The 576,716-nt window shown below is 44.6% G+C and overlaps 9 protein-coding genes, 2 long non-coding RNA genes and 4 pseudogenes across 35 annotated transcripts in view; 8 read left to right on the top strand and 7 right to left on the bottom strand.

Annotated features, from left to right (window-relative positions):
• Nucleotides 1-88,154: 88,154 nt before the first annotated feature.
• On the top strand, nt 88,155-150,351 carry LOC105469050 (FAM20A golgi associated secretory pathway pseudokinase). 2 transcript variants are annotated; one of them, XM_011719619.3, is made up of 11 exons: nt 88,155-89,263; nt 132,167-132,351; nt 133,088-133,138; nt 135,410-135,488; nt 143,780-143,872; nt 144,680-144,795; nt 145,325-145,505; nt 146,539-146,648; nt 147,514-147,595; nt 148,080-148,139; nt 149,735-150,351. In XM_011719619.3, exons 1-11 carry the CDS (start codon nt 88,884-88,886, stop codon nt 149,997-149,999), a joined length of 1,602 nt encoding a protein of 533 aa, XP_011717921.2. In that variant the 5' UTR covers nt 88,155-88,883; the 3' UTR covers nt 150,000-150,351. The 2 variants fall into 2 exon arrangements, with proteins under 2 accessions (XP_011717921.2, XP_011717922.2); XM_011719620.3 differs by lacking the exon at nt 148,080-148,139.
• Nucleotides 106,976-110,421, bottom strand: LOC139359674 (uncharacterized). The gene is made up of 3 exons (XR_011615961.1): nt 110,281-110,421; nt 107,425-107,541; nt 106,976-107,155 (listed from the first exon to the last, which is right to left on the bottom strand). It is a non-coding gene; the product is annotated as an uncharacterized lncRNA (long non-coding RNA).
• On the top strand, nt 122,562-124,066 carry LOC105469365 (glycerol-3-phosphate acyltransferase 3 pseudogene; annotated as a pseudogene).
• Nucleotides 150,352-154,834: 4,483 nt separating the features above from the next.
• LOC105469049 (protein kinase cAMP-dependent type I regulatory subunit alpha) lies at nt 154,835-175,582 on the bottom strand. Of its 8 annotated transcripts, none has more exons than XM_071083504.1 (11): nt 175,561-175,582; nt 171,975-172,157; nt 164,596-164,766; nt 163,708-163,799; nt 163,447-163,508; nt 162,554-162,600; nt 161,598-161,756; nt 159,646-159,706; nt 158,554-158,675; nt 157,579-157,660; nt 154,835-157,303 (listed from the first exon to the last, which is right to left on the bottom strand). In XM_071083504.1, exons 2-11 carry the CDS (start codon nt 172,149-172,151, stop codon nt 157,131-157,133), a joined length of 1,146 nt encoding a protein of 381 aa, XP_070939605.1. In that variant the 5' UTR covers nt 172,152-172,157; nt 175,561-175,582; the 3' UTR covers nt 154,835-157,130. The 8 variants fall into 8 exon arrangements, with proteins under 8 accessions (XP_070939605.1, XP_070939607.1, XP_011717918.2 ...); XM_071083506.1 differs by having other exon boundaries at nt 175,557-175,578; XM_011719616.3 differs by lacking the exon at nt 175,561-175,582 and adding an exon at nt 175,379-175,525.
• Nucleotides 175,583-226,598: 51,016 nt separating this feature from the next.
• Nucleotides 226,599-230,295, bottom strand: LOC105469048 (uncharacterized). Of its 2 annotated transcripts, none has more exons than XR_979760.3 (4): nt 230,029-230,295; nt 228,388-228,486; nt 227,659-227,742; nt 226,599-227,332 (listed from the first exon to the last, which is right to left on the bottom strand). It is a non-coding gene; the product is annotated as an uncharacterized lncRNA (long non-coding RNA). The 2 variants fall into 2 exon arrangements; XR_011615288.1 differs by lacking the exon at nt 230,029-230,295 and adding an exon at nt 228,651-229,068.
• Nucleotides 230,296-230,692: 397 nt separating this feature from the next.
• LOC105469044 (WD repeat domain, phosphoinositide interacting 1) lies at nt 230,693-269,015 on the top strand. The gene is made up of 13 exons (XM_011719602.3): nt 230,693-230,847; nt 235,698-235,780; nt 237,842-238,011; nt 244,140-244,236; nt 252,415-252,512; nt 253,176-253,268; nt 254,523-254,593; nt 255,579-255,686; nt 259,908-260,072; nt 261,130-261,237; nt 262,820-262,938; nt 264,147-264,247; nt 268,465-269,015. The coding sequence occupies exons 1-13, from the start codon at nt 230,768-230,770 to the stop codon at nt 268,510-268,512; spliced, it is 1,341 nt and encodes a 446-aa protein (XP_011717904.2). The 5' UTR covers nt 230,693-230,767; the 3' UTR covers nt 268,513-269,015.
• Nucleotides 264,241-417,492, bottom strand: LOC105469045 (arylsulfatase G). 8 transcript variants are annotated; one of them, XM_011719610.3, is made up of 13 exons: nt 415,910-417,492; nt 367,803-368,567; nt 335,401-335,588; nt 331,990-332,037; nt 326,370-326,481; nt 321,415-321,552; nt 309,712-309,908; nt 307,913-307,993; nt 293,739-293,847; nt 284,242-284,362; nt 278,245-278,335; nt 269,758-270,060; nt 264,241-266,668 (listed from the first exon to the last, which is right to left on the bottom strand). In XM_011719610.3, exons 2-12 carry the CDS (start codon nt 368,018-368,020, stop codon nt 269,786-269,788), a joined length of 1,578 nt encoding a protein of 525 aa, XP_011717912.2. In that variant the 5' UTR covers nt 368,021-368,567; nt 415,910-417,492; the 3' UTR covers nt 264,241-266,668; nt 269,758-269,785. The 8 variants fall into 8 exon arrangements, with proteins under 8 accessions (XP_011717912.2, XP_011717907.2, XP_011717909.2 ...); XM_011719605.3 differs by lacking the exon at nt 264,241-266,668 and having other exon boundaries at nt 269,164-270,060; XM_011719607.2 differs by lacking the exons at nt 264,241-266,668; nt 415,910-417,492 and adding an exon at nt 383,918-383,991 and having other exon boundaries at nt 269,164-270,060.
• On the top strand, nt 384,220-408,113 carry LOC105469046 (solute carrier family 16 member 6). The gene is made up of 6 exons (XM_011719613.2): nt 384,220-384,401; nt 396,927-397,165; nt 401,185-401,328; nt 402,487-402,615; nt 403,466-404,281; nt 405,782-408,113. The coding sequence occupies exons 2-6, from the start codon at nt 396,934-396,936 to the stop codon at nt 406,030-406,032; spliced, it is 1,572 nt and encodes a 523-aa protein (XP_011717915.1). The 5' UTR covers nt 384,220-384,401; nt 396,927-396,933; the 3' UTR covers nt 406,033-408,113.
• Nucleotides 417,493-417,638: 146 nt separating the features above from the next.
• LOC105469042 (archaelysin family metallopeptidase 2) lies at nt 417,639-468,701 on the bottom strand. 7 transcript variants are annotated; one of them, XM_011719596.3, is made up of 9 exons: nt 427,689-427,810; nt 427,069-427,164; nt 426,674-426,758; nt 425,336-425,618; nt 424,841-425,014; nt 424,621-424,749; nt 420,890-421,053; nt 419,603-419,779; nt 417,639-417,971 (listed from the first exon to the last, which is right to left on the bottom strand). In XM_011719596.3, exons 4-9 carry the CDS (start codon nt 425,616-425,618, stop codon nt 417,816-417,818), a joined length of 1,083 nt encoding a protein of 360 aa, XP_011717898.2. In that variant the 5' UTR covers nt 426,674-426,758; nt 427,069-427,164; nt 427,689-427,810; the 3' UTR covers nt 417,639-417,815. The 7 variants fall into 7 exon arrangements, with proteins under 7 accessions (XP_011717898.2, XP_011717897.2, XP_011717899.2 ...); XM_011719595.3 differs by having other exon boundaries at nt 427,069-427,234; nt 427,689-427,769; XM_011719597.3 differs by having other exon boundaries at nt 427,069-427,130; nt 427,689-427,730.
• On the bottom strand, nt 429,592-536,414 carry LOC139359673 (uncharacterized). Of its 2 annotated transcripts, XM_071083503.1 has the most exons (4): nt 536,001-536,414; nt 463,885-464,005; nt 451,840-451,945; nt 429,592-437,707 (listed from the first exon to the last, which is right to left on the bottom strand). In XM_071083503.1, exons 1-4 carry the CDS (start codon nt 536,368-536,370, stop codon nt 437,678-437,680), a joined length of 627 nt encoding a protein of 208 aa, XP_070939604.1. In that variant the 5' UTR covers nt 536,371-536,414; the 3' UTR covers nt 429,592-437,677. The 2 variants fall into 2 exon arrangements, 1 of the variants encoding a protein (XP_070939604.1); XR_011615960.1 differs by lacking the exons at nt 429,592-437,707; nt 463,885-464,005 and adding an exon at nt 441,387-446,881.
• LOC112424513 (uncharacterized) lies at nt 476,019-477,841 on the top strand. Its single transcript, XM_024788899.2, has 2 exons — nt 476,019-476,766; nt 476,933-477,841. The coding sequence occupies exons 1-2, from the start codon at nt 476,022-476,024 to the stop codon at nt 477,136-477,138; spliced, it is 951 nt and encodes a 316-aa protein (XP_024644667.2). The 5' UTR covers nt 476,019-476,021; the 3' UTR covers nt 477,139-477,841.
• Nucleotides 502,069-503,826, top strand: LOC112424502 (leucine-rich repeat-containing protein 37B-like; annotated as a pseudogene).
• Nucleotides 503,852-504,540, top strand: LOC112424512 (leucine-rich repeat-containing protein 37A-like; annotated as a pseudogene).
• LOC105469373 (leucine-rich repeat-containing protein 37A3-like) lies at nt 504,626-525,222 on the top strand (annotated as a pseudogene).
• Nucleotides 536,415-571,009: 34,595 nt separating the features above from the next.
• The window catches only part of LOC105469037 (karyopherin subunit alpha 2), an 11,911-nt gene continuing 6,204 nt past the window's right edge, over nt 571,010-576,716 (bottom strand). For both annotated transcript variants that reach the window (XM_011719575.2, XM_011719578.3), the window contains exons 5-11: nt 575,677-575,945; nt 575,330-575,424; nt 574,966-575,229; nt 574,245-574,478; nt 573,814-573,996; nt 571,961-572,110; nt 571,010-571,355 (exon numbers count right to left, since the gene is read on the bottom strand). In XM_011719575.2, coding sequence (XP_011717877.2) covers nt 571,263-571,355; nt 571,961-572,110; nt 573,814-573,996; nt 574,245-574,478; nt 574,966-575,229; nt 575,330-575,424; nt 575,677-575,945 — 1,288 coding nt within the window. In that variant the 3' untranslated portion in view covers nt 571,010-571,262. The remainder of the gene's footprint in view (nt 571,356-571,960; nt 572,111-573,813; nt 573,997-574,244; nt 574,479-574,965; nt 575,230-575,329; nt 575,425-575,676; nt 575,946-576,716) is intronic.

Genomic DNA, 576,716 nt, shown 5'->3' with positions numbered 1-576,716 from the left:
TAAAAAGTCAGCAAACAACAGGTGCTGGAGAGGATGTGGAGAAACAGGAACACTTTTACACTGTTGGTGGGACTGTAAACAGGAAGGGTAGTTTTCAGACTTATCATGGACCAGTTATCTAGCCTGAAAACGGATTTTGAAATTGCTGGGAGAACTTCAAAATGCTCATTTCTATCTTGGAAACTAGCTCCAATCTCCTTGCAACAGGAGGTGCATTGAGGCATTCCCTAAGGCAGGACTCAGCAAACTACAGCCCTCAGGCCAAATTTGTCCTACCACTTCTATTTGGGTGGCTTGTGAGTGAAGAACGGTTTTCCATTTTTAAATGGTTGACAAATACATCAAATGAACAGTGTTTTTTGACACTTGGAAATTATGTGAAAGTCAAATGTTAGTGTTCATATGTAAAGTTTTATTGAAACACAGCCATGCCTACTCATTCACATATTGTTACTCTTGTGTTCCAACAACTGTGTTGTATAATTGCAACAGAGACCACATGGCCCACAAAGCCTACAATATTTGATATCTGGTCCTTTAAGAGGAAGTTGATTGACCCTTGCACTAAAGTAAAAAAATAATAAGCCTGTACACATACAAAAAAAAAAGAGTCACATAATTTATTCTTTAATTATCTAATTAAACAATCCTATTGTAGCCCCTAATTATCTTCTCCACTCAGTAAAACCCCCACAATGAGAGTCAACTCATGTGGCATTAGCAGAGCAACTTATCAATAATGCACCTGGAAAAGAGACTTTTCATCACATTCTCAGAACTTCTAGAAAAACATATCAGAATATCAGGTAGATGCGGTTTATCTACTAACCAGAGTTTTCATTCTTGGCTATGGGTTGAGGGTCTGCTTCCTTCTCAGTTGCCCAAGCCTCTTGTTATGCTGTGAGGTCAGGCAACCCGAATCTAGCCGTGGAAGAAGTGAGTGCCCTATATGGAATCTACAGTGTAGCATTTCTCTCCCTGCTTCCTGACCACAGAGTAGATGCTGCCACTTTTCCTGGGACCTGTTTATCCACCATTAATCTCTTCCAGTCTGACCACCACCAAACCTGGGGGATGAAGCTGGGAATTGTCTCCTCCAATAGCAAAGAGCTTCCTAACGCATGACGTAAGTCTTTCAAGGATCCCTTTTTATCTCTTATCCTTTGCAGACCGAGAAGTGAGAATGTACCCCATACGGGGTGGGTTGAGTAAACAAGGTGTTGTGATTGACCAAGACCAAAAGAGCAGGAGTAAGGGGTTTCTGTTCATCACCATCCCCACTCTCACCACCCCCACCCGCCCCCGTCACCTCTCTGCCTCCGTATAAGGGCAGCTCGGGGAGAGAAATAAAGTCCTTAAAGTCGGTCATAATGTACAGTAAACCTCACCAGCGATCCTCAAAAAGAAAAAAAATTAGAAATTCTTAAAATTGAATGGTTTTCTGATATTCCTAATGATTTTTTTTCAACCCCCTGGGGACCCCTGTTCCTCCTCTATACCCTAAATTTCTGCTACGCGTTGACTACACAAAATGTTATGAGTCTCATCACCTGATACCTTACCCTGTAGTTACTAGGTTCATTTTGCTTTGTGTGAAAGAGGCACTTTGGAAAAGTTTGGTATTATCCTAACTTTCTTCCTATTATCTTAAAATCCAGAATGTCCTCCTTCAAAACTTAGTCATTTAATGTGACCAACTCCTGGTGAGCACTTCCTACATGACATGTAATTCATGTAGAAGGAGAAAACATAGGCATCATTCTCAGTTACCTTGAAGTCTGAGTGGGACATTGTTAAGTATCTCTACTTGGTCACTTACACAAGCAGTAAATCAACTCGGGGACACAGACCCTTGAAGTAAACAGCGTGGAAGCCCGGAGGAGGAGGAGCTGATTCCAATTTGGGGGTCAGAAAGGCCTGCAGTAGAGGTGACACTTCATTGGAAGCCCAAATTAGGATCCTGAAAGATGAATAGGAGTGAGGCAGGAGGGGGCAGGAGAACAATGGCGGGGGGAGGGACAGTGGGTGATACAGCCAGAAGAATAGATGCATGCAAACTTCAGCTCCTGTAGTAAAAATATAATGATGGTGGTGATGATGGTGATGGTGGTGATGATGGTGATAATTATGATGGTGATGGTAGTGGTGTTCATGATGATAGTGGTGGTGATGATGATGACTCTCCTGAAGAAAGGCAACATGACAAATCAGGGGAAAGAGAAGAACCAGAGGAGTCCAGGGATGGAGGCCTCTCTCATGTTTCACTGCAGGCACAGCTCTGCACTAGGTCAGCTCTGACCCAATCAGAATAACTGGGGCGGGGCTGGCACCTCTGAGGTCCACTGGCACCAAGCTGCTGCTCTTGAAGGTGGACTCTGGAAACTACCTCTTTCGGAACCCAGTCTCCAACCTGATGCTGCCTAAATTAATTTAAACTTGGTGCAAGAGAAAGTGACAGCCCTTGGGAAAATGCTTGCTTTCATTTTGCTAGGTCTAAGTTTCCTCATCTGAGAAGAAGGATATTTGATCTCTAAAGTCCATAATGGCCTCTGATTTTTGTCAGCTCCTCTGTTTCTTGCCTGCCTCCAGAGCTTCTGTCTCAGTGCCTGTCTGGCATCTTTATGGTCAATGCTGGAAGAAATAAAACAACACACATCTTTGTTTCCTGCTGTGTGGGAGGCAGGAAATGGCCTAACTCCCTAATTGCCATGAGGTTCTTGCGGTGTGTCCAGCTGCCCACTCCTTAGCACGCCCCCACCCTCCCAGGTGTCTCAGTCAGAAAGGAGGGCACGCCTGGCTATCAGCAGCTGGAATCCATTCACCACCACCATCAGTTGCCAACCACACCCCTAGCTCTGTCAAGTATAAAATAAATCAAGATGTGGGTAGAGGTAGCATTTGCTGAGCCTCCTCTGAACACAAGGGGGATGGGCAAGCATGGCTGGGGAGGGTTTTCTGCTCAGGAATCTAGGCTGGGCATCATTCTCCCAGCGACCACACATGGACAGAACAAGAGCAGGTATGAGCTCCGATGGAGAAACTGATGTACAAACCAAATTGGGCACTCTGGTGTCAAAATCCAAATGAGCTAGACCAGAAGAGAGAAAATAGGTGAGAGTGAGATAGTCACAAACTAGGAAGACCAATGGAGATCTGGGGTCAAAGCAATTGGAAGCCAAAGTCTGGTGCTGCTGGAGCTGCGGCCCCCAGTGGGAGCTACTGTTGATAAACCAACCTGTAGACCTGTCCTGGGCAGGAGGCTATTGTTAAGGAAGGCGTCCTGGTTGGGAGAATTCACTGGTCACCCTGTGTTGGTGTCTTTCCTAGTGGAAGGCAAATGAGGTTCCTTTGCTTCTCAGTTTCTAATAGAGGCAAGATGAGAATTGCAAGACAAGACCCCTCATCACACATCAGATCCTACCTCCTGCCTCTGGGAAGAATGGCTCTCAACCCATGACATTCTCGACATGCCTTTTTAAAATACAAATCATGCAATCTCATGGCTATAAAAAAGATCTTACTCAATAATGCACTATAGAGATAAGTGGTGAGTCAAGGTCTTGTTGTGAGTGGCACAGTCAGAGCTAGAACTCAGTCCCAGGCTCCCAGCAGCAAATAAGGGGATGACTCTTGTGTCTGCCTCCCCAGGGCTACAGAAAACTTTGTGTCTGCCTCCCCAAGCCTACAGAAAACTAAGAAAGGTAAATGGAAGTCCACTAATAAACGAGAGGCGTGAACAAGAACTGCCTGCTTTAGAAAGTACACATTGCCTTGGAGTGGGCACGTGGTACTTGGTAACCACATGCTATCTGGCTCCTCTGCAGGCACTGCAGGTCTGCCCCAGCGGGGCCCTTTCCAGCACTTCATGAACAAGAAGGTGGAGAAGAGACTAGCCAGCTGGAAGGAGCGCTGCAGTCTCTATGGAGACGTTGACATGCACAAGTATGATCAGTCTGGGCAGGTCTTCACCCCTTTCCAAGTCCTCACCACCACGGTAAGCCCTTCTTTTGTCATATGTTTTAAAGTCTTTTGGTGGGACCAGGGGCAACCCAAATTCCTTCTCTTTTGAGAAGTAAATTAGTTCTGGCCGCAATCATGCTGAGAAACATACGACCCTAAAACTGAGCTGCTTGCAATAGCAAATATCAATGCTTCTCATTCATAAGAAGGTGAGAAGCATTCTCTTCCACTTCTGTTCACTGCGAGCTCACAGAGCAGAAGAAAGTCAAGAACTGAGAACAATAATTTCATCTGCCACAAGAGACTAAATCTAGCCTACATGAAGGTCAGTGACCTGAGATTTAGGGGAAAATCTGAGAGCAGACAGCTGTAGCTGTGGTGTTGAGACACAATCGTTTCAAGGAGAGGAAGAGGTCTGGGGAAAAGGGAGGTTTTTGTGATATAAAGGAAAATGGTTCTGGTTCCCATTCCTCCGCCTCACCTGAGATTTTCTGTACCCAAGTCAATTCAGGCAGGGCTATTCTGATGTTCATTTCTTTCAGACTATTACTACAATGTTTTTGCAATACTTTCTATTTATTCGTTGTTGTGATTCTAAAATTTGAGCATGCACGTGAATCACTTGGAAAGCCTGATTCAAATGCAGATTCCCAGGCTTGCAGTGATTCCACTTTGGATGTTCTCGGGTGGGGCCTTTAAATTCCCTTTTTTAACAAGTCTGTATTCACCACCTTCATGCATTATTATTCAGTCAGTGCTTCCCAACCTTGTGCGTGTCATAGCACACACAGAAAATGGCACATTTTGGAAGGCACACTGGAGTGAAATTAGAAGGTTGCTAATGGGGCTAGACAACCAGTGCCCTTGAGTCTGAAGGGAGCCAGTTTGTTAGGCCACCGGTAACCCATCCACAGCTCAACGACGTACACTGCAACCCTGTCAGGAGCTCCTGCTCATCAGCACTTCTCATCCTTTTCTGAACATCAAAATCACCTGGGTTATTAGCCACACTAATGTCCAGGCCTCACCCCAGACCACAGCTTATATCTTAAGCTCTGGGGCTGAGTCCCAGCCTTCACATCAGCATGTTTTAAAGTTCCACTGGTAGGGTGACCACTCATGCCAGTTTCCCAGGACTTACTTTCACACCTTTCGCAGGACTTTCCAACTTTTAGCACTAAAAGTCCTGGTTTTAAAACTGAAAGTCCCAGGTCCTTGGAAACTGGGCAAACCAGATGGTTGGTCACCCTATCCACAGGTGACTCCAACGTATAGCCAAGTGTGAGAACCACTGCTCTCTGAACTTTCTAGAAACTAACCCCAATTCTTCATATCACAGGTAGTTGCTGCCTATCTACCCATTCCCTGGCCAACGTTCCTTGTGCGTGTGCATGTGTGTAGCCCAGAACTCAGCTTTCTTGAGAACCCAAGAATGGAAATCCCAACTCTTCCCTCAAGGAGCTTCTCATCTGTGAGAGAAACTGAGCCACAAGCCAAAATATATGCTACAAACACAAATACAATTAAATGTGAATGAGAGAAACAGTTCCATGAGTTGACAGACCCAGAAGAAGAGGGTTATCCAAATTTGAGCTGCCTTCTGCTAAATCCAACTCCAGAAGGTCTTGCTAAAGAACAAATTATCCCGATAGAGATATTTTCTCCCAGTCACAGTGACACTTGGAAAGAGCAGTTCTCCCATGTATTGTGAGTAGTAGTACCCATGTATAGAGTTCTTACTACGTGTTAGGTATAACGCTAAAGACTTCACACGTACTTCATCCTCATGACCTCCACCATATTACCATCATACACATTTTATAATGAGAAAACAAAGTCAGAGACATGTTAAGTAACCTGCCCCAAATTCTTGTTAGTCACTGGCAGAACCAGGAATTGTAGAACAGGTGCTTCCAATCCCCACGCTCTATTTTATTGCTATTATTCTCTGCCTCATAGGACATGCAAAGATTGGTGCTTCCCCGAGACCTGCCCACTAGTCATCACAGGCAGAGAATGGATGCTTCATGCCTCATTGATGCGAATCTCCAGGATTTACCCTTGTCTTCCACAGAGCTGGGTTTGTGAAAGGATGACAGCAACCACAAGAAAGAGAAACCAGTGAGCCACATTAAAACGCCTTTATTTCCCGCAACAGTTAAAGCAACAAAATCTAATGACATGAAATAAACATTGCAAAATCACATTCTGACCTCTTGCTGCAAGGTTTTTCATTAAAATAATTAGAGCCCATGGCCCCAAGAATGGTGAGACACTTTCAAACTTGACAACATTTATACAACTTGAGGAACACCAGCATCATGCCTCTGTGTGAACATTTTAGAGAGAGTGAAATAATTAGGACCTGCAATACAATTGGAACTGAATCCTCAATAAGAACACTTTCCTCAGAAGCCTGAATCTGGGCTGAGGAGATGGTTATATTTAGATGAATCAAGGACCCCACTCTTTCCATCTTTCTGCTCTACCATCCTCAGAGTATTGGATGGTAATCTCAGGTTTCGCTCCTCATGGTCATAAGATGGCTGCCACTGCGCCAAAAACCACACGTTCAAAGAGTACATCAAACACTGGAAGGATGCTGTTTTTCCTCATGTTACACGTGCACGCACACACACACACACACACACACACACACACACACACATACACACAGAGAGAGAGAAGGAGAACCTCTCCCAAGAGCCACTCAGAGGATTTCCCAGCAATTCTTGGCCAGGCTAGGGTGGCTCACCTATTCCCTAACTACAAAGGAAGCTAGAAAAACAAGTACTGGGCATATACTGGGAGGCTAGTTCTACCATCAGGAAAAGAAAGTAAGAAAATGGCTGATGGAAAAGCAATTAATATCTGCTCCCAGTGGGAGATTCAGTAGTTTGCATGTCAGACCATTACCATGAGAAATTTTCATTTATGCTGAGTGAAAATCTGCTTTTTTATAATTTCTAAGCATCAGTCCTAACACTGCTCCTCTGAGAAGATGGCTCCACCCTAAATAGTTTTTATTTTCCTTTGATGTTTAAAAGTACTACATGCCAATAATAAAAATTACTGAAAGGTATAAACAAGAAAATAATTACCCAAAATCTTACCATTTAGAGATAACTTGTGTTTGCATCTGAGAACTTTCAGATCTTTTTTCAATCTCTTGTCCCTATTTATAGTGCTGAAGTTGTCTTTGGACTGAGAACTATTTTCCATAGTTTTTATTAGGGAGTCTCTTGGAACCATTGCCCCACATGTCTCAAAGGGTCACCTAGTCCACTTCCGGGTCCTGTGATCCACTTCCAGGTCTTGTGGTCCACTTCTGGGTTCCCTTCCAGGAGGCTGTGGTTACAGAGGCTATGGCATCCATTTGCATTACAAATGGATTGTACCCGGGTGGGTGCCCATCCTCCCCTTGCTACAAACTTCTGCACACACTAAACAACTCCCCAAAACAAAAATGAAACCTATTCCTTCTTTTTTAAGAAAATCAGTAACCTTTTTACTAGATTCATGGAAAGCTTAACCTTTTTCTTTTTTAACATCATCATATTTATTTCTGAACTACATGGTATGAGGAAGACACCCACAGCTTCCCTACTTTTTGGCACGTGTCCTCTTTCAATCTGGTGTCAACAGTTCCCATTGAAGCTACGTTGGCTCCTTTAATAATTGCCTTGTTAGTTTTCAGTTTGCTGACATCATTTACAATTACACAGGCAGAATTTTATATCTTTGTGTTTCCCATTCCTCATAAGCCAAGGGTCCACAAACTATACAAACCTGTTTTTATAAATAAAGTTTTATTGGAACACAGTCATGCTCAATCGTTTACACATTGTCTATGGCTACAATGGCAGAGCTGACTAGTTGCCGTATAAACCGTATGGCCCACAACACCAAAAGTATTTACTACCTGGCTCTTTACAGAAAAAGCTTGCTGAACTGTCTTAGGCCAAAATTCTCTCTATATTTTCTACTTCATTTATCTTTGACTTTTTTAATTAAAAAATTAAAATTTTAGTTAAATTTTAATTTAAAAGTTATTTTTTAGATTTCCCTAAAGTGTAGGGCCCATGACTCTCCATCTAAACTTTCCCTCATAAGTATGAATTCAAGCAGCAATAATACTAACAGCTAATGTTTATGGAATACTTGCTGTGTACTAAATGGACTGATTTATTTGATTTTTGCAACCATGACATGACATAGGTACTACTATCATCCCCATTTTACAGGGAGAAAAGGGAGGCACAATAAGGTAAAGGAATGTCACTGTTAAATAACAGAACCAGCGTTTGGACCATGGAGCATGATCTCAGTGCCTATACCCTTACCACTGTGCTATCTGCCTGCCCAGTGAGGTTATTTTCTCCCAAAGCTTCCCTCACCTTTGTGCTCCCCATCAGTTTTTCCTTACTGGTTTAAGTTCCAGATAGAAGACCTCTGTGTGATTTTCCTTACCTTCTCGAAGATTAATTTGTCAGCAAAGAAAGTCAAGTACTTATCCAGTTCCCTTCTACTTTGGTTTAAATGTTTGTCCCCTCCAAAACTCATGCTGAAATTTAATTCCAAGTGTGGCAGTATTAAGAAGTGGGGCCTTTAAGAATCGATGGGGTCTGCCCTCCTGAATGGATTAATTGGATTAATGGGTCAGTGAATGATGGGTTATCGATGGGTTGGGACTGGTAGCTTAATAAGAAGAACAGAGGCCCTGACAAGCATGCTCAGCTCCCACGTGATGCCCTATGCCAGTCACTTCGGGATTCTACTGAGTCCCCACCAGCAAGAAGGCCCTCACCAGATATGGTTCCTTGATCTTGAACTTCTCAGCCTCCATAACTGTGAAAAATAAATTTCTTTTCTTTATAAATTACCTGGTTTCAAGTATTCTGTTATAAGCAACAGAAAATGAACTAAGACACCTTCCTAGAAGGACCTATAGTTGGCATCTGCCCAGTGCTGTCCCCATCACTGCTCTACCTGCCCACAGGCTAATTTATCATCTGTTGTCAGAAACCAGCCTGCACACCTTGTGCACGACCTGGCAGTTTGTGTATAACTTCTGTCTCTCCTATTGTTCTAGCCATGAGCTGCTCTATTCCATCTGTGGAGGGAGGGAAGGTTCCATACAGTTGGCCCCATACAGATGCCAATGAGGGCTTAGCATCGGTGTTCCCCTAACTACATGTTTTCTTTTAGACAAGGAATAACCTTCCAGAACCCAAGCAAAGTTAAATGGAGACCAACAAGTGCTTGAGAACCACAGAGGAGATTTCCAACACTTAGATCACATGCCTAAGCATTAAAAGGAAGAACTGTCAATTTAGTTTCACAAGTGACAGTAGATCCAAGGTATATACAGCTTTGCAGGAGCCCATTAATTACACAAAGCAAGATCTACATTTAAAAAAAAAAAAAAGCGTATCTTCTACTCAGAGGACTCAGGAAAGTAAGAACTCAGAAGTGAACATCAGTAATATTTGTATCAGTCAACATATCCTGAGTAATTACTTTGCTCCATGCACTATGTTAAAAGCTTTCGGGGATTCACCTTTTGTAATCCACACTATTGTTCCACTATAATAATCCAGTATTATTAACCATAGAAAAAACTGAAGTTTCAAGATATTTTAACAGGGCTACCATATACCTCCCTCCCTCTCTCTACCCGATTAGCAAAAACTTATGCTGCACATTTGTGCCCAACCACCACATGCATTCTTACCCCATCCTGCCCTGCAGTTTATTTGTTCTCTGTTCTCTTCTCAGTTCTCTTGGTAAAATAGCTCGTGCGTCTATAACAAACGCTAATGGATTCATCTGCCACTGCTTCTTCTTTTATGATAAAATCCAATGCATTTGTTGAATAATTAATACATGCTGATACATGTACACAAATTCATTTTATTTCTATTTCTTTCTTTGTTCTTCCAATTTTGACTGCTGCCTTCTAGAGCTAAGACATAAAAGGGCAGGCAGGTTCCATGGCAAGAACCCTATAATGAAGATGCTAGAGCTTTGGAAGTTGGGCAAGTTCCATAGGAGGGGAAAAATCAGAGGAAAGGAGGAGAGCAAGCTAAAGTTAGTCCTGTATGGTCAGAAACTGGAAGATGGGTTCAGGCCGAAACTCTGCCACTTATGATCCTGGTGTGCATGCATAAGCGTGTGTGTGTGTACATGTATATGTAATGAATTCAGGTAGAGAGGTGAGAGACATGACTGGGGCTGTGAAATCCAACAAAGCAGCCCCTTATTCTAGAATTATTCCCTCACACCAACCTGGGAACTGTGCCTGTCTCTCTGATGACTTGCTCTTCTCCCTTCCAGTGAAGATGTGCCCTGCCACTATTCCTGCTATGAATAGCAGAGCCCTCACCCTTCCCTACAGCCAAGACCAGAAAAGCACTGCGAGGTGCCCAGAGCCAGGCCTGAGGATAGACAGAGAGACCCAGTTGCTACACAAGGACCACTGCTAAGGGTAAAATCAAGAGCCTACAGTTTGCTGTTTGCAAGGAGGAAGCAAGACTAAAGTCCATAGAAATGGGCTCAGCTCCATTTTTGTGGGGATCAGGGATACCTTTTATTTGAAATTCTAGAAATTATAACTTTCTTATTGTATGTTAATTAAACTTCCCCATCTGTTTTGCACTGTGACGTCCAATAGGGTCACTGGATAAAGATGGATGTGGTTCGTGCCTTGTAACAGCCCTCAAAAACCCTCCCAAAATGCTTCAAGGTGGATATCAGTGATCCTGGTTAAACTGGGCTGGGCCTCAGCCAGGAGGAGAGATGCTCTGCCATGAACCTCCATCTATGGTTTCCTGCCCCTGTCCTACATCTGCAGGGTACTCTGGGTCCTAGAGGTAACAGGTAAGGGAGTGAGGCAGGGAGGGATTGGGGAAGAAGGAAAAGCAAGAAGGGGCCCCCAAACCTCAGACTCTACATTCATCTCCCTCTGTAGTCAGCAGTCATTTTCTGTGCATCTCCCACTCTCTGGGCCTGGACCAGGCTCTGGGCTTAAAACACCAAGCATTTCAGTGTCCTTGCTTGCAAGGAGTCCTCTGTCAATCCTCCCTGCTACCTGTTCTCAGTCCATTACCTAAGCCCTTGTTGCCCTGCTCTGTGGTCCTCAGGTCATGGCTCCCTCCCAGCCCCTGCCCCACTGGGATGCCAGTTACAGACTGTGGCAGCCACCACCATGGCTTGGCCTGATGCCATCTCTATCCTGACTATTCACCCAGTGGGGTGGCTGTGGGGAGGGGCCAGCCCTGTGGCCATGGGGGGCAGTGGAACTCTGAGCACCTCTTGCATGGACATAGTGTCATGTACAGTCACAAGTGCCTGCACCTCAGGCACATTCATTCATTCATTTGGCAAATATTTGAGTATTTGTCATGTTCCAGGCATGGTACAGGTATGAGGGATATATCACAGGGAGCAGGACAGATATGGACTCCACCCACCGACACCATCCCGAGAGCCTAGAAGTTAATGGGAAGGACAGATTCATGAATGCTCTCCACAGGGAAACAGCTTTACCTGGGGAATCAGGGAGGGCTTCCCTGAGGAAGTGACATTTATACTGAGACAGGAATGAGTCAGTCATAGAGGAGGCATCTTCCAGACATGGAAAACAGTATTAATGAAGTCCCAATGGTGAGTCAGCACAATGCTTTCAAGAAACTGAACGGAGGCCTATGTGGCTGGAATAGGAGACAATGAATGGAGAAGAGGCACCAGGCCCTGCTGCGGAAGGACCTCAGAAGCCATGCCAAAGACTTCAAGCCTTACCCTATAGGCAATGGGAACCCACTGAATGGTTTTTAACATGGGAGAGCCTATTAAAAGGACGTATCTGACTGGGCGCAGTGGCTCACGCCTATAATCCCAGCACGTTGGGAGGCCAAGGCAGGCAGATCTCCTGAGGTCGGGAGTTTGAGGCTGATCAACATGGAGAAACCCTGTCTCTACAAAAAATACAAAATTAGCCAGGCATAATGGCGCATGCCTGTAATCCCAGCTACTTGGGAGGCTGAGGCAGGAGAATCGCTTGAACCCGGGAGGGAGAGGTTGCAGTGAGCCGAGATCACGCCATTGTACTTCAGCCTGGGCTACAAGAGTGAAATTCCATCTCAAAAAAAAAAAAAAAAAAGACTTACCTCCCCATCGTATGGAGGGAGTGTCAGAGTATCAGAGATAAGAGACTCTAGTTGGGACAATAATGTCATGGTTCAGGCAAGAGATATGAAGGCTTGGACCAAGGTGGAGGCAGAAGAGATGATGAGACACACAGTTTGGGGTGGACAAAATGTGTGGTTTGAGTGGACGTAACAGGTGGGAGCAGATGCTTTTCAAAATAGCTTCTTGGTTTCTAGCTTGAACAACAGGATGGAGGATGGTGGTATTTGCTAGAACAGGATTATTTGCCCAGGCTGGCCTGGAGACCTATAAATTACCATCTCTATGCAAACCTGAATTCCAAGTTTCAAAATACAGATCCAGCAACAAACTTTTGAAGCAAGGCCTACATGAAAATTGCGAATAGACTGTACTTTTATCATTTGATTAATATCAGGTATTTTCGAAAGAGGCTTGTTCTGTATAACCAAGCCTGGATGTCAGATATCCACATCCTTGAAAAGCAAAACAAAACAGAAAAAGAGAACAAAAAATATTGCTCACAGTTTGGCTTTGTTTTGTTGTGTTCCTGTTTCTTGCTGACTAAAACTAAATGCTGCCATATGCTCAGAAAATATCCAGCGTTTGCATGTTTTGGTTTTTTTTTTTTTTTAATTTAGTTTTATCTGGTGGAGTCACAGAGGCTTCGACGAAGTAACCCTATAATCTGCGCCTCGTGAATAACCATACAATTGAGCAATTGCAGTAATCACTGAGGGCTGCTGTGCGGACAGTAGGTTTTGGGGATTTTTCCAAAAATTTTTTTTCTCAAATGCCAGGAAAGAGAACACGTGAGTTGAATCTCATGGCCAGTGTCCTTTGGAATCTGCAGCCTTCCTCCAAAAATAATTAAGGTGAAGAAACAGGGCCTTGGGAAGCCAAATGCGTTTCCAGGCCTAAGTCCATGTCCCAAAATAATCTTTTGGATTTTTTTAAGTGGAGGAACTTGGGAATAGCTAAATCTGTGCAGAGCCTTTTTGAGTGCTTAGAATGATCTTTTTAGAACTCTTCACTGCCTGATTATTGCTTATAGTGTCTCCACGTCTCAGTGCATTATCACAAAGCCTGTAGATTGATATTAACAGCCCCCATCTTTCTGTTGTGAAAGCTGGCTGGTAGTTGTGGGTTAACCTGTATAAAGTCAGGATGTTGGGGCAAGGTGTGGTGGCTCACGCCTCTAATCCCAGCACTTTGGGAGGCTGAGGCGGGCAGATCACCTGAGGTCAGGAGTTCAAGACCCAACCTGGCCAACCTGGTGAAACCCTGTCTCTACAAAAATACAAAAAATTAGCCGGACATGGTGGTACATGCCTATAATACCAGCTGCTTGGGAGGCTGAGGCAGGAGAATCGCTCGAATCAGGAGATGGAGGTCACAGTGAACTGAGATGGTGCCACTGCACTCAAGCTTGGGTGACAGAGCAAGACTCCGTCAGGAAAAAAAAAAAAAAAAAAAAAAGGTTGTTGGTACATTTGAGTGACAGAATTTGAACTTAAACTTGTCTAATGCTGAAACTCAAGATGATGAAGATTCCCATTTTACTCTCAAGTTGTCAATCCATAAGCAAAGTAAAGGACAGAGATGTTCTAAGGCCCAGAAACAACAGCAGTGGTAGTTTCATACTATTCCCCTGAGTTCTAGATTTGACTGGATATCTCCAACTTCAACATGTCCCGAACACAAACCATCACATTCCCTCCAAAGTTTGATTCCTTCCTATCTTCCCCAACTCATTCAATAAAGCTGCCATCTACCAAGTTACAGGTACTAGAAATCTTGGGATCAATCTTCATGCCTCTCACTTTTGGTGTTGCCATCTATAGCCCCTACCTCCTAAGCATCCTTCAAATTAATTATGTTCTTCATCCCCATCCGTCTTCTACTACATTAGTTTTAGCCCTCATCATCTCTACTCTGCATTTACCATAGTCCAATAACTCCTCTCCCTGTCAGAGAGATTTTTCTGAACACAAATGAAACTGTGTCCTCACTCCTTAAATGGCTCCCCATTGCATCTACACAATGAGAGCCACAATCCTGATCATTTTACACAGGTTCATTCTTCATCGGTTTCAGCTTCATCTCCTGCTTCTCCTTACCCACCTCCTTCAAATCCCCCCTCACATTGATGCTCTTCCCTTCACACAAACCGTCTCTTGGCCATTGAATATCCTGCTCTCTTACACTCCTCTGTGCCTTTGCATATAACATTCCCTCTGTCTTGACTCTTCCTTCTTTTCTTATCTCCTAGGGAATGCCTACTTATCTTTCATCTTCTCTGGGAAGCTTCCTTCCAACTCACAGGCAGAATTAGTTCCTCTCTATTTTGCTCCAGTTTTACAATGTTTATCACAATGAGTGGTGGTTGTCTGTTGTCTGCCTTGAGGACTCTGATTTCCCAAAGAGTGGTGATTATGTACTATTCACCTCTGTATTCCCCCATGCCCAGTCCACGCCTAGTCCTCAACAGTGTCTCATTAAGTGTCTGGCAAAGAAGTGGATGAGTGAAAAAAAACATGGCACCTAGGCTTTAGAAATGGGGTGTGGTTTTGCACTAAAACAGCAGCTATTATCAGGGAGCAGAGAAGACACTACAGAGAGCACAAAATGACTCAGAGGTGAATGTTCCTGTGACAGAGGACCAATGGGATGTTTAAAAAGCTTCAACAAGCATAAATGAATATGGGCAGACTCCCCCGAAATTGGCAGGCATTTTCCTTAGGCAGCTCTGTGTGATTTGCATAAATGAGGCAGTTCTGCCCATCTCATAAATCACAGTCTGAAAACGGCCACATGGCAGCAGTCTGGCAGGGAAATGGAGGAGGACTTTGTGTGGAGGACTTTCCCAGCCAGGCTGGTCAAATCATTTTCCAGGTCTCATTTTATTTTAACATGAATATATTGCATGCCCATTCGGTATCTGGCCTTTTGCTCTATGCTCTAGTGAGGTTGGTTTTTTTTAAGTGTTAGATGCTCTCCTCCCACTCAGGAAATTAGTCTCACTGAGAAAGCTAATATATACACCTGGAATTATCAGAAGTCACAAGGCTAGGTAAGATCAATGTTAGATTGTGCAAAATCATTTGGAAGTAAAGAAATACCTAGGGGATGGATGGATGGATGGATGGATGGATGGATGGATGGATGGATGGACTGATGGACAGATGGACGGACGGATGGACAGACAGACAGACGGATGGGTGGATGGATGGATGGATGGACGGACTGATGGACAGATGGACGGACGGACGGACAGACAGACAGACGGATGGGTGGGTGGGTGGGTGGATGGATGGACGGATGGATGGATGGATGGATAAATGGGTGGGTGATTGAATGGATAGATGGATGGGTGAGTGTTTGGGTGGGTGAGTGGCTGGATGGGTGGAAGACAGATGGTAAGCTGAGATAGTTAGGGAAGAGTTTATGGTGTTCAGTTCCAGGCACAGAACTTAAAGCACAGGCCAAGCTTAAAAATGTTTGAATAAAAGGCATGGAAGAGAAGACTGGTAGGAAGTGGGAAGGCAGAAAGGAGGAGAAAAAACATTGCAAAATGAGGGAAATCTCGACAAAAGAAAGAAATGAGCACAATGCAGAGCAGAACAGAGTCTGAAGGGAAGAAGACGGATACAATAACTATAGCTATAAAATGACCATTTACAGAGCTCTAACCACGTGCTAAGTACTTTTCATGAGCTATCTCCAGCATTCTTCACATACGTATACACACACACACACAATCCTATGAGTACTGCTAACAACTCAGTATCGTATATTAATGGAAGGAAAGCTCAAAGAAGTTAATCACCTTGCTCAAAGTCACCCAGCTAGTAGATAACGAGGACAAGGCTGGAATTCAGGCTCTCAACTTGTTCTTACCACTGCACTGACCTAACTAGATAAACAGAGAATAGATTTGGAACATCTTGACTTCAATAATGTGGAATTTCTCCAGGTCCCTAGATCACTAGGCAATGTTTCTAAGGACCATAGAAATCATATATTTTTCCTGCTTCCCAAAACTTTAAAGTTACTCCATGCAGTATATATATTATGCAGAGTCATTGATTCCGCTGAAGAGCCCTAATAGCCAATGTACCTGCAAAATGTTGATTTCTGATACAGAAGATCAGACTTTTCCAAGCCTCCGTAAAAAGTTTTTATTGTGGAGCATGATCCCTATGCCTACAAGCTACAAACTGAGCTGATCATGACTTCAACCTCCTCTTTGCGGGCTCCTCCTTTTCTTACCAGTCTCTAAATGCTGGAGTTCTCCAGCGTTCCTTCTCTATCAACACTCTTCTCTAGGTTATCTTTTCTAGTCTCACAGTGTTAAATATCTTCCATGTGCTGATGACTTCCAAATGTCTGTCTCCTGCCTGACTTCTCTCTCCTGGGCTCGTCTTGTGTATGCTCCTGCCTACTTCCGTCAGGCACCTTCCGTCACACGGTTCACAGATGCTGCAAACTTCAGTACATAAAACAAAGCTATTAGTTGTTCCCTACTCCCGTCTGACTACCCCTCAGTGTTTGTTGTCCCAGCCAGGATGTCAATGTTCAACCAATTGCTCAAACCCTGCACCTGGAAGCCATCATTGGTTAATTTCTTTCCCTCTCACTCTATGTCCAGTCCACCAGCAAACCCCATGAGCTCCACATCCTCAATCTGTCCCTTTGTCTCCATCAGCACCGCCACCTTTCTCTTGGACCTTTAACTTCTATTCTTGCCATCCTAAAGTCTATTCTCCACATAGCAGCCAGAGCGATGCTTCCGAAATGCAAATTACGTTATGTCACCCCTTTGATTAAAGCCCCTACCCTAGCAGTGGGCTCCCCTTGCACTGGGAATAAAGTGACCAGCAGTCTTCAATGATGGTCTATAGGCCTCTCCATGGTGTGGCCTCCAATTTCTCCCCTTTCCTTCCTTCTATATCCCCTTCCCCCTCCCACCTTTTCTCTGCCTCTTCTCTCCACACTTCACTATTCTTCAGCTCAGTAATCTACACCAAGCTTGGCCAGGCACAGTGGCTCATGCCTGTAATCCTAGCACTTTGGGAGGCCACTTGAGGCCAGGAGTTCAAGACCAGCCTGAGCATCATAGTGAGACCTCATCTCTACAAAAAATTATTTAAAAATTAGCTGGATGTGGTAGCATGTGCCTGGAGTCCTACCTACTTGAGAGGGTGAGGCAGGAGGAGCTCTTGAGCCTGGAAGTTCTAGGCTACAGTGAGCTATGATCATGCTACCGTACCCCGGCCTGGGTGACATGGGAAGAATCTGTATCTAAAAGGAACAAACAAACAAAATACACCAAGCTTGTTATTCTTCAGTGCCTTTGTACCTTCTGTCTCTTCAACACAGAACACTCAACTCATTTCCTTCTTTGGATGGATGGATGGATGGATGGATGGATGGATGGATGGATGTACGGATGGATGGATGGATGGATGGATGGATGGATGGATGGATGGATGGATGGAAACGTGGGTGGGTGGGTAGGTAGATGGATGGATGGATGCATGGATGGATGGATGGATGGATGGATTGCATGGATGGAAAAGTGGGTGGGTGGATAGGTGGATGGAAAGGTGGGTGGGCGGGTGGGTAGGTGGACGGATAAATGGGTAATAGAATATGCTCTGCACTTGGAATTTCTCCAAGCTAATCAGATATATGAGAAAATTATAATGCATCAAGATGCCAGTCTTTCAGCATTCCAGATGACAGGATGAATTAACACAAGCTAAAATACTCAACATTAGTTTAAGGAATGATACTGATTGATGAGTGAAAGGTGAGAATTTTTGGAAGACTGCAAGAAAGACTGATATTTTTTGGTCCCCAAATGACATCTTCTTTGCATAAAATGTTATTCCTGGCAGGAAGTACCAGTCACTCCTCACCGCTTGAATGAAAATTAGAATGAAATGAATGAAGGAAGGAATGGAAACAAGAGATAAACAGGAAACCACGTTTATTTTTTACCATAAGTCAGTCAAACTCCCACACACCTATGCTGTGCATTTCCTCTGTTGGGTGTTAGAAAGTACAGCAAGAAAATGACCCTTTCCTCCTCCCTTTCTCCAAGAAGCTATCTGGCAGTCACCCTCTGGGTACAGAGCACGTGAAAGATTGCAGTGGAGCAAAGCTTAGAGGCAGGAAGAATGCTCCGTTTCCCATTTATCCAGGATTTCTCAAGAGAGTCATTTTGAAACTCTCCTTAACAGATAACCATGTAGATATTTAGCAGTGGTAAGGCTAATAGGGACAAGGTAACATTTGATTTAAAACACTCACATGCCTTACTGGATCACAAGGGAGATCAGGTTGCTGTAGAAAATTGTTCTGTAATGAAATGACATAGAAGAAAGCAATAGGACCCCTAACGCCATGGGATGTGTGCATGTTTCTAAACCTTGCACTCCAGGGCTGGGAAAGTTTACCTTCCATCGATTTATTTTGCTCAGCGAGTTTTCTTTATCCAACAGAGGCTCTTCTCAAGAGAATTTGGAATGTGAATACCTGTTCTAATTTAGACTGCTCTTTAAACTTCATTTAAATTACTATTATCATGCCCAGTCTTCCATAATGATGCACCTTGGTAGGCTGAAATGTCTCTGAGGTGCAGGCCTTTAATGAAGATCTTAGTCCAAGAGATATAATTTGGCCAGTCTGCCATGAAGTGCTCACCGACTCAGCTGGACTTTGTCCCCACTTGCACTGACCTCCCTGCCCCCTAAGGATGCACTCTGCTTGGCTCTCTTGCATTTTTCATGGTACAAGCACCCCACTGCCTCTTTCTGCTTAGCTTAGGGAGTCACAAGTGAAATGATGGGAATTCTATGACATGGTGAGGCCATGACAGCATCAATCTGGAACCGAGGCCTGGTAACACACAATGGGAAGAGACAGGGGACCCTGATAGGTAGAAAACATGAGCAACTTTGTGCCTCAGAGGTACCAGCAAATTAGCAGTGCCAGTTTGTGTGCTTTGACTCTCTCAACCCAGACCCCATTTCTTTTAGAACACTTCCCCACTCCCACTCCTTATCTAGTCTTCAGAGATAATCGACAATCCCTATCTATGGAGGATCCACTGCCCTTTCTTACCTTTCCAGGAAGGATCCTTGAAGCACTTGAGTAGAAAGAGCGCACATATTCAATGAACCCTGCTCTGAAAACAGAGGGCCTCTAGCATGGGACTCCAGACCCAGAAAGCCAGGAAGATGGTGCCAGGTTTGGGAAGAGGGATAGAGAATCCTGAGTTCCAGCTCTAGCTTTGCCACTGACAGATGGACTACTTAGGCAGGAAATCGCTTCCCCTCTCTGGGGCCTCTGTTTTGTCCTAGGGCTGCTTGCCATGAATCTCCTCTAGGGGCTTCTCCGGATCTGGAATTCATTCTTTTGAAAGGTAGTCTGGAATCTCCAGGTTCTGGAAATACCTGCATGGCTGGGGAGCGACTGCACGGGAAGGTACAGGATTTCCCAAGTTCACAGTTGCAGGCTCACCTGCCACAGAAGTTGGAAAAAAGTGTCAAACATGCATCGTCATATATTCCCACATCACCCACCTGATTTGCCTCCAATCCGGATCCAATCTCCTGTCTTACTGCTCTGGGCTCCACTTTAAGGTGGAGAGTTTCGCATCTGGAAAGTGAACAGCCAGAGCCTGCAGGGAAGTTCGCTATTCTTTTTAGTTTGTTAAAATCATACCACCCCTATATCCTCCCTTCGAGGCTGGCCAGTCTTTCTCACCTTCCCTCCTGAAACTGTGAACAACATATATTGAGAAGCGAAGTGACAGATTAGTGCAATGAACTGAATGTTTGTGTCCTCCCCAAATTCACATGTTGAAACTCTAATCCCCAGTATGATGGTTTTTGGAAGTGAGGACTTTGGGAGGTCATCAGGTCATAAGGAGTGCTCACAGACAGGATTAGCGCCCTTATGAAAAGAGACTCCGGAGAGCTCTCTAGCCCTCTTCCTGCCACGTGAAAATACAATGAGAAGTTGACCATCTGTAACCCGGGAGAGGCCCTTACCAGAACCCAACCACGCTGGCACGCTGATCTCAGACTTCCAACCTCCAGAACTATGAGAAACAAATTTCTGTTGTTTATAAGACATTCAGTCTATGGTACTTTGTTACAGTACCCTGGGAAGACTAAAACAATCAATGTGTTATGATGCCTGAATGAGACATAGAGCAGTTTAATTTGGAGCGAAGGGAAGTCAATGTGGGATCATTTTTCTAACAGGGAAGAATGAGCAGAGGACAGATCCTTCCTTATTTAACCACCTCCCATTCTTACCACTATCCTGTCCAGAGATGAAAATAGACAGTTAAATATTTGGTTAGTCAAGGAGATGTTCACCCAGGAACAAAATCTCTTGTGTGTCATTTGCCTTGGTCCCCTAGATACTGACCTCCAGCCTCAAACCAAAGGAAATGAGGAACGGGAAAACAATGATAAGACAGGACTTGAACCTTAACTGCTGCTTCCTCAGGCCAGACGGATCTGTCCTTAAATGCACTGTCCTACTGCTTGCTAGGTCACTGCTGTTATGTGCTTGCTGGCACTTGGGTCTGGTCTGGTATTGATTTAAGGGAAGGAAATAAGTCACAAATCCTTATGGGCAAAGATAATTGCAATGGGACTCGGTTTTCCTAACCAAAGTCTTTTCTTCATTGCCACTGGATTCAAAGGGACTCCATCTCCACATTCTCCACCACGGCTGTCTCCCCAGAATGGGCATTCCAGTCACTGCCCCCTGGCCTTTAATGTGGCCATCAGCTAATCTTCGAAATCCTCCTCTTCCACCCTTCCCTGGATAGTTCCTGAGGCTTAAAAGAAATTTTCCTTTAAAGCAACAACTCTATTGTCCAGGCACAGGGCTTTGTACTTGCGCCATATGAAATCTAATCTTTTCATCCACACTTTGATGAATAAAGTGGTCTATTATTTTTACATGTATAGAGAACTGGCCTAAAGGTTACGGCCAACTCTCAAGTTCTATTTGTAGATAATGGTAGCTGGTGAAGAATGTATCTATTCTCTCACAATGTTCTTTCCACGCTGTAAAAAAAGCAAGTCTCAAACCAAATTTGTTCTATCACATGGACATTTATTCAATAAATAATTATTGGCAAGCAGGCATGACACAGTTCACGTAATCATTTCCATAGACTCAAATGAACTCCCAGCTCTCTTTTGGGAACTATAAACATCACATTTATAGGACAAATTTTGTCAAGACAGACACAAAAACATACCAGAAGCAGGATTCAGTTACTCTCAGTTATCCTTGAAAGACTAGAAATGCTCCCGAGTCAGAGACTGAAGCCAAGGTCAGTGAGCCAACCTCAGATGCCTGGTCTAAGGATACGTGCTACAACCCTGTGAGATGTTCATGCCGTGGTCATGGAAGGTAATGGATTTCTCTAAAATATTCTAGCCAACACACAAAACCTGAATGCTTTGATTTCTCCAATGAGAATGCATTTCTAATAATCGTTGTGCTAATTAACAAGCTATCATCTTCACCAATAAGAGTATTTCTAATATCACTGAGGGGAATTAGCCAGCTCACTTTAGGCAGACAGTAAGTGAGGGTCCCCGGAGAAGTTCCGACCCGTGTTTTGTGCAGATAAGGGAACTTGCACAGGGAGCTTGCCCTGCACAACATGCCCACAGTGGACTAAGGGCCTGAATGTGCACTGGGGGAATGGAGTGGAGCCACAAGGAATTCTCACCTTATACAAATAGGAAACCCAGCCCCATCAGCATGTATGTAAAAGTTCTTGCATTCAACTGTGAAGGGGACAACCGGGAACCCGCTCTCAGGACTCCTCCATTTGCTGAGAGCTTTCCTTTTGCTTAGTAAGTTCTACTTCACTCACTCTTCGAGTGTTTGCATGACTAATTTTTCCTGGTTGTGAAAGAAGAACCTGGACCCAGCTGAGCTAAGGAGAAAAAATCCTGCATCATCACTACGTTATCTAGCAAAGCCTCAGATGTTGACCAAAATCTGGATAAGAGCACTGATAGTAACCGCGTTGGTTATGGTACCTCTGATGTAGCTAATTAGATATCCACACTCCCATCCCCATTTACCACCCTGTCCAGTGTGAATTCTCACTTTGGGTGACTGGATGGATAACAAGTTAAAGCCTAAACTAACTACCCATGCATAATTTTGCATAGTCTATGCTAAAATACTTTAAAGGAGAACATTGCAATGACTCCTTATAACTCACAGCCCGAATCAAGTCAAGCCTAACTCTCTTGAGTATTCTGCCTTACATATTATTTCATGTGCAATGCTGGATGCTTCCTATATCAAGTGTGTGCAGATGAAGAAAATACATGATGAATCTATAATGTTGTGGAGGCAAAGACATATAAACAGATTATTTGAGGAGGGAGAAAACATGGAGGGATAAAAAAGCAGCTAGTCGCAAGATGTCAAATTAAAACACTGGCATTGTGCTCTGCACATTTTAAAAAAATCTTATTCCAGTGACATCTTTGATATTAGAGGGCTATGGCTATTTATGGGGACTGGTTAGGTTAAAGTATTAACCAACTGGATGAAAATTATGTATGTAAATTTTACTTCACATTTCAAAAAGTAAAATAAGGTGAAGAAGGGACATATTTAAGAGGAAAGATGAAGTGCTCCGTTTTATATATTTCATTCATACTTTGATGAATAAAGTGGTCTATTATTTTTACATGAATAGAAAGCTGACCTAAAGGTTATGCCCAACTCACAAGTTCTATTTGTAGATAATGGTAGCTGATGAAGACTGTAGCTATTCTCTCACAACATTCCTTCCAGGCTGTAAGAAGGAACTATATGTGTTTTCTGTGGAATATGGAAATTGTTAGAGTCTGATGGATAGTTGGATATGCAGAAGGAGACTTTTTTTTATGATTGAGTAAACATATGTTTTAATGCCAAAGAGAAGCAGTGTGTAAAAAGATGGAGAATGTAGGAGAATTTGAAGGTCATGCACAGAGATTCCAGAGGACACAGAGTAAGGCTGGGTGGGAGAGAAAGAAAGGAAGAGCCAAGTGAGAGGAATAGTATGTGTAGGAAGGTAGAGCAGAGCATCTGCAGTCACATGGCAGTCCCAAGGCTGATGGGAAAGTGAGGCATGGTGTGATGACCCCGTCTCAAGATCTCAAACAGAGCTAGGAGGTCAAGCAACTTCACGGCAATGAAGGGGTGAGGTTGCACACTCAATGTCGGTCTAGTGTACAGGCACAGCAGTTTATCCCAAAGTCCTATTTATACAGGCCCTGTCCTTGATCTGGGCATGAGAGCTTCATCAGGATAAGATGTGATCTCTTTCCCAGTCATGAGCTATCTGCCACAATTACCTTGCTGGCCCAATTACCTGGTTTCTACCTGACCCAGGTAGGAACACTGCTTCTTTGAACCATTGGATTTTCTAATCCTAAAAACTACACTTGTATACTCAGTGTCATTATAAATATGCACCCACACCTGGGATGTTCCCCCATCTATCCTAATGAATGACTACATTCAAGGAAATATCCAGAAGTTTAAGAGCACCTGAGAAAGCAAAGTTACCCACGGGTATACCTACTCTTTAAATGGTACCTACTTACGGTTTTATCTGATAAATGTAATCACTGCATAGTCATTTGTGAAAACTGTGGAAAATATTTAAAAAACACAATTATCTGTACTCCTCTACCAAAAGTAACTACCATACTACCATTTAAAACCTACTTTCAGTCTTTTTTCTTCACACAGATAACTTATAGATTTTATTAAAATAGATCTATTTGAATAATCATATACTCTGAATGTTTTTCTATGTCAGGAAATATTCTTCCACTAAAATAATGTCAATGGCTGCATGGTACAGATTAATTTCCCAAGTTTTCATTTTTATGAAACAAATTGTGCTTATTGTGCCTGTAAATAAGTTTTTGCAGAAATTTATTCTTACTTCCTTAAGATGGGTTCCTAGATATGGAATTGATAAATGAAAGCATATGTGCATTCGGCCGGGCGCGGTGGCTCAAGCCTGTAATCCCAGCACTTTGGGAGGCCAAGACCGGCGGATCACGAGGTCAGGAGATCGAGACCATCCTGGCTGACATGGTGAAACCCCGTCTCTACTTTAAAAATACAAAAAACTAGCCGGGCGAGGTGGCGGGCGCCTATAGTCCCAGCTACTCGGGAGGCTGAGGAGAATGGCGTGAACCCGGGAGGCGGAGCTTGCAGTGAGCTGAGATCCGGCCACTGCACTCCAGCCTGGGCGGCAGAGCGAGACTCTGTCTCAACAAAAAAATAAATAAATAAAATAAAATAAAAATAAAAATAAAAAAATAAAAAAGAAAGCATATGTGCATTCATAAAGCTTTCAAGACATCACCAAATTACTCTGCAGAAACTCTAATATTCCCCCACATCAGAGGTATAGGAAAGAACCTTATTCCCTGTTCCCAAACCTTCCAATATTAAAGAAGTTCCGCCATACCAAATACACAAAGCAGCTATTTGCATTACAGAGGAAGCAATAATTACTGAGTAGTCAAGGGCATGGACTTTAGAATCAGATCGTCCTGGGCTCAGATACGTAGTTCTATCACTTCTTGTGTGAGAGAATTCCACTGGGTTATTCTAAAAGAAAAAGAAAAATGCCTTATTAAGGCATAATCACCATACAATCAATTGAACATACTTAAAGTATAAAATTTCAACCATAAGAAAGCTGGCATGACGTACTAACAACGGAACAAACAGACTTTAAGATGAAGTGTGCGAGTTGATACATTTTGACACATGTACACAACTCATGAAACCATCACCACAATGAAGATTGCGAACACATTCATCCTCCTCAGAAGCTTCCTTTTGGAATTTCTCCTTCCTGGCCTTCTCCAGTCCCAGCCCCAAGCAAGCACAGATCTTTCTGTCACTGTGGATGAGTTTATATTTTCTAGTTTTGTATAAATGCCACAAAGTAGCATGTACTCTTTTTCACCTTGCTTCTTTCACTCCACATAGTTTATTTTGAGATTCATTTATGTTGTCACATATATCAATAGGAAACTGGTGACATCAGGGTAGAATTGGGACTGGGAAGGTCAAGTGACTCAATGAACAGCATGTGATCAGGGTCTGGATGTAATGTCAGGAGAACTGCAGAAATGAGTGACAGCTTAGGGTACAGTGCTGAGGAGTGGCAGGGACAGGGTGGAGGGCAACACATTCGCAAGCAAAAGACAAGGCTAAATATCAAGCCTCACAGCAGTACTCTCTTAGGGTGCATGGAATCACGTGAGCTCAAATTCACCCTACGTCACCACGAAAAGCAAATCAGATCAAGTCCCTGGCATCTGTAAGAGTCTTTGCTTGCCAAACGGGCAATCAATCTAATTCTAATTAGAGATTTAGAATTAGAAGTATCTATGGACTTGCCAGGAATGGCCCTTAACACTCTGATATCCATTCATTTCTTTTCAAAAATGGAATTCTCTGTAATTGACTGAGTGGAAATCACTGGAGTTATTTGTATTAAAAAGCCCATATACATTTGGGAATTTTGCTTTATTCTATTACAGCCTATACAATGCTAATAAACACGGATTTTCTTCCAGCCTCCGAGCTACTTTAGGTAAAATTAAAAAGACATATTTCACTGCAAACAATCCTCTTTGAATTCACATGGCAATTCTAAAACTTTCCTTCTGGTCCCCAAAAGGAATTACACCCAGTCAGGGAAAAGAAATCTTTGTTTTCTAATTACAGAATAGATGTTTTCCAGAAGCAATTACCCCTAAGCCACTAGTAAAAATAATATAACAAATTGATCTTTGATTTAGGAAACAGCTGTGCGATTCTGCCAGCAACAAACACTTATTAGAAGAAGAAAAAAAAAAAAAAAAAAGACATGCCATTTATATGAACCAAATGTAATTCACATTTCCTGATTTTCCTGATTTCCCAGAATTCTGAGATTCCAGGGATCAAGAGCAAGAGCCAGTCACTGCTGTTTCTTTGAAAGCAGTGGAGGCCTGGGGGCACTTTATTTTGGCCGAAGAGGAATTTCATGAGCTCACCCCTGTTGGATCTCAGGACCCTAGGTACATCTCACCTATTATCTTCCCTGTAAAGGTACTAACAATTTTCTCCAGGGTGGTTCTCACCAGACATTCCCTCAACACTCAACTTCACTGAGCATCTGCCCTCTCAGGCACAGCGTCACTGGCCTGCTCTAACCTTTTCAGAGGTTCCCCTACTGCCTGGTAAACTAAGCTAAGCGTCAGCGCCTCACCTGAGAATTGGAGACCTTCCACAAGTACCCCTAGCACACTTTCCTTTTTTTTTTTTTCTGAGACAGAGTCTTGCTCTGTCACCCAGGCTGGAGTGCAGTGGTGTGATCTCGGCTCATTGAAACCTCCGCCTCCCGGGTGCAAGCGATTCTTATGCCTCAGCCTCCCGAGTAGCTGGGATTACAGGGGCATGCTACCCTGCCCAGCTAATTTTTGCATTTTTGTATTTTTTAGTAGAGATGGGGTTTCACCATGTTGGCCAGGCTGGTCTCGAACTCCTGACCTCAGGTGATCCGCCCACCTTGGCCTCCCAAAGTGCTGGGATTACAGGCATGAGCCACTGTACTGAGCCAAGAAGTGTAATTTAATGTAACCTGGGAGTGAATTGTTGGGCCAAAAAAAAATTTTTTTTTTGAGACAGAGTCTCCCTCTCGCCCAGGCTGGAGTGTAGTGGCACGATCTCGGCTCACTGCAAGCTACGCCTCCCAGGTTCATGCCATTCTCCTGCCTCAGCCTCCCACTGAGTAGCTGGGACTACAGGCACCCACTACCACACCTGGCTAATTTTTTGTATTTTTAGTAGAGACAGGGTTTCACCATGTTAGCCAGGATGGTCTCGATCTCCTGACCTCGTGATCCACCCGCCTCGGCCTCCCAAAGTGCTGGGATTACAGGCGTGAGCCACCACATCTGGCTGGGCCAAATTTTATTACTAGATTCCCATTCATTCTTTATTTCGACAAATATTTAGTGACCATGGACTATGGGCTATGTATTGTTCTACAGTGTTGAACGTGGTAGACACTGATTCTGCCTTCATGAAGCAGACATCTGAGTAGAGAAGACAAAAAAAAAGAGAACAGTAAATGTATAAATAAGCAAGAGAATTTTCCAGAAGAGTAGTGCTTTTGAATAAATAAATGGGGCAGTTTGATAAAGATCAACTAGTAGGTGGGAGGAGAAGGATTGTATCGATCAGGTTTTAACCAGGAAAACAGAACCACTAGGAGGTATATATTAAGAGATTTATTGCATGGAATTGACTTACTCAGTTGTGGGACCTGCCTAGGTAACTTCAGAATCCACAGGGCAGGCTGGCACTTTAGGAATGGATTGAAGCTGCTGTTCACAGGTGGAATTTCTTTTTCTTCCGGGAAGCCTTTGTTCTGCTTTTAAGTCCCTTCAACTGATTGAAACAGGCCCACTGAGATGATCTAGGATAATCATCCTTTTTTCAAGTCAACTGATTATGGACTTTAATCACATCTGCAAAAGATCTTCACAGCAAAGCCTAGACTCATGCTTGTTTGCCTGAGAACTGGAGATTGTAGCTTAGCCAAGCTGACACATCAAAAAACCATCACAGTGTTCCAGATGGGATAGTCAAAAAAAAAAGTGACATTGAACAAAAAGTTGAAGAATGAGAGAAGGCAGGCAGAGGGACAAACAAGTACATAGGCCCTAAGATTGGAAAAAACATGACATGCTAAAAGCCCTGCAGGGAGGCCACTGTGCCTGGACTATTACAAACTAGGAGGAAAAAAAGGAAAAAATAAGTGGGAGATATCAAGTCATGTGGGCATTTTAAGTCACAAAAACGTGTGCAGATTTTATTCTAATATAGGAAGACATTAAAAGTTTTAACCAGCAGAGCAACATAATAGATGTAAGTTCTAAAAGATAAACATACTTTTGCTGTGCAGGAAGACCAGTTAGAAGAATGTCCAGGTGAGAGTGGATTGTGGTTTCACTGGGATGTTGGCGGTAGGGAAGGAGAAAATTGGATAGGTTTGAGAAATACCTGGGGTAAACCAAGGCAGACATTGCTACTTAACTATTGGTATTCATTCTCCCCTTTTTACCTACCCACCGCATCCCCATCTTCACATCTAATATTCAAGGTAGAATATTCCCTACCGCAATCTTCATTATCCCCAGCTATCCGTGCTGCTGGACCAACAGTGGAGATGTAAATGGAAGTTGCTAGACAGGCTTCTGGAAGAGCTCTTGTTAAGGATGGACTCAACTGGCTTGAGTTTGTATCCTTTTGTCCTCCCCCCTTCTTCCTGCCTTAAATAGGAATGCAATTTTGGGTAAAGCAATCATTTTGCAACTGTGAAAACGAAAGCAGCACAACTTATGTGCATGCATTTGCATGTATATATATGCTATGACAAGGGTGGTTATGTGCATATGCATTGGCACTGAGAAATGAGATGCTTTGTAAATGAACTAATTTGCTGGGTCTGGACTTGCGTTATCAGAAGCAAAGATTCCAGAAGTCACTTCTCCTCTCTTGACAAATAGAGCACCTATTTACCTTTTTTCAGGAAGACACAAGGAGGCCTTGATGAACAGATGGCTGGTTAAAATACTATGATTCCCTTCATATGTTCTTAACTCCTTTGCTGCATTTGCATCTCTAAAAATCCAGATCAGAATAAACAACCTTCCAGCATTTTCTCAACTTTTGGCTCTGGAATCTATCTCTTAATAATTTCCAGAAGAGACGGTAGAAAAAGAAGCAATGGTTCATTCTAGGTCAGCTTCCACAACAACTGACTGATGTTAGCATCAGAATCTCTCAGTGGATGGTGCCTTTAGAAGAGAGAGAAGAGTGTGGGTGTAATGGCATAATCCCCATTCATTCTGAAAGACACTCAATGGTGATGTTCATAATCTGGTGCTTTTGGATTTTCCTTTTTCTTTTTTGAGGGGAGGCCTTGCTGATTCATTTAGTTAGGAAGATACCTCCAGCTTGTTGCACTGAAATACATGTTAAAATGGCCTTGGGAATGACAGGACTGAAGGGTTTATTTGTAACATCCTTTGTTATTAAAATAGCAACAGTGGCCCTAAAGAATCACTTGCTATACCAGATTTTTTTTTTTTTCTCTCACAGCCCTGATTGCCCAGTTGCTCTCTTATTTACAGATAATAGAGTAGGCTGTAGGAAGAGCAAAGGTTCGATTTTTTTTACAGTGCAAATTCTAGGGCTAAATCTCACACCAATAAATCAGAAACTTTAAGGATGGGACCTAGGAACCTATGTGATTGCTATGTGTGTGTGATTCTAATATTATCAGAATAACCTATGTCTCCTTCTCACTCCTAAGAATCCTTAATATTATGATTTCTCCTGGGAGCAAATAAGAACAAGGCATAAAGAATATTCCACAGGCAAAGTCTGTTGAAATTGGCTAGTTCATAGCTCCATGTAAAATCCTATAGGGTTGGGGAATATGTGAAAGAGAAAAAATTATCAGACCTGCCCTCATTTTCTGGGGAAATGAAGTCTGTTTATGGGGTAAACTGTTTCAGGAGCAACCCAGGGTGACATGCATTGTGAGAAAGAAAATCAGCCATAATGCTGAAGGTATGAAATCAAAAGAATAATCTGAGTTGGGTGGGAACCGCTTCTTGCAAGAAAATTAGTTTGGTTTTGATATTGGGAAATTGCACATCTCCATAAGAGATATTGATTTGGAGTTAGTTATACGTTAGAATTAACTCTTTTCATCCCAGAAACAGAAGCATGAATATAAGGGCATATAGCGTATGTGTAGCATTTTTGAAGGGGAGGAAAAACAAGAATCAGTATTTACTAAATTGTGCTGGGTCTTTCCATTTAAAAAAGGAGGTTACTACATACAAAAATGAATTCTAGATGTATTAAATACCTAAAGATAAAGCACAAAACTATAAAAGCATTAGAAAATATTTTTATAATTCTAAAGCTAAGCCTTTCTGGGCAACACATAAAACTGAGATGGTAAAAATGAGAAGATTTGACAGATTTGGCTACACACAAATAAAAAAATCTGCACTACAAAAGATACCACAAACAAAGTTAAAAGAAACCAATAATAGGCTGGGAGAAAATATTTGCAGCAAATGTGAGAGATAAGGAAATAATATCTAGACTATAAAGTTACTGCCAATCATTAAGAAATGGGCAAACATCTCAACAGAAAACAAAATGAGGTAAAGAAAACAAATTACCCAAAAAGAAACCATAAGCAAACATGAAAACATGCTCACCCTTTTGTAAACTCTAAAAAGACAAAAATTATCATAGCAAAGGTTTTTCTTTTCCTTCAACTTTTACTTTAAGTTCTGGGATACATGTGCAGGATGTGCAGGTTTGTTACATAGGTAAACGTGTGCCACGGTGATTTGCTGCAAGATCAACCCATCACCCAGCTATCAAGGACAGCATCCATTAGCTATTCTTCCTGATGTCTAGCAAATATTTAACAAGTACTGATAATTTCCCATGTCAGCAATAAGGCAGGATAAGGAGCACTTTCATACTCTGCTGATATGTTTGGAAATGCATCAATGTAGTCGTGTGCTACGTAATGTTTTGTTCTATGACAGACTGCATATATGAAGGTGACCCCATAAGATTACAATACCTTATTTTCATTGTACCTTTTCAATATTTTGATATGTTTAGAAATACAGATACTTGCCATTGTGTTACAATTGCCTACAGCATGCAGTACAGTAGAATGCCGTACAGGCTTGTAGCCTAGGAGCAATTTGCTACACCATATAGCCTAGGTGTGTAGGAGGTTATACCATCTAGGTTGGTGTCAGTGCACTCTGTAATATTCATACAATGACAAAAGCTCCTAACAACACATTTTTCAGAACGTGCCTCCTTTGTTAAGCGACTCACGACTACATAACTTGAAGCAAGTAGATATCATGCAGGCTTTCTATTCTGAACTAGGTCTTATATATGGTTCGACCATTTGGAACCTTATAAGCACCTCTCCTCAACTGTTCACATCATTCTAAATTTTGCTCACCCTTACCAATTGTAATTCAGATACAACCTTACCTTCCATTAAAACATCCTAGAATTCCACTGGAAAGTAAGTTCTATGTGAGTGGTGATTTTTTTGTTTGTTTGTTTGTTTTTGACAGAGTCTCACTCTGTCACCCAGGCTGGACTGCAGAGTCATGATCAGAGCTCACAGCAGATTTGACCTCCTGGGCTCAGCATCCTCCTACCTCAGCCTCCCATGTAGCTGGGACTACAGGCACTCACCACCATGCCTGGCTAATTTTTGTATTTTTTGTAGAGACAGGGTTTCACCATGTCGTCCAAGCTGGTCTCAAACTCCTGGACTCAAGTGATCCACCTGCCTCAACCTGCCAGAGCCCTGAGATTACAGGCATGAGCCATCACGCGCAGCCAAGTGATGATTTTTTAAAAACTGATTCTTACTACTGTGTTTCTACTTCCTAGAGCAGCACAAGATACATGGTAGAGGTTTAATCAATAGTTAACTGAACAGAATGAATGAACTCAGCTGTCCAAGCTGTAAAGACCTAGTTCCAGGGATAGAGTTTCTGGCTATGGTATGTCTCTGGCCAACACAGGCAGAAAGGAAATTATTAAAAAGTTAACAGAGAGCTCTAAGTCTATGAGGAGGAAGAACCTGGATTGGGAATGGCAGGAACCAAGAAAGACTGAAAAGTGGGAAGACAGACAGGGTTATGCCCCAGAAATGATGTTAGATGCTGCCTCTGGAGCCACCATTTCACACCCAGCTGCCACTGACAGACCCTCAGTGCCACCTCTACGCACGGAATCGTTTTTCATCTTCCTGTACCTTCGCACTTCTCTCACTAGGCTTATAGCATTGTGTTGCTAAACTTACATCCTGTTCCCCTGTCCTGGCTTCTGTGGAGCAGGGAGAAGAAATATTTGGCTCATCTCCTAATAATAAGCATACTGGCCTTTGGAGAAAGGAAGGCTATATACAGCCTGCGAATGTCCACCATAATTACATTACAATCTTAAATTTTGCCTGTCCTGAAATGTATGGCTGTAAAAAAACATGCAGCAGTGTGGAAAATGCTTATACTGTCATATTAAGTTTTTTAAAAGCATGTTACAGAATTAAACAGACATTTGACAACACCTCTGAATGAAACAGATGCATAAGAAAAAGGATGGGGGAAAAAAATGTACCAAATTCCAAACACGGATAGTGCTAAGATTATAGGTTTATGGATGATATTTACTTTCTTCTCTTTTTCACAGAAATAAAGAAAACTTAAATGCATAAATTCTGTTCCATGGCAGGGCCCACTTCTTTCATCTCAGAAATGCCTGTGTATGAGACATGGTGAAAGGGAAGCTAGAGTATGTTGATCTTTGGAAGACTGACAAGACTAAAATTCACCACTTGCTTTTTTTTTCACAATTAAAATAATTTAATACATCTTTTTTTTTTTTTTTTTTTTTTACGAAGTTTGTTTCCAGAAGAACTTTTCATGTCGGTAAATCGTCACAATCCCACCTATACATTTTAACATTCATGGACTTACAATGATGATGGTAAAGGCTAGCAGCCTAGCAGATATATTGAATCTCATAGTACACAATTAAATAACAGGGGTTAAATAGCAAGCATGCTGCCTGGCCTCAGATTGGAGAGGAGATGAATCAAAAATCTCGTTTCCAAATCCCTCTCTCATCAACCTACCATAACTCAGAGATTTTCAGGGCTGTGGCTGGAGGTAGGGCTTTCCTCCTGACCAGAAAAATGGGAAGACGAATTATAAGGAAGCGCAGGAAAAACAAATAAATGAAGAATGAGATTCTTATTAGATGACTTCTTGCAGAGAGAGAGAAGATCAGCAAGGCAGCGTGTCCTTATAATTCAGGCTGCCATCAGCTTAGACATTGCTTGTCCTCATCAGCTCTGTGAAAAGGTCCTTGTCTTGGGAGTTAAATAAACCTGGGGAGGAAAGCCATTTGACCTTGGGCAAGTTACTTCACCCCATTGACTCTCGGTTTCCTCACTGGAAAAGCAGGATAGTTATATCTCTTAGTATTACCTAGACTTCTTTTGTTATAAGTATCAGAACTTCACGCAAGCCAACTTTAGCATAAATAAATAAATAAAGGGTGATTTATTATAAAGCAGCTGGAGTGTCTCATGTAACTGAAGAACAACAGGAACCAGGAACAGGAAAGCCATCAGGAGACCAGGAAGAATGATTTCTCCTTATTCTTTTCTTCTTCTCTGTCTCCAGTGTTTTCATTCCTCTTGGGAGGATCCTACCTTCCCACAGCCCCCAGACTGGCTTCTCAGCTACTTATGGGGGGCAGTAGGTGGTAGAGAGGATACTGGTATAAATTTGGCTGTGAAGGTCATTATTTTCAAATACTTGTTGGGGGACTCCTATTGATGACAGAAAGCTTCTTCATAATGGTTGCTCATATCGAATGAAGTACTACAAATCACACAGCTTCTGCAGCCTGTGTTTGCTGGAACAGAAAGCCTGCCTCTACTTCAAGTGCTCAGAAAAAGCCACACCATGTTCTTCGTTGCATCCAATTAAACCGCTGGCCTAGGAATGAATTTGTCTGCCTCTTCTGGAAGCTGCTTTGTCCAGCCACAAGCTTGTTTTGTTGGCTTATAAAATTCAACAGCTGGTAAGGAATGGGGGTTGTGGATGGGAAAGCCTATTATTATTTTGTCGGTTTTTTTCAACTTTCACAGCAGTGGGAAAAAATGTTCATGACAAGTACTACTGTTTTGTGAATTTGTCTATCCCTTTGTTTATGTATATGATTAGCAAAAGGTTGGGGGCAGGGAGTGAGGGTAGGAGGGTTAAGGGGACAAAGGGAGAGAGAAAGCGTGAGAGACAGAAGAGCCAGAAAAACACAACAGGTATAATTTTAGTCTTACCACTACTGACAAATTCTATCCTCTGAGTTAGGACAAAAGTCAATGGAATACAAAAATCTCACTTTTAATAACTGTAAAGAAGAAGGTTATTATGCCATCAAAGGGTTAAAGGATACAGCTTCAGTCAATGGAGAGGCTGGCATTTTCCAGGCTCCTGGAAGAAACACTCTGCCCCTTTTTAAGCCAGTCATTGGTGGCCAGGGATGAGGTCACATCATACAAAATGGCTTCCAGGAGTCCACTATTCTTGATAAGGGCACAATGACAGAACCATGGGATGCTGGGCTATACCTCAAAAAATACCCACTACACAATCTCAAGAGGTGATGCAAAGACTGCATGTATGTTAAAATCCAAGCATTGTGTTCAAGACAAAAGCAAAACAAGTGTCTATTTCCTTTCCTGAAGCATAACTCTGTTTCCTGGTTGCTCAGATTGCGGTTTCCATTCCGGTTACTCCTGGCTCTGCTGATGTCTATGCCAGAGAGATGGTAAATTGATAAATGCTTCCAATAATCTGAAGAACCTGTTTCCTGAAGGAGGCGATTAACTGTCACAAGTATCTTTCATTTATCTTTTTGTTGCAAGAAAAATCTCAGTCCTGATAATACACGAGGTCCACGTAGAGGCAAAGCGCAATCTCACAGGTTACTTCATTAATCCTCACAGTAGTCCTGCAGAAAGACAGACATCATTATCCTCACTTTGCAAACCTGTTCACTGAGCTTAGAGAGGTTAAATAACTTGTTCAAGGTGACCTGGGTTATGGACGCAATTTAAATTAAATCATCTATCCCTAGCTCAATGTCATCTACATTGTACAAGACAAGGTCTTTTATTTCAGCAGAATTTGGTGCTTGAAGCAAGGCTTGGAAAGATTCATTCATTCTATCATTCTATGACTGTCAAGCACAGACTAGGCTTGAAAAAGTACAGTAAAAATACAGTATTATAATTATTAAAATGAGACTTGAAGGGATCTGGATAAGGAAAATACAGATTTTTAAATGTTTTCTTCATTATTTTGTATACTTTCTAATTTTTAAAAAATGATCAGGCATTATTTTTTAATTTTCTAACTAAAGGTTTAAAAATTATTTTTAAAACACACAAGTAATGCATGAATGTATTCTTCTTGTAACAATTATAACATTTAGAATTATAAAGTACTGTAATCTTAAAACCTCTTTTTAGTTTCCCTTCCCCCAATCTCATTTCTTTCCCCATAAATTACCCATTAAAATCGGAGTGTATGTATATCCTTTTGAACTCCATATGCAAGTACATGCACATATATATTGAGAGCTACCATTTTTATTCAAGTGATATCATATTATCAGATGTATTATTCTGTAACTTGCCTTTTACATTTAATAATATAACTTGGAGAACTTTCTAGGTCATCATAAATCTCATTTATAAAAGGTGATGTTATGCTTCGTGATATGACTTTTCCATAATTTCTTTCATTAGTCCATTGATGATGGAAATTTAAGATATTTCTAAATTGTCTTTGCCATTACAAACAACTCTGAAATAAACATTTTTTTGTACTTACATCTTTATAGTACCAGCACTAGTATTTTCTGAGAATAGATTCTTAGGAATGGAATTTCTGATTCCAGACATATGGGCATTTATTTGTCATGCATCACTTAATGACAGAGATATGTTCAAAAACCGCATCGTTAGGTAATTTTGTTACTGTGTGAACATCCAAGAGCGCACTTATACAAACCTAAATGGTATAACCTACTATATACCTAGACTACATGGTATGGCCAATTGCTCCTAGACTACAAACCTGTACAGCATGTTACTGTACTGAATACTGTAGGCAATTTTAACACAATGCTAAGTATTTGTGTATCTAAACATAGAAAAAGTACGGTAAAAATACAGTATTATAATCTGATGGGACCACTGTCATATATGTGATCCTTCATTGACAAAAACATTGTTATGAAACGTGGGACTGTGTGCCTCTCCCTGAGATTATAGCTACATCAGAACAGCCTCATAATGGATCCTATTAATGAATGCAAATTAAAAGAAAGCGGACAGGCAATTTCTCTGTACCCTAGCCCAGATCTACAGATCTTAGAACTGTATAAGGCTTCACACCAACAGAAAACCAAATCCATGCCCAGTTCTTAGTAAGGAACATGTTGGCTTTCAGGAGAGGAAAACTAGGTAGCTTAGTAACAGTTCAATCATTCATCTCAAGGTCTAGTCATTATTACTCAAACTGTCAATCCCTACAATTCTCTAGGGAGAACTGAACTGCCTCAGGTGTGGGTGAATGAATAAATGGTAAAAGGAAAGATGAAGAGAAGAATAGATTGATGGAGGGGTGGATGGAGGGAAGGAGGGAAGGAGGGATGAATGGATGGATGGATGGATGGATGGATGGATGGATGGATGGATGGATGGATGCTTGGGTAGTAGGCAGATAGGTGAATAGGTGAACGGATGTGAGATGACAAAGGCTAGGACTAATAGCAATGCCTTTCATGAAACTTACATTTTTATTTCTAAAGAACTTTGGGTGCTCTCTTTTCTCATTTAATCTTAACTTTTTTATTGTGAAACATAAAGCACAGAGGGAAAAGTGAAGAAGAAATTCACAGCCACCATAAAGCATACACCCATATAACGACGACCAAGATCAAGAAATAGAACTTTCCAAGACTCCAGCACCTCTTTGCTTACCTCTTCCTAATCACAACCCCATCCTTCCCCGATAAGGGAACATTCACCTTTTATGGTAATGACTTACTTGCCTTTTTATGTCATTTTTACTTACTATTTGTTCATTCTTAAAATCTATGCTTTTATTCAGTCTATACTGTTCTTTACATAAGTGGAATCCCAGAGTATGTCATCCTTGTGATTAGCTTATTTCACTCAACATTATATTTGTGAGCTTCATCCACATTTTTTTGAAACAGGATCTCATTCTATCACCCAGGCTGAAGTACAGTGGCATGATCACAGCTCACTGCAACCTCCATCTCCTGGGCTCAATTGATCCTCCTGCCTGAGCCTCCTAAGTAGCTGGGACTACAGACGTGTACCACCGCATCCAGCTAATTTTTAAAATTTGTTTGTAGAGACGGGATCTCACTCTGTTGCCCAGGCCGGTCTCAAATTTCTGGGCTCAAGCAATTCTGCCTTAGCCTCCCAAAGTGCTGGAATTTATAGGCAAGAGCCACCACACCCAGCTGATCCCCATTTTTTAATGTAGCTATAATTTATTAATTTTTATTGCAATAGATACTTTTACTGTATACTATATTGCAATGCATTTATCCATTCTGTGGTTAATGGATATTTATGTTGTTTTCTCTTCAGGGTTATCATGAATGATACTGCTTTGAAATTATTGTATATAACTGCATGCACTTATTTATGTTAGCTATATATCTAGGAGAGAAATTCCTGGGTCACAGTGCATATGAATCTTCAGCTTCAGTAAAAACTACCAAACCATTTTCCAAAGTGACTGTAACCAATTTATCCTGTAGCTAGCAGTGTGTAAGAGTTCCAGTTACCCAAGGTCCTCCTCACTGCTTGATTTTAATATTAGCCATTCTGGTGGGTGTGTACAGTTACCTCACTGTGTTTTTAACATTCATTTCCCTGCAGGGTAATGAAGTTCAGCCTTTTCATAAGTTTCTTGGCCATCTGTACATCCTCCTTTTGAAGTGCATCTTCAGATCATGTTCATTTTTCAACTAGTCTACCTGGTTTTTTCCCATTTATTTCAATAAAGTTTTTATGTATTCTTATTTTGGTATAAAGTTATGATGGGAATGCATTGGGAGAATGATCTACCTTTCATCATTCTCTGGAGGAGTTTGTGGAAGAGTGGCACTTTTTTCTTAAATTTTTTTGGTGTAATTTGCTAGTGGAACCACGTTGGCCTAGAGCTTCCTTAGAATGAAGATTTTTACTTATGGATCAATGGCTTCACTAAGAGCATTCAGGTTGTCTATTTTTTCTTGTGTTAGTTTGGGTAAGTTGCTTTATCAAGAGATTTTGGTTTTTTTAATCTAAACAATGAAATTTATTTGAGCCTGTATCAGTTTGCTAGGGCTACTGTAACAAAATACCACAGACTAGGTGGCTTAAACAACAGAAATTTTCTCTGAGTCTGTCGCTTGCCTCTTCAGGTTCTGGAGCCTGGAAGTCCAAGATCAAGGGGTTGGCAGGTTTGATTTCTCCTGAGGTCTCTCTCTTTGACTTGCGGAGGGCGGCCTTTTTTTTTTTTTTTTTTTTCTTGAGACTGAGTCTCACTCTGCTGTCCAGGCTAGAATGCAGTGGCGCGATCTCAGCTCACTGCAATCTCCACCTCTGGGTTCAAGGGATTCTCCTGCTTTGGCCTCCCAAGTAGCTGGGATTACAAGCACCCACCACTATGCCTGGCTAATTTTTGTATTTTTAGTAGAGACAGGGTTTCATCATGTTGGTTAGGATAGTCTTGAACTCCTGACCTTAAATGATCTGCCTGCCTTGGCCTCCCAAAGTGCTGGGATTATAGGCATCAACCACTGCACCCAACTGGGCTGCCTTCTTATTATGTCTTCACATGGCCTGGTCTCTGCACACATTCTTAGTTGCTCTTTCTCTTCTCATAAGGACACCAGTCATATCAGACTAAGGCCCCATCCCTACAACCTCATTTAGCCTTAATTACCTCTTAAAGGTCCTATTTCCAAATACAGTCACATTCGACATTAGGACTTCAACGCACACATTTGGGGGTAGGGAATACAATTCACTTTATAACACCATTTATAAAATGACCTCTTATCTTTTTAATATCCGTAGGATTAGTGTTGCTATCTTCCTTTTCATTTTAGGTAATCATTTGTGCCTACTTTCCTTCTTTGTCTTCTTTTAAAATCATTTTGATATCTTTTTAATGTCTGAAAGGTCTGTGGTGGAGTCTCTATTTTTATTTCAGACATTAGTCTTTTGTGCATTCTTTATTTTTTAAAAAATTAATCTTATGAGAAGTTTATCAATTATTTTAGTATTTTCAAAAGGCCAAATTTTAGCTTTGATGTATGCTTTCTACTTCATTATTGTCTGTTGTAATATTTATTTCTTTTCTTCTGCCTCCTTGAAGTTTACTTTGCCATTTTCTTCCTAACTTATTGGAGTGGATGCTTGGTGTATTAATTCGTTTTCACACTGCTATAAAGAACTATCCAAGACTAGGTAACTTATAAACAAAAGGGGTTTGATTCGCATTCCATGTGGCTGAGGAGGCGTCAGGAAACTTACAATCATGGCAGAAGGGGAAGCAAGGCATGTCTTACATGGTGGCAAGAGAGAGAGAAAGAGAAGGGGGAAGTGCTAGACACTTATCAAACAACCAGATCTCATGAGAACTCACTTACTATCATGAGAACAGCATGGGGGAAACCACACACATATTCCAATCACCTCCAACCAGGTCCCTCCATCAACATATGGGGATTACAATTCAAGATGAGATTTGGGTGGGGACACAGAGCCAAACCATATCACTTGGCTAATTAATTTTCAACACTTTTTTTCTTTTTCAATATATGTACTTAGGGCATTTCCCCTTAAGTACTTATTTACCAGGAAGTCTTGACATCTAATATTTTTAATATCATTCAATTCAAATTTTTTTTCAGTTTCCATTATAATTGGCTCTTTGCCTCACGGTTTATTTAGAAGTGTATTTCTTAATATTTTTATTGATTTTTTCTTTTTAAATCAATTTAATTTAGGTATAAATTACATACAATACATTATATACATTTATACATATTTATGCAGTTTCATGAGTTTTGAAAAACATAAACATTTGTGTAACCATGACCACGATTAATATACTGAACATATTTTCACTCCAAAAAAAGTTCTCCAACTCTGCTTTTAACCACAACCACTAAACTGCTGTCACTGCAAACTAGTTTTGTTGGCTGTACAATTTTGTATAGATAGAATCATACATTATTTACTCTACCCTCTTTGATCATCATAATGATTTTGAGACATAGTCATGATGTTGCATGTATCAGTAGCTTTTTGCTTTTTATTGCTGAAGAAGTGTTCCATTGCATGAATATATCACGATTTGTTTATCCATTCACTGTTTGATGAATATCTGAATTGTCTCCAGTTTTTTTGTTATTACAAATAAAACTACAATAAACATTTATATATAATTATTTTGCAGACGTGTTTTCGTTTATCTTACGTACAACATAGTAATGAAATTTCTGAATCATACAGTAAATATGTAAACGTTATAAGAAATTGCCCAATTTTTTTCTAAAGTGGTTCTACAACTTTAGAACCACTTTGCAGTTCTACAACTCTCAGCAGTAATAAATGAGGTGCCAGTTTTCTTTCTTTTTTTTTTTTTTTTTTTTTTTTTGAGATAGAGTTTTGCTCTTGTTGCCCAGGCTGGAGCGCAATGGTGCAATCTCGGCTCACTGCAGCCTCTGCCTCTTGGGTTCAAGTGATTCTCCTGCCTCAGTCTCTGGTTGGGGTTCGATCAGGCTGGTGGGGGAAAATATTAGAGATAGTTGTAGAGACAGACACAAATCTTCTTGGAAGGCCGAGAAGTTTGTATAACTTCTATAAAGATCTGGCTGAAGGCGGCCTGGTCTCTTTATCTTTAGTTAAACAAAATTAAAGTAGTAGCAAAGGAAGGCAGAGTACTTTACCTAGCCAACTTGTTTACTCATATGATCTTAAGACTAACCTTTATTGTACCACAGGTGCTTAAGTGCTTTTTACTTAGGAAGTCCACAATGTCAATTACCCTCTAATGGTGTTAACTCAAGCCTTTATTAATTAATCTCACCGAATAAATGCAAGTCTCACTAGCTGATCAGGGCCAAGTCACAACTGTTTACAGGACTCAGCAGGGAGTCTGTACAGCAGCTGAGACACACTCCGCTGCACAGGCAAAGCAGAATATCTGTGTGTCAGTGTACGTTATTCATCCGTTGCCAGATCAGGGGTCTGCAAGGGACAGAGCCCCTGCAGCTGGCGGCCCCGTGAGAGGTGCACTGCCACAGTTGGTGCCCCGTGTGGGGAACTGTGTGATGAGCACTGCCACATCCTCCCAAATACCTGGTATTACAGGCATGTGCCACCATGCGGGGCTAATTTTTTGTATTTAGTAGAGACAGGGTTTCACCATGTTGGTCAGGCTGGTCCACAACGCCTGACCTCAGGTGATCCATACACCTCAGCCTCCCAAAGTGCTGGGATTACAGGTGTGAGCCACCACTCTCAGCCTGGTTATAGTTTTTCTACATCCTCACCAACACAGGCTACTGCTAACCTTTTACATTTTGACTATCCTAGTGATTGTAATTTGTATCTATCTTATGACTAATAATGTACAGCATCATTCCATGTGCTTCTTGGCCATTAAGATACTTTTGTGAAGTATCCATTCAAATCTTTTGCTCATTTTTTATTGGGTTTTTGTTATCCTCTTGCCATTCAGCTGCAAGAGTTATTTATACATTCTGGACGCAAATCATTTGTCATATATATGTATTGCAAATATTTTATCTGAGTCTGTGGCTTGCTTCTTTGATTCTTAACAGTGTCTTTCGAAAAGCAAAGTTTTAAATTCAATGAAGTCCAATTATGATTACTGACTGTTATGATTAATGACTTTTTGTGATCTGCATAAGAAAAGCACTTAAGCACCTGTGGTACCATAAAGGTTAGTCTTAAGATCATATGAGTAAACAAGTTGGCTGGGTAAAGTACTCTGCCTTCCTTTGCTACTACTTTAATTTTGTTTAACTAAAGATAAAGAGACCAGGCCGCCTTCAGCCAGATCTTTATAGAAGTTTCTTCTCCAAAGGCCATGAAGACTTTTCTCCTCTGTCTTTTTCTAATTTTTTAAATAATGTTAACTTTTTCATTTAGATCTAAAATCTATTTTAAGTTCATTTTTATGTATAATGTACAGGTTGAAGTTCACTTTTTGCATACAGATGCCTAGTTGCTCCAGGACCATTTGTTGTTACTGATTTTCAAATTTATTAAATTTGTTTAGAAATCAAACACTATATGATTTGCAACATGAAATCTGGTGAGACTTCCTTTATGTTTCAGCATATAGCTAATTTTTATTGTGCTTGAAATTAAGAGCTCTTCTCCAGTTGTTGGTTGCAATACTCTCTACATGTCCTTAGATCAAATTTGTTGATTGCATTATTCAAGTTTTGTGTATTATTGCTGTTTTATATCTACTTATTTTATCAGCCACTGACAAGTGTGATAAAAATCTGTCAATATGACTGTGATTCTATTCATTTCTGCCTTTTTGATTCCATATTACTGGATCTATACAAATGGAGAATTTTTATACCTTCTTGGTAAATGGATCCTTCTGGCATTATGAAATGTTCTCTTTATCTCTACCACTCCTTTTGCATTAAAAACAGCATTTTTAACCTTAACATAGCTACATCAAATTTCTTTTGGTTAGAGTTTTCATAGTGTATCTTTTTTTTCACCTTTTTATTCCAATCTTTCCACATTCTTATGTTCTTGATATGTCTCTTGTAACCAACATGGGTCTTCTTTCATTCCAAGTTAGCAATTTGTGTCTTTTGAGAATATAGTCCATTTGCATTTGACATAAATACTGGTATGTCTAGGAAGCTGCATTAGTTTGCTAGGGCTGCCACAACAAAATACCACAGACCTGACAGCTTAAACAGCACATACTTGTTTTCTCATAGTTCTGGAGGCTGGAAGTCTAAATCAAGGTGTCAGCTGGGCTGGTTTCTTCTGAGGCATCTCTCCCTAACTTGTAAATGGCTGTCTTTTCCCTCTGTCTGTACATGATCTCTTCTCTGTGTCTCTGTATCCCAATGTTCTCTTCTTATAGAGAGACCAGTCATTTTGGAACTCATTTACCTTAATGATCACATTTAACCTTGATTACTTCTATAAAGGCACTATTTCCAAATAATAGTCACATTCTTAGGTATTGGGGGTTAGAACTTCAACATATGAATTTGGAGGAGAGAAGGGGACATAATTCATTAGTAAGTATATCATCAAGCAGATAAAACTACCATCTATCATGTGTTTTCTATTTGTTCCATCTGTTCTTTGTTCCTTTTTTGTCTTTTCTCATCTTGTTTCAGATTGATTTTTTTTATTATTACATCTTTTCTCTATTAGCATGAAAATTGTACATGCATTAACCATTCTTTTAGTGCTACCTGGAAATTATAACACACATCCTTGGCTTATCAAAGCAGGACATTAATTGTTGTCTTTACCTACTCTCCAGACAAAAACCTTAGAACACTTTAACTCCATTCACTCCATTCTTATTTATGTTTAAATTAGCCTACATTTTAAATCTATTTTAAATCCTACAATGTGTTATTATTATTGCTTATATAATCAATATTAATTTAAATTCATTCACATCATCCCCTAAAAACAAAAGTTCTTACTTTATTTATCTTTCTTTTTGTTGTTGTTCATGAAGTAAAACAATATTTCATTTGTCTCTTTTGCTATCCTTGTGCAACATATAAAAACAGGTATGTTCATCCTCTGGTGACGTAAGTGGAAGAATGACTAAAATTCCCAACTCTTTTTTTTTTTTTTTTTTTTTTTTGAGAGCGAGTCTTGCTCTGTCGCCCAGGCTGGAGTGCAGTGGCGCGATCTCGGCTCACTGCAAGCTCCGCCTCCTGGGTTCACGCCATTCTCCTGCCTCAGCCTCCCGAGCGGGGACTACAGGTGCCCGCCACCTCGCCCAGCTAGTTTTTTGTACTTTTTAGTAGAGACGGGGTTTCACCGTGTTAGCCAGGATGGTCTCCATCTCCTGACCTCGTGATCCGCCCGTCGCGGCCTCCCAAAATTCCCAACTCTATTTTACAGAGTCCTAAGAGAGGAAACTACAGAAGTCAGATGAAACTTCAATATCAAGAAGTTTGGAAAGAGGTAAATATAATAATACCCCATAAAGACATAACTTCTGCCAAACTGGATGGCATCGGTTTATTTCTGTGATGTTTATTTTGTTTTGTTGAAGAGCAAACTAGATGGGAAAAAAGCAAAGCTTAGAGAAAGGATGAGAGAAACATGTAAGGATTGAGAGAGTGTCTAGAGATGGAAAGAGGAGCTCCATGGAGACCTCCCAAGAGAGTGACCTGGGTTGCATAATAGCAACCAACGTGAGTTGGAACTCAGAAACTGGTAGATGTTTGTCATTCCCAACCATAGGTTCCTGGATTAAAGGAGCCCAGAAAATCACAGCAGAAGCCCAGATATCACACAAATGACAGCAGAGCAGGCATCCTCCATATTTATGAACTTCCTAGTAACACGATTCAGCTTAGAGAGCTGTAAATATTGTCAGTGCCTGCTCTTGGGCTTGTGAAAACCTGTCTGGAGCTTTGCAACTTGTGAATATTCAGACTCAATTAATGGAAATGAGCTACGTGTTTAGGGTGAAAATATACTTTCCTTTGCCAGCTCCGAACCATGTGTCTTGCATTTTGAGATTATTCCAGTTGCGATGTTGACAGGTGCAGACTAACTACTCTTTCCACAACGAGCAGTCAGAAACATTTTCCTGGTGGCCATGCTGCAAGTCTTGTGTATTAAAACCAGGGCTTCAGGTTTGCTAAATCAGCACGCTCAACATAAGGTATGTTAGAGACATAACTTCTGAGGTGAAGGGAATGATGGTAAATCTACATCAGAAGCTTTGTCTGCTGGTCCTTAAGATCAGTTGAATAATGGTCTTTGCCTCTGGAGTTGTTTCCATATTCAGAAATAAGGACAAAGAAAAGATCTACTTAAAGATAGCTAAAATGAGGAAATTTTCAGAAAATTGACCCTATTTATATGATTGTTATTATAAGTTAACATTCATTCTGCTTGCCCCAGGCCAGGCAGTCATCATACTTAGCTCTTAGTATGCATTATATTATCTTATTTAAACCTTACAGCAATCCTACCATATAGACACTACTGTTACTCCCATTGCAATAATTGGCAAGGGTTAGTAGCTTGCCCAGGTCAACTATACTGAAGTGCCAGATCCAGGAATCAAATGTGGCTTTCTTACTCTAAAGATAATGTCCTTAACAACTCCAATAAACTACGCATTAAAATGAGCTTACCACCAGTATTGTATCAACAATCGAGTTAATCACCATTACTATATATCATCTCACTATAAACTTGCATATAAACGCATCTGTGCTGGATCTAATCACCAAATGTCTGATTCACCAACGTGGTTTGTATCCAACTTCATGTGCCCCCTGAACTCAGTTGCATATATGTGGGCAACAGTATAAGCCACATTTTCAAAACCATGACACAGCAAAGTTCTCAGGTGTGCTTCATTATCCTCCTTCCTTCTCCTCTAGCTCTGAATCTTCCACCTCTCCCAGTTCCATACTTCTTTGCCACAGGCTGAGTGAACCAGAATAGAGAAGTACAAGTACAAGGAAGAGCATTTAGGAGAATGAGCACATCATTAAAACAGGTGTAGCATGGAAAAAGAGTGGAAACATACATAGATCTGCACAAATTGCATGGCAATTCATCTGAGACATTATATTTTGTAGCAAGGTGATATTTTTCAAATATGTATCTATGTTATCTCTTGTTTTGGCCTTTTCTCCATTTTTAACAGCAAAGTTATTTTATGCTTATTGGTTAGGGCATAAGGTTGAGCTTAAAGAAGGAAACAGAAACAAACAATATTTTTCCTGGCTCCACTGTTTTAAAAGCCTATGATGTTAGGAGTCTGGAAAGGATTCTTACCCTAGACAAAATATTTCTTGGAAAACATCTTGAGTAAGAGGAAGGCCATGTATGAACCATATAGACAAGAACAAGGAAGACTCTGTGGTGACATGCTTGGGCCAACGAGGAAGGACCAAATTGGGCGGCAGATGTCTTACCCAATGCCCATACAACCAGATTATATTAAAGAGTAGATAAACCCATGGGACATCCAGTTCCCCTGAATTTAAATACAGTGCTAGGGCAGGAAGAACCCTCAAATTAACTGAGATTACATTTTTCCACCCTAGAGAAATAGGAGCTTGAAATATAAATTAGATTGAATTTCAAAAATACATTATAAGTTGTTTTTCTCATACACTCAAGCTTCTGAATGAAGATTCGTACCTATGACAATTTATACAATTGAATGCAAATCAGGAGAGCGTTCATAGCTGACTTCCATCCAAAGGGAATCTTGGGAAAGGACAGAAAGGAAGAGGTTACCGGCCACAAGTTTGGGAGATTTCTGGACAGCAAAAGGGACAGGCCATGCTTCATTGCCAAGTCAACTCATATGAAAGGACAATTTGTCTCTTTGTAGACATCCCAGAGCGGGGACGTTAAACAATTTTGAAACACTTCTTCTTGGAAAAAGAGCCAAGATGTTACATAAAGTTAAAAAACAGGTTTGCAGCCCAAGGCCCAAGACTAACACTGAACTCTCCAAATGTATTAGGAATCTTGTTTCCCTGAGAAGGGAGAGCTAAGCCTTTGTGCCCTGTGGACATGAGGCCATTGGTTGCTTTTCTCTTTGAGAGGAGCTCGATATGCTCCCTTTTCAGCTAACAAAGAAAGGGAGAAATCCAAGGACACATCTGTGCTGAATCTAATCGCCAAATGTCCGGTTTCACCAATGTGGGTTTGTATCCAACTTCACGTGCACCCTGAACTCAGTTGATGCCTTGGAGACAGGTCAGGGGAATAAAAAGCAAGAGAGGTGCAGTCCACAAAAATAAGAGGCCCTTGACCTTTCTATTCAAAGCACACTCCAGGGGTCATCAGGAGCAGCATTGCCTGGGAGCTTGTTAGAAATGCTGGATCTCTGGTTCCAACCCATATCTCCTTAATCCTGGTTTTCACACAGGATCCCTTGGTGATTCGGAAAGCTTATTAAAGTGTGAGAAGCACTTGTCTAGGAAGCCAGCCTCAAGCTTCTGGAAAAAAACGAGACTCCTAGCTGCTCCAGTAGGAAGGATTCCTCATTCTGGGAGGTCTTGCAGTCATAAGACTGGCATGGAGAAGATGACCGTTCCTGGAATTAGTCTGCCTGAGTTCAAAGCCTGGCTACTTTATTAGTTCTGGAGCCTTAAGCAACACGCTCTCTGGACCTCAATTTCCTAATCCGTGAAATGGGGACAAAAATGATAATACCAGCCAGGCGTGGTGGCTCACGCCTGTGATTCCAGCACTTTGGGAGGCCAAGGTGAGAGGATCACTTGAGGTCAGGAGTTCAAGACCAGCCAACACAGTGAAACCCCATCTCTACTAAAAATACAAAAATTAGCCAGGAGTGGTGGCATGCACCTGTCATCCCGGCTACTCGGGAGGCTGAGGCAGGAGAATCACTTGAACCTGGGAGGTGGAGGTTGCATTGAGCCAAAATTGCGGCACCGCACTCCAGCCTGGGTGACAGAATGAGACCCCATCTCAAAAAAAAAAAAAAAAGAAAAGTAATATTAGAATTCAGTTCCCAGGGTTGTCATGAGGATTAGATGAAAGAAAATACATAAAATATTTAGAATAGTGTCTGGCACAAGGAGCCCTCAATAAAAGTTAGCTATTAGTATTTTTAAGAAAAAATGTCTTATGTTTTGGATTCCTAACAAAAGTGCTGAAACCATCTTGGAGATTCCTTCCATGTTCTTCCTTCTCAGTTACAGAAAACACAAGGAATGATTTTAACTGCTCCGACCCGTCTATGCTAAGTGGTGGGGCATGGAGCCAATTCTAGGGGGAAAAAATGGCATAGTCACTGTTTCCCAAACTGTATTCATTCCAAAACTCCTTCATTCTTTCTTTTAACCATATCCATATACAACTGTTATATGTTATTTTTATTTAAGTCAATTTACAATGAATTTTGTTTCTTAAGAGACACATCCAAAACAATAAATATTATCTATGAAGTCAGTAGTTTAATGTGACTTTTTTCTAATTCATGTTAAAGTGAAACCATAAATATGAAAATTAAAATGTTCACACACACATAAAAACGTTACTTAGAAATCCAGAAAGTCTCTTAGTTCCTACATTAGCATTTTATTAGCTCTCAGCTGTAATTCCAAATGTTTTGACATCAAATCTCTCCACTCAAGTGATTTGAGCAAAACCTTTTGCTTCCAGCTCATGCAGCCCAACGGAGGACCAGAGCCACCAAGCAACTTGTCAAAGCAACACAGCCAGTACAGGGCAGAAAGATTAGACCACAACTTTTCTGTAGTAGAGATGGCAAAGGCATCCTTATTCTTCCAACCGCACTGAGACAACAGCTGTGTCTGTGCCCCTATTCTTATTCTCTCTGCTTGGTGACTTTTGTCTTGTTCCTGTAATGATGGAAAGTCCCCTTCCTTTTGCATCTAATATGATCACCGGATTCATACAACAGAGCTAAAGAAACGATGTCTAAATGTCTTGCCTGTCCTTTTGCAGTCTTCCCACATCGGGGGGGGGGGGGAATTAATTTCGAGGCCATCAAGTTTTTTCTCACATAACAAATGCAGCAGCTTAGGTTTTCCTGCCACCGTGCTTTTCACAGAGCATATGTCAAAGAAGGAGCCTCATGGGCCAGACTCCCTGCTCCTCAATGATGCACAGCTTCTACAAAAGGAATGCGTAAGCAAGCTCTCCCTAGTGACAGCCTCTGGCCCAATTATTTCTTCCCCATGGTTTTTCTCTGTGAATTATCAAGTGACATTCTAGTGATTCTTGACAATGTTAATTAATGTAAAAGGAAGGAGAAGAAATTAACCCAGTCTATCTGCTCTGCTTTATGGCGGGTATGATAATGTTCTAAGACGTTGTGTTATCAACATTCAGTTCGATTTAGTAAATATTTTAGAAGGGCTCCAGACAAGTCACAATTACTAGATGCTGCACAGGTTGCAAGAGTTGGATCTTACAACCCTTACAACAGAGGAATGTGTCTATTGCATAGACTTGCCAAACAAAAAGTTTTCAACTTGTACTTATCCGAATCATTCTCAAAGGGGGCAATATTACAACCATACCCAACAAAATCTTATTCTTTAGTATTTAATTTCTCGTATCAGGGAGAAATTTAATGGAATTTAATTATTTAACTTAATTTACAATTAAATTAGCTTGGCATTTTACTTTAATTTAATAATTTCAATTTAATTTTTCCTGCGGGGAGGATAATAACAGAAAAAACGGTTGAGAAACACTGCTCTAAATCCAACTATAATTCAAATATACTTCCCTTTGACCCAGCAATTCCCTTACAGGAAAGGGGTCCCGATCCAGACCCCAAGAGAGGGTTCTTGGATCTCCCCCAAGAAAGAATTCAGGGCAAGTCTGCAGTGCAAAATGAAAGCAAGTTTATTAAGAAAGTAAAGGAATAGAAGAATGGCTACTCCATAGACAGAGCAGCCCCAAGGGCTGCTGGTTGCCCATTTTTACGGTTATTTCTTGATGACATGCTAAACAAGGAGTGGCTTATTCATGCCTTCCATTTTTAGACCATATAGGGTAACTTCCTGATGTTGTCATGGCATTTGTAAACTGTCATGGCACTGGTGGGCACATAGCAGAGGACGACCAGAGGTCACTCTCGTCACCATTTTGGTTTTGGTGGGGTTTGGCCAGCTTCTTTACTGCAAACTGTTTTATCAGCAAGGTTTTTATGACGTGTGTTTTGTGCTGACCTCCTATCTCATGCTGTGACTTAGAATGCCTTAACTGTCTGGGAATGCAGCCCGGTAGGTTTCAGCCTCATTTTACCCAGCTCCTATTTAAGACGGAGTTGCTATGGTTCACAGGCCTCTGACAATTCCACTTCCATTGTCTTAGAGAAAAAGTCAAAAGAAACAAAGGCGCAACAAAGTTGCTGACTACATCATCATTTTTAATAGGGAAACGATCTAAATGTCCATCATTTGGAAATAGTTCAATAAACTATACTGCATCTATATTATGCATGCCTGTAATCCCAGCATTTTGGGAGGCTGAGGCGGGGGGATCACTTGAGGTCAGGAGTTCAAGACCAGCCTGGCCAGCATGATGAAACCTGGTCTCCACTGAAAATACAAAAATTAGCCAGGTGTGGTGGCACACACCTGTAATCCCAACTACTCAGGAGGCTGAGGCAGGAGAATCACTTGAACCCAAGAGGCAGAGGTTGCAGTGAGCCAAGATTGCGCCACTACACTCCAACCTGAGTGACAGAGCCAGACTCCATCTCAAAAATAAATAAATAAAAAGGTAAGCCTAGGGAAACTGACATGGAGAGAGAGGCCTCCAAGCCTGATACGGTTGGGCTGTGTCCCCACCCAAATCTCATCTCGAATTATAGCTCCCATAATTCCCACATGTTGTGGGAGGCACACAGTGGGAAATAATTGAATTATGGGGACAGTTTTCCCCATACAGTTCTCATGATAGTAAATAAGTGTCACGAGATCTGTTGATTTTATAAGGGGTTTCCCCTTTCACTCGGCTCTCTCATTATTTCTTGTCTGCCACCATGTAAGATGTGCCTTTCACCTTCCACCATTATTGTGAGGCCTCCTCAGCCATGTGGAACTGTGAGTACATTAAGCCTCTTTTTCTTTATAAATTACCCAGTCTCAGGTATGTCTTTATCAGCAGAGTGAAAATGGACTAATACAAAGTCATACCGTGTCCAGAACTGGTGGGTTCTTGGTCTCACTGACTTCAAGAATGAAGCCGCAGACCCTCGTGGTGAGTGTTACAGTTCTTAAAGATGGTGTGTCTGGAGTTTGTTCCTTCAGATGTGTCCAGTTTCTTCCTTCTGGTGGGCTCATGGTCTCGCTGACTTCAGGAGTGAAGCTGCAGACCTTCGCGGTGAGTGTTAAATCTCATAAAGGCGGCATTGACCCGAGCAGTGAGCAGCAGCAAGATTTATCGTATAGAGCGAAAGAACAAACATTCCACAGTGCAGAAGGGGACCCGAGCAGGTTGCTGCTGACTGGCTCTGGCAGCCTGCTTTTATTCCCTTATCTGTCCCCACCCACAGCCTGCTGATTCGTCCATTTTACAGAGAGCTGATTGGTCCGTTTTGACCAAGTGCTGACTGATGCGTTTACAATCCCTGAGCTAGACACAGAGTGCTGATTGGTGCATTTACAATCCTTTAGTTAGACATAAAGGTTCTTCAAGTCCCCACCAGATTAGCTAGATACAGAGTGATGATTGGTGCATATACAATCCTCTGGCTAGACAAAAACTTCTCCAAGTCCCCACCAGACTCAGGAGCCCAGCTGGCTTGCCTAGTGGATTCCGCACCAGGACCTCGGAAGGAGCTGCCTGCCAGTCCCGTGCCATAGGCCTGCACTCCTCACCCCTTGGACAGTTGATGGGACCAGGCGCCACAGAGCAGGGGGTGGTGTCCGTCGGAGGCTCGGACAGTGCAGGAGCCCACCGCGAGGGGCTCAGGCATGGAGGGCTGCAGGTCCCCAGCCCTGCCCTGCGGGGAGGCATCTGAGGACCGTAGAGAATTCGAGTGTGAAGCCAGTGGGCCGGCAGTGCTGGGGGACCCGGCGAAGTCTCCACAGCTGCTGGCCTGGGTGCTAAGCCCCTCACTGCCCTGGGTCGGGGTGGCAGCCGGCCGCTCGGAATGCAGGGCCTGCCAAGCCCACGCCAGCCAGAACTCATGCTGGCCTGTGAGCTGGGCACTCAGCCCCGGTTCCCGCCTGCACCTCTCCCTCCACACTTCCGGGCAAGCAGAGGGGAGCCCAGAGAGGGGCTCCCACAGTGCAGTGGCCGGGTGAAGGGCTCCTCAAGCACTGCCAGAGTGGACGCCGAGGCCAAGGAGGTGCCCAGAGCGAGGGGTGCTAGCACGTTGTCACCTCTTAATATTATGGGATGGAAAAAGCACTCTGCAGAATACATGTGCATGATCACATTTAGATTAAAACATGCACACAACAGATCTATGTATTTCTGTTTGTGCATGCTCTCTATGTAAATGCAAAGGAAAGTCAATGGAAGGCTACCCACAAAAGTGATAAACTCAGACTACCCTTGGGGATAAGGATGAATTTGACAACAGAAAAGTGGTTGAATTGGCAGATGCACTATTTTATTTATCTTTTTCTGTGTGCTTTCTTTCACATTTTGCACAAGAATCGGTCCTGAATAACTCATAGAAATAAGAATAATAAATATTTATAAAAATCAAGCCTTCCTCATCTAAAGAAAGGAAGAAAATATTTCTTCAGCCCTAAAGAAAAGATTTGTCACTTGATTTCTAATAAAATCAGGAAATCGAAAGCCTGTGTGCTTCACTTGGATTTTGGTTTCTGTCTTTTTAATCAAATTATAGAAAAATGACATAAAGGTATACTAGGTTTAAAAAAAAAATTCCTAAGTAATCAAATCAAATAGTCAAGAGAAATGGATTTTACTATCTAAAAATGAAACACTGGTAGGCAAGACCTCTAGAGGATGGTTGGCAACAGGTATCAACATGTAAATAAGCATACCTTTCAACAAGCAGTCACAATTCTAGGAATTATACAAGGATGTTCATTACTGCATGCTGAACAATACAGAAAAACTAGAAATCACTTGAAAGTCCATTAATATGAGATTAATAAGCAAAATAAGGCAGATCTATATAGAAGAACACTTTGTATTCATTCCCAATGATGATCTATATTTATTGGAATGAAAAGAAATCTACAAGGTATTAGTGTATTAAAGAGTGGGTTAGGCCAGGCATGGTGGCTCATGCCTGTAATCCCAGCACTTTGTGGAGCTGGGGCAGAAAGATCACATGAGCACAGGAGTTTATGACCAGCCTGAGCAATATAGCAAAACCCCCATCTCTACAAATGATGGTAGTGGTCCCAGCTACTCGGGAGACTGAGGCAGGAGGATCACTTAAGCCTGGGAAGTCCAGGCTGCAGTGAGCCAAGATTGCACCACCGCACTCCAGCCTGGGAGGCAAAACATTCTTTTACTTGAGGTTTAAATCCAGTTTTGGGGATACCAGCCCTATCTCCACTTGGCTTCAAGAACACTAGCAGCTAGACTTAGACCACAGTAAGGGTCTTACAGGATTCCTCTTTAAGGAAACTGATTAGTCTAGGAGAAAAATCCCACAGACACTGATATCTGAAAGTCTCCCAGTGAAATGCCAGGTTACTACTTGATCACTTGACAGTGAAGTTCTAAATTGACAGGGTTTTGTCAATTACCCACCAGTGTAGAGTTTGCATTTTAGTGTCTCTCTGGTCAGTATAAACGAACAGCCTAGGAGAGCTAGACATTGACGTCAGCTTTTACATAGTTTTGCATTGCTTTGAATTGGTATATTACAAAGTTGGGTCCCAGCTCTCTTCCAAGCTTTGAATGTCAAAAATAAAAATTAAATTAAATTTTTTTAAAAAGTTGAGGGTCAGGGGGCAGGGTGGGAAACAAACTAAGAGAAAAAAATTCCATGGAAATAAAGACAATGCAGTTGGCAAAATGACTTTTTTAACTATAATAAATATCCTCAGAGAAATAGTGACATTATTATACAATGATGGTCTATAAAAAGAGATAATAAGAGAATAAGAAACAGCTCTTAGAAATTAAAAGCATAATTATAGAAATTTTTAATTTGATAGAATGTTTGGAAGGAAATAGAGTTGAAAAAAAAATCTACTAACAAGTAAAACTCAGAGATAAAATAAGGAAAATAAGAGAAAAAAGATAGAAAAACTAAAGGGTCCATCCAAGAAATTCTACATCCAAAAAAAGAGGAAAAAAGAAAGGAAAGAAGAAAAGAAGAAATGTTGCAAGAAAAAGAGTACGTGGAAAACAGAAGGGAAGAAATTTGCAAAGAAATAATACAAGGAGTCAAGGCCATGATTTTCCAGACTGGAAGTTTTCATCAAGTGTTCAGCACAATAAATGGGCGGGGGGAAAGACCCACAAGGCATATAACGATGAAATTCAACAACCACCACCAAGTTCAGAATAAAGAGAAAAGAGGAGATCAAATGGAATGAACGAGGCTTCAGAATGCTATTGGAACTGGACAGTGAGCAGAATCTTCAAAATTCTGGGGAAAATAATGCCCAATGTAAAATCTGATATTCAGCCATGATGTTCTTTAATAAGGACATTTGCAGCCATGCAAGAATACAAAAATTTACTTCTCATGAATTCTTTCTTGGGAGGTGTATTTGTCTGTTTTCATACTGCTGTAAAGAACTGCCAGAAACTGGGTAATTTACAAAGGAAAGAGGTTTAATTGACTCACAGTTCAGCGTGACTGGGGAGGCCTCAGGAAACTTACAATCATGGCAGCCGGCAAAGAGGAAGCAAGGCACCTTCTTCACAAGGTGACAGAAAGGAGAAATGCCAAGCAAAGAGGGAAGAGCCCCTTACAAATCCATTAGATCTCATAAGACCTCACTCACTATCACGAGAACAGCATGGGGGAAACCGACACCCCCCCCCCGGCTCCCCATCACCCCCTCCCCCTCCATGATTCCATTACTTCCACCTGGTCTCTCCCTTAACATGTGGGGATTATGGAGATTACAACTCAAGATGAGACTTGGGTGGGGACACAAAACCTAACCATATTAGGAGGTTCTTGGAGAATATTCTCCATCAAAATAAGAAAGTACACCCAGAAAGTGAGGGCTTGTGATTTGAGAAACAGAGATCCAACCCAGAACAGGAGTTACAGGATTTTTCAGGAATGGCAGTACGGAGACATCTTAAGACCTGTAGGTCTAGAAAGCAACCAGACCAGATAAGAAAAGCAGAACAAGGATCAGAGAGAGATGGTGTCAAGAAAAGATGATGAAATTGAGGGAGTATCTGAGCTGTCAAGTGTATTCTCAGATTATCCATTCACTTAGAAAGTTAAGGATTGAATTAGTAATTGATGCAATGGAAACCTAAAGCAAAAAATGGAGGAAGCAATTATTAAACGCAAGAATACAAAAAGTTGTGTGAGACATGCAGTTGCAGCTCAGTGGTGAATCATAGCTATATAATCATTGTAGTATAAATATACGATGTTAATTTACCCAACCATGGGAGGTGGGAGAAATAAAAATGTGCGGATACAGCACGAGGGCAACCCAGTCATGTGAAGGCCACCCTTAACTAAGGAGGGACTGCAGCCAGTGCATCAGTATCTCCACCCTCCTGCCTTCCAGTGGGACAACTCTGAGGTGTACTCTGTAGGGTCTCAAAGGGTCCACAGCATGACTGAGCTCAGATCGTCCACAGTGACAATCCACTCACTAAATATGCCCTTCGTTGACTGTTCTCTGTTCATTCTCTCATTCTCCCTTCATTCTTGCTTGTGCTTCCTGGGAGTGCCTCTTGATTAAATTGTGTACTGCATTAGTCCATCTTCACACTGCTGATAAAGGCATATCCCAGACTGGGTAATCTATAAAGAAAAAGAGGTGGACAGGCACAGTGGCTCATGCCTGTAGTCCCAGCACTTTGAGAGGCCAAGACGGGCAGATCACGTGAGGTCAGGCATTCGGACCAGCCTGGCCAACATGGTGAAACTCCGTCTCTACTAAAAATACAAAAATTAGCTAGGTATGGTGGTGTGTGCCTGTAATCCCAGCTACTCGGGAAACTGGAGCAAGAGAATCGCTTGAACCCAGGAGGCAGAGGTTGCAGTGAGCTGAGATCACGCCATTGCACTCCAGCTTGGGTGACAAGAGTGAAACTCTGTCTCCAAAAAAAAAAAGGAAAAAAAGAAACAGAGTTCTTTTTCACAGTTCCACATGGCTATGGAGGCCTCACTATCGTGGTGGAAGGCAAAAGGCACTTCTTACATGGCAAAAGAGAATCAAGCCCAAGCGAAAGGAGTTTCTGCCTATAAAACCATCAGATCTCATGAGACTTACTATCACGAGAACAGTATAGCAGAAACCACCCCATGATTCAATTATCTCTCATCGGGTCCCTCCCACAACACATGGGAATTATGGGAGCTATAATTCAAGGTGAGATTTGGGTAGGGTCACAGCCAAACCATATAATGTACTGTCTTTATCTCTGTGTCTGCTTCAGGCAAGGTTGCCAGATTTTGCAAATAAAAATACAAAACGCCCCACTAAATTTGAATTTCAGATAAATGACAAATCATGTTTTAGTGCAAGTTTGCCCATGCTATACTTGGGACATACTTGTACAAAAACTGATTTGTTGTTTAACTGAAATTCAAATTTAAATGAGCATCCTACATTTTATCTGGCAACTCGACTACTGTGGGGAACAAAAACTAAGACAGAGGTAGAGCCTCTTGTTTTCTAGTAAGATGTCAATAGTAAAACATAAAACCGAAAATCGAGAAAGAGTTCCTTAAGCATATTATTTTAAGATATGAAAGCAGGCCGGGCGTGGTGGCTCATGCCTGTAATCCCACACTTTGGGAGGCAGAGTAGGTGGATCACCTGAGGTCAGGAGTTCAAGACCAGCCTGGCCAAAATGGTGAAACCCTGTCTCTACTAAAAATTCAAAATTAGCTGGGCGCGGTGACACGTGCCTGCAATCCCAGCTACTTGGGAGGCTGAGGCAGGAGAATCGCTAGAACCCAGGAAGTAGAAGTTACAGTGAGCCGACATCGCTCCACTGCACTCCAGCCTGGGCAACGAGAGCAAAACACCCTCTCAAAAAAAAAAAAAGAAAGAAAGAAAGCAAATAGCAGAAGTAATTGCTAAAAGAGTGGACAACAGTTGGCTCCAGGGAACAGGGTGTAGTGTGAGAAGGGGTGAGGCAGGAGATTCCTATCTTTTATATTATTCCTCATGGTACCATTGGACTTTTTTAAAAGCTCCACACATGTATAACTTTGATTACAAGTCTTTTGTAAAAGAAAAATTCAACCATGTATTTACATTCCCATCCACAGTCTCTCTCCTCACTTTGACACATCACCTTTCTTTTGTTTTTAACTAATCTAGTGGGTGAAAAAATGTTACAATTTATTGCTTCCAGATACTAATAATTTTGAACATTCACATCCCTATATTTCTTGAATATTCCTAATTATCCTTTTACAGATTACCTATAATGTCTTCAGCCAAATTTTCCATCGTGGTGTTATTTTTTAAAATTTCAGTGTTCACTTTTGTTAGATTGTAATATGATATACATGATTGACATGACTTTTAATTCCAAATGAAGTTTGTACTACTGAGAGATGGGATTTATTAGTTTGAATCAGTGGAAAGACTCCATAATTGCCAAGTTTGAAAAAAACGCACACACACAATGAAAGAGAACCATTGGGATCCTACCCTTCGTATGCAGAGGGACCTCCACAGCAGACTTTTGGGTATTCATCAGACCTCTTTATCTTGTTTTTCTTTCTTTTTTTTTTTTTTGAGACGGAGTCTCTGTCACCCAGGCTGGAGTGCAGTGAATCTCGGCTCACTGCAATCTCCACCTTCCGGGTTCAAGCGATTCTCCTGCCTCAGCCTCTTGAGTAGCTGGGACTTTAGGCGCACGCCATTGCGCCTGGTTAATTTTTTTTTTGTATTTTTAGTAGAGACAGGGTTTCACCATGTCGACCAGGCTGGTCTTGAACTCCTGATCTTGTGATCCGCCCACCTCGGCCTCCCAAAGTGCTGGGATTACAGGAGTGAGCCACAGCGCCCAGCCTATCTTGTTTTTCTTAACCTCTTTTTGCTCTAAAAAGAAAAAAAAAAAAAAAAAAAAAAAAAAAAAATCTCATTTGGTGAAGCATGCATTCATCTTGGAGAAGTGACCACAGTTTCATGTTAAAAATGCTTTTTTATTGATATACAATATTTTATGGATTTATGGGGTACATGTGATATTTTGTTACATGCATAGAATGTGTGATGAGCGAGTCAGGGTTTGGTGACTCAACTAGAATGGCTTGGACTCAGTGTCTCTCATAAAATTACAACCAGGATGTCAGTGGGAGGGTGGGGAGGCAGGGGCTGGAATGCCCACTTCTGAGGTGGCTCAATCCCATGGCTGTCAGCAGGACCCCTCACATCCTCACTGGCTGTTGGCAAAAGGACTCAGTTCCCCACCATGTGTACCTCCTGCTTGGGACTGGTTGAGTGTCTTCATGACACAGTGGCTGGTTTTCCCAGAGTGAGGGATTTAAAGAGTAAGAGGGGCCAGGCACGGTGGCTCACGCCTGTAATCCCAGCAGTTTGGGAGGTTGAGGCAGGTGGATCAACTGAGTTCGGGAGTTCAAGACCAGCCTGACCAACATAGAGAAACCCGTCTGTAATAAAAATACAAAATTAGCTGGGCATGGTGGCGCATGCATGCCTGTAATCCCAGCTACTCGGGAGGCTGAGGCAGGAGAACCGCTTGAACCTGGGAGGCAGAGGTTGCCATGAGCTGAGATCGTGCCACTGCACTCCAGCCTGGGCAACAAGAGTGAAACTCCATCTCAAAAAAAAAAGAGTAAAAGGGATGCAGGAATGTTTGGATGCCAGGCCTCAGAAGTCATGCTCTGTCTTCTCTGCAATATGAGACACAAATCATCCCTGTTCAGAGTGGAAGGGGATTACCCAAGGGTGTGAGAACCAGGAGGCAGAGATCACCAGGGACCCTCTGAAGACTGGCTACTATAGGTATACATTTTTCTTAGTTTGTGTAAATCTTATTACAGCAAAATGGGACAAAACTGGATGAAGGACGTAACTACCGCACGGTGTGGTGTTGAAAACGTGTGACTATTTTTCATCAAAACTAACATTCTATCACCTGAAGAACAAACTGTTATTTTTTGTACCCTTAAAAAGTAAATAAAACACTGTCAATTAAATTATAACACAGTTTATCAGTTTGAGGTTTTATTTTCTACTTATTGAGAAGACTATTTTATACTTACATTTAGTGACTGTCATAGAATTACTCGTGTCTTAATGAGAAAGAAAATATAAGAGAAAGAAAAATTCAGTCTGAATGGTCACGTTGCATGCCTATATCAAAATATCTCATGCATCGCACAGATATATATGCCTACCATGTACCCACAAAAATTAAAAAGAAATTAAAGCAAATTTAGTTCTGCCTGGCTGACAGTAACTGCAAGATGCATTTCTAATTTCAGAGATGTTAAAATATGAAAAATAGGCATCTTTAAGGAATGATATATAGCATTTTTAAACTTCCCAACAGCCCTGTGAAACAATGATTGTTTTTACAGAAGAGGATGCCAACATTTAATTAGATAAAATTACTTCCTTAAAGTCACACATCTAGTAAGACAGAACAGATTCTCGACTGCAGGTTCCTCCCACTCTACAACCAAAGCATATAACCCCTTCAAGCTCCTGCCTCTCAAGTCAGTATGGTCATCCTCATTGTCCGCATCACTGACACCCTTATCAACATTGTTGTGGACACATTCATCGCTGTTGTCACCACTATCATTCCTGTCACCACTGTAATTATCATGGTTTTCTTTATCATTGCCACTGCCACCATAATTATTGTTGTTGTCGTTATCATCATCATCACAGCTAAGCTCTGTGCTAAGGGCCTTACGTGGTGCCTCATAACTACCCCACAGGTGGGTTTATTATTACCCTGTTCTACAAATATTAATAGTGAGGCTCAGTAAGATTAACTAACTTGTTCTAAGTTATTCAGCTGAGGTCTGAATAGCAGGGTTGAATTCAAATCCATTGACTATAGAATAGAACCACACACAGTATCTGACTATAGAAACTATTCCAAGCCAGGCACGGTGGCTCACGCCTGTAATCCCAACACTTTGGGAGGCCGAGGCAGGCGGATCATATGAGCTCAGGAGTTCGAAATCAGCCTGGGCAACATGACGAAACTCCGTCTCTACAAAAAATACAAAAACTAGCCAGGCATAGTGGCATGTGCCTGTGGTCTCAGCTACCCAGAGGGCTGACATAGGAGGATAGCTTAAGCCCAGGAGGCAGGGATTGCAGTGAGCAGAGATCACACCACTGCACTCTAGCCTGGGTGATAGAGCGAGACCCTGTCTCAAAAAACAAGAAAAGAAAAGGAATTACTACTGTGTACAGTATTAAAAACAGTACACAACAAATCACAGGGGCTCAGTAAGTGATGCATATACTTGTGCCTAGCCCAGTGACTGGCACATAGGCAATAAACAATTACAAAAACAACACCAATGATCGAAGCTCATGTTCATTGAGCAATTACTATGTGCCAGGCATGATGCTAAATGCTTCACACAGTTTATTACTCTTAGTCCTCATGTTACCCTTATGAGGTAGGTACAATTTTTATACTCAGTTTACGGGTTCCTCTGTCACATAGTCACATAGTTGAGGACATTGAAAGGTAGAGAAATTAAGAAAGTGTTCAAGGTTACACTATCAGTGCATGTCCCAGCTATAGTTCAAACCCCAACAGTCTCATTTAAAAGCACATGTTTTTGATTACCACACAACATTGTCTCCTACAAGAAATGTTATGAGCGAATTTGTTTTCATTGATTCACCCCACAAATATTGTCTGAGTACATACCATAGGTTAGGTATTTGCCAAGTGCTGTGGATATAATAAAGAATAAGAGTAAGATAGGCCCTTCCTTCATGCAAATTACAGTGTGGAGAAAGTACCAATAAAAATGAAAGGTACGAAGACCATGTAGATACAGGGGTGTTCAATCTTTGGCTTCCCTGTGCCACACTGGAAGAAGAAGAATTGTCTTGGACCACACATAAATTACACTAACACTACCATTACTTGATGAGCTACAAAAAAAAAAAAAAATCCATGCACAAATCTCATAATGTTTTAAGAATGTTTATGAATTTTGTGTTGGGCTGCATATTCAAAGCCGTCCTGGGCCACATGTGGCCTGTGGGCTGCAGGTTGGACAAGTTGATGTAGAAAGATGGCGATATTAATAGAACACTCATATTTACATCCTACCCTTCCCAAAATCCCACTAAGAAGACGATGAGATGGTAATGATGATGACTAATATTTACTGAATGTCCTCTGGGTACCAGACATTAATCTGGGCACTTTACATGTGTTGTCAATTTTCAACCTTATAACAATCCATTTTACAATTGAAGAATCTAAGGCAAAGAGAGGTTAAATAAGTTGTCCAAAGTCCCATAGTTAGTACGTGGCAAAGTAAGTGTAAGAATCTAAAGCTTGTGGTTTAATGCATCTCTTTCCACAGTAAAGGAGAAAAAAACATATAAATTATCACAAACAGAGACATCAGGACAAGGGATGTTCTGAATGGGAAAGATCAACAGTTTTGAGAAATGAGAAGCAGGGCAGAGGGAGTAACTTATTTAGCAGGGCAGAGAAAGCTGTGAATAAAAGCAGAGGCCTAAGAATAGACCTGACTCTCCCCACCACAGGGCATCAGAGAAACTCATAAACTGAAGACATCTGATATCACAGAGTGTGGGAGGGGGACACAAGAGTAACCCTGGAGGCTAAGATAGAATTCAATATTTATAACAGTCAGCACCTTCACCTACTCCCACTCACAGAGTGCCAGAAACCAGGCACTGATCCTCCACCCCAAGGAGAGGTTGGCAGGGAGACTTACCAGCTTCCCGTGTCTCCCTCCACATGGAGGCAGGACATGCTCTGGCCTTGCCCACCCTCCCACTAGCCTCTCCCACAGGGCAGCAAAGGTGAGTCTGGGAGAAAGAACCGGTCAGACTTAGTTCAGCCCCACCCTTTCCTCTTGGGAGTGAGTCTTTCCAAGAGAGAGCATGTTTTCTTCCACCCCTCAGTGAGAACAGTCTTACTGTGGGAGGAGTCCTCTCCCGGTTCAGCATTGCTGGTGATTGGCTGCCTGAGTCTCCCAGTTCTGGGGTTGAGTTTGCAGGCCCACTGGACTCTTAGACTAAATTGCATCCCCTACCTGAGTCTTCAGTTGTTTAATAACAGTGGTTTCTTGATCTCTCATCTGCCTTACCTGTTTTACCACATTATTTCTCAATATGCCAAAAGTTTGGGTTTTTTTAAAAGAGAGAAAAGTTGGAAGAAAGAGAAAGACAGAGACAGAAAGGGAGAAAGGAAAGGAAAGGAAAGAAGGGAAAGGAAAGGGAGGGGAGGGGAGGGGAGGAGAGGGGAGGGGAGGGGAAGGGAAGGGAAGGGGGGGCGGGGTGGGGAGGGGCGTGGCGGGGCAGGGCAGGGGAGGGGGGGAGGGGAGGGGGGAGGGGGAGGGGCAGGGGAGGGGGAGGGGAGGGGAGGGGAGGGGAGGGGGAGGGGAGGGGAGGGGGAGGGGGAGGGGGAGGAGGGGGGAGGGGGAGGGGGAGGAGGGGGGAGGGGGAGGGGAGGGAGAGGGGAGGGGGAGGGGGAGGAGGGGGGAGGGGAGGGGGAGGAAGGAAGAAAGAAAAGGATTTGTGTTAAATGTCATCCTTGGAGAGATATGAGAAGATAATGTATCCATAAAACAACCTTAACATCCTTGGAAAGATATGAGAAGATAATGTATCCATAAAACAATTTATTAATCAGTCAGGAAAGAAGAGCTCTTAAAAAATAAAGCTAGAGCATGCAAAGTAAAAATATCCCTGGAACTTTATCTTTCCATGAATATAAAGTTCATCCCAGTTTCCTTCCCACAAACAGAGCAAATAGAGATCAGGAAATAAAAATTATGGGCCAAAGCAAGACATGAGAGAAAAGATTAACCCAGAAAACCTAACAGTCAAATAATAGGAATAGAAGTTTCTGTTCCAGACAAACAGAAAACAGCAGGTAAAGAAAAATACAACACACACACAACACACACACACACACACACACACACACATTTATACACGTACATACAGGAGTAAAAGCTAGCAGCCTGTAGATTGAAAGAATATACTAGGAAGTCAGCAGCAGAAGCAAAAATAGAGCTAAATCATCACAGAACTTTACAAATCATGAATAAATAAAAGATCTTAAAAAGATTTTAGAGGCCAAGTGCAGTGGCTCATGCCTGTAATCCCAGCACTTTGGGAGGCTAAGGTGGGTGGATCACGAGGTCAGGAGTTTGAGACCAGCCTGACCAACATGGTGAAACCCCATCTCTACTAAAAATACAAAAATTAGCCGGGTGTGGTGGCACGTGCCTGTAATCCCAGCTACTCAGGAGGTTGAGGCAGGAGAATTGCTTGAACCTGGGAGGCGGAGGTTGCAGTGAGCCGAGATTACGCCACAGCACTCCAGCCTGGGCAACAGAGCAAGACTCTGTCTCAAAAAAAAAAAAGTTTAGAGAGAAAAAATGGTGGGGGAAATGCTGAAGTCAGACTTCTCAGCCTCAGTATTGAAGAGGATCTTTACAAAGTATTATGAAACTATTACCAAGATACATTGTTAACTGAAAAGCACAAAGTGCAGAACAATGCACTTAATGTGCTACCAACTGTGTTAAAAGAGAAAAAACAGAGAGAAAAGAAAACAAGGGAAGAGGGATGCTTGAGTGCGCACAGACTGTTCCCAGAAGTATACAAAAACTGGTAGAAATAATACATGGACAGGTACTATTTGAAATTTTTTGTCATATGTTTGTATTGCCTATTAAAAAAATGGATGGGATAAAGATGACATACAACCTTGGACTATGTCCATAATAAAACATCCAGGAGCCTGGCGTGGTGGCTCATGCCTGTTATCCTAGCACTTTGGAAGGCCGAGATGGGTGGATTGCTTCAGCTCAGGAGTTCAAAACTAGCCTGGGCAACATGGCGAAACCCTGTCTCTGCAAAAAATAAGAAAAATTAGCCAGGCATGGTGGTGAGCACTTGTAGTCCCAGCTACTCAGAAGGCTGCGATAGGAGAATGGCTTGAGCCTGGGAGGCAGAGGTTGCAGGGAACCATGATTAAGCCACTGAACACCAACCTGGTGTCTCAAAAAAAAATTGGGAAAAAATACATTATATAAAATTTATGTATGTGATGATCACAACTACCGTAGTGACACTGATTCTAAGATGTACATTTTTTTTCACACATCTCTGAAATTAGGCTATGTCTTACAATCAACAGTGTGCTATCCATCTTATGACAGATCATATTGGCAGGAGGGTTTCTTATTTAGGGAACTTAAAATAAAAGGTATCTTACCATTAATGGCATCTTACAGTTTGTGACGTGTGTGTATTCATTATCTATTGCTACGTAACAAATTATCCCACAACTTAACAGATTAATCATTTTACAGTGTTTGTGGGTCAAGAATTCAGGCACAACTTAGACTCTGCCCTAGAATCACTTACACGCTGCTATGGAGGTGTTACCTGGGGCTGGGGTCATCTCAAGACTTCACTGGCGAAGAGTCTATTTCCCAGCTCACTGGTTGTTGGCAGGATTCAGTTCTTTCTGGCTTGTTGGATTGACAGCTTCAGTTCCACACTGGCTGTTGGCCAGAAGTGACAATCATGTCTTTGCTCCGTGGCCTTCTGCGTAGGGCAGGTCACACACAGCAGGTGGCTTTATGGAAATGAGTAAGTGAGGGAGCAAGAGAGGGCAAACAAGAGAAAAATCACAGTTTTTTGTAACAACCTCTGAAGTGACATCCCATTACTTTTGCCATTTTTCTCTTCATTAGATGTAAGTCACTAGGTTCAGCTCACACTTTTATTACACAAGGGCATGAAAACCAGGAGGCAGAGGTCACTGAGAGCCCTTTTAGAAGGTGCTCACCATAATATGTAAAAATATATGTATATGGACAAAAAAAAATAAAGAAAGCATTTGGAAGTAAGCTTTGTCAAGTTGTTAGTGCTTTAAACCAAAACTGGCAAGTCAAGGAAAAGCTTACTTTTCATGCTGTTGCTTTCAGACAAATCTACTAGTGTGATCCTTTGAAGGATTGAGATAAATCCCAGGGACCTGAAAGTCTCTGTCCAGAATGAGGCCACACTTCCCACACTGACATAAAGTCAGAAGGAGCAGTTGCATCCTCGGATCTGTGAGTGACCTTGGTCAGCCATGGGGAAGACAGGCAACTGGCTGCAAAGAACCATAGTTAGAGCCACAAAGGCCTCCCTGCCAATAACAGCTCCCCTAAGCCATCGTGTAAATCATGCTTGGAGGTGAAGGCAATGAACATTCCAAATCTTCACAGCTTCAAACCTCTTGATTTTCTGCCACATCTATTTTGCCAATTCTTGACCCGGAATCAAGCCAACCATCCATTTTCTTTGTTTCTGCTCCTGGATTGCCAAACATTGCTGGAGGGAATTCCAAAACCATGCTACTTCATTCTGCTACAAATCCGGGCCTCACGGCCTGGGCAAGACACCATGTGACTCATGCCCAGTGAACTCCCTTTCTTATCCCCTACAGCAGCAAGGAAATGATTGCATGTGTGTGTATTCATAGGTAGGGAGGGAGGGAGGGAGATAGATAGAGAGAGAGAGAGAGAGAGAGAGATAACAGAATGATAGGTGGATAGATTAATTTGTAATAGAGACACATAGAATATATAGTACATGTTGTTTGTAATATTCATAAATGTATATATAGTACATATTGATATAGATTTCTAGATATATAGAAATATAAAATCAGATAGTGATAAGTGCTCTAGAAATGCAGATACACTGCTCAAACTCACCACATTCCTTCATAAAGAAGACTTCATAAATCCTATTGCCTTGTTAGGAAGGCTCTTACAGGCACTCTTTTGCCTGAACTATCCTTTCTCATTGGTAACATCTTGATTCAAATATTCTTTTACTCCAAAGGCCTTCCTTGACCAGCCATCCCAACATATTAAGGTGCCCCAGGGCATTGTTTTAAACTCACATGGAGCATTCTGGGATATTTTAAATTTTCAAGGGAAACCCAACGATGGCTGGCATCTGTTGAACACTGGTAGAATTCCTAGTCAGAGGTACTTAACAGTTTCAACATTAAGTCACTACATTCCTTTTGATGGTGTCATATTTTGGCGAAGTTGGCTTTGGGGTGGTAGATGTGATTTAAAAAGCAAGTGCCACATGAAAATCATTGTGGAAAAAGAAATGGGGTGGCAATGTCCAATCTGCTTCCAAGGTTCTAGAAGCTGTGCAGGGTCCAACAGGCACGCCCATGTTATTAAGAGGTAACCACGGTCTTTAAGAATAAAATAAATATATGTTTTCATTCTACAGTATGCCCCGTGTATCTTTTTAAACAGCTGCTAAGTTGTTAGGACATGAAAATGTATTAAAATATCAGGACCTAACTCCTTAATAAATAGAATTCTTAGGTATTTCTTTTGCCATGGGGCACTGTAAAAGAATTGCTAAAACACTAAGGCCTCTGTGAACCCCAAAAGTTTAGGAATCTCTGCTCTAGACTCTTATGACCAGTACAATCTGCCCTTGTAATGCTCTTTTCCTTCCCCCACTAAACAATCATTGTACTTTGTTGCAGTTGCTTAAGTAACAGAGGATTTGGAGCTGCTAGTATAAATCACCTCTCTCTCTCTCTCTCTCTCTCTCACACACACACACACACACACACACAGAGAGAGAGAGAGAGAGAGAGAGAGAGAGAGAGAGCGCGTTAGGGAATGGACCAAAAGAAGTGATGAAGGACACATGAATGGGAATGAAATAATGTTTGTGCACCGTCCACCTCACCAGGTCCCTTGGAGCTCCAGAATATGGAGTGAAGACACTAGAGACAAGCCATGACAGCTGCTGTGAAACTCTGGACACAAGAAGGGAAACTTGATGAGTGCAGGAGACAAGGCATAACACAAAGTATAGACGAAGCCCTAACCTGAGTCACACCCTTGCATGCGACATTGATGGTCTCATGAGCACTGATTTTTCGGGCAATGGGAATAGAACAAAGGGAAGCTGGAGGCAGAGAGTATGGGTGGAACACATGCAGTATGATGAATGCAGGAGATAGATTTGTTTCTGGGCCCATCCCCTTGGCGATTTTCCTAAGTATCTAGGACACAGCATGGATGAGAGTTGAGGCCCTGTCACTCACAAATGAGAAGAGTTTGGATCACTTGTAAGCTGTATGAGGACCAGGATCAGGTTGGACATCTTTGCTGCTATCTCTATACCTTAGGACAGGGCTCACCCCATAGTAAATGCTCATGTATTTGTTTTTATCTATGTGGGTTTCTTTGTTTGCTTCTAACAGTCTGCAAAAAAAAAAAAAAAAAAAAAGCACAGATATTTCCAACCTGCCAAAGTCCATATATCCTAAAACAAACTCATTGTCTTCTCCTTTGTCCTGGAATGTCCTTTAACTCCCCCATGTCCTTTGATACCCCATATCCAGTCTTCCATGGTTTCCATCTCCAACATTTCTCTTGAATACTGTCTTATTCAGGTCTTCATTTCCTCTTGCCTCAAGCCTTTCCTCCGTTCTAACCCATCTTACACACTGCTTTCTGATACTCAGTTTCTCACTCCCCTGCTCAGAAACCTCCCATGGTTTCCTATTGCCTGTCTAATAAAGACCAAATTCCCGGGTAAATCTGGCGAAGGTCTTCACGTTCTGGTCCCTTACAACTTCAGTTTCTTCAATTTCCCTCCCTCTTCACTGACTACCACCTGCCCTAATGTTTGCATGTCTGTATTGCTATTCATGTCATTTCTTCTCTTTCATGCTAGCTTATAAGTTCCTTGGATCTTCAGGCATGTTCTTTTTTTTATTTGGCCGAGTCTCCTTTTGTGGCCCAGGCTGGACAGTAGTAATGTGATCTCACTCACTGCAACCTCTGCCTCCAGGGTTCAAGCAATTCTTCTGCCTCAGTCTCCCGAGTAGCTGGGATTACAGGCGCCCACCACCATGCCTGGCTAATTTTTGTATTTTTAGTAGAGAGAGCGTTTTGCCATGTTGGCCAGGCTGGTCTCAAACTCCTGACCTCAGGTGATCCTCCTGCCTCGGCTTCCCAAAGTGCTAGGATTATAGACATGAGCCACTGTGTCTGGCCATGTTCTTTATCTTCATATATCCTGTGTCCTCATCCCTAATGCAATTCCTTATTTGGGGGAAGAAACTTCATCTGCCTGCACACCATGGGAAGGATGTCAGTTAGAGCTAGACTGCAGGACTCTCTCTGCCTTCCTCAATGACTCTACCCAGAGAAGAAGAAGTGACTTATCTGATTCATGAGTTTGGTGAAAGGATCTGAGTTTGCTTAACTTAGCACCCCCCAATCTCTCTTTGAAAATCCAGCCACCTATAGGAAACCTGTTTTCTCAGTATATCCTCATTTGTTCTTGGCCGTCCAGAAAGAATAAATGAGGATATACTGAGACGTCCCTAATTGGGACAGGATTATTCCTGCATGGAAGGCTCCAGTTTGGGGGACGGATATAAATTTGACTCAGGGTAGTGCATGCAAGCCTCTTGGCTAGATCTAAGCTATGCCCTATGATATAGAGCTTTATGAGTAACAAAAGGGATATTTTTATCTACCTCTGTTTGATTCTTATGTCTATTTTTCAACACGTTCCAATTGATGCAGGTTGGAAGGATGTTGTTTTTTAGGTCATCTCAAACCTAACATCTCATACATATTACGCATATGCTATAGGTGTCTCAATTTAACTGACTTGAATTCTATCCCAGAGGCATATTTTCCATTTTCTCATCCTGAGTAAGATTGAGCAAACAAAGCCTTACTTTATAAATAGTATAACAGTAACATGGCATCTTTCAACTCAGGAAATTGAAACATTCGAGGCTTGAGAAACATCATTTATTTCACAAACAGCATGAGGTTGGGAAAAGCCAAAAATGGATTTTCCATGTCAAATTTCTCTTCATCTGTAAACCCTTCCCTTCTCAAGGAAATTTATAGGTTTCTGGCTTCCTTTCTCTTTGGTCATTAAATTTAATTTCCCAGGACTTGTGTTTTTGTTTGGGGTTTGTTTGCTTTTTTTAGTTCCTGTTCTAAACTTGGAGAATTTTTACCATTCTTGATTTTATAGATCTTCCCCTCTCATTTTAATCTATCACTTCTAAAGTATTCTTTTCCTCTACCTCTCCTCTCCCTTTTACTTCTTAATAAATTCCATAGATGACCAGGCCTCCTGATTCTCTAAATGCTATTTTGAGCCTTTGTATTTCTTTTGTTATCCTTTCAAAATACATGCAAACCTACCTTTTTCCATCCTTCCCTCCAGCCTTGGATTATATGCCTGTCTTCCTCTCTTCTATCCCCCATAGTACCTAGTATATCCACTTTTCTCCATTCCTGTCACATCCTTTCTATCTCTTTTTCTACAATGATTCCTTCCCTCCTACCTTTAAACATAGCCAAATGTATTAGTCCATTATCATGCTGCTGTAAGGACATACCTGAGATTGGGCATGTCCTTTATTTATAAAAGAAAAAGGTTTAATTGGCTCACAATTCACTATGGCTGAGGAGCCCTCAGGAAACTTACAATCATGGCGAAAGGGGAAGCAAACACCTCCTTCTTCACATGGCAGCAGCGAGGAGAAGTGCCAAGCAAAAGGTGGGAAAGCCCCTTATAAAAACATCAGATCTTGTGAGAACTCACTATCACAGGAACAGCATGGAAGTAACTGCCCCCATAATTCAATTATCTCCACCTGGTCCTTCCCACAACATGTGGGGATTATGGGAACTACAATTCAAGATGAAATTTGGGTGGGGACACAGCCTAATCATATCGCCAGGTATCCCTGCTTTGAAAAAAACCTCTCATTTCTCACTTTATTTGTAGTCCCCTCCCACCTCTAGCTATCTTACCCTTTCACTCACCTTCCCTTCACTATCAGAAAACTAAAAACATCACCCCACATGTTCTACCTGTATTTCCACACTGTTGGATTGCTCCATAGCTCCCTGACCTTCTGCTTTCAGCCTAATCACTCAACTGAAATAATTGCTGTTAGAGTTCAAGAACAATTTCTTTGTTGTCACTCCTCAGTCTTTCTTCAGTCCTCATTTGTCTTGACATCTTTGCTACATTTGACATTGTTCATCGCATTCTGACCTTAGCCTCATGTTCTTTCTTTTAAAACTGTGGTTCAATCCTAAATCTTCGTGAACTCCGTGCCAGGCACTTTCAGTTGCCATTCTCACCATCTATCAACAACTGATCAGCCCCAATCATGGCAAACTCTTCCCCTTTGGCAGCGATTGATGTAAGGGCAGGCACGTGGCCCATTTCTGATCAATGGTAAAAGGAAGACCTCCAAGAGGATCTTGGGAAATATTTGACTCCCTATAAAAGAGGTACATAATGAGAAGAAACATTTCTTCCTGCCCCTCCCTTTCTTCTTGGGACATTCCCACATTAAAAACATAAAGCATTGAGCTGTGTCATCCTGCCACCATGAGAAAAGGTCAAGAAGAATACAGAAGCCAGTGCTGTGTCCTGACATCTGGAACTGCCAAGTCAATGTTGCAACTACACACATATTAGAAAGACAACAGGGATAGATATAAGCAGGGAACTATTGCTTATGTTTGTATTGTTTGCAGCCAAATACATTGAGGCATTCCTCTGAAACTTTCTACCTCATCCATTTTCACAGAATATATTGTGAGGTCTATGCTGACCTTATGAAAATCTTAATTTCCAAACTTTCCCATCCCTAGACTCTCAGGGCACTAGATGTTTCCACCTGGATTTCATACCATCAGCTTAATGCAACATATGCAAATCCAACTCATCAGTTTTCACCCAACATCAACAAGCCTTGTGTCATTGTCATTAAGATGAAGAACTCCATTGAGCTTTGTTAAAAGGACATGAGTTCCAAGAGCTCCAAAGTGGGGAGGGTATAGTACACATAGGTGAAACAGACAGAATTTCAGATTTGTCTTAACATGGCTTAGCTCTGCGTGGATGTTCTGGCCATTTCACAATGGCATGGATGGAGACACAGAGTACATGGTAAGACATGGTCAATGATAAAGCCAAAGTAGAAGCAGTTGTCAGACCATGAAAGATGCCTTCTGAAAGAGCTTGATCTTCATAGTGTAGATGGTGTAAGACTCTTAGCTGTGGAACAGGATGATCAGATTTGCATTTTGCAAAAATAGCTTCAGCAACAGTATGAAGGATGGATCAGAATGTTCAAGACTGAGATTAGTAAAGCAAAATAAAAATCCTCTAGTCAAAAAATGCTCCTGAACAAAGACCCTGAAAGTGGCAATGGAGGGGGAAGGATATATTTGAAAAATATTTAGGAGAGAATTAATAAGACTATGAAACAAATTGAGTATGGAAATTGAGGGAAACAGAAAAGTATAAAATGAGAACTTAGGTTGACCAAGTAGTTAATGGCATACTTATATAAAAGGAAAGATTATAATTATTGTGAGTCAATATACTGGAGTTCAATTTCACAGATGTTCAAATTGAGTTGCCTATGTAACATACAGGTGGAAATGTCTAGTAGCCAGGGAAATACACGTTTCCACAACTCAGAAGAAAGGTTTGGAAACACAGGTTTAGGAGTGTGAAAGATACTGTGGATGTACCTGCTCAATACCCATCCCAAACTTCTTCTTGCATGCTTTTCTCTCCTGCAGAGGCTAGAATGTTTTTAAAAAATCTACGTTTCTCAGTTTCCCTAGCAACTAGATGTAGCCACGTGACTCTGTTCTGTTCATTAATGTTAAGTAGGAATGCTGTGTGGGACTTTTAAGAAAACTGCTTTAATTAGTGTAACTCAAATGGGAGGTAGACTCTTTGCCCTCTCACTCTTCCTTTTTTCTTCTGCTGAGGTCAAGAATGTGATAGCTGGAGCTCCAGCAGCCATTTTGGCCATGATGTGACCTTGAAAATGGAAACCATACAGCAGGAAAATAGAGCAGAAAGATAAGAGGACCCTTGGTTCTTAATTACGGTGGAGCCCCCGTACCAGCACTGGACTGAGCACCTCCAGACTTGTTTTACATGTAAACTTTTATTTGGGTTTTATGTTTTATCCCCCAAAGCACAATCCTAAATGATACATTAAATCACTATCAGTTTATAGGTAATCCCCACAGAGAATAAGAGGTCATGTTAGAGCCATGGAAGTGGAACAGATCTTCCAGAAAGAATCTATACAATGAGGAGGAAAATAAGCACCGATTTCTGGAGAACCTCAATGCGAAAAGCAGAGGGAGAGAAGTCAGCCAATGAGACTTGGGAGGAAGAGACAGAAAGTTAAAAGGTTGTGTCAGACCTAGAGATGGTCTGCTCAGATTCCTAGCTACAAGAAGTGTGAGTCAAGAAAGGACTCACTGCCTATCTGAAAGGAGTGGGATGTGTTGACAGCTCCATCATGGTCTACTTCCGTTTTAAGGTCATACTCTTTTTGGGCTAGCTCCTGGCCAATCACTGAGTAACACGGTAAGCAAAGATCACTTCTCAGTGCAGTTCTGCCAATGATTGAGCAATGCATGGTACAAAACTTCCACCCAAAACAGGACTTCTCTAACAGGCCCTCTTTGTTCCAGAGTTCTCCATCAGACTGATAGAGACCATCAGACCTGCATCGCAGTCAGATAGTTCCTTCTACCCAACTAATCTTTTGATGAACTAACTCTGTTTCAGCATCTCCTTGCTAGAAAACCCAGCTGGAGATTAAGAGGCTGTACAAGTTAACATGTATTATTTGATTTAATTAAATATGTATAAAATCATTTACTTTCAAAGTGAAGAGGTAGGTTAATTATTTTTTCAACTTACCAAAACTACCAAACACAGATATTCTTACTCAAAGCAGTTCACTTTCTAATTCATGTGCTCAGTCCTCTCTGGTTTTTTCTCTCTCTTAACCCAGAATAAAACCATATTTCATCAACAGTCCTTCCAAAATGTCCATTTCTGTTGTCTTACTTTCCATTTAAGTTTTATCTTGCAATCAAATATGTAGGAAAAATGAGTAAGAATAAATTAATAACATCACAAGTAAAGGAATGCATTCGAGGCCCTTTGTGTGCATCATTACCGAATACTGTCCAGATTCAGCTATATTATGGTATAAATCACAATCATTCAACACATAACTCCATATGGTAACAGCTCAATATAATAAGATTAATTTATAAGGCAGGTATTAAATATGCTCCCAGAACATAATGGCCAAGAGTATTGTCAACAGAATTCATTGAAAAGGTCCTTGTTTCTGAGAATCCAACCATTTATTTCACAAAGACAAAGGTTCATTTTCTCTTCCTTCCTTTTATGTCCATCATCATTTATCACAAATTAATCTCCCAAGCAAAGCACGAATACCTGCAAATATGTTGGCATTTCCTTCTTATAAGAAAAGCAACAAAGCAGATAAAAATCTGCTTTCCTCAATTTCAGAGAGCCACTATTATTAGTGTACTATTGAAAACCTCTAATGTTCTCTTTGGAGGTCAGCAAACTACCACCCATAAGCTAAATCTGACCTCTCATCTGTTTTTTAAACAAAGTTTTATTGGCACACATTCCTGCCCGTTAGTTTAAATACTCTCTATGGCTGCTTTTGTAGTACAAGAGCAGAGTTGAGTCACTACAACAGAAACCATTTGGCCTACAAAACCTAGAATATTTACTATCTGCCCCTTAACAGAAAAGATTTGCCAACCCCTGTTCTAGTTTAAAAATTAATCATATGCTTTTGTATTTCAGGTATTTATCCACTCATTTCACTGACATTTTAACATGTTAACATCACAGTTAATAGGTGTCAATCTGAAATCAGATAACTCTTTTTAAAGATCGTAGTGCATGCTGTTTTTCTTTGATTAATATGTGGTTACTATTTTTAATTAATCTATTTTTTTAATCATCTTCTACCCAGATGACATTTGTGTTTTTTCTCGGATGACATTAGAATCTTGACTCCAACACTTGATATTCGGCCATGTTTTAGGATAGAGGTTTAAACTTCAGGTTTTGGAATTAAAAAAAAAAAAAAAATCTAGTCCCCAAAAGAGAATGGAAATAAAATATCTACTGCTTTAAGAGAAATAAAAAGATGAGTATGCCCTAATTCCAATGTTTTTCTGTCTTTCCTTTGGAAAAGATTGCCTCTCTAAATAAAAGAAAGAAGATGACAGCCTTTTAAAATGCCTTTCATCTTCAGATCTTTTGACGTCACAGACCTTCCTATTTTAATGGAGCAGCACTTTCTAAGAATTCATCAATGAATCATAACACAAAAAGGAAGGGGAAGAGGAGGTCTAGAGTGCAGGAAGATTCCAAACTGCTGTCCTAAATGGCAAGTGTTATGCAGACCACAAGTTTGCTCAATTCAGAGATGCCCAGAAGGCTAAGCGTGGATTTCTGGTTATCAGCTTCCGTGTGTCAGCTTTCAGCTGGGAGGTCTGTAGCTTACCCACAGAACATAAATCAACTTAGGTCTCTGTGTGATGACTTTGCCCTCCTCCTGAGGCTCTTTATTTTCTCTTACTGTTTCCTTCTCTGTAGTGCACACAACTACTTGGGGTTTGTGAACCATGGGTTCAATCACAACTTCAAGACGATCAAATCAGCACTTTTGAATGTAGTCTCTCAGTTTTCATATGCCAAGTACATTTTTACTTTCCTTTTATTTCTAAAGTAGTGTAAATATCTTTGCATAAAAAAACATAAAAATACTAGTAAGTAAAAAAAGGAAAAAGAAAATTCGGATTATTCATAAATCCCACCACCCAAAGAAACCAATGCAAAATGTTGCTATATGTTTGTTTATGCAACCAGTGAGTTGAGTAGTGCTCATCCCTCACCTCACCTTCCAAAAGATACGTCCACCCAAAACTTGTAAATGTGACCTTATTTGGGAAAAGGGTCTTTGCAAAAACAAATGTAATTATGTCAAGGATCTCAAAATGAGACAAGTCTGGATTATCTGGTAGGCCCTATATCTAATGACAAGTGTTCTGATTTCAGACTCCTGGCATCGAGAATTATGGAAGAACACATATCTGTTGCTTGTAGCAATTTGTTACAGTAGCCTGAGGAAGCTAATACATTTGTTCAGTAAATATTTATTGAACGATTGTAACTCAGATATTATACCAAGGAGCTGGTGTATAAGACACCAAACAGGCCAGGCACAGTGTCTCACACCTGTAATCCCAGCACTTTGGGAGGCCGAGGCAGGTGGATCACAATGTCAGGAGATCAAGACCATCCTGGCTAACATGGTGAAATCCCATCTCTACTAAAAATTAAAAAAAAAAAAAAATTAGCCAGGCATGGTGGCAGGTGCCTGTAGTCCCAGCTACTGGGGAGGCTGAGGCAGAGGAATGGCGTGAACCCAGGAGGCAAAGCTTGCAGTGAGCCAAGATTGCGCCACTGCCCTCCAGCCTGGGTGATAGAACAAGACTCTGTCTCAAAAAAAAAAACAAGAAGACACCAAACTTTTCAAAGTTTTAATCTGTGCATATGTAAAAATATATATATAAATATGTTTTTAATGGGTAATGATACGATCGTTATTAACACACTTTTCCATCTAGTGATATAAACATCTTTTTATGAAAATAAATATAGCTTCGTCTTACAGATGAACTATTATTTTGCTCAGTTTTCAATTTTCAAACATTACACTTTTTCCATTTTGTAATACTGTAATAACCATTTTTTCATCTAAATATTTACATACAACTTTAATGATTTCCTCAATTTTTTATAAATGGGATTCAGAAGTCGAAGTCTGTACCAGTTACGAATTTATTGCCTCTCAGGTCCAAATCTACCTTTCTCTGTTGTGCTTTATGAAACTGGAGCTGGACCCTCTGGACATTTCTCATTTACCAGTTGCCACAATAATAGGTTTTGTCAATAGAGGGCGCTGGAGGAACTCTGCAAGGCAGTAGTGATAAGAAGACACTTCTCCTCTGGGTCCCAGTCCTCAATTTTATTTCAGCATGGGAGTCCTGCAGCCTTCACCAACTAACTCCAACCACACTATCAAGTTGCACTCCCCACCACCACCACCAATCTGGTTGTTTCCTCAGTAGCTCTGACCATGGCCCCAGGCATCGGTAGCCCCTCCCATGGGCTCTTAGACAGATCAACATGGTCTGCTATCCAGAAAGTTTCTTCACCAACAGTGGCTGGGTTTTCCAGTGGTAAACATACTCTCTACAATAAGGTCTAAACTTCAGCCTTGGCTTAAGATCCTCCTAGTCCTTAGATCCACTTTTCCTCAGCTTAGATGTAGCAGCTTCTTTTTTGTAAAAGATCCCTTTTACAGGTAGGTGTCTTATCACTTTTACTAGTTAATAATTCTTTTTATTAAATTTTTCCTTTTCAAACAATTGGTATGCTTTTCATCTCCTAACTGGATCCTGACTGATATAAAGTCTGTATGCATTTACATTACCAAATTAACTTCCAGAATGGTTTCTTCAATTTACAATTCCTTCCCCAAGTCCTAGTCAATTCTGGATATTTTGTTCATTTTTTTTTTTTTTTTTTGCAATGAAAATGTGATAAGAAACAAATGATCTATTGTCAATTGTTTTAATTTGCATTTATCTGATTACTATTAAGGTAGAGGCAAAGCTACTTGAGTATATGTAGCATTGGAAGGAGTCATATCAAACCAAGAAAATCAGATAGGGAAGAGGAAAAAGGAAGGGAGACTTTCACTTATTACTCTAAAATTTTGTCTATTGTCCAAATATTTTACAAAGAGAGAATATTCATGCATTACTTGTAGAATTAAAAATAAATGCATCATGAAGATATGGTGCTACTGAGTCCTCTGTCTGCCTAGATTCTACTGCTGCTAGTCAGAGTTGTTGCCTTCCTTAGCAAAACTGAGCACTCAGCTTTGAAACTGGTTTATCCGGACCTGATACCATGGGCTCCAGTCATGACCACTGACTTCTCCCTCTAAGCCTGCATCTAAAACATCAAAGGGAAGTGAGGGCTTAGCATATGTGCACGATTATGGCAACAATGGTTCCTGACTCTTCTGGGATAGATGAGTCATGATTTTTAATACCCTGTTTCATGAGTTTGACCCTAAGTCCAAATCTCCAGTTCATAAAATATGGCCAGCATACATCTGTGGAAGAACAGAGGGAGAGTGTAGAAGCCATGGGATCCATTTGCCTTTTCCTAGTTATCAAGTGAATGCAGTGGAAGGTTGTGAAATGTGGGACTTAGTGTAACCCAGAGAAAGGAAGACAGCACAACTGGTTCACCACAGACTTAGGCTGTAGTCATGCATCTATTTCTAAAATAATCAATCATCTTTTACACCTTTCATCCTTGCTTCCAAATTTAAAAAACAAAAGCAGCATGAAGAGAGTTAAGATGATGTCATTGTGTCTGTCCCCACTGTGATTTATAATTTTGTGATTCTTCACTTGTCAGAACTAAAATATCATAAAAACATAAATATTTGAAATTCTCCTTCCAAGACAGAAGAGTCCTTTAATTACTCAGCCAGCTAACAGACCTCTGTCAGGCTGAACTGCATTGAGAATGGAGAGGGAGACGAAAGCCATTAAGAATGGAGCCCATTGCCCTACGTTTGAAAGGACTGAAGTGGGATGAAATAAAGAGAAGAGAACAGGCATGGTGGGGAGGAGTTTGTGGGAATTGGGGTGAGAGGGTAAAAAGGAAAAGGAGATTACAAAGCCTGAACTTTGTGAAGAGAGAGACACGTATTAAGGATATTTAGAAAGGAATACTAATAATTGTATACCTCCATAATGTAATTCTCACTTTTCCATTCCCTCAAAAATTACTGAGTGAAGACCTATGTTAATTTTCAAAGCTTTTTGGAGTCATTTCTATTTATTTTAGCTGTATTGACGTTCTGACACTGAACTTTGAGCCAGACCAAGATATTTATTTGTGTTACATTTGTTTAATGTTTGTCTCACCCACTAGCTGTGAATTCATATGATGGATTAGGAGTTGCTAGAAAACACTTATGATGCTTTAAGACATGACATTCTAAAGACCCAAGAAGTCCCAACTTCCTACCTTCTAAGAATAGCTATACTGTCAAGGTAGTAAAAACTGAAACAGGGAAAACACATCTGCTGTTGTTCAGTCTGGCATGTAAAGCTCACATAATACATGCAAGGGTTCTGTTCAGATGAATTGCACAGTCTGAAAGCAGCCACACATAAAATCTGTGAATTTCTTCCCCTTTTAAAATATAAATTCAGTTAATTTAAGTTGAAATTGCTCTTACACATAGTCCTTGCCCTCTACCATGTATCTCCTTTAAAATAAAATAGAACAAATTTCTTTGACTGCTGCTCCTTATTAACCTGCTTCACCTAAATATCAAAGCCCAACGCTTTCTTTCAATTGTCTCTTTAAAAACCTAGAATTGCCCAGGATATGAGGTCACAAAATGAATCAAGTCAGATTTTAATAATATTGTAAATATACAGAAAAGTAAACAGAATGAGTCATAGTATGATAGAGAATAATGTGACCAACATCCGTATAGCACTACCCAAGTCTGTCAAAATTTAACATGGATGCTTCAGATCTTTTTCTAAGAAATCATTTCAGATACTGCTGAAGCCCCATGTATAATCTTCAATAAGCACCTTTTTCTCACTTTAACTCCATATGTAATCACTATGCTGAATTTGGTGTTTGCTAAGAACTGAATATCTGCGTTCTCCTCAAATTCATACGTTAAATCCCCAATGTGACGGTATTAAGCGATGGGGTCTTTGGGAGGTGTCTCAGTATTTTAGTGTTGCTATAAAGAAATACTTGAGGCTGGGTAGTTATAAAGAAAAGAAGTTTATTTAGCTCACAGTTCTGCAGACTATACAAGAAATATGGCACCAACATCTGTTTCTGGTGAGGGCTTCAGGTTGCTTCCATTCATGGCAGAAGGTGAAAAGGAGCCAATGTGTGCAGAGACTACATGGCTAGAGAGAGGAAGCAAAAGAGAGAGGGAGGGAGGTGCCAGGCTCTTTTTTAACAACCATCTGTCACGGAAACTAATAGAATGAGAACAGTGTTCCTTACCCTCCAAGACATTAATATATTCATGAAGGATATGCTCCCATTATATATGAACACCTCCCATTAGGCCTCACCTCCAACAATGAGGATGAAATTTCAACATGAGATTTGGAGGGGTCAAACATCCAAATCATACCAAGGGGTAATTACGATGGGTCCCTCATGAATGAGATTAGTGCACTTATTAGGAGATGAAAGGACCAATGCTCACTCTTTCTTCAACATGTGAGGATACAATGAAAAAAGGGCTATCTGCAAACCAGGGAGAGTGTCCCCATCAGATACTGGATCTGCCAGCACCTTGATGTTGGAATTTTCAGTCTCCAGAACTGTGAAAGATAAATTTCTTTTATTTAGGCCACCCAATCTATGGTATATTTGTTATAGCAGCAGACTGACTAAGACAGTATTCATTATTCTCATGCATGTTTTTATAATTTTGCCAATTTTGTGTTTGTTTGTTTTTCAGAGACAGGGTCTTCAGACACTGGAGGGCAGCCGCATGATCATAGCTCACTAACTTTAAACTCCTGTGCTCAAGAGATCCTCCTGCCTCAACCTCCCATGTAGCTCAGACTACAGGTGAACACAATTGCACCTGACTAATTTTTAAAATTTTTTGTAGAGAGGGGTCCTATTATGTTGCCCAGGCTGGTCTCAAACTTCTGGCCTCAAGTGATCCTCTCTCCTTGGCCTCCCATAGTGCTGGAGTAATAGGTGTGAGCCACTGTGTCTGGCCTAGTTTGCCAGTTTTGAAGCTTATCTAAATAGTATCATACTGCTACACACATACACATGCACACACACCATATTCATATTCTTTTACAACTTGAAGATGTATCTTTGCTGAGAAAATATAGTTATGCTTCCTTCATTTTAACTGCTCATTATATGATCATACCACAATTTATTAACGTATTTTCCTATAGATGTACATTTACTTTCTTGTGCAATTATTAATCACAAGCCAGATTGCAGTTAAAACTCTTCTGGATGGAGGTATGTGACCTTTGTTTTTTATTTGATTTTGTTTTAACATAATTGAATAATAGGACCAATGAAGTTGCCCTTTTTTTAATGTTCAGTTCTGTTAGTTTTAACACATGGAGGTATTCATATGACCACCATCACGATAAGGATACAGAGCAGTTCCATCACCCAAAACAACTTCCTAATGCTATACCTTTGTAGTCATACCTTCATCATGGTCCCTAATGCCTGGCAGCCAATGATCTATTCTCTGTCACCATAGCTTTTCATTTCCAGGCTAACATATAAATGTAATCATACAATATGTAACCTTTTGAGACTGGATTCTATCACTCAGAATAAGGCCTTTGAGATGCATCAGTGCTGTCATGTATACCCATATTTTGTTCTTTGTTGTTTCTAAGTAGTATTCCATTGTATGATGTACAATCTATTTGCCCACTGAAGGACGTATGTATTATTTAATGCTGGCAATTATTAATAAAACTGCTATAAAACTTTCATAAATAGGTTTTTATGCACACATAAGTTTTCAATTCATTTGGATAAATACCTAGCAATGGATGACTAGGTCATATGGTAAGTACATGCTTATGTTTTCAGATGTTTGGAGATTTACCACATATCTCTGTCATTTATTTCTAGTCTATTTCTATTATAAGCAGAGAGCATAGTTTGTATGATTTGATTCTTTTAAATTTAAATGCTTGTTTTATAACGCAGGATATAGTCCATCTTGGTAAATGTCATGTACACTTAAAAATAATGTGTATTAGGCTGCTTTTGAGTGAAGTGTCCTATGGATGTTAAATTAGATTTAGTTGGCCAATAGTATTTTTCAGTTCTTCTATATCCTTGCTGATATTCTGTCTACTTGCTCTATGAGTGACAGAAAAAGAAACACTAAAGTCTCTAGCTATAATCGTTGAATTTTCCCATTTATCCTTTCAGTTTTATAGTTTTACTTATGTACTTTGACGCTCTATTGTTAGAGGCATACACATTTAAGATTATTATGACTTCTTGGTGAATTGTCTTTTTGATTGCTACTTTGAGTAATACTAATATAATTATGCCAGATTCCTTTTAATTAGTGTTTGTCTGGTATGTCATTTTCTTTTTTTTTTTTTTTTTTTTTTTTTTTTTTGAGACAGAGTCTTGCTCTGTTGCCCAGGCTGGAGTGCAGTGGCACAATCTCGGCTCACTGCAAGCTCTACTTCCCAGGCTCATGCCATTCTCCTGCCTCAGTATTCTGAGTAGCTGGGACTACAGGTGCCCACCACCACACCAGGCTAATTTTTTTGTATTTTTAGTAGAGATGGGGATTCACCATGTTAGTCAGGATGGTCTCGATCTCCTGACCTTGTAATCTGCCCACCTCAGCCTCCCAAAGTGCTGGGATTACAGGCATGAGCCACCACGTCCAGTTGTCTGGTATGTCATTTTCTATCCCTTTACTTTTAAGTTACCAGTGGTCATATATACACCTGGTTTCTTGTAGGCAGCATAACACTGAGTTGTTTTTAATGCATTCTGAAAATTTCTGTCTTTTAATTGGTGTATCTAGGCCATTTTATATTATATAATTATAAATTTATATTATATAATTATATTAAATACCACATATTTAATATAATTATCAGTATGTTTGCATTTAGGGCTATCATTTTATAATTTTGTTTTCTGTTTATTTCCTATATTTTTGTTCCTCCTTCCCCTTTTTCTGCTTTCTTTTTATGATTTGGGTATTTTTAGTGTTTCATTTTAATATATTTATTATTTTTATTATGTCTGTCAGTAGAGTTTTTAGTTTTATTATATCTCTTGGTACAGCATAGTATTATAATCTAGGAATTATAACATATATGTTTAACGTTTCTCAGCTATTTGGAATTAATATTTTACCACTTCAAGTGGAATGCAGAATTCTTACCAACATAGAAGTCCCTTTACCCTCTTCCCTTCATGTTGTAGTGGTCCTATGTAGTATCTCTCTGTGTGCTGAATCTCTATCAGACAATGCTAGAATGTTTGTCTTCAATTATTATGTGTATTTTGTAAACTTAAGAGGAGAAAAAATGATCTGTTATATCTACCTGTATGTTCACCATTTCTGTTGCCCTTCCTTCATTCCTGATGTTCCAGGTTTCCCTCTGGTGACATTTGCCTTCTATCTGAAAACTTTCTTTGGCATTTTTCTTAGAGCAGGTCTGCTGGTGATTATTTCTTTTAGTTTTCTTTCATCTAATAACGTCTTTACCTCATCTTCACTCCTGAAGGAACTAAATGCTGGAAGGGAACTTTGAAATTGTGTACCACAAAATTCTTGTTTACATGTGAGGCAAAGGAAGCCCAGAGACATTAAATAATTTGTCCCCTGCCACCAAGCTAGTTAATGATTGAGCCAAGATTACAGTGTAAGCTCCCTAACTCCCAATCCAGTGCTCTTACTCTTCCTTCCAAAATGCCTTGGTTTGCTTTCTCAATTATTTGGTTTATACTGGAAATAAAGTTGTGTGAAAAGATCTAGATTAGTATATGCTTAGTAGAAGAAAAATGTAAAATTCTCATTTTTTAGAGCTGAAAAAGACATTAAAGATCATTCACTTCAGTGTTTCATGTTTCAGATGAGGCAACTGAGACCAAGAGAAGGTAGTTCAGTTTTCCAGGAGAAATTTACTAACAAGTAGGGCCATGACTTTTTATAGCAAGATCACACTACATACCCATCATTTGTAAAGAATAGGCACTTATTTGTTTATTTGTGCTCCCCAGTAGCAATGATGGGGAAACACGTACTCTCTGTCTATCTCTCTCTTTAGCCCCTTAGAACCTTATGACACAAGTTGGATGACCAGTGTTAGACAATGGATCCCACCTAGCCTATTTGGAATCAAATCTGTGACTTTGTTCTCATTAGCACTGTCCTTTCAACCAGTGATTCCCAAACTTCAATGTGTGTCAGAATCTTATAAGCTGAGAAGAATCAGTTTATTGAAAATGTACATTCCTGGCCCCACCTCCAAAAATATACTAGATCTATGGTGTGGCCCTGGAAGTTGCATTTTTATAAACACACCAGGCAATTCTGATCCACAGGCTGCACTTTGAGAAATCTCTGGCTTATGTTGAGGCATTGTGTGTTGGTCATGAATAGAAAATTTTGGACTTTCTACCTCAGAATAAGGTGTTGAGTGCAATACTAAATCAGTATCAGTTTCTTAAGTTCACTCCATTCCAGGTCTTCCATTTATAGTAATTTCAATTGCATCTCTTGCTGATTACTGAGACAGCTAGCAGGTAAAGGTAACATTCCTCACATGCATCTATACTGTAATAAAAACTGTGAGGGACATAGATGTCTACATTTAGTTATTTCTTTATGTGTCTCTTACCTATTGGTTTTTCAATAGGACCACTGAAATTTCCATTAGTGTTCTAAGTGAATGTCTACTGGAGCTGGGCACAGTGGCTCATGCCTGTAATCCCAACACTTTGGAAGGCTGAAACAGGCAGATAGCTTGAGCTCAGGAGTTGGAAACCAGCCTGAGCAACATGGTGAAATCCCATCGCTACAAAAAAAAAAAAAAAAAAAAAAATTAGCCAGGCCTGGTGGCAGGAGCCTGTAGTCTCAGCTTCTTAGGAGACTGAGAGGTGGAAGGATCACTTGAGGCCAGGAGTTCAAGGCTGCCATGAGCCAGATCACGCTCTGCCACTTGCATACCAGCCTGGGTGACAGAGAAAGACGCTGTATATTTAAAAACAAACAAACAAACAAAACATAATGGATGTTTAACCTAACACTTACGTAGATGTTCTAACTTAACACTTATCTTGAGCTAGATTCTACACATTTACGTTTTTATTTTATTTTCCAAACCACTTCCCACCTCCACATATGAACATACATAAACCCATAAACACCATTTATTCTACAGGAATTTGTTAATTCTCATTTGTATGCCTTGCTGTGTCTAAGATCCTATGAAGGCACGAAATTAAAAAAGAAAACATGTTACCCTTGAACTTACGGAGTTAGAGTCTAGTATAGAAAACCAACCACACAAACAAAAACCAACTAGTCATGTTCTGAGAAACACGGGAATGTGGGCAAGACAAAAATAGAGTCTCACCTTCGCAGATGGAGGAACTCGGTGTTTAAATGTTGCCTCTATTGTTTTCATGATTTAACTCCTGCAAGTAGAGAGCTTGATATTTAGCTAGACTGAAAGGAAATACAACTGCCCTTTGCATTTGCTCCTCTTAATGCACGCAATGGCACAGATTGCTAATCTACTCTGTGTACGGCCTCATACTTTTTTCCCATTGGCTTGTGAGCACAGATATAGCTTGACTCTTTTGATGATCACAAAAGACTCTTGAAGGCAGGAAGGCACTGTGTCATATATTTCTTTGTGTCTCCTACAGGGTCCAAAGCTATGTCATCTTATTGTAAAAAATAATTTAGCCCCTACTGTGTACTAGGCCCTACGTGAGGTTCTACAGTTGTAGAGAATTTAGCCCCTACTGTGTACTAGGCCCTACGTGAGATTCTACAGTTGTAGAGATGGCCGATATCCCTGACTTGACTCAGAAAACATTTCTTGAACATTCCCCAAATGATAGGCCCCATCCTTAGAGTTCTGTGTACATATATAAGTAGCATTCTCCCTCTACACTCAGGAGAGTGCTCCAGTGAAGAGGGCAGACATGTGTACTGTATAAATTTGCAATGGCTGCTGTAACAAAGTACCACAAACTTGGTGGCTTAAACAACAGAAATGTATTTATTGTCTCACAGTTCTAGAATTATAAATCCAAGTTCAAGGTGTCAGTAGAGTTGGTCTCTTCTGAGGGCTGTGAGGGACAAATTTGTTCCATGCCTCTTACCTAGCTTCTTGTGTTTGCTGGCAGTCTTTGGTGTTCCTTGGCTCATAGAAGAATTGCCCAGTCTGTCATTATCTTCACATGGCATTCTCCCTGTATGCATGTCTTTGTGTCCCGATTTCTCCTTTCTATAAGGACACCAGTCATATTGCATTAACGGTCCACTCTACGCTAGTATGAGATCATCTTAACCAACTTAACTACAACAACCCTATTTCCAAATAAGGCAACACTCTGAAGTATTGGAGGTTAGGATTTCAACATGTGAATGTGAGAGGGGGATATAGTCAACCCATAACACATACTAAAAAGGAAACCCAACATGGCCAATGCTGTAATATGGGAATATATGAGGAGCTATGGGGACACATGAGAGCACATGGCACTGAGTTTAGTGGGTATGAGGACAAGCAACAGAGAAAAATTGGACAAATGGCCAAAGTTTGGGTGGATCAGTGGGTGTTTTCCAGGTGGGGAAAGGAGAAAAAGCTTTTGATTAAAGACACATCTGTGAGAGGTTGGAGCACTTGGGAATTGCAGAAAGTCTTATGGGGTGAAGAGACCAAAGAGGGAGCATATAAAGAAGAAGAGAGGTAGAAGCCAGACCACCAAGAGCTATGTCACAATGAGTGACCTAATCTGGAAACAAGGAGAAGCTCAGGGGGTTTTCAGGAGGAGAACATCCTGGTTGCATCAGGATACCAGAAGTCTCACTCTGGCAAGAGTGCAGGTGGGCACTGAAATAGGGTACCATGGAAGCAGAGAGACCGTTAGAAGCCTATTTGCAAGTCTGAGCAAGAGATTATGAGGCTCTAGATACATCAAGATCAGTAGACATGGAAAAGGAGGGAGGGGCTTCCTACGAAAGATATTAAACAGAACGATGGGTCCCAGCAAACAGAAATTTAGGATAACTTCAGCGTGAATAGAGAGGATGTATGTGAGGCTGACGAGCACGCCAGGGCCCAAGACATGGAAGATCAGAGGAGCAGGGGAAGGCTCATTTCTAGGAGGGGGAAAGACAGATTGGAGGCAAACCTGAGGATGCCAACATCCTATTGGCCAATCCTACTGGTAGGATTTCCACTCTCCTATCCCAGCTTCATTCACACTTAATATCTAACTCCCGCACACAGTTCTGCACTTGCCCTTGACCTTCAAAGGGCATGGAAAATATGTTTACATAATTTCCAAGCGAATAACACTGTCGTTCCCTAAATTGGGGCCAGAAAAAAAAGAGTCTACTGAGGGAGTATGACCCCATGGGTTGAGGAGAATTGAAGTCACAAGACCTGCAGTGTCATCACATCCACGTCCTTTGCCAGCCCAGAAAAATGCTCACCAGTTTGCCACAGTTATTGCAGATACAGCACCACCGTTCAGTGCCTGACTTCTTCATTCGCTGGCCATGACATCTAATTAAACACATTAGAAGTTGCAACGTCTCTCAGAAATTGGAAACTGGTTAAAATTTAATTCTGGATTAAAAAGGAGGAGGTTCTAGAACCCCTCAAAATGCCCACCATCATACCCAGAGGAGTGGAGTAGCTGGGAATAGTATCATCTTGGGCTTTTTCACTTGGACTGGGCACTCAGGTCACAATGTTGTGCCCCTGAAAGTAGGTTCCTTCCTGCTATCTTCCTTTTCCATCCTTTTCTATTTTTGTCCTAGCGATGAGCAGTCTCTAACCTAGCCTAGTATACTACAGAAACTAGTAAGTAATCATAATGATAGCAAACACATGTTTCACATTTATTTAGGATGAGTTAGGGGCTCTTCTAAGCAATTTATACACAGTCAAGTGCCACATAACATTTTAGTCAATGCAATGATGGTCCTATAAGATTACAATACTGTATTTTTACTGTATGTTTCCTATGTTTAGATACACAAGTACCCACCACTGTGCTCCAACTCCCTACAGCATTCAGTAGTCATATGCTGTACAGGTTTGTACCTAGGATCAGTAGGCTATGCCATATAGCCTCAGTGTGTAGTAGGCTGAACCAACTAGGTTTGTGTAACTACACCCTGATGTTCACACGCACAGGAAAATTGCCTAAGGATGCATTTCTCAGACGTGACACATAATTGTACTTCAATTCATTTAAATCTCATAACAACTTTAGGAGGTAGGTTCCATCATTATCTTCATTTACAGATGAGGAGACTGCAAAGTCCCGAAGAAACCTTCCACTGAATCACGGAGAAAAGAACTCTGGTCTGAACCCACAAGTCAAAGTATGTCTGAAGGTTCTTAATTCCAGCAAGGGAAGGGAGGAGGTTAAAGAGTAGAATTAACTTACATGGGAAGATTTGCTGCCTGGGCAAGCAGCTTCTGGTGGATTTCCTGAACATTCAGCAGGGTGGGGCAGCCTCTCCAATCAGACTTACACTTTACTATACTATGGGATCGTTAAATAGAGGAGCCAGGAGTTCAGGACTCCCTCCCTCTTCCTCAAAAGGAAAATTGGGTGTGGGGAGGGTACATTACCTCACAGGATATCAGAGAAAGCCTAAATGTGTCCTCCAGTGATTCATTTGGGTGGACTACTTTCACACCAAGCTAAACTCAAAAGTTCGGAGTGGGGTCATCAGGGCCCCTCCCTCCCTGAGTGCAAGAAACATTTCCTCTTTTTAAAGTACAGGCAGAGTTGGAATCAAACTCCTTCCAAACAGGAAATCAGCAAGATTCTAGGTAAAACTGATGCCTTACTTTTAAAGGTCAAGCTCTTTCCTTCACCAAGAGGTGTTTCCTGAGCACCTACTATGTGCCAGGCATGTGGTATGTAGTTGCAATGAATCTTGATGTGTTCTGTGCCCTGCAGGGGAGCGGAGATGGAAGGGAACACAAAGAAAGAACAGATACCAGCACAGCCACCCCCGCTTCCCCCAACCCCCCACACATACCGATTTGGCAAAGCTTACAGGGGAAAACATGGTTTTAGGGGGCTTGTGGGTTTTTTTTCTAAAAAAAAAAAAAAAAAAAAAAATAGAAATGGTAAAAAGAGGCTTCGGACCCCTCACGTCCCTTAAAGTGACTGGACGGAGACCTGGGCAGGGAAAGTGGGAGGCCCGAGCGAGGGGGAGGGCGCAGGCAGTGGGTGGGTGACAAGGTGCAAGGGCAGCGCCGGCCTCGGGAGTGGGAGTTGGCCGTCAGCTGCGCCAGAGGCAGGTGCCAGCGGAGAGTGGGCGGGGGTGCCGGCGCCAGGCCAGGCTCAGGGAGGCCCCACGCTACCTCTGCCTCTAGGAGTTCAGGCGCGCAGACAAGCTCCCGGAGCCGCTCCTGCTTCGCCAACTCCCCACTTGCGCCACCCGTGCCAGCCAGGGGCACTGGCGTCTCCGCCGCCCGCAGAAGGAGTCGCGGGAGCACTAGCAGCCGCCGCCGAGCGACAGCATCCTCAGGAGAGACGCCCGGGCTCTGCAGCCAGCTGCCTCCGCCCGCCCTCCGCGCTGCTCTTCGTGGTCGCTCCCCCCGCCCCTGCTCCGTCGCCCGTCCGCCCGCGGCGGTAGCCGGCGCCCGCGCCCAGGGGCCCTTCACCTGCTGCGGGCGCCCGGGCGGGCGGGCGCAGGGGAGAAAAGGCGCAAGAAGCGGGCACCCCGGGAACCCCATTCCCTCGGCTCACTCGGCGCGGAGAAGCAACGCCCTCTGACACCGAGAGCCCCGGTGCTCCGTGCACCTGGTCCCCAAGTTCAGGAGCGACACCCCTCCACTGGGACCTAGCCCGCGCAGGGATCATTCCAGTCCCATTGACCCCGGCCCGCCTGCGGGACTCCAGGCGCCTCTTCTGCCCGCACGCCGCGAGCCCTCCCGGGACCCCGGAGACAGCTTGCCTGCCCCCGGCGTCCCCCTCGGCCGGCACGCCCCACCGCTCCGCGCCCCGGCTGGGCCATGCCCGGGCTGCGCCGGGACCGCCTGCTGACTCTGCTGCTGCTGGGCGCGCTGCTCTCCGCCGACCTCTACTTTCACCTCTGGCCCCAAGTGCAGCGCCAGCTGCGGCCCCGGGAGCGCCCGCGGGGGTGCCCGTGCACCGGCCGCGCCGCAGCCGCCTCGGACCCCGGCACTATTGTGCACAACTTTTCCCTAGCCGAGCCCGGGACTGAACCAGCCGGCGGCAGCCGCAGCGGCTCGAGCTCCAAGCTACAGGCCCTCTTCGCCCACCCGCTGTACAATGTCCCGGAGGAGCCGCCTCTCGTGGGAGCCGAGGACTCGCTCCTGGCCAGCCAGGAGGCGCTGCGGTATTACCGGAGGAAGGTGGCCCGCTGGAACAGGTGAGGACCCCGCCCGGGACGCGGGAGAGCGGGCGCTCTGAACGGGGCCTCCCCGCGCCCCCGTCTCCAGTCCCCTGCAGCCCCCGGCCCAAGGCTGCAGCGGCTCCACCCACGGCTCCCGCCTTGGCGCTGGGCTTTGGGTGTGTTCCCCACCCGAACCCCACCAGCTGTTCCAGACCCTCACAGTCCAGTCCTGGAGTCAGATAGTGCGAGGAAAAGTTTCTATGCAGCCGCGCGGCGAAGAAACGCTCTCAGCCCCTCCCCTTGAGCGCCTGGGTCGTCGTTGAGCCCCACTCCTGGTCCATTCCCAATCCCCTCTCTCTGTCCTGATGTGGAGGACAGCCGCCGCTGGACTTTGGGTTTCCAGAATGAGGCCCCAAACAGGGCGTCTCCAGAGCTACTTGGAATTCAGCACTTAACCGTGCTCTTTGGGTAAACCTGGGCGCCTTCCAGAAAGCGTGCTTCTCCCCCAAACCCAGTTATTGCCCTTTCCTTATTCCTCTGCCCAGTTTCAGAGATCAAAAAGGGGTCACCTGGGGCAGGAAGTAAATGGTCAGTTCTCTGCCGCAGCCACCCCATTGTTCACATTTAAAACGCGGCTTTGGCCCCTCCAGCAAGTGTTACAACTTGAAGGCAGTTTTATCTTGTACGATCCGGGTGATTTGGCCTGACTTGGATCTGCGGCTCGATGCTTCCACAGAGGAGATAAAAATCTTCCAGGGAATTTTTAAAACCCAAAGCAAAATACAGAGGAAAAAAAATATCAAATATATTTAGGATAAAATTAAGAAGAATCTTTTTGGAAAAGGATGGGGGTGTTGGGGAAGGCAGCATGCTCATTATTGACATCCCTTGCTAATGGCAGGAAGCCTTCGTATGAGTTAAGGACTCTGTTTTGAAGTCTAAATACCACTCACATTCAGAGTTCACTACCGCACCACACCCATCTCTTTACTTGATACAATAGATTTCAAAGTAAGATGTCATGGGTGGTTTTATAGTCCTTCCAGAGGATGAGCAGACCATAAATCTCTCTTGAAACTCAGAGCTGGGCCGATTTAACTGTTTGCTCATTATTCTGTAATGCTGAGATTGGAGGGAAAAAAAAAAAAAAAACCTTCAGGAAAATTTTGCAAAGGAAGAAGTTGAGTTATTGGCTGAATCACTGTGGTGAATTTCAGTAGTAAGTCTATGGCTCATGGTTTTATGTTAGAAAGAAAGTGATTCTCAATTCCACTGTTAACTGCGTGCAGTAATAAATGGCAGTTTGAGATTGCTTCTCAGACACTGTCATTTTCAATATTATCTTTATTTCATCAATAACATGGAAGTTTGGATTAGTGAACCAGGAAACGTTGCCCTTAGAAAAAGTATCTACATGTCTACTATGGATCTGAGAATGAGAGACTGGACAAAGTCACTTGCTTTTGTAAATGTGATCAGCATTCATTCAGTAACATTTCTGTGGTCTTAAACTTCCCGGTGTTACTTTGGACCCAAAGCAAAGTCCAGGGGAATATTATGGCAGAAAAGCAAAAATCTTTCTCACGAAGCTGTTTTACAATCAGTTTTAAGCTTGATTTCTACATCATTATGTGTCCAAAAAAGACCAAAAAGAAAAGAAAAAAAAAACTTACAAAAACACACATACTTTCTGACCAGAAATCATCTTGGTCATTTAACAGAAGATCAAGTGGGGGCTGGTGACCTTGCTATATTCAGAGATCACAGACTAGGTTTGTGCGGTTGGTCAAATGTGACATTTTCCCAAGTAAGGTTTGTGGGCCATAACAGGCCCGCTGCACTTATAAATGTTAAAACTGGACCTCAGAGGCAGAGAACACTCTCCCTTCACCCAAACTGGATAGTAATTGTTAACATGAAGATATTAATAAGCAGATGTGTTGTTACTTATATCAGGGTTAAAAATGAAACACAAGGCCGGGCACGGTGGCTCACACCTGTAATCCAAACATTTTGGGAGGCAGAGGCAGAGGGAGGATCACTTGAGTCCAGGAGTTCAAGATGAGCTTGGGCAACATAGCAAGATGTCGTCTCAAAAAAAAAAAAAAAAAAAATAGCCAGTGGTGGCACATACCTGTAGTCCTAGTCACTTGAGGGTCTGAGACAGAAGGATTGCTTGAGCCCAGAAGGTTGAGGCTGCAGTGAGCCATGATTGTGCCACTGCACTCCAGCTTCGGTGACAGAGTGAGACCTTGTCTCAGAAAAAAAAAAAAAAAGAAGATTCATTAGCCAGGGTGAATTTGAGCCACACTCAGAGTTCTGTTGTGAGAGGGAGTCACTCATTACCTTAAATAAGAGTGCTCCCCTGCCGAATATGAGGACATAGCATTGCTGATGAAGACAGGGGGCCTGCTATAATGTGCAGGATCAAGGACCCCCCGAGATCCCAGCAACAGACAAATAAATAGAATGGACAGCAGAGGAAGAAAGCTCTCCTTGTTTGTAGCCCTGCCAGTATTTAAAATTTAGTGATTTATAAACATATGTGGGCCAGGCACAGTGGCTCACACCAGTAATCCCAGCACTTTGGGAGGCTGAGATGGGCAGATCACCTGAGGTCAGGCGTTCAAGACCAGCCTGGTCGACATGGTAAAATCCCATCTCTATTAAAAATACAACAATTAGTTGGGCATGGTGGCGGGCACCTGTAATCCCAGCTACTCAGGAGGCTGAGGCAGAAGAATCGCTTGAACCCAGGAGGTGGAAGTTGCAGTGAGCAGAGATCGCGCCACTGTACTCCAGCCTGGGCAACAGAGCGAGACTCCATCTCAAAAAAAAAAAATGTGGATGCCTCCATGCCAATACCTAACATGAAGTGCTATCCAAAATAATTGTACCAGCAAACTGTCTACCATACCAGGAGAGGTACAGAGAATAATATAAGCCAAATCAGTGTTCTTCACCACTTGCCCAGAAGAGACCATCAGTCTGAGTGATTTTTTTTGTAATTTTGACCATCATACTAATATAAGAAATGGTATGAAGTCAGAAAGTGCCTTTCCACAATTCAAGCTCATTACCAGTAACAGGTAGGCTACGGTGTGTCTCCCCACCTCCCTACTCCCCTATGCGTTGCTTTTTAATTTCACACAATGGAAGATGACATTTTTACAGTTTTGAATGTCTTGGGTTTTTCATTAATATTTGTTCACTGGATGTCAACATTTAGACAGTTCAGTTTCAAATGGGAAGACATGTTGATTTTTAAGGTGGGCTGTCTGTGTGCTATCTGGCCCTGAAGCTTTCCGCAAACCTCCTTCACTCACTGTTCTTCCCTCCCTTCCCTTCTTTTCCCCCCAAAAATGTAACTAAGTGTGGCACAATCCAAGTTAAAAGTGTAATTAGGGAAAGTGTTTCTGTCAGGTGGTCAGCTACTGATCACGGCCAGCCAGCCAACGCCAGGCTCCATCAAGCACGATGACACATTTGGCACCTGTCTTGAATAGCGACGAGGAAAGTTCACAGGGAAGGAGGGAAACGAAGTCTTCGCTATTTCAGGCCACACACTAACAAGCCAGAATTGTGCTGCTATTAGTCCTTTGCTTGAATAAGTGATGACGCAGGGCGGGCAGGCTTACGTGGAGCACAGGTGATGGTTCACATTGTTGGCTCTCCTTTGCATTCTCAGACGCTGAGCTTTGGATTTCTTCCCTCACCCACAAGTTGCCCAAGTCAGACAACATCTGTCTTTTGACGTGTCAAACTGATCAGCTTGGCCAGTTTTGCCCACATTATCACTGGCCTTTTGGCCACATATCTTTGGTCAGTTTCTCTGTAACCCTCTGGTTTTGACAGGCAAGGTCAAACAGGGTCAGATCTCCCTAATGTAGAAACTCCAGCAGCTACAACCCAAATATGAGTTTTTGCTTTTCTTTCTTGACATCTTCCTCAGATGTCAGGAAGGTTATATTGTCTTGCAATTACAGATTCAGCATTTCTTAGGGTGTGTGTGTGTGTGTGTGTGTGTGTGTGTGTGTGTGTGGTTTCCCACATCAGAAGCTCCTGTCTTCTTCCCCCCTCCTCCTACCTATTGCTGTCACTGAAAGAAAACCTAGTCCTGGGTCTCTCTTTGAAAATCACCACAAAGAGATTGGGCAGCTTTTCAAAAATGACAGTTGGTCAAAGGGAGTAAGTTGGCTGAAGTTTTTCTGGGGGATGCTTTGAGAAGATCCAGAAGCCAAGGCAGATAGAGAAGGGTGGAGAAGAAGTCAGGAGAGATGAAAAGGAATTCAGCTAGAAATAAGAATTGCCTCGTCTAGGAGCTTGGGGAAGATAAGTTCCTCCCTGCCCCAGCTTCACCCCCCTGCCCATGGCATCTGTGGAAGGAAAAATACAATCTCTTCATTCTTACCCCCATCTTTTTATCTCTGTCCTGCTTATTTTGTGCCTGCCCTAGAACGCTCTGAACCTAGATTTCTTGTGAGCAGGCAGTTCAACCCGCAGGCTAGATGAAAGTCCAGGTTCTTACTCATGGATGGTGGCCATCTGCTTCTCTCCCAGAGTCAACAGGGCCTTGGCCCCTTGTTGGATTCTCCCGCCAAGGATGCTAGGCTAAGACAGGAAGTGGCCTCCTGTGATTTGGAAATGGACCTCAGCCACGGCCCGTGTGTGGTTAGCAGAGGGAGTGGGGAGCCTGACTTCCATTTCCCATTTCTCCCAATTAGAGCCTTGCTGGACTAGTTTTGGAAAAGATATTATTTTAGTGGTTTAGGCACTCCTGCTTCCAAACAGATCAAAATGAAGCCCTTCAGCTAGAACCAGAGACCGTTCCACTGTTCCCAGCAACAATCTTCTTTCACCACAACCAAGTTCTCACCAATCCTGAGAACCCCAGTGGCGAATTTTTTGCATGCAAATGCTCCTACCTGCAACATGCTTGTTATGTGCCAGGCACGTTACATACACTTATTTTAAGCCTCAGAACCTCTGTAGAAATAGGTGCATGTGGTAGATGGAATTCCAAGACAGCCTTCTAAGATTTCCAGCCCTGGCATACACACCTCACCTAGTTGTTCAGCCCACTGCTAATATGGGTACTGCTAACAAGGGATTTTACAGATGTAATTAAGGCCCCATACCAGTTACCCTTGGGATATGGAGATTATCTGGTTAGCGTGACCTAATCCATGAACCATTTAAAGCAGAGTTTTCTTGGGCTGATCAAAGGAGAGGAAGCGAGAGATTCAAAGTAGAATAAGGATTTGATGAGCCATTGCTGATTGAAGATGGAGAGGCCATGTGGCAAGGGATAGCAGCGACCTTTAGGCTAAGATTGGCCCCAGCTGACAGCCAGCAGGGAAACAGAGACTACAGTCCTACAGCCACAAGGAAATGAATTCTGCCACCACCCCAAGAATGAGCTTGGAAGCACATTATTTTCCCCAGAACCTCCAGATGAGAAATCAACCTAGACACCACCTTAAATTCAGCTAAGTCCCTGTGCAAAGGGGACAGCCACACCAAGCTGGAGATCTGACCTACAAAACTGTGAGCTAATTAATGAGTGTTGTTTTAAGTTACTAGGTTTGTGGTACTCTGTTATATAGCAGTAGAAGACAAATACAGTACTGCTATTTACTTCATTTTACAGAGGAAACTGGAAACCAGAAGGTTATATAACCTGCCCAAAGTCAGGCAGCTAGAAAACCACAGGCAGGGTTTATACCCAAAGGGTCTGGCTTCAGAATCCATACGCTTAACCACCAGTTCCACCACCCTATGTCCTTTGATGCCCAGACATCCCAGCTTTTCCTCCTTTGCGAAGGCTTTTCTGAATACCCCTCCCCACTGTGGTCCCTCTCTGACTATATACATCCTCTCCATATATACCATATTATTTTTGATTGTCCACTATGTCCAGCTGTGACTTCATGGAAGCTGTCTGGAGCTTCATGTGAGAAGGAATGGTCACTTGCCCTTGGCATGAAAAGCCCCCAGCTTGCCCTGGTCACTCTTTATAGCTGTTTCAGAGCCAGAGTAAATATCTGTGGAACAAATCATTGGAAACAGATGACACTAGGATTTGGGGGCTGTTAGTCAATGGCCTATTATCTTCTTTGAAAATAGCCTTGAACAAAAACAATTCCAACTGTAAAATCATCCCACTTGTCTACTCCTCCCTGTAGAAGTCTAGAGCAAAACCACCCTGCTGAGACATTCTGAAATTTGGATGTGAAGTGCTCTTCTTATTGCCGTAGCCTAAATAAAATCAATGTCAAAAAAAAAGCCATGAAGGAACGTTGAGAAAGCATCATTTGCCAAGAAAAGAGGGAATTTCTTCAGCTTCCTGTGCTTTCTGAGGAAGAGCAGCCAAGAAGTCTTGCATTAAAGAAAAATGGGAAACACAGAGACCTTGACTTCGCCAAAGCTATCCCTGCTCTGCCTCCTTGGCAGGTGCTGACCTGTATTTTTTGTAATTATTCATTAAGCTAGAGGCTGATGAGAGCCTGCGGATTCTGCTGAAGTAGGCTTGCATATGGCCAAAAGCCAAGTAGGGATAACATTCTAAACAGCTGCAGCTGTAGCAGAACAGAAGTTACTAGGCATAAGTTCTTACCTGTTATTATAGGCAAGCACACACATATGCGCTTAATGAAAACCACAGTACAGAAAAGAGGCTTAGCTCTTTTTGTGCCCTGTCACTTGGCAGAACATCCTATAGTTGAAATGTGAAACCAGGACAGAACTGAGTTTGAAGTGCTGTGGAGATGGCAGCATCCCTGACTTTCAATTCCTGCAGCCTGGCTTTGGAGACCAAGCACTGGGGGCAGCCAGTAGACTCGGGCTTGAGCAAGAGGCAAAGTCAAGTCCCAGGGAAAAGCCTGTTTTATTGAATTCACTAGCAATAAGCCAGATAATAAATTTAAGAGGCCCCAGGGAACACGGCATAGTAGAGGAGTACTGTTCCTAAGAACCCAAGAGCCTGTCATAAAATTCAGCAAAATATGGAAAGTAAAAGAGAAATTTAAGAAGTGTTGGCACAGGGTACATGGACTGAGAAGCTGGATCATGAAAAACAAGGTGGCGTGGAAAGAGATGAGATTTGTTAAAAGCTTGGGAGAGGTTGATGGGATAGGAAAGATGTCCACTGAAGAAAAACAGAGCTGTTCAGCCCTGGCAAGTGAAACGCAGCTCTCAGATTTGCCTTCAATTGTCAACACCTGGGTTGAGCTCCATAGGTTGTAGGTAAATATTTTTGATGATGCCAACCAAAATGGAATATATACGGAGGGACAGACTGTCTCTCCTGGCCAATCCAAGTGTCCTTACAGGGCCTCAGTTTCACCAGTTGAAATGGAATTTTTTATAATTCTGATTGATTTTCTTCAGTGGCTGAATAGTCATAAATCCCATAGGGAAAATATGTCTTTCTGCCTCCACAGCTAGCTCATGCACTTTTTTTAACCCCATTCATAGTTAATTCATAGCTCAGAATTATGCACAACCAGTAGCTGCTTATTTTCACATTCCATGGAGACCTGAGCACTCAGACATAGGAGAAAAGTTAGACTGACCAACCTCAATTCCATAATCAAATCCAGCCCCTTGTTAACCAGTTTCATTGCAGAAGTTTTGTAACTGGGGTCATTGGATCCCACTGAGTCCAGGTGGTGAGGTCCAGTTCTCCCTTAAGCTTCATGCAAAATCTGCATCTATGTTCATTTTCCTAGTGTTACACAACTTTCTCCTTAGTTCAGCTAAAACCGGGCTCTTCTCACACGACCAGGAAAGATTAGGCTCACGGACACATAGAAGGGTGAGGAAAACGGAATTTACTGGGCAAAAAGGAAAAAGGACAGATACCTCTCAGCAGAGCGAGAGTCCTGCTAGCAAGTTTCCCGCCTCACAAATCGAATCCTAGGTCACCACACAGGAACAGGAGACACCACGCTCCTCTCCACTGCAAACGGGGTGAACTTCCCGAGGCTCCACCCCCCATCCTCCCAGTGCGCAGGCGCAGGCCAGTGTGATTCAGAAAAATATCAGCTGGGAAGAGGAGGGCTTCTGCCGGGACCAGCAGTCCGGTTGTTCAACCTTCAGGCAGTTTTAGGCTTGAAGGTGGGGTTTCGCCCAGGACCCTTAGCTGTCTCCTGTCTCTATCACTAGCCAATAAGTTATTATATATTTTAAGTATTCCCCACATTCATAGGCATTCTGCAGTTTCATGTGACAAAAACTCAATTCAAACTCACTGTAGGAAGAAAAGGAAGTGTAGAGACTCAGTCACCAAACCTTAGTAAGGGCAGGAGGAACTGCCCTCACAGCATTAAAAAGAGTTCTCCTGAGAGGAGAAGCCCCGCTGGGCTTCTGGGTCAGGTGGGGACTTGGAGAACTTTTCTGTCTAAAGAATTGTAAATGCACCAATCAGCACTCTGTGTCTAGCTAATCCAGTAGGGGACTTGGAGAACTTTTCTGTCTAGCTAGAGGACTGTAAATGCACCAATCAGCACTCTGTGTCTAGCTAAAGGTTTGGAAACAAACCAATCAGCACTCTGTAAAGTGGACCAATCAGCTCTCGGTAAAATGGACCAATCAGCAGGATGTGGGTGGGGCCAACTAAGGGAATAAAAGCTGGGCACCCACGCCAGCAGGGGCAACTCACTGGAGTCCCTTTCGGGCCTGCGAAGCTGTGTTGTTTGGCTCTTTGCAATAAATCTTGCTTCTGCTCACTCTTTGGGTCCGCACCACCTTTACCATTTGTAACAATGAGCTGTGACATTCACTGCGAAAGTCTGCAGTTCCACTCCTGAAGTCAGACCACGACCCCACTGGGAGGAAGGAACAACTCTGGAGGCACCATCTTTATGAACCGTAACACTCACCACGAAGTTCTGCAGCTTCATTCCTGAAGGCAGTGAGACCACGAACCCATCAGAAGAAACAAACTCCGGACCCACCATTTTTAAGAACTGTAACACTCATGGCAAGGGTCTGTGGCTTCATTCTTGAAGTCGGGGAGACCAAGAACCCACAAATTCCAGACACGCTTGGGGTTGGGTGCAGTGGCTCACGCCTGTAATCCCAACACTTTGGGGGGCCAAGGCAGGCGGATCACGAGGTAAGGAGATCAAGACCATCTTGGCTAACCCAATGAAGCCCCCTCTCTGTGAAAATACAAAAAAACTAGCCAGGTGTAGTGGCAGGCACCTGTAGTCCCAGCTACTCAGGAGGCTGAGGTAGGAGAATGGTGTGAACCCGGCAGACAGAGCTTGCAGTGATCCGAGATTGCGCCATTGCACTCCAGGCTGGGCAACAGAGCAAGACTCCATCTCAAAAAAAAAAAAAAGTCCTTGGACTCTTTGTCTTTGTCCCTACTCTCTCTTACCATAGTTTATCTGCTTATCTTCATCCCTTCCTGTGGCGCAAGTCCCCAAAGCCTTGGAACTAGAGAGAGAAGGTTTCTCCAATTTCCAGAAAGAAAGATCCTGGGCAAAGATGCTCTTTGGCCAGGTCTGGGAATACAGCCAGGCTTCAGAGGGCTACAGTTGGCCCAGATGGAGGCTGATGCCCACCCTCCAAGCAATCACTGATGCCAGGGAGGCGGAGTCATTGGAAACACGTGGCTCAGAGTAGGGAAGAGCAGTTCCCCCAAACCAAGCTGGAAATGCGGACTGACAGGGTGGTGGAGGGACTGTAGTGACTAACATGATACCAGAAAGTTTCACAACTTGTGTCTGTTACAGTCACTGACTCCTATGGCTGCTGCTCTAAGGTTTTAATAGGACTTTTAAAAAGCAAATTCAATCATAAATTCACATGTGCAGACTTTTTATACCAACTATTAAAATCTTCCCAAGGAAATAGGAATCTTTTATTTGGGCACTCTTTTAAAGCGGCTTTAGTCTTTTTGTGAGAGCGTAAAAAAGAAATTGATGGGGACCCAGCGCCTTCACGGGTTCATGTCTCTTTCTCCTGAAAAAAGATCTCAACTGGTAGTGAAAATACCTGTGTGTAAGTCATGAGAAAAGCGTTTTCTTCCCCAGGCCTCAGTTCCTGCTTTTGAAAGGAAGAGGGGGAGTCTGTGGCCCCTGAGGCCCCCTTGCAACTCTGTTTCCCAAGCTTTGCACATCTTCCGAATTTCCTCTTCAAAGTCTACCCTAATGAAATATCAGACAATTTTCCAAGTGTGCTTCATGAACTTCTGGGAGGTGCTTCACAGTTTCTGCAGATAATTGATTAAATTTTCACTTTGCAAAAATACACTTTAAGGTAATTTTTATATAATTTAAGAAAACCTACATCCAATTGTGTTATGCGTCATTATGATCCTGCCTCCAGTAACTGTGCTGACAGATGGCTTCTCCTCTCATCTCTGTTTAATTGAGGAGTATCCTGAGATTGCAAAGTGAGCTGTTAAAAGCTGTTTCCTGCTGCAACTACTTACAGATGTTTATCAGAATTTTCAATACTCTGCTACCACAATAATATATAGAAATAGATTAGGTGCTAAAATAAGAATATTCCTGTCTCCATGGCGTGAACCCGGGAGGTGGAGCTTGCAGTGAGCCGAGGTCACACTACTGCACTCCAACCTGGGTGACAGAGCAAGACTCTGTCTCAAAAAAATAAATAAATAAAATATAAAAAGATTATTCCTGTCTCCCCTTACATCCAATTTTGAATACTTGCATTAGTAATCCTATTATCCTTCTTGTTCTCATTGATTAATTTTTAAATAATTTTATATATTTGACCACATAAGTTAGATTTATATCACACACTCTGTCTGTTTTATACTTTGGGGGTTCTGTATAATATTTCTTTTGAAAAGAAGCTGCCACTTCTAGAAGTTTTTTTTAAACCACTGATTTGCAATATTTGAAAATAGAGTACACTTTCTTCCTGTCTCCAAAATTGATGTGCCCAAACCCAAGCCTCCTGCTCCCCTTGCCCCTAACTCCAAACTATTATCACTAGTAAGAACATGGTATTGGTCTTTGATAATTCCTTTCCATGACTTTGACAATGCTTCTACCACTTGAACCTAAGAGAGTATCTTTTAGGCACTGTGTACTGTTAGCTTTTGCTGTATAACAAACCATCACAATACTTAGTGACTTAAAACAAGAACCACTTATTTAACCCCTGATTCTGCAGTGAATGAGATCACACCACTGCATTCCAGCCTGGATGACGGAATGAGATTCTTTCTCAAAAGGAAAAAAAAGAAAGTTGGAAGTCAAGTTTTGAACCATCAGATCTCTTAGCATTGCCTGAGCAAGGTCTGAAAGGGAATTTGGTGATTATATTTGTTTGGGCTGCTGTAACAAATTGTCACTGTTTAAGCCACTGTGGGTGGCCTAAAACAACAGAAATGTAGTATTTACAGTTCTAGAGGATAGAAATCTGAAATGAAGGTGCCAGAAGAGCAGCACACCATCCAGACTTGAGAGGAGAATCTGTTCTTTGCCTCTTCCAACCTCCAGTGGCTGCTAGCTTTCATTGGCTTCTGGATGCATCACTCCCATCTCCGCCTCCATGATCATGTTGCCTCCTCCTCTTCTGTCTTTGTCTGTCTGTGTCTTCTCCTCTTTTATGTGGGTCTTTTTCCTATAAGAACACTTGCCACTGGCTATCAGGTCCACCTAAATGATCCAAGATGATCTCAGCTCAAGATCCTTAATTTAGTGAAATCTGCACTCTTTTTCCAAATAAAGTCACATTCACAGGTTCCAGGGATTATCTTTTGGGGGGCCATTCAGCCCACTTGAATCATATTCCATGACAAATACAAAGGCTATGCAATTACCATTTTATTTTCACTCTTGTAAAAAAAAATTGATCTTTTAGATAAAAGATTACCTAGTAGATTATCTATACCTATATCTATATCCAAGAGTTAACCTTTTAGATAAATCACAAAATAATTCTGATATATCACAATATAAAATAGTTAGGAAAGGGTGTCCAAGGAAAAAGAAGGATACACAAGACCAGTGGGGCCAAGAGTGAGGAACTTCTCAGAACACTTGCCACGAGAACCTTCCTACCACAGCGCCAGCTCTGCTTGGTGGTGAGGAGCCACCAACCATGTCTATAAGGTAAAAAGTAGCCAGTGACCCAAGAAGGGCACAGTAATTCCTGGTAGTGACTAGGCAGAGAAATACTTTCCTTGTCCTTCTCACCTCACCTCCTCCAAGAGAGGACACTGTGTGGTGTCAGGGCTAGCACTTTCCATCACATCCATAGGGGAATTACCCAGTGATGGCTCTTAGTGAGTCCTTCCGCTAGCACTGTGCCCCACTGCAAATTCCAAAATCATGTCCCAGGAACCACCCCACCCATTCGCGGTCATGGTGATCAAGCCTGCTTTCTTGTCTCATCTCAGAAGAGAATTTAAATTGCAGAGGCTCCAGAAGAAAGGGCAGCAGGCATGTTCGATGGGCAGCCCTCCATGAACCTGGATTTTTTTTTAGCAGGGCTTTTCATTGACATCGAGTGGCAGTGCATTTAGGATAAAACTTTCAGAAACACCTCAAGTGCAGGTTTTCAGGGCTGTCATTCAGTACAGAGAAACAGACTTGCCAATTAACTGAACTTGGAGGTAGGAACAAAAGACTCCTTCTGAGATCGTGGAGTCAAACAGGATAGGCAAGTGAACTCAAAGCCGCTGACCTCTGTCTACAGGAAAGCCACAGGTCTAAGGGCCAGCCTAGATTCCCCTCACACATACCTTTGAATCTGCTGTGACAGGTGAGCCAGCGGGTAATCAATACCTCAAAGCCACATGCCATGGAATGTGGCTGCAAAATGTTTGGCTGGAAAATATTCCAAGAGACTGTAACCAAATGCCTACCTTAGGTATTAAAAAACATCAATAAAGCAATCATTGAATGCTTAACTTAATCAGCATAACTTACCAGTGGCCTCTCTGGGTTTAACTCATTGCAAAATGTACACCCCAGATAACTGAATGAGACGACATCCTATTCTGTTATTAGCTATCAAATCATTAAAAGGCAAGGGAAGTCAGCCAAATATGATGAGCTAGGATTTATAGCAGTTGCTCTGCAGCAGCTCTTTTTGGCAGTTGTGAAGACAGTGGTCTGTTAAGGCTGCTTGCAGTTTATGATATTAAAGCCATTTTATTTGCATATAAGAAAATGCTTCTTCCTCACTCTCCTGGCAGGAGATGCTATGCCCAACTCATCCAAAAGCATTATTTACTCATTAAGGTACAAATTAACAAGCTGATGAACCAGAATGCTCAGGCCCTACTGAAGATGTGAAGATGATCAGCAGGCTTCTTCTTGTCCTTTGGGTCTACTTTCAAAACTGCCCACTCAGAGAGAAATTTCCTGTCCTGCTGACCCACAGGGGTCCCAGATGTTGTCCTTACCAAGCCCTGTTTTATTTTCAGCTGCGCTCTTAACGCCACTTAATGCCTTTTTGTGTATTGATTTGCTTAGTGTATAGCCTCATTAGATCTTAAGCTTTTTGTTTCTTGGTTTTTGTTTTTTTGAGATGGAGTCTCTCTCTGCCTCCCGGTCTGGAGTGCAGTGGCACGATCTTGGCTCACTGCAACCTCCACCTCCTGGATTCAAGCGATTCTCCTGCCTCAGCCTCCCAAGTAGCTGGGATGCGCCACCATGCCCGGCTAATTTTTCTATTTTTAGTAGAGGCAGGGTTTCACCATGTTGGTCACGCTAGTCTCAAACTCCTGGCCTCAAGTGATCCACCCGCCTCATCCTCCCAAAGTGCTGAGAATACAGGCGTGAGCCACCACGCCCGGCCAGATCTTAAACTCTTCAAGGGTTGGATTGGTTTGAGTGGTGGCTCTATTTTACATTCCTTAGGATGGCCCTTGAGGTAGGCCAAATAATGGCTCCCCAAATGATATTCATGTTCTAATCCCCAGAACCTGTGACTATCATCTTTTTTTTTTCTAAAATGGAGTCTCACTCTGTCGCCCAGGCTGGTGTGTAGTGGCACGATCTCCACCTCCTGGTTCACACCATTCTCCTGCCTCAGCCTCTCAAGTAGCTGGGACTATAGGTGCCTGCCACCACGCCCGGCTAATTTTTTGTATTTTTTAGTAGAGATGGGGTTTCACCATGTTAGCCAGGATGGTCTCGATCTCCTGACCTCATGATCCACCTGCCTTGGCCTCCCAAAGTGCTGGAATTACAGGTGTGAGCCACCGCACCCGGCCGACTATCATCTTATATGGTTAAAAAACAGGTCTTTACAGATATAATTAAGACTCTTGAGATGAGGAGATCATTCTGACTTACCCAGTGACTCCTAAGTTCCATGTCAAGTGTCCTTATACAAGGAAGGCAGAAGGAGATTAGACACAGAAGAGGAGGCGGCAATGTGACCACGAAGGCCGAGAGTTGAGTGAGGTGGTCACAGGCTGAGGAACACCAATAGCCACCAGAAGGCAGAAGCAGCAAAGAAGGCGCTTTCCCCTAGAGTCCCCAGAAGGAGCACAGTCCTATTGATACCTTGGTTCCAAACTCTCAGACTCCAGAACTGAGATAATAAATTTTTTGTTATTTAAGCCACTAAGTTTGTGGTAATTTGTTAGGGCCCCAACAGAAAACTAATAGAAAGATGGAGGCTTCTTTGTGTCTTCATCATTGTAACCCAGGTATCTAAAATGCTGTTTGTATATGGTAGGCACTCAATAAATGTTTGGTAAATGAATGGCTAAGAGAAACTTGGCAGTCAGGCAACTCTGGGTTTAAATCCTGGCTCTAACCCCAGCACTTTGGGAGGCTGAGGTGGGCGGATCACGAGGTCAGGAGTTCAAGACCAGCCTGGCCAACATGGTGAAACTCTGTCTCTCCTAAAAGTTTTAAAAAATCAGCTGGGCCTCGTGGTGTGTGCCTGTAATCCCAGCTACTCAGGAGGCTGAGGTAGGAGAATTGCTTGAACCGGGACCCGGGAGACGGAGGTTGCAGTGAGCCTAGGTCATGCCACTACACTCCATCCAGCCTGGGCTACAGAGTGAGACTCTGTCTCAAAAAAAAAAAAAAAAGAAAGAAAGAAAATATCCTGGCTTTTCCACATAAGTGCTATTAGGGCCAAGGCTCATTTCCTCCAAGCCTCAGTTTCCTGGTCTATAAAGTGGGATGTAATGTGGACCCCAAGAGGTGGCTGGGAAGATGGAGTCAGGTCACGTACAGAATGCACTAAGCAGGGTGCCTGGTTCCCTACAGCACTGATCATCAAGCAGATAAAGGACCACTGCTAGTTGATTATGCTTTAATATTCCTCCTTACAGCTTATCTGATACTCATCAATACGCAGCCTTATCCATTTATGTTTGATGTTTGGGTTGATGAGAAGGAAGGAATGGCTTTTGTGGCCTCCCGTTGCCAGGGAAAGGCACCAGTGCTTCCAGCCCAGCCATCGCCCTCGCTTGACTTAGCTGTCTCTCATGCTTCTAGAGAGACAAAACACACACATCGATCTCTCCTCCGTCACTTCGACTTCAATTCCCTAATGCTTGCAAATGGGAAGAAAACACAGAACACAACCAATCTACTTATTTTGGAAACTCTGCCCCCCTTCCCCTCCTACATACACACCCTTCTCAGTGCAAACTGCTGAACCCATGTTTCTCAATGACTTTCCTTGAAATGACAGGAATTCTGCTGATTCTAGGAACAACTCTTTTTCTTTTACTAAAGCATTTACTAAACTAGTTAAACAGGCTAATCTCTGCTCCCTGGAGACCTTCCCTTCAAACCGTGCCTCTGGTGACTCGGTGAGACTTCGATGGCAGGTGACACTTGTGCAGCACTTATTCTATGTTAAGCACGGTGCTGACCACTTCACACACCACACATTTAGTCCCTGCAACAACTCCGTAAGTAGGTACAGTCCTTATCCTCATTCTCAGATGAAGAAAGTAGCTCAGACAGGGTAGGTTACACAAGAAACTGGGCTTTGGCTGGGCACGGTGGCTCATGCCTGTAATCCCAGCACTTTGGGAGGCCAAGGCAGGCAGATCGCGAGGTCAGGAGATCGAGACTATCCTGGCCAGCATGGTGAAACCCCGTCTCTACTTAAAATACAAAAATTAGCCAGGCATGGTGGTGCGCGCCTGTAGTCCCAGCTACTCAGGAGGCTGAGGCAGGAGAATCACTTAAATCCGGGGGGCGGAGGCTGCTGTGAGCCGAGATCACGCCACTGAACTCCAGCCTGGGCAACAGAGTGAGACTCTGTCTCAAAAAGAGAAAGAAAGGAAGAAACTGCATTTCAGAGATACCTTTTCAACTCCAGAGCTGAAACTCAACACTGAGTTTAACTTTATTTCATGCCTGAGCCTCGGTCCTGGAAACAAATTTGAGATGAGATTTGTGTCCGGGAGGCTTAGCGGGCAGTGTTATCACAGTACACCCCTTTGCATCAGGGCCCAGCGATTATGGAGGCCGAATTACTCCCAGTCCCCTGCTCTGGGAGTGTACGTTGCTTTGCCTTTCTGGAGGGCAAGTTGGCAATAAGCATCAGACGTTTTAAAAATTATCCTACTCATCCATCCTTATGCACCATTTTTTAAAATTTTTATAATAAAGTTTTTTGGTTTTCCTAATCAGGGGGATAAAATAATTATCCTAATCAGGGGGATAAAATCATATTCGGATGTCATACTCGGGTCCCATTGCAACGCTGCCTCGTACTAGCAGTGCCACCTTGGAGGTGTCATTTGTGCTGCCTATATCTGGTTCCCATATGTTTACAACGGCGGTGATAATAATAATACTGACCTTATAAGGAGTTTCTATGGGGGTTAAATGAGTTAAAAGGGCACAGTGCTTAAAACTGCCTGGCCCCGTGTGAGTGCCACGTTAAGAGGTAGTTAGCTATTTTCCTCATTCACACTGCAGGCCCATTTTGGGACACTGGTTCCTCTCGAGTCTGATTTTTGCTCACCAGGGCAGAAGTCCACGTGGTTTCCACCCTGGGACAATCCATGATATGCCCCTTCTCATTCAAGTCCCCTCCAGTTCAGGGCCACTCCAGCTCAGAAGCCCCAAGCCCCTCTCTGGGCAGGTTTTACTCAAGTGCTGAGCCAGGGCTGTGGGTCTATGAGGTCAGGATGAGGTTAAGGACCCATTTAGCTGGAGTGGAAACAAGGGGTCCATTGCAACATAGCATAAAACCAGCTCCCAGAAGAGGAAGCAATTGTATTTTAACGGGAAGGGAATGAGTTTGTGTCGGGAAACCAGCCCATTTCGCAAAAATCTCAGCAAAATCTTGGTACAGTCATTGCTTTCTCAACAGCAAACAGTTAATTAGGTTCTGTGTCTCTCCCCACCCACCACCAGCATGATCTTTAACAAGGCTCCAAGGAAATTCAAATTAAATTATTGACAAAGCATTCGTTTCTTTTCTCTGCAGCCAATGTGAAGAGCAGAAAAAGCTCAGGTCACAACCCTGGCTTTTAGTCCTCCTTTCCACTTATTATGTTGTTACTTCCACTTTGTGGACCTTAGTTTCTTTAAGAGCTTGAGGAGAGGAGAATAAGATAATAAATGGAAAGAACCTAAAATGCCTTTATAATGAGATTTATGCAAATGCAGATTATTAATAGTATTAAATCAAACGACACATCCTATGCTCGATAAGTACCAAGAGGCTGTGGCAGAGGCATTTACTGTTCACCAAAGTCCACTTGTTCTCCCGTGTGTTCCAGCCCCCAGCAGTTAGATGGGGTCATGCGACTAGTCCTGGCCAGTGGGTTATCAGTTGATGTGACCTGCGTCGCTTCCTGCCAAAGCACTGGAGAGCTGGCACTTCATCTTCCCATTCCTCTCTTTTCTTGCCCTGATGACTGTGAAGACCATTTGTTGGGATCTTGGTGTGTTCATCAAGCTGGATCCTTGAGTCAGTGTGTGGAGCAGAATCCCTACTGACCTTCGTGAGACAAGTAGCATGAGCGAGAGATAAGCTCTTGTTTTGATAAGCCACTCAGATTTCAGGATTAAGTTGTTACTCTAGCAGAACCTACCCTACTCTCACTCAATAGGTGAATGAATTCAGATGGATTTTGCTCTACAAACTCAAAAGTGAAAATAACATAGCATTGTTTTATTTCTCAAAAGTCCAGTCACCTTAGACTCTAGGCCCTCTTTTCTGTTTGGTTGGCTAGAAATTTAGTCTGAGTCATCACAGGAGCTCCTTACCCCAAGCCCCTCATGTTGGGTCAATGTCCTAGGGCCTCTCGGAGCACAACATTTGAGGGGGACTCGTAGTCCATGTTCCATCACCTGGTCTCGTGCAGGTGGGTGGCACCGTTGGTTCTGCATCAAGTTCAAGCACAGGATTATTGGCTGAGGCTGGGTTCCTGGTGCCTAAAATGAGTCTTTCTCTGCACACACCTAACCGCTCCCCAGCACATTGGGTCACCTCCAAGAAACAGGCCAGACACAGGACCCCAGCCAACTTTCTTTTCCCAACCTTGGAGTCTCTTCATGCTTCCCCAAAATTCTGTGCTTCTTTATGCACTTTCACATTCTCTGTTAAACCCCCCCTGCCTAGCAGATGCCTTCACAGACCCTAGATTTTTTTTTTTTTTTGAAACAGAGTCTCACTCTGTCACCAGGCTGGAGTGCCGTGGCGCAATCTCGGCTCATTGCAACCTCCACCTCCTGGGTTCAAGCAATTCTGCTGCCTCAGCCTCCTGAGTAGCTGGGACTACAGGCGCCCGCCAGTACGCCCAGCTAATTTTTTTTTTTTTTTTTTTTTTTTGTATTTTTAGTAGAGACGGGGTTTCACCATGTTCACCAGGATGGTCTCGATGTCTTGACCTCGTGATCCGCCCTCCTTGGCCTCCCAAAGTGCTGGGATTACAGGTGTTAGCCACCGCGCCAAGCCGAGCCTAGACTCTTTTTTAAAAAAACCCTGGGGAAGGAGTTAAAGAAGCCTGGCTACCTGTCTAAACTTCCGCTTGGTCCTGGATCCTAAACACCCTCTGAGGCAAGGAACACAAAAGCCCAGCTATCTTCTGAGAACAAGGGTGGGTAAAATTCCGGAAGAACAAAAAACACATTAATATCTCAATAAATTATCCTCCCACATGGGTGACTGATCATATGCTGAGGAGGAAAGGAGGCCAACATTGCAATCATGCTCTCAGTTTCCAGATCAGGTGGAAAAATAATACCACGCAAATTAGCACTAGCTCACAGGCCAAGGACTTGAAGGAATTTAATCTGAGTGAACCACAAGGAAATTTGCTTATGAACCATGAAAATATGTGCCCCAGCCTAACCCCCTGTTGTACCCACCTACATGCAGATTCCTCAACATTCAAATCCAGCTCCCTTTCAAATGCCCATGCCTGTACGATAGGCAGTAAGGCAGAATTCAGACACTTTTGAAAATAAATATGTTCTGGTAAACCTTTGATTATTAGAGGACCCAGGGGTGGATTTTTAAAGCTCCTGCTTTGTCTTGGTATTGCTCAGAGTATTATTGCCTTTACGCCACATTTCTTCTTTTTGCTTTCAGGAAAGTGGTAGAGGAAAGAAAGGACACCTGTCTATCCAGTGTCACTTGCAAATAGAGTGTGTGTTTGTGTGTGTGTGTGTGTGTGTGTGTGTATGGTATGTGAAACATATATTTGTTTATTTTAGGATTACACAGTTGGAAGATTGAAAAGAACCACAATTATAACATTTAAATGAATCAATATTGCATCTTTTACAACTAACACATGTGTTAGTGTTTTATCAATACGCTTGTTAGGTTGGTAGAAGTCTGACAACTAAATGCTTGCTGACTCAAATTGGTTTTATTTAAACAATTAAGTAACATTTTTAATATTTTGCTGTGCAGAAGCTAAAGAAGGAGTGGAGAGGCTCTGAGGAACGCTTTTATGCTGTCTATGGAAAATATTAAATTACACAGAGTCCAAAAATCCATCATAGCAATTTTCAGGCCATCATCAGAGGATTAAGTGCTTTATTTGCTCATTATTCTATGGCTCTAGCCCAGGATTTCTAACTCAGCATTACTGACATTTGGGGCCAGAGAATTTTATCTCGTGCAGAGCTGTTCCTTGCATTGGAGAATGTTTAGAACAGCCATCAGCACTCTCCCCACCAACTATGACAACCAAATATGTCTCCAAACATTGCCAAATGTCCCCTGAGGAGTAAAATCTCCCCCAGTGGCGAACCGCTGGTCTACAGCAGGGAGGAAACAGTTCTGCCTAAAGGGAGATTCTGCAGCTGCAAGGCCGCTGTGCTGTGTGAATCATCACATCACAATTAGGTTGAGGAGCTCCGCAGTCCAGCGTTAATATTTCATGTTTCCCAAAATGTGTCGTGTGCCGTACGGAATAGAGAGGAACTGGTGTGTGCTATGTAAGGAAATGGTTTAAGAGATGCCCTCTGAGCAGGAGACTTCATGGCAGGACTTCTGCGAGCCTTGATTGTCTTTGTGCACATGGCCACTCCCGCAGAGTGGTTACCGTTTGCAGCTCTTTCTAAGTTTATTTGTGTGGAGCTAGATGTTTTGGATCTTAGCTCTATAGCCAAAACAAGAAATCTGGGAAACTTGGCCCAGATAGAAGACATCTGCTAGTTCCCTGACTCGACTCTGGGGACTCTTAGATGAGGGATCATTCTTTCATTCTTCTCCGGGGAGTCTGTTGTTGTGAGGGTAGAGAAGCAGATTTTTCACTATAGCCAGAGTCCCAGCTCCTGGAATGTCCCTCCTGGCCTGCCGTAGGCAGCTAGCTCAGTCTGGGGCCATTTTGACTCAGATCTGTTAGGCTATCCAAAATCAACAGGGCTGAGCAAAGTCAACAGGGCAAGTCTAGCCACTTTGATAAAACCATTTGAAACAATCATATTTTGATTCCTAATTTTTTTCTCAGATTGCCTCATCAGTTAAGCAAGTCGCTTTGTCCCTAGGTCCCTGACTACATGTAACTAAGATTTTCTGTGATACCCCCCTACCAGGTATCTGAAAGATGTCTACAGTGAGGATCTCCCTGCCCAGACTGAGCACCGTCACAGCATTTATGGACTTACAGTTCTCTCTTCCTGGGGAGGAGGCTGGGACAGTCAAAAGGGAGCCTTGGGCTCAGGGCAGCATGAGGAGCCAGGAGGTGCCAAGTGGACCATGATGCGGTCAGCATATAGGGTCATGATGAAAAGCTTGGCCTAGGAAGCCAGTTAGCCAGGTCCGAATCACTGCACTGTGCCTGCCACTCACCAGGGAGTTGATCTTGAGCTAGCTAGCTCAAGTCAGTTTCCTGACTTCTGTCAGTTTCCTCATGTGTAAAATGGGCTAAGAATGGACCTGTCTTACGGGGCTGCTGTGAAGAGTCATGAGCCAGCACATGCGAAGTCCTCATAAAAGGTGCTGGCACAGAGCCAGGGCTCCAGAAATGGTGACGATTATTACGTGCAAGGGTGCAGGGGATCAAAGCAAAGAGTGCTTGAGGCAGGTATGGGGGCAGGGTCTAGAGAGCCAGAGAGGACCATGGCACCACGAATTTGGAGCTGGCTGAGCACTGGGCTTTTGTGCTCTTATGGGAGCTAGTCCCATTGGCTGGCCAGACCTATTTAAAGGGCTTAGCATGCAGCCAAGTTTCAGAATTCGGGATGAGATGAAGAAGCAAGAACCTCTCTCCAGCCTAACACCATCCACTTCCCCGGGGTTAGCTCCTGGGCAAGGGAAAGGCCATTCTTAGGGGGCGCCCTTTGGACTTGGTTCTCAGAAACAGCAGCAATGCCTAAACACCACGCCCTACCTGGTGGTTTCCATTGGTTACATCAATGGCTGATTGTATGTGTGCGTGTGTATATATACACATAGTATAATATATATATATAGTGTGTGTGTGTGTGTGTGTATGTATATATATATGTAAAGTGAAGACAGGGTCTGTGTTGGCCAGGTTGGTCTTGAACTCTTGGCCTCAAGCCATCCTCCTGCCTTGGCCTCTCAAAGTGCTAGGATTACAGGCATGAGCCACCGTGCCTGGCCTGCTTGTATATATATATAAAAGCCACCAAAACACACAAACTGAGTGGCCTAAAACAACATAAATTTATTCTCTTACATTTCTGGAGGCCAGAAGTCCAAGCTCAAGATGCATGCAAGGCTGTGTTCCCTCCTGAGGCTCTAGGGGAGAATCCATTTCTTATCTCTTTCAGCTTCTGGTGACTCCAGGAATTTCTTTTTTAAAAACATATTGATACATAATCATTGTACCTGTTGACTAGTGGCCACCTCATGCCAGTCTCTGCCTCTGTGGTCATATCACCTCATCCTCTTTTCTCTTCTTCTCTATGTACCTGTTTTCTAAGGGTTCTTGTCATTACATGTAGGGCCCAGCCAAATAAGCCAGGATCATCTCAAGAGTCTTACTTTATTCATATCTGCCAGCCCATCTGGACACATAGGGTATGTACAAGTCCCAGAGATTAAGACACAGATCTCTTTATTCATCATTATTCAGCCTACCCCAGGGACCATCCTAGGGAATGCCAAATAGAGCTCTTGACTTCGCCTTGGTAAGCAGAATTCAGGTAACTGGGAAATTAAGCAGGAGTTGGAAATAATTCTTCACAGTGCTCCTTCCCCTTTGCGAAGGATCGAGTTACCAATACAGAGTCCCAGAAGTCATAGTAACAATAACTCACATGATGCTATGGTTTGAATGCTTGTCTTCTCCAAAATTCATGTTAAAACTTAATCTCCAATGTAGCAATATTGAGAAGTGGGGTCCTTAAGAGGTGATTGAGTTATGAGGGCTCTACTGTCACAAATGGATTAACTCATTTATGGATCCATGGATTAATAGATTAACAGGTTATCATGGGAGCAGGTCTCGTGATACTATAAGAAGAGGAAAGGGAACCAGAGCTAGTACACTCAGCCCCCTCGCCATGTGATGCCCTGTGCCACCTCAGAACTCTCCAGAGGATCACTTAAGCCTAGGAGTTTGAGAACAGCCTGGACAACATAGGGAGACCCTGTCTCTACAAAAATAAAAAAATTAGCCGGGCATGGTGCCACACGCCTGTGGTCCCCGTTACTTGGGAGGCTGAGGTGGGAGGATCACTTGGGCCTGGAAGGTTGAGGCTGCAATGAGCCATGGTAGCACCACTGCACTCCAGCCTGAGTGACAGAGTGAGACCCTGTCCCCCCAAAAAAAAGAACTCTAGAGAGAGTTCCCACCAACAAGAAGGCTCTCATCAGATATGCCCCTCAACCTTGGACTTCCCAGCCTCTAAAACTGTAAGAAATAAATGTGGCTAGGTGTGGTGGCTCATGCCTGTAATCCTAGCACTTTGGGAGGCCGATGCAGGTGGATCACCTGAGGTCAGAAGTTCAAGACCAGCCTGGTCAACATGGTGAAACTCTGTATCTACTAAAAATACCAAAAAAATTAGCTGGACTGGGCATGGTGGCTGGCACCTGTACTCCCAGCTACTTGGGAGGCTGAGGCAGGAGAACCACTTCAACCCAGGAAGCAGAGGTTGCAGTGAGCCAAGATCACACCATTGCACTCCAGCTTGGGTGACAAGAGCCAAACTCCGCTGAAAGGAAGAAGAGAAGAAGGGAAGAAGGGCAAAAGGGAAGAAAGGAAGGAAGGAAGGGAGGGAGGGAGGGAAAGGAGAGAGAAGTGTTATTTCTTATAAATTGCCCAGTTTCAGTTTCAGGTATTTTGTTATAAGCAATAAAAAACCAACTAAGAAACATAAACTTTAACTCATTTAATTCTCACTAAAATTCTATAAGGTGGGTACATTTATTATCCTGACTTTTCACATGAGGTGAGGCACAGAGAGGTTAGATAACTTGCCCTAGGTCACACAGCTGTGAGTGGCAGAGCCAGGACTCGGGATGAGGGATCTGTCTCTCCCACCCTTTCCCCTTTCTAGATTCACAAACCCATCACTAATGGTGACTCTGATTTACAGATACAGCAGCATGGCCACCTATCACCTGCTCCTTAAAAATCAAGCTCTGATTCATGAGCTAGCTGAAGCAGATATTCTTTCAGGGCTGGAAGGACAGCCTCCAAAGGGTGGGTGCAGTTCTCTTTGGGGAGGGGAAATGCGAAGCAATTGGGAGCTCACTCCGGGATCCAGCAGATCACTGCAGCTCCAGCCCGCTCACATTGCCTCGGAGCTTTGGTTGGACTTCCCTTGGCCTCAAGGACACAGAGATAAATGGGCGAGGAGGCAGATGAACAGAAAGGGAAGCAATGAGAAATATGTTTTTGAGCCCATGAGATGGAGCAGTGGGAAGAAGTCAGTCAACAATTCTTAAAACAAAAAAATAAATAAACAAATTTTAAAAAAAGAAAAAACAAACAATTCTTCAGCCTGCTTATGACAACCCATAGAATTCTGATGATGAGTCAGCTCGTTCTGCTGAAGATGCATTTTGGGGAGAGTTGATCGTTCTGCATAATCCTATCATGAACACAGGCAGCCAGCACAAACGCAGTGCTGAGGTTTCAGAAATGAAGCCCATTCCAACAGTGAACACCAAAAAGCCATTTCCAAATCCCATGCCCTTCTTGGCCCAATCACTCCTACTCAGTGTTACGGCTCTGATGTTCTCATACTCAGAAACCGGTTAGAAGAATCAAGAAAGTCCATTGGATAAGGACCCAGACTTAATGTCTCTGAAAGTGCTCAACAAATACATCTGGACTGTGAATTGCACAATTGCCTGTCAGAGGCAGATTTACCATGAAGCTGATGAAGCCTCAGCCCACTTCCCCTCACTTCCCCTGTGGATGCTGAGCACTGAAGAGTTGAGAAGGGAGCCAGGTTACAATCAAGAACTATTTCTACATACAGCTGGGCACTGTGGCTCACACCTGTAATCCCAGTACTTTGGGAGGCCAAGGCAAGTGAATGGCTTGAGCCCAGGAGTTCAAGACCAGCCTGGGGAACATGGAGAAACCCTGTCTCTACAAAAAGAAAAAAAAAAAAATACAAAAAATAGCCAGTTGTAGTGGAAGGCACCTATAGTCCCAGCTGCATTATATATATTATATGTATATATATACACACACATACACACACACACACACACACACACATATATATTTCCACACAAGTTTGATAACTCAGAAAAAAAGCCTTCAAGGCACCAGTAGTTTGTTGATTCATTTTCATTCTAATAAACAGTTACTCTCATACCTGGTTTTGTATTCATAATTTTGTACTCTTTTTCTTAAAGATGGCCCTCCAGATCATATTAACTTCAGGTCTCACAAAACCTGAATCCTTCCACGTCACAGGAGAAATAGAACAGTATGAAGGAGGATTCTTCCAAACTCATCACAGCCATGGGGGAAAAAAAAAACAACCTTGAGAAAATGTTCTTTCTAGGACCCACGTCAAGGATAAGAACACTGAAAGAGACATATGGATCAAACAGATGCAAGATTTAATTTAAAAGCCAAGTGCTATAGAAGTTCACTATAATGCTTTTCTAATTGTCTGTGTGACAGAGTGCTCTCGAAAATGTTTTAAATGAGTGAGACCAGCTTTAAGAACTCCATGGATAGGATTCAAGTGCAATTCCTGTGTTCAAGGGGTTTTCTTCCCCAAGTTTTGATACTAGTCTTTTGGAGTATGATGGAGCTTTGGCAGCAGGAAACGTGTTCGAGCATCTAATAATCAGTTATTTATAGAATATTTACTGTGTGCATAGCACTTCTGAGTGCTCCTTCAAATACTGAGGAGGATGCAAATGAAATCCAGGGCAGATCCTTGCCCTCAGGAAACTTAGAACTTAATTGAGAAGAAAATATGTGGCTCCAGCCCTTTCGCTGTTGTTCCATTTCTCTTCTGATGGTATAGCACAATGGGCAGTAATTCAGTTTCCAACAAAGAGATTTTTCCTGAGTGCCTGACAGCCCCATTCTCATTTTCCTCTCACTGTTTGGGATCCTAGGCCCCGATGACCAGGGCTTCATAAACCTCTGCAGGTCAACCATCCTAACCCAGGTGATGGGACTGGGGGGACCCCATCATACCTCTCCATCTGACACAGGAATGTTGCTCAGAAATGAACAGCTCTAGGAAATGTGCAGGGGTTCAAATAATTAGAAAATACTTAATGGATTATCACCAAATTCCTCCCCAGGAGACCTCAGTATCAGCTCTCAAAACGGAAAGAGTGCCATTTCTCATAAAAGCTTAGTAACCAGTGAATTTAGCAAATTATAAACTCTGTGGCATGCAATTTAAATAGCTATACTTGAGAAGACTTGGCATCACTGCTTTTGGAGCAGAATTTGTGGCCAGATGCCAAAGGGAGACTAGTTATTTCAGCAGAAAGGACAGAAGTTATTTCTCGTTAGCATTTCAGTTCATCCTAACTCAGGAAAGCCCCAGGAAATTTAAGAGATGACAGAGTTGGAAAGAAGGAAGAATGGGAGGTAGGATTTCTGGAAATTTTAACATTATAGCAAACATATCATATCCAGAGAGCATGCAGATCAACTTCTCTTATACTAGGCTTGAGTGAGCTTGTGGTTCCCATTAGCTGTCTTTCCAGAAAAATACAGAAGGTAGTTCTCCTAAAGCTATCATCCACTAGGTGTGAGATAAAGAGCATATTAATTCATCCAACGAATATTTATTGAGCATCTGTTGACCAGGTGTGGTGGCTCACGCCTGTAATCCCAGCACTTTGGGAGGCTGAGGCGGGCAGATTACTTGAGGTCAGGCGTTCAAGACCAGCCTGACAAACATGGTGAAACCCTGTCTCTACTGAAAATACAAAAATTAGCCAGGTGTGGTGGCAGACGCCTGTAATCCCAGCTACCTGGGAGACTGAGGCAGGAGAATCACTTGAACCTGGGAGGTGGGGGTGGCAGTGAGCAGAAATCACGCCACTACACTCCAGCCTGGGCGACAAAGCAAGACTCAGTCTCAATATGTATATATATATTTATTGAGCATCCGTTATGTGCTCAGGATGCTAAGGATTGAAGGGTTAAGCAGAAACAGAAATAGACTCTACCTTTGTGGTATCTGGGGTGGATGAACACAAGCAAATGTGAAACCGTAAGGGCAGCATGGATAAAGGAGAGAGATACTATGCAATGAAACACAGAAACAGAGACGTGGGACCTGTCTGGAGGCCAATGCAGACTTCCAAGGAATGAAGGCCTGAGCTGGTAGACAAATGAGAAGGATGTAAGGAGGCAAAGATGAGGAAAGTGTGCCCCACGCCAAGGGAATAGCTATTCCAAGCACCCATGGTGGATAGATCATTGCCTTTGTAGCTGGGGTAGAAGAACATGAACCTAGACCACTGAGTCCAATAGAACTTTTCACAATGATGAAAATGTTTTATCATCTGTGCTGTGCAAAAAGGTAGCCACTAGTTACATGTGGCTACTTAGCAATTAAAATGTGGTGGGTGTGGCTGGTGCAACTTTAATTTTTATTAGTTTAAATGTAATTAGTCACATGTGACTAGTAGCTGTTGCATATTGGCCAGTGCAGGCCTAAGGAAGCTTGTTTTTATTTAACATCAATAAAGAGACATTGAGTGCTTCTGAGCAGGAGGCTAAAGGATTAGATTTGCATTTTGAAAAAGCAATCATTCTGGTTACAGTTAGGAGTGCTGATCAAAGACAGTCCCGATGAAACTTCCAGTTAGAAGACTATTGGAAAAGTCCAGGTGACAGGCTAGAGTGATGGTGGTAGATATGAGGGGTGGACAGATCAAGAGCTATTAAAGGAGATAACATCTACACAGTTTGGTGATGCAGGGGACATTTTGGGAAGGGAGAGAGAAATTTCAAGGATAACTCCTGGAATTCTGACTCAGCTGCAGGTAGCTTCTGTATGCTTTGTGGCTAATGGCTAAGACACTGACCTCACCCTTAGAAAGATCTAGAAGTGCCTGGGAGTTTTATTCTGTTAGAAACTCCCCACCCCTGCTCCCACCCCTACCCAAAAGATTTCCATGTCAAATCCCTGGAACCTTTGAATGTTACCCTATATGGAAAAAGGGCCTTTGCACATATGATTCAATTAAGAATCTTGAGATGAAGAGATAATCCTGGATTATCTGGGTAGGTCCTCAATGCTTGCACAAGAATCCTTATAGGAGGGGAAAGAATAAACAGAAGAGGAAGAAACAAGGTCACCACAGAGGCAGAGATTAGCATGACGCGGCCACAAGCCAAGGGATGTCTGGAACCACCATAAGCTAAGAGAAACAAGGAATGGATTCTCCCCTAGAGAGTGAAACTCCCCTAGAGTCTTCAGAAAGCATAAAGTCCTGAAAATACCTTGATTGTGGACTTCTGGCCTCCAGAAGTATAACACAGTAAGTTTCTTTTATTTATTTATTTATTTATTTATTTATTTATTTATTTATTTTTTATTTTTAGAGATGGAGTCTCACTCTGTCACCCAGGCTGGAGTGCAGTGGCGCAATCTCCACTCACTGCAAGCTCCACCTCCCGGGTTCACGTCATTCTCCTGCCTCAGCCTTCTGAGCAGCTGGGACTACAGACACCAGTCACCATGCCCAGCTAATTTTTGTATTTTTAGTAGAGACAGGGTTTAACCGTGTTAGCCAGGATGGTCTTGATCTCCCGACCTTGTGATCCGCCCACCTCAGCCTCCCAAAGTGCTGGGATAACAGGCATGAGCCACCGCACCTGGCCATTTCTTTTATTTTAAATGATTGAGTTTGTGGTCATGTGTTATGGCAGCCTCAGTAAACTCAGACACTCCCCCTGTTCTCTCTTTCCCCAAGAACAGTCATAGCCAGTGACTGATTGACCAGAGTAAGAGTATGTATTAGTCCATTTTTGCACTGCTATAAAGAAATACCCAAGACTGAGTAATGTGTAAGAAAAGAGGTTTAACTGACTCACAGTTCCGCATGCCTGGGGAGCCTCAGGAAACTTACAATCATGGCGGGAGGTGAAGGAGAAGCAGGTACCTTCTTCACAAGGTGGCAGGAGGGAGTGAGCGAAAGAACAAGGCAGTGCCACACTAAAACCATCAGCTCTCTTGAGAACTCACTCACTATCATGAGAACAGCATGGGGGAAGCCCCCCCACCGTGATCCAGTCACCTTGACCTTGTCCCTTTGTTGACACGTGGGGATTGCAATTCGAGATGAGACTTGGGTGGGGACGCAGAGCCAAACCATATCAGAGTACAAAGGCTCAGCTCCTTTGCTTCAATGCAGGACAAACTTTCAGGTATAACAAGCCTAATAGCTCCCCAAAGGATCAGACCAAGACTAGGACTTCTTTGTCTGGCTTCTTCCTCCCCCGTCCTCACTTTCTTACTAGTTTCTCCAGGGAGCGCCTTCATAATAAATCACCTGCTCCTAAACCCAAAGCCCATGGCCAGCTTCAGGGAGAACCTGACCTATGACAGGTGGCCTGGGCAGAACAGAAGCCACACCTGAGGCCCAGGATTAGAGAGACAATCAAGAGTTTAGTTTTAAACATGTTGAATGTGGATGCTTTTAAGGCAGGAGTTGGCAAACTGTGGCCTGCAGACCAAATCTGGCCCATGACCACTTGATTTTGTAAAAACAAACAAAAAAAGCAGCATTAGAACATAGCTTTGCCTGTTCATTTACAGATTGCCTAAGGCTCCTTCCGTGCAATAACAGCAAGGTTTGGACAGCTGAGACAGAGACCATATGGTCCACCAAGGCTAAAATATTTGCTATCTTGTCCTTTACAGATATGAGCAGCGGAATTTGTGAGTCTACAGCTGAAAGAGCTGGAAGAAAACGTTTATGAGTCCTTTGCACACAAGTGATCATTGAAGCTGGGGGGTGGATGCAATCACATCCAAAGCAAAGCTAGAGGGAGAAAGAAAAAGAGCCAGAACAGAAGCTTTCAGAATTGTAGTATTTAATGATGGACCAAGGTAGACTGAAAAGGAGACACAGACTAAGTGGCCAAAGATGCAGAAGTAAATCCAAGGAAGTTCCTTAAAATTTGAAACATCCGAAAAACATCTTTCATGTTGACCATTTATTATGTCTGAAGACAATGAAAGCTTTTATTTTCTTCTGGAAAGTCAGCATTTAAAACTACCCATCAAAAGAAATGTATTTTCTCCAGGGCAATCAAAATGATTTTGAATAAAATTATTATGGAGTTAGTTTGTTCCAATGCAACTAAAAACAGAGAGAGACATATTGTATACCTATGCAAACCCTTAGCTCTGAACTATCCAGTGATGTTCAAACTCATAGAGAAGTGTCTAATCCTGACTAACCCTTTTGCCATTTTCCCTCTTTGACCCTGCTGTACCATTGCCTCACTCCTGGGGAATTCCTTTATTTAGAAAGTTTTCTTTGTACACAACTTGGAGCGAAATACTCTGAAAAAGACCATATTTGTCTTGGATTATAAACCATCAAACCCCTAAAATATTTCATAACCCACTAATACCAAAAATATACTCAGGCCATAATAGCTGCATATGTCAGTATAGTGGAGAGCTTCCAACTTCTTTCCATAATAAACTTTAAGTACCTTCTCTGCACAAGGTGCTGTGCTAAGTTTTGGAAGGGGCACAAAGTTGAGTAAGACATTGCCTCTGCCTGCCCTCAGTTAGAAGAAGCGAGAAATGTGCCCAAATCACTATTACTCAAAATATGGTAAGAACAATAAAAGAAATTGGAGTTTTATGAAAATTTGGGGGAGTGAGAAAGAAAGCTCACATCTGGTTGGTTGTAGGACTGGAAAAGGTTCAAGGAGGAAGTTCCATGGGAGTTTGGCTGGGAGGAATTTCTGGAGATGAAAATGTAGAAGAAGGCATTCCAAGGTGATGGAACAGCATGAGGTGGGAGGAAAGTACAGGAACACTAAACATAGAACTTAGGTAGGAGGGCAACGGGTGGGGAGGAAGATTTAAAAAACTAAAACATTTGGGGAAATGCTAAAGTAGGAATTTGGATGAGAGTTCATGGACAGCGAGGACCTATTGAAGGATTACGTAGGAAGGAAATAAGTGCTTGGAACTGGCCCTGGACAGTGAATTTGGCAGTGAAGGAGGCCTGGAGTGGAGAAGGGAGGAAGACTGAGGTCGTGAATATCAGTAAAGAGACTATTCCAGGATCCAGATAAGAGGGTTAAGGCACAGGCAACAGAAAAAAAAAAGGGGGGGGGGGGAAATTAAGAGGTAATGGATGGCCAGGCATGGTGGCTTATGCCTGTAATCCCAGCACTTTGGGAGGCAGAGGCAGAGGCAGGCAGTTCAGTTGAGGTTAGGAGTTCAAAACCAGCCTGGCCAACATGGTGAAACCCCATCTCTACTAAAAATAACAAAAGTCAGCAGTCGTGCTGGCATGCACCTGTAATTCTAGCTACTTGGGAGGCTAATGCAGGAGAATTGCTTGAACCCAGGAAGCGGAGGTTGCAGTGAACCAAGACCGGGCCACTGCACTCCAGCCTGGGCTACAGAGCAAGATGCCATCTCAAAATAAAAAAAAAGAAAACAGGTAATGGAGGTTAAACTCCAGGATTTAGAAATGACTGGGAAAAGGCAGGAACCAAAGATGTTTGTGCTTTGTAGCTGGGAGAACTTAGAACTTAGCTCTATAGTTTTGGAGGGGAACAAGCAGGGGTCTCAACTTCCCCTTCTGCTACTGCCCCACTTCTCCACTATAACACCCATTGGAGAGGATTGCTGTGTCTATATTTGCATGGTCCTCAACTTTCCCTTCTGCTACTGGCCCACTTCTCCACTATAACACCCATTGGAGAGGATTGCTGTGTCTATATTTGCATGGTCAGGTATCAAAATTAGTCCAAAGGGGTCTGACCTCAACCCACAAAGAACTGTTAAATAAAACAGCCATAAATCTATGCTCTAAAACTAAGTTGGAGGTGGGAGTCCAATCGTATTCCTTCTATTTCCTCAATACGAGGAAATTGACGCACTGGGAAAGATTTTCAGACCTGAAGCCATGTGGTTAGTGACTAGGAGCATGGGGAGCCACCCAGTCTTCTGAGAACCTTCCAAATCCTCCCTGAGCCCTCTGAGTCACAGCCATCTCCCCTCCCTGCCTGGAGCACTCGCAGCACCCCAGTGACTCTGCCCCCAGGGTCCCAGAAGAAAACAGGGTACAGATTGGCAACCTCCTCATGCCTTCAGCTCCCACATCCCAGGAAGCAAATGTAACTCCAGGCTCCCACTTAAGCCACCTAAGCTCCATTTCCAGGCTTCCTGCCTTCCCCCATGCCTGCAGACACCCACCTCCTAAGGCCCAAGCCCAGACCTGCCTTGGTTTTCCCTCTAATGCCTTGATAACCTGCCTATTGCTTACTCTGCACACCAAGAGACCACAGAAAAGCTACAGCAGGATTCCAAGGTCCCTTGGATGATCTGCAGTCTCACACACATGCCAAGGCATGCAAATGGTGGTGGTGTCTAATGCAAGTATGACATAGATGCCATTCCCTTGCTTATGGAATGTTCCAGGGGATTTTGCGGTGGCTTGCAAAGCTGGTTGTTTCTGGTTACCCAGTAGAACAGTGTTTTTGAAAAAAATCATCATCCACCTGGTCTCTCATCTTTATAAGTGGTAAAAATCATAATTAAAAATAGCCACCATTCTTGGATGCCTACTCTGTGGTTGAATATTACTGCACTTAATTCTGATGGTATACAACGAGGTAGTATCAGCATTCCCCATTTCCCACAATGGGTAGACTGAAACTCAGAGGGCTTAAACTACTTTTTAAGCCTGTACCTTATCTTCAGTCTTCTCATTTGCAAATTGTGGATAAGAATAAGTATTTCGTTGGGGGCTGCAGGATCACATGAGACATTGTGTTCATAGCAACGACACTAGCATTGATTTTTGATGCTCCACTGGTGAGGGGCAGAACCAGGTCCTTGTGACACAGACTCTGCATCCATTTCTGTTATTGCACTACTGATTAGTTCTTGTTCGACTCGCTGTGCATTCGGTGACCCTCTCACCTCATTACAATAGGGGTCGAACTATGTCATTGTCATCATTGTCACCAACCAGTGACACCAAAACAGAGCCCTCTGTTTGGCCTTTGTGCTGTTTATTCTTTATTTGGGAGAGTCAAAGAAAGGTTAATGCTAGAGATGGAGACATTTGAGATGGTCCTTGAAGGACTTCTGTAGGTGAAGATTGATACTGAAATGGACTGAAATCTTGGAAGCATCCTAAGAAAAAGAGTTAGGGAGATTTAGAGAGGTTCAAAAAAACAACAACAGTAACTCTAAGTTAGTCTGGTGATGAAACAAGGGTACTGCGTGATAATGAAGGTTATTGAGAAAGATGCCTGTCATGTTGACTCACCTATAAGATCATCTTAGGAAAGTGGTTTTGTTTGTTTAAGAAAAAAAAAGTCAGAGGTAAGTGCTGGGCTCGGCGCTCTGCTCCTGGAACTCCCACAGGACTGCCTGGGGACAGGGACTGCTGTGGCGCTCGGTCCTCCACTACGGACCTCTCCTGAGTGGGTGCGCCGAGTCATGGAGGGCGCAGAGCTGGCCAGGAAAGATCCTTTCCGCATGGCTGACGCTGGTTCTCGGCTTTATCCTTCTGTGTTCGGTCTTCGGAGTGTCTCTGGGCATCTCTGAGATCTACATGAAGATCCCGGTGAAAACTTTAGAGTGGGCCACAATACGAATTGAAAAGGGAACCCCAAAGGAATCAATTCTTAAAAACTCTGCTTCTGTTGGTATTATCCAAAGAGATGAGTCACCCATGGGAAAAGGGCTCTCTGGTCTACGAGGAAGGGACTTTGAGCTGTCCAACGTGTTTTATTTCTCCAGGAAGGGATTGGAAGCCATTGTGGAAGATGAAGTGACCCAGAGGTTTTCCTCAGAGGAGCTAGTGTCATGGAATCTCCTCCCAAGAACCAATGTAAATTTCCAGGACATCAGTCTGCGGCTCACTATGGTGTGAGTGCTGGGCGTCATAGTGAGCTATTGTGTCCTACTGCCTCTGAGGGTTACCTTGGCTCTCCTTGGGATCAGTTTGCTGGTTATAGGAACTACACTGGTTGGGCAGCTGCCAGACAGCGGCTTCAAAAACTGACTGAGTGAACTGGTCCATCTAACTTGCTGCCGGATCTGTCCGCGATCGCTCTCTGGTACCGTTGATTATCATAACAAGCAGTACAGATCCCAGAAGGGAGGCATTTGTGTTGCCAACCATACTTCCCCAATTGATGTTTTAATCTTGACAACAGATGGATGTTATGCTATGGTTGGCCAGGTTCTTGGTGGTTTGATGAGAATTATGCAGAGAGTTATGGTCAAGGCTTGTCCTCATGTCTGGTTTGAATGCTCAGAAATGAAGGATCGACACCTGGTTACTAAGAGACTAAAAGAACATGTTGCTGATAAGAAGAAATGACCCATATTAATTTTTCCTGAAGGAACTTGCATCAACAGTACTTCAGTCATGATGTTTAAAAAGGGGAGCTTTGAAATTGGAGGAACCATACATCCAGTTGCAATTAAGTATAACCCTCAGTTTGGTGATGCATTTTGGAACAGCAGTAAGTACAACATGGTGAGCTACCTGCTTTGAATGATGACCAGCTGTGCCATTGTCGGTGACGTGTGGTACATGCCCCCCATAACCAGAAAGGAAGGAGAAGATACAGTCCAGTTTGCTAACAGGGTTAAGTCTGCTATTGCTATACAAGGAGGCCTGACTGAACTTCCCCGGGATGGAGGACTAAAGAGAGCAAAGGTGAAGGACACCTTCAAGGAAGGGCAGCAGAAAAATTACAGCAAGATGATTGTGGTTAATGCTTGAATTAACCACAGGGACTCAAGGAGATGGGGCATTGTGATCTGAAATTGTGGGTCACAGATCACGCAAGTACAAGAGGAAATTTTTTTTTCTTTTTTTTCTTTTTCTTTTTCTTTTCTTTTTTTTTTTTTTTTTGAAACAGAGTCTCGCTCTGTCACCCAGGCTGGAGTGCAGTGGCACGATCTGGGCTCACTGCAAGCTCCGCCTCCCGGGTTCACGCCATTCTCCTGCCTCAGCCTCCCGAGTAGCTGGGACTACAGGCACCCGCCACCTCGCCTGGCTAGTTTTTTGTATTTTTTTTTAGTAGAGACTAAGTTTCACCGTGTTAGCCAGGATGGTCTCGATCTCCTGACCTCGTGATCCACCCGTCTCGGCCTCCCACAGTGCTGGGATTACAGGCTTGAGCCAACGTGCCCCGCCTTCTTTTTTTTTTTTTTTTTTTTTTTTTTTTTTTTTGCCAGATCTTGGAAATGCAATTCAAATGAGAAGATGCAATGCTTTAAAAAAAAAAAAAAAGAAAAAAAAAAAGGTGGGGGGATGGAAAAGGATACTAGATGGGGAGACACATGAGGAGTGAGAAAGAGGTATGCAAAAACAACTTTCAATGTAATTTGTTTAATTGCACAATTACAGAAATACATGAAGTAAAAATGAAGCTACTCATGCCTACCCCCAAGGGGCACCATCATTGAGTTTGGTATGTGTTCTTTTCATGCACACTAAATGTGTCTATGTCTATATAAGCACCTGTATATGATATTTTTAGCAAAAAGAAAAAGACCCACTCTACAACTGTTCTGAAATTAGACATCTTTCTACATCACTACATATAGAGATATCTCTTAAATACCCCTGGCCTAGACATTTCTCTTTTCTCCAGATTTTACAATTACAAACAATGGTGAACATCTTTGAACATATTTTCTTGCAGAGTTGTGCAAATCATTCTACAGGATAAGTTGCAGAAATGAAATTGCTAAGTCAAAGGGTACACTCATTACACGTTTTGAAATGTACTGGGGGCCGGGTGCAGTGGCTCACGCCTGTAATCCCAACACTTTGAGAGGCCAGTGGATCATGTGAGGTCAGAGGTTCAAGACCATCCTGGCCAACATGGTGAAACCCCGTCTCTACTAAAAAAACAAAAATTAGCCAGGCATGGTGGCATGCACCTGTAATCCCAGCTACTCAGGAGGCTGAGGCAGGAAAATTGCTTGAATCCGGGAGGCAGAGGTTGCACTGAGCCAAGATCATGCCACTGAACTCCAGCCTGGGCAACAGAGGGAGACTCCATAAAAAGAAAAAGAAAAAGAAAAAAAGAAATGTACTGGGAAATTACCCTCTAGAATGATGTGCCAACTACACTCTCGTCAATAATTCAAGAAGGCATTATAATAATGCTACTTGATAAGCCTGTTTAAAACTTTTTAAGGTTTCCATTTTGAAAGGGTTTTTATAATTGTGAAATTCATGTGGATAAGTATACAAGTTGGACTATATAGGAAAACTCTTAAAAAAAAAAAAAAAGGCAATCAAAAAGACTAGCCCCACCAGCTGTTAAAGTGTTTTATCACGTTAAAAAAGTTCAACAGCATTTCCTTGGAATATGGCCAGACAGAACATGAAACAGAATGGAGCTTCCAGAAATAGACCCAAATACGAATGGAAATGTTTTATCTGATAAAAATGACATTTCAAATCAGTGAAATTAAAAAATAAATTTGTTTAATAAATGATTGTTAGAGAACTAGCTAGTCACCTTGGAGGGTGGAAAAAGGTGAACCCATACCTAACACGTTTTATCTAAATAAATTCTAGACCTCTCAGATATTTAAATGGAAAAAAATGATTATGTTTTTAAAATAAAAATAAATGTTAGTAAAGTAAGGGAAAGCCAGCTGGAGACATACAGACCTGGTCAACAATTTGCCCTTGCCCTTGGTTTTCATCAAAGGAAAGCTGAAGCAGCTTTAACATTTGTCACTTTGGGTAATTATACCAACAGTACACATTGCTCCTTTGTCTTGGAGGGGGTGCGATGGACTGATGGTGGCTGGACTCCTGAGCCTGCTGCTGACCTTTAGGGGAGGAATAAGTTTCAGTCCCCTTCCCCTACGCCAAGCTGGAAGGCTGGCTGAGGGCTTGCTGTCTTGGGAGAGAAGTCCCAGCCATCTTTCTACTGCTCTTGGAGACCAAAGTCTTAAAATAATAGGGTATTCTAGCTGGGTGCAGCGGCTCATGCCTACAATCCCAGCACTTTGGGGGGCCAAAACAGGAGCATCACTTGAGCCTAGGAGATCGAGATCAGCCTGGGCAACATATGGAGACCTGTCTCTACAAAAAATAAAAAAAATTAGCCAGGCATAATGGCACATGCGTGTAGTCCCAGCTACTCGGGAGACTGAGGTGGGAGGATTGCTTAAGCCCAGGAGGTTAAGGCTACAGTGAACTGTGACGGTGCTACTGTACTCCAGCCTGGGCAACAGAGCAAGACCTTGTCTCAAATAATAATAATAATAATAATAATAATAATGTGTTCCTTTGCTTTGCCTTGTCTCCTCCATTAATATACATCCCCAGAGTAATATGTGTGCAGGGGGATTTACACGTAATATGTGTGCAGGGGGATTTACACGTAATATGTGTGCAGGGGGATTTCACATTGACCAGCTCACTTCTTCATTTGCGTTAACAGCACAGGGCAGAGAACACAAACTGGATGTCAATTGTTGTTGTCGTTGTTTGGCCCACACAGGATATTTTTAAATTTGAGTCAACACTTTTTTTTTTTTTGGACTTGTATTTTAGAATCAGGGGTTCATGTGCAGGCCTGCTGCAAAGGTATGCCATGGGATGCCAAGGTGTACGAATGAATCTGTCACCAAGGTAGCAAGCTTAGCACCTGATAGGCAGTTTTTTCAATCCACCCCCCTTTCCCTTCCCCCTCTAATAATCCCCAGTGTCTGATGCTCCCGTTTGTGTCCATGTGTACCCAGTAGTTAGCTCCCACTTGTGAGTGAGAACATGCAACATTTGGTTTTCTGTTTCGGCGTTAGTTCACTTAGGATAATGGTTTCCAGCTGCATCCGTGTTGCTGCAAAGGACATGGTTTCATTCTTTTTTTATGGCTGCATAAAATGGTGTATATGTCCCACATTTTCTTTATCCAATCCATCATGGACGGGCACCTAGGTTGATTCCACGCCTTTGCTATTGTGAATAGTGCTGTGATGAAAATACAGGTGCGTGTGTCTTTTTGGTAGAAAGGTTTATTTTCCTTTGGGTATATGCTAGTAGTGGGATTGCTGGCTCAAATGGTAGCTCAACTCTTCATTCTTGAGTTAACACTTGGAAGGAGAATCCGAATCCTGATCAAAGTCTGGATTCTAGCTTCTCTTAAAAACTAGCATAAATGATTTCCCTGGAAATTATAAGTTTCATATGAACAGAAACATTGTAGATCTGTACACAGCCCTAGCTCCAAAATATAAATCAGTATCTAGTATCTCAACAAACAGTTAATGAATGAGTGAATGGATGAATAAACAATGTCAGAACAACTCTACAATCAGCTGAAACTTAGTAGCGGCTGTTCCCCTTTACATGGAGAGTGTGCTCTCTAGTTTGCCACACTCCCTACCCCTTCTGCCTGCATTCTTCACTCATGCTGTCTGCCTGTTTCTGTAGGTATTCTGTAGGTATTTAAGTCTGTGGACCCTCTTGCCATGATAGTTCTGCAACCTGTACCTGTTTTGTTAAGTGACCCTGGGGAACTCAGAAATATAAGTCCCATCTGAAAGCTGATTAACCACTTTAATGACAAAATAAAAATCTAAAACTTACGTGAGGGGCAGTGGCTCACATGTATAATCTCAAGAATTTGGGAGACTGACGTGGGAGAATTGCTTGAGGCCAGGGGTTCAAGACCAGCCTGGGCAACAAAACAAGACTCTATCTCTGCCAAAAAAATAAATAATTAATTAATTAGCTGGGATTTGTAGGGCATGCCTGTAGTCCTAATTGCTTGGGAGGCTGAGGCAGCAGGATTGTTCAAGGCCGGGAATTCGAGACTGCAGTGAGCTGTGACTATGCCACTGCACTCCAGCCTAGATGACAGAGCAAGACCCCCATCTCTAAACACAAACAAACAAACAAGAACACTTATGTGAATAGTTTTCTAGAGCTAATAAAAAATATTACTTGGGGTTATTATTAAAAGAAATAAAAGCATATGCATATTAAAAGAAATAAAAGCATGTAGCTTTTGAGCCTCTCTGTGAACAAAATATGCATTTGGTTTTTAGTTCTGAGTACAAATTACCACAAACCTAGACACTCAGAGCAACTCCCCATTTGCCTTATAGGTCAGAAGTCTGGGATAATGTTTCAGGCCATTTTTGTGTTGCTATAAAGAAATATCTGGCCAGGCACGGTGGCTCACGCCTGTAATCCCAGCACTTTGGGTGGCCAAAGCAGGCAGATCACCTGAGGTCAGGAGTTTGAGACAACCCTGGCCAAGATGGTAAAACCCCATCTCTATCAAAAACACAAAATTAGCCAGGCATGGTGGCAGGCACCTGTAATCCCAGCTACTCAGGAGGCTGAGGCAGGAGAATCGCTTGAACCGGGGAGGTGGAGGTAGCAGTGAGCCAGTGAGCCAGGATCGTGTCATTGCACTCCAGCCTCGGCAACAAGAGCAAAACTTTGAAGAAAGATGAAAGAAGGAAGGAAGGAAGGAAGGAAGGAAGGAAGGAAGGAAGGAAGGAAGGAAGGAAGGAAGGAAGGAAGGAAGGAGGAAGGAAGGAAGGAAGGAAGGAAGGAAGGAAGGAAGGAAGGAAGGAAGGAAGGAAGGAAGGAAGGAAGGAGAAGAAAGAGAGAAAGAGAGAGAGAGAGAAGGAAGGAAGGAAGGAAGGAAGGAGAAGAAAGAGAGAAAGAAAGAGAGAGAAGGAAGGAAGGAAGGAAGGAAGGAAGGAAGGAAGGAAGGAAAAGAAAGAAAGGAAGGAAAAGAAAGAAAGAAAGAAAGAAAGAAAGAAAGAAAGAAAGAAAGAAAGAAAGAAAGAAAGAAAGAAAGAAAGAAAGAAAGAAAAGAAAAGAAAAGAAAGAAAAGAAAGAAAGAAAAGAAAGAAAGAAAGAAAAAGAAAGAAAAGAAAGAAAGAAAGAAAGAAAGAAGAAAGAAAGAGAAAGAAAAAGACCTGAAACTGTGTAATTTATTAAAAAAAAAAAAAAAGATTTAATTAGATCATGGTTCCACAGGCTGTACAGGAAGCATGCTGCTTCTGGTGAGGGCTCAGAAAACTTACTCATGGCAGAAGGTGATACAGAACATGCACACCACGTGGCAAGAGCAGGAGCACAAGAGAGTGAGCAGGGAGGCGCTATATGCCTTTAAACCCCCAGATCTCACATGAACTCTGAGCAAGACCTCACTCATCACCAAGGAGATGGTGCTAAGCCATTCATGAGGGACCCACTCCTATGTTACAATTAGCTCCCACCAGGCCCCGCCTTCAACACTGGCGACTACATTTCAACATGAGATTCGGAGGGGACAAATATCTGCAACATATCAGATGGTATGACTCATTTTCTGCTAGGATCTCACAAGACTAAAACCAAGGCGTTGGTTGGCTACATTCTCACCAGCAGCTCAGGGGTCCTCCTTCAAGCTCATTCTCATTGTTGGTAGAATTCAGTTCCTTGCCCCCATCTCCTTGCTGGCTTCAGTTGGGAAGCATTCTCAGCTCTTCATGACAGCTCTCTGGTCCTTCCACTTGACCTTCTCCATCTTCAAAGCCAACAATAGCGTGTCAAATCCTTCTGACGCTCTGGATCGTTTGGACTTCTGATAACAGCCAGAAAAAAAACTTTACTTTCAAGGGCTCATGCGATTCAATCAGGCCCACCTTGACAACCTCCCTAAATTTAACTACGCTGTGAACATGGCATAATCATGGAATGAGAGCTCTTCATAGTCACAGGTTCTGGAAATGAGGGCATGGAATCTTAGAAGCCAATTTTAGAATCCTGCTTACCATAAAATCATATTTTCCTAGAGATATGTGATATGATTTCCCAAAGATTTTCAGTGTTGGGTTACATTCATACAAGGAAAACGCCATGAATGGGGATGGTAATTACCGTATTCTCCTCTGCACTGGGCAGTCATGTCTGGGGATATATTACACTTCATTCTGGGTGTCAGAAATAGGAAAGAAATGGTGAAGCAAAATTGCCTTAGTCTGTTTGGGGTGTGATAACCAATACTATAAACTGGGTGACTTGTAAACAACAGAAATGTATTTCTCACAGTTCTGGAGGCTGAGAAGTCCAACACCAGGGTGCTGGCAGATTCCATTTCTTCTAGTGAGGCCTCTCTTGCTGGTACACAGATACTGTCTTCTTGCTATAACCTGACATGGCAGAAGGGGTGAGGGATTTCTCTGGGGTCTCTCTTATGAGGGCATTAATCCTATTCATGAGGGTTACCCCCTCCCCAGAGGCCCCATCTCCAATACTATCACCTTGGAGGTTAAAATTTCAACATATGAATCTGAAGGAAACATAAACATTCAGTCCATTGCAATCACTAAGATCACAAATGGATTCAGATCCCTATGGTATATTTTATTTCCTTCCCCATAATACATCTATTTTTATTTTGATAAAAAAGTAACTTTTTTTTTTTTTTTAAGTCAGAGTCTCGCTCTGTCGCCCAGGCTGGAGTGCAGTGGCGCCATCACGGCTCGCTGCAACCTCTGCCTCCCGGGTTCAAGTGATTCTCCTGCCTCAGCCTCTCAAGTAGCTAGGATTACAGGTGCGCACCACCATGCTTGGCTAATTTTTGTATTTTTAGTAGAGACGGGGCTTTATCATTGTTGTCCAGGCTGGTCTCAAACTCCTGGCCTCAGGTGATCTGCCTCAGCCTCCCAATGTGGTAATTTTTACAACTCTCCACCAATGAGAAAATTGGACACTCCTGGATCTGCCATGTTTGTTTTGTTTTTTACCCTGCCGCAGACCTGAGTGGTATATTATCACAGTTTGAGAAATAGGGATATATAGGAACTGCAAAACCCTACTCCTATAATCCCACCTACCTCTCCCAATCAGCTTTTCCCAGCCAGAGGACCTCGTACTGATTTGCCTTCCCTTCCAATCCGGAGGCCTCCATCTTCTCATTCAACAGTGCATTTATTCAACCTGCCTCTCTCATCCCCAGATACACCTGTTTCTTGCCTACCTCTCGTAGTGCTCATGTCGTCCTTAATGCAGGAGTACCCTCCCTGTCCCCTTCAAGCCAAACACCCCCGGTTCTTTAGGATCCAGCTGAAGTCTGCCTTCTTCACTGTGGTTGTCCTCAGGCTACTTCATCATAGATTCATCTTTTCCCTTCTCCAAAACGTTAAGGCGTTTCCATCTGAGCCACATGTTTAGCAGTTGATTTATAACAGCCTTGTATTTTGCTCTGGTTATTTCACAGACTTACAACTTGTCTCCCAAATTACAGTCTACATCTCTAAATGGTAGCACCATCATTTTTTATGTTTCTCTTTTTTTCCTGGCAGAAAAGGCTACCCAAGCAGAACAAACAGTAAATGGCTCATTAATTCTTCTTTTCTTTTGTAATCTAACTCAGCTTCCAGCCCCACTGAAAGATCTGCACCCTCTCTTCTTGTTATTCTCACCAATTGCCTTCTCTCCTCTATCTTCTGATTCCTTGGAACATAAAATACTGGGAAATGTAAGATAGAGAGTTTTAATGGGAAAGTGCACAGAGACCCACAGTCTCACCCTGAGATCCCAGATTATATGAGGCCCCTAGTTTTATTCTTAGCAGTCTGCCTTTTTTCCTTCCCAGGATTTGTCCTGGTTTGTAATTAAGTATTTGTGTATGATACTGTATAACTGTGTGTTTTACTCACTAGAGTGTAAGCTCTCTGAGGGTAAGAAAGGACCCCACAGGTGTTTTGCTTCCCATGATATCCTAAGCACAGCTTAAAGCCTAGCCCTCATTAGATGCTTAATACACTTGTGGAATAAATGAAAAGATGAATGAAAACTGCAGACAAGGTATCTTGGTGGGTCTTTGCATTCTTGTTCCTCTAATGAACAACTATCTGGCTCTTTCAGGCGACACAAGATGTACAGAGAGCAGATGAACCTCACCTCCCTGGACCCCCCACTGCAGCTTCGACTCGAGGCCAGTTGGGTCCAGTTCCACCTGGGTATTAACCGCCATGGGCTCTACTCCCGGTCCAGTCCTGTTGTCAGCAAACTTCTGCAAGATATGAGGAACTTTCCCACCATCAGTGCTGGTAAAGTTCATGGGATCAGGCAACGGGAACTGACTTTCTCCCAGAGAGTCTGGGTAACGCATCCCAGGCCAGGCTCCAGAGTGGAACATTAAAGGCTTGACACTGACACCTGAGAGACAGAAAAGGAACATACACATTGATCTTTTTCCCTCTGAAAGAGATCTTATAGCAATAATCTCGTCCTGATGCCATAAGGAGGTATGCTGTTGTTTGGTACACCTAAAGGAAGGTGATCACTACCATTTATTGAGTGCTGCTTTTGAAGCAGGCGACGCATTCTCTTTCACCCAAAGACCTTGTGGCATGGATATTACCACTGCCATTTTATAGATAGGGAAACTGAGACTCAGAAAGGTTGAGTCACTTGGCCAAGGACCTACGGGGTGGAGCTGGGATTCAAACACAGGCCTGCTGATACCAAGTCTGTGCTGTCAAGCACTAAGACAATCAAAATGACACAGCAAATTATTAGCAGAGACAAAAGCAGACTCAGTCTCCCAGCCAGGTATTGCTGGAGTGTCCACTGAAGGGCTAGAAAGCAGGGGTCTGGGACAGAGCAAGGAAGGAGGCTGCAGCCTCCTGGGTTCCAAGAGATCTCCCACAGAGTGGGCAAGGGCCACAGTCTACATCACAGTCTCCCCTCTGGTGATCTGAACCAGAGTCAAGGGACCCCCATATTGTAGGCTGTCCCAGGAATAAGACTGGAAGTTCTCATTGCCCTTCTCCTCCTTTGCAGATTACAGTCAGGACGAGAAAGCCTTGCTGGGGGCGTGTGACTGCACCCAGAGTAAGTGACCTGGCCCCGCCCCCACCCAGCCTCTTCACCCTCACAGCTGTGCAAACCCCAAAATCCACTCCAGTGGCGACCTTGGGCAAGAGTGGAAGGAGTATGGCTCTCTGTGTAACCTCTGAGAACTCAACATTTCTCCCCATCCACCCACAACAAGAAAAGGCACTTAAGAGGAAGGGTTGTGTAGGCCCCGCTGGGCAATGCGTGGCCCAGGAAAAGTATCATCAGCATCACTGAGGAGCTCATCAGAAATGCAGGGTCTCACTCTCTTTCTGAATCCGAATCTGAGTTTTCACAAAATCCTTAAGTGATTGGAGTTGCTTTCAAATTCAAGAAGCAATGATTCCCACTACTGACAAAATATCAGAGTCAGCTAGGCACAGTGGCTCACGCCTGTAATCCCAGCACTTTGGGAGTCCGAGGCAGGTGGATCACTTGATGTCAGGAGTTTGAGACCAGCCTGGCCAACACAGTGAAAAACCATCTCTACCAAAAATATAAAAAGTTAGACAGGCATGGTGGTGCCCACCTGTAATCCCAGCTACTCAGGAGGCTGAGTCAAGAGAATCGCTTGAACTGAGGAGGTGGAGGTTGCAGTGAACTGAGATCATGCCACTGCACTCCAGCCTAGGCAACAGAGTGAGACTCCAGCTAAAAAATATATATATAAAATATATATATATATAAATATATATATAATATATATATAATATATATATAAATATATATATGTGTGTATATATATGTGTGTGTATATATATACACACACACATATATATATACACACATATACACACACACACGTATGTATTAGAATCACTGGGGGAGCTTTAAAAAGTGCTCATGCCCGGCCTCCACCCCCAGGGGTTTTGATTCGAGTTCAGACGATGAGGCCCAGGTGATTCTAATATAGCCAGAGTTGAAACTCACAAGGGTAAGTGATTAATGGAATCAAAAAGCTAGGACTGAGAGCGGCAGAGCTCCCCTTCAGGAGTGCTGTGACCTGGTTATAGGTGGGTCTGGACCCTAAAACCCTCAGGCCAGTCATCACCAGCCGTGAGTGGCCCTGTCCCTTTACTTCAATATGTGGAACACACATCAGAAATGTCTACATGTGACTACATCTGATGAGGCATGTCGAAATGTATTAGTTCATTTTTACACTGCTGTTAAGAAATGCTTGAGACTGGGTAATTTATAAAGGAAGAGGTTTAATTGACTCACAGTTCTGCAGGCTTAACAGGAAGCATGGCTAGGAGGTCTCTGGAGATTTACAATCATGGCAGAAGGGGAAGGGGAAGCAAGGCACATCTCACATGGTAGCAGGAGAGAGAAGACGCAAACGGGGAAGAGCGCCTTATAAAACCATGAGATCTCATGAGAACTCACTATCGTAAGAACGGCATAGCGGAAGCTGTCCCATGATCTGGTCACCTCTCACCACATCCCTCCCTCAACAATTTGAGATGAAATTTGAGATAAGGGGATTACAATTTGAGATGAGATTTGGGTAGGGACACAAAGCCTAACCATATCACTAAGGTTTGAAAATAAAGGTGTACAGGGCCCCAGGCTTCCTTTTTCTTCAGTTAAGCACCTGCCGTTGACCATTTTATAGAACACAAGGTAAGTGAGATATTGTCCTGACCCTCCAGGACCAGGGACAAGGTAAGGCAAGTGAGGTGCCCAGGATGCAACATTTAAGGAAGTAGCACTCCCTGCACCTAAGCAGCACTCACTTGCCAAGCTCTGGTCCCAGCCCAGGTGTACAGTCTTAAGTAGAAAGAGGCATAAACCAACTAGTCTAATATAACAGAAGGCATAAGTCGAATCTACAAAGATGTAGTTGAAACACAAAGAGGAAAGGGTTCATTCTTAGGAAAACATTCTTTGGGGTTTTCAGTAAATGTCTTCACTGTATTTGTTGCTCTTTTCCCATGGTCAGCAGAAAATGTACCTTTTTTTTTTTTTCTTTTCAAAATGGGGGTCTCACTATGTTGCCCAGGCTGGTCTCAAACTCCTGGGCTCAAGCGATCCTCCTGCCTTCACCTCCCAAAGTAAAAAGTACTGTCTTGAGCCCCTGGACACCGTCACTATGGCCTGACACCATGGCGTTTACCCTGCAGGTTATGGAGAGCACATCCTGAGTCTTTAGGGTCTCATTACATAAGAGGAAAGAGAAGTCAGCAGGGCTTATTGAAGGACCAGAGTCACAAGCCTGGGCTGAGGCCCAGAAGCATGGTTAACTCACTCTTCTGCCTTTCACAGTTGTGAAACCCAGTGGGGTCCACCTCAAGCTGGTGCTGAGGTTCTCGGATTTCGGAAAGGCCATGTTCAAACCCATGAGGTAAGTGACTGCCTTCCTCCTTTCCACACACGGTTGGGGTGGCCCTGGGAAGATTTGGACCAAAAACTAATAAAAGTGACCTAAAGTCTTTCTGCCAGTTATTCAGAGATTCTCTAATCTGCACAAGCACAGAACTGTTTGGGGTGATCATAATAATCATCATCATTGAAAATACTAAGAGCTTGTCCTTATCAGGCCCTTACTAGCATCTATGCCACACAATGACCTAAGTTGTGTCCTGGGATCATGGGCAAGTTTATGAGCCAGATACTCTTATAATGTCCACTTTACAGATAAAGATATTGAGGCTGAAAAAGACTATCTCATCCCAATCTTGCAGTTGCAAACAGTGGACCTGGGATTCAAACCCAGGCATCTGGATTGCTAAGTTCACACTCCACCACTTTAATGCATCCCTACTTTTTTCCAAGGATAGCACTCTCTTTTTGACATCAGAAAGTTTTTCAGACCTGTATACAACAACACTTGTTTCGACTGAAAAACTAGATGATCAAGAAAGACTACTAGGAAGTCAATTCCATGTTTACATTAATTTATATTTTATTCATAACAACAGTAACTACATGCCTTGAAAATTTTGTAAAACATATAGATGGGTGATATAATATGTATTTTAGTCCTTGCACAGAGCTTGGTGTGAGTTTGGGTTTCTGGCCCCCAAAGGATCTGCAACCCCCAGGTTGGGGTCTCCTAGAGTTGGGCCCCAGTGCCTTAGCCCAGGGGAATGTTCCTCCTTGAGATGATGAGACGACCTGCAGAAAAGAGAATCGCCCCAAGAGGGACCCCGTTACCCAAGTCATGCTTTCCTCCAGCATGTGCTTCTGCCAGTGGAATGCCATTAGACTGGCAGATTCCAAATCCTCAGCCATTCAAGGGGAGGCCCATTGAATGCCCCAGTAGATGGTTCTTAGGGCAGGGCCTACTTGAATAAGCACTGAATAAAGAGTTTCAGTCCCAACTGCTTTCGCAAAAGCACCTCCTTAAAGAAGGGGTTGGAGTGGATCAGCTGCATGTTAGATTCACTTGAGGAGCCTTTAAAAATCCTTATGCCAGGCCGGGCACGGTGGCTCAAGCCTGTAATCCCAGCACTTTGGAAGGCCGAGACGGGCAGATCACAAGGTCAGGAGATCGAGACCAGCCTGGCTAAATACAGTGAAACCCCGTCTCTACTAAAAAATACAAAAAACTAGCCGGGTGAGGTGGCGGGCGCCTGTAGTCCCAGCTACTCGGGAGGCTGAGGCAGGAGAATGGCATAGACCCGGGAGGCGGAGCTTGCAGTGAGCTGAGATGCGGCCACTGCACTCCAGCCTGGGCGACAGAGCGAGACTCCGTCTCAAAAAAAAAAAAAAATTAAAAAAAAAAAAAAAATCCTTATGCCTGAGTCCCACCCTCAGGGAGTCCAGTGGACACCCCTGCCCAAGGCCCAGGCAACCTTGAGAACCACCGCTGTATAAAGAGCTCCTCCGCTGGGCGCGATGGCTCACACCTGTAATCCCAGCACTTTGGGAGGCCAAGGCAGGTGGATCACCTGAGGTCAGGAGTTTGAGACCAGCCTGGCCAACATGGCGAAACCCCATCCCTACCAAAAATACAAAAATTATCCAGGCGTGGTGGTGCGTGCATGTAGTCCCAGCTACTCGAGAGGCTGAGGCAGAAGAATGTCTTAGCCCAGGAGGAGGAGGTTGCGGTGAGCTAAGATCGCACCACTGTATTCCAGCCTGGGCAACAGAAGGAGACTCTATCTCAAAAAAAAAAACAAGAAAGAGTTCCCCCATTTTTCCTATGTGAAAGATCCAAAATCCTAGTTGTTAGATCAACTTAAAACTTTCCAGAAATGTACATGAAACAATTGAATGTCTGCTTATATTTATATTCATTTAAAAATCCCGTCATATAAAACAGTATAGAGATTTAGAAATACCGCTTTTTTTTCTCCCACTATAGATTTTACCTGTCAAAAATTGTGGGCATTGGTTTCATCATCACTTAGAGTCAAGTTTGGGGTGAATGTTAAATCAATATTAAATTATTTCCCCGCTCCCCTCCCCCATCACTACCAACAACCTATTGTAACCAGTTACACCAGGCAGTAAAATCAGCACAAAGTCAAGTCATTCCAGGTTAATGTATCTGTCCCAAACAAAATTAAGTGATTAACTACGACAGGATTTGAATATAGAGACTCCTTTCCAAGGGACAGTTTCAGGAGAGACCTCAGCTTGTATTCAGGCATATAGAGTACTAAAATACGTAAATAAATACATTGCGTTCCTTTGAAATGAGAGCTATAACAGCGAATACACATGGCAATTAGCAGAGGTTCCACAAGTAGACATGTGACTCTTTGGCACAATGCTCAGCTGAACACAAGAGCCACCAGTGAGGTTCTGGTTGTTACAGAGTTTAAATTATTGTTACAGTTAGTCAAGCACATATAATATATACTCAAAAGACAGCACCAGTTAGAGAGAGGCAACCTAAGGAACACTGATAGAGAAACAGGAGATGTTAATGAGAAGCATAAAAGTAATGATAAATCTTCAAATGCACCACAAATCACCAGGGCCATAGATTCTGTTCTCCGAGCAAAATTTTTATGTGGCACAATAGGATGTCTCTAATTTCTTTTTTTTTTTTCCTTTTTTTTTTTTTTTTCTGAGATGGAGTTTCACTCTTGTCGCCCAGCCTGGAGTGCAATGGCGCCATCTCAGCTCACCACAACCTCGGCCTCCCGGGTTCAAGCAATTCTCCTGCCTCAGCCTCCGGAGTAGCTGGGATTATAGGTGTGTACCACCACACCCGGCTAATTTTGTACTTTTAGTAGAGATGGGGTTTCACCATGTTGGCCAGGCTGGTCTTGAACTGTAGTATTTCCTTTGCAGGAAAATAAAATAACATAACTCACAGCCTAAAACTTCTTCTCTGCCTGGTCAGTTAAAACAAATACAGGCATGTGCAGTCAGGAGTTCGAGACCAGCCTGGCTAACATGGTGAAACCCCGTTTCTACTAAAAATATAAAATAGTTAGCCAGGCATGGTGACAGGTGCCTGTAATCCCAGCTACTCGAGAGGCTGAGGCAGGAGAATGGCTTGAACCCGGGAGGCGGAGGTTGCAGTGAGCCAAGATCATGCCACTACCCTCCAACCTGGGCAACAAGAGCGAAACTCCGTCTCAAAGAACAACAACAAAAAAATACAAGCACAGCTCGCTGTATCTGCATTTCACTTTATCGCGCTTTGCAGATACTGTTTTTTACAAATTGAAGGCTTGCGGCAACCCTGCATCAAGCAAGTCTATCGGTGCCATTTTCCCAACAGCATGTGCCCACGTCATGTCTCTGTGTCACATTTGGTAATTCTCACAATATTTCAAACTGTTTTTTGGTTTTTTTTTGAGACAGAGTCTCACTCTGTTGCCCAGGCTGGAGTGCAATGGTTCAATCTCAGCTCACTGCAGCCTCTGTCTCCTGGGTTCAAGTGATTCTCTTGCCTCAGCCTTCCAAATAACTGGGACTACAGGCACCGGCCACCACACCTGGCTAATTTTTGCATTTTTAGTAGAGATGGGGTTTCACCGTGTTGGCCAGGCTGGTCTTAAACTCCTGACCTCAGGTGATCCGCCCGCCTCAGCCTCCCAAAGTGCTGGGATCATAGGCATGTGCCACCATGCCTAGCTAATTTTTTCTATTTTTAGTAGAGATGGGGTTTCACTGTGTTGGCCAGGCTGGTCTCGAACTCCTGGCCTCAAGTGATTGCCCACCTTGGCCTTCCAAAGTGCTAGGATTACAGGTGTGAGCCACTGCGCCTGGCCTAAATGGGTATTCTGACTGCTCCAACAACTGGCTATTCCCCCAATCTCTCTCCCTGTCCTCGGGCCTCCCTATTCCCTAAGACGCACAATATTGAAATTAGGCCAGTTAGTAACCCAACATGGGGCCTCTAAGTGTTCACATGAAAGGAGTGTCACATCTCTCACTTTAAATGGAAAGCAAGAAATGATTCAGGCAGCTAGTGAGGAAGGCATGTTGAAAGCCGATAAGCTGAAAGCTAAGCTTTTTGTGCCAGTTAGGCAAGTTGTGAATGCAAAGGAAAAGTTATCGAAGGAAAATGAAAGCGCTGCTCCACTGAACACACGAATGATAAGAAAGCAAAACAACCTCATTGCTGATATGGAGCAAGTTTAAGTTATCTGGGTAGAAGATTAAACCAGCCACAGCATTCCCTTAAACCCAAGCTTAATCCAGTGCAGGGTTCTAACTCTCTTCAATGAAGGCTGAGACAGGTGAGAAAGCTGCAGAAGAAAAGTTGGAAGATAGCAGAGGTTGGTTCATGAGGCTTAAGGAAAAAAAGCCATCTCCATAACATAAAAGTGCAAGGTGAAGCAGTAAGTGCTGATGGAGAAGCTGCAGCAAGTTATGCAGAAGATCTAGCTAAGATCATTGATGAACGTAGCTACACTAACAATAGATTTTCAGTGTAGATGAAACAGCCTTCTATTGCAAGAAAATACCATCTAGGACTTTCCCCATAGCTAGAGAAGAAAAGTCAATGCCTGGCTTCAAAGATACAAAGGACAGGCTGACTCTCTTCTTAGGTGATAATGTTGCTGGGGACTTATGTTGAAGCCAATACTCAATTACCATTCAAAAAATCCTCAGGCCCTCAAGAATGATGCTGAATTTACTCTGCCTGTGCTCTATAAATGAAGCAAGAAAGCCTGGATGACCACACATCTGTTAACAGCATGGTTTGCTGAATATTTTAAGCCCACTGTTGAGACCTTACTGCTCAAGGGGGGGAAAAAACAGATTCCTTTCAAAATATTACTGCTCCTTGGTAATGCACCTAGTCACTCAAGAGCTCTGCTGGAGATGTCCAAGGAGATTAATGTTGTTTTCATGCCTGCTAACACAACATCCATTCTGCAGCCCCCAGATCAAGCAGTCATTCTAACTTTCAAGTCTTACAGTTTAAGAAACATATTTAATAAGGCTATAGCTGCCACAGTTAGTGATTCCTCTGATGAACCTGGACAAGGTCATTTGAAAACCTTCTGGAAAGGATTCACCATTCTAGATGCCATTAAGAAAATTCATGATGATGCGTGGAAGGAGGTAGAAATATCAACATTAACAGGAGTTTAAAAGAAGATTGATCTCAATCCTCATGGATAACTTTGAGGGGTTCAAGACTTCAGTGGAGAAGGTAACTGCAGATGTGGAAATAAAAGAGAACTAGAATTAGAAGTGGAGCCTGAAAATGTGACTGAATTGTTGCAATTGCATGATCAAGCTTGAACAGATAAGAAGTTGCTTCTTTGTTTTGTTTTGTTTTGTTTTTGAGACAGAGTCTCACTCTGTTTCTCAGGCTGTAATGCAGTGGCACGATCTTGGCTCACTGCAACCTCTGCCTCCCGGGTTCAAACAATTTTCCTGCCTCAACCTCCCGAGTACAGGCATGCGCCACCACACCTGGGTAATTTTTTTGTATTTTTAGTAGAGACGGGATTTCACCATATTAGCCAGGATGGTCTCGATCTCCTGACCTTGTGATCCATCCACCTCAGCCTCCCAAAGTGCTTGGATTACAAGCGTAAGCCACCATGCCCTACCAATGAGTGGCTTCTTATGGATAAGCAAAGAAATTGGTTTCTTGAGATAGAATCTACTTCGGGTGAAGACTCTGTGAACATTGTTGAAATGGCCACTGCTGAGACCACCTCGGTTGGGGAGACCCTAACCCAGCGGCACTAGAGGAATTAAAGACACACACACAGAAACATAGAGGTGTGAAGTGGGAAATCAGGGGTCTCACAGCCTTCAGAGCTGAAAGCCCTGAACAGAGATTTACCCACGTATTTATTAACAGCAAGCCAGTCATTAGCATTGTTTCTATAGATATTAGATTAACTAAAAGTATCCCTTATTGGAAATGAAGGGATGGGCTGAAATAAAGGGATGGGTTGGGCTAGTTATCTGCAGCAGGAGCATGTCCTTAAGGCACAGATAGCTCATGCTATTGTTTGTGGTTTAAGAACGCCTTTAAGCGGTTTTCCGCCCTGAGTGGGCCAGGTGTTCCTTGCCCTCCTTCCGGTAAACCCACAACCTTCCAGCGTGGGTGTTACGGCCATTATGAACATGTCACAGTGCTGCAGAGATTTTGTTTATGGCCAGTTTTGGGGCCAGTTTATGGCCAGATTTTGAGGAGCCTGTTCCCAACAGGCCACAGAGGATTTAAAATGTTAGGCAAACTTAGTTGATAAAGGAACTGCAGGGTTTGAGAGGATTGACTTCAATTTTGACAGAAGTTCTACTGTGGGTAAAATGCTATCAAACATCATTGCGTGCTACAGATAAATCTTTTGTGAATCGATGCAGCAAACTTCATTGTTGTCTTATTTTTAAAAGTTGTCACAGCCTCACCAACCTTCAGCAACCACCACCCCAGTCAGCAAAAAAGATTTTGACTTGCTGAAGGCTCAGATGAGTGTTAACATTTTTTAGCAATAAAGTGTTTTTCCATTAAGATGTATACATTTTTCAGACATAATGCTATTGCATATTTAAGACTCCAGTATAATAAAAACATAACTTTTATATGCATTGGGTGGGAAACCAAAAAATGTGCATCAATGACTTTATTACCATAGTTGCCTCATTGCGGTGGTCTAGAAGCAAACCTGCAATAACTCTGAGGTGTGTCTCTACAAAAATTGTTCAAATTAACCAGCTTTTTTCCCAAATGTAACGCAAAACCCTCCAACATTCAGTGATAGAACCAACTTCACCTATTTTTATACCACAACACAGTGTAATCTACATTTTTATAAAATTCAGTCCAAAATCTAAAATAATATCATTTTAAAATGTATTTCTTGAAAAATTATGTGGTTTTTATTTTTCTGTAAGTAATTTAAGGTGAACACCATGTTTTTCCTGATTAAAGAGAGAATGTAGAACATTATCTTTGGAAAATACACATTAGGAACATAAAGATTTATATTTTTAAAATGTAATGTATACAATATAATGTGCAATGAGATGTGCATTTGTGCTTCTCAAAGTAGGAGAATCATTGATATAAAGTGAAAACAACCTTCAAATTTAAAATCACTTCTATCTTATGTCATACGAAAATGAGAAAATGTTTTAGAAGACCCTAAAGGGTGTCTAAGAGATGATATGTTCCTATAGGTGGGACTCAGAAATTAAAACAAGACTGGGAGGACGGATTGTCCCTGCTAGCCTGGACATCCAGTGACGATGATGAGAAGCTGGTCAGGCCTGAGCACGGAGGGCTGTACTGTAACTGTGGCTGTACCTTTTAAAATAGAATCTCTACTTTTGGCAGCACCTCACTGTGGTTTCCAGGACTCACTTGTGTTTTTTGGCAAAATGCACATCACGGTTTGAATTGCCAGTGTTTCTTATTTATAGCTTTCTGCAACGTTACGTTTATTTACATTTAAATTGCTTTGCAGTCATTTTAACAGCCCCACACAGTGGATTATAAAATTATTCGAAGATCGTCATTCTTCCATGTTTATTAGCATCAAGGCAAAGTCAGCCTAGAGGCCAGAACTCACACCACGATGCCCTTAATGATTAGGAAACACTTTCCTGAATGTACACACCCAGCAGTTCCCACCATTCTCAGGCAGCCTGGCGCTTTTCAGGAATTCATTAGAGATTCAATGTATATAAATCAATATCCTCTGCACCAGCCGCCCTCAGCCCTCATGATCCAGCTGTGTTTCTCTGAGAGGATGATGGCCCACATATTTCCCCCACATCCCCCTAAGACCCAGAACTTTTCTGTTCTTCAACCCCAGCGTACTAAATTGCATTTCTGGGCCACTTTTCCATTACCAATTCCTGGCTCATACTCCCACCTTTCTTCATCCTTGGACATCTGGGTCTATACTGCCTCTGGTTCTGCTAACCATTCGTCTCTCTTCTGTTTATACCTGCAGAAGAATGTCTATTTCTTCCCTCTCAACTGCTGGGTTTTGAAAATAATCAGCCACTGTCACCAAAGCTTCTTAAGTAGGAAACTTGGTATTGCTGGTACCTGCAGAACAACGCCTTGCAAGAAGCTTGTCTCCTCCCACTTTGCATGTCTTCTCCTGGCCAAGCCGTGCCATCGCCTGTGTGTGTACATGAAAAGCATAAAAGCCTGTTTTCCTTTCTCACTGGTCATGCTCATCAGCTCTCTTCTCAGGCTCCAAGCTGAAGTCTGAGTCCAGGGCGTGATTCCTTCCTTCCTTCCAGACAGCAGCGAGATGAGGAGACGCCCGTGGACTTCTTCTACTTCATTGACTTTCAGAGACACAATGCTGAGATCGCAGCTTTCCATCTGGACAGGTAGGGTCTGGCCCCATGGAGATGGTATTGCCTATGAGGACCAATCCTCTGGGAGGGGTAACTAGACAGACCCTCAGGTGGGAACTCCCTGGCATTTCTTCCTTCTGGCTTTTTATCTTCTTCGTGCCTCATCGTGGTGTCTTTGAACCCAAAATGTCCCATGCAACCCCCAGACTGAAAAATACAAGGCCTTCTAATGAATGTAATGAACATTCATTAAAGAATGATTTACAATGAAAAGAACAATTTATAAAGAACACGTTTCCCGCCATGCTGCTTGGGCCAGTTGCTCTAGTTTTCTGATCTGAGAGCGAGGAGAATGCACCCACTGTTATTTATCCAAGGAGTCTCACTGTTTTATCAGGTGAAAGCACATTCCTAAACATTCCAGTTCCTCTATTTGCTCAGTCATTGCTACCCAAAGTGTGGTCTGTAGCGTCATGGGCACTTCCAAGCAGCTTTTTAGAAATAAGGAATGTCAGCCCCACCCTAGAGCCACTCAGTCAGAGCCTGTATTTGAACAAGATTGCCAGGTGACTCACAGGAACACTGAAATATGAGAAGCACTGACCAAGAACACAGATGGGATGGTGGCAAGGTTTTCCCAGGAGGCTTGATAGAATAAGGATTCATTTTCTACTCTATCTCCACTCCTTTAGACCTAGGTTTAAAGGCCAGAGACCCATCTCACTGGCCACCCTCTTGGGTACACCAACCAATTCCTAATGTGCACTGGCCGGGGGACAAAACCCCTCATCCTCACTCCCTGATCATCGCTCAGATGGAACACAGCTTCCTCTCTTACAGGATTCTGGACTTCCGACGGGTGCCACCAACAGTGGGGAGGCTAGTGAATGTCACCAAGGAAATCCTAGAGGTCACCAAGAATGAAATCCTGCAGAGTGTTTTCTTCGTCTCTCCAGGTAGAGTACTGGCCCGAGTGATATTCCGGGTCTGAGTACATGGTAAGCCAGAGTGTCCAGCCCTCTATTCATCAGTGGCCTGACACCCTGCTGCCAGCACTATCCATTACTGGGATGGGCGTATGAAGTTGTAAGACACTCCCACCGTCGTCTGCCTGACCATAACACAAGATGAACTGTGGATGGGAAAGGCTGTGTGTGAGATGCTCCCTAGTCTGTGTGGGCACCGACCCTACAATGCTGGCCTCCCGGAACCAGAGGTTATCCACCCAGAGTAATAAAGAGTGTTCTACTCACAAGGAGAGAATGCAGTGAGCTTGAGACATTTGAAAGCAGGTACCCAGGAGGTTCAGCTTAGTAGCATTCACACCCTCACTTCTGGAAAAGTCAGTGTTTCCTTCTTCTGTCTCTTCCCAAGTTGTGAGTTCAGGATTTCCCTTCCCTCCCAGTGGATTTGCTAGGGCAGGAAGATGTCATGCCTCCAGAGTCCTCCTCTTACTCCTTCTCCTCTCTCCTCCCCATCCTCCAGCCAGCAACGTGTGCTTCTTTGCCAAGTGTCCGTACATGTGCAAGACGGAGTATGCTGTCTGTGGCAACCCACACCTGCTGGAGGGTTCTCTCTCTGCCTTCCTGCCGTCCCTCAACCTGGCCCCCCGGCTGTCTGTGCCCAACCCCTGGATCCGCTCCTACACACTGGCAGGAAAAGAGGAGTGAGTTGGTCCCCAAGCCACACAGCCCAGTCCTTGACAGTAGCCACAGATCCTGTACCAGGGACTTGTCGCTAGCTTGGCTTTTGAATCTGAAAAGCTGCCTCAATACTCCTTTGCCCCATTTCATATTGATCCTGGGATCAGCACACCTGGATCTGTTATCTCCCTTTAGTTCATTTATTCAGTTCTAAAGAACCTTCCATGTACCCAACACTAGGTGCTATGGGATACAGAAATGGAAGACTCAGACTCTCTCCTTAGGAAGCTCCTTGGTCTAGTGGGGAGGACAGACACGTAGCCAGATCACGAAAACACAGCACTGCACTTGCTATAACCAGAGTACACACGAGAATCCCATGGGAGGGACACCTGGATCCCCTGAGCAAGCCCTGGGAGGCCAAGGACCTCATGCTGTATCCCCAGGACCTAGCAGCCTCCCTGGCACGCAGCAGCTACTCCACACTAGCTGAGGGAATCGATCCATCAATCAAGCCATCATGATTGTAGTGGGAAGAGAAGTAACCAGGCAGAATTTCTGGAGGACATGACAGATCCTGAGGGACTCTGTGAAGGCTGAGAAGAGCCCTCGGATGAAAATGGGCATCGGAGCATTGTAGGCAGAAAACCATGTGTGAGAGAGAAAGGGCAGGAACAGCCCATGGAGGTGCTGAGTGGTGCAGAGCCCTGGAGGGCCAGGGTCCAAGAGGCTTGGTGAGAGGGACTGAGGAGGAAGGGACGAGGAAGCGGGTGAGGGTCACTGCCCCCTCCTTTCCTGCCTGCCCCGACATCTCCCCTCTGGCATGCAGTGTCCCAGCCATGGGCTTAGTGTCCACCAGAGTGAAAGGACCCAGAACCTTATCACCGTAGGGAATATGCATGTCCTTGCCCAGGGTCTTTCTGAATGTGAGAAGCGGCCACCGGCCCAGCGCAGGATCAGGGAGGCAGGGGTTGGAGGGCGGGGGAGGTGTGGGGAGACCCCCCGACACCCTGCCATCTTGGCTTTTCCAGCCCCAGGACTTCTTCTCCCCCTCAGGTGGGAGGTCAATGCCCTTTACTGTGACACAGTGAAACAGATCTACCCGTACAACAGCAGCCAGCGGCTCCTCAATGTCATCGACATGGCCATCTTCGACTTCCTGATAGGTAGGTCCCCACGCGCAGGCCCCCAGCGGAAGTGAGCTCTGCTGTGTGGCAGGGGTTCCCTGTGACCTTGTGCACAAACTTACAACCTGGCTCATGAGGACTGAGTAACTCTGCACCTCCCACAGCCTCAGAAGTGGCGGAGGTCCCAGAGGACAGAAGGTAACAGGCTCGCCTCTCTTCAAAGAACTGGAAGAAGCTGAAGGGGTCGTCACTCATAAGGCAGGGCATGAGTGGGCATCAGATTGGAAGTTGTATGTTCACTTCACCAAGTGAGGGGACGCCAGGTAGGAAAGGAAGAAAGTACACAACAAGCAGGTAGCAGGGAGGGCCTCAGGCGAGGCCACGGACACGCAAGACTAGTAATTCCACCTTCCAGGCCCACAGGGACTTCTAGGGAGAGGAGACACATGAAGGTGGCCATCACATAGGAGCTTAGGTCCGAAGCAAGTCAGACAGCCGGCTCATCATCGTGCCTTTCAGAAGTTTAGCTGTGTCTGTTTACTGTACCCAGGCTCAGCTGAGGATCTCTGGGCTGAGGAAAGCCAGTACCAATATGTACACAAGGTGCAAAGGTGACTTTCTGCACATTCAAATCCCTGGCCAAAGGCTGGGGTAGGGGCAGGGGCAGGGATGAAAGCCTTAGACTTGAAACCAGTCCATTTAGGGTTTGCTCATTTCGCTTCCTTCTCTCTCCTGCGGCTGCTTCACTGATGGCCCTGGGGAAATGATAGTGTGAGGCCCAGCTTGTTCACACCCCTGCCCCTCAACTGACGACAGGCCTCCATTCCCTGGAGAGAACTCAGGTCAGGAGCACCTGACCCCCTGGCTTGCTGGTCCCGCTTCTGAGTCCTCCCCTCCTTCACAGGAAATATGGACCGGCACCATTATGAGATGTTCACCAAGTTCGGGGATGATGGGTTCCTTATTCACCTGGACAACGCCAGAGGGTAAGTGTCCCCACGTGTGTTCAACACTCCCCTCTCCCAGATGTGCTGCTCTGTGCAGCCAGCTGCTCGGGGGAAACAGATGCCCTACAAATGAGGGCCTCCACCACCACGTGCCTTATCTCCTTCTAGCCCTGCTTCTTCCATTTCCTTCTTTCTCTTTACCTTTGCAAGTACCACTTGATTCGCCTTCAGCCTGAGAGCACTCGTGTGCCCTCTAGTGAAATAGGGTGAGGTTTTCGAGAGCAAGGTGCATCCTCAGTGGCTGAACCTCCGCAGCTAGTGAATGAAGGATTGTTTAGCTCTAATCTCTCTGTACAGAGGCTTTTGTGATCTGACTGCGGAGAGGGGCTGGAGAGGCAGCTGCCATGATCCCTGGCATTTTACCCCAATCTCTGATTCACAAAATACTGAGAGGAGAGAGGAAGCCTCAGGGGAATGCGAAGGATGCTGCCAGCCACCCATAAAAGGCTGTTTCTCCTCCTAGGTTCGGACGACACTCCCATGATGAAATCTCCATCCTCTCGCCTCTCTCCCAGTGCTGCATGTAAGTTTTCCTGCAGCAGATAATATGGGCAAGGAATAGCTGTGACCCTTCATGCTGCTTGCAGCCGAGGGCTGAAGGGCTTCATCAGTTTTCACTGGTCTAGGACATAAGTGGGTAGTGACATGAACTGCCTTATTTCTTACACATTTGTGCACTGCATGACATCTCAGCCAGTGACAGACTGCATATATGATGCTGGTCTCATAAGATTATATTAATAATATGGCATGTTTACTGCATTTTACAGTTTTACTATCTTTTCTGTTTATATAAACAGCTATTCACCACTGTGTTGTAAAGGTTTGTAGCCTACAAGCAATATCATATAGCCTAAGAGTGCAGGAGGCTGCACTATCTAGGTCTGTGTGACTGAGTACACTCTATGACGTTCACACCGTGACAAAACCTTCGCTTAAGGAAACATTTCTCAGAACATATCCCCATCACTAAGCGATTCACAAGTGTACTACAACTATCAAAATTTCCCCCACATTTGTCTTTTTCATCCTTCCACATAGGATGAATTAGGATTTAATCCTTTAAACCTTTCAACTGCCAACTTTAATCGGCGACCCACTTAGATCATCACCTATTTTTGCAGTCTGCTGGGTTTTGATATTACTAATCAGACCTCTGCTTTGCCCGGCATTCATATATCAGCTCATAAATATCACTACCTGATCACCATCTAAGCAAAACCCTGAGTAAAGTCCTGTAAACCTGTGCAGACTGGAAGAAGGCACGAAGGCCCTTGCTTGGCCACCATTTCTCTAGAAAATGTCTAACTTACTCCCATTCTTCTCCGGTGTTTCAGCCAGGCTTGTAAAATTGACTACCTGCTCAGCTGCAGTATCCAGAGCTAATTATAAATATGATACTCACACCTAGCAAAAACATCTCATTTGTTTCCAGCTGGAAAATCTGGAGCAGAGCATGCATATTCTTCATCTACGTCTTAGGTTAAACATGCTTCCCTCTGGCCTCCCTTCCCCGCCTCCTGAGCAGGACTGGATGAGCAGTACCTGTTTATGACAGAAGTCAATTAAGCTGCTTACGCATCAGAGTCCAAGTCAGATTCCCACATAAAAGAAACTGAAATCCTAAAGATGGGTCCCACCACATTTTCATCTGTGATTTCAAAATCTGACACACACAAATAAAGTTAGCAAGAAACAACTTAAAGGCTGGCAGTACTGAGGGCTTTTGAGATGGCAAATAGCTCATCATTTCACCTACTAGAGACTTCTCCCATTAGCTTTAAATCTCCTTGAAATATCTAAGTGTCACTTTGGTTTTGATTCCCTTAGCATTGTCAGAGAAAATGCATATAGCCCGGCATCACCGTTATTAGAGCACAAATGGCTATGCAGGCTCTTGAGCAAACGGCAATTGGGCAAAGGACTGCAAGATACTGGATTTTGCCTTCCATTTATTCGCTTTTTTACCTGGTTTCCATTAAAATGTGCCTGAGAAGACACGGGGAGAGGCGCCAAGAGTATCAGCTACAACAGCTATTTGTGGGGAAAGAAGTTAAGTTCAGGCAAGTTATTTTCTTTACATTTGCTTATTTGGTTCCTGTAACTTTGTCTTTTCAGGATAAAAAAGAAAACACTTTTGCACCTGCAACTGCTGGCCCAACCCGACTACAGACTCAGCGATGTGATGCGAGAATCACTGCTAGAAGACCAGCTCAGCCCTGTCCTCACTGAACCCCACCTCCTTGCCTTAGATCGAAGGCTCCAAACCATCCTAAGGACAGTGGAGGGGTGCATAGTGGCCCATGGAGAGCAGAGTGTCATAGCCGACGGCCCAGTGGAACAATCGGCCCCAGACTCTGGGCGGGCTAACTTGACAAGCTAAGGGCTGGAAGAGTCCAGTTTCAGAAAATACACCTGGAGCCAGAGCAGCAGACTCGAGTGCAGACCCTGCTTCTTCACCTCCACCTGTTAATGCTGGAGGTCAAGTCAGCTAGGAAGGAAGCAGGATATTTTCTCAAACAGCAAGTGGGGTCCACAGAACTTGATCTTTACTCCGGTGCACTGCTTCTGTTGTGCATTGCCTTGCTCCGTTTTTCCCAAAAAGCACTGGCTTCATCAAGGCCACAGACGATCTCCTGAGTGCACTGGGAAATCTGGGTAGGGGTGAGGCTTGGCAGCTTTGATCCCAGGAGAGTACTAACGGTAACAAGTCAAATAAAAAGACATCAAGTGGAGACCTGACTGTTCTCAGGATCCTTCTTCTATCTACAAGTCAAAGATAACTCCCGGTCCAGACAAAACACCTGGCCTATCACAAGCTGACTTTTTAAAAATCTGCACTTTGGGCCAAGGCAGGCAATAGTAACTCTCAGACAGGTTCAAATTAGACCTCACACTTTTGACTCACATTCTAGTCACCGGCCCCATCTGAGTAAGTAATCCCTATAGCCCAGTAATAGAGTAATCTTCTTAGAAGATTATTACAAGTGACAAAAATAAAATAGGGATTTGCTCACAATATCAGAAAAGGAGTGTTCCAATCTGAAGAGCATTACAACTGAAATAACATCAAATATGTCAAACTTACCGGCCAGCAACAAAATAAATAATTACAATGAAGGAAAAAAAAGGAAAGTCCTCCAAGGTCAGGATGGCATGGTAATAGGCCTAGCAGGGACACAAGCCTGGAATAAGGCAGGAAAGAGCCAAGGCTGACCACAGCCCACCAACCACAATCTTCTTCCCTAAGACCCCAGGACTGTCCCTGGCCCATCCCCAAAAGGAGAAAGGGGCTATGTGGAAAGGAGAGGCCCTCTAGATGCTCCTCCCTGTGGCGGCTCGCTCAAAAAAGACTAAGTCAGGTTTTTTATTGAAGCCTCCCTTAAAAGTAAGTGTAGTAGGGATTCCTTGTCTCCTCTACCTTCTCCCTACTGACTTGTTGATATCTGAAACTCCTTTTAATAGGAGGCTTTGTTGCTTATTCCATAACTAATGACCAAAAACACAAAGGACAGGAAGGTCTTCATTCCAGGGAGTCACTAGTCAGTCAACAAGTAAAAATGCCCAATTTCACCAAATCAACGTTTCCAGTAAAGGCCAGAGGTTCAAACACTGTAAGCATGACAGGAGTAGAATGGAGCTGTCACTAAAGAAAGTACAAGGTCAAGAACCAGAAATGCCTCCAAGCTTTCTGCAGTGTGAGCAAACATAGCCTTGACAAGACAAATAACACTTCTGACCCCTTGGTACTCCCACATTACTAGTATGCTGCCCCTGAACTTTGTGTCTCTATAAAATCACTACCATTCACTGAGATCTGACCACGTGAGGCGCTTCACCAACGTTACAGAAGCAACACACAGGTTTCCAATCCTCTCAAACATAGATATAACCCCCTAACCTCCAATGTGCATGGAAGAACTTTAAGGCTCAGAGAGAGTAAGCAAAATCACACAATTGAGTGGTTTAGACCTATTCCAAAGTGTTCTTTTCACTGTAACAAAAAACCCAACAGTATCCCACCCAATTTATGAAGTTATATATTTTTTTGTTGTTAAAAAAAAAAAAAATCAGCTAGACATGGGCTCACACCTGTAATCCTAGCATTTTGGGCCTAGGCAGGCAGATCACTTGGGCTCAGGAGCTCGAGACCAGCCTGGGTAACATGGCAAAACCCTGTCTCTACAAAAAATACAAAAAAAAAATTTTTTTTTTAAATCAACTCTTTAACAGAGAAACCTTAATCCCAAAGATTTCCTTAACTGTTGTGGCCCTACTGCAGCACAGGGCTCCCCACTTCATCTACTGTCTCTCCTGCTTCAAGTTCTTTCTTCCCTCTGGATGAAGAACCAGGAGATCACACACAGGAATGGGAAAATATCTGGGTAAAAACGATCAAAGAACAGCACAAAATGGTTTGGGACTTCTAAATAACAAGACTCTCAGGAAAGTAGGCTACAGCTCCACCTCAAAACCCGCCACCTCCTAAAACGAAGGACTGGTTTTCCAATGGCCTATATACAAATTTTGCTGCACTCTACAAACTCAAAGTAATAGGCTTGAATTTCACCATGTTATGTGGTATACCTACCTTATTATTCACTTATCCTTCAACCTTCCATTACTTTTTGATTAAACAAAATTAAGACTCATTTCTCAAAAATATCAGAAAACCAACTTCATTCAGAAAGCCAATGTCATTCTTACTCAAGTTCTTCCAACATGTTCATTTTGAACTGTTAATGTCCCATGAAATAAAAATTCTCTTGACTCTTTGAAAACTTTTCAAGTTACTACTGACAGCAAACTAAAAAAAGAAAGAAAGGAAACTGTACAGCATGTAAACTGATGGAAAGAGGCATTTGGAAGAATTCATTTCAGCCTTCTCAAAAGTCAGGAAGATAATTTGAGTTTGAAGATTACAAAAAAAAAATAGTCATTCTCTTACAAGTTAGTTTTATGTTCCATAAGTCACCACAAACACTGCATTGGCAAATACTGAACACTGCTCCTATGGGAAATACATGGTTAGGTTGCTGGGAGTCTCTAGTTACATTTTCATCAACCAATCAGTACATAACCTTGCTGTGTATGTTAAGGCATGTTAAAGATACTTAATATTTAATATATACTGATTCATTAACACTGTACTCAAGGCCAACAGCACTGTAAACCAGGCCTAAAAGAAAACATCCAATATACATATTTTCTACATATGGCACAACACAACCTTCTTGCACTTAGGAACACTAGTCAGCACTTCATCACTACACTTAGTGGCTTTTTAAATAGTGAAATCACCAACAAAAAAATACAAAAATGCAAAAAAAAAAAAAAGGGGGGGGTGGGGCATAAAAAGACCCAAGAAAAGGATACTTACTCACAGTATGAGAGATGAAACAAGGCTGAGCATCCCTTTGTTCCACTTCAGTTGGGAACACGCGTGTTGGGAGGCTCAAACTTTTCACTGCTCTTCTCTTGTCTGCAAAAGCCCTGTGACTATTGATTTTGGGGGTTACAAATAAAGTTTAGCAAGTAGGCAAACTACAAATACAGAATCCATGAATGATGAGCACCAATGGTTAACTCATTTAAGATTAACAAAGATTTTAAAAAGCTCTCCATCTAGTGGCAACCTTTAAAATCACACAGCTACTTAAGCAAAATTGCCAGAACTTTCACAAAATGAAAAAATCTCACTCAGTGGTTTTGGTTTTAGGTGTAGTCAGGATGAAGTCACAGCTCTGAACTTATGTCAAGAAACAAATTTTAGTGGTACATGTGCATAACAATGCTGCTTTCTATGTAAAAATCCCATAGCATAAGAAGGAAGAGATTTAAATTTACATAGCTACAGCCTTTACTGATAGCTATTTTAATAAATACCTTTGGGGGACAGGCACGGTGGCTCATACTTGTAATGCTAGCACTTTGGAAGGCCAAGGTGAGCAGACTGCACTTAGGAGTTCGAGACCAACGTGGACTACATGGCAAAACCCCACCTCTTATCTACTAAAAATACAAAAATCTAGCTAGGAGTGATGACGCACATCTCTAGTCTCAGCTATTCCAGAGGCTGAGGTACAAGAATCACTTGAATCTGGGAGGTGGAGAGGCTGCAGTGATCATGCCACTTCACTCCAGCCTGGGTGACAGAGTGACACCATCTTAGATAGATAGATAGATAGATAGATAGATAGATAGATAGATAGACACACAGACAGATAGATAGATAGATAGATAGATAGATAGATAGATAGATAGATAGATAAATAGATAGATAAAAACATACCTTTGGGGACAAATTAAATGGTTATCTAGCCATTGCTTCTTGATGTTGTCTTAGCCCATCTAAACATACACTGCCAGGGCCTAACATAAGTACAAAAGGTTCAGCTATTATTTGTGGTTGGAGATAAAATAGTATTAAGAAAACTGACATGCTACTTCAATTTTTAAATGTCAGTATTTAAATCATTAAAAAATAAACCAAAAAAAAAAGCGTCTACTTGGGCCACTGCTTAGAGAGACTTCAACTATAACCATGACTGTCAACCCAGAGAAATTTTCTTTATTTATATTCTATTGTGACTCTAAAGGTTTCAAAATCCAGAGGATGGTGGGGAAGGGATTACTGAATCTAGAAAAGGTACACATGTTCAAAGCAGCACAAATTTAAGAATCTCTTCTAACATACAACATATCTCCAGCATCACTGAATGTGAAAACATACCAACACACTACTAATGAATACAACTTAATCATCTCACTCCTCAGAAACCTAAGGAAACAGCATCAGAAATAAGGCTTTTTATGCAAAATATAAAAATATCCCAAGTAGCATTAACGTTATGTATTAAATTTAAACCAAAGAGTATGCTAATCCAGAGATGATGTTTCCCCATTAAGTCTGGGAAAGTTCCAAGGCCACAGAACCAATCTATCTTCAATCAAAAGGAAATCTGTAGCTTCTGACTGAATTTTTTCCTTCCATGACTAAGTAAATAAATCTGCTACATCTCAATTACCCTTTAAGCAAGATTTTGAGATCCACTCTGACAAACTGAAAAGCACTGAAAATAAACATTGTCTTTCAAAACACTGATCCCATAATTCACTTTCCCTTTTCATTTTTGCCCATCAGAGTAGACTTTAGGGGAAGGACAGAGAGAGAAAGACGGAAAAGAGAAAGGGAAGAAAAACTGATCCATTTAAGAATTTAAATTATTTCATCTCTTTTTATTACTTGACCTACCATTAAGACAATCTATAACAAAAAAAGTATATTAGCACACATGGTATAATCAGACTGGTAATCAGGAAGCAATACAAAACGGTCCTTTGGCCATCTATACTTTCTACAGCAGTAAATCTCATAAATTCACTTACCAAGCCCAGGAATAATGACTTTTAAAAGCCTTGAATATCAACTAAGACAAATTATGCCAATTCTGATTTCTCACATATACTTAGATTACACAAAGATAAAGCTTTAGATGTGATCATTGTTTAATGTAGACTTATCTTTAAATTTTTTAATTAAAAACTACAGAAGGGAGTAAACAGCAAGTCAAATGATTTAAGAGTAAAATTCACTTAGAAAGCATTATATGTATCTAAATATACATGAGCATGATTATATACATACATGAAACTGCAACTTTATGGCATTCTAAGTAACTCATTTAAGTACATTTTGGCATTTAAACAAAGATCAAATCAAGCTTTAAGCTTGTAAGAACATAATTTTCATTTTTAACTTTTTAAATATAAAAAGGTAGCTAAACACAAAGTACAGATCAGAAAACTCTCATTTAATATAGATTATTTTGGAAATTAAAAGATTTGTAACAAGGTGGCTTTCTTACCCACCCTAAAATGCACATAAAGCCTCTTCCCCAGATTTATACTTCATACTTGGTAACAACCTAAAAGTTTTTCAAATGTATGAAAAAAATCTACCATGACCAATTTAAATTACCTAGGAAAGGGCAGGAGAGGGGATCAATAATCAGAGTCAGTTCGTTGCACACAGATGGAAAAATGCTTGCAGTCACTCCCAAATATAACCCTACATTACCTTATATATAAATCACAACGAAAATAAAAGTGCCTACATTACAGAACTGTGAAAGTTTGTTTAAAAAAATAATAAAAATAAACTGTTGGGTATCATTGGAATAATGTAACACGTAAGGCTGGAAAATACTGAAATACAATTAAGACTCAATACACAAGTTTACTTTAAAAACGAAAGGAAAGAAAGAAAAGTTTGCCAGAGAAATAAATGCTAGATAGGAAAGCAGGACTTTCAGCAGGACAGCCTTTTAGACCAATTTGAAACAACACAGACACATTATACCCTACCATCAACCCACCAGAAATTCTGAAATAAAAAGGAAAAAAAGACTAAACCAAAGTAAAAAACTTCTTCCAAAATCTCATGCCCCAGTGAATCTCACGGGGAAAATTCCCAACACTGAACTTTGTCCACCTGCCATTTCTCCCTTTAGCAGCATCACCTCTTTTCTCGGTTAGGACATTTGCTCCATCTGTATCTAGTCATAGCAAATCCAATCTCCTGGAATCAGTTTAATAAGCAGAGGAGATTATACTGGAGTCAGCTGAAGGACATAATTTAACCAAAAGCTCTAAATTAACAACCAAGATTGCAGAACTCCAATTCTTATTCTCAATTCAGCATCTGATCAATTATTTGGCACTAGCTGGATAAAGGTCTAATCAGAATTTGTGAGCCGAGGCAGATGTAGTTAAATACTAACCAATATTTGTAGTCTATGAGTTAGTTTCAAACTTAAAAGGCAGGTATAGATAGCCACACTTAAAAGTATTTCAGAATTGGAGAAGAAACATTAATAACAAGATATAAAAAACCAGGCAGATTAGCTTGGCAAACAAAAATTCTGGAAAAAAAAAATTGAACCAATCATATCCCATTGATAATTAGCAAAAATGGGCATTTTTCCACCCTTAAACTAGTTTAATCACAGGCAGATGTCTTTCTACTATATTAAGATTTTCTATATCCATTTTCCCTAATCTTTAGAGCATGATGAGAAACCATTTATTCTACAAAGAAATACAGCATATATGGCCACGGTCTAAATATGCTTAGAACTGGAAAATTATGTCACTTAAAAAAAAAATCTTGCACTGTTACATCATTACTCTACAGTAATTCAATAGGTGCTGGGATCTGCCCTCACCAAAAAGCATGGCACTCACTGCCCAGGGTGAATACTAACACTGCACAAAGAGAAGCAGTAACAGCAAAGTCTCCATAGAACTCTTTCTATTTATTTAACTGTGTATGAGCATTCAGTTAATGCTCCAAATTGAAAATGGTGCAATAAAAGCAACTTTCAATATATAAACAGACAGGAAGCTGCGATGCCAGTGGCCACTCGGCGCTGCAAGTAGGGAAAATAAAGCAGTCTGCATGAGTGAAGCATGGATTGGGGAGAGGAGAAAAGGGAGGCACAGGAGGCAGATTTCAGACAGACAGTGACACAAAACTGTTGTACTGCTGGATGTTTCGTTTGAGGATGTCTGAGCACGGGCCAAGAACACGTTCAAATCTAGGTCGGTCCAGCTTAACGCACTTCAAGGGGCCACGAGCAACGACTGTGGCAGCACGAGGACGATTCATCAGTAGTGCAATTTCACCTGGAGAAAGGAAAAGAAGACGTGTAAGAACAGGCTAACTTCTATGAAAAACATTTCCTTAAAGCAGTGCACTTCTGCGAAAGAAGACAATAGATATGAGACAATCAGTAATTTCATTAAATGTAAAGACCAAAATCTCACACCATCTCTCTGAGCCAAAAAAGACTGCAATTAGAAAATAAAATTCAGAAGACAAAATTATGGAAGACTACAATATCTCACTGAGAGGTGACTTAAAGAAACCATGTATTTATTGTGAGGGAATTCATACATACCAAAATAATCAGAAGGCCCCAATCTTCCCACTTCAACAAATTCTTCATTTTCTGACCGACGTTGTAGCACAGCAGCTGACCCCTATAATAAAATCACCAAAAAGCTCAACAAACACACACTCTCAAACCCAGGGTGGCATCTTAAACGTCCTATGCAATTTTAGCTACCTTGCAAATATGTGCATATGATAAAAGATGACTTTAAAATTAGTCACCACATGATCTTTAATTTCTATTTACCAGCATCTCCTGCTAGCGAGGTTCTTCTTACAAAGCTAAGGTGCTTAAAGGGGGCAGACCTGGGTTAGCAAACTGTAGATGAAGGGCTAAATCCAAGCTCACCGTCTCTTTCGCAAATAAAACTTTACTGGAATACCGCACACATTCATTTACACATTATTTGCGGCTGCTTTTGCACTATGACAAGAGTTGAGTCTTTGCGAATGAAACCCTATGGTCCACAAAGCTTCACTTACTTACCACCTGGCCCTTTACAGTCTCCTGACTCCTGATTTAAATAAAATCAATTAGCAACTATGGAGCCACATTCATAAAAATCTGCCATTTGGATCTGCTTGGCAAGCAAGAGTATCTGCTATACATTCCCATGGAATGTGGAGATACACAAACACAGTAATTTTTCAAATTTAAATAATTACCTTTCATCTTTATTTGCCAGATAGCCCAAACACTTGCATTTTAACAAGGATAGTGCAGAATCATCAGTTTGTTATGTTAAATGGTTTTTAGAATTTGGCTATTCATGTCTATGGCCCTTCAAGAATTCTGACTCAAACTCATTTAAAAATGTAGTGACCTGGCAGAAAACCAAACAACAGCATTTCAAAGTAAAAGATAATTTTAAAATACAATTGTCAGATATTCTTAAAAACTAAAGCTATAGTTCAGAATTAGCCCACTCTTTCCCTCTTAGAGTGTACAACTTTTCAAAGTATCAAATTCCGAGTTCTTTACCTCTAAAATAATGAAGAACTCATCCCCTGGTTCTCCCTGCACCACAATCTTCTGCCCATCTTCAAACTGCACTGGTTCCAATGCATCAGCTACCGTAAGACGTTCCCACTTGTCCAGAGACTCTGAAAGACAAGAATCAACATAATTCCTCTGTATTATTTGGTGCTGTTATAAAGGTAAAAAGAAAGTATAAAGAGATTCAACCAAATAGCCATGCCCATTCAACATTCTAGTAGTGTCTCAGATTAAACACGGTACCTGTCTTCAATTACCTCTAGTCTGAGCAGGATTCTCGTACTGCCTGCAGATTGCCCTTAGATCCTTACCTTCAGTAGCCCAGTGGCTAGGTTAACTTATACCAACTGTACCCAATGGCAAGGGAATAAGAAAATGTAATCCTTAAGTATTCCTGAAGATTGCCATCAATGCATATCAAACCTACAACTACAATACTCAAAAGTCATAGTATCCCCACCCATATCATTCCAAAGTTTCGTAGAAATAATTTAATCTACTTAAATCTTTGGTTTACTTTATGAAACAAGAACTAGAAAATAACTTTTATTCCCAAAGGCCAAACTACGATCCAAAACACAAAGCAAATGTAACCAATTCAAAAAAAAGACAAATAGGGGGCGAAAAATTCACTGCAATAAACAATGGCCAAAGCCTGTTACCTTATAAAAATCCCCATTCCCCCTTCGTGAAGAACAGGTTCTAACATCTCCAAGTCCACATAACAAAATGCACAAAAGAATATCTTCAATTAATCTGCTTTACTCTAAATTTCAACAAACTTTTGGCATGTTTGCAGAGGATGCCAGCAAATGATACCTAATCTTTCCACAGAGGAAATGCATTCTTGGAAGTACTCACTTTTCTGAACCAATCAACTCAATGATGGAACAAGAGAGACAGAAGTCACAGAGGAAATAACTGTGAATGTCCACAGTCAGAAGGACTTTCAGCCCTTCTGTCTTTTCAGGGGGAATGAGTAGCAATGATACTTTCAGAAGGCTTTTCCCAAGTCCAACCAATTCTAATTCAGGGGTATCTCATATACTAGCAAAGTCAACACACTTCACAACTCACCTAGAATAGAGACTTTACTGAGGAATTCCTCATACATCTTCCGCTTTCTCAGTGTGCTTCCCTAAAAATAAAAATAACAAAAGTGATATCCCCAAGACGTGTAATTATCACCATATAATGCTATGGAATAATAAATATTAAGTTTCAAATAAATTTTAAAACCAGAAAGTCAAAGCTTCTTGCTGCTTTTTTTTAATGAAGAAAGTTTAATTTTAACTAATTCATCTTTATTTTACAGTTAATGAATGACATTTCTTGTGATTTTTATTTTCTGCCAATATTATGCCCAATTCCTAGCATTTGTAACCAGTATGTTGACATATTTCACAAAGCATTTCCCAACTTCCAAATACAGTCGAAATACCGGTTTATACCTGAGCCTATCACTCAAGATATTTTTCCACACACTTTATACCATGCCCAATTTCCATGTTTACTCTCAAAGTGATTTTGCGCCACTGCCAACCCAATTTATCTCTGAAAATATTTTCTCACAAAAGTGATCTAGGTCTTCATTTACAACCCAATAATCCTAGTGTTCTTCCTGTTCAATGCTGATATTTACATGCGGATTCCTCCATTAGTTTTGGCTTCTCACCTATACAACTGACATGTCTTTATTCCATAAGAAAGGACCATACCCTCCCCTAACCAGCTACATAGATATTTCACCCCATATCTACAGTTCCTAATTCCCATCCACAGAGCCAATGCATTGTGAGGCCCTAATTTCCTTTCAGGCCCACTATGAGAAAGTAAAATATTTTATTTCAAACCAATAGTTCCAGGTCCTAACTCTTCCTTCTTTGGCAATGAGATAAAGCTGTAAACATTCTACGTTTCCTTTTACTAATAGTATTCCTGCAGAGGAAATGCAGAACTGACTGTATGGTCAATTTCTTCTCCAGTAGACTGTCATATCACTTCAAAACCAATCTTTCTAAAATTTAGACTTATCTTTGCCATAAGCGTTTGTGTTTTTTTAAGGTTCAGGGACACATGTGCAGGTTATATAGGTAAACTGGGTGTCACAGGGGTGTGATGTTCATATAATTTTGTGGCCCAGGTAATAAGCAAAGTACACAACAGTTATTTTTCCTGATCCTCTCCCTCTTCCCACCCTCCAACCTCAAGTAGGCCCCAGTGTTTGTTGTTCCCCTTCTAGTATCCATGTGTTCTCATTGTTTAGCGCCCAGTTATAAGCGAGAACATGCAGTTTGGTTTTCTGTTCCTGTGTTATTTTGCTTAGAAAAATGGCCTCCGGCTCTTTCGATGTTGCTACAAACGACAAGACAATCTAATCTCATCTATCCATATATCCCAAATGCAGAAAAAGTTCAAAGTACATCAGACTGTACATTTTCAAATGGTCAGATGGACACTGCACAAATTTAAGAAAACCACTGAAAATGACCAATGCACTGACTGGGACTTAAACATCCAAAGCTATCCTATAAATTTATCACGAGGTTCTCAAAAAATCTGACTGTATCACCAGACTGTTCCAATGGTTTTAGTTTTTGTTTATTCCTTTAACTAGAGGGGACATGACATACATATGCATTACTGATAATCCACTTTCAGAGGTTAGGGAAGCTGATTATTTCTGAATGGCCCCAAATAACTTTAAGCACTTAAAAGCAGCACCTATCATGCTGTAATGGGTATAATCAGGTAAATTAAGATGTGCCTACCGGCAAATGGATAGATTTCCCAAAATGAGATGATCAGCAAAAATATACCAGATCTTGTTTCCCAAGGTTTTGTTCTAAAATTCACTGCCTAAAATGGCATAATGAATAATGCTAAGCTGGGCTTAATGCAAAGTATTTGCTCATTAATATTTGCTCATTAAAAGAAAGAAAGATTCTCTTTTTAATTTGGTAATATTCAAACATTAGTTACATAGATGAGAATTCTAAATCACACTCTCAAATAGCATGGTCTCTTACCATGAGGATTCTTCGATAGCTGTCTCGGTCGATGCCCCACAATTTCACATTTGTCTTTGCTTTGACAGTGGCTGCTCTAGGTGTTCCATAAATCAAAGCAAGTTCTCCAAAGCTCCCTCCTTCCCCAACACTGGTTGCCCATTCATTGTTGACATAGACCTAAAGTGCAAGTGACATCAAAAAAGTTTTTTTTCTGGATACAAACACATAAATGTTAGAAACCCTCAACCTTTTAAAAACGTCACAATCCTAAACTTTGTTTTAAAAAATAGAATATATTATGTTTGCAGTACACAATAGAGAAGAATAGCTGATTTCTGATGAGTTAAATTGAGTGTCAAAAATTTACTTGATTTAATTATCTGATAACAAAAAAGCACTCTGTAAGGATGTAAGGGGAAAAGGTTGGCTAAGCACTAATACCAGTCATGGATACTTAGAGAACCATGGTGAGCACTATGCTAATCATTTTACTTGCATTAGGTCACTGAATTTTCTAATAATCCTAAAAGATCAATACTATTATTGTCCCCATTTCATCTGTGAATAAGAAAGCTGTATGAAGTTTGCTAGCTAATGGCTGGGTCTAGAATCTTTTTTTTTTTTTTTTTTTTTTCCTTAAAGACGTGAGGTTTTACTTTGTTGCCCAGACTGGTCTTGAACTCCTGGGCTCAAGCAACCCTCTTGCCTCCATCTCCCAAAGTGCTGGGATTATAGGCATGGGTCACCGCACCCAGCTACACACACTTCTTAACCACCACTCCAACAAAAGTTCTGAACAGAAAATTACCTTTAAAAAATTTCTCTGTGTCATGAAAATACTTGGCAAAAGGTATTAATAAAATCTGACATACAAGGGATGTAATGATCCTTCAAAATCACTAATCTTATTGCTCAGAAGCAATCAATAAATTGGCTTTTAAGATCAACATATTTTTTATATGAGTAAATCTTACATCCGTCTCTCCTTGATCAATCACATAGAAGTTATCCCCTTCATCACCTAAAAGAGGGTAAAAATGTTAGAAGCATATTCCAAACTAAAGAAACAAACTATCAAAATTAATACAAAATAATAAACTTATTTTATAGTGGTACTGTGAGAGAAGACTGTGTTACAAAGTAACACAATCTTTCAGGGAAAAAAATCAAAAATATATTTTAAAAGTCACAGAATTAATCAAAAATTTTTTTAGTCATCTCACGGTGAATACCATCTCTGAAAAAAATTGTTAAAAGCTGCATATGTGTACAAAGTTATTAACTGCTATGGCATCTATAACAAGGACATTAGAAACAACTCAAATAGTTAATAGCAAATTATCAGGCTGCCACAAAATGGAAATATATAACAATTCATAAAATGTCACGAATAAATAAGAAAATAAAAACAGGAAAATAGTCAAAAAGTCAGATCCATGTTAGTCTATGTAGGCAAAGTAAGAAATCTATATAAGTCCTAGAACCTTCTTAATAGACAGAGCTATACAATGAAGAATTTAGGTGTTTCATTTATTTCTTACTTTAAAAGTGATTAATAATCAATATAAAGGACATGAGACATATATATGCTTCTGAAATTTTATATGACATTCAAGATAAGACAATATAGGCATTTCCTTTAAATTATAAACAAAACTGTATCAAAAATATTAGTTCCCAATAAAAAGTGTTCTGTCCATCTCAGAAAATTTTAATTTAAAAGAAACAGAAAAATCCAATAGCATAACAGAAAAAAAAAAAAAGTGGTAGGATCAAGGAAAACAAACTTCAATAAAACAAAACCAAAAAAATCCTCCAGTCTCGCCTCCTCTCCCGTAACAATACTGCATGCTCCAGAAGCCCTTACCTTGCTGAATCACAGTTTCTCCTGCGATAAAGGAGACCGAAAACATGGCATCAAAAATATCACTGCGAGAGAGAGAAGGCCTCATGTTACATTTCACATGTCTCTTCCATGAGTTTCAAACATTAAGCTTAGTATTAAAGACCCCTGATTGTCATCTGGTGAACAATCATCAAGAGTTCTAAAACTTGCAACACGTGTTGAAAATAATTTGGGATCACACCCTTACTTGAAAAATAATGTTAATAAAGAGCCTGTTCCTACCTTCTCTCATTATCATCAAGATGCGAAAACAGCACATTCTTCTCAATGGCTTTTGCTAAAGCAGCCATCGTCTTGTAATCTTTTGGTATAACCTAGAAAAGAATTGAAGGTCAAATGACAATTCCATAAACCAAAAACATTTCATGTTTGCAACCTGTGTTTCAATTAAATGTCAAGCCACATTATGGTATTTAAACAAGACTGCTTCGAGTTAAGTATTTTCACTACAACACACTTGTACTATCTTTGATCCACAAACTACTCAACAAATATTGACTAATTAATCCCCTTGCCTACAGCCAGGCCTAAATATAAAGTCTGGTACCTGGTTCCCAGTTAACAACTAAAGAAACAAACCAAAACACCTTGACCAAGGTCATTATTCTGAGGCAAAACTAAGCATTTTATAATAATTAGTCATTTTAAAGTCTGTGATCTGTTAGTTTCATAAGCCTCAAGTGCGACAATTCTGTTCCCATTTAAGGTTAACAGCATAATTAAAATAGCAGCCTGGCTCTGAGGAAGAAGAGAATATAGGACAAATGAAGCTCGTAGAATAAAAGGTTAAAAGTCACAACATTTAACAGGATAGCAAAAACCAGACATCATGATTCAAGAAAAAAATCCCACCTCCTTCTACTGCAAAACAACAGCAGCAAGGAAATAACAAACCCCAAAATGCAATTATTCACTGGTTTATAATCACTATTAGTTATTTCCTCTGACAGCATGCTATTACAGCAACCTGTTTTCCAGTACCCAAGAACTGTACAGGATGGATGAAGTTCTACCCCGTTTTGTATTTTACGATTCACTCATCAAAGGAGACTAGATGACCACCAAATGGGTCCCAAAAGCATCTCCCTGATGTTCAAATATCAAAACTACCTTTCTAACATATGATGTGGCATCTTCCTCCGTGTAGACCTCAGCGCTGATAGCACCTCGTCGCCTCCGACCTTTAACCACTGGGTTGGGTGGAGGAGGAGAGATTTCATCCTCCCTTGAGTCTGTACGAGTGCCTGCTTTCTGCAGATTCTGAATCTGTTTTGCCTCCTCCTGAAAGAAATTACAAGTTTGCAAAATGAGATCCTTCAGCATGTAAAGCTGGCATTCTCGCGTTCCAATGATAGTCTATCTCAGTCACTTCCAATCTCTTCTTCCATTAACAATGTAAGTTAAGAAGAAAAGACCGATTCCAAAAGGGGAAAAAAATAGAGAGTAACACTTAAAAAGAAACACTCTCAAGAGAATGTACCTCGGATGATAACAGACGCTATCCTTTATTAACGGGCAAAAGCCACTAGTACAAGCCATTAGTACTCACATGTGAGTAACAAATCAGATATTCATTAATGTCTTGACAACAATGATCTGTGATGCACACAACAGTAACACACCGCAAGACGAAATCCTGAAAATTGGGTTTTTTTGGATGCTACTGCAGATAGCAAGTGACCCTCCTGCCAAACAAAATGTTATCAGGAAAAACAATTCAAGCCCAACATAGTGATCCAAGAATGTCTAGATTACCGAGTTACTTCATCAACTCAATAAGCCATTTTCTGGATCTGCCATGCCAAGACCTATGCTAGGCAACAGGAATATAAAAACAAATAGGAGAGGGTCCTGAGCCTGTGGAATTCACATTCTAGTTTGATCCCAGATAAAAACAAATAATGAAATGATGTGATGGTAATCATGAATTTAAATAAGATCATTATCTATAATACTTCTCCCAGCAGAGGTAGGATCATTCTTTGTAATCAAGGTTTAAACTTGAAGTTAAAAGACAAAAAGAGTTTACTAGGTTTTTAAAACTACCTATTGGACCAATTCAAATAAAACCTAAGATAAACTATTAAGCATTCTTTTTTCATATCTAGAGCCTTAAAAACAAATTCCTCTCAGATCTAAAGAATTAGTTGTTATGACTAAAGTAAAAGGGAAAAAATAAAAATGTGTTACCTTCTACTTTCTCATTCATTTGACCCATTACTTCTCTTTTATATATAAATTTGTCTGTAAGTGTCCACATATTAATCTCCAGAATATTGGCAGCATTCAAGAAAAGCAATGGCATGGGAGGGAGACCTTTCATTATTATGTCCTTTTGTACTTGCACAACTTTGAAATATGTGAATATGTAAACTACTTTTTAAAATACGGTTTTTAGAAAACTCATTTCATGTTAATTCTGCTTTTTCCAATAACCAGTAAGGGTTTCTCATTTCATATTAACACAGGGCTATAAACTCAAGTCTCCCCCAAGTTTAAAATTTAAGAGTACATGACTGGGTACAATGTTTCAGGCCTATAATCCCGACACTTTGGGAGGCCAAAGGGAGCAGATCACTTGAGTCCAGGAGTTCGAGACCCGCCTGGGCAACATTGTCAAACCTCATCTCTACAAAAAAACATAAAAATTAGTTGGGCGTGGTGACACGCGCCTGTAGTCCCAGCTACTTGAGATGCTGAGGCAGGAGGATCACCTGAGCCTGGAAAGTAGAGACTGCAGTGAGCCATGATCCCACCACTGTACTCAGGCCTGGGCAATAGAGTGAGATCCTGTCTCAAAAAATAGGCCACACATGGTGGCTCACGCCTGTAATCTCAGCACTTTGGGAGGCTAAGGCAGGCAGATCACAAGGTCAGGAGTTCAAGACCAGACTGGCCATTATGGTGAAACCCCATCTCTACTAAAAATACAAAAGTTAGCCGGGCATGGTGGCAGGCACCTGTAGTCCCAGCTACTCAGAAGGCTGAGGCAGGAGAATCACTTCAACCCAGGAGGCAGAGGTTGCAGTGAGCCGAGACTGCGCCACTACAGTTCAGCCTGGGTGACAGAGCAAGACTCCATCTCAAAATAATAATAATAATACTAAACACACACACACACACAGTTTAAGAGTATAAATGAAAACACAAATTCTTCCCCCCAAATTTGTCAGTGACATTTCACAAAAATTTCAGGAAGAATTTCACAAACAACATTTCATTTGGGACTATATTCTACTTCACTGAATTTTTAAGATTAATTGTGAAGTAACAAAAGCATTTTGATTTCAGCATTGTCTCATGGAGTCTAGTGAGTCTTTTAAAAACAGCAGTCTGAACATAACCTAATCTGACAACTCAGAGCCATTACTCAGATCATGAGTTTTCTAGTATATACTATGATATATTTTTATATCTTTTCTCTTGCTGTTGTCATCCTGCTGTCAGTCTCCTTCCTCCTCAGCTCTTTAAGTGAGGTGATGAATAACCTAAATACCTTGACTTGATCATTACACATTTTATGCATGTAAAATATCACATGTACTCCATAAAAACATACAAATGTTATATATCAATAAAAAATTAAAAATTAGAAAAAACCTCCCAGTCTACTCAGTGGTTAATTATGTTCTTAACTCTGAGGTTCAAATTCTGCATTCGGTTTTGCATTAAATTCTGCACTATCTTCTTGACTCTTAGGTTCAAATTCTGTCCCCATTACTAACTTACTATGTTTTCATGATTATTTGTTCCCTCCCTGCTTCTGTCACTGTTCCCTGTGGGCAAAGTATACTTCCCACCCCCACTGACTTAAGGCTTGGCTACAGGACTTGCTCTGGCCATGGAATGTAAGTGGACATGCCATACCATGCTTGCCTGTGTGGTTTGGCTCTGTCCACCTTGAGCTTCTGCCCTCCCTCTGCTTTGAGAACAGCATGCCCTATATAGGGCTGCTCCTTCTGCTCAGCCCCAAAACAAGATATGTGGTGTCAGAACACAAGACAGGCTGATACCAGAAGAACTGCACATGACTGGTCTGTTGTAGTAACCAGTGAAATTTGGGGGTTGTATGTTGCTCAAACAAAAGCAGACTACAGCCTATGACCACAGCCACATTACTTAATTTCTCTCAGTTTTACTGCTATGTCTGTAAAATGCTGATAATCACCTACCTCATACATTTGAAATAATGAGTATGTATGTACGTAAAGTGCTTCACACAGTACCTGACACACCAGACACAAGGTCACAGTTATTTTAGTTCCTCTTATTTAAGGTTCTAATAAATACAAGAGTAAAAGAAGACTCAAATTCCGGATGACTGAATTAAAATGCAGAAGCTTTCAAAAGACCAACTGTCAAGAGTTTTTGGTACATTTCTTATGGAGTAGTTGAAGGAAACAGAAACACAACCCCCCAGTAGTGAGGAAGAAGGTGATGAGTATATGACTATATTTTCAGACTGATATGGTTTGGCTGTATCCCCACCCAAATCTCATCTTGTAGTTCCCATAATCCACCATGTGTTGTGGGAGGTACCTGGTGGGAGGTAATTTAATCACAGGGGTGGTTACCTCCCTGCTGTTCTTGTGATAGTGAGCTCTCATGAGATCTGATGGTTTTGAGGGGCTTTTCCCCCTTTTGCTTGACCCTTCCCTTGCTGCTGCCATGTGAAGAAAAATGTGTTTGCTTCCCCTTCTGCCATGATTGTAGTTTCCTGAGGCCTACCCAGCCATGCGGAACTGTGAGTCAAACCACTTTCCTTTATAAATTACCCAGTCTTGGGTATGTCTTTATTAGCAGCATGAGAACAGACTAATACAGCAAACTGGTACCACAGACGGTGGCGTGCTGCTACAAGGATACCCAAAAATGCAGAAGCAACTTTGGAACTGGGTAACAGGAAGAGGGTGGAACAGTCTGGAGGGCTAAGACAGGAAAATGTGGGAAAGTTTGGAAATTCCTAGAGACTTGGAGGGCTCAGAAGACAGGAAGATGTGGGAAAGGTTGGAACTTCCTAGAGACTTGTACGGCTTTGACCAAAATGCTGAGAGTGATATAGACAATGAAGTCCAGACTGAGGTGGTCTCAGATAGAGATGAGGAACTTGTTAAGAACTGGAGTAAAGGTGATTCTAGCTATGCAAAGAAACTGGCAGCATTTTGGCCCCGCCCTAGAAATCTGTGGAACTTTGAACTTGACAGAGATGATCTAGGGTATCTAGTGGAAGAAATTTCCAAGCGGCAAAGCATTCAAGAGGAAGCAGAGTTTGAAAAATTTGCAGCCTGACAAAGCAATAGAAAAGAAAACCCCATTTTTTGGGGAGAAATTCAAGCCTGCTGCAGTAATTCACATAACAAGGAGCCAAATGTTAATCACCAAGACGTTGGGGAAAATGTCTCCAGGCATGTCACAGACCTTCAGGACAGCCCCTCCCATCATAGGCCCAGAGGCCTAGGAGGGGAAAAAGGTTTCCTGGGCCATGCCCTGGGGCTCCTGTACTATGAAGCCTCAGGACATGGTACCCTGCATTCCAGCTGCTTCAGCTCCAGTCTTGGCTAAAAGAGGCCAAGGTACAGCTCTGGTCATCACTTCAGAGAGTGCAAGCCCCAAACCTTGGTAGCTTACACGTGGTGCTGGGCCTGTGGGTGCACAGAAGTCAAGAACTGAGGTTTGGGAACCTCCCCCTAGATTTCAGAAGAGGTACAGAATTGCCTGGACGCCCAGACAGAAGTTTGCTGCAGGGGCGTGGCCCTCCTGGAGAACCTCTGCTAGGGCAGTGAGGAAGGGAAATGTAGGATTGTTTGGAGCCCCCACACCGAGTCCCCACTGGGGCACCGCCTAGTGGAGCTATGAGAAGACGGCCACCATCCTCCAGACTCCAGAATGGTAGATCCACCAACAGATTGCACCATGCACCTGGAAAAGCAGCAGACACTCAACGCCTGCCCATGGAAGCAGCCAGGAGAGGGGCTGTACCCTGCAAAGCCACATAGGCAGAGCTGCCCAAGGCCACGGGAGCCCACCTCTTGCATCGGTGTGCCCTGAATGTGAGACATGGAGTAAAAGGAGATCATTTTGGAACTTTAAGATTTAATTACTGCCTCGTTGGATTTCGGATTTGCACGGGGTCTATAGTCCCTTTGTTTTGACCAAGTTCTCCCATTTGGAAAGGCTGTATCTACCCAATGCCCCTAGGAAGTAACTAACTTGCTTCTGATTTTACAGGCTCATAGGTGGAAGGGACTTGCCTTGCCTCAGATGAGACTTTGGGCTTTAACTTTTGAGTTAATACTGGAATGAATCAAGACTTTGAGGGACTGTTGGAAAGGCATGACTTTGTTTCAAAATGTGAAAACATGAGATTTGGGAGTGGCCAGGGGTGGAATGATATTGTTTGGCTGTGTCCACACCCAAATCTCATCTTGTAGTTCCCATAATCCCTATGGGTCCTGAGAGGAACCGGTGGGAGATAATTTAATCATGGCGGGGGGGTTACCCTCATGCTGTTTTCGTGATAGTGAGTCTTCACAATAGCTGATGGTTTTATAAGGGACTTTTCCCATTTTGCTCTGTACTTCTCCTTGCTGCTGCCATGTGAAGAGGATGGGTTTGCTTCCCCTTCTGCCATGATTATAAGTTTCCTGAGGCCTCCCCAGCCATGCCGAATTGTGAGTCAATTAAACCTCTTTCCTTTATGAATTACCCAGTCTCAGTATGTCTTTATTAGCAGCATGAGAACGGACTAATAGACTAACATACAAATTAACACCTAATACACAGAACACTGACCCACTAAAAAGTTGAAAATCTAGTTACTTAAAGATCCAGGTATCTATATTCAACCCTGGAAGGAATGTATACATGTGAACAAAGACCCCTGAATTATAGTAAAAACCACGCTGAACTGTGACTTTAATTATTAAAAGGTAAAGAAGCTGAAACACATTAAATCTAAAATCCCATCTGCAAAGAAACCATTTTAATAATTATTCACTGCTTTCCACCTTTGTTAGTCCTTAAACAGTACTGTGGCAACTACAAGCTTTGAAACTAGCATCACACATTCAACACTCCCTATAAAAAGATACACACTTAATGTCTCACCAAGTTAATCCCCTCATTTGATGGTTTCTATTGATGTCCAAAGAAGAGGGATCACCTTACAGTGACCCATTTCAAAACCGGATCTCCAGGAACGCACTTGACTTCAAAACAAGGTACATCTATGGCCTGGCTCTATAATACTTCCACGATTTGGAAATTGCATAAATAAGAGAAAGCCAGAATATCCACTATAATTTCAAGACGGCAAAGCAACATTCACAGTGACTAGGTGTTTGTTTTTTTTTTTTAATTATTCTGATCATGGTACTAAATACAAATTTTAACAATCAGTTTTTAAAGAAAATAGGAAATACCTTATCATTGAGCTACCCAAATACTTTTTAAAGCTTAGTACAGATTCTTTTACTAATAACCTATGCTGATTATAAGAAACTAATAACCTATGCTGATGAATAAAAACCAATGGAAAATAACGCAAATTATTTCTATTATACAATTAGATAATTATATACCAAAGAAATGTCCCTCAATTGATCCATAATCATTATGAACCACCTCATAACTTCCACATGCAAGAGAAAATCTGTAAGTTTCTCTCACTGATTTACAGAGGCAAATCACATACACTATTGAAAATATTTGGTGATCTAGACTTTCGCATTCATCATTTCTTGAGGGAGATGAATTGAAGCATTCAATTGAAGCATTCATTTGTTTCAATTATCCCTGATGTAAAATTATCACTTTGCTTAGAAAAACATACGCCATGTATGTAAGTCACAATGACCTACATGCAAAGAGGAAGAGCAAAAAAGAAAAACTGGATTAATTTTTTTCAAGGGGCAACAAGTCCTGACAATAATATGGAGTAAAATGTTTGAGGACCATCAATCTCAGTATCTCTACTCTACAGTAATTCATCAGATATACTCTACACTAAAATAGACTAAATCTAATTGAAAATTTCTGATATATCAATCACAAGCTAGATTCATGTTTCATTACACTAGTTTTAAAAGTGGGATAAGATTTATTACACTTACTAGCTTTGTTCAAAAAGGGGGAAGCATTAACTGCCTTCAAGTACTACAGAATTTCTTATTCATAGAACTGCTATACTACTTCTGATCAGTTTTATCTGTTATAGTTTTACGCACTAATTTAAAAAGTCACAAAGAATTGTGTGTAAACCCGTTGTTAGCCAAGTACAGTTAGCATACAGGTTCATTTTCTGATAAATTCTACTAATTAAGAATTTTTAAATTATTACAAATGCCCTACTTGTATTTATTTGAAATTGTTTTAGACTTTTTATTTAGTCAGATTCCTTTTCTTCCAAAAAATACAAATTAGTAACATTCCAGTTATTAAATTTAACAACTGTCATAATCACCTCATCATCTCCCTACATTTATTTTTACCTTCTCCAACCTCTCAAAGTATTCCCTGAGGAATGCCATGGGTCTCTCAGGTCGAGCAGTGCACAACTGCACAATAGAATCTTTGAGCAGTGCTTGAATGTTATGCTTCTGGACGTAGAGTTCACATTCTCGAAGGCTGCGTGCCTCCTCACTGGCGGCAGTACTGCCAGACTCCATGGTTCTCTGCGAGAAAAAAACACACATATGCTTTGTATAAACTATAAAGCAAAATGCCAACCTGGCATTTAACTTGCTAAATTCATTAGGCAACTGATTCATAGGGATTTTTTTCTAAGTAGATTTTGCTTTTAAACAGGGAAGTGGGGACTAGGGAATAAAATATGTACAGAAATAGCATTATTCCAAGTAAATGTTTCATTTAGTTCCTGCTGCAGGATCTTTGCAGGCAACAGTGAGTCGATAACTTCAGCTCCTGGGAGGAAGTATGAGCCACTATCCTCCACAAAGGCAGGTGCTGAAGTCAGGCCCTTAAGGGAATTTCATTCAGTTCTCCCTGGCAAAAGAAATCATGATGACGTGGGAAGTAGGTAAACGGTAAACAGGACAGAGAATTACCAGGGCACACAAGTCAACTCTAAGTGAAAGCAAGTCAGCACAAAGAAGAACATCTGACATTCCCTACACGTAACTTCTATCCCATGGGAGTGTCCTAATGTCACAGAGCAAACCACTGGAGTGAGGATTTGATTAGCCAACTACTAGCGTAATCAAAATTTTTAAAAACACGCAAGAAAATTCAGGTGAGTTTTAAAAGCAACCTTTTATTATTCCAGAATCGTTTGCCAGATTCCACCCCTAAATGATAATACACTACTGGTAAAAGAAGGAAAATCCTAAGTTGGGGGAGGGAAGAATCCTTACCACGTAAACTGTAAAACATTTGGATAGAAAATTGTCAAAATATTTTCTTCATCTGGACAGGTGAATGTTAAAACACTTAAGTTTCAAACTTGCATGAAGAATCAATAGATAAATTGCATTTAATGGATTACATTTAACGGATAAATTGCATTTAATGGATTTTAGAGGATTCAAATTATGGTACCTTTATGTAAAGTAAAGCAAACAGAGATAATAACGAGCAGCTAACCCTACCCTGGAATTAAAAATTTAGTAACTTAACAACAGGGTCATATATTGTTTTTCTTCCAACTCCTAATTACTAAGCACTTAAGAGTAGAAGACAAGAGTGTGGTCCCCTCCACTCAGCAACTGAATTCAATACTAATCAGACTTTTCCAATTATAATGCATTGTAAACTACTGAGATGAAACTGTACATTTAAAAGAATTTATAGAAAGAAATACCAGAGTAAAGAGCTATTCTAAAGTGCTACACTGTCAGTCATTTTGTCTTGACAACTTTCACCATAAAGGTCAATAACAAGTAGACTAATTAACAAACTATTAGAAAATTTGTGGCTCCAAGACAAGCACATAAATTAGAAGCCATGGAAAAAGAATCATGCTGCTACTTTAGAAATAAACAGGCAACAAAAAAAAAAATTAGGATTTATACACGCCACTTCTCCAGGTCAGGCAATCCTATGAACTGAAAATCCACTTCAGCAGAATTGTCTGCATTTCAAGTAATACTTCAAGACCACCAAGAACAATCATAAATCAGATCTTTCATGCTTCAAAACACAGTCATATTTCAAGAACATTCAACCGATCATTCTAAGATCAGGTCTTTGGCTGGTAGAGATGAGAGAACTGGGCCTAACGCGTGAAACTGTGCTTTTGTTTGAAACAACTAATGTATTACAAAAACCAAAAAGATAGCCAGTATACGAACAGAAATGTCCCAAGATTAATGCAGTCACCATGTAAATCCCTGAATAACCAGATTTCACAGTCTTAATATTTTTAATAGAGTTACCTGGATTCTCTATGTGTACTTATTTGTAAAAGCCCAACAACCTAGCCTTCCCTCCCCACACACAATTATTTAACTGCTTTAAAACACTCGCTGCATTGTCTCTATACCCAGATTCATTCTTTTGAAAATGCAGTTGTGACAAAATTGCTTCGAAAGGATTACATTCTGGGAAATAAATAAAAACACTTTGAGAAACTGTTCCTGATTCAGACCGCACCCCCTTAGACCTGCCAAGTTACGGCTTCCCTGGGGTCATCTTGAGGAAGTGTTTGCTTTCCTTGCTCTGCTGAAAAGACGGATCTCTTGGGACTCTCTCAAGGAGTAAGACGGTCGTCACCACAGGCTCTGACCTGAAGGGGTTAATAGGTACCGTGTATTTTCTAGAGGAAGGGCAGAAAAATGCCCTTCACTTCACGTAGGCCACGGTCATGACCACAAAACGAAGAAGGGAAGCCGAGACTTCAAGCTACGCCAGTCGGAAGGCCACAGTGGTGGCGAGGACGTCTTAGGCAGAAAAATCGGGAAACGGAAGGAGGTGAAGGGGGACAAAAGGAAATTCAGGAGCCCGACTAAGACCGTCGTGCTAGGGGAAAGATCACCTCGCTACGGAGAGGAAAGGCTACTGCTAGCAATGACTAGGAGTCGTTAGAGTGGAGAGGAAAACTGCCGGCTTACAAGAAGAGCCAGGACCGGCGGACAAAACGATGGCGGACCCCAGCAAAATAGAGCCGTTGTCCTTCAGGAAATGGGGGAGGGTGAGCGAGGAGGCCGCGGCGCGCGGGGGCGAAAGCGGCCGGGGAGGGCCGCGGAGGGCCCAGGGCTCCAAGCGCCGTGGGGTGGGGGCAGCGCGCGGGAGCTGGGCGGCTGGGAAGCCCCGTACCAAAGCGGACGCCCAGATGGCCTTGGGGATGCAGACTCGGAGCTGGGGGCGTGAGGCCTGAGGGGAGGCGCCCGCCGGGTCGGGGAGGGGCAGGGGGGTGCGGCCGTCCCCCCCGCAGGTCGCTCCCCGTGACGCCATCTTGGATCGGTCCAGCTCCCCCAAACGGGCGGCGAAGCGACGAAGCTCACCTAGCCTGAGCCCCCGACTGACCCCACTCACCTGGGGACGGGCGGCGGCGGGCGCGAGGCTGCGGGTGCGAGGTGGCGGCGTACCGAGCTCCCTCAGCGCTTTGCTCCCAGCCCCGCTCCACTCTGCGATAGCGGCTAGGCGACAGCTCCACCGGAAACGGCCTGGCCGCAGCCAATCAGCGTTCGGCTGCTGACGTCAATGCGCCTCGCTCTGGCCAGAGCCGTCGCCTTAGCAACCTTAAGGGCGCAACAGCCCCAGTTCCTCCCCCGTCGCTCTTGGAAGGACCCTCACTCTGCAGTCTTTCGCCTTCCGCCATTCATTCCATCTTACTCGTCCCTTATCCACAGCAGTTTTCTCACGCCCGCCACTTCTCCTTTCCGCACTCTCCCTAGCCCGGTTTTCTCCTCCTTCCTGCTCACCTGCCCCTCCTTACCTGTCCCTCTCTGGGTGTCTTGGATCGCCTCTGTTCCTCCTGCTCTTCGCTCCCTCTCCGCGCAGCTAGCGTGAGCTTCCCTCTAGTCCCTCCGCTCCTCTGTCCACCCCACTCTCCCTCCGGCCTCCCCCGACGCCTCTGCCTTTTCTCCCTCCTTTCCGCCCCCTCCCCGGCTGACCCACGTGGGGCGTCTCGGATGACAGGTGGGCGACTCCGCCCCGCGGCCCCTGCAGGGGAGGGCTCCGGGCCGGGGCGGGGAGAGTCCTGGCATTGCCAGCCCCCGGAGGAGGTGGCTGCCCCCGCGGATCTGCAGCAGCTGCGCCGCGGGGCCGAGCGCGGGCGGATGCCCGGGATGCGCTCTCCGTGCTGCGCATCCTGTGCCCGGTCAGCGCCGTCCGGGCCCCGGGCTCAGGTCAGTCATCCGGTCCGGGAAACCTGAGCCCTGCCGAGTCCCCGCTGGGCCGACACGGCCGCTCTCCCCGCCGGGCGTGCTGTCGTCTGTGCAGGCCACACCGTCCCTGTGGAAACCAGGCACGGGAAAGGACTTTGCCCGGGTCCTTCTAGAACCTGAAGTGCCCCCCCCCCCCTCGCCCATCACTCCTGACCTCACAGGGGGAGAAATGCAGAGCGTGCAGATTGCCACAAACGCCCTGTGACCTAACAAGAAATCGCAGCTGTCCGTACAAGCTGCACTAATGGGGGAAATTCGGAGGAAAAGCGACTTTACTCTTTCAGCCATTTTTTTTTTTTTTTTTTTTTTTTTTTTTTCCCCATCAGAGTATCTGTCTCAGGAGGAAGAAAAGGGAGACAGGGTACAGTTTTAGACACATGAAGTCTCTAACTGAATAAAGAAAGCCCATCAAGGACACATATCCAAGTGTTTGGCTGGGGGCTGCTGTAGTAGCATTGTATATATTTCTAGGGCTGTGTGCTTAAAATTCGTAATGAATTCAACACGATACAAAAAAGCAAAATACACATGCAAGTGTCTAGGAGCTGTTGTAGTAACATTGTATATACTTCAAGGGCTGTATGGTATGTTTAAAGTAAATAATGAACTCAACACAATACAAAAAAGTATCTCAATAATGTTTATACTGATTCCAGATTGAAGTGATATTTTTGATACATTAGGTAAAATATTATTAAAGTTAATTTCACCTTTGTTTTTTAATTCTTAATGTAGCTATTAAAAATTTTAAAGTTACACAGATGGCTCCCATTATATTCCTATTGGACAGCGCTGCCCTCGGAGGCCGACTGCTCCCCCCAAATCCACCAGGACTCTAAGGGTACTGTCTGTCAGATGATTTATTTAGTTATGTTACTCACTGCCTTCTGATAGTCAGGGACACATAGGCGACATCAAAAGGGCAATCAGGCCTACAGAGGGGAATGGAGGATTGAAGTTTCTCCTTTCACTGACTCCCCAAATGTTGACCATTGGCCCTTCTCCAGGGATGATCGGAATTGGGGATTAAAGACAGAGCCTCAGTCATATAGGATTTCACTCTTGACAGTACAAAGAAGAGTTGATAAACTGAACCCTACGCTGGCAAGCAGCAGAGGAAATTTGATACCATTGAGCAGGCCCGGTCATGTTATGGGAAGAAAATATTGCAGTCAGGTAAATCTGAGTTTGGTTTCAGGCTCTGCCATGTCCGGTAACTGACTTAATCTCCATGGGTGTCAGTTTCCTCGGTCATAAAAGGATGAACAGGACTGTGTTAAGGTTCACTAATAAGGGTAATAACAGCAAACACATAGAGCACTTACTGTGTTTCAAGCACTGAACTAAGGGCTTTACACTTAATTAATTTAATCTTCATAATAACTCTTAACATATGTAATATTGTTATAGAAAAAAACATGAGACATGGAGAAGTGACTTGCCCAAGGCCACACAGCTAGCATGGCTTAAACTCAGGCAGTGACCTTAATCACTCTCCACTGCAGGATAGATATATATCTCTCTCTCTCTCTCCATATATATATAGTGTTCAGTACAGTGTGGGATATATTAAATGAATGTTAATTTACTTCCCATTTCTCCCTCTTCCTGCAGAGCTACCCAAACTACAAGGTTAAGTCAGAGTGACACTATATCCCACCATTAGTGTTACCTTCTAAGTGCAGTTAAGACACTAAGGAAACAAGCAAGCAGGTGACATTGAGCTGAGCGCTTTGAGTGACAGCTGCTTCCTTGCTCTGGCCTGGCTGTGTGTCCCCATTCAGCTGCATGCAGGCGCCAGTCCAGCCACGGGCCGTTTCCTGTGTCAGTCACACTCAACCTTGTTCTAGGTGCCAAATCCTCATATGCTGGGGCTTTAGGAGACATAAAGGGAAACGGGCAGTAGACAGTTGAGCCCAGGGAGAGTTCAGTGAGACAGCTGTTCTGAAAAACTAAATAGCCTCAGTGCTTTCCAAATGGTGCAAATGTTCTTTCAGTGCCACTGTGCCGCTGTGAGAATACCAACTTGCTGGTATTCATAAATTACCTTTCAGAAATGACATTGTTCCACTGTAGTTTCTGTATGGTTTCCCTTCTCCAGAGGCCTTCTGCCCTTGATTCAAAGGTCTGTTAGCCTTTCCTTTGGCCTGTGTCCTTGAGAAACTCAGTTTAAAAATACGTTTCTAAGGCCGGGCGCGGTGGCTCAAGCCTGTAATCCCAGCACTTTGGGAGGCCGAGGCGGGTGGATCACGAGGTCAGGAGATCGAGACTATCCTGGCTAACATGGTGAAACCCCGTCTCTACTAAAAATACAAAAAACTAGCCGGGCGTGGTGGCGGGCGCCTGTAGTCTCAGCTACTTGGGAGGCTGAGGCGGGAGAATGGCGTGAACCCGGGAGGCGGAGCTTGCAGTGAGCCGAGATCACGCCACTGCACTCCAGCCTGGGAGACACAGCGAGACTCCGTCTCAAAAAAAAAAAAAAAAAAAAAATACAAAAAACTAGCTGGGCGTGGTGGCGGGCGCCTGTAGTCCCAGCTACTCGGAGGCTGAGGCAGGAGAATGGCGTGAACCCGGGAGGCGGAGCTTGCAGTAAGCCGAGATCACGCCACTGCACTCCAGCCTGGGCGACACAGCGAGACTCCGTCTCAAAAAAAAAAAAAAAAAAAATACGTTTCTAGAGTAGTGGGATTATAAGTAAATTTTCCTCTTTAAGTGGTGGCTAACATCTGTAATCCCAGCACTTTAGGAGGCCCAGGCTGGAGGCTTGCTTGGGCCCAGGAGTTCAAGACCAGCCTGGGCAACACAGTGAGACCGCTGTCTCTACAAAAAAAAAAAAAAATATTAAAAATTAGCCAGATGTGGTGACCCATGCATGTACTGGGAGGATTGCTTTAGCCCAGGAGGTCAAGGCTGCAGTGAGCCATGATCACACCACTGCACTACAGCCCTGGCCACACAGCAAGATCTTCCCACTCAAAAAAAGAGAAAGGAATTTCACAATTGCTGTTATAATGTTTGTGAAACAATACCAAAAACCATAAAAGTAAAATAAATACGAGTGATAAGCAGAAATAGAACTAAGAAAGCTAAAACATGAAAGGAAGGAATACTTTGGTGGTCCATTTCTTGGTGGTTCTTGTACCTAAAGTTTCCAATGGCTAAACACAGATCCACATTTCCAATTTCAAGTCCATCACCACCTACTTACGGTGGACAATGGTACTGAGTATTTATACTTCCTAGGAGACCCAAAGTTGTGGGTTCAGACGTAACTAATTCCAGCAAACACCCAAATGCCAAAATGTCTTCCTACTTTTCTCACTGGCAAATGCTCATTTAAACTAAGGAGGGGTGTTTATCTTGAGCATTAATTGAAAATATTAACCAAGAAACCAGAAGGGTGGCAAACTTCGGTCTAACACTAAAGTGTTCCAAGTGAAAACATCTTAATCTAAAACATATCTTCATCAAAAATAGCATATTTACTTATTTACTCAACTTGCATTTTAGATTCAGGAGATACACGTGCAGGTTTGTTACCAGGGTATATTGTGTGATGCTAAGGTTTTGGGTACAAGTGATCCTATCACCCAGGTAGTGAGCATAGTACCCAATAGTTTTTAAATCCTTGCTGCCTAACTCCCCCTTCTAGTAGTCCCAAGTGTCTATTGCTTCCATCTTTATGTCCTTGAGTAACCAATGTTTAGCTCCCGCTTATAAGTGAGAACATGTGGTAGTTTTCTGTTCCTGTGTTAATTCACGTAGGATAATTTCTTTCAGCTGCATCTATGTTGCTGCAAAAGACATGATTTTATTCTTTTTATCTCTGCATAGTATTCCATGGTGTATATGTACCACATTTTCTTTATCCAGACTGTCATTGATGGGCATTTAGGTTGATTCCATGCCTTTGCTATTGTGAATAGTGCTACAATGAACATAAGCATGCATGTGTCTTTATGATACAATGATTTGTATTTCTTTGGGTATATACAGTGCAAAGTCTGCAGGGCAGGTCAGCAGCCTAGACCCAAGGAAGAGTTGATGCTGCAGTCTCAAGTCCAAGGCAGAACTCCTTCTTCCTCAGGGAACCTCAGTCTTTTCTGTTAAGACCTTCAACTGAGTGAGGCCCACAGACATTAAAGAGGGTAATCTGCTTTACTCAATGTCTATTGACTTCAATGATAATCACATGTACAAAAAAAAAAGTACCTTCACAGCAACATCTAGACTTGTATTTGACCAATAACTGGGTAGCATGGCCTACCCAAGTTGACACAAAATTAACTATCATAAGCGTGTATTCAGTGAAATCCAGATATTTGTATGAATGTCTTCTAAAATGTTCTTCCTTTGAATACTCATCTCCTAGGTCTAAGCTGTTTTTAAACAAGGCTGATCTTTTGTTATGGATTTGAGACTTTAAAAAATAAGGATGAGTCAGACACCCACATAGATCTTTTTTTTTAATATGAAAAGATAGTGGTTTTCTTTTTTTCAGATGTATGTATGTTTGTTTGTTAATTTAATTTAAGTTCTGGGATACATGTGCAGAAGAACGTGCAGTTTTGTTACATAGATAAATGTGTGCCATGGTGGTTTGCTGCACCTCTCAGCTCATCACCTAGGTATTAAGCCCTGCATGCATTAGCTGATGCTCCCCCTCCCCACCGCCCCAACAGGCCCCAATGTGTGATGTTCTGCTCCCTGTGTCCATGTGTTCTCATTGTTCAGCTCCCACTTATAAGTGGGAACATAAGGTGTTTGGTTTTCTGTTCCTGTGTTAGTTTGCTGAAGATAATGGCTTCCAGCTCCATCCACATCCCTGCAAAGGACATGATCTCATTCCTTTTTATGGCTGCATAGTATTCCATGGTGTATATGTACCACATTTTCTTTATCCAGTCTTCATCGATGGACATTTGGGTTGATTCCATGTCTTTGCTATTGTCACACAGATCTTTGTGTCATGGATGGTATGATTGTTGACTAGGATTAGTAACTTTCTTTGTTTTTGTCAATCTGACAAAGTCAGCAAATATTGTTAATTTACCCAGGTTGGCACTGTACTGACCATGTACCTATACCCTTCCAGGAATTCTTCATTTTGTTCTTTGTTGGAGGCTGGTCATGGTTCCCTTTGAGAAGCTCATGAAAACAATGGGCTTTCTCCCCAGGAAATAAGCCCAAACAAACTTACACACACAGCCTTTTTCATCCCATTTCAAGGGGGTCACAGATCCTAAAGCCCATCCATGTATGGACTCCAAGTTTAGAATCCCTTATAAAATGATTCCTGATCATCCATGCTAGTGGATACTAACAGGTGCTAGGTAACAGGGATGCAGAGATAAATAAGCCATGACCTCAAACTTAAAAGTTCACAGTCTGGGCCTGGCACAGTGGCTCACACCTGTAATCCCAGCACTTTGGGAGGCTGAAGCAGGCAGATCAGGAGGTCAGGAGTTTGAGACCAGCCTGGCCAATATGGTGAAACCCCCTCTCTACTAAAAATACAAAAATTAGCCGGGTGTGGTGGTGCACGCCTGTAGTCCCAGCCACTCTGGAGGCTGAGGCAGAAGAATCACTTGAACCAGGGAGGCGAAGGTTGCTGTGAGCCAAAATCGGGCCACTGCACTCCAGCCTGGGTGATAGAACAAGACTCAACCTCAAAAAAAAAAAAAAAAAAAAAAAAAAAAAAAAAGGTTCACAGTCTGAAGGGACCAGCAATAACATGAGTTCTTTCAATAGAAAGGCCAAATTATGGGGGTAGGGTTGGGGGGTACATTGAAAGGCCATCTAACTCAGGCATAGGTGATCAGAAAAAGACAGCCAAAAAAGGTGTCTGGGACATGATGGTACCCAGTTAGTCCTGCCTGGTATTTCAGGTAAAGGAACTGATGGGCAAGAGAGCATGGATTTCTAAGGAAAATATTTTTCAAGATGGCCTAAGGATAAGATGGGAGATGGTGTGAGGCTGGAGGAGTAATCAATGGTCTGTGGTAGCGGGGAGGGGCAGATAGTAAATGCTTTAGATGTTGTAAGCCATCTGGTCACTGTGGCAACTTCTCAGTTTGGTTATTGTAGTACAAAAGTGGCCATAGGCAATATGTAAATGAATGGGCATGGGTGTCTTCCAATCAAAATTTATGAACACTGAAATTTGAAATTGATATAATTATCCTAATTAATAGACTTTTTGTTTTAGCAATTTTAGGTTTGCAAAATAATTGCAGAAAGTACAGAGAGTTCCCAGATACCACCTCATCATCCCTCCATACATAGTTTTCCCTTGTATTGACATCTTGCATTCGTGTGGTACATTTGTTATACTTGAAGAGGCAATATTGATACTTGTGTGTGTGTGTGAAACAGGATCTGGCTCTGTTACCTAGGCTGGAGTGCAGTGGCACAATCTCAATCTCAGCTCACTGCAACCTCCCATCTCCCAGTCTCCTATCCCAGCTTCCCGAGTAGCTGAGACTACAGGCACACACCACCACACGCAGCTAATTTTTGTATTTTTTGTAGAGACCAGGTCTCACTATGTTGCCCAGGCTGGTCTCAAACTCCTGAGCTCAAGCAATCCATCCACCTGGGCCTCCCAAAGTGCTAGGATGACAAGCGTGAGCCACCTCACCTGGCCTGATACATTATTATTAACTGAAGTCCATAGTTTACATTAGAGTTCACTCTTTCTGTTGTATATTCTATGAATTTTGATAAATGTGTAATTACATTTACATCTACCGTTATAGCATCCTGTAGAAGAGATTCACTGCCATGAATATCCCCTGTGGTCCACTGTTTATCCCTCTCTCCATCCCCTAAGGCCCTGGTAACCACTGATTTTCATTTTATTTTATTATCTACATATATATTTTTTGAGACAGAGTCTGGCTCTGCCACCCAAGCTGGAGTGCAGTGGCACAATCTTGGCTCACTGCAACCTCCAGGCTCAAGCCATCCTCCCACCTCAGCCTCCCAAGTAGCTGGGACTACAGGTGCACACCACCATGCCCAGCTAGTTTTTGTATTTTGGGGGGTAGAAACAGGGTTTTGCCACGTTGCTCAGGCTAGTCTCGAACTTCTGGGCTCAAGAAAGCCTGCCTTGGCCTCCCAAATTACTGGAATTACAGGTGAGAGCCACCACGCCTGTCCAACCACTGATTTTCTATACTGTCTCCCTATACTTTTCTCTCTATTTTTTATGTTTGTGGGTACATAGTAGGTGTATATATTTATAGGGTATATGGGATATTTTGATACAGGCATACAATGGGTAATAATCACATCAGGGTAACTGGGGTATCCATCACCTCAGAGCATTTATCCTTTACATTACAAACAATCCAATTATACTCTTTTAATTATTTTAAATGTACAATTAAATTATTTTTTACTATTGTGCTATCAAATACTAGGTCTTACTCATCCTTTCTAACTACTTTTTACCCATTAACCATCCTTACATCCCTCCACCACTACCCTTCCCAGCCTCTGGTAACAATCCTGCTCTCTATCTCCATCAATCTGATTGTTCTAATTTTTAGCTCCCACAAATAAGTGAGAACATGTGAACTTTGTCTTTCTGTGCTTGGCCTACTTCACTTAACAAAATGACCTCCAGTTGTTTCCATGTTGTTGCAGACGACAGCACCTCATTCTTTTTTATGGCTAAATAGTACTCCATTGTGTATTTGTACCACATGTCTTTTTTTGAGACAGAACCTCACTCTGTCACCCAGGCTGGAGTGCAGTGGTGCAATCTCAGCTCACTGCAACCTCCACCTCCTGGGTTCAAGTGATTCTTATGTCTCAGCCTCCTGAGTAGCTGAGATTACAGGTGTGCACCACCATGCCCAGCTAAATTGTCTGTGTGTGTGTGTGTGTGTGTGTGTGTTTTTAGTAGAGACGGGGTTTCATCTTGTTGGTCAGGCTGGTCTAAAACTCCTGACCTCAAATGATCTGCCTGCCTTGGCCTCCCAAAGTGCTGGGATTACAGGTATGAGCCACCGTGCCCAGCCTTGTACCACATTTCTGTATCCATTCAACTATTGACAGACATTTGGGTTGCTTCCAAATTGTGGCTATCGTGAATAGTGCTACAATAAATATGGGAGTGCAGGTATCTCTTCAATACACTGATTTCCTTTCTTTGGGGTATATAGCTAGCAGTGGGATTGCTGGATAATATGGTAGCTTTATTATTAGCTTTTTGAGGAACCTCCAAACTGTTCTTCATAACGGTTGTACTAATTTACATTCCCACCAACAGAGTACAAAAGTTCCGTTTTCTCCACATACTTGCCAGCATTTGTTATTGCCTGTCTTTTGGATAAAAGTCATTTTAACTGGGGTGAGATGCTACCTCATTGTAGTTTTGATTTGCATTTCTCTGATGAACAGTGATGTTGAACATCTTGTCACATGCCTGTTTGCCATTTGTATGTCTTCTTTTGAGAAATGTCTATTCAGATCTTTTGCCCACATTTAAATTGGATTATTAGATTTTTTCCTGTATAGTTGTTCGAGCTCCTTATATATTCTGTCTCCATATGTTTGCTTTTTGCAGAATGCCATATAGTTGGAAGCATACACTATGTAGCCTTTTTAGACTGGCTGCTTCACTTAGTAACATGCAATTAAGATTCCTCCATGTCTTTTTGTGACTGGATAGCTCATTTCTTTTTATTACTGAATAATATTCCACTGTATAGATGTACCACAGTTTGTTTATCCATATTTACTAAAGGACATCTTGTTGCTTCCAAGTGTTGGCAATTATGAATAAAGCTGCTATAAACATCCATGTGCAACTTCTCTGAGTAAATAGCAAGAAGTTCAATTTCTGGATCACATTGTAAAAGTACCTTTTGCTTTGTAAAAAAACAATTGTCAAACTAGATTCTAAAGTAGCTGTACCATCTTTCATTCCACCAGTAATGAATGAGAGCTCCTGTAGCTCTTCATCCTTGCCAGCATTTGTCAGTGCTTTGGATTTTAGGCATCCTGTTGAATGTGTAGTGGTTCCTCCTTGTTTTAATTTACAATTCCCTAATGGCATATGCCGGTAAGCATCTTTTTATGTGCTTATTTGCCACCTGTGAGTCTTCTCTGAGGTGGTGTCTGTTTAGGTCTTTTGGCCATTTCTTTTTTAATCCAAAATGATTTTATTTTTCACTTTCCCAAAGCTTGTGAGCATGAACGCTTCTGACTCTGCCCAATAAAGTATGTATTTTGGTACAATACATTATTAGACTAACTTGTATGATCAAGTCCAGCTCAATTATCATAAATCATAGAAGTTAAGAATTTACTCTGAGAATCTGTTGCTAATATAGATGATGGATTTCCAATTTTTTCTTAGCTAAGAATTTACTTAACTTTAGCTCAGAACCAGATTCAAATTTTTTTTCCCCCTGAGATGAAGTTTCGCTCTTGTTGCCCAGGCAGGAGTTCAATGGTGCAATCTCAGCTCACTGCAACCTCTACCTCCCAGGTTCAAGCAATTCTCCTGCCTCAGCCTCCAGGGCAGCTGGGATTACAGACGCCTGCCGCCACACTCGGCTAATCTTTGTATTTTTAGTAGAGACAAGGGTTTCACCATGTTGGTCAGGCTGGTCTTGAACTCCTGACCACAGGTGATCCACTCACCTCAACCTCCCAAAGTGCTGGGATTACAGACGTGAGCCACCGCACCCGGCCCCATTTTAGCTATTTTTTAATTGAGTTGTTTGTTTTCTTGCTGAGCTTAAGAGTTCTCTGTATATTTTGGTAAAGTCCATATAATTTTCATGTGTCACACTCTTTGATTTTTTTCAATAATTTAAAAATGTAAAAACTATTATTAGCTTTCATGCTGCATGAAAAAAGGTGACTCAACCCATGAGCCAGAGTTTACCAACCCCTGCCTTAGAACTTTAAATTTTCTTATAGCCATGGGGGTTCACTGAATGGTCTCATGCAGGGAGGAGATGGGACCAAGTATACATTTTATCATTTGGATCCTAATGAAGCAAGGACAGGAGTAGGGACTGCGAGGGCTCTCTGGAGCCTGGAGTCTGAACACTTCTCAGGAGTCTGTTGCAATGATCCAAGTAAGGGATGGCAATAGCTAAAAGTAAAAGATTTTGTTGCAGGTGAATGAAGCTGGGCAGATTTGAGAGATATTAAGAAAATAAGAGTGAGAGAACCTAGGAATTGATGTGAAGGATAAGGAGGAGACAGGAAGGACTCAAAGATGATACCTAGATTTCTAACTCAGACAATGATTCCGCTGCTATTCACTGAATCAGAGAACACAGGAGGAGAAGCAGGGTTCCATTTGGAATGTGTTCCGTTTGAAGGGCTGTTGAACATCCACAAAGAGCCATCTAGTTGCTTCCTTGCTGGTTGGAAATTTAAGAGAGTTGAGGTCTGGGCATGGTGGCTCATGCCTGTAATCCCAGCACTTTGGGAAGCTGAGGAGGGAGGATCACTTGAGGCCAGGAGTTTGAGACCAGCCTGGGCAAGATAGTGAGATGACCCTCTCTACAAAAAATTTAAAAATTAGCCAGGCATGGTTATGCACACCTGTAGTCTTAGCTACACGGGAGGCTGAGGTGGGAGGATGGCTTGAGCCCAGGAGTTGAAGGCTGCAGCACGCCATGATTATACCACTGCGCTCTAGCCTGGGCAACACAGCAAGACCATGTCTTAAAAAGAGAGAGAGAGAGAGAGAGAATGCTGAGGGTTTTGAAATCATCAACTTATTGATTACAAAGCCATAGGATTGAATGCAACCCCTTCTGGGACAGGCTATTGAGAGAGAAGTGGGAAGAAGAAAGGCAGCTGAACATAGAACCATAAGTAAGGCTAACAGTGAGAGGTTAAAGGGAGGAAGGGAACCCAGAAGGAACATTTAGACAGCAGGTGGCAAACCTGGAGAGGAAGGAGGTCACGGAAGCCAAGGGAAGCAAGTGTTCTGAGAAGCAGACAGATGCTGCAGAGTGTCAGAGTGAGAAATGAAGAGTCAGGGCAATTCACAGCTCAGGCAGGATACTGGAAACCAAGATGACACTTCTGATCCACCGTCCAGGAGGAGTATGCTCCCAGCTCTCTCCACCTGGACCTATGTGCATTGACCAACCAGGAAGAGATGAGAGAATAAATAATCAAGAAGCTGTCATGCTACTAAATGTTCATTTGGAACTTGTATCAAAAGGCACTGGGAAAATATACAGAATGTGAAGACTGCGTTGTTTCCATTAACTGCTTTTCTACTCACATCTCAGGGAACGAATCCTCGATAGTGTCCTTACCTGAGCACTTTCACAGTGTGTATATTTGTCCATTTTCATGCTGCTGATAAAGTCATACCTGAGGCCAGGCGCAGTGGCTCACACCTGTAATCTCAGCACTTTGGGAGGCCGAGGAGGGTGGATAACCTGAGGTCAGGAGTTCAAGACCAGCCTAACCAACATGGTATAACCCCATCTCTACTAAAAATATTTTAAAAATTAGCCGGGCATGGTGGTGGGCACCTGTAATCCCAGCTACTCAGGAGGCTGAGGCAGGAGAATCGTTTGAACCCGGGAGGTGTACATTGCAGTGAGCCAAAATCGCACCCTTGCACTCCAGCCTGGGCAACAAGAGCAAAACTCCATCTCAAAAAAAAAAAAAAAAGACATACTCAAGACCAGGTAATTTACAAAGGAAAAGAAGTTTGATGGACTTACAGTTCCATGTGGCTGGGAGGCCTCACAATCATGGCAGAAGGCAAAAGCTATGTCTTACATGGAGGCAGACAAGAGAGAAAATGAGAACAAAGCAAAAGGGGGGTTCCCCTTATAAAACCATCAGATCTCGTGAGACTTATTCACTACCTCAAGAATAGTATACAGGAAACCACCCCCATGATTCCATTATCTCCCACCTGGTCCCTCCCACACGTGGGAATTATGGGAGCTACAATTCAAGATGAGATTTGGGTGGGGACATAGCCAAACCATATCAGTGTGATTTTGAGAACTGTTTCCAATTGATACGGCCCCCAAGCCTTGTTCTTATACCTTCTCAGAATTTCTGTGAGTCATCCAGTATGTAATCAATAAATTCTGATTCTACTTAGATCATCTAGGTTATGTTTCTTTGTTTGCAAATAAGAACTTTGGATGATATAAGTCCCATATCCTGTCCTGGAAAAGAATATTATAAAAATCTCTAGGTTCCTGTTTGGATGATTAGGAAGTGACCTGTTAGTTAATATATGGTATTCATGTCATCCAAGAAGGGAAGGCCATGAAAGAGTGACCGTGGTCAGTTAGTCAAAAGTCATAACTGCATGGAGAGCCTGGGCTGGCTGGCCATACTTTGACCAACCCTGATTCACCCACACCACCGGCTGGGGTGGCAGCCCAGAGCACGGAGCTGTGATCACTGGCCACCACTTATAACTCATTACTCTACAGCACCGTGGCGATCTCAACTGTAGAGGACCAACACAAGCAATTCTCCTCTGTATACTGAAGAAAATTGTAGAAGAAATTCGAACACCTATTCTGAAAAACCCAACGTGCATTTTCTACCTTGAAATAAACATTTTACATGCAATGGTGTTAATAATGGTCATTAGTGAGCCGTAGTAAGCAACCCTGATGGATAGCCCATCTGGACAGAAGCCTGGCTTGCTGTCCCAGCCCTGCCTCCTCCTAGATTTGGATTCTGGAATGCAATTCAGCACCCAATTTCTGAATATTTTCTCATCCCTTGTCACTGAGTTTGTCTTGCTTACTTGTATCCCTCCTCTCTCTCTCTCTCTTCCTCTTTTCCTCCCTTCTACCTCCATGACATCCCTGCTCTCTGATATAAGAAGAATGAGGAAGAATAGGTTAAGAGGGAGAAGGAACACTTTCCAGCAGAGGAAATGTGCAAAACACCCAAAGATGAGCAAATTCAGGCTCATCTGAATTTAGAAAACTCAAATATAGGAAACTACAAGTAGTTCCGTTGGATGTGAAGCCAGAAACTGTGTGAAGGGCATTGGCAAGAGGTGAGTCTGAAGAGCTCATGACAGTGACAACACTACATGGAGAGATCTTTTGTGCTAGGAACCGTTGTCATGTTTCACATAGATTCCCACAGCCTACCCTCACAGCACCTTTTGAGGTAGGTACTATTGTTATTCCTATTTTACAGACAAGGAAACTCCGGCATACAGAAGTTAAGCAACTTGCCCAAGTCATGTAGTGAGGAAGAGGCAGAGCTGGGGTGTGAACGAGGACCCTAAGCAAAGCTACTGAACTTGGACTTCCACCTGAGAGCTACCGAAGACCTTCAAAGAGGGGAGGGATCTGATCAGCCTGTACTTTGGAGAGGTTGTAGGATGCCAGTGTGTCCCCTGATGCCAATAACAAGACTGAAACTGAGGATGTTTGGGAGTTAACACTTGAAGAAGATGCCAGCAGACATCAGAGCTAGCAGAGGAAGCAAGCGGGCAGTGGCGTGGGATGGAACTAGGGCCAATTGCCAGGTTTCCAAGAACTGAGTGGGGAGCTGCCAGGATTGCAGCCAAGGCTACAGGAGATAAGGGCATGGGGATGGCACCTAACTGGTTCAGGCTATTTCTCAAAGGCAGGAGCACCCACTAGCTTCCTTGACCCTGACTGTACCCAGTGCCTGACACCAACTTATCTTTTCAAACTTATCTCCCTGTGTTCACATCCCCCTCCAGCTGGAACCTATTCCATCATTTATACCCATACGTATTCACAAAAGGGCCCGGGGGCATTGCAAGAAATAAACATGTAATGAAATGATGTTAAAATACGGATAAAAACAAATATTAAGACCAGAGAAAGCACTCATTAGAGCAGAAATTGAGCTTTTGGGGAGGAAAGGAGAAGAAACTCAAACATTCAAGCTGTGTGGTTCTCTGCTCTTGCTCAAGTTAAGCTCAAGTTTGAAGCTAAACTTCCAGTCAAAGTGAAAAGGAAGGCAAGGTCATTTACATGGTTGTTATGGAGAGAAAAGAGGAAGTGCACCAGCTGCCAAGAAAACTTGGGGCCCTTTGCTAGCAAAGTTCTGCCATGAATTTTCAAAGTGGACTGCTTTCCAATCCCTTAACCCCTCCTCTACTTCCCCCATCACACCTCTGTTTAGGTGGTTGCATCCACCTAGCTTACAAACATGTTAAGTGTCAGTCAAAATCCTGCCCAAATTTTAAAGTCCATCTTAAGTAGTTTGGCACCCATGAAGAAGGTGTCTTTTCCCTCCCTGGTCAGAAATTTTTCCCCTTAATTATTTCTCTGCCTTGTTGTTGCTTCTTTCATAGCACTCATGACATTCTCTCACATGTTACAATTCAATGTCTATGCGTCTTGTCTTTCGTGAGGCAGCATAGCCTAATGTTAGAGCAACAGTTCAGGAGTCAACCTCCCTGGGTTCCAGCTTGCCCCTCTCTGGCTGTGTAACCTTGGGCAACATACTTGATCCATCTAAGCTTCAGTTTTCTTCATCTGTAAAATGAGAATTTTAAGAGCATCACCCTTGTTCTCTTAGCACGGCATTTGGCACATGGCAAATTATCACATTTTTATCAGCATCTCCATAATCATCAGCTCATCTCCTAGGGCTGTCAGTACAGTAGCCACCAGCCACAGGTAGCTCTTCAAATCTAAATTAATTATAATCAAATAAAGCTTAAAACTCCTTTCCTTAGGGGTACTAGCCTCATTTCAAGTGCCAGCTGTAGCTAGTGGCTACCACATTGGACAGTCCAGATATAGCAAAATCCCACTCTCACAGAAAGTTCAGAGTTCCCTCTAGAGCAGGGACTAGCAATTTTTTTCTATCAAGGGTCAAATAAGTAATTATTTTAGACTTTGTGGCCGTAAGGTCTTTGTTGCTACTACTCACCTTCACCACTATAGTGTGAAAGCAGCATAGACAACAAATAAATGAATGGACATGGCTGTGTTCCAATAAAACTTGACTTATGGACACTTTAAAGTAAATTTCATCTAATTTTTATGTCAGAAAATATCATTCTCCATTCGAACTTGTTTAGCCACTGAAAAACATACAGCCAGGCGCAGTGGCTCACACCTGTAATCCCAGAAATTTGGGAGGCCTGAATAGGCAGATCACTTGAGCTCAGGAGTTCAAGGCCAGCCTGGGCAGCATGGAAAAACCCTGTCTCCACAAAAAATATAAAAATGAGCCAGACATGGTGGTGTGTGCCTATAGTCCCAGCTGTTTGTGGGACTGAGACAGGAGGATCTCTTGGGCCCGAGAGGTCAAGTGCAGTGAGCTGTGTTTGCACCGCTGCACTCTAGCCTGGGCGACAAAATGAGACCCTGTCTCAAAACAACAACAAAAAAAAAAGTAAAAAATTAAGTTTACGAGCTGTACAGAAACAGGTGGTAGATCAAAAATTGTTTACCCCTTGTTTTAGAATATAAACTCCATTTGAACAAAGATCATGTCTTCCTCATATACTACATAACAGGATTCTGCTCTGCATTCAGGGAGAGTAATACATAGGTCACAGTCTTTTTACCATAGGAGCTCACAGACTGCCGCAGTCAGCCAGATGATGACCTCCCGCAAGAATGTCCATGTCCTACTCCCTGAAACCTGTGAAAGCGTTACAATACATGGCAAATGGGAATTAATATTGCAGATGAATTTAAGGTTACTAATCAGATGATCTTAAAATAGAGAGATTGTCCTGGATTATCTGGATGTGGCCAGTGTAATCACAAGGGTCCTTCCATGTGGAAGAGAAAGATAGAAAGCTAGTATCAGAGTGATGCGGCATTATAAAGACTCATCTGGCCATTGCTGGCTTTGAAAATGCAGAGAGGGCCGGGCGCAGTGGCTCATGCCACAGCACTTTGAAATCACAGCACTTTGGGCGGCCGAGGCAGGTAAATCATTTGAAGTCAGGAGTTCGAGACTCGCCTGGCCAACATGGTGAAACCGCGTCTCTACAAAAAATACAAAAACTAGCCAGGCGTGGTGGTACACACCTGTAATTCCAGCTACTCAAGAGGATGAGGCAGGAGAATTGCTTGAAACCAGGAGGCGGAGGTGGCAGTGAGCCAAGATGGCTCCACTGCACTCCAGCCTGGGTGGCAGAGCAAGACTCCATGAAAGAAAAGGAAGGAAGGAAGGAAGGAAGGAAGGAAGGAAGGAAGGAAGGAAGGAAGGAAGGAAGGAAGGAAGGAAGGAAGGAAGGAGGGAGGGAGGGAGGGAGGGAGGGAGGGAGGGAGGGAGGGAGGGAGGAGGGAAGGAAGGAAGGAAGGAAGGAAGGAAGGAAGGAAGGAAGGAAGGAAGGAGGGAGGGAGGGAGGGAGGGAAGGAGGGAAGGAAGGAAGGAAGGAAGGAGGGAAGGAGGGAAGGAGGGAGGGAGGGAGGGAGGGAGGGAAGGAGGGAAGGAAGGAGGGAAGGAGGGAAGGAGGGAAGGAGGGAAGGAGGGAAGGAGGGAAGGAAGGAAGGAAGGAAGGAAGGAGGGAAGGAAGGAAGGAAGGAAGGAAGGAAGGAAGGAAGGAAGGAAGGAAGGAAGGAAGGAAGGAAGGAAGGAAGGAAGGGAAAACGCAGAGAGGGACCAGGAGCCAAGAAATGTGGTCTGCCTTTAGAAGCTATAAAAGACAAGAAAACAGATTGTCTCCCGGAGCCTTCAGAAAAGGATGCAGCCCTGTCAACACCTTGCTTTCAGCCTAATGAGACCCATTTAGGATTTCTAAGTTTCAGAATTCCAGATAATAAATTTGTATGGTTTTAAGGCACTAAGTTTTTTGTAATTTGTTATAACATCAAAAGGAAACTAACACACAGATAAGTAGAAGAAATGGACATGAGAACAAATGTGCTACAATGTACTTGATGAGTAAATGAGTATAATAAGAGAAGCACGTGCAATAGAAACATTAGCACAGAGAAGATATAGAACCCTGTATGCAGAGAAGTAAGTCTTTCCAGAAGCACCATCAGAGGTAAATTTTGAAAGCTCAACAAGAATTTACCAGGGAGATGGAGGAGCTGGTGGTGTGACAGACAGGTGAGGACAGAGGAATGGAGTAAGGATGGGAACGTCAGTCCAGGCAAATGGAATAAATAAGAAAAAGAAGCTGGCATAGACAATGGCACCAAGGTAAAGACCATAGTTGGTTCAGGAACCTAGAAGAAGCCTGGGGCCAGGTGTGATGGCTTTCACCTGTAACTCTAGCACTTTGGGAGGCCAAGGTGGGAGGATCACTTGAGGCCAGGAGTTTGAAACCAGCCTGGACAACATAGCGAGACCCCATCTCTAAAAAAAAAAACTTTTTAAAAAATTCAGCAGGGCGTGGTGGCACATACCTGTAGTCTTAGCTACGCGGGAGACTGAAGCAGGAGGACCACTTGGGCCCAGGAGTTCGAGGCTAAAATACTCTACATTTGAGCCTGGGAAGCAGAGCAAGACCCAGTCCCAAAAAAAAGAGCCTGAAAGATAAAGAAGAGTACAGTAGGAAGGGAAGGTAGACAGAGGCCAGATCTAGGAGAATCTTAGCCCTGCTGAGAAGCCTTTCTTTGTTTAATAGAATTCCAATTATCTATGGCTATCTAACAAGTTAACATAAGGCTTAAAACAATAATTATGTCTCATTTTGTGGAGCAGGACATTTGGCAAGCCCAGCTAGGGGGATTCTTCTGTTCCATGTGGTGTCGACTGAGGTCAGGGGTGGCAGTCACCTGGAGGATGGGCTGGTCTGAAGGATTCCAAGTGGCTTCCTGCTTGGTGGGGAAGATTAATATACCAGGCCCAGCTGACACTGTTTGCCAGGCACTTACATTATGGAAGACTCAGGGTATCCAACTTTTCCACAGTGGTCAGGGCTCCCAGACAGAATGTTCCATGAGAGCCAGGCAAAAGCTGCATGGCTTTTTATAACCTACCCTTGAAGTCCCAGTACAGCACTCCTGCTATTTTATTTTATTTATTTCTTGAGACAAAGTCTCCCTCTATCTCCCAGGCTGGAGTGCAGTGGCACCATCTTTCTCACTGCAACCTCTAACTCCTGGGTTCAAGCGATTCTCATGCCTCAGCCTCCCAAGTAGCGGGGATTACAGGCTCCCACCACATCTGGCTAATTTTTGCATTTTTTTAGTAAAGAAGTGGTTTCGCTATGCTGGCCAGGCTGGTCTTGAACTCCTACCCTGAAGTGATCCATCCACTTCAGTCTCCCAAAGTGCTAGGGTTACAGGCATGAGCCACCACACCCGGCCCATATTTTCTTATTCAAACAAATTACTTAGGCCAGCCTAGATTCAAGGGGAAGGGAATTAAACCCAGTCCGTCAATGGAAAGAGTGTTAAAGCTCTTTGGCCATCTTTAATCTGTCGCAACTAGAACAGGTAGTCAGTAAAGGGTATTTTTGATTACATATTTTTAAATATTTTCAATATAGAAAAATACAAAAAAGAAAATTAAAATCATCCATAATTCTCCCACCTAGAAACTATTTATAACGTTGTGAAGAATTTTCTTTCAAAATTTTTGATGTACGATGTTGCCACATTCTCCATTTATCTTCATGCTTTTCCACTCAAGAGCTTTAAGTAGGAAATAGATACCATTAAATTTGTATGTTGGGCCAGGCACGGTGGCTCACACCTGTAATCTCAGCACTTTGGGAGGCCGAGGCAGGCAGATCATGAGGTCAGGAGTTCGAGACCAGCCTGGCTAACATGGTGAAACCCCATCTCTACTAAAACTACAAAAATTAGCTGGGCGTGGTGGCATGCACCTGTAATCCCAGCTACTTGGAGGCCGAAGCAGGAAAATCATTTGAACCCGGGAGGTGGAGGTTGCAGTGAGCCGAGATCATGCCACTGCACTCCAGCTTAGGCGACAGAGCAAGACTGTGTGTCAAAAAAAAAAAAAAAAAAATGCATGTTGAAAAATATCTTCGGCATCAGTGCAAAGAATAGTTTGGCAAGGAGACAAAATGGGAAGTGATTGCTACAGCACAGGGAGTGGCCACTCCGAGGCTTGGCTGCAGAAAAGTAAGAAAGTGTGGGTAGGCGGGGAGTCCGCTATTCCATGAGCTTCTCCCTATTTAGTTTTTTGATATGAACAACTTAACTTTTAAAAAATATTACATAGCACTTGCCTTTCAAGTTGCCTGCTTGGCCCTCTTCCAAGTGTATTTTCCTTCCTTTTGTTCCTGCTCTAAAGCTTTCTTTTTTCTCCAACTTTTAAGTTCAGGGGTACATGTGCAGGATGTGTAGGTTTGTTACATAGGTAAACGTGTGCCATGGTGGTTTGCTGCACAGATCATCCCCTCACCTTGGTATTAAGCCCAGCATCTATTAGTTATTCTTCCTGGTGCTCTTCCTCCCCCGACCCCCACTTCTCTGACAGGCCCCAATGTGTGTTGTCCCCCGCCACCATGTGTCTATGTGTCGATTTCTCAAAGACCTAGAGGCAGAAATAGTATTTCACCAGCAATCCCATTACTGGGTATATACCCAAAGGAATATAAATCATTCTGTCATAAAGATATATGCACATGTATGTTCATTGCAGCACTATTTACAATAGCAAAGACATGGAATTAACCTGAACACCCATCAATGATAGACTGGATGAAGAAAATGTGATACATATACATCATGGAATACTACGCAGCCATAAAAAAGGAATGAGATCATATCCTTTGCAGGGACCTGGATGGAGTCTAAAGTTTTTAAATGAACTTTCACTCCCACTCTAAAACTTGCCTCAGTCTCTCCTTCTGCCTTATGCCCCTCAGTCAAATTCTTTCTTCTGAGGAGGCAAGAATTGAGGTTGCTGCACATTCATACTGATACAGATTCACCGCCAGTAGCATACTTGGGTGCTGTGTGACTTGGATATGTTCCCAAGCGCTAATATACTTTGGTGCTGCATAGCTCACATGTGTTCCCTAGTGGTTAGAGACCTCTACACCTTGTTCGGCTGCAGGCGTTCAAGCCCTGTACAGTTTTCTTCTCCCTTTCGCTCTCCTGCTCTCTAACCAATGCCCAGAACAATTCCTCTCAGCCACAGTGGCTCTGCTCCCATGGCTGATTTTCAGCTCACCCCGACGGCTGGCTCACGGCGGTGGGAAGGACCTTGGGGTCTGCACCAAGTAGAACTAAGGCACTGATGACCCTCCTGGACAGGAGGCTCATGAGGGTGGTAGAGCTAAAGCCTCAAACCGTGCAATTTCCGGGGTGTCCTCTGTTTTTTCACATAAGATCGGCTCTTTCCCAAGAACCCACACTGCCTGTTCCCCTGTTTTCTCTGTGTCTTCTGAAAAGAGGCCTTGAGCACCCGCCGAATCAACCATCGGCCTCAGGGGCAAGTTGGCCACTTGGCTTTCACTTCGAATGCCACATGACTTCTTAAACATACGCTCCCTGTTATTCGTGTGCTTGCGGTTCTCGCATGGCAGCAAAGACACGAGCTTCCTTGAGGATATCCCCTGAGATTTATACTTGGTTTTAACCTAATAACTTGGATGACCTCCAACCCTTCCCCTGTCTGCTGGCACATGACCAGGATAGACACTAACTCTGGTTCTGCCAGCGCCTTGTGACTCACCATATGCTTTTCGTTTCTGTTATGCCTCGGGCCAAGTTTTCTGGTGGCTTTTGAAGCAGTTTGTCCGCCTCCGTAAGGCCTTATTCTGGCCCTTTAAGGATCCCACTTACTGGCTTTTTTGCTTTGTTTTGTTTTGTTTTTTGAGTTAACACCACTTTAGGAGGAGGCAAAATTCTGCTTTTGCCATTTGTGAGTTCTTACCCCAAGCCCCAACTCATCCAGAGGTTGCTGCTTTATGTCAAGATAGCAAATGAACATTGCCCTCTTGAATCCAAGGGCTGCTCTTTTTGCAAGCATATGAAGGCTTTCCACCAGTGTTCCTCTCACTTCCTCCCACTTCCTCCTGGAGCCTCCACTTCTCTAATGACTTCCACGCCCTTCTCAACAAGCATCAAGACCTGCAAAGTCACATTCAAAGCTTGCAGGGAGGGAAGTCCAGCCCCTTTGCGGCAGTGAGCTGAAAAACAGGCTTCCTGTCTCCTTAAAGAACACGGGAACTAGGCATCTGAGAAAAGAAATAATCATTTTGGCTTGGCACGGTGGCCCACGTCTGTAATCCCAGCACTTTGGGAGGCTGAAGCAGGCGGATGGGCTGAGCTCAGGAGTTCAAGACCAGCCTGGCCAACTTGGCGAAATCCCATCTCTACTAAAAATACAAAAATTAGCTGGGCATGATGGCACATACCTGTCATCCCAGCTACTTGGGAAGCTGAGGCAGGAGAATCGCTTGAACCCAGGAGGCAGAGGTTACAGTGAGCTGAGATCATGCCACTGCACTCCAGCCTAGGTGACAGAGCCAGACTCTGTCTCAAAAAAAAAAAAAAAAAAGAAAGAAAAGAAAAAGAAAGAATCATTTTTTTGCTAAAATGCTCTGAGTGAGAGTCATTATAAGGTCTTGGAGACAAGAGACAGGCTGGTCCACGGCTGCAGGCACAAGAGACCCGTAGGACAGAGATGGAGGTTGCTCCCAGGCTAACAGATTACCATTAGAACAGAGATGAAGGCAAGGTTAGGGGTACACAGTAGGACCAGTTCACTCCGGAACCTCAAGGATAAACAGAGAACCCATTCTTCACTCCAGTATCTCCTCTATTCTCAAGTGGGTAATTGTGATGAGTTGGGACCAAGGATACATGATAAGACTGCTTCATTCTGGAACCCAAAGGACAATGAAGGATGCCCCATTCAGGATAATAGGAAAGTAGAGGGAATGCTTTCTTTTTTCCTTTTTCTCCTCTGTTCTCTCTTCGCAGGTGGGTAATCGCGTCTCCATACCACAGGACATGCCCCTCAGATGCATCCCCAAAACTGGGAAAAGTTTTATTCCCCCAAACCTTAAGAGAAAAAAAAAAAAGTTTTCCTTTGTAATGCTGCTGGGCCTAAACTGGAAGGAAACTACGAAACTCAGCCATGGAACCCAACACCCCTGTGCAGGAGGTCCTCAGATTCGCCTCCTCTGTCTTTTGTAACCCAGATCAGAATAGGAGGACAGGGCTAAGAAAAAGGAGAAATGTGGAGACAAGAGGCAGCCTCAACGACTGGCTGCTTTACAAGCTCTCCGACACTCTCCAAGTTGCCCTAAGGATACTCCTCCAGGTAACTGCCAGAGGTACAAAAAGCCAGGACACTGGAAAGCAAAGTGCCCCAAAGGGATAAACGGGGAAAGGCCCTGCACGGCTTGCCCCCTCTGCCACAAGCTGGGCCAGTGAAATGGGACTGCCCGGAGGGCCAATGGGCCCCTGGGACAGAATCCCAGCCCCTGATGGCCTTGAGCTGAATGAAGGGCTCTCTGCTCAGGTTGGTTGGCTTCCAAACCAGACATCATCATCAACAAGACAAAGCCAAGGGAAACTCTCAAGTGGCAAGTAAAATGATACATTTCCCTTTGGGGTGCAAAAGCTGCCTATTCTGTGCTCATCTCCTTTACTAAACAACTCTCCTCCAAATCCTGTTGAGTAATCAGGGCAAATGGCATTCCCTCTCTCTAAAAGAAAAGATTCACACCCCTTTATATTACTTAAGGGACCAATTACCATTCTTCCATGAGTCCCTGGTAATATCTAAATACCCCACACCTCTTTGGAGCAAAAATATACTTTCCAGTCAGGTGTGGTGCCTCACGCCTATAATCTCAGAACTTTAGGAGGCCAAGGTGGGTGGATCATTTGAGGTCAGGAGTTCAAGACCAGGCTGACCACCATGGCAAAACTCCATCTCTACTAAAAAAATTTTTTTTAAATAAAAATAAATTTAAAAAATTGCCAGGTGTGATGACACGCACCTGTAATCCCAGCTACTTGGGAGGCTGAGGCATGAGAATCACTTGAACCTGGGAGGCAGAGGTTGCAGTGAGCTGAGATTGCACCACTGCACTCCAGCCTGGGCAACTCTTTCTCAAAAAGAGAAGTGTGTGTGTGATATACATATATACTTTCCATATATACACATATAATATGTATACATATGTATATATACACATATGTATATGTATATATGTATATGTACATACACGTATATATGTATATGTATACATACATACATATATGCTTTCCATATATACACATATGCATATTTACATATACATGTATATATACATATACATATACACTTATATATGTATATGTATGTATTTTATATATGTATAATATGTACGTATATAAGTGTATATGTATATGTGTATATACATGTATATGTGTATATGTGTATGTGTAAATATGTATATGTGTATATATGGAAAGTATATATGTATATATGTATGCATATACGTATATACGTGTACGTACATATACATGTATACATATACATATGTGTATATATACACATACATATATACATATACATGTGTATATATACACATACATATATACATATACATATATGCTTTCCATATATATACACACACATATACACATATATACATATGTGTGTGTGTATATACACACATAAATATACACTTTCAAGATGGGTGCTCACTTAATATTTACCTAACCTCTATCCTATTTCTCCTAGGAAAGCTACCTAAATCTTTAACCAATAACTTCAATATGGTCAGTCCCACCTCTGGGGTTTAGAAATAGCCCACACTTATTCAGACAAGCCTTAGTAAAAATCTAACTGAGCGATTTTTTTTCAAATTTTTAAAAAATAAAAATAAAAAATATTTTTTAAATTGTGTAAAGTGCTTTACACACACAGCTTCAAGACAAGCCCAATCCAGACACAGGATAGAGAAAGAACCCTCTGAAAGCTTATTTCTCACACTGCATATCCATCTGTGAAATCTAGTTGCACAGTTTCTTCACTCCAGAGCTCAGGTCTAAAAGGTGACCTCTTTATAGGACCGTGTGGCAGAGGGAAAGGAATGATGGAGAAGCCCACACTGACTTCTTTTTTTTTTTTTTTTTTTTTGAGACAGAGTCTCACTCTGTTGCCCAGGTTGGAGTGCAGTGGCATGATCTCAACTCACTGCAACCTCTGCCTCCCAGTTCAAGCAATTCTCCTGCCTCAGCCTCCCAAGTAGCTGGGATTACAAGCTTGCACTACATCACGCAGCTATTTTTTTTTTGTATTTTAATAGAGATGAGGTTTTGCCATGTTGGTCAGGCTGGTCTAGAACTCCTGACCTCAAGTGATCCTCCCACCTCAGCCTCCCAAAGTGCTGCGATTACAGGTGTGAGCCACTGCACCTGGCCCCATGCTGGCTCTTAAAGCTTCTTCCTGAGAGGGACACTTGGCACTTCCTGTCACATTTCACAGGTCAAAGCGGCCAGAAACCAATCAGGTTGTATACATGGGGCAGAGAAGCCTTGCAAGGGCGTGCAAGCTCCTTAGATCTGGCCACCGTCAGCCTCAGACCTCAGTTCTCTCCTGCTCACACATTTCTCCAGCCACAGACATCCTGGCTGTTGCTCAAATAAGCCAGGCCCACATGGATCTCAGGGCTGGCTGTTCCCTCCACACAAAACACAGACCTCCCCAAACAGCCTCAGAGCTCGCTGCCCCACTTCCTTGGGTCTGTGCTCAAAAGCCACCTGGCCATCTTCAAAGTGCAACTCTCCCCATGCCGCCCCCCTACTCCCCTGTGCTTCGTATTTATCACGATCTGATGTATTACATGAATTTCTCTAGTCTGTTTATTCCCCCTCCCTCTCATACAAATGTAAGCTTCGTGAGTGCATTTTTTTTGTTTGTTTATTTCTGAGGTTTTTTCCATTATTGTTGTTGTTCACTGTTGTGCCTCTGATACCTAGAACACTATCTGGCACAAAGAAAATGCAAAATAACCAAAAAAACACTTTTCTTTCTTTTTTCTTTTTCTTTTTCTCCTGCCTCAGCCTCCTGAATAGCTGGGATTACAGGCGCCCACCACCAGGCTCGGATAATTTTTGTGTTTTTAGTAGAGATGCGGTTTCACGATGTTGGTCAGGCTGGTCTTGAACTCTGGACCTCAGGTTATCCACCCTCCTCGGCCTCCCAAAGTGCCGGGATTATAGGCAAACCACCACGCCCGGCCCCAAACCACTTTTCCAATAAGTCAATAATGAATGAATGAATACTAGAAAAATTATTAGCACAGGAGAAAGTCAGGAAATGTTGGCCTAAATTATAACTATGTGCCTCTCATTATATACCACAGTGCTAGGCTAAGTAAATATTGATTAATTAACTTGGTAGCATTCATTTGAAAACACTAGAATGTAAAAATGTACCTGGAAGTAAAGTTTATTTCCCAGCAGTTGAACTATAATGTTGGTTATCTATATTTTTCTGATTTTTATTGATAAACCCATATTTTGAGCTCTCCCTATGTGCCAGACACTGTGCAATGTGTGTACATGAATGTCTTATTAAATCCACACAACAGGCCAGGTGCAGTGGCTCACGCCTGTAATCCCAGCACTTTAAGAGGCCAAGGCAGGAGGATCACGAGGTCAGGAGTTCGAGACCAGCCTAGCCAACATGGTGAAATCCCATCTCTACTAAAAGTACAAAAATTAGCTGGGTGCAGTGGTGGGCGCCTGTAATCCCAGCTACTGGGGAGGCTGAGTTGGAGAATTGCTTGAGCCTGGGAGGCGGAGGTTGCAGTGAGCTGAGATCACGCCACTGCACTCCAGCTGGGGTGACAGAGCAAGACTTCATCTCAGAAAAAAAAAATCCACGCAACATCGACATTGGGAAGTAACTAGCACTAGTATATCCATTAACACTTGGGTACCTGAGGCACAGGCATATTAGATGAGTGACTTCTGCAAGGTAATGCAGCTAGTTAGCAATAGAACCAGATTTTCAGCTCAAGTTTCATTCCAGAGCAAGAGCACATAGTCACACTATATCGTCACTTTCTACAATGACCATAATTTATTTTTATAATAGGAAGAGGGAGGAGAAAGCTAATTAGAAGAAGGAGGAGGAGGGAGAGAAAAGAAGGAAGGCAGAAGGAAGGAAAGAAGGAAGAAAGGAAGGAAGGAAGGAAGGAAGGAAGGAAGGAAGGAAGGAAGGAAGGAAGGAAGGAAGGAAGGAAGGGAGGGAGGAAGGAAGGAAGGAAAGGAGGGAGGGAGGGAGGAGGAGGAAGAGGATGGAAGGAAGGAAGGAAGGAAAGAAGGAAGGAAGGAAGGGAGGGAGGGAGGGAGGAAAGGGAAGGAAAGAGAAGGAGGAAGGAAGGAAGGAAAGAAAGAAAAGGAATAAGAGGAAGAGGAGGATGAGAAGAAGGAGGAAGATGCAGCACCAAGATAAGGAGCTTGTGCCTCTTGATGCTATGACAGACTTCAGCCCAATCACTTCATTGAACAGTTCCTGCAAAGCCATGTATACATCCAAGACTCCTTAATCATGCGGGCATTAAAAAAAAAAAAACTCATGAGCTCTTCTCTTAGTCCAGGCACCAGTGTGACTGAGGTGAAGCTGATTGCAAAGTGCTGATTGCTGGGAGACTGTCTTCCTTCCTTTTGATGAATCAACAACAGTTCACTGAATCATTAAACATGTTATGGATTGTGGGGATCACTGAAACTTAGGCCGGGCATGATGGCGTACGCCTGTAATCTCAGCACTTTAGAAGGCTGAAGCAGGCAGATCACTTGAGGTCAGGACTTGGAGCCAGCCTGATCAACATGGTGGAATCCCATCTCTACTAAAAATACAAAAATTAGCCAGGCATGGTGGCACGCATCTGTAATCCCAGCTACTTGGGAGACTAAGTCGGGAGAATCGCTTGATCCCAGGGGGCGGAGGCCGCAGTGAGCTGAGATCGTGCCACTGCACTCCAGCCTGGGCAACAGAGTGAGACTCTGTCTCAAAATAAAGAAACTTAAAGTATGTTTCTTTAGGATCAGTGGAATGATTCTAAATAAATTTTCAGATGAAAAACCATAATTCTTTAGACCTCGCAAGAATAATTGGAATGTTTTCTCCTTCAGTCACTTCAACCCCTTATCTTCAAAAGCTTTGGATGTAAAATGGAGTCTTTTCTGTGGTGTAGGCATTATCATCATTTGACAAACACAGGGAGGAACGTAGAAGATACGTTCTGATAATGTCTGCAATGTCTTAATATATTCCATGGATCTCTTACAAACTTAACTGCTAATTTGTTAGTTCTTTGCCACTGTGGCAGAAAACACATTCATTTTAAAGCGAACAGAGCAAATTTAACTTTGCCTTGAACTATGAAAGTGAACAATATCCTGTGACTCCTCACTTGTATTTTCATGACAAATTTAGGGACATTTTCTTAGTTTGGATTGTCTCCAGAATCTGAGACTTCACCCTCACTTGCTTTCTCCGTCAGGATGGAAAACATTACTTTGCTTCTCAGCCTTTCTTGCTATGTTTTATGAGATTCCAAAACTGACCCAAATAGAGCTTTTTCAACCTGTTAAAGGACATCTATGAAAAACCTGGAACATTTTACTCAATGATGAAAGACTGAATGCTTTCTATCTAACATCAGAATCAAGTCAAGGATATCCACTCTCATCACTCTGATTTCACATTATAATGGAAGATCTAGTCAGTTCAACAAGGCAAAAGCAATAAATAAAAGGCATCCATATCAGAAAGGAAGAACTAAAATTGTCGAAAATCCGATGGAATACCAAAAAAAAAAAAAAAAAAAAAAAAAAAAAGATACCACCATAAGTGAGTTTAGCAAGGTTGTAGGATACAATGTCAAAATAAAGAAATTAATTGTATTTCTATATACTAACAATGAAAAATTTAAAGTTTAAAACTCTCATTTCTAATAGCATCAAAAATACAAAACATTTAAAAATAAATCTGACCAATGTGCAAGACCAGTGCACTGGACACTGCAACACACTACAGAGATAAATTTTTAAAGACCTAAATAAACGGAGAGATTTAATTTGTTTGTGAGCCAAAATAATATCGCTAAGATGTCAATTCTCCCCCATATTACTCTATAGCTTCAGGGCAATCCCAGTAAAAATACCTGCAGTTGTTTGTGGGATTTTTTGTAGACATTGACAAGCTGATTCTAAAATTCATAAGGAAATGCACAAATACCTAGAATAACAAGAGCAAAGTTGGAAGGCTAATGGTACCTAATTTCAAAAGTCATTATAAAACCCCAGTAATAAAACAACATGATATTGGCATAAATATTGACAAATAGATCAATGAACTGAACAGAGTCCAGAAACAAACACATACATATATGGACAATTGATCTTTTTTTCTTTTTTTTTGAGACGGAGTTTCGCTCTTGTTGCCCAGGCTGGAGTGCAATGGCATGATCTCAGCTTACTGCAACCTCCGCCTCCCGAATTCAAACTGTTCTCCTGCCTCAGCCTCCCAAGTAGCTGGGATTACAGGCATACGCCACCATGCCCAACTAGTTTTGTATTTTTAGTAGAGATAAGGTTTCTCCATGTTGGTCAGGCTAGTCTCAAACACCTGACCTCAGGTGATCCACCTGCCTCAGCCTCCCAAAGTGCTAGGATTATAGGCATGAGACACTGCACCTGGTCTGACAATTGATTTTTAACAAGGATGTGAAGGCAATGCAGTGAAAAAGGACCACCTCCTCAACAAATGGTGCTGAAGCTTTTTTTGTTTTGTATTTTTTTAAGACGGAGTCTTGCTCTATTGCCCAGACTGGAGTGCAGTGGCGCGATCTCAGCTCACTGCAAACTCCACCTCCTGAATTCAAGTGATTCTCCTGCCTCAGCCTCCTGAGTAACTGGTATTACAGGGGCTGGCCACCATGCCCAGCTTATTTTTGTATTTTTAGTAGAGATGGGGTTTCATCATAATGGCCAGGCTGGTGTTGAACACCTGACCTCAGGTGATCTGCCCACCTCTGCCTCCCAAAGTACTGGGATTACAGGTATGAGCCAGTGCACCTGGCCCGGTGCTGGAGCAATTTGATGATTTGTATAAACCCATATGAACTTGGGTCCATGTACATCATAGACCAAAAAAAAAAAAAAAAAAAAAACTAGATCACAGATCGCAATGTAGAGCCTAAACTAATGAATATGTAGAAGACAACATAAGACATTTTTTTGTGACTTTAGGCTAGCCAAAGGTTTCCTATATTTGACACCACAGCATGATTTGTTCAAAAAAACCGATAAATTGGACTTCATCAAAACTAAGGACAAACAATTAGTCACATCCAGATAGGATCAGACATCAAGCTGGAATCATAAAGAAATACTTTCTGCCTGGAAAACTCATAGCTTGCTCCAGGTCATCTGTCACCAACATGTGGGAATGGTTGATATATTTGCTGAGAGCAAATAGTTTATATGCTGAAGGCAATTTGAGGACATCTGGCCCTTCCTTTGTCCACCGATTGACCTTAGTAAAAACAGATAAGGGAGCCAATGGATATACACACAAAGCCTCCTTCTCTGCCCATTCTTTTTGCCTTTATTGTATGGACAATATTTGGTTTGATAATGCTAAGTTTGATGAGCTATATAACCTTCACCTTGTGTCTAGGGTTATTGCCCCAGAGTGAAGGAAGTACAAAACATGAACACAAAGAGGAATTTTAAAATCCTAAATGTCTTTGCCATTTAAAATATTTATTTTTTTTCCTCTTGAAAAGTCAGTGAATGTTTCCTTATTACAGCACCGTAAGAAAAAGTCCCAATAATCCTTGTTTCTATATTATAGCATATAAATGAGATGAAACTGTATTTGAATTCCAGTTTTACCTCCCAACAGTTGTGTGTCATTGGGCAAGCAACTGAGCCTCAGTTCCTTATCTGTCAAAGAGTAATAACATCTTCATAAGGTTTTTGTGAAGCTAAAAGGAGGATGTGTGCAAACATGCACCACTATGCCTGGCACGTAGTAAATTGCCAATAAAGACGACATAAGTTTTAAATTATATGCAGTCAAATCTATCTGTCTTTTTCCCTGTGGCTTCATCTGACTAACCACCACTCGTCTTTCAAAATTCAACTCCAATGTCTCCTTGGAGATATTGTCTCTGACCTGCCCTGTCTTCTTGCTCCCTGGCGGCTTGTACATCCGCCCACTGGAACACACAGCACTTGCCACATAGTCAGGACCCATCTCCTAGTCTGTCTCTGGCTCCACCCACTGGATTATAAACTCCTTAAAGGTAGGGCATTTCTTCCACTTTGTGCCCTAGCACCTGGGGCATTGCCTAGCACGTACCAAGCACTCAATACGCATCTGTCTCCTTTTCCGTAATCAACAAATCTCAGTTTAAGTTCCATCCATCTGAGAAGTGTTCCTTGTCAGCTCAAGCTTCCACTGGCTTTGACATGTTCTATTCATCTGCGTATATCCCCAGTGCCCAGCATATAATGGGTGCTTAAATAATATCACATGAAAAAAATGAATGAATGGCTGGAGGAACGAGTAAACTATCCCAGGGTTCCAGAAAGATGGAAGACTATGATAAAGAGGAAAATGTCTGGCTACCTGGAAATTCTGGATCAATTAATATAAGGTTTTAATGCAGGAGTACCCAACCCTGAGGTACAGACCAGTACTGTGAGCTCTGCTCCTCTCAGATCAGCAGGGGCATTAGATTATTATAGCAGCACGAACCCTATCGTGAACTGCGCATGTGAGGGGTGCAGTTGTGTGCTCCTTATGAGAATCTAATGCCTGATGATCTGTCACTATCTCCCATCACTCCCAGATGGGACCATCTAGTTGCAGGAAAACAAGCTCAGGGTTCCCACTGATTCTACATTATGGTAAGTCGTATTATTATTTCATTCTATATTACATGTAATAATAATAGAAATAAAGTGCACAATAAATGTAATGAGTTTGAATCATCTCAAAACCATCCCACTTTACCTTGGTCCATGGAAAATTTGTCTTCCCCAAAACCAGTCCCTGGTGCCAAAAAGATTGGGGACTGCTGTTTTAATGCATAACTAAGCTTTCAAAGAGGAAAGGGAAACCTCAAGGGCCAAAAACATGCCACAGGCTAACAGGCAAAATAAAAGGCACAAACAAAAATGGCACTGAAAATATGACCATCCACAAGAGGGTGAGCTGCTGCTATAACTGGGGAGGGAGACACCTGACTGTTAGACTGACAAGCTACAGGCTTAGATTTTATTACCTACATAGACATAGAGATGAAGCTATGGACCTGCATGAGGTAGAGAATTGAATCTAAGATTCCTGAATAAAACTGAGGACTCTGAAAATCTACCACCAAGTAAAAGGGTAGAAAATTACCCGGTAGCTCAGGAAGATAAAGAACCTTGTGTTGGCTGTAATCCTAGCACTTTGGGAGACCAAGGCACACAGATTGCTTGAGTCCAGAAGTTCGAGACCAGCCTGGGGAACATGATGAATCCCCATCTCTACAAAAAAATTACAAAAATTAGCCGAGCCTCGTGGCATGCCTGTAGTCCCAGCTACTCAGGAGGCTGAGACAGGAGGATCACTTGAGCCCAGGAGGTTGAGGCTGCAGTGAGCCATGATTGCACCACTGCACTCCACTCTGGGCAACAGAATGAGACACTGTTTCAAAAAAATTTTAAAAAGCTTGTGTCATCTGAGTCTGGATAAAATAGTTTTCCGCTGAGAAGCTAAACCCCCTAGCCTGCATTTCCAGTGGGTTTGGATCTGAAATATATAGTAGCAGAGTTGTCTGAACCTCTAAACTGATAAATTAATGTTTAAAAAGGTCCCAGGATAACGACATCCCTGGGGCACCTAACAGAAGAAACAAAAATCTCTCTGGAAGGCCCTTCCCATAACTCAGACCAAACTCAGACCACAGGGATTCTCATAAATAGCGCTACCTGGAAGATGAACTCACAATAGAAAACTAACGGTCAAAACTTTAAATTATAAAACAGTCCAAAAATACTTTCATTCAAGCATGTTTACATAATCGAAGACGTTAAAGACGGAATCAAAACTAAGGGGAAAAACATAGGATTTAAAAGAACTGCTAGTTTCTTCAAGGATCAAATAACTTCTAGAAATGAAACATGGAATTGACAAGGTTTGGCCAACTCACCCAAATCTCATCTTGAGTTGTAGTTTCCATATTCCCCACATGTTGTGGGAGGTGCCTGGTGGGAGGTTATTGAATCCGGGGGGTGGTTACCCTTATGCTGTTCTCGTGTTAGTGAGTTCTCGCAAGACCTGATACTTTTATAAGGGGCATTTCCCGCTTTGCTCAGCACGTCTCTCCTGCTGCCATGTGAAGAATGATGTGTTTGCTTCCCCTTCCACCATGGTTGGAAGTTTCCTGAGGCCTTCCCAGCCATGTGGAAATGTGGGTAAATTAAACTTCTTTGCTTTGTAAACTACCCTGTCTCAAGTATTTATTCATAACAGCGTGAGAATGGAATAATGAAATTAAAATCTCAGTAGACTAGTTAAACAGGATATTAAATGCAGAAAAAGAGAAAATGTGTAAATTTGAAGAAAAGACTGATAAAATTACATGGAACACAGCACAGAAAAATTAAAAATGGAAAATAGGAAAGTTAAGAGCCATAGAGGATAAAGTACATTTTTTAAAATAACATATTCCCAATGAAAACCCCAGAGATGATGGGGTACAAGGATCTGAAACATGATGGCTGATAGCATCCAAAACTGATGAAAACCATAGATGTGAGCATCGAAAAATATGCCAGGTCCCATTCAGAATACATAAATCCAAGCCCAAAGAATAGCAAAGCAAAATTGCAAAATCACCAAATACAAAGAGAAAATGTAGAAAGCAACAAGAGGAAAAAGACAGGTTATGTCATCTGTACCTAAAATAGAACAGCAATTCAATCCACAGCTGACTTTTTCACAGTACCAAGATGAAGGAATAAAACACAAGAAATAAAAACAAAAGAAATTGTTAAGACTGTGAATAAACCTAAACAAGTTTTTACTGGATAAAAATAATAGCTGTAATTACCAATGTGAAAAGTATAAAAACAATGTAGAAACTAAAATACTGGACAAAAATAGAATGTAGAATACTACAGTTAAAGCAGTCTAAGTTTTTTGCCTACAGTAAATCTACATGGAGAAATGGATTAAGACTGCCTAGGCCGGGTGCGGTGGCTCATGCCTATAATTCCAGCACTTTGGGAGGCTGAGGCGGGTGGATGGCCTGAGGTCAAGAGTTCGAGACCAGCCTGGCCAACATGGTGAAAGCCCGTCTCTACTGAAAATACAAAAATTAGCTGGACATGGTGGCAAGCGCCTGTAATCCCAGCTACTCGGGAGGCTAAGGCAGAAGAATCGCTTGAATCCGGGAGGCAGAGGTTGCAGTGAGCCGAGATCGTGCCACTGCACTCCAGCCTGGGTGACAGAGCGAGACTCTGTCTCAAAAAAAAAAAAAAAAACTGTTCAACATATACATATTAAAACCATAGGGTTTAACACACCTAGGCCTAGTATTGTGAAAGTTCCAAACACTGAATATAAAATATAGACACATTCAGATACACACACACATGCACACACATATTTCTAAATGGTCATGACAAAAGAACAATAATCAGATAGCGATAACAACTTTCATCAACACAGTGGATATTAGAATGCAATCTAATATTGCCTTCGATGTGTTGAGAGAAAAATGTTTTGTTTGTTTGTCTTTTTTTGTTTGTTTGTTTGTTTTGATATGAATCTCACTCTGTCGGCAGGCTGGAGTGCAGTGGTGCAATCTCAGCTCACTGCAACCTCTGCCTCCCAGGTTCAAGTGATTCCCCTGCCTCAGCCTCTCAAGTAGCTGGGACTATGGGCGCACACCACCACGCCCAGCTAATTTTTTGTATCTTAGTAGAGACAAGGTTCCATGTCTCTACATGTCAACATGGTCAACACCATGTTGACCAGGATAGTCTCAATCTCCTGACCTCATGATCCGCCTGCCTCGGCCCCTCAAAGTGCTGGGATTGCTGGGATTACAGGCATGAGCCACCGCGCCCAGCCAAGAAAAATGTTTTTAAACAAAATATTATATTCCAAGCCAAAATATCAAAAAACATGTGAAAACATAATAGATATTTTGGGGCATTAAAGGACTCATAAAGTTGTGTCTCAAGTACAGTTTGTTAAAGCTTACTTGAAAATGTAATCCAGGCCAGGCATGCGGCTGTCCCCTGTAATCCCAGCACTTTGGGAAGCTCTGGCAGATCACCTGAGTTCAGAAGTTCACGACCAGCCTGGCCAACATGGTGAAACCCCGTCTTTCCTAAAACTACAGAAATTAGCCGAGTGTAGTGGCGGGTACCTGTAATCCCAGCTACTTGGGAGGCTGAGGCGGAAGAATCACTTGAACCCAGGAGGTGGAGGTTGCAGTGAGCCGAGATCACACCACTGTACTCCAGCCTGGGCAACAAAAGTGAAACTCCATGTCAAATAAAATAAATAAAAATGGAAGATATACCAAAAAAAAAGAATAAAATTGTATTTGAAACATTAGATCGAGCATAGGAGAAAAAAAATGAAGGGAAGTAATTGAAAATCATCTGCGTAGAAAACCAGAGAGCACTGAATCTGTATTTGACCAGATGGGTTGAATAATATGGAAATAAGTACGCACGGGGAAAAAAGGTATCTGTCAACTTGCCGGGCTGATAAGAGTTTGGAAAAAGATCTGGAGTAGCATTAAACTGGAGAATTCATTTGAACCCCACACTCGAAACATTCTCCACACTATGACATTAAGATTGTAAAATTGAATATTTACTGGTAAAACTGCAGTCTCACAGTGAGCCTTCGTTCTGAAGTGAACAAAATTTACATGATAATAATGAATTAATGGCAGAAAATGCTACAACAAGCAGAGATATAGCAGATGAAAGAAGAGAATTAAATGAATTAGAAGTGATGGAGGGAAGGATAGTGTTCCGATATCCTCTCATTGTCAACCAGATTTGATGCATGATGAGTAAAGGAATAAAGGTTTATGATCATTGCTGTCATATGCAAAGATGATTGTTGTGGATTTATAGAATTACTATATGACTGAAGAAGTGAGTGTTTGGGATTTCTCTATTGTACCAAGACAACTAAAGGCCTTGTCTAAAATTTGTAAATGAATAAATAGCAAAAGCCATATTATTTTGATATACTACAGGATTCAGAATTTGGGAGCACAAAACAGACATTAAAAGTAGAAATCTCGGTCGAGCACAGTGGCTCATGCCTGTAATCCCAGCACTTGGGGAGGCTGAGGTGAGCGGATCACAAGATCAAGAGATTGAGACCATCCTGGCCAACATGGTGAAACCCCATCCCTACGAAAAATACAAAAATTAGCTGGGCGTGGTGGTACACCCCTGTAGTCCCAGCTACTTGGGAGGCTGAGGCAGGAGAATCGCTTGAACCCGGGTGGCAGAGGTTGCAGTGAGCCGAGATTGCCTCCAGCCTGGGTGACAGAGTGAGACTCCGTCAAAAAGAAAGAGAGAAAGAAAGAGAGAAAGAGAGAAAGAAAGAGAGAAAGAGAGGGAGGAAGGAAGGAAGGAAAGAAGGAAGGAAGGAAGGAAGGAAGGGGGGGAGGGGGAGGGAGGGGGAGGGGGAGGGAGGGGGAGGGAGAGGGGGAGGGAGGGGGAGGGGGGAGGGGAAGGGAGGGGGGAGGGAGGAAAAAAAGTGAAGAAGAAAAGGAGAGAGAGAGACAGACAGACAAACTCCAGATGGACTGGTAAGAAGCTGGTAACAGTGGTTGCCCCGGGAGGAAAGATGAGTGGCCACAGCCCAGAGAAGGGGTCAAACACTTTTCACTACATGCCTTTCAGTACTTGTAAATTTTGAGCAATGTGTGTATATTATCTATTTCTAAAAATATCTCTTTTAATAAAGAAAGGGGAAAATGGAGACCTCCACTTCCTGCAACATAACAGTCTAAATACCCTGAAATCCTTCTGCCTACAAATACCTGGCAATGGCAAATAGAATATGACAACAACTTCTAGCCATAGTGAGAGTTTTTAACATACTATCTCCTAGTATTGGTTCAATCAAGCAACCCAAACATATGCAAGGTGGTAAAAGCTTTGAACAATACAGTCTAAAAGCTTGACCTAGTAGATTACAGTAGATTATAAATATTAGAGTAGATTATAAATATTATATTATAGTAGAGTTAGGCACTCAACAATTACTGCATTCACATTATTTGTAAACACTATAGAGCATTTGCCAAAATCGACCAGGCCATATGCATAAAAACATATGAAACTACATAGAAGGCATCAACGAAACCTAAAAACCCCCCAAAAAAATCAACATCACATCGCCATATTCTCTGCAAAATTTGAAATCAACTTTAAAGAGAATAACAAAAAAACTTAACATGTTTGGAAATTTTTAAATATTCTACATATATATTCATAAAAAATATATATCAAAGAAGTGGCTGTAATGAAAATCAGAAAATGTTTAGACCTGAGATACAAATGAAAAGTCTGTGTAAAATGGCTAGGATGGGCTGGGCACGGTGGCTCACGCCTGTAATCCCAACACTTTGGGAGGCTGAGTGAGGCAGATCACCTAAGGTCAGGAGTTCGAGACCAGCCTGGCCAACATGGCGAAACCCCGTCTCTACTAAAAATACAAAAATTAGTCTGGCATGGTGGCACGCGCCTGTAGTCCCAGCTACTCAGGAGGCTGAGGCACGAGAATCGCTTGAACTCAGAAGGTGGAGGTTGCAGTGAGACAAAATTGTGCCATTGCACTCCATCCTGGGCAAGAGAACAAGACTGTCTCAAAAAATAATAATAAATAAAAACATAAAATGGCTAGGATGAAGCTATACAGCAGGACTTAGAGGAATTGTTTCTTGTTATACTCGTCCTGCTGTTGCTTGCTTTCTTTGTTCAGTATTTTGTTTTACACAAGGGATTGTATTGACACATAAAGATTTAATTCACCCATTTAACTATGATGTGGAAACAAGGGCACAGGTGTCCTGCCTGATGCCAAGGAAATTCTTTCCATGTTTCCATAACAAGTATAGTATTTCCTAGAAGTTTTTGGTAGATATTTTTTGTTAGGTTAAGGAAGTTCCCTTTAATTCCCAGCTGGCTGAGAATTTTTATCAGGAATGGATTTGAAATGTAACAATCCACTAAGAGATCTGTTGAGTGGGTTATATTTTCCCTCTTCATCCATTTATATATTAAAATTGCATTAAATGTATTCATTGATTTTCCGATGTTGAGCTATTCTTTCATTACAAAAATAAGCCCAACTTAGATTTTAGAATTTAAAAAGACATTACAAATTTTTTTATTAGCAAATAGGAAAACTTGGGCATTTTGACTGTGATTTATTTGTTTTTATCTTATTTTATTTTTTTGAGACAGAGTCTTGCTCTGTCGCCAGGCTGGAGTGCAATGGCGCCATCTCTGCTCTCTGCAACCTCCACCTCCCGGGTTCAAGCGATTTTTGTGCCTCAGCCTCAGGAGTAGCTGGGACTACAGGCGCCTGCCACCACGCCTGGCTAATTTTTTGTATTTTTAGTAGAGACAGAGTTTCACCGTGTTAGCCAGGATGGTCTCGATCTTCTGTCCTCGTGATCCATCCACCTTGGCCTCCGAAAGTGCTGGGATTACAGGCATCAGCCACTGCTCCCACCCTATTTATTTATTTTTGATAAGCTGATTGAGAAATCCCTGTAGAAAGCCGCCTGACACGGTGCACTGCTGACCACTCATCACGGGATCAGCCCGAGGCCGCGCTGCCTTCCTGTTGCCAGACTTCTCACTATGTGTGACATCAGACAACCGGAGATCAAGCAGGCCCCCGGGGCACTGCTGTACAAGTCACCCAAGCCTCAAACTCCTCCTGTACCCGCCCGGGGAGTCCAATGCAGGAAGTAACCTTCTGTCAGCATCCTCTTTATTCGTTAGGAAGCACACTTAACCTTTTTAAAAACAGCTGAAATGACAGCTGACTCCTTACCTTTCCAAAAACTTAGCCCCAGGGAAAAGCAGAGTTGATGTGACTAAATGCTCTAAATTTGGAAATTTTTAGGCTTAACATTTTTCAGCTAAATTGAAGATACCTAAACTATGTATAACCATGTATAATATAAATGAATATAGAAATATATTTGGTGGTTTTTACAAAGATTAGCAAGAATCAAAGATCAACTGAGTATGAAGATTTTATGTTAACATGCATTTTTTTCTTTAAGAGTTCCTTTTCTTGTTAACAAGTTTTTAAATCAAAAAACGAATACATGCACGTTTAAAAAGTCAAACAATGGCAAATTATACAAATAAAGAATAAGCTCTCTCCCATCCCATTCCCCCAATTTCCAAGGTTTTGGGGAATGAGAAGAGACTTGGAAATCACCTTTTCCAGTTTCTCTCCATCTTTCCAGAAATCAACAATCCATATAAAATAGATAGGTCGGCCGGACACGGTGGCTCACGCCTGTAATCCCAGCACTTTGGGAGGCCGAGGTGGGCAGATCACAAAGTCAGGAGTTCGAGACCAGCCTAGCCAATATGGTTAAACCCTGTCTCTAGTAAAAATACAAAAATAGCCAGGCATGGTGGCACACACCTGTAGTTCGAGCTACTTGGGAGGCTGAGGCAGGAGAATCACTTGAACCTGGGAGGCAGAGGTTGCAGTGAGCAGAGATCACACCACTGCACTCCAGCCTGGGCAACAGAGCGAGACTCTGCCTCAAATAAATAAATAATAAAATAGGTCAATTTATTTACCAGATCAACTATTTTCAGATAGATCTACAGCTAGATCAGTAGTTTTATCTTTTCACGCTAATCAGTTCTGTGTGAGTCGGAATTTAAGTGTATTTATTTATTTAATTTTTGTAGAGATGAGGTCTCACTATGTTGCACGGGCTGGTCTCCAACTCCTGGATTCAAGTGGTCCTCCCACTCAGCCTCCCACAGTGCTGGGATTATAGAGGTGAAGAAACATTGTACCCAACCTTTAATTTAAGTTTAAATGTAAGTGTGTACAATGACAGTCTAATATTTCCTCTGACATCTCCTGTAACTTGTAGAGGCCATAGCAAAAGCCAAAAGTTGCATCTACAGAATAATTTTTCTCAAAATTAAAAATTATTTGTGATCCAGCATTTCCCAAGAGAGGCTGATATCACTTTCAATTATATCAATTAAAAATGAAGCTGCTAAAAGTATAAAAATATTGATGAGCTAGTGAATGAATTTGTAGAAAAGTAAGCCAGAAAGTCTAATGATCAATCCAATACCACATTAACAAATTATTATTTATTAAGTTACTTTTTTTTTTTTTTAGACAGAGCCTCACTCTGTCACCCAGGCTGGAGTGCAGTGGCATGATCTTGGCTCACTGCAACCTCTGCCTCCCCGGTTCAAGCGATTCTCGTGCCTCGGCCTCTAGGTAACTGGAATTACAGGGGCGTGCCACCACGCCCAGCTAATTTTTGTAGTTTTAGTAGAGACGGGATTTCACTATGTTGGCCAGGCTGGTCTCGAACTCCTGGCCTCAAGTGATCTGCCCACCTCGGCCTCCCAAAGTGCTGGGATTACAGGCATGAGCTACTGTACCCAGCCATTACATAAAATTATGACACGAAAATGTTAAATTTTTTGCAACGTGTAAGTTAAGTGTGATGCTCACACACCATTCTTTTCCCTATTACATTTTATTTAGAAATAAAATATTTTTAAAGAAAAACTTTACGTTTGAGTGTCTTTAATAGCAGTTTCTCCTATTTTTTGGACAAGAAACCCTACATTTCCGTTTTGCACTGAGGTCCACAAGTTAGGTCACTGGCCCTGATGGGAAACTCGGCAGTGCAGTGAAGACTCACGTGCCCAGGAGCAGGAAAGTTCTTGGGAGTTCCACCTGTGTTCCCCGGAACGTGGAGGAGTGAGGAAATGACAGTGTGGGGAGGACTTCTCCACCCATGGCAAGGCGAGGGTCTGAGAGCTTCGGGAGTCATAGAGGCTGGGGGAGTTAGCAACGCTGGAGCCGTCCTGAATGGCCTTACTTGCCACCTGCCTGGGCCCCAGAAGAAAGGGGTTGTGTGGGTGGGGCACTGGGGGAAGGAGCTGAGCACAAGAAGTCTGCTGAACCGCACCTCCTCATTCGTATCAGAAACTAGGCAGCACAGGCTGGGCGGAGTGGCTCAGGCCTGTCATCCCAGCACATTGGGAGGCCCAAGCGGGTGGATTGCTTGAGGTCAGGAGTTCAAGACCAGCCCGGCCAACATGGTGAAACCTCGTCTCTACTAAAAATACAAAAAATTAGCCAGGCATGGTGGCGGGTGCCTATAATCCCAGCTACTTGGGAGACTGAGGCAGGAGAATGGCTTGAACCCGGAAGGCAGAGGTTGCAGTGAGCCGAGATCGCGCCACTGCACTCCAGCCTGGGCAACAAAGCAAGACTCTGTCTAAAAAAAAGAAAGAAAGAAAGACACTAGGCCATTCAGAGGGTCTCACAGGAGCCCTCTGTACAACCACAAGTGGGGCCTCTGAGACGGCCAGGCGTTTGCAGACATTTGGAGAGCTCCCCTAATAGAAAAGCATTAGGGCAAGAAAGCACTACAGGGACATCCCTGGCGAAGACTTCCCCCGTCTCCCTGTAATCCCCTCTCATGGCCCCAACCCAGGCAGAGAGGGAGACGGAATGGAAAGGAGGAGGAGGGGAAAGAATAGAGGGGCTTAGCAGTTTTGAATTGGCAGCGAGATTGACGTTTTGGTGTTACACATGGCTGGACGGTTCTGCTCTCTGAAAAGTGAGGGTTTCTGTCCATACCACACATCAAGGTCTATGTCTGGGGGAGGAGGAGATTATGGTTACAGACAAGCAAGCTGCCTTCTGCTTGTCCCTCTACTGAATTCACAAAAGCGACCAGTTACCAGTGCATATTAATATACACATTTTAAATAAAAATGACAGCATACCGTTGAACTTGAGCCACCTTACTTTTTCCCATCTTAGAGACAGTTCTATTTCAGTACCAATGGAGCTGCTTTGTTCTTTTTAATGACTGCATAGTATTGCATCCACAAGTGTGTTGCAGTTAATGCAACCACCGTGTCCCCTACTGATGGACATTTAGTCGTCTTTCAGTCTCCTGCTGTGGGTGTATCACTTTTCAAATCGGGGGAAAAAAGCATTGACTTTTTAAATTAACACATCACTAGAAGAAAAAAAGGAGTTAGATTTTTTATTCATTTATGCAAAACAATAAGGCTAATTTGTACATTGAACTCTTCATTGTTTCTGAGTTTTTCCCTCCCATGTTGTGGTAATGTAGAATTTGATGGTCAAAAAGGCCACGCTTTTGGAGGAAACGAGACTTGGTCGTGGCAGTCACCTCTCTATTACTTATTAGCTTGGCAATCTTTCATACGTTATTTTAGTTTTCTGAGCCTCCTTTTCTTTGTCTATGAAACGGAGCTGATAATTCCTGCCTGGAAATGTTGAGATAAGAATAATCTTTGGAAAATACAGAGCACACAGTGCATGCTCCACAAAGGCACATGTTTTTATTGTTGTTTTTGTTTGTATGTGGATGCGTCTGTATAAAAGCAACAAATTACTAACCTTTGGTTTGTTTTTCCATCACCCCTTCCTCTTGGTCACCTTTGGCAAACTTGAGGAATGCAAATGTGTTCTAATACTAAGCTAAGCAAAGGATATCGAAGAGAAAATTAGTGTTTAAAGAGAATGTAGTTCAAAGACAAAGAAAAATATTCCTCTCCACTAATATCAATCTTTGGTTCTCAATGTGCTTCAGCAATCCCTGGGTTTACCCAAGACTCTCTTGGGGTATCAGTGAAGTCAAAACTATTTGCAAAATAATCTAAGATGGGCCGGGCACAGTGGCTCACACCTGTAATCCCAGCACTTTGGGAGGCCAAGGTGGGTGGATCATGCAGTCAGGAGTTTGAGACCAGTCTGACCAACATGGTGAAACCCTGCCTCTACTAAAAATACAAAAATTAGCTGGGTGCGATGGCACGCTCCTGTAATCCCAGCTATTAGGAGGCTGAGGCAGGAAAATCACTTGAACCCCTGGAGGTGGAGGTTGCAGTGAGCCGAGATTACGCAACTGCGCTCCAGCCTGAGTGACAGAGTGAGAGTCCATCTCAAAAAAGAAAAAAAAAAAAGAAATCTAAGATGTTACTCGCCTTTTTTACTCGCATTCTCTCGCAAGTGCACAGAGGGGTTTTTCAAAGGCTACATGATGTTGTGATATCATGACACATTGAATACAAAAGCAGATATAAGAATTCAGCTGTCTTCTATTATACCAGACATTAAAGAGATATGCAAAAATAAAAAACAATGCCTCTGTTCTCCCTGTTTTTTTGTATGCTTGGGGGAATAAAAAATAATATTAATGTTAACATGTAATGGGTTTATTATTACTTTAGTGTATTAATAAATACTTTAAATTCTCAGTTTTAATTTCTATTTCACTAGGTAATGATAGATATAATCATACAAACAAAAGTTCTTTGGGGTCCTTAATACTTTTTTTTTGTTTTTGAGACGGAGTCTCGCTTTGTTGCCCAGGCTGGAGCGCAGTGACACCATCTCGGCTCACTGCAAGCTCCGCCTCCTGGGTTCATGCCATTCTCCTGCCTCAGCCTCCGAGTAGCTGGGACTACAGGCACGCACCACCACGCCCGGCTAATTTTTTGTATTTTTAGTAGAGACGGGGTTTCACCGTGTTAGCCAGGATGGTCTCGATCTCCTGACCTCGTGATCCACCCGCCTCGGCCTCCCAAAGTGCTGGGATTATAGGCGTGAGCCACCGCGCCCAGCTGGGGTCCTTAATACTTTTTAAGAGTGTAAACAGCAGCCAAAAGCTTGAGAGCCACTAATACAGTTAACTGGCATTTGTCAATAATGCTAGTTAAATCAGGACAACATCCTTACTCAAGAGAGTAAAAAAAAAAAAAAAAAGGACATTCATGATGGAAACTTTTGTATGATATTTAAGCAACTGATTCTGTAAGCCAGTCAGCCAACAAACATTTCATGAGCACCTATACATGGGGGCATTGCTCTAGGTGCTGGGAGAAGATACATGGGACCCCATCCTCATGGAACTTACCTTTTAGATGGAGGAGTCAGATAGTAAACATGTAAACCAAGAAATCACAAGATAATTTCAGTTTTGATAACTGTTTTGGGGGAAATACACAGGCTAATGTGATAAAAAAAATTCCTGGGGGTAGAAGAAATGGAGCTACGTGGTTGTGGGAAATTTTACACTTCAAAAGGACTTAAGAATCTATACTATGTTCATGGAAGAACAGGAGGAAAAAAACCGGCCTACCTTGAAAACAGACAATGCATAAAATGGTGCAAAATGAGTGATTCCTGTGTTGGTGTGGGATAAATCTCTTTTTAAAAAAAAATGACTCTCGACATTCCCTGGGAGTCACTGAAGCAGGACTCTTTCAATTGTTCAGGAGAAAGAGATCCCAACAGGAATGCCAGCGGAAGTGGGTGTTGATGTTCCCTGGGATGAAAGTCAGAGGCATATGGAGCATTCCAGAGTATGAGGTCAGACAAGGGTCACCTACAGATAAAGGCTGACTTAAACCCCCATCTGTGGAACGGATCCCTGGAGAGGAAGTAGAGAGATAAGAGCTGAGAACCTAGGAATGGGCCACTTTAAATATTTTGAGATATGTCTTCTCTGCTTGATGTTTTTCCTAACAGCTTGTAAATAGTCTCTGGAACTGACCTTTCATGAAAAATTAGAAACCCACCAAAGGACATTTCTAACCTCAGAGAAATAACAAAAAGTCCAATCTGCACCCTCTTTAGATATTCAGCAGTGAAAACATTCGGTCATGTTTTTGGAAAGCAAGCCAGCTTTTTATTCCTTGTGCGCATTTGCAATCAATAAGGAAAATAGGAGATCACGGACATAATAGGTACCAAAATAAACTGGTGCATTCAGCTTTAGCCAGTGAGTATTTGCCAGTTCACATTTCCATTTATAACAGAGGTTCTCACTCATCAGCAATGTGTGGTTTAGAGCTGCTGCAGCCGACTCAGCTCACAAGCTAGCCTCTTTTCTGATAGTGTTCCTAAAATTAAATGAATATTCAAAACGTCAAACCAGGACATTTCATTCCAGTTCTTCACCAACTGACACATTTTCCATTACAGCCTGCCTCCTCTCACAGCTTCAACTACTACATCTTCCCCCAATTACTCCCGGATCTCTCTGTCAATCCCACATATCTACCCTTAGCCCCAGATACAGATATCAAATACCTCCTAGACATGCCCTCTTTGATGTCACACAGGATTTTCCTTAGAGCCAAAGGGACCAAAGTTTCTGGTCCTCAGTGTTTATTTTTCTATATCATCTGCATGATTGGCCCCACTCTCCATCCTAACAAGGACCTCCATCACAGCCTGGGTGACATGGCAAAACATCATCTCTCTAAAAAAAAAAAAAAAAAATGTATGTGTGTGTGTGTGTGTGTGTGTGTGTGTACATAAAAATTAGTTGGGCATGGCAGTATGTGCCTGTGGTCCCAGCTACCCGTGGAGGCTGAGGTGGGAGAATCAGTTGAGCCTGGGAAGTCAACATTGCGGTGAGCCATGATGGCACCACTGCACTCCAGCCTGGGTGACACAGCAAGATCGTGTCTCCAAAAAACAAACAAACAAAGAAAAACAAAACAACAACAACAACAACAAACCCTGCATAGTAGAGATCCCTGGTGGAAGCTAAGCAGCTAAGTTTGGAAGCAATCATATCCCAGTGTACCTAAAGAGCTGGTGGTATATCAAGAGGTTTTAGCTAGGAGAATGAAAGATAAGATTGGAAAGAACAGGCCAGGAAGGAAAGCCTGGAATCTGCTTCAGATATCGAGTTCTTGACACGGCCCCATGAACTCTCATTTGAGTTTCATGAAGAGAGAGCTCTGGGTTGAAACTTATTGTCCAGGTGTCAAGAGTGGGACCCAGAATGAGCACAGGGGTCTTGAGAATACAGTAGGGCTTTGACTCATTGAGAATGCTGGGGCATCGAGCACTAGTTAGATGTCCCAAGGGTTTGCAGTTTGCAGGCATCTCATAAAACTTTAGTGTTCATGACACCCACAGGATGGCTATAATAATTTGGAAAACAAAAACAGAAAATAGTAAGTGTTGGCAACGACATGGAGAAATTGGAGTCCCTGTATGCTGCTACAGGAATGTAAAATGGTTCAGCTGCTATGAAAAACATTTTTGTATTTCCTCAAAAAGTTAAACATAGAATTACCAGGTGACCCAGCAATTCCACTCCTAGGAGTTCAGAGCATTCTCAAGAGAATTGAAAACAGGTACCAAATAAGTACGTGTACACCCATGTTCATAATATTCACAACAGCCAGAAGATGGGAACAACCCAAATGTCCCTCAGCTGATAAATGAATAAAATTGTGATATGCATACTCAAAGGAATACTATTCAGCCATAAGAAGAAATGAAATACTGACACATGCTACAACATGGATGAACCTTGAAAACATTCTGCTAAGTGAAAGCCAGACACAAAAGGCCACATAGTGTGTAATTCCATTTATATGAAATATTCAGAATAGATAAATCCATAGAAACAGAAAGCTGACTGGTGGTTGCCAAGGGCTTGGGGAGGAGGGATGAGTAGTACCTGCTTAAGGGGTACAGGGTTTTCTTTCGGAATAATGGAAATGTTTTGGAACTAGATAACAGAGGTGGATGCACAACATTGTGAACGCACTAGATGTCACTGCATTGTTCACTTAAAAATGGTTAATTTTATGTGAATTTCACTTCAATAAAAAATTACTCAGTATAATTCTCCACATTAACATAGGAGAAAACATGGTTGGGCACGGTGGCTCACGATTGGAATCCCAGCACTTTGGGAGGCCAAGGAGGGCGGATCCTTTGAGGCCAGGAGGTCGAGACCAGCCTGGTCAACATGGCAAAACCCCGTCTCTACTAAAAATACAAAAATAAGCCGGGTGTGGTGGCAGGTGTCTGTAGTCCCAGCTGCTCGGGAGGCAGAAGAACAAGAATCGCTTGAACCTGGGAGGCAGAGGTTGCAGTGAGCCGAGATCGCACCACTGCACTCCAGCCTGGGTGACAGAGTGAGACTCTTGTCTCAAAAAAAAAAAAAAAAAAAAAAAAAGAGAGAGAGAGAGAGTGAGAAAACTTACATAATCATTTCAATACAAGCAGAAAGGGTGTATACTGGGGGAAAAAACACTTCGGTGTTGTTACAGTGAACTCCAGCAGGTGGCAGCAATGAGGCATCCATCACAAGGGCCTTTCTCAGCAGAAACAAACATCCCTATGCGCAACGCCTAAAAGGGCAGGTCCCTGCAGGTGCGAGGTGTTTCCGGGGATTCCCAGTAATTAATAGGAAGGGCTTTGGAGGGAGCTGAATGTTCTATAAAAGGTAGAAGAAGCCGATGAAATTTGGGTAACTGATAACACAGGCCCATTTGCATGCAGAAGCCAGTAAGGTCAAAGGAAACCCAAGTTACACTGACAACCAATCTCCATGCTGACCTGCCTCTCCCTGTTCCCTCATCTAATAGGCCACTGAGTCCTATACATTCTACCTCCACCCGCAGCAAGCACCTAAGTTCCAGTGTCTGACTTAGACTGACACACCAGCCTGTCACCTGGTCTCTGCCCCATCACCCACCCATCTCCAATATCCTCTACTGCTGCTGCAGGGAGCTAAGATGCAATCTGCTTTTGTGAATCACCATTGCCTATACACTCACTACAGCTCAAGAAAGCTGAGACAGGCCAGGCGCGGTGGCTCGCGCCTGTAATCCCAGCACTTTGACAGGTCCAGGCGGGTGGATCATCTGAGGTCAGGAGTTCGAGATCAGCCTGGCCAACATGGTGAAACCCCGTCTCTATAAATAAATAAATAAATAAATAAATAAATAAGCTGGGCGTGGTCACGCACACCTGTAACCCCAACTACTCTGGAGATTGAGGCAAGAGAATTGCTTGAACCCCCGAGGCAAAGGTTGCAGTGAGCTAAGGTCGCACAACTACTCTCCAGCCTGGGCAACAGAGTGAGACTCCATCTAAAAAAATAATAATAATAATAGAAAGCAGAGACAATGTCCTTTGTTTTGCCCAGAACCAATCTGGTCTGTCTTCAGACATCCGTGCATTGCCTGAGAAACTCCAAGGAGGCTCCTGGCAGGAGGGAAGAGTATTAAACCCTCACCAAGCCAAGAGGTCCCATAGTACAAATGTTCAGCCAAAAATGTTAGCAGCAGAAGGGACCAGAGAGACAAGGAGCAACTTATAAAAATAAGCTGGCCGGGCACAGTGGCTCACGCCTGTAATCCCAGCACTCTGGGAAGCTGAGGTGGGCAGATCACGAGGTCAAGAGATCGAGACTACCCTAGCTAACACAGTGAAACCCCGTCTCTACTAAAAATACAAAAAAAAGTAGCCAGGCGTGGTGGCGGTCGCCTGTAGTCCCAGCTACTCGGGAGGCTAAGGCAGGAGAATGGCATGAACCCGGGAGGTGGAGCTTGCAGTGAGCTGAGATCGCACCACTGCACTCCAGCCTGGGCGACAGAGTGAGACTCCGTCTAAAAAAAAAAAAAAAGAAAAAACCACACTTCCTCACCCTTTTCATTCTTAAGATGCTGTTCTCAATTGGTACACAAGACAGATTTGGGGGAGATGCAATGTCTTATCTTTAGACTCAGAATTTCATAATAGGAAATAATCATTTTGTCCAGCTATTCTTACAACTTGTTCTATGAAATGCTGGGCTCTGATAACAGGTAAAGTACAAGAGGAATGAATCTTGTCAATGTCACTTTTTTTTTTTTCTTTTTCTTTTTGAGACGGAGTCTCGCTTTGTCACCCAGGCAGGAGTGCAGTGTGCAGTGGCGTGATCTTGGCTCACTGCAACCTCCACCTCCCGGGTTCAAGCGATTCGCCTGCCTCAGCCTCCTGAGTAGCTGGGATTACAGGCGCACGCCACCACACCTAGCTAATTACCTTGTGATCCATCCGCCTCGGCAATGTCAGTTTTATTAACTTCCTGCAGCAAGAGGGTGTGCACATCAAGTGAGCCATGAGGCATCTCAGTAAGAGGCTGTGGGAAAGGGATATTTTGCCGGGTTTGTGTTAAGTGATGCTAGGGAGGGAAAGGTAGAAGAAACAGGAATCAGGTCAGGAACGCGTGTGTCGTGAGGCAGGGTGGTTTCCTCATTGGGTATCTCAGAAATTTTTGTTCAGCAAGTGGAGAAATCGAGTGGGTCTGGGAGAGGCTTTGATACGAAAGGATTAGACATGCCAGTGTCAGTAATTTTGCAGCTATGGTGTGGCCTTGGGTTAAACACGGTTTTTGCCTGGCCTTGTGCTGGCCTTGTTTATGGCTGTCGGGAATGTTCCAGTCTGCTTATCCGAGCTGATTTCCATTTTCTCAGGTTCCCACATGTAGTGGGTGTTCCTGGAAGACAGGGATCTATCTTTAAATAAGCTTGGAAAGTACTTGGGAAACAATGTTAAATAAACATAATGCTGGGCTTTCTGGAGACTCGAACGTGCTAAAGCGAAATCTCCCAAGACACCTTCAATTTATTTTCAGCACAGCTGCCTGTGTCGAATTCCAATCTGAGTCAGAACTTCCAGCGATTTCTCAGGTCACTCTGACCTTTTTACCTGTAGTTCTCCCCACTCTTCTTCCCTACTCCAGTGGCCCTGCCTCCTCGTTGCTCTTTGAGCCTTTTCCCCCATAACTGCATAATCTGCTCCCTTTTCTTCCAGACGTCTTGTTCAAATGGAAATTTTCAGTGGGGCCTTCCCTTCCCACCCTATGCAAAATCTTTCCTCCCCACACTCCACACTCCCAAACACGCTTTCACTGCTGTGCGTTTCTTCTTAGCACTTATCACCATCTAGGAACTATACATCTCATTTTTCTTGTTGATGGTCTCTCTGCCCTGGTGGGCAGGGGGTTTTATTTATTTCTTTTGGACAGTGTCATATCCCTAGAACCTGGGGCCATGGCTGGTACACAACAGGCACGTGATAAAAAATTGATCAGATGAATGAATGATTATACAAACTCCTTCCAAACTTCTTCTTCTTCAGAGGGAGTGGTGAGGGAGGCTTCTGTGTTTTCCATTTATAGACAGTAAACAGGTTTTGGAAGAATACACAAGGCAGCCTCAGAGACTTACCTTTTGGGGCTTTCGGACCGGCTACCCATATCTCATCACTCAAGCCAGTTTTTCCTGAGGTGTCCACCCAACCATCCTAAAACTAAATCACGCAGACCACTAGATGGCACTGTTCACCAAGAATCTCGGGATTCTTAGCCACGCCCCTCTCACCTCCACCCCAAAGCCTTTGAATCCACCTTCTTCCCAGGGTTGACTGATTCTAAAAAATGGTTACCACTCCCTACACCACCGCTAGACTAGAAAGAAACCTAAAGTAGTACAGCACTTCCCAACAAGCCATGCCCAGCCAGGAGCACAGGCTAACTCTCTGGGAGCAAAGGTCGTTTTTGAGTATTTCTAGACGTACCCTTGGTAAATGTAGGCAAAGTGTTGGTGCCCTTTGAAGAGCTGCAGGACTCCACACTCTCCCCCTTGTACTTAGCCTGTGACCCTCTTGGCATAATTCGGCCTCTATCTCTTCACCCCTTGCTCCTCTGTCCCCTCATAGGATGAAGCACAGGTTAAGATGCCAATTCTATTTCCAGCCTTGAGCCAAAGGAGTCCGAGAGACAGCGTGGACTGGCAACCCGGGCACCCAGTGGAAGGGACAGAATACAACCACACCTGCATCAAAAACTGTGCTCGGGCCTTTGGCAACTTACTCAACAGTCTCCACTTCGGCATATGCAGCTGCCTGATGGGGATAAACATTCCTAGACCAGATAGGTGTGGTTAGTGTTAAATGAGAAGATGCATGACGCTCCAAACCAAGCTTTATAGAAAGCTTGGTTTTCTATTTTCAGATATCGCCTATAATTATACTCTAAAATTTAAGGCAGGGTGATCGGCTGACCTGCTGAACCCGTCTCTGTATTCTCGACCAATCTGAAGATGCCTCAGTGAACAAACACACCCTGATTGAACCTCTCTGCACTGGCATGAGTAATAGACTCTCAGCTCAAAGGACATTAGCAAAAGCACTCATAGAGAGCAACTGTCTTCGTGATCATCAGCCAATCAGCAAGCATTTATTGAAAACCTGTGATTCACCTTGCTGTTTCAGGAAGGTTATTCTGGAGGCAAACATAAGATGGGTGAGGGGAGAGAATGAAGATTAAGACATCAGTTCACCCTTTCATGAAATGACATTTTTCCTGACTCTTGGGAAGGAATATGTAAGTCAAGGAATATTAGAAGTGTTGTTAGTTTTTGCTCCCTGTCTCTCCCCTTTCCATCAATAAATCCAGAAATAATGGTTCCATTTGGGGGACAAGGGCACATGATAGGGGTCCTTCATTCCCTGCAGCCATGCTATCTCACACGAACTGTCTATAATTAGAAACAAAAACCCAGTTGCACCTGCTGCTCAGCCAGATCTCTGGCTTCCTGCTTGCCAATCAGATCCATCATCTCCTTTCCCAGAAATCACCCCACAGCCCAACCCCTCCTCTTCTACCCTGGCACCATAGGGCTGACTCCTTGAACTTCCTCCACGTACTGACACATCGCCCTTCCCTCCCTCTCCCTCTTGGCTCCATTGTCCCAAGGCCCTTCCTACTTTACCCTTTCTCAAAGGGCCACATAACTGGCCCATTAGGGTTCAACTCGTTCTCAGTGCATGTTCTGAGTATTGCCCCATAGCAGAAAAGAAAAAGGAGATTATTTCCTGTAACTTGGTTTTATAAAAATAGAATGGACTTTATAAAAAGAAGAACAGAACAGGAGCAGTGTTTGTTCACCTAGTAGTTACTCTAATTATAGATGGTTGGGTGCCATGAGTGACCATATGGGGTGACAGGAGTGTTGCATCAGACAGGACATCTCATTTCCACCTTCCCCTGTGAATGCCCTGTGCATGCCCTAATCAGCATTTTAAAATCACAACCTGATTGTTACACAAATAAGAAGTCTCTCCATTAGATGAATCGTGGCCTGCAATTTTGTATTACCAAACATGTTTTTAATTCCCAGAGCCCAGCTTTATTCTCCCAGATTTTGCTGACTGGTAAGTAACTTACGAGTAAGTTTTCCTGGAAATAATGGAGGTGTTTTTGTTTGTTTGTTTTGTTTTTCAGGGAAAAGATAGACATTTAGGAATTTCAGTCGAAAGAGAAGAAGCCAAAATCTTATTCCCATTGGAACAAAGCATTGTTTGCCGTCCCACCTACCCCATTACCTTTTGCTGATGTTATTTAGTAGTGAAATTGCTGTTGCAAGAACTTGTAAGAATTAGGATGCTCGTAAGCCCAACATTCAAATCAAGAATGTCCTCTTCCACAGAACCCAGAACTAGAATGTTAAAAAAGAAAAACCACTCTGACATTCAATGGATTCAGCACCTCTTAAGTTATTTATAACCTTGTCCTTGGCTTTTTATATGAATGGACTTCTGGGAAATTTTTTGAGGGTGGAGCTCTTCAAAGTGGCTGCTTACACCTCTAACAAAAATCACAAACCAGCCCTCCACAAACCACATCCAGCTAGCTGATGTATTCAGTTTGGCTCACAAGGTACTTTTTGAAAATAAGAATTAGTTTTCACCAGTTTTTAAATTTACCTACAAATGCAGGTTTTTACTAAAATAGGCATAGATTTATATAAAAATATAGACTTACGTATTGTCTTGGGAAAAAGGAAGTCAGATGAGGCAGCCCTAGGACGTTATTTCCACATGGCTGGTGGCATAATGGACCATTAGCCTGGAAAGAAACATATAAGGGGGATCGTTCACAGGAAGGTTGGGGCTGGGAAGGTGACCATTTTTCTCCCATGGCCACATCTCTACATCCAAACCTTAATTCCAGTAAGCATGCAGTTCTGCTGCTAATGAAAAGTGCCTGAAATGAAATAAATCTTCCTCATTACTTGACTGAAGATCTAGTTTCTAAAAGCAACTCAACAGGCTTCCCCTTCCCAACCACGAAACCAGCTTTGACTCTTCCCTCTTCTTCCCTGCCCCTTCCCCTTCCCCATTAGTTGCCATGCCTGTCATTTAGTCCCTCAAGAGTCTACTGAGAATAAAGTAGCCACCAGCTACATGAACACTTAACATGTGGCTCATGAGAACTGAGATATGCTATAAGTAAAAAACACACACCAGATTTTCAATATTTAGTTCTAAAAACATTAAAATCTAAGGCCAGGCATGGTAGCTCATGCCTGTAATCCCAGCACTTTGGGAGGCCGAGGCGGGTGGATCACGAGGTCAGGAGTTTGAGATCAGCCTGGCCAATATGGTGAAATCTCATCTGTACTAAAAATACAAAAATTAGCTGGGCATGGTGGCGGGCACCTGTAGTCCCAGCTGCTCAGGAGACTAAGGCAGGAGAATGGCTTGAACCCACCTGTAGCCTGTAGTCTCAGCTGCTCAGGAGGCTGAGGCAGGAGAATCGCTTGAACCCGGGAGGCAGAGGTTGCAGTGAGCCTGGTGACAGAGCGAGACTCTGTCTCAAAAAAAAAAAAAAGAAAGAAAGAAAGAAAGAAAATTAAAACCTGAATTAACTGATCAGTAACTTTATATTGATTATCTTTATATTGAAATGATATTTTGGATATATTAGATTAAATAAATGATATTATTCAAATTAATTTGCCTATTTCTTTTTACCTTCTTAAATGTATCTTCTGGAAAATTGAAATTTACATGTGGAGTTCACATTTGGGGCTCATTTTATCTATTGGTCAGCACTGCCTGAAAACAACTCCATGATTTGGTCTAATTTTCTGGCCTTGTTTTCATCACTTTAGCCTAGTCTCTCCTGTCCCTTTACTTCCAGAATTTCACATTAGTCCCCTAAAGACTTCTAGGTATTTTCCCACTTCTAATTTGTTCTGCACACCCTGGCCAACTTTATCTGACAAAGACACTGCTTTTATCACGAAACACTCCTGCTCAAAAACTAACACCAGCTCCCACATCTACCCCATAAAGTCCAGACTCTTAATAACAAACTGATAACAACAGCTTACACTTTAAAAACTTTATGGTACGCTTCATGTAATTCTCCAAACAATTTAGCACCTAGCATGCCAGATTCTAGGTTTTCTAACCAGGACAGAAATGACTGCAGCGTTTGACAGAGCTGGAAGGTGGGGGGGGGGGGAAGCAGCTTTGATCTGAGAGGTTACAAAAATGGCACGAACTATCTAAACAGCAGTTCCATTCACTTCTGAGAGTTTATACAACACCTCACAATCAGCCAAAGAGCAGTAACATCTCTGAGTCTATGAGCTGAACTATTTTTTACATCAGTGGAGAGAAAAAAAATAAAGTTGAGAAAAGAAACTGTTACATTTGCATCTCAGAAAACACAAACCGGAAATCCAACCAGAAAGGTTTAGGTGAAACAGTGCCCTTTGCTCATCTATTCTAGGTCCAAGATTAAAATATATACATATATATATATATGGCTTTGTCATAAACTAGGTATTAAAAGTGGGAAATGGGAAAAATCGCAATTACTTTTGCACCAACCTAATAAATTTGAATTATGCTGATTTGAGACACTGTCATATAACAATAATTAAAATATCATCTCAAAATTTGAAAACGATGAATTAAAAATCCATCAGCAATTATACAATCCAAAGCTGGCAGAGCGCCTGATTCATAAACCGTATTGACAATAATTCCACATGGAAATATGTACAGTACTTAGCTTGAAAAAAGAGATCCTTTGTCAAGGTTTATCTCGAATTATGTGAGTTTCGAATTGTGCTACGTCTTCCAGACTTTACCCCTTTCATAAACTACACTGCCCTACACACTCTTTCATTTTCTTTTCAGCTACGGATCGGATAGGTCTTGCCAAATAACTGTTTAGCAGTTATTTAGTGCACAGGTCTTGAAAGCAAATACACATTCTACCATTTATTGTTACTTTAGACAAATTGTGTAGCTTTGGAGCTTCAGTTGCCTCTTCTGTATATTGAGCACAATCATATTTTCCACACAAGTTTTATAAGAATTCAACAAGATGGCATACATAGTATGGCGCTTGGCAAGTAGTGAGGTTCTCAACCGCTCGGCAATGGATAAGATAACTTGCTATCTCTCTGGCTGAGGCAGCCCCATTTCAGGAGCTTCTCTCAATGCAGCTTGAGGACTCTACAAAAGGGTGGGGCTTTGGAGTCTAACCCTCTCTGCTAAACTCTGTAAGTTTAACAGGCAGAGTTACACATGTCAAGGGGTCTGGGCGGGGTGGGAACTAGCGCGTCCTCCTGCCCCGCTTGCGGTGGCCCGGACGCAGTTGCCGGACTGAAACCAGCAGGTCTGGCTCCAGCCGCATTCATTCTTCCCTCTCCCTCCCAGCTGGGCGGCTCCGGCAATAAAAACACCACCACGTGGGCCTGCTGCCTTTGCGTCACGCGCCTTTGTCCAATGGAAAGCCGCGTTACGAAGCCAGGGGCGGGTCGCCAGGGTGGATCCGCCCACAGCCGTCACGGATTGGCCAAGGAGGCGGTGTCCGCCCGCCGCGGCTTGGGCTCGTGGCCAATGGTGACCGGAGGCAGGGGGCCCGCCCTGTCAGGTGCTCTGGTCCTCGGGACCCGCTCGAGAGGCAAGGAGGGGCGGAGCGAGGCCGGGGACGGGGCGGGGACGGGGCGGGGACGGGGCGGGGACGGGGCGGGGCAGGACCGGCGACCCGGCCCGTGGAGCCGGCGCGGGCGGGCTGCTGAGGTGGCTGTCGCCGGCTCCGAGCTGCGGCTTCCCGGGCCGAGCCCCCGATGGAGGCCGAGGCCGCGGACGCTCCCCCGGGTGGGGTCGAGTCGGCGCTCAGCTGCTTCTCTTTCAACCAGGACTGCACGTAAGTCGCGACGCGGCCCCTGCCAGGGAGGTGGGGGACAGAGTGTCAGGACCCAGGGGTGTCGTCCTGAGCGCAACTTGTGGCCTGCGCCTCGAGGCAGCCTCGGCGGGAGGGCCGGTGGCTCCTTCGGACGCGTTGGGATCTTGTTATCCCCTTACGCCTGCAGTGGGGTTTGCCCCACCCCACCCCACTCCCAGTGTCCTCCGAGAGCCAGAAGGTTGGGCCAGGGGTGAAAGCAGGGAGTTCGCAAAGGGAGTGGTGGGGCAGCGGGGGCCACGAAATATGGGGGGAGCAGGGCAGTGGGAAAGCCAGTGACCAAAGTGGGTGTCTGGGGAAGAGAGACGGTGGCCACAAAAAGATGAGAAAGGAGAGGAAGTTGCAAGTTGATCCAGGACTCTGTAGTTGGGGCCCAGGAAGATGAGAGTACTGGAAAAACTTTCCCATTTGTCCTTGAGCATCTCAACGTGGCATCTGGGCAGGGCCTCAAGCGAAGAGGCAGCCTATCCCTGCGGCCAGGCCAGCCCCTGCCCCATCCCCAGCGCAGGGCATCGTGCCTGCCCGCTCTGGATGGAAGAAATCTTTGGATTTCTTTGGCTGTTTTCACATCGCCCACCCAGCCAGGCAGGATCTCCTTCTCGGAGTCCAAGACTCTTTTCCCGGGCGCAGACTGCTTTCTCTCCAGGAAACAGGAGCTCCACCCTGTTGTTTTTGAGTGGATGTTTAATGTTTTACTTTGATGTTCACATTTGGGCTTTGGGAGGGAGCTGGGACTTGAAGTGTGTTTCAGGCATCTGCAGGATTCTGTGACTTACAGGCAAACGCGTGTTTCTTTCCCTATTTTCATGGAAGCCAGCCCTGGGGACCATATGGAATCATCTTTTTGGAATGTGCACCCAGAGCATCAGGCAGGGATGACCGATTCCCAGTTTCCCACTTCCTGCTGTACCAGTTTCTGTGCCTTGGCTGCTGGTGACTGAGCTATGCTAATATTGATCCTTCAGTAGTGTAATTAAGGCCATTATGTACCATTAGCCACCCTGGCTTCCATTCCCTTTGTGTTTCTGTTTAAAAACACCGGTGCTGAACAATATGCCTTTGTTTGAAAAAACCATATGTGTAATCATGTAATCGAGTAGCTCTACAGCTTGGTTATTTGAGTGACTTTCAAGTTTTTCTTGACCACAATCCGCAATAAGAAATACATATTGCAACATCACCCAATACCCATAACACATACACTATTCACAAAATATCATGTGCAAATTTTCTATGTCGTTTTTTTCTAAGCTGCTTGTGACTCACTGAATTGCGTTTTAGGATCCACTCATGAGTTGAGACCTGCCGTTTATAAAAGTGCTGGTATAGATAAAATCCTGATGTTTTGTAAGAACATCCTTTGCAAGAGGGCATGGCTGTTGAAATGCCTGGGTGATGTTTTCCTTCCCAATTGAACACAAGTTAAGAAGGGGGGTTAGTTTGCTTATAAGTAGTAAATGTTCTAAATTCTGCTTTGTAACATTATTAGATTTGAAAAAAAAAAAAAAGGGTGTTAATTTATATTCTAGTCATTAAATAATGCAAAGTCCCAGCTTTCTACAGCAATTGAATGTTATTATCAAAACTGTAGGGTGCTTTGAAAGTTAATTTCCTTACTCCCTACTGTTAGTTTTATTTTCTTGGATGGAGGCTCTGCTGGGCAGCTTTGCCTTGCCTATAAATAAAAGTTCTTGTCACAGTCAGTTGCTTTGAGCCACAGAGGGTATGACATTGGATTTTAAAATAAGTCAATTCACCTGAATATATTTAGGTATATTGCCATGTCTTTTTCTATAAATGCAGGCTGAATTTGGGATCCAGTATTTCCAAAGAAGGTAGGTGAAAACAGCAAACGCTTACCAGTCCCCTATGCTTATACTTCGTGCTTGGTACCATGCTATACACTTTGGGTACTTTTTTTTTTTTTTTTTTTTTTTGGACAGAGTCTTGCTTTGTCACCCAGGCTGGAGTGCAGTGGTTGTGATCTTGGCTCAGTGCTGCCTCTGCCTCCCAGGGTTCAAGCGATTCTCCCGTCTCAGCCTCCCGAGTAGCTAGGATTATAAACGTGTACCACTACGCCCAGCTAATTTTTTGTTTTTTTAGTAGAGATGGAATTTTGCCCTATTGCCCAGGTTGGTCTCGAACTCCTGACCTCAAGTGATCCACCCACCTCAGCCTCCCAAAATGCCGGGATTACAGGTGTGACCCACTGTGCCCAGCCTACTTTGGGTACATTTTACATTTGATTAGTGATAAATATTGTCCCCAGCTCTGTTTCCGTGAGTGGTGATTAGAATTTTGTTTCTACAGAAAGACTTTATGGACGAAATAAGGTCTAAGTCTAAATTTCTTGATTCAGAGTCTTTAGTGGCCATTGATCAATCATCTAAAATATCACATAAAACATCACTCTGCAATTTTCTCATATGTAGAATTCTTCTGGTCCAGGAGCAGGGCTTATGTTTGAAAATTACTTTAAATTGCTGCCACTTTGCATTACTATTATAAAACTCTAGTTACAGTATTTCTTTCCTTACTTGCAAACTTTACAAACCTCAATTTGCAGCCAAACACATCTATATTTATGTGAAAAAGTTTATGTGAAGAAAGTTTAAAAACAATAATCACTACAAAATACTTTTTGAAGTTTTAAGATGCTCTGGGCTTACTTTTCCAGTTGCTGTTTGGCATCATGAATACCTCAATCTGGGAACTAAATGCCAATTCTAAGTGCACAGCTGCAAATGTCTAACCCACCAGTTTAGCTACTTAGCAGGCTGGAGGTCTGCGAGCCGTCACCAGCTACCTTGTGGATTAAAAGTTTACTGTAGTTGCCCTATCCCTGTGTCCCAGGGAAGAACAAGTGTTTGGGTAGGGAAAAAAAAATGCCAGGGAAAATCATGTGACCTTCTCTTTTTTAGGCTAGTGAAACAAGAGCCTTGGCCATCCAGGCTTGTAGTAGTAAGTTGCTTATTTTAGTATATGCTTCCCTGTAAAGAGTGAATCTCACCTTGGCTTCCAGAGCACACTGCTGTGAGTGTGCTCCAGGTCAGATTCTGTTCATCACTTAGGTGCGGAGGGCGCAGCTGGAAAGAGCTGGGTGGGGATTCCCAGCTGCTGAACAAAGTCGACTTTGATGTTTACTTTCTTTTTTGTTTGTTTGTTTTTTGTTTTTTGTTTTTTGAGACGGAGTCTCGCTCTGTCGCCCAGGCTGGAGAGCAGTGGCGCGATCTCGGCTCACTGCAAGCTCCGCCTCCTGGGTTTACGCCATTCTCCTGCCTCAGCCTCCCGAGTAGCTGGGACTACAGGCGCCCGCCACCGCGCCCGGCTAATTTTTTGTATTTTTAGTAGAGACGGGGTTTCACCGTGGTCTCGATCTCCTGACCTTGTGATCCGCCCGCCTCGGCCTCCCAAAGTGCTGGGATTACAGGCCTGAGCCACAGCGCCCGGCCTGATGTTTACTTTCAACACAAAGCCAAGAAAATCTGGATTCATGTCCTATCTGATCTCCTCATTGAAAAATGAAAAATTAAGAAAACCTGATTTTTTAAAAAGGCACTTTGTCCCAGATAAATGTTTAGTTTTTATTTTGTTTGTTGGTTGGTTGTGATGATTGCTTTGTAGGACATAGTAGAAAGCAGAGTTCTCCAACTTTGGCTGCTTATTAGAGTACTTGAACTTAAAAGAAAATCCAATTAAACTTCCCAGCTGAGTTTAGTGTACATCCAGGTGTGAGAGCTACTTGTATAAAGTATCGGGACATTTTTCTGGAAACTGATGAAAGGAAGAATCTATTAAATTTTACCTACTAATGACCTACTATGCCTACTGTGAAAGTGTTTCTTAGGCCAGGCGCGGTGGCTCACGCCTGTAATCTCAGCACTTTGGGAGGCCGAGGCAGGTGGATTACTTGAGGCCAGGAGTTTGAGATCAGCCTAGTCAACATGGTGAAACTCTGTCCCTACTAAAAATACAAAAATTAGCCAGGCGTGGTGGTGCATGCCTGTGATCCTCACTGCTTGGGAGGCTAAGGCAGAAGAATTGCTTGAACCCAGGAGGCAGAGGTTGTAGTGAGCCGTGATGGCGCCACTGCACTCTAGCCCGGGTGACAGAGCGAGACTCCATCTCAAAAAAAGAAAGAAAGAGAGAAAGCGAGAAAGAGAGAGAGAAAAAGGAAGGAAGGAAGGAAGGAAGGAAGGAAGGAAGGAAGGAAGGAAGGAAGGAGGGAGGGAGGGAGGGAGGGAGGGAGAGAGGGAGGGAGGGAGGGAGGGAAGGAAGGAAGGAAGGAAGGAAGGAAGGAAGGAAGGAAGGAAGGAAGGAAGGAAGGAAGGAGGGAAGGAAGGAAGGAGTATTTCTTCTTATAAGCAACAAACAAAGTTATGAAGGAAAGAAAAAATGATTTATCTGGTAAAGTGCCTCTCAGACAACAAGAAGATCCCTTTGTTGTGTTGGAGGTAGAGTTTTGAGCTATTATGAATATTCTTAAACATTCCAGTTTTCCTATTATCTGCCCAATTGGAAAAATATGTCTGGTAGCTTTGACATTTTGTTGGATGACAGAACTTATGCCGTTTCATGTCCCTTGACCATTTTACTTTTTTTTTTTAAGTTGCCTTTGACTTTTTTTTCTTTTCTTTTACTCTTCCTGCCTGTCAAGGCATGTTCACCATTTAGGAAGTTATCAAGGATCTAAGCTCCTGCAGATGCTTGTTTACCTGTACCCCTGAGGCTAGGGGGCAAAAGGTATCTATTTTCAGACAGATCTGTTGTTAGAATACCTGTCGTCATTCCCATGCTGTCATTATCCTCCACAGGTCCCTAGCAATTGGAACTAAAGCCGGGTATAAGCTGTTTTCTCTGAGTTCTGTGGAGCAGCTGGATCAAGTCCATGGAAGCAGTAAGTGTGTGTGAGAGAGACCCCAGGGATCTGCAGGACAACCAGAGCCTCTTTCTAGGCTTTATTCTGAGGTGCTACCAAGCAGCCTATTTTTCCCTTCCTTAACCGTCAAACTTAGGGAAGTCAAGATTTTTCAGATTTAAATATAAATCATTGCCACCACTTGCTTTAAAACCACAGGCACTTAGTAAGATCTGGCAACAGTTTAAGTAACATTTTCTTTTTATATGAATAAATTATTTGTGTGAAATCATATTACTGAGACTTTTTCACATGCTTATATGCACAGTCATTAATTTTTATCGTTGTCAAACCTAAAGAACACTTGTGACATTTTCTTTTCTTTCTTTCTTTCTTTCTTTCTTTCTTTTTTTTTTTTTTTTTTTTTTTTTTTTTTTTTTTTTGAGACGGAGTCTTGCTCTGTCACCTGGCTGGAGTGCAGTGGCACGATCTTGGCTCACTGCAACCTCCACCTCCTGGGTTCAAGTGATTCTCTTGCCTCAGCCTCCCAAGTAGCTGAGATTACAGGCACATGCCACCAAACCCAGCTAATTTTTATATTTTTAGTAGAAATGGAGTTTTACCATGTTGGCCAGGCTCATTTCCAACTCCTGACCTCGAGTGACCTGCCCACTTCGGCCTCCCAAAGTCCTGGGATTACAGGCATGAGCCGCCTCACCCAGCCACTTGTGACTTATTTTTGCCGTTATATTGGCACCATAAGATACTGATAACATTCATTCAGCTATGGAAGTATCTGTTTGAAGAAGGCAACAGTATCCTGCTTACATAGCCCATGACAATGATGTTGAAGCACATCCAGTGAACACTGTAAATAATTCACTAGAAATGTCACTTCCTTATTTTTTCAGGCTGATAGTTTATGCCATCATAATAGCAAACAATATACAATCTTTCAGTTTCCTGGAAAGAAAGTGGTTCAGTAAATAATATTTTGGACTCCTACTTTATTTGTAAGATGTTATTTTTATTATACCATTCTTGTTAATTTTTTGCTCTATGTCTGTCCCACATTGTTCCCTGTGGGCCTTGTCCAAGTGAAAGAAAGGTACACATATGAAAAGAACGTGCTCAGAAAGACACCAAAGCCGTAACCTTTGTGCTCAGGAGGGTCATTAACTAACTTCCTGAGTCCAGAAGTACTCATCATAATACTGATGTCCAGCTTATTTTCAGCAGGAAAGAGATCCAGGGAGCACAGCAAGATAGGGGGTGGGGGGAGTACAGATTGAACTCTGTTACTGTCCCCTCCCATGTCGGCACCCCTCTAGCAGGACAAGGAGAATTCTGAAGCAGAAGTTCCCAACTGAGAAGTCACACCTTTGAAATCTCTCAGGGAAAGGGTAGATGAAAATTATTCAAACATTCCAAACATGTTTGACAGAGCAAACGGTGGAGCCCTAGGGTCTGGAGGGAGATTCTTCCACTCAGACATCATCAGAGACAGCTGTCTGCCTTTGCTCTGACTTTGCAGTCTAGTCACTAGTGTCTTCTTTTTCTTTTCTTGAGACGGAATCTTGCTTGTCGCCCAGGCTGGAGCGCAGTGGTATGATCTCGGCTCACTGCAACCTCTTCCTCCCGGGTTCAGGTGACTCTCATGCCTCAGCCTCCCGAGTAGCTGGGATTACAAGTGTGCACCACCACACCTGGCTAATTTTTAAACTATTTTTAGTAGAGATGGGGCTTTGCCATGTTGGCCAGGCTGGGCTTGAACTCCTGGCCTCAAGTGATTCTCCTGCCTCAGCCTCCCAAAGTGCTGGGATTATAGGCGTGAGCCACCAGGCCAGGCCACTAGTGTTTTCTTCACTTTAGATATTTGGAAAGGACTCTGAAAGTGCTCCCTGGGAGAGGGTAAGAAGTCACCTGGCAGGGTGGGGGGCATGGCGGATCACTGTCAATGCAAGCTCAGAGAGGGCGCCTGGCTGGCAAGACCTGGAGAACCTTTGGAACCTGGCCTGCACCGGGCCCAGTGTCATGGACGCTGGAATCCTTCTTGGAAGTGATCCATCCATGTAACCTCCTGGCCACTTTTCCTCCCAGATGAAATCCCGGACGTCTACATCGTGGAGCGCCTCTTCTCCAGCAGCCTGGTGGTGGTAGTCAGTCACACAAAACCACGGCAAATGAACGTGTATCACTTCAAGAAAGGCACAGAGATCTGTAATTACAGCTACTCCAGCAACATCTTGTCCATAAGGCTGAACCGGCAGGTGAGTGGGGGAAATCTCTCAGGGTTTCAAAGCTTCTGCTAACGGGAACCAGAGAAAAAAGATGGACATCTTTCAAGATCAACGTCTTTAAAACAGGCTGCCAATTCTAATGAGAATTTTAACACTGAGGCCCCGTGTCCTGGGGGTATTGTAAACAGAGTCTACTCCAGGTGCTGGTTATAACCTTGTCTTCCCTGGACCTCTGGCTTATGTTTCCAGAACGTTGGTCCCTGACTCGTAGGCTGCACCCTCTCCTTAGGGTGCAGGTTGGGCACCGCAGGGATGGGTCAGAGCTCTGGGTTGAACAGTCCCATGAGCCACCGCAGGGGCATCTTAAATCAGAGGAGCGACTCTTCTGGTTTTGCCCCAGATAGTGGCATTCACTGCAGATGGTGGGGCAATACCACCAAGCAGGAGACGCCTGAGAGTGAAGTCGGGGCTCCCTGGGTCAGGAAAACCGCCCTTCTCCCACCTCGTCCTCAGCTCTCCTGGAAGGCCCACTATTCCGCCTTGGGTTCTCATTTTTCTTTTTCCCAGCTAACCCTTGAAGACTTCTTCTGTTTTGTAGCATTTTCCTTGTTGAAGGATTATTCTGATCTCAAGTAGGCCATACATTCTCTTTTAAAATATAAATTCTTATTCAGTAAGTATTGGGGGTGTTAGCAGATCTCCTTTTGAATTGCTGGGTTTTTGTTTTGGGTTGTTGTTTTTGTTTTTGAGACAGGGTCTTGCTCTGTTACCCAGGCTGGAATGCAGTAGCACGATCGTGGCTCACTGCAGCCTCCATCTCCCAGGCTCAAGCAATCCTCCCACCTCAACCTCCTGAGTAGCTGGGACTACAGGTGGGCACCACCACGCCTAGCTAATTTTTTTGTGTGTGTTTTTTTATAGCGACAGAGTGTATTCATCTGTTCTCACATTGCTATAAAGAACTACCTGAGACTGGATAATTTATAAAGAAAAGAGGTTTAATTGGCTCTAGGTTCTGTAGGCGGTACAGGAAGCATGGCGGCATCTGCTTCTGGGGAGGGCTCAGGGAGCTTTGACTCACGGCGGAAGGCAAAGCGGGAGCAGGCGTCTTACGTGGCAGGAGCAGGACCAAGAGATGGGTGGGGGGAGCTACCCACTTTTAAACAACCAGGTCTTGTGAGAACTCACTCACTCTACAGTACCAAGGGGGGTGATGGTGCTAAACCATTCATAAGAACTCTGCCCCACCTCCTCCAACACTGAAGATTACAATTCGACATGAGATTTGGGGAGGGACATCGATCCGAACCATGTTACAGTGTTTCCCCATGTTGCCCAGTCTGGCCTCAAACTCCTGGGCTCAAGGATCCTCCTTGGCCTCCCAGAGTGCTGGAATTACAGGCATGAAGCACCACACCTGATCAAATTACTGTGAGGACAGGGACTGTCTTGGTGTGTTCACTATTATAAGACCTGGTAGAAAAGACAGTAGATACGTGCTCATAAATATCGATCTCCTGACTGACTGTTAAATAAGTCAATAAACAAAGAGATTCTTTGTGTGACCATGCAGATTTATCTATGCGATTAAGTATTCCCAGAGTGGTTGTTGCATTCATTGAGGATGATGTTTTCTTCTGTCTTTGTATCTGAACCCTTACGTACTAATTCTTTTTTTAACAAATGAGACAAATAAATGCTCTTTAAATTTATGAGAAGGAAGGGATTGTTTCTTTGAGTTGATCAGCTCTTTCCAATGAAAATCCACGTAAGTCCGTCTAAAGCAGTGCAGTGAAAAATAGCTGGAGAAAGAGAAGTGAGGCCTTTTAAGTAGGGAGTAGCAGGAGTAAGAAAGAAAAGAAACCCGCGTTCTTGGCAAGGAGGGAAGGGCAGTTTGAGAGTTTTCTACTTGAAGGCTTCTAGATAAAATTCTTGACTCAAGTGTTTTCTTTGAAATCTGTTGGTAGCAGATTAAGTTCCGCTGCTAAACTTTTTATCCTTGCGTATAATAGTAATCCGTATACAAGGTTAAATGTCTGTTTTTGGTACCTGATGATCTTTTTAAGATTGTTTAGGCAAATGATCTATAAAGACCGGAGCCCTCAAATCACATCTATTGTATTTGTTTATATGATTTCTCTCTTTCTGTCTGGTATATTCAGTAGCAAATGGGACAAGGAAGGCCTATCTGAGTGTCCAAGTCTGTTAACTTTTAGGTGCCAGCCTCCCCTTAATATAATACTCATTAACTGTGAGGTTCTCCTCCCCCACCTTCGAAAGAACCCTGATGCACCAGCAACTGTCAGCAATTCATGGCAAAGCCATGAACCAAGATCTAACAGTTCTCGGAACCAAGATCTAACATCAGAACCAAGATGAACATCAGTTCATCGGAACCAAGATCTAACAGTTCTCCCTTCCTTTAGCATTTCTTCTCCGACAAGAATGACTTGAAGCAGGTCTGGGAAGTATTGGGGGTTTGCTTTTCTGAAAACTTTCAGGTTTGGGACTTAACTTTTGGCTTAAGCAACTCAGCTGCTGCAGTCTCTCTTGCCAGGTAGGGATTCTGCGGTGTCCGGCAGGACTGCCCACTCTGGGGAAATGATAAAGGCCCAAGGGCAGTGTGTCTTGCTCTGTAACACTCAGTCTGCTACTTCCTCAGGCCTTTAGACAGCACAGTTTCTTTTTAAAAAAAAAAAAAAAAAAAAAAGGAAAAAATTGAAGATTTGTATAAGGAGTTATAAGGATCCAAAATCCCCCTTTTATCTTTTTTTTTTTTTTTTTTGAGATGGAGTCTCACTCTGTTGCCCAGGCTGGAGTGCAGTCTCAGCTTACTGCAACCTCCACCTCCTGCCTCAGCCTCCCAAGTAGCTGGGACTACAGGCACCCACCACCACACCCGGCTACTTTTTTTGTATTTTTAGTAGAGATGGGGTTTCACCATGTGAGCCAGGCTGGTCTCGATCTCCTGACCTCATGATCCACCCACCTCAGCCTCCCAAAGTGTGGGGATCACAGGCGTGAGCCACCACGCCCAGCCCCAAATCCCTTTTTTCTAAGTATATAGAAAGGAAAGGGCCAAGTGTGGTCCCAGCATTTCAGGAGGCCGAGGCAGGAGGATTGCTTGAGCCCAGGAGTTTGAGACCAGCTTGGGCAACGTAATGAGACCTAGTCTTTACTAGGTCTTTACTATAAAAATAAATTAGCTGGGCATGGTGGCATGTGCCCGTAGGCCTAGCTACTTGGGAGGCTGAGGCAGGAGGATCGTTTAAGCCCAAGAGTTGAAGGCTGCAATGAGCTACGATCATGCTGCTGCATTCCAGCCTGGGTGACACAGCAAGACCCTGTCTCTATAAAAAATAAAAACTTAAAAATGTGAAAAAGGAAGAACACTTAGGAATTGTCATATGTTTCATTTATAGTTAATGTTATTTCCCTTGCATTGAACTGAGGAAATATATTTTATGGAATAAAGACAATAAACCAGGTGTATGATGTATTTAGATTTGCACACTTTTACAGTTCTTTTTCAATCTGCTCCCAGGGACCCTTGCTATCCAGATGGAGGCTGATTGGCTTAAATCCCCTGAGGCCAAATCTATGGTGTTCTAGGGCAGATGCTATAAATATTTGGTAATTGATAAAAGGAGTTATTACTTATAAAACCTAGAAAAGTAGATGAAAGTCAAAGCAACAGACAAGGAGCCGAGTTGAAGGCAAGGCCATGGTTCTGGAGGGGCTGAAAACTGATGGTTAAAAAAGCAATTAGCAGCATCGTGCCCACCCCAGAAGCACGCTCTCACACGAACTAAGACACAGTGCATCCTCGTCCCCTCCCAGTGTTTTCCTTCTGTTTCCCTCTGCGTTTAGTCTTATCTGCAGCCAGCATGAGGGTGACCTGAAATTCAGCTGAGTGGGCCGCAGAGCAGATGGTGCCGTCAGAGCTCGTGGGAAAAAAATGCAGATCAGATCAGATGGGCTAGATGTAGACGCTGTTCCTATGAGAGGCATATGTCGAGGCCCCCTATCCTGGGGATTGGCTGTTGGGCTGGGAGGGGACACAAGAGGCTATCAGAAACCTCAGAACAGAAGCAAGCATAGAACCACATAGTTCAAACCACGGCATGTGCTGGCAAAAGGCACAGGGAGTGGATAAGTCAGAGAATATTTCGCAGAGGAACACTCATATTTATCATCAATTTTGAGACCCTGTTAGAAATTTTTGTAACCCTCAACCCCCAGTCTCAGACCTATGACAGAGCCTTAAGTAAAACTGAGAAAGGGCCGGGCACAGTGGCTCATGCTTGTAATCCCAGCACTTTGGGAGGCCGAGACAGGAGGATCTCTTGAGCTCAGGACGGTAGAGGCCAGCCTGGACAACATAGTGAAACCCAGGTCTCTACAAAAAGTACCAAAAATTTAGCCAGGCATGGTGGTGCACACCTGTAGTCCCAGCTACCCGAGAGGCTGGGGTGGGAAAATGAACTGAGCCCCGGAGGTCGAGGCTACAGTGAGCTATAATCCTGCCACTGCACTGCAGCCTGGGTGACAGAACAAGACCCTGTCTCAAAAAAACAAGAAACAAAAAATTGAGAAAGGTGTTTAACTTTTGTTTTTCTGCTTGGTTAACACTGATGACCTTCATCATTCTGAGCCATGGAGAGTCTTCCTGGGGGAACAGCAGGGCAGGCTTTTCCCAGGAGCAGAGCCTGTCTCTTTTGTGTGGTATTTTTTGGTACCTTCCCTTCCAGCTGAGGTTCCCTGGAATAAAAGGAGCTGGCTGAGAGCAGTGGTTCTCGAGCCTCAGTGTGCGTCGCAATCACCTGGGTGTTCGTCTAAAAACTTCCCAAACCGGAATCTCCCGGGAGACCCAGGGCTGGCTCCTTGGGCAATTCTGGTGCTCATCCAGGTCTGAGAAACACTGGCCTGGGGGAAGCCAAGCCAGGCATGTGCAGGGGTAGTCGGCAGCTGCTCAGATGTTCAAGGAGCTGCCCGACCAGAAATGCCTTCCTGACACGTCCTCACCAGCACCGAAGTCTGCCCTTGTACTGGCTATGCATTATATTCCTTTAAACACTCAACACATCAACCCTGTGGCCTGTTTTCCCTTAGCTGATAGCATAGCCATGGGAAGAGGCTCTGAACCTGACAAGCTTTGATTTGGAGAAGAAGAGAAGGGTCTGACAGCAGTGGGGAGAGCAAGCACCAGAGAGAGGAGCCCAGGGAGGACAATAGGGACATGGGACACTGGGGTGTTCACATGAGGGCTGAAGCCCTTCTCCTTTTCCCTTTGCCAGGGCTGCAGACAGCAACCCAAAAGCAGGCCTAGAGGAGAGTCTGAGTAGCAAGAAGTTAGAACTGGTAATTATTCTTATTCGGAGAGGGGTAAAACCTAAGATTTGGTGATAGACAGAAAGCAAAGAAACCCATTTTTGTACAGGTGGGAGCCCTGTGCTATAAACACTGAAAGGCAGCCTGTCAGATGGCCGTGGAAACTAGAGAGGACACATGAAATTGCCTTACATGGCACAGGAGGTCTGATCAGAAAGTGTGCAGAAGTCCTGCCGAACGCAGTGGCTCAGGCCTGTAATCCCAGCACTTTGGGAGGTCGAGGCAGACCGATCACCTGAGGTCAGGAGTTCAAGACCAGCCTGACCAACATGGTGAAACCCCATCTCTACTAAAAATACAAAATTAGCCAGGCATCGTGGCGCATGCCTGTAATCCCAGCTACTCAGGAGGCTGACGCAGGAGAGTTGTTTGAACCCGGGAGGCAGAGGTTGCAGTGAGCTGAGATCGCGCCACTGCACTCCAGCCTGGGTGACAGAGTGAGACTCTGTCTCAAAAAAAAAAAAAAAAGTGTTCAGGAATCCCTGTTCTAAGGAAGGGAGGGAGGGAGGGAAGCAGGAAGGAGATAAAAGTATAAACAATCTTAATTTCTAATAAAATTTGTTAAGATCTTGCATTTTATGCTTCTGTTCAGGTGGATAATTATGTATGTGTGTACATCCATAAACATAATCTTCAAAATGCATCATCAAAATTCTCCTTTAGGCTTAGCATCAGGTTAGGACTCATATGAAAGATGAATGATTTGGATTTGGTCAGGGCCTTTGTAAGGAACGGTTTGGTAGACTGATAAGTCTGTGTGATTACAGAGGCTGCTGGTTTGCCTAGAAGAGTCCATTTATATTCACAACATTAAAGACATGAAGCTGTTGAAGACCCTCCTGGATATTCCTGCAAACCCAACAGGTGAGCTCCAAAAATGGAACAAATGACCCTCAAATTTCATGTCCAGGTGCTTCTTTCTCAAACTTTATTTTCCTCCAAATTGCAGACCCGAAACAGTGTTTTCGCTTTTTGAGTCTTAGTGAGGTTTATCTCGAAGCTTTGTCTTAATGGTGGCAGATTCAAATTATGTCAGGCTATGTGTTCTGTAAGGGGGCTGTGTGCCCTTCATGACAGTCCAAGAATAACAACACCCTTTGTCTGGGATCCACATCAACAAATGTGTCAAGGCACGTAAGGTAGACATGTAAAAGATTTCAAGCATCTGATGTTGAAAGGCGTTTACCCCTAATTGTTTTTTGTGGTTCGTTCAGTACAGAGTAGGTGTGATCATTAGAAGCAGGTTTCAACTTGGCGTGTCTGCGTGGCCAGCAAAAAGATAATCTGAACCATAAAGAATGCGTTTTATTATATGGCAAAGAAATCTCTCTACCTTGACGATGTGCTAGGATATTAAATCTTACTGAATTCTCGGGATTTAACACTATTTAATATGTTCCTGGTGTATAAGAAGAGGAATGGTTTGGATTTGTTATATCGAAATAGCAGACGACATTATATGAATTCATCGAGCTAGGAGTAAACAAGAAAGAATTCCTTCGTTGTGTGGTGGGGTGAGGAGTCAGCACACTGGAACAATTTGTACATTTAATGGCTTCACATTTGCAGATTATATTTCAGTTTAGTGTCATTGAACAACTGCTTCCATTTGCTGTTTCTGAGTTATTTGGCTTTCACTGAATTTCAAGATCTATCTGGGTGCCACCCAAGTCACCTAGACTTTTTGACCCTTGGTTCCCTTATGAATAATATGCATCTCCCAGGGTTGGCTGAGAATTAAAGAAGGTAATGTTTGTGAAAGTGACCAGCACAGGAACCGCCATGCATGAAATACTTCCTATGCCTTCTCTTCATTCCAGTTCTATAAATGACCCTTGGCTGTTGATTTCAGTGCTTTCACATTTCAGCCATGGCAAGAGGATATTTTAAAAGAGCAAAGCTAGCCAGGTGCTGTGGCTCACGCCTATAATCGCAGCACATTGGGAGGCCAAGGCAGGTGGATCACCTGAGGTCAGGAGTTCAAGACCAGCATGGCCAACATGGTGAAACCCCATCTCTACTAAAAAAATACAAAAATTAGCTGGGCATGGTGGCGGGCGCCTGTAATCCCAGCTACTTGGGAGACTGAGACAGGAAAATTGCTTGAACCCAGGAGGCGGAGGCTTCAGTGAGCTGAGATTGCACCACTGCACTCTAGCCTGGGCAGTAGAGCAAGACTTTGTCGCAAAAAACAATAAATAAATAAATACATAAATACATAAATAAATAAATAAATAAAAGAACAACGCCATTGAGGCCGTTAAGCAGTTCTGTGAGATAATGACTTTGAAGCATAATTTCTGAAATGGAAGATGGTATGTGAAGAGCTATGGGTAGTAAGTTTTTCCCTTAGAAATGAGAGGCTGGAATCATCTGGACAAGTATCTATTGCAGACATTCTTTGTGCCTGGCACCATGGTAGGCACCATTAGTGCCAGGAGCCCAAAATCTAGTTGTCACGGGTTCCCTTCCACAGTCTGTCTGAGGTGGTCTGAGACAGGTGCGCCAGCAGCCTTTGGCAGGGGTGGAACCATGTTTAACTCTGGGGTGCGGACACAGTTGAAGGGAGCATGTGCTCTTCCGATCGGGAGTGAGAGGCCCCTGAATCTGCACGGAGGTTGAGGCTGGCAGGGCCTGAGCTGGGCCTTCACGGATTTGGGGAGGGGCGTCGGGCATGCAGAAAGCTAGAAGCTGCCTGTGGCTCTCAGTTTCTCTGAAGAGAGGGGAGTTGAACAAAGTAAATGCCACTTACTCCTCACACCTGTCACACACTTGACCCCCAGAGGACAGGGTTGCTTCAGGACTGGGCACCCTCCCTTATAAACAGATGTTTCTCCCCCCCCCACTTTTTTTTTTCTTTTTTGAGACAGAGTCTCACTCTGTTGCCCAGGCTGGAGTGAGGTAGTGCAATCTCAGCTCACTGCAACCTCCACCTCCCAGGTTCAAGCGATTCTCCTGCTTCAGCCTCCTGACTAGCTGGGTCTACAGGTGCCCACCACCACACCCGGCTAATTTTTTGTATTTTTAGTAGAGATGGGGGATTTCTCCATGTTGGCCAGGCTGGTCTTGAACTCCTGTCCTCAAGTGATCCGCCTACCTTAGCCTCCCAAAGTGCTGGAATTACGGGCGTGAGCCAGCACGCCCAGCCACCATTACTCTTATTATTTAGCAAAAATAGTTGTTTTTCTGTAATTCAGAAAACTCACTGGTTGCCTTACTTTCTGCAGCTTAAACAGAGAGAAAATCAGGTTTAAAAGTGCAGGGCTATTTGTGTTCCATGTTAGAGACAGTGTATATTGCTTGTAAAGGGAATCACTTTTATCTCAAGAAAAATTAGAAACAACGGCAGAGACTTTCCCTGTCTCAGATAAAAGAATGCCTCCTTATGAAAGGATCCGGGGATAGGTTGAGTATTTCTTCTGAAAGACCAGGAGCAGGTTGACCAAACTGTGTCTTTTTAGACCTCTGATGTTCTTTGGAGACACAGCCCAAGGTGTTTTAAATGCTACCATTTGTAATTATCACCTCAACCTCTCCTGACCTCCCTTTCTACTGCAGTAAAATGGAGATGATCATTTTTAGCCTGCAGAGTTGCTACAGCGAGCATTACCTGAGGTCGTGGCCTGGGTGGGCAAAGGTGGGTCCGCCCTGTCCATGCGGGCAGTCAGACTCACTCCCCAGCCAGCTCCGTCCCGTAGGGCAGCCTTGCACAGGTCAGAGCTGTGCTTCAGTGACATGATCAGGTCCTCACTCGGGAACCTTCAGAGGACTGTGTACTGTCAAAATCATGAATATACACTTCCCAGAGGCCAGGAGTCGCCTTCTCTGTTCTCATCCTCTAGTTTATTTTCTGAACGAAGAAATGAGATGGAAACTCTGCCTGTTGATTTTATAAATCCTTGCTAGGTACAGAAGGAAGACAGAATCACTTGTCTAATTGTCTTCAGTACACAAATCCTGAATGCATTTTGACTTCATAAACTACAAATAAATTAGCTACGCAGAGTTCGCCTGTTGCCTCACACTTGATATCTAACGCAGCTGTAAATTTCCTTCTTTCTGTCTGTTTGTGTCATGCCCATTCCTGTTGTGTCAGAGATTGCAGGCTATTTCCTTTAAAGAGCTTGGCCAAACAGGGGCTCGAAGTTAATTTCCTGCTAGCACAGCAGTCTGCTCTGAGCAGTCAAGGGTGGAAATCTCCATGAAAGTCCTGCCAACTGCAGACCTCCCAGTGTGGAGGAGGTGGTCACAGAGCTGACCACCTTGTATGGGATGTTGAGGGAGCATTCTATACCACACAGCAATGCAGATCATTGAACAATTCATGGTTTCTTCCCCAGCAAGACCTCTTTCTTGCTTGAAAATGGTAATACAAGTGTTATAAATGCTTCCTTTCTGTAGGAGCATAGGACATTTGCTATACAAAGAAGATTTCTTTCCTTTCTATTTTTGAAAATTGGAAAGCGTAACCTGAGACGTTAATCAACTCAGAGGGAACTGCATTTTATAAATCACTGTTAACTTACCTAAAGTTTGACATGCAATACTTTAAATACCAAGGTGAGAATCATTTCACTGATGATGCCATTGGTTCTTGAGTTGAGAGCAGGCACTTCTTTTCCAGCTGTAGAAGAATTACAGCCAAATAATTACAGTGGAATTATAGCTGCCAGTGGCTTGTGAAAATATGTGTCAAGTCTATAACAAGTCCAAAAGCCCCATCAGAACCTCATTCCTAGGTAGAAAAAAGACTGGAAGGAAATGTGCTCAGATGTTCAGAACAGTGAAAAGCCTCTGGGTTTTAGAATTGTGGGTGATTTTTTTTCTCCTTATATTTTCTAGGCTTCACAAGTGTTCTACACCATCACTTTTATATTATACAATAATATTTTTAAAGCCCATTTCCTTCCTTAAAAAGGCTTTGTGTGACACCTGTAACAGAAAGAGGAGACTGGCAGAATGGCAACAGCCAAGCTAAGGAAAACTCTTCTTGCTTGCCTTGGGTAGTTCCCAAGATAGGAAGATACATTCATGGAGCTGGTTGGATTTTTCTGACACTTGGGTCATAGGGAAGTCACAGCAGGCTTTTCTGGGGACCTTCATTAAGTCTGTAAGGGTAGGAAGGCAGGATTCCTTGTCTAAATTCAGGTGACTTGGTAGAGGTACGAGCCTGGAGGCAAAACTGTCAAATAAGTGCTATGTGTCAGAGTATGCCTGCCCTTCTCTTATCCTTTGTCCCTTTCTTGTTAGCATCTAGTGTCATCCGGTTCTATAATAGGTATTACAGAAAGTTCAATGTTAGCTTAGAAAGTTTAAACCTTTCTTCCCTTCTGGGAATATTTATATTTTAGCATAAAACTCTGAAGCATAGCTGTAGGTATGCGTCCAAGGCTTCTGCTCCAAGACCGTTTAGCTCTCTCTGCCATAAAGACATGCCCAATATTTCAGAGGGAAGAAGTAAGAAACGAAGGCTTGGCATGTTGGAGTATTAAATCTGGAAAGACCTCTATGTTGTGGTAGCTTTCATTTCACAGACAGGAAACAGGCCGGAAAGAGCCACAAATAACTCGGCCAGAGTTGCATAGTACATAACAGACCCCAGTCTTGAACCCATGTCCTCAGCCTGTCTCTAACCCAGATAAATATTCCTGAAACACGCCTTAAAATAAAATTTGAAAGTCTTTTTTGAGATATAATTCACATCCTATGCAATTCACCCATTTTAAATGCATGGTTAAATAGCTTTTGGTATATTCACGGAATTGTGTAACCATCACCACAATTAATTTTAGAGCATTTTCATTGCCCCAGAAAGAAACCTTGTACCTCTTAGCCATCACTCCCTCTGCCCCCAGCCATAGGCAACCCCTAATCTACTTTCTATCTCTATTAGATTATCGATTTCTTTATTCTGGACATTTTACAGCAGTAGACTCATATAATATCGGTTCCTATGTGACTGACTTATTTCACATAGCCTAATGTTTCCAAGGTTCATCTGTGTTGAGGCATGTATCAATACTTTATTTTCCTTGCTGGATAATATTCTATTATAAAAATATGTCACATTTTCTTTATCCATTTATCAGTTGATAACATTTGGGTTATTTCCACTTTTTGACTTATGAATAATGCTGCTATGAACATTAATATACAAATGTTTGTGTTGACATGTCATAATTTCTCTTGTGTATATATGTAGGAGTGGAATTTCTAGGTCATATGAGAACTTTATGTTTAGCTTTTGAAGAACTGCTAAAGGTTCCAGAGCACTGCCCCATTTTACATTCCCACCAGCGGTGCGTCGGGTCCCAGTTTCTCCATATCCTCACCAACATTGTCTTTTTGACTATAGTCATCCTAGTGGTTGTACAGTGGTATCTCATCGTGTTTTTAACACAGTCTTTAAAAAAACATGTGCTAGGCTGGGCACAATGGCTCATGCCTGTAATCCCAGCACTTTGGGAGGCTGAGGAAGATGGATCACCTGAGGTCAGGAGTTTGAGACCAGCCTGGCCAACATGGTGAAACCCCGTCTCTACTAAAAATACAAAAATTAGCTGGGTGTGGTGGCAGGCCCCTGTAATCCCAGCTACTCAGCAGGCTGAGACAGGAGAATCACTTGAACCCAAGAGGCGGAGGTTGCAGTGAGCCGAGATTGCACCACTGCACTGCAGCTTGGGCAACAGAGCAAGACTCTGTCTCAAAAAACAAAACAAAACAAAACATGTGCTGAGAAACCTTCAGCAGTTACATACTGCATTTGGAAGGCCTTAACTCTTTAGTTTAGTACTCTAGTCCTTGTAAGATTTCCACAGTCTGCACATCTTTTCTGCCAGCCGCCTCAGCACACAAGCCAACCAGATCTCCTGACAGCCTTCCCCACACAGTTTCACAAGGGCTAGAATCCCTTCTGCCTGCCTGGCTGTTCTTGAAATTACATTTGGATGGCAAAGAACTCAGACGGGATGAGGAATTGGGGTTTCCAGAGTAAAACTGGAAAAAAAAAAAAAAAAAAAAGAAAAGAAGAGTTGCCTCTTTCAAGGCTGGGGCCAGAAATGACGTTGTATAGCCAAAGGGGTGGTAGGGCTGCCAGAACGTGCACTTGAAGGTTTCAGGGCTCGGCCACTTCCTCCCAGAGCTATGCATGGCAAGTGATAAGAGGACAGCCGCGCTGTGGACTCAGCAAAGCCAAAGCAGGAAGTGAGACCTAGGTTCCAACTCGAAATGTTTGCTTTCTTTTTCCTTTGCTCCCCTTCCTCAGCAGATTAGTTAACGTACGTTTCAGCCTGACCTAAAGTTTTTCTTATACTTTTAGAAGAAACCCACTTAATGTACTAACTTGTAATAGACGCCAGTCACCTTTTTTACTTTTTTTTTTTTTTTTTTTTTGTGTGTGTAGAAAGATGTTTCTCTTCCATGATCTCAGTTTCTGGTAACACTTTGGTTTCTATGGAATTGCTGGAATTCGCTGCTATCATGTGCACCCCTATTAATCTAAACCATTGTTTTGAAAATCCTTTACTTAAATGTTCCCTCCTTGAATCCCCTTATAAATAAAAACAGCTTATGTTGGTTCGATGGTTTGATGGGCTGTTTACTCTTCTGGAATATTGTTGAAGCATTTTAAATCCAAAATGTCCTCTTTATTTAGTTTGCCTCAATGTCTAGGCGCACCATCTTGGCTGCAGACGCAGACCTCAAATGAACTCCTGCCTCCGGAGGTGCCCATTTCCCTTATCAAGGCAGGACATTCGGCTCAGAAATTGCTCAGTTTCTTTTTTTTTTTTTTTTTTTTTTTTGAGACAGAGCCTCACTCTGTCACCCAGGCTGGAGTGCAGTGGTGCTATCTTGGTTCACTGCAACCTCCACCTCTGGGTTTAAGCAATTCTCCTACCTCAGCCTCCCGAGTAGCTGGGACTACAGGCACATGCCACCATGCCTGGCTAATTTTTGTATTTTTAATAGAGACAGGGTTTCACTGTGTTGACCAGCCCGGTCTCGAACTCCTGACCTCAGGTGATCCACCTGCCTCGGCCTCCCAAAGTGCTGGGATTACAGGCGTGAGCCACCATGCCTGGCCTAAAATTTCTCAGTTTCTAAACAGGTTCTTGGCAGCTCCTCTTCTCCAACTTGAAATTACTGGCCAACAGTATATAATCATCTGCAGAAAGAGCAACATACACTGACCTTTCACAATAGGAAGATTTATTTAAGTTTTGACTAAATCTTTTGTAGCCCTAGAGGATAATGGAATTGGAAGAGAAGTAGATGCTGTTTCAGAGTCCTGGGGTAAAATGTAAAAATGAGCAATATATATACATAATATATACGTGTGTGTATATGTATATAGGGAAGTCACAGCAGGCTTTTCTGGGGACCTTCATTAAGTCTGTAAGGGTAGGAAGGCAGGATTCGTGTGTGTGTATATATATGTGTGTGTGTATATATATTTGTGCGTGTGTATATGTGTGTGTGTGTGTGTGTGTGTATATATATATATATATATATATATATTTTTTTTTTTTTTTAAAGACAGAGTCTCACTCTGTAGCCCAGGCTAGAATTCAATGGCACAATCTCCACTCACTGCAACCTCTGCCTCCCGGGTTCAAGTGATTCTCCTGCCTCAGCCTCCCAAGTAGCTGGGACTATAGGCGTGCACCACCATGCCCAGCTACTTTTTGTATTTTTAGTAGAGATGGGGTTTCACCATGTTGGCCATAGAACTCCTGACCTCAAGTGATCTGCCCACCTCAAAGTGGTGGAATTACAGGCGTGAGCCACTGCACCCGGCAAGTCTCATTGTTTCACTGTAGCAAGGACACAACCAGTGTTAAATCAGGAGGTCTTCCCCTGTGAATTGGCTTTATTGGAACCCTTTGATCAGAAGAATCATCAGTGGAAAGCAGTTGTCTACAAAGCTATTCCTCCCCTTGCCAGTAGGTGGCACTGTAACTGTACTGTTTTCAGATGCCCTCTCCAGCCGTGCACTCTCTCCCTTGGCCCCAGATTTCTCATGTCCTGTTTCTTCTTTGCCAGGTCTATGTGCTCTCTCTATCAACCATTCCAATTCTTACTTGGCCTATCCTGGAAGCCTGACTTCAGGGGAGATTGTGCTTTATGATGGAAACTCCCTGGTAAGTTGACAGTGACCTGGCTGAGCCAACCCACCTGCCTTGGCTGTGTGGTCATGGAAGGAGATAGATAAGGACACCCTGCCGCGGGGGGCTGGAGGCGGTGGGGGTAAGCAATACTGGGGGAGTCGTTCAAGAGAAGGTGATGCTATTTCCCCTCGGGCTTGCTGTCAGTCAACATCACCATGAGCCAGCCGGCCAGGCCAAGTCAGACATCTGCAGCATAATGAAAAACCACTTGCCAGCAGGGGGCCAGTTGTCTGCCTGAATGTGTCACGCTGTCCCATGCCACAGCCTGAGACAGTGTGCAGGTGTTTCATATTCCCTGCCCTCTGGTCTCTGAGGCAGCCCTGAGCAGGACAGGATTGCTGTGGGAAGTTCCCTAAACATGGGTGCAGGGCACGCCTGCGACGGCATCACACTGCGTCAGCTGCTCAGTTCGTGGCCACCTTCCCAAGGGCAGGAAAAGGGAAGGAAATGGAGTGGCCTTTGAAGCCGAATCTTGATTCACCAGAAAATGATGCACAGCTTACATGCAAATGGCCTGGGGAACAGAGGAAGAGACAGGGAGCTGGACAAAGGAGGGAGAAAGGAGAAAAGAGGAAGGGTGAAATCCATCTCCCCTCTTCCACATCTTCAGTATCCATTTTGCCTTTTCACCAACAGAAAACAGTCTGCACTATTGCTGCCCACGAGGGGACACTGGCTGCCATCACCTTCAATGCCTCGGGCTCCAAACTAGCAAGTGCGTCTGAAAAAGTGAGTCCACTCCCACCAACGCCTCTGTCTGGGGTTCGCTGGATGGCTCCTGCCATGCCCAGGGCTGGGATGGAACGAGCCTGGTGACATGAAGACTGACTGGTCTCTGGGCCCACTCAGAATTTGTTTCAGAGGGAGAATTTCTGGCCTCTGCATGTGTGCTATATTCATGCATTTGTTAATTCAATAATTCAATAGGCCAGGGGCCTGCACTATGCAAGATACAAGACACTTTGCATGAAAATTCGTGGTTTTATGAAGAAATGTACATGCACATCAGCCGTAGAGACAGACAGATGCTACACCTTATAAACACAGTACAGTGCAAACCAAATGCTTTACTTTGCTATTTAGAGAAACTGACGTCTTCTGCCTGGAATAATCAGAGAAAGTGATCAAATCGAATTTTTTTTTTTTTTTTTTTTTTTTTTTTTTTTGAGACGGAGTCTCGCTGTGTCTCCCAGGCTGGAGTGCAGTGGCGTGATCCCGGCTCACTGCAAGCTCCGCCTCCCGGGTTCACGCCATTCTCCCGCCTCAGCCTCCCAAGTAGCTGAGACTACAGGCGCCCGCCACCATGCCCGGCTAGTTTTTTGTATTTTTAGTAGAGACGGGGTTTCACCATGTTAGCCAGGATAGTCTCGATTTTTTTTTTTTTTTTAATTTTGAGATGGAGTCTGGCTCTGTCACCCAGGCTGGAGTGCAATGGCACGATCCCGGCTCACTGCAACCTCCGCCTCCCAGGTTTAAGCAATTTTCCTGCCTCAGCCTCCCGAGTAGCTGGGATTACAGGCACATGCTGCCACGCCTGGCTAATTTTTTGTATTTTAGTAGAGACAGGGTTTCACTGTTGCCCAGGCCGGTCTTGAATTCCTGAGCTCAGAAAATCCACCCGGCTTGGCCTCCCAAAGTGCTAGGATGACACCATGCCCAGCCTCAAACTGAAATTCTAAGAAACCAGAGCAGTTGGGCGAACACGCACACACACACACACACACACACACACACACACACACACACACACACACACACACCAGCCTTGGGCACAGGTGGAAAGGAAAAGGTAGACAGCGGGTGTTTAAAACATTTTCCAGGAATTGTTGATATGGAACATAAATAAAAATGCCTCTACGCTCAACACGGTGTGCTTCCTCAGAGACAGATGTTCAAAACCAGTAAAACAAACTCCTCTCTGAAGGGACATCTCTGTGTGAAACCATTAACGGTTATGAAATGTCCACCTGCTTTCTTTTCCAGGGCACAGTCATCCGGGTGTTCTCTGTCCCTGACGGGCAAAAGCTCTATGGGTTCCGGAGAGGGATGAAAAGGTCTGTGTTCAGTGTCAAACCCATTTTAAAGTCCCCGCAGAAGTCCCGCAGGGGCCGCTGGCAGCTGTCTAGGGAGAGGACAGAGAGTGGCTCTGTGCCCTCCACTCACCTGGAGGAAGTGTAACTACTCTCCCAGGTAATTGACTTGCAGGCTTTACTTAGGGTTCGGCAACACTGAAAGCCGAGATGCTGTTTTAACGCAGTTCAGCCATGAGAGTCCCTTTTTGATGTGTGTGTGGGCGGCCGGCACAGGAGAAATGAGAGAGCCAGGGAGTCACAGTCCAAAAATAATTTCTGATTTCCTTCCATGGAAATAAAGGACCATGTAAAGTGTGACTGTTTGGGATCTTATTGGATGTAGGTTTGCAGCCAGATCGGTGCACAGAGCAACCGGAAGATTCCAAGATGCCAGGCACAGTTCCTCCCTTCTGCTGACAGAGGCAGGGCTATACCTTGTTTCTTCTCACATAAATAAGACTATGGGCCGGGCGCGGTGGCTCACGCCTGTAATCCCAGCACTTCGGGAGGCCGAGGCAGGCAGATCACCTGAGGTCAGTAAGGAGTTCAAGACCAGCCTGACCAACATGTTGAAACCCCGTCTGTACTAAAAATATAAAAATCAGCTGGGCGTGGTGGTGTGTGCCTGTAATCCCAGCTACTTGGGAGGCTGAGGCAAGAGAATCGCTTGAGCCCAGGAGGTGGAGGTTACAGTGAGTTGAGATCAAGCCACTGTACTCCAGCCTGGGCAACAGAGCGAGACTCTGTCTCAAAAATAAATAAATAAAATAAAATAAAAAAGACTATGACCCTTTGTGAATCTTTCTGACATTGATTTCTAAATATGGGCACCACAATGTATAAGGGATTTGGGGCTACCTAGGCTCTTCAGGACACATCTAATTTTCTTATAAAGCTGATCTCTGAGCTATAAGGCCGTAACTCTCATTTCTGTAGCTCACGGGCCCATGTGTTGCTGTGTTTCTAGGTATGTGACAATCAGCTCTCTAGTGTTCAGTATGGACTCACAATTCCTCTGCGCCTCCAGTAACACCGAGACGGTACACATCTTCAAGCTGGAGCAGGTCACCAACAGGCAAGTACTGCACAGGGTGCCAAATGCTCATTAAATGAAAGGAGTCAGGCCCTGGCTCTTCTGCCGGCATGAATGATCTCTTTTCTTTCTCAACACCCTGATCTTGGCTTTACTTGGGCTTCACCTAAGTGATGGAGTGTGTTAGCAAAACTTTGGGGGCATAATGCACATAAGCAAAAAACTGGGAGCCACCCACGTGAGTCCACGTCCAGCTCTGCCTCTTAGGAGCCAGGAGATCCTGGGAAGATAATTTAGATCCATGTCCTTCAGTTTCCTCATCTGCAAAACAAACCTAACGGTAGTATATGCATCTGAGGCTTGTTGCGAGGATTAAATGAGTCTGCAGATCTCAAAGCGTTTAGCATTGTGCCTGGCACATAGTAAGCACTAAGAAACGTCAGCTAATGTAGCTGTAAATATAGCAATATATTTATTTATCATCGCTGCCAGCACCACCGCTGAGTGCTTGGGAAACACCTGCAATTTCTCAGGGCTTAAGAAGCTGTCTGAAAAGTGAAAGAAAAGCCTAAAAAGTGGATAAAATCTGTAGGGAAAGAGTAAAAAGAACTTCAGGGCAAACAATGAGCTTTGGGTTTCACCTGTGCAGAATGGGGGCTGGAAAGTTCTGGAAAGACTGAGGAGTGGGAAGGGAGCAGCCCCCAGTGTTTCATACCCCACGGTGGGGGGCAAGGATTCTAAAGAAAGAGTGCTTTGAAAACGTTACCCCAACCTGCAGGGAAAGGCAGGATCAGGACAGAAAGCCTACTATATCTGGGGAGTTGGTTGTTGGTACCCTTGGATGGAGTTTCAGAAGAGGAAGGTATAGAGGCCGGGCACTGTGTCACACTGATACATGCTAACACATACATAACAGGGGCCAGGCACCATATCACGCTGATACATGCTAACACATACATAACAGAGGCCAGGCGCCGTATCACACTGATACATGCTAACACATACATAACAAAGGCCAGGCGCCGTATCATGCTGATACATGCTAACACATACGTAACAGAGGCCAGGCGCCGTATCACACTGATACATGCTAACACATACGTAACAGGGGCCAGGCGCCGTATCACGCTGGTACATGCTAACACATACGTAACAGGGGCCAGGCGCCGTATCACGCTGATACATGCTAACACATACGTAATGGGCCAGGTGCCGTATCACACTGATACATGCTAACACATACGTAACAGAGGCCAGGCGCCGTATCATGCTGATACATGCTAACACATACATAACAGAGGCCAGGCGCCATATCATGCTGATACACACACATACATGACAGAGTCCAGGCACTGTATCACACTGATACATGCTAACATACATGTAACAAAGGCCAGGCACCATATTGTGCTGATACATACCAATACATACATGAGAGAGGCTGGGCACCATATCACACTGACACATGCTAACACATACATGACACAGGCAGGTACCAATGCCCACTAGCGCAATGGAGGCAGCAGTGGAGTGAGGGCTGGCCACGTACGGAAGCCGGTGTTAGAGTGTAGCCAATGGTATGTGTCATCATTTCCCACTGCCACAGCAACAAATGACCACAACTTAAGGGCTTCAAACAGCCACATTCATTCATTTATTTATTTATTTTAAGACAGGGTCTCCCTCTGTTGCCCAACCTCCACCTCCCGGGTTCAAGCAATTCTCTGCCTCAGCCTCTCGAGTAGCTGGGATTACAGGCACCTGCCACCACACCCAGCTAATTTTTGTATTTTTAGTAGAGATGGGGTTTCACAATGTTGGCCAGGCTGGTCTCGAACTCCTGACCTTATGATCTACCCGCCTCAGCCTCCCAAAGTGCTGGGACTACAGGCAAACAGCCACATTTATGATCTCATAGTTCTGCAGCCAAAAGCCCAGAACGGCAGGACTGGGTCTTCTTCTCAGCGTGACACAAGGCTGAAAGGGAGGTGTCAAGATTTCTCTAACTTGCCCTTCTGCCATCTTTTTCTGCCACCAGTTGGAGAAAGCTCTGTTTTTAAAGGCACGTGTGATTAGAGAAAGCCCATGCTGTCTGAGGTCACCTGAGGCATGTCACATATCACAGCCACGGGACTGATGTCTCTTCGTCTCTAGAATCCTTGTCCCCCGCCCCCCCACCTCCCGTGGTGTATGAAATACTGGGGGCTGCTCCCTTCTCACTCCTCTGTCTTTCCAGAACTTTCCAACCCCCAATCTGCACAGATGTAACCTAAAGCTCATTGTTTGCCCTGAGGTTCTTTTTACTATTTCCCTGGAGATTATATCCACTTTTTAGGCTTTTCTTTCACTTTTCAGACAGCTTCTTAAGCCCTGGGCTTTTTGGAGCCTTAATTCATCATCTGTTGTCGTGGGTTTGAGCACGGGAGGGCAGCTGAGCTGTTAAGATGCTGTTCAACCCCAAGGTTCCATGAGTGAATGATCCCAATTGCTGCTGCAGCCCCGCCTCCACCGGGGATTATCATCAGAGATTCATTTCCCACTCCAGGCTCTGCCGTTTCTGTCTGTGAGCACAGGTCACCAGGAGCAGAACCTCCAAGTTGTTCTGGGTTCTCCGCTCAACCTGTCCATGGGGTGCTCATATGTCCCTGGCAGTTACGGCTCACATGTGCCTCCCCCAGCCTATCTACGGAGTATTCATATGTACCCGGCAGTTACGGCTCACACGCGCCTCTTCAGCCCTGCTTTGCTGGCCAGGGCCCTTAGCCATGTCTTCGGCACCTCGTGCTGGTCCAGCCGTTACTCTTACATTTGGTCTGACTTTCCAGTCTCTTTCAACCAATACCAATCCACCCTATATCATCTTGCTGATTAATCTTCTGAAAATGTCCCTTTGAACATGACACCTCCTCCTCAGACACCTTTATTCCCCTTTGAGCTTGGGGATGAAATCCCAGCTCCTCCCTGCCCCGCTGAGTCAGACCTGCTGCAGAGCCCAGCAGCCACCACCCGCAGAACCTCCTCACTTCCTCCAGCCGCAGAGACACCGTCCCATAAAACAGCACATGCCGCGTGCCAGGCTCCATGCTCAGCCCTCAGCCTCCTTAGTTGGGAGGTTGTGATGATGATTCCTGTTTCCCAAATGAGGAAATCTGGACACGGAAACGTTAAGGAACCTCATCCGCCTCTCCCCTCCTCTGTGGTCTGAACTAGCTCTGCCTGGACCATCTGTGCAGCACCACATATTAACTGCTCACGTTGTTTTTCTTTGTATACACCCGTGCTCTCTCAACCTGGAATGCAGATCGTACACCTCTTTGTAAACCCCAGCCTGGAGCACAGGGCTGTGGGACAGTCAGTACAGGGATGTCTCAGGATGCTTCGGATCACAGAATCCTAGCAGTGCGCCTAGCGTCGTCACTTTCAGATGAGAACATGAAGGCCCAGAGAGGTTCGTCCAAAGACCCCCCAGCCCACTGGTAGCAGAGTAAAGAATACCTCCCGGGGCTCTGAGCTGCAGCGTGAGCTTCCCACCAGGACCTAATCCTGCAGACAAGCAGCCTCTCAGCAGTTGCCTGCTCCTGGGAACTCACATGGCAGCCCTGGTCCTCATTGTGCCACCCTCTGTGTGGGGCAGAGCTGGGGGTTGTCTCCCACCAACAGAACGGTCACCCCCTTTGTCTGGCAGAGGCCTTGGGATGAAGTTCCACGACTGCAGGCGACATCCCCGGCCCCTTTGCATGATCTCCATCATTACGCATGCTGGGTACCTGGGTGACTCCAGGGTTATCTACAATCAAACACCACCCAAAGTTTCTTGCCCGGAGGTTTGCTACCCACTCAGTCTGGCTCAGGAGGCCTTCACGTTGAGATCTGTCTGTTCTTCCATGAGCCCAGCACAGTCCGGAGCTCATTTAATGGCACCGGGATATCGAGTCCATCTCACTCTCTACCCCAGCTCTCTTCTAGAAATCTAGAATCAGACTAGTCATCAGATAAGCCTTCTTTAATAGGGGAAAGCGGTAGCATTGGGAACCTTATAACAGCTTTACAATGGCTCTTCTGAAGAACAAACAAGCCCTTGATGCTCTTTAGTTATTGCCAGAATAATACATCTTGGATTGTTCTCAGTGGGCAGAACATTAGCTAAGGCACAGTCTCTCCCTGCTGTGGCGAGTGTGGCTAATGACGCTTGGGTGTGGAGATTCCTGGGTGTGTGTGGGGCCTGCAGCCCAGTCCCAGCATTGTCTGTGCATTACTCCCTAGTCGACCAGAAGAGACTTCGACCTGGAGTGGCTACATGGGAAAGATGTTCATGGCTGCTACCAACTACCTCCCAACCCAGGTGTCCGACATGATGCATCAGGACAGGGCCTTTGCCACCGCACGCTTGAACTTCTCCGGGCAGAGGAACATCTGTACCCTCTCAACGTACGTATAGTGCCACCCACTCTGAACAAGACCACGCTTTCATCAATCTATTTCTCCAAAGCACAAAAATCCCCAAACCTGAAAAGAAAGAGAAAACTTGCCCCAGGCTGGGCACGGTGGCTCACATCTGTAATGCCAGCACTTTGGGAGACCAAGGCAGGCAGATCACCTGAGGTCAGGAGTTTGAGACCAGCCTGGCCAATGTGGTGAAATCCCGTCTCTAGTAAAAATACAAAAATTAGCCGGGTGTGGTGGTGCGCACCTGTAGTCTCAGCTACTTGGGAGGCTGAGGCAAGAGAATCGCTTGAACCCAGGAAGTGGAGGTTGCAGTGAGCCGAGATTGTGCCACTGCACTCCAGCCTGGGTGACAGAGTAAGACTCCGTCTCAAAAAAGAAAAAGAAAACTTGCCCCAAAGGAAGAGTGAGCAGAATCAAACCCCTGCTATTGCCATCTGACTTCAATACGGATTCTCAGGGGGCAGCTAGAAGTTGGCATGGGAATTTTAACCTGCTGGTTGTAACGACGCTGTCTTAAAAACAATTCTTATTTTTCTGTAATTATGTAAAAAGCCTCCAGGTCTGTTTTCTAGTTTCAGACTCCTATGGGGCTGACAGATGTTTTAAGAAGTTGAAAGGAGTTTATTCAAAAGTTGAACATTTTAAAAATTTCACAAAACCTACCAGCAAAGACAGTGAGCCAGTCATCCATTTACCCGCTTTCTGTCTTGGTTAGGGGCAGAGACACATGTCAGAGGGAGACTGAGTCCCATGTAGGGTGCTAATGTGTTCGCTAGCTACTGCTTTTCACAGGGTTACAACATCTACACTCATTTGCCTCATCCACACTATTGCGTTCAAAGACAAGAAATAATCCTGAAAGTAGATCCCAAGGCCAGAATGCAAAGGAATAGCCAGAAGCCCAGACCAGATCAGTGGGCTAAGGGTTTGTCAAAGGCAGAATCTGGTGACAGCTAAGGTGAGGGGGGCTCTGTCATTGGAAGCGAACCCATCACCCATCTCCGTTGTCATCACAGTTTATGTTTTCCTTGGCCCTTAGGATCCAGAAGTTGCCACGGCTGCTAGTTGCATCATCCAATGGACACCTTTATATCTACAATTTGGATCCTCAGGATGGAGGAGAGTGTGTCTTAATCAAAACCCACAGGTGAAGAGACTGCTTTTCAAAAGACAGCTTCTGTCAAGAGCTGGTTGCGTAGAGCTGTCCCTTCGCCAAGAACAGCGACAAGCTTCAATGCCCTTGCTTTGATTTGTTCTTCACTGGCAGTCTCAGTGGCAAACCCCTAGTGGGCTCCTGCTCCGCGCTGGGCTCTGTGTCAGGCGGCCTCAGCCTGTGGTAGTCATCTGGAAAAGTGCCAGGATTAATAACGCACAGGACGGTCCCCCCTCGGCCTGTCCTCCTAACATGGCCCCGAGTTCACAGTGGGCATTCAAACATGTTCCCTGCCACCAGGCGCGGTGGCTCACCCCTGTAATCCCAGCACTTTGGGAGGCCGAAGCGGGCGGATGGCTTGAGTCCAGGAGTTCAAGACCAGCCTGGGCAACACGGTGAAACCCCATCTGTACCAAAAACAAATACAAAAATTAGCCGATGTGGTGGCACACACCTGTAGTCCTAGCTACTCGGGAGGCTTAGGAGGGAGAATCACCTGAGCCTGGAAAGGTTGAGGCTGCAGTGAGCCATGATCACACCACTGTGCTCCAGCCTGGGCAACAGAATGAGACCCTGTCTCAAAAAAAAAAAAAAACCTGTTCCCTGCGTGGAATTGGAAGGTGCTCTACCAGGCACGTTGACTCATGACTCATGCCTATAATCCCAATACTTTGGGAGGCCAAGGAGGGCGCATGGCTTGAGCTCAGGAGTTTGAGACCAGCCTGAGCAATATGGGGAAATCCCATCCTTACAAAAAGAAAAAATACAAAAATTAGCCAGGCATGGTGGCGCATGCCTTGTAGTCCCAGCTACTCGGCAGGCAGAGGTGGGAGGATCACCTGAGCCCAGGAAGGTCAAGACTGCAATGAGCCATGGTCACACACTGCCCTGCAGCCTGGGCAACAGAGTGAGACCCTGTCTCAAAAAAGAAAAGAAAACAAAAGAAAAGCATTCATGACTTCTGTGAATGGGCACGACTGAGCTCTCCTGCTGTGACCAGGGCACCAGAGCTGCCACTGCCCCCCACTGATGGCCACTCTGCTAGCTAGCATGTCCTCACCTGTGTGTACTGGGAAGAGCAGAGGACCAATGTTTGTTTAGTCAATATAAGAGAAAGGGGCCACTTTGACGGTGTGCAGCTGCCCCTGGCGGTTTCAGGTCACTTCAGCTCATCCTGGCCCAGCAGCGTGTGGGTAGGTCTACAATTTAAACCCACAGAGTTGGCGGGCGGATTACCTGAGGTCGGGAGTTCAAGACCAGCCTGGCCAACATGGTGAAACCCCATCTCTACAAAAAATACAAAAATTAGCCAGTTGCTGTGGTGGGTGCCTGTAGTCCCAGCTACTTGGGAGGCTGAGGCAGGAGAATCACTTGAACCCAGGAGGCGAAGGTTGCAGTGAGCCGAGGTTGCGCCACTACACTCCAGCCTGGGTGACCTAGCAAGACCCTGTCTCAAAAATAAATAAATAACCCACAGAGCTGAGCACAGGCTTCCTCATGCTTTTCCTTTGGAAGGTGTCCTAGATATATGATGATTTCTTTTTTTCTTTCACCCCCTCTTGATTGTCACAAGTAGCTTGCTTGGCTCAGGAACAACAGAAGAGAATAAAGAAAACGACCTCAGACCTTCCTTACCTCAGTCTTATGCAGCAACCGTAGCCAGACCAAGTGCATCTTCAGCCTCCACGGTGCCAGGTGGGTGGATGCGGGGCCAACAGGGGAGCATCTCCAACAGTGACCTCCCTCCCCTTCTCCCTCTGCCCTCCCTCCCCTTCCCCCTTCACTGTTACCTAGGGGTGGAACGCCCTCCCTCCCCTTCTCCCTTCTCCCTCCCTCCCCTTCTCCCTTCGCCCTCCCTGCCCTTCTCCCTTCGCCCTCCCTGCCCTTCTCCCTTCACCTTCCCTCCCCTTCTCCCTTCGCCTTCCCTCCCCTTCTCCCTTCGCCTTCCCTCCCCTTCTCCCTTCGCCCTCCCTTCCCTTCTCCCTTCGCCCTCCCTCGCCTTCCCCCTTCACCCTCCCTCGCCTTCCCCCTTCACCCTCCCTCGCCTTCCCCCTTCACCCTCCCTCGCCTTCCCCCTTCACTGTTACCTTGGGGTGGAGCACTCTTCTTGAATTTTTTATTTCCTCACAGGTGAGGCCATGGTAATAGCCTTTAAATGTAGGACCCTCAACCTGGCAAGGCGTTGCACAATATGGTCTTTTTCCTAACAAGTGCCGTTAACCCTTTGCCTCTTCAAAAATTGCAATGAGGCCAGGCACAGTGGCTCACACCTGTAATCCCAGCACTTTGGGAGGCTGAGGCGAGCAGATCACTTGAGGTCAGGAGTTTGAGACCAGCCTAGCTACCATGGTGAAACCCCATCTGTACTTAAAAAATACAAAAATTAGCCGGGCATGTTGGCACACACTTGTAATCCCAGCAATTCAGGAGGCTGAAGCAGGAGAATCGCTTGAACCAGGGAGGTGGAGATTGCAGTGAGCTGAGATCATACCACTGCACTCCAGCCTGGGTGACAGAGTGAGACTCCGTTTCAAAAAATTAAAGCTAAACTAAAAATTCCAAAGTGCCTGTAGTCCCAGCCACTCAGGAAGTTAAACTGAGGCAGAAGGATCCCTTAAGCTCAGGAGTTCGAGACCAGACAGGGCAACATAGTGAGACCCTACCTCAACAAAGCAAACTTCAAAGAGGTAGGATGTTTCAGACATCTGAAGTGGAAAGGCAGGTCAGGCTTAAAGACAGCAGATGGTGAGGATTATGGCTTGTCCTAGGCACAGTCCCTCCAGGGGGAAGACAGCCCGCCCCTCTGCTTCCTTTGCCCTTTGAGCTCCCACTCCCCACCCGCCAGGTCATGGCATAAAAGCAGATGCCCAGGGCTTGTTTCATGTCTCTTTCTTGGTTTCCAGGTTATTCCGAGGACGGCGGGGCGCTGCGAGGAGAAGTTATTCCTGAACATGAGTTTGCGACGGGACCAGTGTGTCTTGATGATGAGAATGAGTTTCCTCCTGTGAGCATCAGGAACCTGTAACCGGGCAGCTCAGTCTGTGTGCTTAGAAGGAAACCTTCGCCTCATACGAGAGGCGGAGTCCCTTTCCCTGTTTTCTAGTCTATACCAACTAATCCTCTGCTCTGGTATTTGGAAAGCCCTAGGATATTTGTTGTACTGTGTGCTTTGAATCCTACAGAGTAGCCTTTAGGTGTCGAGCTAAACCCTGATGGCATTAGAGTCCCTAATCCAGGGAGTCTTGGTGACCTCCCTCCAGCCAGAGGCCTGGAATCTCTTATTTTGCTCCTGTGGCATTGACTTTGCTGCCTAGAAGGTAGGAATATGTGCCTTGCATAAAACTTATTTTCCTGAGGCTTCCGTGGATGCTTTTGCAGAATGCTGCTTTCCTTGTGCTGGAGGGGATGGTTTCAGAGGGCTGGGCTGTGTGTTCAGGACTCTGAGCTGAGTTGCTGCACTCTGCGGACCAGCTTGACCCTCACTTACCTGCAGCTCTGACTGGCAGACCTGCACCTCCCCAGCAGTTGCAGACACTCATTAAGAACCAACTGGCCGAGTGCAGTGGCGCACACCTGTAATCCCAGCACTTTGGGAGGCAGAGGCTGGAGGATCGCTTGAGCCTAGATGTTAGAGACCAGCCTGGGCAACATGGCAAAACCCCATCTCCACCCCAAAAAAAAAAGGCAAAAATTAGCCGAGTGTGGTGGCACGTGCCTGTAGTCCCAGCCGTTCTGGAAGCTGAGGTGGGAGGATCACCTGAGCCTGGGAGGTCGAAGCTGCAGTGAGCTATATTGTGCCACTGCGCTCCAGCCTGGGTGAAAGAGTGAGACTCTATCTCAAAAAGAAAAGAAAAGAAAAGCAATTGTATGCTCTGTGGAGGGTGGGAGGTGCAGCGCAGGAGCTTGCCCAAGCACCTTTAGCTGGGTTTCCCAGCAACCTGCTCAGGCTGTTCCCACAGCTAGGGCCCTGAGTGCTGGCTGAGTGCTGGGCGTGGCTTCTCCCACCACCTGCAACTGAAGACAAGATTCTCTCCTGAGTGCCTGCCAGGGCTTCCTCAACTTCCCATTCTTCAAGCTCCCGTCTGGAGTAACATAGACCGCTCTTGTGAGTTTCAGTCAAAACATCCCAGATAGTCAACCTGAAATCATTGCGAGATGGACGTACTGATTTGTTCTGTTTTTGAGACAGAGTCTTGCTCTGTCACCCAGGCTGGAGTGCAGTGGCGTGATCTTGGCTCACTGCAACCTCTGCCTCCTGGGTTCAAGCAATTGTCCTGCCTCAGCCTCCTGAGCAGCTGGACTACAGGCGTGCACCACCACGCCCAACTAATAGTTTGTATTTTTAGTAGAGATGGGGTTTCACCATGTTGGTCATGCTGGTCTCAGACTCCTCACCTCAAGTGATCCACCCGCCTCGGCCCTCCTACAATGCTGGGATTATAGGCGTGAGCCACCACTCCTGGCCGGAAGTAGCGTTTGGGCCAAGACTTGGAGCATCAACTCCTAGAACCAGAGAGGAGCCGCCACTCGGGCACTGAAGCAATGCCCATTAGGCTTTGTTATGGAAATGTCTCCTGATCATGGTTTGTGTCCGTTGAGATTCCAATTGTAAAAGGCTGGAGTGCAGGTCTGGCTTCTTTCTCCGGCAGATCCGTAGGAACCCTCTAGTGAGCACATTTGGCTTAGAAAACAAAGCTGCCGTGGGGCCCCGAGTGCAGGGCTGGGAGCTGTTGTTTGTGATCTCCCACATCGGCTCGTGGATCACAGCGTGAGCTTTTACATTTGTGGCTTTCAAGAGGCAGGTTGTCAGAGACGTGGCTGGCAAGTGAAGTTTATATCTTAGTGGCAGAGAGCAGTTGTTCTTAAAAATACTAATTATAAACGTCAACACCTCTGTTGGCATGCTGCCTAACTATAAACCAGGTGTTTTACCTTTGGGTTCTCATGGCCCCAATTGGCCTTAAAGGGTATTTTCTGCACCCTCAAAAGGCAGTGGTTATTTACCTGAAGTTGAGTCTTCCACGAACCAGAGCACTCTCGGTCAGACACTGTGGGGACAAATGTGGCCACTCTACTCTGTCAGGGTTTACCGCATCCAGACACTTACTAGGTTCCGTTTCACTAATTTTGGTAAACGTCTGTGATTACTATAAAACATTATCAGATTCTTCATTGTAATCACAGTAAACCTTGCAACCTCTTATATTTACAGAATTGGGGTAATTTGGATATTGGCATCTAGGAGGTAGTTCCTTGCCAAAGAACCTGTATAAAATAATAGGTACCTTGTGCAGATCATTGATTTGGGGTGAAAAGGAAAAGGGGAGGTGCTTAATTGAAGAACCAGTGAGAAAGTTTGTCCTGAGGCCTGTGTGCCCATTCAGTGCCAGGAAGCTGGGCATGAGCCAGTTGTTTCTTCTCCCTCCTGAGGACCAAATGAGAGAAAGTTGGTTGAAATTGCATCAGGAATTCTTATTTATACACAAGAAATACTTCCTGCCAGTGAGAGTGGTCACCGAACAAGGTCCCTAGAATGGGTGTTAGACCCTTGTGAGTGTCGGGCAGCCCCTGTGTGCAGGGCTGTGTCGTGGCAGCCACCAACCTCTCAGCCTGCCCTCCAGCCTGCAGGCAGATGGTGATGAGAGGCAGTGCTCCCACTAAGGCACTGTCTCAGTAGCCGGCAGGCTTCTCCATCTCATCACGTAAGGACCAGAGGCACGCGTGCTCCTGGGATGCTCTGTCAACATGGCCCATCTCAGTCATGCCTGAATTGGCAGAAATGTTCAATGAGGGATGCTGGGGAACTTCCTCTCTGTGTTCTTATTCTGAATTGTTATGCCTATTGCAAATCTCTGTGCAGAATTCACATCTTTACTCACATTCCTTAAAATCTGCTAGGACCACAAAAGGCTCTTAGAGTCTCAGCTTGGTTAAAATCGCCTCTCTTGCAGCAACAAACATACAGCCTTGCCTGAGTAGTCTGCTGCAGGAGCTCTGTGAGCCGCCACCTTAAGAAGGCGGCTCATCACTAGCGATCTTTTTAGAACATATACTGACACTTCATATACTGATCACGCTTGCCTCTTTTCCTCCGAGAGCAGTGAAAGAAAAGAGACTTGATCATTTCTGGTGCCTTAGAAAGCTGCTTCATTCAGGAGGATGAGAAGCTTTTGTTTCAGGAACAATCCAACCTGTACAAGTCTCTGTATTTTGTGAGACTAGTCCCAATCTTGTGAGCAAGAGTCAGGAAATCAAGCCCAAGGGTATAAACTGACCTTACCTTTTTTTTTTTTTTTTTTTTTTTTTTGAGATAGAGTCTCACTCTGTCCCTCAGGCTGGAATGTATTGGCGTGATCTCCACTCACTACAACCTCCACCTCCCAGGTTCAAGTGATTCTAGTGCCTCAGCCTCCCATGTAGCTGGGATTTCATGCCACCATGCCCAGCTAACTTTTATATTTTTAGTAGAGACGGAGTTTTACCATGTTGGCCAGGCTGGTCTCGAACTCCTGACCTCAGGTGATCACCCACCTCAACCTCCTAAAGTGCTGGGATTACAGGTGTGAGCCACTGCACCCAGCCTAAACTGACTTTTTTTTTTTTTTTTTTTTTTTTTTGAGATGGAGTCTTGCTCCATCGCCCAGGCTGGAGTGCAGTGGTGCGATCTCGGCTCACTGCAGCCTCCACCTTCCCAGTTCAAGTGATTCTCCTGCCTCAGCCTCCTGAGTAACTGGGATTACAGGCACGCGCCACCATACCCGGCTAATTTTTGTATTTTTTAGTCGAGATGAGGTTTCACCATGTTGGCCAGGCTGGTCTCAAACTCCTGACCTAGTGATCCACCCACCTTGGCCTCCCAAAGTTCTGGGATTACAGGCGTGAGCTACCGCACCTGGCCTAAACAGACTTTTTAATAGTGATTGAGCAGTCCATGTTTACAAGTAAGATGAGCCTTTAAAAAATATATACATATACATATAAATACATACACACACACAGATATTTTTATACAGTCAGTATTTGCTAGAACTGTGTCATACTTGTCTACATCTAAATAAGCTGGGTGACTGTTCTGTGGCCATGAGCGAGGTCAGATAGAAAAATTCCACAGTGCCCAGCCTCTCCCTGCTCACTCTGCATGGGCACAGACCTGTTCATAATGCACCTGCCTCCCAGCCTCTTTCTGAGAAGAGTAAGGCCATTCTGTTTTGATTTTGGTAGATAATCTTGTGCCGTGGAAATCAGAAGGGCAAAACGAAGCAGTCATGATGAGAAGCACACCTCAGAAATCAGGACATCCCCCTATCAGGTGGTTTTGGAGAAAACAAGGAAGGTGGAAGAATGGAGTGCAATTGTGTGAGCAGAAAGGGGGGCAGGAATCCCGGGTGCTGCACTGCTTAAACCACAGGACCTGGTTAACTCCTCACCAAGCTTCCCACGACCCTGGTTGCCAGTGGGCGTGGGAGACATTGTATACACATTATGCTATTTAAAATATGTTCAAACCATAGTGTAAATGCTAATTAACCATATTGGTATATAACCAGAATTTTATATTAAAAGGGGCCTCCTTTTTAAATATATGCTGTGTAAAAAATGTACTTATAGGAACATCTCTTTGAATTGTATTTCTTGTATATTACATACTTAGAGAAACTATTTTAGCCAGGCAAAGTCTTTTTTGGCTGTGACTGGAATAAATCATTTATTACTGGGAGTCCCATTTTGGACACTAATAATAAAATCATGGCAATGCATTTTTGAGGTTTTAATATTTTTTTATTTCCTCGTGGTAATAGGGGACAGGAAGAACTCTTTAACATCTTTTAAATACAATCGTTTCACCCTTAAAAGGAGAGGAAGGGGATTGGGCCACAGACTTACCCATGGACTCGTCTGCTCTGAGATCTGGAAAGCGACCTAACTTTGGTCTAAATCTGTGCACTGTTTGCTAGAAATGTAGGATTTCAGGCTCCACTCGAGACCTACTGAGACAGAATCCAGATTCTCACAAGATCCTAGGTGATTTGTTTGCATGTTAAAGATGGAGACCAGTGAGTACACTGGTGTGTGGAAGGAAAAAAAAAAATAGAGAAGCTCTGCCCTAGATACTAATTAGAATGGATTTACACGAAAATGACCAGAGACACTGGGAACCAGAGAAACAACGAAACTAAAATGTATCGAATATCTGTTCTGTGTCAGGTAACGTGCCAGGCATTTTCATGTATGCCTTTATTTAACCCTCAAAATCAACTTGCAGGTTAGGTTAAACAATTGCCCAAGTTCAAAAGCTGCAGCCGGCACCTGTGCCTGACTCCAAAGCCCGTGTGCTTCCCATTAGGGCACACTCCCTGCCCAGAGCCAGCACGGCTCAGCTGCTCTCAGGCCAGCGTGGAGGAGGGACAGGATACAGAGAGGATATGCAAGGCTAACTCCAAAACCAAATTCCAAGACTAAACTAAAGCGTGTGTTTGTAAAGAGGGTAAAAATGAAGTTTGGAAACAAACTTGCCTAATTCCCAGATATTCCTCCTTGTCTGTTATGGGGCTTGACAGCGGCAGGCAACTTGGTAGGGATTGCAGCAGGGAGTGACTGAAGGGTCCTGGGTGTAATCTGCACTGGAGATGTTGTCATTGGCAATGTCTTGAAGGACGTCTGCAAGAACCTTTCTGACCTTGGGCAGCACGGCCTGGTACTCCGCACCACCTCTTTCTAGAGGCACAGCTTCTGCGATATCGTCTTCCAGGTTGAAAATCAGAGGAAGCTTATGCTGCAGCTCAGGCCCGATGCTCCCATCACATGCTCTGGCTCCACCTAGAGAGAGAATGACAACAAACACCTCGCTAACCCTGACAGTTGCCCTATGTTGTAAAGACGAGAGCTGCAAGTGATTATACATTAATGCAAACATACCAGATAACCAAATGTTCCAATGATGGCTCTCTCTGTCAGAGAAATGACCTTGAGAAATCTATTTGCTCCTTCCAGTGATGATCCTGTGGTCCAAAATGTTTTGCTTTTTCATTTCTGTTTTTGTTTTTTGAGGCAGGGTCTGGCTTTGTTGCCCAGGCTGGAATGCAGTAGCATGATCCTAGCTCACTGCAGCCTCAGCCTTTTTGGGCTCAAGCGATCCTCCCACCTCAGCCTCCCAAGTAGCTGGGGCCACAGGCATACACCACCACATCCAGCTTCCCCCCGCCCCCCCACCAGAGACAGGGTCCGCTATGTTGCTCAAGCTGGTCTCGAACTTCTGGCCTCAAGCAATCCTCCTGTCCTAGCCTCCCAAAATGCTGGGATTATCAGCAGGAGCCACTGCACCCAGCTTAAAACAATTTGGAAGTTCTCCTTGAACTTACCTTCAGAGCCAGTAGAACATTCATTCAAGTATCTTTATTGACACAAAATCAGGATATAATTTTTTTTTGTTTTTTGTTTTTTTTTTTTTCAAGTTGGAGTCTTGCTCTGTCACCCAGGCTGGAGTGCAATGGCGCAATCGTCGGCTCACTGCAACCTCTGCCTCTGGGTTCAAGCAATTCTCCTGCCTCAGCCTCCTGAGTAGCTGGGATCACAGGCACCCGCCACCACGCCCGGCTACTTTTTGTATTTTTAGTAGAGATGGGGTTTCACCATGTTGGCCAGGCTGGTCTCGAACTCCTGACCTCATGATCTGCCCACCTCGGCCTCCCAAAGTGCTGGGATTACAGGCATGAGCCACCGCACCAGCCAGGATATAATTTTTTTAAGTATCTTTAACCTCTGCCCTTTAAGAGTAAATTTGATTTTTTTGAGAATCGATTTCTTGACTACCAATTGGTGAATCAAGTAGAAAGGTAGGTGAGGAATTTCACTTTGGGTTGAAGATGACAGTCTTATGTGGATTCGAATCTGGCTGTGAAAGCCATCTAGAAGAGGAAGGACAAAAATGTTTGGAATGACAGCAGCGTCCTTGGCTCTTCATGATTCCGATGACTTTTGTGTGTGTGTGTGTGTGTGTGTGTGTGTGTGTGTGTGTTTGTTGTTGTTGTTGTTGTTGTTGCCTTTGCTATAGAAAAAGTAGTTAAGGTGTCTGATGGAAATAAATATAACATAATTAAATAAACAAAGGGAATTAAGGCAAAAGATAGCCCTCAAAATTACAAGAGTTCCTAAACACTGACTTTGCTTCTGAGCTTAGCAGCAGCCAAACATTAATGCGATAGAAACTTATCAGTTGCTCAGGAGAAGCAGAGCTTTTTCTGACACTAAGATCTGAGAGAAATTCTTCCAGTGGCTCCTTCTCCTACAGTGGACCCTGTAGGATAGAATGCTCACTGGCATTCTTACAAAAAACAAAACTGATATTAGGATGGTTCCACTGACGACCTCTTTTTTTTTTTTTTTTTTTTTTTTTGAGACGGAGTCTTGCTCTGTCGCCCAGGCTGGGGTGCAGTGGCCGGATCTCAGCTCACTGCAAGCTCCGCCTCCCAGGTTTACGCCATTCTCCTACCTCAGCCTCCCGAGTAGCTGGGACTACAGGCGCCCGCCAACCCGCCCGGCTAGTTTTTTTGCATTTTTTAGTAGAGACGGGGTTTCACCGTGTTAGCGAGGATGGTCTCGATCTCCTGACCTTGTGATCCGCCCGTCTCGGCCTCCCAAAGTGCTGGGATTACAGGCTTGAGCCACCGCGCCCGGCCAACTGACGACTTCTTATCACATCCTTTACTATATGATGAGAGCAGGTGCCAACATGCAACTCAGTCCAAGGAAATCTATAGGGGCAATGCCATACCACCTAAGGATTCAGGCTTCTGGTCCAATCTGGCCAGAAATAAAATTTGAAATATTTAGGAGAATGGGTAGATCTCAAAGCCTTTAGACAACCCTTTATTACTGGATTTCCTCCTGTGGCTGAGAGTCAAGTTGATCAGTAGAGATTAATAGTTGTTGTCTTTGCCTTGAGTTTGGAGTAGAACTTGATTATTCTTCATTGCCAGTAAAAGGCAGTGATGTGAGCTTTGACAAACAGTTCATGCTAGGAGTAGACACTGTGTCCCAGGACTGAGGGATTTGCCTAAGATCAAGGGAAAAATCTGAAAGACTCATCCTAACAAAGTGTAAAACTAAGGCTTTATAAGTTCAAGGGAATCGACTACTGATTAACTGCCAGTGAAAACAAAAATCCCCAACACTCTCAGATAACAGAAATCAGAATTGCTATGATGCATCACCAACAATGTCCAGCTTACAATTTTTAAGGACGGCTAAATAGGAGACTCCCAGTTTCTAGTCTGGCAAGTAAGGAGGTCGGCATTCATAACTTCATTCTAACAAGTAAAAAGCTGAACAAACTAAAAAACCAACAACTCGGCCAAGCACAGTGGCTCACGCCTGTAATCCCAGCACTTTGGGAGGTTGAGGCGGGCAGATCACAAGGTCAGGAGATCGAGACCAGTCTGGCCAACATAGTGAAACCCCATCTCTACTAAAAATACAAAAAATTAGCTGGGTGTGGTGGCGGGCACCTGTAATCCCAGGTACTTGGGAGGCTGAGGCAGGAGAATCACGTGAACCTAGGAGGCGGAGGTTGCAGCAAGCCGAGATCGTGCCATTGCACTCCAGCCCAGGCAACAATGCGAGACTCCATCTCAAAAAAAAAAAAAAAAACAAACCAACAACTCTTATTAGGTCTTTCAGACAAATGAAGTCACAGGGCAAACTACTGCCCCCAAAGTCAGAGAGACAGACAAGCAAACAGAAAGAATCACAACTTAGCAGAGCAGAAACCCACAAGCAGAAACCTCTGTAAGAACCAGTGCCAGGAGGAGGGAAACCCTGCACTGTAATTGACAAATTGCTGGAGGCTCAGTGTGGACAAGTCTGAGGGACGAAAAACTCCAGTGGGGCCCAGTTGTCAAGTGCCCCCTCCCCCCACACCCAAAACACACGCACTTTTGTGAGTTTTACCTCCAGGAGCTCAACCAAGTTCTTACAGTAAATATTGGAGAAACATCTCTTCATCCTTCCAAAAGAGGTAGAAGAAAAGTAATTTTTAAATATACCAAAACGTTCTAGTTTTCTTCACGAGGCCTGCCCGGGGAAACTATTTTACCAGAGCTTAAATTACTTAGGTTTTTCTCAGAGCCTGACTGACCTAAGGGTAGGGAGATCCCAGCTGTAGTCACTCTAGCTGTTCCACCTAAGGGGAGGGAAGGGAAAGACTAAGAAGCATTTGTGAAGTTCACAGTCCAAGGATACAGGCTCACCAAAACACTAAGATTCAATAATAACCTACCCAAATGAGAGGGAACCAGAAAACCAACTCCGGTAATATGACAAAACAAGGCTCTTTGGCACTCCCCTAAAAAATCACATTAGCTCACCAGTAATGGATCCAAACCAAGAAAAAAATCCCTGATTTACCTGAAAAAGAATTCAGGAGGTTAGTTATTAAGCTAATTAGGGAGGCACCAGAGAAAGGCAAAGCGCAATGCAAGGAAATCCAAAAATCAATACAAGAAGTGAAGGGAGAAATATTCAAGGAAATAGATAGCATAAAGAAAAAACAATTAAAACGTCAGGAAACATTGGACATACTATAGAAATGCAAAACGATCTGGAAAGTCTCAGCAATAGAATTGAACAAGTAGAAGAAGGAAATTCAGAGCTCAAAGATAAGGTCTTTGACTTAACCCAATCCAACGAAGACAAAGGAAAAAGAATAAGAAAATATGAACAAAGCCTCCAAGAAGGCTGTGATTATGTCAAATGACCAAATCTAAGAATAACTGGTGTTCCTGAGGAAGAAGAGAAATCTAAAAGTTTGGAAAACATATTTGGGGGAATAATCAAGGAAAACTTCCCTGGCCTTGCTAGAGACCTAGACATCCAAATACAAGAAGCTCAAAGAACACCTGGGAAATTCATTGCAAAAACATCATCGGATAACCTATAAAGGAAAACATGAGACAAAAATACCAGGTATCCTATAAAGGAAAACCTGTCAGGATTAACAGCAGATACCCTACAAGCTAGAAAAGACTGGGGCCATATCTTCAGCCTCCTCCATCAAAACAATTATCAGCCAAGAATTTTGTATCCAGCAAAACTAAGCATCATATATGAAAGAAGGATACAGTCTTTTTCAGACAAACAAATGCTGAGAAAATTCACTACTGCCAAGCCAGCACTACAAGAACTGCTAAAAGGAGCTCTATATCCTGGAAACACATCAAAATGGAACCTCTTTAAAGCATAAAGCTCACAGGATCTATAAAACAAAAATACAATTTAAAAAGCAAAAACAAAAAACCAAGGTACATGGGCAACAAATAGCACGAGGAATGAAATGGTACTTCACATCTCAATATTAACACTGAATGTAAATGATCTAAATGCTCCACTTAAAAGGTGCAGAACAGCAGAATGGATAAGATCACCAACCAACTATCTGTTGCCTTCAGGAGACTCACCTAACACATAAGGACTCACATACATTTAAAGGGGTAGAAAAAGGCATTTCATGCAAATGGACACCAAAAGTAAGCAGGAGTAGCTATTGTTATATCAGACAAAACAAACTTTAAAGCAACAGTGGTTTAAAAAGACAAAGAGAGACATTATACAATGGTAAAAGGCTTTGTCCAACAGGAAAACATCACAATTCTAAACATATATGCACCTAACACTGGAGCTCCCAAATTTATAAAACAATTACTAATAGACATAAGAAATGAGATAGATGGCAACACAATAATAGTGGGGGACTTCAATACTGCACTGACAGCACTAGACAGGTCATCAAGAAAGAAAGTCAACAAAGAATGAATTTAAACTATACCTTGGAACAAATGGACTTAACAGATACATACAGAACATTCCAATCAACAATTGCAGAATACACATTCTATTCAACAGTACATGGAACTTTCTCCAAGATAGACCATAGGATAGGCCACAAAATGAGCCTCAATAAATTTAAGAAAATTGAAATTATATCAAGCATTCTTTCAGACCACAGTGGAATAAAACTGGAAATCCATAAATAAATGGTTACATCCCATGTTCATGGATTGGAAGACTTACTATTTTTAAAATGTCAATACTACCCAAAGTGAACTAGTACAATCCTTATCAAAATCCCAATGATGTTTTTTTGCAGAAATAGAAAAATTCATCCTAAAATTCACATGGAATCTCAGAGGACCCAGAATAGTCAAAACAGTCTAAAAAAAAAAAAAAAAAGCCCAAAGCTGGAGGACTCACACTCCTGATTTCAAAACTACAACAAGTCTACAGTAATCAAAACAGTGTGGTACTGGCATAAACACAGACATATAACTAATGGAATAGAATAGACAGTGGAAATTATCCCTCGCATGTATGATCAAATGATTTTTAACAAGGGTGCCAAGACCATGCAATGGGGAAAGGACAGTGTTTTCAATAAATGGTGCTGGGAAAACTGGATGTCAACATGTAAAACAATGAAGTTGGACCCTTACTTTATGCCACATACAAAAATTAACTGGAAATGGATCAGAGATCTAAATATAAGACCTAAAATACTAACACTCTTTTTAAAAAATATGACAAAATCTTCACAACAATGAATTTGGCAAATCATATCACAGATGAATTCAATCAAACATGAAAGAAATAATACTGATCTTGCACAAACCCTTTCAGAAAACAGAGAAGGGAATGTTTCTGAACTCGCTTTATAAGGCCAGCAAAATCCTGATACCAAACCTTGACACAGACAAGAAAGGAAAATTATAGACAAAATCTTAGCAAATCAAAATCAGCAAGATATAAAAAGTATGATACATCATTACTAAATGGGATTTATCGTGGAATGTAAAGTTGGCTTAACATTTGAAAATCAATCAGTGGAAAAAGAAAAAGAATCAATGGAATTCACACCATTAAAGAGGTACATATACAGCTATCTACATTATAAAACCTCACCAAATTATACATTATAGATCTGGGCCTTTCACTTTGTGTACAGGTTACCTTAACTGGTTTTTAAAAAGAAGAACAATAAGGTACACCTGAATTCTAGGCCACATCCCAAAACAGACTGGTTGTCTTTTTAAGGTCACTCCCAGGGCATGACCATAACATCATATCCTCATCATAGAAAAACACATCTTTTCTCTAGTCTAATGTGGTAGATGTCAATTCATCTAGCTTATCCAAAAGCAGTTGTAAGTAACTGGAATGCAAATATTAGAAGCAAGAGGAAGAAGGAATCAGAACATGCTGCTGTTTCATCCTATTCCCAGTTTTCACTGATGGATTAAAAGTTCAGTGCTCCCTACCCAGACTCTCTTGGAAGTTTGGTGACTCCTTAGAAGAGCAGACCTCCCCTGGGTGTTATAATTCGTATCTGATTGTGATCATTTTAAATAGCCCTATTACTTCATAGTAACATGTATGATTCCAACGTTGTGGTGCCAAGGGCTTTCTGGCAGGACTATTACTTGTGAAATTAACTCAGCCTGGAAGGCCCATACCTCTTAGATAATGTAATATAAGGACTCTAATCTAGAAACTTTTCAGCTGAAAACAACACATATCTGACTGTTTCGAGTTTTAGGTTTTAGAGAATCAAAGATTTCTGTGACATTTTTAATACCCCTCAAGTCATGTTTCGTTTTTATGCCACATTTTCTTCAGGATCACTTATTTACACTCAGGGAAAATCATTTTTTTCTTATATAATTCTTTGAAAAGCTCCAACATTAAATAACTGAATCAAGTTGGAATCTGCATTAGGTCACAGGTTTTCCTTTTTTTATTTTTTGGTTTTCATTCATTTAAAAAAAATTGTAGCGTTCCTACTAAGTGTACTAAGCACTTCAAGACAACAAAGATTAAAGCACTGAAAGAGTTCTGAATTTAGAAAGCTTAAAACTAGTACAGGTTCGGGCTGGACGCGGTGGCTCAGTCCTGTAATCCCAGCACTTTGGGAGGCCAAGGCGGGCGGATCACAAGGTCAGGAGATCGAGACCATCCTGGCCAACACGGTGAAACCCCGTCTCTACTAAAAATACAAAAACTTAGCCGGGCAAGGTGGCGGGTGACTGTAGTCCCAGCTACTCGGGAGGCTGAGGCAGGAGAATGGTGTGAGCCTGGGAAGCAGAGCTTGCAGTAAGCCGAGATCGTGCTACTGCACTCCAGCCTGGGCGACAGAGCAAGACTCTGTCTCAAAACAAACAAACAAACAAACAAACAACAACAACAAAACTAGTACAGGAAATAAGACGTGCACCTAAATGACTGGCATGCGTGGCAGAAAGTGAGAGATAACAGAGTTCTCCAGAATTCCTACCCGGCTGGGAAGATAAGCAAGAGTTTTATGAACGTGGCATTTGACTTGGGCCATAAAAGCTTAAAAGGGTTTTAATACGGAGAACAAGGAAGAGGAGACTTGTTCTTGGAAAACTAAGGCTGGAAAGACAGAAGGACTCGGCATTGAGAGTCTGAATTCGGTTGGCAGCAAGAAGCCACTGGAAGACCCTGAGGACCATGCTGATCCCGTATGACATTCTAAAATATACATCTAAGAGATAGATAGTCACAGTGAACCAAGAAGCAAAGAGACTTCTGTCGGTTTGCTAACTAGTCCTCTAAAATCTATTTTCTGAAACAGTCTATTGTCAAGTAAATTACATTTTCAAATATCTCTAGGCTTCCATTTAACGTTCATCCAAACTGGCATTTAAAGCACGACAATAGGAAACGCTCTGTATGTGAAAAGGAGCTGAATAAAGGTGCTGAGAGCCCCCAGCTCGCTAGAAATTCAGGTGAATAGCACAAAGACCTTATTTGCATATGGGGGATCCAGAGGGCCTGTGCAGGGACCCTGGGTTTGGAGGAGATGCTTGTCAAGAGGGGCTGAGAACCCCCCCAAAGGAGGGGTTCACACTCATTCCCAGAGGCCTGGGTGAGAGTCCACGGGGTCCCCGTGCAGCTGTGCATGTGGGAGGCAGGGCTAAGTGGCCCCTCACTCACCGGTAACGTAGAAGGCTTTGTAACGCTCCAGGCGGACAGTCTGCAGGGCTCCAAACTCTCCAGCTGCCCCGCTGTTGGGGTGGAACAGCACCTGAGAAAGGGTGGCAGAGCTTACTAATAGAAAAATAGGCAGAGCTTGGTGACTCACGCCTGTAATCCCCACACCTTGGGAGGTCGAGGCAGGAGGATCGCTTGAGCCCAGGAGTTTGAAACCAGCCTGGGCAACACAGCAAGACGCCTCCCTACAAAAAAAAAATACAAAAATTAACCAGGCATGGTGGTGCACACCTGTGGTCCCAGCTACTTGGAGGCTGGGACGAGACGATTGCTTGAGCGTGGGAGGTCAACACTGCAGTGAGCTATAACCATACCACTGCACTCCAGCCTGGGTGATAGAGCGAGACCCTGTCTCAAAACAGCAAAACAAAAAAACATGCTAGATGATGCTAGATGCTCCCTGGAAAATATTACTGTCTTTTTCAGGGTCTGGTCTCCCTATCCCTGTGCCCAAACCAACACTGACAGACACAAGCCTGGAGTCCACAGCAGCCAAATCCAGGGAGCCTGTGAAGTTGTTATTTTGCTAGTTAATGGAAGGGAGTGGGTTACATCTCCGGAAGAGGAGGCAAAAGGTCTCACTAGGTAGGTTAGATTTCTAGGCCTGAAACCTGCTATGTAATCTGCAGAGTCCACAGCAAAATGCAAATCAGGGATACCTTGTTCACAAACTTAAAATTTCATGATGACCACGGCAGAGCTTTAAACCAAGTGCAGGGTCCCTCCAAGTGCGGGGCTCTGTGTGTGGAGCACCAGTCACAGGCCCACAAGGCCACCCTGCCTGAGTTCCAACGCCTCAGGGTCAGGATGGGCCCTGGGGACTTACTTGTTTTACAAGTATTTCCAGGGATTCTGATGCAGGTGACCCTCAGATCTCTTTGAAGAAAGGCTTCTTTCGCATCAAGTCAATTTTCCAACTCTCCCTTGAGCAAGGATGGTACAAAAGAAGGCATCCTTGATTTCCTCAGAATCAGGCACAGCCCAGACTCTGGTCACAGACGCCCACAGCTATGACTCAATCCGACTATATTTGGACAGAGGAAATCTTTCCTCATCAGGTCACAAATAAAAGAATTACCCTACAGAATGGAAACACCTAAATCAGGGTTCTCTAGGGAAGGATGTGAAAGAAAATAAAAGGCCAGCGTCCTTGGTAGTTTGGTGGGTCTGGGCTAAAAGCATGAGACTGCCTTGGTATGAATCACAACCGTATATAGGGCTGGAAAGGCACTTACATGATTCAAAGTTTCCACGAGACTTTTTAAAAAATGAGAAACATCTGTTGGAGCAGTAAACAGCTGTCTCCCCGAGTTTCACAGCTCCGAGAGGATGCTGCCGAGGTAGGGCTCCTCCCCACACCTGCGGCTTCCAGGTTCTCGTGACAATCCCTGCACATATCCAGGGCGCGCGTGATGACAGCAGGTTCCTTCCAAACAGGAAAAGAAGTCGTAACTAAAAACCCTCACTTCTTCCATCCCCGCAGAAAGCCAAGCCTCTTCACCGCAGGAGACCGTTTTGTTTCCTTCTTGAGACAGCAGGAAGTGGGAGATTTGGAAAATCTATTGTCAACTGACACACGATGCACTCAGACATGCAGAAGATGGGAGTGAAGGCTCGCTGCTTCAGATCGGTCACACTACTTGGGTCTCGGTCACAGAAATTCCATGAGGGTGGGCTGCTATATTCCCACTATTTATGTGGCGTTACCAGAGGCAACTTCCAAAATCCACGAGGAAGCAAAACTGTGGGATGGCTCATTCTCGGAAACATAGATGGACTTTGGGCAATTTGTCTATGCATTCTTTTTTTTCATGTGAGCAGACCCACTATGGCTTTCTTGTTTATATCAACATAGGAAGGAAGTTGTCAAAAGTACACATGAATCACTGCTCTCCAGATGCCTGGTTCAAATTTCAAAGATGACTTTATCTTCTGCAAACTTGTTTTGCCTTCCTGGTGGCCTTTCTTGTTCTATTTTATCTTGTTTTGTTTTTTAAGCACAAGAGCGTTCCCTTACCTTAGGTCCTACAGGGTGCTGATATAGCATTCCCTGAAGGTGGGCTTCTTCTCCATTCAGGTGGGGATGCGCAGCTCACAGCCTCCAAAGGGGGTGGATGGGGGTGATCAGTTTGCCAGCCACCCCAGAGGATGTCTCTCGCCACTAGGGGCCTCTCTAAGAGAAGCGATGGGCGTTCTGGACGTTAAAAGGCAGGTTGTTTCCTCAATGTATGGCTTCCAGGGGCATGCCAAGCATTTCATGACCTACAGCAGCCCCAGACTGTGTTAGGCTGGGCAGGTGCAGAGCTGTTAGGGGAAACGTTCCTTCATTGACAATTTCTGGACCTGACCCATGACAACCTGGGGCTAAGACACAACCCAACCAGTGGTGATGTTACAACCTTCAGCTTCCATCTGGGAGTCAGGAAAGCACAAAGTGGGACATTTGGTTCTAGGCTGTGCAGCCCTCTCCTTCCCGGCCCTCATCTCTCTCTGGGTGCCCCTCACTGCCTAGACACAGACCCATCATGACCAGAAGCAGGAGGTTGAGCTGATGCACGAACATGCAGCATGGTGTCAGCTGCTGTGGTTTTGAACATCACCACACAACGCCCCTAGAGGTTGATGGAGTGGGTTGTGAGAAGACCATCCAGTGTAGAACCGGAGCCTATTATGCGCATGACACCTCTCAACTCTCTTGCTTCTCTCCTTAGCTCTTGGTTACTTGGTTTGCCACAGGGAAGGACCGGATTGCTGAGAAGCGTTGGCATATTGTTTCCAGCTGAATTTCCAGGAGTTACTTTGAGCTTCTAGAACTGAAACTATTTCTAAACCAACTCGTATTGGAATCCTTGTAAGTCCAGGATGTATCTGAGGGTGAATACAAATTGTGCTTCTTTAAAAGTACATATGTATACATGTATGCATGTGTTACAGACATATGCATCTGTGTACACATATGTATGTGTATATCGATAAATGCATGTATATACATATGTATACATGTGCATACACATACATATAAATATATGTGTATATCTCTATGTATGTGCCTGGATATGTGCATATGTATACATGTATGTGTGTGCATGCATGTGTATAAATATATGCGCATAGACATGCATATGCATACATATGTACACATGTATAGTGTATGAACATAAGCATATATATGTTTATATAGACACATGCATATGCAAACATGTGTATGCATGTATGGTATACGCATGCATATGCATACATGTGTATACATGTATGTTTACAGATGTGCATATGCCTACATGTGTATACATGCATGGTATATAAACATGCATATGCAGGCCAGGCGCAGTGGCTAACACCTGTAATCCCAGCACTTTGGGGGGCCGAGGCAGGCAGATCACCTGAGGTCAGGAGTTTGACACCAGCCTGGCCAACATGGTAAAACCTCGTCTCTACTAAAAATACAAAAATTAGCTGGGCCTGCGTGCACCTGTAATCCCAGCTACTTGGGAGGCCAAGGCAGAAGAATCGCTTGAACCCAGGAGGTGGAGGTTGCAGTGAGCCAAGACTGTGCCGCTGCACTCCAGGCTGGGTGACAGAGTGAGACTCCATCTCAAAAAGTAAAATACAATGAAACAAAATTAAATTAAAACAAAACATACATATGCATACACATGTCTAGAATATGCAGGCACATGTATAATACACATGTATAGACATATGCACACATATGCATACATGTGGGTATGTATAGCATATTGTGTGTGTGTGTATATATATAATTCCTCGTATTCTTACCTTCTAGCCTCCTCCATAGCTATTCCAAATTTGAGACAATTTACTCTTATTTCTTTAGGCCTATTACTTTGCTTCAATAGAGAGAACTGACCAGAGAAGACCAAACCCAAATTCAGGTCCAGCGACTACCCATGTTGTCCTCAAACTTCAAAATCTTCTCTCAAGTGTCTTTGCTGACACTGCAGCTATGCTCTGGGAGACTGGGTGTGACCCACAGGTGCCAGCCCCATGTGCTCTTAACCTTGAAGATACCGTCAGCTGCTTCCCACAATCTGTAAGCGTGGCTGTTTCTTTCTGGGCCATGGGGTGTGGTTAGGGAGCAAATCAGTCCTGACTCCAGCTGCATTAATCACCCCATCATACATTCCCACGACGATGCTGTGACTTGTATCTGGTTTTCCAATCTGGTTCCTGGGCCTAACCCTGCTGGGCACGAGTTAGGATGGGGTCTCTGGGAGCCTGCGCAAAACTCCAGTTAGAGCAAGAGCAGAGCTCTCCCGTCTGAGAAAGGAAGTTAGTACATGAAGGAGCTGGCTTCCACAGGCAGTACCGACAACGTCAAGGAGACCACAGTCCTTGAAGCACTTCCTGATGACCCCAATTATTCCTAGCAGCCATGGTAATAAACACTCCAGAGCACCTCTCCAATGACGTCTGTGACAACCCTCCAGGGTCACATACTGCTAACTTCCAACCACAAGGCGGAAACCATCTTCCTGCTTGGCTGCTCCTGCTCAGGGAGAAGGGCTAGGCCTGGAAGGGTCTGCAGCTCTATGGGGCAGATATTCTGGGGAGAAGCAGGACTTCAGAAGACCTCTCAGATCTCATCCAACAACCCCTAAAAACTGCATTAATGTGCACAGAAGTGCCGATGGCCCATAGAAGACTCATGTTTTGGTTTGCTGGGGGAGGCTGGGTGGGAAGGGCAGCTTTGATAACTACCAGCCACAGGACATTTGTGTACATTTGAGTCACTTCCATGTGACCCTTAGCAAAGACATAAATAGACCCTTTGATGTGTGGGTCCCTCATCAAGAAGCCATGCATTTGCAGGGCGTCGCAGAAGGGACTCTGTGCTCCTTCCGCCTCCTTGCCTCCTCCTGCTTCCTCTTCCTTTTGGTGAAAGGAAAACACAGGGAAATTACAAGGAAAGGCCATGAGGCCTGACATTTCCTGGCTGTCACTGCCAATGAGTGCTTCAGAGTGCAAAAAGGGGACATTAAGGAGGTGACGCTGGGAAGTGGAAGCCCAAAGCCATTGCCAAGGACTGCTTGGTCAAGAACAGGCTGCAGGTAGGACACAGTGGCTCATGCCTGTAATCCCAGCACTTTGGGAGACCGAGGCAGGCTGATAACTTGAGGTCAGGAGTTCGAGACCAGCCTGATCAAGATGGTGAAACCTCACCCATACAAAAATACAAAAATTAGCTGAGCATGGTGGCATAGGCCTATAGTCCCAGCTACTTGGGAGACTGAGGCAGGAGAATCACTTGAACCCGGGAGGCAGAGGTTGCAGTGAGCTGAGATCACGCCACTGCACTCCAGCCTGGGCAACAGAGCAAGATTCCATCTCAAAACAAAACAAAACAAAACAAAAAAACAGGCTACAGAGAGTGTGCTGAGCCCTCTAGAGCTGGGAGAATGTTAGATGTAAGGTCCTTGCTGGACCTGCCGTCCAAAGGGTCTTTCACCCATTTGTTCATTTGGTCCTTCATTGGTTCATCCGGGTTGCGTGGACTGAATGCTCGCTGACTGCAGGCAGTGAGAACTCAGAGCTGAACTCGATGGCTCAGATTCTTGCCCTCAAGAAGTTTCCATTCTAGAGGGAGAGGCCCACAATAAACAAGTTGCAGACACTAGTCAGTCATCTCATCTAACAAAACATGCTGGGTAGTTATGTTATTAAATTAAATACATGCCAGAAACGTTGCCCATTATAGGCAGTGAGAACCTATATACACCTACCCTAAGCCAAATTGCTAAATATAAATCTGGACTGGGGATTGGGGGTGGAAAGAGGCTCATCTCAAATGCTTCGCCTTTTGGGGTCTGAACCAGCCACTTGTTTGCATCTTCTGAGGATGGTTCTGTCTGCACGGAGGTGAGAGGCAGCAGACCAGCCTCCTAAAGAGCCTACGTGTGGGCACGTGCCTCTTCCACTTACCCTGTGCCCAGGCTGTGACCGGCCAAAGAGCACCTCGGAGACGTCCACACCATCAAAGCGCCGTCCTTGAGGTAAGCTGGCCTGGGCCAGTGCTACCACAGTCGGAAAAATGTCCAGCACACTGCAGAAATAACAAGACTGAGTTGGCCCCAGCTCTTCTGACTCACTCTCTGACCCTGCTGTGTCAACACCCACCTGAATCAGCCCAGAGCAAGCACCGACAGCCTCTCCTATGGCCTGGCTTACCTTCTCTACCTGTTTGTTTTTCCTTTCAGTTCCACCTGGATTTCTGCTCCTACAAGAGGCAGAATGGTACAGTGGTTCAGCACCCAGGCTCTGCAGCCAGGTGTTGCCTGGGTTCAAATCCCAGCTCTGCCACATATCTAGCTTCTCAATGCCTCAGTTTTCAATTCTCTAAAATATATATATTTTAATAATATAGTAGTCGCCCCCGTATCAGAGAGAGACACATTCTAAGAGCCCCAGTGAATGCCTGGAACCTTGGATTGTACCGAACCTGATTGTCATAAATCAAACATGTTTGTTCATTATTTTTTTAGAGACAGGGTCTTGCTCTGTCATCTAGGCTGGAGTGCAGTGGTGTGATCATAACTCACTGTAAACTCGAACTCCTGGGCTGAAGTAATTCTCATCTGAGTCTAAGAGTGGCTGGGACTACAAGCATGTACCACCACACCTACAAAATTTCTTTGTTGTTTTATTGATTATTTGTTTATTTGTTTGTTTGTTTGTTTGTTTATTGTAGAGACAAGGTCTTGCTATGTTGCCTAGGCTGGTTTCAAACTCCTGGCTTCAGGTGATTTTCCTGCCTCAGCCTCCCAAAGTGTTGGGATTACAGACATGAGCCACTGCGCCCAATCAGAACACATTTCTGTTCATGTCTTCCACTCAAAAATGTAATGACTTTGCCATCTTAACTAAGTACTTACCATGAACTGTGGCCATAACTTTTGCAGTTTGAGGTGCAACAGCAAAACTAGCACAAATTTCTTTTTCCTTCTTTACAATTTCATGGATAGGAGATTCATTCTTGGTGGCTTATGCCTGTAATCTCAGCACTTTGGGAGGTCAAGGTGGGTGGATCAGTTGATTTTGTTCTGACATGAACAAAATCCACCAAAGTGTGAATAATGGCTGAACAATGGCCATGTGAACAATGGGCGGTTTGAGACCAGCCTGGGCAATAGGGCAGAATCCCATCTCTACCACAAAAAAACAAAAAGAAAAAACAAAAAAATAGAAGAGTCATTCTCATCATAGATCTTAACAACCTCAGCATATAATTTCTTTTTCTTTCTTTCTTCCTTTCTTTTTCTCTTTTCTTTTTTTTTTTTTTTTAATGGAGTCTTGCTCTGTTGCCCAGGCTGGAGGTACAGTGGTGTAACCTTGGCTCACTGCAGCCTCTGCCTTCAGGGTTCAAGCAATTCTCCTGCATCAGCCTCCTAAGTAGTTGGATCTACAGGTGCATGCCACCACACCCAGCTAATTTTTGTATTTTTAGTAGAGATGGGGTTTTGCCATGTTGGCCAGGTTGGTCTTGAACTCCTGACCTCAAATGATCCACCTGCCTCGGCCTCCCAAAGTGCTGAGATTACAGGCAGGAGCCACTGCACTCAGCCTTCTTTCCTTATTAAGTCAAGAACTTTCACCTTTCACTTAAAAGAAGCACATTTTGGCTTCTCTTTGGCATATTCGAATTGCCAGCATCACTACTCTTGCACACTGGGGTCATTAGTAATTAAAAATAAGTATGACGGGAACACAAGCACTGCTATACCTTCGCAATCAATCTGATAACTGAGATGGCTACTAAGTGACTACCAGGCAGGTAGCGTATACAGTGTGGATCCACCAGACAAAGGGCTGACTCATCCTGGGCGTTAGGGGATGGGACGGTGCCAGACTTCACCACACTACTCAGAATGTGCACAATTTAAAACTTATATTCATTTCTATAATTTTTCATTTAATATTTTTAGACCGTGGTTGATCACAGGTAACTAAAACTGCAGAAAGTGAAACCGTGGATAAAGGAGGACTGCCATATTGGTGCCCGCTTACAGGTGGTTGTGGGCATGAAACACACATGTAAAGCACAGAGAAGACCTGGCACTCAGAAAGGACTCACTGGATGTTTATGTGTTAATGATTCCCAAGGGTAATCCCTGTGAGCCCACCTAAGAACTGAGGGGTTCTACCTGTCACCAGCTTGGTGACAGCCATTTGCTTAGAAACAGTGTGGGACAGGTGTCCACAAGAGAATATTCACTGCATTTTCCATTGGGTGGGTCTCTGTATTATAAAAGATGTAGTTTTTGTTCAAAATGCCATGATATGTGAAACTTTCCACCCTCTTTATTTTAGCTCTTTTAGTCCATAACAAAGTAGTGAATGCGGCCAGGTGCGGTGCCTCACACCTGTAATCCCAACACTTTGGGAGGCTGAGGTGGGTGGATCACCTGAGGTCAGAAGTTTGAGACCAGCCTGGCCAACATGGCGAAACCCTGTCTCTAGTAAAAATACAAAAATTAGCTGGGTGTGGGGGCGCACACCTGTAATCCCAGCTACTTGGGAGGCTGGGGCAGGTGAATGGCTCGAACCTGGGAGGTGGAGGTTGCAGTGAGCCGAGATTGCACCACTGCACTCCAGCCTGGGTGAAAGAGCAAGACTCTGTCTCTAAAAATAAATAAATAAATAAATAAATAAATAAATAAATAAATAAAGTGAATGTTTATGGTAGAAAAAATGAGAGCATTCGGAAATATAAGAGAGAACAACACACACTTAGTCCATCACCCAAAGGCAGCCATTGTTTGTATTTTAGTGGATTTTGCTCATGTGACTTTTTTTTAAGTCATATGGTGTAAGGTTACTCTACCTGTGGCACATCCTCCTCCAGCCTGTTGTGCTCATGTTGGGGGAAAAAAAAAGTCTTCAGCAAAACAGAGAGGTTGCCCCTTCAACAGAGCCGTTTATCTGATGGCCAGGCCAACTGGAAGTCAGCGGGGCTTACTGGAGCCAGGAGGGCTGAGCTAATGGGAAGCTGGACTTTCCCAAGAAAGAGGCCCTGGTAGCCCTGAGGCTGGGCGCAGCAGCAGACTTCAGGCTTTTGCATGCACCGTTCACGGGGAAGCCTCCAGGGCCACAGATCCCCACTTTCCCCAATCAGATATCTGAGGGGCTGGGGGGGATATCTGCCCTGTAAGGGGGCTGCAGAAAGGACCTGCTCTGAGGCTCCGTCTCCTGTTGGCCACCTCCTTCTCCTCTGCAGGGCTCTACCTACAACCCCAGGCAGAATCTCTCCAGTGACTATAGTATAGAGTGTTTCTGTTTGCCTTTCTCTCCCACAGTCCATGGAGCTGGTGGCTTATCTCTTAAGAAACAAGCTCCAGGACCTGGCATCCCACTCTGATGCAAAGTCAAGAATGCAGAGTCAGCACTCACAGAGCACGGAACAGTCCAGAAACCTGTCCAGAGTCCAAGGTTCCTGCCACCAACCGGAAAGCAAAGAGGACCGCAAAGCAGTCTGAAAAGGCCGCGGTGGTTTGGAGCTGTTTGATCAAGTTTTCTCTAAATTGTGCCCCTAAGAGAGATCAGCGTCACAGATGGGTCAAATCAGTCAGCAAGAGAAACAAGATCTGCGTTCGATTTTGGAAAGTATTGTGTACTTTCTTTTTCCATCTGATTTCCCCCCACCGCTCTCTCCTGGGGTTTAGCATCCTAATTATATGGCACTAAATCTAATGTTCACGGAATCCTAATGTCTCAGACTTTGGCAAGAACTTCAGAGGTACCTAGTCCACCCAGAGCCCAAAGAAAGCCTCTCACCCATGAGAAAAACTTCAACATGTCCAGTGACTCAGGCCACTCAAGGCAGCCCCATCCCAATTTGGCAAGCTGGGGCTGTCAAATAGTCCTTCCTTAAGTAACAGAAAAAGCCAAGGCCCTGAGCTTAGCCCTAGAAAAGGGAGACACTCCCTGGCACATGCAGCCCAGTGTCATCCCAGGGCTGCGCCCCCAGCCTACATGTGAACTTGAAGAAAGCATCTGCCCTACTAAGGGTACCAAGGGCACCCCAGCTACGCCAAACCTCAAACTCCACCGAAGAAATTGGGCCTGGGAGTCTTTAAAACCTCAGAGAAAGAGACAAAATAAATACAAACCTATACTTTAAAGTTGCCCCTGTTCATTTCGATGCCTGACTTTTGGCAGAGCCACATTCCAGCTTTCATGGCTCCACAGTCCATGAAAGTGAAGGAAGTCATTTCTACCTTCATGGGTCTCTTCCTCCATTAAAAAAAGAAAAAATAAAGAAGGCCAGGCGCTTTGGGAGGCCGAGGAGGGTGAATCACCTGAGGTCAGGAGTTCAAGACCAGCCTGGCCAACATGGCGAAACCCTGTCTCTACTAAAAATACAAAACAAATTAGTCAGGCATGGTGGCAGGCACCTGTAATCCCAGCTACCCGGGAGGCTGAAGCAGGAGAATCACTTGAACCCAGGAGGTGAGGTTGCAGCGATCCGAGATCGTGCCATTGCACTCCAGCCTGAATGACAAGAGGGAAACTCCATCTCAAAAAAAAAAAAAAAAAATTCCAAAATTCCGTGGACTCTGGCACTGTGCCTCATGGGTCTGATGGAGAAGCGGTTCCCGGCCTTTGATGGGATGAAACCCCACTTCAGTGGGCTTTTTGGTCGTGACGAGGGCAGCCATGAGCCCACTCATGATGACAGGAGAGGGCTGAGATTCCTCTGCACAATGGCACAAAAGGCTGTCCTCAGAGTGGGCAGGGTGACATCTTTGCAGGTTGCATTGCCCTTATGAAAATATGTACTTTTTCTTTCCTGTGGCACTGGCCAGCCCAGGCTCCGAAGGTTGTTCGTAGGAAGGGTGCATATTTGTGTTCTTATCCAAGGAGTTGCTGAAGGAACCTAGGAGTGGAGATGGGGCAGTGGCAAGGAGGATGCAGAAAGGCCTCGCCTGCTGGGCAGATCGTTTGAGGCCAGGAGTTCGAGACCAGCCTGGCCAACACAATAAAACCCAGTCTCTCTACTAAAAAGACAAAAACTAGCTGGGTGTGGTGGTGCATGCCTGTAGTCCCAGCTACTGGGAAGGCTGAGGCACGAGACAGGAGAATCACTTGAACCCAGGAGGCAGAAGTTGCAGTGAGCCAAGATCATGCCGTTGCACTCCAGCCTGGGTGCCAAGAGTGAAACTCCATCAAGGAAGGAAAGAAGGAAGGAAGGAAGGAAGGAGGGAGGGAGGGAGGGAGGGAGGGAGGGAGGGAGGCAGGGAAGGAAGGAAGGAAGGAAGGAAGGAAGGAAGGAAGGAAGGAAGGAAGGAAGGAAGGAAGGAAGGAAGGAAGGAAGGAAGGGGTCTCGAGGTAGCCCAGGGGATTACCTGTTCTGGCTACACAGCAGCTTTAGTTATTTTTCTCTTTCTTTCTTCCTTCCTTCCTTCCTTCCTTTCTTTCTTCTTTCTTTCTTTTTTTTTTTTTTTTTGAGACAGAATCTCATTCTGTTACCCAGGCTGGAGTGCAGTGGCGCGATCTTGGCTCAATGCAAACTCCGCCTCTTGGGTTCAAGCAATTCTCCTGCCTCAGCCTCCTGAGTAGCTGGGATTACAGGCACAGGCCACCACACCAGGCTAATTTTTGTATTTTTAGTGGAGACGGGGTTTCACCATGTTGGTCAGGCTGGTCTCGAACTCCTGACCTCATGATCCGCCCTCCTCGGCCTCCCAAAGTGCTGGGATTACAGGTGTGAGCCTCCGCGCCTGGCCTTAGCTGTTTTTCAAATGAGACTGTTTCAAGTCCTTTTTGACATTTTGCTCACCTCATACTTGCCCCAGTTCATCTCTGAAGGATGGATCCTCATTCAGAGCAGAGATGGGGGTCTCCCAGCTCAGAGGCAGAGCAGGCCCTTCCCCTTCTTGTATATGGCTAAGAGAGCTTCCGCTAAGCCATAGTTCTCAGCCAGAGTGAGTTCATCCTCCCCGGGAACATTTGGCACTGTCTGGAAACGTTTTAATTGTACAACTGAGGGGGTGGGGTGGGGATACGATTGGCATCTAATGGGTAGAAGTCAGGGCTGCTGCTAAACATCCCATAATGTGCACAGGACAGTCCTCCAAAACAAAGAGCGATCCAGTCCAAAATCTCAACCACGCCACAGTTGGGAAAGCCTGCATCACAGTTTTAGGTTAAAACTACTGCAACTTTTTCACATGTGCTGCCAAAGCCCTGCCCTCCTGAAGGTAAGGTAGCCCCTAAAGAAAGAGCTTTCTGTCTGGTCTGCTCATGACTGCCACCTCCCCGGTCCCTGGAGCAATGATTGACCCAGAGTTGGACATGGCAATAAATATCTGTGGAATAAATGCCTTTTCCCCATTCTGTACTTGTGTCTGTAGAGGCGGGTCATGTGCAAAGCCCTTCTTTCATCTTATGACATCACCCGGGTGCACACCGATATTAACACTGGTTATCTCTAAAACCAATGGGATCCATGTGAATGGATCCCCCACCCCCTCTCCCATACATTCTCTTTTGCTTTTCTGTATTCATATTTATAGCAACCTGACCCCTCTCTGATGCTCATAATTCCTCAGGGCCTCAAGGATATAGGTTTAAGGGACTCTGGCTTTAGCTCTTAGTGGCTTAAGGGAGTTATCTCTGATCTGGAAGATCTATATTCCTCAAGCAATAGAATGAGAGTAGGTGATATGCAGTCTGGGCGGGGCACGGGGGAGTGCTGGGCTGGGCCCAACAGCATGAAGCATTAGCATCAATGTCTTGAATTTGGATCATGCTACCATTCTCTGTCGAGCTGAACCTGAGGTGTCAAGGGAAACAGAAACACACACACAGCCTGCTCAGGCAGTAAGGAAACTCCGCCCAAATTTGCTTAACATGAATTCACATGGGAAACAGCTAGAGGGTAAATCTATAGAGGTAAAACTGACTGGCTGAAGTCCAGCCTAATTTAATACCAAAAACTAGCCTTGCTGGGTGTGATAGCCCATGCCTGTAATCCCAGTGCTTTGGGAGGCTCAGGAGGGAGGAGTGCTTGGAACTGGGAATTCCACACCAGCCTGGCCAACATTAAGAGACCCCGTCCCTACAAAAAATTTAAAAATTAGCCAGACAGAGTGGCGCATGCCCGTAGTCCCAGCTACTCGGGAGGCTGAGATGGGAGGATTACACGAACCCAGGAGTTCAAGGCTGCAGTGAGCTATGATCTCGGCACTGCACTTCAGCCTGGGCGACAGAGTGAGACCCTGTCTCTTAAATAAATATAATAACGGTGAAACCCTATCTCTACAAAAAACTAGCCGGGCGAGGTGGCGGGCGCCTGTAGTCCCAGCTACACAGGAGGCTGAGGCAGGAGAATGGCGTAAACCCGGGAGGTGGAGCTTGCAGTGAGCTGAGATCCGGCCACTGAGCCCGGGCGACAGAGCGAGACTCCGTCTCAAAAATAATAATAATAATAATAATAATAATAATAATAAATAAAATGTATATATGTGTGTGTGAGATACACTATATATTAGGTTGGTGTGAAAGTCATTGCGGTTTTTGCTACTAAAAGTAATGGCAAAAACCACAATGACTTTTGCACCAACCTAATGTATATCCTAGGAGGTGCTGATACGGTGTATTGATATTGTCCTGGTACAATTCCAGGGGCCCTCAGGCAGACACTGCCTTGTACCAAGAACTCGCTGCCTTGGGTCACCAAACCATCCCCTCAGTCCGTTGTCTCTCTAAGGCCTTACATTATCAACGAGATGAGACGGTTTTATCACGGTTGACTGTAGGTGCAAACACCATTCTCCAGTGAGAAGACACTGCTTGACTTTCTGTGATGCAACTTGAGGGACGGCTGAGTTACTTGTCCACGTGCAGCCCAGCCCGTGAACACTTGGCCCCTCTTGATAAGCGCGTTGACTACACCAAGTCAGCCCTATAAAAAGCAGCCTGCCTGGCTCTTTTCCCAGGCAGCCTGACATCACAGATTCCAGGCTCTGCTATTGTTGTTACACCTGCTGGTGCCCGCTGACAGCACGCTGCCCCCTCCTGACTGCACAGGGCTGACCCGGAATTCCTGGGGGCCCCACAGGCTGCCAGGGCTGACGCCCACCCACCCCATACTTTGGCCCTCAGAGCTGTTTACCCTTTTCCCCTGGACTTTGAGTCTCTCCCCTCCTCCCCATTGGATCTCGGGAAGTCAGAGGGTGCCAAGAAAGCTTGCCTGCCTCTACTCAGCTGTGTTCTTTACGCCAGGACTCACTGGGCTCATTGCAAAGAACCTCTGGAATTAGGAAATTGGTCTTTAACCAGCAGTTTTCTGAGCACATGAATGAGCACAGGGTTCTCCGGAGGGTCCGCCTTGTTAGTGAACACAGGGCAGAACCACAGAGAGGAAGGTCCTCTCTGAATTAGTGAAATGTCCACAGGATAAGTCATAATTCCATAGCTGGGAAGACGTTGCTTTCACGTAGACGCTGCACAGCCAAGCTCTGCCATGGAGATGGCCTCCTGGATCTGCCTTAATGCAGGGATAACAGTCATGGTGAGACACCACATTGACCTGATGTGATGGGTCTGCAGTGAGCTATGCAGCGAGCTTCCTTCTAATAAAGGAAGCACCCAGACACTTAGCTCATTGAGAAGCTTCATGGCCAGAGGCAGGAGGAATGTCTTCACCTAAGGATGCATTCTTTCCCTAATGGCCCGGAGGGGCCACCTTTCTTCTCCACCCTCCTCCAGGGAAAGTGGACATCTGGACTCCTTTCTTGGGGCCATCGGATCGCTAGAGACTAGCCGGCTTCTCACAGCCACCCCTAAGACACCTGTCTTAACCCCAAGGATGGAATAATCAGGGCTCAAAAGATCTGTTGCCTCGGTCAGCTTGGCCCAGGCTGAGAGGGGAGATGCTGCTGTTGCCGCCTTTTCTGCGGCTTTCTCTCCAGCAGACACAGCCAGGACCCAATGCTGATGTACGTGAAACCAACCAATCCCTTCTTCACTCAGGCATTATTCCCAGAAGATGGCTCAAGTCCCACTTCACTGTTTCTCCCTCCTCTTCCCTCCCCTCCCCTCCTCTCCCCTCTTCTCCCCTCCCTTCTCTTCTCTTCTTTTCCCTTCTTTTTAGAGACAGGGTCTTGCTATGTTGACCAGGGTAGTCTCAAACTCCTGGCCTCGGCAATCCTCCTGCCTCAGCCTCCCAAAGTGCTAGGATTACAGAAGTGAGCCCCCACGCGTGGCCCCACTTCACTATTACTTTCATCGCTTCTACAATCAGTCTTGGAAGTGTCTGGGAACACCTGGAAAAGGCAAGTGGTGAATGACCTTCCTGAGGCCTCCATCTAGCCACCCATGCCTCCATCTAGCCACCCATGCCTCCATCTAGCCACCCATGCTTCCATGACTTTTCTTGCTCTGGGCCCCGACATCTCAAGGTAGTTTGGGTCTCATACCTTAACAAGGCAGTGCTGGTGACATTAACTGGAACTCTGCCAGGCCAGTAAGCCAGTGCCGGGACCCGGTGCCCGCCTTCCCAGGTCGTCTGCTTGGCTGGACTTCCCCCTGTGAGAGGAGGGGAAGCAGCTGGTTCATCCATGGTGATAACTCCAGATTTCTTTTCAGCTAAGAGTTAGCCTCTGGGAGAACCCCTTTCTGAGTTTCCAATAACCCCAACAAAGGAATGACATTTTTGGTAACTAGCTATTTCCCTCAACTAGCTAGTGTCTTTCAGTATATGCTTTTTATTTTACTGGACTTCAGATGTAAAACGTTGCCTCACTCTACTGAATCACCTCATTTTATTTTCTTCATGAGACCTTCCCCACTGTAAATTATTTTTTTCATTTATTGATTTGCATGTTGTATGTCTCAACATCATGAGACTTCATCAGTCTCATGCACCTAAGACATAGTGGGGCTTAACGAATCTTTGTTGAGTGAGTGAATTTCTCTTCCTAGTGATCATAATGTGACTGACTGTTTAGGATGAAGAAATACAACTATTAAAGAAGAGAAAAAGAAGGAAACTTCTGAAGCTATTTGATCTGCTCAACGTCCAAGAACCGATCTGGCATGGATTTTATGGCTTTATTTTGTTTTGCTTTGCTTTGTTTTTCCTTGAATTAATGAGTTGTACTGATGTTATGGAGACAGTGTCAGTAATAGCTCCAACCTCTTGCCTCCTGGGGGAGGTAAGTACCAACTACGTGCAATCTATGAATTTCCACTTTGGTTATTAAAGGAATTATTTTTGTACCCATTAAGTCAAAAGCGACCACCATAATAATGATGGCTAGCGGGCTGGAAGAGATGAGGTCATGTTTGATGGAAACATCCTGAATACATGTTGGGTTGCATGAACCACGGCCATCCCACCACCCCCACACACACCCCACCCTCATCCTGGTTGAGCCAAGGGCCAAGGATCCCACAAAGTTAGCGTGTGCACAGCCTTTCCAACGCAAGTGCTGTGTGTGGCTCACACACACTGTGGTCATGCAATTTCCCTTTGTTTGGTTGGTGTGAATAATAAAAGCAATTATGTGGGGAGGAACATGGGGAGGAACAAGATGAAGGCTTCTGTCGCCCTGTGCTAGCACTGCTGCAAATGGAACCTTTGATGTCCCTGGCCCAGCACACCACACGGGAAATGCTCAGCATTCTTAGGGCTTTTTCATAACCAGCTTTGGAGTCCCTCAAGTTTTGAAGTAAGAAACAAAACACAAAATAACTTACGTCCTAGGGACTGTTTATGTTTAAGGGTGTGGGGTTCAAAAATCCAATTGGGGTCTCTGCAGGCTGAGTGAGACGCTCTTTGATCTAGCCCAGCATTTCTCAAATACATCCTTCCTATCGAGAACCACGTCTCCCATAAATACATATAGCTCCCTCCAATTTATTCACGCACTTGGAACAAAGAATCCAGAACTCCAATAAGCATAAGACACATTTCCACGTGGCTTTGGAATGTATGACTTACGCTTCAGCTTAGGGCCAAAAAGCAGGGAGGAAGCATCCGCTCAAAGGCATGTGCTGGGGCTTTGTGGATACTTCCACCCCCATGGGGTCATCTTTGTGGACGCTTGGGGTATGGGTGGGTGAAACCGGGGAGCCTGTTTATCTGCATGTCCATGGTGTACAATATTCAAATAGTCTTGCTTAACCTTCGAGGCCAGATGCTAAGGAAAGATCAAGGCTGTAGTTCCAGGAAACAAGCCATTAGGTCTATTGGTCCACCAGAAGGCACTGGGGTGGGCAGTGGCACCAGGGTTGAACACAGGATTTGGTCTCTGCCTCCAGGATGTTTCCAGAAGGGTAAACTGATCTTTAATTAATAAATTTGCTACTCGGTCTTCACCACTAGGGATTCTTCTCGTTTGCCACAACCTTTTGTTTTGCTCTCTTGTAGCTGACTGACTTTCCTAATACGCTCTTCAGAGAAAAGCATTTCAATGTGCTTGTCTTATTTCAGCAAAGGATTGAAAGCTGGAGGGGTTTGGAGGAATCCGGCTAGTTATAAAACAGGTGTAGTCAACAAAGCAGACAATCTCCTTGCAAAAGATTCAGGAATTAGGAGAAAGAAAAAGATTGGCTGAGAGAAGTCCCTTAGTGTGGTCACTTAAGGAGCAATCCCCTCTTTCTGTCGTAGAGACTAGTCGGCTAGTGCAGGCTACACCCTGGGTTCTGGCTCTAACAGGAAGACACAATTATATATGCCAGCCGTGCAAATGATCACAGGCCCACAGATCTTGTATTCTAAAGGGATTCATCTTAAAAGGGTCTAGAGTGTGAACAAGCAATTCTTAAATATGTATGTATCAGCCACAACGCAGATACCGTCTTGCTATAAATTCCAATTTCTCACTGGTACTTCTAGGAGTGGACAAAACTTACAAAGATCTGACTAGCATTCTATCAGCCCCTAGGGTTGTATAGTCTAATTATGAGATGCATATGCTTGTATTAAACAGGCGTGTTGTGTTTTGTCTGCACCAGTAAAGGCTGAATTCTAAGGTAGCTACTCCTAATCCCCCAATATTCTTCAGTAATACCTGCTCCCACTAATGGGTAGTTATTCTAAATTAAACATAATATTAATAACAACAATAGCATCTCCTATTTATTGAGCCCTTACTAAGTACCAAGTTAAGTGCTCCTCAGCATAAAGATACATGCCTCCTGGCATTATCTCATTGAATCCTTATGACACCCTCTCAAGTTAGCTACTATTGTCCCCATTTTTCAGATGGGGAAACCAAAGCTCAGAGAGGCGAAGTAATTTGCCCCCAAGTCACATAGCTAGAAAATGATAGAGCCGGCTGGGCGCGGTGGCTCACGCCTGTAATCCCAGCACTTTGGGAGGCTGAGGCGGGCGGATCACGAGGTCAGGAGTGTGAGACCAGCCTGACCAATATGGTGAAACCCCATCTCTAGTAAAAATACAAAAATTAGCCAGCCGTGGTGGCACATGCCTGTAATACTAGCTACTCAGGAGGCTGAGGCAGGAGAATCACTTGAAACCGGGAGGCAGAGGTTGCAGCGAGCCAAAATTGAGCCACTTCACTCCAGCCTGGGTGGCAGAGTGAGACTCTGTCTAAAAAAAAAAAAAGAAAGAAAGAAAATGATAGAGTCAAGATCTGAATGCCGGTCTGACTACACAGCCAGCACCCTCGCTCACTAAACCTAGGGCAGGGGTTCCCATTTTGAATATGTATTAGAATCACTGGGGAGCTTTTAAAAAATACCCATGCCAAAGTCTCTTTCCCAGAGACTGTGATTTAATCAGCCTGCAGTGAGGCTCTGACATCAAGATCTTCTAAAACTCTCCTGGGGTTTAATGCGGAGAGCACCCATTCCCAGGGAAAGAGGGCAAGGGGCAAGATAGGGAAGAGAACACAGCACATTTCAAAGTTAAATGTAGCTAATGGTCATCGTCACCGCAGGCTTTCTGTTGCCCACGCCTTTATACCTTTATGCCACAGCGTCACAAATATGACCTTATAAGTCATAGTAAGTAAGAACAATAGATAATCCATAAATGAAACTTCTAATCACTTTTCAATTTCAAACACTATTCATTCATTTAGATAAGCTTCCATACTTTGATCGGGAACTGGCACGTTAAAAGTGTTAGTTGCCTTCGGCTTTCTGTCGAGAAATGCATGTCTTATGGCCATGAGAATGCATTTCTATGCACTCGTGGTTACTTATGACTCTAATTAAAGCAGAGCCTCTTACTTAAAGCAATAAATATTTAGCCACAGCAACCAAAATATAAACAAAGCCATGATTCATGAATTTGCTTATTTGTGCTTCTCTGGTTACGGAAGTGAAGTGGCATTTTATGATGCATCGAGACAGGGGCAGGCCGAGGAAGACTCACCACTGCCCACGCGGAGGAATAGTGGTCTTTCTTGGCTGGGACCCAAGGGCCATGTTTCACTGAGTCAGAAAGGCAAGGCAGCAAACAAGGAAATTCGCAAATTTCTCCATACAGAAGAATCACCACAAGAGATCTCATCTAAGATATGGATTTCTGGGTCCTATCCCCAGGAATTCTAATCTAATAAGTCCGGGGTGGGGCTCTGATTCTAGGTAATTCTGATGTCAGTGGCCTGAAAACCAGAGCTGAAGAAGTATTCAAGGAATAATTAGGACGATACCTTTGGGGGCAGGCAGGTCTCCAGTGGTACCCCTGCCAACCAAGTGGCCTTGGGCAGAATTCATAACCTCCCTCAGTCTCAATCATCTCAGCCAGGAAGCAGGGAAATGATTGTACAGTTGACCCTTGAATAACACAAGAGTTAGGGCACTGACTCCCGCGCAGTTGAAAATCTGGGCATAACCTTTGACTCTTCCAAAACTTAACTACTGATAGCCTTATGTTGACCAGGAAGCCATACCAATAACATAAACATTCAATTAAGACATATTTAGTATCTTATATGTATTATATACTGTAGACTTATAATAAAGTGAGCTAGAGAAAAGAAAATGTTAGTAAGAAAATCCTGGCCAGGCACAGTCGCTCACAACTGTAATCCTAGCACTTCAGGAGGCCAAGGCAGGAGGATGGCTTGGGCCCAGGAGTCCGAGACCAGACTGGGCAACATAGTGAGACCCCCTGTCTCTACAAAATAAATAAATAAATAAATAAATAAATAAATAGCTAAGTGTGGTAGTCCCAGCTACTTGGGAGTCCTAGCTGGTAGTCCAAGCTACTTGGGAGGCTGAGGTGGGAGGATCGCCTGAGCCCAGGAGGTTGAGGCAGCAGTGAGCTCTGATTAGATCACTGCCCTCTAGCCTGGACAACACAGCAAGACTCTGTCAAAAAAGAAAAAGAGGAAAAAAGTAAGAAAGAAAGAAAGAGAGAGAGAGAGAGAGAGAGAGAGCGAGAGAGAAAGAGAAAGAAAGAAAGAAAGAAAGAAAGAAAGAAAGAAAGAAAGAAAGAAAGAAAGAAAGAAAGAAAAGAAAAGAAAGACAAAGAAACAAAGAAAGAAAGAGAGAAAGAAAGAGGAGAGGGAGGGAGGGAGGGAAGGAAGGGAAGAAAGAAGAAAAAAGAGAAAAGGAAGGAAGGAAGGAAAGGGAAGGGAGGGAAGGAAGGAAAGAAAAATAAAATTAGAAGAAAGACGAAATATATTTTCTATTCATTAAGTGGAAGTGGCTCATCGTAAAGGGCTTCATCCTCGTTGTCTTCACGTGGAGTACACTAAGGAAGAGGAGGGGAAAGAGGAGAGGTTGGTCTTGCTGTCTCAGGGGTGGCAGAGGCAGAAGAAAATTCATGTATTAAGTGGACCCACACAGTTCAAATCCATGTCACTCAAGGGCCAACTGTATTTATCTCATAGGGTTGTGGGAACAGCTATATAAGATAGTGTACATAAAGCTTTAAGCAAGGTACTTTTGCATAATGCCCGCCAGAGAAGTGCCAACCAAATTACCTATGGGGAGAAAATAGCAGAGAGCACAACCTCCGACAGTTTGGTTTGGCATGCACGGTGTTTTTCTTTTAACTAATGCTGAATGTCATTTGGCAGGGTCCTCTCTCCAGTTTATTGAATTCCTAACACTGCCCATGACCGACAAAAACAAACATTTGTTCCTTATCACCTGCCGGGCCCACAAAGCCATTAGCATTTGTGACTGGGTAGCGCGCCTGTTCTGAGGAGTGCACATTCTAATAACCTTCTAAAGAAGCAGGCTCTCAGCCCAGTGCAGTGGCTCGCAGTTGTACTACCAGCACTCTGGGAGGCCAATGCAAGGAAGATCATTTGAAGCCAGGAGTTCGAAACCAGCCTGAGCAATAAGCAAGACCCCCCTGCCCCATCTCTGTAAAAAAAAGAAAAAGAAAAAAGAAAAATTTAATGTTCCAGGCATGGTGGCGTACACCTGTAGCCCCAGCTACTAGGGAGGCTGAAGCAGGAGGATTGCTTGAGCCCAGGAGGTCAAGGCTGCAGTGAGCCATGATCACACCACTGCACTGCAGCCCGGGCAACAGAGTGAGACCCTGCCTCTACAAAAATAAAATAAAGAAGCAGGCTTTGTTTCTAAATGTAGTATGTCCCCTTGCCAAGGATGCGTACAGTGTACTCGTTTTCTAGAAACACGGGGCAGCCTGGGACTCCGGCTGGCCTGGGGTGGCCCTGAGTATGGGATGAGGACATTCCACTAAGCCTGGTGGCCAAAGTCCCAGAAAGAGACACAGTTTGACTTCTGCTGGGTCTCCACCAGCAGGCCCAGTCCCCAGCCAGGGCCAACAGTCAGAGTCCCTTATCCCTTGCTCTCTCACCCCATGGCACCTCTGACTTTTCCCTGCCCCACCCCCGACCCCAAACAGGACAGAAGGCCCAGGATGCGGAGACGGCTTCCCAGTGGGAAAGATTATGCAACAACCTGATAGCATCAGATTACAAACAACCAAGGTCTCCTAGGAGCCTGGATGCCAAATTCAACAGAATGTTTCCTCATCACCAAGGGGGAGGAAGGAACAGTTCTGCTCTTCAAATAAAACAAGAAAAGATTTTCCAGACAGAGGAGCAGTCAGTTAGGGGAAAAACAAGGTGTTGGTTCTGTCCTGGGTAGGAAACAGATCTGGCACGGAGAAGGGAAGGCGGCTGCAGTGAGAGCCAGGCCTCCTGGACCAGGCTGCGGGCCCAGAGACAGCGGGGGTGACTAACTCGTGCCCTTCTTCTTCGGGAGAGGGCAGGGCTGCTTTGCTCTGCCTCCGCCCCAGTTCTGTGTCTCCTCGCCCCTGCAGGGCACAAGCCAAGTGGAGTATTCTCAGTCCACACGCACGGGGTGAAAAGATGACTCCAGGAGACGCTGCCTCATCCCATCAGCTGAGCTGGGCGGTTCAGCCAGGAAAGGAAAGGGAAGACAAGCAGGGGGGCCTGGGGGCCCTGAGAACAGGGGAAGACAGCGCGTGGCCTGACGCAGCAGCCTGGCTTCAGGGAGAAAATTGCACGACTCCCAGTACTGTTTGTCCTACTCCGTTGCGAAAACATTGACCGCCTTCTCTCTTTCATCTACTCTTGAGTCTGGCCCCCGTACAGTGAGCCGTGCAGACATCCCACTGATGGGAAACTGGGTGAGGAGGAGCAGGTGGCCAGAGGGACCCCAGCCCCTTTGACTCACAGGACATGGCCACCTGCCGAGCAGGGACCTGCCTGGCTTCCCAGAGCCTCAGCAGCATTCCAGGCAGAGAGGAAGACGGAGGCTGTGGCATAGTTAGTTGACAGGAAGCTGCTTTGGAGAATGAGGAAGAAGTGTCTACCCCCAGGCAGCAGCCTCTCAGGCAAAGTTCACTTTCAGACTCCCAAGAAAAGAAGGGAACGGCATCCAGCCCCAGCCCGATCATGAATTTAAGTGCTGCCACCCACCAATCCCACATCAAGCCACAGACTTAGTGGGAAGGCCTTGCCCCAAAAAAGAATGTTATCTTGAGGTGCCTGAAATTCAGCTTCAGAACGTTTCCCAAGAGACCCGGAACATTTTAAAGTTATCTGTATGCGATTTAAGTTGCCTGATCCTTTAGCGAGGGAATCTTTTTCAGGGTGTTTGCCAGTCCCCTTCTAGAGCTTCTATGCGTGGGGTCCCGTCAGGTTGTTTCAGCCAGGAATTAAGAAATTGAGTCTAATGGGAGTTATCATTAGAGGCCAGGCACAAGGCTGGGAGCGTCCCAGGCAGTACCCCCACTGATTCTCCCAACAATCTACGGAGAATAGTCCACGACTCCACCTAACAAGAAGAGGCTGCTGAGCCCTGAGCTGAGTCAAGATTCAAGCCCAGCCTGAGCCTCCAAACCCTCTCTACATCTACAGATGTAGAAAGATTCAGACTGTCGCAAGAGCTAAAGACTTTTTCCTTGACAATTACTAGGTTCAAAGAGCAAGATACAATTTTCCAGGTGGCTGAGTGTCGCGTATAACCAGATGTGCGTGAGAGCAGTCACATGGCTTGGGGAATGAGCCAGTGATGGTCAGAGGATGTGGGCCCCTCCATGGCTGGCTGGCCTCGGGGATGCCTTCCATTCTCCTTGGCCTCAGTTTCCTCATTTGTCCAATAAGGTGGCTGGAATAAAGATCGCTGAGGTCGGCCAGGCATGGTGACTCATGCCTGTAATCCCAACACTTTGGGAGGCTGAGGCGGGTGGATCATCAGAGGTCAGGAGTTCAAGACCAGCCTGGCCCACATGGTGAAACCCCGTCTCTACTAAAAATACCAGACATGGTGGCGGGTGTGGTGGTGCACATGTGTCATACCAGCTACTCAGGAGGCTGAACCAGGAGAATCGCTTGAACCTGGGAGGTGGAGTTTGCAGTGAGCTGAGATAGCACCACTACACTCCAGCCTGGGCGACAGAACAAGACTTTGTTTCAAAAAAAAAAAAAAAAATGACTGAGGTCTTTTCCAACTTTGGCATTCTTTGAACTTGGGGATATTCTTGGAGATTTTGTCACTGGCTTCTCTCATTGGTCATTTTTGGATCAGTGGAAGTGAGACTGGTACTTGCCCTTCTCCTTGTTCTCAGCTCCCCTGATACAAGAGGGATCTTTTAATAAACATTGGCTAGTATGCTGGAGGGGGAGTGGGAAATGGTGAGCAACTGTTTAAAGGATATGGGGTTCAACAAAATAAATATATATTTTTTAAAAGCTAGGCATAGGCCAGGTGCAGTGGCTCACACCTGTAATCCCAACATTTTGGGAGGCTACGGTGGGAAAATTGCTTAAGCCCAGGAGTTTCAGACCAGCCTGGGCAATATAGCAAGACCCTGTCTCTAAAAAAAAAAAAAAAAAAAACATTTAAAAAGGAAAAGAAAAATTAGCTGGGGATGGTAGTGCATGCCTGTGGTCCCAGCTACTTAGGAGGCTGAGGTGGGAGGATCGCTTGAATCCAGGAGGTTGAGGCTGCAGTGAGCTGTAATGATGCCACTGCACTCCAGCCTGGGCAACAGAGCAAGACCCTATCTCAGAAAAAAAAAAAAATGCAGGGGGCGCAGTGGCACACTCCTGTAGTCCAAGGTACTCAGGAGAATGAGGTGGGGGGATCCCTCGAGCTCAGGAGTTTGAAGCTGCAATGAGTTATGATCGTGCCATTGCACTCCAGCCTGGGGGACAGAGCAAGACTATCTCTCTAAAATATTAATAAATTAATTAATTAAAGGATATAAGGTTTCTTTTGGGGTGACAGAAGTGTTTTAGAACTAGACAGATGTGGTCGTCACACAACATAGGAAAGGTGCTAAGTGCTACTTAACCGAACAATGTAAAATGTTAATTTTATGTGATGTAAATTTCACCTCTATATTTAACATTAAATAATGTCCCTCCCGCTCTTAAAATCTTCCCATGGTTCTACATTTCCTTAGAATAAAAGCCAAACTGCAAAGATTGTCGAACCCTGGCCCCATCTCTCGCTGTTCTCCTTGGTCGCCACAAACTCCAGACTCACAGACACAGGGGCAGCTCCAGGGAGCGGCTCCTACTCCCTGATGTTCCCACCTCTGCCCGGGCTGCTGCCCTCGCCCAGAGCCTTTTCTCCTGCCAATCCCTGGCTGTCTCCTACTCATTCTTCAAAACGCAAACCACCCCCAGGGAAGCCTATTTGCTACCCAATATGGTAGCCAGTAGCCACATATGGCTACTGAGACCTGGAAGTATGGCTGGTGTGACCAAGGAATTGAATTTTAATTGACTTGTATTAATTTTAATTTAAATGCCCATATGTGGCTAGTGCCTGACATACCGGATTGTGTAGCTGTAGACAGGTGGTTCTCAAATTTTAACCTGCATTATCACCCAAAGGACTGGTTAAAACCCAGATTCCTGGGACCCATCTCAAGTGTTTCTGATTCTTTTGGCCCAGGGTGAAGCCCTAAAATTTGTACTGTTAACAATTTCTCAGGTGGTGCTAATGATGCTGGTTGGGGAACCACACTTTGATAACCATTGGTCTAAAGTTGAAAGTTCTACCCTCTGATGATTCTAGACTCATGGTCTAGATGTAGACGTTCTGGACTGGTGGTTCTCAAAGTTCGGTCCCTGGACCAGCCACATCAGCATCACCTAGGAGTGCCCTAGAAATGCAAAACCCCCATCGGCAACCCAGCCCTCTTGGGTCAGAACTGTATGTTAGCAAGATCCCTGGGGGACGGTCTACACACTTTAATTTTAAAATCAAAGAAACACTATTCTAGACTGTCATTCCGGTCGGGGCTTTGTTGATCTTTGTAGCACCAGCACTAAGCATAGTTCCTGGCACACAGTAGGTGCTCAATAGGAGGAATAGAAAACAGTAGGCGCTCAACAAATGCTTGCAGGAGGAAGGAAGGAAAGGAGAGATGAAGGTTGCCCAGCTAGTAAATCTATTTTTCTTTTTCTTTTTTTGACAGAGTCTCACTCTGTTGCCCAGGCTGGAGTGCAGTAGCACAATCTCAGCTCACTGCAACCTCCTCTGCCTCCCAGGTTCAAGCGATTCTCCTGCCTCAGCCACCCGAGTAGCTGGGATTACAGATGCCCGCCACCATACCTGGCCAATTTTTGTATTTTTAGTAGAGACAGGTTTTCACCATGTTGGCCAGACTGGTCTTGAACTCCTGACCTCAAGCTATCTTCCTGCCTCAGCCTCCCAAAGTGCTAGGACTACAGGCATGAGCCACTGCACCTAGCCAGCTAGTAAATGTATTTCTCATCATTCCCTCAAAGAATGGGGTCCCAGTCCACATCCTTAAGCCTGACTCACTATTTCAAAACTGCCTCATAAAGGGAGAAGAGATCAATAAGGCAAGTCCTCAGATAGGAGACCAGCAGGTCAATTCTCTTCCCCATGGAGAAGCCACTTACTTACAGATCCTTTCCCCTACATCCATGGTCTCCACACCTTCTGGACTTTTAACCATGGGGCTTCTGACACCAGGCTATTCCAGGCTTTCTAACTGAACACTGAAGATGGCAGCCTGGCCCAAGGGTGTCCCAGGTACAGAACAGAGGAATTGTAATCAGCTAATGCAACAAACCACTCCCAGTGTATGCTGTATTTCTCTAGGCTCTTGTTTCTTGACACACCTCCATCCACCTCCAGTCCTCCTTAGCATCTTCTCTTGACCCAACTCTCCAGAAATCACAACTAAATCACAGCATTTTTTAACGGAAGACGACCAAAAAGATCTATGCATATATAGAGAGAAAGAGAGAGAGTGAGAGTGAGAAACACCAATACTCAGAGAGATAAAATAGTCTGGTCACTGAGAAGGTTAGCAGGAGCTGGTACTCAGCTCTCCTGACCCCTGACTCAAATTTCCAGACACAAGTTATGGCCACAGTCCAGCAGCCACTTGCTCCTAAAGTTCTGAAGATATCTGATCCAAGGGACATCAGGTTAAAATTGAAAAATAGGCCGGTCGTGGTGGCTCACACCTGTAATCCCAGCACTTTGGGAGGCTGAGGTGGGCGGATCACCTGAGGTCAGGAGTTCAATGCCAGCCTGACCAACATGGAGAAATCCCATCTCAACTAAAAATACAAAACCAGCCAGGTGTGGTGGCGGGTGCCTGTGATCCCAGCTACTAGGGAGGCTGAGGCAGGAGAATCACTTGAACACAGGAGGCAGAGGTTGTCGTGAGCTGAGATTGTGCCATTGCACTGTAGCCCGGGGAACAAGAGCGAAACTCCATCTCAAAAAAATAAAAATAAAAATGAAAAATAAAAATGATAATGACCGGGCATGGTGGCTCATGCCTATAATCCCAGCACTTTGGGAGGCCAAGGCGGGTGGATCACTTGAGGTCAGGAATTCAAGACCAGCCTAGCCAACACGGTGAAACCCCATCCCTACTAAAAATACAAAAACAAAAACAAACAAACAAAAAATTAGCTGAGCATGGTGGCACACACGTGTAATCCCAGCTACTTGGGAGGATGAGGTAGGAGAATAGCTTGAGCCCAGAAGGTGAAGGTTGCAGTGAGCCAAGATCATGCCACTGCACTCCAGCCTGGGTGACAGAGTGAGACTCTGTCTCAAAAAAAAAATCAGCATTTGCTTCTCTGCACCAGAATCGAGGTGCACAATGCTTCAGTTTCTAGGTAACTACAATTATCCTGCCAGACTAATACGATGAGGGGAGTGCTACTGGAGACCACCTGGAGACAGCTGAGGGCCATAGGTCAGGATTGAGTTTAACAGCAGGAAAAACAGCCTGATATGGTTTGGCTCTGTGTCCCCACCCAAATCTCACGACGAATTGTAATCCCCAGTGTTGGAGGAAGGGCCTGGTGGAAGGCGACTGGGTCATGAGAGCGGATTTCCCCTTTGCTGTTCTCATGATGGTGAGCAAATTCTCATTAGCCTTGGCTGTTTAAAAGTGAGTGGCGCCTTCCCCTTCACTGTCTTCCTCCTGCTCCAAACATGGAGGACATACACGCTTCCCCTTCGCCTTCTGCCATGACTGTAAGTTTCCTGAGGCCTCCCTAGCTGTGCTTCCTGTACAGCCTGCGGAACTGTGAGTCAATTAAACCTCTTTTCTTTATAAATTACCCTGTCTCAGGTAGTTCTTTATAGCAATGTGAGTTTATTTTATCTCTTGGAGTATTGGTGTTTTGATTGATTGATAGATAGATAGATTAGATAGATGATAGATGATAGATAGATAGATAGATAGATGATAGATGACAGACAGATAACAGACAGATAGATAGATAGACAGAACAGGCAGATAGACAGACAAATAGACCTTTTTGGTTCCCTCTAATTCAAGAATGGTGCGATTGTGTGTATTAGTCTGTGGACGAATACACAGTCCCAGATCTAAAATTCTGCCTCACACATTCCTCAATGGGGGTAATCTTGCCAGGCCCACCTCTGAACCCCCTTGGACACAAATACCTCCTAAACGTTTAATTTATATGAAACAAACAATACCGGTTTATTGTAGGGGTAAATTCACCCCTTCAACTCTCCTTCCGTTGCCCAGAGGTAATTACTGCTAATGTTTTGTTACCCTTTATTGACTCTTTCAAGATTTTTTTGAGTCTACATATGATTATTTTTTATATAATAAAATCATACTTTACATTTTGTTCCATATTGGAATCTGTTTTATTCATTAAAAAATATCTCATGTAAATGTTTCCAAGTCAATAAATATGAATTATTTTAGTGGTTCTTGGTTATTCCTTTTAACGGAGGTATAATAATTTCTTTAAGCACTATCTTCTTACTAGACACTTGGGTTATGTCCAACTATGAAAAAAAATTCACTGCAATGAGCATCCTTTTTCGTATGTCATTGAGCATGTGCCTAATTATTTCCTTAAGACAAACTCTTACAGGAGGAATTGATGCATCAAAAGATAGGCGTATTTTTCAAGCATTTGGTCCATATGTCAAATTGTCCCCGGCATGGCTGCACTCTCAGAAAGTGAGGTCCTTGTGGGAAAGCTCTCCCAGAGCAGATGGGAGCTGAGCTGGAAGTTGAAAGATGTTGAAATAGAGACAGAGGCAGCTGTGAGAAGCAGTATGGTACAGCAGGGCGAGTACCAACTTTAATTTCAATGGAAAACCTGACTCCCTCCTCACAAACTGTGTGACATGGGCAAATTACTTACCCTCTCTGAGCCTCTCTCTTTCTTCATCTGTAAATGGAGCTATGACTGCCACCCTCTCACTATTGTAAGAACTGGAAACAATTTACATTAAAAACCTTGCACCGTTGTGCACTAAATATTTTTTGAATGGGTAAGTTAATGGATGGATGGATGGATGGATGGATGGATGGGTGAATTTTTAAAAAGGAAGGAGGAAGAGCAAGGGAACGGGATGAAAGTAAAGACAAAGCACATTTGTTGGAATGTTCATAGACTGGCTTGTTAGGTGGAGGGCTCGTCGCCTTTGGGAAGTTCTAGGAGGAAAGGAGAGACAGGGATGGTGCAAACTGAGCAGTCGTTTTCTCCATCACAACTTGTTCCTTCTTCTCTGGGTGCTGGTGACTGGTGAGCAAATGTGTCCCTGTTTCACGATGATGACCCTAAGGCCCAGATATAAGTTGTTCCCCACCCAGAGGCAGAATCCCACACCCCAGCCTGGGCTCAGCATTGCAGTGGGATCCACCAACCCCAGCTGAGCCTCTTACCTCGACGAGCTTGCCACACTCCAGTGAAGGCACCCACACTGCCCGCTAGCTCACACTTCTCAGCCCATGGGCCATTGTCTCCTAGAAACCAGAAAAAGCATAATGGTCACCAGGCTGGTTGGACACTTTCGCTGACCCTCCCACTCTAGCCCTATCTCCCTGTGAAGAGCAGGAACTAGATAGAAAAAGGACTTATAAAGACAAACACGGGCCTGCTGCAGTGGCTCACGCCTGTAATCCCAGCACTTTGGGAGGCGGAGGCAAGCAGATCACTTGAGGTCAGGAGTCCCAGACCAGCCTGGCCGACATGGTGAAACCCCTTCTCTACTAAAAATACAAAAATTAGCTGGGTGTGGTGGCGGGCGCCTACAATCCCAGCTGCTCTGGAGGCTGAGGTACAAAAAACGCTTGAACCCAGGAGGCGGAGGCTGCAGTGAGCCAAGATCACGCCACTGCATTCCAGCCTAGGTGACAGAGCGAGACTCCATCTCAAAAAATAAGTAAAAATAAATAAATAAATAAAGACAAATATGATTCCCACTCGTGAAGAACAACCCTTGATATGAGGCCTGTCTCTACTGGGCTTTCAGAGACAAGTGGCCTTTTCTGCCCCAACCCAGCCCCATCGTGAGCCTCTTGCCTTCCTTGCCTTTCCTCCCCTTCCTTCCTCTTTCCTCCCTTGCCTTTCTGTAAGTTTTCAGCAATCTCATTGCCACCATCATCAGCCTCAGTCCAGCGACTATTTATTGAGCATCTATTATGCACCCAGTGTTTCACATACATCGTCTCATAATCCTCCAACATGCTATGGAGTAGATTCTGTTACTAGCTTAATTTTGCAGATGAGGAAAATTAAGGAGGCTTGGCGAGATTACGGGAATTCCCTCAGTAGTAGAATATATATTCAAATCCTATAGGAATTTATAACACCTTTGCTGCACGGTAGAGCGTATCGGTCTCTACTTGACCCGAAAGCAGTGCTTCTTTTTTTTTTTTTTTTTTTTTGAGACAGAGTCTTGCTCTGTCGCCCAGGCTGGAGTGCAGTGACACGATCTCAGCTCACTGCAACCTCTGCCTCCCAGGTTTAAGCAATTCTCCTGCCTCAGCCTCCTGAGTAGCTGGGACTACAGGCATGTGCCAATACGCCCAGATAATTTTTGTATTTTTAGTAGAGACAGGGTTTTGCCATGTTGGCCAGGCTGGTCTCAAACTCCTGACCTCAGGTGATCCGCCTGCCTCAGCCTCCCAAAGTGCTGGGATTATAGGTGTGAGCCACCACGCCTGGCCGAAAGCAGTGCTTTTAACCTCTGTGGTCGCTCCAGACAGAAACCTAAAACACACAATGCATGTATGAGGCCTTTAAAGAGGCCACCAGTTCAGCTCACTAAGGCCACTCAGCCAAAAGACGTGACACGGGGAGTGGCAGCAAGCGGAATCTTTGGGACCAGGGAAGATGGAGAAGAGGGAAATCTTAGAACTGCACAAGGACAACACAGGCTCACAAGGTCAATGTCATTCAATGGCAATTAAGAACAATACCCAGATAGCCTGAATCGACACACAAGGGGCCAGCAAGGCGCCTGCTCTGTGTGTGCAAACCTGCCCAGGGACTTGGCCTTGGAGGCCCCAGTGGACAGGTGCTCAGCATTCAGGCCAGCAAGCCTTATCTGGGCCTCAAGTTCAAAGCAAGTCCCCTGACCTATGAAAGGGGATCACGAGGCCAGACTCTGCTCTTCACAGGTAACGTGCAAGTTTATCTATTAAATGGCAGTTAGGCTGGCTGGCTTTTATTACTTTACCTGTAAACCAGAGGAATGTGTTGTCCTTCGCTGTGTGGTCAACTTTGTCCTTGATCTGGCCAACCAGACCGTCCATCTCCCGGAGCCCTGCACCATACAGCCTTCTGTCCCGTGGGGCTGCTGGTAGCTGAGTCACAGGTAAGGGCACGTGCATGTGGGCCAGAGCCACATATAGCAGGAAGGGCCTCCCGCTGGTGCTGAAACAGGAGAACCAAGAGGTGACTCTTCAGAAGGCTCTCCTGGCTTGTCTGGTGCCTCAGGGATCCTCCCTCTCCTCCAGGAAACTCCCCACAGCTCCTTCTGCCCCATAGGCTCGGGAAGGACACATTTATCCATAACCTTCCAAGGAAATGTGAAAGCAATTCGGTTAGCCGATTAAAAATGAGAACTGTAATAATAGTTACTATCCCTTATCATTTACTGAGAGCTTATTATATGGGACTCACGTTGTCTAGGTTCATCCTCATCATAGCCCCGTTTTTCAGATGAAGAATCAGAAGCTTAGAGATTAAAGGACTTGCCCAGGGTATGCAATTAGTTACGTGTCCCAATCTTGCTCTTAAATGCCACACTGTAAAGTCTAAGGCATACACACAGACACACACACACACACACACACACACACACACACACACACCCCTTTACATTTTATTTTGCAGCATCCGAACTATCCTGTCCGTTCTCAGCCTCCTTCCTTCCTTCCTTCCTTCCTTCCTTCCTTCCTTCCTTCCTTCCTTCCTTTCCTTCCTTCCTTCCTTTCTTTCTTTTTTCTTTTTGTTTTTTAGACAGAGTCTCATTCTTGTCGCCCAGGCTGGAGTGCAGTGGTGCAATATTGTCACACTGCAACCTACGCCTCCTGGATTCAAGCGATACTCCTGCCTCAGCCTCCTGAGTAGCTGGGATTACAGGTGCCCACCACCACGCCCGTCTAATTTTGTATTTTTAGGAGAGACGGGGTTTAGCTATGTTGGCCAGGTTGGTCTCAAACTCCTGACTTCAGGTGATCTGCCCTCCTCGGCCTCCCAAAGTGCTGGGATTACAGGTGTGAGCCACTGTGCCTGGCCAGTCTTGTTCCTTTCTAAGAGATAAGTGGTTGTCTCAAGTTAATCACAGGAATTCCAAGGACACATATGACCACCAGGTAACATCTAGATCAGGGCTCTGTCAGAGGCCCTGTTGTTCTGCTGCCTCTGTAGTAATCCTGATTCCCCTGGAAAGTGCAGAATGAAAGGCTTGGAGGAGCTGGGGTTGTCTCCAAGCAAAGATCCCAGCCTTACTCCCAGCTAAGAGCAGCTGTAGAATCACAACGGTGGCAGGGACCTTCAGGGGCCCCTCTCCCACAGATCCATCCATGGGGGTCTTTCAGAGGACACCAAGCAAGGGTATTGGGAGAGTACAGAATCAACAACATTCCAGTGGGGGGAGATGCATGGCCCTTTCATACCTGTTCACCCAGAGATTCAGCTGGACCCAGGGGTCTCCTTAGCTCACCCTGGTTTACACCACCTCACAGCCTTGCTCTATAGCCACCTGTGCCCTCAAACTCCCCTGCATCCTGGCTCCCAGGGTCTGCCGCCCGGGACTGTGCTTGCACTCAGTTCTCCTTGATAGGCATAAAACCCTGGACACAAGTCCCAAGACAGGGGCCTCTGCCTTCCCCATTTTAATTCACACTTTCTCTGCAACATTGCTAGAGTTGTGTTGTTCAGGGCAGCAGCCACAAGTCACATGTAACTATTTAGATTTAAATTAATGAAAGTTAAATCATAATAGAAGTTCCATGGCTCACACACTAGCACATGGGTGGACCTGGAAAATATTATGCTAAGTGAAATAATCCAGTCACCAAGAAGCAAATAACTGTATGATTCCACTTGTGGGAGGTGCCCGGAATAGTCAAATTCAGAGAGAGAAGGTAGGATGGTGAGTGGCGGGGCACGGTGGGGAAGAAAAACTGGGCAGCGCATGTTTCATGGGTACAGTTTCAGTTAGAAAAAATGAAAAAGTTCTGAAGATGGATAGTGGTAATGGTTGCAAAACAAAGTGAATGTTTAATGCCACAGAACTTTACATTTAAAATGGTTAAGATGGTAAAATTTTATCATTATATATATATCTGTATATATTCATACTCACAGTAAAATACACACACACACACACACACACACACACACACACACACAAATTCCTAGCCACATTTCATATGCTCAGCAGCAGCAGGTGGCTAGAGGCTAGCAGCTTGGACAGTGCAGACAGAAAACATCTCCATTCTTGCCGAGTTTTTTCGTACAGCACTGATTTGCAGTGCCTGGTGACCCCTCTCCCAGGGATGGTCATGTACAGTTGTGCAGGTTGTGGCCTGCATCAGGACATCCTGCTGAGTGAATGGGTCCTTATTTCCAGCTTACAATCTACTGCCTTGGTACCCTGCACAGGGCAGTGCCTAGCCACAAGGGGTGTCTTTTTGTAATTTTCAGGTAGATTCCATATTGCAGTGGTGCCTAAACCTGGCTCAAATTTCAAGAATTTTGCAAACCAGTTGTTAAACACGGCCATTGCTAAAAATTGAATTATATAAGTTTACAATTAAATAAATTTTATTTTTTTGCCGGGCATGGTGGCTCACACCTGTAATCCTAGCACTTTGGGAGGCCGAGGCGGGCAGATCACTTGATGTCAAGAGTTTGAGACCAGCTGGGCCAACATGGCGAAACCCTACTTCTACTAAAAAATACAAAAATTAGCCAGGTGTGGTGGCAGGCACCTGTAATCCTGGCTACTCGGGAGGCTGAGGCAGGGAGAACTGCTTGAAACCAGGAGGCAGAGGTTGCAGTGAGCCAAGATTGTGCACTACACTCCAACCTGGGCAACAGAGCGAGACTCTGTCTCAAAAATCAATCAATAAATAAATAATCTTTTTTAAAGGTGGTACATTCTCACCATTTATCACTTCCTAATTACTACATTCTACTATGATGTATGCTCATGGGCTTATTTACATCTATTGTATCTGTGTCGTGGAAATAACACACAATGGCTTGCTACTGCCCATCATTTCTCAATGCCACATTCAGTGACATCTCCATAGCTGGAAATCAGCCATGGTGAGAGTGAGTATTTACACCCCAGGAATTGGCAAATGCTACAGATTGCGGCTGTTTTCTTGGAAATCAGCTCACCATGTGTATGGGTGAGGGGTGGTCCTGCTGTCCACCCTTCATCATCCATCATCATCTTCCAAATTCTCACCCATTATCAAAGTCACATTAGCACCCTGAGCCAGAGGCTTACAGAGAAGGGCAGTTATGAGAGATGGCAGAGCACAGGCTGATGAAGAGCACAGCCTTGAAAATCCTGCATCCAAACCTCCGGATTTGTTATTTCATGACTGTGTAGCCCTGGACAATTAACTTACCCTCGCCATCTATAAATTGGGGACAATCAGACCTCCCCAACAAAGTTGTTGTGTAACTTCCCACACTAAGCATCTAATAAATGGTAGCTTATTTTGTTGTTGTTTTTTGTTTCTGTCTCCCAAGCTGGAGTGCAGTGGCATGATCTCGGCTCACTACAACCTCCACCTCCCAGGTTCAATCAATTCTCCTGCCTCAGCCTCCTGAGTAGCTGGGACTACAGGCGCGTGCTACTACGCCTGGCTGATTTTTGTATTTTTAGTAGAGATGAGGTTTCACCATGTTGGCCAGGCTGGTCTCAAACTCCTGACCTCAAGTGATCCGCCTGCCTTGGCTTCCCAAAGTGCTGGGATTACAGGCGTGAGCCACTGCGCCCGGCTGCTTCCTTGTTAATAATGTTGAATACATGCCAGCAGTAGTAAGTATAAATGGTGCCCAAGGGTGTACCTCTTTGCCTGTATCCTGATGCCAGGCTAGATTCCAAAACATGGCATCAGGCAGAGCCCACACAGACTAGTCCCTTGGGGGCACCTGTCCTGCAAGTCACCTCTTCATTACGCACCTGTGTCAAATGGAAAATAGAGTGGGGGACACCTGGTGCTTTAAAAAAATACTGACTATATCACAGTGTGACTCCATTTTCGTTTTTTAAAATACGTTCATTTCAGCTATGCCTTAATAAAACCAGGGAGACATATGTTTATGCACCAGCATAGAATGAGGCTAGAACATAATCAGAGCTATTAAAACAGGTTATCCTCATGCCTGTAATCCTAGCACTTTTGGGAGGCCAAGGTGGGTGGATCACCTGAGGTCAGGAGTTCAAGACTAGCCTGACCAACATGGTGAAACCCTGTCTACTAAAAATACAAAAATTAGACAGGCATGGTGATGCGTGCCTGTAATCCCAGCTACTCAGGAGGCTGAGGCAAGAGAATGGCTTGAACCTGGGAGGCAGAGGTTGCAGTGAGCCCAGATTGTGCCACTGCACTCCAGCCTGGGCAACAGAGCAAGACTCTGCCTCAAATAAACAACCACAACAACAACAACAACAGGTTATCTCCGGGGTGGAATTCAGGGTGATTTTTTTTTGTTTGCTTGTCTTAGTTTTCCAAGATTCCTAAAGGGAACACGTGTTATTTTTGTGAGTAGAGAAGGAAAAAAACAAGTCAGATAACACAGGGAACATTCCAGGAGAGCAAGAGGATGCGGCAGGGCATGGAGACACACTGAAGATTATGGTGCAGGGACAGCTAAGGGTGGGGAAAATCATCTGATCCGAAGTGGAAAAGGGCAGGTGAGAGGCACCCATCTCTCAAGAAGTGTCCCCAGATGGTGCCTAGGTGGAGGGAGGCAGGCCTGGAGGTGAAGGCAGGGCTTCCCTCATGCAGGGGGAAATGAATACCTGCAGGTCTCAGCCCACTGGCCTCTCTGGTGGTGGTTCCCTGGGGATGGATGGACAAGGGGTCTCTCTGAATTGGACTGCTGCAATAACCACTTGTCCCCCACCCCACCATTTTGCCATCTTCCACTAGACCCTGGCATCACAGACAACCTTCTCTAACCCAGACTTGATCTGGCAGATCCATATTTAGAAACGTACTAGGGCGGTCAGGCACGATGGTTCACGCTTGTAATCCCAGCACTTTTGGAGGCCGAGGCAGTTGGATCACCTGAGATCAAGAGTTCAAGACCAGCCTGACCAACACGGAGAAACCCCATCTCTACTAAAAATACAAAATTAGCCGGGCGTGGTGGCGGGCGCCTGTAATCCCAGCTAGTCGGGAGGCTAAGGCAGGAGAATCGCTTGAACCCAGGAGGCAGAGGTGGCGGTGAGCTGAGATCACGCCATTGCACTCCAGCCTTGGCAACAAGAGCAAAATTCCATCTCAAAAGAGAAAAAAAAAAAAAAGAAAAAAGAAAAATAAGAAACATGCTAGGACTCATTGCAGCCTGCAGGATCAATCCAAACTCCTCACCCAGCCTTTGCAGCTTTCCCTATCTTGGTCCCTTCCAGCCAGACCTTCCTTCCCCCGCAAAGACTCTTGCTATATGCCAGTGCCCCAAGCACCTCACCTACTTCCTGTGCCTCATCTATGTTATTCCTCTCTCAGCAGTATTCTCCCTGTTATCTTGCCTAAAAACACTTAATCAGTTCTTAAGATCCAACTCCAAAGCCACCAACAGTCCTCCTCCTTTGCTCCCAGGTCACGGTTGGCTGCCTCCTCTCTGCCCCATCCGTGCCATAGCCCTTTTCCCTGCTTCTTGCAGTATTAATAAGACACAAACAACCTGCATTAAAGCATGTTTTTACATATCTGTTTCCCCACTAGCCTGGGAATCACTCAGAGACCGGACATGTCTAATCCACGTTTGAATTCCTGGCACAACAGCCGCACGTCACTGGGGCTGGATAAAGTAACTCGTTCATTTATTCATTCATTCATTCATTAAATATTTATTAAGCTCTAACCGGGCACTGGGGACACAGCAATGAGCACAATAGATATGATTTCCACCCTCTTGGAGCTTCACATCTAACTAAGACCAGGAAAGAGAAAAAGGCAACTAAAAAATAAATAAGATGATTATTTAAAAATTGAGTATAGGTAATGCATCCCAAATCTGAAAATCCAAAATACTGCAAACTCTGAAACTGTCTGAGTGCTGACCTGACACTAAAGGAAATACTTCTGGGAGGGTTAGGGATGCTCAGCCGGCTAAGTGTAGTACAAATAGTCCAACATCTTAAAAAATCCAAAATCTGAAATACTTCTAGTCCCAAGCATTCCAGATAAGGAATACTCAGCCCATAGGACTGATGGAAGAGAAATACAAGGTGCTGTGGAAGGTGTAACAGGGTAACCAAATGGGGTTTGGGGTGTGGCGGGGAGGGGAAGATCCCCGAGACAGTGGGACCTGGAGGACAGTGTGTGGTGACCACACAAGGCAGAAAGCACAGCCCTGGGGGAGACGTTCGATACGGTTGCATCCCTATTCATTAGTTTATTTTGTCAATCACTAGAGATTTGTCTCCACATTCAAACAGGAGAAAGGAGAAAGAGGGGTTGGGGGTGAGTATGGTCTTTGGATCTGAACCTGGATCCCCGACATAGGTTGGTGTCGGTTGGGAGCTGGGTGAGAGGCAAGATGTGGAGGGGGCAGCACCACAGCAGGGGCGCTTAGGCAAGCACAGGTGCCAGCAATGAAGGGGAGTAGCGAATCAAGGAAAACAGAGAATTCTGCAGATCCCAGGCGTGAGCTCATGAAGACTGAACACGTGTTTCGTCTCTGCATCCCGAGGACCTAGTTCCAAAAGATGCGTGTCCTGTGTCTTAGCCTGCTTGGGCTGCTATAACAAAATACCATTCCCTGGGGTGGCTTAGTATACAACCATCGACTTCTCCCAATTCTGTGTTTTGGGTTTTTGTTTTGTTTTTGTTTGTTTTTGTTGTTGTTGTTTCGCTCTTGTTGCCCAGGCTGGAGTGTAATGGCAAGATCTCGGCTCACCGCAACCTCCGTCTCCTGGGTTCAAGCATTCTCCTACCCTAGCCTCTCAAGTAGCTGGGATTACAGGCATGTGCCACCACGCCCAGCTAATTTTTGTATTTTTTATAGAGATGGGGTTTCACCACGTTGGCCAGGCTGATCTCGAACTTCTTCTGACCTCATGTGATCCACCCGCCTTGGCCTCCCAAAGTGCTGGGATTACAGGCGTGAGCCATTGTTCCTGGCCTCTTTTTTCATTTTTCCAGGTTCTAGAATGCAGAAAGACTTTTCTGTTTGTTTGTTTGTTTGTTTGTTTTGTTTTGTTTTGTTTTTGTAGAGATGGTGGTCTCACTATGTTGTGCAGGCTGGTCTTGAACTCCTGAGCTCAGGCAATCTCCTACCCTTGACCTCCCAAAGTGTTGGGCTTACAGACACGAGCCACCATGCCCGACTTGAGGTCTCCCAGTTCTAGAGGCTGGGAAGTCCATTGGCAAGGGGCTGGTTATTGGCTTATTAGCAGACAGCTGCCTTCCCACTGTATCCTCACATGGCCCAGAGAGAGCACACCGTAGTCTCTTTCTCTTCTTTTAATACAAACACTAATCCCAACATGGGGGCTTCACTTTCATGACCTTATCTAAACCTTATTTCCTCCTAATGGCCCCACCTCCTAATACCACCCCACTAAGAGTTAGGATTTCAACGTGTAGTACATGACACCATGGAATATTGATTTGTTTGAAAGGTCTGATTTCAGGCCAGGCACGGTAGCTCATGCCTGTAATCCCAGCACTTTAGGAGGCCGAGGCAGGTAGATCACCTGAGGTCGGGAGTTCAAGACAGGCTTGGCCAACATGTTGAAACCCCATCTCTACTAAAAATACAAAAATTAGCTGGGTGTGGTGGCATGCGCCTGTAATCCCAGCTACTTGGGAGGCTGAGGCAGGAGAATTGCTTGAACCCAGGCGGCAGAGGTGGCAGTGAGCCAAGATTGCACCACTGCACTCCAGTCTGGGCGACAAGAGCGAGAGACTCAGTCTCAAAAAAAAAACAAAGAAATATCTGATTTGAAACATCCTGGGCCACTGCTCATTCTGATGCCTGATACACTCCTGCTTATTAAGCCCTGTATTCCCCACTTAGGCGCAATGCACGGTCCCAGACCTCATAAGGAACAGAGGCCCAGCTAGCTCTGGGACCTAGGAGCCCATGCCTTCTACCTGCTCCTTTGTCCTATTCAGAGCTTTGCCTGCTGCTTAAAACACTCAGATCAAGCATTAGCAATCAGCATTGCTACCAGATGAAGGGTCTAAAGTCAAGTAAACTGAATGACCGGCAGTGATACCCAAGTACTACGTCAACGGTCTTGGGTGAGACACTAAAGCCAACTAAGGACCCAAGTAAAAACTCCCTAAGTCCTGGGCCCCCTTGTCAGGGAAGAGTGGGAAGCCGCACTCTAGGGATACCTGGTGGTTTTGACAAACAGGCCCAAGTTGGGGGAGGGGCTTGAGGCAGGGGCCAGAGTCATGGAGGAGGAAGGGCAAGGACCTGGGGGCCTTTTCTGCTGATGCTCAGAAAACCATTTGGCATGTGGAAATCCCAAAGAAATCAGCATTTCTGGGGATTTCCTTCTGTAATGTTAAATGCCAACAGGACTCGGGACTTTTCACTTAATAACCAGTTAATGAAGTAACGAAACTGTTCCCCTCTTTTGTATAATAAAGAGGCTGTGGGTTGATTTGCCTTTTAACTGATTAATTAACGGGTGGATGTCCAGGCCCTATGCCCACTTCAGAGGGGGCATTAAACAGTCCCAAGTCCCCATTCCTTCCCCTAAGAACACAGTGTTGTTTGGTTCACTACAAAAGCAGAAGAGACTGTCCCCACTAGCCTTGAAGCATCCATGTGCCATGGGGCACAGGGGCCTGAAACCATCGCAAAGATCCAGTGAGCTGGGAGACGCTCAACCCTCCAGATGGGAGAAGAGGCTCTGCCCTTTCTACTCTTGACAATCTGAAATAAAACAACAGTGTTCTCAGAAAGTCCTGATAAACCCTTAAGATGCAATGTCTGAAGCTACTTTTGAGATTCAATCCTTAAATAGGTTTTATTACCAAGAAAACAGGATGTCTGGACCTCCTGCATGGCTGCCTTTACCCTCCCTGCTGAGCTTCTAAAAAACGTCCCATGTGGCTGAACGAGGGGTGGGGGATTCCTGCATATTCAAGGGGCTGCTGTGATCACTACAGGTAGAGTCCCTTTTTAATTCTGCCCAAGTGGACAGCCGTGCAGCACGTGTTTTCTTGCCCACTTAGGCTAAGGCTATAGAAAACACCAAGTTTCTTGGAGTCCATTGCCCTTGAGGAGTGGAATCCTGAGGGGAAGATAAGATGAACATATATGGGTTCATTAGAAGGCAGCAGAAGGCAGTTATGAAGGGGCGGGGAGGGTGACTGTGTGCGCATGTGTGCAGGTACACGTGTGTGTGCACTTCCACCCCACAGTCTGTGGGTGTGCCCTCCAAATAACTGTGCACAATTTTGGAGTTGTCCATTATTTCACAATGTCCATTCTTTGCCCTGACATCTGACAGAGGTTGTAAGCCAGCAACCCTCACGCATATATGATTTGTTAGAGATACACTGTGGTATGGTTTTGTTTTTGCTTTCTTGTTTTTTGGGTTTTGGGGGTTTTTTAAGAGACAGGATCTCAACGTGTCAGGCTGGAGTGCAGTGGCGCGATTATGGCTCACTGCAGCCTTGAACTCCTGGACTCCAGTAATTCTCCCAGTTCAGCCTCCCAAGTTAGCTGGCACTACAGATTCACACCACTACGCTCAGCTATTTAATAATTTTTATTAATTTTTTTTTGAGACAGAGTCTTGTTCTGTCACCCAGGCTGGAGTGCAATGGCACATTCTGGGCTCACTGCAACCTCTGCCTCCTGAGTTCAAGTGATTCTCCTGCCTCAGCCTCCTGAGTAGTTGGGACTACAGATGCGCACCCCCACTCCCAGCTAATTTTTGTATTTTTAGTAGACACGGGGTTTCACCATGTTGGTCAAGCTGGTCTCGACCTCCTGAACTCAGGTGATCTGCCCGCCTCAGCCTCCCAAAGTGCTGGGATTACAGACATGAGCCACCACGCCCAGCCCCTTTTTATAATTTTTTGTAAAGACAAGGTCTCACCAGGTTGTCCAGGCTGGTCCGGAATTCCTGGCCTCGAGTGATCCTCCCACCTGGGGGGATTACCCAGTGTAATCCCAAAGCACTGGGATTACAGGTATGAGCCACCACACACAGCCCACTTCTTCGTTATTCTTATTTACTTTTATTTTATTTTATTTTATTTTATTTTACTTTTCATTCTATTTTTTTTTTTTTTTTTTTTTTTTTTTTTTTTTTTTTTTTTGAGATAGGGTCTTGCTCTGTCACCCAGGCTAGAATGCAGTGACACAGTCTTGGCTCACTGCAGCCTATGCCTCCCAGGCTCAAGTGATCCTCCGTCCTCAGCCTACCGAGTAGCTGGAACAACATGTACACATCACCACGCCCGGCTAATTTTTGTATTGCTTATAGCGACAGGGTTTCATCATGTTACCCAGGCTGGTCTTGAACTCCTAGACTCAAGCAATCTGCCCACTTCAGCCTCCCAAAGTGCTGGGATTATAGGCATGAGCTATCACACTCAGTCTTTTGTTAATTAGTAGTTTCTAATATTTCAAGATCAGGAGATTTCACATAAAAGCCAGGTATCCTATGTCTCTTGTAAAATGAAAAGATCTGATATTCCAGGTTCACATTTTCACAAAAAAGCACCAAGCAGCTGGAGCTAGGTAGTAGCTGCCCCCTGCAGAGGAGGCCTGTGCTTATGGGTTTGCTGTAGGCCCCACCACTCCCTAATGCCTTACGTTCATCCTGCTTCCCTCTTTAAGGTTACCTATCTGTGCCTTCTAGATGCGGGAATTTGTAACATCTGTCTGGTAGAATGAAGGATAGCTCCCAAAGATAAACAGGGTCTAATTCCTGGAATCTATGAACGTATGGCAAAAGAGACTTTTCAGGTGGAATTATGTTAAGGGTCTTGAGGTAGGGGGATCATCTTGCATTCTCCTGGTGGACCCTAAACTCCATCACAGGTGTTATTCTAAGTGGGAGCCAGAGGGGAGATTTGACTAAGAGTCACGTGAACAACAGGATTAGAGTTGAGAATGATATGGCCCTAGCTTAGAAATGCCGGAAGCTGGAAAAGGCAAGGAAGGAATTCTCCCCTAGAGACTCCCCAAGAAAACAGTCCTGCTGATGCCTTGATTTTAGTCCCCTAGGACTCATGTCAGACATCTGGCCTCCAGATCTGTAGCAGGGTAAGTTACTATTGTTTTAGCCACTAAATTAGTGGTTGGTTGTTACCGCAGCAATAGAAAAGTAATATATCCTGCCAGCTAGTGAGCTCAACAAATGTCTTGAGTGCACAGAGTGCAGTGGGCAGGCCCTACCCTCGAGGAGCTTATAACCTAGAAGGAGAGGACAAAATGATCATGGCAGTGGAACATGATCAAAGCAACAGAGGGATAAGCCCTAGGGACTCTGGGCACATACCTGAGGAATCTCTAATCCAGGACTGCGGATTTCCAGAAGGCGCTGTTTTCCAGCTTTATTTATAGGAGACATGTATGCATCCATCTCTGCTGGGCAGCAAAACTCTGTCAAGGCCTCAAGCGTGCCGAGGTCAAGGGACGTGGTGTGTGTGCACGGGTAGGTGGAAGCAGGGGGAGGCCCTGGGGAGGGAGGGAGGCTCCTCACCTTGCCTGCTGGATGAACTGGGTTGCTTTCTCCGCATACTTCCAGGCAAGGCTGCTCAAGTTCACCGGCTGTTCCACAATGTGGAGGTTTTCATAGAGAGGGAGGGCCACGTCAGTGTAACAGTCTCTTTGAAGGTTGCTGTGTGGAAACCACAGACCGTAGAGTATTCATTTCCTACGTACTCACGGAGCAGAACTAAATGCTTTAATGCAACAATGCATATGCACATAAATACAACTCTGGCCCCAGATGATTTTTCCGGTTGGCCATTTCCTCCAAGTGTAAAAGTCTATGCATAATGCTTTCTTCCATTCCCTCTGAATAGATATTTAGGCTCCTCGGACAAGCTGACCACTCTGTAAAGCTTACAAACACTCTTGTGAGCTAGGACGTTATTTTTTATTACTTCCATTTTGCAGGAAGAGAAACTGAGGTCTAAAGAGGCTAAATGATGTCAAGCAGAGTCCCCCCGCCAGTCAGTAGCCCCATTGCTGGCTTTCTCTGCGGTCTCACTTCAATCCCAGCCTCTGTGTATGGTGTGTAACTTGGCGTTTTCTGAAGTCAACACTCGGGACTTCATGTAATACCAGATCTGTCAATAGGACAGAATATATAAGATGGGCCAGGTGCGGTGGCTCATGCCGGTGATCCCAGCACTTTGGGGGACCGAGGCCAGCAGATCATTTGAGGTCAGGAGTTCGAGACCAGCCTGGCCAACATGCTGAAGCCCTGTCTCTACTAAAAATACAAAAAGTAGCTGGGCACGGCAGTGCGCACCTGTAATCCCAGCTACTCAGGAAGCTGAGGCAGGAGAATCATTTGAACCCAGGAGGCGGAGGTTGCAGTGAACTGAGGTCATCCCACTGTACTCCACCCTGGGTGACAGAGTGAGACTCGGTCTCAAAAAAAAAAAGGAATACATAAGATGGATTGGGACAATTTGAATTTTAAGCCATATTTGCAGAATTTGGAGAAACTTCAGCAGTTGGAAAAAAAAAAATAAGAGTTAAACTAATAACATCTCCTGGAAAAAAAAAAAAAAAAAAACAAGCTCATGGCCAGGCGCGGTGGCTCAGGCCTGTAATCCCAGTACTTCAGGAGGCTGAGGCAGGTGGATTGCCTGAGGTCAGAAGTTCAGGACCAGGCCGGGCACAATGGCTCACACTTGTAATCCCAGCACTTTGGGAGGCTGAGGCGGGTGGATCACCTAAGGTCAGGAGTTCAAGACCAGTCTGGCCAACATGGTGAAACCCTATCTCTACTAAAAATACAAAAATTAGCCATGGTGGTGCACACCTGTAGTCCCAGCAACTCAGGAGGCTGAGGCAGAAGAATTGCTTGAACCCAGGAGGCGGAAGTTGCAGTGAGCTGAGATTGCGCCATTCCACTCCAGCCTGGGCATCAAGAGCAAAACTCTGTCTCCAAACAAAGCAACACAAGCTCAAGCTTTGATCTTACAGATGGAAATGAATCTGACCCATGGCTGCCCATCAATGTGGCCAAGTCATGGTCTGACTCCAGTCATGATCTCTGGCAAGTTACTTAAGCTCCCAGAGTTATCTCCTTATCTGTAGCACTGGATGGCCTGTGCCATCCTTATAGGGGTGCTGGTGGTCTAAAGGAGATAACAAATGGTTAGTGCATTGCACACAGCTTCAGTGTATTAGGAATTCCAAAAAAACTCAAGCTCTCAGTCCTGGTCACCAAAGAGAACCAAGAGAGAAGCTGAGAGCAATGGAGACAGAGGTGGTAATGAATGGAGTCCTCTCAGGCAAATACATCGTCCTAATAGTGTTGGGACGGATTTGTGAAGAAATCAAAACTCCCCATCACTCTACATGCACACACACCCCGTTATAGAAATATAGGAGATATAGTCAGACTGGGTAGATAATTGTTAAAAACCACAATTTTTGTTTTGTTTTATTTTTTTGACACAGGGTCTCACTCTGTCGCCCAGGCTGAAGTGCAGTGGCACAATCTCAGCTCACTACAGTCTCAAACTCCCATCTTAGCCTCCTGAGTAGCTGGGACTATAGGAGTGTGCTGCCACGCCCTGCTAATTTTTGTATTTTTTGTAGAGACGGGGTTTTGCCACGTTGCCCAGGCTGGTCTCGAACTCCTGAGCTCAAGCAATCCGCCCACCTCAGCCTCATGTGCAGGGATTATAGGCATCCCAAATTTTTTAAAAGAGAAAAAGAATTATCACCATGCTGGGCATTATAACACTAATCACATATTTATGTCAAATTTTTCAGCTTTTTATTATATCATTGCAACTTCATAAGTCATTTACATTCTTTCCTTTTTTTCCTCTCTCTCTCCTAAGCCACCATTTTTTTCTGTTTGATTTTTTTTTTTTAGGCAGGATCTGGCTCTGTCACCCAGGCTGGAGTACAGTGGCATGATCTCAGCTCACTGCAACCTCCTCCTCAAGCCATCCTCCCACCTCAGCCTCATGTGCAGCTGGGACTACAGGCACGGGCCACCACACCCAGCTAATTTTTGTATTTTTTGTAGATACGGGGTTTTGCTGTGTTGACCAAGCTGATCTCAAACTCCTGGGCTCACAAGGTCTGCCCACCTCAGCCTCCCAAAGTGCTGGGATTACAGGAGTGACCCACTGCACCTGGCTTTCTATTGGATTTTTAACATAGATTAAAAAGAGATTTTTAACATAGATTAACAATTTTTTTAAAAAAATTTAAAAAACTAAAACAGGAGCAGGATTGAAATTTTAAAAAAAAGAAGAAGAAGAAAAAGGCCAGGGGCAGTGGCTCATGCCTGTAATCCCAGCATTTTGGGAAGCCAAGGTAGGCACATCACTTGAGGTCAGGAGTTCAAGACCAGTTTGGCCAACATGGTGAAACCCCATCTCTACTAAAAATACAAAACTTAGCCAGGCATGGTAACATAAGCCTGTAATCCCAGCTACTCAGGTGACTGAGGCAGGAAAATCACTTGAATCCGGGAGGCAGAAGTTGTAGTGAGCAGAGATAGTACTACTGCACTGCAGCCCGGGCAACAGAGCAAGACTCCATCCCCCCACCCCCCCCAAAAAAATAAAAATTTAAAATTTTTTAAAAGAGACTGGCTGACATATGTCATACCTCCATATGGCCAGGTGTGATTACAGGTGTGCCCAAGAGGCCACGGTGGGTGAGGAGGGCAGCAGGATGCTCTATAGCCTCGTTTCTCGTGCCATAATGTGCAGAATCCCTGGGTTTTTGTTGTTTGTTTGTTTGTTTGTTTGTTTGTTTTTATTTTTGTTTGAGACTGGATCTTACTCTGTCGCCCAGGGTGAAGTGCAGTGGCGCAGTCATAGCTCACTGCACGCGTAAGTCTTGTTAAAAGGCAGACCTGGGGGTAGGGTGTGAATTCGTGCACCTCTAACAAGCATGTAGGTGATATCCATTAGGCTAGTTCAGTGACTACACTATGAGTAGCAAAGACAGGAAGGGCCTATGGGCTCTGGATTCAGAGAGACCCAGATTGGAATCTCCATTCCTACCTCTTTCCAGCTCCAGTGTAACCTGGGTAACATAAGCTTCCTCATCTGTAAAATCAGGTATCAGGTTGGTGCAAAAGTAATTGCAATTTTTGCCATTGAACGTAATGGCCAAAACCGCAATTACTTTTGCACCAACCTAAGAAATACCTACCTCACACAGTGGTCATGCAGATTACAGATAAACATAGACAGTGCTTAGACTGTAACAATTTCTCAACAAATACCCATTATTATATTAACTATTGTTTTATAGATAGACCAGCTGAGACTCACCTTTCTCAAGTGGCTCAGACACCTGTAGCCTTAGAAATAACCACAGTGCACTGTCTGAACAAGGGAACACGTGTTTTGTGCTGCATTCTTACCTGAGTAAGGCTTATCATCTTTTTTTGTGATCATAAATGCACCGCAGGACATTTAGGAAATACAATGAGAAAGAGGAAAATAAAAACCCTGGCTGGGTGCGGTGGGTCATGCCTGAAATCCCAGCACTTTTTGGACAAGCGGGTGGATCACCTGAGGTCAGGAGTTCGAGACCAACCTGGCCAACATGGCGAAACCCCGTCTCTTCTAAAAATACAAAAATTAGCCTAGTGTGGTAGTGGGCGCCTGTAATCCCAGCTACTCAGGAAGCTGAGGCAGGAGAATCGCTTGAACCAGGGAGACAGAGGTTGCAGTGAAATGAGATTGCGCCACTGCACTCTAGCCTGGGTGACAGAGCAAGACTCCATCTCAAAAAAAAATAAATAAATAAAGAGAAAATGAAAACCCTGAGTCCCACAACCAGAAAAAGTCCTTGATAACATTTTGGCACGTCTCTTTTGAGTCTCTGTTAATAGGACTACAAAGATAGGGCTACAGAGGTCATTAAGATCTTACTGTTAATGACTTGCTTCCTGCATTTTTTTTTTCACTTACTATTATATCATAAGCATTTTCCCATTTCATTAAATGTTTTTTCAAAACATCCTGTTTGGTGTCTGTTTGGCATTCCAACATCAGAACACTGGCTTAGTTGTCCATGGGGTGATAAGCTCAAAAGGCATCCTATGTACTTTCTTTCTCTCTCTCTCTCTCTCTCTCTCTCCCCCTCCTCCTCCCTCCCTCCTTATGTCCAGTGTCTGGGCTAGAAGCAAAGCCAGCAGGCAGAGGAGGAGGGAGGCCCCATACGTGTGAGACCCTGGCAGCCCAAGGCTGTCCCCAGCTGAGCTCACTAGTCCAAGGAACCTGGAAATTTTCAATAGAAGAATTTTGTGGACCTCATCGTTGAAAGGTTTCTTGCACTCCCTGCAAATAACATTTAAATTTGCACAGAATGTACCGTGTATCTTATTTGCCGTCTTAACTGTTTCCTGTCTGCATCTTTCATTTATTGCTGATGGACCACAGTCTTGGAACTTTGCCTCGTCCTGGAGCCTATCGCAAATGTGTCAGACAGCATTACCTTGATGGTCCATCACCCTGTGGACATGCTGGACAAGGAGGGTGGTTGTAGCCTGGAGTATCAGTACAGCCCATATCATGGCTATATGGGATTCCAAAGTAGTAATCAAAACCTGGAATAGAAGCAACTGGTTAGCACCCCCACGTGGCTGTGACTCCATGTGCTTGCCTTCATACACCCACGACAAAAATGTAATTTCCTATGATTTAATACTGCAGTGCTCTAGAGTATGTAATTAAAAGAGGATTTGATTAATATCCCTTTGTAGTATGCATAGAAAATCACTTTGCTGGGTTCTGGCTGTTAGATTAGATTTGCAAAACATCTTGTGATTAGAATTAACCCAGTTTGGGAGGAAGTGGAGAGAATTATTGAATGCCTAACATCTTCAATGAAATTATGAACATACTCAGTATTTGGTGAAAACCAACTAAACACATGACACTTTAAGGGATTAAAAAAAAAGAAAATCAGTTGTTCTTAGCTGCCACATCCACAGAGAAAAAAATTATAAAAAAAGTTTTAGAAATAATGAACTCTGCCTTCAAGAGACTTTTCATGTGAAGAGAAAATAAGATATAAAGATTAAGCAATAAGAGATGAATAGGAGAGCCAACAACAGTGATCAGAGGAAGCTACCCCCGATAGAGATGGTGGGATGGGGATGGGGCAGGAATCTCAAAATGCTCCTTGAAAGATACTGCATTTCAGCCGGGACTCAAAAGGCTGGCAGAATTTGGGCTTGGAGTGGTAGAGTGAAGGTGAGGGATGGAAGGGTGTGAGCACTGAGATCCAAAGCCTTTGTGTTGAAGTTTTTTTCTGAGTTCCTCCTTCATTCTATCTCTTACCCAGCCCAAGCTTTTTTTATTTTTATTTTTATTTTATTTTATTTTTGAGACAGCGTCTCACTCTGTCACCCAGGCTGGAGTGCAGTGGGGCAATCTCAGCTCACTGCAAGCTCCACCTCCCGGGTTAATGCCATTCTCCTGCCTCAGCCTCCCAAGTAGCTGGGACTACAGGCATGTGCCACCACGCCTGGCTAATTTTTTGTATTTTTAGTAGAGATGGATTTTCACCGTGTTAGCCAGGATGGTCTCGATCTCCTGATCTCATGATCCACCCACCTCAGCCTCCCAAAGTGCTGGGATTACAGATGTGAGCCACTGCACCCAGCCCAGCCGAAGCTTTTAATCAAAGGCTATAGCTGCATATGCAACTAGAATGAACAAATTCTCCAGAAAAATGAAACCTTCCCCCAATTGCCCAGGTAACTGCTTCAGCTGTTTATTTCTTTAGAGGTAGATAGAATTCAAATCTCACAAAGAATTGCTATTTCTCATTAGCCTCAAATTTTAGGCCCAGGAACAGGGAGAGCTGTGTTTTCAGCTTCAACTCCTGCCCCAAAAAATGCTTTTTGGCCCTCTCTATAAGCACACTTCCTAAAAGAAGCAAGTTCCCTTCAGTTCCCTGTGAGCCTCATGCCTTGGGGCCTTGGTGGCTTTGCCTGGAATTATCTGCTCTGTGTCTCTCACAGGTGAAACTGCATTAGCACTTCCCAGCCCAGTTTGAGTGTGAAGTTTCCTACAGAATTTCCCTGCTCCTCACCTGCCACAGCCCTGCACTCAATCCCGCCTGCCACAGCCCTGCACTCAACCCATTCTCCTAGCATAACCTACAGAATTTTTATCATCTGGGTAATACCGTCTTCCCCATTAGTGATGCACTCCTCGAGTTAGATACTAGATCTTTGCCAACCCAATATGTGGTGTATGTAGAATAACTAGTAAATGTTTGTTGTATTTTTTTTTCTTTTTGAGACAGAGTCTCACTCTGTCTCCCAGGCTGGAGTGCAGTGGCATGATCTCAGCTCAGTACAACCTCCACCTCCTGGGTTCAAGCGAGTCTTGTGCCTCAGCCTCCCGAGTAGCTGGGACTACAGGCACCGGTCACCACACCCAGCTAATTTTTGTATTTTTGTAGAGACGGGGTTTCAGCATGTTGGCCAGGCTGGTCGCTAACTGCTGACCTCAAGTAATCCACCTGCCTTGGCCTCCCAAAGTGCTGGGATTACAGGCGTGAGCCACTGCGCCCAGACCATTTGTTGTATTTTTTTAAAAACTGAAACCTTCATGCTAACTTGGTTTGTACAAATGGATTTGGCTATCCCCTAAGTACGCAACATAGCCCTGAAATGCCACCGCATCCGGTATCAGGATGATGTTCCACCAAGGACAGCAAACTTTTGCTGGAAAGGGCCAAATAGTAAACATTTTAGTTTTTTTTTCTTTTTTTTTTTTTTAGGTGGAGTCTTGCTCTGTCACCCAGGCTGAAGTGCAATGGTGCTATCTCAGCTCACTGCAAGCTCCGCCTCCTGGGTTCACATCATTCTCCTGCCTCAGCCTCCCAAGTGGCTGGGACTACAGGCGCCCGCCACCACGCCCAGCTAATTTTTTTTTTTTCTTTTTTTTAGTAGAGACAGGGTTCACCGTGTTAGCCAGGATGGTCTCGATCTCCTGACTTCATGATCTGCCCGCCTCGGCCTCCCAAAGTGCTGGGATTACAGGTGTGAGCCACCGAGCCCAGCCAGTTTAGGTTTTGTGGGTCAGATGGTCTCTGTTAAGGCCACTCAACTCTGCCATTATAGTGCAAACCCACTCATTGACAATATGTACACAAATGACTGTACATATTGACATATTGGCTGTTTTTTTGTTTTGTTTTGTTTTGTTTTGAGACAGTGTTTTAGCATGTTGGCCAGGCTGGTCTCGAACTCCTGACCTCAAGTGATTCGCCTGTCTCGGCCTCCCAAAGTGCTGGGATTACAGGTGTAAGCCACCATGATCACCCTGTTTGCTGTATTTTTTTTTAAATGCTACCTTCCTGTTAATTTGGTTTGTACAAATGGATTTGGCTACCCCTTAGGTACACAACATAGCCCTGAAATGTTACTGCATTTGGTGTCAGGATGACTCTCCACCAGGGACAGCAAACTTTTGCTGGAAAGGGCCAAACAGTAAACATCTTAGGTTTTGTGGGTCAGATGACCTCTGTAAGGTCACTCAACTCTGCCATTGTAGCGCAAACCTACCCATAGACAATATGTACACAAATGACTGTAAATATTGGCTGTTTTCTTTCTTTTTTTTTTTTTTTTTTTGAGACCGAGTTTCAGTTTTGCCGCCCAGGCTGCAGTGGTGCAATCTCAACTTACTGCAACCTCCACCTCCTGGGTTCAAGCAGTTCCCCTGCCTAAGCCTCCAAAGTAGCTGGGATTACAGGCATGTGCCACCATGCCAAGCTAATTTTTTATTTTTTCAGTAGAGACAGGGGTTCACCATGTTGGCCAGGCTGATCTCGAACTCCTGACCTCAGGTGATCCACCCACCTCGGCCTCCCAAAGTGCTGGGATTACAGGCGTGAGCCACCGTGCTTGGCCTTACTGTTTTCTAATAATGTTGTATTTACAAAAACAGGCAGCATACTGGATTTGGACCACAGGTCTATGCCAACCACTGATCTAGATCACAGGCATCCTCATACCCCAGTGCTAGAAAGACCTTGTTGTGTTTGCAGGAGCCCTGACCTGAGGAACAGCCCAGGGCAGCAAGAGGAGCCTTAGAAGGAACGTGTACTTAGAAGGAATGTGTGAGTGTGCTTGGCATAAACCAGGGCATCTGAAGTTTTTTTCTGAATTCCTCCTTCATTCTATCTCTTCTCCAACCCAAGCTTTTAATCAAAAGATTAACCGGGTATGGTGGCGGGTGCCTGTAGTCCCAGCTACTCGGGAGACTGAGGCACGAGAATCACTTGAACCTGGAAGGCAGAGGTTGCAGTGAGCCAAGATCATGCCACTGTACTCCAGCCTGGGAGACAGAGTGAGATGGGCAACCAGGACAGTGCACCACAGAGAGGACATAAGAGGCAGGAGGGAAGAGGAGTGAACTTGGACACGAGCATGAAGAAACCTCAGTGTCCATGCCAGAAGGCTTTTTGGAATTGTCTGGTCCAAAGACAGCAAATAGGTAGGAGGTACTCTTTCTTCCCACTTCCCACACCCGCAGCAGGCACCAGATCCATCATGGTACCACTTCCTGCTGCATAGGAGCTGGTCTCAGTATCCCCTCACCACAGGAATATGAGCTCAAGGTGCCAACACCTGATCTGGTCCAACCCCTCAATTGTCAAGTGAGAAAACTGAAGACCAAGGAGGAAATAAGTTCTGGAGTAATTTTTAGTGAGTGCAAAAGCCAGGTCTTCACTTCCCCCATCTGTCATTTTTTTTTTTTTTTTTTTTTTTTTTTTTTTTTTTTTTTTGAGATGGTGTCTTGCTCTGTCACCCAGGCTGGAGTGCAGTGGCGCAATCTTGGCTCACTGCAAGCTCCGCCTCCCGGGTTCACGCCATTCTCCTGTCTCAGCCTCCCGAGTAGCTGGGACTACAGGCGCCCGCCACCATGCCAGGCTAGTTTTTTTGTATTTTTAGTAGAGACGGGGTTTCACCATGTTAGCCAGGATGGTGTCCATCTACTGACCTTGTGATCTGCCTGCCTCAGCCTCCCAAAGTGCTGGGATTACAGGCCTGAGCTGCTGTGCCCGGCCTGCCACTTTTTTTAAAGCACATGTGGATGATGTCATGAATGCCCAACTGGGAAAAGGGGCTCAAGGGAGGAGAGGGAGAGCAATAAGCATCAAAGAGGAGGTAAGAGTTGAAGAAGATGCCAGCCAATGGGGTTACTGACCAGTGGGTAGCTGCTGAAGGCCGGCTCCAGGCCAACCCTCTGAAAGTCATTCTCCAAATGCAAAAAACTTCCAATGAAAACCTTCTGCCAGGTCTAGGACAGAACAATTCAGCCATTTTTCACAGAGATAGGGAGAGATACTGGGGCGGGGGAGGGGAGAAGTCTGCAAAATATCAGAGAATCACATTTGCTTATAAAATGGCAGAAGAGGAAGGGGCCAGGGACAGGAGAAGCCACCAAAGCTGAGATCATGGTAAACTGCCTTCAAGAGAAAGTCCGTGGCTTCCCATAGGAAATGGAAAAGGACAGTGGCACGAACGGCAACTTTGAAAACCCATCAATAATTCAGTGAATTGGACGTTTGGAGAATCCGCCCTTCAGCAAAGTGATTTTCAGAGAACTGGCTTTGGCAGCTTGATCTTGGCCTACTTCCCCAAGGCCAGAGGGTGAGGCAGCAAAGGCCGCAGGAAGAGGCCAAGAGGCAGCATCTCCTGTTTGGGTCTATGGCCAGGTTTCCTGCTTCGGTGAACCCATCAGTCAATTGTTACTTCTTCCCAGATTAGCCATGTCTGGACCTCACGGGGCAGAATGTTCCCTGAGGTGTAAAGAACCAAGAGATGGCAAAAAAGCTGTTGGGCCTGTGATGGGGCAGCTGGAAGGGCAGACAGGCACCAAGGAAGGGGAGCCAAAGAAGATGTCAGCAAGTGGGATGGAAGGTCCTGGAGAGCCCTGGCACCCCAAATGCACCCAAATGACTTTGTGAACAAAAATGTCCTAACTTAGGTTTGCCCGCAGAGACAGGATGGCTTAGCTGTTCATGGAGTCTTACACCGAGACCTTTATTTTCTGTTTCCCAGGTAACAAATCCCCAAAAGAATTCTTACCACGGAAGTTGGGGTGATACGAGCCGTGGTGTCCAAGATGCCATTTGCCTGTAGAAAAACAAAAGAGAGATTTTCAGAGGAATCCCCGTAGGGGTACCACGGCCCCCTGAGGAGTTGATCACACACTCAGCTCTCCACTGGCTTTGCCTTACACTGTGGACAAGCAAAGAGAGGCTGCAATGCGGTATACAAGCCACGCTTTGCTCTCTGGGGCCGAGATGCTGTCCACAGGGACACATAAAGGATGACTCCAGACTCACACAGGAAACCACAGTGAAAGGGGAAGACAGCCCATCACCAGGAGCCCAGAGAAGCTTAAGCCTCTGCCCCTCAAAGAGGGCTCCGCAGACACAGCAACCCCATATGGGCCATCACCCCCTTCACTTTGCCCTCCTGCGCTGGGGCCCTGCAAAGACACCAGGCGGCCCAGGGTGCAGGTGCACCGCCCCACGTCATCTCAGAAATGTCCGCTTCCTGCCTGGTTTCATCATCTTCCTCTCTAGCCAACGTCAGCAGCCCGCAGTTCAAGCACCGAGACACCTACGGGGCAGCAAATGAGGAAACTCAGATGCCCCGCTGCTCCTCGGTCTGCAAATGCGTTCAATCTGGGGGAATAATTGGGTAATGTGTGGCAGGAGCTCTGACAGTGTCAGAACTCTCTGATCTGCTCTTCCGCTCTGAGGAGTAGACCCCAGGGGCGTCACCCCCATGGTGAGGAGGCAAAGAAAAGAATGTGGTACAAAGATCGAGACGCTGGCAGCATTAAACCGCTCAAACAAGAGAGATTAACGGGCAACCACGGGAGTATGTCTAAGTACATTATTTGATGTGGCCTCAATAAGACACTATCAAACTATTTTTTCAAGGCAAATGCATGTAGCAAAAATTAAGAATTGGTGAAGCTGGATGAAGTGCCTCTGGGAGTCCATTATTCCCTCCCTGAAACTGCTCTATTGGATTGAAAAAAAAGATTAATAAAAAATTGAGAGAAATGAGCTCTCAATTTCTCTCAGTTGAGTGACTCACGTCTATAATCCCAACACTTTGGGAGGCCGAGGCAGGCGGATCACATGAGGCCAGGAGTTTGAGACTAGCCTGGGCAACATGGCAAAACCCTATCTCTACCAAAAATACAAAAATTAGCTGGGCGTGGAGGTACATGTCTGTAATCCCAGCTATTCGGGAGGCTGAGGCAGGAGAATCACTTGAACCTGGGAAGTGGGGGTTGCAGTGAGCAGAGACTGAGCCACTGTACTCCAGCCTGGGCGAAAGAGTAAGACTTTGTCTCATATAAACAAACAAACAAAAAAAAATTTGAGAGAAATGGATTAAGCATTATGTGAAATATTTGGATTAAACATTACATGGGAACATGACTATATTAAAATTATGAAAAGTATTGTTTAATCATAAAAATTATAATATGTAAAATTATATTACACGGAAACATAGAATAATGTGAAGGGGGAAGAAGTGGAGCCCAGCGGTATTTGCACAGCTAGGCAACACAGAGACACGTGGACCAAGATGAGAAGCAAAGTGTGAGTGTTGTAAATGGATCGATATTCCTTTGGCGGGTCTTTAATTTTTCCTAAAAGTGTACTTTAGTTCATAATTTCAACAGCTGGATATGCTTAAATATCCTGCCCAGGATGTGCAAAAGGTGTCATGAGTGGTGAGGGGGTGAGGAAATGGTAGCTAAAGAGTCAAGCTGCAAACAGTTGCTTACTTGGAGTTTAAAAGCATGAAAAGGGAGGGGCCGGTGAGGTCAAAACAGCTCCAGAAGAAGCCAGCCCCCCTCCTACAGCATAGGGGCTGAGTCTGGGACAGCCCTGAGACCAAACCCTTCCTGGCTATGAGGTTTATTATTTATTTACTTATTTGTAGATACAGGGTCTCACTATGGTGCCCAGGCTGGTCTCGAACTCCTGGGCTCCAGGGATCCTCCCACGTCAGCCTTCCAGAGTGCTGGGATTACAGGTGTGAGCCACTTTGTTCAGCCAGCTGTGAGGTTTACACGGACGCGTGTAACTGGCCTAGTAAGGAGTGTCAGCCCACAGTGGCAGTTTTACAAATGGTGTCCTGGTGCTGATGTTGTTAACATAATGACTCCTTGGGGTATGGGAAGAAAGGGATTGGTAAAAGAGAAGTGTGGGACCTTAATTGGTCTCTCCTACAGCCTGGGACTTGCCCCTTCTGGGACAAAGAATACCACACTCCAGGTTGAGCTTCCGTAAAAGGATATCAGGCTCTTTAACCCAGAGTGGGACAAAAGGGCCAATAGCAGAGGCAGCAGCCCTGGGTCTGAGTAGAACAACCCCCCGCAGGTTCACATGGTTCAGACACCCAAGGCATGCCCACAGGGCCACCCGCTTGTGGTCGCACCCTCCCTCCCTTGCAATTTCCTGTATGGTGGAGAAGGCAGGGATCCCAAGGGGCCCAGCTCTTTGAGAGTTAGACTAACAAATGCAGGCAGCTGAGGGTACTTCTGGGAATACTGGGTTGTCTTGGCTCTTGGAGGGGAGAACGGCAGTGAGGCAGAGCCTCAGGGCAAGGCTGGGACCAGATATACCTGTCTAGACCTGGCCTCCGCCCCTCCAGGTTAGGCAACTTGTCTTCACCAGTCTGCAACTCAGTTCTCTTGCCAATACAATGGGGGAGATAATGATCTTCATGCCAATAAATACTCAGCCCAGTGCCTAGCACATAATAAATGCTGAGTAAGAGATGCCTTAAAAATGTTTTAAAGGAGAGGAAGTCATTGGACAATATGGCAGACATTGCTGGTCTCCCAGCAATGCCCACGTCCTGTGTATCCTGCTAATAGAACTGTGGTTTCATTCAAAGGGAGGGAGATTACCATGCCCAAGTTCAAGTCAGTCACTACAACGTTGTCCCCAGTTTCTCAATCTGGGAGTGCAACAGTGAGGCGTGGCCAAAAGACCCAGCTCTGGCCAATAAGATGCAAGTGCAATTCTTGGGGCGCGGGCAGAGCTGAGCCACCTCCCTTCTCTTCTTCCTTCTTTGAGCCAAATCATGATTCAGGGGCCTAAAGTTGCTGGATGGCAGTCATGAGGCAGCAAGCATGAGGACAAACACAAAACACTTACATGCTAAGGACGGCAGAGCAGAAAGATCGAGTGAGCGCACCTGGCTCTCGGCAGCATCTTTGAGCAGCTGAGCTAATGAAAGCAACCACTTACCTTGAAACTTGCGGTAATGGGAGGAAAATAGCTCCATGTATGTTTTAATTCACTGTTAGGTCTTTTCAGTTCCTTATAGCTGAGAGCATCCCTAACTTACATAGCAAGACATGAACAGGAGAGCAGACAGGCAGTATGTTTGGGATTTGCAAACACAAGGCAACTGCCACTGCAGTAAATGCAACAGGCAGACGGGGCCCAGAGTTACCTATCATCCCAGTGATGTAACCCGCCTGCTGCAGCACCTCTGCCAAGGTGGTTTCATTGAGTGGAAGGCCTCCCACAGAGGTGACTGCAAAGTTGTGCGTGACTCCATTGCGAAGGCCAAGTCGGCCAGTGAGCAAGGAAGCCCGGGAGGGTGAGCAGGTGGAGGCAGCTGCATGGAAATCCACAAACCTGCAGGGAAAGGACAGTGGTCAGGACTGCAACAACCACGGAAGCCAGAGTAAAAGAAAAGGCAATGCCCACTCAGTTCCTGGGATTTCAGTGCTCAAAGGTCAAAGATCACCTAGTCATGGGACAGGTCAGCAAATGGGATTTCTGGTTGGGCACGGTGGCTCACCCCTGTAATCCCAACACTTTGAGAGGCTGAGATGGGAGGATCACCTGAGGTCAGGAGTTCAAGACCAGCCTGGCCAACATGGTGAAACCCCATCTCTACTAAAAATTTAAAAATTAGCCGGGTGCAATGGCATGCTCCTGTAGTCCCAGCTACTCAGGAGGCTGAGACAGGAGAATCGCTTAAACCTGGGAGGCGGATGGCCAGGTGCAGTGGCTCGAGCCTGTAATCCCAGCACTTTGGGAGGCCGAGGCAGGCGGATCATGAGGTCAGGAGATTGAGATCATCCTGACTAACATGGTGGAACCCCGTCTCTACTAAAAATACAAAAAATTAGCTGGGCGTGGTGGCGGGCGCCTGTAGTCCCAGCTACTCGGGCGGCTGAGGCAGGAGAATAGCGTGAACCCAGGAGGCGGAGCTTTCAGTGAGCCAAGATCGCACCACTGCACTCCAGCCTGGGCAACAGAGTAAGACTCCGTCTCAAAAAAAAAAAAAAAAAAAGAGGTTGCTATGAGCCAAGATCGTGCCACTGCACTCCAGCCTGGGTGACAGGAGCGAGACTCCATCTCAAAAAACAAAACAAAACAAAACAAAAAAGGAAATAGGATTTCTGGGTTTCAGGAAAATGAAACCCAGAGAGGTAACACAAGTAGTCCAAGTTTCCACAACTCATTCAAATGGATTTAATCCAACAAATTCAGTCAATCTTATTTATTCGAAGATTCCACATTTCAAATGTGCCTACTTACTAACGTATTTTTTAATCCCAAAATCAATACTTGAGGTGATTTAGGGTCATTCGCGGATATAGGCAGACCTGCAAAACGTTTGAGTAGCTTTGGCGCACACGTGCTCAGTGGAGGCTGAACAAGGTGACCCTCTCCCTCTGGTTTCAGCTCTCATATCACACTGTAAACAAATGTCCTCACAGTCTATTTAGAGCCACGGCTTTTGCATTTTTGTGTTTCGTGTTGGTGGTTTCACTGTGGAAAATGGCCCCCAGATGTGTCTACGTGCTGCGTAGTGTTCCTAAGCGCTCAAAGGCTTTGATGTTCCTTATAGAGAAAATGGATGTGTTAGGACCGGGTGTGGTGGCTCACACCTGTAATCCCAGCACTTTGGGAGGCCAAGGCGGATGGATCACTTGTGGTCAGGAGTTCAAGACCAGCCTGGTCAACATGGTGAAACCCTGTCTCTACCAAAAATATTTTTTAAAAAATTAGCCAGCACTTTGGGAGGCTGAGGCGGGCAGATCACGAGGTCAGGAAATCGAGGCCATCCTGGCTAACACGGTGAAACTCCATCTCTAGTAAAAATACAAAAAGAAATTAGCCGGGCGAGGTGGCGGGCGCCTGTAGTCCTAGCTACTCTGGAGGCTGAGACAGAAGAATGGCGTGAATCCGGGAGGCGGAGCTTGCAGTGAGCTGAGATCGCACCACTGCACTCTAGCCTGGGCGACAGAGTGAGACTGAGTCTCATAAAAAAAAAAAAGTTAGCCGGGCATGGTGGTGTGTGCCTGTAACCCCAGATACTCGGGAGGCCGAGGCAGGAGAATCGCTTCAACCCAGGAGGCAGAGGTTACAGTGAGCGGAGATCGTGCCACTGCATTCCAGCCTGGGCAACAGAGCAAGACTCTGTCTCAAAAAATATATATATATATATGTATATATATACACACACACACACACATATACACATACATATACATAGTAAGGTATCTTTACACAGCAACATTCATAAAACACAGTTATGTATTAATTTAATTAGTGAACGAAAATTTTCTGACTAGATGCTCACAGGACGCTAACCCCATATTTTCCCTAGGAGCAAAAGAGTCAGTATTACCTAATTCAGTACTCATGGTGGCTTGATAGAACATAACTATTATCAATAACAAAAATTGACTGAGGTCGGGCGCGGTGGCTCACTCCTTTAATCCCAGCACTTTGGGAGGCTGAGGCGGGTGGATCACCTGAGGTCAGGAGTTCGAGACCAGCCTGACCAACATGGTGAAACCCTGTCTTTACAAAAAACACAAAAATCAGCCAGGCATGGTGGTGCATGCCTGTAATTCCAGCTACTTGGGAGGCTGAAGCAGGAGAATCGCTTGAACCCAGGGGTTGGAGGTTGCAGTGAGCCGAGGTCATGTCACTGCACTCCAGTCTGGGCGACAGAGCAAGACTCTGTATCAAAAAAATTTAAAAAAGAGTTGACTGAATCTATGACCTATTACTCTATGCCCAGTCCTTTTTTAGACATTGTTGAGAAATACGAAAGAATTCTAGTCATTATCCTACCCTCAAGGAACACGCAGAAACAAGACATTGAGTGACAAGACGTGAGCAAATTTAAGTCACAACAATGCACAATGGTATGTAATTAAGACCCCAAATAGATGGATAGAGCCACAGGAAATAGAGATAAGGAATGCTCTAGGATTGAGATACGGAGAAAGAACTTGATGACGGTCCAAGGACTAGAGAAATCTCCGTAGAGGAAGTGGCACAGAGGTTGGAATCAAACTAAAAGATGGGACTGTACGAACACTTCAAAAATCACAAGGACAGGCATTCCTGGTGGAGGAACAGCAGGATATTCTTATTTTTGCAAAAGGAAACACTGAAAGGATACACCAGAGGCTAATAAAAGAATGGTTTCCCACAAGGGGAGGGAGAAACAGTATGTGGAGGGGGAAAGCAAGATTTTCTGGACTATGTTGTTATACAGTTTGACTTCTGCACCTTGCAAATGTTTTATATGGCCAAAATGTAGAATTAAACCACAAGGGAAAAACAAGCAGACCCTATAATTAAAAAAAAAAACCCCACTGAAACAAATAAATCTGATCATATAATAAACAGTAATATGACCACACAGAGGAAAGAATCATTTCAAGTAATATTAGCACCCAGTGTTCTGGCTCTACAACATTAATGGGATATAATCTAAGGACAAAGAGAACCACAAAAAAAGCATCAATTTCACTCAGTAGTTGTTCCATCGGTGGCAATGTTGGGTTCAGGATTTGAAACTATTTCATGTGATATGGTAGAGTAAAGCAAACAAGTAATTATATTAATGTTTCTAACCAGGAACCAAGATTTCCAGGGTAAAAGGTAAAGATATAAAATAAAAGAAGATAATAAAAAACCTATAATGTTAAAATTAATGTAGAAGTCATTATGAACTCGTGATTTTTAAAAATATAGATCTCCTTGGCCGGGCGCGGTGACTCACGCCTGTAATCCCAGCACTTTGGGAGGCCGAGGCGGGTGGATCACAAGGTCATGAGATTGAGACCATCCTGGCTAACACGGTGAAACCCCATCTCTACTGAAAATACAAAAAAATTAGCCAGGTATGGTGGTGAGCACCTGTAGTCCCAGCTACTCAGGAGGCTAACGCAGGAGAATGGCGTGAACCCGGGAGGCAGAGCTTGCAGTGAGCTGAGATCACGCCACTGCACTCCAGTCTGGGTAACAGAGCAAGACTCTGTCTCAGAAAAAAAAAAACTATATATATATATATATATATACACACACACACACACACACACACACACACACACACACACACAGATAGATAGACAGATAGATAGATCGATTGATCTTCTAGCTACTATCTGCTGAAAGAGCCTAGAATCATTGACACTCCTGTAGCAATGAGGGCACTACACCCCTATCTTTGTTTTGAACACCATCCTGCAATAAAAGGAATCGGATCTCCTTGGAGAAATAGTTAATTCCAGATTTGAGCAAGGAAAAGTAACAGGGGAATCTGGGACATCTGCTTGTGCCAGGAGGCAAAGACCCAAGAGCCAACTTTGAGGGGCTCCCGCTGGCCAAACTTGGGACAATGTGGGCATCAAAAAGCAATTAGGCCCGGCGTGGGGCTCACACCTGTAATCCCAACACTTTGGGAGGCTGAGGCGGGTGGATCACTTAAGGCCAGGAGTTCGAGACCAGCCTGGCCAACACGGTGAAACTCCGTCTCTACTAAAAATACAAAAAATAGCAGGACATGGTGGCGCATGCCTGTGATTCCAGCTACTCAGGAAGCTAAAGCACAAGAATCGCTTGAACCCAGAAGGCAGAGGTTGCAGTGAGCCGAGATCGTGCCACTGCACTTCAGCCTCAGAGACAGACAGAGCAAGACTTGGTCACATACACACGAAAAAGAACAATTAGTGTATTTGATTGAAGGCATGAATAAATAAAAATCCATTAGTCCATACTGACACTCAGAAAAATTCATTTACCACCATTAGAAAAGCATGTTATGCCAATTCCACACCCTAAAAATTCGTAATTAAACATTCATCTTGACACTTTAGAAGGATCATAGTCATCACTAGGTGATGAGGGAAAGCACTCCTTTTCAGAAGCATGCCAGGCAGTCGGACGCAGGGAAGGGATGGCAGGCTCAGGAAATCACCATTTTTGCAACCCCCTCCCCACCTCACCCAACCCTCATCTATTTTTTTTTCTATTGGGGCAGCCAAACCAATGCATCCCCCAGCTAATAACTGATGATCAGTGGATGTGTTGGGAGTGGTTGTTCAGAGTGTCAACCTCGGAGCATCATAAATTGGACAGAGCTGGAGATCCCCACCTTATAAAATGATTAAGTTTAGTGTCATGCACAACGGGTACCCTGACCTCATACATCTCCTGATGGGATGCAAGATGAAGTTTATAAAATCAAGGATTCTTGCCAAAAGCATTTACCCTGAATCTAATCAAACCTCTAGATCCAATTTCCAGGTTACAGGAAATACAGCTCATAGAAAAACAAATTAAATGATACCACAAGGAAGTAATTTAACAAACCAGTATCTTGATATTCTACAAGAAAACTGGTCTAGTCTCTTCAAAAAGTCAGTATCATGGGATAAAATGGGATTGGGGTGGGTAGTAACCTACATTAAAGGACATTAAAGAGACAAAACCAAATGTAATATGTGATCCTTGATTGGCCTGCAGTTCAAATAAACTAACAACACGTTTGGGGATAATTAAGGGAATTTTAATACAGACCCAATGTAAGATATCAGGGAATTTTTGTTCATTTTCTGAGTATAATAACAGTATTATAGGCATATGGAAGAATATTATTCCTCTTTTATATATATATTTTTTAAATTTTTATTTATTTTTCTCTTGTTGAGACACAGTCTCGCTCTGTCGCCCAGGCTGGAGTGTAGTGGTGCGATCTCAGCTCACTGCAACCTCCACCTCCTGGGTTCAAGGGATTCTTCCACCTCAGCCTCCCGACTGAGAACTGTAGCTGGTAATAGAGGCACGCACCACCATGCCCAGCTACAAAGTGGATAATTTTATGTTATGTATATATCACTTCAATTAAAAAAAAAAATCCTGCAGACAGAGCAAAATGCTCAAAGAGAACCTCTTAGGAAGGGGCCTTGGCCCATTAAGTGGCTGTCAGGAGGTCTTCAGGAGAGAAAGCTACTGGTTTATAACAAAGGGATTCATTTATCATTTCACTCATCCCAAAAATATTTACTGAGCAGCAACAGCTACTAGGGGCAGACCCTGTAATCCATGTTAAGGAAGCAAAGACACGGTCCCTATGCCCAATGACCTTCCAGTTTCATTTTCAAATGAACGTACAAGGAGGTCATTTCCATTTTACAATGAATAGTTACAGCTAGTTTTTAGCTTGAACTATGAACAGAGCGCTTTACATGTGCTAAATCATTTAATGGCATTAAATGCCCCTAGGATGGGCTCATATAAGGATTCCCATATATAGATGAAGAAACTGAGGCAGGGGGAGATTAAAGACCTTGCGTCACACTGCTGGAAGGGGTAGAGCCACAGTCTGTATCCAGGCAAATCCAGTCCATGTTCCTGGCCGTGGCACTATGCAGTCAGGTATCCAAGGGCACACCCTGGGATTCAGGCCTGTCTGATTCCAAATCCTATGCAGGTGCCATTAAACCACGCTGCCTCTACTAAGAACTCCAGAAGCTTGTCTTGAAAGTTGAAGGGAAGGGGCAGGGGACACTCGCCCACTCCACAGCCAGTCTTGGAAGGAGGAAACCCCCAAGAGATAAAGTGAAGTTTTAAAGTGGGGGGGAAAATGTCCCCAGTCCCCCTGGCCTAATGTAAGGGAGGAGAGAAAAATGAATTTGGCCTGGGCATGAGAAGAGACCTTGAGGCTTTACCATCCAAAGACAGGTGTGGGACACACACATACACTAAAAACACACATGTATACAACACACATACATGCACACACATACACATCTTCAAACACAGCTCAATGTGAACTGAGGAAAGTACTAACTGGGCCTGGGGAAGGCCTCTTGAAATCAGATGACAACACTGGAATGATCTATTCAGGGAAGCCAGTTTTTCAAGGTTTTTATACCTTAAAAACCACCTACAAAAACCAGGCACCTGAATGCCTGGGGGTTTTCCTCGGAAACCCGCCTGAAGACAGAAGTTTCCTGGAGCAAACCTTGCTGGGATTCTAGGAATGTATGCTTTTGGAAAGAAGAGTTTCTGCTGGCTGGGCGCAGTGGCTCACACCTGTAATCCCAGCACTTTGCGAGGCCGAGGCGGGTGGATCACCTGAGGTCGGGAGTTTGAGACCAGCCTTACCAACATGGAGAAACTCCGTCTCCACTAAAAATACAAAATGAGCTGGGTGTGGTGGCGCATGCTTGTAATCCCAGCTACTCGGGAGGCTGAGGCAGGAGAATCGCTGGAATCCAGGGGGCAGAGGTTGCAGTGAGCTGAGATCGTGCCATTGCACTCCAGCCTGGGCAACAAGAGCGAAACTCCATCTCAAAACAATAAATAAATAAATTAATTAATTAATTAAATAGAGGAGTTTCTGCTTAGCTTCCTAATCTCCAGGTGCCTGTTCAGGGTCATGATCATCCGGATGGCACCCTGTTTCTGGAAACCTTCCTCCTTCACCTTCCAGGAGACCCGTCTTCATCTGCCTTTGGCCTCCCTGATGGCTGCTGTTCTCCCTCCATTGTGGGGCTGTCTTCCCTTGTCCATCTCTAAGATGTTGAATGTGCCCAGGCTCCCTCCCCAGCCCTCTTTTTACTTCTAGTCCACTCACACACTCTGGGAAGTCTCAGATAGCCCCACTCTCTAAACTAATGCCTAAAAGCTGATGATCTCCAAATCCGTATTTCCAGTTCGGACTTCGTGCGGAGACCACCTTCGCTCCCCTCCCCTCCCAGACAGCTCTTCTTGGCACCTTAAACGCAATAATCCAGGGCTGCCCTCAGTGTCTTCCCCTCCAAAAATTGCTCCCATCTGCCATTCGGGGAGCAGTGCCACCACCATCCACCCCACATCCCAATAGAGAACCCATCAGGGCTGCGTAGATGCTTCGCTCCCGCTCATTCTCCATGTCAGGCGGTCTCCAAGTTCTATCAGTTCTCCCAGATCTTTCCTTCCTCTCTGCCACCCACCATCACAGCCTCCATGGAGGTCCTTAGGAGCTAGAGTCAAGGTTATTACAGGAGCCTGATCTTCTTGTTACCTCACGTCACCCTCCACACTAGTACAAATGTTTTTCTTCCTTTTTCTTTTCTTTTTTTTTTTTTGTTGAGACAGAGTCTTGTTCCATTGCCCAGGCTGGAGTGCAGTGATGCTGCAATCTCAGCTCACTGCAATCTCTGCCTCCTAGGTTCAAGTGATTCTCTTACCTCAGTCTCCTGAGTACCTAAGATTACAGATGCGTGCCACCGTGCCCAGCTAATTTTATATTTGTAATAGAAATGGGGTTTCACCATGTTGGCCAGGCCGGTCTCAAATTCCTGTCCTCAAGTGATCTGCCCGCGTTGGCCTCCCAAAGTGCTAGGATTACAGGCATGAGCCACTGCACCCAACCCAAACGTTTTTCCATAATGCAAATTTGATCACACCAATCCCTTATGGAAAAACACGATCTTGGCCAGGCATGGTGGTTCACACCTGTAATCCCAGCAATTTGGGAGGCCAAAGTGGGTGGATCACTTTAAGTCAGGAGTTCAAGACCAGCCTGGCCAACACAGTAAAACCCCGTCCCTACTAAAAGTACAAAAATGAGCCAGGTGTGGTGGCAGGTGTCTGTAGTCCCAGCTACTCAGGAGACTGAGGCAGAAGAATTGCTTGAATCCGGGAGGCAGAGGTTGCAGTGAGCTGAGATCATGCCAGTGCACTGCAGCCTGGGTGACAGAGTGAGACTCCATACAAAAAAAAGAAAGAAAAGAAAGAAGGCCAGGCGCGGTGGCTGACACCTGTAATCCCAGCACTTTGGGAGGCCGAGGCAGGCAGATCACCTGAGGTCAGGAGATCGAGACCATCCTGGCCAACACAGTGAAACCCTGTCTCTACTAAAAATACAAAAATTAGCCATGTGTGGGCGTCCGCAGTCTCAGCTACTTGGAAGGCTGAGGCAGAAGAATTGCTTGAAACGGGGAGGCAGAGGTTGCAGTGAACTGAGATAGCGCCACAGCACTCCAGCCTGGGCGACAGAGTGAGACTCCATCTCAAAAAGAGAAAAGAAAAACATGATCTTGCTCTTACTGCTTCTCTGGGCTTATCTGCTGCCCCTGATGCCTGCACATCCAATGCTCCCAACACACCACATTACTCCCATGCGTCTGTGCCTTTGCACACGCTGTTCTCACCACTGGGAACATCTCTCTCCACTATCCTACCTTCTGTGCATTGGCAAATCCCAGCTGTCTTCAAGGCCTAGATCAAATGTTCAAATGTTAGCACCTCGATGACATCCTCGCTGATCTCTCCTCCTGCAACCTATCTGCCACACCCCAATACCCACACAGAAGCAGGGTCCCTCTTCTCCATGTAATTATATATCATTTGACATTTCTCTCTCTCTTTTTTTTTTTTTTTTTCGAGACAGAGCCTCACTCTGTCACCCAGGGTGGAGTGCAGTGGCGTGATCTCGGCTCACTGCAAGCTCTGCCTCCTGGGTTCACGCCATTCTCTTGCCTCAGCTTCCCGAGTAGCTGGGACTACAGGTGTCCGCCACCACGCCCGGCTAATTTTGTTGTTGTTGTTGTATTTTTAGTAGAGACGGTGTTTCACCATGTTAGCCAGGATGGTCTCGATCTTCTGACCTCGTGATCCACCCGCCTCGGCCTCCCAAAGTGCTGGGATTACAGGCGTGACCCACTGTGCCCAGCCCTCTTATTACTCTTAGAGCTGACATTTATGAAACACTTACTTTAATCCAGGCACTTTTCCAAGCACTTCGCATACATTAAGTCATAAGCATCTGTTGCCCCTGGCTTCACTTTAGCTCTGTACAAGCTGGCCCAAGCTTACTGGTGTCATCTCTTTATCTACCACAGCAGAACCAGCTTCATAATTCATGGAACCCAGTAAAATATGAAAATACAGGGTCCAGCCAGGCACAGTGGCTCACGCCTGTAAGCCTAACACTTTGGGAGGCTGAGGTGGGCGGATTGTCTGAGCTCAGGAGTTCGAGACCAGCCTGGGCAACACAGTAAAACCCTGCCTTTGCTAAAATACAAAAAATTAGCTGGGCGTGGTGGCAGGCGCCTGTAGTCCCAGCTGCTCGGGAGGCTGAGACACAAGAGTTGCTTGAATCCACGAGGCGAGGTTGCAGTGAGCTGAGATCATGCCACTGCACTCCAGCCTGGGTGACAGAGTAACACTCTGTCTCAAAAATAAATAAATAAATAAATAAATAAATAAGATTTAAAAAAAAGAAAAAAGAAAAAAGAAAAGAAAAAGAAGAGAAAGAAAATTCAACGTCCCTGGTTCAAGAATCACTAAGCATTTTAAGACGGTGACAGCAAAGCCTGCAACCAAGCACAGGGTCTACGAGTGTGCAACTGCCCAGGCCACACTGCCCCTAAAGCTAGCCCTGCACAATGCCATCAGCCTTGTCTTAAACCTCGCAGCCCAATGGGCTTCCCAGGCCAGGAGAGAACTACCCGTGGGTCTCAGGACCCCAGACAGTGCTCCCATGTGGCATATGGATGCTTCCTTTGCCAGTTTCCACAAGTTTATCTGGGCCTTCTTTAGATTTTTTCCCTACATGCCAGTTATTCCTATACCAATCTTCCCTCTCAGTAAATAGCACCCCCCCTACCCTGTCACTCAAGTCACAGTCATCCGAGGTTTCACTCATTCCCTCCTCCCTCTCCACGGCTAAATTATTAGCATGTCCTATCAACTCAACTTCCAAATATATCCAGAATCTATCAATTTCTCTCCATCTATCTGCTCATGTCCTGGTCCAAGCTCCCATCACCTTGTACCCAGACCCCAGGGTTGTCGAACAACCCTAGGGGCCACCATTCACACCACAGTCCAGAGGTGAGCAATGTACAGTCTCCCCAGCTATAAGCGGCAGCCCTACTTACTCCCCACTTCCGATTCCTGTCTCCAATTCTCCCTCCCCTCATTTTCCATGGGGCACCCAAAGTCATCTTTAAACATTTTTTTTCTTTTTGAGATGGAGTCTCACTCTGCCACCAAGGCTGGAGTGCAGTGGCACAATCTCAGCTCACTGCAACCTCCACCTTCCGGGTTCAAGCAATTCTCCTGCCTCAGCCTCCCGAGTAGCTGGGATTACAGGGGCATGCCACCACACCCAGTTAATTTTTGTATTTTTAGTAGAGACAGGATTTCACCATGTTAGTCAGGCTGGTCTCGAACCCCCGACCTCAGGTGATCCACCTGTCTCGGCTTCCCAAAATGCTGGGATTACAGGAGTGAGCCACCTCGTCCAGCGTCTTTAAAAATGATGATCACCTAGCATGCGTACATGCAGCCCAGGACAGCTTTGAATGAGGCCCAACACAAATTCATAAACTTTCTTAAAACATTGAGTTTTTGTGTGTGATTTTTTTTTTCTTAGCTTATTAGTTATCGTTAATGTTAGAGTATTTTATATGTGGCCCAAGACAATTCTTCGTCTTCCAACACGGCCCAGGGAAGCCAAAGGATTAGACACCCCTGTGATTAGTTCCTGGCTGGAAACCCTTTAATGGGTTCTTATTGCAGTCAAAGCAAATTCGAAGTCAGCACAGTCTACAGGCCCTCCATCACAGCCTCCCAGCAGGGGAGCTGGAGCACAGTTAGGCCCACATGAGCCATAGGTTTTCTGAGATTGTGCTCTTCTCAGCCCCTGGTGCAGCCAGGTGGGGCCTGGGGCAACCTGAGGCACCAGAGCTGTCCAGTGTGGTTCTGTCTGTTCCCTGCCCAGCTCCACAGAAAGCAGTCCCCTTACAGCACAATGCAAGACAGCCCTCCACTGCCAGCCTCAGTGGAGGTCCTTGGAAAGGGACACAAATATCACTAGTTTCCAGGTGTGACATGACAGGGGAAAGGTGGGAACTCGTCACCCTGGTGATCCGGACCCTATGTGGCATCAAACCCCTCCTCCCCAAGCTCTCTCCCCTCCAGCCAGACGAGGTGAGTTGCTTTTTCTAGAACACCCCCAGCTGGTTCTGGCCTCAGGCCCTTTTTGTGTTCCCTCTGTCCTGATCACTCTGCTCTGGTCTCCACAGGGCTGGCTCCTCCTGGTCAGCTGGGCTTCCGCTCTCATTTCGCCTCCTGGGGAGATCTCCCTGACCCGGCTACACCGGCAGCAGCAGCACTGTTCGAGTTTGTCCCTAACCCTTATCATATCTGACTTTATCTTGTTCAGGGATTTGTCTTTTTGCTGCTGCTGGCTCCCTTATCCAGATCAGAGTTCCACAAGAGCAGAGGTGTGTCTGCCTAGTCTCGTCACTGCCCTGGGGTATAATTCCAGACCTCACGAACACTGTTTCTCCACCACCAGCAGCTCGGGTCCTGCACTCTATCTGGTGAGACCTGTTTCTTCCAGTCTGCTGGGAAAGCCATAGCCTGCATCAACACTGGCTTCCTCAGCTGGGTTCTCTGCAGGCCCCATGACTTCATCCCTCCAGCAGCTAGGCATGGAGACCTGAAGACACCACTGGACGTCCCTCCCTTTGCTCATCTCTCTGCCTCCGAACAGATACATGCATATCACCTGCCATCGCAAACCTTTCACCTACAAGCTCCTGGTCTAGTTCAACCAACCACAACAGAGCTAGCTGGGGAGCTACAGCCCTTTCCATCAAAGAGCTTATACTCTAGCAGAACTGTCATGTGTGGATAATAAGAGAAAATAAGATAAGCCCTATCTGAGAAATACAAAGAAAGTGCTATGGGAGGCAGAGTGACAAGAAAATTAAAGGCACGGGAAAACAAGCCTGGGTCCAGATACGGCCCCAACTCTGTCTAGTGTGAGACTAGACAGGTAACTCAGTCTAAGCCTCAGTTATCTTCTTCTGCAAAATGGGTATAATCAGACCTACCTCATCAACTTATTTGAAGAATTCAATAAGACGATGTACATAAAGTAATTAGCAAAGCATCCAGCACAGAGTAGGTTTTTAAAATTCATGGCAGGCAACGTGATGACCGCCATCACCAGCTAAATGGGGAGAAAGAAAACATCTCCGTGTGTGGGGGGGCAGTAAGTGAGCGGGATGTGAGTGGATGGAACTCTGTGGGTGAGCGGCACTTAGATGCTGCTGGTGCTATCCTGGCATCATGTTCACTGCCACACGTATGTCACATGTCAACTCAGACTCAACATGCACTGAACCAAACTCAGCGTTCTCCCTCCAAAAGCTATGACCACTCCCTCCTGGTCAAGCAGTGGCACTGAGGCAGTAGAGGCTGAGGCATTATCTTCAAGTCCCTCTACCACTTCCTGCATCCTTCGGATCCTCCTCATTCCCAGTGACGCCACCCAGGATCAAATGGGGGTTGTCCCTCACCTGACGCACTCCCTCTAACCCATGCTAGCACGCTGACTGGTCATGCCATTTTGCAGCCCCAAGTCTCAGCCACCAGAGCCCATCATGCTCTGGCTCAACCTACCTATCACCCTCTGAGCCATGGCTGCTAGCCGCGGGTTGAGCTGCGTCCCCCCAAAAGATACATTGAAGTCCTAACCCCTATACCTTAGAACGCGAACTTATTTAGAAATAGGGTGATTGCAGAGGTAATTTTAAGTTAAGATGAGATCATACTGAAGGCGAGTGGGTCTTGATCCAATGTAACTGTTGTCCTTATTTTAGAAGAGCAGAGAGACACAGAGAAGAGAATGCTGTGAAGACACAGAGACACACAGAGGGAAGACGGCCACGTGAAAAAGAGGCAGAGCTGGGCGCTGTGGCTCATGCCTGTAATCCCAGCACTTTGGGAGGCCGAGGTGGGCGGATCACGAGATCAGGAGATCAAGACCATCCTGGTTAACAGTGAAACCCCGTCTCTACTAAAAATACAAAAAAAAATTAGCCAGGCGTGGTGACGGGCGCCTGTAGTCCCAGCTACTGGGGAGGCTGAGGCAGGAGAATGGCGTGAACCCAGGAGGCGGCGGAGCTTGCAGTGAGGGGAGATCGAGCCACTGCACTCCAGCCCGGGCGACAGAGCGAGACTCCATCTCAAAAAGAAAAAGAAAAGAAAAAGAAAAAGAAAAAGAGGCAGAGACGAAAATGATGCCAGCACAAGCCAAGGAATACCTGGGGCTACCAAAAGCTGGAAGAGGAAAGGAAGGAACCTCTCCTAGCGCTTTAGAGGGAGTATGGCTCTGCCAACACCTTGGTCTTGAACTTCTAGCCTCCAGCACTGTAAGATACTACATTTTGGTGGTTGTAAGCTACTCAGTTTGTGGTACTGTGTTACAGTAGCCCTCAGAAACGAGTACACCTCCCTGCGTGTCTCCAAGGTCCAGCTCAACAGAATTCTTTTTCCTGGAACATCTGGAATCCCTCCCTCCCCCACACCCCACTCAACTATCCAACGCAACACGTTCACTCTGTTGTATCTCTGCTAAATAATGCATTACCCTCTTCTTGCCCTTCCAGACTCCTACCTGTCCTTCAGAACCTACTGTTGTCACAAAGTCTTTCCTTACCCTCCAGGAGGATAAGCCTTGACTTTGACTTCGGAAGCACGTGAAACTGTCTTGCAGCCTTTTCATGTCTCATGTAGACATCCGCCTGTTGTCTGACCACTGACTATTGCTGCCATCAGTTGTGTTTTGCTGTGGAGCATCCACCCTTTCTCCGGCCACTCCTTCCACATGACTCATGGGGCTGCTCACGCCTGTTCCCTGATGTACAACAACCCACCACAAGAAGTATCATTAGTTTCCAGGTGTGACACAACACAGGAGAGGTGGGAACTTGCCACCCCAGTGATCTGGACCCCGTATGGCATCAACCCCCTCCTCCCCAAACTCTCTCCCCTCCAGCCAGACAAGGTCAGTTGCTTTTTCTTTTCTTTTTTTTTTTTAAGATGGAGTTTCACTCTTGTCGCCCAAACTGGAGTGCAATGGCATGATCTTGGCTGACCACAACCTCCGCCTCCCAGGTTCAAGCGATTCTCCTGCCTCAGTCTCCCAAGTAGCTGGGACTACAGGCATGCACCACCACGCCCGGCTAATTTTTGTATTTTTAGTAGAGACGGGGTTTCACCATCTTGGCCAGGCTGGTCTCGAACTCCTGACCTCATGATCCACCTGCCTCGGCCTCCCAAAGTGTTGGGATTACAGGCGTGAGCCACTGTGCCTGGCTGAGTTACTTCCAGCTGGTTCTGGCCTCAGGCCCTTTTTGTGTTCCCTCTGTCCTGATCACTCTGCTCTGGTCTCCACAGGGCTGGCTCCTCCTGGTCAGCTGGGCTTCCGCTCTCATTTCGCCTCCTGGGGTGATCTCCCTGACCCAGCTACACCCACAGCAGCAGCAGCACTGTTCGAGTTTGTCCCTAACCCTTATCATATCTGACTTTATCTTGTTCAGGGATTTGTCTTTTTGCTGCTGCTGGCTCCCTTATCCAGGTTAGAGTTCCACAAGAGCAGAGGTATGTCTGCCTAGTCTCGTCACTGCCCTGGGGTATAATTCCAGACCTCACGAACGCTGTTTCTCCACCACCAGCAGCTCGGGTCCTGCACTCTATCTGGTGAGACCTAATGATAGTTTCCCGTGTCATGCCCCACCTGGATACTAACACAGTACAGGACTCCACTGCACGCTAATCACACTAACACAACCTCCTGTCCTCGGTGAACCGGCCCGTGACCCATGAGCCAAGCAGGGCTATTGTGAATTTAAACTTGGAATTTTCTGAACCAGAGAATGAGAAAGAGCTCTTTTTTCCCCCTCTGGAATATCAAGCTATAAGCATGCAACCCCAGAAGGGTAAGGGCTTCCTTGACTACCACATGGAGGAACTTGAAAGAATGGGCCAACTGGCTCAGAAGCACAGAGAAAAAAACGGAGGCTCTCAGGGGCTTAGTTCAAGAGCCCCACCTGTGCCTCTTTTGTGTTTAGGTTGATGGAGTTGGGTTTCTGTCACTTACAACCGGAGAATCCTGGTTATTATACTGTAGGTCAGCTATCCCCCACCTTCCTGGCACCAGGGACCAGTTTCATGGAAGACAATTTTTCCACAGACAGGGGTTAGGAGGGATGGTTTCGAGATGCTTCAAATGCATTACATTTATTGTGCACTTTATTTCTATTATTATTATATTGTAATATATAATGAAACAATCACACAACTCACCATAATGTAGAACAAGTGGGAGCCCTGAGCTTGTTTTCCTGAAACTAGATGGTCCCATCTGGGGGTGACGGGAGACACTGACAGATCATCAGGCATTAGATTCTCATAAGGAACGTGCAACCTAGATCCCTCGCATGTCCTGTTCTCAATAGAACTCGCACTCCCGTGAGAATCTAATGCCGCTGTTGATCTGACAGGAGGCGGAGGTCAGGTGGTAACGTGAGTGATGAGGAGCGGCTGTAAATACAGATGAAGATTCACTCACCTGCCGCTCACCTCCTGCTGTACAGCCCAGTTCCTAACAAGTCATGGACGCTACCAGTGGCCTGGGCGTTGGGAACCCCTGCTGTAGGTGATCCAGGATATGCCAATGAACAAGACAAATCCCTGCCTTCAAGCTGCTCACCGGTCAGTGAGGGAGGTGGATAATTTCATTATGTAAGAGGATTTGGAACACATGAAGCACAGGATGTTCTCAAAGTGCACCAAGTGTGTATACTTGTGTGTTGGGAAAGCATTTCTCAAAAGAAGTTAAGTGTAAGCTGAGCCCTAAGGTATACATAGACATTAGCATTATTCGTCTTATTGTAACAAAAATATCTACGACGTACCAAGTAGCTACTACTCTAATCATGTTTCACATATTTCTAACATTTAAAACACTCTGTAAAATAGACATCCAAATTCCCATTCTACAGAGAGGGCAGCTGAGGCAGAGAGAGTTTAAATAGCTTTCCAAGACTACACAGCTGGTATGAGCTCAATGCATCTTACGCCAAGGCCTGCCTCATCAGGGTGCCATATTGAAGACTGCAGACCCCTACAGTTAGGAAATGGCAAAGCCAGAATTTGAACCCAGGCCTTTCCAACCCAAATTCCTATGCTCTTTCCACTACAGCCATGCGAGGGAAGGCTGTCTGGAGCTGGGCCGGTCCACAGGAGGTATCGTATTAACTAGGTCATCGTGTTACAGGAGCCAGCCTTTGGCTAGGAAAGTCCTGAGACTCACGCTTGGTGGTGCCAGCCCCGACAGCCTGACTCACATCCACACGAACCACGTGAGCCCAAGAAAGAGGCAGAATGCCCGTGACCCCATCTGACTTCCAAGGATGGGTACAGGAACCAGAATGTCAGTGTGGTCAACATGTTTTCTTCCTGTGCACACAAGCTACACAGGAAATCAGAATCTGAAGTTTGCCTTAGTTAGTGTGGACTTCATTAATACTAAGAAAATTCAAATAGAGCATCCAAAAAGTCCTTTACTTTGTGAAGCTTAAGGGCTTTTTCTCCACTATAGATTGACTTTTTTTTTTTTGGTCGGAGTTTTGCTCTGTTACCCAGGCTGGAGTGCAGTGGCAGGATCTCAGCTCACTGCAACCTCCGCCTCCCAGTTTCAAGCAATTCTCCTGCCTCAGCCTCCCAGATAGCTGGGATTATAGGCACCCGCCACCACACCTGGCTAATTTTTGTATTTTTAGTAGAGACAGGGTTTCGCCATGTTGGCCAGGCTGGTCTCGAACTCCTGACCTCAGGTGAGCCACCTGCTTCGGCCTCCCAAAGTGCTGGGATTACAGGCGTGAGCTACGGCGCCCAGCCTGTGGATTGACCTTTGACAGTGGGTCTGGGATACTCAAAGGCTGTTGAGCCACCATTTCCTCTTGCCTGGTTCCATGGACTGAATGTTTGTGTCCCTCCAAAATTCATATGTGGAAACCCGAAACCCCAGTGTGTCCGTATGTGGACACAGGCCCTTTAGGCGATAATTAGATTTAGATAAGGTAATGAGGGTTCCATCAGCTTCCATGAGGAGGTAAGTGCATTTGTGAAAAGAGGGCTTGGCTGGCCGTGGTGGCTCACACCTATAATCCCAGCATTTTGGGAAGCTGAAGTGGAAGGATTGCTTGAGCCCAGGAGTTTAAAATCAGCCTGGGCAACATAGCAAGAGCTTTCTTTACAATAATAATGATTCATTAATTAATAAGAGGGTTCTTTCTCTCTCTCTCATTAAGTATGTCTATGGCTTCGGGGTAATGTCAAGTTAATGTGAGTCCTTTTCCTAGTTTTCATTGACTTCTAAGACCTAGAATTTATAAATTAGAGTCTACCAGTGACTCAAACTATCTGAACTTCATTTTACTCATATGTAAGTGAGGATAATAATGATAATCTTATAAAATCCCTGCAAGGATCTAATGAGAGAATTTATAAATCACATTGATAGGATATGGCACCAAGTAGATGCTCATTCGAAATCTTTTCACTCCAAAAAAAAAAAAGAAGAAAAAAAAGAAATCAGTTCTCCTTTCAGACCCTTCATGTGTTCCAATAATTAGGATGATAACATCAGAGAGAGAGAGAGCGCCCTCTCTTATTAATTTATTATTATTAATATTGTAGAGATGGGGTCTTGCTATGTTGGCCAGGCTGGTCTTGAACTGTATTCTCCTTGTGAGAATATAGCAAGAAGGGGGCCATCTGCAAGCCAGGAAGAGAGCCCTCACCAAAACCTGACCATGCTAGTACCCTGATGTTGGACTTCCAGCCTCCAGAACTGTGAGAAATAAACATTTATTGTTTATGCCATACAGTCTATTGTATTTGTTACAGCAACCCCAGCTGACTAATATGGCTGGCCAGTGCCAAAAATACACTGCCTGAATGTTATCCCTGCTTGCCCAATTTTAGTGATGGCCCTCAATGTAATCTCCCCTTGGACTTGTTAATGTCCTCATCTTGGGAACAGCTATCTTAATTTCTTTTCTTTTTTTTTTTTTTTTTGAGACGGAGTCTTACTCTATCGCCAAGCTGGAGTGCAGTGGCGCAATCTTGGCTCACTGCAACCTCTGCCTCCCAGGTTCAAGCGATTCTCCTGCCTCAGAATCCCAAGAGGCTGGGACTACAGGTGCGCACCACCATGCCCAGCTAATTTTTGTATTTTTAGTAGAGACAGGGTTGGCCAGGATGGTCTCGATCTCTTGACCTTGTGATCCGCCTGCCTCAGCCTTCCAAAGTGCTGGGATTACAGGCATAAGCCACCGCACCCGGCCAGCTATCGTACATTTCTACAGCAGGATGCAGTTTTGAGTTCCTTTGCCGGGTGTAGGTTCCATGAGATGGGGCTTAGAGTTGCAACTCTAGCCCCAAGCACAGCACCTTGGTGGGGCAGCGCTGCCCCAGCAATATCTAATGAACAAACAAACAAAACTTGGAGAAACTCAGGTGGTTTGATTGGGAAAAACATGTCAGTTCATTTTTCATGTAATCACTTAAGCGGATACTTTCAGGGCTCAATGCCTTCCCCACTGTGTGTTAAAGTTCATAGCTTAACTCTCAGAAACAATCTCATTTCCTTTATTTGCAATTCTTTGGAGAGGCTGTACCCACCCCAAAAAATGCAGCTTTATGAACTGGCCTGCACGTCACCTTTTTCCCCCTTCCTGGCCACTGTCTCCATTTAGTGGGACTAATTAATAAGCAATAAAATGACCTTGTTATTTGGAAAGCTTTCCTTTCTCCCAAGTCTATCTGGGCAGGCTCAGGCCAGTTCACCATCAGGGGTCCTAATTAAAGTCTGAAAATACATTGTAAAGCAAAGCTGGAAATACAGAGCCAGACATTACAGCAGCCTGTTAACAAGAAAATCAACGCAAATTAAGACACAGCCAGACAGAAACCAAAGCAACTTGCCATTGCATAAATTATGTGTATTAGAATCAAGGAACGCTAGCACTAGAAAGGCTGCCACAAAAGCCCCGGAGAGACATAACGTCGCAAAGTTAAGCGTGTCCAGCCTTCATTTACAAGGAATTTAAAATAGATGATGAGGCGTTCTGTGGCAACTCTCTACATTGCTATGTGACTGGAATAAAAACTGTCTTTGCTCCATTCATAATTTAAAGGCATGGACATGAAAATAGGTTTTTAAAATCTTTTGCTGTGGCCTTTTTGTGTAGAGGGACAGGGTCAGGAAATGGGAACTGGAAAGTAGCTGAAGAAAACTTAGAGAAGCAGCTCAGCCCGACCTCCACATTGCCTTCTGTTAAATGGGAACACGGCTGACTTATTCCTCAGAAGGTTGTCAAGTGAGATCATTGAGATCACGGACACACAGGCCCTTTGTAAGCTACAAGCAAATGTGGCAGCCAATAGTGAACTTGGTGCCTTTCATCTACTCATTCATTCATTCATCCATTTCTACTCTTGTTCTTTTTGTTTCTTTCCCTTTTTTTTTTTTTTTGAGATGGGGTCTTGCTATGTTGTCCAGGCTGGAGTGCAGTGACTATTTACAGGAGCAAGGATAGTGCACTGCAGCCTCAAATTCCTGGGCTCAAGCAATCCTCCTGTCTTAGCCTCCTGGGTGGCCTCCCAAGTAGCCACCACACGTCACCACATCCAGCCTCTTGTTCTTTTCCAGAAAGGATTCCTGGCAGCTGAGCTTGCTTATGGTCCTTGGCAAATTTCTCCTTTCCTTTTCACCATTTCGTATATATATGCACATTCACATTCAAGGAAGCACACACACAAGGTATAGGACAATGCAACATACACACAGGCATCTATGCACCTCCTGAACCTGACATCTCTCTCCATTGCCACAATTCTGAGTCAAGCCATCCTGGAGATCCCTGCAACGTGACCCCTGCCCTTCCAGCCGCCTGTGTGGGCCATCCTGGTAAGCTGGAACATCCCATCTCAAATGCAGGGGGACGACTTCAGTCATTCAGGATCCCCACAGCGTGCAGGATCATGTCCAATCCTGTAAACATGTACACGACACACGGTACCAGAGGCCCAGTCCCTCCATCCAGCCTCACGCTCCCAGCCCTGCCATACTCAACTGCTAGAATGCAACAGCCCCTGGAGAGCGAGGGTTTTTGGTAGTCTGGATCACAGCTGTGTTCCCAGCACCTGGGACAGTGCTCCGAGGGAGGCCCTAGCAATCAGGTCTGGGTCTTTGCTCTTGCCTTCCCTTCTGCCTACAACACTCTCCTCTCCCTTTATTTTAAGCCTCAGCATTCAAGTCTTAACAGATAATCTTTATTGACGACCTCCTGACTCTGCTCTAGAGAAATGACATTTCTCTTCCTGTAGCCCCACGGCACCTTTTTTTTTTTTTTTTTTTTTTTTTTTGAGACGGAGTCTTGCTCTGTCACCTAGGCCAGAGCGCAGTGGCATGATCTCGGCTCACTGCAACCTCCAACTCCAGGGTTCTAGGTGATCCTCCTGCCTCAGCCTCCCGAGTAGCTGCGACTACAGGCACACGCCGCCACACCCGGCTAATTTCTTCTGTATTTTAGTAGAGATGGGGTTTCACCGTGTTGCCCAGGCTGGTCTCAAACTCCTGGGCTCAGGCAATCTGCCCCCCTCGGCCTCCCAAAGTGTTAGGATTATAGGCATCAGCCACTGCACCCGGTCATGGCACTATCTTTAACAGGATTCCTCACTGCAAGCTTTATCACCGAAAGCATGAGAAGCCCAGCAAGGCGCCTTTCTCTTTCTTGACTGAGACCAATCTATAAGTGATATGCTAGTTGTATCCCCTAAGCTGTCAATTCAGATGCATCCATCTCAGGTTATAAAAGCACGGAAGTAGGAGATATGGCAGGAGTCTCCACTCTCACAACACACTACCCTCCTGCATTGTAATGGCTGGTTTTCTTGTCTTTATTTGCCATCAGGCTATCGGTCCCCTAAGGGCAGAGCTGGCTAGGGTCTCCCAGCATTTATCTCATGTCCTCCTCTTCGTAGAGATTCACTGTTGAATGACTGTATTTGGGAGGCTTAAAAGAGGAACTATTAATAGCAATTGGACCGGCTACTTTGAACTTGCAGTTGGTTAAGCAGGCTGGCACCAAGGCCCCACTGGTTAATATTTCAGTTCCTTTTCTTTTCTCTAAGATTGGCTACCATCTAGGTCATTGTGTTCCTGCCTGTCCCCATCTATTAAACAGAGCCATGAGGTAAAAACCTGAAGTCCATTTTGTTCAGCACGTACCTGGCCCCAGTTGAAAGGTGGGCATGACAAGATTTTGATGTCTATTTGACCCATTTACCCAAGTGCAAAAATACAAAGTCGCCCGTCCCACCACGCCGAGAGCTGACAAAGAGAAGTCAGGATGGGACCTCCCAAAGCTGGCATCTCAGAGATAATGGTGAAGGTCACAGGACAAGAGGATTTCTCCCCAGTGAGGGTCCTCCCAACCCCGAATCTGAGTTACTGTCAGGGATAGGAATACAGCTGAAAAGGAATTACCTGAAAGAGGAAGGGTCCTTCTCTCTCTAATATTGGTCTTGTTTAGAATGTCCTTTCTGCCCTCATCCCCATACTGTCCAACAGACATCAAGACCTCGTCGCAATCCCCTGCCGTGTGACTGCCGACCCGGTTTGCATCTTCCATTAGGTTACTGCCAAATCCCCAAGGCAGCAGGGTGGCTAAGAAAAAGAGGTCGGAGAGGTAACAGGGTGCATGAACTCTTGCAAAAAGCCAATTCTGAGAACACAAATCAAGCCAAGTGCTCAACTAAATTGACAGCTCAATTCATTGCTCACTGAGGCCCGTTTTAGAAACAGCCTCAAGTCCCTGGGAGCCCCTGACCTTCCTGTGGTGAATACTGATCTTTGATTCCTAGCTAAGCCACTGCCTATAACTCCTAGCAGCAGCAGCATTGACTTGACTCCAAGTTAAACCAGGGGTAGAGAAGGGAGAAAGCAGAGAAGAAACGAGATCAAGGTGCAAAGTTAACATATTGCAAATCAACGTACATAAGTAACACAATTACGGTGTGCTGTCACCTGCACCTCTGAGTCAGACTGGCAGACAGGTCAAGCAAGTGGGAAGTATCTGGGCTCTGCTGCCTGTGACCACCTCTCTCTCACGATCACTGGGCATCCTCCTTCTCTCTCCCAAGAGACCTGTGAGTCATTAGGTGCCCAGGAGCTCAAATCCCCATTTCGAAATCCTAGGCCATTGCCTGAATCCAGCCACCTGCCAGGAGTCATATGCAAGGTACTTCCCAGCCTGAGAATTTTCAAGAAATAGCGTCACTTGTTTACATCACAGGTGAGACCAGCACTGGCTTTCCCTGGGTCTGAGATGTGCTGCCAGCAAGAACCAAACTACTGTTGAATCATCAGGGTTATTCACTGAGCTCTCAGAGTTATCTTAAATATTTCCAGACTGCATGAGGAGCTGAAAAAGATGCCAACAGAATGTGTTTGTCCTCTTCTCTTTTTTAAACCATGAGCAATTCATCCCTCTGTCCCCTATTGTAATACAAATTGCTTTTCATCTCCCGTTTTAATTGCTTTTTTTTTTTTTTTTCCCCCTGAGACAGAGTCTCGCTCTTGTCACCCAGGCTGGAGTGCAAAGGCACAATCTCAGCTCACTGCAACCTCCACCTCCCGGGTTCAAGACATTCTCCTGCTTCAGCCTCCTGAGTAGCTGGGATTACAGGCACCCACCACCATGCCTGGCTAATTTTTGTATTTTTAGTAGAGACGGGGTTTCACCACATTGGCCAGGCTGGTCTTGAACTCCTGACCTCAGGTGATCCGCCAGCCTTGGCCTCCCAAAGTGCTGGGATTACAGGTGTAAGCCGCTGTGCCTGGCCAATTGCTTAAAATTTTTAAGTTTTAGTTGATTACTAAGTCCCTGACATTTTCACTTAAATTTCATTTCAATTATCTTCTGGCTATCTTATCATTTTTAAACTGGTAAGTGTCCAACAGCATAGCCCAGCTCAGATCTGCAAAGGACATTGGCAAAATGACATCCCACAAGGTCAAGGGCAAAATAGGTTGGCTGCTTAACCTACTGACATGTGCAAGGGGACCTGGGCCTTGCAGTGCATACACGAGCAATCTCTCAACACTGGGGAGCCCCGAACAACAACGCCCTCTGATAAAGCGATGTCTGCTAATTTGCGGTAGCTTTGGGTTTTTCACATACAAATAAAAAAAAAAAGTTCATCATTATTTTTCATGTAGCCAATCTCTAAGCTAGCAAACCCACAAACGAGATAATCTACCCACACATGGCAGAGAGCTGATTATAACAGTAAAAACGCTTCCTAACTCTCGGCCTCAGTTTCTCCCTAAGGGATATGGTGACATGAGTGCTCTTTGACCTGGGCTGCTCTAAATAGGCTTAAGGCTGTGGGATTTTAGGCCATCATCCCTATTTTATCTCCATGTAGATGGCGTTTAGAAGTCTGAAAAGGGATACCAAAATACGAAGGCACTGAAAGATTCTGCTTTTCTTCCCCCAAAGATTCCTTTTTTCCTTTAACGAATAATGACATCATAATTGTGGTATGGATGGTGCTCTTTCTGTGCACAAAATGGGTAAATCACATCTCCTGTAGCCAGGCTAAAAACAAACAAAAAACGAATAGCGTGTGCTGGCCACAAACTAAAAGGGAAATGTTACTGAGACCTTTCGGTGTTGACTTGGGGATTTGGTCTAGGAATGAGAAGAAACAAGCAGATTCTAAGTCCTACAGCTCAGCCTGGGGAAGGGTGAGAGTCTGGGAATAGACAGAGCCAGGTGCTTTTGGAACAGAAGCTGAGAAAACAGGCCTCACCCTCCAGCCAGAGGACGGCAGGATGAACAGGGGAGCAGGGCCGGTGTCATAGGGAATCATTAAGTGCTAGCACCCATCAAGCACCAGTACATGCCAGGGACCCTTTTGCTGCCTTATATGATCTTATTTCCTCCTCACAATAGTCCTGTGATGTAGGTGCTATTATTTTCCCATTGCAGAGATGAGCAAACTAAGGCCCAGCAAGGTTTAGTAACTAGCCCAGCGTCCCAAAGCTAGCATGTAACAGACCCAGGCAGTCTAGTTCCAGCTCTCATGCTCGGGTTAGCCCATGTGTGCACACCTAGAAGTTTAGATCCAGGAGTCCAAGTACGTGAACAATTATTGTTTGAGCACCTACCATCTGCCAGGCATTGTTTTAGCCACTGAAGACATAAATAAGACAGATAAGGAGGCTCCTATAAGGAGGTGATATTCCAGTGGGAGAGACAGGCAATACAGAAGTAAACAAAGAAGATCATTTGAACAGTGATACAGGTCATGACACAGAACAGGAGAATGGGTAGGAGACGTGCATGGGGAAGGAAGGCAATGTTGGAGAGAGTGGTCAGGAAAGGCCTCTCTGAGGAGATGGTATTTGAGTGGAGGCCAGAAGGATGAGAAGGGATCAGCAGCTTGAAGCCTAAGAAGAGAGCTTGCCAATAAGGGGTAACAGCCAGTGCAAAGCCCCTGAGGCAGGGAAAAGCATATGTTCAAGGAACAGAAAAAAGTGCAATGTGAGGAACATGAGGAGAGGGTTGGAGATGAAGCGGGAGTGGGCGGGATAAGATCACAGGTGCCTGAAACTGCAGCCATCACACATCCCCAGCTGGGTGAGCCTCCGGAACGATGGTTACATCAACCATTTTGATGACTGACATCTAAATCCCATTTCTGGCCGGGTGCAGTGGCTCACGCCTGTAATCCCAGCACTTTGGGAGGCTGAGGCGGGTGGATCACCTGAGGTTGAGTTCAAGACCAGCCTAGCCAACATGGTGAAATGCTGTCTCTGCTAAAAATACAAAAATTAGCCAGGTGTGTGGCACACACTTGTAGTCCCAGCTACTCGAGAGGCTAAGGCAGGAGAATCACTTGAACCCAGGAGGCAGAGGTTGCAATGAGCCAAGGTCGCATCACTGTACTCTAGCCTAGGCAACAGAGCAAGACTTCGTCTCAAAATAAAGAAATACATACATACATAAATACATAAATAAATAAAATACAATCCCATTTCTCAGGCTGCCTCTTATGTTTGGACAGCACAAAAATCCTTCATTAGCACCAAAGGGAGAAAAAAATGATGAGATTCCAATCTTTTTTTTTTTTTTTTTTTTTTGAGACAGGGTTTCACTCTGTCACCCAGGCTGGAGTGCAGTGACGCGATCATAGCTCACTGTGGCCTCAACCTCCTGGGCTCAAGCGATCCTTCCAACTCAGCCTCCAGAGTAGGTAGGACCATGCCCAGCTAATTTATTGATTTTTTTGTAGAGATGAAGTCTTGCTATATGGCCCAGGCTGCTCTCAAACTCCTGAGCTCAAGCAATCCTTCCACCTCGATCTCCCAAAGTACTGGAATTACAGGTGTGAATCACCACGCCTGGCCTCCTCCTCTTTGACAGCCATATGGCAAAGCTGGCCAAATCTTGATGGATTCTCTTTGATAATACCCCAATTCTGCCCAGTCCTGAAAGAATAAGGCTCTAGAATGAGGAAATCTGAGTTTGAATGCTGGCTTGGCCACTCACCAACTCTGGGCGTGTTACTTAGCCTCAATTTCCTCATCTGAGGTATAAGAGAAAAAGTAGGGTGGTACCAAGAATTAACCAGGGTAATGCCTAGAGCCTGGCACCTTGCAAGAGCCTGGTAAGGGTTAGTGATTGTTGCAGCTGTTGTGTTGATTGAAATAAAGGTGTTGGTCCCGGCGCACAGCCAGCATAGGGATTACCAGGAATTTGTCACTGGAACTCCACCCCATCCTTCCAAGTTTTGTCATTGGACCTTTTATCACGCAGATTAGCCAATTGACACTGACATTACATATGGACATTTCTAGTAACAGTAACAAAAATAACCACAGCTAACATAGAACCCTACCCATTGCATGCTAGGCTCTATGCTGCTTACATAGATTACTTTTTTTTTTTTTTTAAATGAGACACTCTGTAGCCCAGGCTAGAGTACAATGGCATGATCATAGCTCACTGCAGCCTCGAACTCCTGGCATCAAGGGATCCGCCTGCCTCAGCCTCTGGAGCAGCTGGGATCACACACATGCCACACCACACCTGGTTTATGGATTGCTTTTTTTTTTTTTTTGAGATGGAGTCTTGCTCTGTTGCTCAGGCTGGAGTACAATGGCGTGATGTCAGCTCACTGCAACCTCTGCCTCCTGGGTTCAAGTGATTCTCCTGCCTCAGCCTCCCGAGTAGCCGGGATTACAGGCATGTGCCACCATGCCCCGCTAATTTTGTATTTTTAATAGAGTTGGGGTTTCTCCATGTTGGTCAGGCTGGTCTCGAATTCCCGACCTCAGGTGATCTGCCCACCTCAGCCTCCCAAAGTGCTGGGATTACAGGCATGAGCCACTGTGCCCAGCCCGGATTACTTAATTTAACCCTCACAACATCCTGTGAGGTAGGGGTGCTATCATTGTCCCCACTTACAGAAGAGGAAAACAAAACTCCAAGGGACGATGCAGCTTGCCCAGCTCACAGCTCACAAATAGGAAGTGGCAGAGCTGGGATCTGAACTCAAACTGTCTGGCTCCTGCCCTCTTAAGCATGACATTTAGTCTTCAATGTAACAGATACTGACTGACCACCTACTACATTACAGACTGCGTTAGAAGCAGAGGAAAAAGAGATATGTAGGCCCAGCACCGCGGTTCATGCTTGTCATCCCAGCACTTTGGGAGGCCAAGGAGGGTGGATCACTTGAGGTCAGGGGTTCGAGACCAGTTTGGCCAACATGGCAAAACTCTGTCTCTACTAAAAGTACAAAAACCAGCTGGGCGTGGTGGCGGGTGCCTGTAATCCCAGCTGCTCAGGAGGCTGAGGCAAGAGAATCACTTGAACCCAGGAGGCAGAGGTTGCAGTGAGCCAAGATTGCACCACTGCACTCCATCCTAGGTGACAGAGTGAAACTGTGTCTCAAAAAAAAAAAAAAGATAAGTAATATGGGTAATTGCACCAGACTGCCAGACTGAATAGTGTTCCCCTCAATTTCATATCAATCCAGAACCTGTGATGTGACCTTATTTGGAAATAGAGTCTTTGCAGATGTCATCAAGTTAAGATGAGGTCATACTGGAGTAGGGTGGGCCTTCAATCCAATGACTGGTATTTTTATTAGAGGAGGGGAGTCTGGCCACTGACATGAAAGAACACCACGTAACAACAGAGGCAGAGATAGGAGTCCTCAAGCCCAGAATGCCAAGGATTCCAGCAGGCACCAGAATCCAGGAGAGAGGCAAAGAATGGATTCTCTGTCAGAGCCTTCAGTCGTAACCTTGATTCTGGACTTCTGGCTTTCCGAACTGTCAAAGGACAAAGTAATGTTTTTTTGTTTTTGTTTTTTTTGAGATGGAGTCTCGCTCTGTCACCCAGGGTGGAGTGCAGTGGCACCATCTCGGCTCACTGCAAGCTCCGCCTCCTGGGTTCATGCCACTCTCCTGCCTCAGCCTCCCGAGTAGCTGGAACTACACGCGTGTACCAATACGCCCAGATAATTTCCGGATTTTTCGTAGAGATGGGGTTTCACCTTGTTAGCCAGGATGGTCTCGATCTCCTGACCTCGTGATCTGCCCGCCTCGGCCTCCCAAAGTGCTGGGATTACAGGTGTGAGCCACCGCGCCCGGCCAGGACAAAGTAATGTTTTAAGCTGTCCAGTTTGGAGTAATTTGTTCCAGCCGTCCTAGAAAATTCATTTGTTCACAAACGACAAGGAGCCAATAGAACCGGGCGTGGTGGCTTGAGCGTGCAGTCCCGGCTAGTCACCCCAGACCCTGTTGGGCATAAGAGTTTGTGTCTGAAAGTCACAGTTCCCCACTGGCCGTGAGTAGGCAGAGGGAGAAACCAGTGATGAATCAGTTCGTGGCCTCACAGGAAGCCCGGCTTTCCTGTCAACAAAGAAGAATGAAAAGCCGTCGGCCTCAGGCCAGAGGGCTATCCACCTGGCCACTGTCACGAGGCTCAGATGGAAAGAAACACTTTCATAAGGGGGTGGGGAGAAGGAGAGCCCGACGAACCACATTTGGCATCTGACCCCTGAGTCGCCCTTTCTGCTCAGAATGAGAGTGTGACGGTAGAGACAGCACATGAGAAAAAAAAAATGTGTGAGCTTCAAAAATCTCAGCTTAAATAATGGAATTAGTATTTCCTCACTAACCCGCTAGACACTGAAAGCAGAAGTTCCTAAGCATTTGGCAACCCAGGCCCTTTTGAGAATCTGGTAAATGCTAATGGATGGATGAACTCTCTCCCCAGAAAAATATTCCTATATGCAAAATTTGGGGTGACATTCCAGGGCATCTTGAGCTCCTAGAGCCCATTTATTGACAAACAAATATTAATTGTCCACTACGTACCAGGTACTGTGCTACATGCTAGGAATATAAGCGGGAAAGAATAGATGAGGCATTTTTCTTCCTGAAGTCCGGAGCTAGGAGGGAGGTGTGTAAGGAGGGAGGCTGCCATAACAAATTACCACAAGCTATGCGGCTTAAAACAACAGTACAGGCCAGACATAGTGGCTCAGACCCGTAATCCCAACACTTTGGAAGGCCAAGGCGAGTGGATCACTTGAGGTCAGGTGTTCGAGACCAGCCTGGCCAACATGGTGAAACCCCATCTCTACAAAAATACAAAAATTAGCCAGGCATGGTGGCAGATGCCTGTAATCCCAGCTACTCGGGAGGCTGAGGCTAGAGAATCGGTTGAACCTGGGAGGTGGAGGTTACAGTGAGCCAAGATCGTACCATTGCACTCCAACCTGAGCAACAGAGCTAGACTCTGTCTTAAAAAAAAAAAAAAATACAGTATAGGAGGCTAAAAGTCTGAAATGAAGATGTCAGCCGGGCTGGTACCTTCTGGAGGCTCTGAGGGAGAATCTGTTCCGTGTCTCTCTCCTGGTTCTGGTGGTTGCCGGCGGTCACTGGTGTTCCTGGCTTGTAGAGGCACGCCTCCAATCTCTGCCTCCATCTTCACGTCACCATCTCTCTGTGTGTCTCTGTGTCTTCTCCTCTTCTTACAAGGAAACGTCACTGGATTTAGGACCCACCCTAAATCGATTCTGAGATCATCGAGAGCCTTAACTCACAACATTTGCAAAGACCCTATTTCCAAATAAGGGCACATTCTGAGGCTCTGGATGGACATGAATTTAGGGAGTGTGCTATTCAACCCAACATAGTGGTCAGATGATTGAACAGCCACCACGGAAAGCAGCGAGGACCATCACAGAACGCCCGAGGCATCCACGAACGCTTTCCTGAGGCCCTCGTGTACAACTGAGACCTACGTAGTGACTAGAAACTAATTAAACAGAGGAAGTGGAGAGTGCACCAGGATGAACCCATCACACAGATGAGGGGAGGGCTCACCCCAAGACCACTCAAGAGAGAGGGGGCGGTGAAGAAACCAGTTTGGGGTTTTGTTGGTTTTGTTTGCTTGTTTTGAGACAGAGTCTCACTCTGTTGCCCAGGCTGGAGTGCAGCAGTGCAATCTCAGCTCACTGCAACCTCCACCTCCCAGGTTCAAGCGATTCTCCTGTGCGCCACCACATCCGGTTAATTTTTGTATTTTCAGTAGAGATGGGGTTTCACCATGTTGACCAGGCTGGTCTTGAACTCCTGTCCTCCAGTGATGTGCCCACCTTGGCCTCCCAAAGTGTTGGGATTACAGGCGTGAGCCACCGCGCCCAGCCAAACACCAGTGGTATGGGGTTTGAGTTTTATCCTTCGGGCTAAAAATGTCTTTGAAGGACTGGAAGAAGAAGAGTGTTTTTACAAAGTTCACCTTGATGGAGGTGAGGAAGAATTGGAGTGGGTGAGAACAGATGCAGAAACCGCCACCCACCAAGGGTGCATATCTCAGGAAAAGCATCAAGCTCTAGGATGCAAGTGGCCAAAATTCTGTGGAGATGCCCTATGCGTCATCCTAAGTGGTGAGCTGAAATGATTCCCCCCGAACCACACGGAGGAGTTCCGCCCAATGCAGACGGGATCCGAGCTGGACAATCAGACCAACGTTAGCCCAAGAAGAAAATCCTGAAGCCTGAAAGCTCTAACGCTTGTTTTCCATCTAAGTGGGAAAAGGAGCTGGGTGTTTTAACAAAAATCTGCAATAGCTATTTCCTAAACACTTCGACGCATCAGATGCATAGGCTCCTCTTTTGCAGTCCCTTAGAATTCAGTGTGCCTTAAACATAAGCCATGCCTCTCATAAATAAGTGAATCATGTCTCCCACGCTTCACACACTCTCCGCTGCTCTTCAAAGGCCATCTCCTCCCTTGAAACCCCAGGTTGGGTTCCATACCCTCGCCTCTGTTCTCCAAAACCTCTGGATGTTGGGGCTGGGTGCGGTGGCTCATGCCGGTAATCCCAGCATTTTGGGAGGCCAAGGTGGGCGGATCACCTGAGGTTAGGAGTTCAAGACCAGACTAACTAACATGGAGAAACCCCATCTCTACTAAAAATACAAAATTAGCTGGGCGTGGTGGCGTGCAGCTGTGATCCCAGCTACTTGGAAGGCTGAGGCAGGAGAATCACTTGAACCCAGGAGGTGGAGGTTGTGGTGAGCCGAGATCGTGCCACTGCACTCCAGCCTGGGCAACAAGAGTGAAACTCTGTCTCAACAACAACAACAACAACAAAAATCAGGATGTGGGCTCAGAAGCTATCTGCTTATAATTCTTATTTCTCTTATTTCCCTTTCTTTACTTTTTTTTTTTTTTTTTTTTTTTTTTGAGACAGTCTTGCTCTTGTTGCCCAAGCTGGAGTGCAGTGGTGCGATCTCAGCTCACTGCAACTTCCGCCTCCCGGGTTCAAGTGATTCTCCTGCCTCAGCCTCCCGAGTAGCTGGGATCACAGGTGCCTGCCACCGTGCCCAGCTAATTTTTGTATTTTTAGTAGAGATGGAGTTTCACTATGTTGGCCAGGCTAGTCTCCAACTCTTGACCTCAGGAGATTCGCCCACCTCGGCCTCCCAAAGTGCTGGGATTACAGACGTGAGCCACTGCGCCCGGCCTATTTACTTATTTTTTAAGAGACAGAGTCTCACTCTGTCACCCACACTGGAGTGCAGTGGCACGATCATAGCTCACTGCAGCCTTGAACTCCTGGGATCCAGTGATCCTCCCACTTCAGCCTCCCAAGTAGCTAGGATCACAGGAGTGTGCCACCACCGCTGGCTAACTTGCTTTTATTTTTTGTAGGAGTGGGATCTCGCCAGGTTGCCCAAGCTGGTCCCAAAATCATGGGCTCAGATGAACCTCCTGCCTGAGCCTCCCCCAGCATTGGGATTACAGCCATGAGCCACTGCATCCAGCCCCTTACTTTCCTTTTAACCTGTCTCTTCTACCAGACAATGAATAACTTAAGGGCAAAAATGTTTTATCTTGTTCACCTCTGTACTCCTAGCGCCTAACACATAATAAATGTTATGAGATAGATGGATGGGTGCTAGATGGCAGGATTTCTTCACGATGCTATGCTAGCTTCAAACCAAATTAATTAATAGATTAATTAAATCAGCATGGGTCCATCAATGACTCTTTAAGTGCTTTGCATGGCCCCTTCCCCTCTCAAGAACAGGAGTAAGACATCCAAAGACAGGTTGGCCTGGCATCTCAAGACTCACCTCATTCCCTCTGAAGCCATCTTATCAAGGTTGGCAGTGTCCTTTGTTTCTGCCCAGTTTGCTCCCAGGTCACCCCACCCCATGTCATCGGCCAAAATAATCACAAAGTTTGGCTTCCGGCCTCTTGTTTTCCCACTGATGCAAAAATCCACAAGAGGATAAAGAAATCCTGAGAAACTCACTCCCGCCAACAAAACCTTTAGAAAAAGCCAGCCCATGGCGGTTAAGACAGGATTCTGATTGTCTGGAGCGACGGCAGCCACCACTAGAGACTTTTCTGACAGCTTCCTTTCTGCTGACTTTCAAAGCAGGAAGTCTCTGGGGAGCAGAGGTGGCGTATGCAAGAAGATGCTGGTGGCAGCGGTGATGGCGGTGATAATGGCTATAGGAGTGTTGGGGGCGATAGAAATGAGGCCCCCATCTGGAATCCTAATTCAGAAGAATCAGGAAATGTGCAATCCCTAATTTGGCTTGATCTTCTATGGTCAGTGTTTCCTCACTGCAGCTCGGTAAAATGACTGGTTGTGTTCAATAATTTGACATCAATGTCAATAACTGCTCTTTGGCCACTAAGAAAGTGACCCTTCTGTATTGAGGGCTGTAGAGCCACAGCACAGGCCTTACATCTGTCTGGGACTCCATCTGGTGACTACAGGATGAGTTCTCGCATCTGCAGAACACCTGGATGTTCTAGAAGCCACAGTCAGCCCCGAATAAGTTTCTGAGTTCCAGATGGTTGAGGGCTTCATGTTTCTGTAAGGTTTCCTGAAAGAACAAAAATTGACAAGAAAACAGAGTTAAAACTGCCAGGGCAGCTGTGTTTTACTCAGTAGCTTAGGAAATAATCACTTTTCCATGCCAACAGATGTTTTTATTCAGATATTTAACTGATTCATCTGTTTCTCCACCTGAAAAATAGTGATGATAATAATACTCGCAATGGACCTGTAGTGACAGGGTTGGAAGTAACATTAGAGATGATCTCTGCCAGCCCACTCACTGTATAGATGAGGATATTGAGGCCCAGTGTTCTGGGTGGGACTAGGACCAGCCCCCAATGCTGCTAAATCCCAATGTGCCACTGAGAATTCTAGGAGAGGTAAGACCCTTATTACCAAGACATGGTTATATGTAACAGTCACACTATAACCTAATGTTTCTACATTTAAAAAAAAAAAAAAAATTGGAGATAGGGTCTTGCTACGTTGCCTAGGCCAGTCTTGAACTCCTGGCTCCAGTGATCCTCTTGCCTCAACCTCCCACATAGCTGGGATTATAGGCATGTGCCACCATGCCCAGCTAAAATTCTTTTTTTTGAGACTGAGTCTCACTCTATCACCCAGGCTGGAGTGCAATGGCACAATCTTGGCTCACTGAAACCTCTGTCTCCCGGGTTCAAGAAATTCTCGCCGGGAGTGGTGGTTCACACCTGTAATCCCAGCACTTTGGGAGGCCAAGGTGGGCGGCTCACCTGAGGTTGGGAGTTTGAGACCAGTCTGATCAACATGGAGAAACCCCAGCTCTACTAAAAATATAAAATGAGCTGGGTGTGGCGGCGCATGCCTGTAATCCCAGCTACTTGGGAGGCTGAGGCATGAGAATCGCTTGAACCCAGGAGGTGGAGACTGTGGTGAGCCAAGATCGCACCACTGAACTCTAGCCTGGGCAACAAGAACAAAACTCCATCTCAAAAAAAACGAAAAAAAGAAAAAAGAAATTCTCATGCCTCAGCCTCCCAGTAGCTGGGATTACAGGTGCCCACCAACACATCCCGGCACATTTTTGTATTTTTGGTAGAGATGGGGTTTCACCATGTTGGCCAGGCTGGTCTCAAACTCCTGACCACAAGGGATCTGCCCGCCTTGGCCTCCTTAAGTGCTGGGATGACAGGCGTGAGCCACCACACCCAGGCCCAGCTAAAATTCTTAACAGAAGTTAATCTGGGGGAAAAGGAAATGGTTTTAAAAAGTTAATAATAGAATCTAGGTAGAGGATATATGGGTGCTTACTATAGAACTCTTTTAATTTTGCTGTATGTTTGTAATTTTCATAATAAAATGTCAGAAAAAAATTCATAATTTTTTTTTCATGGAAATGTGTCCCTTTGCATCCTACCTATGTAATTTTAATAAGAAAATCTAAAGACATGTTCAGCCAGTGGTGCGTCCTACACGTGGAGGTACATACGAATCTGCTGTGGATTTTGTGTTTATTAAATCGCAGGTTCAGTAGGTAACGCTGGGCCTGGGATCTGTATTTCTAACAAGCCCATGTGAGGCCTGTACTGCTCGCCTTTGGATCACACTTTAAGTAGCATAGGTGCTGGAAAACAAAAACATCATGAGTCTAGTGCAAGAAGAAAAAAGAAACTGCTTAATCTAACTGATGACTCAACTTCAGTGGACAAACAAAAGCAACAAATCAGACTGAGTTTTGAAAGACGGGAATTGAAGGTTATACTTTAAGCTAGAGATTGCAAATGGAGCCAAGGATAAAACTAGATTAGCTCTAGTTCACTTAAAAGCCCTAAATTTGCAAGTTTATTTTATTTATGTATTTATTTATTTTTAAAGAGACAGATCCCAGCTCACCACAGTCTCAAACTCCTGGGTTCAAACGATCCTCCTGCCTCAGCCTCCCGGGTAGCTAGAACTACAAGTGTATGCCACCAAGCCCAGCTAATTTTTTTTATTTTTTGTACAGATTGGGTCTCACTATATTGCCCAGGCCAGTCTGGAACTCCTGGGCTCAAGTGATCCTCCCACCTCAACCTCTCAAAGTGCTGGGATTACATGCATAAGCCACCACATCCAGTCAATTAGGAAGTTTAATAAGGAGGAACAGAGTTGAAATTGTGGACCAAATAAAAATTTCAGTTGGCTGGGCATGGTGGCTCATTCCTGTAATCCCAATACTTTGGGAGGCCGAGGCAGAAGGATTACTTGAGGCCAGGGGTTCAAGATTAGCCTGGCCAACATAGTGAGACCTTATCTCTATATTTTTTAATCTAAAATTAACAACAACAACAATAACAAAGTTTCAGTGGAACACCCAATGTATGAAGCAGATTAAAGGAGAACCAATGTGTAAAAAAGATGGGCCTGGGATTATGACAGACACTTTTTCCAGTTGTACATCCTCGCCACCCAACCCAATTGATCAATCCACGTGGATGGGGGTGGTTAGAGGTATGTAAATTCTGGAAGACCTGGATAAAAACCAAAAGAATGGGCAAATACACACTTCATCAAAATAAAAGGAAATCCAAGTACACAGTCATGTCATCTGGAGGCCAATGAATCAATTGTTCAGAAACGCAAATTCTTTTGTTTCCCAAAAGGAGATGTATTATCTCAAACTCAATTAGACTCAACTGGTATTTGTTGATCTTGAGACTCCAAAGATGTCTCCCTTTGTAGGAGAAAGAGCCTTAGCACAAGGAGGGTAGTTAACAAATGCCTGTGGTCCCACTGCTTGATTCCAAGATCATTCTACTGGCTTCTGACCATGTGCAACAGACACAGTAGACTTTTCCTCTTAAAGTTTCTTAGCTTGGAACACTAGAGCAGCCTCATGCCTGGTCAATAATTCATTTCAGAATGGATCCAATGTAGAAGACTTCAGGGAAAAAAAATTCACTTAAGAAAGAAGCTAAAATTAAGGTAAGAATATAAATAAACAGATTGTGTTTCTTCAGTGTTCCATGATGAAACATTCCATTGAGGATTTTCAAAGAGAATCATTACTTAAAATTTTCATAGAATGGAAATAAGCAAATCTAGCCAGCACACCATTGCATTATTCTTCACACCCACACCTCCAGGGAGACATTTAATCCTTTCCCCATTTTTGTTTTAACTAAATGGAAAAGGCAGACCAGATACTCAAAGAATGGATGCCCAGGTACAGACTTTGATTAAGATCTAAGCTCAAACTTAGAGCTCAAGTGTGATAAAGAAAATGGGGCTGGGCGCGGAGGCTCATGCCTGTAATCCCAGCACTTTGGGAGGCCAAGGCAGGCGGATCACCTGAGGTCAGGAGTTCAAGACCAGCCTGGCCAACATGGTGAAGCCCTATCTCTACTAAAAATACAAAAAAATTAGCTGGGCATAGTGGCGTGCACCTGTAGTCCCAGCTACTTGGGAGGCTGAGGCAGGGGAATCACTTGAACCTGGGAAGCGGGGGTTGCAATGAGCTGAGACTGCACCACTGCACTCCAGCCCGCGCAAAGGAGTGAGATTCCATCTCAAAAAATATATATATATAAGGAAAATGGTCCCATAGCCAGACTCAGTGGCTCATGCCTGTAATTCCAGCACTTTGGGAGGCAAGGTGGGAGGACTGCTTGAGCCTGAGAGTTGGAGACCAGCCTGGGCAAAATGGCAAGACCCGATCTCTACAAAACAATTAAAAAATTAGCCAAGCATGGTGGTGTACGTCTACAATCCCAGCTACTCAGGAAACGGAGGTGGAAGGACCACTGGAGCCCAGGAGTTCAAGGCTGTAGTGAGCTATGATGGTGCCATTGTACTCCATCCTGGGCAACAGAGCAAGATCCTGTCTCTGAAAGCAATACCTCCAAACATAAGCCAAGCATTTGATTGCATCTAGCCCTTAGAACAAATGAAGAAAAGAAAATGGCCTTGCTTGCTGCCCTCAGATCTTATCTGATGTTATTTTGCCAGCTTTTTCTTTCTCCATCACTCTCAGAAAGGAAAGTAGACACAGGGAAGGAGCATTCCTGGCTATAAAGAAAGGCAGAGTCTTTGGCAAATACAGTGTCCACCCCTCCTTCCACTGGGGCAGAAGGTACTCGGCCATGTCAGTCAACAAATCCCACAACGAAGGCCCATCTGCTCCATCAGAGCACAACGGACTGTGAAAGATCCTTGCTGAGGACAAGCATGAACAATTTCCCACATCTCATGCTCCCCAAGCAGGAGTAGAGTGAACTTTAGTTGACAATCAGCTTTACCCATGATTCCTGTTCTTCTCCACGACCCCCATTTTAAAGTAGGGCTGCTAAGTGTGCTCAAGTTTGACCTCCCTCAGTTTCCAATCTTGCTTAGGGGTAAAGGTACTGATAAACAGCCAAATGACCCACAGGCAGGCTGTGGGCCAGAAGCACTGAGAAGCAAATGGAATACAGCAACCTGAAGATCCACTGAGCAGTGTCTGAAAACACAGAGCTGAAGTCCTTGGGCTTCCTGAGCCACTCACTTCATCACCTGACCCTCATTTCCCATGGGCCTCCCTGTGGCCAAGCATCCTCCTAGAGAACCTTGAAAACAGCTGAAATAACAAGAAGGTCGGGCAGACCTTTCTGGCAGAGGGTTCTGTTGGTTTTCCAGAGACAAAAGCATCTGATGAGCTGAGGCCAAAAAAGACAAAAGAGCAGTGGGGGAGCGGGTCTCTGGGATGTGAAGTCCTGTTGTTTTACTCCCCAAAATCAGAACATGGTCTGTGTGCTGGCTGGGGGCCAGGAGCCATCAGGGGCTGTCAGAAGGGGCCATCGTTGGGCATCAGCTGTTCATGTGTTGTCTGAAGCAACTCCCCAGTGCATTCTGTCATTTGTCCACCAAATTTGTACTGACTGACAGGTTTTAAACCAGGCACGGTGCATACAGCCATGAATGAAACAGACAAAAATCCCTGCCCTCACACCACTTACTTTTTTGAGAGTGAGGGGAGAAACGAAATCAATAAAATGTAAATAGCACGGAGGACATCAAAGAAGGAGCTCAGGCGTGGGATGGAGGCTGCAAAGTTAAAGGGGGTGGTCTGGGACAATCTCATCAAGAAAGTGCACTTTGGATAAGGATCTGTATGAGGTCAAGGAGGAAGCTACGCAGCCATCAGGAAGCCATGCGGGAAAGGTAGAGAAACTGGGAAAGGCTGAGGTCTGGCACAAGCAAGGAGCGGCAAATAAGCCACTGCAGAAGCAATGGAGAGACAAAGGGCAGGAATTAGAGTCAGAGGAAAGAAAGGCTTTTGCTGCGAGAGATGGGAAGCCAGAGGGATTGAGCAAGAGCAGCAGGCTCTGGCTTACATTGTAACAGAATCCCTGCCCTGGTGAGAATACACAAATGCCCTGCAGGGCGGCAGATGAAACAAGCAGCTGAGTTAGGAGTCCCTTGCATGGGTCCAGGTGAGTTCAGGTGAGAGACAGTGCTAAAGCGAGACAAGCAAAATGCCTAGGGCACAAAATGTCAGGAGGTGGCCCTTCTGCTCAGGTGGCCACCCTGTACTCACACTACCTGGGCAGTGAGCACTTCCTTACATGTTGCCTCACCCTAGTCCATCCAGGTGAAAAGGAAAACACAGTTCCCACCATAGCCAGGACAAAGGTTTATTTATTATCTACACATAATAAACATCCTCGTGTCCCAGTCTTTTGCCCATAGACCACAACATGTAATTTTGAGGCTGGCCCAACTTGGAAAGACTGCCTTCTTAGAGTGTGGGGACTAAGGGATAGTAGTCTAAGCTCAACAGAGGATGCAAAAGACATCTTTGAATGCCTCTATCCAGACTGGGAGAGCAATTTCACTTAGGTAATTAAAACGCTTTTTTGTTTTTTAAAAAAAAAAAAAAAAAAAAAAGCTTGGAGACCTCACGCCAGACACTGTTTGGGACAATATCATCTCTGTGAACCCAACGATGCCAGGAAACCCATCCACAGGGGGCATACGACATCCTGCCTCGTTTTAGGCTCGAACCACCTGTTGAGACTGTCACAGAAGAAAGCCATATTGCAGGAGCCAATTTGAGAGAGCCCAGGTGGTATCACGCCATGCATCTAAAAACCCAGTAGCCCTGAGGAAATTATATCTGTGTCCTGGCTCACAGATCAGAGAGAGGACATAGACCTCTGGATAACATCTTTTCTCTAAAAGTCTATCCTCCACTTGAGAAGGAAAATCCTGAGGGGTGTGATCAAGAAGAAAGCTCCAGGAAAACTGTCTGAAATTAGCTCCCTGGAAGCCTGTTTGCCACATTTTTAAGAACTTTTCACAAAACTGTATTTACTTATCACTTATTACACATTTTATTATGGAACTTGTCAAACACACCAAAATTGAGAAACTCACATTTACTTACCCAACATCGCAATTCAACAATTATCAACATATGGTCAGGCTGGCCCTCTCCTTCAATTTCCCTTTGCCTCCCTCTCCACGTATGCTGGATTATTTTGAAGTAAGCCCCAGGCCAGGGGTGGTGGGCCACACGTGTAATCCCAGTGCTTTGGGAGGCTAAGGCAGGAAGATCACCTGAGGCCAAGAGTTAGAGGCCAGACTGGGCAACACAGCAAGACCCCATCTCTCTAGAACAACAACAACAACAACAAAATAGCTGGGTGTGGTGGCATGTGCTGTAGTCCCAGTTGCTAGGGAGGCTGAAGTGGGAAGATGGCTGGAGCTGAGGAGTTCGAGGCTGCAAGTGAGCCGTGATCATGTCATTGCACTCCAGCCTGGCCAACAGAGCAAGACCCTGTCTCTTAAAAAATAAAAAGCAATCCCAGACATCATATAATTTTATCCAAAAGTATTTTGGTACGATTCTCTAAAAGTTAATTCTTACTATATAACTACAATTCCATAACACTCTCCTTTTAAAAATTAACAATGGATAGTATCATCAAAAACTCAATCACAGTTCAAATGTCCTCCATTGTCTTATCAGTATTTTTTTTTTAACAGTTAGTTTGTTCTAATCAGTATCCAGACAAGGTTCACAATACACTGCACTTGGTTCACATGTCTCTTTTCTTTTCATTTATGGCTCCCCTCCTCCTTTCTCTGCATAGATTTGTAAATAAGTTATGTTGTTTGCCCTGTAACATTTCTCAAATTTTGGATTTAGCTGATTGTATCCTCTATTGAAATGTTCCCTGGACCCCTGTTTTCCCTGTAAACTGGCTTGTAGATCTAGGATGAGATCCGATCCAGGTTCGATTTTTTTTTTGGCAGGCCCACCTCATGCATCGTATCTTTCCCTTTGTCACATGCAGCCTGTAAATCGGTGGTTTACATGTCAAAGTTCCATTTTTTCAGCTAGGCGCAGTGGCTCATGCCTGTAATCCCAGCACTTTGGGAGGCCAAGGCAGGTGGATCACCTGAGGTCAGGAGTTTGAGACCAGCCTGGTCAACATGGTGAAACCCCATCTCTACTAAAAATATAAAAATTAGCCAGGCATGGTAGTGGGTGCCTGTAATCCCAGCTACTTGGGAGGCTGAGGCAGGAGAATTGCTTGAACCCAGGAGACGGAGGTTGTAGTGAGCCAACACAGTGCCACTGCACTCCAGCCTGGGCAACAGAGTGAAACTCTGTCTCAAAAAAAAAAACAAGTTCAATTTTTTCCCTTTGTCATTTTTGCATGAGAGTAGGAAACTTTCTCTTTTTTTTTTTTTTTTTTTTTTTGAGATGGAGTCTTGCTCTGTCACCCAGGCTGGAGTGCAGTGGCCGGATCTCAGCTCACTGCAAGCTCCGCCTCCCGGGTTTACTCCATTCTCCTGCCTCAGCCTTAGTAGAGACGGGGTTTCACCGTGTTAGCCAGGATGGTCTCGATCTCCTGACCTCGTGATCCGCCCGTCCCGGCCTCCCAAAGTGCTGGGATTACAGGCTTGAGCCACCGCGCCTGGCCGGAAACTTTCTCTTAAGAAAAACAGTGCTTTGTACTATCTTTTCTATTTCTGTAGATTTACCCTTGCCCTGGATCCATTCCACTTCCACATAATGAAATATGTTACTCTGTTATAAACTAAAAGTTTGTGTGCCCCCAAAATTTGTATGTTGAAGCCCTAACTCTCAGTGTGATGATATTTGAAGATAGGCCTTTGTAGGGTGATAAAGCTTAGATGAAGTCATGAGGTGATGGGATTAGTGCCCTTACAAGAAGAAACATCAGAGAACTTGTTCGCTCATTCTCTCCGCCATGTGAGGACACAGCAAGAAGGTGGCTGTCTGCAGGCCAGGAAGAGAGCCCTCACCAGGAACTAAATTGGCCAGCACCTTAATCTTTGACTTTCCAGCCTCCAAAGCTGTAAACAATAAATTTCTGTTGTTTGGGCTGTATTTTTGTAAATTTCTGTTCTTAGTCTACAGTATTTTTCTTTCTTTCTTTCTTTTTTTTTTTTTTTTTTTTTTTGAGACAGAATCCCGCTCTATCACCCAGGCTGGAGAGCAGTGGAGCAATCTCAGCTCACTGCAACCTCCACCTCCTAGGTTCAAGAGATTCTCGTGCCTCAGCCTCCCAAATAGCTGGGACCACAGATACATACCACCATGCCCAGCTGATTTTTATATTTTTAGTAGAGACAGGGTTTCACCAGACTGGTCTTAAACTTCTAACCTCAAGTGATCCGCCCATCTCACCCTCCCAAAGTGTGGGGATTACAGGCATGGGGCAACAAGCCCAGCCTAGTCCATGGTATTTTGTTATGACATCCTGAGTACCCCAAGACAGATTCCCACTAAAGTTTTACCTGGGAATCTCTGAAGCCAAGGCTCAGGTAGGGGCAGAAGTAGAGGTAAGACCCAAACTTAGAAAAAAAAAACCCACTCAATTTAGTGAAGCCGTTACTTAGCAAATTTGCCTTTTGGGGAATTGACTTTTGAGATGTGTTGTCTTATTTCCAGAATAGTATGTATCCAGGATTCAGCAGTGATTTGCTAGCTGTGTGACCATGGATATGTTACAGAATCTCTTTGTGTCTCAGTTTTCTCCCTTACCTGAAAAATGCAGTTTTAGCCTGGAATTAGATATCAGGGGAAAAAAAAAAAAAAAAAGAGTCACAGTAAACTTTCTCAACCCCAAACACAATATGAGAATGAAATAATCCTACCCAAGTTCTCAGTAAGTGCTAAGAAATATTGGCTACTGTTAGTCCATCTCTTGATTGTTTTGAGGATAAAGGGATAATAAATATGAGAACACACTGAAAATGTGCTGTGCAAGCCAAAGCATTACTAACATTAAAATAAAACATAATGGCCAGGCACAGTGGCTCACGCCTGTAATCCCAACACTCTGGGATGCCGAGACAGGAGGATCACTTGACCCTAGGAGTTCCAGACCAACCTGGGCAACATAGCAAGACCCCGTCTCTATTAGAAAAAAATTTTTTACTCCCTGAAGCTACTGGCTGAATCTGCCAGAACTGTTTGTTAGCAAGCTCTGATGCTGGTTTCTGAACCTAGAGAAGGCAGAAGCTACAAACACACCACCATAGTCTCAAACAAGGCAAAGAAGAAATAAAGAGTGATTTCAGTTTGCATTTTCAACGTTCCAAACTATGGTTCCATGTTACACAATCCCATGACTATCTGTGCCATCTTGGCTAAACCTGAGCCAGGTCCCTTCAGCTAAGCAGACTCTAATAATAGCTGGCATCCTTGGAGTATACTGCCTTCCAGCAAATCTGGTTTTGGACAATTTAACAATATGAGGTCAAGACGTAGGGTGCATGTGAGGGGAATCTCCCCTTTGTTGATGTTACTTGAAAATGGAAGTTACATTTCCATATCAGAAACATTTCAAAAGAACTCTTTGTCCATGATGCTTGGCTAGCTAGGTGCTCAAGCAAGAAAGAGCCACAACTCTGGGGTGGAAACTATGTAAAGGCAGGGACATTCTGTATAGTTTATGCACTGCATAATTCCGGCAACTGGTCCAGAAGGTATTCAGTCAATATTTGCTGGATGAATGCATGTAACACAAACATCGACAGCCCAGCCGGCTCTGCCCCACCCTGCCAGCTTCATCTCATCATTCTCCTAAACTTAGATGACTTTTCTAAGTTCTTTCTCGGAAGACATTCACTTGTAATTCTCACTTGTAAAACTGCACTTGTTGAAATGCTGTTTTAGGTAACAATCACATGTGTCCTGTCTTCTGAACTAAACTATAAACACTATGAGAGAAGGAACCACATCCTCTGAGGTGTGGTTTTGTGGCCTGGGAGACAACAGTATTTGTCAGTGCTCACGAGTGGGCTATGGATGAGCAGAGGCTACCTGGATGGATGGATGAACGACGGGCGTGGGAGGGAAGGATGGAGGGATGGATGTTGCCTGGACCCAGTCCTGCTGTGTATCCCTAAAAAGCTCACCTAACTCCACAGCCCCCCACTGATCACAGCAACGCGGGACCCCTCCTCACCATTTGCCCACAACACAATCCTGCAGCATCCTTCTAGTTTCTTCGCATCGTCCCCTAGCCATCTGGAAACTCATGGAGGCACTGGTCCTAAAGGGTTAAAATGGAAGCTTAACATTGCCTATTGTTCCTGGGAATCTAGAAGCACAGGACAGGAGGCACCTGTTTAGACAAGATAGGGAAAGTCAGCATCTCCCTTTAGGCAAGAAATATAGCAGGAGGGCAGGTTTTTATTCCTTGGGCCTTGAGGAACAGGGCAGGTGGGGCAACTTCAACAACCATCCGAAGAAAGCGTGACTCTATCGGGGCAAAATTCACTGGTCCCATATGCAGCCCTTCCCAATATTGCCAATGAGATTCCACGACCCACAACTGTGTCATACAGTTTAATGTGACATGCATTCACTTCTAAATGCAATGTGATTTAAATAATTTTGTTCTGAGATTTTGAGTTGGTCGGTTGGTTTGAGATAGCGTCTTATTCTGTCGCCCAGGCTGGAGTGCAGTGGTGTGACAGCACCACCACACCCAGCTAATTTTTTTAAAAGATATTTCTTAGGCCAGCGCAGCAGTTCATGCCTATAATCCCAGCACTGTGGGAGGCCAAGGCGGGTGGATCACCTGAGGCCAGGAGTTCGAGACCAGCCTGGCCAACATGGTGAAACCCTGTCTACTAAAAGTACAAAAATTAGCCAGGCATGGTGGTGCACACCTGTAGTCCCAGCTACTTGGGAGGCTGAGGCAGGAGAATCGCTTGAACCCGGGAGGCAGAGGTTGCAGTGAGCTGAGATCACGCCTCTGCACTCCAGCCTGGGCAACAGAGGAAGACTCCATCTCAAAAAAAAAAAAAAAAAAATGTTTTAGATATGGTGTCTTGCCATATTGCCCAGGCTGGTCTCAATCTGCCTTCAAGCAATCCTCCTGCCTTCATGCCAAAAGCACTAGGATTATCACACTCAGCCTGGGTTTGTTTTTTAGGACTTTTGCAACAGCCTTGAGATAATTTACAGAAGCCTCCTGGAGGCTATGTTCTCTATTTTTTTTTTTTTAATTTTTAAGCAGTAATAGATGACAAAACTACAGGAGCAGTCAACTATGAAGACTGAGAAGCCTAGGAATGAAATTCAGTACTGATCAAGTAAAAGTTACTCCAGAGGTAATGCCAGAGACCAGCAATACATCGATACTGCACCAAATGGTAACGGGCACGACAGAAATCAATCATCGCCCGCCCCCACACACACGAGTGGGAAGATGACCTCAGTGGCCCCAAACACAGAATGGCCTCACCTACCTCCTACCTTCCTCTCATGCTGTTCACCTCTCCCCTGGCTCAGTACCCCCTGCCAGTCCTCCCAAGGTCCTCTCTGCCAGTTGAAGGCTTCCCTGATCACCATCCTCCTCAATCCCCCAGGAATCACAGGTTGAAAGAGTCGCAGCCAAGAGTTAGGGAATCTGACCACGAGCCAATCCCAGTGCTAAGCCCCTTGCACGTGTTAATTCAGTTAACTTAGCAAGCGTACTAAGCCTTGCACACAACTCGGTAGTATTATTATTATCATCGTCATCACTATCTGTGCCTCAGAACCCCTTGGCAAATCTTTAAATTCCCCCAGAAGTGTGTGTTTCCCAGTTTGAAGGGCCCTGCCTTCCTACAAACTGTGAAATTTGTGGGGGGGGGAGGGGACCACAAATCACAAAATAAACCTAGCAGAACTACCTAGACCATCAGTTCACTGTTGCTACATGGCGGAGTGTGTGAAGTTCCTGGCCAACTGAAGAAGCAGATATTAAAGTTTTAAAGCAAGAAATTGCTTCAGTGGCATACAAGTCACTCACCCAGAACACAGGCCCTTGGGTGGGAGCATGGTGGGAGGAACAGAGACTGGAAGAGGAAGAATGGAAGGGTGGTTGAGCCATCGAAGCCTCATGGAAGCCCCCTTCACACACTCTCCCTCTGTGATGGCTGCCCTGAAGAATCAGCCCCCAAAAGCAGGCTTGCGGGACCCTCTTCCCAGAGCTCCAGACCAGATTCCTTTCAGTCTACTTACCCAAGTTGAAGTTCTCACAGGCTGGTAAATGCAGTGAGCTTATTTGCAAGCCAGGGTCATATCTGCCTAGCAACCCAACACGAAGACTTGAAGGACTATAAACGTGGACAGAGAACAGGCAGGCCAACTTTACACAAAGGAATCTGTTCTCATGCAAATGACCCTGCAAGAGGGCTAGAAGAGGGAGCCTTGGGGACAGCTCTGAAGAGCCAATATTTTCCCCCAAGAAGATGTTGGGGGACTTCTTAAGGGCATCATGATGGCCTTGCCCACTGTAAAGGAAAGCCAAGAAGGGGCTCTGCCTGCCACTTGGGATCAGGCAGGCACAACGGGAGAGGCTACGAGGGGAGCTGAGCCCGTCACTTGATTTCCTGATTTTTCTGGTCCTGTACTCCAGACTCCAAAGGTTCTTTTGTTCTTATTTAGAACTAAACAGAGTTAGTTTTGTTTGGGGGCTAGGGGGTGTTGATTAGCATGGCAATGCAGTGCTTTCTCTGGAGAAGTTAAAAAAGCAGGGGTTTTTACGCTTGGTCTCATTAGGATTGAGGGAACAAGGTGAAGCCAGCCTCTAACTAGGGTGGGCAAAAGTCATGCTGCGTGACTTTTTTGTGACTAGCAAGGCTGTGCTTAGGTAGGGTTTCCAGCCACCTCTCCATTATTCAAACACAGATGGCAAATGTCATCTTTGGATGAGCTCTAGTTGTAAAAAGCGCTATTGTGTATCTATAAACACGGTGTAACCTTAGGTCAATCCCTCCAGTGCTCAGTGCCTCAGCTTTCCTCAACTGTAAAATGGGAATAATGAGTGTCAACTACAGAAGGTTACTGATGGGGTTAAAATTGAATTACATGTATGGCACTTAATACAGTGTTGAGGACAAAGTAAACATTAAAAAAAGATTAATATTAATAAAATAGAAGAATAGTAATACATTACTAGTAAGAAAAATCTATTATTATTATTATTATTATTAGAATCATGCTCCCCAAAAGCCAGGTTTCACTTGCTCAAACATTCAGATGTGATTTTTCCAATCATTCATTCACTCCTGAGGCTTTAGGCATAATTTGTGTAATTTTTTATATCAAGAGACTGAAGTACGGAGACTATGTGACTTGCTTCGAGTCACTCAGGTATATAATGGCAGGCTGCAACTTTAGGTTCCTAAGACACACAGAATATGCTGTCATATTACACACGACATTTCCATACATACAGTAACAGGTCCTAAATATTAAAGTGTAAGATCCTAAATATCAAAGATTATCTTACAGGCAGCACTGTATTAGCATGAAGTGTTCAAATCAGTTTCTAAATATCATTATATGTGGATCCTTTGAAGAACAACTCAGAAAAGGCTCTCACAGGGAGTGTGTTGGAGTCAGCAATTAATTGGCCTTGGTAAAGCATAAATCATAACAGCATCAAGAGCTAATGGGTACTGAGGCCTTACCAAATGCCAGTCACTGCGATCCGCACTTTACAAGTACCATAAATTAAACCCTCCAATTCTGGGAATACCACCTCCATTCCCATTTTACAGATCTGGAGAAATTAACGCTCTACGAGGTTAAATTACGTCTACAAGGTTGCAAAGCTACACAGCGGCCCCCTAGTTGTACAGGACTGGCCATACAGGGCACCCTGTACCAACGAATCTTCTCCCCACTTACACAACCAGAACTTGTCAACAGCAAAGGATGGCATTTAACTCAGGAGAGCCTATCCCAAAATGGTGAGAGAAATCAGCGAGCAAGGAAGCCTTTTATTAAAATTCAGATCGCCGACTCCTCCCGGTGGCGACCCTCCGTGCACGCACTCCCAAACTAGGCTCTCTTGAGTTTCTGACATCAGAACCACATTCTCCGAACCCCAATGAAGGCAGCAGCCGGTGCCAAAGTCTGCAGAGGAATGCAAATAACATGGCCTTCGCTTGCGAGCAGTTTCCAAATTTGCCCTCGGGATGTGAGGTAGAGACCGAGAAGCTAAGTTTGCGCCCCCGCAGGCTCTGAAATGTCTAGGAACTGACACATGCTTTGTCCCCATGAGGAGCTCGTAACTGGGGTTTCGCGTGCATCATCCGCTTAGTTCACAGTGACCTTGGGGTCGGGGACTACGGGATGAGGGGCACAGACTGTCTAAACCTTCAGGTCCCCTACAGAGGGCTCCCCGCGGGTATGGGAGCCATGCACCTGTGCCGACGCCGCCTCTGCCTGGAGGGTGCGCGCGCGCCCTGGGCCGGGGATGCTGACTCAGCCCGGCGGCTCACATTCCTTTCGCGCAACGCGGATGCTGTTGCTGCTACTGCTGCTGCTGCTGCTGCCGGTGCAGCAAAGTGGGGGAAGCAAGGCACCCGCAGCGGCCCGGCCGCTCGCTCCCTGGGGCCCACTGCGGCACTCCCTCCCCACCGCCGGAAGGGGAACTGTGGGGGTGCGCGAGTTGACGAAACTGAGGGAAGTGGGCGCTGCAGGAGGAACTCAGGCGCCGCGCGCGCAGCTCACACCCAAACTGGAAGGAACCTGTTCTGCCCGGGGCGGGCGCGGAGCCGCCGCAGCCGCGAGCGCCGCGCGGAATCAGCCCCGGCGCGCGCGTTCTCCCTCCCCGCTAAATCCCTAAATCCTCAGGGTGCGGGCGGGACTGGGCGGTGGGCGCGCCGGGAAGGCGCCCGGGGGTGGGGACGAGGACCCCCGCGCGCGCGCCTGGCCGAGGTGCTCCGAGACAGGGTGCAGGCGCCCCCACCACCCCTGCACACTCGCGCTCCCACTAGCGTTGCAGCAAAGCTCCGGGGTCTGGGCGGGTCACGCGCGCAGAGGCGCGCCTGGGTTGGGAGATCGGGGCGTTGTGCCAAGGACCCCGGAGGCGCTGGTGGGGGCGGCCCGGCCCCGGACCGCGACGCGGTTACCTTCCGTGACCCCCAGCCCAGGAGGCAGGCGGGCGGGCGCGCGCCCGGCGCGGCCCAGGTCCACGTGGGCCGGCGCGCGCGCGCCAGGCAGGCCCCCTCCTTGGCTGCGCTCGGCGCTCGCAGCACATGGTCGGCGGCGGCGCGCCCCCGAGGCCGGCGGAGACCGGCTGCAGCCGGTATAGGATAAGAGCTTAGGCAGCGACGCGGGGCCGGGGCGCGGGCGGCAGCACGCACGGCCCGGGGCGCAGGCGGCCGGGGTGGGGGGCGGGGGGAGGGTGTGGCTCGGGTGCCTGAGTCGCGGGAGTGGGTGGAGGGCCCGGGCGCTCCGGCCTCCGCAGCCCGAGCCAACTTGCGCTAGAGTCGGGCCCGCCCCCTAAGGGGTTAATCCTTTTCTCATGTTACCGAGCGGCTTATAAGGAGGGGGAGGCCAAGCCTCCGCCTTATTGGGAGCCTTTTGGGGTTTATTCTCTTCCCTTCTAACTTGGTGAGTTGGTTTATTATTTTACATGTTTAAAAGTTTGATTGTGGGGTGTGGGTTGTTTTTTTAAAAATATGTGTTGGGGCCTTTTTTTGGGATGGGAGGCGGAGGAGACCACTGAACATCTTCACATTTTGGAGAGGTTATTCCCAAAAATATTCGCTCTGACAGTTAGGAATGCCCAGGGCCACCGGGATGACGCGCTCGCGCCGGTGTGGGTAGCTGAGAGTTGTATGTCCGTGACCCTGGTACAGTTGGGTCCCGGAAGATACCTAAAGGCACGCCTGGCCTTTGAGTGCCCCCTGCCCCGGGTTGGGGGCTCCGGATCGTCGGAACAGTCGGGGGCTCCGGGCTCAGCCCCTCCGCGGATTTTCCGCATGAAGTTGCCTGCGCGTCGCAGGAGCGAAATGTCAGAGGTACCTTCCTTCCCCAGGCTGGCGCGCGCACGCAGGGCGGCCACTGAGGCAGCGCGAGGGAAAGTGGGGCTCCCTGCCTCCCCGACCCCCAAACACAGCACTCCCTGGGGCGGCCACCGTTTGCCCCCTGCGGGAAGGCAGGGATTTCCCGGCAGAGCGCGGGTCCTCCACCTGGACGGTCAGAACTGTCAGCGGCTGACGGCCGGTCCCGCGCAACTTCAAGGTTCCCGGGCTGCCAACCGCAGGAAAGCGCTGGTGTCGCCGAGCAGTTCCGTAGCAAGGGAAGATGGTTTTGCAGAGGAAATGGGTTATTTCCTTCTAGGTTGTTGTCGTCTTTTCTTTTTATTCTCCCTACCCTAGCAAGACCGGTCATAGAAGTTTGTTAGGTGGCGTATATAAAATGTCACCAAACACGGGGGGCGTCAGTCTTAGAAAAAGCTCCCCGGAGCCAACTGGGGAGGAGCAATTACAACTTGTCAACCTGGAAGCCGGTTTTGTTTGCACGGTTAGACACTCCGTGCCAGCTGCTTCTCGCAGGAGATGGTTTCTACCCCGGGAATGAGATTTCTCAGTGATCTGATTGTTTTTTGCAAATCATGGTAAGATAGGTGTCTTGTTTGTAAAAAGATGCCAAGTGCTTATGCTGAAATCTCTAAACGATTCATCTCCCCATGTCCCAAGCACCGTTACGTGGCATTTTGGGGGTCAACAATACATCCGGCCAGATGATATAATAGAAACCCCTCTTCTCATAATTAAGGGAAGAGTGTCCAAGATAGGAACTTACAGAATGTAAATAAACAATGCAGCCAAGTGGAAAAGCTCCTTCCAGTGTAATGAGTACCACTAACCCTGAGTTTTCCTTCTGTGGTTTCCGAAAGAGGACTTTCCTCAGTGGAACTCCTGAGGAGGACACTTAAATTAGGGGCTCAGGTTTCAACACCATAGCCTTGTAAAATGGTGACTCGGTTGTAGCCGGTGATTCAACATCGTGAGGCAGCTATCCAGGTTAGGTTTGGAAATTTTTTTTTAATAGAGAATGAAAATGAACTTTAGCCAAATGCAGACTGGTTTTGCCAACTTGGGCCAGAAACAGCTTGTCAAAGCCGTTCTCCAGGCTACACCTTTAAGAAGAAGAGAAATCCACAGTGCTTTTGCTCGGGGTTTGCCTACACCAGTAGCCACCCCATTTCCATCCAGAGCCTGCGTTTTGAACCTTGCTCTGAGCTGCCCCTAGAATAACACTCTGATGGTCTACGCTAATCCAATTTTAATCCAATTTTTTCATGCCCTCGGTCCAAATCTTCTCTCAACAAATTAAGTCACAGTGAAACTTCCAAGGATAGCAGGTTTCCAAGCCTTTGGCAAGATACCCATTTATTTATTTGTTTAGAGGCAGGGTCTCCCTCCCATTATGGAAGTGATCTCTGCTCATTGCAGCCTCGACCTCCCAGGCTCAAGCGATCCTCCCACCTCATTTTTTAATTTTTTTGTAGAGACGCAGTCTCACTACGTTGCCCAGGTTGGTCTCAAACTCCTGGGCTCAAGCAGTCTGCCTGCTTCAGCCTCCCTAATTGCTGGGATTACGGGCATGAGCTACCACACCTGGTTAATACCCATTTAGTGAAGGGGACACTTAACCACATGCTACTAGGAAATCCTCCAAACTGCCCATGGATTTTGTCATTGTGCTTCCTCCAGAAGAACACTAGGGTGAAGGGAAGATGGCTGCCAGGAACCCCCATTCAGAATTGTTGAGTTTTATAAGTTGGAAAAGGCTTGAGAGACTCCCCTGACAAGCCGTGCTTTCCAGATGATAGAAGTTCGGGATTCAGTGGCTTCCATAACTGTGCAGCCAGTTAACGGTACACAGAAATTAACAAATACGGCCTAAGAGCTTTAAGAAGACCAACTCTTGGGCCTTGCCTTCAAGAGCTTAGAAGGATTAAAGCAAGTGACGGTCAAAGGCTATCATAAAAGTATAGACTATTAGGGCAGGAAGAGATCTAAGCTCATCAGAGTCTAGTTCAACTCCCTTTTTTACATTTACCTTGATTTTACATTGACAATTAAAATGGGGAAGCAAAGTGATTTGCCTAAATCCCATCATCCGTAAAGCAGGGGTTGATGGGCAGGATGACTCAGCTTGCCTCACCAGTTAGATCCGCATACAGCTGAAAAATATCCCTACCCATCAGATAAATTCACATGGCCACAAACCAAAGTGGACAGATAAACTTTCATATTCTGGAACATAGAGACTTCTACGTAAATGAGTTCAAAATTCAGGCCTCAGTTGCTTTGTTTGCAGAGACAGAAGGTTTGGCCTTCTGCTGAAGGAATGGAAAAAAAGAAGAGAAGGCCGGGCACGGTGGCTGACGCCTGTAATCCCAGCACTTTGGGAGGGTGGATCACGAGGTTAGGAGTTTGAAACCAGCCTGACCAACATAGTGAAACCCTGTCTTTACTAAAAATACAAACAAACAAATGAAAAATTAGCCGGGCGTGGTGGCAAGCGCCTGTAATCCCAGCTACTCAGGAGGCTGAGGCAGGAGAATCACTTGAACCCAGGAGGCTGAGGTTGCAATGAGCCAAGATCGTGCCACTGCACTTCAGCCTGGGTGACATAGCAAGACTCCGTCTCAAAAAAATTCAATAAAATAAAAATGCTCTCCTGTAGGCTTGTACAGCAGGAGCCCTGGAAGGCAGGAGATTCAGTACTGGGCTACTTCAGTCAAGTCCCTTCACCTCTTGGGGATGTTTCCCGATTTTGCAAAATGAGTAAGATTTTACAAAGAGGAATTGAATAAGATGACCTCAATTTTCCCCTTCAGCTTTAACATTCAGTAATTCTAACTCTCTTCAGGGGTTACGGATTCATCCTAACCCCATCCGTTTTTCAAGTGTAAACCTCTGATGATACAGGCAAGGGAAAAGAGGAAGGGGGTAGCTGGCACCAGAACTTCACTGCTGGCCAGACAGAGGCTTCTCATGGTGGCAGGTAATCTCAGCTCATAAAAAAACTGCAATCTGGTCCCACTCATCTAAATGCAGTCCACAGCCTGGTCTACATGGTGAGACCCTGTCTGTACAAAAAATAAAAATTATCCCAGGTACGGTGGCTCACGCCTGTAATCCCAGCACTTTGGGAGGCTGAGGGGGGTGGATCACGAGGTCAGGAGTTCCAGACCAGCCTGGCCAACATGGTGAAACCCCGTCTCTACTAAAAATACAAAAAAATTAGCTGGGCATGATGGCGGGTGCCTGTTATCCCAGCTACTCGGGAGACTGAGGCAAAGAATTGCTTGAACCCAGGGGGCGGAGGTGGCAGTGAGCCGAAACCATGCCACTGAACTCCAGCCTGGACGCTGTCTCAAACAATAAATAAATAAAAATTAAAAAATAAAAAAGAATTGGCTGGACATGGTGGCACATACCCATAGTCCTAGCCACTCGAGAGGCTGAGGTGGGAGGGTCACTTGAGCCCTGGAGTTTTTTTGTTTTTGTTTTTTGAGACGGAGTCTCGCTCTTGTCGCCCAGGCTGGAGTGCAGCGGCACAATCTCAGCTCATTGCAACCTCTACCTCCTGGGTTCAAGCAGTTCTTCCACCACAGCCTCCCACATAGCTGGGATTACAGGTGCGCGCCACCACGCCAGGCTAATTTTTGTAATTTTAGTAGAGACAGGGTTTCACCATGTTGGCCAGGCTGATCTCGGAAACTGACCTCAGGCAATCCACCCGCTTCGGCCTCCCTAAGTGCTGGGATTACAGGTGTGAGCCACTGCGCCCAGCATGAGCCCAGGAGTTTTGAGGCTACAGTGAGCTATGGTTGTGCCACTGCACTCCACGTCTCTCTAGGGTCTTTATCACATTTTATCACTATATGTTTTGTTTCAAGGTGGTCCTGAGCCCTCCATTAAAACTCTTCAGACTTTCTGGGCACATTTCTGGGTTAGAACAACTGTGCCAATTTGACTTTGGACTTAGCAGCTACTGAGTCCTGACTGCTTGTCAGAAATGTGCTGAATTCCAGCAAGATGTGGTTGAATCATTTAAATAGGATGCATTTCAGATGCATTCATTTTCCTTAGCATCATCATCAGCAGATATTTTAGTCCATGGAGGCAGAGACCATCTCTTGGTCTTTTCACTGTAGTGCCCCTACAGTGAAAGCGAGGACCTGGCACCTGATAGGTATTTTGTTGCAAAAATAAATACAAGCTGTGTACAAGGTACAGGCGGGGTCCGGGGACATGGGGTTGTACAAAGAGAAATAGACCTCAGATTTTGTGAACATAATAATTTAATCAAGCAAATAAGATAAAGGCATAAAAATAAACAATACCCCATCATTAAATGATACCTGTCACCTGAAGAAGAGAGCCCTTAGATTGAGCTGGTTGGAGAAAGCATTATGGAGAAAGAAGGATGTCACAGAGCAGGGTCTCATTTTGGGGAAATGGCATGGCCACAGCCAGGTGGGTAGAGACTAGAGGGCCAGGAGGACTCCACTTTGACCGTGGCAGGTGAGTCAAGTTTTAGAATCAGAAGAAATAAGGCCATAAAGAGAGGTTACAAAGAACATTGAAAGTCAGGCTAATGAGTGGAATTTTTTTTTTTTTTTTTTGATGAAGTCTAACCCAGGTTGGAGTGCAGTGATCTCAACTCCCAGGTTGCCCCTACTGCAACCTCTGCCTCTTGGGTTCAAGCGATTCTCCTGACTCCGCCTCCTGAGTAGCTGGGACTACAGACACACGCCACCACGCCCCCGCATAATTTTTGTATCTTTAGTAGAGATAGGGTTTCACCATGTTGGGCAGGCTGGTCTCAAACTCCTGACCTCAAGTGATCTGCCCGCCTCGGCCTCCCAAAGTGCTGGGATTACAGATGTGAGCCACCATGCCCAGCCTTAATGAGTGGATTTTATTCTTCAGAAAGACAAAAGCCATTGAAAAAGTCTGAGTAGGCTAGGCGCAGTGGCTCACACCTGTAATCCCAGCACTTTGGGAGGCCGAGGTGGGTGGATCACTTGAGGTCAGAAGTTCAAGACCTGCCTGGCCAACATGGTGAAACCCGGTCTCTTGAAAAAATACAAAAATGTAGCCGGGCACTGGTGGCACACACCTGTAGTCCCAGGTCCTCGGGAGGCTGAAGCAGAGAATTGCTTGAACCTGGGAGGTGGAGGTTGCCGTGAACAGAGATGGTGCCACTGCACTCCAGCCTGGGTGACAGACCAAGACTCCGCCTCCAAAAAAAAAAAGTCTGAGTAGAAAAATGCCATGACAATACACCATTTCCAAAAGGTTCATTGTACAGGATACGGAAGTCAATTAAGAGGCTGGCAAAGGAGTCATTGTCTTCACAAGGAAAAGCTCAAACCAATGGCCTGCTGGGGGGATGAAATAGAAGGGGTGAAGGCTACAGCCTTGACAGCTGCAGGCTCACCATTCCTCCCCAGGGCTAGAGACTATTCTAAAGCCAACACTGGCAAGCACTTCTTAAAAATGTTTTTGGTTTTCTAAATCTTAAGCTAGTGTTGTTCTCACTTCTCTGCCCCAGCGGCCTCATTTTGAGAGTGGCTTGAAATGGAGGGATGTTGTGAAAACCTAATTTGGTAAAGGGCTCCTGGCTCCCAACTTAAATCAATTGCTTTCCATGTTGAGGGACAGTAGTGACAAACTATTCTATAGTTGCTCAGCCTACCTCTTGAGCTATCTAACTGCCCTTCCCACCTTTCCGTTTGCTCTCAGACATGACACATCAACACACATCAAAATGCAAAGGCCTTTGCTGCAAAGAGCATACTCATCTTACAACATCTTATGCCTTATTTTAATCAACCAAATATTTAGCGGTAATAGAGTATAAAGTGAATACACAGTCCTTCCCAAGTATTAGGCTACAGTGGGAATGGCGCTATCAATAGGATTAATGATATTAAGTTAGATCAGATTTGCTGCTTTTTAAGATTTGTAGAGTAAATTCAGAACATTAGATTTTAAAAACAGAAAACCAGCAAGTCTGCTGGATAGATGAGGTTGTGTCCTGTTATTTTTCAGTTGCCTTCTATTTTAAATAAAATCTTTGCCTTAGTAACTTTGACCCAACAACTTATGGCTAGGAAAAGGATATAAAGGATATAATGCACCCTGGCCCTGAAAATTCACCAGTATACAATTGTATATTTACGAAGAATTATCTTTTTACATTTTATTTATTATTTATTTATTTTTATTTATTTATTTATTTATTTATTTATTTTAGACAGAGTCTTGCTCTGTCACCCAGACTGGAGTGCAGTGGCGCAATCTTTGCTCATTGCAACCTCTACCTTCCGGGTTCAAGTGATCCTCCTCCTTCAGCCTCCTGAGTAGCTGGGACTACAGGCACGTGCCACCACACCTGGCTAGTTTTTGCATTTTTAGTAGACACCGGGTTTCACCATGTTGGCCAGGCTGGTCTCAAACTCCTGACCTCAAGTGATCCACCTGCCTTGGCCTCCCAAAGGATTACAGGCATTAGCCACCTTGCAGAGTCTCACTCTGTTGCCCAGGCTGGAGTGCAGTAGTGTGACCTCGGCTCACTGCAACCTCTGCCTCCTAGGGTCAAGTCATTCTCATGCTTCAGCCTCCTGGGTAGCTGGGATAACAGGCTCGCGCTACCATGCCCGGCTAATTTTTGTATTTTTAGTAGAGACGGTGTTTTGCCGTGTTGGCCAGGCTGGTCTTGAACTCCTGACTTCAAGTGATCCACCCACCTCGACCTCCCAAAGTGATAGGATTACGGGTGTGAGCCACCATGCTGGTCAACTTTAAAAAAAAAAATTTTAGACAGGGTCTTGCTCTGTCACCCAGGCAAGAGTGCAGTGGTGTGTTCACTGCTCACTGCAGCCTGGAGCTTCCAGCCTCAACTCAAGTAATCCTCCTACCTCAGCCTTCCAGGTGGCTGGGACTGCAGGTATGTGTCACCACACCCCACTTTTTTTTTTTTTTTTGAGACGGAGTCTTACACTGTCACCCCAGCTGGAGTGCAGTGGCACGATCTCAGCTCACTGCAACCTCCACCTGCTGGGTTCAAGCAATTCTGCTGCCTCAGCCTCCCAAGTAGCTGGGATTACAGGCACCCGCCACCACATTAGGCTAATTTTTTTTTTTTTTTTTTATGTAAAGGCAGGGTTTCACTGTGTTGGCCAGACTGGTCTTGAACTCCTGACCTCATGATCCACCCACTTTGGCCTCCCAAAGTTCTGGGATTACAGGCATGAGCCACTGGCCCGGCTAATTTTTTTTGTTTGTTTGTTTGTTTGTTTGTTTTTTGAGACGTGGTCTTGCTCTGTCGCCCAGGCTGGAGTGCAGTGGCGCAATCTCGGCTCACTGCAAGCTCTGCCTCCGGGGTTCGCGCCATTCTCATGCCTCAGCCTCCCGAGTAGCCGACTAATTTTTTGTATTTTTAGTAGAGATGGGGTTTCACCGTGGTCTGGAATTCCTGACCTTGTGATCCGCCCACCTCGGCGTCCCAAAGTGCTGAGATTACAGGCGTGAGCCACCGCGCCCGGCCTGCTAATTTTTTTTATACATTTTTGTAGAGACAGGGTCTCCCTATGTTACCCAGGCTGTTCTCAAACTGCAGGGCTCAAGCAATCCCCGCACCTTGGGCTCCCAAAGTGCTGGGATTACAGGCGTTGAGCCACTGCGCCTGGCCGTATTTGTAGTTTCTTGAGGAACCTCCATACTGTTCTCCATATTGGCTGTACTAGTTTACATTCCCACCAACAGTGTATAAGAGTTCTTTTCTCCGCATCCTTGCCAGCATTTGTTATTTTCTGTCTTCTGATCATAGCCATCCCAAATGGGGTAAGATGATACCTCACTGTGGTTTTGATTTGCATTTCCTTAATGATTTGTGATGTTGAGCATTTTTTCATATATTTGTTGGCCATATGTATGTCTTTTGAGAAATGTCTGTTCAGATTATTCACCCTTTTTTTTTTTTTTTTTGAGACAGAGTCTCACTGTGTCACCAGGCTGGAGTACAGTGGCATGATCTCGGCTCACTGCAACCTCTGCCTCCCGGGTTCAAGCGATTCTCCTGCCTCAGCCTCCCAAGTAGTTGAGACTACAGGCATACAGGCACGCGACACCACGCCCAGCTAATTTTTGTATTTTTAGTAGAGACAGGGTTTCACCATGTTGGCCAGGATGGTCTCGATCTGTTGACCTCGTGATCCACCCTCCTCAGCCTCCCAAAGTGCTGGGATTACAGGCGTGAGCCACCGCACCCGGCCTGTTCATCCTTTTTTTTTTTTTTTTTTTTTTTTTTGAGACAGAATCTTGCTCTGTGCCCGGGCTGGAGTGCAGTGGCCGGATCTCAGCTCACTGCAAGCTCCGCCTCCCGGGTTCACGCCATTCTCCTGCCTCAGCCTCCCGAGTAGCTGGGACTACAGGCACCCACCACCACGCCCAGCTAATTTTTTAATTTTTTAATTTTTAGTAGAGACAAGGTTTCACCGTGTTAGCCAGGATGGTCTAGATCTCCTTGACCTCGTGATCCACCTACCTCGGCCTCCCAAAGTGCTGGGATTACAAGCATGAGTCACCGCGCCAGGCCCTGTTCACCCATTTTTAAGTCAGATTGTTGGGGAGTTTTTTTTTGCTGTTAAGATGTTTGAGTTCCTTGTATATTCTGGATATTAATCCCCTGTCAGATGAATAGTTTGCAAATATTTTCTACCTTTGTGTGGGTTGTCTTTTCATTCTTTTTATTTTTTTTGGGGGGAGGCAGAGTCTCCCTCTGTTACCCAGGCTAGAGTGAAGTGGCAGGATCTCAGTTCACTGCAACCTCCACCTCCTGGGTTCAAGCAATCCTTGTCCCTCAGCCTCCTGAGTAACCAGGACTACAGTTATGCACCACCACACCCAGCTAATTTTTTGTATTTTCAGTAAAGATGGCATCTCACCATGTGGCCCAGGCTGGTCTCAAACTCCTTAGCTCAGGCAATCCACCCACCTTGGCCTCCCCAAGTGCTGGGATTATAGGCGTGAGCTACCACACCTGGCCTCACTCTGCTGATCTGTTTCCTTTGCTGTGCAGAATCTGTTTAGCTTAATATAATCCCATGTTTATTTTTGCTTTTGTTATGTGTGCTCTTTCAGTCTTGTTCATAAAAATCTTTCCTCAGACAAATGTCCTCAAGTGTTTCCCCTATGTTTTCTTCTAGTAGTTTTATAGTTTTGGGTCTTATATTTAAGTCTTTGATCTATTTTGAGTTGATTGTTGTATAGGGTGAAAGGTGGGGATCTAGTTTTATTCTTTGTATCGATATCCAGTTTTCAAAGCGCCATTTATTGAAGAGACTGACCTTTCTCCAATGAATATCTTTGGCACCTTTGCCAAAAATCAGTTGGCTGTAGACACATGGATTAAGTTCAGGGGTCTCTCCTGTTCCTTTGGTCAGTGTGTCTGTTTTTATGCCAGTACCATGCTGTTTTGATTACTGTAGTGTTGTCATGTATTTTGAGGGCTGTTAGTGTGATGCCTCCAGCTTTGTTCTTTTTTTCAGGATGGCTTTGGCTATTCATGATCTTTTTTGGTTCCATACAAATTTTAGAATTTTTTTCTTCTATTTCTGTGAAGAATGTCGTTGGTATTTTGATAGGAATCCACTCTGTAGATTGCTTTGGGTCGTATGTAAATAATTCTGTTTTTGTTTTTTGTTTTGTTTTCTTTTGTTTTTTTTGAGACACAGTCTTGCTCTGTTGCCCAGGCTGGAGTGCAGTGATATCTCGGCACACTGCAACCTCCTCCTCCCGGATTCAAGCAATTCTCCTGTCTCAGCCTCCTGAGTAGCTGGGATTACAGGTGCCTACCACCATGCCCAGCTAATTTTTGTAGTTTTAGTAGAGACGGGGTTTCGCCATATTGGCCAGGCTGGTCTCAAACTCCTGACCTCAGGTGATCCACCTGCCTCAGCCTCCCAAAGTGCTGGGATTACAGATGTGAGCCACCGTACCTGGCCGTAAAGAATTCTTAAACTTGAGGTTGGTTGCCATTAAGAGCTCTAAGACCATGGCATGGACTCATTGATTATTATAGATATAATTAATGTTTAGTTAGGCTAAAAATAAACATAACTGTTTTGGCCGGGCATGGTGGCTCACGCTTGTTATCCCAGCACTTTGGGAGGCCGAGGCGGGTGGATCACAAGGTCAGGAGATCAAGACCATCCTGGCCAACATGGTGAAACGCCGTCTCTACTAAAAATACAAAAATTAGCTAGGTGTGGTGGCACATGCCTGTAGTCCCAGCTACTCAGGAGGCTGAGGCAGGAGAATCGCTTGAACTTGGGAGGCAGAGGTTGCAGTGAGCCGAGATGGCACCACTACACTCCAGCCCCGGCACAGAGCAAGACTCCGTCTCAAAAAAAAAATACATATGACTCTTTCAAAGTATATGTAACCACAGAGGCTTTGAAAAAGACAGTATTCATGTGCTAGAGCCCAATCCAGAAGACTTAAGTTAAACCAGTGTCAATGTCAGTGTCTCCTTAGTGGTGTTAAGGTACAGGTCTGCTTGTTCTGATGTTTGTTGTGGTTTGAATGGAGAGGCACAGTGAGGTTAGAGGTAACTCAGTTAACTGGTATCCAGATGGGGCCCCACAGGCTTGTATAATAGCACCTTATTTAGACACCATATTATAGAGTATCATCATGTACTTGGAAATTGAATTGCTAATATACCAATTGGTGGTCAACTCTGAGGAAATTACTCCTGCTTAACAAACTCCCAGAAGACAGAATGCCCTCATTTTGATTTATAGTGACATTGTGTCTGTGTAGGTACATCCACATGGAACACCAAATCATAATCAGAATATTGCTTACTGAGTAGAAAATGGGGGGGAAGAAGAGTTGCTGGGTGATCGCGGTGACCAGGGACATCAAGCAGAGATGCTTATGGTATCTCAAACACGTACTCGGTGGAAGGTGCTGGATGCACAGCCAGTGTTTGCTTTTCAGCCTCCATTTTCTAGGCTTCATTTCTGATCAACATTCCTTATGGTCAGTGCAGTCTTTTCTGGCCTAAGTTGAGTCTTTCAAGGTCAGCATTAATACCTGGTCTGGTGACCATCTGGTGTCCTTCAATATGCTTCTAAATATTCTGCTCTGGTTCTTCATGTCTGTTTATTTTTCCCATTTAACTTTCTTTTTGGGGGGCCCATGTACAATACCAAGATTTGTATATATGTATATATACGTAAACTTATCCAAAGACTTTATACTACTTGTACATAATTTGAACGTTCAACCGTCAGCCAGGTGTGGTGGCTCATGCCTATAATCTCAGCATTTTGGGAGGCCAAGGCGGGTGTATCTCTTGAGGTCAGGAGTTCGAGACCAGCCTGGCCAACATGGCAAAACCCCATCTCTACTGCAAATGCAAAAATTAGCCAGGTGTGGTGGCGGGCGTCTGTAATCCCAGCTACTCGGGAGGCTGAGGCAGGAGAATCGCTTGAACCCAGGAGGCAGAGATTTCAGTGAGCCAAGATCACGCCACTGCACTGCAGCCTGGGCAACAGAGTGAGGCTCTGTCTCAAAAAAAAAAAAAAAAAAAATTAGATGGGTGTGGTGGCGCATGCCTATAGTCCCAGCTACTTGGGAGGCTCAGACAGGAGAATTGCTTGAACCCGGGAGGCAGAGGTTGCAGTGAGCTGAGATCACGCCACTGCACTCTAGCCTGGACGACAGAGCAAGAGTCCATCTCAATAAATAAATAAATAAATAAATAAATAAATAAATAAATAAATATTCAACAACCTAAGAAATTGGGTAAGTACTTTATATATATACACACACACACACACACATACACACACACATACTTTATGTTCTAGGGTACATGTGCACAACGTGCAGGTTTGTTACATATGTATACATGTGCCATGTTGGTGTGCTGCACCCATTAACTTGTCATTTACATTAGGTATATCTCCTAATGCTATCCCTCCCCCCTCCCCCCAGTAAGTCATTCTTATCTGTTATGTTTGCTAAAGAGTATGAGAATCATCAATCCTCACGCTATTGCTGATCTGAATTGTTTTTTAACTTTTTCTTTCAGATTAAGAATGACCCAAAATAAATTAAAGCTTTGTTCCAAAGCCAACGTGTATACTGAAGTGCCTGATGGAGGATGGGGCTGGGCGGTCGCTGTTTCATTTTTCTTCGTTGAAGTCTTCACCTACGGCATCATCAAGACATTTGGTGTCTTCTTTAATGACTTAATGGACAGTTTTAATGAATCCAACAGCAGGATCTCATGGATAATCTCAATCTGTGTGTTTGTCTTAACATTTTCAGGTTAGTACATCTTTCGGCCTAACTATGACGTAAGTGTAGGTCCCTTTTAATTTGGCTACCTTGATAATGGTAGTCGGGGAGATTGTGATGTTTTCATTCCCTTATATGCCTGTTGGTCCTTCCTAGCCCCAACTAACAGGGTTTTCAGAGCACTGAGGATTGGCAAGAAACAAAAGGCACTGAAGAAAAAAGCCTTATTTGCCAGCCATGACAGCCTTCAATTTCATACACACGTATTAAATATCTGCCGTCTGCACACTCTTAGGATTCTGTAGATCCCCTTGAGGAGTGCAGTCAACCCCCTTTTGTGAGGATGTGAGGATACTGTCACTGTCTAAGAAGCAACATCAAAAAGTTGCTGGTGGCCGGGCACGGGTGGCTCACGCCTGTAGGCAAGCGTAGGAGGCCAAGGTGGGTGGATCACTTGAGGTCAAGTGTTCAAGACCAGGCTGGCCAACATAGCAAAACTCCATCTCTATTGAAAATAGAAAAATCAACCAGGCACGGTGGTTCGCACTTGTAGACCTAGCTACTTGGGAGGTTGAGGCACGAGAATGGCTTGAACCCGGGAGGCAGAGGTTGCAGTGAGCTGAGGTCACACCACTGCACTCCAGCCTGGGCGACAGAGCAAGACACCGTCAAAAAAAAAAAAAAAAAGTTGCGGCCAGGCACGATGGCTCATGTCTGTAATCCCAAAAATTGGGAGGCCGAGGCAGGCAGATCACAAGGTCAGGAGTTCGAGACCAGATTGGCCAACATAGTGAAACCCCCTCTCTACTAAAAATACAAAAAATTAGCTGGGCATGGTGGTATGTGCCTATAATCCCAACTACTCAGGAAGCTGAGGTAGGAGAATCACATGAACCTGGGAGGTGGAGGTTGCAGTAAGCCCAGATCGTGCCATGCACTCCAGCCTGGGCGACAGTGCGAGACTCCGTCTCAAAAAAAAAAAAAAAATTGCTGACGTACCGTGTCCCAATCTCATAATTCCAAGTAGAAACATGTAAATGTGGATGCATGAAGAGAAATGACATGTGTACAAGGAGATAAGGTGAAATTACAAATATTGTTCTGAGGAGACTTTCTGAATTCTGAGCACCTGTTTCCCTAAAGGACTTCACTGATTCGTCATTACATAATCTACTCCCAGACCCAATAGCATAAAATAAAATGGGGCTTCAGTATCATTTTTAACATACTAATCTTCACTTGGTCCTATAAAGGACTATTGGATATACATGCCAGGTCTCATGAGTTCGTTGTTCTGTCAGAAATAATTGCCAAGGGTTTTCCAAGAGAAAACAGCTGTTGAACTCACCTCAGAAAGTTAACCAGGCTGGGCGTGGTGGCTTACGTCTGTAATCCCAGCACTCTGGGAGGCCAAAATGAAAGGATCACTTGAGCCCCAGAGTTTGAGACCAGCCTGGGCAACATAGCAAGACCCCATCTCTACAAACAATTAAAATAAAAAATTGACCAGGCTTGGTGGTACACACTTGTGATCCCAGCTACTCCAGAGGCTGCAGAGCAAGGATCGCTTGAGCCTGGGAGGTCAAGGCTGCAGTGAGCCATGATCATGCCACTGCGTTCCAGCCTGGGCAACAGAGCAAGACCCCATCTCAAAAAAGAAAAAAGAAAAAAGAAAGTTAACCAGGTTGACCTTAAACTTCCCTAAGTTTACCCTTACACCCAGTCTTGGAACTGTTACCTCTGAAGTGATCGCTAAAGTTAAAGCCCTTCTTTAAATGTAGTCCATTTTTAGCCACAGAATGTCTTTAAAAGGCAGTTCTACATGTTTTTACCCTTTGGGTAAGGTAGAAATTTCTCTCGTTAGCTGGGTGTGGTGGTGGGCACCTGTAATCCCAGCTACTCGGAAGGCTGAGGCAGGAGAATCACTTGATCCTGGGAGGCGGAGGTTGCAGTGAGCTGAGACTGTGCCACTGCACTCCAGCCTGGGAAATAGAGCAAGACTCTGTCTCAAAAAAAAAAAAAAAAAAAAAAATTTATCTTGTTAGTTCTCATACTATCTCTTACAAGTTTCATGAAGTAGTTCCTGGTTCCAGTTTAAGTGAGTATTAAGATAACTTAATTTTTTTTTTTTTTCCGAGACAGAGTCTCGCTTTGTTGCCCAGGCTGGAGTGCAGTGGTGCGGTCTCAGCTTACTGCAACCTCCGCCTCCCAGGTTCAAGTGATTCTCCAGCCTCAGCCTCCCGAGTAGCTGGGATTACAGGCACCTGCCACCATGCCTGGCTAATTTTTTGTATTTTTATAGTAGAGATGGGGTTTTGCTATGTTGGCCGGGCTGGTCTCTTAATTCCTGAACTCGTGATCCACCTGCCTCAACCTCCCAAAATGCTGGATTTACAGGTGTTAGCCACCACACCCGGCCAAGTTAACTTAATTTTTAAATTGTGGAATACTTAATTACCTTCTTAGAAATATAATTTAAATGAATTAGGACTAAAATGTCATATTTGGTAATCTAAATAAAAAGAAAATCCAAAAGCTTCAGTTTTAGGTCTTTTATAAACCTAAAAATAAAAATGTAGTCAACAAGAAATTTCCACTTAATACTATTATACCAGAAGATAATTCTTCCCAATGCTATTATTCTAATTGTTAATGCTTTGAGCCAACATCCTGGCTCAAAATGGTGACAGTGGTTTTATTATGAGCTACATCCAAGATTACTTTGTATTCTAATGGTTAACATAGTAGATACATATAGACTAATCCCAAAAAATGGAATTCTTTTCTCCCCACTTCCTCTTCTAGCATGTTGTTGTTCCTTGACCCAACTTTCAATGGCTCACTTATGTCACTGTTGTCAAGTTAATATTAAGTAACCTATAACTAGGAAACTAATTTGCCAGATTTAAATGTCCTAGGGGATACAGCTTATAGAAGCTAAGCAAATGATGATTCGCTTTCAATTATCTATCCCATAGCAACTCTCCTTCAGGAGTGCATAACTTAGAATTCACATTCTTTCATCCTGTAAAGAAACTAACTAGGCTGAGCGCAGTGGCTCACGCCTGTAATCTCAACACTTTGGGAGGCCGAGGTGGGTGGATCACCTGAGGTCGGGAGTTCGAGACCAGCCTGACCAACATGGAGAAACCCCGTCTCTACTAAAAATATAAAATTAGCTGGGCATGGTGGCACATGCCTGTAATCCTAGCTACTTGGGAGGCTGAGGCAGGAGAATCACTTGAACCCAGGAAGTGGAGGTTGCGGTGAGCCAAGATCACACCGTTGCCACTCCAGCCTGGGCAACAAGAGCAAAACTCCATGTCAAAAAAAAAAAGAAACTAACTAGAATCTGATCCCAAATGGAGCTTTTTAAAAAGAATCCAAAGCCGTGAGTAGAGAAAAAACAATGATTCAAGCAATCATAGGAAAACCAATTTTTATTATAGAATAACATAAATTAAATACATATCTAATTTTATAGATGCTTATGGTGAGTCAGAGTCATCTAAAAATATAGATAAAAGTTGTATACTGTTATTCTGGCTTTCTCTTTCAGGAGTCTGACAAATCGTGTTGAATTTGAACACATAGTAAAATAATTCCTGCACTGACTTTGCATGAAATGTATTATGGTTTTGTTTTGTTTTTTCTTGAGACAAGGTCTCACTCTGTCACCCAGTATGGAGTGCAGTGGTGTGATCTTGCTCACTGCACCCTCTGCCTCCCAGGCTCAAGCAATCCTCCCACCTCTGCCTCCCGAGTAGCTAGGACTACAGGTGTACACCACCATGCCTGGCTAATTTTTGTATTTTTTGTAGAGACGGGGTTTCGCCATGTTGCCCAGGCTGGTCTTGAACTCCTGGGCTCAAGCGATCCTCCCTCCTCAGCCTCCCAAAGTGCTGGGATTACAGGCATGAGCCACCGCGCCCGGCTGTATTTATATTTGACATCATCTCTCCATGTGCAAGATGTGGAGGAAGGAGTCTTATGGCATCTAACCCTGAAGCCTCTGTGAGTTAAAATATCGTTTGGTTCTTTCCCGGCAGCTCCCCTTGCCACAGTCCTGAGCAATCGTTTCGGACACCGTCTGGTGGTGATGTTGGGGGGGCTACTTGTCAGCACCGGGATGGTGGCCGCCTCCTTCTCACAAGAGGTTTCTCATATGTACGTCGCCATCGGTATCATCTCTGGTAAGTGTTCCTCTTTGGCTCAGAAGTTCTCTAGACACTTAGTTTGAAGAACAAGGAAGGGGAAGGAGGAAATTAAAGCCAAACTATATTTCTTTCTCTTTCTTTTTTTTCTTTAACATTAACGGTGTCTCAGATCAGTAGTTTTGAACTGAGCTATATGGACTTCAGGGGACCTGGGAACCTGTTCTCAAGTGCCCAAGAGTTTTTGATTGATCTTCACCAGAGATGATGATAACTTCTCTTTTGCTATATTTGCAGCCAAAAGATAGCATTTTTACAAAGTAGGACGAATTTCTGTAGCCAGTATTTCTCAAATCAGTGTCTGAGGATCCAAGGCTGTAGGGAAGTGCAACACGCCAGACTTAATCTTGGGGGCCTAAGAAAACCTTTTTCCATTTAAAAGGAGTAGCCAGCATAGTGGCTTATGCCTGAATTCCAGCGCTTCGGGAGGCTGAGGCAGGAGGATCGCTTGAGCCCAGGAGACCAACTGGGGCAACATAGGGAGACCCCATCTCTACAAAAAAAAAAAAACTAGCCAATCATGGTGGTGTGTGCCTGTAGTCCCAGCTACTTTGGAGGCTGAGGTGGGAGGATCACTTGAGCCTGGGAGGTCAAGGCTCCAGTGAGCTGTGATCACACCACTGCACTTCAGCCGAGGCAACAGAGTGAGACCCTGTCTGTTTAAAAAAAAAAAAAAGAAATGAACAATAAAAGGAGGCCGTATATTCCTCATAGACGATAGATACACACACACGCACACACACACACAGTTGTTAAGATTTGCAGACTTTACATTTTTCCTGTATTTCTGCACATACGAAACGACTTATTTCTTTCTAGATACAAATCTTATATAAAATTTCATGCAATAATAGTTTCATCCATTGTGAATTATATAAATTTGAAAAAAAGTGTTGCAAAGTAAAAAAAAAAAAAAAAATTATACTTTTAGTATCCCAAAACCACCACTGAAGTTTATCCAGACCTTTCACGAAACCCATTTTTCTTTGCAACATCACCTTTGTCCAGAATGAATTACTCGGCTCCCAGAACTTAAGATTCAAAAAGCAAAACCAAAAATCCCAGCTCTTTGAATGCATCCTTCCAGTCTCAAGCAGTATGTGGGTTTCATTGGCTTTTCTGACTTTTCTTTCACAGGTCTGGGATACTGCTTTAGTTTTCTCCCAACTGTAACCATCCTATCACAATATTTTGGCAAAAGACGTTCCATAGTCACTGCAGTTGCTTCCACAGGAGAATGTTTCGCTGTGTTTGCTTTCGCACCAGGTAGGTGGACTACAACAGTCTAAGTGTGAATGTGGATGAGGGACGCCACTCAGGTATTCTTGCTACACTAACTTTTGCCAACAGTACGGATGACTTTAAGTGTATGAGTAATGAGAGGTTATTTACATCTCTTCTCCAGCTCATTTTTAGGATCTGTCCTCCCTAACCCCCACTTCAGGTATTCAGACCACTTTAATAATAGGTTTGAATTCCTAACTGGGCACATATGCAGTGGTAGGGCTTTCTTGACACATGCAGTCCAGAATAATCTAGTAATTTGCAGTTGTTCACCTGTTATGTCCTCTCCTTTTTCAAAAGAGCTACATTCAATGTGGATTTAGATTATGCTAATAAAGACAGCATTCTTATCTGTGTGCAGATCATCTCAAAACAAAATCTTTGGCCAGGCACAGTGGCTCATGCCTGTAATCCCAGCACTTTGGGAGGCCAAGGTGGGCGGATCACCTGAGGTCAGAAGTTCGAGACCAGCCTGGCCAACATGGTGAAACCCCGTCTCTACTTAAAACACAAAAAACAGCTGTGCATGGTAGCACACGCTTGTAATCCCAGCTACTTGGTAGGCTGAGGCAGGAGAATTGCTTGAAACCAGGAGGCCGAGGTTGCAGTGGGCCAAGATCACACCACTGCACTCCAGCCTGGGCGACAGAGCAAGACTCCGTCTCAAAAAAAAAAGATTGAGTACACATTCATAATGCTGAGTATAATAAATTTCCACAAAATTTATAATGGAATCTGGATCCATATTTCTTCTTGATGGCTTCTCCTGGGTCTTGAGTCCATTATTGACCTTATATTTTATTTCTTCTTCACTCACTCCTGCCTCTTCAAGCAATCATGGCTCTGAAGGAGCGCATTGGCTGGAGATACAGCCTCCTCTTCGTGGGCCTACTACAGTTAAACATTGTCATCTTCGGAGCACTGCTCAGACCCATCATCATCAGAGGACCAGGGTCACCGAAAACAGTCATCCAGGAAAATCGGAAAGAAGCGCAGTATATGCTTGAAAATGAGAAAACACGAACCTCAATAGACTCCATTGACTCAGGAGTAGAACTAACTACCTCACCTAAAAATGTGCCTAGTCACACTAACCCGGAACTGGAGCCGAAGGCTGACATGCAGCAGGTCCTGGTGAAGACCAGCCCCGGGCCAAGTGAAAAGAAAGCCCCGCTGTTAGACTTCTCCATTTTGAAAGAGAAAAGTTTTATTTGTTATGCATTATTTGGTCTCTTCGCAACACTGGGATTCTTTGCACCTTCCTTGTACATCATTCCTCTGGGCATTAGTCTGGGCATTGACCAGGACCGCGCTGCTTTTTTATTATCTACGATGGCCATTACAGAAGTTTTCGGGAGGATCGGAGCTGGTTTTGTCCTCAACAGAGAGCCCATCCGTAAGATTTACATTGAGCTCATCTGCGTCATCTTATTGACTGTGTCTCTGTTTGCCTTTACTTTTGCTACTGAATTCTGGGGTCTAATGTCATGTAGCATATTTTTTGGGTTCATGGTTGGAACAATAGGAGGAACCCACATTCCACTGCTTGCTGAGGACGATGTCGTGGGCATTGAGAAGATGCCTTCTGCAGCTGGGGTCTACATCTTCATTCAGAGCATAGCAGGACTGGCTGGACCGCCCCTTGCAGGTAATTTAAATACACAAAATACAAATGCTTGTCTACTCCCCCGTATGAATTGTGCTAGCTTCCTGTTTAAGCCATAAAAAAACTTACTGCCGTTTTATATTTCCATGGAATTTTAGAGCTGCCAGGGATTAGAGATTACCTGAGCCAGCCCTCTTGATTTAAATATGAGGAAACTGAAGGCCAAAGAATTGAAGCCAAAGGTCCGATGGTAAATTAGTGGTCGAATCAGGACAGGAAGCTGTGTCTGTAGTCCAGATTGACCCAGGCTTTTTTTTTTTTTTTTTTTTTTTTTTTTGAGATGGAGTCTCACTCTGTCGCCCAGGCTGGAGTGCAGTGGCACAATCTCAGCTCACTGCAACCTCCGCCTCCCAGGTTCAAGTGATTCTCCTGCCTCAGCCTCCTGAGTAGCTGGGATTACAGGCACCCACCACCACGCCTGGCTAATTTTTGTATTTTTAGTAGAGACAGGGTTTCACCATGTTGGCCACGATGGTCTCAATCTCTTGACCTCATGATCTGCCCTCCTCGGCCTCCCAAAGTACTGTGATTACAGGTGTAAGCCACTGCACCTGCCAACGCAGGCTTTTTCTATCACCTTGCCTTCTCTCATGCTAGACAGGAACTCATGGATTTATCACCTTCAGAGCCCACCTGACTTCTGGAATGATAGAACTAATGGACTTCTGTAAGTCACCTTCCCTTCTCAGGAAAGGTGTTTGGGAATGGATAGCAGCGCTCTGTAAATACCTAATTGATTTGTACAGAATGTTTCCTTGTAGGAGGGACATAGGTATGTTTCATATCTTAGATCCCAAATGGGTCTTTAAAGTGTTTGTGATTAGAAATCATACCCCTGTCAAAAGATACCTAAAGTGGGCCAGGCGCAGTGGCTCACGCCTCTAATCCCAACACTTCGGGGCGCTGAGGCGGGCAGATCATTCGAGGTCAGGAGTTCCAGACCAGCCTGGCCAACATGGCAAAACCCCATCTCTACTAAAAATACAAAAGTAGCTGGGCATGGTGGCAGGCACCTGTAATCCCAGCTATTCAGGAGGCTGAGGCGGAAGAATCGCTTGAACCTGGGAGGCGGAGGTTGCAGTGACCCGAGATCGCGCCATCGCACTCCAGCTGGGGCGACAAGAATAAAACTGCGTCTCAAAAAAAAAAAAATACCTAAAGTGAACTCAAGTGAAAATAATACAGTTCCTTCCTACCGAAGAATATTACCTTTTCAAAGAAGTATGCATCTAAATGTCCCAGGTTTTAGATCCTCTGCTACGACAGACTTAGCCCAAGAAGAACAAGTATATTGTGTGTTTGTCTCTTTCTCCTCTCCAATCTAGCAAAGATGTCCGCCTTTAACACCCATTTTTCTTTAGAAACACAAAAGAAAACAAGGAAGGCAATGAAACTGAGAGGCTTCTGAATGTGAGGGTCGCCTGGGTGAGAGGGCTTGTGTCTAGGAAGGCTGCTGTTAACGGACGCCATGCTCTCTTCCAGGTTTGTTGGTGGACCAAAGTAAGATCTATAGCAGAGCCTTCTACTCCTGTGCAGCTGGCATGGCCCTGGCTGCTGTGTGCCTCGCCCTGGTGAGACCGTGTAAGATGGGACTGTGCCAGCGTCATCATTCAGGTGAAACAAAGGTAGTGAGCCATCGTGGGAAGACTTTACAGGACATTCCTGAAGACTTTCTGGAAATGGATCTTGCAAAAAATGAGCACAGAGTTCACGTGCAGATGGAGCCAGTATGACACACTTACTCACAACAACAGCCACTGTGTTGGCTGGAGAGGGATGGGGTGGGCCCGACGGGGACACAAGGAGGTAGAGGAGCTAACCCCTCTACTCCACTTTCAAAACTACATTTTAAAGGGAATGTGTATGTGAAGAGCACTACGAACATCGTGTTTGTTTTGTTTTGTTTTAAGCTTTCCTTTTTGCTTGTTTTTAAAGCCAAAACAAAAAACAACCAAGCACTCTTCCATATGTAAATCTGGCTGTATTCAGTAGCAATACAAAAGATATATAGAAAGACTCTTTGGTTCACATTCCAATATTAAAATAGTGACATGAACTGGCAAAGTGGTTTTAAAAGCTTTCACGTGGGACAAATGATTTTCTTTCTTTCTTTTCTTTCTTCCTATGGTCTTGTCTGAATAAACTACTATCTTGAATAAAACAACATCCAACCCAGGTCATTGAAATGAAATTGGCCAGTCAAAAAAAAAAAAAAAAGACTTCAATCATTTAAAAAATTCCTAATTTTCAGAAATATGAATAAATAGTTTTTGTTAAACCTTTTGTAAAGTACCAAGGCTCCCATTAACAAATTACGGCCTCTGCTTGCTGGAAATGAAGTATAGTTGAAGACCAAACATTTTACTAATAAACAAATTTTAAGTATATATATAACTTGAACTTCATAAATGTGAAGATTACCACTTCTTTTTATGGCCAGTCCTTACCAGAAGTATTTCAGTACAGAATATACAAAATGGCATTTAAAAATGTGTTTCCTGTTGCTTTTAGTTATACAGAAATATGTGACTGTAGTGTCTTTAATTTAAACCACTATTTATTATTAAGTTATTCTAGGATGATTAAAGTAATCAAAAAAAAAATCGGAGACATAAGCAGCATTTTTACCTCCTTTCTGCAATCCTTTAAATGACTCACAGAATACGTCTTATCTTGTAAAAATACTTTCATAAACGGCCAAGTTGTCATGATTCTTCCATTTGATTAGGGGCAACGTGTGCTATTAAAGGGGAAAAAATACTGGATAGCAAATCGCCTTAGCTTTCAAAAATAATTTGTTTTATCATCTAAGAATACTTGAGGAACTTCTTTGATCAGAATTATATTTCATTAAACTGTTAAAGCATTTCTGATTTAAAGAAAAAACCATCTAATTGTTGAAGGATTTCTGTATTTCACATGGGGGTAACAGAGACAATTACGTTATAGTGAGTTACAAATTGCAATTTACATCTTCTATAACTTGATCGCTCTAAGTTGCCAGAGGTATCGGGTAGCTGGTCATTGTTTTTTTTTGTTTTGTTTTTTGTTATTCTTTCTTTTTTTTTCTTTTGGAGTTACACTACATGTATAGTATTGCTCACGTTAGCAGTTTTCTGTAAAGAGGGCAAGTGTCGGGATAATAGGTGGACTTTTTACTCACCTATTTTACCACAATCTCACCCTGCAGGTGATGGTCAATGCTTGCTGCTCCATCTTTATTCATCGTTAATGTTAATTTATGACAACTCAGGGGGAAAACCATAACAAGCCTAGTTTGGTTACAGGTACACACAAGCTTGAATATTTCTCTGCACTGAAATGAAAAGTGGCATAGTTCATCACCACCTGCTACAATCTGTAGAGCATCTTATCAGCCATAGAAATAGGACAATCTATAAAACTTCGGGGAGGGTGGGGGAGGAAATGACAAAGTGTCTGTCAAAAACAGACATACCTAAAACAAGGTGGATGTAGCAAATCTCTGTCACTGCTTGAGAAGAACTTTGAGCTTGTGGCAGTTTTGCAGACTTAACATGACTTCAGCACTTTACAACATATTTTTTACTATGAATGTTCAATACAATTTAATATTTATAACTGATTTCTGAGGGATCTGCTCCATGTCTATTCTGTTATCTGCATGAAAGCAAAATGTATGCCAATTTCAATATGTCAATAATCAAGGTTTTAAATGTTTGGAAGAAAATACAAACAAGATTGCTGATTTGTTCTGTATTAGTGACATTCTGGTACTTCTAGATTTGCAATAAATTTATGGATTTTTTATTTAAAGAGACTGATTTTCTTCTGTTATAAGATTTATTGACTCTCACAGCATTCAGTGTTTGATGCAATTAAAGTTATAAAAACTCACCAAATATTCACTCCAAATAAATAATTTTTTAACGTTTATCTTCTGCAAAACCTTTTAACTCTACTAGAGATACATAAAGTTTCCCAAGAAGTTTCTACTGAACTTTTTATTTATATTTATTATTATTATTATTATTTTAAGATGGAGTTTCGCTCTTGTTGCCCAGGCTGGAGTGCAATGGCACAATCTCAGCTCACTGCAACCTCCGCCTCTCAGGTTCAAGTGATTCTCCTGCCTCAGCCTCCCGAGTAGCTGGGATTACAGGTGCCCGCCACCATGCCTGGCCAATTTTGTGTATTTTTAGTAGAGATGAGGTTTCACCATGTTGGCCAGGCTGGCTTCAAACTCCTGACCTCAGGTGATCCACCTGCCTCGGCTTCTCAAAGTGCTGAGATTACAGGTGTTAGCCATCGTGTGTGGCCTGAACATTTTTATGTCCTTTTTTTTTGGTCATTGAAAGCAGGACAATTTTATTTTATGTTGAGTTTCATACAAATCATTTTAAAGCACCTTAGAAAAAGACTAAATAATTCAAAGGAAGTATTAAGTAATGAATAACAGGAGAGGGAAACAAAGATTAAACAATATAATCAAATGAAGAAGCACATTTTCATCTAAGAATCGAAATCAGAATGAAAGCAGCAATGTAATTTAATTATTAATGAAAAATACATGAATGAAATGATATCATGGTACCCAGAGTAAGCCTATCAAAAGTCATAAAGGCAAATAGTTAAAGACTACACCCAGTCACAGAAGCGTTCTAAGAACTGTTGCAACCTGTAAGTAAACAGTACAGACTCTACATGCCAGGGGTTGGCAAACTTTTTCTGTAAAGGTCCAGATAGTAAATATTTAAAGCTTTGCAGGCCACGAGGCCTCTGTCTAGTCAACTCTGCCGCTGAGGGTCAAAAGCAGCCACAGACAATATATAAATGAATGAACATGGCAATGTTTCAATGGAATTTTATTGACGGATACTGAAATGTGGATTTCACAAGATTTTCACACAGCAAATATATATTTTTTTCAATAACATAAAAACGTTAAAAAAAAAACCACACACACACTATTAGCTCTCAGGCTGAAAACATAAAAAATAAACAGTGGACTGGATTTGGCCTGTGGACCACAGTTTCTAGCCCCTCCACCACACATCTGTAACATTGGCACAGGTCAGTACCGCCAGAAGCAAAACTTTGAAAACTAACAGTCCTGACCCATGGGAAAGGATTTATTGTGGTCAAAGTAATTCTTAGATCATAACTGCCCCAAAATAGGAACGATGAATAAGTTAACCCTTTTTTTTTGGGACAGAGTCTTGCTCTGTCACCCAGACTAGAGTGCAGTGGTGCAATCTTGGCTCGCTGCAACCTCCACCTCCCGAGTTCAAGCAATTCTCCTGCCTCAGTCTCCCAGGTAGCTGGGATTTCAGGCGTGCAACACCACACCCAGCTAATTTTTGTATTTTTAGTGGAGACAGGATTTTGCCATGTTGGCCAGGCTGGTCTTGAACTCCTGACCTCAAGTAAGCTGCCCACCGTGGCCTCCCAAAGTGCTGGGATTACAGGCGTGAGCCACTGCACCCAGCATTATACACCGCGTCCGACATTATAGCTAACACATTTGCTAATTATGTTTTCTTTTTTTTCCTTTTTTTTTTTTTTTTTTTTTTAACTGAGGCAGAGTTTCACTCTTGTTGCCCAGGCCGGAGTGATTTCGGCTCACTGCAACCTCCACCTCATGGGTTCAAGTGATTCTCCTGCCTCAGCTTCCCGAGTAGCTGGGATTACAGGCATGTGCCACCACGCCCAGCTAATTTTTGTATTTTTAGTAGAGGCGGGGTTTCGCCATCTCGGCCAGGCTGGTCTCGAACTCCTGACCTCAGGTGATCTGCCCACCTCAGCCTCCCAAAGTGCTGGGATTACAGGCATGAGCTACCACACCAGGCTGTTATTTATGGTTTCACTTCCCCTGATTAAAAAGATTGGCTTTAAGCTTGTTGACTTCAAGAGGTTTCAGTTAAAAGTCTATATAGGGTTCTATGCAGATTTTCTCTCCCCAAAAGTAAAATTATTCTAGTTATAAAAATGAGTTGGGCCAGGTGCAGTGGCTCACGCCTGTAATCCCAGCTCTTTGGGAGGCCAAGGCAGGTGGATCACCTGAGGTCGGGAGTTCGAGACGGGCCTGACCAACATGGAAAAACTCCGTCTCTACTACAAATACAAAATCAGGCGGGCATGGTGGCACATGCCTGTAATCCCAGCTACTTGGGAGGCTGAGGCAGGAGAATCGCTTGAACCTGGGAGACGGAGGTTGAGGCGAGCCGAGATCCCGCCATTACACTCCATACTGGGCAACAAAAGCGAAACCCCAAGTCTCAAAAAAAAAGAGTTAAGATCATGTACTACTCTTTTAAGACCTATGTATCCGCAACTAACACAAAATGTGTCCAAACCTTTTAACAAAGTTATAGGTTTTATACTCCAATAACATGTAATGCAGCTTTTGAGCATTTATTTGCCTTTCCCTTTGCTTAATACCTGGTGATAAAATAGAAAATGGATTATATGTCAGAATTCTCGTGGAGCAGATTCAAATCACCAAGTAGTATTTATTACATTTAGTTCCCATACTCCAATTCAACTATTGTAAATCAGAAATCATCATGATCCTTCAGCTGGGTGCGGTGGCTCACACCTGTAATCCCAGCACTTTGAGAGGCCGAGGCATGCAGATCACTTGGGGTCAGGAGTTCGAGACCAGCCTAGCCAACATGGTGAAACCGTGTCTCTACTAAAAATACAAAAATTTGCCGGACATGTTGGTGCATGCCTGTAATCCCAGCTACTTGGGGGGCTGAGGCAGGAGAATCACTTGAACTTGGGAGGTGGAGGTTGCAGTGAGTCGAGATCACGCCACTGCAACCTAGCCTGGTGACAGAGCAAGACTCCATCTCAAAACATAAACATTAAAAATTAAAATAAAAAAGAAATAATGATCCTTATTTTCAAAAGTTTGCAAATATGGGGCTCACAAATAGGGAATGAGAGTTTAGAAGCCATTGCCTTTAAATCTTTAAACAGTGGCCAGGTGTGGTGGCTCATCCCTGTAATGCCGGCACTTTAGGAAGCCAAGGTGAGTGAATTGCTTGAGCCCAGGAGTTCAAGACCAGCCTGGGCCACATGGCGAAACCAAAATTAGCCAGGTATGGTGGCTCATGCCTGTAGTCCCAGCTACTCCAGAGGCTGAGGTGGGAAGATCACTTGAGCCCAGGGGGCAGAGGCTACAGTGAGTCCAGATGGCACCACTGCTCACAGCCTTGGTAAAGAGTGAGAGCCTGTTTCAAAAAAGAAAAATTTTGGCTGGGCGCAGTGGCTCATGCCTGTAATCCCAGCACTTTGGGAGGCCGAGGGGGGCGGATCACGAGGTCAGGGGATCAAGACCATCTTGGCGAACACGGTGAAACCCCGTCTCTACTAAAAATACAAAAAAAATTAGCCGGGCGTAGTGGCGGGCGCCTGTAGTCCCAGCTTCTCGGGAGGTTGAGGCAGGAGAATGGCGTGAACCCGGGAGGTGGAGCTTGCAGTGAGCGCCACTGCACTCCAGCCTGGGCGACAGAGCGAGACTCCGTCTCAAAAAAAAAAAAGAAAAGAAAAATTTTAATGGTTATGCACATTACTTAAAATGACCTATTTAAGGAATTCAGACACGTTACACGCAAAAATGATCACTGCTATAAGTACACATTGCATTGAGAAAAGAGACGCTGCCCTTGTTTTCAGATTTGTGTTTATATTGCATGTGTCCTAAGTGAGGGTGACCAGAGCCCAGAGCTGGGCCAGCCCCCATTGCATAAGTAAGGAAACTGGGTCCCCCTAGTGTTCAGTTCTCGTAATGACTCTCTAAAGGTGCAGAACAAGAAAAGCGGCAAGAGAACTTAGAACTTCGCTTTCCATGTAACAACTCACACCCAAATCAAACTACTCCAATGACTATCCGCTTCCTACAGGGAAAATTAGACGGGAAACCTGATGCCCAGAACATTTCCCCAAATATTACTGAGAAAATACATATTGTGACCATGTATTTGTGTCATTTATACGCCTTTCCAGCAACTCAAGAACAAGCACACTCACTTCCCTAACAACTTATACACCCTAGAATTCGACCAAAACTTTAAGCACCTTCTCTGCACCAGCACCTCCCATTCTTAGTCCCAACTTTGTCCCTGAGCTCCTGATTTACATCTGCCCGCACAGCAGGGCATGCATATAAAACTAGGCATCTTCAACTTAAAGTGTCCTCAGCAGAACTCTGGATCCTCCTCCTCAAACCCACTCCTCCACACATCCAGTCGGCTCTCCTTTCTAAATATATCCAGGAGCTGACTGCTTCTGCCAACTGCACCAGGACCCTTGATCCAAGCCAATATCATCTTAGCTGGATTATCACAGTAGTCTTCTAGCTGGCCTGCCTGCTTCCACTCTTGCAACACGCCACCCCCACCTTAATTTTCCATACAGCAGCCAGAGTAATCCTCTTACAGCACAAGTCTGATATAAATCCTTAGCCGTGGGCCCTGCGTGAACTGCCTAATGGATGCTATTCCTTTTCCCTCTGCTCCTGCTACACTAGCCTCACTGGCCCTTTTTTTTTTTTTTTTTTTTTTTTTGGCGGGGAGTCTCGCTCTATTGCCCAGGCTGGAATGCAGTGGTGCGATCTAGGCTCATTGCAACCTCCGCCTCCCAGGTTCAAGCGATTCTCCTGCCTCAGTCTCCCAAGTAGCTGGGACTACAGGTGCCCACTACCACACCCGGCTAATTTTTGTATTGTTAGTAGACATGGGGTTTCACCGTGTTAGCCAGGATGGTCTTGATTTCCTGACATCATGATCTGCCACCTTGGCCTCCCAAAGTGCTGGGAATTCAGGCGTGAGACACCGCGCCCGGCCCTTCCTTTTTTTTTTTTTTTTTTTAGATAGAGTTTTCCTCTTGTTACCCAGGCTGGAGTACAATGGCACAGTCTCACCTCAGTGAAACCTCTGCCTTCAGGTTCAAGCGATTCTCCTGCCTCAGTCTCCCGATTAGCTGAGATTACAGGCACCTGCCACCACACCTGCTAATTTTTTTTTTTTTTTTTTTTTTTTTGTATTTTTAGTAGAGATGGGGTTTCGCCATGTTTACCAGGCTGGTCTCGAACTCCTGACCTCAGGTGATCTGCCTGCTTCGGCCTCCCAAAGTGCTGGGATTACAGGTGTGAGCCACCACGCCCAGCTTCTCTTACTGTTTCTGGAATTGTTCTTATTGTTGCAAGCTTCAGACCTTAGCATTTGTGGTTCCCTTTGCTTGGTACTCCCTTCCCTGAGATGTGTATGCAATGTGACCCTTCAGTTTGATCACTTCCAAATGCCACCTCCCTAAGGAGGCATTCCTGTCTATCCTGTTCAGAATGGTACTTGTTTCTATCTGTTTACTTTGACATTAGGTTATAACAGCATCCACTTTGAGAGGCTAAGGTGGGCAGATTGCTTGAGCCCAGGAGTTTGAGACCAGCCTGGTCAACATGGTAAAACCCCTCTCTACAAGATACAAAAATTAGTCAGGCGTGGCGGCACGTGCCTGTAGTCTCAGCTACTTGGGAAGCGGAGGTGGGAGGACCACTTGAGCCCAGGAGGCAGAGGATATAGTGAGCCAAGATCACACCACTGCACTCCAGCGTGGGTGACACGGCAAGACTCTATCTCAAAAAAATAAATAAAATAAAATAAAATAAAATAAAATAAAGCATCTGTTTATTCCTTGACTCTCTGTCTCATCCACTAGTGTATTAGGGTAGGAGTTCTTTGTTCATTGCTATATTCCCAAGGCTCTGAGCAGGGCCTGGCACCCAGTAGGCGGTGCTCCATGAATATTGTTGAATGAAAAAATACATGAATGAATGAATGAGTTACAGACTTTTTTTCCCTTTAGTCACACAAGAGAAAAAAATGATATCTATTGACAGTTACAGCTCAGGAGAGTCTGTGCTGCTATGAAACAGCTGGAGAACCACAGGACACTGAAAGCATTGTGCTCAGAACCCACCGGTTCAGCGTCCGAGGCTGGATGGGTCTCAGACTGCCCAGTAGTAGTGTACTATACAGGTGGGTCAGCTGTAAAGAAGAAAAAACTGATCCATGAGCCGACACTAAAGAAAAGAGTGGGATGAAATCAATACTGGGTTAAGTATGGAGGTCTGTGAGTTTGAACATATTGCCCCAATAGATTTTAACTATTTTCCAGTAGACTTTTTTTTTTTTTCCATAATGCTTTCTTTTAATGCCTCAACTAGTCACAAGAGCTTTACTAAATATTGCAACTATTGGCTGGGCATGGTGGCTCACATCAGTAATCCCAGCACTTTGGGAGGCCAAGGCAGGCAGATTGCTTGAGCTCAGGAGTTCCAGACCAGCCTGGGCAATGTGGAAAAAAACCCCAACTCTAAAAAATAAAATAAAATAAAAATACACTGGGCATGGTGGTGCACACCTGTAATCCCAGCTACTTGAGAGGCTGAGGTGGAGGTATCACTTGAGCCCGGGAGGTCGAGGCTCCAGTGAGCCGTGATCATGCCACTGCACTCCAGCCTGGGCAACAGAGCAAGACCCTATTTCAAAAATAAATAAATATTGCACGTCTCTTTTTTTGGCACTAAGGCAGAAGTACATAGACTGATTTCTCCAACTTTGAGCGATCCCAGATGGCTCTACTTGAACAGAAAAGAAATTGAAAGTTCAATCGTGTATAACTCCTTGTAAACAATCTGGGGGGAAAATGGTTAGGTTCTGGCTGGTGATATTTTACTTCAATGAGGTCATGTAGCACAGTGAAAACAACAAATAATTCAACATTAGGGAGACTTGGGATCTGATCCCATTTTTGCCATTGGTTAAACAACAAGCAAGTTTACTCGGCTTGCTGCAGGCTTGCGTCCTCATGCATGAAATGGACTAAACAATCTCCACATTATTAATGCTTTACGACTCTGCTTTCCAAAAATGGAAATGCATTTGAAGACAATACCAGGCCCTTGAAAATGAAGGGGGGAGGGTAAGAAACAAGCTGCAACAGAGAATAGTATCAAGCTTTTAAAGAAACAAGTTAATAGCAAAGCCAGAGGCCTTTACAGTGTCTATGCCCTTTCAGCTTGAATGTCAGCACTGGCTGTACCAACAGAAGACTTGCACGACCTTTTCCTGAAATAAGCCTTCCTCTCCTAGCAACTCAGTATCATGGGCACATTTTTCCAGGTACACTAGAGTTGGGTACTGGTCTAGAGCTGCACCGTCCAATACAGTAGCCACAAGCCACATGGGGCTGTTGGGCACTTGAAAATGTGCCCAGTTGGAAGTAAGATGTACTGTAAGTGTAACATACACACGGGAATTTGAAGACGGTACCAAAAAAAAAAAAAAAAGGATATAAAATATTCAGCATTGATATTGATATTGATTGAAATAATATTTTGGATGCACTGGATTAAACAGAATATACTATTAAAATTAACTCCACTCGCTTCTTTATGCATTTGCTAATACGACTACTAGAAAAATTCAGCATACATATGTGGCTTGTATTATATTTGTATTGGACGCCGCTACTCTAGATATCAGAATCTAGAAAGTGACTGAGATTCAAACTCTTCAATGAAGCACTTTTTAAACACTCTACTGGGGAGTTGATTCCACTCACTGCTCTGCTGCCGTGGCGGTCCTGACTTTCCAAGGCCATGCCCAGAGCGCGGCACACGTGGCTCTCTCACAGGCAGGCCTGCACAGCGGGCGGCAGTGGAGGAGGTTACCCTGGGTCGCTGACGCCAAGGGAGGCCAAGCGACCCACCCCACACTTCTGAGCCCCGCCGGGGGAAGTCCCCGGGCGTGGAAACAGGCGGTGCGCCGGCCGTTCGCAGCTGCTGAGCCCGCGCGCCCGCACCCGCCTGGGCGCAGCCGGGGACAGCGACGCGCTTCCTGCCCGGGAAGGGCCCGAGCGCAGGGCCGGCTATAGCGGTCCCGCAGCTGCCTGCTTCGATTTTAGCACTCCCGCTCCCAAGAGGGAGTAACGCGTCCTTCTGTCCCTCTTAGGGCTTGAAATGTAAATTATTCATATCAGGGGAATGTGTGTTTCAAAAAGCAAGCTAAACAAGAACGGACGGGTAATCCTCGCCAAATTCTTCTATTTAACCCTCACCATTAAAAGTCTGAGGCCTGAAAAACCTCTTGACCGGAAAGATACCAACTCCACAGGTGACTGGGATCAGGATCTACGACAAAAATGAACAGCATTCCAAATTCACTAATTTCTAAGAGTATTTAGACAGTAGAAAATTATTCTTTTTATTAGCTCAATACTTTGTTCATTCAGCATTCAGTATTCTCTCCAGTTAATTTTAATAGCAAATCACCATTTTCTAAAATGACTTAAATGGGTTCAATCAAGTAGGAGAATGAATCCAAGGGAAACCACTGACTCAGATATAAAATGTGCCTTACATCATACTGCAAACATCAAACAATGAAGAATCTAGGTTTCAAATTTATACATATATATATATCTCAAGTCTTACCCTCAAGGTAAGATAGGAAAGTGGGAAATGCTGTCTGCTCACTGGCATTCCATATTCACTGTAATTTCTAGATTTCCAAGATACATCTATCTAGCAGAGGTGATTTGTCAAGTCTGAGGTTTTCCACCTCCACCCCCATAGCAATGGGGCTGACGTTCACGCTCTGCAGGTCCCCATCAGCATTCATGGCACCCCGACAGATAACCCCATTAAACTCTCTCCCTGACTCAAGTAAACACTTCACAACGTAAGAAGGTGAGAAAGACATTATTACTGAAATAAACCTGAAAGTTGCTCTAAATCTATAGAAAAAGTGCAACACTCACACATATAAATACCATTACACACTATTTGTAAGATCCCTCATAAATAAATGACTATGTTATAGCTCAGAACTGCAACAGAACTCCCACCACCAAATGTTGTGGTAGTGTAAGGACCATTGTTATTTTCACTTACAAATATTCCTGAGAGGTCATATTTTAAGCGGCTAAAAACTGATACAAGCTGTTCATTCTTTCAGGGATAAGGTGACAACTAGCAAGAGAAAAAAATGAGGTAATGCACTCCAGAGAGTAAGGAAGTCTCTCAGAAGAGGAGGGCTGTGGTGACGATCAGAGCCCACAGACGTCCAAAAATGTGACTTGGCTGGGCCTAACAGAGGGGAGCAGCTCTTCTAAAAACAAAATCACCCCCTGGAAATTATGTTGGTTGGTTCCTTGGGATATCTACCGTTCTTTTTCAAGTTATTTACTTGCTCGTTACCACCAGTCCCAGCTTTCTTGGAAGACATAAACATATTTGGGGAATGGAAATAAAGTGCTTGCTGCCACAGACCAGGCCAGTAAGATAAGAAGATAAAGAGTTTCTAGAGTTTTTATTATTCAGTTTCAATTCAGGTACCTGAAAGAAGGTTCTAGTCTGTTACTCTGACACAGCACAAGATCAGTAGTTTATTCCGATGAAGTATCCCACCCAAATGAAAGCATAACATGCAAGTAGTCATTTATTTCAATCACTCCTATTTGAAGGTCCTTATTTTTGGAGAACAGCCAGGCATTTTATTATCCACTCTTTCCATTCCTTAAAGGCTTCCACGGGTTTCGGTAAATTCCCATTACCCTCACGACTGTGTTCTGGAGTTGCTCCAGGTGTGCCAGAAGATTCGTCATCAATCCACCTCACCAGTGCCTGGAAAAACAGGAAAGATGCGCATTTCAACAAACCACAGCAAAATACTATCAGGCAAGAGAAGAGCATTGGCCTCTAGATCATAGAGTGACATCTTACCCCACGAAGATGCTGCATTTGATAATGATGGTGTGAATATGAAATAATGCTTATGATATACCGAGTGAAATGGCGCATACCAAATATACACAGAATTACAAATGATGTCAAAAGTATGCATTGAAAAAAGATGAAAAAGAAATATACTCATTCTTACACTTTGTTACTAGCATGATAGGATGTTATTTTTTCTCATCTTGCTAAATATTCCACAAGGCATTATATTAATTTTTTGGTTTTTTTTTTTTTTTTTTTTTTTTTTTTGAGACGGAGTCTTGCTCTGTCGCCCAGGCTGTAGGCTGGAGCGCAGTGGTGAAATCTCGGCTCACTACAAGCTCCACCTCCCAGGTTCACGCCATTCTCCTGCCTCGGCCTCCCGAGTAGCTGGGACTACAGGCGCCCGCCACCACGCCCAGCTAATTTTTTGTATTTTTAGTAGAGACAGGGTTTCACCGTGTTAGCCAGGATGGTCTCAATCTCCTGACCTCGTGATCCGCCCGCCTCTGCCTCCCAAAGTGCAGGGATTACAGGCATGAGCCACTGCGCCCGGCCGGCATTGTATTAATTTGACATGTACATATATACATATATAAGTGTACACATAGGGATGGATAGACATATGTATGTGAAAACACGTGTGTAGACATTTCTGTGCAGTCACCTGAATGCGCAGTCACATCCATGAGTAGCCACATGAATGTATATTGATGTTTGTGGGCATGTGTGGGCACACACACACGCATACTCAGATTAGGTACTTTCCTTCTTCCTTTTTAAAGAAAATCATTTTTTCCTCCTAATGAACATCATACCTCTGTCCCATATTGGAAAGATAAATCTTGTCCACACACTTATAGGGTTTAAAAAATGAACTTTGGCCGGGCGCGGTGGCTCACGCCCGTAATCCCAGCACTTTGGGAGGCCGAGGCGGGCAGATCACAAGGTCAGGAGATCGAGATCATCCTGGCTAACACGGTGAAACCCCATCTCTACTAAACAAAATACAAAAAATTAGCCAGGCGTGGTGGCGGGCGCCTGTAGTCCCGGCTACTCGGGAGGCTGAGGCAGGAGAATGGCGTGAAGCCAGGAGGCAGAGCTTGCAGTGAGCCGAGATTGTGCCACTGCACTCCAGCCTGGGCAACAGAGAGAGACTCCGTCTCAAAAAAAAAAAATGAACTTTGCCACACATATCAATATTTATTCTGTTTTGCAAAGTCAAACTCTCTTGCCCTTTGCCACACATATCAATATTTATTCTGTTCTGCAAAGTCAAACTCTCTTGCCCTAAATGGAAGAGAAGCAGGGAAACTTCTACTATTTCTCATAGAACTGTAAGCATAAATCACTCAAAGGCAAGCTGAAGTTTTTAAGAAGGGCATTTCTTCGCATGTTTTTAAACCACAGCTTCCTGCTTATCTTTATACTAATTTCCTCTGATAAATTATAACTCTAGAGAAGGATATAATAGAAACATCAGTTTGCTACTCAGATAACCACTTCCCCCTCTTTACACTGTCCACCCCGCAACTTACTTTGTATCTTTCTACAATCCTGAAGCCAACAGCACACTGCAACTTGCGCAAACAGATAGGACAAAGGTTTAGAGGGCGCCGGTCAGCTTCTTCCAAGTGGTTGGAGCCTTGCATTAGGCATGCCAGCCACTGGCAGTGTCGCAGTCCAAATATGTGTCCGATCTCATGGGTTAAAGTCTGCAAGACAATCATGTTGAGGCTTTATAAGACCACCATCACATTAAGCTACACGTCTCTTCTTTTTCTTGCTTTTCCAGGAAACACAGGAATCAACTCCCTTAGTATTATCACCGAAACTTCACCCCGTCCAGACCTTCAAAGACTTAATAATCCCTCATCTCCCCAAATGTCTTACTGCCTTTCTGCTATAGACTTCCTCAACCTCAACACCGCTGACATGTTGGACCGACAATACCAGGTTGTGGGAGGCTGTCCTGTGCCCTGCACAATACTTTGCAGCATCCCTGGCTCTACCCACTAGATGCCAACAGAACTCCCTCCCTGATGGTGAAAATCAAAAATGTCTCCAGACATTGCTAATATTCCCTGGATGGAAAAATCACCCCTGGTTGAGAACCCTTAATCTAGACTAGGGTACTCGTAATTCAGATTCTGGGGCCCTTCCCCTAGAGATGCTGATTTCAGTAGGTCTGGGAGAAAGGGGGCTTGATGTGCATGCTAATGAGAACATCAGGTGGCAATGACACAGGGGGTAGTTCTAAGAGGCGTAGCTCTCAAACCCCAACAAATAGTACAGGTGAAAGCAGAATTTCTCTAGCTGAAGGAAAAGCTCATCTCTCTGGCTATGGAAAAAGGGGAGATAGGCTTTCCACAAAAGCGAGCTGGGGATATCAGGAACTGCCAGGACAACTACAGTCAAGGGTAGCCTGGAGCCCAGGGCAGGAAGGCCCATGCTCCCAGAGAGGCCAGAAAGCAGAGGTCCTCCAAAGGCCTGGGGAAGGCAGCTTTGCCCAATGACCACAGTAGCTTGAAAAAGTAGGTCACCCAGTAACACCAGAATTCAGGAATTACACTAACAGCATGTGGGTACAGCCAAGGCTGCCTGTAACTAGTAGTACAAAAAACTGGCACTGATACTGTAAATTTCAATATTAAGGTATCCATTTAAATTGTTTTACTGATCATTTCAGTCAAGCACTATGCACCAAAATTATACAAATGATACAAACTCATTTATAATATTACCTTAAGGACTGACAATATACAATTTACGGAACTAAGATCTCTTTTAAAGAATCGTCCTGTTGGATTTTTTTAATAACTTACCTTACAGGATCGAAGTAGTAAAACACTAGTTATTTCTGGAATATAATAGTTGTTGAAAATTGAATAGTCACTTGAAGATGTTTTTTTGAGCTTCTTCACTTTGCCTTCATAGCGCATGCTATAAAAATCACTGCCATACCTGGCAAAGCTGAATATCCCCACACCTACAAAAGAGGACAAGCAGCGACAGAATGAGAGTAAGGTCCCTGAGGAAAGACCAAAGAAAGAAGAGCCTGCTGGCCCATCTGGCCAGTGAGTACACCTCTGTGTCACTGTGTCCATACCATCTGATACATTTATGGTTTGCCACCAAAAAGAAAGACTTTTGCCCCAGATTTCCCTATCAAAATCTTTTGCTGCTATTCACTTTGCCTTGCCCTGTAAAACTTAATGGACTTGAGGTGAAATACTGGAGAAACTGAAGTTTCAGAGAGTCTTTTCCCACAAAAGAAGTCTTTTTCTGAAAGTAGCAAGTACTCCAAATCACGTACTCAAAGAGGAATCATAAAAAATAACCACTTGGGTTGGGCGTGGTGGCTCACACTTGTAATCCCAGGACTTTGGGAGGCCGAGGCAGGTAAATCACCTGACGTCAGGAGTTCAAGACCAGACTGGCTAACATGGTGAAACGCTGTCTCTACAAAAATACAAAAATTAGCCAGGCATGATGGCAGGTGCCTGTAATCCAAGCTACTCGGGAGGCTGAGGCGGGAGAATGGCTTGAATCTAGGAGGCAGAGTTGCAGTGAGCCGAGATCGCACCATTGCACTCCAACCTGACGACAGAGCGAGACTTCGTCTCAAAAAAAAAAAAAAAAAAAAAATCACTTTAACAATAGGCAGTCATGATTTCACTCTTTAAGGACACACTAAACAGATCTGTTACACGTGTGTCTGGAGGGGTTGCTGGCCTTCCCTCACGCAGCACTGACTGAAGACAACTGCCCTGATGTCTTCAAGACCATGCTTTAAACCACGGCTTTAGACAGAATAACCCCTTCCCCTGCCCCACCCCCACCCCCTTTTTAAAGAACAGCCCAACTCTATTATGTCACTAGTGTCTGGTGACCAGAATAAATACCCTTGTAACTGACTTCCTGTGTTACATTTAGAGTTATATCAACCATCTCTGCAAGCACAGAGAACACGGTTTGCTACATAACTCACTCTACAGGGTACTGCTTCATAATTCGACTTGTTTACATGATCATTTTTATTTATGTCTCTCATTCAGTTTTTATTTTAAAGTACTACTTTTTTTTTTTTTGAGACAGTCTTGCTCTGTAGCCCAGGCTGGAGTGCAGAGGCGCAATCTCGGCTCACTGCAAGCTCCACCTCCAGGGTTCACACCATTCTCCTGCCTCAGCCTCCTGAGTAGGGGGGACTACAGGCATCCACCACCACGCCCAGTTAATTTTTTTTGTATTTTTAGTAAAGACGGGGTTTCACCGTGGTCTCAATCTCCCGACCTTGTGATCTGCCCGCCTCGGCCTCCCAAAGTGCTGGGATTACAGGCGTGAGCCACCATGTCTGGCCAAGTAATACATTTTTAAAGAAAATAAACTCATAGATTTGTCCAATCTAATTTGATTCAAAAACAACTTATTCGCCTCCCTTTACCCAGAAAGTGTAGACTGATATTAGAAAATTAGGGAAAAAAGCATTCTGGAAGTTAAGAAAACACTAAATCTATTCATGTATCACAAGTAACCCCCTCTGGCCAATCAAGTGTGAGCATATCTCACTACAGTAATACTTTCAGCAAGGACACTTCTTTCTTCCAATAATCCTACAAACAGAAGATTATTTTCTTTTATAGTCAATGCGTCCCAATTTTAAAATATGAATCTTTGTAAACTTGGAGAAAACAAGACCACTGTGTTAAGATACTGTCACTGTGTAATCCTGCTACTTTCCTATGTCAATCTTTCATGTCATGTAATATTTAAGAAACTTACAAAAAAAAAAGAATTAAAGTAAAAACCGTTTGGGGAAATGTTTCCTGACCTCCTCAAATATGTAAGATAAATCAGCTAGCAATATCTAGATAAACGAACATGTGGTTTTAAAATTTTTTTTTAGCTGGGTGTGGTGACTCACACCTGTAATCAAAGCACTTTGGGAGGCTGAGGCAGGAGGATCGCTTCAGCCCAGGAGTTCGAGATGAGCTTGAGCAACACAGGGAGATCCCATCTCGACAAAAACAAACAAACAAAAAAAAAAACAGCCGGGTGTGGTGGTCCTGTGGTACCAGCTACTCGGGTGGCTGAGGCAGGAGGATCCCTTCAGCCTAGGAGGTTGAGATTGCAGTGAGCCATGATTACACCACTGCACTCCAGCCCGGGTGACAGAGGGAGCCCCTGTCTCAAAAGAAAAATAAAAGGTAGATAAAATTATTTTTCAATGTTTCCATCTCTATCAGGTTAATAATAAAAGAGAAAACATATGATAAAAAGCTACCGCACACCACCAAAGTCAGTAACAGAGTAGTGACCCACGTCTCCAAGAATGCATGTTGGTAGGGCCATGGGGGGCTACAAGGAACCTCACATAAATGGAGAATAAAGAATAAAAGAATAGGTGGGAAGAGATTCCATAACCCTACAGCCCCCAACTCTAGTAGAAACATTTGTACCAAAAAGTTTACCACCCCCCACAAATCCTAAGGCTAATGTAACGTCCAGACAGACCATAAACTCTAAGGATATTCCCTGTACATACTCCCCATCCCCAGAACACTAATAAACCACTCCCCTTGGGGGGCCTTTTCCCTTTCAAGTCTGTCTTGGATTCTTGGGGGTGAAGTTAGAGAGGTAAGAGCAAAAATGAAGGGGAGGGGAGAAGGTAAGTAGGAAGATGACAAAAAAAAAAAAAAGTTAAAAATATAACCGGTTTCCGGAACCTTTCCCATCCCCAATATTACCATGCAGAGTTCCTAATGAGTCAAGGTTTATTACATATCTCAAATCAAAGATGGAAGTTTTGACTTTTTAAATTAAAAAACAAACATCGTAGGATGAGAAAGAAGTATACACTTACTCTATAGCTCTTCTATCTGTGCAAGATGATTATGAAAAGAACTGAAAAACAATTAGCAAGATTTTCACATCCATTAATAATAGCTCAAACTGTAAATGGTTTAATTCACCTTGCTACTGAATTACTGACATTTACTAGCTGTTATGCTGAATGCCTATATATATGACAGGCCTATATATACTTTTTTTTTTTTTTGAGACAGGGTCTCACTTTATTGCCCAGGCTGGAGTATACTGGTGTGATCATGGCTCACTGCAGCCTCAACCTCCTGGGCTCAAGCAATCCTCTCACCTCAGCCTCCTGAGTAGCTAGGACTACAGGTATATGGCACCAAACCCAGCTAATTTAGTTTTTTTTTATTTTTATTTTTTTGTAGACATGTGGTCTATGTTGTCCAGGTTTATACACACTTTTTATGTATAGGCACTTTTATGTAAATTATCTCCAAATCACTCCATGATGTGGATATTGTTACCTTTAAGGTCATGTACACAGTGAACGGCCAACTGAAACCCAGATTATCAGAATCTACCAACAGCACGCTTCCCATTATGGCATAATGTCTCAACTGAAAATACTATACAGTTTTAAATATCAAAACGATTCTTGGTTAGAATTTTTTTCCCTCTTTTAACATCTTCAAATATTCTCAAGTTGAAGAAGCTTCTAACAACAACGCCAAAAAAGGAATACCATCTGTCAGAGAGGCCTGTCCAAAGACAAAATTCCACGAGTCTCTTGGGTAAAGATCAATCATTGTTATGCCCACAATACAGAAGGCATCTTCAGGTTTCTTCTTTTTCAAGAACTTCAGGATGTCCCCTATTTAAAAAGAAATAAATAAATGTATGAGTGTATATTATATACATATGCTTCCTTTACTCGGTTTAAATTGCAAAGTTGTGTAATTCACCTGCATGAATTTGTAGGTTTTGTGTGTTCTCATTGACTCTAAAGGAACACCTTGTTGCGGAAACAGGAACTGGTTCTAGGAGTTTTACTCTCAAGCCATAGAAATATGCTTTACAGTAGCCCGTGAGCCATTTAATATATTCTTCACTGATAATTCTGGTGTTTCCTAGAGAGCCTATAATATGGAAGAACATTTAAAAACAGACTTTAAGATGATTATTCAGTGTTTACCCAGTCTATGAGTAAGAGGATTCAAATTAGAAACAAAACCAACTAAATTTTCAATACACCTTTATCATTCATTGGTGTTGCTATGAATTAAAAACAAATAAAATGTTATCTTTTAAGTCAGTTTGGCTACAAAACTTGTACCATTGCAATGATATCAAAAATGATCCTAAAACGGCCCATCTGAATCAGACCAATAGCCCGGACTATTCCTGACAACAGCGCCATCGCAAAACCAAACCAAAACCAGCACATTACCAGTATTTACCAATGGCCTGTATATAAATGCTGCGTTTGTCTGGAGAGGGTGTCTTTCTGTAAGGATCACTGAAGAACTGTTCAAAGTCTTGGGGGGCCTCAGGGTGGGAGGTGATCCAATCTGATGGAGAATGCAAGGTAATCGGCCCAAAGAGATCACTGGCTGGCTGGAAGGCTTCATTCATTAAACGCTGTTCCCCAGCATCTAATTTCTCATACTGTGACACAAGCACTGGGTTCTTTGAGATGAGAGCTGTTTTTAGGGTCTGTTCAGAGTGTCGTATTATTTGCATCTAACAAAAAAACACAAGTAGTCAAATATAAAAATGCATATCCATATTGGGGACTTTACCTAACCTCCATATACAGCTCTGATTTCTCCCTAGAGTGAAATGACTGACTGATAATGCTTTAGAGTGGTCACATTTAAGAGTGGTTTCCTCATGTCCAATCAATTTCTTGGGGAGCTAAGAAATTAAAAAGACAATCATGAAATCCATTCCTCTATCTCATAAGGAACCTGCTCCCATTACAAAAACTAGTGGTGGCCAGGTGTGGTGGCTCATGCCTGTAACTTCAGCACTTTGGGATAGGAGGATTGCTTGAGGCCAGGAGTTTGAGAACAGCTCGGGTAACACAGTAAGACCCTATCTCTACAAAAAGTTTAAAAATTCCCTGGGCATAGTGGTGCACACCTGTGGTCCTAGCTACCAGGGAGGCTGAGGTTGCAGTGAGCCATGATTGTGCCACTGCACTCCAGCCTGGGCAAGAGTCCAAAACAAACAAACAAAAAAACCTCATGGTGACCATAGGAGCAGGACCTCACACCCTATTTCCTTCTTTTGGGGAATAATAATATTGGCCTGGCATAGTGGCTCACGCTTATAATCCCAGCACTCTGAGAGGCCAAGGCAGAAGGACTGCTTGAGCCTAGGAGTCTGAAATCAGCCTGGACATCATGGCAAAACCCCACATCTACAAAAAAACTAGCCGGGCGTGGTGGTGTGCACTTGTAGTCCCAGCTACTTGCGAGGTAAGGTGGGAGGATCATCTGAGCCCAGGAGGTCGAGGCTGCAGTGAGCCGTGATTGTGCCACTGCACTCCAGCCTGGGCAATAGAGACTCAAAAAATAATATTATGAATTAACTAATTAGTGCCACATGAAAAATACTCACCGTTTCTAATGTGACTCAAAGATCTTCAACATCAAATAAAAACAAAACTAATGTAAGCCCTATCATTTCTGCAATTTAACTGCAGGCTGGGAAGCTACAGCTCTCAGTTTACAGCCTCAAAGTCATGTCACATTAGGGAAGACATCAGATGACTAATCAAAAGCCAGACTCACAATGACAGGTTTCTTCCATTCACATCGTGTTCCTATGTAGAGCTTTCATCCTTCCTCTTGAAGGGTCCGATGTTCCACCACGAGGCTTTTTGAATTAGACAAGGGGGGAAAAAACTGAACATCTGTCCGGATCACCTCTGTCATATTTTCTAATTATCTAGATTTGGCCAGTTTAATGATAGACGACTGATGGGAAAACTTAAGCTAATGTCTGTTCTGATTGAACCTCTGAATTCTGGGGTTGAAGAGGCTGGCTGAATTTCCAGATCAAATGTCTCTGCACTCAAGCTCTGATATAAGCATAGGCTCATCCTCACTCCCACACAACTGGGCGGAAATCTGACTTCTACAGGACAAAATACAAAACAAGATGCACCTTCCCGTAGTCTACCTACCTTGATTAAGAAGGAAGGCTCCCACGGAAGCTTTTATCTTACAAGGACGGACATGTCTGGGCCTGGCCGGAAAAAAGTTGTGGAGTGTGCCTTCATCTTAATATTAAAAAGGCAGTATGAAAGGTCAGGAGGCCTCCTCTTGCCTCCCAAGCTTAATCTAGGGAAGCTGCGGGAGAAGACAGGCAGGGGGCGGAGAATTCGGTCACTGCAGTGGGCTGGAGGCCTGGGATGCTTTGGTCCCAAAACCAGAACATCCCAGGCAAACCGGGAGGAGTTGGCCACCCTGGCTGGTGGCCTATAGCAACTTGCACTGTGGGCTCTGGTCTGTGCAGGCACAACCCAGTCTCCGGCTGGGGGTGGAGTGGGGGTTCCCCGGGGACTCTCGCTTCGCCTCTTCTTCCCCAGGAGCCACGGGAAAGGCCTCCCTTGCGCCCTAGAGGCACTCCGCCCCAGCGGTCCCCCGGCTTCCGCTACGTCCGCCCCTCCTACATCCTCATCCCTCTCCACTGACCGCGACTGGCCCCCGCCTCTACGACCCGACTGCCCTGCCTAGGGGCCCCGGGCCAACTCTGACAGCACCCGCGAACCGCCCTAACTCAACAGGCCTCGACACAACCCACCCGCGACAGCCCTCACGCGCTGGCGCACCGCGTCTCTTCGCACTACGCCACGCAACACTGGCGCCACGCCCCTTCGCGCCACGCACCGCGCCGCTCCGTCGCGCACGCCCTGTGGGCCCCGCCCCACTCACGACACGCCTGCGCCGCGCCACGCCGCTGAGCGCGCGGCCGCCTGGGCAGGCGCAGAGCAGGAGGTCAGCGGCCGCTCCCGGCCTCTTCCGGAATAGAGGGTCGCGAGGGGACTACAAGCCCCAGCTGTTCGTCCCCACAGTCGCCAGTTCCTCGCCTGCCCTCGCGGGGGCTCCGCGACCCAGTTATCGAGAGACACAGACGCGCCCGTGTCGCCGGTATGGAAGGGTTTGAGAGACGTCCCCGGCGTGACGAATGCAACCAGCGTGGCCCCAAATGAGTCGGTGGCCGCCACAGGTTGACGTAGAGCCGCGGCGTTCCCCGGGGCCGTCACCCGCAGGAGTTTCCCTTCTTTTTTTGTTGGGAGCCGCGGGGGCTGGAACCTAGACGCGCAAGCGTGGGGTGCGTCCTCGTGGCGTTCCTGGCGCTCCAAGGCCGAAACCCGGATACCGAGGGGAGGCCGTGAGTTCGGAAAGGCACCGCGGGGCCGGCATTAGGGCTGAGCTAGCTCTGTGGCTTCGGGTGGGAAGTTCAGTCTCTCTGGGCCTCGCCATTTTCTTTTTCTTTTTTCTGACTTTTTTTGTTTTTGTTTTTGTTTTTGTTTTTTGGAGACGTTGTCTCGCTCTGTCGCTCAAGCTGGAGTGCAGTGGCACAATCTCGGCTCACTGCAACTCTTGCTTCCTGGGTTCAAGCGATTCTCCTGCCTCAGCCTCCCCAGTAGCTGGAACTACAGGTGCCCGCTATCACGTCCTGCTAATTTTTGTATTTTTAGTAGAGACGGGGTTTCACCATGTTGGCCAGGCTGGTCTCGAACTCCTGACCTCAAGTGATCCGCCCGCCTTTGCCTCCCAAAGTGCTGGGATTACAGGCATGGGCCACCGTGCCTGACTTTCCCTCCCTCCCCCCCACCAATAAAGACGGATTTTCACACTTGCCCAGGATGGTCTCGAACTCGTGAACTCAGGTGATCCACCCGCCTCGGTCTCCCACGGTGCTAGAATTACAGATGTGAGCCACCGAGCCCTGTCTCAGTTCTTATTCAAGTCAGGCCATTTTACCATTCTCTGGATTTTCCTCATCCTAATTTTCCTTCCCAGTCTCAAGTAAAGACAGACACATGTTCTTGATGACCTCAGCACTTGTAACCCCTTGTTGGCTCTCCTTAGAGGACATGACTGTTCTCAAAGTTTGAAATTGAGAATACTGACGCACCACTCCTGCTTCAGTTTTTCTTACATGTGCCTTTTGACTGGGCGCCTATCTCCCGACTGCCTGAGGTAGCATAGCGTAGGGGCAAAGGTGGTTGGTCTGTGCTTGAATCCCAAAACCCTCAATTACTAGCGTGGGACTTGTACCAGTTAACTTGACCTCTTTTTCATCTCTTCATTAGTTTGTAAAACGGAGACAATTACAGCCCATCTTTATTATTATTATTATTTGACACGAAGTCTCGCTCTGTCACCCAGGCTGGAGTGCAGTGGTGGGATCTCGGCTCACTGCAACCTCTGCCTCCTGGGTTCAAGCGATTCTCATGCCTCAGTCTCCCGAGTAGCTGGGATTACAGGCACGCACCACCACGCCCGGCTAATTTCTTTCTTTCTTTTTTTTTTTTTTTTTTGAGACGCGGTCTCACTCTGTCGCCCAGGCTGGAGTGCAGTGGCACTATCTCGGCTCACTGCAAGCTCCGCCTCCTGGGTTCATGCCGTTCTCCTGCGTCAGCCTCGCAAGTAGCTGGGAGTACAGGCGCCCGCCACCATGCCCGGTCTCTGAAAAAAAAAAAAAAAAAGGCCAGGTGTAGTGACACATGCCTGTAGTCTCAACTACAGCTACTCGGGAGGCTGAGGTGGAAGGATGGATTGAGCCTGGGAGGTCGAGGCTGCAGTGAGCCGTGATTCACATTACCGCAACCCGGGCAACAGAGTGAGACCCTGTTCAAAAAAATAAATAAACACCTTAGTGCGTGGTGGGGGCGGGTTAGATTTTGTTGTTGTTGTTGTTGTTGTTTTCATTAGAAGAAAAAGACTCTCCCTTACTAAGATATTTTTGCCTGTTAACTAATATGCAGTTGCAGAATGAACCATAGGCTGGCTACATTTCAAAGAGCACTACAAGTTCTAATGTTTAGAAATGAGTGAATATGCCAGTGGTCCAAGGTTGGAAAAGAAAGTTGGTAATAACATTAGAAGGTGGCAGAAAGCAGGAAAGAAATGTAACATATATGGCAGATGAAGGGTTTAAAAATAGCTTTTACAAATCAACACAGAAAAGATAAACACCATGACATAAAAATGAGCAAAAAATATGAACCATATAACCCGAATGGTCCATTAACATCCATGTGTTCAACTTTACTGAACACACGAATGAAGTAAAATGAAAACCACTCTAATAATTTTTTCTTAGCTGCTAATTTGGCCAAACATTATTTTGAAATAATTTCAAGCTAACAGAAAAGTGGCAAAAATAGTATAAAGAATCCCTACATTCTTTTCACCCAGATTCCCCAGTACTTAACATTTTACCTCATTTCTTTATCAATCTCATTCTTTCTGTGTCTTCATCTCCGTCTCCATATGTAAATGCGCATTTTTTTCCTGAACTATTTGAGAGTAAATTGCAGGCTGGGCTGGTGGCTCACACCTGTAATCCCAACACTTTGGGAGGCTGAGGTGGGTTGATCACTTGAGGTCAGGAGTTTGAGACCAGCCAGGCCAAAATAGTGAAACCCCATCTCTACTAAAAATACAAAAATTAGTGGGGCGTGGCATTGCATGTCTAATCCCAGCTACTTGGGAGGCTGAGGCAGGAGCATCGCTTGAACCCAGGAAGCGGAGGTTGCAGTGAGCTGAGATCACGTCACTGCACTCCAGCCTGGGCAACAGAGCAAGACTGTCTCCAAAAAAAAGTAAATTGCAAACATGATGTCCCGCACTCCAAAATACCTCAGAGTATATTCCCAAAAATCAAGCACATTTTCATAAGTAGCCACAGTACAACTAAAACATGAGTCCATACTGACATTTCTAATTCCAGTCCAGCCTGACACCACAGAGTTCGTTCATTCTAACCTTCCATTTTTCCATACGTATGATGTCCTTCGCCAGTAGAGAGAAACCTGGCTCCTGTTATTCACAATTTATTTATTTATTTGCTGTGTACTAGAATATGTACTAAAAATAATTTCAGAATTCCTAATCCATAGCACTGCAGGAAAACAACTCTACCAATTAGTATGTATTTAAGGTTCTTTACTGCCAGAGGATATATATTAAAATACTGTGTTCAAGTTACCTACCTGGGTTAGTTCTTCCCCCTCCCAATTCTACCCTTCAGTGTAGTATTGTTATTAACATGAAATACAGTTCGGTTCATTTATTTTTGTTTGCATTCCATTTTACGAATTTGCCCCCAACCTTGATCTTTTTTTAATTGTGTGATACATTAACGTGGTTACTCAAAAGTTGTATTTGATGATAATGTCCAATGATGGTAGACTGTGCTGGCGGAACTGTGTATAAACAGGTCCAATCTTTCTGGTGAACAACCCGACATGGAGTATTAATAGCTTTTAAAATGTTCATACCCATTGACCCAATAAGAGACCTCACAGACTTATGGTTAAGGACAGTCACCAAAATATTATTTATAATTATGAAAATTAGAAACAATCAAAATATCCAGCTATTGGAGGCTGGAAAAGCATAAATTATTAATCATAGACCATAAATTACATGTACATTCTTATGTTAGAATACTAAACACCTATTTAAAATCATTTCTCAGCTCGGCACAGTGGCTCATGCCTGTAATCCCAGCACTTTAGGAGGCCGAGGCAGGCTGATCACCTGAGGTCAGGAGTTTGAGACCAGCCTGGCCAACATGGCAAAACCCCATCTCTACTAAAAATACAACAATTAGCCAGGCGTGGTGACACATGCTTGTAGTTCCAGCTACTCAGGAAGCTGAGGCAGGAGAATTGCTTGAACCTGGGAGACGGAGGTTGCAGTGAGCCATGGTCACACCACTGCACTCCAGCCTGGTCAACAGAGGGAGACTGTCTCAAAAAAAAAAAAAAAAAAAATCATTTATCAAAGACAACAGTGACCTAGAGAAATGCTAAGAGGAAATAAAGTGTGACATAGAAATGTTTACACATTGTAATTTTTTTTTTGAGACAGGGCCTCACTCTGTCACCCAGGCTGGAGTAGAGTAGTGTGATCACACCTCACTGCAGCCTGGACCTCTCAGGATCAGGTGATCTTCCCACCTCAGCCTCCCAAGTAGCTGGGATTACAGGTATGCACCATCACACCTGGCTAATGTTTTATATTTTTCATAGAGAGGGGATTTCACCATGTTGCCCAGGCGTGTTTTGGTGTTGAACTTCTGGGCTCAAGCCATCTGCATGCCTCCACCTTCTGAAGTGCTGGAATTACAGGCGTGAGCCACCTTGCCTGGCCTATACATTGTAATCTGATTTTTGTTTTAAAAAGATGTGCTTGACCAGGCACGGTGGCTCATGACTGTAACCCCAGAACGTTGGGAAGCTGAGGGGGGCAGATCATCTGAGGTCGGGGGCTCGAGATCTGCCTGGCCAACAAGGCAAATCCCCATCTCTACTAAAAAATACAAAAATTGGCTGGACATGGCAGCACAAGCCTGTAATCCCAGCTACTCAGGAGGTTGAGGCATGAGAATCACTTGAACCTGGGAGGCGGAGGTTGCAGTGAGCCAAGATCGCACCACTACACTCACTTGGTGTCAAAAAAAAAAAAACAAGAAAGAAAGAAAAAAAAAGTGCTGATAAGTAATAATCTATGAATAATGAGATATTTAGTGGTTTTGATTTCTCTTTCTCTCTCCCATTTTACTTGTTAATTTGCCTTTTCCAAACTTCCTACAATAAGTATTATTACTTTTACAGTCAGAAAGCAATTTAACAAGTCAGTAATGTACTAATTTTAGGCATTCCTAAATATACAAATGATCCTTGGGCATAACAGCTTCTCCATGCTTTCTAGGTGGTTCCCTGCCTCTTTCTGCCTACCCTTTCAACTGCTCCTCAATCTGTTTTTCCTATAGTTTCTGAATTTTACTCACACCAACACACCACTAACTAGAGATTCACTTAGATTAACAATCAAGCCATCCTTTGTCTTCCTAATTTGTTGACTTTATTTTAAAATTACTATATGGACCGGGTACGGGTGGCTCACGCCTGTAGTCTCAGCACTTTGGGAGGCCGAGGCAGACAGATCACTTAGGTCAGGAGTTCAAGACCAGCCTGGCCAACGTGGCAAACTCCTGTCTCTGCTTAAAAAAAAAAAAAGAAAAAATTACCCAAGTGTGGTGGTGCACACCTGTAGTCCTAGCTACTTGGGAGGCTGAGGCAGGAGAATCACTTGAACCTGGGAGGCAGAGGTTGCAGTGATCTGAGATCACGCTACTGCATTTCAGCCTGGGTGATAGAGCAACACTAGGTCTCAACAAATAAATAAATAATAATAAAATTACTATATGTATGAAAATATTCCAAGTACACATTTTTGAAGGCTAAGAAGTACTAAAAGCATTGTAATGAAAAGTAATAGTCCCCACACCATAGGTCAACTTCCTAGAGGCTACTGTTCTCAACTCCTTGGCTGTTTTTTCTGGTATTTATCTCAGTGTTTCTCAACAATGTGTGTATAGCGAGATTTCTTGATCTTTTAATTTTAGGTAGCATTTGTTAGTTTATTGCCATGAGAGATTAGGACTTAACTCTCATACATCATACTTTCCACCTCTCATTCCTCTTGTGATTATATCACAAATTTTGGTTGAATCTGGTGGGTGCTGTTTACATTGTGATGATTATACAAACATTGTGCACTCCAGAGCCAAGTAGTGTACTATGACTGTGCTTTCTTTCTTGTAGAACCTTTTTATTTTTGCCTGGACTTAATCATCATTTGATTTCTGTTATTTATTTTCTTTAAAAAAACTGTATAATATGCATGTGCCTCATTTTTTTATCATTCTCTGGTTCTTTGTTTTCTAATGCTTCTCTTCATGGCCCATGCACACTGGTTACATTTTTTTTCTGAGTACCTTCATCTCCCCGTTCCTATCTGTACTGGCCGTCTGTGGGCCTACTGCATAGCTGTTCCTAGGACTGCAACTACACTTTGCTCTGTTGGATCCCCTGTTTCTTAAATTATTAAATTCTGTGTCTTCCTCTTTCCTGGCTTACTCCTTTGGTTTCAGTAGCACATCCCCAGAACCTTCTGGAATAAAGGTACATAGAGATAAATATTTTGAGATCTTTGACATCTAAAAATGCTTTTATTCTGCCCTCATACCTGACTGAGAATTTAGCTGGGTTGGTGTGGAATTCTGGATTGCAGATCACTTCCTGTCAGAGTTATAAGTAGTTTGCTCCAGTTTCTTCTGACTTCCAATGTTGCTACTGAGAAGTTCAATACCATTTTGATTCCTAGTCCTTTGTATGTTATCTGTTATTTTTAGGAAGATTTTAGGATCTCGTTTTTATCCTTAGAGTTCTGAAGGGTTATAAAGATGTGCCTTATAGCCTGAGCCTTTCTTCCCATTCATTTTGTGGCTCACTTAGCAGTCCCTTTGATACTGAGACCCTTATCCTTTCATTCTGATAAATTTTCTGGTATTATTTTTTTATTATTATTTCCTTCCCTCCATTCTTGCTGGATGTTGGACTTTCAGAATAGATCCACAAATTTTCTTATCTCTCACATTTTTCCATCTTTTTGTACTATGTTCTGAAGTTTTTATCAATTATTTTCTTTTCTTTTTCTTTCTTTCTTTCTTTCTTTCTTTTTTTTTTTGAAACAGAGTTTCACTCTGTCGCCCAGGCTGGAGTGCAGTGGTGCAATCTCAACTCACTGCAACTGCAACCTCCACCTCCCAGGTTCAACCAATTATCTGCCTCGGCCTCCCTAGTAGCTGGGATTACAGGCTCCCACCACCACACCCAGTTAATTTTTTTTTTGTATTTTTAGTAGAAACAGGGTTTCACCATCTTGGCGAGTGATCTCGAACTCCTGACCTCGTGATCTACCCATCTTGGCTTCCCAAAGTGCTGGGATTATAGATGTGAGCCATCACGCCCAGCCTTTATCAATTATTTTCTATCCTTTCTTTTGAATACTTACTTTCAACTTCTGCTTTTTCATAACCAAAATCCCTTTCTTGTTATGATTATTTTATTTTGTACCCTGCTATGGTTTGAATGTCTGTGTCCCCCCAAAATTTACGTGTTGAGACGTAACCCCCAATGTGATAGTATTTGTAGATGGGAACCTTTGGGAGGTGATCAGGTCATGAGAATGGAACCCTTATGAATAGTATTAGTGCCTTTATAAAAGAGACCTAACGGAGCCAGCTCACCCTTTCCACCATGTGAGGCCACTGCAAGAAGACACTGTCTCTGAACCAGAAAGCAAGCCCTCTCCAGACACCAAATCAGCCCCTTGATCTTGTATTCCAGTCCCTAGAACCATGAGAAATAAATTTCTGTTGTTTATAAACCACCCAGTTTATCATATTTTGTTATAGCATCCCAAACAGTCTAAAATACGTCCTGTCATTTCATGGATAAATGTCTTTTCTTATTTCTCTATAGATAGTAACTATACTACTTTTGAAGATTTGTTCTGTTGTTTCCTCTGTTTTGGTCTTTTTGTTTCATATTAGATCTTTCCATAAACATCTGGTAATCTTTGGCTATCTGTTAAGATTTCATTATGAGGCACAAAAAATTGGTGGGGGCGGTTCTGTGTGCATGAAGGTGGCTTATTCTCAGAGGCGATCTGGCACAGAACCAGCTTATTCACTGAGGGGAGTCTCCCCAGTGTCTGAACCTGAAAGTTTCTTCTCTGTGACCATCCCATTTTTTCCCAGAGTAGGATCGTTTCCTGACTGACTGCCAGTGTTCTGGAAGCAGGTGCAGTAAAGAGCCTGAGTCCCACTAATGTGTGCGTGAAAATGAATCCTTAGTCTCCTTGTTCATCCCTGACCCATACTGCCCGACAAGGACTCTCAAGTCCCACAACTAATTCTTTTTAACACGAGAAGGTATTAAGGGTTAAGAGGTTCTCCATGATTCACCTACTAGTGTGAATTCATATCTGTTCCTTTTGCTTTCCCCCCTGGCCCTTAGCTGATATCAACCGCCCTGAGGAAATGGAAGTCTGATTGGTCAGGAAGCAGGAATAAGTGGGTAATGTGGGGTCCCAGGCCCCCCTCAACAGGCAAGCAGCCCAGAGGTGGGTAAAGCACATTAGGAGAGGATGCTGCAATCCAGGGACTAGGGCCCTGGACCTGGACACCAAAAGGGAGTTGAGAACGTAGAAAAGAAAACTTATGCTTAAATTGTGCTCAGAGCCAGGGCTCTATGCAAAGCAGCAGCAGGTGACCTGATTTCTCCCTCCTGCACTGCAGAGAACCTGCCCTCAAAGACCCAGAGCTCAGCTTCAGTAGAAGTTGAACAGCACTGTGCAAGCGACCCTGAGAACCCAGTCACCCTGAGAAAAATGGTTTCTAGGGGAAAACACATTCTTCAGTCCAAACAACCAACTTACAAATGATCTTTTGGACCACGTCCTGCCTGCAAACTGAGGCCTGATTCACCTTTAATGGGCCAGCTCTGGCAGTGCCAAGGGAGAGAGACCATTAGCAGAAATGAAAACAGCAAGAAATCTTTTAGTCCATTAGGTTAAAATAAGATTTTTCATGCTTTATTATTTATGATTTGCGACTTCAGTTACTGTTTCCTGGAACAAATGTTATGATTCAACTTCTATTTACTGAAGCCAATAGATGCTTTTCAGTTGTCATGCTACAAATCACAAAGCAGTCAGTAAGACCTTTGGGGCTGTGACCTCTTTTGCAATTCTTTGATGTCTTGTCAGGCAACTTATTTTCTGTGCCTCAGAGAGTTTCCAAAAGCTACCACAATCTGATGTGTGTGTGTGTGTGTGTGTGTGTGTATGTGTATGTATATATGTGTGTGTATATCTATATGCACTCTCTCTATATATATATGGCATATAAATACGGTAAAGTCAAAGAATTGAGCAAAAGCAGATTTTGGTTTTTATTCTAAGAATATAATTTCACTTCCTGAAAAAATAGGAATTAGGAGTCCCAAGGATACCACGTAGCATTTAGGAAGACTTGAGTGGGAGCTAAGAAAGTTCGAATGAGGGGAGGAAGAAAGTTCCTGGTCAGGCCCAGTATAGTGACTCAAGCCTGTAATCCCAGCACTTTAGAAGGCTGAGGTGGGAGGATTGCTTGAGCTCAGGAGTTTGAGATCAACCTGGGCAACCTAGCGAGACTCTGATCTCTATTACAAAAAAAAAAAAAAAAAGAGCCGGGCGCGGTGGCTCAAGCCTGTAATCCCAGCACTTTGGGAGGCCGAGACGGGCGAATCGCCAGGTCAGGAGATCGAGACCATCCTGGCTAACCTGGTGAAACCCCGTCTCTACTAAAAAATACAAAAAAACTAGCTGGGCGCGGTGGCAGGCGCCTGTAGTCCTAGCTACTCGGGAGGCTGAGGCAGGAGAATGGCGTAAACCCAGGAGGCAGAGCTTGCAGTGAGCTGAGATCTGGCCACTGCACTCCAGCCTGGGCGACACAGCGAGACTCTGTCTCAAAAAAAAAAAAAAAGAAAAGAAAAAGAAAAGAAAAGAAAAAGAAAGCCTAGGTCAGTGGCATCAGTGAACCCTGGAGGATGCTGTGATCCTCTTGGTGGTGTCCCCAGCCTCTGCTTCAGGATGACAGCATGGTCTCCCGCGCTGTAGCTTGGTCTGAAATTTTCAGTTTTTCTTTCGAGTTCCCCTTTTTCAGTCTTCAAGGGGGATGGAGGAGGTGGCCTGAATAAGATGTAAATGAAAGAGGAAGTGTCTCAGCACCAACCAAACATAAAACAGCGACCCGCTTCACTTGTGACCTCTACGGAAATACTGAAGACGTCCTCTGTGTCCTTTTAGACTTCCTGGGGGAGGGGAAGCTGCTGCCCAGAAGCAAGCAGCTTCCTTTTGGCCAGGTCAGTGCAGGGAACCAACAAAGACAGGGACCTGTGGCCAGAAGAAGCACAGCCACAGCGGGTATCTGATTGGACTGAGCTGGGAAAGGCCTTCTTGCCCTTGAGGACCCCTCGAGGCTTCTTTCCCACAAGCTGGAAACAGCTTGGCTCACTGCTGCGCTAAATGCAGGTGCCAGCCGAGGGGGTTACCCTAGGACCAGGAGCCATTAACAACTTGTCTCCAATTCACTTCTCCAAGGCAGTCAGCAGCTCCCCACTGAACACCTGTGGGTTCCTGCTGGTGCTAACTTAGGCACAGGGCTAGCAGGTCCCTCCCCTGTAGCAGATGATGAGAGCAAGTGTCATGCAGGAGGAACTGGAAAGAGAGTGTCGTCAGAGGCAACACTTGCGTGGATTACAAGCATATATTCTTGTGCAATGTAAAAATGCCAATTTGCATCAGCATAACGAAGGACACACTTAGAATAGAAAAGCTGAGGAGGACAGAAGAATAGGAAGAAAAACAAAATCATGCCTGGTCCTTTTGCCCAGAAATGACCCAAGTGAAACTTGGCTGAACTTTTAGACTTTTTGTGGTGCACATTTTTCAACAAAATTTGACAACGTGGGACCTCTGGAATTGTACATTCTAATTTTTCAGTCCATTTATTTCTTATTCCAGAAATAATCCAGATATAAAGATGGCTCATCACGGTGTTGTTTTTAATTCTGAATAGTTGAAAAATGGATTTTCACCACTAGTGTTTATAAATAAATTCAATAAAGTTATGCTCTCACAATAAAATATTATGTAGTCATGAAAAAGAACAATCTCATGCTATGCATATTATCATGGAAGGATGTCCACAAGATCTTGCTGAAAATTTTTAAAAAGTTCCCAAACAGTGTATATATAATTTGAAACTATTTATATAAAAATATGGTTGTGTATGTGTGTAAAAAAGAATGTTTTCGGCAGCACATGGTGGTTCACGCCTGTAATCCCAGCACTTTGGGAGGCCGAGGCAGGCGAATCACGAGGTCAGGAGATCGAGATCATCCTGGCTAACATGGCGAAACCCCATCTCCACTAAAAATACAAAAAATTAGCCAGGTGTGGTGGCGGGTGCCTGTAGTCCCAGCTACTCGGGAGGCTGAGGCAGGAGAATGCTGTGAACCCAAGAGGCGGAGTTGGCAGTGAGCCGAGATCACGCCACTGCACTCCAGCCTGAGCGTCAGAGCGAGACTCCATCTCAAAAAAAAAAAAGGGATGTTTGGGCCATGTGCAGTGACTCATGCCTATAATCCCAACACTTTGGGAGGCTGAAGTGGGCGGATCATTTGAGGTCAGGAGTTTGAGACCAGCCTGGCCAACATGGTGAAACTCCGTCTCTGCTAAATATATATATATATATATATATGTATATATAAGCTGGATGTGGTGGTGGGTGCCTGTAATCCCAGCTACTCAGAAGGCTGAGGCAGGAGAATCACTTGAGCCTGGGAGGTGAAAGTTGCAGTGAGCTGAGATCTCCCCACTGCGCTCCAGCCTGGGCAATAGAGTGAGACTCCATCTCAAAAAAAAAAAAAAAAAGGAAGTTTGCCAAAATGTTAATAATGGTTGTCTTTAGAAGGAGGGCTTTTTGTGCTGTTTACTTTCTTCTTGATATTTTTTAGCAATATTTATTTTGCAATGAGCATTTACTAGTTTTATACTTTTTTAACTATTTACCTTGAAAAAATTATGTAAATCTATATTTACCATATAAAATACATTTATTTTGTAGTCAGTGAAAATGAGGGTTACAAAATGTATACATAGTATAATATGTTCATATGTTATAATTTTATACATAAATTTACATATTTTAGTTTAAGTGTTTATAAATACAAAAATACATATTCACACATTTGATATATATAATGTGCATATAAATTTACATGTATATATAAAGAGTTTTAAAACTTACATTTTTTATTTTTTAAGATTACTCTTATATTTTGAATAATAATTGTATTTCCATTCTGGGGAAAAGAGTAATATTTTGGAAACCAGATGCAGTGGCTCACGCCTGTAATCCCAGCACTTTGGGAGGCCGAGGCAGATGGATCACCTGAGGTCAGGAGTTTGAGACCAATCTGGCCAACATAACAAAACCCATCTCTGCTTAAAATACAAAAATTAGCTGGGCATGGTGATGGGCACCTAGAATCCCAGCTACTCGAGAGCCTGAGGCAGGAGAATTGCTTGAGCCTGGGAGGTGGAGGTTGCAGTAAGCCAAGATTGTGCCACTGCATTCCAGCCTGGTGGACTAAATGAGACCCTATCTCAAAAAAAAAAAAAAAAAGTAAGATTTTGGGCTAAGTCTTGGAGGGGTAGGGACAGCCAGTCCAGGGCAGCCCAGGCTGAGGGCACAGCACGTACCAAAGACACAAAGCCACAGCAGAGCAGGACCGTGTGTGGCACACGCTGCTCCTGGCACCTGATAGCACCAGTGTTCTGTCCTCCTGGAAACTCTCCTCTTGCTTTCCTGGTTCTCTCCGGGCTGCCCAGTCAGCCAAGCAGGCACCTAGAGGGGCCCTGAGGGATTGCGGCTGTCCCGGGTAGGGGCTCCGTGAGGGGGAAGCCAACCTACTTTCCAGTGTTCCTGAGGCTCAGGCCCATGTGCCACAGTGAGAGGGTGTGAACTCCACGGTCCGTGGCCTTGGGTTCAACTGAGGCACCACCGGCTCCTGGGTGGCCCCGGCCAAGGCACTTTACCTCCCTGGGACTCAGTGTGTTTATCCAGGGGTATGGACAGTAAGAACCTCTGGCCCCCAGGGTTAATGAGAGAATTAAAGCAGACATGGGAACAGCTCCTTTCAACTAACTGGTTATGACCAGAAGGTGCCCAATAACCAGGCATGGCAAAAGCCCAAAGGCAAAAACACAAAGCCCTGACATTTAACAGGTTCTTTTTGTGCTAAGAAACCAGTGCTGGAGACAAGTACTTGTCATATATCCTCGTGGTTGGACATGTTGGTCACAAGTTCTAATTATGGAAATGCCCGCTGACAAAAGGGCCTGTTGATGTGAGTCACTATGGGTGGTTTAACTCTCTAGGCCTGGGCTGCTCCTAGGAATGATTTGCAGACACATCTATCTATCTACCTAGCTATGTTTTTTACTTTTTTTTTTTTTTTTTTGAGACCGGGTATCACTGTGTCACTCAGGGTGAAGTACAGTGACACAATCAGGGCTCACTTTAGCCTTGACCTCGGCTCAAGCAGTCCTTCCGCCTCAGCCCTCCGAGTAGCTAAGACTATAGGTGTGTGCCACCATGCCCAGCTCATTTTTTTATTGTTGTTTTGAACTGTAGTATCGCTGTCTCACTGTATTACCCAGGCTGGTCTTGAGTTCCTGAGCTCAAGCAATCCCCCCACCTTGGCCTTCCAAAGTGCTGGGATTAGAGGCATGAGCCACTCCACCTGGCCCATAAGATACATATGCTTTTATGAAAATAATGCAGTGATTTGTTTTGTTTTGGTTTTTGTTTTTTTTGTTTTTTTTTTTTTTTTTTTTTAGAGACAAAGTCACATTCTGTTGCCCAGGCTGTGCACTCACAGCTCACTGCAGCCTTGACCTCCCGGGCTCAGGTGATCCTTTCACCCCAGCCTCCCACATAGCTGGGACTACAGGCATGTGCCACCACACCTGGTTAATCTTAATTTTTTTTTTAGAGATGGAGTCTTGCTAAGTTGCCCAGGCTGGTCTTGAGCTCCTGGACTCCAGTGATCCAGTGATCCAGCCGCCTCAGCCTCCCAGAGTGCGCCACCACGCCCAGCTAATTTTGTATTTTTAGTAGAGACAGGGTTTCTCCATGTTGGTCAGGCTGGTCTTGAACTCCTGACCTCAGATGATCTGCCTGCTTCAGCCTCCCAAAGTGCTGGGATTACAGGTGTGAGCCACTGAGCCCAACTGCTACTTGTTCTTATTATACATTTATACCCTGAAGAAATGGAATCTGCCATTTGCTGTAGTACTGATCCAGAAAAACAAAGTGTAGTTATTGGAATAAAACACGACTTATTGACATTGAGTGTCACCTGGGGGTGACCCAGCACAGCAAGAATGGATCAGCTTAAGCAGGTGTGGTGGTGTGCACCTGTGGTCCCAGCTACTCAGGAGGCTGAGATGGGAGGATTACCTGGGCCCAGGAGATTGAGGCTGCAGTAAGCCAAGATCATGCCACTGCACCCCAGCCTGGGCAACAGAGCAAGACCCTGTCTCAAAAGAAAGAAAGAAAGAGGCCGGGCGTGGTGGCTCATGCCTGTAATCCCAGCACTTTGGGAAGCCGAGGCAAGCGGATCACAAGGTCAGGAGATGGAGATCATCCTGGCTAACACCGTGAAACTCCGTCTCTACTAAAAATACAAAAAATTAGCTGGGCGTGGTGGCGGGTGCCTGTAGTCCCATCTACTCGGGAGGCTAAGGCAGGAGAACGGCGTGAACCCGGGAGGAGGAGCTTGCAGTGAGCCGAGATTGCGCCACTGCAGTCCAGTCTGGGCGACAGAGTGAGACTCCGTCTCAATAAAACAAAAAAAAAAAAAAGGGAAAGAAAGAGAGAGAAAGAGAGAGGAAAGAAAGAGAGAGAGAGAAAGAAAGAAGAAAGAGAAAGAAAGAAAGAGAGAAAGAAAGAAAAAGAAAGAAGAAGAAAAGAAAGAAAGAAGGAAAGAAAGAAAGAGAAAAGGAAAGGAAAGAAAAAAAAAAGAAAGAAAAGCCTCATAACATCCAAGCTCATAGAGAGAATGATGTAGAAAAACACCAGTGGCTTTGTATTGAATCGTCACCCTCAGAGGGCTGGGGACATAGGTTCACAGATTAGCACCTTCACTCCCAGGAGGCATGGGAAGACCATTTCTTTTCTTTTTTTTTTTCTTTCGAGAGAGAGTTGCACTCTTGTTGCCCAGGCTGGAGTGCAGTGGTGCGATCTCAGCTCACTGCAACCTCCGCCTCCAGGTTTCAAGCAATTCTCCTGCTTCAGCCTCCCGAGTAGCTGGGATTACAGGTGCCTGCCACCATGCCTGGCTAATTTTTTTGTTTGTTTGTTTGTTTTGAGACAGAGTCTCACTCTGTCACCCAGGCTGGAGTGCAGTGGCATGATTTCAGCTCACTGCAACTTCTGCCTCCTGGTTTCAAGTGATTCTCTAGCCCTGGCCTCCCGAGTAGCTGGGATTACAGGCGTGCACCACCAGGCCCAGCTAATTTTTGTATTTTTAGTAGAGATGAAGTTTCACCATGTTGGCCAGGCTGGATTATGTTGGCCAGGCTGGTAATTTCTCTGTTTTCAGTAGAGAAGGGGTTTTGCCATGTTGGCCAGACTGGTCTCAAACTCCTGACCTCAGGTGATCCACCAGCCTCAGCCTCCTAAAGTGCTGGGATTACAGACATGAGCTACCATGCCTGCTAATGGATTTTCTAGAAACTTGCTGTGCTGCTTTTTTCTTTTATTTTGTGAGATTCTTTAAGGAATGAGACTAGGGTGCTTCTGTGACCAGTAAACAAGAGCATGGGCTTTAGCCTAAGAGGGACTTGGATTCAGATCCAGGCTTCTGTGTTTACTAAGCTGTGTGGCCTTAGGCAAATCCAGCCTCTCTGGGTGTTGCTTGCCTTACCTGTAACACCTATGCGGCAGTTTCAGTTTGTTGTTAAACATCAAATGCAGAAACCGCTACAGTGCCAGGCATGGGATAGGAATTGGGGGTAGCTTTTTTTTTCCCTCCCCTAGAGACAGGGTCTCACTCGGTTGCCCAGGCTGGTGTACAGTGATGCAATCATAGCTCACTGCAGCCTCCTGGGCTCAAGTGATCTTCCAGTCTCAGCCTCCCGAGGAGTTAGGACTACAGGTGCGTGCGACAACATCTGGTGAATTTTTAAAAATTTACTTAGAGTTGGGGTCTTCCTATGTCGCCCAGGCTGAGGGGCGGCTATTTTTATTTTTATCTACTTCTTTTTCACTCCCTTTTCTTTGCCTTCCTTCTTTCCTCTTTCTCTATCATCCTTTGTTTCATTTGGGTTTTGCTTTGGCAATTTCCCCCCAAAGAAACTGGAAACCAGGCTGGGCGTGGTGGCTCACACCTGTAATCCCAGCATTTTGGGAGGCCGAGGCGGGTGGATCACCTGAGGTTGGGAGTTCGAGACCAGCCTGGCTAACATGGTGAAACCCCGTTTCCACTAAAAAAGAAAAATACAAAAATCAGCCGGGTGTGGTGGTGTGCACCTGTAATCCCGGCTACTCGGGAGGCTGAGGCAAGAGAATAGCTTGAACTTGGGAGGTGGAGATTGCAGTGAGCCAGGATGGAACCACTGCACTCCAGCCTGGGTGAAGGGTGATACTCTGTCTCAAAAAAACAAAAAACAAAAAAAACGAAAACTGGAAACCAGTGTGTGAAATTCTCAGGCTGTGGTATCACCTTTGCCACCCTGCAGTGATAGTGGAGCTAAAAGTTCCCTGAGAGAGGAGTCGAGTTGATGGTGGTTGAAGTGGGAGGGTGGAAATGGAGAAGTTCACCTTATATTAATAGGATCTGTAGGTAAAATTCACCAGCTCCCCAACCATGTGGTTGGCTGAGCACCACAGGTGTAAATTATTATTAACTCCATGCCCAACAGAATTCAGCTCTCCTCTATTTTTACTACAGGAAAACACACAATAGCGGTTTATTTTAATTTTTTTTTCTTTTTCCCTCTGTGACTCAAGCCAAAGAGCAATAGCTATTTTTTAAAGTTAGCATTGTGTTCAGGCAGATATTAAACATTCCTCAGTGGTGAGGGCTTTAACATTCTTTTCTTTTCTCTTTTTTGTTTTCTTTTTTTGAGACAGAGTCTCACACTCTGTTGCCCAGGCTGGAGTGCAGTGGTGTGACCTCGGCTCACTGCAATCTCCGCCTCCCGGGTCCTAGCCTCAGCCTCCAAGTAGCTGGGATTACAGGTGCCCACCGCCATGCCCAGCTCATTTTTGTATTTTTCAGTAGAGATGAAATTTCACCGTGTTGGCCAGGCTGGTCTTGAACTCCTGGCCTCAAATGATCGGCCCACCTTGGCCTCCCAAAGTGCTGGGATTACAGCATGAGCCACTGTGCCCAGTCTTAACATTCATTTTTCAACACATAATTCAGGCAAGATTAATAGAAAGAAAATGGGGTCCCAGATTGCCTTGCCCCAACCCCATCTTCTTTTGGCTTTTGGAGTATGAAAAAGGGGACGTGCTGTGGTCTCCGCCTGAAGCTGGCTCACCCAGGAGCCCTCCTGGACCCGTGAGGAGAACAAACCCTGGCAAATCCGACTGGCCCGAAGGACAGGCAGCAAAATTAATCCAGTAAGGCATTCGTAAGTGTATCACTTCACAAAGGAATCAAAAATGCAGGAATCTGAATGCAAAGATGCCAAGCAAAAGGACTGGGAGAAAACATGCCTACTGTGTACATTTGACTCTGTTTTGTGCCTTAAGAGCTACGTGAGAGGCCAACTCTTCCGTGGTTAGAATGGAGAACCCAGGGAGGCTTCCTTCAGGATGAAGAGTGAGGAGGGAAAGCTGCCAGGATGCGAGGCTGCTCTGGCGACAGGGTGCTTTCTCCTGCCCCTTCACCCCTGTGTCTCTTTCTCTGCTGTCCGGTCCTCTACAAATTGTCCAGCCCACTGCAGGGAGCCAGTCTGGTGGATTCAATACTTTGCCCCATTGGAGGGAGTCCTCATGGGCCACCCGTCAGGCAATGGACCTGTTCTGGTCAAGTGTCCTCCCCTGATCTCCAGCGACCTAGGTGGCACCCAGTCTGGCTTGCCTGACCACCTTCCACCTCTGGTGGAGGGCAGGCATCATGCATGTGTTTGGAAAGTACATTTGATTTTATAGTTGAATTCTGAACTGTGGTCTTGGGACTGTCTTCAATAGCAAGGATCATGTGACCAAGCCCCCATTTCTTTCCACATTTCAGCTGCCTGATTTACTCCGACAATGTACTCTGTGTGCTGGGTGGGGAGATTCTGAACTGGCTTCTGATTCTGGCTCTAACATCAGGGGACCAGCCTTAAGACTTGGAGCAAGCCGCCACTTCTTAGGGTCCCAGTGTGCTGTCCTGTGGCACAGCAGGGTTAGGAGGGAGGAGCGCAAACTAACCTGCCATCACCCCGTGGCTGAGTTGGGATTTTGAAATGCTGTTGTTATACGTAATAACTTTTATGACTTCAGGTACCGAGAGAGGGAGGCCCTAATTCCTTTACCAGAACTCGAACCCTTGTGTACATAACGTTTTTAGGAATCTATGTTCATAGCTGGGGGACAGAGTGGCAGAATGGTGAAGTGTTCCCCCTGGCATCACACCCGTCTCAGTGAGAATCAGCCTCTGTCACAGACCTGCTCCGTGACCTTCGGAAGGTGATCTGACTTCTCGACACCTCGTTTTCCTCCTCTGGGAAGTGGGGATACTAATGGGTCCTCCCCTCTCGCTCATTGGAGGAGTAAGAGGCAACACATGCAAAGCACTTAACCTGGAGCCCGGGTAGGGACCTGGCTGTGAGTTCAGAGCCCGGGATTTGTGGGATGGCCAGTGTATGCACTTCCAATGACTGCTGGCATTACCACAAACCCTCGGTAGCTTACACAACAGAAATTACTCTCTCACAGTTCTGGAGGCCAGAAGTCTAAACTCCATACTGCTCAGCTGTGCACTGGCTGCGGGCTTCAGGGGAGAATCCGTTTCTGGTCTCTTCCAGCTTCTGGTGGCCAGCAGCATTCCTTGGCTCGTGGCTGCATCACTCCAGTCTTCAAGGCCAGCATCTTCAAATCTCTCTCTGCTCCATCTTCACACGGCCTTCTCCTCGGTGTGTCTAATGTCCCTCTGTCTCCCTCTTACAGAGACACCTGCATTGGCCAGATGCAGTGGCTCACACCTGTAATCCCAGTGCCTTGGGAGGCTGAGGCGGGAGGATCACTTGGGGCCAGGAATTCAAGATCATGCTGGGCAACATGGTAAGACCCCGTCTCTACAAAATGAAAATAAAAGAACTGTATTTAGGGTCCACCCATGTAGTCCAGGATAATCTCCTTCCATGTCAAGACCCTCACTTAATCACATCTGCAAAGACCCTTGTATTCACAGGTTCTGGGGATCAGGGGGTGGATATATTTTGGGGAGGGAGACATTTCAGCCTATCACACCCAGTTGCAGGGGGCATGTTCCAGTTGGCTGTCCTTTTCGCTTCCACTGCCTGTTTGCTGTGGAGTTGGGCCCTCGTCTCCTCCAAGCTCCCCTAGCCGTCCATACGTCATCTTTCCTGCCCAAGCTCAGCTCCCCATCCTGAGACTTCCTATTTCTGCCCACAGCCACATCATTTTCTCCACTATCCTCCTCAGAACTATCTTTGATCCTTGGTGCTCCTTCCCTTTCCTGACGCCACCCCACCCACGCTTTACATCAGTCACCAAATCTCAGCATCACAGTCTGACCGAAAGGGAAACTTCCCATCTGACTTCTCAGACGCACAGAGATGGAGCTGAGCCCTAGAGAGAGGGGGTGACTTGCTGGGGTCACATGGTGAATTCATGGCGAGGCTGGGCCACAGCCCAGGCCCCTGGGATCCACTCCTACCCTGACTGCCCATCGGCAAAATGCTTCCTAGGGACAAGGCTCTCTCCATCCTCTGTCCCCTCCTCAGCCCTGCCCTTGCCTCCCCTCCTCGGGAGGCTGCGGAAGCCTCATGGGCCTTCTCCAGCCAGCCTCTCTGGCCACTCCAGCATTCCTTTCACTGCTTTCATTTGGGTCACCCCTGTGGAGACAGCTTCACTGTTTCCCAGTGACCTAGAGGCAAAGTCCATCTGTTGGCAAGCATTTATTGAGCATCTATTATTATGTGCTAGGGGCTGGGGAGCCCAAGATGAACCAGGCATAGGCCCAGCCTTCAATCAGCCTGGCCCATATGCTGCCTTGGCCTGGCATTCACAATTCCACCTGCTCCTCCTGCTTGCTACACTGACCTACCACTACCCCAAGCAGCCTACATCCGCAGCGGGACGCCTGCACTGCTGCTTCCGCGTGTGCTGGCCTGCTGGCCCTGTGTGTGTAGTATCCTGGCCCCTCCCGGCCCCATCAGAGCTTGTGCTGTCTTCAGTGCCCAGCATCTGTCCCTGCCCTATACTCCATCCAACGCCCTGAAGTCAGTCCCTTCGCATGTGCGCCCTTCTGCAGCCCTCCAGCCTCTGTGGCCGGGTGGCGAGTCCTGCTTCTGTCCCGGGTTAACTGAAGCCTTGGCAGCTGCCCTTGCTGCCTCATGGGGTGTTTTTTGGCCTCTATCCCTCTCTCCCTCCGCTCCACTCTCCCTTTTCGCTACCGCCTGACTCTTCTGGTTTTTGCTATTGCCTGGAAGGTAGGGGACGTCACGGTGCTCTGTGCAGTAGAGGTAGCCCTGATTCCATGGCACTGACACCCCCACCTCAAACGCAGCTCCGCATGATGTTTCCTCTCTGGGGAAGCACAGCCGTGGCTGAACAGACACAGGCGAGCCCTTCAGCCTGGGTGCCTGTCCCCACACCCACCCAGGATCCAGAAACCTGGGGTCCTCCCAGGAAATTCCGGCTCACTCCCCAACAGGAAGTGTTCCTGCCTGTGTTAGAACTGGACATGTCCTTGCTTTCGACCCGGAGAAACCTGGCTGGTTGGAAGGCACAGATTCCTAACATTTTGAGGGACATTTGACTTTTCCTGACAGTTGGAGATTTCATTACCTGTTACTACATAACCGACTACCCAACATCGAGGTGCCTTAAAAACAACCAAAATGCTATTTGCCCACAAATCTGTGGGTCTGGAATTTAAACAGGGCATACTGGGTGCTGTTCCCTGTCTGGGGGAACATCACCTTCACCTAGACGTGGGTTGCTTTGCTTAAACATTCCTGATCTTTTGCATACCCAAGAATGATCCATGTTAACTCGCATCTTGCACACCCAAGAATAAGTTGAAGATGTGGCTTCACCAATCCCATGTAAAGGGGTCCCGGCCGGTGTAGCTCTAGAGTCTGGAGGGTGGCTGGGTCAGCTTGAACATGGGCACATGTCTGGCTGAGCCCCTCGTTCTCCTCCATATAGACTCAGGGGCCTCTCACTCTCCACGTGGCCTTTCCAACAGGAAAGTAAGGTTTGTTACATGGTGGCTCAGGGTTCCCAGGACTACAAATGTGGAATCCACTAAGATTTCCCTAGAGCTTGTGCAGTCTTCGAAGCCCAGCATCTGTCCCTGTCCTGTTTTGTTTTGTTTTGGTTTTTTGGGATGGAGTCTCACTCTTGTTGTCCAGGCTGGAGTGCACTGGCACAATCTCGGCTCACTGCAACCTCCACCTGCCGGGTTCAAGCTGTTCTCTTGCCTCAGCCTCCCGAGTAGCTGGGATTACAGGTGCCCACCACCACGCCTGTCTAATTTTTGTATTTTTAGTAGAGATGGGGGTTTCACCATGTTGGCCAGGCTGGTCTCGATCTCCTGATCCCAGGTGATCCACCTGCCTTGGCCTCCCACAGTGCTGGGATTACAGGCATGAGCCACCCCGCCTAGCCTCCTGCCCTGTTCTTCATCCAGCACCCTGAAGTGAGCCCCTCCACTTGTGCCCCTTGGCACAGCTGGCACAGTGTCACCTCTGTCACATTTTGTTGTTTCAGGCAGCCCAGATCCAGTGAAGTGATCTATAGAGGGCATGAATACCAGGAGGTGCAGTTCACTGGGGGCTACCACTGTAACCGATGACTACATATGTCCTGTCTTTACAGCTGGAGTCTAACTCTTCAGGGGATGCAGGGATGTGTTCTATCCCACAGCCCCTTTCAGAATGCTCACTCCTAGAAGTTGCTTGATCTACATTCATTTTATTGAGAAGGAAACAGGGAGATCACAGATGCCAGGGGGCCATCTTGGAGGGCCTGTCATGCTGCTTACCCCTTCCTCACCAAGCACTTCCCCTGGCGTTGGCTGGAAGGAAAGGTAGCCATTTGGGCTACATTTGATAGAGGAGAAAGCTGAGTCTCAGTGAAGTTTTTAGTTTATATACTTGCTAAGGACCAAATGATAAATTGGCAGATTGGGGTTCTAGTATAATCATTTTTTATTGAAAACTAGGGAAATAAATTTACTTTTCAGAAACTGATTTTCAGGTGATTTTCTCTGAATGCATCTAATCTGTAGACCAAGATGTATATACACTTTTTACATTTTTAAAAAAATTATTTTAATTTTTCTTTTTTTCCAAGGCTGGGTCTCACTTTGTTGTCCAGGCTGGAGTGCAGTGGCATGACCATGGTTCACTGCAGCCTGGACCTCCTGGGCTCAAGTGATCCTCTCACCTCAGCCTCCCGAGTAGCTGGTACTAACAGGAATGTGCCACCACGCCTGACTAATTTTCTTGTATTTTTTTTTTTTGTAGAGAGGGGTTTTTCCCATGTTGTCCAGGTTGGTCTCGAATTCCTGGGCTCACATGATCCACCTGCCTCAGCCTCCCGAAGTGCTGGGATAACAGGCATGAGCCACAGCGTCCGAGGGCTTGTGCTTGACCAGATATCACTCTCCTTGAGTCATCCAGTACTGTGCCTTGCATGAGGACAGATTTGTTATTTGTGTGTATGTGTCTTTTTAGCATACAGAATTACCTTTCCTTCCTTCTTGAAACTGTGGATAGGTTATATGAGCAATCACGAGGTCACCACCACCTCCACCAATATGGAAATAGGGAACTAGGATTTCCCTTGGAGAGAGGGTGGCCAGGTTTTACAAATGAAAATAAAGGGTGTTTAGTTAACTAAAATTTCAAATGAACAACAAATAACTTTTAATGTAAGTATATCCCATGAAATTTATGGGGCATACTTATACTAAAAAATTACTCATTGTTCATCTGAAATTCCGATGTGACTGAGAATCCTGCATTGTTTTGGCAATTACAAAACTGTAAAACTGTGAAACCAATGCATATGGATTAGAAGAAATATAAAGTTCTAATGTAAAGAAATATAAAGTTACCTTAAGAGATCAGAATGGGTTTTTTAGCAAGACTTGGTTACAACTGAATTTGGAAAAAAAAAAAGAGGTACATTTACAAAAACACTTCTAACCTCTTGTAAGGTATGTTAAGAACGTGCCAATCAGAAAGGGGGTTAGGGCCGGGCGTGATGTCTCACACCTACAATCCCAGTGCTTTGAGAGGCTAAGGTTGGAGGATCACTTGAGCCCAGGAGTATGAGAACAGCCTGGGCAACATAATGAGATCCCATCTCTACAAAAAAATAAAAATTATCTAGGTGTGGTGGCCTGCATCTTTAGTCCCAGCTACTCAGGAGGCTAAAGGGGGATTGCTTGAGTCTGGGAGTTTGAGGCTACAATAAGCTATGATCACGCCGCTGCACTCGAGCCTGGGTGACAGAACAAGACCCTATCTCAAAAAAAAAAAAAAAAAGGTGAGGAGATCGATCAATAATAGAAAATGAAAGGTCAAAGAGAAAAACTTTGGGCTGGATGTGGTGGTTCACGCCCATAATCCCAGCACTTTGGGAGGCCGAGTGGGTGGATCGCTTGAAGTCAGGAGTTCGAGACCAGCCTGGCCAACATGGCAAAACCCCATCTCTACTAAAAACACAAACATTATCTGGGTGTGGTGGCACATGCCTGTAATCCCAGCTACTCAGGAGGCTGAGGCACATGAAATTGCTTGAACCCAGGGGGCGGAGGTTACAATGAGCTGAGATCGCACCACTGCACTGCAGCCAGAGCAAGACTCTGTCTCAAAAAAAAGAAGGACAAACTTTGGTCATTCTCCTCAACGCCATCTGGAAACGCCAACTTCCAGGCTGAGACAGCTCGGATCTTACTGTGGAGATGCACTTGCCAAGTGTCTTAGTCAGCTTGGGCTGCTATCACAGAGTATCACAGGCTGGGAGGATTATACAACAAGCATTTATCACTCACAGCAGAGGCCAGGAAGTCCAAAGTCAAGTGCCAGCATGGTTGGGTTCTGGGGAGCGCTCTCTTCCTGGTCCTCAGATGGCCAATTTCGTGTTGTGTCCTCACACAGCTGGGAGAAAGAGGATGCACCAAACTTTGAGGGGTAGGGACCATTAGGGTCATCAACTAATCACCCATGTTTACCAAGAAAGCTTGTTATAAATTGGCTTCCTGGCTGGGCGTGGTGGCTCACGCCTGTAATCGCAGCACTTTGGGAGGCTGAGGCGGGTGGATCACCTGAGGTCAGGAGTTGGAGACCAGCCTGGCCAGCATGGTGAAACCCCGTCTCTACTAAAAACGCAAAAATTAGCCAGGCGTCGTGGTGGGCACTTGTGGACTTTTTCTCCCTGCGAGGTCAGCAGTGCTTGGCCTTCAGTTCATTCTGTGTTCCGTCTCCCCTTCACCAGTTGGCAGGGGCAGAAAATCAAGCGTGTCTAAAGCGGCAGTGTAGGTCATTACAGAAGAATCATTGACTTTAAAAAAGACTTGATAGCTTCTGCTTTCCTACCACGAACCTTTATGGGGAAAAGAAAAATCAACATACTCCTCTACTCAGTATAAATGTTAATTCTGGACACAACTTCCCTCAGTATTCTTGTGGCAAACAGAGAAGCTGAACACAGCCTCCTTGAATGGCTAATTTGTATCACATACTTGTTTGAGCCTTTTGTTTTCTTGGTGTACTTCAAAGAAAAAGGAACACTGTGAAACATTCTTGCACAGCATTTGCATGGATACCCCTTAACGCCAACCACAATACCGTATTTCAGAGGCCCCACTAATTTCTGAGGAAAAATTACAGCGTGTACTTTTATTTATTTATTTATTTATTTATTTATTTATTTATTTAGAGCCGGAGTCTTGCTCTGTCACCCAAGCTGGAGTGCAGTGGCGCGATCTTGGCTTACTGCAACCTCCCCATCCAGGGTTAAAGAGACAGCCTCCTGAGTTGCTGGGACTACAGGCACGTGCTGCCATACCCAGCTAACTTTTGTATTTTCAGTAGAGATGGGGTTTTACTGTGTTAGCCAGGCTGGTCTCAAATACCCGACATCAGGTGATCCGCCCACCTAGGCCTCCCAAAGTGCTGGGATTATAGCCGTGAGCCACCGCGCCTGGTTTTTATTTTTAATTTTTTTTTTTTTTTTTTTTGAGATGGAGTCTCTCTGTCACCCAGGCTAGAGTGCAGTGGCACGATCTTGGCTCACTGAAACCTCTGCTTCCCAGATACAAACAATTCTCCTGCCTCAGCCTCCCAAATAGCTGGCATTACAGGTGCCTGCCACAGGTCCACCTAATTTTTGTATTTTTAGTAGAGATGTGGTTTTACCATGTTGGCCAGGCTGGTCTCGAACTCCTGACCTCAAGTGATCCACCCACCTAAGCCTCCCACAGTACTGGGATTACAGGCGTGAACCACCACGCCCGGTCTACAGCTTGTATTTTAAAACATTGCCCTGGGCCATCTGTTTTTTGAGGATTTGCCAAATTTCCCAAGTCACCAAAACAGACCTCTGGTTTAACCTGTAAACCTTGAGTTTCCTACGTTCTCAGGACCGAAAAGTCTCCCTTTTCTTTTCCAACAACCCACTCTGTGGGCAATGAAACAGGTCATTCTGGGAGAGCATCCTGTACTGACACGACATCCCCTGGTGCCAGTTAACCAGGATTGTGCCCACTCTGCTACACAACAGTTTGTATTGTTTCTTTTTACACAGATAAATATTCCCTTGTTCCAACAATAGCATAACAAAAGGTGTTTTTGTTTTTGTTTCTTAAATGACCTCTTGGTTTGTTTGGGGATTCAAATGCTCAAGTGAGTCTAGTTTCAATTTTTAAAGATCTTAAATCTCTCCCAGAAAGACTTTAATGACCTGTTTCCAAGGTCACAGATTTTTAAATATTAATAGTTAGACTCAAAGTCCAAATTTTCTATCCCAGTTTCTCTTGAGATCAACAGTAAAATTTCATGTTAGAGGTGAGAACCTGGAAAATAATTTTCATTTGCCAGAGAGGTTGGAGTCAGAGCAACCAGGAGTACAGCCATTACCTCCAGCCATTTCCTCACACCTGCTTTGCGATACCAAGAGAAAGCCCTTCATTCTGTTTAGGAGAAGAAAAGTGCAAGCACAGCTTGCACTGTCAGCCACTCTTGGTCCTAGCCAGCGTGATCTTCCTGTCTGTATATCCACCTTCTCCACACTGCTCCTTGCTCCTCTATTAAAAGCAATGGGATCTGAATCCAATGCCAATTCACAAGGATCACTTCCCAGTTCCAAGTTCTGCCCACCTCTCTCTAACCTATTCTAAAAGTTCCTTAACTGTGCAACCCCACTTATGACTTAGAACTTCTACATTTTCACTGCTGCTGTATTACGTGTGAAAAACCCTTTCTCTCCTATAATTAACTATGTTCCAGCTTTCTTACTTATTGACCCAAGAACTCAAACTAGTCACTTACTCTGAGTGCCAGCACCTCTGTCTGTGAAATGGAGGTGATCACACTTGGCCTGTCTACCTGGGAAGGAGGGCTGTTGCAAGGATCAAATGAACTCTTCTCTGCACTCTTGGTCAGTGAACTGTAAGACCCTGAACAGAAGCTGCTGGTCCCACAAGTCACCGGCTACTCTGTGATGGCACACTTCCTTATGCAATGTAACTGGTTCTTCCTTCTTAGTCTAGCAGTTTTCCAAAACTACAACACAGCTTTCTGGTAATACATGAGCAGGACAGCTAATATTTATCATCAAGGTCAAAATATTTTAAAAATCAAGGCAGGATTTAAAACAATGCTGACCGTTATTCACAATGCTGCATTTTATGCCTTTCTGAATAGTGTAATATGATTTTGAAATTTCATTACAACAAGAATACTCACTGTCTCAAAATGATACAATGGAATTTTTATATATACTATATATAATATATATTATATAATTATATATTATATATCATATATTATATTATATATTATATATTATTATATATCCCAAAATATATATAATATTATATATATTTTATATATTATATATTATATATTATTATATATATATTATATATTATATATATATATTTGGGATGGAGTCTTGCTCTGTTGCCCAGGCTGGAGCACAGTGGTGCAATCTTGGCTCACTGCAATCTCCGCCTCCCGGGTTCAAGTGATTCTCCTGCCTCAGCCTCCCAAGTAGCTGGGACTACAGGCATACACCACCACAGCTGGCTAATTTTTTGTATTTTTAGTAAAGGCAGGGTTTCACCATGTTGGCCAGGCTGGTATAGAACTCCTGACCTCAAGTGATTTGCCCGCCTTGGCCTCCCAAAGTGCTGGAATTACAGATGTGAGCCACCACCCCTGGCCAGAATCAAGAATTTTTAAAAAGTAGGCAGGTTCTTAGCTACTGGCAACCAACAGCCACTCATTAAATAACTCTAGGACTCAAGTGTTAGCTTTTCCATGTTTTCTTCTAGCTTTTGTTCACATACACACCTACTTTACTTATAATCAGCATATGCACACAATGTTCAGCCTACCTCTACGTTTTTGCTTAATATTTTGTGAACTGCTCCATATGCTGATACAGTCATACCTCATTTTACAAGACAATCACATAGACCAAATGCATTCATGTGTTGTACTTCACATGAACATTCCCCTACTAGTGGTCATTAAGGTCGTTTCCAATTTTTAGCCATAATGAACAGAAATGCTGCAATTAAAATTCTCATGCACAAAATTTTTTTTCTTTTGGACTATTTCCTAAGATTAAAATAATCAGGGATACGATTATGAGGTCAAAGGTGACAAACATTTTAATGACTCTGGATACTTAACACCCAACTGCTTTCTAGAAGGCAATACCAATTTACAGCATACACCTACACCAGCTCCTTCAGAAACATGCTGGCCCTCAGCTTTGAAAAAACGTAATTCCATAACAATAAAAAGTTCTCTATTATTGTCTCTATTAAAGCTAACAATTTAGTTAGCAATCTAAAGGCTGCTTCACATGACGCACAGAACTTCATGTAATCAAGTGCTAAATAGTCTGGCAGAGCAGAGTCTGTTGATGAGGACACACACATACTAGCTGTGTGACACTAGGCAACTCATTTAACCTGTGTCACAATTTCCTCATTTGTAAAGTAGAGATAACATTCATAAGGTTGCTGTGAGGACTAAATGAGAAGCGTTTAAAAGGCCTGGTGTGGTGGTTCATGCCTGTGATCCCAGTACTTTGGGACACCGAGGTGGGTGGATCACCTGAGTTCAGTAGTTTGAGACCAGCCTAGGTGACATGGCAAAACCCCGTCTCCATAAAAAAAAATACAAAAATTAGCCAGGTGCAGTGGCATGCACCTGTAGTCTCAGCTACTCGGGAGGCTGAGACAGGAAAATCGCTTGAGCCTGGGAGGCAGAGGTTGCAATGAGCCGAGATTGTGCCACTGCATGCTAATTTAGGTGAGACAGCAAGACCCTGTCTCAAAAAAAAAAAAAAAAAAATATTTGAGTGAAGAGCAGAAGAGCTGTGTTTGGCACATAGGTGATGTGTCAGCTCTTATTAAGATGTCTACCACGACTGCGGCTGCCACCACTGCCATTGCTGGGGGTTGGGGAGGGGGGTGGGCGGGGCCATCAAAGAAAGCTAAAACAGCCAGATACACTTCCATTCCAATCTCTCATTCGTGAATGCTCACCAGTCATTTGCACTTAACAGACAGTCTATTCACAATCAAACAAAACATACTCAGTAAGAAAACTCATCTTTTTCCCTTACCGGCTCCTCTACTCCAAATCCTCTTAGTGCACACTCCCTTCTACTGCCTGGCCCCCAACAGTCCCAGTTTCTTCAAGTCTCCCTTCATCATGGCCTCTTCTCTATCGTCTATTTTGTACCAAATCCTGTTGCTCCTTCTTTGAATATTTCTGACGTGTTCTCTTTCCTCCTGTTCCCACTGCTCCCACTTTCTTCTCATCTCAGACGTGGCTGCCATCTCTTCACTAGTTTTCTGGCCTTGAATGTCTCACCTCTCAAGTCCATCTCTAAGCCACTCTATGTTTCTCTAGAATAACCTGCATCAGGACTCCAGAACCCACAGTGGGGTTCCTCACTGCATCAAGTCCAAACTGCTGACTGGCCTGCAGGGCCCTCCTTACACCTTGGTGTGTGGAATCGGCAGCCTCTGCACTGTTCCAGCTCACCAGAGTGCCCACCAAGATCTGCAGAAAGCTTCCTGTCTGAACACCATTACATGTTCGTTCATTTGCACAACAGTGCAAATACAATAAACAATGCCTAAGAACCCAAGCTACTGCCTTCTAAAAGTCTGTTTTTACAAGTCAGAGGTAAAAATTCCACGTATCCTTCCATCAGACAGATGTGCCTCCTAGAACTAAACACCTCCAGCTGTCTCCCATCTTGGTGGGCCACGTCGCCTCTTTATGTATCTAAAAGCCACCATCCTTCAGGCGGTTCAGGCTCACTTCCTCTTACAGGCTAGCTCCAACTTTTCCAGTCAACACATCTCTCTCCCGTCCATAAACTAATGTATCTTTGTGATCAGTATCATTTCATTGCCCTCTACTTGTTTTACATATGTTAGTTCTGTCTCTCTGACTAGACTGAGCTCCTTAAATGCAGAGATCAAAGAACAGCTAACATTGAGCATTTACTATATTACTACACCTTCAGGATTTATTTTATGTAACTGTCCTATAACCCTACGAGCTCAGTTACTCTTTTTTTTGTTTTGTTTTGTTTTGTTTTTGTTTGTTTTTTGAGACGGAGTCTCGCTCTGTCACCCAGGCTGGAGTGCAGTGGCATGATCTCGGTTCACTGCAACCTCCATCTCCTGGGTTCAAGCGATTCTCCTGCCTCAGCCTCCCGAGTAGCTGGGACTACAGGTATGTGCCACCACACCCAGCTAATTTTTTGTACTTTTAGTAGATATGGGGTTTCACTGTGTTAGCCAGGATGGTCTCAATCTCCTGACCTCATGATCCGCCCACCTCAGCCTCCTAAAGTGCTGGGAATACAAGCCTGAGCCACTGCACCCAGCCAAAAAAATGTTTTTAATTGCCTACTAGGTTTAGACCATTTAAATTGGTTGGATGACCATACTTCTCTGATTTTCTAGGAAGAATCTAATTTCAAATAGTCTATCTTGCTAAACACTCTTGTATATATGTGTGTATGTATATATAGTATGTATATACACATATACATACATACATTCATACTGGTTTTAGATCCAAAAACCTATGGCAATTATAGCCATAAGTAAAACAGACAAAAATAGGTCCCCGGCACAATGGCTCATGCCTGGAATCCCAGCACTTCATGAGGCCGAGGCAGGGGAATCACTTGAGGCTACAAGTTTGAGACCAACCTGGCCAACATGGTGAAACCCCATCTCTACCAAAAATACAAAACTTGGCCGGGCGTGGTGGCGCACACCTATAATCGCAGCTACTTGGGAGGCTGAGACATGAGAATTGCTTGAACCCGGGAGACAGAGGTTGTAGTGAGTCGAGATCATGCCCACTGCACTCCAGCCTGGGTGACAGAGTGAGACTGTCTCAAAAAACAAAAACAAAACATACACAACAAAAAAAAAAAACAAGAAAAATAGACCCAAAGTGTTCAGCAGAGAGAAAAACATTAAAAGGACGAAAGAAAATTACGTTGTATCTGATCTATGCTAAATATGCATATTCTACAAACAAGTATATCTACACTTTGCATAATATTTCAAAACTAAACAAAGAATTAACCTACCAGATTTTAGAAACCATCTCCACTTAGAAAAATTTCTTCTAAAAATAAACTTCCTTCAAATAAGCAAAATAAAGCATTATAAAACTTAATTACCATGCAGGCATAGGATAAAGCAAATACAGTAAGCTGTATATTTAGTTACAAATATGTAGTAAAGTACAGATCTAGACAATGAATACATGAGTATTTACTGTATCATTCTTTTTATTATTTTTTTTTTTTTTGAGACAGACTCTAGCTCTGTTGCCCAGGCTGGAATGCAGTGGCGCGATCTCGGCTCACTGTAATCTCTGCCTCCCAAGTTCAAGCAATTCTCCTGCCTCAGCTTCCAAAGTAGCTGGGATTACAGGCAAGCGCCACCAGGCCTGGCTAATTTTTGCATTTTTAGTAGAGACGGGGTTTTGCCATGTTGGTCAGGCTGGTAACTGTATAAGTCTTTCAACCTTTCTGTACATTTGAAATTTTTAGTAAAATATTGAGGAAAAATGGAGAAGAAAAATTTAGCTATCAAAATAGAATTAAACTCTCCTAAAGCAGACATGTGTGTGTTTGTATAAAAACCAGAGAGTTATACATTAAAGATGAAGTATTTTGTTTGAGAGGTTAACATCAAGTTGAAGTCATCAGGACAGGCTACGATTCTGAAATTCCTGTTAAGCTGTAAATTATTCTTGGCCATTATCAGAACCCCAGTGGTTTCCATTGTTTTCATCTCATAAAACCCCAAGTTAAAGAACACTATTAGATATTATTTTGGGTATTTACCTGGACTGGGTGGTCCTAAACTGACTATCATAGCCAAGATTTTGGTTACCAGAGAGAGCAAATAAAGGTTAACAGCGGTGGACTGGTGTTTTAATGGGGAATTCTTCTATTTGAATGTTCAATTCATTAACAATACACTCCTTAAAAAGGTGCTGAGAGGATTAAAGAATTGTAAAACACCTAGTTGGGCACCTGGCCCACAGTAGGCACTCAAAAATGTTCGTTTCCCCTTTTCTTCCCCATCAATTTTCAATTCTTGTGAATCCGTCCTCCTCTAGTACCAGGTTGATGTTGTGCCTTAACAAAAAAAAAAAAAAAAAAAAAAAAGGAAAGAAAGAAAAAACGATTTATGTCATTTTTGGGGTCCAGATCCCACCATTAAATCCAAGGTGCAACTCACCTTATTTCCATGTACTCCATGTAGTACTAAGAGGATAACTGCAGGTTGCAAGGCAATCTCACAGCACACAAATTTTACTCATCTAACTTTCTAAGAACATATTGTGGCCTAAAGCTCAATGCTTTCTTTGTTGTTCTCCATTACTACAAAAGGTTTAACTAATTTTTAAAAGTACATTACATGCTGAATTATATTGAACTATAACATGCTCATTGTAGAAAATGCAAAAAATATGAAAAGGAAAGCAACTACGATTCTACTATGCTGACTGGTTATTTTTCAATGATAAAAGCTGACCCAGTTGGTTGTTTAGAGGAAGAGAATTTAAGTATCTCAATGACCCAGGCACAGTTTTTGCATGGTACTTTACTTAATTCTCCAACACGTAGTGTTCTATCACATGATAATTCATAATGAAATTTATCAATCGCCCTATATTAACATTTTTAGTTTTTTACATTCCCCCAAATCAGATCACTTAACACTTTTGATTATCCATTCCTGCTTTGCTTTTGTTCTTTATTTAATTATGATTACACTGTATATATAATTTCATACACAGACAAGCTTGCCCTGGAAAATATTGTTTTTCTTTCTGTTTTTTTTTTTTCTATTTTTATTTTTTATTCTGGAAAATATTTCTAATTCAACATACTTCATAAAATCCTATCTCACATTGCCTTTTAGAGAACTGAAGATGGTTCTCTGTTGTTGTACTAAAATACAGGAGAGCAAAAAGGCATTGGTCTATTTTAATGCCATAATTCACAAAAGGAAATTAAGGGGGGAAGTGAGCTGGCAGAAATTAATAAAATTTCCTATGATTTGATCTATATGGAGGGGAGACTAAGGCGGAGATTGTGTTACTGCAATTATTGATCTCCCAAAGACTTCTGAACACTGAAACTTTTCTAATAAAAAAATTACACATTTTTCTAAACAGATCTAATAGAGAAATACTTTCAACTACCAGATATGAATAAATATAATCCATGGTAACTAAGAATACTTTTTTCTGAAGAAAAAGTATATTTGTGCCCAACGGTATTTATATGTGAGAGCCTATCATTCTCCAAAAATATGCATGAATTCACAGGAATACTGATGCAGAATATGTGAGAACAAGCTTGGATACAGCTATCTGGGTATCTTTATTAAATATAAACATTCCATTTTTAAGCAAATGGAGAATGGGGAAATTTAATAGGATTGTATGTATAGCAGATAATGTATGCAGAAGAGCAGAACTCAGAACCAGGCACTTAAAAGTGTCCTTGCAGAATCTTACCTAATCATTTTATCCAAGTTAAAACTGAAAAGGCACTACAGTCGGCCCTCTGTGGCCAAAGGTTCTGCATCCTTGGATTCAACCAACCTCGAACTGAAAATACAGTATTCTCAGGATGCAGAACCCTTGGATATGGAATGCCAACTTTTCATATCAGCAGATTCCACATGGCCAACTGCAGGACTTGGGCATCCACGGATTTTGCTATCTGCAGAGGGCTCTGGAAGCAATCCTTGAGAATACTGAGTGATGGCTATATTAGAAAACACAGGTAGTATTTATTAAACATGCACAGAATACATCTGGCGGCACAAAAAAATATATAGCAATAGTGATTGCCTCCGGAGAAAGGAAGGTCAGATTGGAGATTATGAAGGAGAGAGATTCATTTTTCACAGCATACCCTTTATACTGTTTAAACTTTTAAGATATATATGTATTTATAACTTAAAAAAATAAAAAGCAGAGTTGAGTAACAAAATAAATAAGGTGACATTGAATTATAACCTAATAAATATCCAATTATAACCCAATAAGTATAAAATAAATATCAATGAATCTATACTCATAGTAATAAATGTCTGAAAAAATAACTGAACAAATCTCCTGTGCAGAAAAATTCCAAATAATTAATGTAGATATTGTCCCTTCAAGAAGGTAGAACATAACTCCCCACCCCCTAAGTGTGGCTGTTTACAGTGACTTGCTTCCAGAAAGTACAGTATTGGGGGGTTGAGGGATGGGGGAGGATGTGGAGAAACCTGACAAGCACTGCCTCAACCAGGGGACCAAGGTTGACATCATCAGTGGTAAGTCACGAGGATAGCATGCACTCTTGATAAGAAGATGAGAATTGTACTTCACCTCTGTGGTCTTCCTCCCCAAAATGCAAAAACCTAGGCTAACCATGAGAAAACCCCATAATGAGGGCTTTCTACAAAATACCTAATCAGTACTCCCCCAAACTGTCAAGGCCATCAAAAACAAGGAACGTCTGAGAAACCGACAATCCAGAGGAAAACATGATGACTAAATATCATGTGGTATAGGATCATGAGGCAGAAGAAGGACATCAGGTAAAAGGAAATTTGAATAAAGTATGGACTTGAGTTAGTAACAGTGTATCAGTACTGGTCCATTAGTTGTAACAAATATCCCACACTAATCTAAGACGTTAATAACAGGGGCAACCAAGTACAGGATATATGGAAACCCTCTACTATCTTTGCAACTTTTGTATAAACCTAAAACTATTCTAAAATTTAAAGTTTTATTTTTTAAAAAAGGCAAAAAGTTCAAAAGGAATATTATTTATTAAAATTAAAAGCTGGGCCGGGTGTGGTGACTCACGCCTGTAATCCCAGCACTTTGGGAGGCCAAGGCGGGCGGATCACGAGCTCAGGAGATCAAGACCATCCCCCGTCTCTACTAAAAATACAAAAAATTAGCCGGGCGAGGTGGCAGACGCCTGTAGTCCCAGCTACTCAGGAGGCTGAGGCAGGAGAATGGCGTGAACCTGGGAGGCGGAGCTTGCAGTGAGCTGAGATCGCACCACTGCACTCCAGCCTGGGCCACAGAGCGAGACTCTGTCTCAAAAAAAAAAAAAAAGAATCTTTTTTTATTATATACTTCACTAACCTATACAAATAACATATTTTTAAGCACTTATTAAATAAAAGCAATAATGGAAAACTTAATTTCTATAAATTGCTAACATTACAACTAAAACCTCTGCATACTATAAACTGCGTGAAAATTTTACATGGCTTTAAAATTATCACAAGGAGTCCACATATAATCTACCACAAAGGTACAGTTAAACTGAAATTATTTTAATCTCATTTTCATAAAAGATGTAAAATCTTTCAGATTTGTCAACATTGTTGACACAGAATACTTAATTATCACTGTTTAAAGTTTCCTACTTGACTTTACATAGAATACTCAAAATATCACAGCATAGAAAAAGATATCCTATTTGCCTGAAATCATCTTTAAAATCTGTGCACTTTATTACGCATCAAAAAAGGCAATTTGAATGACAACTATAGCTTTTAAAGCAGATAAACTCAAATGAACAGTTTTATTGACAAACATAACTTAAGAATTTTACTGTTCCACTAAGAAAAATAAAATATTTGATTTCGTCAATTTTTTTTGAGACAGACAGAGTCTCACTCCATCACCCAGGCTGGAGTACAGTGGCGCCATCTCAGCTCATTGCAACCTCCGCCTCCTGGGTTCAAGTAATTCCTGTGCCTTAGCTTCCTGAGAGCAATAAACTTTAAAATGTGGTTACAGTTATTTCACCATTTGGAATGACCTTGCTGACAAAGGTTTCCGTGTTACCACCTCAACAGCAAAATGTCAAAACAAAGACAAAAACAAAAAACGGCACAAGGAATACCATGACCACACGTATGGGAGGTAAGGGAGCAAGAAAAGAAAAAAATTACACATATTTTACACATATGTCTTAAAATATCTGATCCAAACCAAAAGACACAGAATATACATTTGAACCCTCATGTATTGTTTCTCATAGCAGTTTCTGGATTAAGGTGACAGATTTCATTTTGCTCCCTCCTGAAACCTTCTTAAAACCACGCTAAAGAAATATTGTTAGGCTGGACGCAGTGGCTCACGCCTATAATCCCAGCACTCTGAGAGGCGAAGGAGGGCAGATGGCTTGAGCTCACAAGTTCGAGACTATGGGTAACATGGCAAAACCTTGTCTCTACAAAAAAATGCAAAAATTAGCTGGGCATGGTGGCACATACCTGTAGTTCCAGCTACTTGGGGGGACTGAAACAGGAGGACTGCTTAAGCCCAGGTGGTTGAGGCTGAAGTTAGCCAAGATAGCGCCACTGCACTCCACAGCCTGGGTGACAAAGTGAGACCCTGTCAAAAAAAAAAAAAAAAAAAAAAAAAATCATTAAAGACTAACTCATAGGCCGGGCGCGGTGGCTCAAGCCTGTAATCCCAGCACTTTGGGAGGCCGAGACGGGCGGATCACGAGGTCAGGAGATCGAGACCATCCTGGCTGACACGGTGAAACCCCGTCTCTACTAAAAAATACAAAAAACTAGCCGGGCGAGGTGGCGGGCGCCTGTAGTCCCAGCTACTTGGGAGGCTGAGGCAGGAGAATGGCGTGAACCCGGGAGGCGGAGCTTGCAGTGAGCTGAGATCCGGCCACTGCACTCCAGCCTGGGTGGCAGAGCGAGACTCCGTCTCAAAAAAAAAGAAAAAAAAAAAAAAGACTAACTCATAAGGATAAAGTAGGAGACACATGATTAAAAAAATAAAAATCTGAATGTAGATGAACAAGTGAGTACTGCCTCAGCAGACCTAAGAAAGTCCGATCTCAAAGTAAAAAGGAAGGTGAGGTTGAGAACACAATCCTCAAAAAGCAATGATAACGAGGAGGGGTGTCTCTAGAATAGGGAACTGGCTGGAAGCTGTTTATGGAGCAGATTCCTAAACTATCTCTCTCCCCTTCAGCTGCCAAGGTCTAGTCTCCAGAGGAGGTAAACTGAGGCTCCCTGGACTGGCAAAAACCACGCTCAGTTGTGAACAAAGGTATTGTACAGAAAACTGAGGATTTAAGTGACAATACACATAGTAAATGCTGTGTGCACAATAAATGAAGCTTTCTTCCACCACTCAGCCATGAGAATACCAACAGCAAGACCTTCATGCTTCAAGCAGGACACAGGAAAAGGCCTTTCCATGCCATCGCTCCTCTAGAGCTTACTCTCGAGGACAGACCTCAAGATACTGACAAGAGGGATTTCCCCCAATAAAAGAGACAATGAAAATCATCCAATGGTTAAGTCAAAATTGATAAGGCCCACCCACTGGCTCAGAGCTTCCAACTCGCTACATAGTACCACAATGTTAATGAGGAGCAGAAAATGAAGAATTAATAAACATCTGAGCACGAAATAAAAAAAAAACAAAACAAAGAATAGGAAGAAGCAACTTAGAAGAAACAGACCATGCACAGAGGAGAGAAAAAAAAACCTGTCATTAATAGCCTCAGAAAGGTAAGATAAAATACTACATCCAAGACAAACAGGATTTTAGTATTTTTTTTAAAAGGAAGATTTTAAAAACAAAAGAGCTCTTAGATAATAAAAATATGGTAGCAGAAAGGAAAAACTGGATAGTAGGGTTGGACGACCAAGATAAGGAAATCTTAAGAAACTGAACACATACACATACCGCAAAGAGAAAAAGAGACAGAGGAAAACTGGAGAGAAATGATAAAGTCAGAAGACCAAAATAGGAAGTCCAACATTCAATAAAATCATAGTTCAAGATAAATACGAGAGGGAAAAGAGGAAGTTGTCAAGAGAAGTTCTCAGAATCAAAGGACACAACTGCCAGATTGAAAATACCCATCAAAAATACATCATGGATGAAAGCGGCCAACACAAGGGCGTGTCACTGTAAAACTGCGGAACCCCATAGACAGTGAAGATTCTATAAGCTTCCAGCCACAAAGAATGAAGAATCAGTGTGGATTCAGATTTCTCGACAGCACACTGATAAAGTTTCTACTCTCCTTTCCATGCCCTGCTCTGACATTCATTTCATCCTACCAGAATTTTTCATTTGACCTAATTCTAAGAACTGGAAGAGGGCTTTGAAGACTTCAGAAGCTGAAGATACAAAGTAGCCCATCTCTCTGACCATATAGCCACAAGATGTCAGATACTCAGTCCACACTACAACCCTGCCTGATGCCCTGATTGAGGTAAAACCTGAGACTGTCTCCTGACCTCGCCCACAGACTTCTCAGAAGAGCTTCTCGAAAACCCTCAGGAACACTGAGGCCAGACTATTACCCTGAGTCTGTTGGGATCATCTTCTCCTGGGGGATTCCAACCAATAATGGCAGAGCTGACCTTTCCTTAGACAACTAGGTATTTTCTTGCTGTTCCATTTTACATACAGATATGGTAAAACCAAAAAAGAGAAGTAAAACAACCCCAACACCAAAGTTAGGGATGGATGACATGAGCTGGGCTAGAGGGGAACATAACCAAAAACAGGCCCACAGTGGCATTCCATCTAGAAACATCCTTTTTTCTTTTTTTTTTTTTTTTTTTTTTTGAGACAGAATCTCTGTCATCCAGGCTGGAATGCAGTGGCATGATCTCAACTCGCTGCGGCCTCTGCCTCCCAGGTTCAAGCGATTCTCCTACCTCAGCCTCCTGAGTAGCTGGGATTACAGGTGTGTACCACCACACTGGGCTACGTTTTGTATTTTCAGTAGAGGTGGGTTTCACCATGTTGGCCAGGCTGGTCTCAAACTCCCGACCTCAGGTGATCCTCCCCTCACCCTCCCAAAGTGCTGGGATTACAGGGTGAGCTGCTTGCTGCACCCAGCCCCATCTAGAAACATTCTATTTCCTATCCTAGGCATCAAAAACAATGGAATTTTGCTTCTTTCATATATGCTTCCTTTACCTTCTTAAAAACTATTTTAATGCACATATTCCTTCAATTAAAAAATCATTTAACTGGGCCAGGTGTGGTGGCTCACGCCTGTAATCCCAGCACTTTGGGAGGCCGAGGTGGGCGGATCACTTAAGGTCAGGAGTTTGAGACCAGCCTGGTCAACATAGTGAAACCCCACCTCTACTAAAAACACAAAAATCAGCTGGACGTGCTGATGGATACCTGTGATCCCAGCTGCTCGGGAGGCTAAGTCAGGAGAATCGCTTAAGTGCGAGAGGTAGAGGTTGCAGTGAGCCAAAATCACACCATTGCACTCCAGCCTAGGTGACAGAGCAAGACTCCCTCTCAAAAAAAAAAAAAAAAAAAAAGAAAAGAAAAAAAAAAAAGATGGACTAAAATTAAGTTGGCAAGAATTTACATGTAGTCCTTTCTACATATAAGACATAAATATCTGACACCGGATTAATTCCTTTCATTCTCCATACAGCCTCCCCAGACAAGTCTGGCAACAATTCTGACCATCAGGCAAAATAAATTACCTTTTTTCAGTTTATGTTAGGATATACCTACGTGGGTTTACATTTGGCTTAATATACTACTACCCTACTTCTCCAATAAGTATTTAAGCATTTATAAAAATCAGAAACTTTTCAAGTTAACCACTTCTACTACCCTAGTCTCTCTGAGAAAGACATGACACACCTTACTTCAAGGAAAAAAGGGTCCTTTTTCCTCACAAATAGTTCCTCATAAACTTTTTTTTTAATGCTTTTAAAACCAGATTCTAATTTAATTAATCTAGATTTACAAAATTATAAAGGAAAAATCTTGCCGGCTGTTGCTTCGGTTATGTTAATTTCACAATTTAGTAAACTGCAACTACATATTTAATACAAAGCAGACTTTGTTGTGGGGGGGGACGAGGAGTGTTTAACAAAATGCATCTCAGCACCAGCCTAGAGAAACTTTTCTGTGTGAAAACAGAAGAGGGGTTACCATGGAGAAATTCATTACGGATTTCGGGAGGGCTTTTTCCTCAGAAATAGAGTGAAAAGAAAAAGTCATCGTGTAATAAATCTGATATCGACGCTGTGTGACTTAGAAGTTGGTCCAAAAGTTCATCTTCGGCAACCATGTCTAGATGATCAACTACACATCTTCTCCAACAGGTGACACGAAACTGCATTTCCCAAGCAAGGCAAAGCGATCAAGTAAGACGCGCGTTCCTGTGGTTTTGTAGTTTTATTTTTGATTTAACCAAAAACAATTCTGAATCGGATGAATTACCAAATTTGGTTGGGTCTTGTATGGCTTTCTGCTTTGCTTTTTAATCAGCCATTTACCAGCGACTGTTGCACAGGCCCATTAGCACTCGAAGAATGAAAATACACACACGGGACCAGATAAGGTTCCCCTACTAACCCAAATGATCCGTTTCCTTAACACAATTTTAAAACCACAGCTAGGGGTGTGAAAACAGGCATGTTTTTATATGTGTTTGTGTGTCACAATCTGTCCAAATCCTTAATTCCCTTTTAAGTAATAGATATCTAATAAAAAATCCGAAAGAAACCACATTAGAAATGCAACGAGGTTTGCAAAACCAGAGGCTTCTTTCATTCCAGAAAACCACAGCAAAACAACGGGAGAGAAATGAATGCAATGGATATGTGTTTGCCAAAGTTTCAATCCTGCCCGGTGGAGACACTGCACTGGCACAAATTTTAAAGAGGAAAATGAGGGGATTGGTGGGGGAGAGAGCGAGCGAGCGAGTGTGGCCTGCAAACTGCAACAATGCAATCTCCATTTTGAACAATGCGCCTCTTTCCTCTTGTAAATCTAGTTTTTTGCCACTTGATGTGCCGTCGCATTTCCCCTCCGTTTGGGGGGGGAGGCGGGGTTACGGGGAGATCGGAGCAGGATGCACAGCACTCGAGTGAGCAAGGGGGGAGGGCAGAGGAGGTGGGGAAGGAGTCTGCAGCAACTGGGCTGGGTGGGTACCTGGAGTGCTGCTGTAGGTACTATGGCTCCTGAAGCTGCTTTCCGTGCAGTAACTGGCGGCGTCGTCGTCGTCTTCCATCTCCTCCGGATAATCGGAGTCATGGTCGTCGCCCTCTATCTCATCCTCCTCGTCGTCCTCAGAATCCTGGGTCTCCTCGGCGTCGCCGTCCTCTTCCTCCTCGCTCCAGGAAGATGCTCCGTGGTCATCGTACACCACTTTGTTGACCGCCCTCCAGGCGGCGATAGTCCCAGCCAGGTGGCCGCGGCTGCCGCCCCCGCCTCTCGCCCTCTCCACCCGGGCGCTGGTGCTTGGCGGGCCAGCGGCCGCTTCCTCTGGCTACTGCTGCTCCCTATGGGCGAGCTCAGCCACCTCTTGAAGGCCACCTCAACCTGGCCCTGCTGCTACCGCGGTGCTGCGAGCAGAGTTCCCCGATGGTCCGAACCTCGGCGGCAGCGGGCTGGGGCGCAGCGCTCCGCAGCGGGAGCCGGGGGCTGCTTGGGCGGTCTGCCCCACCTCAATTTCGGAGCCCAGGCGGGCGGAGAAGGGAAAGCGGAGGTAGAGGGGCGAGCGCGGGGTTGGGGGGGCGGTGGGAAGCCCCGGGACCGGGTGGGGAGGCCTGCGGGGCCGCGCAGGACGGGCCCGGCCGGCGGAAGCGGGTGGAGGGAAAACGTTAATTGCGAATTGTTGGGGCCCCACTCAGGATCGGCTTCAGCCGCCCTCTTGTTTCTTCCCTCTCCAGTGTGAGCTGAGCAGCCGACAAGCCTGGGACACAGCGAGGCAGCACGGTGGCCGCTAGGGGGAGCGCGGGAGCGTCGAGTCGGGGGCGGGGAGCCTGGAGCTCCTGAGATCGGTGCAGCGCAGTGCGGCTGGACTCCCGGCGAGGGTGGCACTGCGGAGAGGGGCGCATAGCTCGCGAAATGCCCCATGTCAAAGACCACAGTCTCCGCGGACCCCTGGCTGGAGCCCAAAGCCGCTCGGAACTCTTCCCCGCGTCTTCCCTTCCGCAGCTCGGAGAGGAAGGCAGGGAAGCCCCCAAATATCATTCCCCTCCAGCCCCCCTATGGAAACTGATGCTGAAAGAGCCAGCGAGAGAAAGAAAAAAAAAGTCGCGGAGAGGGGCGGCCCGAGCGACCGAAGGCACCAAGGCACCGGGCAGCGCCAGGGACGGAGGGAAATTAGTTGAGGGGGGAGGGACAGGGAGACAAGCCCCCAGAATTATGGAAACCCAAAGCTTGGAGCTGGAGTCCTGAAATTGACTCCGATGACAACTGCTCCGGATCTGTGCCAGGAGCCACGCCCCGGGCTGCCACGCCCAGAGGGAGGGGCGCCCTAAGACCTGTTGGGTGGAATCCCCACTCGGAAAGCCTCAGTAAACTTCAGAACGCAACTACTTAGCACGTTCCAAACTCCCGCCACCTTCCCAGTGCCCCAGCGAGGACCTCGATCACCTCAGCAAGAACTTACCTCTTCTTTGCAGTGGAAAAGAGGGAATCCTGCCTAAAAACCGCTTCACGGTGTTAAATGCTTGTATTATCGGCAAATAACCTTAATTGATTTTCCTGACAAGTCACGAAGTTTCAGCTTAGCCCAAAGGACGAATCATGATGACATTTCAGGCACCCTCAAACCTTATCACAGGGACTCAACCCTGAGTGGTTGAGGTCAGCTCTTCAGATAAGAGAAAGGTTTTATAAACATATATTAATATTTATTGAGATAAGTGACAACCAAAAAGTAATTTAAGGAAAAACAGTTGACCGGGCGCGGCAGCTCACAACTGCAATACCAGCCCTTTGAGAAGCCAAGGCCGGATGACAGCTTGAGGTCAGGACTTCAAGACCAGCCCGGGCAACATAGCAGGACCTCGTCTCTAGAAAAAATTTGAAAAATTAGCCGGGCGTGGTGGTGCGCACCTGTGGTCCCAACTAGCAAGAGGCTGAGGTGGGAGGATTGCTTGAGCCTGGGAGGTGGATGTTGCAGTGAGCCGTGACTGCACCACTGCACTCCAGCCTGAGTGACAGAGCAAGACCCTGTCTCAAAATTTTAAAAAAAGAAAGAAAGAAAAATACCTAACAGGATTCTGTACATCAAATGGCTTATTTCAATCTAGTTAGGAAAATGGAACACATGTGAAATGAAGATTAAAATATAAGCACTAATTGCCAAATAAATGCATTCAATACAATTTGGTTGAGCACTAAGAATGACAAATGTGTATATGTCTCCAGGGACCAGGTAAGTAATCTAAGTCAATAAAGTAGGCAAGATGAAGACTAGGCCAATGGAAGTGCCCATATTTTGTCTGAAGAGGGTGGCCAGGCATGGTGGCTCAGGCCTGTAATCTCAGCACTTTAGGAGGCCAGATGGGCGGATAACTTGAGCCCAGGAGTTCGAGATTAGCCTGGGCAACAGAGTGAAATCCTGTCTACTAAAAATACAAAAATTAGCCGGATTACAGGCCGGGCGCGGTGGCTCAAGCCTGTAATCCTAGCACTTTGGGAGGCCGAGACGGGCGGATCACAAGGTCAGTAGATCGAGACCATCCTGGTTAACACGGTGAAACCCCGTCTCTACTAAAAAATACAAAAAACTAGCCGGGCGAGGTGGCAGGCGCCTGTAGTCCCAGCTACTCGGGAGGCTGAGCCAGGAGAATGGCGTAAACCCGGGAGGCGGAGCTTGCAGTGAGCTGAGATCTGGCCACTGCACTCCAGCCTGGGCGACAGAGCTAGACTCCGACTCAAAAAAAAAAAAAAAAAAAATTAGCTGGGCATGGTGGCACGAGCCTGTAGTCCCAGCTACTTGGGAGGCTGAAGCAGGAGAATCGCTTGAACCTGGGAGGCGGAGGTTTCAAGGAGCTGAGATAGGGCCACTGCACTCCAGCCTGGGTGACAGAGTGTCTCACTCTGTCATAAAAATAATAATAAAACTTCATGTATAAAGGATTATCACAATCTGTTTGATGATTCCAGAAAGTCCACATTAGTGGTTTCTAACATACTTTGTGTCACAGAACCCTACTAGAAATGGATAAATACTATGATTCTCTACCAAGGAAAAAAGTATGTATATAAACTTTTGTAATCTATTTCAATGGTTCTTGGACTCCTTGAAGTTTATACAACAGAATAAAAGACTGAAGAAAAATCATGAAATGCAATGTGTGGCCTTGCCTGGACCTGGTTTACTGCTAACAGTAAAAAGGTACCTCTAAGACAACTAGGGCAAGTGGAATATGGACTGAAAATCAGATGATTAATTTATTAATTATAGTTAATTTGTTGAGTGTGACAATGACATGATGGTTATGGAAAAAATGTCTATATAGAGATACATACTGAACTTCTGGTGAAACATGATTTCTGGGATTTGTTTTAAAACACTACAGGATTAAGAAAAGTGGTCAGTGACAACTGAACCAAGAGTGATAAAATTTGGCTGGGAGCAGTGACTCAGCCTGTAATCCCAGCACTTTGGGAGGCCGAGGCAGGCAGATCACTTGAGGTCAGGAGTTCGAGACCAGCCTGGTCAACATGGCGAAAACCTGTCTCTATTAAAAATACAAAAATTAGCTGGGTGTGGTGGCAGGCGCCTGTAATCCCAGCTATTTGCAAGGCTGAGGCAGGAGACTTGCTTGAACCTGGAAGGTGGAGGTTGCAGTGAGCTGAGACCATGCCACTGCACTCTAGCCTGGGTGACAGAGCAAAACTCCAACTCAAAAAAAAAAAAAAAAAGTGATAAACTTTGATCATTGTCAAAGCTGAATGATGGTTGCTTTGGAGCTCATTACTCTCTTCGTATTTGTGCAGTTTTAAATTTCCCATAATAATTTTTTTAAAAATCAAACCTCCCAAAACAGAACTACTGTCTAGATGAATTTTCTTGGGCCTTAAAGGCTTTTTTTTTTTTGGACACAGGGTCTTGCTCTGTCACCCAAGCTGGAGCACAGCAGGTTGATCTCAGCTCACTGCAGCCTTGAAGTCCTGGGCTCAAGCGATCCTCCGACATCAGCCTCCTAACTGTGAATACTGGTGTGTACTAACATGCCCGGCTAATTTTTGCATTTTTTGTAGAGATGGGGATTTGCCATGTTGCCCAGGCTGTTTCTTGAACTCCTGGGCTCAATTGATCCTTCCCTGCCTTGGCATCCCATCACAGGTGTGAGCCATGGCACCTGGCCTTAAAGGCATTTTCCTATTCTTCACCTTCTTCTTCACTTGAACCTAAATATCCCAAGGATATTGCACACCACTTGGGTGACGGGTGCACCAAAATCTCAGAAATTGCCACTAAAGAACTTATTCATGTAACCAAACACCACCTGCTCCCCACAACTATTAAAATAAACATTTAAAAAATAGGTCTAGAGTGAAGTCAACTGCTGAGGCCTGGGAAAGAAGTGAGGGGGCAGGTGGGGCCCATCTCAGGCCCTTGGGGCTGAAGGGAGCCAGGGACTAAGAGGTGAGAACCAGGCGCAGGCTCCAGGGAGACCCTCAGAGACCATGCAGCCTGCAAGGGAGCGGGGGGTGGGGGAGCGGGCTGGGAGATCTCTGGGGGTACAGCAATGTGGGGTGAGGGTGGGAGGGGGACCCAAGAAGCTGCTGTCTCCTAAGTCAGGTCCGAGGGAGGCAGAGGGGCTCTGGGACAGCCCGGGGCTGCAGGTGAGCCACTGGGAGGGAACTGGGTCAGGTGCAAAGAAACCAGCAGAGCCACCCCAGGGCGGCTGCCCCAGATGGGGCTGTGGGTGGGGGTTGTTGGAGAAGGGAGTACAGGCAAGGGGCTAGCTGGAGTCCCCTCAACTTGGCCTCAGCTTCCAACTGTTACCAACACCCCTTGCCAAAGGCCCCCTAGCTGGCCCCGAGTGGGGACAGGTGGGTCTGTCCCAAGGCCAGTTCCTTTCTCTCAATCACAGCGGCCTCGGGCTGCCCTCGGAGTTTGTCCTAGGAAGTGGGAGCTGGGCCTGGATCCAGAGAGGAGGGGCCCCCACGTGGGTTTTAGGATTCGGGAAAGGGAGGGGAGAGTGGGGAAACTGCTATGGCCGCCCTCTAGTCCCCCAGGGGCGAGGGCTCACTCACAGTTCCCAGCAGAAAAGGAGGAATGAGGGCCCCGGGCTCCTTCCAGTCGGGGCTGCCTGCTCAGGTGCTGCTTGTATGAGAAGGTGCAGCAGCCTGGCCGGAAATTCCCTCCCAGCGGCCAATGCCCCAGCAGCAGTGGCAAGTTCCAGGCCAGTTCCACCCGCCTGAGCCTTCTCACCTCTGGGCAGGGATGGTGACTGCACCCTGAAATCCCAGAGCCAGGATGGCAGCCAGGGGGAAGAGTCTCAGAGGCCCCTTTATTGCACCGCCTTCGGCCTGGCTTCCCAGGGCTCCCTGAGTGGCCTCTTTGGGGGAGGGGAGGAGTCATCCCTGCTTACCTCCCCCTGTCTTTCTCTCTCCGCTCTCAGAAGGGTTTGCTTCTGCCCTCTCCTAGGCAGCAAGAGAACAGGAGACGTCCCTCTCCTGGGACATCATCAACTCTCCCACCACAGGGCTGGGCACACAGGATGCTCAGAAGAAAGAGCGCTTGCTTGCCTTCGGCTTGTACTGTTCTTGCCGAGGGGAACAGGGTGGCCAACCCTAAAGGCCACCTGGTGGCCAGGGGCTTGGGGTCAGGGGGCCTGGAACTGTCCTGGACACAGCCACTTCCTGGCTGTGACCTTCATCCTGTCGCTAAACTTCTCTGAACCTGTTTGTACTCAGGGCAAATGGAGGTGTCCATGCCTGCCTTCCAAGTTGCCGGGAGCTTAACCCTGGGTACAAGCCTTTGAGCAAGAACCCACAGGATTCTTAGCCCCTTTGGGACTGCATCTTACCATACTCTGTCCCCAGTGTCCAGCACGGTGACCAGCCCACACCAAGTGCTCAATATGTGTGACTAGAGTGCATGGGGAGTGACAAGGCTGTAAAACACCATCCATGGCAGAAGCTCCTCTGTTCTGGGGGTCCCTGGCCCTGCCCGGTGGCCTGCTCTAAGCCCTGAGCTGCTGCCTAATAGAGGGGGGTCCCCACATGCTCCCCAGTGCCCCCATGCCATGCCATCCCCACATCCTGCCCCCTCTGTTCTGCACCCACTTTCTTCTGAGATCCCTTCTCAGCAATGACCTCCTCCCCATCTTCAGCCTCCCCAAATCCTGCCCCCCCCACCTGAACCTGGGGACCATGTTTCTATCCATGACCTACTCCCCCTCTGGCCGCACTGTGTCTCTCTCCTCCTGCCCGTTGTCCACACGCTCAATTCGCACCCTCACTTCACTCCTGACCACTGCCCTCTGCCTTCAGCACGCCCCCGACCAGCTAAACTTCTAGTGGCCACTTCAGGTGTTATATGGCCTTTCTCTCACGTGACCTTCCTGTGGCTGCAGAGAATCTGCACTTCCGTAGCACCACCTCCCTCCGCGAGCCTGCGCCCCGGCCCCCGGGTCGGGGTTGGGATGCGGGCTCTGCAGACGCCCCGGCGAACAGCTCTACCTGGGGGCTGTCCCTGCCCCACTTAGTCCAAGGGCCTTGGTGTGGGGACCTCCGCTGTCAAGGCGGGGGCACCGGTTCTCTCGGTTTCTCTCTCCTTCCCCAGCGGCTTCAACGCAGACGTGAGCCCGAGCCGGGCCCGCCCCGCCCCCTGCTCTCCGGCTCTCACGCCGCCCCCCGAGAAAGGCTGCCCACCTGCCCTGGGACCCCTACAGTGCCCCCACGAGAGTGGCCCCTGGAGAATGCGCTCCGAGACAGTGACTATCCGTGCGGAGTCCCCGAGCAGGGGCCCCCAAAGCTCTCCGGAGTGGTCACAAGCCCCACTCCCGCCCCGACTCCAGTGTGTCAGGGATGGGAGAGAGCCTAACTAAATCTGCCTGCGCCCCTCCACCAAAGCCACGAGTCGGTGGTCTTCTCCGGAAGTGCATGGCCCCTCCAGACTCCCACACTGACCACACCTCCTCCTGCCTCCTAAGGTGACCCGGACCAGGGGCCAGGAGACCGCCGCTGGCCGAGGCTGAGGAACCGAAGAAGCAGGGTCCAACCAGGGCCCCCGTAGGGCTCCTTCGCCACTTTCTAAAGCGTTCCTCGACGAGGAAAAAGTGTAAACTGAGTCACTAAGCACACTGGGCCCCGGAGGCGGGGTAATCAAGCTGCCCAGACTGGACCAACAAACCCCAAGGAGGACACTGCCCCGGCGCCCCTTCCCCCTGGACCCCGCAGTGCACTCACGTCGGCTGGGCGGGCCTCAGGGAGCCCAAGGGCCGGGTGGGCGGAGCCCGCAGGTTAGGCCCCTACCATCGCCCTGGGCTGGGCTTCCAGGGGCGAAGCCAGAGAGGCTGCGCGGAACCGGAGCCGGCAACGCGAGCGAAGAGGGACAGAGACGCTCAAGAGTATTGTCACCGATACCCAAAGCAGCTGTGTCTGGGCGGGACGAGGAGGAGCCTGAATGCCTCTGCTGGGGACCTTGGGGGGCACGGGGAAGACGAGGCCCGGAGCCGAAGGTCGGGGCCCGGAGCCGAGAAGGCTGCGTCTGGTCGCTGGCTTAGCTCAAGGAGGGTGGGGCCGCCCCTGCCCCGCCTTCCCACTTCTCCCCTCCCCTGGGGATTTGCTGTCCCGGAGTCCCTGCGTCCCTCCCGCGCGCGGCTCTGGGAATGCTGGGCTGAGGCTAGTTGTCTGGTCCGGGCGTTCCCGTTCGCGGGGAGGTCATTTGCACCCTGAATCACCCACTGCTACCGGACTGCAGACCCGCCCGCTCCGGGCCCACCTCCCACACCAGGGCCTTTCCCCGCACAGCTCGGCCGGGCCTGGAAAAACTCCGAGAGGGATTCCCAGCGCAGGAACGCCCACCGGGCGCAGTGTCTCGGGCTGGATAAGAAGGGGACCCGGCCACGGCTCCTTCCCCGACATGGGGGAACACAGAGAAGGGAAGGGATTGGGGGCGGGGGTGCCAGGAGGATCCCTGGAGCGCGAGAGAGCACCCGTAGCCAGCAGGTCTCCTGCGTCCACCGCCTACGTGACGCAAGATATAGCGGCGTCAACGCCTGAGTCGGCGCTGGGGGCCTCGGCCTGCTCCCCTCCCATCCCCCAGTGGAGGGTAGCCCTTCGCCTACCTTCTCCTTCCGGTGGGATGCGGCCCGTGCAGCTCCCGCGCCAGTGCGGAGTCAAGGGGAGCAGGCGCGCAGAGCTCCCAGGTGCGGACCAGCCACCTCCCGCACCCTTTCCTCCTCCACCCTGCCCCTTTCCCCACCCCCACCCTACTTCCCACCTCAACCCCCGCTCGGCGCCCCACTCCCGACCCTGCCTGCCCGGGCACCTCGGGGGGACCGCTCGCCGACCTCGCCTCCACTTGCCCCACAGGCGCGCATGGGCTCGGCATCCCGCGCTCCCTCCTCCACCGCGCGGCTCCCGCGCTGCCAGGTTTCCTGTATAACAGTATAACCAGGGAGGCACCGGCGGAGAGCGCCCGACAGAACTTCCTCCCGGACTGGGGCTGGGCTGCGGTTGCGAGAAACAATCCCCGGCGTCCTGGCTTTCTGTCCCCTCTGGGCCGGGCCAGTGCATGAAGAGCGAAGACGCCACCCCCTCCTCTGCACTTCCCGGGACCCTGGGACACACCTGGCTGTCTCCAAGAAGGAAGAGGCCGCGGGGCTCCGATGGTGGGACTGGGGATGGCGGGAGTCTCCCCTGCAGCTTCTCCTGGCCAGATTGCCTTCCCGTCAATCCCCACTCCCTCTTGATCCTTGCGGGGGAAGGAGGGCCACCTTCCAATCCGTCCACGGGGTAAGCTCCGAACAACCTCCTAGAGGCCAGCAGTCCAGCCCCAGGACCCTCTGCCTTGGGGGTCTTCTGTTTGGGAATTACCTGCCTCTCTGGACAAGCTGCCTCGCCCTGATCGGACCCTGCGCTCACACCAGACATCACAAGCCCCAGCCCCAGCAGACCCCCTGCCCTCAGGGGCCCCAAGGAACAGTTGTGCCTGTGGACCCGGCTGTGTGTGCCAGGAGCTGGCTGATTCAGGCCAGTGTTCTGGGAGGAAGAGGGGCCCGCACCCCAGGCCATGGCCCCTGTTGACACCACCTCCTGGGGGTTCAGGTTGGGTGGGAAGCTGAATCTGGCCACGCTAGTTCTGGAACTCCCTTACCTCTATATCTTTGCCCCTGCTAGGCGACATCATGGATTTGCAATAATGAAAACCCAGACCATGGGTAATATCTGCAGGATGCATGATGTGGCTTATTCAAGAATAAAGAGAGGCCGGGTGCAGTGGCTCATGCCTGTAATTCCAGCACTTTGGGAGGTTGAGGCGGGCCGATCACCTGAGGTCAGGAATTTGAGACTAGCCTGGGCAACATGGTAAAACCCCATCTCTGCTAAAAATACAAAACATTAGCCAGGCGTGGTGGTGTGTGCCTGTAACCCCAACTACTTAGGAGGCTGAGGCAGGAGAATCGCTTGAACCCAGAAGGCAGAGGTGGCGGTGAGCCGAGATTGCCCCATTGCACTCCAGCCTGGGCAACAAGAGTGAAACTCCGTCTGAAAACATAAAAATAAAAAATAAAGGGAAAAAGAGAAAGAGGAATCAATGGATTAAAAGAGATTTAAGAGACATAAAGTAATCATATTGTATGCATCTTGTTTGGATCTTGATTTAATAAAAATGTTAGAAATGCTTTTTGACATAAAGTAGTTGGAAATTTGAACACTTACTGAACATATAAAGATATTAAAGAACAATTGTTTTAAGAAAGACAGAGAGAGATAATGTGCAACCAACACTTGATAAAGAGGAACCCAGCAGGCTATCTATTATTAGAGAAGGCTATGGGGTATGCTGGGAGTCCTAACCCCGGCTCGGCCATCAGTGTGCTGTGTATGCGGCCTTGGCTGAGTCCCCTTCCCTGCCCAGACCTTGATTTTCCCACCTGCCCTTCAGATACTGTCATCATGAAAATATCATCCTTAGCATGGAAACTCACACACTATAAATGGTGAAGGGGTGGAGAGGGGAACCTCCCTCATGGACCATCACAGATGCTTAACATTCTCTTGAAACCTGACAGGCTTTCTCCAGAAAGCTGAACTACAATGCTGACCATCTGCTACCAACACCAACGAGTTCAACACATGAACTAAATAATGGAGAAGGATACTTCTGTTTAAGTGGGTACCATAGAGCCGTAGCGAGGTCCACATGTTAGTGGCAAATCTGGATGCAAATCCTTGCACTACCTCCTACCAGCTCTGTGACTTTGGTCATTTCTTAACCTCTCTGTAGCTTATTTAGTAAGAATGCCGTGAAGATGAGATGACTCCCTTCATACATTGTTGGGCATCATGCCTCGCCCACCGGGAGGGCTCACTATGTGTCCACAATTGGTTTTTTTTTTTCCTTTGAGACTGGGTGTCACTCTCACACCCAGGTTGTGGTGCAATCATAGCTCATGGCAGCCTCGAACTCCAGGCTCAAGGGATCTTCCTCCCTCAAGCTTCTGAATAACTGGGACTACAGGCACATGCTACCACGCCTGGCTAATTTTTGTAACTTTTTTGTAAAGAAGGGGTCTTGCCATGTTGCCCAGGCTGGTCTTGAACTCCTGGGCTCAAGTGATCCACCCACCTTGGCTTCCCAAAGTGTTGGGATTACAGGCGTGAGCCTCCACACCAGGCTCTTTAGGCATTTCTTAACCTCTCTGCAGTTAATTTAGTAAGAACGTTGTCAGCTGGGCACGGTGGCGCACACCTGTAATCCCAGCACTTTGGGAGGCTGAGGCAGGCAGATCACTTGAGGTCAGGAGTTTGAAACCAGCCTGGCCAACATGGTGAAACCCCATCTCTACTAAAAATATAAAAATTAGCCGGGCGTGGTGGCGCACTCCTGTAATCCCAGTTACTCGGGAGGCTGAGGCAGGAGAATGACTTGAACCGGGGAGGCCTCGGAGGTTGCAGTGAGCTGAGATCACGCCACTGCACTCCAGCCTGGGCAACAGAGCAAGACTCTGTATAAAATAAAATAAGATAGCATAGCATAGCATAGCATAGCATAGCATAGCATAGCATAGCATAGCATAGCAAAGCATAGCATAGCATAGCATAGCATAGCATAGCATAGCATAGCATAGCGCTGTGAAGATGAGATGACTCCCCACATAGAGTGTTCAGCATCATCTCACACACTGGGGTGGCTCAACGTATGTTCACAATTGCTTGCTTTTTTATTTTATTTTTTTGAGACAGAGTCTCGCTCTGTTACCCAGGCAGGAGTGCAGTGGTGGGATCTAGGGTCACTGCAGCCTCCGCTTCCTGGGTTTCAGCGATTCTTCTGCCTCAGCCTCCTGAGTAGCTGGGGTTACAGGTGTGCACCACCACCCCAGCTAATTTTTGTATTTTTAATAGACATGGGGTTTCGCCCTGTTGGTCAGGCTAGTCTTGAACTCCTGAGCTCAAGTTATCTGCCCACCTCGGCCTCCCAGAGTGCTGGATTACAGGCCTGAGCCACCATGCCCAGCCCACTATTACTTTTTCGGGGGAAGCTTCCATTGCAGCACCCCATGGGCACTCCACCATCATGTCCCCTTCCCTCTCAATTGAACCTTCTCTCCTTTACCTCTCTCCTATAAAAGTGACTCTTCGGTATGTCATTTTCTCACTGACATACTAACCCATGACTTGCAGCGCCTGATGATGCAACTTTGACCTCCTTTATAATCGTGGGTTTCAGGCAAGGTGGGAGGCCTTCCACAGTCACCTTGAGAACCACAACTCTTTGGTGCCATCTGCAATCCTCCATATCAGCCCTGCAGATAACAGACAGGCAACTATGGTTGCTGCCTCATTGGAGTAGGACATTCTTTTAAAAAGATCTGGGAGCAGCACTTTGGGAGGTTGAGGCAGGTGGATCACCTGAGGTCAAGAGTTCGAGACCAGCCTGACCAATATGGTGAAACCCCATCTCTACTAAAAATGCAAATTTTTTTTTTTTTTTTTTTTTTTTTGAGACGGAGTCTCACTCTGTCGCCCCGGCTGGAGTGCAGTGGTGCGATCTCGGCTCACTGCAAGCTCCGCCTCCCGGGTTCCCGCCATTCTCCTGCCTCAGCCTCCCGAGTAGCTGGGACTACAGGCGCCCGCCACCTCGCCCGGCTGCTTTTTTTGTATTTTTTTAGTAGAGACGGGGTTTCACCGTGTTAGCCAGGATGGTCTCGATCTCCTGACCTCGTGATCCACCCATCTCGGCCTCCCAAAGTGCTGGGATTACAGGCTTGAGCCACCGCGCCCGGCCAAAAATGCAAAAATTAATCGGGTGTGGTGGTGGGACTACAGAATCCCAGCTACTCAGGAGGCTGAGACAGGAGAACTGCTCAAACCCGGGAGGCTTTGAGTTGCAGTGAGCTGAGATTGCACCAACTGCACTAAAGCCTGGACAACCTCCCCGTGCTCCCGGTGTTCGGAGACCAACAAGATGGAATCAGGAGCCAGAAACCAAGGCCCAAGTCTCAGCTCTGAGTATTATGGGGGTATTAACACCGACCTCCCAGGATAGGCAGCACAGAGCAGGGAATTCTAAGTATTGAAGCCCTGAAACATCCACTTACTGTACATAAGTCGCTGCTGTCCTCTAGTGGCCACTGGATAAATTGCACAGCACACTGGCCTGAAGAAGGGGAAGTGGGAGATGCTTTTCCCCACTTCTGAATCTACCTGATGCTGGGGTTCTTAACCATGCTCCACTCATGACTTCCTTTTCATAAAATATATTTTGTATAATTACAGTAATTTTTAAGCATTTTAGGCAGATTTATGGAGGTATTGACATATAATAAACTGTGCATGTACAGAGACTACAATTTGTATCTGACCCTTGGTATACAGCTCAAATCATCACATTCAAGATAGTGAAGATATCCATCCTCTCAGAAAGTTTCCTTGTTGCCCCTGGTGATCCTGCTTTCTGCCCTTTCTACTTCTCCATCACCCCCAAGCAACTACTGATCTACTTTCTTTTTGTTTTCTTTCCTTTGTTTTTTGAGACAGAGTCTCACTCTGTCACCCAGGCTGGAGTGCAGTGGCACGATCTTGGCTCACTGCAAACTCTGCCCCCCAGGTTCAAACGATTCTCCTGCCTCAGCCTCCCAAATAGCTGGGACTACAGGTACGCAACACCATGCCCGGCTAATTTTTGTATTTTTAATAGAGACTGGGTTTCACCATTTTGGCCAGGCTGGTCTCAAACTCCTGACCTCAGGTGATCCGCCCACCTCGGCCTCCCAAAATGCTGAGATTACAGGCGTGAGCCACCGCACCTGACCCTGATCTGCTTTCTATCATCATAGGTTAGTTTATATTTTCTAGTGCTTTCTAGACATGGAATCCTACAGTGTGTACTTTTTTTGTCAGGCTTCTTTCACTCACCATAATTATTTTGAGATTTATCCATGTTGTTTTGTGTGCCAATAGTTCATTACTTTTTACATTTTTAATTGTAGTTTTTGTGGGTACATAGTAAGCGTATGTATTTGTGGGATACCTGAGATGTTTTGATACAGGAATGCAATGCATAATAACCATATCATGGAAAATGGAGTCTCCAGACCCTCAAGCATTTCTCCTTTGTGTTACAGACAATCCAATTATACACTCTTATCTTTATTTTCATTTATTTATTTAACTTATTTTTGAGATGGAGTTTCACTCTTGTTGCCTAGGCTGGAGTGCAATGGTGCTATCTTGGCTCACTGCAACCTCCGCCTCCTGGGTTCAAGCGTTTCTCCTGCCTCGGCCTCCCAAATAGCTGAGATTACAGGCATGTGCCACTAGGCCCAGCTAATTTTGTATTTTTAGTACAGACGGGGTTTCACCATGTTGTTCAGACTGGTCTCGAACTCCTGACATCAGGTGATCCACCTGCATCCGCATCCCAAAGTGCTGGGATTACAGGCGAGAGCCACCGTGCCCAGCCGTTAGTTATTTTTAAATATACAATTAAATTATTATTGATTATAGCCACCCTATTGTACTCTCAAATACTAGGTCTTATTCATTCGGGGTTTTTTTTTGTACCCATTAACCATCCCCACCTCTCCTCACTACTTTTTATTGCTAGGTTCTATTCCACTGTATGAATGTACCAAAATGTATTATTAATTCAGAATGATAGTAATTTTAAAAATCAATATAATGCCCTAACTAGAATATACAACAGAAACTAACTCAAAGGCGAGTTCTATATAAAGCCTCAGGGAAGCTGGGTGTGATGGCTGACACTTGTAATCCCAGCACCGAAGCAGGTGATCACTTGAGGCCAGGAGTTCGAGACCAGCCTGGGCAACCTCTACAAAAATTTTTAAAAATTAGCCAGGTTGGCCGGGCGCGGTGGCTCAAGCCTGTAATCCCAGCACTTTGGGAGGCCGAGGCGGGCGGATCACAAGGTCAGGAGATCGAGACCACAGTGAAACCCCGTCTCTACTAAAAATACAAAAAAAATTAGCCGGGCGCGGTGGCGGGCGCCTGTAGTCCCAGCTACTCAGGAGGCTGAGGCAGGAGAATGGCGGGAACCCGGGAGGCGGAGCTTGCAGTGAGCCGAGATCGCGCCACTGCACTCCAGCCTGGGCAACAGCGTGAGACTCCGTCTCCAAAAAAAAAAAAAAAAAAAAAAAAAAAAAAAAAAAAAAAATTAGCCAGGTTTGGTGGTGCAGGTCTGTAGTCCCAGCTACTCAGGAGGCTGAGGCAGGTAGACCACTTAAGGCCAGGGATTTGAGGCTTCAGTGAGCCGTGATCGTGGCACTGCACTCCAGCCTGGGCAATAGAGTGAGACTCCCCCGCCAAAAACAAACAAACAAACTCACTCAGGCATGACCACCCGGGAACATACAATGATGCAGCCAGGTACCTATATAGTATACATGTACTAGCTACAAGTACAGCCAGACAGAGGTGGGGCACATGGGCACATCAACTTCTAGCACCATTATGCCGGACATCACACAACGGGGGGGCAGGGCTGGCCTTTGAGCCCAGGTTTGTTTGGCTCTGAAGCCCAGTGGCTGGTCATTCCATGCAGGAGGGCACAGTGCTCTGTGGCCCAAAGCATTGGGACTGGTGCCGAGCAGACAAGATGGACACGGGCAGATTTTAGCTGGATGGAAGGATGCATTTCTCACAGGGCTGACCATTGTGGTGGCAGGTTCCTTTTTTTATGACATGGATGGTGTGTTTGGGCTGGCTCACCCTGGGATGTCTCCAGTCCAGCCATGACCCAGACTCATTCACTAAGATCCATATTTGTCTTTCAAAGGTATGTTTGTATTTCACTCACTTTGCATTTCACGGTGACCCAATCCAGGGGCTTTTCCCAGCACTTCCCCCAGCAGAGACATGCTCCTTCCTTGCCTGCTGCCCTCAGGGGCCAGCAGCAAGGGGTGGCACTTCACAGTCCCGCTGGGGGCCTCCCTCAGGGCAGAATATAATTTTATGGAAGAAAGTGTTTAGCAACGCTTTCTTGAGACAGGATCTCGTTCTATCACCCCGGGTGGGGAGTGCAGTGGTGCAACCATAGCTCACTGCAGCCTTGACCTCCTGTGCTCAGGTAATCCTCCCACCTCAGCCTTCCAGGTAGCTGGAACTATAGACACACACCACTACGCCCCATTAATTTACCTCATTTTATTTTTTGTAGAGACAGCGTCTCACTATGTTGCCCAGGCTTGTCTTGAACTCCTGTGCTCAAGCAATCCTCTCGCCTCAACCTCCCCCAAGTGTTGAGATCATAGGTGTGAGCCACTGCACCTGGCCCATAGCAATGCTTTTGAGACAAGGTTTTATAACCTGCTACTATAAAATAATCAGTTATATTTGCCTTCAGGGGTAATTTACCTACCATGTTGTTATTAAAGGAGTCTGTTGGTTGGTGGTAACCCCTTGGCTTCAGAGTGGCCTGTCCTTGCAAGGAAACTTTGAAGAATTTAGTCCAACATTAGTGTTACAGAGAAGGACCCAAGGTCCATAGTAAGTGGAATGTAATACACAAGTTCTCCAGTCATTTCCTAACTCTGTCCTTAACATCTCACCCCAACAGTTTCCCCTGGATCCAATTAAATGTGTAAGTCACGCTTTTATTCTTAAGCTTTGCTTCTTCCTGTTTTCCTTGGAAATATTTTCCTTCTGCTCCTTATACCTTTTTGGGTTGAATGCTCAGTTCATTTATTTTGTTTTATTTATTGGATTTTTGGGTTTTGTTTTTAGTCCTCTTTCCTCTCCTCTGTCGCTCACAGTGCAGACAACTTTGCGCAGTGGAAACAGTACGGTCTTTGGAGCCCGAAAACCCCTGTTTTGACTCTTGGTTCAGCTTCCCATGAGCAACTGTTAAGTCTCAGTTTTTTCGTATGTAAAAGGAAGGCAGTGATAGCCCTCTGCAGTGTTTCTGAGGGATCGCGGTACAGTGCCTGATACACGGTGGATGCTCATTGGATACCTGTCTCCTGATCACTTCCCACCCTGCACATTTACAATGCCCGCCTAGTTAATAACACAAACAAAACCCCATGGTTTTTTTTTTTTCTTTCGTGTCGTTTATATTAGTACTTCTTGCTGTAATGTCACAATGCATGGGCTGAGAGGTGAGTTGCCAGCAATAAGACGGGGACATGGCATAGAATAGCTATTAAAACCAGGGATTCTGGAGTCTAGCTGCTTCTTTCTGTCCCAGGCTTCTCCACAGACCAGCTGGATTAAGCAAATAGCATCGAAGCCTGAGGATCCTGCTCTCTATTTTGTTTTATTGGAACAAAAGCAGTTAAGATGGGGTTTCACCACGTTGGCCAGGCTGGCCTCTGTGGGATTTTAATTGTAGTCAGAATATGGAGCCTCTATAATTTCTCCCTGGAAAGCTTGAGTTATTATTTGTAACCCAGTTTATATCAATTTGTATACTTATTCCTCAAATATTTGAGAAGGTGTACATTTTATGGAGTAAAGACAAGAGTGATAATGAAGCCAAAAGTTCAGTCTTATTAATCATACGATTTGAAATACGTCTAAGTGGTGACAGTCTGTGTGTGTGTGTGTGTGTGTGTGTGTGTGTGTTTTGGAACAGAGTACACCTGTCAGCTCTGCAGACCCACCTTTTGTCATCTCTGGGGTGTTGGTCCAGAATATCTATCATTCAACTTCAGAGCTCCAATCTTTGTTATCCCTGGCCATCCTTCTCTGGTTCACTGTTTTCACACCTTTCTCCTCTGTCTTCTGGAGGAATGTCTCAGGTGTGCGACTACAGCCTTGATCGATTTCATTTCTGTCACTGGATTTTAGTTCCTTGAAAATTCTTTTTTTTTTTTTTTTTTTTTTGAGACGGAGTCTCGCTCAGTCGCCCAGGCTAGAGTGCAGTGGCCAGATCTCAGCTCACTGCAAGCTCCGCCTCCCGGGTTCACACCATTCTCCTGCCTCAGCCTCCCGAGTAGCTGGGATTACAGGCACCCGCCACCTTGCCTGGCTAGTTGTTTTTTTTTTTTTTTTTTTTTTTTTTGTATTTTTTAGTAGAGACGGGGTTTTACCGTGTTAGCCAGGATGGTCTCGATCTCCCGACCTCATGATCCGCCAGCCTCGGCCTCCCAAAGTGCTGGGATTACAGGCTTGAGCCACCGCGCCCGGCCTCTTGGAATTATTTCTAAATGGAACTAACATCAGAATCATCTGAATCATCAGAATAGTCTATTCTGGAAAAATCAGATTCATCAAATGAATCTTTGGCCAACAACTGTTTGAGAATGATGTTAGTATCATGCATAGGAATGCTACATTTTCTAGGATTTTCTATTTTCAGCCATGGACAATTTCTGTACTTTGTAAATGGGGAGACCCTGCTACTAAAAACACAATGCTATAAATAGAATGACGTCTTTTGTTTCCAAAGTGGATACACTAGAGTGATGCGAAAATAATAATAAAGTGAGATCTTTCGTGGCACAGTTATCTTGGGGAAGATGCCGCAGCTGCAGGTGCTACCAGTGAGTCTTCTCTGGGCAAACGAGGAAAGGATTAAGCAAATCACATGACACATTACTCTGAAATTCGTATCTATGTCTAGCCCTCAGACAAACCGTGATGTTTATTCTTTTTTTTTTTTTTTTTGAAATGGAGTCTCACTCTGTCGCCCAGGCTGGAGTGCAGTGGCACAATCTCGGCTCACTGCAACCCCTGCCTCCCAGGTTCACGCCATTCTCCTGCCTCAGCCTCCCCAGTAGCTGACACTACAGGCGCCCGCCACCACACCCGGCTAATTTTTTTTTTCTGCATTTTTAGTAGAGATGGGGTTTCACCGTGTTAGCCAGGATGGTCTCGATCTCCTGACCTCGTGATCCGCCCACCTCAGCCTCCCAAAGTGCTGGGATTACAGGCGCGAGCCACCACGCCTGGCCGCTTATTCTTTACATTGGCAACGAAGTGGTCATTGAATGCTAGAATTATGAATTTTAATTTAATATAATTAAGTTTTCAAAAATCAAAATAAAGTGGATTTATTTCAATCATTTTGATTTACAAATTTGATTTATTCTAATTTGTATGTTGCCTTTTGGTTTAATAGGTACTCTTCTTTTTTTTTTTTTTTTTTTGAGATAGAGTCTTGCTCTGTCGTTCAGGCTGGAGTGCAGTGGTGCAATCTCAACTCACTGCAACCTCCGCCTTCTGGGTTCAAGCGATTCTTCTGCCTCAGCCTCCCAAGTAGCTGGGGCTACAGGCACACCAACACACCTGGCTAATTTTTTTTTTTTTGTATTTTTACTAGAGATGGGGTTTCACCATATTGGCCAGGCTGGCCTCGAACTCCTGACCTCGTGATCCGCCTGCCTCGGCCTACCAAAGTGCTGGGATTATAGGCATGAGCCACTGGGCCCAGCAATAGATACTTTTCAATATTTGAAAAGAATATTGTTTGGGAAAACATTTCTGACAAAATTAAATTTTTTATATAAACATATTTTTGATGAAAATATTAAGATATTTGTACTTTGAGTATGACTGTTTTAATCCTTACATGTAGTTTTAAATCTTGATAATAATAACATAATTGATTTTGCTGAAAGGAATCAAAATAAATTTCATGGAATAGTTTCAGTAATTTATAAATTACACATATCTTTATTTTATTATGCATCTCAATATTAAGAATTGCTTGAACCTGGGAGGCAGAGGCTGCAGTGAACCGACATCGCATCACTGTACTCCAGCCTGAGCAACAGAGTAAGACTTCGTCTCAAAAAAAAAAAAGCAAAGAAATTTTATGATCTTTGACATTTTGATAACTTTCTGTCATCTACAAATCATAGCTTCATACACGTTTTAAAATTTTATCCTTTTAAAGGAATATTTGTCAGGGGTTGAGGTTAGAACATACTTTATTTAACACTCTGTTAATTTAATGTATAACTTGCAAATATTTAGACAGATGGCCTGTGGCGTCCATCTGTCCTCTTGCCCCAAGCTGCACATCTAGACTTGACTCATGGGCCCCAGCTTGGGTTTTCCAGTGCTTTGAATGGATAGAAATCTACCCAGGGCTCATGTTTGTCATAGCTTGGGGGCCAGGGGCGGAGGGTCCCTCTGGTCCCCCTTTGAATGCTGCAGACACCATCTTCTCTCAGATTTTAAGCTGCAGAGACCACATTTCCAGCATGTGGTCCTGGGCTATGGAATCCTCTCCTCCTGCCCAGGACTCACTCTACAGAGACGAATTCATTCAGGTCCCTGAAGCCCCCGTAGAGTTTTGGCCATAAATGGTTCCTCATAAAGTGGTGCCCCCAGGATGTTCAGCCTCCCTCCTGCCCCTGCAGGCCTCCTATCCCAGTGTGCCATGTGCTGCTGCCCTGCTGGGAAGAGAAGTCTGGAGGGCACGGGGCAGCACTGCCCACTTAGCAGCCCCTCGTACTTTCTTTCTGTCAGATCCTGCCGCCCTGTTTCAGAGGGAAGAGTGGGCTGTCAGTAACGAACTGTTTTCTCCCTTGCCCCTTTTTCGCTACAGTTGGTAGAAATTTCTCCCAGACTTCCTTGGTGACTAATGGTGTTGGGATATTGTGGCCTTCACAGGGAGGGGACAGGTTGTCAGGCCACCGTTTCACAGATGGTTGACCGATGCTGACTGTAGCTGGCAGGTCACTTCTGGCTCCAAGTGACAGAAACCCAACTCAAACTTGTTCGCAAGTAGGGACATTTATTGCTTCTCAGAATTGAAGGAAGGGGAAGGGTGTGTTTGGGTCGCAGAAAGGATAAACCGTGGAACTGGAATCCCATCCAGACTCTACTCCCTCTTCACAGAAGCTTAGCGCCTCAGATGGGCCGTGTCCTCTGGCGCTGCACACATGGACTTCCCGTTGGAAGCTAAGCAGCCCACGAGCTTCCACTTCTAAATGTAGTGACTGGTGCACAAGCGTTCCTATGACTGTGGGGTGACGGGGGCAGGGTCCTGGGACTGGCAGCCCCCGCCTAAAATCCCATGAGGGAAGGAGTTCCCCCAAAGGTGGCGCTGTTCCCAGAAAGGAAGGGAACAGCCCATGCTCTCCACCCAGTCCCGCCCAGCCATTTTCCTCACAGATGTCACCTGTCCTTCCAGGCCTAGCTGCTATTTCTGCCTGATGCTTGGCCAATTTGCATGGTTAAAACCAGCATATTTCCAGGAGATGGATAATGTCACAGAACGGGGGTTCCAGAAGGCTGGGGTGGCCCAGCACTCCTGCCTTCTTTAGAACATGGAGAGCTGTTAGTTGGGCAGGGCTGAAGTGTTGGTGGCGAGGAAGAGGAGGCTCCTATGGCAGGTGGCCTTGTTCTCTGGATCCTCCCAGAAATCCCCAGGCCAGCTGGAACCTGGGGTCAGAGAGGGATGGGAGGGAGGAAGGCTGTGAAAGGGCGTGGCAACACACCTTCTGGAACCACTGTCTTCCTTGAGGGGACCCCGAGAGGGGGCTTGATGGGCAGGATGGAGCTTCCTCCTTATCTCTGAGGGACTCTCCTGAGTCAGTGTGAGGTAGGTGGTGTTTTGTCCAAAATTCTAATTTAATGGGATCTTGTAAATTTTATTTGCTAAATCTGTCAGCTCTGGGGGTAGGAGGATGAGAGGAGCAAAAGAATGATCCCAAGCTCAAGCTGGTGTGGAGTGAGTCTTGGACAGAAAAAGAGACCAGAGAGGAAACAAGCCCACCAGAGTAGCCATCTTGTCCAACCGGAAGCCGCCTGACACTTGTAGGCGATGGATGGAAGAACTCAGCCCCCTACCTCCTCAGCAACATGCACCTAGTTTGAGGGGAAAGACACACCTTCTCTCAGCGGCAGAAATAGCCCCGGATTTTCAGATTTATCAAAAGTATTATTTTTTTCAGGCCGGGTGCAGTGGCTCACACCTGTAATCCCAGCACTCTGGGAGGCCAAGGTGGGTAGATCACTTAAGATCAGGAGTTTGAGACCAGTCTGGCCAACATGGTGAAATCCTGTCTCTACTAAAAATACAAAATTAGCCGGGTGTGGTGGTGGGTGCCTGCAATCCCAGCTACTTGGGAAGCTGAGGCAGGAGAATTGCTTGAGCCCAGGAGGTGGAGGTTTCAGTGAGGTGAGATTGTGCCACTGCACTCCAGCCTGGGCAACAGAGTGAGACGAAAGAAGGAAAGACAGACAGACAGAGATAGAGACAGAGAGAGAGAGAGAGAGAGAGAGAGAGAGAGAGAGAGGATTTAAATCAGCCAGTTGTGGTGGCATGCACCTGTAGTCCCAGCTATTTGGGAGGTTGAGATGGAAGGATTGCTTGATCCCAGGAGTTTGAGGCTGCAGTGAGCTGTGATTGCATCATTACACTCCAGCCTGGGCAACAGAATGAAACCCTATCTCTAAAAAATGAATGAATGAATGAATGAATGAATGAATGAATGAATGAATGAAATTTTCACCAAAAGAGTTCTGCTTATATTCACTTTTTAAAAATTTTTAGAGACCCAATATCCCTGTGTTGCCCAGGCTGGTCTCTAAATCCTGACCTCAAGCAATCCTCCTGCCTCAGCCTCTTAAGTAGCTAGATACAAGCCACCAGGCCTAGCTATATTTACTTTTTTTTTTTTTTTTTGAGGTGGAGTCTGTCTCGCCCAGGCTGGAGTGCAGTGGCGCAATCTTGGCTCACTGCAACCTCTGCCTCCTGGGTTCTAGCAATTCTCCTGCCTCAGCCTCCTGAGTAGCCTGGACTACAGGCGCGCACCACCACGCCTGGCTAATTTTTGTATTTTAGTAGAGATAGAGTTTCACCATGTTGGCCAGGCTGGTCTCCAACTCCTGACCTCAAGTGATCTGCCTGCCTCGGCCCCCCAAAGTGCTGAGACTACAGGTGTGAGCCACCACACCCGGCCATAAATTTACTTTAATGTGAATGTAAAATGTGTGGGTGTGACCAACTCTTCTGCCGGCTGTTACATAAAGGAGACTTTATCATCATCATCATGCTCATCTTCACTCACAAACTGCCTATTTGGAACTCCCTTCAGTTCTCAGAGGATGAGAACATTCTTTAAGCGGCCTCGTAGAAACCCTATTCCATACTAACATGCCAACCAATTTTACTTTCCCAGAGTCACAGAATGATATTACATTGTATGCCTCAATTCAATCACTTTTCCTTTTTCAAGGACCATTTCAATTCCTGATTGGCTACTTGATCTGACTGCTTCCTGCTAATCTTGCTGCCTATTCTTGTCTATATTCCATTCCTCACTGAATTAACCTTGATCAAATCTGAGAACTCTGCTTAGTAATGACTCCGGGTATACTATACCTGCTTCTGTAGCTTGTTCAACACCCTCTTCAATCCTGGTTCCACTTCCTGTGACTGAAATGATTACCTGTGAGATATTATTTAGCTTTTGGACTATGATCTGTTTCTAACCTGTGACCATTTCACATAGCCACTCAAATATTGTAAAGGTACAGTAAAGATGATGAAACAGTTACTTGGCATCATGTTGTAAGTAATGAGTTTGTAGTGCGCTTTGGACATTGAGACCATTTCATAAGCTTTAGGTTTTGAGAATTTCACAGCATAAAGCTCATCACTGATGCAGTAATGAAGGAAATGTTCTACAAGTCAATAGATAGGTGAGAGAAGAGGGCATTCATATTAAATTTATTTACTTACTGAACTCAGAGCCTTGGGTTACTACCTGACCACCACTGTTATCTCATTTAAGTGTCCTTTTCTTTTACTTTTTTTTTTTTTTTTTTGAGACAGAGTTTCACTCTTATTGCGCAGGCTGGAGTGCGATGGCCTGGTCTCAGCTCACTGCAACCTCCGCCTCCTGGGCTCAAGCGACTCTCCTGTCTCAGTCTCCCAAGTAGCTGGGATTAGAGGCGCCTGCCACCACGCCCGGCTAATTTTTGTATTTTTAACAGAGACAGGGTTTCACCATATTGGTCAGGCTGGTCCCAAACTCCTGACCTCAGGCGATCCACCCACCTCGGCCTCCCAAAGTGCTGGGATTACAGGTGTGAAGCACTGCACCCGGCCTTAAGTGTTCTTTTCTACTTTAGCACATACACCTAGTTCCTGTCTTTTTTGCTTTTTATAAATACAGAAAAGAGAATAATGTTTTAAAATAAAATCAAGGAAAGGCCTAAGGCACCCCAGAGGGTTTTGTTTTGTTTGTTTGTTTCAGTGAAATGAAGGGAAATGGTTGCCAGCAAGAACTGTGGCAACGTTATGTCTGTACCACCCAGGGGCTCAGAGTCCTTCTGAAGTTTCATGGTTGTCCAAAAAGCTTCCACTGTGACTCATGATCCAGGCTGGTCTTTCCGGTAGCACTCAACATTTAAAAATTAGTCTCCATTTCTCCTTCCCAGCAAGCATTTCTCCTTCTCTTCAGTTGGAGAAAGTGACTTCATTTTTTGCTTGCTCATTGTTTTATTCATTCACTCAATCGACAGATCATCTATCCTCTATCATAGGGCAAGAATTGTGCTTGGTTCTGGGAATAAAAAAGAATAAGATACGGTTTCCTGTGGCACTTACGGAGCTTATAAACCAGTGATAGAGGGAGGTGCATAAACACATCGATAAAGAATCAACTTTACTGTTAATTCTTATTAATTTCTAATATAATAAATTTGACTTTATTTGTATCATTTGAATTTCACAAATATAATCATATACTACACTTAAAATGAAATAGACATATAAGAACTGGTGATGTAAGAAATCCACAGAAATGTGTAAAATATTTCAAAAATTAACACTCAGTAGATATTTGCATTCTCAAAGAAGCTTATAAATGCAGATGAACCTCTATTAGTTTTAGTTGCTTGTAAAATATATAGAAATATGTGTATTTCATTTTTAAACGGGTTAGTAACTTGGGGAGGGGGATGGGTGGTGGGGTCATCTTATCTATTCTCCAGGTCATAGTCTCAAGAAGGAGCTACTGAGTGGGAACACTGAAACAATTTCTTTTCTTTGCACGGTTGGTACTGATAAATCTCAGGTGTATCAAAATCTCTGGCCGGCTGTGATATTTATGTGAAATCTTGTGACTTTAATGCTCGTCTTGGCACCAGACATAAGGCAGTTCAACATCAGGCTCTTGCCCTAAACATTAGCTCCTGATGCCAAGAACTGGCAAATTACTACTTCGGTTTCAATGGATGTCAGAAAGGATCATCAGGGTAAACCTTGTAGATTTTCTTTCCATAACCACACCCTCCTTTCAAGACTGAAATTCTATACTGTAGACAGAAGTACTGAAATGGGTTATAGGGAGGAGATGTGAGAGGCCTCCTGCCATTGAGGATGAGTGAACATGTCTGAATTGGCCTGCTACCTAAAATTAATAATCTCAATCACTTGGATGGTGGTATCCATAATTTCCTCCACTGTTTGTGTGGCACATAATAAAAAATGGTTGTCTGTATTTAGCAATTCACTTGCAAATCTTACTTGATTTTGAAGCCATAGAATACCTCAACTGTTAGCTTGAATGACTGGAGTTTAATTTGTATTTCTCGGAACAAAACAGTTTGAAGCCTACATTAATATCCTCAGAGGGAACCTACACTAAAACTCCTAACAGCATCAGGAGTTTTCTGACCTTGAAGAAAGGGAAAATGAAGAGGCTATGATGCCACTTCGAATCAAAGCCTGAAGTTCTGTGCTTTAGAGGTGGTGCTGCCACCCTATGATTGCAGGAGTCTGGTGTTGACTTGGTGGAGGAGCCTGTGGATAAGGTGGAAGAAGGTCTGCTTTCACTGGAGGGGTGGAGGAGGGTAAGGAGTTGAAGTGGGAATGATCTCTCTCTTTTTTCTTACTTTCTAAAACTCATCTTTTCAGACACATATTAAGCCCTTCCCTCTCTGGGCTACTGAAGTCCTAGGCGGAGTTTTTCTGTTTTACAATATAGGTTTTCACCTTAGGCAATACCTGACAGAACCTTTAAATTTAAAATTACACAGTGCACCTTCCTGCCAGAAGCTTAGGAGGAAGAAGGAAGTAATGTTTTTCCAGTTTTGGGCTAAGAACTTGCTTTGTACTAAAATAGTCCTTCAAATGCATATCTCTTGTAGCCTTCAGTTATCCCAACAAAATCATCTAAAGATTATTTATTTATCTATTTTTTTTTTTTTTTTTTTTTTAGAGACAGGGCCTCACTCTGTTGCCCAGGCTAGAGTGCAGTAGCATGATCATAGCTCACTGTAACCTCAAACTCGTGGGCTCAAGGGATCCTCCCACCTCAGCCTCCTGAGTAGCCAGGACTACAGGCATGCACCACCACACGTGGTTAATTATTTTTTCTAGAGACGGGGGTCTTGCTGTGTTGTCCTGCCTGGTCTCAAGCTCCTGGCCTCAAGTGATCCTCTTGCCTCAGGATCCCAAGGTGCTGGGTTATAGCCATGAGCCACCCACCATGTCAGGTCATCATCTAAAAATTTACAAAAACTTTTACGTAAACATTCAGTCCTTTTTTTTTTTTTTTTTTTTTGAGATGGAGTCTTGCTCTATCGCCCAGGCTGGAGTGCAGTGGTGTGATCTCAGCTCACTGCAACCTCTGCCTCCCAGGTTCAAGTGATTCTCCTACCTCAGCCTCCTGAGTAGCTGGAATTACAAGCATGCACCATGCACCACCATGCCCGGCTAATTTTTGTATTTTTAGTAGAGATAGGGTTTCATTGTGTTGGTCAGGCTGGTCTCGAACTCCTGACCTCGTGATCCGCCCTCCTTGGCCTCCCAAAGTGTTGGGATAACAGGTGTGAGCCACTATGCCCGGCCCATTCAGTCCTTTTTTCACTCATAGAAGGGCTTGAGCAGAAAAAGAGTCTAATATAGATACCTAGAAAGGGTACTCAGTTGACACAGACACTGAGATTTTTTTCTAGTATTCATGGCCCTCAGGTTTAGGGTTTGAAGTCAGAGGCAGGGCTGTAGGCTAACGGGGTGGAGTAGGCTCCCATGGATGATGCCCAGGGAGGTGCCAGATTATCTGTACCAAACCTTTTTTGGTTTTTTGAGACTGAGTCTTGCTCTGTCGCCCAGGCTGGAGTGCACAGGTATGATCTCGGCTCACTGCAACCTCCACCTCCCAGGTTCAAGCAATTCTCCTGCCTCCTGCCCACAGCCAGCTAATTTTTTTTTTTTTTTTTTGGTATTTTTAATAGAGACAGGGTTTCACCATGTTGCCCAGGCTGGTCTCAAACTCCTGACCTCAAGTGAACTGTCCATCCTGGCCTCCCAAAGTACTGGGATTACAGGCGTGAGCCACTCTGCCCGGCCTCTTTTTCTTTTTCTTTCTTTCTTTTTTTTTTTTTTTTTTTTCTGAGAATAGTCTCACTCTGTCGCCCAGGTTGGAGTGCAGTGGTATGATCTCAGCAGCTCACTGCAACCTCCGCCTCCCGGTTCAAGCTATTCTTGTGCCTCAGACTCCCAAGTAGCTGGGATTACAGGCACGCGCCACCACACTCATCTAATTTTTGTATTTTTAGTAGTAATGGGGTTTCACCACATTGGCCTGGCTGTTCTTGAACTCCTGGCAGCCACCTGCCTCGGCCTCCCAAAGTGCTGGGATTACAGGTGTGGGCCACCATGTCCAGCCAACCAAACCTTTTTCGGTCAGTGATTCCAGCCCTTGATGCATAGGAGGGTAGGGTCTGTAGGAGTATAGCCTTAACTGATGAATTTGAAATCTCTGGGTGATGTGAGCTTGTGCCAGGTTCTTGGCTTGTATCTCCCTTCTAGTACTTCGGGAACCTCCCAACTAGATGGGGGCAGTAAAAATGGGCCCTGCCAGGATGTACCTGTCACAGAGCCATTCAACCATACCCTTGTGCTGTCTACCCTTAATCATGAAGATTATGAGCTAAGAATTGTGGATGCATTTTTATTTTTTAAACATGTAGCAATTATCACTCAGCTAGGCACCTTAAATGCATTTGTTTTGGTTGGATTTAAGACTGTTGTTGTTCCTTATGAAAGGGAAGGCAGCCCAGAAGCTTGCTATTCAGAAGGCTTTGTCAGATGCATTTCAGAAGCTGTTGATTGTGGTTCTAGTAAAACTTTCTTAATCGTCGTTGAAGTACGTCAGTTTCAATGAGCAAATAAACTCATTTTGAAAAGTTAATTGGATAAAAATATCGATATCTAAAACACACCCTAGTATGCTTTCTTTTTTTTTTTTTTTTTTTTTTGAGACAGAGTCTCGCTCTGTCGCCCAGGCTGGAGTGCAGTGGTGCGATCTCGGCTCACTGCAAGCTCCGCCTCCCGGGTTCACGCCATTCTCCTGCCTCAGCCTCCCGAGTAGCTGGGACTACAGGCGCCCACAACCGCGCCCGGCTAATTTTTTGTATTTTTAGTAGAGACGGGGTTTCACCGTGGTCTCGATCTCCTGACCTTGTGATCTGCCCGCCTCGGCCTCCCAAAGTGCTGGGATTACAGGCGTGAGCCACCACGCCCGGCTAGTATGCTTTCATTTGCTAAATTCTTTCACAGCAACAGCCTCAAATTTGTTATTTGTGACATTTGTAGAAAAAATGACAGCAAATATTGCCCCTAGTTTATAGATGTAAAAGGACTTGCCTCAGTTCACGCAGAAAATGTTTGAGGCAGGTCTTCTTTCATTGCATGCCTATCATACAGCATAGCGATTATAAGCTTTGGACACATGGATTTGAGTCCTAACTCTGTCTCTCAGATTTTTTAAATGCAGTGTTAGGTCTTAGAGCCAGAGAGATTTGAAGATGTTTAATATCTCTAAGCTGCAATCTCTTTATCTGCACACTGGGGTTAGTCATCCAGTCAGCCTTCTGGGGGATGTTGTAAGACGAAATGAGATGACAAATGTAAAAACTCAGAACTGTACTTACAAGGTAAGCAGACAAAATACGCTGTCATTGTTGTTTTCTCTCTGAATAAATAAACACTCCGCTGAAGAGTTTATTAGATGATGTTTCCTGAATTGAGAATTCAGTTCCAGCTTTCATTTCTGGCACCGATGTACTGGCCTAATATGATTCTTATACAATAATCAGCTGCTCTGCTGTGAGCGTTGGAAGTGGTCGTGCTGTTGAATGGCGTTGCTTGTATTCCCTATTGCTTGTATTCCCAACACAAGCAATGGCATTGCTTGTATTCCGTAGTGGTGCAAATGTTATAGGCTGTGTCCAAAGGAAGCTTTGAATGGCATTTGAATGGCATTGCTTGTATTCCCTATTGCTTGTATTCCCTATTGCTTGTATTCCCAATACAAGCAATGGCATTGCTTATATTCCCTAGTGGTACAAATGTTATAGGCTGTGTCCAAAGGAAGCCTGATGTTTAGCAAAGAGTCCCTGAACAGAGTTGCTCTTCTGCTTCACAGCCCTGAAGGATTAGAGCCTGACAGATCCTAATGAAGTTACCACAGACCTTTATTTGCTTGTAAGAGGTGGCCCTGATTGCTCTCAGCTTTCCAACCTGGGCAGCCCTTCTAGTGAAAGTCTTACTTCCTTGGTCATCAACTGTCAAGTCTGAGTGACAACATTTAATAACCAAGCTAAATGTGTGGGTTGTTTACCTCTCCCTAGTATGCAAAGGTATCCCTTGCACACACTCAAAACTTCTTAGACCAAAAGCCTTATAGCTCTAGTTTGCCTTGAAGGAAGTTGTATTGTCTATAGAGTATGTGGGATATTTTCTACCAATAAAATGTTCAAATGCTCTCTCTCTCTGAAGCTTTGTTCATTGTATCTGATGGAATTTTGATTCTCAGGGAATAGACACCTAGCTTTGCTTCTAATACGAAGTGTCTACTAGCCCAGTGGTCTCTATTTTGGATTTGAACTTACTTTGACTCCCCCCCCCACCTGATGCCTTACCATTTAATCATACTGTGATTGAACATTTCTGTTTCCACATTTTTTATTTCTTATGTTATTATTACTTAGTTCCTATCTGTAAGATCATAAAGTCCTTTGAACCAAACACAGTTGCTATTTCATGCATATGTTAAAAACTGAGGTGTGAGACCGGACATGGTGACTCACACCTCAAATCTCAGCACATTGGGAGGCCAAGATAGAAGAATCACTTCAAGTCAGGAGTTCGAGACCAGCCTGGGCAACAAAGCGGGGCCATGTCTCTACAAAAGAGAAGTAGCCGGGCACAGTGGTGTAGTCCCTGCTACTCTGGAGGCTGAGGCAGGAAGACCACTTAAGCCCAGGAATTCCAGGCTGCAGTGAGCTATGATAGTGCCACTGTACTCCAGCCTGAGTGACAGAGAGAAGAGAGGAGGGGAGGGAGGGAGAGAAAAGTAAAGAAGGGAAGAGAAGAGAAAAGAGAAGAGAAGAGAAAAGAGAAGAGAAGAGAAAAGAGAAAAGAAAACAAACAAAAAAAGAAAACAAGGAAAATCGAAGTGTATGATGAGGAGGTGAGGAAATTTCCAGGAAAATGCTCTTATTTTCTGCTTTTAGAAACCAAAAGAATGTCTTACTGTGGGGTGCTCCCATCATATGCAGGAAGTTTTAGAATGAAAAAGATTCTGAATCTTTTCTTGATAAAAGAATCTTGATAACTTTATTTCAGAAAGTGGTAAAATAGCTGTGGAGTACAGACCCAGTGAAGAGACTGTAGATGTCAGATGGGAAGAAGAACTCTACACGGTTTAATTCAAGTATGTGGAGATAAAAACTCACGGGTAACAGGGCCAGGAGCAGTGGCTCACACCTGTAATGCCAGTGCTTTGGGAGGTCGAGGCGGGCAGATCACCTGAGATCAGGAGTTCAAGACCAGCCTGACCAACATGGAGAAACGGTGGCACATGCCTGTAATCCCAGCTACTCAGGAGGCCAAAGCAGGAGAATCGCTTGAAGTGGAGGCTGTGGTGAGCTGAGATCGCACCGTTGCACTCCAGCCTGCACAAAAAAAGCAAAACTCCATCTCAAAAATTAAACAAACAGGCCGGGTGCGGTGGCTCACGCCTGTAATCCCAGGACTTTGGGAGGCCAAGGCGGGTGGATCATGAGGCCAAGAGTTCAAGACCAGCCTGGCCAACATGGTGAAACCCTGTCTCTACTAAAAATACAAAAATTAGCTGGGTATGGTGGCGGGCACCTGTAATGCCAGCTACTTGGGAAGCTGAGGCAGGAGAATTGCTTCAACCGGGAGGCGGAGGTTGTAGTGAGCCAAGATCGTGCCACTGCACTCCAGCCTGGGTGACAGAGCAAGACTCTGTCTCCAGGGAAAAAAAAAAAAAAACCTCAAGGGTTGGATAACATAGCCAGTGTAACCATAATTCAAAACAAGCAGCAGTATGTGGAGGATAATTTGTTTCATTCTTAGGAAAATGTGAAACTCTGAAACTGCTTTTTTGAGGGCAGGGTATTTCTGGGGCTTTTCCTAAAGTCTTGACCTTTGGCTCTGACCCCTTATTTGGAGTTTGGAGAGCAGAACTCAGGACTGCATTACTGCAGCTGTGGACACAGGAGAGGGGTTAGTCTCCCCCGGCCCCAGGAGTCAGGGATGCTGGGCTGATTGAACACAGACCTTTTTAGAACTCCCTTCAAACGGGATCCCAGAGATGTGGGGAAAAAGTAACTGGCCTTAAGAATGATTGTGCTACAGCTTTCAAAAACTATAATGCCTTTCAAATATGGCTTATTACTTGGATCTCAATATCTCCCATATATCTTGGGTGGAATATTTTGCTGAAGATCTTTCTGTCAATTATTTACAATCATGTGCTGCAAAACGATGTTTTGGTCAACAATAGACCACATATATGATGATGGTTCCATAAGAGTATAATGGAGCTATCCCTATACAGATATATAGATATATATATAGATATATAGATATATAGATATATAGATGTTTTTTTTCCTGAGATAGAGTCTCACTCTGTTGCCCAGGCTAGAGTGCAGTGGTGTGATCTCAGCTCACCGCAACCTCCACCTCCCAGGTTCAAGTGATTCTCCTACCTCAGCCTCCTGAGCAGCTGGGATTATAGGCACACACAACCACACTCAGCTAATTTTTGTATTTTTAGTAGAGACTGGTTTTTGCCATGTTGGCCAGGCTGGTCTCAAACTCCTGACCTCAGGTGATCCACCCACCTTGGCGTCCCAAAGTCTTGGGATTACAGGCGTGAGCCACTGTGCCCGGCTCCCATTTTTATCTTTTACACAATATTTTAACTATACCTTTTCCATGTTTACATACACAAATACCTGCCATTGTGTTACAATTGCCTTCAGTATTCAGTACAGTAACATACAGTACAGGTTTGTCACCTAAGAGTCATAGGCCATACCATATAGCCTAGGTGTGCTGTAGGCTATATCACCTAATATGTTGTGATGTTAGCACAATGGTGAAATCACCTAATGACACATTTCTCAAATTCCTCCTCACATGGCAAGCAACGCATGACTGTATATGAAAGCTCTTAAATAGGGATTAAGTTTCTAAATTAATCTCAAAACAGTCATTATTTACTATATATAGAATGTTTATTTTTAACAAAGGAGCAAAAGTTTCATTTCAGTGAGAATTTAATTTGGGGCTAGAGTGTTTTATTTAACTTTCACCCCAAAGTTGCAAAGTGTTTTGAAGTTTTTACCTGTAAAATAATTATTTTAATTCAATTTAAATAAAACCCACCAAGAAAACGTCACGCTTTAAGAAATCTAGCTTCCTGTGAAATGTGAGAGGAAGTCAGCACTGATTTCAGAAATCCGATGATAACAATAGATCCATCCCTAAATGAGGTGAATCTTGGAATCCCTTCAATTTTATTTTATTTTATTTTTTTTTTTGAGGCGGAGTTTCACTCTTGTTGCCCAGGCCGGAGTGCAATGGCGCCATCTAGGCTCACTGCAGCCTCCACCTCCCAGGTTCAAGCGATTCTCCTGCCTCAGCCTCCCGAGTAGCTGGGATTACAGGCATGCATCACCATGCCTGGCTAATTTTGTATTTTTAGTAGAGACAGAGTTTCACCATATTGGTCAGGCTGGCCTTGAACTTCTGACCTCAGTGATCCGCCCACCTCGACCTCCCAAAGTTCTGGGATTACGGGTGTGAGCCACTGTGCCCAGCCCCCTTTCAATTTTAACACCATCACTGTGCACCCTATGCCTATGCTAGGCATGGAATAAGATGAAGCGCCTTCTTCGAGTTTACATGCTGGTAATTGTGCCAGACAGTAATAAAGTAGGTAAGAATGGCTGTGAGGGAAGTCAGCTGGGTTCTAGTTATAGTCACCTTTCAAGAAATTATTTAACATGCTGACTTTAACAACCTAAGCCTCTTCTCCATGTGTGCACACAGGGCTGATCTCTGAAGGGTGGCGCTGTAACTTCTAGGGTAATGGCTGTGTTAAGTCAAGGCAGGATGACAGTTCAGCCTCCTCTCAGGGGAGTGCAAAGGACTCCTCACTCGGATTAAAGCCTTCTCTCCCAGACTGAACTGCCCACACCCAACACCCCTCCTACAGAAAACTTGGAGTCCTCGCTTATTCCCTGGCAGCCCCTACCTAATAGGGTGGTGAATTAATTATCAAACATGCAACAAAAGATACCGAAACTTTGGCGAAAATGGCAAATTTTGGAATAAATGACTATAATGTGCGTTCTGCCTGCCACCCTAACTGGCGCTCATTTTGCAGATCAGTTGCTCTCCTTGCAAGGAAGAGTATTCTTGAATTTCACCTTGGAGGAGGAAGAGTTCAGGCTGCCAGAACTGGACTAGCTCTTCTGAATATCCTGAGGCAGGGTCCCACGGTGACTTCCTTGTTGTTGTGGTGACCGTACCACAACAGACCGCTGGAGTCCTGGGACTACCCGGGTCTGAGGCCCAACTCCTTCCTCGCTAAGAGGAGGGGAGAGGAGGGGTGTTCCAGCGAGGGTGTGGGGGAAGGAGGGCTTGGGCGGGACTGTGACATAAGATTGCCACGGTGACACGGAGCAGATCTGGACCCGAGCCTAATAAAGGTGGCATAAAGATGTCATAAAGACTGGGCTGGGCGCACTCTTATCAGGGGCACGAGCCTCTCCGGGCTGCCAGAATGGCTCACGCTCAGTGCGAGGCGCCAGCGCCTGTCATGTCCCGGCTGCGTCTCTGGGGCCCACGGCCCCTCCTCACGTGGCAACTCTTGTGGCTTCTAGTCCAGGAAGTTCAGCCTCTGGAGTGGGTCAAGGACCCAATCGCTCCAGCTAACCTGTAACCCCTGGGGCCGACTGAGCCCTGGTCTTCCTGCGCATCTGATCTTGCATGGGAATCTCCCCATGCGCTTACTCCCCTGGCAGACCCGGAGGGCTTTGATTACCTGGGGTCCTCTGCTTCCTCCCAGATGTGAGTCCTGCCCCAGGAATGGACTGAAAAATTTGGTTCCATTCCTGGACACAGATTCAGCTGGAAAGCTGCCCCCGGGGCCAGAGCAGTTCTCGGCTGCCCACCAGGATCTAAATGACAAGCCGACTCCGCAAGAAAGGCTCCCAGAGGTGGTTCCAGTGCTGGATGGGGATCAGAACTAGACCCAGTTCAGCCTCCTCACCTCAAAAGTAAGGTTCAAACTGCAGATCTAGATCGGGCTGCAGGTCATCAGGCAGATGAAATACTTGTTCCACTAGACAGTAAGGTTTCAAAACCAACCAAATTTATTGTTTCGCCCAAGAACCTGAAGAAAGATCTAGCTCAGCACTGGAGCCTTGCTAACCAATTATCCAAACCTCAAAGTCAGAAACAAACTTTGCAGGATGAATATTCAAGTATGGATATACTGTATCCCAGCAGCCTGCCTCCAGAACTCCGGTGAACTCAGATGAGCCTCCAGGGCTGCCTCCAGAGGCTTCTATGGAGAGTCTAGCTCAAACTCCACCGAATCATGAGGTGACAGTTCAACCTCCAGGTGAGGATCAAGCTCATTATAACTTGCCCAACATTACAGTTAAACCTGCAGATGTGGAGGTTACCATAACTTCAGAACCTACCAACGAGACAGAATCTTAGGCCCCAATTCAGCCTTCAGAGGAGGTGGAACCTTCTGCAACCCAACAGGGGTTCCCAACTGTGCCTCCCGTTCTTCATGTGGAGCTGAACTTTCCCCCGGTGAGCAGGAGCAGCCAGCTCAGCCTTCTGAGTCTTCTGGGGAGATTGAATCTTCTCCAGCCCAGCAGGACAACCCTCCTATTCCCACTGAGCAGGCTGACTTTTCTCTAGCCCAGCCTGATCTCCCTTCCCCACCTCTGCATTCTCCTGAAAAGATTGAATCTCCAGTCCAGCAAGAGGCCACAGCTAAGATTCCAGATCCCCCCAGGAAGGCAGAACCTTCTCCAGTCCAGCAAGAGTTCCCAGCTGAGCCACCAGAGCCCCCTAAGGAGGTTGAACCATCTGCAACCCAGCAGGAAGCCTCAGGTCATCCTCCAAAGTCCACTGAAGAGGTCAGCCCTCCACTGCAAATACCAGCTCAGCCATCAGAGCCACCTGAGAAGGTCGAACCATCTCCAGTCCTACAGCAGGCCCCAACTCGGTTTTTAGAGCCAACTAAAGGGTAGAATCCTCTCCAGTCCAGCAGGCAGTCCCTGCTCAGTCTTCAGACCCCCCTATGGTGATAGAACCCTCTCTGACCCAGCAGATGACCCCATCTTTGCCTCCAGTGTTCCCTCAGGAGGTGGAACCATCTCTAACTCAGCAGGAGGTTCCACCTCAGATTCCAGAGCCCCCTGAGGAGGCAGAACCTTCTCCAACCCAGCAGGAGGTCACAGTTCAGGCTCCAGAGCCCCCCTAAGGAGGTAGAAACTTCAAGCCAGCAGATGGTCCCAGCTCTGCTTCCAGAGCCACCTAAGGAGGTTGCAGCTCAACCTCCAGCTCATTATGAGGTGACAGTCCCAACACCAGGTCAGGATCAAGCTCAGCATTCAACATTGCCCAGTGTCACAGTTCAACCTTTGGACCTGGGACTTACCATCACTCCAGAACCCACTACGGAGGCTGAACATTCTACACCCCTGAAGCAGACTCTAGTTCCTCCAAAGCACCATCAGGTGACACTTCCACATCCAGACCAGGTTCAGACTCAGCATTCACACCTGACTCAAGCCACAGTTCAACCTTTGGACCTAGGGTTTACCATCACTCCAGAATCCACGACAGAGGTTGAACCTTCTACAGCCCTGACTACAACTCCTCCTCCAAAACACCCTGAGGTGACACTTCCACCTTCCGACAAGGGTCAGGCTCAGCATTCAAACCTGACTCAAGTCACAGTTCAACCTCTGGCCCTGAAGCTTACCATAACTACAGAACTTCCTATAGAGGTTAAACAGTCTCCAACCACGGAGGAGACCTCAACTCAGCCTCCAGACCTGGGACTTGCCATCACTCCAGAACCTTCTACAGATATTGGACAGTCTATAGCCCTGGAGGAGACTACAGCTCCTCGTCCAGACCAGGTTCAGACTCTGCATCGAAGCCTGACTGAAGTCACAGGTTCACCTACTGAACTAGAACCTACTCAGGATTCACTGGTGCAGTCTGAAAGTTACACCCAAAATAAGGCTTTAACTGCACGAGAGGAACAGAAGGCCTCCGCAAGCACCAACATATTTGAGCTCTGTACCTGCGGAGATGAGACACTGTCATGTATTAATCTCAGCCCAAAGCAGAGGCTCCACCAAGTGCCTGTGCCAGAGCCCAACACCTACAATGGCACCTTCACCATCTTGTAAGAATCACCTTTCCTCGATTGTCCTCTGTGTCCTGCCTGACATGGCAGCCTTTTCCTGGAGGCCTTCCTGGGCCTTCTTTATCTCCCCAAGCCATACGGGCAACTGACTTTCTGCTTTCACCTTTGCTTGTCAACTCTCCCTTCTCTTTATTCTCCTTTACTGTTAGGCCCCTTCTCCAGTCTTTTACTTTTACTCCAGACTTTTACTCTTACTCCAGTCTTTTTTTTTTTTTAATTTTTTTTTTTTTTTGAGACAGAGTCTCACTCTGTCGCCCAGGCTAGAGTGCAGTGGCCGGATCTCAGCTCACTGCAAGCTCCGCCTCCCGGGTTCACGCCATTCTCCTGCCTCAGCCTCCCGAGTAGCTGGGACTACAGGCGCCCGCCACCTCGCCCGGCTAGTTTTTTTTTTGTATTTTTTAGTAGAGACGGGGTTTCACCATGTTAGCCAGGATGGTCTCGATCTCCTGACCTCGTGATCCACCCGTCTCGGCCTCCCAAAGTGCTGGGATTATAGGCTTGAGCCACCGCGCCCGGCCCCTCTTACTCCAGTCTTTTACTCATTTTCTCATCCATTTTTATTTAGCCCCATCACATCATTGCTTAACCACTGCTTTCCTCCCATTTTTCGCTTCACCCTCTTTACAGCAGCCTGTCCCTCTCCCGATCTCAGTGATGAGGCTCTAAGTGGTTAAGAGTTGATTCCAGAGCCAGGCTGCCTGGGTTTGAACCCAGGGCTGTTTATTAGCTTGGTGACCCAGAGCAAGTTATTCCGCTCTGTGACTCAATTTCCTCACCTTTCAACTGGGGGTTATGCTAGTTCCCATTTCATAGGATTGCTGTGAAATTTAGGTGAGTGAATATATGAAACATTTCATCAGTGCCTAGCATATGTAGGAGTGTTGGCTGTTAACATGATTACTCAGTCCTTTAGTTATGTCCACAACTCATCTTTGTCCCTGGCTTTCTATATGTAGCACTCATTTTGTGTCAAACCCAGGGCCAAGTACGCTACTGTCTCCAGAACATGAAAATGATAGGAGGGAAGAAAGAGAATAGGCATAAAAATGGAGGTATATATATAATTAATTACTAAAAGATAATGCAGACCATCAGTGCTATAATTTATCAGAATCAGTGATTCTTGAGGTGTACAGATCAGGGAAAGCTACGTGGATAAGCTAAAACTTTACTTGAGTCTTAAAGAGTAGCTGTAATTTGTTAAATAGAAAAAAAAAATGGGAGTACAGTCTAGGAAAAGGAAAGGCATGGCTACAGCTATGGTTGGAATTTAGTAGACCAATTTGGCTGCAAATAATTAGGTGAGGGAGCAGTGAAGATATGATTATGTAAAACCTTGACTATCAGCTACAGGAGTTTGAAAGTTACACAGTGAGGTATGGAAAGCCATGGAAAGTTTCCAAGCAAGAGAGATGAATGATTAAAACAGGAGGATTATTTTATTTCATTTTGTTTTTTGCTTTATGTTCAAGTGTAGACATGCAAAGGATTATTTTAGAATCCATATGTAGAGTGCCCAAAAGGAAAAGCTTATTTCAGGGAGACAAAATAGAAAGGTCTCGCAAAACGTAGGAGTAAAGTGTGAAGGGGCCAAATGAGGTCGGTTGTAATAAGAGTGGAAAGAAAAAGCCTAGGATGTTTCAGCAGAGGGCAAAGCTTTGGTGCTACCTGGCACAGGGTTTCTTTCTGCTTATTTATTGATAGTGATAAGCTTTTGCCCATTTTTCTGTTGAATTATTTACCATTTTTGTGTTGATTTGTAGGAGTTTGTTTAGACATATAAGTGCTTTTGGATAAAATACTTAACATTCAAAGTAATTAACTGGAATGTCTGTCCAAGAGATGGGACGGATAGGAAGTTAAGCTTCCGGGAGATGCCTCATCATTTGTGCCGGTGGCCCCGCATTGTTTCTTGATGAATTGTGCAAACTGGGAAGCTGATAGCTCCGGAAATGAGAAAGCAGGTGTTATTTTCTGTAACCGAATATCCCCGACAAGGTTGCCATGATTCTTTTACTTCTCCTGTCCATTCTTTTCCTACCTATTCAAGGATATAAACTGTGTTTCTTCACAGAAATTTCCAAGGAAAGTATATTTCTTACATTGATGGAAATGGATGGAAAGCATACAGTGGAAACTGTGAGTATATTCTCTCCAAATATGACAAAAAACTAACTGCATTGTAAGAGCCTTCTTGGTCCAGAATTTTGAGGTCAGTACCTTTGAGAAAAGATATTTCCCCTGTTGACTGCAATCCTATGGTTATTTTAAAATTAAATTTTGTAGACTCTCTTTAAAATAAGAGGCAATTTAAATTTATTTTTATCATAGAAATAATACATGGTTATATTCTTTTTTTTCCTCTTTTTTCTTTTTTTTTTTAAGAGACAGGATCTTACTTTGTACCCCAGGCTGGAGTGCGGTGCCACAATCACAGCTCACTGCAGCCTTCACCTCCCAGGCACAAGCGATCCTCCCACCTCAGCCTCCCAAGTAGCTGGGACCACAGGTGCAAGCCACTACGCCCACCTAATTTTGTATTTTTTGTAGAGACAGGGTCTTCCTATGCTGCTTAGGCTGGTCTTGAACTCGTGGGCTCAAGTGATCCTCCCACCTTGGCCTCCTAAAGTGCTCATATTACAGGCATGAGCCACCACCCCCAGCCCATGATTCTATTTTTAATGTATAAAAATGCAATAACAGGTATAACAAAAACCCTCCTTGTGCCCTACTCCCTCATCCCTGAGGTAATGTTACTCTGCATTTAGTGTACATGCTTCCAGACTTTTCCCATTTGCCTACATTCATATTTACATAAAGCAAAATAGATTTGTTGTGTGGTTTTTAAAATCTTTTTTCTTTACATAAGTGGTAACATCTTGCAACTTGATTCTTTTACTTCATGGTATCATTTATATGATATCATTTGATAGTGTATCACCTATATGATATCATATGGTAAGTATATCACTTATATGATATCATAAGTGTATCACTTATCATATGATATATTCTTTCACTTCATGATTTCTTTCCTTCTCAGTACTTAGAGGGTCACCCCATTCATTTAAACTCCCGCATCATCCATAGTCTGGATGCATCATAGTTTATTTAATAATTCCCCCATTGATGAATGTTTAGATTATACTTAGTTTTCTTGTTACATGCATTGCTGCAATGAAATCCCTGTACATGCTTCTTTGTGAACATGGGCAAGTATTTCTGTAGAGTAGATATCTAGAAATGGAATTGTTGGGGTGAAGACTATGTAGATATAAAATTTTAATTGCCCTCAAAAATGTTATGCCAACTTACTCTATTGGCAGCAAAATATGACAGCATTCATTTCCCCACACCTTTCACCGCTGGGTATTCTCCAACTTTTTGTTGAAGTTATGGATGAATAAAAGGGATTCCATCCAAATTTGAATTGTTTTGATAACTCATGAATTATCAGATATGTTTATTGAACATTTGTGTTTCTTCTCTGAGTTTTCTGTCCTTTGTTCATTTTCCATTTGAATTGTTTTATCATTTTCTTACTGATTTATAGAGGAAATTAGTTTAGACATATAAATGATTTTGGAAAACATGCTTACATTCTAAGTAACATTTTCCACAACAGTTTATGTGTCACATCATTAGTTCAACTTATATAGACAAGTCATACATGAATTCTAAATTAAAAATAAAACACTTGCTAGGTGCAGTGGCTCACAACTGTAATCCCAGCACCTTGGGAGGCCAAGGCAGGCGGATCACCTGAGGTCAGGAGTTTGAGACCAGCCTGTCCAATATGGCAAAACCCCGCCTCTACTGAAAATACAAAAATTAGTCAGGCCTGGTGGTGGGTGCCTATAATCCCATCTACTTGGGAAGTTGAGAAAGGAGAATCACTTTATTTTTGGGGACAGAATTTTGTTCTTGTCACCCAGGTTGGAGTGCAATGGTGCAATCTTGGCTCACTACAAGCTCCACCTCCCGGGTTCAAGGGATTCTCCTGCCTCAGTCTCCCAGGTAGCTAGAATTACGGGTGCCCGCCACCATGCCCAGCTAATTTTTATATTTTTAGTAGAGACAGCATTTCACCATGTTGTCCAGGCTGGCCTCGAACTCATGACCTCAGGTGATTCACGTGCCTTGGCTTTCCAGAGTGCTGGGATTACAGGCATGAGCCACCACACCAGGCCAGAACTACATTTTAAAAGCAAGAAAATTATTACAAAAGTTAGGAGAGTGGTTACCTACTAGGGTTAGAGAGAGGGATATGATTGGAAAGGGGCACACTAGGGCTTCTGGAATGCTAACAATGATCTTTTGTAATGCTGTTATATGGGTATCTGCTTTATAATTATTAAACTGAATATTTGGCCAGGTGAGGTAGCTCATGTCTGCAATCGCAACACTTTGGGAGGCTGAGACAGAAGGATCACTTGAGCCCAGGAGCTTGAGACCAATGTGGGCAACAGAGTGAGACCCTGTCTCAGAAATTAAATTAAATATAAACAACATTTATGTTATGTGCACTTTACGCAGATTGTAGTTGTCAAATTTCTTTAATGGGGGAAAAAGTTGAATGGCTTCACTTGCAGCCCTGACATGGTTCCATGTGAAGCTTTCATAATAAGATTTGGGAAAATTTATGGCCGGGCGCGGTGGCTCACGCCTGTAATCTCAGCACTTTGAGAGGCCAAGGCGGGTGGATCACGAGGCCAACATGGGGATCACTGGCCAACATGGGGAAAGCCCGTCTCTACTAAAAACACACACAAAAAAAAAATTAGCCGGGCGTGGTGGCGGACGCCTGTAGTCCCAGCTGCTCGGGAGGCTGAGGCAGTAGAATGGCGTGAATCCGGGAGGTGGAGCTTGCAATGAGATGAGATCGCGCCACCGCACTCCAGACTGGGTGACAGAGCGAGACCCCGTCTCAAAAAAAAAAAAAAAGAAAAAAGAAAAGATTTGGGAAAACAGAGGAGGAAATGGAGGTTCTGATGATCTTGGTGCCACCCAGAGTAGGATTCTGAAAGGTATTCTGTGATCTAGAGAGGAGGCATGAAATTTACAATTTGGTGTGAAGAGTGGGTAGCGGTGTGCTTGTGTGTGCCTGCTTGCGTGTGTGTGTGTGTGTGTGTGTGTGTGTGTGTGTGTGGTGGAGAGAGATGAACACAAAAAGGAAAATGTAAGAAAAGGTTTTAATGAAAGCAGAGCAGATATCACCATCTTGAAATGACCATGATCCAGCTTTCCTCCATATGCAGGAGATAGTCCTGTGTAACAAATTGTTGTAGTTTGCATTTTAATCTAGAAATAACTTTTTCATTTTCCAGAATTCTCAATGAAACTTATTTGACTGAATTACGTAAGGATTCATTTGAAGGCCTGCTATCCCTCTGGTATTTGTAAGTTAGTTAATCATATTTATGAGTTTTTAGTCTTATTATCTGTAAAATGAATAAGGGGTTCAAATTAGATAATCTCTAAGATTTCTTCGAGCAATAAAATTCTGCAATTCTGTAAGTTTGTATAGGGTCTCAGCCCATCTCTAGCATTAGCTACCTCCTATGCAATTTCAATTTTTAAATTATACAGAGAGAAAAAATTTCACATGGTAATAAGATCTGAGCAGTGACTGACACCCATATGAACCTTGTTTTACAAGGGTTTACACACCATCTTCTTCTATTCAATCTACAGCCAATAGATCAAATCTTATCTAAGGTCTATTTTTTTAATAGCCCATTAAGAATGTTTTTTGCATTTTTAAAGGACTGTGAAAGAAAAAGAAAAGAAAGAGAAATATGCGAGAGAGATCGCATGTGGCCCACAAAGCCTTAAAATATTTACTGTCTGACCTTCACAAAAAAAGATTTGAAAAGGCTGGTTTAGGAGGATGAAAGGAATTAACGTTAACTTCAGATTGTTGTCTAACAGAGAAGAAAACATAGACTACCTACATTCATTTGAACATCATTAATCCAGAATTTTTTGGTAATTTAATCGGAATTAAATTAACATTTAAATATTGAAAATCAGCTAAATTATATAAATAATATTATCAAGAATATTAAGCTCCCAAGATAATAGACTGATATTAAGGATTTCATGTCAGGAATTGTTATATTAAAACAGATGTTTAAAATGATGGTTAAGTGGTAGAGTTAGAAATGTTTACACTAAGTAAGCATGTCAGAAATGCCCCCAACTCTCCGCTAATTACAAAATAACTATCTCCCCAGCCCTGTTACCAAGAAAACAATACCTGCATAGTATTTCTATCTGTTTAGAGACAAGAAGATACTATGTTCATTGCTATGACAGCATGATTCTTATCCTTTGTCCATAGAGGTGTGTATGTCATTAATCCTTATTAAGCTCATTAGTGATGCTCTTTTGCAAACAGATTCTTTCAAATGTAGAAGGCTTAAGGAAAGTGGGTGTAAAGATCCACAAGTGGATGCCAAAGTGCTGCAGAGGCCATGAAGTAATAAAACTACAATTCCTTTAAAATAGTCATGTTCCTTCTACTCACTCCGCCAGCTATTCATTTATTTTACAAATATTTGAATTTGCTTTATTTCCACGTGTCAGTTTTTTGTTTGTTTGTTTGTTTGTTTTTGAGACGGAGTCTCGCTCTGTCGCCCAGGCTGGAGTGCAGTGGCCGGATCTTGGCTCACTGCAAGCTCCGCCTCCCGGGTTTACGCCATTCTCCTGCCTCAGCCTCCCGTGTAGCTGGGACTACAGGCGCCCGCCACCTCGCCCGGCTAGTTTTTTGTATTTTTTAGTAGAGACGGGGTTTCACTGTGTTAGCCAGGATGGTCTTGATCTCCTGACCTCGTGATCCGCCCGTCTCGGCCTCCCAAAGTGCTGGGATTACAGGCTTGAGCCACCGCGCCCGGCCCACGTGTCAGTTTTAAATATGGTGGGCAATGCAGATGAGCAAGACCTAGTCCATGCTTGCAAGGAGTTTATGCTCAGAAAAAATGGGATGAAAAATAACTACATTAAAAAGAAATCAGTGTGGGAACTAGGAGGGATAAATTGTTTCTGAAGCATAGAAGAGGGGAAAATGACTTCAATTTGGACCCAGGAGGATGTTACTAGAACAATGCCATTTGAATAGGACTTTGAAGGGTCATTGTGTAACATCGGACAGACATCTTGGGGAAAATATTCTAAGCTTGCAAAAGGAAAATGGGAGAAGGGCAAAACACAGGAAGGTATTCAAGGAATGCCACGAGTACCTGTAGAGTACAAGGAGAGAGAGTAGGAAATTGAAGCCAGATCTTCTTGGGCTTTGAATGCCCAGCTGAGGAGCCATCATGGGGAACCGTGTGTTACCGCAGCAGTGCTGTAGATAGATCTGCATCACAATCCCTGAGAGGGCGCCTTAGAACTCAGTTCTGGACTCCGCCCTCGTAGTTACTGATTCAATTGGTCTAGAGTGGGACCAAGAATTTGCATCTTCAATAATTTCCCAGGAGATGCTGGTCTTTGCAGGCCACTTCTGGGGAGTTGATATGATGACTGTGTGCAGGATAGTTTAGGAAGGGAGTGACTACAGACGGAGACATCAGCCAGACAACGTTACACCATGCAGGTAAAGAGGGAGGGACAACAGGCCCCATCACTGTGTAACTGAAGAAATTGCTTTCATATATATATAAATTTTTTTTTTTTAGACAGGGTCTTTCTCTGTCACCCAGGCTGGAGTGCAGTGGTGCCATCTTGGCTCACTGCAACCTCTACCTCCTGGGTTCAAGCGATCCTCCTGCCTCATTCTCCCAGAGTGCTGGGGCTACAGGCATGCGCCACCACACTTGGTGAAGATATAGATATATGTCCATAGCTATATCTACAAAGAAGGGCAGGCATGGTGCCTCATGCCTGTAATCCCAGCACTCTGGGAGAATGAGGCAGGGGGATCACTTGAGGCCAGGAGTTTGAAACCAGCCTGGGCAACGTAATGAGATCTCGTTTCTCCAAGAAGTAAAAATAAAATTTAAAAAAAAAAAACTCACACCGTATATGTAAATTAACTCAAAATGGATCAGAGACCTAAATGATGTAACTACACAATTTCTGGGAGAAGACATAGAGAGTGAATCTTTTCTACTTTGGATTAAACAACAGGTTCTTAAAGATTTCTCAGGTAAGAAACAAAAAAGCACAAGCCATATAAGAAAAAATTGCTGCCGGGCGCGGTGGCTCAAGCCTGTAATCCCAGCACTTTGGGAGGCCGAGACGGGCGGATCACGAGGTCAGGAGATCGAGACCATCCTGGCTAACACGGTGAAACCCCGTCTCTACTAAAAAAATACAAAAAACTAGCCAGGCGAGGTGGCGGGCGCCTGTAGTCCCAGTTACTCAGGAGGCTGAGGCAGGAGAATGGCGTAAACCCGGGAGGCGGAGCTTGCAGTGAGCTGAGATCCGGCCACTGCACTCCAGCCTGGGCGACAGAGCGAGACTCCGTCTCAAAAAAAAAAGAAAAAATTGCTAACTTAAAGCACATTGACGAGAACTGGTAGGAGGGCGTGCTGGATGGCCAGTCAGACTTCTTCCTGCTCAGCTACATGGACGTGCTCGTGCCTCTGCCCAGTGACTTACCGGTGCCCCCGCCCTGCCGCTCCATCCACACTGGGTGGCACCCCCTGCCGGGTCTCCTGCCTTCCACAGGGCCCTTGCTGCCAGGGCGGTGTCCAAGCCTGCCGGTGCCACCCAGGCCCAGGCCCTTGAGGTACTCCCTGAGCAGGGTCCCACACTTGGGCTGCCCAGCTGACTAAGGTAGAGCAACACTAGGGTATTGTTCCTCCAGGGCAGCCCTCACCTCCGTTCTGACCCCATGGGGGCCCAGCCCACTGCCTACCCTCGAGTTCCACGGCCTTAACAGGCTTGGATGGAGCGTCCCTGTGGGGTGTCTCCTGCAGGGCCCCGCCTCCCAAGCCTTGCCCTCACAAAGCCAAGTACCTTTTCAGCTTTTTAACTGTCCCCAGCCAGGCCCACGGAAGCCTGTGTCACTCTGGCACAAACAGTCACCACCAGCCACCTACACACCCCCCAGCACACCTCACACGGGACCACAGCCCCAGCCATGCTGCTGAGGGCCAAGCACAAAGTCTCCAGTGAGCGAATGTTCAAGCCCCTGGTGGCCAGGCCTCCCCTTGCTGAGCCGCTGCCACCTGTAGGAAGTGGCCCCAGCCTCCTCCTCTAGACCATGGCAGGCAGCCCCAGGGTCCCCAGACCCCTGCCCAGACCAGCAGGTCCACAGCCCCGACATCTGCTTCCTCTGTCGCCCAATCCAAAATCGATGAAATGGGGGGTCCTCTGGGCTGGGCCACATTCACATTCCCCTTCCCCTGAGGCCCTGCGAGGCCTCCGGACCCCAGACTCTGCTCTGCATCCTCATCAGCAGCACATGAGGGGCACAGACACCCTGGCAGAGATGAGCACAAAGCCTTAGGCACAGTTCAGGGCAAACTGAAATGTATGCCTGAATTTTGTAAACAGAAGTATTAAAGGTCTTTCTAAAAAAAAAAAAAAAAAAAAAAAAAAATCACGAACGCTAAATGCAATAACTGATGTTTGACTGGATTCTGAATTTTTTAAGCCATGTTATGATTGGGACAATTGTGAAAATGTGTATATGGACTGCACAGTAGACAATGATAATATTAAGTTCCATTGGGTGATGATAGTATTCTGGTTATGTAGGAGAATGCCTTGGTTCTTGGGGGCTGCACACCAAAGTCTTTAATGGTGAAGGGTCATTATGTCTGCAACTGACTCTCAAATGGTTTGTCCAGAAAATGTATAGACATACACACATGGAAAGCAAATGTGACAAAGTATTAGCTACTGTTGATTCCAGATGAAAGTTATACAGGTGTTCATTATACCATTTGAAAATGCTTCCCAGCCATCCTAAGGCTTAAAGGAAAAAAAGAAAATGTTTAAAATCAAAAGTTGGGGGCAGGAAAAGAATAACAAAACTTTGGGCTCATGCCTGTAATCCTAGCACTTTGGGAGGCCAAGGAGAGAGGGTTGCTTGAGCTCAGGAGTTCAAGCCCAGCCTGGAGTACATGGTGAAACTCCATCTCTACAAAAAATACAAAAATGAGCCAGGCGTGGTGGCACACACCTGTAGTTCTAGCTACTCAGGAGGCTGAGGTGGAAGGATCACTTGAGCCCAGGAGGCAGAGGCTGCAGTGAGCCGAGATTGCACCACTGCACTCAGCCCGTGTAAGAGTGAGACTCGGCCTCAAAACAAACACCTTTGTGTCAAGAGTTAAGGTTGCTATATAAGTAAAATGCTAGGTTATGGTTCTGGGTACATTCAATCTATATGAAGATCAGAGGCTTCTATTGGACCCAAAGGAATACTAGTCACTTGTGATTATTCCTCTATAGGTTTGAAAGATGTGTCAGACCAACTTATTGGATGCAGTTTTAATCTAAAACTCTGTACATTGTATCCCCAACTCATAGACTTCATGTATCCATTGAATACTCCTCTGTTTCCACAATCTTAATGTGGCCCTAATAAAGTTATCCTTTTGGAGGACTCAGAAAAGGCCCCCCCACAACCTCTGTAATGTAATAATTATAGTAGTTAACATTTGTTGTGCACTCACTGTGTGCCAGGCATTTTTCAGGTACTGATTCATTTAATCCTCAAAACCCATTAGAGGTAGGTACTATTATAATGACAAGGCCAAGGAACAGAGATTAATCAATATGCCCAAATTCATATTATTCACAGAGCTGGGATTTAAGCCTAGTCTGGCTGTGGAATCTGTATTCTTAATGACCATGCTATCTATACTGCTTAAGATTAACCTTGAGAATTTATTCCAGTTACAGAGATTTTTATTTCTCTGAAACTGCCCCCAATAAGCCATAACAATACATTAATCAATTATCTTGGTTATCTCTTTTGCCCAAATTTATATTTTGAAAAAAATTCAAACATACCAGAAAGATGAAAGAACAGTACAGAATCCAATGAAAGATTGGGCACTGCATGTCATGTCTTCATTTCCTTTAATCTAAAACATTACTCTACTTTTTTTGATCTTTAATGACATGTCATTTTTTAAGAGTCAAAGACAGTTTTCTTGTAAATTGTTCCACAATCTGGATTTGTCTGTTTCCACATGATGAGAGTCAAGTTAAGCATTTTGGGGAAGAATACTGCATAGGTGATGGATCCTTCCTGCCTCGTGACCGCAGGTGGCTCATAATGCTAAGTTTGATCACTTGTTTAAGGTGATCTTCCAGATCTCTCCATTGTAGTTATTTTGCTGGGTGTGGTGGCTCACACTTGTAATCCCAGCACTTTGGAAGGCCAAGACAGGCAGATCGCTTGAGTCCAGGAGTTTTAGACCACCCTGAGCAACAAGGTGAAACCCTGCCTCTACTAAAAATACAATTAAAAAAAAAATTAGCTTGGCGTGGTGGTGCAAGTCTATAGTCCCATCTACTTGGGGGGCTGAATTTGGAGGGTCACTTGAGCCCAGGGAGGTCGAGATTGCAGTGAGCTATGATTTTGCCACTGTACTTCAGCCTGGGTGGCAGAATGAGACCTTGTCTCATAAAAAAACAAAAAATAATTTTTCCCTTTGGTAATTAATAAAAAATCTGTGGGTTGGTACTTTGAGATCAGTGAAGATCCTGTTCTCAAATGTCTTTTATTTTTGTTATTATTATTATTATTTGAGATGGAGTCTCACTCTGTCGCCCATGCTGGAGTGCAGTGGTGCGATCTCAGCTCACTGCAAGCGCCACCTCCCAGCTTCACTCCATTCTCCTGCCTCAGCCTCCCAAGTAGCTGGGACTACAGGCACCCGCCACCACGCCCAGCTAATTTTTTTGTATTTTTAGTAGAGATGGGGTTTCACCATGTTAGCCAGGATGGTCTCAATCTCCTGACCTTGTGATCCACCCATCTCGGCCTCCCAAAGTGCTGGGATTACAGGCGTGAGCCACTGTGCCTGGCCCAAATGTCTTTTCACCCAGCTGTGTCCATCAATGATAATCTTTGTCTGAATCAATTTTTATTACACTGGTGGTTGCAAAGTGACACTTTTAAAAATTGTCATTCCTTCTACATTTATTAGCTGGCATTATTTCATTAAAGAACAACTCCCTCTCTTTTTTAATATCATTCTTCATGGATTCTTTTTTATAAATTATGTTGTAGCTTTTTGTTGTTATTCTTTCGAATGCTCAAATTGTCCAGATTTGGCCAATGCAATCTCTGTTATTTTTTAACCCCACAATCCAGGTTAATCTGAGCTATTTTTAATGCCCAGAGTAATTTCTAATATTTCCCACTCCCAACAGGAATTGAGAAAGGGATTCCAGAAGTTGGGGGCTTATTCAGACTCTTCGTAGAAGTCTACCTTCTTCCTGTGTACTTTCAGCCCAAAGTGAGACTTATGAGTTGGGAAGAGATACTTCTGAATTAAACTACTGATCAGTGTCACCCAATTCTAATCCCAACCACCTTTATTCTAGGCATACCATACTCACTGCCATGCTTACCTTTCGGTTGGGCACCTTTGTCCTCCTTCCCATTGGTCTTCTGGTTCCTACCCAACTGTCCAGTCCACAGGCCTCAGTAACACCTTTTTGCCCAGCCCTGTGGTAGTGTTGGCCTGCCTCCTTTGCCTACTCAAGTAACTGCTTTACCACTAATTTATTGTTTTGTGTTTTCATCTATAGGATCTTACCTAGCCATATGGCCTGCTGCCTCTGCCAATTTAAAAATAGCACTGAGGCTGTCTGCAAGACAGTCAAGCTGCATTGCAACAGTGCAGGTCTGACAAACACCATACATTGTCGTGAGTCCAAATTGCCTGGTGATAAATTGTTACATTATTTTAAGTATTTGTTTTTATATTTTTTATTTTTAATTGATGATAAAATTTTAAGCTAGTGATATAATTGCTTTATTTACTCATTCAGAGTTAAACTCCCTCAACTTCTGAACTACTCCCTTGCTGGGAATCAGGTTCTCAGTTATTATCACAAAATTTAATAATGGAACTGTTCCATATGCATAAAGGACCAAGAGAAAGGAATGGGACAGCTAGGGAAGGACATTAACATCCACGCCCAGTGTACTGTGCTCTCTGCTTGGTGCTTTGCCCCAAGTGATAATTTCCTCATATAGTGCAATGTAGTTTGTAAGCTAGTTTTATATGCGTGAAGTACTCTCTGCCTTTTAGGACAGATGTAGATCCTGTTTAGTTTTTACAATTTTATAAGAGTACAAGTGATGCTGTTTTATTTGAAGCCTGAGAGCTTCTGGTTCCATAACCAAAAATTGCTACCTGGCTCTTCTAATGGAACGGAGGGCTTTTCCATTCTTAGACCATCCAACTCTGAACTTGCTCTGAACCTTTCTATTCACAGAACAAATGCTCAAGTGCTTTCAAGAGTTTTTCTGTAGATTAGATTTATTAGTACCAACTTCATGACTACTAAAATGTGACTGCTTTCCAGTCCAGATAACTTGAATACAAGTATCTACCAGTGATATGGGGTGGATAATTAATAATGCTTGGCTACTTATATAAAAACAGTGTTACTTATTTTTCAAAACTTTTTTTTTCTTTTTTACCAATTAAATTATTCCCTTCTCCCCAAGAGGTGGGCAGAAAAGCATTGTTAATCTCCTTTTACAGATGAGGAAAAACAAGATCAGAGGTGCTCAGTGCTGTAGCCTAGTGCCAGGTCTTCTGTCTCCAATTCTGGGTTCTCCCCAAGCCCATGTTTCTCCTTTCTCACAATTTTTACTTCTTCCTCTGACCCTCCCCACCACCCAAAATACTTTTAATTCTGGAAAAGAAACCCAACTGCACATTGGCACACTTGACCTTCATGCAGTCAGATTTGGATGATTCCCCATCCAAAATATTAGAGATGAAATGAAAGCAAAGTAGGCATCTGACAAAAGTTGCTTTTTCCCTTCTGCATTTTAAAGTAATGTTTATCCAGAAACTGCTGTCATACCATAGATTCATTGTATATTTAACAACATAGGCATACCATCTGGCAAATTAAAAACCTCTTAACCTACACCCTGGATCCCTTCCCAAATTTGAGAAAAGAACTAGGGTGGACACAGTGCTTTTTCCATGTCACGTCTTCTGTGATGGGGCAACGATATGTGGGAGCAGAGAATGGGGTGGGTGGGTGGAGCGTGTGCCAGATGAGGATCTATCAGCAATGGGAGGGGGCCTCTGCTTTAGCATCTCCACCCTGCTCCTCTCAGAGGATTGCCTTTCATTGCACTCAGCTGTGATGGTAGCAAGAACACAGGCACACTGAGGACAAGAGAGGGAGCCTTGTGCTCTCTCTGCATCTGAGGCAGGACAGCACAGGGTACGGAGCAGTCTGCAGAGAGGCCAGCTCATCAGGGAAGCACTTGTCTTCCACCTTGGGCTTTCACTGAGCCCTGGGCAATTGGCCCCTGGGAATCAACGGAATAATCCTAAGCAGAGTTACTCTATGTCACACTATGGAATGTTCCAAGTAGGTGGCCATGTTTTCAAAAAATGTCATTTCCTCCTTTTGTTGTTGTCATTTCATAGGTTTAGGATTGGGTGTATGTTTCGCCTCTCTGAATGGCACTCAAATGTTTGCTGACTCCTACTCTGTGTGACTGGGGTGTACAGCTGTGGACTGATGCATGCCATCCCATCATCTTTCAAGATCAAAGCAGTCTCTTCTTTTTTGACAGCTGAAGAAGCATCTGTAGGGAATCCAGAAGGTGCGTTCATGAAGGTGTTACAAGCCCAGAAGAAGCACATGAGCACTGAGCTGACCATTGAGCCAGAGGCGGCCTTAGACAGCAATGGCATCAGCTTGTCAGGCTTTGGGAGTGAGCAGCTAGACACCAATGACAAGAGTAATGTTATCAGTGTGCTAAGTTACATCTTGCCTTATTTCTCAGCAGGAAATCTAGATGTGGAATCCATGTTGTTACCATTCATTAAACTGTTTTTTTCAAATGTGCAAGATGGAGATAGGCTCCTGAGTATTCTGAAAAACAATACAAAGAGCCCCTCGCTTCAACCTGCATCCAACAACTCAACTTATGAAAATAAATTGAGAAAGGTATATTTCCTAGAAAAGATATTAGATGCAGAAATACGAGAAAAAAATCGATGAAGTTAAAAGGGAAGAAAAAACTGCCATGCTTATGCAGTCCAGCCTTCTAGATAACAAATTTAAACGCCAAATATTTGAAAAGAACTTAGAAACTGTCCAACCATAGGAAAGCAGCCTGGCAAAGATTCAAAGTGTAGGCAAAAACCTGCAGAGAATGAACAGAGTCCTCATGGGCCCAAGGAGCATCCAGAAAAGGTACTTCAAAGAGGTGGGAAAGCAGAGCATCAGGAGGGAAGAGGGTGCGCAGGCCTTTGTGCAGAATGCTGCCATAGAAAAAAGGCTTGGGAGTCCAGCCCCAGGGGAGCTGGAACAGTCTCACATAGAGCAGGGGCCCAAGAACGTAGCGGGAAACACCGTCAAGCCTTCATTCACCCAAGAACATAAGCCAACAGTCTCCTCTTTGCTGAAACCCTTCTCCACAGGCGTGCCTTCTGCCTCCACCCCTGCAAAAGCCCTACCTCAGGTCAGAGATAGATAGAAAGACTTAGCCTACGCCATTTTAATTTTAGAAAATGCAAAGGCTAGAGTTAAAAATATGAAGGCTGCTAAACCAATCGTACATTCCAGAAACAAATACCGCTTTCATAAAACTCACTGCCATGTGGCCCACAGAACACCAAGGTCAAAAAGATTAGAAAGTTGAGAAAGAAAAGTTCTCTCAATAGGCTGATGTTCACAAAGAGGCCGCCATTCTCTGCAGCAAAGAGCCTCATAAATTCCCCTTCACAACAGGCTTTTTCATCCTCAGGAGACCTGAGTCCTCAAGAAAACCCTTTTCCGGAAGTATTTGCTCCTTCAGAACAGTTTATAGAAAACACTGCTGTAAAAAACACAACTGTAAGAAATGCCTCTGAAGAAAACATTTTTATGGAAAACACTACTATGCCAGAAGGCACCATCTCTGAAAACACAACCTACAATCCTCCTCCTGAGGCAGATTCCGCTGGGACTGCATTCAACTTAGGGCCAACTGTTAAACTGAGACAAAATGGGAATACAACAACGTGGGCACTGACCTGTCCCCCGAGCCCAAAAGCTTCAGTTACCCACTGCTCTCATCCCGAGGTGATCAGTATGAAATTCAGCTAACCCAGCAGCTACGGTCCCTCATCCCCAACAACGATGTGAGAAGGTTCATTTCTCATGTTATCCAGACCTTGAAGACGGACTGCTCTGAGACCCATGTGCAAGTGACCTGTGCCAAGTTCATCTCCAGGACAGGCCTCCTGATGAAGCTCCTCAGTGAGCAGCAGGACGTAAAGGCGTCCAAGGCAGAATGGGATACGGACCAATGGAAAACTGAGAACTATATCAATGAAAGCACGGAAGCCCAGAGGGAACAGAAAGAGCAGAAGAGCAGAAGACCACACAGAAACATGAGACCCAGAAAGAGCAGAAAGACCCAGAAAAAGCAAACAGAAAGGGCAGAAGACCACACAGAAACATGAGACCCAGACTTTCCCATCATTTAGCATATGCCAGGAAAGTGCCCACACAAGAGAACCTGGGACTCCCAGGCCATAGCTTGTCTTGGCCATAACAGTGATCTCCCACTTTGTAACTTTGGCCATAACAGTGATCTCCCACTTTGTAACTTTGGCCATAACAGTGATCTCCCACTTTGTAACTTTGGCCATAACAGTGATCTCCCACTTTGTAACTTTGGCCATAACAGTGATCTCCCACTTTGTAACTTTGGCCATAACAGCGATCTCCCACTTTGTTCATTTAGAGAGTGAAATAGATTAGTGTACAAGATAAACTGTAGGCCGGGAGTGGTGGCTCACGCCTGTAATCCCTGCACTTTCGGAGGCCGAGGTGGGTGGATCACTTGAGGTCAGGAGTTTCAGACCAGCTTGGCCAACATAGTGAAACCCTGTCTTCACAAAAAAATACAAAAATTAGCTGGGTGTGGTGACACGTGCCTGTAGTCCCAGCTACTCGGGAGGCTGAGGTGGGAGGACCACCTGAGCCCAGGGAGGTAGAGTCTGTAGTGAACTGTGATCGTACCACTGTACTCCAGCCTGGGTGACAGAGTGAAACCCTGTCTCAAAAAAAATAAAAAAGAACCTGTAAGCTACTCAACTGGAATACTGGGGTTTTGAAAAGTTAGCTTTCATTCTTTCTTTTTTTTTTTTAATTGTTCTTTCCTTTTTTTTTTCTTTTTAGCTCACGAAAGAAGTTCCAGGATATGGCTATAACAACAGACTCATCTTGGCAATATCTGTGACTGTAATACTAATGATTTTGATTATAATTTTTTGTCTTATTGAGGTAAGGACAATAATTAATTCAGGTTTTCAGAATGCAGTCCTGTCTTTGTGTGGATTCAGAACCCACAAACTCAAAACCAAAGCCACTTCCCCACTTGACATTCTTCTTCAGTAGTTTAAGGCTGAGGTATGCTTTGTTCTTTTACTGCAGTGTATATTCCAGGATTTTTAAAGGATCCTCGCTTCCAGGAGATCTCTGTGAATTGAAATCAAGTTAATCCCATTAGAGCATTTTAAGAAGTTAAGTTGATATAATAGCAAAATTTCTCCTACCCAAAACTATGTCAACAATTGGATGTACTCACCAAGTCACCCTCACTCTGCCACTAATTTATTTCCTTATTGCCGAAATGATGAGACATATAATCTCCACCCTCACGGAGTTGTCATCACCCTGGAGAGGAAGGAGACAGCCAAAAGAGAGAAGTATTGTCTTGTAGATTTATTAGATTCACATAGTATCATCCTTCTCCAGTGTGTAAGGCGTTGCCTAAATAGGTCCAGTTAAAGCACTACAGGGTAGCCATCTTTCAAAAAAATTGTTGGCCACATTTTTAAGTTCACAGGGGAGGGGGAATGATGTCTCATACTCTAGCCCTCCTGAGTCCAGGCCCTCTGTGAGATGTGTCCGTTTCTTGGACACCATATGAGACATTCCCCCTCGGATTAGAGATGCTCAGCCTGCATTAACATGTCTAAAGCCTACATCTGGCTACTCTGGGACAAGTCTTGTTTACAGGGCCCATTCCTGGAGCTTGCCTCTGTTTGCCTTTTGTTTGATTACATGATGCATTACTTTTCCCAACAGGCCAGTGCTAGCATATTGGAAGAGTGATTTAATAAGCTGGCAACCTTGACGCCATGCTACCAATCCAACCTTATTTGCCTCATTCACCATTTCATTATTGTGGCAGCCCTCCATTCCAGCCAGAGCAGCCCCTCACCATACCCCAGTCACACCATCCGCATATCTGCTTTTGTCTATGCGTTGTCCACCTAAAATTGCCTTATTTCACTCTGCCTGTGGGAATCCTATGAATCTCTCAAAAGCCAACTCAAGTTCATCTTTCTGCTTGAAACCTTCCCTGAATATTCCAGCCCTCCTGAGCCTAGTTCCTTTGTGAGATTTGTCCCCATTTCTTGGACACGATATGAGAGACTTCAGAGGCTGAAGTGGGAGGATTGCTTGAGGCCTGGGAGGTCGAGGATGCAGTGAGCTGTGGTCATACCACTGCACTCTAGCCTGGGCAACAGAGCGAGACCCTGTCTCACAAACAGCCACCACCCAAAACGATCTTGGGGTTTGAATAGGATTATGTTAAATTAGTAGATTAATTTGATAATTGACATCTGTACAACATTATAGGAACATGCTATCTCATGTCATGTGTTCATTTCTTTTTAATGTCTTTCAGAAGAGTTTTAGGGTTTCCATCATATAGATCTTACATATTTTTTGTTAAATATCTTTGTATTTTTATTCAAATACTTCATATATTTGTATTGCCATTGTAAATGGGATCTTTCTTCCATTTTCTAATTAGTTATTGGTGGTACATGGGAAAAGCAGTTGAGGTTTTTGTGCTAATCTCTTGATTTTGTATATAGCCACTGTACTGAATTCTCATATTACTTCCAGTAAAATCTTAGTTGATTCTCTCAGGCTTCTTTGGCTGTCTAACATTTACCATTTCACATGCAAATAATCATAGTTTTGTCTCTTCTTTTTCAACACTTACATTCTTTCCTTCCTTTCCTTTTTCCTTTCCTTTTTTTTTTTTTTTTTTTTTCTCAGGGCCTTGTTGTCACCCAGGCTGGAGAGCAATGTTGTGATCTAGCTCACTGTAACCTCAAACTCCTGGGCTTAAGGGATCCTCCTGCCTCAGCTTCCTGAGTGGCTGGGACTACAGGCAGGCAGCTAATTTCAAAAACTTTTTTGTAGAGACAAGGTCTCACTATGTTACCCAGGCTGGTTTTCTGGCCACTTTAGAGGAAGGACTAAGGTTTCCTTTTTTTACCTACTTTTAAGAGGTTTTTATTAGGAATTGTCTGTTAAATGTTAGCTAAAACAGTCAATAAAATGTATTAAGTGCCAGCTGCATGCGAGACCCTAAGTTAGATACAGTCAGCCCTCTTCATCAGCAGGTCCACATCTTCAGATTCAACTAGACGAGGCTGAATATTTGAAAAAAGAAACAATAAAAATACAAATAGAAAGTACAGTATAACAACTGTCACCATTGTACAATATCTATACATTTTATTACTGATGATTTAAAGTACATGGGGCCAGGCACTGTGGCTCACACTTGTAATCCCAAAACTTTGGGAGGCCAACCTGGGCAGCATAGTGAGACCTTGTCTTTACTAAAAATAAAAATTAAAAAATTAACCAGGTGTGGTGGTATACACCTGTAGTCCCAGCTACTCAAGAGGCTGAGGTGGGCAGATCACTGGAGCCCAGGAGGTTGAGGCTGCAGTGAGTTGTGATTGTGACACTGCACTCCAGCCTGACCAACAGAGAGTGATCCTGTCTCTAAGTAAATAAATAAAGTATATAGGGGGATGTGTGTTGGTTATATGCAAATATGCACCATTATATGTAAGGGATTGAGCATCCACAGATTCTGGTATGGTGTGGCAGCGGTATCCTAGAACCAATCCCCCTCAGGATATCAAGGATGACTGAACTGTGGAAGAATCAAAGCACTGTTAAACAGCATACAATTCCTGTTTTCAAAAAAGTTATCTCATCAGGTAGATGAGACTTATAATGAATAGAAGGAGTGAATACAGATTTGGAGATAGTGGTTGTTGTGACGAATAATCTTAATTTCATTTTCTTCCAAAACAGATTCATTCTCATAGAAGGGCATCAGAGAAAGATAAAGAAGGATCCTCAGTGTCAGGTCCCTGAGCCCAAGCTAAGCCATCATAACCCCTGTGACCTGCAGATATACATTCAGATGGCCTGGAGCAACTGAAGAACCACCAAAAAAATGAAACAGGCAGTTCCTTCCTTAACTGATGACATTCCACCTTGGTGATTTGTTCCTGTCCCACCCCCAACTAATCAATCAACCTTGTGACATTCCTCCCCTGGACAAGGAGTCTCATGATCTCTCCACCCTGCACCTTGTGACCCCTCCCCTGCCAGCAAGCAATAACCACTTTTAACTGTAATTTTCCACTACCTATCCAAATCTTATAAAACTGCCCCACTCCTATCTCCCTTTGCTGGCTCTCTTTGTGGACTCGGCCCACTTGCACCCAAGTGAAATAAACAACCTTGTTGCTCACACACAGCCTGTTGGTGGACTTTCCTGACACGGACAGACCTAACAGTTGGGAGTTTGAGACCAGCCTGACCAACATGGTGAAACCCCATCTCTACTAAAAATACAAAAATTAGCTGGGCGTGGTGGAGGGTGCCTGTAATCCCAGCTACATGGGAGGCTGAATAGGAGAATGGCGAGAACCCAGGAGGTGGAGCTTGCAGTGAGCCAAGAGCACATCACATTCAGCCTACCTTTGCCATTCTTAAAATTATGTTGTTTTATTTTTATTGTTGGATTATAATAGTACTTTTTTTTCTTCTCTTTTTTATTTTTATTTATTTTTGAGACAGGGCCTTGCTCTGTCACCCAGGCTGGAGTGCAGTGGCATGATCTCAGCTCACTGCAGCCTCAACTTTCCAGGCTCAGGTGCTCCTCCTGCCTTAGCCTCCTGAGTAGCTGAGACTACAGGCTCACACCACCAAGACCGGGTAATTTTTTTGTATTTTTTATAGAGATGAGGTTTCACCATGTTGCCCAAGCTAGTTCTTTAAATCATATATATTCTGGATACTAGACCCTTACCAGATACATGATTTACAAATATTTTCTCCCATTCTGCTCACTTTTAACAGTATTGTTGGCAGCATAAAAGCTTTTAATTTTGATGTAGTTCAATTTACCTAGTTTTTCTTTTGTCACTTGTGCTTTTGGTGTGGTATCTAAGTACCCATTACCTAATTCAAGGTCACAAAGATTTACTTCCATGATTTCTTCTAAGAATGTTATCATTTTAGCTCTTACATGAGAGTCTGTGGTCCACCTTGAGTTAACTTCTGTGTATCGAGGATGTAGATACCCAGTAGAACCAGCACCATTTGTAAAAAAGGCCATCCTTTCCCCATTGAATTGCCCCGCTTTCTCCTTTAAAAATTTTTTGAGGAATAATGTATCTAAAGTACCAGATATTCAGTGTCCACCTTGGTGAGTATTTACATATGACATGCATCCTGTGACCACCATCTAGAACAAGATCTAGAACGTGTCTAGCCCACCAGAGGCTCCTGTGTACCTTCTCCCACTCATTGAGCCCCTTGAAAACCACCATTCTGACTGATGGCGCCATGCGTTGTTTTTTGCTGTTGTTGAACCTCACGCCTATAAAATGGAATCATGCAGTACGTATTCCTTTGTGTCTGGTTTATTTTGCTGAACACTGCGTCTGTAAGCTTCAGCTGTACATATAGCATGAGACTGTAGTTCATTCTTTCCCATTGTTCTGTAGTACTCCATTGTAAAAATATATCACAACCTATTAGCCATTCTCCTATTAACAGATATTTGGGTTGTTTCCAGGTTTGTTTGTTTGTTTGAAACGGAATCTCACTGTGTCGCCCAGGCTGGAGTGCAGTGGCATGATCTTGACTCACTACAAGCTCCGCCTCTCAGGTTCAGGTGATTCTCCTACCTCACCCTCCCGAGTAGCTGGGACTACAGGCACGTGCCAACACGCCCAGCTAATTTTTTGTATTTTTAGTAGAGATGGGGTTTAACTGTGTTAGCCAGGACAGTCTCGACCTCCTGACTTCATGATCCACCCACCTCAGGCTCCCAAAGTGCTGGGATTACAGGCATAAGCCACCATGCCTGGCATGTTTAGCTTTAATAGATACCACCACCAAACAGTTTTCTAAAGTGTTTGTGCAATTTATATTCATACTGGCAATAAATGAGCATTCTAGTTGCTCTTTATCCTGACCAATGGTGTCACCAATCTTTTTCATTTTAGCCACTCTGGTAGATGTGTAGTGGTTTTAATTTTCATTTCCTTGATGACTAAAGATGATACCTTTTCATTTGCTTATTGGCCAGTCAATCCTCTTTTATAAAATGTCTGTCCAAGTTGTCATCCCAGTCTTAAATTGAGTTGTATGTGTATGTATTGATTTGAAGGAGCTCTTTGCATATTATAGATATGTCTTTCATTGGACAAAAACAGTATATATATAAAGTATCTTTTCTAGTCTATAGGACTTGACTTTTAAATCTCCTAATGGTATTTTTATTGAACAGATTCTTTTAATGATGTGTAGTTTATCAGTCTTTTTGCTTATGGTTTGCTTGGTTTTTGTCCCATTTAAAAGATATTCATCTCCCCCAAGGATCTGAAGATATTTGCCTATATTATCTTCTAAAAGCTTCAGTGATTTATCTTTCACAATTAGGTTTATGATCTTCCTGGGATTAACTTTTGTGTGTAGTGTGAGTTAGAAGTCAAAGCTTATATTTTTCCATATGGATATCTGATTGGCCTCACTGTTTCTTGAATATGATCATGTCAATCACAGAACTGTCAGCGTGAGTCAGCCTCTTTGTATTTGCTATTCTGAAGATGCTTCGGTACATCCTGAAGATTTACTTCCTGAAAATGAATGCTCTAGCACCCTAAGGGTTGTGATTGTGCACCTGCCAACTCAAGCTGAAGGTTGAAGAGGAAAGCTCTGCAGCCCCTGCCTCAAGCTGGAGGCAGAGTGACGTCTGAGGTTGGGAGTTTGAGACCAGCCTGGTCAATATGGAGAAACCCCGTCTACGAAAAATACAAAAAAAATTAGACGAGCATGGTGGCGCTTGCCTGTAATCCCAGCTACTCGGGAGGCTGAGGCCGGAGAATTGCTTGAACCTGGGAGGCGGAGGTTGCAGTGAGCCGAGATGGCGCCATTGCACTCCAACCTGGGCGACAAGAGCGAAACTCAGTCTCAAAAAATAATAAATAAATAAAGAGATGAGGTCTCACTATGTTGCCCAGGCTGCTCTCGAACTCCTGGACTCAAATAATCCTCCCACCTTGGCCTCCCAAAGTGCTAGGACAACAGGCGTGAGCCACCATGCCCAGCCAAAATTGTTCTGATCGAGCAAAAATACATATAACTGCATTTCTAAATACAAGCAATAACTAGGATTAGAAAACACAATGTAAATCACACAAATAAAAATAAATTATCTGAAATTAAATTCAAACATAGGAAGAAAATTATAAAGCTATCCTGAGCAATATGGGCCAAAGCTTAAACAAACGTAAAAACAAAAACAAAAACAAAAACAAATAAAGATAAAAATAAACGTAAAAACATAGCATGCTCCTGGGTGAGAAAACTAAATAAACGTAGATATCTCTTTTTCCCAAAGTAATGCAATTCTAATAATAATCCCAATGAAATGTCTTTTTTTTTTTTTTTTTTTTTTTTGAGACACAGTTTCACTCTGTCGCCCAGGCTGGACTGCAGTGGCATGATCTTGGCTCACTGCAACCTCCGCCTCCCGGGTTCAAGTTATTCTCGTGACTCAGCCTCCCCAGTAGCTGGGATTATAGGTATGTGCCACCACGCTCAACTAATTTTTGTATTATTAGTAGAGACAGGGTTTCACCAGGTTGGCCAGGCTGGTCTCAAACTCCTAACCTCAGATGATTCACCCTCCTCAGCCTGCCCAAAGTCCTGGGATTACAGACATGAGCCACCACATCCAGCCCTTATTAAATTTAACAAGTTTAATATTTATGTGGCAGAAAAAAAATAAGAATAACAACAACAAAAAATTGGGAGGCCAAGGCAGGCAGATCACTAGAGGTCAGGAGTTCGAGACCAACCTGACCAACGTAACCCCATCTCCACCCCAAAAAAAAATTATCTGGGAGTGGTGGCATGCACCTGTAATCCCAGCTACTAGCAAGGTTGAGGCAGGAGAATCACTTGAACCCAGGGGTCAGAGGCTGCAGCGAGCCAAGATCACGCCACTGTACTCCAGCCTGGTGACAGAGCGAGACTCCATCTCTTAAAAAAACTGGCCTAATGAGAATATTAAACTAAATTATAAATAATGAAAACAGTATGGCACTGAACAAGAGATATATCTGACTGTATTATAATTAACATAACTGAAAAGATACTACATCACAGTGGAAAGGAAGAATTGGTTAATAAACAATGATGAGATGGCCAAATAGCAGTTGAAGGGGGAATAGTTTATTAAAGCATTTTTTAAAAACACTAAATATAATGTACTTATTTATCAAACTTCTTGAAGAAAAAGCTTTCCAAGTATAGAATAGGAAAACAAAACAAAAGTTAGACAGATTTTGACTCCTAAGATAACACATTTCTACATGTCCAAACAATGACCAATATTAAAAGACAAATAATTCACCATGGAAATGTTTGTAGCAAATATGACAACAGATTAATATAATTCTAAGTCTCAGGGAGATCAATAAGAAAAACATTAAGGCTCTAATATAACTAGGACAAGGCCAAACAAGTCAGTGAAAATAAATATGATTAGTAAACAGACAGGAAAATATCCTGCTTCACGAATGTTTAAATGGCACATGCCATAAAATTAGCAAAAAATTTAAAACGCAATTAGCTAATGCTTAGAATAGCGAAAAGGGTATCTTTATTTACTGCTGCGCTAAATAGGCCCAACTCTTTTAAGCAGCAGCCTAAAGGAAAAATTAATCATGAAACCCTAAAAATATCCATACACTTGAACTCAGTAACACTATTTTTATGGAAGCATCCTAAAAAAATCCTTTAAAAAAAATCAAAGTTACCTACACCAAGATGTTTACAGCAACTATTTGTAATAAAAAATTTTGAAATAAACATTCAAACAAGAAAAAAATCTGAACGATGGTTGCTGTTGAATCTTCTTAACCAGTTACCCTAAAACCAGTCTTCACAGCTCCCATTCCAGTCCATCCTCCATACTGCTCCCAGATTGTGTCTAAACAGCAAATATATCAACAATTAAAATCCTGCAATGGTTCCCACCACCTTTAAAAAAAATGAACATCTTGGCAAACTACAACAAGGTCCTAACTAGGTTGGTCCCTGTCTAGAGCCTCACCTCTTGCCACTCACACCCAATGCATTAGCCATAAAGAACACATGCAGAACTATTCTGAACGCTTTATAGCTCTCCAGCATTCATTAAATAAAATGCCAAAAAGGTCTTAATCCATGCTCACACAAGGATCCTAACTTCATGGCACTTAAAGCATAGGAACAATAAAAGCCTATCAGTGGGTTAGGTCTGATACTAGAAGAAGAGTTTCTTAGAGTCACAGAGGACAGTTCAACTCAGGTCAGGGAAAGTTCTAGGGATAACAGTAATCTTTGAGTTGAGCCTTAAAAGATGGGCAAGTATTGCTAGGGGCGAGGGCGATTCCAAGTGAACAGAATGTGTCAATTTTATTTTTCCACACAAATTCTAATAAACTTGTAATAAGCTTTCTAGACAACTTTGGTTGTGACATGTACTTCTCCAACTTTCAGTTTCTCCTACCACTTAGAGTTATTATGAAAATCAAAAGTGATAATAGATATGAACTTAACACAGCATCTGGCACTTAAACTTTCAATACATGTCAATCATACAGAAACATGTACAATGCTGATTACGATGGCGTATTTCAAGGGTTCAGCATTCTGAGACAAAGAAAGTATCAGTAAACAAAAATGAAAGCAAAGAGAAAAACTAGTAAGAAGTTAAACGACCTATCACCATTTAGCCAAGATGAAATCCTTCTCTCTACAGGCCCTAATGAGATCCTCACGTTACATATTACAACAAAACAATAATTTATATTCATAATTATATTGAATCACGAATAAAACATTAAGTTCTAGTAAGTATGATCTATTTGAAAAGAGGAGGATGTGTTACATCTTTAAGACTCTCACCAAAAAAGGCTAAAACAGGCCAGGCATGGTGGCTCACACCTGTAATGCCAGCACTTTGGAAGACTGAGGAAGGAGGATCTCCTTGAGTGCAGAAATTCAAGACCAGCCTGGGCAACCTGGAGAAACCCCATCTCTACGGGGAGTGGGGGAGGAGTAAAAAAATTAGCCAGTCATGGTGGCATGTACCTGTAGTCCCAGCTACTTGGGAAACCAAGGTGGGAAAATCACTTGAGCCAGGAGGTCAAAGCTACAGTGAGCCAGGATCGCTCACTGCACACTGTTGCCAATGAACTCCAGCATGGGCAACAGAATAACACTCTGCCAAAAAAAAAAAAAAAAAAATAAGGCTAAAATAAAAATCTTGTATGCCTAAGTATGACCCTTCATTTATCTTGAAAACTGAATTATGCTAAATGAGATGTTAGTATGCTGTGATAGTAACAGCTTAACCAACAAGAAAAAAGTAAAAGTGATGACTAAAATACACAGACTTTCCTATGAATACCAAACTACATCAAGGACGTTGGCATGTTCTACTGCCTGCCTGAAGAGCATTAGACTAGAAGACAGAATTTAAGAGAAAAAGAAGGAGCTCAGCTACACTGGCTTCCTCCTCAGAGACAAAATAAAATGAACTGGGGACATTCAAATCACTAACACCTCTAATATATAAAAGTCATTATGGGCTGGGTGCAGTGGCTCACGTCTATAATCCCATCACTTTGGGAGGCCAAGGCAGGGAGATCACCTGACGTCAGGAGTTCGAGACCAGCCTAGTCAACATGGTGAAACCTCATCTCTTCTGAAAATACAAAAAAAAAATTAGCCAGGCATGGTGGCGGGTGCCTGTAATCCCAGCTACTCAGGAGGCTGAGGCAGGAGAATTGCTTGAACCTGGGAGGCAGAGGTTGCAGTGGGCCAAGATTGAGCCATTACACTTCAGCCAAGAACGGAAACTCCATCTCAAAAAATAAATAAAGTCACTGTGGTGTATAGGCACACTTAAAAACCTGTGAAACAGAATGAAGCTCTAATTTTTAAAGCCTTGAATCGATAAAATATGTAGTGAATCAAGACCAAGATGCTAGCATATCTAAAGGGAAATTTTTAAAGTTAAATTTCCTTACATTATAGACAAGTTTTACCTCCTTATTGCCAAAGGCTTTGAAATTAATAACATGAGAAGCAGCATACAAAAACATTAAATGCATAAAAAGATCTGAAATAAATGTTCTGGAGAAGTAATCTTATTTTACCTCTCCATACCTAAGAATTTGAAATATTAGCAATTACGAAACTAAGCTGCTTTTTCCAGCCTTTGGTTTTCAGAAACAATAATGGTCTAAAAAATTATCCTGAAGTTTTTACTGTAAAGAATATTTCTCGGCCGGGCGCGGTGGCTCAAGCCTGTAATCCCAGCACTTTGGGAGGCCGAGGCGGGCGGATCACAAGGTCAGGAGATCGAGACCACAGTGAAACCCCGTCTCTACTAAAAATACAAAAATTAGCCGGGCACGGTGGCGGGCGCCTGTAGTCCCAGCTACTCAGGAGGCTGAGGCAGGAGAATGGCGGGAACCCGGGAGGCGGAGCTTGCAGTGAGCCGAGATCGCACCACTGCACTCCAGCCTGGGCGACAGAGCAAGACTCGCTCTCAAAAAAAAAAAAAAAAAAAAAAAAAAAAAAAGAATATTTCTCTATCCAAACGATTATAAGAAAAACCTGTATCAAATAGTCATATAAGTATGATACATAAATGATACATTTTGTAATCAATTTGTTATAGAAATATTAGTTGAAGTTGATAGTGTTACCATACAGCCCATTTTAATGATCATATGTTAATGTGTCATAAAGAACAGAAGTAGCTTGATGGATGAAATCGGATTCTAACCCCCAGTTGCCTGAGGAATCTAAAATTTGGGGTTAAATTATTAAATTAGCCCCACTTTGTTAGTGTTGACAAATACCAAACAGTTCACTGATTGTGGTTTTAAGAATAACATGTGGAAAGGTCTAATATCAATTGTGGGCAGAGATCTCATGGTTCAAATATTTCCTCTTGTTTAGAAAGAGAGAGTGTGTGAGTGTGTGTGTACACGTCACCATGCAAGAAATGTTTACACTTTTCAGTAAAGGGGCAATTTCACAACAAGGTTATTACCAACTAACTAAAGTTTATACAGCATCTTGAAATCAAAGGTACTCTATAAATTTAAAATACTAATATGGTATTAACTTAAAGCAAAGAACAATAATTTTAAAACATCTTATAGCCCAAGTGTATTGTAAACCAAATATAAATTCGCTATGGGATCTGTCTTTTTTTAAGTGATTTTTTTTCCTCTATTAGGGAACCCAGATCTAAATGAACTCTAAATGAACTGTTAAACACTTAGTCTAAAGGTATGCCAAACATTTCTTAAGGTCTTCACAAAGAATCAACTTTTTCAAAAAACGAAATGAGACCTAGGTTAAGTATTTTATTTGGCTTCACAAGATGGACTGAGAAGTTGGGCACCAGCTCCAGACCAATTCCTGGACGCACATCAAACACAGCCCTGTCATTTATCCAGTCAGTCAAAACAATCTTTTCCATCTAATCCTTTAATCTTTACGTCCTTAAAAGCTGCTAATTGGATCCAGTTCTTGAGATCTATTTGCTAAAATCTGTACCATCTAATTTGTAAATGATGAACAAAAATGAAAAAAAAATATGTTAACTTTCCTGGCAAAACAGAAGAGACTCCACTGTAACCAAAGAAGGTAGGACAATGTTTTTAATATTTGTCAAATTTTAAGAGAAAACTATTCAGAGACAAGTAGTTGTAAGAAACTCAGAGTACCTCAAACTGTTTTTACTCTTAGGAGGACACAGGGTATTTAAAATTCCTCAGAAAAACCTGAAACAAAAATCACTCTATAAATGTAGTTCAATATTCCCTCTTGCCCTAAAATATAAGCATAATCTTTCCTCTTAACAAACTTTACATATAAATTTTTATAATGTATCATAGGCAGTACAGAAACCACAGATAAACACTTTAAGATCTATTGAGTCATACTAGAAACCTCAACTCATTTTATCTGCAGAAAATCAAAATCCCTATTTTTTTCCTCATTTTCTCTATATAGCCCAGAGGAAAGTAAATGGAAACAGCCTATTTCTGATACCTGGGATCACATGTTCTTTCCACGATCACTGACTCCAGATAGCAACAGCAACAGATAAACTCTAAAGCAACAAAGATCCCCTATAAAGGTTTTCATTGTCTCCTCCCACTATAAAGACACTGAATGGGGGGGAGGGAATATAAGTATCCCCCAATCCAGGTTTTCCATTAAGAACCACTCAGTTAATGATTCCCTGCAATTTTCCCTAGGGAAAGCATTAAGGTAACATATTATTTAAATTGCAGCCAACATACATTCAAGCTAAATTCTCAAATACCAAATTCACTGCAACTTTTCACCCAGCAAGTTCAGCCAGTGGACTGAGATGTGACACACAGGCATTCAACTACAAAATTAGTCCAAATAAATCTCAAAGTCGAGTGTGGGCAAACATAATTACAGTTGATTCGTACACGTGCACGCATACACAAATCTTCTACAGAAAACTATCTTTCTCACCACTCACCAGAATATAAACGTGGACAATTTAACAGAGGTAAATGGTGAAGGTAGGATAACGACGTGATTTCAATTCCTTTTCAAACCAAATACAAGTTCTCCTAAAACGGGGGTGGCATGTCCATGTAAGAATACCAAAAATGGCACTGTAAGTAAAACGTACCTGTAATATTAAAGATTTCATGCACCTGGAATCATAAACACTTTGTACGTGTAGTCTTCTATCTGACAACCCCTCCGGACATTCTTTTCCATTTAGAAAAAGGAAAGGGGAGGGTGGGGAGAGTAACAGAAAGTTTGCTCTAAAGTTTGTATGAGTTAAAGTTTGTATGTTGTAAAGTTTGTATTTGTTAAAGTTAAATGTACCCCCTCCCTCCCCCCAAAAAAGTGTGTTTTTAAAGCAGGTCGGGAGTTAGAAGTGAGACACGAGTTCTGCGGCCTACAAGGAACAACCCCAAACATGCCACCCTACAATCAGACACTTCCAAAACACAGTGTACAATGAGCCCGAGCCGTCGGATCAGACAGGCACACCGGAAAAGTCAACCTGTCTCCTCTCCTCAGACAGACGTGAGTTCAAGGTGTGTGGCCCCGGCAGCGGTGGCCGGCGGCGGGGAGTAAAGGTTTTTCATGCGGGCATAAGTGGGTGTGCAAGGTAACAACCCGGGAACACACACGCACGCCCTCCCGTTAAGCGCTCCATCTTTAAGGAGTGTTTACTGCGCGCAGTCAGCAACCGGATTCAATAATCCTCGCCACGGGAGCTCTTCATCCCCTTCACGATCCCACCTGGGCGGTAGCCCAGGGGCTGCTCCCCGAGACCCGGGAGGCAGCGTCGGGCTCCTTGACCAAGACTTTCCGACCTGAAATCCGCCTGCGATGCGAACCGGTGTATCCTCCCCTCCACAAAAGACCACCCCCACCCCCCGCCCCGAGTCATCCTCGGCTTTTTAAAGAATGCCCAAGCCGGAGCAAGTGGTTTTCCAATTACTCTCCCCGAACTAGGCCTTCCCACTCCTCCGACCCCCAACTCACCATTGATCGCGACCCTGGCCCTTCCCAAGGCCACAGGCACCCCCCGCCAGCTCGCCCGCCCCGCGGCTGCCCGGCCCGGCCCCCCTCACCTGTCACGCGCAGTTTGACGAGCCCGTTCCTCTGTCTCCGGCGGCGGGCGGGACAGGGATGGGGGCGACCGCGAGGCGCGGTGGAGTCACCACAGCGGCCGGGGTTGCGGCCGGAGCAGCCGGCGCCGCGACCGCCACGGCCTGAGGGTCCCGGATGTGCCAAGCGTCGTCGCCAAGAGCCGCGGAGGGAGCGGGACGCCGCGGCCTTTCCCTCCTCTTGTCTGGGCGAGGCCCAGTAGCCGACTGGGCTGGTCGGCTGAGGCGGGCGGTGCTCGGCGGCGCCGGAGCAGGAGTCTGGACTCGGCCGCTTCCTCCTCCACCCGCCCTCCTGTCTGAGGGACCCCGGACCTGGGGCCGCCGCCGCCACCATTTGTGGGCTCCGGGGGGCGAGGAGAAGACGGGAGGCGGGGCCGGAGGGACGGGGCCGGAGGAGCGGGGCCGGAGGGGCGGGGCCGGAGGGGCGGGGCCGGAGGGGCGGGGCCGGAGGGGCGGGGCCGGAGGGGCGGGGCCGGAGGGGCGGGGCCGGCGGGCACCGGCGGTCAGGTAGGGTGTGAGCTGCGGCCGAGGCTCCCACGCGGAACGCGGGGCGGGAGCAGGCAGGGAGTAAAGTGGAGGCGGGAGCAGCAACTCTGTGGCACCTGGAGGGGTTTAGTGTCCGGTCCACTAAAGGGAGAGCTTTCGTCCAAGCAGGACCGACTGCATTTATTAGACGCCCTCTGCGTGCAGGGGCGCTCCGAGAGGCTGGGGCGAGGAAGATTAGAACCGAGTCTGCTGCCCGTCGGGAACTTGGCGTCTTTGAGGCGAGGGAAGAGACGGCATTCCCACGCCGATGGTTCCAGCAAAGCCTCAGGAGTACTCTGCTCCTGGTCTTGTAGCTGATACCTCCATCCGGAACTCACCTGGTGGAGGAGATCGGGTTACCTGCCCGCTCCAGCTCTTTTCAGGTGCAGCGAAGGATAGGGAGATGATACGTCTTAAAGGATTAACAAGATAAACCTTGGAGAGTAATATATGAAAAGTTTTTCATACACTACTGTATTTCGTTATCTCAGGAGAATAAAGATAATAAAAATTTTTTTTTAATGTGTACCTTATCGTTTGACCTTGTTACTGTATTGGATCAGGTGATCCTCCCACCTGAGCCTCTGGAGTAGCTGGGACCACAAGTGTGCACCACCACGCCCCACTAATTTTTGTTTTTGTTTTTGTTTTTTGAGACGGAGTCTTGCTCTGTCGCCCAGGCTGGAGTGCAGTGGCACGATCTCGGCTCACTGCAACCTCCGCCTCCCGGGCTCACACCATTCTCCTGCCTCAGCCTCCCGAGTAGCTGGGACTACAGGCGCCCGCCACCACGCCTGGCTAATTTTTTTTTCGTATTTTTTAGTAGAGACGGGGTTTCACCGTGTTCACCAGGATGGTCTCGATCGCCTGACCTCCTGATCCGCCCGCCTTGGCCTCCCAAAGTGCTGGGATTACAGGCGTGAGCCACCGCAGATGCTACAATTTTTATATCTTTTATCTTGTTTATCAGCTGTCCCTCCCGGCAGAACGTAATTGCTTTGAGGACATTGATTTACATGTTTTGTTTACAACCGTAGCCCAGTATCCAGAATGGGGCTTGGCACATAGTAGGCACTTAAATATTTACTGAGCGAATGAATAGATGGATCCTTGCCCTAGATCTTCTCCTGATTACCTGTGCTTGAGAAGCTGGTGAGAAATCAGCAGTGGTTTCTAAGCACCTCCAAAAAGTTGGAGTTGCCAATAGAAACATGTTCCTTCCCCACTCTCCCTCCCTGGCGTGCAGGGACCTCGGAAAAGCGGAGATGCTGATCGATATCTCTGACTGGGAAGGAAGATGGGATTAGGTACTAGAAATAAGAGGAAGGATGTCTCCGCCCGTCTGCTCAGAGGCTGCAATCTGCTTGGCATGACGCCTGCTCCCAGAAACAGGATGTGTCCAGAGAGGAAGTGACTGCAGACGTGGAGTGGGGGGAAATGCCGCGTGCCTGAGACAGAACACTTGAGGCTAGTCATTCTGGAGCCTTCCAAGGGTCCATTCCTGGGGGATGAGTAAAATCCACTCTGCAGTCCCACAGTGACTCATTGTGAATGGTGAAGAATCCAAAGCCCTTCCCTAAGTTAGGGCAAAAACAGGTGCTTCCTCCTCTGGGGCTCCCAACTTGGGTGACTGGATGCTGAAGGAGAGAGGATGCCCACGCAGCTTGTTCGAGGCTCTGCAGGAACTGACAAAGGAAGTAGCATGGTAGAAAGTCATTTTAACCAATCTTCTCTTCCTTGATTTGAGGTCAGAAGTAGACAAGTCTAGAAGGCCATGGCCCAGGAGTTTCTTAGGAAACCCGCTTTCTGCACCTTCCCCAGTAGTGGGTAAAGAGGCAAGAATGGGCTGACAGAGCCCTGGGACCTCAAGCTCAGGCAACCTGGCAGAGGAGACCCCCTACTTCATCGAGCTGGTCCAGCCCCAAGGCCACAGAGGCTTTTGTTTGTTTGTTTATGTTTTGTTTTGTTTTGTTTTGAGTTGAGTTGAAGTCTCACTCTGTTGCCCAGGCTGGAGAGCAGCAACGCAATCTCAGCTCACTGCAATCTCCACCTCCTGGGTTCAAGCAATTCTCCTGCCTCAGCCTCCCAAGTAGCTGGGACTACAGGTGCCCATCACCATGCCTGGCTAAGTTTTGTATTTTCAGTAGAGTCGGGGTTTCACCATGTTGGCCAGGCTGGTCTCAAATTCCTGACCTCCAGTGATCCACCTGCCTCAGCCTCCCAAAGTGCTGGGATTACAGGCGTGAGCCACCACACCTGGTCTTTTTTATTTGTTTGAGACAGAGTCTTGCTCTGTCACCCAGGCTGGAGTGCAGTGGCACCCTTCACCTCCCGGGTTCAAGCGATTCTCCTGCCTCAGCCTTCCAAGTAGCTGGGATTACAGGTTCCTGCCACCATGCCTGGCTAATTTTTGTATTTTTAGTAGAGATGGGGTGTCACTATGTTGGCCAGGCTGGTCTCAAACTCCTGACATCAGGCCATCTGTCCACCTTAGCCTCCCAAAGTGTTGAGATTACAGGCGTGAGCCTCTGTGCCTGGCCTGGCCCAGCCATTAAGTCTTTTTTGAAGCCCAAAGAGAGGAAAACAGTCCCTACAGACACTCCCTAGGAGCTCTGCTTTGGTGGGCTCTCAAATCTGGACTCTGCTCGTAGGCCAAAAGGCGCTAATGTCATAAAACCCATACCAGGAAGCTTGCGAAGAAAAACAACTTGGCTATTTAAGAAAAGACCCACAAACACTTTGCCGAACATGGAAATGGACAGAGGCATCGACGCAAGTTTCCAGACGGTCAGAAAAAGCTAGAAAACTCTCCCAACACTCTGAGTAACTGCAGCAATCTCCAGACAGGCTCTGCGCCCTATGTTTATGATGAAATGCAGGGAGCAGCTCAAAGCCTAGAATGTTATTATGAGCATTCATATTATGTTCATAAAATCTGTGGTACTTTTTTTCTTCTTCTCCAAAAGCCAAAGCAAGCATCTCTAAACTTGTCCTTGATAAGAGGTGAAATAGAGCAGGAGGTGTCATGCCAGTATGCTGCTTCTAACTTATTAATTCACAGAAAAGAGCTCCTATGGTGCAAGACATTCTGAAGGTGCTTTTTGTTTAAGCAGTTGATCATGAGCATCTTTTCATGTCGGTATGTATACATCTACACGGTTCTATGTGCTTTCTGTAAACTAAGAAACTAAGGGGTCTTCCTCAGTGAAAGAGGCAGAGCTTTTGTAGGAAATAACCTGGAAGTGGCATGGCCATAGAGGCCCCTGGGCCCCAGCCAGGCATCCATTCTTCCTCCCGGCTGTGGTGAACATTCTTGTGACCAGGAACTCACACTTCAGCCCTTTGTCATATTCAGCAGAAACTGGTGCATCTCAGGTCTGAGCCCCACTTCTGTTGCAGCCAGAAAGGTGGGGAAGAAGCACTACCCTTTGGCTGTCTAGCGCTCCCCCAATCCCTGCAATTTCTCTTCACCTTGCCCCAAGCTCACGTCTTCCTTTCTAGAAGCTGGAGATGAAGGCAAAGCAACCATTCTTCCTGGGAGAGTCACCAGCCATCCCCGTTTGCCTGGGACTAGGGGGTCTCCTGAGATGTGAGACTTTGGGTTTTAAAACCAGGATGGCCCCAAGAAAACCAGAACAGTTGGTCAGCCCATTCCCCGAACTGGAGTGCAGTGGTGCGATCTTGGCTCACTGCAACCTGCCCCTCCCGGGCCAAGGCAGGCGAATCACCTGAGGTCAGGAGTTCGAGACTAGCCTGGCCAACATGGTGAAACCCCGTCTCTACCAAGAAATGCAAAAATTAGCTGAATGTGGTGGCACATGCCTGTAATCACAGCTACTTGGGAGGCTGAGGCAGAAGAATTGTTTGAACCTGGGAGGGGCAGGTTGCAGTAAGCCGAGATCGCACCACTGCACTCCAGCCTGGGCAACAAGAGTGAAACTCCATCTCAAATAAATAAATAAATAAATAAGAACAAAGATTTTAAAATCCTAAATTTAAAGTGAATTCATTAGGGAATTTTTAAAAATTAAAATGATCAAGTAAGATTTATCTCAGATTAGGAGGGGTTACTAGAACGAAGGACATCCCCTCAAAATAGAATCCTGGAAAGGGTGTAGTGGGGATGGAATGGGTCAAGTGTAATAAATGGCATTCAGTGGTATTAAAATCACTCAAATTAACAGCAGTGGCATGGGATGAAGGGTAGGTAGAGGATAAGGCACTGGGATTTGGAATGGCTTGGGTACTTAGACACTGTGACAGTGATGGTCATTATAAAGATTATAGAGTCACTTGGCCTCTCTCAACAGCACTGGAGAGATCACACAGGGAAAAGGTAAAATCAAAAGCTATGAACGAGGGCCTGGCACAGTGGCTCATGCCTGTAATCCTAGCACGGTAGGAGGCCTAGGCGGGTGGGTCACGTGAGATCAGGAGTTCGAGAGCAGGCTGAGAAACGTGGCAAAACTCAGTCTCTACAAAAAAATACAAAGATTAGCTGGACATGGTGGCTCGTGCCTGTAGTCCCAGCTACTTGGCGGGTGAGGGGGAGGATCGCTTGAGCCCAGGAGGTGGAAGTTGCAGTAAGCCGGGATCTCACCACTGCACTCCACTGGGTGATAGAGTGAGATCCTGTCTCAAAAAAAAAAAAAAAAGGAAAAGGCCAGGCACGGTGGCTCATGCCTGTAATCCCACCACTTTGGGAGGCCGAAGTGGGCAGATCACCTGAGGTCGGAAGTTCAAGACCAGCCTAACCAACATGGAGAAACCTCATCTCTACTAAAAATTAGCCAAACGTGGTGGCATGTGCCTATAATCCCACCTACTCGAGAGGCTAAGGTAGGAGAATCACTTGAACCCAGGAGGTGGAGGTTGCAGTGAGGCCAGATCATACCATTGCACTCCAGCCTGGGCAACAAGAGCGAAACTCCATCTTAAAAGAAAAAAAAAAAAAAGCTCTGAATGTTGAACTGAGAATGCAATAGACAGCAAGAAAGGTTCGGTGACATCTTTGAAGGAGCCTTCATCTCCTGTACTTTCAGGATGGATATGATGGAAGACTGAGCCCAGGGCCTCCTTGTGCATGTAGGAGCTCCAAGTGAATGCTTAGGAGTGGGGACGTAGTGGGACCCTGAGACTTAGAATAGGAGCATCTAAGCGGTCACAGACAAGGCTGAGACTTTGGCACTTTTGAATTCTCAAATCCTGTCTGTTCAGGCAGGTCCTCCTGTGTAGAGGTAACCAACTTATCCTTGCCTAAGGGACCTTCTGTGACTGCACCTAGGACAGTTGCTTCACTAAAATGGGACGCCAGATCTTCTCTTCGTTCCTCCAGCATCAAAAGGAGAATTAGATCCCAACATAGCCCATTTGGGCAGTACAAGGCCTGCTCTAGAAAGAGAATGTCTATACACTAAAGAAGTTGCAGGACCTTGCCAATTCAAATCCACAAGGGCCTTGGGAGCACGTGTGGGAGTGGATTCTAAGCATCATGTTAGCCCAAAGATGGTAAATTCAAGGCTTGGCTGGGTGTGGTGGCTCGCACCTGTAATCCCAGCACTTTGGGAGGCTGAGGCGGGCGGATCACCTGAGGTCAGGAGTTTGAGACCAGCCTGGCCAACGTGGTGAAACTCTGTTTCTACCGAAAATACAAAAAATTAGCCAGGCGTGCTGGTGTGTGCCTGTCGTCCCAGCTACTTGGAAAGCTGAGGCAGGAGAATCGCTTGAACCCAGGAGGTGGAGGTTGCAGTGAGCCGAGATTGTGCCACTGCCCTCCAGCCTGGATGAAAGAGTGAGACTCTGTCTCAAAAAAAAATTTTTTTTAATAAATAAATAAAAGGCTTGATTGGGTTGAATTCACCCAGGTTTAGGCTTTGGAGTTGGCATGAATAGTCTACAATGGCTAACTCAGACTTGACTTAAAAGAGACCTAAAGTTAAAGTTCCACCACCCAGAAGGAGCTGCCTTAGAGGGCGCTGAAGTGGCTGCTGAAAGCTCATTTACAGGGTTAGCCTGGAGACAACATCCTGTGGGCTTCAAGTGTTGGCCTACAGAATGCAATTTTGTCTTTGAAAAGCTGCTAACATTTGGAGTTGTCTCCTTCAAAACTAGAAAGTGTGTATCTAGAGGCCCGGCACAGTGGCTCACGCCTATAATCCCAGCACTTTGGGAGGCCAAGGTGGGCGGATCATGAGGTCAGGAGTTCGAGACCAGCCTGGCCAACGTGAAACCCTGTCTCTACTAAAAATACAAAAAATTAGCCGTGCATGGTGGCAGGCGCCTGTAATCCCAGCTGCTCAGGAGGCTGAGGCAGGAGAATTGCTTGAACCCGGGAGGCGGAGGTTGCAGTGAGCCAAGACCATGCCACTGCACTCCAGCCTGGGTGACAGAGCAAGACTCCATCTCAAAAAAAAAAAAAAAGTTAGCCGGGTGTGGTGGCGGGCGCCTGCAGTCCCAGCTACTTGGGAGGCTGAGGCAGGAGAATCACTTGAACCTGGGAGGCGGAGGTTGCAGTGAACTGAGATTGCACCACTGCACTACAGCCTGGGCAACAGAGCGAGGAGACTACGTCTCAAAAATAAAATAAAATTTAAATTAAAAAAAAAACAGTAATAAATCCATAGGAAACTAGACTAGTTGCCAGCTTCCTTAACATGATGAACATTTTCTATCGAAACACACAGGAGAAATAATAATGGAAATATGGAAGCCTTCTCTTTAAGATCAGAAACAAATAATGAAAGCCCATTGTCACCATTTCTATTCAATATTGGAGGGCCAGGCTGGGCACAGTGGCTCATGCCTGTAATCCCAGCACTTTGGAAGGCTAAGGTGGGTGAATCACTTGACGTCAGGAGTTCGAGACCAGCCTGGCCAACATGGTGAAACCCTGTCTCTACTAAAAATACAAAAATTAGCCAGTCGTGGTGGCAGGCACCTGTAATCCCAGCTTCTCAGGAAGGTGAGGCAGGAGAATTGCTTGAACCCGGGAGGCAGAGGTTGTAGTGAGCCAAGATAGTACCACTGAACTCCAGCCTGGGCAACAGAGCAAAAGTTCATCTAAAAAAACAAAACAAAAACAAAACAAAACAAAAAATCCCATTTACAATTTCAACAAAAGTTATAAAAGGCTTAAGAATACATCTAGCTGGGTGCAGTGGCTCACGCCTGTAATCCTAGCACTTTGGGAGGCCAAGGTGGGCAAATCACTTGAGGCCAGGAGTTTGACACCAGCCTGGCAAACATGACGAAACCTCTACTAAACCAAAAAACTAGCCAGGCGTGGTGGTGTGCACCTGTAATCCCAGCTACTTGGGAGGCTGAGGCTGAGGCTGAGTTGGAAGGACTGCTTAAGCTGGGAGGTCTGCAGAGGCCACAGTGAGCCTGCGGCACCATTGCACTCCAGCCTGGGCAACAGAGCCAGACCCTCTGTCAAAAAAAAAAAAAAAAAAACAGTGTAGTATTTGTGCAGGGAGAAACAAAGAACCCAGTGGAACAAAATATAACCAGCAAATGACCCATGCCGTATGAAAACAATATGTGGCAGAGAAGACATTACAGATAGTGAAAAGAAGACACTGGTGCTGGCCTAATTAGTTACCCAAATGGGAGAAAATAGTTTGATCCTTACTTCACAGCATACACAAAAATAAATTATAGGTGCATTGAAGACGTAATTGTGGAGGCAAAACTTCAAAATGGTTAGAAAAAATATATAGGGATTTTCTTTATAGCAGAGTAGAAAAGAGTTTCTCAAATAAGACAGAAAAAGGATATACTATAAAATTATTTTAGAAACTTCTTACCAAAAGAAACAAGAAGGAAAATTTAAAAACCATAACAACAGTGAGAATAAAGCCACAGACTTTAAGATTCATTTTCAGAAAAAAATTTTTTTAAACTCCCATAAAATCAAGAAGAAAATAACAAACAACCCAAGTGGAAAATGGGCAAAAGGATATTAACAGGAAACTCACAGAATGGTCAAGGGCATGAGAAAAGAGCCTCCAAACTCATTAACAGGGAAATGAAACTTAAAACAACCCGGAAAGACCACTTTACATCCTTCAGCTTGGCAAGAGCTTGAAGGACTGACAATGGCAAGTGTTGGCAAGGACACCAGAAATGGGAACGCACACACACTGCTGGCCAGAGTGTAAATTACTACAGTCACTTTGAAGAACAATTTGGCCATAGCTAGTAAAATCAGTGGTGAATAAATCCTTCAGTCCACCAGTTCTGCTTCCGGATATACACCACAAGCTCATACACTTGCCCGAAACAGAGTAAACAGCACTGCCCGTTGTAACGCTGTCTGTAATAGCAAAAAACTGCAAACAACTCAAATATTCATCAACAGAAGGCTAGAGAAACAAATTGCATACAGTTGAAAAATAAAAAAGAACGAGAGCCACATATATGACTATGGATAAATTTCAAAAACAAATTTGAAAGCAAGCTGAAGTTTTTGTTTTGTTTTGTTTTGAGACTGAGTCTCACTCTGTCGCCCAGGCTGGAGTGCCGTGGCGCGATCTCGGCTCACTGCAATCGCTGCCTCCCAGGTGCAAGCAATCTTCCCACCTCAGCCTCCTGCATAGCTGGGACTACAGGCACACACCACCACACCTTGCTACTTTTTTGAATTTTGTTTTTTTTTGTTTTGTTTTGTTTTGTTTCTAGGTGGAATGTCACTCTCGCTGCCCAGGTTGAAAAGCAATGGCTCTCTCTCGGCTCACCGCAACCTCTGCCTCCTGGTTCAAGCAATTCTCCTGCCTCAGCCTCCCAAGTAACTGGGATTACAGGCACCCGCCACCACGCTCAGCTAATTTTTGTATTTTTAGTAGAGACTGGGTTTCTCCAGGTTGGTCAGGCTGGTCTCGAACTCCCGACCTCAGGTGATCTGCCCACGTTGGCTCCCAGAGTGCTAGGATTACAGGCGTGAGCACCACGCCTGGCCGGAGTTGGGTTTTTTGTTTGTTTATTTTGTTTGTTTGTTTTTTTGTTTGTTTTGTGGTGGAGACTGGGTTTCACCATGTTGATGTCTTTCTCAAAATCTTAAACACAGAGTCGCCCTATATCTCCTTATGACCCAGCAATTCCACTTCTGGCTATACCTCTAAGAATTGCAAACATACGTTTACACAAAAATGTGTGCACAAATGTTCATGGCAGCATTATTCATAAAAGTCAAAAAGTGGATATAACCCAAATGCTCTTCCGTTGACAAACGGATAAACAAAATGTGGTATCTCCATACACTGGAATGTTGCTTGGCAGTAAAAAGGAATGAAGTACTGATCCACGCCACAACAGGGATAAACCTTGAAAACACGCTAAGTGAAATAAGCCAGACACAAACGACGACAGAGTGTATGATTCCATGCATATAAAATGTGCAGCGTAGGCAAGTCCACAGACACAGAGAGTAGATAAGTGGTTGCCCAGGGCTGGGGAGGAAGGAATCAATGGGGAGTGACTGCTAATGGATACGCAGTTTTTTTTTAGGGAGTGAAGAAATCTTCTGAAATTAGATAGTGGTGATAGATGCATAGCTCCGTGAATACAGTAAAAGTACTGAATTGTACACTTTACAAGGGTCAGTTTTATGGCACATCAATTATACCTCAATTAAAAAACACACACACACATTGAGAATCTTATGTTAAAGTTTGGGGCCTGCTCTGCCCATTTCTATATCACTTCCACCATTTGCCCCTAGGAGGAGGTTCAGGACAGCATAATGGGAGTGTGAGTTGGACACTGTTCACATGCTTGCCCTCCTACAAAGACCCTGAGGAAATGAAGCTGGAGCCCAGTGTCAGAAATCCAGTTTTATAGGCTGCAGTGTGGTCATCAAGAATGTTTGCCAGTTTCTCCTATAGCCAAGCAAATATTTAATTGTAGGAAACAAGTGAGCTTTGGAGTGGCATATGGTGGTTTAAAATGTTATTCCATATTTTATTATTTTATTTTATTTTATTTTTTGAGACAGAGTCTTGCTCTGTCACAGAGGCTGGAGTGCAGTGGCATGATCTCGGCTCACTGCAGGCTCTGCCTCCCAGGTTCAAGTGATTCTCATGACTCAGCCGCCTGTGTAGTTGGGTCTACAGGCATGCACCACCACGCCCGGCCTTTTTTTTTTTTTTTTTTTTTTTTTTTTTTGGATTTTTAGTAGAGACAGGGTTTCACCATGTTGGCCAGCCTGGTCTTGAACTCCTGGCCTCAAGTGATCCACCCACCTCGGCCTCTTCAAGTGCTGGGATTACAGTCGTGAGCCACCGTGCCTAGCCTACATGTTACTCCATATTTTAGATCTGCTTAACTACTCTGAATTTACTTATAAGACTGCTATAGTCATGTCACAAAATCATGGCAGTCTCTTGATAAGCAGTCATTTTCATTCATTTTGTAAGCAGATCTGAATGCTGTGGTATTTCAAACATCTAAAATATTTGTAAATAAAAATATGAAGCTGGGTGCAGTGGCTCATACCTGTAATCCCTATACTTTAGGAGGCTGAGGTGGGAGGATCACTTGAGCCTGGGAAATCAAAGCTGCAGTGAGCCCTTATCATGCCAGTGCCCTCCAACCTAGGCAACAGAGTAAGACCCTGAGAGGGAAAGAGAGAAAGAGAGAGAGAAACAGAGGGAAGGAAGGAAAGAAGGAAGGAAGGAAAGAAGGAAGGAAGGGAGGAAGGGAGGGAGGGAGGGAGGGAGGCAGGCAGGCAGGCAGGCAGGCAGGCAGATGGAGGGCTGGGTGAGGTGGCTCACACCTGTAATCCCAGCACTTTGGGAGGCCGAGGCGGGTGGATCACCTAAGGTCAAGAGTTCAAGACCAGCCTGGCCAACATGGCGAAACCCCATCTCTACTAAAAATACAAAAATTATCCGGGCATGGTGGCAGTGCCTGTAATCCCAGCTACTCAGGAGGTTGAGGCAGGAGAATCGCTTGAACCTAGGAGGTAGAGGTTGCAGTGAGCTGAGATCAAGCCATTACACTCCAGCCTGGGCAACAAGAGCGAAACTCCAAATTAAAAAAAAAAAAAAAAGACAGATGGGATTATTCATTTTTATAAAATATTTAACCCAACAAATCCAAAATATCATTTCAGCATGTAAACAATACAGATGGTCCCCAATTTAACCATAGTTCCATTAAAGAATTTTTGACTTTAATAATGGATTTATCAGAACATAACCTCATCATAAGTTGAGGAACATCTGTATAAAAATATATTAATGAGATACCCTACATTCATTATCCTTTGCATGCCAAATCTTCAACATACCATGTGGATTTTGCACTTCCCACACATCTCAGTACGGACCAGCCACATCACGTGTCCCCTGCCAGATGCAGCTAGTGGCTTCCACATTGGACAGCTCCACGCTAGAATGACAGTAAGCCACAGAACCAGACTCAGTCCCCTGGCTTCCAGCTCCCAATCAGCCACTTATAGCCGTGCGAGCTTTGGAGAGTGCCTTAATAGTTATGAATCTAGGTTAGGCGTCGTGGCTCATGCCTGTAATCCCAACTCTTTGGGAGGTCAAGATGGGTGGATAGCTTGAGGCTTTTTTTTTTTTCTTAGACAGAGTCTTGCTCTGTTGCCAGGCTGGAGTGTAGTGGCACGATCTCGGCTCACTGCAACCGCTGCCTCCCAGGTTCAAGCGATTCTCCTGCCTCGGCCTCCTGAGTAGCTGGGACTACATGGGCGCACCACTATGTGCAGCTAATTTTTGTATTTTTTTTTTTTTTTTTTTTTTTTTTTTTTTTTTTTTTGAGACGGAGTCTCACGCTGTTGCACAGGCTGGAGTGCAGTGGCGCGATCTCGGCTCACTGCAAGCTCCGCCTCCCGGGTTCCCGCCATTCTCCTGCCTCAGCCTCCTGAGTAGCTGGGACTACAGGTGACCGCCACCGCGCCCGGCTAATTTTTTTTTTTTGTATTTTTAGTAGAGACGGGGTTTCACTGTGGTCTCGATATCCTGACCTTGTGATCCGCCCGCCTCGGCCTCCCAAAGTGCTGGGATTACAGGCTTGAGCCACCGCGCCCGGCCAATTTTTGTATTTTTAGTAGAGATGGGGTTTCACCATGTTGGCCAGGATGGTCTTGATCTCTTGACCTCATGATCCACCCACCTCGGCCTCCCAAAGTGCTGGGATTACAGGCATGAGCCACGGCGCCCGGCCAGCTTGATGATTGAGTCCAGGAATTCAAGACCAGCCTGGGCAACATGGTCGAAACCCTGTCTCTACTGAAAAAAAAAAAAAAAAAAATTAGCCGGGCATGGTGACACACGCCTGCAGTCCCAGCTACCCCAGAGGCTGAGGTGGGGAGGATCACTGAACTCCCGAAAGTTAAGGCTGAAGTGATCCAAGATTGTATCACTGCACTCCAGTCTGGGCGACGGGAGTGAGACCCTGTCTCAAAAAACAAACAAAAAAGCTCTGAATCTATGGGTTCTAGCCCTGGGAAATTCTGGATAAAATGGAGTTAACAGTTCACCTGCCTCAGGTGAGATAATGGAAAACTAGAAAGGTCCATACCATTGTGATGTCTAATTGAATCTATTTCTCAAAACAGTACCCAAATGCTGTATGTTCAAATAAACTTATAGTGTTAGGTAATAATAACCATAGACGGCCGGGTGCGGTGGCTCACGCCTGTAATCCCAGCACTTTGGGAGGCCAAGGCGGGCGGATCACAAGATCAGGAGGAGATTGAGACCACGGTGAAACCCCGTCTCTACTAAAAATACAAAAAATTAGCCGGGCGAGGTGGCGGGCGCCTGTAGTCCCCGCTACTCGGGACGCTGAGGCAGGAGAATGGCGTGAACCCGGGAGGCGGAGCTTGCAGTGAGCCGAGATCGCGCCACTGTACTCCAGTCTGGGCGACAGAGCGAGACTCCGTCTCAAAAATAATAATAATAATAATAATAATAACCATAGACAAGATAAAAACTATGGGCTGGGCCGGGCGCGGTGGCTCAAGCCTGTAATCCCAGCACTTTGGGAGGCCGAGACGGGCGGATCACGAGGTCAGGAGATCGAGCCCATCCTGGCTGACACAGTGAAACCCCGTCTCTACTAAAAAATACAAAAAAACTAGCCGGGCGAGGTGGCGGGCACCTGTAGTCCCAGCTACTCGGGAGGCTGAGGCAGGAGAATGGCGGGAACCCGGGAGGCGGAGCTTGCAGTGAGCCAAGATCACGCCACTGCACTCCAGCCTGGGCGGCAGAGCCAGACTCTGTCTCAAAAAAAAAAAAAACAAAAAAAACTATGGGCTGGATGTGGTGGCTCGCACCTGTTATCCCAGCATTTTGGGAGGCCAAGGTAGGAGGATCACTTGAGGCTGGGAGTTTGAGAGGCCTGGGTAACATAGCAAGACCCTATCTCTATAAAAAAATAAATAAAGATATGTATAATATATATACATATATTTGTACATGTTTACTTGGGGTGAAGGGTGCAGGGAGGGTGGAAAGGAGAAAGTCATAATATTAAGCATCAGTAAACAACTCTAGAGCCCCAGGCACCATGTATCACTCCTGTGATCCCAGCTTTTCGAGAGGCTGAGGCAGGAGGATCACTGGAGGCCAGGAGTTCAAGACCAGCCTTGGCGACATAGTGAAACTCTTCCCATCTCTAAAACAACAACAACAACAACAACAAAAAGTTAATTAAAAATTAAAAGAAAAGAAAACTCCATAGCCGTCTTCTCCAGGAAAAGAAGTCCCAAAGCCACTTGTCACTGACACAGAGGTGCGCAGAGCCCGAGGAACACGGAGTCATAGCAGCTCTGCAAATTGATTTTATTCCAGGCTAAAATATGCTATTTCTCAAAGAAAGGAGCTTGGAGTGTCTCTGTTTATGAATTTATTTTTCAGGGGTGGGGTGATTTCAAGAGCCCAGGCTGTTTCCTGACCGTGCACACTGAGCGGGCCTGGAAGCCTCAGGCCCCAGCCAGGCTGACCACGAGCCAGACCCGGAGTAAGCTTCGTCCCACGCTTCCTGTCGGTCCAGGCAGCCTGAGTTTCCTGGTGACCCTTGCCTGCACCCAGCTGATTCAAAGGCCTGGCAAGGCCTGGTGCCAGCCAAGAAAATCTGAGGCGGCCAGGTTTGTTATTTCAAATCTCTAAACCTTCAGACCTCTGTGCTTGGCTTATATATGTGAAAGTTAAAACAAGGATGTGTGTCACGGTGGTGATTATAATTCAAGTAGGCAAAGATTCCTGCATGACCAGCCTTCAAATGTCAGCCCATGCTGAAGTTAACACATTTAACTCATAGAACAAAATAATTAAAATGAGGAGTGGATGCAAAACGGTACTGCCATTCTAGAAAACAGTTTGGCAGTTTCTTATAAAGTTAAACATACACTTACCTCAAGACCCAACAATCGCCCTCCTGGGTATTTATCCCAGAGAAATGAAAATTTATGTTCATATAAAATATTGTGCACAAATTATTACAACAGATTTATTTGTAATAGTCATGTATAAATCAGGATTCTCTAACGAAATAGGACCAATAGAAGAGAGATATATACATAATAAATCATATATGTAAATGATATATATAAGAAGCTATACACACACACACACACACACACACACACACACACACACACATATACCTCTCAAGGATCTCCAAAGAAATAGAACCTGTAGGATATATCTATCTATAATAAATCATGGCCAGGCGTGGTGGCTCATGCCTATAAACCCAATACTTTGGGAGGCCGAGGCAGGAGAATCACTTGAGCCCAGGAGTTTGAGGCCACCTGAGCAACATAGTGAAACCTTGTCTCTACAAAAAAATAAAATAAAATATTAATTAGCCAGGTGTGATCCAGGCACGGTGGCTCATGCCTACAATACTAGCACTTTGGGTGGCCGAGGCAGCAGATCACTTTGAGCTCAGGAGATCAAGACCAGCGAGGGCAACATGGTAAAACTCCATCTCTACTAAAAGACACAAAAATTAGCCAGGCATGGTGGTACATGCCTGTGGTCCCAGCTACTCAGGAGGCTAAGGGTGGAGAATTTCTTGAACCAGGGAGGTGGAGGTTTCAGTGAGCCAAGATCATGCCACTGCACTCCAACCTGGATGACAAAGTGATACCCTATCTAAAAAAAAAAAAAAAAAAATTGCCCAGGTGTTCTGGTACACACCTGTGGTCCCAGCTACTCAGGAGACTGAGTGAGGTGGGAGTGTTTCTTGAGTCCGGGTGGTTGAGGCTGCAGTGAGCCATGATCACACCATTGTACTCAAGCCTGGGTGACAGAGCAAGACCCTGCCTCAAAAAAAAAAAAAGACATATGGATAAGAAATTATATATAGATCTATATAGACAAATGATATGTATATAATAAATCATATATATATTTATAATATATACATTTATCACAAAGAATTGTCTCACATGATTATGGAGGTTGACAAATCCTAAGATGTACAGTCAGCCAAGCTGAAGACCAAGGAGGTTCAACGGTGTTGTTCCAGTGCCAAGGCCAGGAGCTTGCAGTGAGCCGAGATCACACCACTGCACTCCAGCCTGGGCGACAGAGCAAGACTCTGCCTCAAAAAAACAAAACAAAACAAAACAAAAACAGGGTGTGTGCCCTTAGTCCCAGCTACTCGGGAAGCTGAGGTGGGAGGATAGCTTGAGCCTGGGAGGTCAAGGCTGCAGTGAGCCAACATTGCGTCACTGCACTCCAGCCTGGGCAACAGAGTAAGATTCTGTCTCAAAAAATAAAAACAAAAACAAACCAGTCGCCTTAGGAATAAACACTATATCCCCACTTTATAGTCAAGGAAACACTGAGAGAGTGTAATCACCACCCAGTCACATAGCTGGTAAGTGGCAAAGCCAGGACTTAAACCAAGTGTACCTGACTAGTGTAATCACCACCCAGTCATATAGCTGGTAAGTGGCAAAGCCAGGACTTAAATGAAGTGCACCTGACTCCAAAGCTTTGGCCTTTCTCATGTTGCCTGCTAACACACACACAGACTCCAAGAACGGGGCCTCCAGACTGCCCGTGGAGATCTTTCTAGCCCTGAGGCTGCCTCACACCACAGCAGAGTGTCCGCACTGTGTTTTCCGTACTCCCTGGATAAACACAGAAAGTCCTGCTCTGTGAAGAGGCCGTCAAAATCAGCACAGAGATGAGGCACTGGAGAGCAAACTCCAGGACAAGTCTGGAGAGACAGATGACTCAGCCTGAGGTCAGGGCCCTCCTTATACCTCACTTGAATTTAGACAGCAGACTGGGCATGATGGCTCATGCCTGTAATCCCAGCACTTTGGGAAACTGAGGCGGGTGGATCACCTGAGGTTAGGAATTTGAGACCAGCCTGGCCAATATGGCAAAACCCTGTCTCTACCAAAAAACTAGCCAGGTGTGGTGGCACGCATCTGTAGTCCCAGCTACTCAGGAGGCTGAGGCAGGAGAATCCCTTGAACCCGGGAGACGGAGTTTGCAGTGAGCCAAGATTGCTCCATTGCACCCCAGCCTGAGCAACAGAGCAAGTCTCTGTCTCAAGAAAAAAAAAAAGAATTTAGATGGCAACCACCTTCCCAAGCGTGTGTGTCTCTGGGATGCCTCCCCTGACTCCCTCCAGGCTGAGCTGCAGCCCCCTCTTCCATGCTTCCACATCAGCAGGATTTACCTTAATTGAGGGCCTAATGTACGGTTCTAGAATCACCAACGTATAATTTGTTGATGCGGGAGCCTCTCACAGAACTTGGCCTAGGTAGAAGCCCGGTAAGCGTTTGCTGAGTGAATGAACGAACTGCAAGAATCTCATGCAAGGGCTGTGGACTCAAACACCTTCAGAGGCCGGGCAGACACCACCAATGAATGAGGTTGGGGATGGTGATTCGTGGGGAGTGGAGGGGACAGGGGTGGAGTGGGGACGTGTGCCGGAGCCACGGGGGCAGCTGCCACTCGCTTGCCCTCATGCTAGAGGAATGTGGGTCATCTATTACCACATCTGATTTTTCAAAAGAAGCCAAAATCCAGTCTTTTATGATAAGCTCCTGATTTGTTCATGTTGTGGACTAATTTTAAGCTTTTTTTTTTTTTTTTTTTTTTTTTGAGATGGTTTTCACTCTGTGGCCCAGGTTGGAGTGCTGTGGTGCCATCTCAGCTCACTGCAACCTCCACCTCCTGGGTTCACACCATTCTTCTGCCTAGCCTCCCGAGTAGCTGGGACTACAGGCGCCCAGCACCATGCCTAGCTAATTTTTTTTTTTTTTTTTTTTTTTTTTTTGTATTTTTAGAAGAGACAGGGTTTCACCGTTTTAGCTGGGATGGTCTCGATCTCCTAACCTCATGATCCGCCCGCCTCGGCCTCCCAAAGTGCTGGGATTACAGGCGTAAGCCACCGCACCTGGCCTAATTTTAGGCTTTTTAAATTAAGTGAGGGCCAAACAAAACACATATGCTAGTTGAATACTACCCAGAGGACATGGTTTGGAATTTCTGCTTTGAAACTTCGGGATGTTCCAGCGTTTCTGATGCAGTGACAGTGATTTTCCTGATGACTACGAGACAAAGGTGTCCACAGCAAGTAAAGGAAAGCCAGTGTCACCAACAGCCATGAGCCAATTCCATGTGGACGGCCTCCTCTGCTGGCATCCCACTGGGAGGGGCTCCAAGAGCCGATAAGAGCTCTGAAGGCAGGGTTGCAGGGAGGACAAGGAGGAGGGTACAGATGACCTATGACTGCTGGCTGGTGTAGTATTAGACTCTTAATAACTTGAATTCTCAGGAAACATGCATTTTTGATGGATTATTAGATTATTTTCATCCTTGCACTAGTGGCACAAAGACCGGACAATCCAATGTAATGGACAAAAGATAGTGCCACTTGCACTAGACAGAGGGAAGCTGAGACAAGGCTGGACAAGGTCCTGGGAAAGAGGCCACAGGTGGCAAATCCACCCCCCCGAAGGACCTCATCTGGGTGCAGACTTCTACCTCCCATCCTTCGCTTCAATACCAGAGGTCTTACCTTGTTTTCCTCACCAGATAGTTATTTTTCTCAAACTAAGGAAATGAGCACATATCTCAGAGTGGCCCCAGTTCAAATCCTTCCTCTACCATTTGCTGACTGTGATGAACAGCTTTGGAATCCCCATTTGTCCATCTTTCCAACATGACTCATAAATGTTGATATCACACCTCCTGGATGTGATAGGATGAGGGTACTTCATCTCTTAGGTACTGTTCCCAAAATTCTGCAGTCCCAGTCTAATCATGAGAAGACCAGAAACTGTCACCACTCAGAGGAGACTAAGGACAGATGGACACTCAACGCAACACGGTGTCCTGGATTAGGTCCAGGAAGGGAAAGAGGCCTTAGTAAGACAACTGCTGAGACCTGAAGAAAGTCTGTAGTCCAGTTGAAAAATCATGTATCTAGGCCGGGAGCAGTGGCTCATGCCTGTAATCCCAGCACCTTGGGAGGCCTAGACAGGTGGATCATTTGAGATCAGGAGTTTCAGACCAGCCTGGCCAACATGGTGAAACCCCATTTCTACTAAAAATACAAAAGTTAGCCAGGCATAATGGCACGCGCCTGTAATCCTACTACTCAGGAGGTTGAGGCAAGAGAATCACTTGAACCTGGGAAATGGAGGTTGCAGTGAGCCGAGATAGTGCCACTGAAGTCCAACCTGGGTGACAGAGCGAGACTCTGTCTCAAAAAAAAAAAAATAGATAGCCGGACACAGTGGCTCACCCCTGTAATTCCAGCACTTTGGGAGGCCGAGGTGGGCAGATAAATGAGGGTTGAGAGTTCAAAACCAGCCTGGCCAACATGGTGAAACTTTGTCTCTACTAAAAATACAAAAAATCAGCCAGGCATGGTGGTGCACACCCATAATCCCAGCTACTTGGGAGGCTGAGGCAGGAGAATAACTTGAACCAGGGAGGCAAAGGTTGCAGTGAGTGGAGATTGTGCCATTGCACTCCAGCCTGGGCAACAGAGCGAGGCTCCATCTTAAAATAATAATAAACAGGCCGGGCGCGGTGGCTCAAGCCTGTAATCCCAGCACTTTGGGAGGCCGAGATGGGCGGATCACGAGGTCAGGAGATCGAGACCATCCTGGCTAACACGGTGAAACCCCGTCTCAACTACAAAAAAAATTACAAAAAAACTAGCCGGGCGAGATGGCGGGCGCCTGTAGTCCCAGCTGCTGGGGAGGCTGAGGCAGGAGAATGGCGTGAACCCGGGAGGTGGAGCTTGCAGTGAGCTGAGATCCGGCCACTGCACTCCAGCCTGGGCTACAGAGCGAGACTCCGTCTCAAAAAAAAAAAAATAATAATAATAATAATAATAATAATAAACAATAAATAATAAAATAAAAATTATAGGGCAGGGTGTGGAGGCTCACGCCTGTAATCCCAGCAATTTAGGAGGCTGAGGCAGGTGGATCACCTGAGGTCAGGAGTTCAAGACCAGCCTGGCCAACACGGTGAAAAAATGCAAAACTAGCCAAGCATGGTGGGGTGCGCCTGTAGTCTCAGCTACTTGGGAGGCTGAGGTGGGAGGATTGCTTGAGCCTGGGAGGTGGAGGTTGCCGTGGGCTGAGATCGCACCGCTGTACTCCAACCTGGGTGACAGAGTGAGACTTTGTCTCGAAAAATAAAAATAAAAGTTAAATAAAAATAAAAAGAGCTAAGATGGCAAATTTTATGTTATATGTATTTTACCACAATTTCTTTTCTCTCTTTTTTTTTTTTTAAGACAGAGTCTCGCTCTGTCGCTCAGGCTGGAGTGCAGTGGTGCAATCTCGGCTCACTGCAACCTCCATCTCCCAAATTCAAGCGATTCTCCCACCTCAGTCTGCCAAGCGGCTGGGATTATGGGCATCCACCATCATGCCTGGCTAATTTTTGTATTTTTAGTAGAGACAGGTTTTCACCATGTTGGCCAGGCTGGTCTTGAACTCCGGACCTCAGGTGATCTGCCTGCCTCAGCCTCCCAAAGTGCTGGGATTACATGCATGAGCCACTATGCCCGGCCTGGGAATAATTTCATTATTACGGTGAATCGTGAGAGTCATGGATTATAACCTATTGCATTCACGAGTCTGTGCAGACATAAATAAATCACTTGCCCAAGATCACAGTGGGATAAGGTAGCACTGGGGATGAAGAACGCTCACTCTCATTTTCCTTTAGCGCTTCTTTCCCCCTAGATACTGTGAGTGGGAAGGACATGACACACAGAGCAAGCTGGAGGCCCAGAAAATTCCTAGAGAGAGCGTCCAGGACATATGGACTTTTGAGATCTGTCCAGTGTCATGTCCTGTTTCAAATCACGCTGAGGGAAGGGAAGGGGCAGGAGGTACAGTGAGGGAGGGGGTGTGGGGGTGAGAGAGGCCAGAGAGCTGGGAGGAGGCTGGTCCATCAGCTGTGGCTGCCAATGATGCCGAGGGACTGGTCGGGGGAGTATGGGCAAGGGACCTCCTGGAGAGCGAGGTGCCCACATCTGGTTCACATTGAAGGGTAAAAACAAACAGGTTTGTAAGCTGGAAGGAGCCCAGCAGCCTGAGCCAAGCCGTGCTGCTCGGACACTAGGGCACAGCATCCCCTCTTCCACGGGTCACTGAGCCTGGCCAGCTCCCAAGGGCTTGCAGAGGGGACGCAGTTGGAATAAGGCCATCTTCTCTGCTTAGAACCACATTATCTGGGTCCAGCTCCTCCTCATGTACAAACCAGCCTCATCGTGTGTCCGGAGAGGCTGGTTCTTTGATTTGTAGATGACTCATTTCAGTCCCTTGAATGAGACTGAGACTGCGCATGTGCCAAACGTCACCATGTCCACCCAGAGGGCTTGTTTGTGCTTCGTGTAATGTCTCCCTTGGCTGGGAAGAGACAGCGGCTTGCTGTGGAATCTGGAGCAACTTTCTTAACTTCTATGAGCCTCAGTTTCCCCAGCTATAAAATGGAAACAATAGCCCCTCCTTAAGGGTCATGGTTGGCCTATTAGAGTTACTGAGCATCAGGCCCAGCCAGTGCCGAAAAGCTCTCAGTCAGCGTCCACCATTCCTACTGGTCATGTGGACTCCAGCCTTATCTCTTCTATTGGGTATTTAAAGTTAGCCTGTAGTCCCAGCTCCTTGGGAGGCTGAGGTAGGAGGATCACTTGAACTCGGGAGGCAGAGCTTGCAGTGAGTCAAGATCGTGCCACTACACTCCAGCCTGGGTGACAGAGCGAGACTCTGTCTCAAAAAAAAAAAAAAAAAAAAAAAAGTTTTAAGTAAAAAAGACTTTCCTCTGGGCCAGGCATGGTGGTTCACACCTGTAATCCCAGCACTTTGGGAGGCCAAGGCAGGTGGATCACCTGAGGGCAGGAGTTCAAGACCAGCCTGGCCAACATGGTGAAACCTTGTCTCTACTAAAAATACAAAAATTAACTGGGTGCGGTGGCATGTGCCTGTAATCCCAGCCACTTAGGAGGCTGAGGCAGGAGGATCACTTGAACCCGGGAGGCGGAGGTTACAGTGATCCAAGATCACGCCACTGCACTCCAGCCTTGGTGACAGAGCGAGACTGTCTCAAAGAAACAAAGCAAAAGTTTTAGGAAAAAAAGACTTTCCTTTAGGATTTGTATTCCAGCAATTAGTACCATCCCTGGCAATATGAGGCAAGTGGCAGGGAGACCACAGATGACTTTCCAGTTTTGCTATTTGGTGGCTGTGTGACACTAAAAAGCCTCCTTAACCTCTCTTAGCCTCAGCTCCTTCTCTGTAAAGGCAGAATTCTCGCCCTGCCTCTCAGGTATTTGTGAGAATTCGGAGGGTAATGCACATCAGAGAAGGGGATGGTTTGTGGTAAATACTGTTTTCCTTCCCAGACCCATATTAAAGGCTCAGAGAATAGTCGTTGGGTGGAGGGGAAACACATCAGGGAAGCACCTTTCAAAACCACTGGGTACGGCCCTTTCTCTGCTCAGCGTTAGTTCTTTCCTCTTCAATAAGTGGCACCATGGCCAGGCACAACAGCTCACGCCTGTTATCCCAGCACTTTGGGAGGCCAAGGCTGGAGGATTGCTTGAGCCCAGGAGTTTTAGACCAGCCTGGACAATGTAGTGAAACCCAATCTCTACAAAAAAAAATTTTTAATTTAGCTGAGCATGGTGGCGCATGCCTGTAGTCCCAGCTATAGGAGAGGCTGAGGCAGGAGGATCACTTGAGCCCAGGAAGCAGAGGTTGCAGTGAGCTGTGATCGTGCCACTGCACTCCAGCCTGGGTGACAGAGTGAGACCCTAACTCAAAAATCAATCAATCAATCAATCAATCAATCAATCCAGGCGCAGTGGCTCATGCCTGTAATCCCAGCACGTTGGGAGGCCAAGGCAGGCAGATCACTTGAGGTCAGGAGTTTGAGATCAGCCTGGTCAACATGGCAAGATCCTATCTGTACTAAAAATACAACCATTAGCCTGGCATGGTAGCTCATGCCTGTAATCCCAGCTACTCAGAGGCTGAGGCAAGAGAAATGCTTGAACCCGGGAAGCGAAGGTTTCAGTGAGCCAAGATGGTGCCACTGCACTCCAGGCTGGGTGACAGAGTGAGACTCTGCCTCATAAATAAATAAATCGGCAGCAGACAGCAGGGAACTGATTCATTCTGGAGAGAGCCCTGAGGCTCGCGTCCTGGCCAGCACCTTGTAGAGACCTCAGCTTCCTACCCTGAACTCACCTCTTGCTGTCCCCAAACTTACAGAAAAGGACGTTGCCCCTTTGCCAGATGCAACCAGCTGGCTGTCCTCCAGCGCCCCCCAGCGTGTTCTTGGGGAGTCCGCTTCCGTGGGCCCACTCATCCACTGTCAAAAGCCCTTGGCCGGGCGGGCTTGGTGGCTCACGCCTGTAATCCCAGCACTTTGGGAGGTCGAGGCGAGCGGATCACAAGGTCAGGAGTTTGAAACCAGCCTGGCCAATATGGTGAAACCCTGTGTCTACTAAAAATATAAAAATTGGCCCCGTGTGGTAGCGAGTGCCTATAGTCCCAGCTACTCCAGAGGCTGAGGCAGGAGAATCACTTGAACCCAGGAGGTTGCAGTGAGCCGAGATCGCACCATTGCAGCACTACTCCAGCCTGGGAGACAGAGGGAGACTCCGTCTCAAAAAAAAAAAAAAAAAAGCCCTTGTCCAGGAGCCCCTACAAAGCAAAAGTCTGAGACACCATCTGCCTTGGTCCTTGGGAGAAGGTAAAATTAGACAAACTGGTTACACCTTGGCAAATCATTTGACCTCATTGTGCTTCAGTTTTCTCATCTGTAAAAAGGACTTTTTTTTTTTTTTTTTTTTTTGAGATGCAGTTTTGCTCTTGTTACCCAGGCTGGAGTGCAGTGGCATGATCTCAGCTCACTGCAACCTCCGCCTCCTGGGTTCAAGCGATTCTCCTGCCTCAGCCTCCCAAGTAGCTGGGACTACAGGCGCCCGCCACCTCGTCTGGCTAATTTTTTGCATTTTTAGTAGAGATGGGGTTTCACCATGTTAGCCAGGATGGTCTCGACCTCCTGCCCTCAGGCAATCCACCCCTCTCGGCCTCCCAAAGTGCTGGGATTACAGGCATGAGCCACAACTCCCTCCCCCTTCATGCAGTTCCTCTTACTCCTTTCAGAAGCAAGGAGTCTGATATTCCATCAACATGGAACCCACTCCTATAAACCAGCCTGCAATCCCAGCTGGTGAACTACAATCCAATCAGGCATTAAATCTAAATTCCTCCCATCTGATCACTGGGATCCCTACCCATCCAACTTACCCCCTCCTCCTCCAGAAATGTTACCAATCCCCTAAATGCCTCCAATCACCTGCTGAACCACCAGCCAAGAGCTTACTACTCCCCGTCTCCCAAGCTCAGACACTTGATGTAATTGATGGACACGCAGCATTGGAAGCTTTAACATTAAGCAGATCTCCCAATCTCGGTGAAATTGTAGGTAAAACTCCAAGTAGAATACCCCAAATAAATTGCATAAATAATGATAATATCTCATAATGTGTTTATTACATGCATATATATTAGATATATTTGGAATATATAGGTATTATGTATTCTAAACTTCTATCATCTATCTATCTATCTCCATCTGTCTATCTATAGTCACCCCAAAGGCTAAAAGAAAGTTTTCCACACTCAAGAGTGAAATGGGGCTGGGCTCAGTGGCTCACACCTGTAATCCCAACACTTTGGAAGGCTGAGGCAGGAGGATTGCTTGAGGCCAGAAGTTCAAGACCAAGACCAGCCTGGGCAACATAATGAGACCCTGTCTCTACAAAAAAGTATAAAAATTAGCCAGCTATGGTGGTGCACACCTGTGGTCCCAGCTACTTGGGAAGCTGAGGTGGGAGGATTGCTGAGGACAAGAGGTGGAGGCTGTAGTAAACCATGATTGCTCCACTGCACTCCAGCCTGGGTAACAAACTGAGACCTTGTCTCAAAAAAAAAAAAAAAAAAAAAGAGAGAGAGAGAAAGAGAGAGTGAAATGGAACAAATTATACATCCTTTGCATGACAAGAAAGAGCTAGAATAACATTGTGCAGGGTCCTGGTTTCTCTGGAGGAGCTGTTGAAATCTGCTCTGTGATCAGAAAGGGACATGATTGTAGGTGGAGGCTGGAAAAAGGCTCTTTGAGCAACTGTTTAGATTTTGGGTTAAACCATTTTGCATAGCTGGAAAAATATGCTCCCCCAAAAAAACTATCCAACATCTATCTATCTATCTATCTATCTATCTATCTATCTATCTATCTATCTATCTATCTATCTATCTATCTATCTATCTGAAATGAGTTGCCCCCTTAAACTCCTGCTTTGTAAACTAACACTGACTGAGAGCTTACTTGGTGAGCTGGGTATTCAAATCACCTTTAAAGCACCTCTAGGAGTTAGATACTAGTTTTATCCTCATTTTGCTGAGTTGGAAAGTGAGGCACAGAGCAGTTAAGCAACTTGCTGGAGGTCACACAGCTATTAGGTGTCAGAGCTGGATTGAAATTCACCTCTGATTCCAGAGCCAGCGCTATTTACCACTAAGCTCTACTGCCTCCCTGTGGCGGCTTTCCAGGCAGGAGGGAGTCTTCAGCAGCTTTCACAAATACTGTACCTCCCTCGCCCACAACACACGGAACTCAGTCTCCCCCTGTTGCTTTTCATAGCAAACCCTATGCCCTGTGTTCATACTTTTGACATGCATAAAATCTTGACCCACCACGAGAAAAAAATACTTTGTTGATGTGTGTGTGTGTTTTAACCAATAACTTCTAGTTTCTGTCTTTCTAAACTATTAGAAGGAAAAACATTTGTTCTCACCTTTCCTATTTTTTGTGTGTTTGTTTGTTTTTTGAGACGGAGTTTCACTCTTGTTGCCCAGGCTAGAGTGCAATGGCATGGTCTCAGCTCCCTGTAACCTCTGCCTCACATGTTCAAGCAATTCTCCTGCCTCAGTCTCCCAAGTAGCTGGGATTACAGGCGCCTGCCACCATGTCTGGCTAATTTTTGTATTTTTAGTAGAGATGAGGTTTTGCCATGTTGGTCAGGCTGGTCTCGAACTCCCGACCTCGGGTGATCTGCCCACCTCAGCCTCCCAAAGTGCTGGGATTACAGGCCTGAGCCACCACGCCTGGCCCTCACCCTTCCTATGTAAAACCAAAAGCATTCACTCACTGTCCGTCCACAGCACAGGTTGGAAGCCACTTAGGAGCCCTGGGGATTGAATCTAGTGAAGAGAATTTGACGATGCTTGGTGCACTTTGGGGTGAATTCATTTTGACACCTAGATCTGAAGTTTTAGAAATACCATTGTTCTTCATATTGGTGTTTTAGATAGAGGAGGCACGTTAGTTTTCTTTTTTTCCCTTTTTTTTTTTTTTTTTTTTTTGAGACAGTCTCACTCTATCACCCAGGCTGGAGTCCAGTGATGCAATCTCAGCTCACTGCAGCCTTGATCTCCCTGGCTCAAGCAATCCTCCCACCTCAGCCTCCCAAGTAGCTGGGACTACAGGTGCACACCACCACGCCTGGCTAATTTTTGTATTTTGTAGAGATGGGGTTTTGTCATGTTGCCCAGGCTGGTCTTGAACTCCTAGACTCAAGCAATCCTCCTGCTTTGGCCTCCCAAAGTGCTGGGATTACAGGAGTGAGCCACCGCACCTGGCCAAAATGTTCCATGTCTTTATCTGGATGGTGGTTACCTGGGTGTCCAAAAATGCATTGAGTGGCCAGGCACAGTGGCTCACTCCTGTAATCTCAGGACTTTGGGAGGCTGAGGCAGGAGGGTCACTTGAGTCCAGGAGTTCAAGACCAGTCTGAGCAATATAGCAAAACCCCATCTCTACTAAAAATACAAAAACTAGCTGGGCATTGTGACTTGGGCCTGTAATCCCAGATACTCAGGAGGCTGAGGCACGAGAATCACTTGAAGCCGGGAGGCGGAGATTGCAGTGAGCCAAGATTGCACCACTGAACTACAGCCTGGATGACAGAGTGAGACCTTGCCTGAAAAAAAAAAGAAGTGTTGAGTAGCACACTTCAGATTAGAGCACTTCACACTCATTACTAAATATAAATTGCACCTTAAGGCCAGGGCAGTGTCTCATGCCTGTAATCTCAACACTTTGGGAAGCCGAGGCAGGCAGATCACCTGAAGTCAGGAGTTCGAGACCAGCCTGGCCAACATGGCAAAATCCTGTCTCTACTAAAAATGCAAAAATTAGCCAGGCATGGTGGCAGGTGCCTGTAGTCCCAGCTACTTGGGAGGCTGAGGCAGGAGAATTGCTTGAACCTGGGAGGCGGAGGCTGCAGTGCGCTGATATGGTGCCACTGCACTCCAACATGGGTGACAGAGCGAGACTCGTCTCAAAGAAAAAAAATTAAATAAGTTGTGCCTTAATAAAATAAAGACAATAGAAAGGGAGGAATTAGGAGAATAAGTTGCTGTAAGGGCAAACAAGGTTCATAAAGCACACACCCCCCGTGGTGGTTGTGAGGACTGGTGTGGGACAACAGAGGAAGAGAAGGCAGGGAGACCAGAGTTGAAGGTTATTGCATGTTGTCCATGTTTTAATCTCTTAGACAGAAAAGGGCAAAGACATGCCCTTTTCATTGTCACCAGCTTTACTTTTACCTTTTAAAAGTAAATTGTTGGCTGGGCGTGGTGGCTAACACCTGTAATCCCAGCACTTTGGGAGGCTGAGGCAGGTGGATCACCTGAGGTCAGGAGATCCAGATCAGCCTGGCCAACATGGTGAAACCCCATCTCTACTAAAAACACAAAAATCAGCCAGCCTGGTGGCACACACCTGTCAACTACTCAGGAGGCTGAGGCACAAGAGAATGGCTTGAACCCAGGAGGCAGAAGTTGCAATGAGCCTAGATCGCAACACTGCACCCCAGCCTGGGCAACGGAGCGACACTTTGTCCCAACAACAACAAAAAGTAAATTGAATCGGAGTGCAGTGACTCACACCTGTAATCCCAACACTTTGGGAGGCCGAGACTGGAGGATTGCTTGAGAAGTCTTCCTGGCTGAAGTGAAGGTTTCCCAGGTTTTCTCACAAGAGAATGTCTTTTAAGTTTACAAAAGGAAAGGCTGAAATTAAATTCCCTGGTATCTTTCCATCGGCTGAATTTCCCTGAATTTCCTCTTGCTGAAACCTGGGGTCTCCCTGGCAGCTGGGCCCAGAGGAGGCAGGAAGTAAATAGCTGTTCTCTGAATGGGCTCTTCAGAGAAACGGGAATGTCCCCACTATATTCACTGCAAGAAACACAGGACCTCAAAGCTCTGGGGCCCAACTGGGAACTACACAAGTGGTTCCTCTTCCAGAAAGCCCACTCATAGGGTGCAGAGGCGTCCAATTTCCCAGGAACATATGGCACAGTGAGAGGCGAGTCTTCACCACCCAGAAGCTCAGGACAATGTCATCACTCACAGAGGCATCGATGGGAGGGCTGAGCTCAGGAACCCACGAGAGGCTCAGGGTGCTGCCATGAGCTTAGATCCTAGATTTGAGGGGGCTGAAAGGTCACCAGGCTAAGATTTAGGGCTAACACAGAGGAGACAAGCCAACGCTGGGTCACTTTGAAGCTTGAAATCAGGGTTTTTAACCCCCGCGCTGTTGACATCTTAGACCAGAAAATTATCTATTGTGGGGGTTGTTCTGTGCATTATGGGGTGTTCAGCAGCATCCCTGGTCGCTATCCACTAGATAACCGTAGCATCCCCCTCCCCCACGAGGTTGACAACCAAAAACATCTCCAGGCCGGGCACAGTGGCTCACACCTGTAATCCCAGCACTTCGGGAGGCCGAGGTAGGCGGATCACCCGAGGTCAGGAGTTCAAGACCAGCCTGGCCAACATGGCAAAACCCCATCTCTACTAAAAATACAAAAATTAGCCAGACATGGTGGCAGGCGCCTGTAACCCCAGCTACTCGGGAGGCTGAGGCAGGAGAATCACTTGAACCCACGAGGCAGAGGTTGCAGTGAGCTGAGACCATGCCATTATACTCCAGCCTGGGCAATAAGAGCAGAACTCCATCTCAAAAAAAAAAAAAAGTCTCCAGATTTTGTCAAATGTCATCTTGGGGGCAATATCTCCCTCGATTGAGAATCACTGCTTTAGATAAAAGCAAACTCTTAGGCCAGGCTCGGTGGCTCATGCCTGTCATTCCAGCACTTTGGGAGGCCGAGGTGGGTGGATCATTTGAGGTCAGGAGTTCGAGACCAGCCTGACCAACATGATGAAATCCTGACTCTCCTAAAAATACAAAATTAGCCGGGTGTGGTGGTGCGTGCCTGTAATCCCAGCTACTTGGGAGGCTGAGGCAGGAGAATCACTTGAACCTGGGAGGCGGAGGTTGCAGTGAGCTGAGATCACGCCATTGCACCCAGCCTGGGCAACAAAGGCAAAACTCCATCTCAATTTAAAAAAAAACAAAATCTTAGACTTGTCCATTTTTGGGCCATTGCCTGAAATCTTGGACAAAGGCCTAACTGACCCAGTTAAAATACCAGTATCTGAGCCCCACTGTTAGGCTGAAGCAAACCGAGGAGGCAATTAATTACGTGTTGCCTAACTTGCTTCTCCCTTGCAGTTTCAATTGCATTAGGCAGCCAGCTTCCCTTCCTCTCCACGGTTTGAATTGTTGCTGTGCCGGGCAAAAACTGCAGCTGGTCCACCCCAGAGCTGGCCTCATTTCAATAACAGCCGGGAGGACTGGCATGGGGCTTTCCAAGCTTAATTAGCTCATGTTTGTAAAGTTCCTTAGGAAGCTCAGGCCAGTATGCTATGGGAAGTCCAAGTTACTAGGATTCTCGCCACACTTAAAAAAAGAACATTCCCGGCCGGGCGCGGTGGCTCAAGCCTGTAATCCCAGCACTTTGGGAGGCCGAGACGGGTGGATCACGAGGTCAGGAGATCGAGACCATCCTGGCTAACACGGTGAAACCCCGTCTCTACTAAAAAATACAAAAAACTAGCCGGGCGCGGTGGCGGGCGCCTGTAGTCCCAGCTACTCGGGAGGCTGAGGCAGGAGAATGGCGTGAACCCGGGAGGCAGAGCTTGCAGTGAGCTGAGATCCGGCCACTGCACTCCAGCCTGGGCGACAGAGCGAGACTCCGTCTCAAAAAAAAAAAAAAAAGAACATTCCCGCATAAAAAGGCTGGTAGAGCCAGAAAAGAGCGCCTCAGAGCGTGTGTGTGAATAGCGAAGGGTCCTTGTGAACCACATTTGAGACCGTAAAGAAAGAGAGTAAAGCATTCCAACTTTCAGGCCCTCCTCCTATTCTCTAGAGCAGGAAATTATGTAAAGTATTTCCTGAACAGCTGAAGTATGTTAGAAACCTGCTAGCATCCTCCACAGTATCTCCAGGAAATGGACACCAAAGAATTTCTTTGCAACGAGAAACTATTTGAGCTCTACTGGCCGTTTCTACCTGAACAGGTTGGATACTTTCAGCCTGGGAGTGGAGAATACAATCTTCTTAGATCATGTTTATGTCAAACTCAGCATCCTACAGCAAGAACACACACGGGAAAAGAATTCCTCTTGTGTATGCACATTTATATGAAGAATTGTCATATATATAGTATACATACACATATATTAGTATACATCAAGAGAGACGGAGACAGAATGAAGAACTTTCTTTGTTAGGTAATTTAGCAATGTCAGTAATAGCTTGCTAGTTAGTTATTCCCGCTCAGTCTTCGGGTGGGGCAAGAATGAAGTCAGCCTCTTCTGTTTTAGGCAGAATTCTAGAACATGCAACAAAAGGAAACTGCTTGGCCCCATCCCACCTCTAGAGATTTGTCCTCTCCAAGGCCTGCCTATAAATCTCCCAGGGTGGGGATCCAGGAGCATGGTGCCCCGGCAAGCCAAGCTTGAACCTCCCAAGCAAATCAGCATCGGAATGTTGGTGGGGTCACAGGATCAAGAGCCATCTGGGAGCCAGCTGTGACTTGGGCTGATTCCCATGGTTTCCTATGAGAAGGGCGAGTGTGATCACTACAGCCGAAATACCAAAGAAAAATGGCAATTGTTACCTCCGGAGCAAAGAACAAGGCCTAGAGCAGAGCCGGTTCCTACAGAGAATGACAGATCGGATTATGCTGGCGAAGGCCAGGCAAGTTCTGTGCTTCCTAACCAGTTAGAAGCCTTTCCTCCCGCGGCGGCCGAGCTGGGATCCAGAGCTTGGGAAGTGTGGGACCTGCCTCTCTGAGACCTGGCTGTCAGCAGGAGGATGAGGAGCCAAACACGTCCCATTGTTACCACCCACCCTCGGGGGCTTGCAGGGAAACTGCACTCCTGGCCGAACGAGAAATATAAACCCTTGCCATCTTCTCTTTCCGGGGACAAAGGCACCACAGATTTTTAGTATTTTATCATGCTTTTGGAACGAATGTCAACCAAATGCCATCTTTTAGGGACAGCAGCTAAACTGTTCAACTGGAGTTCTTTAGTCAAATGGCAGTTACATTCATTGATCTGATGTCTTAAACTACTTAGGCTCAGGGAGTGACATTTAAAAAAAAAAAAAAAGCGGCTGGGTGCAGTGGCTCATGCCTATAATCCCAGCACTTTGGGAGGCTGCGGTGGGCAGATCACAAGGTCAGGAGTTCGAGGCCAGCCTGGCCAACATGGTGAAACCCCATCTCTAAAAATACAAAAATTAGCTGGACACAGTGGTGCATGCCTGTAATCCCAGCTACTCAGGAAGCTTAGGCAGGAGAATCACTTCAACTCAGGAGGTGGAGGTTCCAATGAGCTGAGATCACACCATTGCACTCCAGGATGGGCAACAAGAGCAAGACTCTGTCAAAAAAAAAAAAAAAGGCCAGGTGCGGTGGCTCACACCTGTAATCCTAGCACTTTGGGAGGCCTGGGCGGGTGGATTGCCTGAGCTCAGGAATTCGAGACCAGCCTGGGCAACAACAGTGAGACCCCGTCTCTACTAAAATACAAAAAATTAGCTGGGTGTGGCAGCATGTGCCTGTAGTCCCAGCTACTCGGGAGGCTGAGGCAGGAGAATCTCCTGAACCTGGGAGGCGGAGGTTGCAGTGAGCCAAGATCACACCATTGCACTCCAGCCTGGGTAACGAGAGCGAAACTCCATTTAAAAAAAAAAAAAAAGAAAAAAAGACCATCTTATTTATACATGTTTTTCTACATTTCTCCTGTATTTCAACAGTTTTGCTTTTAAAATATGTATTTTTTGCAGCCACAATCAGGAGATGCCTTCTGGGTGTCATACTTTGACCATTTACTTTAATTTTGAATTTATTCAAAGTTTTCTTATTTATCCAATCTTTCCTCATATTCCCTTGTTTTTATGGATAAGCTTCCAATATTTCTGCCTAAACTTGTTCAAGTTCTAAACATGAGTTTCTTCATAGTAGAAAAACAGTCAAGTGTTCCCTCATTTAAGAAACTTCATTAACACTAGTATTAGGGGCCTATCAGGTATTGATACTGACAAGCTTCCATCACCAAGTTGGACTTGGGTGGTTCGGTCCTGTTCTTATGGCCTGTAAGAAGTTAGGTGAGGAGGTGCTCCAATTATTCTGTCCAATAGAATTAAGAGAAAGGGAACCAGTGGGCACAGGAAGACAGCTGGACCTCTCACTGGGATACTGCAAAGGCTAACAGCCAGTCTAGGAACTTAGTCACAGTGGGCCCTCCTTGAGCCAGTTCCACTGTTCAGAGAGCTATGCCAAGCCCCTAAAAGACCTTAAAGGCTGACAAAACATTTGACTTTTCGGTAGAATCCTATCATTAAGTATATAAACAATCCAGTATGGTGATCTTATGTTTACTTGTATCTGACTGACAAGGGGAAAAAAAGAGAAGAGTACTAATAAACTTAGCCTAGACGGTAAAATATATCAAAACAAGGGTCTATGTAAGAACAAACAGAAATCTTTGGTGTTAAAAGGTTGGAGGCAGCCGGGTGCAGTGGCTCATGCCTCTAATCCCAGCCCTTTGGGAAGCTGAGGCAGGAGGATAGCTTGAGGCCAGGAATTTGAGACCAGCCTGGGCAACATAGCAAGACTTTGTTTCTTCAGTTACTATGGCTATTCCCAACAACAAAAAGTTTGGAGTAGCTGTAATACTTATCTGGGATATATCTATTATGTAGGAATTAGTATCTATACTTTTCTTATGCCAGGCACTTAGCTGCCCCACCAAAACGTCTTTCACTGACATAATAAAGAGGCAGGATTTGAATTCAGACAGATCTGGCTCTTAAATACTAGTCCATTTGACTGCATCATGCTACCTCCCACAACTAGGATGGGAAAAGACATTGACAATTGTGAAAAGCCTGGAATGCACGAACTGATCAGTTTAAGAGGGTTCGATGCATACACCTCCTACAGTGTTATGAAACTGTCACAAATATTTAGGAGGAACTGGGTGTTTACAGACACTAGAATTAGCTTTCAAACTATGCCAAAAACATGTCGTTTAACATTCAAGTGCTCAAAATTAAATTGTACTTCTGCCCTCAAAAAACCCTAGTTGATAGCTTGGGTGTTTCTTATCATCTTTATTAGCTGGGGTTATGAAACTTAAATGGGTGATGTTGCTGAAACACTTTTCTCTAACACTTTCCCATGGGGAGTTAGAGGGAGGCTGCATGATTTGGCCAGGTTTCCTTCATCACAAATTAGGTCAACAGCCCAATCCCAAAAGAAAGCACCATTAATGAAATGACATGTTTCAAGGGCTTTCCAAAATCAGTCCACCGGGTTTTGGCAAGCTCCAGCAAGGGTGGAGAGGGGTAAGGGGCAGCCAGGCCTTAATGGCCTTCTAAACTTGGGTCCTGTATCTGACAAGGTTTCCAATGGCTCATATGAACAAAACTGACTTTGCTGTTACTGCTGTTATGCAATTAAAGAAGCCAAATGCTGAAATAAAAATCTTACTTAACAACGAGGATTTACAATAACAAAAAATTATCCTGAGCTTTTTCTTCAGTGATGATGCAGCCACAGATGAGAGAAAAAAAATCAACATTAGGAAACAGAATGTTGATTTCCTTTGTTCTAAAAATAATCAAGTAGCTTATTTTTAGCCAAAATGCAATATAGCAATGAATCAATACTTTGTGAAATGTTTAACACTGATATCCAATCTTTTAATGTTACCCTTTTAAGATTATTTCAACAAGCAAAATAAGTGTTAGCAGTTTTTACTGTTAATTGCCAAATAGGTTTAGGAATATTACGTTTCCTCCCTTGCTTACAACAAAAACAAATACAAAAATGAAAGTTATAGGTAAAGATACATTATTTATCAGTGGTTTTTTTTTTTTTTTTGAGACGGAGGCTTACTACTGTCACCAAGGCTGGAGTGCAGAGGCGCTATCTTGGCTCACTGCCACCTCCACCTCCCGAGTTCAAGCTCTTCTCCTGCCTCAGCCTCCCAAGTAGCTGGGATGACAGGCTCCCGGCACCATGCCTGTAATCCCAGCTAATTTTTTGTATTTTTACTAGAGACAGGGTTTCACCTGAGTGACAGAGACTCCATCTCAAAAAGAATAGTGTCTATCAACCTACACTGTACAGGAGGAGCCCTTGGGAATTGCATTTTTTAAAAAGACCCAAGAACTGGGTACTTTCCCAGGTGAGGCCCATGTGCAGCCATGATTGACCTTGGAATCCCATTCACCCTTGAAGTTTGGGAGGAATGAATTCTGCTTGTAGCTCCAGGAGAGATTTATGATTAAATTTAAGGTGTTTAGCCCATCTCCCTGGCCAAGGAGACTTAAGGAGACACTGGCTGAGGGTTTCTAGAAAATGTTATTCATTCTTCTGTAAAAACTGCAGCCAGGACTACTCTGGTTCATCACACCAATTCAGATGGGTTACCTTTCACCAGAGACATTAAAGGCTCCAAATTAGAAAGCCACACACAGGCATGGTGAAGTAAAGAAAAGGGTGGACTTTAATGTTTATTTACAGGATGCTGCAAGATATGAAATTCCACATAGAAATAAGAAACCTAGTCAGAGGACAAGCTTCATACAGTATGTACAGTTGGAACTGTTCAAGTATAGTTTCAGTGTAAAAAGTGCTACAATAACAAACCACATTTAAAAAGAGTTCTTAGTAGAGAAACAATAAGACAAAATACCAAACATGGTACACAACAAATGTATGCCTCAGCTACGTGATCTAAAAGGTAAAGGTCCCAGGAGCCCCATCCTGAACTTGGAAGGTGTAGCCTTCAGAGGTAGTTTCCGGCACAACGTTTTGATCTTCCTCTTCCTGGAAATATATTATAAAAAGAATGTAAGTATTTCAAGCAGCAGCCTACCTAGAAGTCTGCATTTAATCTCTAGGTCTTGATCTGCATATTATACCTTTAATCCTGTATGATATTCTAGTATTTGACATAAGGGAGGGAGGGTCTCTGAAACTTTGCCAATTCATGAGTGCCTGGGGAGTTGCAGGGACTGGGGATAAGAAATGCTACTACAGTGACAGAAACAGATTTTTTTCTTCCCCAACTGCCACTTTTCAATAGGAAAAGACTGTATTAGGCCCAGAGCATAGTGGTGGGTTTGGCCTCCTTCTCTATCACCTCCTACAATGACACCCACTAACTTACCCTCCAGATATTCTAAGATTCTCAAGGCTGTTCATTTGAAACTAATCTGGGGACTTTTAAAATCTCAGTTTAAAAAGATTTTATTACCATCAAGCCAAACTAGAGGGGCAAATAAGTACATTATGTCCTATGCACACTGATATTTTACTACATTTAACAAAGATATGAGACTTATTTTAAAAAGTATGAGGGGAAAAAAAGGCTCATGGCCTTGACTTTAGATGTTTCCAAGTTGTTATTAATATTACCATCCATTACTCACCTCTACAGAGAAATACTTCTCAATTAAGCTTAACGAAGCCTTATACACAGACTCATTTTCATGGTTTTGTAGAGCTTCAATTTTGTCTAAGCCGCCACATTCTTCAATCATTATACTAAGTTTCTCAGTTTCACCTAGTTTTTCAGCAGCCTAAAAAAGAAAATTCCAAGTTTACTGGTGTATACTCTGAATGTTTTAATGAACAAAACAACATCGATAATTTGAATATAGATACATGTCAGGCAGAAATAATCACCTAACAGTTCCTTCAACAAACCTATCACTATCACAGTCCATTTTATATTTTGTTGAAATTCAATGTGATTGGATCTATACCTGCTTTTAGCACTACTTCAACTGGAGCCAAAGATCTTACAGTCAATAGCTCTCAACCTTTTCTATGTATCAAAATCACGTGGGCAATTTTTAAAACACACTACATTCCAGTTCAACTGGTCTGCTATGGGAACAGGGGCTTATTGTTCTGTAAAAAATCCTTTATCATCACAAGGTGTAGTCAAGGTGTCAAAGGCAAAGATGGCCTATGGAGTGCTAAACTAAATGTCTGACCAGAATGTGTGTTGGTATTAAGGATTTACTGGACATACGGAATGGTATGTAGGTTAGTTTTCCTTTAAATTTTCAACTTTAAAGAGATACATAAATATCTATAGATGAAATAACAGATTTGCTTCAAAGTAACTTAGGGGATTAGATGAGGTGAAGAAGAAATACTGGCCACATATTGACAAATTATTTATACACAGTGACAAATATGCCAGCATCCATTATTGTAGGCTCAACTTTTTTTTTTTTTAGACAAGAGTTTCACTCTTGTTGCCCAAGATGGAGTGCAATGACGCAAACTCAGCTCACTGTAACTTCCGCTTCCCGGGTTCAAGCGTTTCTCCTGCCTCAGCCTCCTAAGTAGCTGGAATTACAGGCGCCTGCCACCACACCCGGCTAATTTTTTGTATTTTTAGTAGAGACAGGGTTTCACTATGTTGGCCAGGCTGGTCTCAAACTCCTGACCTCGTGCTCTGCCCACCTCAGCCTCCCAAAGTGCTGGGATTACAGGTGTGAGCCACTGTGCCCAGCCTGTAGACTCAACTTCTATATGTAAAAATCTCTAGAATCTAAAGTTGATGAGTAGGACTTACCTACCACCAATCACTATGACAAAGTGCCATATGCTGGTATGCTTGGATCAATTAGGGATACAACCAGAAGAAAAATATAAGTTATTCAAATTTTTTTTTTCTGAGATAGTTTCACTCTTCCGGCCAGGCTGGAGTGAAGTGACATGATCTTGGCTCACTGCAACCTCCACCCCTGGCCCAGGGTTCAAGCGATTCTCCTGCCTCAGCCTCCCAAGTAGCTGGGATTATAGGTGCCTGCCACCACACATGGCTAATTTTTATATTTTTAGCAGAGACGGGGTTTCAACATGTTGGCCAGGCTGGTCTCGGACTCTTGACCTCAGGTGATCCACCTACCTTGGACTCTCAAAGTGCTGTGATTACAGGCATGAGACACCATGACTGGCCAAGTCATTCAAATTTAATTTCACCAAAATTCAGTATGAAATTGGGACATTAAATCAACTAACAGATGTGATGAGTTCACATAAACGCCCGACTTCGATTCAGGTCCCATCATCCACTTGTCATCTCTTTCATCTTTGATAATGCCTGCCACATTTTTAATCAAAGGTGTGGCCCACCTAAACAGGCTTTCTGAATCTGTGGCTTACTAGTGACTAAACTTACAACAGTTGCCCTCCCCCAGGTCTAAATAGTAAACTGATTATTATCAAGTTCAAATTCAAACAAAGCCACCTTGATAGGTCTTACCTGAAAGATATTTGAAATGGCATCCAAGATAACCAGAATAATCTTGGTATCTTTTGCAGTTAAGAGGTTCATCAACGGTTCTATTATGCCACAGTGAACAAGGTACACAATCTGCTCAACTGTTCCACCACTAGTGTAGTTGGTCACGGCCCATACAGCTTCCTTTTGTGTCTTAAAATCTGCCTATTAAACATAAGGAAATGGTTTTATTTCAGAAAGTTGCAAGAATAAGTTTCCAGGAGTACTTTTTCACAAAAACAATGACTCAAAGTACCAAGGTTCTATCCAACTGTAAGTGAAAGGGGTTACTGGGTATTTTTCAGCAAAGGACTCCAAGTAGAACCCAAGATTCTTGCACGTGAAGAAGCTTATCAAGCAGAGCTTTCTATAAATACTAAAAATGACTTGATTAAATCCTAAGACTTCATTACCTTAGAGAGAACACTGACAAGGAATGGGACTAATCCATGATTCACAACTTGCTGTATCTGGTCCTGACGGCCAGCTGTGATGTTTGACATTGTCCATGTAGCTTCCTTCTGAATGTTAGTTTTGGGGTTGGTGAGCAGGCTGGGAAAGACAGCGAGCGCTCCTGCATCAATTACAACCTGAGTCTGTTCATCTGTACCAGTGACAATATTCCCTATGGCTCTTAGGGCAGGAGTCTGAAAAAAAAAAAAAAATGTTGATGCTGGTTTTTTCCCAGCACTTCAGAAATTCTGTACCCTAAAAGTTTTAACAAGAGGCCCATCATGGGTATGAAATAGGTAATATTTCAATATTAGTATCAACTGATAATGCTTTTTTTTTTTGAGAGACAGGAGTCTTGCTCTTGTCACCCAGACTGGAGTGCAATGGCACGATCTCGACTCACTGCAGCCTCTGCCTCCCGGATTCAAGCAATTCTCCTGCCTTAGCCTCCCAAGTAGTTGGGATTACAGACGCGTGCCACCACATCCAGATAATTTCTTTGTATTTTTAGTAGAGATGGGCTTTCATCATGTTGGCCAGGCTGGTCTCTAACTCCTGACCTCAGGGGATCCACCCGCCTTGGTCTCCCAAAGTGCTGGGATTATACAGGCGTGAGCCACCATACCCAGCCCTGATCATGCTTTTTATACTTATGTCCTAATCTACAAGTAAATAACTTACCACAATTGGCAATTCAGAAGCTCCTAGAAGCTTCACAAGTTGGGGCACAACTCCTGTTTTCACGACCATGTCAATTCGTTCATTCGGACCGTCAGTAAGGTAGGAAATAGCCCAGCAGGTATCTGCTAATACTTCTGGGTCATCATGATGCAGGAGCCGAACTAAGGTAGGAAGAATCTGCTCAACAGCATCTATTGGGGGTGCAGGATTCTTGTTGCGGCAAAGATTTGAAAGTGTCCAGGTAAGATTACGTAAGTAGCCACACTAGGGGGAAAAAAATAGGCAATGAGAGGTTCTGTCTTTTGAGAAGATGGGGGAAATTAGAATGAAGAAGTGAGTAACTTTATTCATGTTAGTAACTTACTGCTAAAGATGACATATCAGGAACCGCAAGGAGAGCCAACAGTGGGTCAACTGCACCATACTTAATAACCAAGTCTCGGAACACTGAGCCGTCACCTGAAAAAAAAAGCAAGATTAATTTTATTATCTTGTCCAACACCACCAACGTTCAGTGACTGATGCACCAGCAAAAACTCCCAAACATACTTAGATGCCCCTCTGCTGCCTTTGTAAAGACGACACTTTCATTCCTAATAACGGCTTGAAAGCAAGCTCAAAACTTGACGAAGTCGTTACTATTTATAAGGCCTTTCTTTGAACTCATTACGCTTAGATACATTCAGTCAAAAGAACTTCAAGTCCAAGTACCTGCAATGTTTCCTAGAGCCCAGACGGCTTGTTCACTGATGTGAGCATGGGGAGATGCCAACAGAGAGATGAATGCTGGGATGGCACCTCCATCTACCACAGCCTTGGTCTGTTCTGATGTCCCAGAAGCAATGTTAGTGAGTGCCCAAGCAGACTCAAACTGAATGGGACTACAATCAGTTCTGCCCAAGAAGGACACAAATTTTGGAATCAAACCAGCCCGGATTATGCTGTCTATGGGGGGCTGTTTTTCTCTAGAAAGTAGTTTCCTAAAGGGGAACAAAAAGAGAAATAAAAGTTGAAAGTGGTTAACAAAAGGAGTTTGTGTAAAAACCAATTTAAAATGCAATTCAACAGTTTAGAACTTCAGACAACCTTTTAAGTAAATCACTAAATGCTGAGACATTCTGGAATCTAAGAGAAGCTGAACAGATTACCTATATGGTGCTATATATGCAGTATCATTAACTACCATTTTTCCAAAAATTAATGTAGATTACCCTCCTCTCCATCCCTGCAGAAATCTACAGATCTTGTCACTTTTTAAAAAAACTTTTGACGTTCTGACAGGGTTAGACTCCCATTGTTAACTGAATTTGTTCTCCCTGATAGTTGTGGTTAAGCACATTTTTCTTTTTGAGACGGAGTCTCGCTCTGTTGCCCAGGCTGGAGTGCAGTGGCCGGATCTCAGCTCACTGCAAGCTCCACCTCCTGGGCTCAAGTGATCCTCCCACCTCAGACTCTTTAGTAGCTGGGACAACAAGTGCGCACCACCACACCCGGGTAATTTTATTTATTTTTTGAGACAGAGTCTTGCTCTGTCACCAGGCTGAAGTGCAGTAGCAAGATCTCAGCTCACTGCAACCTCCGCCTCCTGGGTTCAAGCAATTATTGTGCCTGGGTCTCCCGAGTACCTAAGATTACAGGCATGTGCCACCACACCCAACTAATAATTTTTTTTGTAGAAACGGGGTCTCACCATATTGCCCAGGCTGGTCTCAAACTCCTGGGCCCAAGTAACCCGCCCCCTAGCCTCCCAA

The sequence above is a fragment of the Macaca nemestrina genome, chromosome 17, assembly GCF_043159975.1.
Source record: "Macaca nemestrina isolate mMacNem1 chromosome 17, mMacNem.hap1, whole genome shotgun sequence".
In the NCBI taxonomy this organism is placed as follows: Eukaryota; Metazoa; Chordata; class Mammalia; order Primates; family Cercopithecidae; genus Macaca; species Macaca nemestrina.
This window is presented reverse-complemented; position numbering and strand designations above follow the sequence as displayed.

Coding starts and splice junctions, on each gene's coding strand:
- LOC105469050 (XM_011719619.3), top strand. CDS start 88,884: ATGCCCGGGCTGCGCCGGGACCGCCTGCTGACTCTGCTGCTGCTGGGC. Junction 132,352..133,087: donor CTTTCCCACCATCAGTGCTG/GTAAAGTTCATG, acceptor CCTCCTTTGCAG/ATTACAGTCAGGACGAGAAA. Junction 133,139..135,409: donor GGCGTGTGACTGCACCCAGA/GTAAGTGACCTG, acceptor TGCCTTTCACAG/TTGTGAAACCCAGTGGGGTC.
- LOC105469049 (XM_071083504.1), bottom strand. CDS start 172,151: ATGGAGTCTGGCAGTACTGCCGCCAGTGAGGAGGCACGCAGCCTTCGA. Junction 163,800..164,595: donor CCACATCATATGTTAGAAAG/GTAGTTTTGATA, acceptor ATTCTTTTCTAG/GTTATACCAAAAGATTACAA. Junction 161,757..162,553: donor TTGATCAAGGAGAGACGGAT/GTAAGATTTACT, acceptor CTTGCACTTTAG/GTCTATGTCAACAATGAATG.
- LOC105469044 (XM_011719602.3), top strand. CDS start 230,768: ATGGAGGCCGAGGCCGCGGACGCTCCCCCGGGTGGGGTCGAGTCGGCG. Junction 238,012..244,139: donor CCATAAGGCTGAACCGGCAG/GTGAGTGGGGGA, acceptor GTGTGATTACAG/AGGCTGCTGGTTTGCCTAGA. Junction 252,513..253,175: donor TTTATGATGGAAACTCCCTG/GTAAGTTGACAG, acceptor TTTCACCAACAG/AAAACAGTCTGCACTATTGC.
- LOC105469045 (XM_011719610.3), bottom strand. CDS start 368,020: ATGGGCTGGCTTTTTCTAAAGGTTTTGTTGGCGGGAGTGAGTTTCTCA. Junction 307,994..309,711: donor CACATTCCTCTGGTTTACAG/GTAAAGTAATAA, acceptor TCTGGTTTCTAG/GAGACAATGGCCCATGGGCT. Junction 270,061..278,244: donor CAAAGCCTTCTACGTTACCG/GTGAGTGAGGGG, acceptor TTCTCTCTCTAG/GTGGAGCCAGAGCATGTGAT.
- LOC105469046 (XM_011719613.2), top strand. CDS start 396,934: ATGACCCAAAATAAATTAAAGCTTTGTTCCAAAGCCAACGTGTATACT. Junction 401,329..402,486: donor CGCCATCGGTATCATCTCTG/GTAAGTGTTCCT, acceptor TTTCTTTCACAG/GTCTGGGATACTGCTTTAGT. Junction 404,282..405,781: donor GGCTGGACCGCCCCTTGCAG/GTAATTTAAATA, acceptor GCTCTCTTCCAG/GTTTGTTGGTGGACCAAAGT.
- LOC105469042 (XM_011719601.3), bottom strand. CDS start 425,618: ATGCAAATAATACGACACTCTGAACAGACCCTAAAAACAGCTCTCATC. Junction 419,780..420,889: donor TACTACTTCGATCCTGTAAG/GTAAGTTATTAA, acceptor ATTGTCTTGCAG/ACTTTAACCCATGAGATCGG. Junction 417,972..419,602: donor GGATTGTAGAAAGATACAAA/GTAAGTTGCGGG, acceptor CTGTTTTTCCAG/GCACTGGTGAGGTGGATTGA.
- LOC112424513 (XM_024788899.2), top strand. CDS start 476,022: ATGCCTCTGCTGGGGACCTTGGGGGGCACGGGGAAGACGAGGCCCGGA. Junction 476,767..476,932: donor CAGGCGCGCAGAGCTCCCAG/GTGCGGACCAGC, acceptor CTTGCCCCACAG/GCGCGCATGGGCTCGGCATC.
- LOC139359673 (XM_071083503.1), bottom strand. CDS start 536,370: ATGGTGGCGGCGGCGGCCCCAGGTCCGGGGTCCCTCAGACAGGAGGGC. Junction 464,006..536,000: donor CGTCAAACTGCGCGTGACAG/GTGAGGGGGGCC, acceptor TTTTTTTGACAG/GGTCTCACTTTGTCACCCAG. Junction 437,708..451,839: donor TGGACTTCCTGGCCTCTGCT/GTGAGTGATAAA, acceptor CATCTTATTCAG/GCCACCTCCTCCATCCCCCT.